Source organism: Falco biarmicus, chromosome 9 (assembly GCF_023638135.1).
Source record: "Falco biarmicus isolate bFalBia1 chromosome 9, bFalBia1.pri, whole genome shotgun sequence".
NCBI classification, from domain to species: Eukaryota; Metazoa; Chordata; class Aves; order Falconiformes; family Falconidae; genus Falco; species Falco biarmicus.
The window spans coordinates 34856302-35433017 of record NC_079296.1 but is presented as its reverse complement, the minus strand read 5'-3'; the positions used below and the strand labels follow the sequence as shown (position 1 = coordinate 35433017).

The window sequence follows — 576716 nt, the reverse complement described above, 5'->3', positions numbered from 1 at the left end:
TGGGATGATTAGAATTTTTTAAGGACTTTATATAAACGCATGCTATCAGAATGTGAGAAAGAAGTTGTCTAGTTTGATTGAAAAGAAGAAAAACAGACAATCTACCTGGCTGTGATTTGGGTCATGACTAGTGTCACCAGCCTCCTGCCTCGCTCCTCCTCTCCCGTTCAGCTTCAGCATTTTTTAGCAAACAATGAAAGTTTCCTGCAACCTCAGAGCACCACCTATAAACCCAGATACGGCTAACTAATAAAACAGACAACTCCTGCATGTAATTTGGAGGATTGGTACACTGCAGAACTCCTGGGTTACACATGCCACGGATGTTTTTCACTGTTATTTCTTTTCTTTCCGCAGTAGCTCTGACATCTTGTTGAGTGCATAGCACAGTAGAAGTGACCAGCATTACTCTAAACTGACTGTTATTAGCTGAAAGTGGGCTCTTAGTAGAATATCCAAACACAATTTGCTATATTCGGAGATTATAGTACTCTTCATAGATGTTTGCAGATTGCTAAATGAGGATACTAAGCAATTATGAAATGGAAGTGCTTCATGAATTTAATTTTCTGATATGCAAAGCACAAGGGAAAAATACTAATATTAATACAGTAGAGTCTCCAGGATAATTTAGTGAGAGAAAATTACTTTTAAGTATTTTAAGTAAGCTCTGCAGGAGAAAAGACTCACTTGTGTAGCAGGCCACTTAAAATTTCAGCACCCGTATACTAAGAACTCTGTGGCCCTCACTGAAAAGTTTCATTTATAAAAGGATCTTTGAATCCTTCCTCCCCCCTGATGTTTTCATTATTCAACAACTGCCTTCACAGAAAGACACCATTTACCTTCTTGGCCTCATCTTACTCATTCAGTACCCACCTGTAACAAGCCAGGCAGGTTTACTACTGACAGACAACAGTGTCATTTGAAATAGACTTTTCTCAAAGCAGGATCTCTTGTGTGCCTTTGTAGACAGGATCTTAGAAATCTGGAGGTCTGATGTGGAGGGAAAAATGTGTAAATATATGTACATGAACCTATCTTTTTCAGGTTTTGCCTTTACATCTTATGTAAAAATGAGCTCTTATAATACTTTCTTAATTGGAATTTATATAGCTGATAGAAGAAATATAAAGGCCAATGTCCATATGCATTACATCAAAGAATGAGATAAAATGTGTGTACTTACTAGATACCAATGTGTCAAAGCAAGCAACGTGTGTACCAATATCTATCACTTAGAAAAGTATGAGTCCCTACTAATAATAGTGATGATTATGGGTAGATGTTTGCCTTTTTCTGTAGTCTCCAATTCTTTCATTTGTGAACATGCTGAAAGGATGACCTGTTTACAGGAGCTGCAAATCAGAAGGAATGCCAAAAGTGTGCAAGGGTGAATCCATCCTTTTAGAGAGAAGATTGTAATGTGAATGCTTTGCCATAGCTTAAAGACCCTCCTGTTGCTATGGGTCTTAGTAGATGGACCCGCTTGGAGAGTTAGGGGGATCATACTAGTGTTATGATTCTAGGGTATTACTAATGGCAGCTGGAACCGTAATGGTTTTGTTACCTGTTTTGTTTCCTTCCCTAAAGATTTACATTTTCATTTGTTTTCATGACAAAAATGAATTCCATGAAAGGCAAACTCTTAATAAAGAACTTTTAGTAATGAGTATGGTGTAACTGGCATAACTCTTTTAGTTTTAGGTGCATGAAGATTGCATCGCTGAACATTGTGCCTGTCAGTACATTACAGCAAAAACCAAACCAAGTTCAGGAAATCAAATTCATTATAAAGATAATGGAAAAATCTCATTTTCCTTGCTGTTTGGTCATGCACCCTTTAATTTTTGCCTAGAACAGTCAATACCTTGTAAAGAGAATAAGTGTCCTCTTCTCTTAAGACACTCTTTAGTTTTCTAGGGGTATGTGGCGGTCTGTTTTACTGTTAGCCTGTATTTAGTTAGTTAATGCCTGAGTTTGTGTGATTCAGGGAATGGCTGATCTGAAGAGATCACTTAGAGGTACCATTACGATTGACCTGTCATGTAATGGCTGTGCTGAAGTGTCATAAATAACCCTTCTCAAGCACCTTGGCTTATATAAAAAAAATCTTGTCACTTAACTCCACTGAACTGAATGGAGTATTCTAGCTGTATTTCAACCTGACCCATTACATAGTTTACTTCTTTTTGACAGTATTTACATTATGTTCATTTTATTTAACAATGGTAAAATGTTTGAAATGTTTGTAGCAGGAGGAGGCAGCAACTGTGCACTTCAGTACTGGAGATGCCAGACTGTGCTGTAACAGAAAAGTATCAAGAACAGATAATTTTGCCCAACTTCATTTTGATGAAGTTTGATTATCAGTTTGATTATTTCATTTTCTTCAGTTTTGCAAATCAGACATAATCAGATTGACTTAATAGCATGATAGATCTGTGTGTTACACAGAGCAATGTTAATCATAGGTCCTTTTAATTTCCCCATAGAGACTAATTTTATTAATATTTATCTTTTAATCTTCTTACATATTCAGAGTGAGTAATCTCTGTCTAAATGAAGCTACTGTTCACACAGAGCACTCTGTTTTCTTTAAAGAAAACAAGGAAATCATACTAGCATTTAAAGTTCTGAAAAGCTTAAGGCAGAAAAAATGTAATTAAGTGTGAAGTATCATTAATGATGCCAGTGTCCAAAATGTTTGTGTTGTGAAAACAACTGGCAGGAGGGATGGTAGCATACTGAAAGTTAAGACTCAAGTTCAGAAACAACATACCATGTTGGGTCTTGGCCCCTGCAGTTATGTTTAGCTATAGAAACCATCTTGTTACGATGGTTAAGAAGCAGTGCGCTTGGATGGCGATGAATTTCCTGCCGAGGTTCCAAATGACCTAACATCTGCCTCTTTTCACCCTTTGGTTTTATTTAATGCTAGCAAGGGGGTGGGGTATAAAAACCCAAGCATCTTGAAAAATGCAGGATATGACCTAAGGATGACTGTACCTTCTTCCAGTTCTGCGAATTGGTTGTTGTTCTTGAAACATGAGGAACTGTGTCTGTAAAGCCAATCTGGAATATATTCACTGATAAACGGTGTTCTACTTGGATGTTTCTAAGCAGATATTTAAAGTCTTGTTATGCAATGTTTAGTCCATGTCAATGGTAAAAAAAAAAAATTGTGAAGTACTTAGGCATGTGTGCAAGTCTGTCCCTGCTCAGTAAAGCATTCCAGTGTGCTCTTAATCCCCATGATTTCAGCTCTTGGTTTTATCAGCAGGAGGTCTTTCAAAAGCAAGAGACTGGCCTTATCGCACAAATTGGCTAAGCTGCCTTATGACAAAATAGTCCTCAAAACCTCTTCATTGTACAAAATGCTAATTTTCTTCTCTTTCCCCTGCTGCAGCGGTCAATGACCTTAGAACCATTCCATTCTTACCTGTGCGTTTGGGAAATACTGATTCTAATGATTTCACTTCTGCTGTTTATTCCCTTGAACAAGCACTGAAAATCCTCTATATTTTCCCCAGACCAAAGCATTTGCAGGTTGATGCATCTGTGCCAGTCATTACCTCTGTTAATTTTCATGTTTATGCATCAGCTTGTTTAGGACAGTTCTGGATGTGCACAAATGAAGCAAGGAAGATACAACAGATTTTAAAGCACGAGGAACTGCCTCATATTGCTTTGTAAGATTTTGTCCAGAAAGACACCACATTGAGATTGCAGAGTCTTGCAGACAGGTGGAAACATTTTTACTTTTATCCCCTTTTTTGCCCTGAATAACGAGGCAAATCTTGGGGTGGAGGTGAAGTATGCTGTATCCAGGTTTCCCAGCTGACTGCTTTAGATTGAGGATGATGCCACACATTTTGTCGTTCAGGCATCATTAGAGTCATTTTTCTGATGTCCTTTATAGCCCTGGCTGAAGTGCCTCATCTGGTAAAGCTGAAGTAAATTATCTCTAAAAATACCCATTTGTGATGTAGAAACTAGAAAGCATAATACATCCCCCTGTAACATGTGCAAGCGTCTGCTCTCATAGTATAAAAATGTGCGCTCCCAAGTCATTTCATCTAGTTTTGGATCTCATAATGAGTTTTTCTGCCAGATTAAAGCACAGTGACCAGGGAGGGATAACAAGTAAGATAAGGGATGTGGAAAAACTTTTTTTATGAAAGAGTGAAGATTGATACTGTTCACTATGGAGAAGCAGTAAATAAGAACCAGATATAAAAAGGTGTCTATCATTTGTTATTATGAAGCCAAGAGGGGGCCCTTGCATTTGCTCCTTCTCCCATGACGACAGGTGGTAGAAATACTCATTTAAATGAGAGACCTAACATCTGTTTCAAAGGAAGTTACTTTTTTCCCCCAGCACATACTTTTAGCTCTTCCAGGTTTCCCTGAGACAAAGAGTTTAGTGAGATTTTTTTTGAGGTCTGCTTATTTGTACAGATAGACAGAATATCCATTATAAGTCCAGTGTAAAAGCAAATAAAAAGCAAAGCCTAAAATGCCCAGAATATTTGTAAGGGTCTTAGTATTTCAGTGCCATGGTTTGTAAGCAAAACTCCTGTATTTTCAGACATTTGCTCTACATAATATAAAATGTTGAGAAGAGCCAAAGGGATCAGAAACACAGAAGACTTTATGAAAATATCATCTCTGGATAGTGTTCCGCTTGTATTACCTTCATAAGTATATAGGCAATTTATGTAAGCATCAACTGTATATGTAATATTGCATATAATACATAATAAAGGACGTTTCATATAATCTTTTGACTACATGCCTGAAAACTTTTGTAATTTAAGAGTTTAAGAAAGGAGATTTTATTGTGTCTTTATTGTTTGGCTGTCTTAAGGAAACCCTTTGAGGTTGTTCTGAAGCTCCTGGTGCTGGCCGTTCAGCCACAGCATCCTGTTTCAGATGGGCTAAAGAACTTTGGTAAAGCAGGTAATATGTTCTGACATCCTTTGGCCTGTTTAACATAAATGTCAGATTTTTTTTTACATTTAATATCTCTTTGTGTGGTATTATGAATGTGAAGGGGTTTTCTTTGTAAATTGAAAATTCAAAGTTACTTGAAATTAGCATAAATTATGTCTTCTGGTATGCATATAAGTAGGTATTTAGTTGAGACACCGATAATCTTAATGTTTAATTTACACCGTGCCTGACTTTTTTTTTTCATTTTGTATCCGCTTTAAACAGTAGAGATGATGTGATACTGAAGTTCTTAGCATGCTTTCAGTATTTACAGATAGCATGGCTAATCCAGAAACTTGTTTGAAAAATCAAACCAAAACAACCAAGCATCTAAGTCAACTGTAAATGAGGAGTGTATTTGGTGTGCTTAGGAAGGTGGCTCCAAAAAGTGACAATTCACTTAAAAATTAACAACCACGAAAAAACCAGCTCACTAGAAACTACTTGTAGAAAAGTCTTGACATGTCTGAAAAGACTTGCAGCAGAGGTGTCAGCAGGTGTTTATCATAAGTCATTTGCAAGGAGGACGACAAGTACTTTCTGATTACCTAATTGTCCAGCTAGGCTCTTGTATTTTGGTTATACTGTTAAGGTCCTTGCTGGAATAGTATAGTTGCACTCATTTGGTGTTATTTAATTTAGCAGTTGCCTTCCTGACTACAACCCCGTAATGTAGAGGGCTTAGTATGCAGTAATGGAATCCATGGCCTTTAGGTGCTTCAGCTCTGCACTTTGTTTGGTTTTCCCATCTAATATTGTGGTGCATTCATAAAAGCATTGGGGGATGAGGTGGTAGAGGGAATAGGAGCTGGGCTGAGTGATGGAGAATCTTGAAAAGAAGGTAAGCACAAGAAGTTATGCGGTGTTCTTCACCCTCTCCGAAACCCTCCTCCCAACTTAACGAGGTTTTCAAGGGAGCCCTTTGCAGCCATGCAGCAGTTGGCTGCGTGTTGCCACATGCCTCTGGGGCTGTTCCCTGTGAGGCAGCATGCCTATAACCAGGTAATTTAACTATTAGGACAATAACAATAAGTATTTAGGACAATAACTGTCCCTAATAAATAAGGACAGTTAGGAGGAGCAACTAGGCAGGACCGTGAGCAGCTAACTTCAGCAGGCAGCAGTACCCGTGTTCACAGGCCTTGGCTGTGGTGCTGCCCCTGGCCTGCAACCTCAGGAACATTTCTCAGCGTCTGTCCCTCATTGGTTTTGTTTGAAGGAACAGCATGAAAGTATAAGAGTAGTGTTTCTAGAAAATATTTTCCACCCATTGGTGAACTTCATAAACTTTTCAGATTGTAGGCTTCAGTGGCAGTACAGAAGAAATGATTGAAAAAAATATGAATGTTTTGAGTAGGTTTGCTTTTTTTCCAGAAAGGCAACTGACAAAGCCAGAGAGTAGAATTTTATCAATGTCTGACCCTACATTATTTTTTTTGTTTGAAATAGAAAATTAATTTTTTTTTCTGTTTTGTTACTGTCATGTCTTTTAAAACTTAACATGTTTATCATTCTCTGAGCTAAAATTCAGTCTGTGGAAAAAGTTGCATCAGGTAACTGGGTTCTGGTTCTGCAATAAAACTATGTTGCTACATCTGTTGGGTTCCTTTCTGTATCTATAGAGCACTGGGTTAAAAGTCATCACTTAAGGCTTTTAATTAGAAAGTGTAATTGGAGTATTCAAACACAGAACACAAAACTAACACACGTATCTTTTGAAACTTCTCATAAAACAAACGGTAGTAGTTGAATCAAAATGAAAGTTGCAAAAGTGCATTTCCTTGTACAAATGAGCACAAGCCAATATCTGTTAATGTTAATGGCTTCTCCTTGGATGACAGAAAATAAATTATCTTTAAAAGACCCCGAACATTTCAGTTATTAAAATAGGCAACTTAAACAGGTATGTTCTAATCATCATGTGCATGATGAAACTCCAGCAAGAAATAGGAGTACTGCAATAGAATAAAGTAATGATTTACTAATAATTACTTTCGTGTCAGTGGTAACGGGTTTTCTTTACAGCTTGCTGTACAGAGTGCTTTAATTCAATTAGTGTCTTCATTTAGACTTTGTTTGGGTAGGAAGCAGGTAAACCAAGAGTTCTAACTTAGTTTCTGGTTGTAGTAAGACTGTAACCTTTTGGTGAAGGAAGACATAAGAGATGTTAATTGTTGATAAGAGTTTTCAGCAGCATTAAAAAGTCACACATGATGTGAATCTCACAAGAGAGGTTTTTTCTCGAAAGGCGGCATATACAATATTATAGGCGAGAGCACTAAAGCAGCATTGGTTATTGCAGGGGTGCAAGGAGGAATGGAGAGAGGAGAAGATTTGCTTTTTGCATTCATATGTTAAGTCTCTTTGAAGGAAGAATGCTCACATAGACATAGGGATGGGACTTGCTTACACTTGTTCCATCCCTACTAGCCCCTTTTTTCTTACTCTCCAGAGGTTAGACAGCATAGTTGTGAATCATTTGCCAGAATTTTGCACACTGAATCATAACGAAGTGTGAAGCTCCTCAGGGAGTAAACTACATCACAATGAATGAGCCTGTAGATCTGGGGGAAAAGAAAGGTAAATTTGCTGTCCTGTTACCCCCAATTAGGAGCTCAGGCGTGACTTGCTCAGCTCCGTGGCAGGCCAAGCTATGGCTCATCTTTGAAAGCGGGGGGTTATTCAACAGAATGTGCGTGACATTTCTGCAGCAAATACATAATTACCCAAGCAATTGCTCTTCAAAGGCTGTTGCATTGCTTTCTTTTGTCCTCTCTGCACTGGGTGATGGCCAATGTCACAGTTCCTGTCTCTCATATTCTTTTATGCCGCATTTTGGTTACTTCCATAGTTCATAATAACAATTATTTGGTTATTAGCTCCTAACATGGAGCTAGATTATGTGAGCCAATTCCCTTAGCAGTCTAATTGCTGACCTTATACATGATTAGCTATAACCAGTAGCAGCCTACACACTAAACTCGAGCAATACAAAAAAGACTTGTCATTCCACTGCTTTCCTTATATAGGAATGAGAGCAAAGCTTTCCCAATTTCTGCATTATACACATCTGGAATCTTTTAGCAAGTGCTCTGGTTTTGGTTTTGGTTTTCTTTTTTCTCCCAGTGATAGTGTTTGAACAACTGAAATAAGCCTGAACTTCAGACCTCCATACCTCAATGGCAAAGTTTCATTTGGAGAGAATGGTGAAGGAGAAAATTAGAAAGAGATAACAGAAGTTTCTGTGCTTTGGGAAGCACGTGTATTTGAACCCATTTGTAAACCAGTTTATATACATTTATAGCAAATTGATGTTTTGGTCCAGGTTTTCAGCTGACAGAGTGAACGAAGTTCTAAGTAGAAAAGAGTTGAATGTTGTGTTCTAGGAAATACTGTTGACCACTGTGAACAGGAAACAAGACCCAAAGAACCTTCAGTGTAATGAATGAGAAGAGGGGAATATTAATCTGGAAATACTCATTATATTAAACTTTTTCAGCAAGTATCTCTGAATTCATGGAATTAATGTTATTGTCATTTGATATCTTGCATCTGTTTGTTTTTTACAAGTAAACCGAACATATTTCTGTTTTCTTTCAGTTAATCCTCTGGCTGCTCTGAAGTCTTCACACAGTTAAACTGTGTAATCAGTTTAAACTGGTAAATCAGAAGAATGACAGGAGCAGTGTGGTAAGTATGTGCACTGATCTTTTTGAGGGTTTTAGGCCTTTGTCAGGTTGGAAAGGCCATTCAGTTTATGTACTCAGATAACTGAATCACTCTATAATTTTGCACACTCTAAAATGTAAAATTCGTAACATAGGGGCTGGAATGAAATCCAAGATAACAATGGTAAGTCTTACAAATTTGTAATTTGCTTATTGTTTTATGTTTATTTTGTGTGTTATATACTACCATTATTTAATTACTTGATCCATTTTAACAGCTACTGTAACCTTTATGTACATTGTATTTAAAAATGTATTTCAGCAGAGGTCAGTAGCAGTAATTGTAAAAAGTCAACCAGGCAGGAAAACCAGTTATACTCTACATTTTCTGCTGAAAAGAATGAGATATTCAGTGGAGGAGCAGGCACAGTGAAGGCAGTTGCTGGGGCTGTGCTCAACAGCCTGTATGGGAGAGGAGTGGAGTCATCCCAGTACTGAAAACTGCTGACGTTCTCACAGCCTGCAAAGTTAGCTTACATCAGGAACTGAGCCACTGGTTTTGCTTTCCATTGTTAAGAAAACATTGCCAACCAAGAAAATGTGAGCAGTCTGTTACACACCTAGGCCTGAGCTGACTAACAAACGAGGAAAACACGTGGTCTGTGGACAGAGCTGTACAGCTCCTTGGTTCGCTTGCTGTGATTCTTAATTGTGCAGGAAGGCTTTTTCATTCCTATGCAAATGCTGCAAACATAAATTGCTACAGGAAAGACCTTCAATGGAGAGTTTCTGTAAGAACAGACCTATTGTTTCACTTGACTGAATTTGGGAAGACCTAGACACTTCTTTGCTTCCCTAGAGAGAAGTCCCACCAACCCAGTCTCTTACAATAGAGATTTTGTGTATGAAGCGATGCCAGTTCTGTTAATGATGTTTGTGTATATAACCGGAACATGCCTCCGACAAGGATGTAACAGACCTTGGTGACTAAACAGTCACTAAATGTATGCTTCCTTTGACAAAGGGAGCTTACATAGAAATCCAAATGAATGTTCATTTTGTGGCGTTGTGTGTTGTTTGCCATACTGGGTTTATCTTACCAGAGATGTAATTAATCTTAATCTTGGCACCTCTGTATGGTGGTGTTGATTTTTCACTGAGCGTTTGAACCTGAAGCTTAAGCTGCTTAAAATAATATAGATAATGCACGTTGAAGAACTTAAAATTGCCACCATTAATGGTGGCAGTTAACAAGCTTTCCATCTCCCTGCATAAGGCCTGATTTATTTATGGCCTTCTCGCTGCCTATACCTGCGCACACAAGCAACTGCTGGTATCCAAAGAAAGGGACTACAGCCAAGGGTTGAATCAGTGATTTGGCCAAGATAGCCAAGAAATCTGTGAACTGGATCCAGGTTTCCTGATTTTTCCAGAATTTGCTGAGATTTTCATGGAGCCTGTTTCCTTTGCTGCCATATACTCAACAGGTGACGTTACACTATATACCATAAAAAGAATGTTCATTGTTTGCAATGTTTTAATAATATACAGGATATAATTGTGACATTGATTCTAAGCAATCCATAATATATTTTAGTTTAACGGGTTGCATAAAAATATCCACAAAAGAAAAAAAAAATATTTGGACTAATACCTTTTGCAAATGACATTTAACAGGCAAAAATTTACTAGAATTTCAGGGATCAGTTTATTTTCATACATTTTGGCCTCATGAATCTGCTGAAGTGGAAACATCCTTTTCCTTTATTGTATACTTATATTGAGCATAAATCCAATAAATCATAAAGCTGAAGTATATAAAAACATATTCTATTCATTTCCCTATAAAATATCTCTGCACAGTGTTTTATATATTTTTATAGAACTGTTGACAAACTACCAGTTCATGTCTTAGATTAGTTTGTAGTAAAGTTTTATGGACATTGCTATCTTTCAGTTTCGGAGGCAGCTGTTAGTTAGGAGGATATCCCACTCAGGAGGAGGCCAGTGTTTTAACCTGCCCAGTAGCAGTTATTTTTGCTTTTATTAATCTGCTACCATTGGAGCCTAGACAATATTTAAACTAAGCATTCCATACCTTATGTTGATGATTAAATCCTTGTTCAGGCAAGCATGCTATGAAAGTAAAATGCCACTTGTGTTTTAACATGCGGAAGACATAATAAATTAATTAAGTGAAAGCTAGTCTCCTTTTCCTCTTTGAAGACTATTAGTAAGAGTATTGATGTGGCTTTGTTTTTACTTACTGGGTGTTTTACCTGTTTGCAGATTGAATACAAATATGGGAAACTTGCAGATGTGGCGGGTGTTTGTCATAGCTTCAGTAATTTCCTCCTAGGATAACTGAGTGCCATTTCTGCATTCAAAACCTGTTTCAAATTTGCAATTTCTTGTAAAAAAAAACCAAAACAGAACAGTGGCCATTCAGGAGAAGAAAGGACTGAACATGAATGAGAGAGATGTCAGCATAGAATAGAATAGTTTGGTTGGAAGGGACCTGCAATGACCATCTAGTCCAACTGCCTAAAAACCATTTTGTAAAACCCATTCAAATATTCATAGAAAAATGTTGACTTCCTGTCTTAGGTGATGATGTACTGTTTGGTTTACACTTCTCCTTTTATAGGCTAACTTAGAAAGTTTTATGCTGTGTATAATTCAAACTTGTAAATGTTGGCATTATTAGGAAATTTAGCAGGTATATAACAAAATTAGGTTGTCAGTTTGTAATTTGGTAAATCATTTGGCTGCTTTATTTATTTAAAGACCTTTCACTCACATTTTTAATGAAAAGCTAAATATTTTTATTTGAGGAAATAAAATTGGCAGTTTTTTTAAATGCTGTAAATGTAGTCCAGAAGTTTTTCCTAATGCTTGTAATGCTCCATCGCCATGGTATTTTAAATGAAAACTACATGCAGTAGTGCTTATGCAATTGAGAGTGACAAGGTGACTTGAGAACTGCCTCTGAATTACATTTCTAACCTTAGCAGAGTATCAGTGAGCCCAAGGAGGGAGTCCAGCATGATTAGTTCTTGTTTTGTAACTGTATAATGTTACCATTCTACCAAAATCAATGAGAAAGCTTGATGATTAATGCAGGCTTCAAAAGAAGGATTTGGAGTGGATTCCACTTAACCTGTTTAGTCTTAATCACAGTTTTCTTCTGTTTATAGAAGGGAAACCGGGGAGAGGAAAACCGAAGCTTTTCAGCAGTTGGATAAAGTACATCAGTCCTTGTCCTTTGGTTTGAGTTTTATGCCATTTATTACAGGGGTATATTTGGGTTTCTTTTGGCCTTGAAGGGCTTGGAAGGCTCTGGTGGCAGAGTAATGTATCCTTGAATAACAGGGACCAGTTTTCAAAGGTGTTCTGAGGCCGGCTGGGAATTTTTGGTAGAATAATTTTGTCATGGAAGAGAAACTTCCTGCAAAATTATGGCTTCTGTCAGGAAAATAGATTTTTCCACAGTATTTGTTTTTATCAGATAAATGTAAGAGTGTTTTGGCAGGGGTCTTGTAAGACACCATACCAATGTTTCACTTCTCAGTCTGCAAAAAATGCAAACGTTTACTTTTGTGTAAATGTAGCAGAGCTTCTGTATTAGTGTATTAGTACTTTGTTACAATTTTTCAGTTCGTGCCCATGCTTGCTCCCCTATGCCAAGCCTTCTGCAAAATCGCTCTCCTAATGCAGTGTGGCTCTTCCCTTGAGCTGAACTTCTCAGTGCATCACAGAGGGGAAATTTGAGGTGTACGGTCGTGCGGTACCGCTCCCAGGAGGCAGCGCTGGCCCAGGGCAGTGTGATGCCTCACAGGGCTGACAGGCTTTTCTGATCCACTTCTGTGAACCTGGAGGGAAGGGTGATTGAGAAATGGCAGCCATTCTTTGGATGAAGAATGTCAGAACAGAATATTTTTCATACTGAGATCCAAACAATTGTTTATCGCAGTGAGGTGGGGAAAAAAATGAAACGGGATGTGTAAGTTCCATATTTTACTAAGCTCTACTGTAAAGCTGGATGCCTGATGCAGTTTTGTAGGCCAGATACTGAAATCCCAGTACTTTGTAGCTTTGTCAAGAGTCTTCTGAGAGTCCTGTGAGGCACATGTCTATAACGTTAAAGAGCTGAATGTCTGAGCAACTCCAATCCAGAATCCTTCCTTTCGCATAACTTTTCTCTGTTGGTTCACTGCAAAGGATGAGGATTGCCTAGTGACCAGCCTCAACCTCAATGCTGGGAGCACACTACTGGCTAAATTATCAAGAAAAATTACCAATAGTTACAGTCTTTTCTGAAAAGGACATAAGAAATATTTAATAAGTGATTTTTATGTACTATTTTTGTTTATGAGGCAAGAAAAAAAAAAAAAAGCTTAATTTTTTTTTCCTGCCTACCTAGCAATGCTTCATATTCGTCCACCTAAAAATAGCACTTTTGACTCTGAAATATATTCACAAGGAACTTTTCTTTGGGAATGATTCTTTCTTTGCAACCTTCCCAACATTTTTTTTTCCCCAGTCTTTTCACTTCTTTAGGTATGAGTTGTTTTGGCCCCAAATCCCCAAATGGCTGCTGGTGTCACAATAGGTAATTATCTGTTCCACTTTATCACTCACCTTGAGCACTGCCAAAACTTGCAAGGAATAGATCATGCACAGTCCAATATTAAGTTGCTGTGGAAGGGCCTGAATTGTAGGAGAGTTCAGTAAAGCTAATGGCAAGCAATCTTAGGCAGAAGCAATAGGAAAATGTCTGTATAAAGGAATTCCATAAATCAGCAGCTACTCCAGACTCCCCTCTGGGAATGCAGTTCTGGATAACATAGTTTTCTTTGAGGGGTTGAATGGGGGCAAGGTAGGATCCCACATGAGCCACCTCAGCGGCAGTCAATCAGAAGCAATTACCTTGCAGCTCTTCTGCGATCCAATACTTACGTGCAGGCAGAACATTGCCTGTGCCTGCAGAATCACAGAGGTGGCTACTGCAGCAACAGTGGCTCTTGCTCTCCAGGTTTTCAAGCATGTAAAGGGTTTGGGTTTGCCCTTTTTTGTGCTGCTTTTCATTCTTGCTACAGCTGAGATGTGTATAGCAGCAGGTATTTGGGACCATTCTTTATTGCCAACCAGTTAAATGTAATTGTTGCATCCTTCTGGTGTGCCCACCTGTTTGTTCCCGTTACGAAAATGCTACCTTTATAAAAGTGTTAGACTTGTTGAGGGAAGGATTATGCCATCTGTTAGCATAGTAGTGCTAAAAGTCAGAATTGGAAAAAGGAAGATGGCTAATGAAAAAGAAATTCAAGTCAAAATGGTGAATTTAGTATAAAGGTTGCTTTTGAAATTGGGCTGGCTGACTGATGGAAAACCCCCGCATGTCTTTAGTGCTCAGCTGAGCCTGGGAATGAGAGAGCAGTGAACCTCTGCATAGTGGCCTGAAAAATGATTATTAGAAGGGGAATTAAGGAACGTCTATTATTCACAGACTGAAAGATTTGATGAAGACATTGCCTGTGTTTAAATCAATCTTCTCAGCCAATTTACTACAATTCTTCAGATTTCAGCAGTTGCCTCAAGAGGCTGTTCAGGAGACTAATAGAAAAGAGAGATTAAGCACTGTGTGGATACAGAAAGTGCCAATGATATAGAAATGGAGGCAGCTGTCAAGTTACAAAAAGTTGGGAGTGTCTTTAAGGTACTTGACTTAGAGCTAATGATCTAGAGAAAAGTGATAGTCAGTAAATTGTTGTTAACTCATGACAAAATGGCGTAGGTCAGTTGAGACTGGAGATGACAGAGAGGCACTGCTCGGCGATGGTACAGGGCCAGGCAAAAGAGCAACCTGTTGGCTAGACAACAGTGTGGCAAATGGGCGGCAGCTAACGAGTACTGGAAGACATAAAGCCCCAACTTTACTAAGATCTCAGGGAAGTGTATCTCCTTGGGAAAAATATTTGGGTGTTGTTGAAGCTACTGCTGTAACTGCCTGTGTTTGACTGTGGGATCTCGGATAATAAAAAAAAGTCCTGAAGTATTTAATTAGGGAGACTGAAATGGCATGGCAAAACTTTGTCAACTTTTCTTTTTTTTTTTTTTTTCTTTTTTACTTCTGGAATTCATTTCATGTATGATTTCAGGCTGAGTGCAGTCATACATTAAGAATAGAGGAAAAAGAAGTGCAGAGACATGTAGGGTTTATTACCTCCCCCCTCCTTTGGTGATCAGTGATTTGGAAAAGGGACAAATAATGTGTGACATTCCACTTTACTGTTTTCTCATTATTGTGACAAGAAGTACACAACGTAACAGTATGCAAACTCAGGCATTTTCTATATTCCTTTAAGGTAGAACAAGGAGAATTCTCATGGTATTAGTTGCAGAGCATTTTAGCACCAAAGGAATTTACTAAACATGATTAATAATTGTTATTTCAGACCTAAGAGATCACTGCTGGAAGGAAGTACCTGAATAGACTGACCAGATACCTGGTAGGTTCCAGCATGTAGCACTCTGGCATTGCCATTCTGTCCTATTCTGTGCATGCTCATGTCCTGACAGATGCCTGTTAGGATTTCATGGGTTTTCTTGCCAATCTCATTAAACCCATGTCTAATGAGATTCTTTGTAGAAGAAATCACATGTCACTTAAGGCCCTTAAAATCAATGACTGTGCAAAGAGTGGTTTAGGAAGAAAAATAAAGGAAAATTTTTACCAGTCTTTGTTTTATAAAATGCATATATGCACAAACTGATAGTGAGAACATGCCTATGCTGCAATGTTATGATTGTCTGCTCGTGTGTTAAAAAAAAAAAAAAGGTATTACTTTAGATATTGAGGCATCATGCTGTTTCACATGATGAGTAAATCTGAGGGGTTTTTGCTCTGTTTTTCTAGACTGGAGACTTACTTGTTTGTCTCAATAGTTGCTATAAAAAGAATGTTTTACAATGAACAGAGGGAACCTTACCAAACAGTCCCAAAATAATTCTGGCAACTGACAGAAAGCAGTGCTTTCTGCTATGAAGACATTATAAATGCCTGCGTTTTTTCTCCTATCTCTGTCATCCACTGTAAGTTAGCTTTGGAGAGTGATTTTAACTTTAAATATGAGTCCGACGATGTTGCCAAGACAACCTCTCCTCAAGCTTTTTGTTTTGCCCATAGTGTGTGCTAAACCTCCACCAAGTCGTCTCCCACAGTGATTGGTCACTTGTTTTTCAAGTGGGATTTGATTTGATTTGTTGAGGCAAAATACTCAAAGTACTTCATTATCTTGGCTCCTCAGTGGATTGGTCCAGCTTGTTTCACTTGCTCTGTCTGTAGGGGTGGAGGAAGCTCATCACACTGGCACCTGAATTCCAGCATATGAAAGAATATTGGACTGAAGTTAAGGCTTTGCAATCGATTACAGCTTCCCTAGGCGAGGTGTAGACCTCCACAGAGGGAACGTACGGTCAGTGACAGAACACCTCCTCTGCAGGGTGCTTTACTGTGTTTCCTCCACGATACTGATTCTCAGTGTAGTGATGCTGTATTTAGGCTATTAGTTATGCCCACTTCTGTATTCCCTGTCTTATTGCAAGCTGCCTTTTGTTGAACCAGAATGGCTTTTGTTGTTAGCAGGTGCTCAAGTAGTCTATGCAGATTGGCCCCCTTATTGCTGAAGGGATGGGGAGCGAGACCTGGTTTTGGTTGTTTGCCATCATTGTTCCCTGACACAAGAATATTTCAAAACATACCTCTATATGCTGTTCCTCGTAAGGGGAATAACAGACTTAAATCCTATTTAAATAAATGTAGACTCTGTCACGCAGTAATACTGAATTCCCTTTTCATTTATTATAACCCCAGTGTATTTTATGCTTCCTTTGCTGTTACTTCTCACTACTTTTGTCAATTGACTCCCTCTTTTCCCAGGCACCACTCTGCACTGTCATTCCTTTAACTTTATTAAATAATGGTGGTATCTTTCTATCTTTAACTTTCAAAAGTCTTGCAAAAGATGTTTTTCAAAGTGATATTTTAATTAAGTGTAACAGTAGCAATGGCTCAGCTTCTGTTACTAAAAAATGAAGGAATCTTGTGTGAAAGGTTTCTTTGCTCTTTTACTGCCACTGCAAATTTGTTTTCTCAAGAAACACGGTAAGACTGGTGACAAGGTGATGATTGAGAGACAATCGATAAGTCAAGGCTGTAACAAAGCAGCAGCAGGCAGTGCCTCGTCTTTGGTGGAGACGTGCCGGTGGGTACCATCTGCAGGGGCGAGGACTCAGCAGGGATCTGAAGAGCCACCCGTGGTTCCTCCTGCCTGGGTGTTCAGTGGTTGGAATTTCAGATTGTTTACCAAGAGGCAGCCAAAGGATGAGAAAGACAGGAATTCATCATCCTGACTGAGATGAGAGTTTATCCAGTGACAGTCTTATATGATCACTGGTGCTCTGAACAGTTTGTGTTTTTCACTGACAGAAAAACAATTTCCCCATGAAGGATTTTTTTTTTTTTTTTTTTACAAACATTTCCAATGTTTCAGGTTTTTTAGATATTGCATCTGTTCTTCCCAACAGAGAGGCACAGGGAGGGGTCTAAATCTCCGCTACATCAGTCTCCTAAAAGTACTTTCCATTTTCTGATGCAGCTGAGGTACTGTGTTTCCAGTTTGCAGATGTAATGTAGCTTTCATGTTCTATTTACAAATCTGGAATCTGTTGATATTTAATATGATCTGTATTGAAACCACAGCATAACTAAAAATATTTATTATTTTATTTTTTTCTATGGATTTTACACATTGACTCCATATCTCATGGTTGTGGAAAACCCATCAAAGTCGGCTTGTGTCCTGAATAAAAAAATGCAGATTATATTGTGGGCTGCAAGATACTATAGTGAAGGGATTGTTCTAAATGCAAGACATTAGAAGTTATTACAAGCCAGGATATAAATGGTTTTTCAGATTTTGAAAAGAATAATTATCTGAACTGTCACTTGAAAGAGAAATTCTTTATCTGTTAGTTTTTATGTTTCAACCTGTAAAAGACATCTATGGGACTTATTTTTAGTATGTAAATAAACTTGATGGAGTAAAGTAGAATGGCTAATAACCTTGGTCTGACAGACACAGCCATTAGCTGCTTGCTCCAGAGGTACTCTGCCCATTATGTTCTCTTGACACACTAAGTGAGCCCTGGTCTTGAATCTCTGCCTTACTTACCTTGAGACATCTTTGTAACTTGCAAAATACAGCCTAAACAGTCACACAAGTGGCTGCTACTACTATTTGAATCCAAATTTACCCAGGAGGTAAGCCTGTGCTGTAATTCACTGCCACCATTATGTCTGTTTTAGCACAGAATAGTTTTTGTACCTGTAAGTGTGCACGGTAAGTAACAGCAACTTGGTGCCTAAAAACTTGGGAGCTGGGCTGTGTCTTACTGAAGGAAATTAGCCTGGTTGCCTGCCGTTTTGAAACGAAGCCTGAGCATAACTGCTTTGTTGAATTGAAACCTGAGGTACTAATAGATCTATGCAGATCCTGACTATAAGAAGTCTCCAAGCTTTGTATGAACAAACTGGCTCTTCCACTGTCAGAATAAGTAAATTTCCTCCACTTTCTTTGACAGCTATGGATTTCAGACTGACAAACACAAACTTCAGTTCCCCTTTGGAGAATACGGAGAACAAAAACTACACTATGGTTAACTCCTTGGTTTTGCAGTTCAGCTGGGCTCTAATTCTTTACCTGCTCTCTCACTCTTTCATGCGCTTGTATTTTTTTCTTTTAGTAGGAAACTGAATTTGGAAACTGCTTGAAATGCAGAGAAATGTCAACCAGTTGTCTTGGAAAGAAATTACAAAAAATATTTTAAACATTTTTTTTCTCATTTAGAGACTCAGCAATAGACTGCTATTAAGAACGTTAACTTTTTAATGAATTGATTAAAAGAAGAAGAGAAGAACAACTAACTTGCATTTCTTTTTGCACACAATGTCTATTTACAGACAAGAACATAAAGTTCCTACAGTTCATGATGCTATTTTAAGGGTCTTGTTTGTTTTTTTTTTTTTTAATGGTAATGTCTCTGTAAACTATACAATCTAAAGGTTTGGTGCTGGGCAGTGTACAGAAAGAACTGTAGTTGTCTCTGAAATAGATGGATGATGTAAGAAAAGCATGTGTTTACTGAAATGGACTGTGACCACAAGGGGGAAGCTTTGGAGCTTTATTAGCAATTATTCTTTTCCAAACTTTGTAGTTTAACCAAACCACAAGGAAAAATTCAAGACCTTCATGCCTTTTCTGATTCTTTCCAAAACAATGCCAGCTGATTGCTTTATATTTTTTTATATATATTTGTAAAATACTTAAAGGATTTGTTTAGTGAGACAAACATCCTTTACCACAGGAATTCACTCTAGCCTAGTAGTCGGTTACTGTTCGGGAAAGTAGAAGACATTAGGATCAAATAATTTTAGGTGAAGGAGCATAGGAGGGCATTTTTTCAGCTATATGGGTAAGTGTCTTAACCAAAGACCTACTGGGAGGGCTGCTGCCACATCTACTGCTAAAAAAATGGGGCTGCTTTGTAGCATATTGGTAAGGGACAGCAGAAGCAGTGTAAACAAGAGGGAACTGATTGTGCCCTCTGTGTGCAGGTGAGTTAAAGTGTGTAACACATCCCAGTTAAATGTCCCCTGTCCTCTGCTCCCCATAGCTTGGCTGCAGAGAAGAAGAAAAAAACCCTACATCTATGAAATCAAATCCCTCCCTGATCTTTCCTTGATCAACCTGACAGCTTCTAACTGCTGTGTTCAGAGGTCCCACCAGACTTGTTTTAACTCTTCTTCTTGTAACATCCCTTGTCATCAGAAATATTCCCCTGAATATTGTAAAGATAAATATTAACTAGGTTTACAAGAGTTTCTGGAAGTTGATGAGATTTCAGTATTGATGTAATTAACTAATGTGCAAACTAATATTCTTCAGTAATAGTAGTTGTTGCTTTATTCATTGTTTCACTGCCTGATGCCTAACGGCATGACAGTGTCCCAACTACACAGATTACTAATCTCCTAAATTGACAGCCCTTGTGGAGTTGCCCCTGCTATTGAGGTGAGCTCTTGAAATTCCACTGATTTGTAATTCCTTCTTATCATATTATAATACTTGATGTGTTCAAATAAGCTTGCACCATAAAATAATTTTACACATGTTGTACCAAATATCACTGCGTGCTATATAAGCAGGAAAGTATAATGGATGTTAGCTAGTTTTGCACTTTACTGGATGGCAGAGATTCCTGTGGCCACTGGCCACAGAGCTAATACAAAGGAGTCCTGCAATAATCCCTGTGTGCCTTTTAAAGGTTGTTTTTCTTTAGTAGCACCAGCCAGAACTGCAAAATAATACTACTATGGCTTAGATATCAGAAGAGTCAAAGAGCTGTTACCCTACAGGCACTGGAAATTAATGGCTTGTATTTCTGTAAACTTTGCAACTCATTTCTGCGATTGTAGAAGTAGGATAAAATTGAATGAGGAAGAATGTTAATCATCAGATGTTACGTGGTTTGCAAGACATAAAGGTGTATCTGACTGTTAAAGGCAACCATATATTACATTCTGTATTCACATGGAAGGGAGAGCAAATCCAGAACAGATTAATTGTTTTACAGATAACTAGCTCAAATCAAACAGCAATCATTTTTCCCATCCTTTGCTTCATAAGTAAACATATAAAAATAAGTAAATATTAGTCATCCTTTGCTTTTGAAAGGAACAAAGATTATTAGGCAATGTGTCACGTGTGCAACATTTATATACAATTACAATTACAAAATTACAATTTTGAAGCCACACAATCTATTGTTTGTTTCCTAGCCTTTCAATTGTCCTTTATCCTGTTAAAATGATGGGTCGACCAAGGAGTGAGTACTGTGAATTTTTTCATCTGTCTTACAGTACAACATGCCTTCAGACCTGGCAGCCATAAAGCTATATAAAACAATTTTCTAAGTCTATGGAAAAAACTTCATATCCTGTTCAGTCTCATATTTATTGTCCACAAAATAAACTTACTCTTTCAAAAATGTAACTCTCTTGCTATTTTGCTCCATTTTTACAGTGTTAGCATTCCTTTAGACTAAGTGTGAATGCAGAGATAAATTCATGTGGTTTGTAAAAGAAAATGTTTTATCTATTTTTGCTTGCTAAAGCAGCCAGAAAGTTTATATGTCACTGTGAAATCTTAAGGAGAACAGAGAGTTTTAGTAATATTGCTTGATGTTTTCTGCAAACAATCAACACAATTTACAGCATCACTATTTGGTTAATCGGACACGTGTGTTTCCAGATGTAAGTTGTTCGGTTTTTCCAAGACACTTCACATTTATTTAAGCTGTGAACTACCACACCTAACCTGCATTTACCCAAATCAGTATATTCTCTTCCTTTTGTGATTCTTTATGCTGTTTTACTTGCCATCTACTGTTTCATCTACAAATGAGATTATTTTTTTTTCCCACTGGAAGCAACACCATAGGCATAGCAAGTCTCTCTGAACTGTCACAGTTCACATGTAAAATGGCGTTTTAAAGTAGTCTTTATGACTGTTGTAAATCTCTTCATTCCCGCTCATACTGCTGAACAGAGTATTTCAGAATATGGCTCATCTGGGGAACTCTGCAGGACTTTTGCAGTACTCAGGAGGACACTGGGGAAAGGTCTCTGTAATGAAGGCAAACTTGACAACTTGCAGTTTACGAGAATTAGTATAATTTTAATGCTTTTGGAAGCTGATGTGCTGCCTTCTTTCCCTTAGGTTGTGGTGGTGGCATTCTGATTGGATTGCACAGAAGTCAGTGGAGGGAAGTAAGGCACAAGTGGTCAACTAAAGGGCAACAACAGCGCATGAGAGAGGACAGTAAGTTATAGGCAAAGAAACTGAGGCAAGGGGAAATCTTGGTTGCTCCGGGGTTAACCTGCTGAAGCTAGTAAAATTATCTCAATCTAAATAATCATCAGTAGCTAAAAAATACATCTTTAACCCAAACAAAATCTTCCTGAAATGCTGCTGTTGTGATCTCTGAGTACCCATCACTGTAGATGACACTTGCCTACCTTGCCAGTTACTCTTGCCTCCAGTGCAATTGTTACTTTTCTTCTTCCTTCTCTATTAATTACGTACATAGGAAAATGTGGTAGTGCTATTGTACCAGAATTGCACTTCTTTCTTTCATCAAAACTCAGCCAGGTTCTCAACTTTTCAGGTTTCAGTTTCTGTAGGACTCTCTTAATATGTTGTGTTTCCTACCTTACAAACATCATCATCTTGACTCCAATCCCTATGTTAGCTTTTGTCTTTTCTCATTCCTGAGACGTACATTTGAAACTTTTAAGAGCAACTTCCCTTCACTCAGATGTTTTCTTTGTAAAGCCTGCTTTTCACTTTAGTTTCACCCTTGTTCACAGGGTTTACTATTCTTCAGCCACCTCACCTATAAATATCTTTCCACTTTTTTCCATGTCAGTCCTTGTGTATAAGGGAAAAATCATTCTGATGGAGCTGTCCACCCATTTCTGTGTCTTTCCTCCAGCTGTCCCATGTGACTGCTCTGAACTTACTGCCTGTGAATCACTGTTATGTCCGAGCATGGAGATAAGATGCATTGTCCTTCCTTGCTTTGCTTCTCAAACTATTCCTTTCCTCTTAACTTTCCCCATTTCCACTGTTTTAACTAAACCCATAACTTGTCCAACAGCGTTAACTCTGCTTGTCTTTCATCTCATAGACTGCCAAGAAATTTAGGGCTGGAACCTGCGATTAATGTGTTGCTGGGGTAGTGGAAAATGTCCATAATTCTGTGACTGTGGTTAGTGAAAGAGTATTTTCTGTCAATGTGCTAAGCTCCTTATCTTTCATGAGGGATGGTGATCCTGCGACACCAGGTTGGTTGACTGGAAATGCTTTTGTATTACTTCTTTTGAAGAATGAAGGTGTCGACAGGAGCAGCATAATAATATTTAGTCTTTTACATTTGAGTAGTTTAGAAACTAAATTCTAATGCAATATTTATGTAAGCCATTCAGTACACAGAATTTTGTTTTAAAGTTTTTAAGACATTAAGAATACCTTAAGCTGCAAAGTGCAGTAAATCAATAATATATATTAATCCTGATTCCTAAGTAAATATGCAAATTTAAGTTAACTTTTTTTCCTTGAGAAAAATTCACAAATTAAGTAGTTGGATTGGGATCAGGCCATACCAACACATGCCAGAGAGCTTTCAGCTGAAGATATACAAGAAAAATTAGGATAGTAATTGGTCATTCTTCTCCATTCTCAGAGTTAATTTCTATTAATGTAACATTTCCCTAAAATGTAGCTAACAATGAAAAATCTACTCTTGTGTATCATAAATGAAGAGCTCAGTAAAATTTAATAAAATAAAGGTAGTGAAGAAATCGAAGTTTAAGAAGGTAAGCATGGAAATAGGTTTCTCAGAGTTGTGTTCAACCTGTGATGAGCCTATCACAGAGAAATTACTTTCAGGTATGGGGCATTTGGTCTTTTTCAAGTAAATTTGATGCATCATATGCAGCAGCTTTAAATGTCTGTTCATTTCTTTAGATGTTTCAGAAATGTTCCCAATTCACTTTCCCCAGGTAATTTCTGACTGTAGTGGCAAGCCTTTGTTAATGCTGATGTCTGTGCATAATTCAATTAATTATTCAATAAGTGGGCATTATATTAGCCTAATGGCAAAACTACAGTCTAAAATCTTTTGGGTTTTCCCTCTCTATGAAGTTAGACATTCATTCATGAAAGAAGTAAAGAGTGGGAACTTTTGGAATCCTGAAAACTTGTGTTCTAGAATCTAAATTTTTAATACACACACGCACTCCACTTTAAAATATTGTTATTCTCCAAATCAGGAACTGAATGCTATGGTCCCTACAATGGCTTGGTAATAAAAGTTAAAAACTGCTTGTTGCTTCACAGAACTGTAGCTGGGACATGTAGTCTGACTTCCTGGATACCAGAGGTCATACGTTATGTCTGCATGCTTTATAACAGGCACAAAGACTCCAGTTAAAATAAAATTTAAAAAAAAGGGGGGGGTGGGGGGCTAGCGGGAGGTAGAATAAAGAAAAATTCATTCCTCAGATTAGAAAATGTCATGAGTAAAGAATAGAAGTGCTACTAGTGCCTGAGGGTCCTTTACGTTGGCAAGAAACTGATATGTTAAGATACACCAAATACTTTGAGCAGGTAAATTATTTCTTGTTGTACAAAGAAGAAGCAAAAATCTCAGTGTGTTTTTCACCAAGTGTAGAATTCCTTCTTACTCCCAGTTCAGAGTGATTCTGAGTATGAGTCAACTGAGCCAGTCTGGCAGCTATGAGTGAAGATTTTTGTAATGTCACAGGGCTGTGATCCATATCATGCAGTCCTTCCGCTGCTGAACTTAAATGCTACAGAGGAGGGCAGAAAAAGTAGTTTTTACATAGTGTAGAAAAGAAGAGGATTCCTGGCTCACTTAAGTGATATGCTCAATCCCTAAAGTGCTCAGAATGTGTTGAGAATAACACAGAAATTTCTGCCTTCTCCAATGCCTGAGGAGAGACTGAAAATATTTATAGCTCTATAGGCTGTCAGTTTGAAAGATCTATCATCATGAACCATAAACAGACGTTGTCTCCCCACCGTTAGACTTTCTTTTAAGCAGACTTCTAGGGCATGAGATGCCCTTGGGTATGAGAGACATCAGCATGCAACTTGCAGGTATGAGTCAGGACCTATGGGAAAGCAATTTCTTCTTGAGTGGCAGATAGATGTTGGGTGAGGAATACTCCATCAAAAACAGTGTTTGATGCCTGTATTGAGGCAACCAGATCCCATCCCACTTTTTTTTTTTTTTTTTTTTTTTTTAACAGGCTGCAAACAGTGCTGGGTTTGATATTTTTCTTAGCGAACTGTTCTAGTGTTTCCTTATTCTCTTTGCTACCTAGCTGCATATTAATTCATGGTTAATTTTGCCAAATTATGACTTCCAGCTGTTTGATCTTCTGATATTATCAACCTGGTTGAAAGACTTTTCCTATGTCATTAATTTTGGTTTGGTTCTTGCCATTCTCTTTAAAGCAGTAAAAGCAGTGGGGCCAGTCATTTTGGCTTTAGACTCACTTTATTCCGGTTGCCTCATGGGCCTGTTCTGCTGTCTCTTTGCAGCAAAATCTGACTCTTATCTGTTGTCTGTCAGGTCACTTTCACCTTTCTGGCACCAGCCTTTTTGTGAGGATCCTATTTTCGAAATGGCCTTGCAACTCACAGGAAAGGCTTGGTAACATTACATTTCATTTCACTGATTAGCAGATTTTGGTGGGCAGGTTATTGGTCCCTTGGAAACTCTACATGTCTGCTTTAAAGGGATCAAGATCTAGAGTCTCTTACAGCTTGTATGTCAGATATGCAGGTATTCTCGTTCTAGAGCACGCTTCAGTTTACCTAAAGTTTCCTGTGCCTGCTGTATCCCCATGTAATCTCCTTACACCAGCTGCTGCCCTGCAAGAGGAGGCTTTCCAGTCACTTTCTTCTGTTTTCTGGCAAAAAACACAAGCTTTCACTGCTGCCCATTAATACACAGCTCTAGCCATTCCCTGACCTTGAAGAGGGCTTTGCAAGCCCTTACTGTCCAGCCCCGACAGATTCATGTCACTGGCACATGGGCAGGAGGCTTCTTTGAAATTCATTTTTATTCAAAAGTTTTTGTTTGCCATCACTTCATCTCTCAGGGTCTCAAACTCAACATCACTTTGAACAAGCTGTTTTGCTGTACCAAAGACCTGAGCTTCTGACCTCTCTTATCTGCGTATGTTTTTTAAATTGCTTTTCAGCAAGTGTTACTGCCTATGACTCTCTCCGTGAGACCAATATTAAATTCTACTTCAAGTCACTGTTTGTTGGTAGTTCGGAACTGGCCACTGATTTCAGCATTCTAGTTGTAAGACAACCTCCACCAAATTTCAATTACAGCAGTACCATAGTCACCAATGCAAAGATCTCCGGGTCTTCTGATGTGCTGTTCTATTTTGTTTGTTTTCCTGTTTATTATGACATTGCCTCATATTTGTGTTTATCAGATGCATGATTTTACTGCCCCTTCAGAGAACTCACAAAAAGCAGCAGGTTATCCCTAATTAGGCACCAAAAAAAGTCTCTGCACTGCATTCCGTATCTTTTTGGTATTTCAGCAATGAAACAGAATTTCTAGTACTATCAAAGTCTGAATGTGAATGAGAGAAGTCCCTTACTATTCAAAATGTAGTATTGGGCACCACTTCATGATATTTGGGACAAGTGGGATCAAGTACTGTCAAGTGTGCTGTTTTCCTGGTATATAGAAAAAATTACATTTCACAAAAGAACCCAGTGCATGAAATAATGCTTCATCAAAATCCTTTTCTTTTTCTAACAATTGCATGGCAGTGCTGCTCGCTCTTTAATCCTCATTTTTAACTTGGTATTATTCAAATTTATTTTCCTTTTTCCTCCAGCCACAGAGCAAAGATAAGAAAAGAATTGAAGACTTTACTATTTCATTAGCTTTCTCTGAATAACTTTGCAAAACAAGCAGAGGTTTTGTCTATAGTAATTCAGCTCCAAGAACTGCCAGCTCCCTGTATTTTCATGAGTTTTGCAATAAAGACTATCTGCTAATGATGTTTTAAACATTCCATGTTGGTTTTATGTTATTAGAATTATCCCTGTGGCTAGGCATAAGACATTCCTTGATCTGCACTTTGTGGGAGGTAAAAGTTCTAACAAGGTTGCAGAAGATTCTTGTTTATGCCAGGTTATAAAATCAGGAGGGAGCAGATAAAGCTGCACATGCTTTCCCAGCTTTCCAGGCAAGATATACGTCCACTTATTCTCATCAGAGAGCTGAATCTGTCCTTCTCTCTGGGAGTAATCAGAGCATTTGCCTAAGGTATTCCACCCATGGTAAAACACCCAAGGAGATTCTCCTTGACCTCTAGATGTCTCAAATGTAGCACTGTTACTTGCCTCCCTAATTACTTGTGATTTTTTCTCTTGTTATTTATGCCTCAAACTTAACTCGCTTTCCTTCTTTTCTTTGGGGAATATATTAAAACAGAAGTGGCTTCCTTTTCTGTAACAGTCTCATGTGTTATGGATTGAACTTTAAAAATATATTGTAATTGAAGTCCTGAAAAGGAAAATTTTCTGCATGTCAGATGTCCTCAGTAGAGCCCTTCCTTTTTCTCAGTTATAAAAGCAACAACAAAAATAACCTATAATTGTCTGTATTATCAAAATGGGGTACAGCTTGTGAAGGGCAACTGGAGAAGTGGAGCACAACACAGCCATTCCCTCTGTAGCCACCAGATAAACAAGGTGCTGTATGTCTGGGAAAGGGCTGCTGAACCCTTGGAAATCCCACAGGACTTTTTCTCCTCTGTGGCTCCCTAGGAACTGTGTCTACTCGTGGGAGAAGGTTGCCCTGAAAGATTTTAATTTAGGACCAGAGGTTCTTCTTGAATGTAAGAGCCTGCCAACGGTACTTACCCACTGCCCCTTTGAGCAATGTAAGAAATTGTCTAAATAGCAAACACCTAAATACCCAAGTCTGTACTTACTGTCTTGAAATGTTAAGGGTGCCCCCTTAATTAGTCTGTGAAGCTCTGGAATGAGGAGACTGAGATGCTGTATTTCAGAAAAGAAATCCGCTTCTGAGGAGAAAATGCTTGTTTATTTGCTCTGGAAATACACTCCATGAGCCAAGAGGATTTTAGGCTGGGTGGACTGCACAGAAGCCAAGATGAATACTAACAGTTCAGATGAGGTGTTGAAGGAGCATTACTTGTCCAGTGGAGGAAGTGGTTGTTAACTTCAGAAAAAAAAAAGAAAGAAAGAAAAAAGACATTTTAGTGGTAAGTCACAACGTTGCTATCTGCCCCTGCTTTGGTACATCTGTGGCATTCTTCTTGTGGTGCTCTAATAGTTTTCCAAGGCTTTACAACCATATATGTGAGATGTGTAGAAAAGCTGCATCTTTCCCTCTCTTGGTCTGTAGTCTATTACCATTGTCTGGGAATTGGGGGGAAATCAATGTTTTGAATTTCTTCCTGAGATACTCCGGGCTGGGTGGTGAATGGGTGGCTTAGATGTACTGAAAGGTGGTTCAGTGAAACTCCTGTTATTCAAAAGTACGCCTCTCTTCCATTCCTGTCTCCGACTTGTGTTGATTGCAGAAATCTATTCACATTTAGCAGGGAAATTCACACTTACCATAAACTCCTCTGCAGGAGCATTTCACAGACTTAAGCCAATGCATGAGAAAGCTCTGTATCTTTCTCACATGAGTTTCACCTTCCAAGATGACAGTTCCCTACTGCCTGAGGGATGTACCTGTCCAGATCATCATCATCAGGAGGCAGGTAGCCTCGCGGGTAACTGTTGGCAGGTTCACTGTGAACTGTGCTCTTTGTGCCCGCATTGGGGCTTTGATACTCTGAGTTTTTAAACCACAGCCTTGAAATATCACAGTGAGCAGTAAACAGCATGTAAACCTGATCTTGCTGAGGGACTAAGTGCATTCTACATTGTATTGTGATATACTAGTTCTTTAGGATTGTGTAGACTTGATTAATTTTATTGAAAACCTCTGATTTATTCACTTTATTCTTAAAGATATAATCCAAAACAGGCTGCTTCTCCACATTCTGTTTTGGTTCATTCAGTTCACTTGAGATTCTATATGTGTGTACGTGCGTGCATGTGTGTATGTACACGAATGACTGCAATACTAGCGTTATCTTGTTTATTGGTGAAAGTAGTTCTGTTATCCAAAAGAAATGAAGTTGCTTCTTACGCATGTAGTTTGTCATTCTGCTAGATGAAATGTATGTATCTTTGGGTGATCTGACTTTAACCGATTGCTCTATCCTTGAGGAAAAGCACTGGTATCAAACTGTGGCTATATTCTCTTTTTGAAACATTAATTTCTGCACAGTATAGTTTGTCTACATCCAGTCACAAGAAAAACTCTTACCCTACCAGCAGGAAATGTGAGTCAGCTTGATTACCACCCGAGGTTATACATGCATGTATGAAATATACACAAATGTAATAAATAATATATACAGTCTTTTTGTTGGCCCCTTACCAAAAGTGTAAATGTGCCTGTGGTAGCTATACGTTAGCATTGAAATGGAGAGACTTCTTTCCCTAGGTACTGTATTCTGAAGTAACTAATTGCGATCATTAGTTTAATTTCATTGTTGCTGGCTTAGATTACAAAAATGTGGATGGACTTTCTTTTCTTTTTAACAACGTGTTTCAAGCAGTACTGTTTTTCTTTAAGATAAAAATATATCTGTATAAAATGTCACATCTGTAATATCACATCCATTACGAACCTCTCTGAGGAAGCCTGAACTTTTGTACAGGGAATGAGCAGGGTCACTAGAACAATTTTTTCTTTGTCTACCCTGTTGCACATCAACTAAAAGAATTTTCAAAGATCCTTAGAACTGCTGTAAGGCAGCAGTGCATTCCCCAAAAGAACGCCGTCAGTGCAGTACAGGCTGCAGTCAGCCATTTCACAGATTCCAGTCATCCTTTCTCACCCTGGTGATTATCCCATCAAGGGATTTGACCTTTTTGGCACGACTTATTTTCAATAGGCCCTGTTTTATTTTATTTTTTAATGGCCTACTATTTGATAGGTATTTTCCAATTAATTTTCACTTACTTCTGTCAAGGTGAGCCTGACTGGTCTGTACTTTCTTTTCTCCTCTGGAGATGAACAAACGGAACCTCTGGGCATTAAGCTCCTGTTTTCTGGAGCTGGGAAATAAAATCTAATGGCTTAGAGATTGCTTTGGTTTGGGTCTCAGAGAGAGTAAGTACTTCTATTTTTAAACTGTAACCTGAGTTTTCTGGATATGTTTATAGATATAGATTTGTATGTATTGTTTTCTTTAATCAGTCCGTTGGATTACAAAGCTGGAAGAATCAATGTAATTTTGTTTTCTCTTTCACTGTACTATTGTGAGTGGTATTTTTTTCTTGATTTTGATAGAAGGAAGGAGCGGTGAAAGACCTGGAAATTGATTTGGCTTAAAGTAAGTCTGGGATTTCTTTCACATTGGTAATGAGAGAATACATTCTCCTCATTAACATGGCCTGGAGCCCAAGTAAAGATGTGATGCTGCAGTATAAGCAGCAGAACACTGTGTATTTTATGACTTCATGATTGTTAAAAATAAAGTTTACTGCAAAAGGACATTAGTAGTATTTATTTGGTTTAATTGTCATTAGTGTCTATTATGTCATAATGTATTTTAGAACAGTCTTCAACTAGTTTCAAGGCGCCAAACTGAAAGCTTGCCCTTCTTTCATGATTTTGTGCTTATGGTTCAGAAACTTGGGCAGCTTGTTTCGTTAGTGGAAAGTAATTTGTAGTTTCATGTAATTTGCACATCATTAGTTTAGGGTGCAGCTTTAGTACATACATTCTACTTTCAACTTGAAATTGTTAATTTTCATAGATTACTAGGCTCTATAGATCTGGCAAATTATAATTTATGCATTCATACTTTGAAATTGGTTCATAATACTTTCACTGTAATTTAGTCATGAGGGGTTTGTTGGGTTTTTTTCCTGTGGTAGTGTGATACTTCAAATGAAAAAAAATTGCATAGTTTTTTGTATATGAAATGCAGAAAACAACTGTATTGTTCTCAAATGCACTGTTTCAGTAGATCAGAGATGAGAAAAGTTTTCCCATGTCTGTTCTCAAGACAGATTGCTGTACTTTTTCATGCCAACAATAGCTTCCTCTGTGCAAAGCTTCACGTAGCATAGGAGAAAGTATTAGAGAACAAGGTCTGAACTACTCCCTGAGACTTCCAGGTGTCGCAGGGCTGTACCGTGTAGAATAAAAAAGCCTTTGCATTGGTTGTCATTGCTGTGAACTCAGTGGAGCCTTACGGTTGTGCTTGATACCAATTCAGTAAGGCCTTTGAAAAATCAGTCTTCATCACTGAACACATCCTCTCCACAATCAGAAACCATTCCTGCAGCAGAGTGAATCACTTACCTGTGTAGTACGCAATCTGCTAATTCCAGTTTTAGTGGTGATAGCCATGTATTTCTGATGACACCCATGGAATTAGTGCTGTGGTGAGGTAAATCTATTCTAAAGGCCATCCACCGTATTTTTCAATGAAAAATAATTAAGAATTGTTCTGTATATAGTTGTACTTACAGACTTCATCAAGAGGAAGAAAAAGGGCTGCCTTATCCCAAGCTGTGTTTAGCCACAAAGGAGGAAACACAATTGTGTAGGTGAGGCTCTTTGGCAAGTTATAAAGCGAAGTCACAGGACTGAATGTGGAAAAAAAAATACAGTTTAAGTGAGAGAATGAAATACAAATGAAAAGTGGGAGGCTTGTTTCCTTGTATTTCTTTCTTTCTGCCTTTTTTCTGGTTGTTTCTGTTAGGAGCTTTAAGTTGTCCAGTTTCTTTTCTTTCTCCTAAGGAAGTCAGCCTAGCTCTACTGGCAATTAGATGAGAAAGAGACCAATAGCTTCATGACTGTACATAGCCCAAGTGGAGAGAAGGGCAGGCAGGAGTGGGAAAATCACAGCAGCTCTTGAAGTGTTTTCTGGAGGAAATTGCTAATTCAGGATTTCCAATACTTATGCTACTGTTTTGTGTTTCTTTTTTTTTCTTTCCTTTTTTTTTTTTTTTTTTTTATTTCCACCCTCCATGCTAGGAATAAACCATCTTTTCACTTCTCATTAAAAAACCCAAAAGCCTGAGTTTGAATTAGGCACACCTCCTTCTGTAGGAGTGCAATAATGATGCCATTAAAGCCAATAAAGAGAAAGACTTTCTTAAAATCAGAAGTATTCAAGTCTTGTTGCCAGGCATTTATGCTTTCTATTTTGCAGATACTGGTATAATATTTGCACTTGGCTGACAAGTAAGAGTAGATACTGCTGCTCACCTCTACTCCTTCCTCATATTAAAGAAGAGAAGCTTTGTAGTTATGTATGATTTATGTATCTCACTTTGTTCAGTATTTATCCTACTTTTCATCAAGTATGACAGTCATGTAATTAACAACTACATTTTGCTTTGTAGCAGGTCAGGTAGCAAGTCTGATATGAAGTGGTCTCAATTCCTGTCTGAATGTGCTTATCCTGCCCTTGACAGTAGGAGGGGAGGTAACCAAACTCACCTAAGTCCTTAGAGGAAGCTGAGCTGGACCTGGGCTTTTCTACTGTTGGCCCCTATCAAACTGCAAATAAGAATATTCTCTCCACATTCCTGCTCAGAGAGGAATTTGAAGATTTTCTCTCCCTCTGTGTAAGCAATAAAGGACAGAACAAGAAACAAAAGGGAGTTTACCAGCTTGTTGTTCCTGTTCTTTTCAAGCTACTGCATATGCAAGATACACTCAAATTGGTGTGTGAGACTTGGCTATATATGTATGTATATATACACACACATGGTTTCAGTAATGAAGAAAAACACGGATAACTTTGATTAAGTTAAATGTAAAGTAGAGACTGGAAAAAATATTTCTCTTCCTTTATAGTCTTACTTTAATGCCTAATCATTAATAGGTTTCTCTGAACTGATCAGGGTCTTTTTGTCACCATAGTGATGCCAATATAGTTGAAATATTAACATCAAAACTTGAAACAAACTCACAAGGAATAAAACCGAGTTCATAAGAATCTTGCTATATGTGATATTCTGCCATACACAACAGTGTATGTACTACTAATCTAATGCTCACTTGTTTAGTAGCCTGATGTTTCAGTTAGACATTTAAAGGTAGACACCAAAGAATCAGTCATCCTTGTAATTCTCTTTCTTGGGTGTTTAAAAGCAAGGAAAGAAAGGATTATCATTATTATAGGCAGTGCACTAGTTCTGCTGCGTTAAGGTTGTGAACTCTTTTCTGTTTAAAGGTTGAGTGTCTTCTCTATGCTTTAAAATACATGTGCTTATATAGACTGCTTTCCAATTGAATGTCTCGTGGCTCTGTTGAACCAAGTTATTCACTTTTGAGGGTCACTAGAAACAGATTTTTTTCTTTCCTTTTTTTTTAGCCCAGTTGAAAAGAAGGACACTAAGGAAGTTGTTTCTGTTACAGAAAGAATATCATACCATTTTTTCTCACTGAAAGTCTCCAGTGCTTCACCTGTATTTGGTCTTACTTCTGTCTGAAAAAATGTGCTGTTGGTAAAGCTGGCATTAGATTGATGTTTGTCTTTACCGGTGGTGTATACATATCAAAAGGTTTTGCTGCAGAGGAGATCCCAGAGGTCTCATCCTGAACCGAACTAGGCTGTAAATTTTTCCTTGGAGAGTGAACCTCCCTTCTCTGCCTAAGCAGAGTTGACATAAGGAGCTTTTCTGGTGGGAATGGCATTGCCACTTTTGCTTTGGAGTGGGAGGTTGTCATGAGCTTCATTCACATAAAAGCATTGTTTGTAAATAAAAATTAACATGTTTATTGCAGATGTTGAGAAAGGAGCCCTGCAGCTCAAGCTCTGCTGGAAAGATTGGGACAGTTTCTCTCCTGCTAGAACCTGGTGTTCAACAGTCTTGCACATTTCAGAATTTCAGAAATTTCAAAAAACCTAGTACTAAACATTATCAACTCTCAGTGAGATAGCTGTAAAAAATACAGGAAGAATCATCTCAATCCTGTGAGAGTTGTTCCCAGAAAACAGATGTGTTAAGGAGAGCAACTTTCCTTTTTATGTTTGAGAGCTTTCTGTTGCTTTTTCCTGTAATAACCTTTCCACCCTTCTATGGCAAGAGATTCCTTATTTCGTTCTCGTCACATTCTATATCAGTAGATTAATGTGTGTATGGTCACTAGATAAATGCTTCAAATCCCCTGCTGTTCTTAGGAAATAGAAGTTGCATTCTCAGATCTGATTATTTATTGAACTAGCTGAGCTGGAGCTGATGCTTTGGAAGAAGTATTTTCAGGCCTCTCTGATTTTCCTGGCTATTATCACACTGAAGAACAAACATAACATTTTCCAAGGTAACCAACGTTTTCCAAGTAACTGGTTTGTTTTTTCCAGATATCAGAATTCTGCAGGTACCTTTGGGTAATGCCTTTCTCTTTGTGATATATGAATGTTGGTTATCTTTGTGTGCTCTGCACCCAGTTCAGCCAGCCTAGACAATACATCCTGCAGCCCAGGATGTCTTCTACATTTACACTCCAGGTGACCTAAAAAGGATCAGGCACATCTCCTGTATTCCTGATGGCAGTGAGTTTACAGAGAGAATAATTTTTATTGAAGAGGTAAATATTTGATAAATAATCCATAGATAGTACAGATAATTTAGAAGTGTAACATTACTTCATGAATAAACGTGGAAGAAGCTAAATCCTCTGAAGCAGTCATTTCCTGCTCCAAATTAAGTTAAAGGAAAAGAGTTAAAGTAAATATATTTCATCTGTCAAACGGAGAGCCAGGGTTATGGGTATTGCTGAAAACGTCCATAAATTTTAAAAACAACCAATCAAGCAAAAAGAACTCAGTGGCTAATAGTAACAGAAGCATTACAGCACAAAAATCTGTATGCACAGCTTTTGGAAATGTGTAAGAACACTTGGAATAAAGTACACTACACAGGAGGTTCACTACATTGTGGTCTGAACAGGCTGGCACTGAACTTTTGAGAGTGTGTGGTTTATTATACTCAATGCCCTACCAATGTTTGTAGGGGGTTTGTTAACAATTTAAAGTTCCATCATGTATGTTGACAACAGTACTGGAAAGCAGATATCCTGAACTCATTTGCCATCATATCAGACTGTCGTTATTTGGGGATTTATTAGGAAATATTAGTAGTGAAAATATAGTCAAACACTTGAAAATAGAAAATCTGACTGCTTTAGCATAGTGCACAATGCAGCTTAGAGGCTGCATTAATATGCAGGCACAATTTGTCATCATTTGTACAAGCTCTAAACAGTCAGATCTGATTTCTTCTAGAAAAGACAAGAAAGAATGTTTCTCGCACCTATTCTACCTTCATCTATAATTGAATTATAATAATCCCCATTGCTCTTGTAGAGGAAAACAGATGGTAAATTGTTCCTTCAAAGTGGTTCGGGGAACACGAAATTTTGCTTAAAGGTTATTAATAGTTCTACTTAAGTGTTCTATAGATGGCCTTAAGAATATCCTCAGAATATCTAATGCTTATATAGAAATAATAGGAAAGGGGTGGTATTGTCGCATTTGGATTGCATATTGGTAAAAGAAGTTCAGTCTATTTAAGCTATTACTGGCTTACTAAAAAGTTCTTTGGTTCACCTTCTCAGGGCAATGTAGGTCAACATGCAGTGTCTGTAACTGAATTCAGTTTTGTCACAATGAGAAAACAGATCTTTTTTCTGGGAGATTTGTTAAGAAGTTAATAGTGAATTTGCTTCTTTTCATAATCAAAAAGAAACATAGTGGGAATTTTTAGCTTTCTTTAAAAAATTTCTTCCAGGTACACCAACAGAAAAATATATGCTGAACAGAAATTCTACACAACTTGTTACTTGTTGGAGGAATATATTCAAAATAATAGCAGAGGTTGCCAAAGACCAACTGCAGAGGTGATTTTACTTTTTTTGTGCAGCTAATTATGCACAGAAAAGAAGCAATAGTGCTGGGGTTTTCCACATGGTTGACGAATATATAGAAACATTCAGTTGCTGAAATTGGAATTAAAGACAAATTCAGTAATGAAGGAAGTGGCAATATGCTACAGTGAGGATGATTAAAGGATTTCCAGAGGTGGGGATCTTATTACCATTTAGGGCTTTAAAACAAGGTTAGTTATCATTATGAAATAGATCTTGTGCCCTAGATTTGAGAGGCTTTCTGCAGTCTTACTTTGCAGGTGGTCCCTGCTGAGCTTTGGAGGTGCTTAGTTAATGCAAGTTGCCATTGTAATGCTGTTCCTTTGGGAGCCTTGGGGGAGAGCCACATTGCTTCTCTGGGCCTCAGGAAACTCCTGCCTGCCTTGAGGCAAATATGATATTCCAGCCTTGTGCCTAATAGGTTTCACTGTACTCTTAAAGGATCTGGGTTGGGAGGATTTCCTCTTTATGCCTAATTAGCAAAGTGTGCTGGGCATAGAGTGATGTTTCTTTGTGTTTTTTTTAACTGACAGGTTTTGCGTATTTTGATTTAACTGAATTGTTAGTCATTTCCTTGAGCTAGTGAAAAAACAGAATCTGGTGGATTGAGAAACTGAAGTGATACAGAAAATCTTCAGTAGTTGGCAGAGAGCTACTGAAAAGAGCTACAATAATATTTCAAAAGTGTAAGCACAGTCTGAAGAAGCATAAAAGCCTCCGATGAATCCACTTGTTAAAACTATTAATGACTAATAAATTGCAACAATGCTCCTGTTCTCACTTCTCGTTCATAGAGCTTAAATTTAATTTTATGCATTAACTGAGGTTTCCACAAACTAAACATTAAAATATAGTAAACTATTACGTTTTTCTGTAGTTTCTATCAAAACAGCAGAAATCTTATTTCTTGTGGATTTCACATATGAATTAGAGCATTTGAACAAAGATTGAATCTGGCATAACATACTCATAAGGAACCTTGGCTGTCTTAATAGTGTATTCCCAAAGTGGACGAGTAGTGCTATCCAGGTTTCAGAATTCAATGTCACTGAATTTCATGGCTTTTCAAGTAATATTTGAAGAATTTGCTCTGCTGTTGGCTAGAAGTTATAGCTGGCTGTGATTCTCCCTCCCCACTGGTAAATTAATGGAACTAATTCCAGAGAAAATACATATAAACATCTTCTCCCTTCCCTTTCTCTTCACTCAGCTGTTAATGACATTCACAGTGTGGTTCCCTGTGAGCCCACTTGCACTCTGAGGATGCAGACTTTGGACACCTTAGAATCCCTTTTGTTTGCTTACAGACAAGGAAATTTTTTGCATGGGCCAGATTAAGGAAATTATAAACTATGTTTCCTGCATTTTGTATTTATTGTGAGATGATAGTGATATTAGGTTATATAGAATAATTTATATTTTCATACTGAAAAAAGTAATTTATAGAAATGAGCCCAAGTATAAGAAATCAGGTACGATTTTGTAGTTTCTGTTTTCTTAGAAAAAATTCTGTCCTTGGGTAACTTGAATTAATCTAGAACCTGTCATCTCTTTGGTTAGAGGGCAGGCAGCTCTTATTGTAAAGGCCTTGGGAACACATTTAGAATTGTTCTTGTTATACAGAAATGCTGTAGCCTTCCTTTCTGGAAAATGCTTTTGTGACTGATGACTATAATTTATAAAAGATCTGATTAATAAGTTCATATTAGTTAGTTCATCGACAGTTTGATCGTGGTCAGTATCAAAATGATTCTACAATACCGGAATGGAAACCTTATTTTAGGAACTATATCACTTCATTTATACATTTTATTTCTACAAAAATGAGATTTGGAAGAACATTCATTAACGTGAGTCATGACATAATGGAATCCCTAAAAAGTTATTGAGCGACATTGCTGAAGTAACTAAGGTGCAATTGCAAATAGGAGGGGAGATGGATACGGTGTCAGCTGCTATTGGATCTATTTCCATAAATTAGATACCACTTCTTTTTACTTGTCTATTGTAAAATAAATAAATAATTAACGTGAAAAATGCAGTCCTGTACCTCATAATAATTACCAAATGCTTGCAGCTTTTCTTTGTATAATTTACATGAGTAAATGTAAATTCCTTTTTCCATGGTTTTATTAAGTACATAAGAGAAGAATTTACTTGGTAAATGCTATGCTTGAGCAAGAAAATAAAGGCAAAATTTTAAATTAATATATCTAAAAAACCAGAGGGAACATGTATTTTCCGCACATTAAAAAAAAAACCCAAATGCAAAGGAAGAGTCAGTGCTGCTGCTTTAATTCAATGTAAAGATAATGAAATCACAGGGGGAAAAAAAAAAAAAAACAGTCGGAAGAGAAGAAAATTTGTCATTTTAATGATGGATTGTGATGTGTAAAATATAATTGGAGATGACAGGGGAATATCAGAAATCAAAGAAAGCTCTTAAAGAGATCTTAAGAATGTTTGGCAGTTAAAATTAGATAATGGTTTTCTGACCAAAGTTGATAACTTATGAAGCTAGTAATAAATGATCCAGTGGGGGGGGTGGGGGGGGGTGGGGGTGGGTGGCATGCTTCTGTGATGTGCATGATGTTTTTGAGAACTTGAACAGAAAATTATATGACATTTGTAATCAAGGTAAAAGGGGGGGGGGGGGGGGCAGGGGGAGTTACTCTAAAATAGTTTTGTCTGGAGACATGTTTGAAAAGGGTATTTTTTATAAAGCCAAGTATCATTGTTAAAGTTTTATTTGTGGGAATGAAGGTATTCAAGACCTGATCTAAAGCCCATTCAAGTCATCAGAAGGATGCTTACTGACTTCAGTGCACTCTGGAGGAGATTCCCAAAACATTTGGCTTCACTTTAGCTGTCCTGCTTAGGTCAGGTTGCCCTCGTTTTGCTTGAAACACAATCAGGCTTAGGAAGGACAAAGAGTGATGGATATTGAGAATAATCCAGTGAACACTCAGCTGGGAAATTAAGGCTTTTGAGGTGGCTGTGAAAGCCAGCCATTGACAGAAATGAAAAAAGTAATTTGTTTATCTAGCAAACACCGAACAAGTGCCAAAATGAGTGATTCACTGTCTTAAATTAAACAGAATCTGTCCCTTTCAGAAAGCAGCTTATCAAGTGCGCAGTTTTATGACAGAGGATTCTACAGTGTCCTCCAAGCTTTTGTGATCCTGGTAAGTACTGATGGCAAAACTATAGAATGATATCATTTATACACTAGAGCAGGCTGCCTCATCCAGAATGTCAGTATGGATAAAATTCCAATTTTTAAAACAAGTTTTTTGGCCTAAATGGCTGTATTTTCTATGGTGGATCCCCTTCTTGCTCTGTCTTTAGAAATTGACACCCAGAAATCAGAAAAATACAGCTACATCTTTCTAGTTCAAGTCATTACGGCACAGAGAGATTGAAATTACTATGAAGACAAACCAGTAAGAATGGAATAGATTAGTCTGATTTCTGTTCCACCCAGGTTTAGTGCAAACCATCTTATTTAACTTAAACCCATGAAGGCATCTTAATACTAAAACAAGGAAAAACTCCCTTTTCCCACTGTGGCTGTAATTTAATTGCCAAGCCTCTACCAGTTTTAATCTTTTTGGATCCAGAAAGCAACCTTCCTCTGCTAGACAAAATGCAGAAGGAATAGGCTCAAAGCTCCTGTTTGTTTTCTTCCCTAGAAAGGCATGCAGGAGTGGGAACAGGAAAGGCACTGGTGGTGGAGAGGGCAGAGCTACACCCCTTCAAAGCTTCGCAGCTCTTGCTGCTGTAGAAGTGCTCTAGAAACCAGTGCAAGAGGGATTCATCTGGAATGGTCCTATATAGTGCCAAGCGGCGCACAGCAAGAGTCTTTGTGGCATACTTTGGTCAATCATATTTTAAGCAGTGGTCTTCGTTATTGGAAATACAATTAAAGTGAAAACCCTGGTGGTAAAACATTACCAGTCTTTGTGTGCAAGGGGTAGCTGGTTGTCTCTGTAGATAAGAGTGAATTTGAAGCGTTGCTGTCAGTATCGCTTCTCACAGTTATTCAGGAAAGGTTTCAGCTAAAACTGGCATGGGAGGATTTCTAAGCTGGTTTGTAGTGTGTAAACATGGTGACAGGATGAACAGTATTTTGCAAGTAAGAAATTCTTGAAGAGGAATTGTTTGTACTATTATAGATTTAAATGCAGCAATCTGGACAAAACTATAATTACAGAAAAAATGCCAGTTTACATGAATTTCAGCATTTCTTGATAACAAATAGTAAGTAATGAACTGAATTGTGCTTGAAAATAGATAAAGATTAGAAGCATCATTATGGCAATCTTCCTTATTGTTAATGAGAATGTGGCAAACTCCTGTCTTACAGCATCACATGCATATTTTATCTGTAATCTGTGAATGGTCTCATTTTCAGTCTGATGGAGACATATTTTGTCCATCCTCCAAGAAGATGGTCAAAAAGCGTTCCTTTCTTAAACAGATTAATAACTCAAAAACCTTGAAAGTGTTTATGAGGTGCAACCTAAAAAAACCAAAATCCTTTTACTAAATGTAGTTTATCCGCATGTTCATAAGAAGGAGGGCTTTTGAATTCTTAATATTCACTTAGTTTCATTCACTGCTGATGGCTTTTGAAAGGTCTTTGTAACATAGATCACAGATATATTTTTTTTAAAAAAAAAAATTTGGTCCAATGCCTGGCTCTATAGACTTAATATATCCATTTTATTTCAAAGAATAACTCTGTTGATTTGTGCTTTTTCTCTGTACACTGCAGTGAGAAGCAAAAAAAAAAAAAAAAAGCTTGGTAAGGTTGCTGTGTTTTGGTTTTACATATATTCGACTTCCTCAGCAACTCCAAAGACTTTATATCTCTTCTGACGCACTGCTGCAGTCTTATCTGTAACCAATGCTTATTGTTAATTTTTTATCATTTCCATCTACAGCCAAGTTTTTCTATAAACAAAAGCAGAACTGGCTGTAATGGATATATAGGAAAAGAGACCTGAAAGGAATTTTGCTAAACAGAGAAACAAAAAGTTACTCAGTTTCTTGACACTCTGTGTTTTTAAAGGGGTTACAAAAGTCTTTGTTTTCAAAAGTTACTTTAAGCTTATTTTTGTGTTCTATCGGTAATGCCAGCTTTTACTCTCCTCAGTTTTTCTGAAAGCCTGCTGAGCTTCTCAGAAGGCATGCATCGCCCTTCCTAATTTAGCTGGGGTGACCACCATGTTGAATGTACAACTTGGATGTGCTTTCTGTAAATATTTAGACATTGAATTTTTATAGTTATAAGAAAAAGTAAGCAATTAAGTTCTGCACAGAAACAAAATGTTTTCCCTAGGTCTTCCTATTGTTCATAACTGATTTGTTTACTCTTCTGGAGTCATTTTACAAGTTATGTGATCTCTCTGTTTTTTTGGGTGTTATTGGAGCTAGTCTTGGTCTGGATGCCTCAGGGTGTGTCTCTTTTACCTGCTTGTGATTTGTATGAATCTTCCAGGGATGTAACTTCATTAGAGATGTCATTCTCTGGCAAATCTGATGGAAAATCACCAATGTGTCAAAAAATCTCTGTGGGAAAAAACAGACTAAGAGGCTCTTCCTTGCTCCTCTCTTTCCCTTAGGCACAGGTCACAGAAGCATTGTTTCCACAAGGGCATCAGTGCAGTTGACAGAGGAACATGCTTTTCCATTGAGGCACATGTACGCTTTAACGGCAACATTATTTAATCAATTCCTCTTGAGTGACATTCCATGGCAAATGAAACCTCTGCCTTTTACAGATGTGCATCACTCTTTCAAGTTGCAGATGACAAAGAGCTTGTGGCTTTTTCCTCACTCTTTGTGTATCTTTGTAATACCATAATTACAGGAAACTTACACTGCCTGAGGACAGCAGTCTGATTGTGCTTCTAGAAGTCACATTAGCAATGAGCAGTTACATAAAATCAAAGACAATTTGGAAGAGCTAAAGGGTTTTGGTTATCGGATGTCTTTCCAGTAGAAGGAAAGGAGTAACTGCGAGCAGCAGTGAGCACTGTCTCCCATCAGGGCCTCCTTTCTTAGAAAATTCTTCTTCTATAGCTCGGAAACCCGTGATGATGTCCTGATGACACTGGTTTCACATGGACATACAAAAGAAGAAATACCTCTGTATTTGCTGTGAAGTTTCAGAGGATAGATGGTAACTCCCTCTGGCATTTGAGCAGAACATAGGAACTGTTGAAGATCCTGTAGTTAAATGAAGCCCAGATAGCATTAGTTTCCATAAAGGTCTGGGCTCTCATTTAAGGTCTATGAAAAAGTAAACAAAATGCAACCCACAGTGCTGTATCGGGACTGTGCTTTGAACAGTGAAAGAAAGATAATTTTCTGACTAGCGCCATTCCTGCAGCACCAAGAATCCCCACTGAAGACAGTCCCAGCTGAGGTGGCTTCGCTTTTAGGGCTGTCAGGGAGGTATGTCCCAGGAGATGGCTTAAGGTTTTGGTCTGCACCCACTGTTCAGTTTCACAGTATCATTTTGCAGTTTACAGAAACATTAACAAAGTCTTTGTCAGTAAAGTCAGAAAATATTAATAGGACAAAGAATTGTCATAAAATAAAAACTATAAAATATATATTTGTTTTTCTGTTAAAAGTTGGCTTTCCAGGGTAGAATATAAAGTTTTCAGTGACATTCGATCATTCATTTAAGGTGAGTGTCTCTGCCTACCTGATAAAAAGTTTCATCAGTGTATAAAGTATGTTGAGCATCATCTGTCCTGGGCATATATAGTTGTTTTTACAACAGGAAAAAAGATTCTCCCCCCCTGCCCCCATTTAGTCTTCTTGGAGAGAATCTATAGTTCTCAGGTTTTAATATTGACTATTCTTTTGGCTGTTCTACACTGAACTTTCTTCCCATTCCTGTGAGGGAGTGTAACTACCGCTTTTGGAAGATCAGTTTGACAATTTCTGCATTAGCCTTTATGACTACCAGAAAAACTATACTTGAGGAAAAACACCAGTGGGTGTTTTGGAAAGGAGGGAAAGGAAAAGAACTTTGGAAAGGAGTTAGGCTTATCTTTTGCTGTAAGACTGTTGCTACGTTAACCTTCTGGGTATCAGTAAAACCTGAATTCCCCTTACCCTCAGCAGAGAGACTTTCTGTGTTTCAAGAAACATAAGTATCACACAACACTGTCAAGCCTGTCTGCTCGTAACATTCTGTATTTGCAGAAATCCTGCCCAGCTCTAAGCAATGACTTCAAGTTTGCAGTGGTTTCTTCTGTCTTTCAGTCATTTTCAACTGTAATTTGAATAAGATGCCAACTTCAGTATTTCCTTTCATATGAATCAGACCTGGGAAGGCCGATATTGTTACTGTAGATGGGAACAAAGAATGCAATGGAAATAAGGTCAAGAAGATTGTATTTGCTATTTATCTTAAAATTTAAAAGTTATCTTTGGATACCTTTAGAGAACTGGAGCTGCTAGAGATCATGTCTGGTACTAAACCTGAACTGGAGAAAGGCTCATTATTTACTGCGAGGAAAACTAGCTAAGTTTTAATTGACAGTCCTATAAGTCTGTTCATTTCCATCATTTCTCATGGCTGATTTTGACTAAGCTAAGACTTTGCTGAGAAGGCAAAGAGCAATTTAGAAAATTGTTTGGACTGGTGTCTTAGTGACTTCTAAAAAGCAAAATATTTGACCTTGTTTTTAGGAAAGGCATTAGATAAACTGAATGCTTCAGTGAGTACTGTGTCACATTTATTACTCAAGTCAGGTGACCTATGCTTACAAAAGCTGTTATGAAATATTGAGTGTATCATCCTTCCATTTGCAGCCAAAATACTTTTTCTACAGGTGGTGGCAGATACAGGGGAAATGTATGGCTGGAGAGCAAGATGAGAAAAACTTCCTAGTGTATTTTGTAGTTGTAAATGAACCCTCCATCAAATGCACACATTTTGACTACATGGGAATCAGTTCTTTCTTCATAATCCAGTTTGTGGAGATGTTATAAAAGGAGAAATAAAATCAAGAAAAAGTGTAGAAAAAGTGCATTTCATCTAGGGACTTCTTTCTTTAAGTCTTTTCCCTGTGATAGAGTTTATATTCTGCTTGGTTTTCACCGTATTGCATGAAGGAAGCTTAGAAAACATGAGTCACGTTTTTGCCAATGTCGTTTGCACACAGTTTTAAGCTTTCTGAAGTGTTGAGAAATAGGTCACTTCCCCAGAATTCAGCAGTTAGTTTTCATGTTTAGTGGAGCTGAAGGTTAGGAAAAATTTCAAAGCTGCTTTTGTTTTTCTTTTTTAAGCCATTATTCAACCTTGAAATGAAAACTCAGTCACTAAACTATGCTAAATAGCTCATTTCCCTAGTTTGCTGATTGAGCTAAATCGCCTTTGGAGATACTTATGAGGATGACTTACCTTTCTCTTATATGCAACAGTCATGCTTCCTCATCCATGTAATAGAAACTAGAGAAACTCAAGCCTGAGATTTTCACATTCAGAAATGGTTTACCTATTGTTGGAATCAATTTAGAGTTTTAATCCAAGACCCAAGTTTTGCATTTTAGAATGAATCAGGAGATACAATTTTTTGCTAAGACTTTGACCTATGTGCACAAGGTACATATTCGGAGAAAGTTGGATTCCTGCAAAGACGAGCATTTTGGGTGCATTAAACTGATGTGGCCTCTGTAACCGCGTACAGGAAGAAAGGGGAGAGCGGCTCCTCCTGCCTGTGCCCGCCGCACTGGGGACGGAGCGGTTGGTGGCCGCGGAGCCGTGCTGCGGGTGGGCATCTGGGCAGCCTCCTCACTCCTACGGGTGATGTTAAAGGGAACTTCCCCGTGCGGAGAGGCAGCGGTTTTCTTCTGCACGGCGCGAAGCTCATCGATGCACGTATGAAGTTCAACCCCGGCTTCTAAACTTCCGTGTGAGTAGAGAAGCTGGACGTGGATGAAGAAACGCGAACCCTTTCCGACTTGCTTTGCTCGCGCGTGGTGCAGCGGCCCGTTCGGTGGGGCTGGGGTGGCGGCACCGGCCCCCCCCGGGGCGCCTCCTCCCGTGCCGGGCGGGGCGGGGCTGTCCGGCAGGGGGCGCTCCCGCACCGCCTCTGCACCCGCCGGGAGCCGGGCCGCGGCGCTTCTCCCTGGGCAACAAACCCCGGCGCCAAGGCTCAGCCCTGGCTCTGGCTGCTCGGCATCTCTGCACGCAGGTGGCCTTAGGGCACCCTCGGAGCTCCGCCGCCGAGCCAAGCGCCGGGCAGGTGGCCCGCGGCGCCGTGCCAGGTGTGGGCTGTATTGCGCTGAGGTCTGACCTGCCTGTGGCTCGGACCAGTCCGCAGCTTGGGCGTCTGTCCGATCCGCAGGTAGAAGCTAAATGCATCACTTACCAAAAGTTCGTCGTTTTAGGTACGATCCCTGTGGGAAAGAAGTGGGGGAAGTAGCTTTTGTACTGTCATGTTTTTCTTTATTATCATTATTTATTTATTTTATTTTGGCTGCAGAAAATTACAGCCGAATTCCTCCCCCATGCACAAGTTTCATTTCGGTCCTGTAGAAAGCGGTAGGAAACCTTTCTTTAATTTTGAGATAACGTGTTAACCCTTTTAGTGTAATAACTTGCCATAATCTGGAAACATTTCCAATCCTATGCAAAGCTTGGGTATATTTTATTCAAAGGTAATATTCAGCAATAAGACTTTATTTTAATTTTGTTTAATTTACACATTCAAATATAGAAAGAGTAAACATATTAAAGTCTATTTGAACATTGAAGGTTTTCTAAGGCATTGTAAAACATGTGTTAATCTTTTACATGCAAATACACAGAAAGCGACTTGCTATTTTTGAGAATTCTCTTGGTAAATGGTTTGCAGGCAGTTAGTCCTCAAAGAAAGTTTGCATCTGACAAGGATGTAATTATGTACATCCTAACATTTCTTCAGCTGTAGGAGAAAACAGAATTCTTTCACTGAAATCTATATGCATCTTTCATGCTGGCTTTAGTAGGCATTTGGTAAGCGCTAAATTGGCAAAGATTATGGTTATCTGGTCGGAGCATGCATCTTTTCATTATTTTCATTATTCTCCTGCTCCTCTCCATCTTTATTGGGGGTGTGTGTGTGTGTGTGTGTGTGACAGGCAAAAGAAAGACTTCTTGAAGAAAATTAATAGAAAGTAACCTTAAGCAAAAATCCAAAGAACATCATCATTGGAGGCTTCAAGTGAATTTGGCAAGGGTGTCACAGATGGGGAACTATCCAGCAGAACTCTCCATGCAGTCCTCAGGAAATCAAATTAGCCTGACAAATGTCTGGCTGCACGCTTCAGAATCAAACTCATGAATGTTCTAGCAACATCTGCTGTTACTTATGTGAATGTGACAGAAGAAAATTGAACATAACATGTGCTAGTGAGCCAGCAAATCTGACTTTAATCTTTCTTTGTTTGGGACAAAAGGAGGGAATGAAGTACAAGATAGAAAACAATTTTTAAAATACAGTTTTAGAATTCAAATAATGACTAAAAAGATCTAAAGTGTCCTATTTCAAATCATGCTACCCATGGTAGCAGGTAATTTTTTCCAGGAGCTCCCCTTGTTCAGAACAGTTTGCTATTCAGTGAGGAACAGGAACTGATTTTCTAAATTGTCACACTGCAATTTGTGAAAAGAGTGAACTCCAGGTATCAGAGATCTTACAGTCATTCTGATGAACCAGAGAGACAAAAATCCTAACATCAATTGTAGTCATGAAGGCTACTACTTAGCAAGCATAATTAATGATTAAAGGCATGTTTTCACAGTTTGAAGGGAAAAATATGCATAATGTAAATTATTCCTAATGAGTCATTTTGGTCAAAGAAGTACAATACTGCATCTTTTAAAGGAAAATAATGTCATTGAACCTATAATGTTTGTAAAAGAATATCTGAGAGAATCATTTACTTACATTAAGGCTATTCAGGATGCCATCACATTTACACACCACTTGGTAGACTGTCACATCCTTATATTAATTTTCAATTACGTTCTTTCACATGTGTGGACTAATTGTTGACTCCAATTTTAAGAACAAGTATGCAGATGCATACTCATCTCAGCCATGGATATGCCATGCCTTGCATACTAAGCTCAGTACTGTTAATATTCTTGTTTTTTTTTCTGCTAATGATAACAATTACAGGTAAAAGTGTTTTACTAATGATAAAGTGGTAAGAGGAAGCATTTGGAATATTTTATTCTCACTGCTATGAAGTTACTATTAGTTTAGGTTTTAAACATGTCATAGAGGAACTGAAGGAACAGTCTGACTATGGACCTGTGTTTTTACCTGAGGTATGCAGCAGATCAGTGAATTCCCACTTGTGCAAAACAAGCTTGTGTATAGCTACCACTTAGGTGCAGAGTCTCATGCCTGTAATGTTACAGACAGTACAGTACAGAAAGGGCCTTTCAGACAAGATCAACTCAATAGTCTGTGGTCTAGCTCCCAACCTGCTGTGCTCCAGAGGACTAACATAAATGTCTCACATCACTGAGTTGTACCTTCCTACCTAAAATGACTATATGGCACTTCTCAGAACTTTGTGGCTTTTGAGGGGAGGAGAAGAATCAGTGCATGAGCAGCTCCCAGATTTTCCCATGAAGCTGGTGGAAAGCACAGGGGATTTTGATATTCAGTTCAAGAATCAAATCAGTTTCTCTTGTGTGCTAACAATGACAATCAGTTTACGGAGTGATTCAGAAAAGTATCTTTTTGTAGCTTCACCTGTTTATGTACACTACGGTAACATTCTAGTTTGAGTTTGCCAAAGTTTGGACTGCAGTTTGGGTACAAAGAGCTATGAAGAACAAACCTCTTTACTACCCCTCATACATCTCGTTGCCATATTGACAGGTAATTTTTGATTCCAGTATTTTTAGTGAGATAAAGAGGTGGTCAATGGTATTCTGACTTGCATTTCAGGGACCAGGTTGAGCTTGCAGCTTTCTTAGTTGACCAGTCTTGTTTTGATTTGCTCATTCAACAAGTCAGATACAGAAGTTTTCAATGAAAGACAGCTGTGAAAGGAATAGTGCTGTGTTTCTGTGGAATAATGTACTGGGCCACAGCCATAATTAAACCACTAGCATTTACACTGCGGCTCTCAAGGAAGCAGATGCAACTCTATAGCTAGATATACTGTTGTTCCTTCTGTGTGTGAACTTTTCCCGACAGGTTTTTCATCCCAAAATTTTGCAGACAGATCAGTAGAGTGTTTGTTCTTGTTGTAGGGTTTCTTTTCTGCTGGGCGGGGGCCTTGCAACAGTTCTGAAAGGAGGTTCCCAAAGTCTGCATGGTCTTTAGCTTTATGATAGACAGGAGGAGTCAGGGATTTTGGAAGCATCCTGGTTGCCATCCATGGTTACAGGAGGGGCAGCAATACAGAATCAGAGAAATTCCTGATTAAAATTTCTGGTGTTTTCTTCAACTTTTTTCCTCTGGTGCTCCAGAATTATTTTCATGTTTGGTCATCTTCTTTGTGACACTCAAGTATTGCTCCTCGCAGGGATAGGTGCTGTGTTTTGAGACTGAATTGAGGAAAATGCAGAATAGTCCTAGGATAATAAAGATTTCTGTGAAAGACCAATTAATATATTATTGTTGATATTACCAGAAAAAGGTAAGATAGAATAAAGTTTTCTTTAGGTGCTTCTATTTTTTAAGACTTCTATAAGGCAGCTTACAACTTCATACTTAGAAAAATTTTCCTCTTAAGGTGACCATTTTTACATAATTTCCAATACCTTCTTACATGTGGGCTGCAATACGCAAGACCAGCGTCCTAAAGGTAATTAGGTGTTCCAGTGCTCAGTGCCATCTGACTCTGCCAGTGAATTAGGCACCAAGTCCATTGAATGTGCAGGGAAAGACGTATCTTGACCCAAAAGAAAGTTAAATGTCTTCAGAGCCCCAGACAGACTGCAGGCTTTGTGCTGTGTGCTATAAACAAAACACAGAGCAGCAACAAGTATAGAGGAGACCAAATATTAAGTGTATATATGAAGAAAGCTAGGGGGAATGTAATGATGTTCATAAAACTACATAGATCTTTTTGGAAGGCTTTAAAAGATACCTTGGAAATATTCTGTTTTGTCAACATGGCTTTTCACTTAAATAGGCCAAAAATAAATATTTAGAGAAGAAAAATTAAAGGAAGTGATTGCAGCCAGTTGGTTGGAGCTGATCACCAGGTATAAATTAAATGAGACTAGAGGTGGTGAGTTGGCATGTGGGCTAGGCTGCTGTACAGCTCCAAAGCACCTTTGGGCAATTTTGTGATACTGGTTGGTAGGAGCTTGGGGGCGGGGACAGGAATCAACTGAGGTGATTTTCTGAGCGTATTGACTGTGGTCTTATGCTGTGTTCTGCATTTAAGCTCTGTTTAAAAGTTGGTCAAGCAAAGAACCAGCTGAAGATCTGAAAGGTTCTTACTGCAGAGAAATTACATGATTGGCAGTGGAATAAATTTCCTAGTTTTACTTTGGTCCTGATCAGAAAGGCTTTTAATTTCATGTGCTTGAGGTCTTCTATTGATAGGCAGATGGGTAAGAACTTATCTTCTTTAATACATATCTCTGATGCTGTACCAACAGAGTAACATAGTACTGGTCTGTATTGTTTTAAAGAACAAAATCTGTGGAAATGTGGGTCAATAAAAGCTTTTATGGAAAGTGTAACAAAAGGAACAAAAATCTAAATGATAGGCCTGGTATGTGCCTTTTTCAGACATTTATATCTGGGTGAATCAAGGTTTATTAGTTTTTTATGGCTGTCGTTGAGGCTGTCTACTTTGGGATTTTTCTCGCCAGCAGTGTTGTTCCTCAGAATTTGTTGTTCTTGTCTTCCTAGGCTCTTTTAGCCTTCTCAACTTAGAAATGTGTTATTTTGGCTGGCAGTCTACAGAGTGCCGGTATTCTCAGGAGGAGAGCATTAAGGGAAAACAGGTATTCATCTTGATATTGCCAGGTGAATAAAAATGATTAAGAGAATAAACTGTTGAATCTGAAGATACATCCCCTGACTGCAATTCCTTCTTTCTTGTGTCTTCTCAACAGCTTGGTTGTGGCTTTTTTTTATCTGAGTCTTACTGGGTTTCTGAGTAATATACAAACAAGTTATACAGTTAGCTTGAAGTGGCTCAGAACTTATACCTGTACATTTTTTTCTTCTTTCAAGAAGATCAGCAAAATCCAACACCTTCTGCCTTTCCAGTTGTCTACAAGTTGGGCTTAGCTAGTCATAAGCTGTCACTGGAGTTTTAATGGAAGGAATGAGCCAGCTTCATGGGGTGATCCATCCCACTTATTAATCTAAATCAAGACAGCATCTTCTGATGGTGGTCTTTGCCCCTGTCTTGTGATTTCATGTAATCTGTTTTCCTTCTCTGGCAGCAATGGGGTGAGAGCTCTCTATAGACCCTGTAATGTTGGGCATATTGTGAAATCAAATAAGATTGTTAGAAATTTATAATTTGTTCTTGCTTGGTTTCAAAGCATTTTAGAGATCTTAAAGCTGATGGGAGAAGTAACATTAGCCATTAATTTTCTTATTTAATGCAAGCACTTTGTTCCAGACTGGTTGGTAGGAGGAAGAAGGCATAAGTGAAATAAGAAATACAGTCAGGGAAAACAAAGACAGATCAGAATGACTTCATTGAACGGATGGCCTGTGCTGTAGTGAAATAAAATTTCTCCATTTTGAATAAAAGTAATGCTCTGTGGAAGTACTTCATAGACAGCTCCATCTCTGGAATTTTCTCCACACATGTTTCTCACTATCCTATTTTCTGTTCTTTTGCATTCACTTTTCACTTGTGCATGATTTCACTCAACAAGCAGGAAAAAAAGATAATCAATCACAAGAAGAAAAGTTTCTATTTGACATTTTTTATTGTTTATTTCAAAGAGAGAAGTAGGAAAATATTTTCCTGTGTGGTAAAATTTCCCATCTCAATTTCTGGAACTCCTTGAAATCACCAAATCTTTTAAAAAAAAAAAAAAAAAAAAATGGGGTGGAAGTGGAATTTCTCCATAGCAAAGGAAACCCAAGCACAGCAAAGGAAACCTGCAGGCAGTAGGTGCATTAAAAAAAATGCATCAATTTTTGAATTTCTTTCCTGCTTAGAGGCCAGTGAGGAAGCCACATTCCTTTATCTCTCAGGGCATTCTGAATGCAACCATCACACTGTGGGTTGTTTTTTCAGGCATCCTTATGTCTTAATAAGAGACTTGCTAGAGTACGTGCAGGAACAGAAAGGCATCCTTCATTGGCTACCACCTGCATCAGATAGCTGGGACTAATGTGTTAAGTATGTTCTCAGCACTTAATGAGTTTCCACTGACCAGGCAGCTGTCAGACAGTTGGAGAAGTGTTGGTCTCTGACAGTTCTTGGAATGGGATGATCCTTGATGTTGCTGAGATGCTGTCTACTATCTTTTTTCTGTTCTTTTCTTTGAGCTGTGTACAAATTAGTGTCAGTATGTTTTCTCCTTGAATTCTTATCTGCCAACTATTACTGTTGCAATTATTGCTCTGCTGTCAGCACGATTACCTTTCTTATCTTACATTACTTTAGCTCATATACTTTCTCATGCCTTCGCAACAATTTTCTTAGCAGAACTGAGGCAAGATTGTAATGTTCCTAAGTAAACCTTCAGTCACAAACAGTCTTTTGTCCAGTGGTTACATGAATGCGTTCAAAATAAACTGAAGTGGGGAGGTAAGAAGCAGGCTCAGTGGCAGCAACAGTGATGCAAGACGTAGTGGAAAAAGATTTTATTATAATCAAATTGTGTTGGGCACTATGGATGTGTAAGGAAGTACAGCATTTGATTCAGTGAGGACATGGGGAGTAAGAGGCCCAGAGGGGTGAAGATTACATATACCCAGCTGATTAGCAATATGTTTTGTCTTTAGAAAATATGCACAGGCCACATTCTTCAGTGAAAAATTGTTTTTGAGGGGAAAATGTACAGATTTATGGCTTGTCAGCATTTAGTAATATTTATTATTTTGTTGTATTTGTAGAAATATTCATAGCAGAAGAATAAGAAGCTTCGATACTATACTGCATTTTAATACTGTGAATTGAAATATCTTTTGAGCTCATTTTTCATTTAAAATGTTCTTAGCTTTCATTTTTTTGAAAGCAAAACCAAAAAAATTAAAAGCTCAGTATTCAGGTATTTTTTCAAGTCATCGCTACTGACAGCAACTTCAAACCTGAGCTCCTGCACAGGTTCCCTTCTGCCTCAGCACCTCATCAGCAACACCACCGTCTGAACCCACGTGCACTGCTCAGAAAGCATACACCATTTCCTTACTATTAGGAAGCCTTTTGTTTTGGACTCTGTGTACTTTTGTTTGTATATATATGTGTCATTATCTTTATGTCCCAGTACACACATACACAACTGGAAACCAAAATTATTTAAATACATCTGTTCCAGCAGCAACACATGAAAGGTCAGGTCTGACGATCAGGAAGCACTTCAAATACATGCTGTTAAACTGCTAAATATCTCCCCATGTTGTTCAGAGACCTGAATGCGGAGGGAGAAAGCCCTGAAGGGCTTCTGGGGCTGTCATTAGCGGTTCTCTGCAAAATGTTGCAAGACACCCAGCTTCATGCACCCTTTTCAGGACTTTGAGGGATCCATTGGCCTGTTTCACCTATGAACTACTTCTAAGAAAAGTAGTTTTCACTCTCAGCCTACTCGGAAGGTGAAAGTTTGAAAAATTTTCTTAGCTCTTTTAATTTCTGCAGTTTGCACTGATTCTCTATGTGACTTTATGCTAAGGGGATATCTTTTAGATAACAGCCTTTTTCAACCTTCAGTCCACATGAAACAGGCTGGAACAGGGACCAGGGCATACAGAGCCTGGCAACATAATTCTAAAAAGTCTTGTGTCTAGTATTTAGTTGGCATGTGTCAAGTGTGTCAGCTGCCTTTTCAAGTGTCAGAGCATCATTATGGGTGGTCTGTATGAAACTGATCTAGCTAGTGTCCCATCTTTGGCAGTGTCCAACAGGAAGGGGTATAAGAGTAGAGGAAACATTCAAGGGCACTTGCTTGGAGTAGTCTCTCTGTAACTGTTCATACCTCAGGGAGTTTCTTGGCTTCTCTTGAGAGATTCCCCTTCCATTTGTCCATTTAATTTGTCCAGTCTCCCTTTTACTGTCCACATCATCCTGTGGCAATTAATTCTGTGGCTCACCCACACACTGTGTGAAGAACCATATTTGGTTCTTTGGAATCTGCTACTTGCAGCTTTGCTGGATGCCAGCTACTTCAAGTCCTGGAAGGCACAGTAAAAAAAAAAAAACACAAAACCAAACCCAACCAAAACAACAGCAAATAAAACCACCAAAGCAAACCAGTGCAACACCCTATTCCTCCTTTCCATGCCATTCAGGACTGTATAGGACTTTGTTGTCTCTTCCTCAGTCACCTTTCTCAAGCTGAAGAAACCTAATTTATTGGTCATTGTTTGAACAGAAGCTGCTGCAAAACCTGGTCATCTTTTCAGTCTCCAGGTGTTGAAACAGTTTTAGCTCATACTCAGTTTCCTATGTCTCTGCCCACTTATGGAGGAATTCTGTGCAGAGTTCCAGAAATTCCAGGTAGGACCTCTGCATATCCTGTTCATTGTTTCTTTTGGAATTAAGCTGTTGTTATTTTTTAAATTTATTATTGTATGCATCATTGTACAATATATCAAGTCTATATCAAATATGCCCAGCTTCTTAATTTTCTTCTAATTTAATGACTGGAATTTACTGAGACTATTCCATGGATTCCTTACACTGGAAATAGATTTAAGGATTGTCTTTCTTTCTGTCATCTTTACACTAGTTTAAAATGAATCATCCTGTGCTGCAGTAGCATACAACAGCTGTAAAGAATCACAGATCTTGCTCTGAGCCAGAATTTATTTTTAAAAAAAAACCCAAACCAACATAATGTTATTTCAAGAGCTGCTTTTGTTGGTCTTTCTTTTCTGTACCCCTATAGACCTTATACCTAGAAATGTCCACACTGATTTAAGAAGCACTATCTGTAGGCCCAACCTGGTTCTGCAAATTCCTGGGCAAGGCTTATTTAAAAAGGAGGGGTTGAGGCCTATAAACAGGGAATTACTTGGGTTTACTTGTGTGATTGTCACACAATTCTCAAAGTTGTTTCTGTACCCCAAGCTATATACAGACATTAAGGTAAAGCACACAGACAACTCCATTTCTTCGACACATACCTCAGCAGACACCATAGAGAGCCTAATGTTGCACAGAATGGATAAAGAATGTGAACTGTTAGCTGCAGAAGAGGTGTCTAACAACTATGTAATTTCAGTATTAGATGATCAAGATCACTGGGGAAGACAGACATTTGAGCTGCTTTTTAAAGTGTCTCAGATATATACTCTGAAGTGTGTGTGATTTTATATGATCATCTATCCAAAATATTGAGAACTGAGATACATAAATAGTAGAGGTTAATTCTAAAGGCTGATTCTCCTGGCTTTTTGCCTTTCATGTCTAAAAGCCTCTCTTCTTAATATTTGGAAATGATTGGTTGTAAACTCCCCAAATATGATTCTGCTCACAAAGAGCCAATTCTTCAGCCTTTGTTTACCTTGATTTACAAGTTTCAAAAAATATAATCCCTCTTGAAGAATGGGATAGAAAGAGGAAATTATTGCAGATTCTTAAGGGTTAGAGAGTTGGAGAATTTAACAAGAACGTCAAGCCTTGTTGGCTTTAAACAAATACTGTGCAACATGTGCAGTTCTGTTAGCTCCACTTAGTATAAATTAATAATTTGGTAAGAGAAGATGACAAACGCAATGGAAGAAATTGCTACTGAATAATAAAAGGGAAGAAATTGCTAGTGGCCTCCAACAATGTACATGCATTTTAGGATTATGGTAAACGCTCTTGGTCAGCCCTGCTGGTGTCACTAGCAATTACTGTTTTTATAAACAATTATTTTGGGAAAGAATAAGTGGTATATCCCCAGCTGTGGTTCTAGCATATCACAGCCTAAGGGCTGGTTGCATCTGTCATAAGGACCAAGATCCTTAGTAGTTAGTCACCACCCCTGCAAGGTGTAGTCTAGCTTTTGGAGATAACATTCCTCCAGAGGATCACCACATCTCCACATGCCTTTCATTGTAAATCAGACTGTAATAAAATGTGCTCACCCAAGACAAAATCCACATCTCTTAAAATAAGTCATGTGTTCAGTACCTGAAAATATTAAAACTTGCTGATAGTAAAAGGAAGTGTAGCTTCTGGACATTAGGATAGGAAACTTCTATTATTTGTTTATACTTGTTTGAGTGTTTGCTCTTAATCAGCACTTGAGAGAAGAAATTGGTGTACAAAACAGAATTTTAGATGAGTTAAACAATAAGCTAAAATAAAAATAAACAAAAGCAGTGGCTCCTTTAAAGCACCAGTAGGATGAAGAGGAAAATAAGAGAATAGAATTAACTAAGGTACTCATCAGATAACTGTTTGATTCATTTTAGAATTAAAGAATATCTAAGGGGACTCCATTAAAGCTGTAACATACTGACCTGTTTCTGTGGGATTACTATACTAATGCAAAAAGAATGAACAGTTATGCTCATGAGTTGATTTCATTGTCTTGAAGTATGTCTTGCTGTAATGGTATGTTTACTCAAGTTACATGCCACAAACAGAAATTATTACCTTCAAATGGGGTCACATCTACATCTGGTGTTTTAATGGAAATGTAATAATTCTGTACGTTTTCAGGTGCAATAGTATAGGATGTTTGTTCCTGTAAAGGAAAAAAATAATCTTCTGTGAAATTTATTTTTCTTCATGACATCAATGTACCAAAACTATAGTTAGCTGCAAAATTCAACAAGTCTGTAGTGTTTTTCAAAGATTAGTATTTGTAAAGATTACAAGGATGTTTTACAACTTATTAACAGTGAATAGAACCTAGTTAATGAAACCCAAAAAGTTATTTGAACTATCAACAAATGGTTAGCTGATGCTAATACAGTATATTTCTTCTTGGAGGTATAGTCTTGTTAACTTGCTTATGAACATTTAAATGAGGCTGTAAACACTCACATGCACCCACGCAAATTGAATGCTATGTTGAGCTTTGTAGTCTATATAGAACAGATACTAGGTGGTTTCTATTTCAGTATGTGTTTCCAGACCAAGAAAAAAAAAAAATCTCTGCTGTCCTCTGTTTACTTAAATCTGTAATTTTTTTAAAGCATTCTTGTACTGGGTCAGATTAGATTTGTTCTTCAGAAAACCCACAAGGGAAAGGTAATGTCAGCTCATTTGCTGAACCTCTCTGCTGGCTCTCAAGCAAGGTATAACCTCCTTGAACTTTTCTCCAAGGATTGTGCACATTGATGTCCATCTTAAAGACCCATTTCTGTCATGATGCCTACAGTGAATTGTATTAACTTCTATCCTGCTTCTGTTCTCCTTCCCTTAACCAATATCTTATTCTCTATTGCATTTAGATTTTTGAGCATCTTGAAATGGGGAATGTCCTTGAGGTTTCTGGAAGGCATGTGGGGACAGAGTGTGTGCACAAGAATTAAATGAAAGAGTTTGGGTTTGAGCGGTTCCTAAACAGATGTCAAGGATTTAATAAAGTGAGGAGGTCTACTTAGTGTAACAAATAATTTTCCTCTGTCTCTTGAGGTCCGTGGTGTCTGTTCCTTCGCTTCTGCCATAGCATGGATTATCACAAAAATAAAGAAAACTGTGGCAAGCACTCCAGGGCTTCTTGCTTTGTTTCTGTGCTCAGTGGTTCAATCACAGGGTTAGAAGGGATCTGAAAAATTTAAATCACTGCTCTTTCTTGCAGATAGCTATCTAACTAATCTGTCTGTCTGTCTGTCTGTCAGATTATTTGATCAGTTTGTTTTGGTCTGTACCTATCCAAACCACCAGAAAGATGTCCTAATAACTAACTTAAATCCAAAGCAGTTTACAACTGTTTTTTCTGTCCTGTTCATAAGAATAGAGCAGGGAATTGTGATGCCATTAGAAACAAAGTCAGGACTCCAGAAAGATAGGAGTACTGGCCTGCAGTCTCTACTAAATCACCTACCAGGTGAGCTCCCATTGTCTGTCCTGTGTCGAGGGGTATGTGCAGACTGGTATTGCTGGTCTTCTTTCTTTGAAGGCAGGATATACGTAGCTCTGATGGCTGGCTTGTGTATCTCAATTATATGTGTAGAACTGGCTAATAATGCTACAATCCTGTTCCTAGTCTGCACTTAGATTTGAAAGTGGCGACTAGAATTAAACGTTATGTTTTACCTGAAGTCTTGTACTCAGTGGGTTTACAACTATTCCATATTGAAATCAATACTTCATAAAACAGAGAAGTCTGAGCTAAGGCAATTGTTATTACATGTAAATAATTTCTGCTAAATTCACTTCATAGTTTGGTTGTGTTTTGGAGGGGGTGGGGTGGTTTTTTTTCAAGATGGATATAAGGAAAAACTTTATTCCAATCAAATATTTCAATCAGTGGATCAGTTTGCTAAGGGAGGTGGTGCACCCTCCATCCTTGGATCTTTTCAAGACCAGAAGGGATAAAGCCGTGAGTAACAACGTTTAACGACATGGAGCTGACCCTGCCATGAGCAGGGGGGTGGACTAGAAACTGTCTGAAGTCCTTTGTGAGCTGAATTATCCTATGCCTCTATGACTATTATTGATCTTATCAGCTGAGAGGGCTTTTTTCCTCCCTCTGATAATACCGAGATGAAAAACATACACACACACACACACACACACACACCCCGAGTACGTAGAAACCCATTATTACAGTGTGATATATGCTCTGGTTACCAAATTCACACAGTGTCTTCAGTGCAAGACAAATTTCAGTATACTCAACATCCAGAGAGGCATTTATGATGAAATTATTGTTGTGAAGTGCTTATGAACAGAAAACACAGGACTGAAGGGGTTCACCTGTCCCTACGAGCCTTGTCTTGTGCCAGTTTGAACACATCTGTCCTTTGTCAGCACTACAGTTGAACTTCTGTCACCTTCCCACTGTGTGTGTTGGACACAGCTGTATTTCTTTGCAGCTGGCATTTTGCTGGGCTAAATAATAAATTCTTTTAGGTTTTTTTTTCAATCACTCTTGGGGGAGAGCCTCTAATCACCCTTCTGCCTGCTCTGGGTCTGGTCCTAAGATCTGTGAAGCAGCTTTGCAGCAGTGTTCTAGAGGTGGTCTCACTACTGTGCTGTTTTCTTGTAATTTCCAGGTGCTAATCTCCCAGCATTTCACAGGAGTTCCTGTGATTAGTCAATAAATGCCTGACTTTGCATTTTATATTATTCTCTCTATTTCTCCCTCTTCCCTCTTAGCCAGTTCCTTACATGTTTTACAGATTTACCTAATCGCCATATTATTGAGTTTAGGTATTTTTTCAGAATAGTGTTATTTTAAATGCTTCATAGAAGTCCACATTGATGAGGTCTATCACATTTCCTTCGCCTTAATTGCAAGGCAAAACAATACAGAGTTGCTGTACTAAAGCAAGCTGCCAGTTCAGTTTGGTACAGCCCGTTATACTGACTCACTGTTCTGTTTACCTCCATGTTTTTGATTATGGTTTCCTACAGAATGTGTTCAAGAGCCTTGAGTATCATTGAGATAAAACTAATGGATCTGCTGTTTGCTTGGCTCACCTTTTGCCCTCTCTCTGAAGTGTGAGTACTCACCTCCATTTGATAGAGGCCTGTCCTATTTCACTTGCACTTCATCTCTCTGTGCTTTCATATATTCTGGAATGGAGACTATCTGGTCCTTGTAGTGTAAGCACATTAAATCCTTTGATCTGTGTTTCTTTTTTGACAGTGGCAACCTTCATTTCCTTACTTTATTCCCATTAGACAGTGTGGGTTTTGCCTTAGACTCTTCATTTTTTTCCTTATTGAAAGCCAAAGTATTCATTCTAAAAAAAAAAAAAAAATCTAAAAAATAATCTTAAATCCATTCTTATAGCATCTTTATATATTTTCTTCTTTTTATGTTCTCTATTATAGTACTGAAGACACTTGTTACTGTGTAGAAAATATTTGATTTAAGGCTGTTTTCGAATTATTCTTAAACTTTTATCTGTTAAGATATAGCTTTCTTGTGCTGCCTAGTATGTATCTCTCTTTAGGGATGATTATCATCCAGTTACGGCTGGAGGCCTTCTGTAGAAGTTCTTTCCTTTTCTTTAGAAATAAGTTTTAGATTTTGAATTTCTGAGTTAGTTTAAGTCATGAAGCTCTTCACTTCAGGTAGTAGTGCACTTAATTTTTCAGAATTTTTGTTGTTGGATTTTTTTTTATAAAAAAATTTGAAAAACTGTGTTTACAGTCTGGTTTTATTTATCCTTTAAGTGGCCACAAGTGGAAGCAACTCATGATCTTATCATCTATTTTCTATGGTGAGTGTTAACATTAAAAACGAAAAATATATCCAATACAGTATTATTATTGACTAAATATATATTTTGCTGTCTCTATTTATATATTGTGTGTAGTATTTTGTTGTGTCTATATATTGTATAATATATATATTTCATTGTGTCAAAGCCTGTGAATTAGCTAGGCCCTACCAATAACCCAGGAAATAACCAGGCCCTGTTGTTATTGTGGACCTATTTCTCCAGTGTAAACCAGGGAAGCTACTGCCCTCTACAGCAATGCAAGAATCCATTGCTGGTTTGCAGTGGGACCTTACAAGAGCAGTAGCTACTCCTTCCCCTGAGAAATACATCTACAATATGCTGTATTATCCACTTGGTAAACCAACAGGCACTCAGGAGCAACACAGCAGCGGGGCAGTGATCTCTTGTTGCTTTAGACTGTCTGTTTTGGAATGTGTCTCCTGAGTAAGACTAGGGACCTCTGCCTGTATCCCATGAGATTTATAGTGATCTTCTAGGAGACTGTCTCATACCAGTCAGTGTTCTGTCTGTTTTCATATTTATTTCTTCATCTTTATGCAGTAATACACTTCAAATGCTACCCTCCACTGCCACGTTTATTTCTACTCTGTCCTCCTTTCTGTTCTTGCATCTCCATCATGATGGCCATTATTTTCCTGTTACCTGTTTTTCCATCCTATACGTTATTTCTAGTTCCTCTGTTCTGTTCCTGAAGTGCACTGCATTGGTTTACAGAAATTATAGTTTTCTCCAGCCTTGCCAGTGCATTAACTAAAATGAGTCTAGACCCTGGACTAATCTCATTGTCCATCCCCCTTTACTTTGATCTCTATTAATGCTTTCTCTCTCTTTTCCCTTGTCCTTTGGTGTTCATATTGCATATATTCTTGCATTACCAGTGTTTCTTCTTCCTTTAAAAATATTTTTTTAAAAATCACCTACATAATTTATAGATTAATGTTCCTCTGTTCCACTCTGCCAGCTTTGATTTTGGGAGGGCTGAAAGACTGGCTGTCATGCCGAGTCTGCCAGCCAGAGTCCTCTCTCCAGCCTGGACATCTTGGAAGTGTTCCTTGCAGACACAACTGTGAGTTCTGTGTTGATCTGTGACAGCTCGAGGCCAAGTTTCTTTCTTTCCAGGGACGAGAATAATTTGACTGAAATTCATCTGCACCTTTCTTCTGTCCATGAGATCATATTTGCCCTTCACTTTTTCTTGGTGGAAAGGTGTTTATGATTCTTGAAATACCTGCTGTCTTCCATGTTCTATCTGGCATATTTTGAATACATCTCATGCCTCCAAATGCATCCAAACTCCTATGATTCTTCTGTGAGCATCATCAGGCTGCATTTCTCACAATAATATATATCTACCTCTCTTGAACTTCTATAAAAAGACAATTTGACAGGACAACATTTGAAAAGCTACTTAATATTAGCCTGTGTAATTATTTGAAGGAGTTATATCTACATTTATTTGTATTGCCCTGTAAAGTACACTGTTTGTTGAAGGCATAAGAAGGCACAGAACGCTCAATTAAAAAAGTAAACACACCACACACACACAGAGTAACAACTTGTAGCTAGCTAATTTTCAGCTATTCGTAAGTGTTGTTTTCTTGTAGCTGGGAAGATCATAATTCAACAAAGTGCTAAAGTAGGGTTTTACAGAAATGCTTCTGTACCCTCTGACTTTGCTTGTTACTGGGTTGTGCCATTTTAGGTGACAATTCATCAAAATATTTAATACTCTATTCTTAAATGTTATGTATATGCTTAAATACTTTGTTGGACTGAGTCCTTGAGGGAGAAGTTTCTACTCCTCACTTAGCCAAGGACTCAAAACTTATTACTGTGGAGGATGTTATCACTGTAGAGCACAATGTGGCTTCCCAACTAGCAACAGAAATTAAATTACAAGATACAAGGCACTATGCAAAATCCCTTTCTGGGTTCCCTTTTACGTGTTACCTCAGACTTTGCATCAAATGTCAGAAACCTTAACTCTTGGCACATCCAGATTTGTCAAGATAAGAACATGAAACAAAACAGAAATGTCTTTCTGCCACTGTATGTGTGAGATTGTTCCTGGAAGGTAAATAAGGAGAGGACAAGATCCTGTTCTCCCAGGTTCCAGCAAAAATGCAGTGCGCACACAAGGGTATGAGGAAGGAGGTGAGGGTGATCAGAGGTCAGGACAGCTTCCAAAGAAATGGATAACCAGCCACAACAGGACTCTGCAGTGCTGCAAGGTGACCTTCTCCTGGTTCACATCTTCTCCAGTCCTTCCCCGGATTCACATCTTCAGATATTGAATGTCTAGACTTACATTTGAGTCTGTGGAGCTGTAGCTGACTTAAAGCACTTGAAAGTCTGACCGAAAATGTTCAGATTTATGGGAAAACATTAAAAAGAAGATTGATATAAAGAACTAATTTGAATACAAGAAAAGCTTTAATGATGTAGTTTCCTTTCTTCTGATTATAATAAGTAATGTTGTTTTCTCGTTAAAAAATGCTGTGGATGTAGGTATACTGCATAAGACAGAAATGTAACTGCATGTAACTCATGGTCCAGGAAATTTTCGTGGTTCAGTATGCTCTGTTCTTCCTTATTCTGTATTCTGGCTTCACTGTACCTATTTCACACTGAATCTTTCCCTGTGGTCTTGTTGCCTCCAGTCTGAGATAGCAGAGGAACCACCTGGTAGATCACTTGGAGAGTTTGTTCAAGAATTTTGTGTGTAAGGATAATTGTGCTGCATCTTTTAACCCCACTGAGAACTTACTGTGTTATTCCATTTTAAGTTCGTATTAAAACACCATTAATGCTCTGCAGTATAGTTTCTTACACTGCCCCCATTACTGCAGACTCACGTCCTTTCCAGTACTGTGTTAAGCAGCATGACAAACATCTGTCACATGTTGGCTCTTTCATCTTCTCTGCGGGAGTGTTTGCAAAGGAGTAGTTTATTTTGTATTTATTTGGATCCATACCTACACATACCTGCACAGAAAGAGACAGAGGCCTGCATGGCTTGCTAAACATTTGTTAAAGGGCATGGAATCATCTCAAACGAGCCTACTCTTTAGGTTGGAAGGTGGTGAAGCTTGATATGTTCTGTAGTTTCTGTGTGAACTTGTTGTGTAGTGTAATGTTACTTTGCAAGAAAGCTATGACAAGAATGAGCAAAAATGAAACAAAAGTCTGTATACCCTGTCTGCTGTATGAGACTCACTACTTTAACCTCTTAACAATTCTGTATTTTATTTTGTTGGCCATTTCATCACTTTTCCATCAGTGCTGAGAATATAAAAGGAAGAATAAGAAGGACGATTCAGTAAAATTATAGAACGTTGAAAAGGTCAAAGGAATATTGTTTACTGTTATCTTTCAGAGAACATATAAGACTATAAAATTGCAGTGCCTCATTCTCATGACAAAGTTTGTAACAAGGACAGAAAAGCCTGAGTAAATCCGCTCTTTTGACAATGACTGCAAGAGTGGGAAATGGTGCAATTTAATCATTGTTGTTACAGCTTTTAGATTGTAATCAGTTGGTTAACACCCATGAAGTTTCAGATGACTTTTAGTTTCCTTCAAGTGACTTGATAGTTGGTTTGTGACTATTTTGAGGCAAATTGCAAGTGAGAAAGGGTAATGTTTTGTTTATTTTACTCTAGTCAAGAGTCCAGTGAATTTATTAAGTTGAAACTGCAGGATGTCTGGACTTGTCCAGGTCAGTTATTTACTCTTAGCTCACAGAAGGAACATTTCCCATACTTCATTTCCTCTATCAACTGAAGCAGTAATACAGCACAATTATTTCAAGAGCCATCAAGCTCAGGCTATCTATTTTTATGGCCTTGTCGACAGCCATCTCTGGATTCTTCACATGCTATGCCAGCAGAGCTTTTGGTTATTGTTAGAGATGAGCTTTAGACTGCAGAATTTGAAATGAAAGCAGAGCTGGGAGGGTATTTGGGGAAGTGTGGCTTTCTGCTATCCCTGGTTCCCTTCTCAAGGCAACTGTTATTTATGAGTTTGAGGAATAGACTTAGAGATTAGGTGGTTATTTGCTCTAACTTAGTGAGGCTGCTCTTAAGTTTGTGTAAGACCCATGTTTCTCTGTCTAACTTAACTGTCTTAAATACGTTCTCTTCTGTAGCTGTTTGGATTTCTTCTATGGCTGATGAATGCAAATGGTCACCTCTGAAGGGGTGTAGCAGATGTCTGGTAGTTAGGCCCTGTGATTATACTGGAATTTTTAAAAGTAGATGTTTATTTTTTACATGGCTATATTTAGGTGAGATGAACACTAGCGCAGAAGATGTAATTCATGTCCTGCTTCTTAACTTTGTAAGGACTTTAACTGAATATTGATTGCTGTAAATTCCAAATTCAGACTAGGCTAAATCCATTTTGTCCAATACCTTTAAGAATGAGTTAGAGTTATTCCTCATCTTAGTAAAACTCATTGTCTGTAATGAGAAAAATATCCTGTTATTGTAATACTCCATCTATGAATCCAGAACTCTCCAAAATTTTGGTTTGATATATAAGATTGTAGACTGTTTTGTTCAGTAGTGGAGGTAGCACAATAGGAGCCAGCAGTCTGAGTCTTAGATGAAGATTCTGTTTGACAAACACTGAATTAAATGTTACTACTTACTCTGGAGAGTTTCAGAACACATATAAAGTACCAGATACACACTGGGGAGTGTAGGAATGAGATAAATAACCCAGTCAGCATAACAGGCAACCATCAAACTGCCTGAAGGTTGCCCTGTGAGATATTTGTTTGGGGAGTGCTGAATAAAGAGCAATGTTAAAGACAGTCATGGAGGAGAACTTGGCTTTGTAGGACCTCATTTGGGAGCTCTGCATTACCACAGAGCACGTGGGGAAGTCAAAGCTTTTGCCTGAAGCCATGACCAGAGAGCAATGGAGGAATTGTGGGCCATTCTGTACAACCACTGACCTGACACGGACCAAGAGGGTAAAAGATGGGGAGCTGGAAGAGGATGGCTGCCCAACGGGGAGCCAGCCAGTAGGGGTTTTGGCAGTGAAGACAGCAGACCTGTGCTGGATGTAATGCAGAAAGGGGTCAGAGAAGGGAAAGGAGTGTGCTGAGGTTTGACATGGTCCCCATAGCAATGGAGAGTGGGTTTTTGTAAAGACCTTCTAGGCAGGCACCAGGACAGCAGGATTACATTTACCAAGGTCTGAGAAAACACTGCTGCAATCACTGAGACACGGTATAATGAGAACTTTAGCTGTGTGCACAGATAGGGCTGTGGGGCTTTTTGTTCATTTGGTGTTCTTTAGTTTGCCTCTTCTCCTTTCTGAATTGGTTGATCTCATCTATCATCTGGCTTATTAAATTTAAATTTTCAGTGGCTTTTTGGATCTAGAATTTTTAAGTTTTTCCAGCTGCTTTGTTTTCGTAGACTACTTCTAATCCTCAGTTGGTCTGAAAAGATACTCACGTATCTAAAATGCTGTCATTCATTAAGACAGTCAAGCTTTGAATTAGCAAGATTTTAAATAAAGTTGTTTTAGAAGGGGACAGTGAAATACTCTGAATTCCTTATTTAAATCTTGTCTTTCACTTTTTATAAATTATAAATATTATGCATTTGATCACTATGTACAGATATGAGAAAACTGACAAATCTTTTAAAATAACTATACATATATTCAGTATAATTCAATATTTGCTTTAAAAATGAAATCCTACTAGCTGGGAATATAATAAAAAGGACTATACCATCTGGTAGCTGTATATAATTATATTAAAAACATCAGTCTGTACTTGAGTCAACAATTTTCAAGAGCTTGTTAACCTTTCAAATTAGATTTGTACTATCAATTATACTTAACAAGGAACTTTTTATCCATTGCTTTTATATTTTCTTAATTAGTTCCATAACTCATTTAAGGTATTTTTCTAATAGAGTAACGTCATATAGTTATACAGCCCCAGCAGGATTTTCAGGGTTGTCTTTTTTCATCTTCCCCCTTTTCTTTCCTCACTACCACACTGTAACAGTTTTGCGATGATGAATGTTATCACCTCCATCTACAATCAGCTCACACTCACTATGTGGCTCACTTGAAATATTCATATTAAATACATAAAGGGCCAGACCTTCTGTCTCTGAGAGTACTGGTGTGAATGGGCTCTGCAGTTACCTTGCTTCATACTGTCCTCTTGAAAGAATGGATTACATGTATTCCATAATTATCTCTTTGAGTATCCCTCCCATTTTTACCAAGGTGTGAGAAAGTCTGTTTTGCCTCTGAAACTTTCAGAGAATTCTTTTCAGCCAGTCAAGTTCCTTGACCCTTTGGAGGCCAGATTTGGGCATACAGTGTGTATAATAACAGTTTCAGCACTACTTCAGAATCGTGTGTTGTGCCAGTGCTGGGTAGTTCTGTCTCCCTACCGTTCATAACAAGTTAGAGATGAAATGGGATTGGTGCCCAGAGGGCTTTATCAAAAAAACAAAAACAAAAAACCCAAGAAAAAAAAAACAAACCACCACCACTAAAACAAAAAAACCCGAACAAAAAACCCACCAACATTAATTAGATATGGAAACGTAGAGAGATTCTGCATCTTTCCAGTATCTTCAGCTATGAAAGGGGGGAGGATCCTACTTTGCTGTATAGGTGGTGAATGCTGTGTAGAACATTGCAGTCTATTCAACAGAAGAGGAGGATTCATTTTTACTCCAAATAAAGCATTGTTGTTAAAAATAAATATTCATAAAGTTTTTCAGTTTTACATGTGAGGTAAAAGCTCCTCTTAAGCCACTGTTATGATTTGGAAAAACAGAAATGTGACCTAGCATTAGAAAAAAAATTTAAAAGCAAAGTGTCAATCTGTCAAAATATAAAACATAAGTAAGACATCGTTCATCTTGATCCAAATATTTGGATATTACATTTTTTTTTCATATTGGGAAAATTCTCATCACTCTCCATAAAACTTCTTTATGTAGCCTCCCAGTTTTTTAAACTTTAACTTCTTATCAAGATATTTTTCATGATTGTTTCCAAAATAAGTTTTAGAAAATAAAGCATTGTGTGTTAAAGCACTATACTGCAACCAGCTAATGTTATTTTTCACTTCCATAACTATCAAATTTATTTTAGCCGCACTGGAGTAGTTGTATCATTTATCATAGCTTAAACCTTGCTTCTTAGCTCAGACCTGTAGGATGGGAAAGGGCAGGGAAGGCAACTTCTTAAAATAGTCTTCACAGTTGTTTCTCTAGCCTGTCATTAAAGGTCTCCCCATGGGCCATATGCTAAAGTCTGGCTTGAACCTTCTTTACTGTCATTTCAATCTATTGCCTCTTGTTGTAGCAGCTATAAGTATGGAGAACAGATTATTTCTCTCTCTATTGTACTGGCTTTTCATATATTTGAAAATAGTGTTTCCCTTCCTAGTCTGTAAGCTTAGGCAGTCCCATTTATTTCCGCTTTTTTTTTTTTTTTTTGTCTGCCACATTTTCTATGCTTTGATTAATCTACATCTTTCTCAAAGGATGGTGCCCCAGACTGGATGTAGTGTTCCAGCTAAGACCTCCTTGCTGAGTGGAACAGAAAAGAATTATGTGTGTTCAGCAGTTCATGCTTGTTACGCATATAAGCCTGCATGGAGCTTTTCTATTTCAGTATGGCACTGCTGAGTCTTGCACATTTTGTGACCCACAGTAATTCCCCAGAACCAGCACCATAACTAGTTATTCCTCATTCTGTTATGGTGAAATTGGTAATATCTGTCTATCCACAGACCTATACAATTCTGCTTTTTTTTTTGCAGCATATTTGCTAAAATCTGTCGTCCAAGTTACCAGCGTCTGAGATTATAAGTATTGAATAGTGCTGGTGATAGGATGGGTCCTGCAGAACTCTGCTAGAGTCATCTCTCCACTTTTATAGGGAACGATAGTTGATGATGTGCAGGTTTTCATGCGGCTTTCCATTTTTGAAGAGATTTTGGTTTGGTGTGTGCTGTTTTCAGTCTCCTGGCACTCCATTCCTCTCCTAGGTGTTCTCTAGATAGACTGGGTTAGTCTAGGCAGCCTTGCAAAGTATGTAGGAAAAATTGTAATAGGACCTACAATTTTTAAAACTTAAAACTAGGTAGGCTGTAACCCATGTTTTCATCACAGAGACTGTGAGCTCATCCTTTTGTCATTGGTTTTTATTGTGCTCAGCCATTTCTAATGCTTGAAAATTTTAACAACAAAATTCTGCAGACACACACACACACACAAAAAAAAAAAAAAAGGCTTTAAACACTTGGGCCTTCAAAATGCTGTGACCTTAAAACTACTGAAAGATGGGTTATCCTGCCTAAGACTGTAACAATTCTGTGCAGTAACCTACTGTACTGCACAGGTAGGTCATTTTTATGCCCACCAGCAATTTGGGCTAGCTGGGAGCAGGTCATGGAGTGTTGTTCCTGACATTCCTGCTATTCTCCATTCTCCTGCCTGCCTGTTCATTTGGGAAATATTGGAAAAGCCGTCCCTGATGTGTCCTTCTGCATCTCTGCCTGAGCATCTCTTACTTGGTGGCTGCACATTTAAATTAAATTCAGAAAAATATGGTCAAAGGAAGAGACACAGGAAACAGTTCCAAGAACCTTTTAAAGGTCTACAGTGAAGTGAGGAGTTGGGGGAAAAAATAACCACCCCCCAAAAAAACCCCAAACTGCTAACCGTTCAGTGGATGTCACCCCTCCCTGTACTCTATTATTTCTCCTGCTATATAGCTTTGTTTTTCTAAAAAAACAATAAGTGTTTGAAGATGGAATAATACCAAGTGCATTTAGTCGTCTCTCTTTCAAGGCATTGTTCCCAAAAAACCTCCTTCAGTTCTGGATATATCAATAGGCTGCAGTACATTTTAAGTACTGTTTTAAGCGTTTTAAGTTCCATACCTTGCATATGGTCTTGGATAACCAGCCCACTGCAGTAAGGTAATCATTTCAATAAGAAAGCTTTTCCTCAGCTATTTCCAGCTATGGAACAAAGAATGGCACCAAACTTGCAACATTGGCTGCTGCTGTATTGTATACTAAAGCTAGAACAAAAACAACTGTGCTACTTCTTTATGCAGTTATCTGTAGCTGAGGTGGTTTCTATGCTGTTATCCTCAGTAATATAGCAGCACTGTGGTTTCTTTCTTGAAAGTAAACTACCCAGCAACAAGAAATAATTTTAAGTAGAGGTAGTCTTAGTCAAATTTATTAAGAGGGTTCCAAGAGTCAACATTTAGTCTCCAAAAGGAAATTGTGAATGTGAAAAATCAACGTAATATGCAAATGCCCTTGCTTCTGAAGCTAGGGGGATCTCTGCATTGAAGTGAAAGGCTATGGTAAGAAAAACATGTAATTTACAAATGTATTTGGATTAATAAATTGCAAGTCCCAAAATGCCAACAAATCAGGTTTTTTGCTGTGCTAAAACATAAATGTAGGGAATGTTCTACTCATACACTCTTATGCTTTTTTCACCCAGACTGTAAAGAGTTTGTATAGTCAACTTTGATAGTTTTTAGTCATTCAGATACTTTCAATGTACCTGTAAGTTTGTTTATTCTAGAGGATGGTTTAAATCACAGAATAGAATCATAGAATCATTTAGGTTGGTAAAGTACCTTAGGATCATAATGTCCAAGCATTAACCTAGCACTGCTAAGTCCACCAATAAACCGTGTCCCTAAGTGCCAGGCCTACACATCTTCTAAAATAACTCCAGGGATGGTGACTCCACCACTTCCCTGGGCAGCCTCTTCAAATGCTTGACAACCCTTGCAGTGAAGAAATTTTTCCTGATATCCAATCTAAACCTCCCCTGGTACGACTTGAGGCTACCAACCCCCACCTGCCTACAACCTCCTTTCAGGCAGTTGTAGAGAGTGATAAGGTGCCCCCTGAGCCTCCTTTTCTCCAGGCTAAACAATCCATTTCCTCAGCCACTCCTCACAGGACTTGTACTTTAGACTCTAATCTCCTGGTCATCTATGAATTCAGCATTAAAATGGTGAGTAGTTTAAGTTAGAATCACATAATATTAAAAAATAAATATTGTACCCAAAATTTTGAATATTGTAATAGTCCATACTTATTTAGCATGTTTTTTTGGCAAGTTATATGAAAATCACAATGAAATTGAATGACCTGCATGATACTTAGCTTGACATATGGCTAGGCTAAATAATGTGTAAAGCTAATGAAATTATTGAAAGCTGAAATTAAGACACGACTGTTTAGTACAGCTAGCAGTCTTAAATTAGAAGTCCAACTGTAGCAATGCTGACAATATATGAAAGTACACGTCATTTTTGTTTGGTATTATCATTGTTAATTCCAATAGTTGTTTATTATTACTTGTTTATCCATCATCTAGATAATTTCACTTGCTTCTGACTATGAAACCAATTTCACAATAGTAATTTAGAGTATCTATAGCTTAATGTATGTAGCTTAAGTGAATGTAGCTTAAGTGAAACTAAAGGGTAACAGAGCACTGGAAAACTTCCTTAAAGCAGCTGTGGGTGGAGACAAAGGGAGCCTTAGGGACAGTCTCCTGGCTGACAGGGCAGAGGTCTCACCCTGGAGGAGTATGCATCTCCTTTATCTATCAGTACATTTTATAAGAAGCATACCCCAAAACTGGATTTTTGTTTAACTTTGTCTCCACTTCAGTTCTGTTGTATCATGCATATAGGTAAATTAAAGACTTATTTTATATGGCATTTCAGTGCACATTGGTTATATTTTAAATAAAATAGTACTTTGATTTTTAGCAGCCTTAGAAATTCCACCATGTTTTAGTGTTACAGAGATTCATAATTCACAGCTGCATTATTTAATGAAGCTGTACATTTAGTGAACAAAACCCGTCCTTGAAAGCTTGTCTGCCTTAGCTTCTCTCTGCATTTTTTCTCCTGCATGACTTATATTTCTGTCATACATATGGTTTTACAACACCAGTGCTAGTTTCATAAGTATTAAACATAAATCTATTTAAAATGATTTGATTTAGTTATGCCTTATACTGAGCATAAAGATACTTAAACATAATAGAAAAATGTAAAAAACATTTATTAATGTTTAGTAACTTAGTATTTGTTGCTCTGTGGGAAAGTTGATGCTTCTGATCTAGATATCTCTTTCTGAAACAAAGAACTAAGGCACAATTTTTTGAAGCAGGTAGGTGCATACATGCTAGGTTCAAAAAGGAACTGGGCATCCATGTTTATTTAAGAGCAACTATCCAAATTTATTTCCAATAATTAATGTTGTTAAATTATCAGATGTAGACTGTAGATGAATTACATCCAGGGCCTGTATGATAACTGAATTATTTGTAGAGTCATTAACATAGCACCAGAATTTAGACAGAAATATTTTGTCAGTTAAATTATTAGATAGCTTTCTTCTATAAAATACACTGGAATATTGAAGACATATTTGTGCATGAATAATTGATATAAATTGCATAGAAGTTTTCAGATGGATTCTTGCAGGAGAGTCTAAATTTGTCCACAAGACATTGCAAGAGTAACAAGAGTACTGTGATTGATGTGTATCAGATTCTGGCCAGTGTTAGACCTTAGATGAAAAACAAAACCAAAGTTACACGTAGCTGCACTGTGTGATGGGCTACTTGTAACTTTATTGTTGAAAATTCTCCTTTGGTAGCTGGTTTTCTGAATACAGATTTCCTTGCTGAAAAGGCTTAGTGCCAGATTTTAATTAATTTAATTTACAGAGAGTGGAAGTGGTTCTGAGCTTTCAGGAGTCATCACCTGGAGAGTCAGAATTAATTATCCCATTATAGTATAGAGCCCCTTCTCCCAGGGTATGACCTTTAAAGACGCTCGCTAGAGTACCATGCTTCCTTCTAGAAGGTTATATATGAACAGAGTTAGGTCAGAAGCTAAACTAAGTGCTTGCTGGAGAGAGTCCATTTGTAGCTTCTTACCAGAAGAGGATGGTCTGGGCTCATGTTTACCTACATCTGTTCCTGAAGAGGAACAAATAAGGTGAGTAATAAACTGAGCTAATAATAAATACAAAAAGTAGGACTTAAAGGATGGAGTAGAGTATTTCTGAAACTGAGTATCTCAACCCAATTCAATGAGTAATTGCAGAAATAAGCTGTTACTCATTTTGAAGGTTAAGCTGTAATAATACCTTTAAAATTCTCAAGTAAAGTTTAATCTACTATTCTAATAATCTAGTCAACTAAATCTAATCTACTAATCTAAAGGGCAATCTACTATTTACAAAGCATTCCCAGTGTTAGACTCAACTCCTTCCCAAATTGATTATATTCTCCTTTGAGCAGAAGTTTGAAGCATCTAATTGCATCTAATTCAAGAAGAGTCATCCATCTCCCTTTCTGCTAGTCAAGACAGCTCGATATTTCAGTTTCTTCAGAAAGTCTAATTTTCCAGTGGAATGGATATTTTTTTTTCCTTCAGCAATACAGGCTCTTTTTGAGTAGTTCCAAGCCTGCTTAGCATTTGTGTTTTTTTGTGACAGGCCTTCATGTTGTGAACAAACTCATATATGCTTTGGAAATGAGAAAGAAGTACTACTACTACTACTACTACTACTAAAATATTTTTAGGGGTATTTTAAAGATTGTTAATAATTCTAAAGATTTTTTTAAAAAAGATTTACAAATACTTTACATGTATTCTACAGACAGAAAGCAGTTACTGTAGCCTGGGAAGTAGGTTGTGAATTCATATTATATTAATGTATTGTTTGTGGGGTTTTTTTTCTTAATCAGTGATAAACAGCTAGAGATATGGTCATGAATCTTGTTGATAACACATCTAGCTAATTGTTTAGAAAATGCTTTTATTTTAAGTTTTAAGTAACGTCATTCTTCTTACATGACTCTGGAATAATGATATTTCATACTACAGAGCAAATCCAGTAGAAGAGTAAACTAGAATTAACCAAGTTCAAATTAACCAATTCAAATCACAAAATAGTTTGGCATTACAATTGAATCTGTCAGCGATATCAATCATAAAAGTGGTATAACTTGGGTTTTGCAATGAACTTGGCAAGGGTACATTGTTTTCTTTCCAAACAAAACGGCCAAGGAGGAAATGCTGTTTTCAAATCCCCAAGTGATCAAACTCTCTTTTTCACATCTAAAATTGGACATCTCAGCTGGCATTTAAATTCTTTACTGTCACTGGGTATGAACCAAATTCATTCTGGCTGAAAAACAAAATGTGGAGCTTTCTTTCAATGAGCAATCACCTTTATTGTTAACATTTTCATTGATATAATTTATCAAAAGATAAATGAACTTGTCAACATTAAGTTGCTCCCATTTTCTTCCTGGGTGCCGAAAGTCCTCATGTGATCAGTCTTTTCCAAAAGAAGTTGAAAAGATGACCTTTTAATTTTTGTTCAAGTGCAGAATGCTAAGAAAAAGTCGTAAAACCTCTGTACACTTCAGGTGTAAAATCGCCCTGTGTAAGTCTGGCATTGCTACTTCCAAGACTTGAAACATAGCTTTGTGACACTACGTAACCACGTGTAGCATCAACATAATAATGTTATAATTAAGGCAGTGGTGGCACTTTAAACTTTGAACATATATTTTTGATTGCTGATTACCATTCCTCAAAAAGCTCCCTTTGAGTTTAAAATTTCTCATGTTGTTCTGCCATTTCTAAGTGCAAACAGAAACCCATTTCTGATCCATCAGGAATTTGCAATTATATTTGATTGTGACCTAGATCACAATCTAAGCCCCTGTTGGGGAGGTAGGCTTAAAAACTTGAAGATAAACAGAAACTGAGACAGAGTTCAGCACAAATTTAACTTCTGGTTAACCAAGCTTGTGTCATAGCTTCAGGAATGACTGCAATGGGGAGGAACATTGTGGTGCTAACCTTTTATGAGAGAAAAATAAGTAAAATGGAATGAATGGAGTAATTGAAATAGAAAGTAGTTCAGTAGTATGAAATTCAAGGTCATTAATTTAGGGAATAAAAATAATTTCAGTTGGAATTTACAAGTGTTGGAGAAGGAGGAGAAGAATTCAAATGAATGAGTCCTATTGGATGATGACTGAGAGTCACGAATGAGATATAAAACTAAAAAATGGAAATTAATCATGGGAGCCCTGTCCTGACCAAAGATGTGATAATATGCAGTTAGACATCTTTAGCTTAAGAAGTGGTAGGGTGAGAAAAGAGTAAGAGAAAAGTGATAAGGTGAGTGCGGGGTGAGAAAAGAGCCTTTTCAACTTGAAGCTAGCATGGGTGAAAGTACAAAAGGTTTCAGGCTGGTGTTGTCTACGTTAAGGCTGGATGTCAGAGTAATCTTTGTGACCATTTCTGTACCTTAAAGCACTGGGATCCCAGAAATCCTGCTCAGTTCCAGGTCCCTAATTTTTGAAGAGCTGTTTTTTTAATGGAGAATCCTGCTATGTCCTTTGAGTATCCTAAACACCTTCTGTCTGGTTGTTCTGCAGGGACGCTGTGACTGTTTCCCCCTTTGTTGCCCAGTACCTCCAGGGCCCTCGGGCTCCTTCCTCAGCTCTTCTTCTTGTAGCACACAAATGTGTATGCCAGTAAAACCAAGGCTTAGAAGTATGTAACCCAGATAACCTTAATTCTTATAATTTTCTATGCCTTCGGTGGTTAAGAAATGTTTTTGTGCCAAAGTTTTAAAACATGCTTTATTATTATCTTTAGGAAGAGATTTTTTTAAAGGACTTCAACAATTAAGAGTTCCCATCTTTAAAAAAATTGTCCTGAGTAACTGTGGTTTTACAAACATATACTTAAAAAAAAAAATAGACCTAGAGACATTTTGTCTTTCTTGCTGCACTCATTAATAGCTGATGTGCCTTTTCAATGGCATCACCTCCATTTGCTTGTGGAGGCTGAAAAATAGCAGCATTCCACAATAACAAATTGAAAGAAGAATGTAATCCATAAATTTGGCAGTAAAACAATGATGCTGACCATGTTCAAAAATAGACATTTTTATTCCTAGCCAAGACCTGTTGCTTGATGACATAAAGTGCTTCATGGTGCTTGAAGCGGCAAAATTAATCTGCCCTTCACCCCCACATCCAGAGAGAGAAAATAGATTTATTATCCAGCAGATTTTAATGTCACAAACAGTATTGTATTATCTACTGTAGCAAACAACATGAGCCTTTCATTTAATATAGGGATAATGGTACTGAAAACAAAACAAACTGTAAAGCTGCTGCATGTTACATATGTTGCACTGAGTACATACCAACTTAGTGACCCTGTGGAGGAGATTTAGATTTGCAGAAGGGAAAATTTAGACTTAATATTACTTGATACAAGTGAATTGCATTATGGGTTGGTAGGTAATTGAAAGGGTTTTGGTTACCACAGAAGGTTGAGCTGACTTTGTTTGCTGATGAAAAGATAAGACTGAAGACAGGGTAATTTTGCTGAACTGGAACATCTGGTGTTAATGATGTGACAGAATAATTTGTAATTATAATGTAAACATGCTGATACAGAATGGAAAGTAGTATCATAGTAGGCAGGGAGGTTAAGAAATGGTTATATACTGAATATGAAAAATATAGAATAACTATTGAAAATAACATTTAAAGAAGTTATTACTTGAAACTTATGATATTTTGGGAGCTCATGGTGCATTGCTTGTTTTTGTGTGAGTGATTGTGTTGGGTTTGGGTTTTTTAAGTTAGGACAAAGAACTCTGCTTCTTGATTTCTCTTTCTGTTTACAAAAGATAGGAATGTAATAACTTTGGAATTATTGTTTAGTATGAAATGGATGAAAGAAAAGTGCTAGCTAGACTACAACTAATTTGACATGTACCACGTCATAGAATATGAAATGAAATTTTCCATGACACTATCTATCTGAGGCCTTTGAAGGAAGTTAATTCTATTTAAAGGTGATTAAAATTAAACTTATTATTTTTCCAGTGAGTTTTAAATCCAAATGGCTTTTTGTATTTCTAAAATTCATGTGGAAGAATCAGTTTAGAAAACGTATGAGGCTTTTCCAGAATTGACCAAAATCCCCAATTTTACTTAAACTAAGTTAACAAAATAGTAAACTGAATATAAGCTGTTTATATCACTGATTATGAAAATTTCTTAGTAAACTCTGAAATGTGTATTATAACCCCTTTAAATTTTATTTAACTTTTGAAAGCATTCTCTGAAGTTAATAGAAGAATTGCCGTTCACTTCAAATAAAAACTCTTGTAGGTTCTTGGAGGGGTTTTTTTCTTTCATTTTAGGAATAGAGCAAGTATGTTTCCATTGGTGTCTGTGGAGCAACACTCGTGTATAAAAGCTGGTGACATTGCCCAGTTGAAATCAGTCTTTAAAAAAAAAAAATAATTCCTAGAATAACATTTCATTACTATTTTTTCCAGTAAAATACTTTTTGAGACTACAAGATCCATACAGATGGTACTAATTATGTCGTCTTTATCTTTTTAAGATGTTTTTTCCTCTACACTTATTTTTTCACCTCTAAGGAAAACACAGAACACTCATATATATAATGCATGGTCATTTAAGCAGAAAATTGTCTTAGAACAGTTAATTGTTTAATTATTGCATACAATATAACATTGGTAACACAGTTTAGGGGGGAAAAATTATTCAAGTAAAGAGAAGCTTTTTTTCTTAAAGTACATTCTTAAATAACATTGCCTACTGATGTCATTGAATTTAGGATAGATGAAAACCAATTCAAATGAAGATAGAATTTTCATTTCAGAACCTGGTATTTGGTTAACTTGGTTATACATAATACATGCAAGTAAAATACCAGAATTGTAGAAAAAGGCGCCTCAAGAAAAGATCCACTCCTGCCTGCAGTGAGTCAAGTTCAAATAGGGATTTAACTTCTTTAACTTGTGTGCAGTCACACAAGTGTATGCAGTGACTACTTAAAAAACTGCTTCAGAACATGGACAACAGCTAATCTTGCAAAGTACACGTGTGCTTCACTTCAGATCTAATGTGTTTGGAGTTAAGCAAGTGCTTTCATTGATTGAATTGAGACCTGTACACATTTGCTGTTATCAGCAGTGGTAAATCTGGGGATTAAATTTGATCTGATATAAGAAAGAAATCAGTAACTGTTATAATCACTGACAGTTCATTACAGGTTAAAATCTATAATGGTCTTAAAGTATGTACATATTTGGGTGAGCAGGAGGGGAAAATACCTGCAAAATTTATGACCATGTCTTTCCCTAACCCTGCCAAGGCTGTTTGCCTGGTGCTCTTTCGTGCATGGAGAGAAGGTGCCCCAACTGCAGATGGGCAGAAGAGCAAGTTAACCTGGAACAGAAGCATCTGTCACCAGCTAAGTCTAGGACACTGATTTTCCATACTTCATTGGGCTTTTAGTTTGCCCTTGGGATTTCTGTGTTACCGAGGCAGAGTGCCTTCACTGGCGTCGTTGCACAGAGCTGGAAGGTCCTGTGTGCAGGTCTTTGAAAGGGCCCCCACCGCCAGTGCTACCCTCAGATAGTCACCCGGTGGCTTTACAATTGATCCTGTGACTACATAGCAATTACCTGGAACAGATTATAATGCTAATCCAATAAGTAACAATAAAATCACTAGTGACTGAAAATAACAAGTCTCAAATCATGGTTTTTAAGGCAAACATAGACGTTAGCTCTTAAGCTTAGAGTTAGCCCTGAAATAATGAGGAAATACATCAAGCTATACAAAACCCCAAAAGCTGGTTTTCCTTTGTTGACAAAGAGTTTTAGTTAAAAGTAAAAAGCTCTTAAAATGTACCTATGGGGTGTGATTACTACACTTTTTTCAAATACAGTCTGGCCTTTCTCTAAATACTCCTGGTAATGGCATTTCCCATGATAAAGGCATTCAGCAGGACTGTAGCTTTCCCCAGCAGCATACCTACAGCCTTTCACAAATGAATTGTGGATTGTGCTTTAGTACTATTAGTACATTAGCTGAGATAAATAGCGCTGTGTTTTCTTTTGTCATTTCAGTCTACAGCATTCACTGGCAGGATCTCAGCCCTGTACAGGAGTTACGGGAGTTGTCAAGTACTTCGTTACATCAGAGCCCTCCTATTTAAATTTCCTCTATATCTCATACTTTAAGTGCTTCCTAGAGCTGTGTAATATAGACAGAACTTGTGAAAATACCGTGTGAAATAACGCTGTTGCGTGGGGTGTGGGTTCCGGGGGCTGGCAGCTGAGGCTGAGGGTCCCCGTGAGGGGAGCTGGGGCTGCCTGGGGCAGGCACAGCCGGTTCCAGCTGGTTCCAGCCGCCCCGCAGCCGGGCACAGCAGCCAGGCCCCTCAGCCTCAATGGGTTTAAGAAAGGGGCAAACAGGAGGAGGATGAGGGAAAAATGTGTGAGGAACAGCGCTGCAAGCACCGAGGCGGGAGGAGGAGGAGTTGGCGCTCCAGGTGCCCAAGCAGAGAGTCCCCTGTGGGGATGTCGGTGGGGTGGGGAGAGGTGTGAGGAGAAAAGAGAGGGAGAGTGGGGCTGTTGTGGGCTGACCATACCACCCATTCCCCACCTGCGCCGCTCGCTCGTGTGAGGAGAGGACTTGGGAATGGAGGAGTAAAGTGGAGCCTGGGAAAGGTAAGGGCGGATGGGCAGTGGAGTGGTTTTGTTTCTCACCATCAAACTCTGCGTCACTTGGAAATAAATTAATTTTCACCAAGTCGAGGCAATTTTGCCTATGATAGTGATCAGTAAGCGATCAGTAAGTGATCTCCATGTCTTTATCTCAACCCATGAGCTAATTTTGTCCCCCTCTGCTGTTGACAGCTGTCCAGCCGGCCAAGGTCAACTCACCACCATGGGGTAGTGCTTGTGCTGCACATCCAGCTTGAAGAATGTCTGCTGTTTGGAAAAGAAAAACAACTCACAGCTTTCCAGAAGCAGAATGGCTATCATTAATGCATTTTATCAGTGCTTTCAAACACGATTGACTGCTGATGTTTATGAAGTGAGTGTAAATGGTTTGGTATCTAATGCTGTGAAATAACCATAGATTTGAGCGATAAGAGTACATCCATGTTTAAAGAAAGTGCTTGAATGTGGATTTTCATCTTGGTTGTGCACAGTGAAATCTAAAGTGGCTGGAGAGAATTATGTCACATGAAGAACGTTAATTCAGAGAGAGAGCAGTTTGAAGAATTGTGAAATAAACATCAATAGCACTGTGTTCCTTTGCTACAGTACCCTGCAGGTCAGGAATCAAAAGATGTGATGGATTATGGGCTAGACTAAAGATTTCAGATGTTCTCGGTCTAAAACTGGAGGCTTAAACTTGTCATAATATGGCTAAGGAATTAAATCTGAATGTAAATATGTGTGGCAATCAGTTAGTGACAGTAATAAAATTATTTCTTCACTTACAGTGAGAGTGGGTGATACAGGCAAAGCAGAAGTGGGAGGCAGATGTGACATTAGAGGAAGAAGGAAAAAAAGAGCTCATTTGCCAAAGGTAAAGAAAATATCCCACAAAATGTTTAGAAATTAATGTGATTTTCCTCTGCTTGATCAAATATAAAAAAGCAATGTTAAAAAACTCATACCATTTTAAAATCTTTTTGTTGTGAGTTTGATAACTGGGAGGATGTAGATTGCTATTTCATAGAAAATGGAGTGCAATTAGTAAATTTCCACAGCTGAAGACAGTAGTCAACTGTAACTTTGAGGCTTTTCTGGTCTTATTCCAATGTGTAGTAGCCTTGCTGGTACAAAATTCCCCATAGGTCTCCACAAAGTAACTGACTTTTTGCACTTGCTGCTATGTTTCTTTCACATCATCTTTGGCGAGAACAACTTGGTGTTTTCCCTTGCTCTGTAGTCTGGGGAATGGTCTGCTTCCTAGGAGCATCTGGAAAATTCATCTGTAAAACTCTTGTTATGTCAGGGCCTTGGGACCTGACAAGGCCTGTGATCTTTCCTGGTCTCCCAACGGGGATTTTGAGAGCATTTTTTTACCCATTGTAGGTAGGTTAGAGGCACATTCTGCAAACCTTTCTGGACTAAATGTCTGTTAAATTGTTTTAAGTGGATCTTACAACCATTTGCAGTCATAACCATTCAGTTTATCTTGAACTGTACTAAAATATAACCTTAATGTTATCTATATAAATCAAGTAAATATTGATTTATAAATTTTTCTGGGTTGTTCCTTGTATGGAAAAGCCATTATGCAGTTAAGATGTTCTAAAGTTGATAATGTGGCTTTATAATCTGCAGATTGCTTTTTGTCTCAGCTATATTCTCCGCTTATAGCAATGTAAGACCCTACTACCCATCCATGTATTGTTCCCTTTACACATCTCACCAGTATGGGTCATAGTTTGGGGCCCAGAGATGTTCCTGACTTGTCTGATATATATAGTTTCTTTCCATATTGTGTGGCTGATTCACAGTGTTATACAATTGGAGATGCAACAGTTTGTGTTGACCAGCTCTGATAGCTACCTTTAAATATACTTAGTTTGACATCCATCTACCAGGCTGTGCAGAATATGGCATCTGCTCTCATGAATTTAGTTATTCTTTATCTGATTTGTAGCACAGGCCTGTAATAAATTATCTGAGCACAGTTCAAGTGCACTGAACTGCAGATTAAGAGCTGGAATGAGTGAGGAAGGCAGGGACTTCGTAAACCAGATTTATGGAATCAAAACTCTTTCTTGGTTTTGATTCTATAACAGAAGCTAACAGAAATTTATCTTAATTTCTAGCTTTATAACATACTTCAGCAAATTCTTTTCCAACTTCACTGATTTCATATAATTAACCTGTGTTCTTTGTTTTAAATAAACATCCTGCAACTACAGCAACTCCCGGTCTATCAACTATTAAGAAGCAGTTAGGTCAAAGACTGTTTCGTCATGTCAAAGTTCAGTGTGTTGACGTGTTTATTATTTTTATTAATATTACAGTTTTCTTCACTAAGAGCTTCATAAAATGCTAATTTCATTTTAATTTTAAGTCCTCAGCCTTTGACTTCAGGCAGATAGGCTGGGGCAGAGGCAGTGAATGTACTGCAGCCCCATCCTGCAGTCGTCTTCCCTCAGGTAGAGTTACTTTAGCCACTGGTGAAGTATTGCTCTTCAGTGTGTGTTAGGTACTTAATCTGGATTAACAAACTAGACAGTGAGCTTCATGTTTTCTCTTAAAGTAAACACTAATAAGCTGTGCATAGCCTTGGTGGCAGACCAATAATGGGGAAATAAATATTTGTAGAGCTAAATGGAGATTAGAGAACACATGTAATCATACTAGTACTTAGACACTAACTACACGACAAAACTTCAAAACGTTACAAATGCAGGAGGAGCTAAAGATCTGCTCGGTAATCTGGAATGCAGAAAATGACCAAAAACACCATTCTGAAGATATGAGCTAAATAAGCGTATGTCAGGTAGAGGGGTATGAATTTGATAAGAAGCATCATTGTGCACTTGCCCAAGGCCTAGTTTACAGAGGAATGCTCAGCAGGACAGTTGGATTTCTGCAGAAGACATAGGGCCATAGATTGATGATGGGAAGCATAGCCTGACTACTTTCAATAAAGGTCAATTAAAGATGAAAACACATAAACAAATATCTCTTTTTAGCAAGAGACTGTTTGAATTAAAAAAAAGATAGACTTCAGTCAAACAAGGATGATGGCACAAGAGACTTTTCATGCTCCATTTTAGGACCATGAAACTCATAGTTTTCAGTTCAGCAATTTGGCAATTTATTATAGTGATATATATCTCGTGCTAATTCTTAAAATTATTGCCAGAAATACTTTCAGTTCTAGGTTTATAAAGAGACAGGGGTGAGTTCAGGATGCTCAAACTTTGCTGAATCTACATTAGTGTTTTTTATTTAACCCTCAGAGTTGAGTTCATTTATGTAAGACCTTGTATTCTGGAAAGCACTCATTAAAAATGAGTCAGAAATAATTTCTGTTTGTTTTTCTCAAATATACTTATGTAAAAGAAATTTAATTTTAATAAATTTATTAGTGTTTCTTTTCAGAAAAGCAAATAGAGTGACATAAAATTGTTACAATCGCTTAAAAGGTCATAAACTACAGCACTTACAGGCATACTATTCTATTAGTCTAGATAGCTTTCATCGACCACCAAATATGTTGTGTGTAACTGGTGAACTAAAAGACTGCATTTACCCATTTTTAGAAGTTGCCCAGTGATTTTGACCGAGTGTGATGTAGTATAAGACTGCACGTGCTGTGTTGTATGAACAGAATTTCCTGTAAGTACTTCCAGTAGTTCCTGGCTAAGGGAAGCTGTCGTAATGGCCTTTTGCAGGGTGATTTTTTTCCCCTCTGTTATGTTTAACCTAGCTACGTTTAAGAGAGCTAAGAAAATAAAAGTCCAGACAGATTGTATTGTTATATACAGTGTCTCAATGAAGTCAGTGATTCTTACTCAATCCAGCTCATTCTATCCATCCTTATGGTCACTAAGGAATCATAATGAATGGTATTTCTCCTGTTTGGAATTCTCTTTTTTCTAGTGACTTGCTATTGTAGCACTTAGATAAATACACCTGAAATGTGAAAAAAAGAGTAAGAGAATGAGTTTTTATGGTGTCTCACCCTTAAGCAGACAGACATTTCTCATGGCCAGGACCCACAGAGGTAATATAGCATAGCCTTAGATAAAATATTTTGTGTTAGTACTGTACAGCAGTAGTACTGCTGTGTTTCCTATAGAAGCACACAATAGCAAGCTAATAGATGCTCTTAGGTTTAACAACTGGCCAGTTATTTTTTCCTTCATTAATAAAGTAGTACACGCTCATGTTCCTGTTAACATGTCCATTATGTAGTAGTGGTGTACAACATGAAATGTTTCGCTTGTGTTCTTTGAAACCTGCAACTCCAAACAAATGGTTTTGTACCTTCCTTTTTTGTAATACTGTGGAAGTTGTGAAATGGTTATATATTAATGGGACATTACTGTACTTCTAAATGTGGACGTGCAAGGTACTAGCGATGTACCTAATTGATGCCACTGTTCACTTTTAAGTGAAATGCTGGAAATTAATAACTCATTACAAGTTTTTTGAAAACAGCCTAGGAAAGAAAAGCAACTTTTGAAGGTACTTTATTTAATTCATAAAACAAATATTTGCTCTGAAATAAAAATAGTCTTGTTTACAGCATAAGGAGTCCACATTCAAGATGTCTTCATCTATTGTTCTTTGAAATACCAAAAATCTTTCTCAGATAAATAAAAGTCTATGGGGATTTCACTAACAAATGTTGCACTGCAGCCTGCTTCATGTTTGGTATTCTCTGAGGGATCAGTAGCCTTCAAAAAAATTGCTGCTGTAATGCAAGAAAAAAATTTTGTAGATTTAAAAAATTAAAAATACAGAACTGAGTGGTACAATAAAAAGGAAAATAGCACCAACAGCTTGTCAAATATTCTGTTTTGGTACTCAGAGTCTCAAATTGAAAAAAGAACACAAGAAAAAGCCAGCCTGTGGTTCACAATGCAAGTAGTAAAGATTACAGTGATTTGGGATTCAGCTAAATTTTATTCCAGTTTTCCCCTATTACTTTACTGAATTCCCAAGCTTGACTATAACTTTGATTAGTAATTTTTCTACAACTTTCTAGACCTAGTTCAAATATTTTACAGTGTGTATGTGTTGATGTATTACTCTGTGCTTTGTTTTATTTTAAATAGCAGAATAGAAAAGATTTACTTGACTCAAATGACTAATTTATTCTATAACCAGTATTTTCCAATTAAAAACTAGTAAAAAAAACCCAAACCCCAAAACATTTTGGAATCAGCACTATGACTATAATATTAAAGGACTAAATGGAAGCTATAAACACAAATATGAACTGTTAGTACCCAACATGGGATATAATGTGAGAAATGAAAAAGTAACTGCTAAGAAGTAGCTTATAATCTCAGTCATGTGAAATTTGGATAATGTGTTTATGCACTTGGAGAATCTCTGCGTAGAAAGGCATTCTTGCTGCATAACTTTGTTTACCCTAAGTTACGAATCTGCATTGTCTGTAGAACCTGTATAATATATGGGAAGAGCTGCTTCCAGAAGATGATTTCAGAAAAGCAATTAGGAGCCTAGTGAAGACCTGCCCTGGATCTCTGCATAACCTCCAGGAGACGTCTAGCTCTCCCCGCTATATAGGCAGACTAGATAGAGACTTATAAGTGGGGACCTGACTTTCTTCTGCTCCACTTTCCTGGGTGCTACTGGATTGTGGTAGTGTTTTGAGATTGCCACCCTGACTGGGTGTGAGACTCATCACAAGGTGAAGCTTAAAACTTGCAAGTACAGATTCTCCTGGGGAGACACTCAAAAATCCTGGCTGTCATAAGGGGGAAAAGTCTGCATATTTGTACCTGCTAGCATGGAGTCTAGCAGCTCACAAAGTACCGTTTGTGTAAATGCTGTGATTTGTGTGTGTCTGCCACGATTCAGGCTTCCTAAGATCTAACTATTGCTTGTCTACGCTTGTGTATGACATCACTCCTTAACATTTCTGTATTTGAGTACAGCAGCATTGCCTACCATTGTCTGAAGTGCTGCTGGTGATGAATTCCTTCAACACAGATACATAGAATAACATAATTATATGGGTACACTCAAAGAAACTCTATGTTTTATACAAAGTTATTGACCTTCCCATAAATAATGTTTGATTTGCTCTGTACTACCATTTGTCTGTCTTTCCCTGATAGCCATGATGTGTGGTGATGGAGATAAATGGGGGACATAGCACACACTAGTAATCCGTAAGGAGTGCAAAGAATGGTTGTTTTGTAGGAAATATTGAAGATGTTTGACTGGATCTGTAATACATGGTAATCTGGGTTTTTAGCAAAGCGCCTCAGTCCTCCCCAGGGGCTGGGTCCATAATTTCTCAATTAAGTGAGTTTTCGTTCAGTAGTGGGAGTAGTTTTCTAGACCAGACTAAAGGACTTTTCAATTTTTGGTGAAAATACTGCAAGTTCTGCACTATGGCCTGAGTCTTGGCATAATGTTCCCATTCACTCTGTTATTTCCAGCTGTATAACTGATTTTCATGCAACTTAATTGCTTATATTGAATGTTTTATAATTATAAAGTGATAATGATATAATCATAAACTGATTTGTGTCAAACTTGCATAGCCCCCTCTGGTCATTAACTACAGAATTCTGTGCAGAATTCTTAGCAATATTTTCCAGATTCTCATAGAAAGATCAATTTTTTGCATATTTCAATTTAATCTATTTTTTAAAACTAGTTTTATTAAATTGATTTTCATTTGCAGTTCCAATTAACAAAGGGAATGGGATTTCCTAAAGTAAAGGAGCTAATTTCTTTTAACCTCTTAACCATTTATCTATGAGGAATGAAGAAATAAAAGTTTGAACAGTTTTCTGTAAGAAAGAACAGTGAAATGTAGCAGCATGACAATGTTGCTAATTGTTGGATGTAGATGGAGTAGAGAAAGGGGTCATGTAAAGTTAGTCTCAGTTGTGTGAATTAGAATTTTTCATTTATGTAGAACAGTGCAATAGTGGAAGAAGTATCCTGCAAGATTATTTCTTTCAATCTGCCACTTGGAAACAAAGCTGAAACTCTTCAGGAATGGTTAGGTCAGGACTTACATCTGATTATTATTTTATTGCTATATATTATATAGTTATTGCTAGATGGTTTTTATGTATGATTAGCAGAATGGGATGTTGCAAAGAGCTGTCTTCTATCATCTTTTTTCACCTCTGCCCTTTCATGCCGTTATATATACATACATGGATAACATGCATGTGCAACACACAGGTCCTATAGAGTTTCTGCAAAAATGTGATCACCATATAATGTGAATGAAAAGTTTCAATACTGTAATTGTATGGAATATAAACATAAGTCTGTGCCAGACTTTAAAATGTAAGGCTCAAAAATCCATAGTTGTGCAAGATTAAAATGTTGATAGTATATTATTATTACTGAGGTAATATTTTTGATTTAATTCTATAATTATTAAGATAGCAGCAACATAGCATTAGATGCCTTAAGCATCTGTAATTAACTTCTAGGCTTGTTTGGGGTTTTTTTTAGACATTATACCTTTTTGTAATTTATGAAGGACATAGATTATTCTGATACTCTGGAGATCCTGTGATCAATGCAGGTATAGCTGTATGGAGCCTCAGGAGGTCAGGTAGTTCAGCCTCCTGCCCCAGTAGGAGCAATTATAGCTAAATGATGCCTGACAGTTAATTAGCTAGCCTGTTCTTAAAACCCTCCTGTGATTGAGATTCCACCCTCCCTTGGCAGTTGATTTCAGTGCTGAGCTATCTTGACAGCTAAAAAGATTTCCCTAATGTCTAAACTAAATTTCCCTTGCTGCAGTTTAACCCTTCTTGTCCTATCCGTTGAAGAATAGTTTTGCCCCTTTCCCTTGACAGCAACCTTTTCCATAATTGAAAACTATTATCATGGAAGGTTCACATCATTTTTAATTTTAAAAAAATCCTAAATCTTCAGGTTTTTGTTCTAGCTCGTTCTCTGTAGCTCACTGATTTTTCTTGTTGCTTTCCTCTTAGTGTTCTCTGAATGACCTGACTTACTGGTCTGCTGTGAAGCCTTAAAGTAGCCCTGGAAGTCCTCGACTTGGTGCTGTGTGTGGCATGGGGAAGTGCCATGGGCTGGTGTGAGCCCCCACAGGTGCCCTGGGCTGGGACATGGACATGCACCTCCTGGGTGTGTATAGGCTCAGGTCTAACAGCAGTGCCTGTTTGCTGGGACAGCACGTCAGGCTGAGCACTGTGCAGCAGTCCTGTGCCAAGCCATGACACCAGCACAGTCTCTGGCTGGCTCTGCATCTGCATTTGCCTTGGCAAAACTGACATGCCCACTTACCAGCAGACTTCCTTAGAACACTTTGAAATCTCACAGATGAAATGTGAGAGGTGGTGTAATTTTTCTCTTGTAAAACCATGGGTCTGTAATTAACATACTTAATGTGACAAGTACAAATCAGTCCGCATAGTGTATATTTAAAGAAAAAAATCTAGTTTATTATTTTGTATAGTTACGGCATATTTTTAATGCATTTATTAGGACTAAATGTTGGCAGTTAGAAAATGTCAGCCTCAGTCTTTGTTTTGTCCACATGAAAAGCAGTGGTAGGTCAAGACTATTTAAGTAGGACCTTGATATGGTGAGGCTGCTCGGTTTAGTAGCACTGTGTGCATTTGTGGCTCTTTCTTCTGAGCTCTGTGTTGAGACATAGGGACCTTTCTTTCACTGTTTGCAGAGCTGAGTTTTTCTAATGGCCTGCTGCAAGCCCACTGTGGGCAGTGGCAATGAGTTTCAGTGATGCTTTTGAGCCTCATCTATTGCTGTTTCTGTAAATCAGCTTTGATCCATTTGTTTCATTTGGAATTGAACAATCCTTGCAGGAACAGAGGCAAATTGCTAGCCTGGACAATCCTTTTCTGATGTTTTTAGCAGTTTCCCAAGATTAGAAAGTAGATTAAAACCATCTTAAAGACCAAAGGGAGGACTATCTTCATTGCAGGATTTATTTACAATATGTATTTTTACAACTTTTCTAACTGTTACGATAAATGGAGGAGAAATTCAGACTGTGACCATTAGAGCTCAAATTTCTGATTAACTGTTCTCAAAAGCTGGCTGTAAACACAGTCACAAGCTGCTTGTCTCAGCAAGCAGGCCACAGGAAGGCAGAATTTTGATGAAAAAATGTTGGTTGCTAATGGTTGTGGTGTTTGCATTTTCAGGAGTGATGCAGTTTTTCAAACAGGTCAGCCAGCATCTGAAGAGTAAGTGTCCATTAAAATTCCTCTCAACTTCAGCAAAGCCTATGCTGGCAGTTGCATACTTTGTTGTATATATGCTCTTGTTAGGGAAATGAATAAGGGGTAGGCAGGGAAGTGAAGAGGAAAGTGAAAACAAGAACCAAAAACCATATTCCTCAGTTAAATAATAGAGTTAAGCATTGTTTCCTTATACATGTAATTTAATTGCAAAAGACAAGGTTTATATTTTTCAGATTATCCAGCACTATTCATGTGCCTGACATATAATAGTAAAGAATAGATGAATAATCCCTATTTTAACCTCTGGGCTTCTCAATCTGTCATTGTATACTTACATTTTTCAACACCTCAGCATAATTAAGCACCCCAACTGCATTATCTGTTGTGCTGGGTAAGTCTGAGAGGACATATGGTACATTTCTCCAGGAACTGAGCTCTCCATTGCTTTTATTGTTCTGTGTCACAATCATAATGCTTTTTTAATGGAGTTTTCAGAGGGTGAACACTGTCAGCCCATCATCTGCTATGCTCAGCATAGAGGAATGAGAAGTATATGCTTTATGGAAGCAAGGTAGAAAATTAAAGGATATCATTAAAGTATGGAAGGAAGTTTGTTGATGAAATGATGATGCTATCTGGTTTCAGGCGTGATTTCTGCCAGTTTAGCAGTGATTTAGACTGAAATTATTTTTCATGATGTTCATACCTGTTGAGTGGCCTGCAGTAAGGACTTGGAAAAAAGTCATTGCAGAAAAAAACAGTGAAATGGTTTATAAATAACTGAAATCACTGCATAACTCATGAGTCATTTGGATGATCTCTCTCATTTCACTGCATATTTTCTCACTTGGTTTTCATTGACAGAAAAATCAATGTTGACTTCTACGGACTCATGATCTAGAATATGTCACAGGAAGGCCTTATGGAACAAATATGTTTTTAAATGAAATAATTTCCTGTCCAGCAAATCACTTAAGCTCTTGACTTCTGTTTGACGACTCATATATTTAAAGTTCTGCTTTCTACTATGTGTTGCTGGAGTGCTGCCGTATTTGGTTGAATAGATCTTCAATATATGATTGATTCCCTTTGGTTTACCTTTTTCGTTGCTTTTCTTTCTTTTGTCTCTCATACAAGTCTTCCCATTTGAGCTTTTTTTTTTTGTTTGTTTCCAGAGCATAATACCTCAGCCACTATGTTTGTAACAGCTTCTAACAAAACTATAAATCTTTTACATTGCTCATATATTAGATACAGTCATGTGAAAGATTAATTTATAGGAACAGGTAAGGGTTAGAATTTCAGGGCACAGTTGTCTGACAAAAAACAGAAAGTGCTTTTGGTACAAAGTGAGCACAAGGTGAGAGAGCAAAACAGATTGCTTTTAATGGCTTCATGTGATATTTCTAGATTACACTTTAGGAAAATTCACTGCACAAGCTAGCCTTCATAGCTGAAAATCACGGGTTAATAAACCTTGACTGGAGAATATAGGAAAACACCAGTGCTGTTGACTGGGCTTCCTAAATCTGACATGTAATTCACTTGCTTGGGCAATTGTTTGTAACTAGCAATTACTTCATTTTGATTGAAAAGCTGACCATCTCTCAAGTGGCATCAGCTTCATTGTAAATAATTGCAGCAGTGAAGCAGAGCTAGAGAGATTAAGAACATAATTAGTTAAAATTTGGATTAGAAAATGAAACAACCTAAAGTTATGCAAGCCTTCATTTACAGACTATACAAAGTTAACATTTATCAATTACATAGACAAAACAGGTTTAATCAATACCAAAATAATTTTGTCTGTACTGGATACCGGTTCTTAAATATGAATTAGAACATTATCTACCCAAGATCTATATTTAAGGATATTGCTCTTTTACTGATGAAGAGATGGATATTCTCTGGCTAGGCATTTCCCCTCTTCCCAAAAAGCAAAATACTGATAGAAATCAGACCATAAGTGAAGCAGTGCTGCAGAGGAAGGGTAACAAATTATTCTGCTGGTTTGCTGCCCACTGGATAGGAAGTGTTGGATTGAAGTTGTGACAGGAGAGCCTGACATTAGGGAAACTCTAATTAATGGGGACAGTGACCTGCAGGAGTGGGCTGGTTAGAGAAGGCAGGAGTCCACCTTCAGTAAGGGACCTAGACAACGTGACATTTTAAGATCACCTTTCTGACCTTTAGTGGCAATTCTATGACTGAATTCTTCAGGTTGTAACTGCTGTAGGATCTACGCAGAGAACATGCAAGTATAGGCACATCTGTATGAATGTAAACATAGGTGGAACAGACGAGTTTTAGAAATGAAATTACACTTGTTTCATTATGTTAAGTTCATGAACACAGCCATTTTATGTTTCTACTGTTTTCTTGTGTTTGTTGTTAATGTAAATAGATGAGTCTACCCTTCTCCTCCAGAAAGCTTGCCTCTCAAGAATGAAAAGCTTCTACCATAACTGGAATACCACTCGAAGCTTTAGAAATGCTAACGCATGAATGTTAGGTGGCTAGTTGCATATGTCCATGACTGAAACGTGTCATGAATTGCTTGTTTACCACTCTTGAACCCAGTATTATTTCTTTCTCCCTATAGCTCCTCTGAATTAAAAAATAAATTGCAGATTGTAGGAGCAGATTGTGGAAGGCCCTGCAAAAATTATTCAAAGACATCTTGTAGTCATGTGTTGGTGTACACACATATTCATGTTTCCTCTCCCATCAGTCTGAGTTTCTGTATCTTTTGAAGAAGTACGTAGGCATGCCTTTACTATGACCTTGCTTCTGTTTTTCTGCAAGGAGAAAGAAAATATGGAAGTTATTTCAGCAAGAAGAAATTTCTGTGTGGGATATCTGTGTCAATACCGCCTCCATTTCTGAAAAGGCTATGTGACCAGTTCCTAAACTACATGTCTCCAGTTTTTCTGTAATTGCTTGTTCAGTCTAACCTAACCTGATTATCATCTAACAGCTGGCCTTAGCATGTGCTCTGGGTTCGCTCAATAATCAATAGAAAAGAATAGGCACCTCCAGAGAATGGCTTATATCATCCTAAGATAATTATCTAAAAGTGGTGGGCTGAATTACCTCTGGTGGTATTTATCTCTTTCCATCAATTATAGCAAGAGTCCAGATGACTGGCTTAAACTGGGTAATTAAAGAGATGAATCCTGCTCTCAGGTAACATTAACATTAGAAGAGTCTGCTTCCTATAGTGTCTAATTTGTCAGCATTGTGGAAAATCTCCTGTAGCTCAACAATAGGCTACAATGGCCTCTTGTATAAGCCTCTTGCAGGTGCGGTCCTCCACTCCCAGCTCTGGGTGCTGCCAGATTCTGCTTCCAGCCTGCTGTGAGCTGGTACCCACTTGAGCCCTGCAAGCAGTGCCCTGCAGCTGCTCCTCAGACATTCAGGGATGATGAAAAAGGAGGATGCAGTGAGATTCCAGCTCCAATCCTGAGATATTCAGGTAGAGAGAGAAAACAAGCAACACCACGGAGCTTCACAGTCACATCTGCTTCTCCTTTTTTAGTCCAAAATGCTAGAATAGACACTTCTTTTGCATGTCAACAAGATGTGCAACTTCACATCTACACTCAGACACTCTGCTGCTTCTGGAGATCTGATTTGCTTCTCTCTTCTTCTTCCTGGATTTGCTTTCTCGTATCTTCTCATGAGTTGGGTTTACAAGCTATTAGTGCAGTTTTTGGTCAAACTGACCCTCTTTTCTAGTACTGTAGGTGAATTTATCTCACTTAACTGTAGCATGTAGAAGTTAGATGCCCTTTCTGAACCGGTGGTCTGCACTCCTTGACAATCAGCAGAAGAGGTATCACCAGAGGATATTCAACTTGTGTAAATCATGGTCTGACTTGCTGGGCATGTCACCTTGTCACCTATAGAGCAAACCTGTGGTTTGGCTGAATGCCTCCTACATGGCTATTGAGTTGAGAGTATTGTGCCTATGTGCTGATCCTTCAGGAAAGAATAGACCATAAGGAACCCTTTGTCATCCCTTTCATAAGGACATGCTGAGTGCAAAGCAGAGGGTTAATGGAAATGATTTTTACCTTTTCTGCCCTAAAAACAGAGACACTGCAAGTGTCTATGGGGAAGCTGCTACAACTTGGAGCAGCCACCAATGTTCAGTAACTTACAGCCTGACGTGTACTAGGGACTAGCAAGAAAGAGATATGAAAAGGATTTTTTTTTCCTGTATCTTACTCACGTTTCCTGTTCTCCTTTGATGCAGTTCCCAAAAGATTTGTGAAAGAGCCTAGCTTTCATGTTTCATTGTTCATGAGATTTATGCTGGAAGGGTATTTTTTCTGCCTGCAGTAGATTGTCCGGTAGAACATCATTAACTGTTTTCAGTACCTACTGTAAATATAGTGAGTGACCCAAAGCAGTATTGCCAAAGGTAAATTATCAGTTGTGTTTCTGCTAGACCATGTTTCAAAGGTTTGTTCAGATAATTTGTTTTCACTCATATGAGGGACAAAATATTCTCAAATTAGGTTTTCCTCACTCTGGGTTTTCTTGCAGATTTAAAAAACTGGGCACACACATAAAAGTCAGCCAAAAGAATTTATGCAGTCCCTGTGGTAGATTTTTATCATCAAATATTGTCATGTACGGCAGCAATCAGTTCTTATAGGTGTGTCTTGATGTTTCTGTATTTACCTGGACTGAAATAATAAAACCACATTTCTAAATGCATTTTGTTTCCATGTGCATTACATCATAAATCAGTTTTGTTTTGTTCTTGATGTTACCTCACTGCAAAACACAGAGAAAACACTCAATAAATGAAATTGCATCTGTCTGATACCAAAAATCTGAGTAATGCTAAAGGTCTCCAGTTGGAATGTATCTATTTCTGCTGGAAAAGTTTTTCAAACCTTCTTCCCCCGATAAATTCTGACTGTTATTTTAGCACAGATAATACTCTCAAAATATGATTGCAAGAAAATCCATGAGACTGTATGACAAACCCTGTGTACTTCAAGAAATTATTTTTTCCAGCTAAAACAAAAATACAGTATAGTGTATGTCATCCAAATGGCAAGAGGAAGGTATTGTGTTTCATGAAGTAAAAATCTACCATCAGTAAGCTTATGTATTTCTTAGTGGCATCATTGGGCTTTGTAAATTTGGACTTGGGGGATCATAAAACCCCAATCTGCGTACAGTGAATTTTCTACTGAGCAGCACAGCATTCAAAATCTGAATATTTTCACCAGTGTGTGTAATAATATATCATTTTTTAATGTTTAAGTGACCTGGTAAGAAATAAGAGGAGGAGGATTAGCTACTAAACCTGTCAGAAATATATCTCAAGTAAATACCAAGAGATGTTGGAGGAGATTTAATTTGGTGTTTTTCCACAGCAATTGGACAGTGAGTTCTATCAAATTTACAATTTTCTTTTCTAACACGGAAACAAAACTGTTAATCTTATGAAGGTAGGATATTATGTAGCTTGCACACAGAAACATTTGCTGAGCACTAGCACTTCAGGTGCACGTTTGGTGACTCACCTCACTGTTCTATTTCTCAGTAAATTTTTGATTGGTAGTCAGTTTATGTTTACTTCATATGCCTAATTATGTATATGTGTGTATATTAAAACTGTAGTAAGTTAAGAGTTCTTCCACAATAAAGGCTAAAATTGCCTTCCACTGGCATATTTCTCAATGTCTTGGTTGTTTGAGACTGATACTGTTTTTTTCAAGGAAAAAAAGAGTATTTCTCTAAATTCTCAAAATCTGTAAAAAATCCAGCTTTTACAATATTAATTTTCTTACATAATTTTATCTCTGTTTGGGAAGAAAAAAATGAGTGTCATATAATTTCCTCAAATGTTATCTAGATAAATCCCCTTGAGAATTGATGCCATTGTTCTGGGAGGCTAAATACAACAGAAACAAACAAAAGTGCATAATACTTTTTTGCATATTTCACATTTCAACAGAACTAATGTTTCTGTTGAGAATAAACTCATTTCAGCTAAAATTGAAGGTCTATGTTGTTGTATTTTTCACTTACCAATTCTCATATCAAAATCAGGCAGTGCCAAAGATGAGTAATTTAACTATGTAACTGTCCTCAGTTGGAGATTATAAAGGCAAAAGGAGTTCTTGCAATCCTGTTAAATCATCTATACAACTGGACTGTAGAATTCATGCAGAACAATAATTGTGGTAGGCAAAATTCTTAGGTTGATGAGTATTTTTCTGAGAAATTCTGTGTGAACGGAAGTGGTAAACTGTGCCTGGCTTCCTCTTGATTAGTATTCTGCATCTCTTGGCAGTCAGTGTCAATCATGGGATATGAGGATCACTTAATTTATAAAATTCTAAATGAACAATTATTGAGTTCATTCCTGAAATTTTGAGAAGTATTGACAGGAGAATTAACGGTAAAAATATGTGAATGTTAAGTAGAAAAAGCAGAGGAGAAAAGAGGAAGACTAGCTAATGTCCAAGAGATTTTGCTTGAAGTTACTGATAAAGCATATGATAAACCTAAAAGTTTATATCAAAAACCTCATATTCCATCTTTTACACAGTTGGACCACAGATTTGGTTGTGGTTATTCTCTCTGAGTAGTGTATCTTCTGTTTAGCTAATGTTTTGAATAGTATATTGTGATTGTTAGGGTCTTTCTAAAAAGTATTCTTTTCAAAAGTGGCCATTTCGTCCTCCTTGTTGTTTATTTGTAGAGTCATTGGACTAAAAGCCTTCTGTGAAGTTCATGGTGATTTCAGTAGGTTTGGTATTAAAATCCCCTGTGTTTTGGGTGTTCAGGGTTAAGATTCAAATACACTGAGAAAGAAAACTAGAAGCAATAGTAGCATGTGTTTTACAAAGCTGTAAAGAAAGTACAGGCTTCAAATGCATTGACATTTGCATAGATACAAGACAACTCCATCATGGCTCTGATTAATTCTAGCAAAATTACCCATTGTGCCAATTCCTGCCAGTATAATAACTATTCTCCAGATAGGTTCTTATTGGCTATTTTGCTACTTTGAGGAACTGGAGAAGTCATTGGGTAAGTTAGATTCAAACTAGATGGCTTTTAAAAGCATGCTTCTAAAATCATTTGCTTGGTTTAAGGGAGAAAAAAACCCAAACCACTTCTAGGTGTGTTTTTCTGATCTCTGGATGTTTCAAGACAGACCAGGTGCTTTGAATGTATTTTTTTTAAGATTACAGATAGATCAGGATTCAGAATGTAAGCTGTATTTGCTAGCTGTTCTTTACCAATCTTGATTTATACATATTTCTCGTTTCTGAGAAAGCTGATGGATTAGCTTTTCCAGGATGCAGTAAAAGTGCTACAATGACAGAAAATCACAAACCTCACATGGACAATGGACAGAGAGAATTTTTTAAAAAATGAAATCATTATTGAAATATTGTAAGAAAGTTAGGCTTGTACAAGAGAAGCAAGTGAGAATGAGGCTTTTAGCTCTTGAAAACTTCCTCAGATTTTCCTGTGAGTTCCATTTTTCAATTTAATAGCTATGTGACATGTACTTGACACATCTCTCCTGTAATACTGGGTGATTTCCCATCTTTATTTTCTGAGAAATATGTCTCTCTAGTGGAATTACATTTAAGATAGGTGCAAAGGAATCTGGATTTGTATTATTTTGCATGAGGAAAGATTCAAAAAAGCTGCCTAAAATTCCTTCTGTTAAACATCATTTGGTGTGCATTATTCTCTGGCACAAAGCCAGTTCCTTTTCAAAGGTGGAATTTATACCAGTTTCTTATGCAGAGAGTGTATTGTGTTCTTTGTAGGAACCTCAGAAGTGTTGTCTAGCACAGTTTGGAGAAGAGGTCTTAATGGAGTTGCATCTACAGACAGTGTTTCTGGATTTGGCTGTTTCTGTGTCTCTAATTCTAATGTCGGTTACATTTGGCTATCAGGAGTAGGGGTTTCTACTGCCTGGGGACTGCCCTGTTTCCCGTGGAATTTTCTCTCTCCCACTGGAGTTAATAGGCAAAGCCCAATGATAAATCTGTGAGTATACTTAAAGAAATATCAGGTGGGTTTTGGCTGCTGTATTATTTTAAGTTCTGTAATATTAACTTAATATTGCCAGTTCAGTAATGCTTTTTCATAGCAGAAAATAGTACTGATTAGTACAGAATAATTGGTGAATCGCTGAATAACAGCAACAGCAGCTGTCGCTGTCGGGGTCTCAGGCCAGAAACTGGGACAGTTGTACAGCAGCAGATCTCTTCTGTTATTAGACCATCTTTGGAATAACGTATGGTAGTCAGAGGGTCTAGAGACTGTAAATCCTTTGAGGAAAATTCTATATTTGTGCTTTAATCTTAGGAAATTGACATATTGTTAAATCTATCTTCTTTTCTTCTTTTAAGTTCTGTAGTCCCTATTTCAAATGGTACTTTACAATATATACTGGTTTAGATTAGTTTTCTTACAGCCATGGCAGTCGATGTAAAATTTCTCATTGCACATTAAACTCAGTAGAATCAGTGGCATTACCTAAGTCGAAAGAGTTTTTGATGGGAGTTCAGGTAACTCTCTCTGTTATATAACCTCCTTTATGAAATTGTTCCTAGCAAGTGTTTACCGTGTATGTATAGGTTCTACTAAGTGTGTACTCTACTTTTTTTTGTTTTCTTTTTTTTTAAAGGTTCTCAAGATCTTTTATTTGTATGCAGGGAAAGAAGGAGATTATGGTGTTTTTTAATGGTCTTTAAAGAAGTTGAGTAAACAACATATGTAATTACTCTGTAGGGAAATACTGCTTAATTAAAACACAAAGTCATTCTATTAGCATACACACCTGCTGCTCATGTGGTTCATTTCTTCCAGAAATAACCAAATTACTGAATAGAGATTGTTCTGTAGTTCAACTACGTAAAATGTATACTTCAATGTTTTGTCTTGTCCTCCTGCTGGTGATTCATGGTTGGCTTAAAAGTAGTCACACTACATGCAGATATAGATCAGCTGAGACTCAGCTACCAGCTGTGAAACAATACACTTTATTTGGACTATTTAAGGGGGGAAGGGGGGGATCCCCAAAGCTGATATAGTTTTCATAGACGTTATCTGGCTGGAAACTTACTTTCCAAATTGGACACAAAAGAATATCTACTTCCCTCTTGCATTATGCTGTCATCCAAAAAGTGTGGGAAATGCAGTTTGTTGAAAAAGCTTGAAAATGCTTTTAAAAATTGTGGCTGCTGTATAGGACTAAGTTTTCTTATTACTTAGGGGCCTTGCAATGTGTTCTGATTAACTTAATTATAATGTATCTGTCAGACAAAATACTCCTGGAAAATTTCAGTATGTCCTGGTATGTGGAGTGCCTTTTCTGTGCATGTACGTGATAGCGTTGATCTGAAAAAGAATTAGCGTTGTTCTTGTTATACAGGGGAAATTCATTCACATCATCCACTTTTTCTTTTTTTTTTTTCTTTGCAATTTTAAAGTGAATGTAATATACATAGAAGGGAGCAGACCAATAGGGAATGAAGTTTTAATTTATTTCAAGCTATATAGAGCTGGGTGTACTTGCTTTTAACTGAGGCTCTATCTCCTCTGAAGAGACTTAAATAAAGAGTGTAAGAGGTAAGGCAGGTACAAAGCAATCATTTCCTGATGCTTCTTTCCAGTTTCTTCTCATCATAACCACAAAGGTCTCTGGAGCTGCCAGTCGTGTTTAGAGTACTAGATGTAATAGCTGTCAGTATAGCACCCTCCTTCAATTATGTGCACAAACTTTGTACAGAACATCTTAATCTCCTTTCCATACTGAGGTGCATTAAGTATTGTAAAGAGTTTGACTTAGTTGTTTCCTACAGATTTATACAAGAAAACAGAGACAAAACACAACATGTGTAAGGTTCTGGTTTTGGTAAGTACTGTTCATACACCTCTAGGTTTGTGAGACTATCAGTATGCCAGTGTCACCCTTAAAATTTACATTGTCAAAGTTTATATTCTTTCTATCCCACCCTCCATTTACTAAATGGTTATCTATCTAGTTATGTTTACAGTAGCATGACAGCCAGCTATGAAGAAAAGATTGTTTACCTACTGAATGTGGTTTAATATAGTTATGTTGCGGACCTCATTAAGGAATCTATTCTAAGTACAAAATGTAAAACTGCCTTACATCCTAGCCAGCCACCCCAGCACTAGATTAATAGTTTAATCCTGGTCCAGAGTGAAGGCCAGAGAACATAGTCGTTTCCCAATCACTTCAGGAGATATTTAACATGTCCTTGGTTTTTAAAGCTCTACATACCTTTGGAGTGGATACTTCAAGTATTGCCTTTTTCCGAGTGTCCCGTTAAAACAACTGAAATCAGCTGTTGTGGTCAAAATTTCCTTTTAATACTGGACATAGGGACCGAGCCATTTCTGTGGAGAGTACATGTCTCTAGGAATCAGCTTTCACCACAGCTCAGGCAAAAGCACAGACCTGAGGTTTTTATGAGTGTTCTGAATCCTCATTCTTTCCCCTTTAACTTGGTTTTCAGAGTATGTGGAATGAAAAAGGAACACTGGCATTGCAGGTTGTTTATTTTTGGAGCAAGCGTTTTGTCATTTGTGTTTGAGAAAATGCCACAGTGTCTGGAGACATTTGTAGCTTGTGCAGTGTAGATGAAGATATAAACAAGTCAATCTAAGAGTTTGTGAATTGTATATTTAAATAAATCGATTTCAAGGCATTGCTTAAGCTCTCTGAAGAGCTGTTTCAGGTTAGATTTTCTTCATGAGCAGCACACTAATTTCACTCAGCTACATGTTATTTGCTTTCACTGATAAAAATTCAATCTGTAAGGGAGCAGGGAACATTAAAAATGTTCTTTTATGGAAGACTTTAAATTAAAGACTTAATTTTCCAGTGCATATATTTAATACAACCTCATCTAATTACCAATCAAAGTATTGTTGACTGCTACAAAAGCAAGATTAAATTACTTGAGTCATGCTTTACATGCTTTTCCTCTGTCAAAGGGGGAAAAGGATCCTTGCACAGGAGTTAGCAGGGCTCACTGAAAAAGCTTTAAACTAGATTTGAAGGGGGAAAGGAATAAAACCAGGCTTGCTAGAGATAAGCCTGGGGCAGCACGCCAGTGTTTGAGGGACAGTGTGCTAACAAGGTCCTTCTGCCTGCTGTGTCCATGAAGGTAGGAGAAGGAGATCCATGCAGCAGCAAACACTTAAGGGTTATTGATGTGTGAGAAACCACAGAAGTGCCTGAGAATGGTTCCATAGGAATCAAGACTTCTTCCTGCAAAAAGGTGGCAGGTTCAGTAGCCCAAAGAAAGGGTGGTGAAGCATTGGAACAGGCTTCCCCGGGAGGTAGTGGAGTCTCCATCCCTGGAGGTATTTAAAAGACACGTAGATGTGGCACTTAGGGACATGGTTTATTGGTGAACTTGGCAGTCCTGGGTTTACAGTTGGACTTAATGATCTTAAAGGTCTTTTCCATCCTAAATTATTCTATGATTCTGTGACTCCAAACCACAGAATTTATGAACACAGTCTTCCTTTTGATTTCTTGTGGGAGATTGCGTAACTCTCCTCATGTATTTTTAAGAAACCTTTCTTCTCTGCTCTTCATTTCTGTGAAGGAGAAAGCAATCAGAACAGCAGCATGAATTTCGGGTAGTGCTTAGTTCACGAGAGCTTCACTTCCCTCCAATTAGTTAGTGGATGCAGTTAAACACTTCACGTTTCAGGTTATCACTAAACTCCATGGTGGTAGGGAATTATGAGTGTATCTCTGATCCCTTTTCCTCCCTTCCCATTCAGCACCTGAGTTATGTTGGAGAGATGAAGCCAGAACTTACAGGAAGTATTCTCTGTATATCAGGAGATGGGGCTTCCTTGCGAACTAAGACAAAGTTTACACATGTGCTGCCAAAATGGGTAAGAGCCTCTGAGAATGTGTGTAGAAAATAGTGCCCAATTTTTCCTTACCATTGGGCTGTAGCCTAGTTAAGAGGAAAAGGCAATAGAAATGTATGGCAGAGAGTGACATACAATAGGGGGAAAACATTTTCTTATTCAGAATACTTGCTGCTAGCAGACGATTCAGGTACTCACTCCCACATGACTTTTAGACGTATATATAAGATGGGCAAATAAACAGACAAATACCTTGCTCTGCAAATGTCTTCCAGCCTACTCTTTTTCTAGTTACATGGAAGGATAGTAATGAAGCCTAAAAGTACTGGAAAAAAATATTTAACAGATGTGTCTGCTCGTGCACAGAGGGTCCTCTAAGTTCAAGCTTTTAGGTGCACAAGTGAGCTAAATGGCTAAATTTTATTAGTTGTACAGAATGCTTTAAATTCACTTTCCAAAAGTTGAGGCATGTCATTGTTTTATTGTTGTGTGTGGTATTAATAAGGACAGGAAAATTTCTAGAAAAAGAGTAGGAGTGAGATAAAATGTATTATGCAAATTTGGAATTTTATAACACTGAACAAAGTTATCACGAAAGAAAATAATTTGAGGGAGAAAAGAGGGAAAGGGAGAAATGTGATTAAATAGGAAAAAAATAGCTAGTAAACTTTTTAATACTACACTTCACCCATGGACAAACTGCAGCTGAGGATGATGCTGTGTGGTTGAAGTGGAGGGTGTCAGAAGTTCCAACTTGTGATTAAGTACCTATGCATGAGCTTTTCTGTGCTTTGCATTCTTTTATACTGGACCTGGTGCCAAATCTGGTGGGTCTAATTAGAGTCTGAAAATCCAGAACAGGTTTGTGTTGTGCTCTCAGGTTATTCATGAGTTCTATCACAATTTCTGAGGCTTCCTGTTGTTCAGCAGGACTGATGAACAGATGTACATGGTGTCTCCCTCCCCGGCTAACTTCTTGTTGTTGAGGCTGTCACACATAGATAATGTCAACATTAAGCATCCTGGCATCCTGCCTGCCGCTAGCATACTATGAAATATCTGGGTAGTAGTCAGGCTGACATCTGCATGTTTGTTAATTAGCCAAGTCATCCGTTTATCCAGTGGAAGAAGTGGAATCCTTTAAAATTGCAAGTCACGCTGCACCTTATAATTCTTTTTTCCTGTCTACAATTTTTCATTGTAAGTGCTTTGACGGGAAATTTCATAGGCTGGATTGCGATCAGCAGAGGCCCCTCCCTTTGATGTACCCTGCATTGTACCTTGCATATGACTGAAGGCTTTCGTGGAGGAAGGAAGAATGATCATTTGCTTCAGACATGGAAAAGCCTGCTCAGATGTCCTGAAATAGGTGGGGGCCAGCAGTCTAAGTATGCAGAAATAAGGCATGAAGCCTAAACTTGCATTTAGACCTCTTGCATAATTATGAGAGGAAGAGGCCAATTGACTTCCAGCAGGTGGTTCATCCTACCTCTGTTAGGCATTTTGGAATGTAATTAAGTTACCTTTGGAAGTGCATTCCTTTCATTATCTTTTGAGGGAGCCAAAGCTTGGGGTAGATGCCTAGGTCTTACATAGTAGCATTCAGTGAAATTAAATCCACCCTTAAGCACTCTGTAACTGAGATCTATATCTGTAAGATAAAGACTATACTTCAGAGACTGCTCATTAGTTTTTTCTGAGCTTCTCAGGTGTTATGATCATGGCAGCATATAAAAATACTGTCTTTCAAGTCAGATAACTTGAAAAATGCCAGGTGAGATTGATGCTTGTGATGGGTACCCTAGCAAGAAAATAGAGGGACAAGTATGTTTATTGTGCTCTGAAAGAATATGACAACAGAATCAGGTAAAAGGCTACTGCTTATAAAATCATAGAATCATTTGGGTTGGAAAAGACCTTTGAGATCATCAAGTCCAACTGTGAACCCAGGACTGCCAAGTCCATCACTAAACCACGTTCCTAAGCACTGCATCTCTGCGTTTTTAAAAACACCTCCAGGGATGGTGACTCCACCGCCTCTGTGGGCAGCCTGATCTAATGCTTCACCACCCTTTCAGTGAAGCATTTTTTCCTAATATCCAATCTAAACCTCCCCTGGCACAACCTGAGGCTGTTTCCTCTTGTTGTATTGCATGTTACTTGGGAGAGGAGACCAACTCCCACCTTCCTACAACTGCTTTTCAGGCAGTTGTAGAGAACAATGAGGTCACCCCTGAGCCTCCTCTTCTCCAGGCTAAACAGCCCCAGGTCCCTCAGCTGCTCCTCATCAGACTTGTGCTCCAGCCCCTTCCCCAGCTCCGTTGCCCTTCCCTGGACACGCTCCAGCACCCCTACGTCCCTCCCGCAGTGAGGGGCCCAAAACCGAACACAGGATTCGAGGTGCGGCCTCACCAGTGCCGGGTACAGGGGGACAGTCCCTGCCCTGGTCCTGCTGGCCACGCTGTTTCGGACACAAGCCAGGATGCTCTTGGCCTCCTTGGCCACCTGGGCACGCTGCTGGCCCATGCCCAGCCGGCCGTCAGCCAGCACCCCCAGGGCCTTCCCCGCCAGGCAGCTTCCCAGCCGCTCTGCCCCAGCCTGTGGGGCTGTGTGGGGTTGCTGTGACCCACGGGCAGGACCCGGCACTGAGCCTGGTTGAACCTCATACAGTCGGCCTCGGCCCATGGGTCCAGCCTGTCCAGACCCCTCTGCAGAGCCTGCCTGCCCTCCAGCACATCAACACGCCCCCCCCCCCCCCCCGCCTCCAGCTTGGTGTCTTCTGCAAACTTACTAAGGGTACACTCAGTCCCCTCATCTAGATCATCAATATTATTGCCAGCTGGATGTAACCCCATTTACTACCATTCATGGGGCTCAGCTGTTCAACCAGCTTTTCACCCAGTGCAGAGCACACCTGTCCACACCATGAGCAGCCACTTTCTCCAGGAGAATGCTGTGGGAGATGGTGTCAAAGGCTTTACTAAGGTCCAGGTAGACAACATCCACAGCCTCTCCTTCATCCTCTAGGCACGTCATCTTGTCAGAAGAAGGTCAGGTTCGTCAAGCAGGACCTGCCTGCCTTATGATATGTGGTTATCATAAATCACCATATAGATCCATGCATGATTGTACATATTAAATTTGTTTAGATGTCTGGATGTTGTTTTTTGGATGCCACTAAAGATGTCTTGTTCTGTTGATATTAGTTTAACTATACTGGAAATGACTGTGTGTCAAAAGAAGAAATGTGAAAAAAAGGTACCAAAATGATAAAAAGTTAAGGTATAGATCATCGTTACAGTGTTCTGCCAGAGGGAGGAAGGAGACATTTGCTATGCAGACACTGAGCATTCACACACAGAAGAATCTCCGAGCAATAACTCCCCATGCCTGTGGCCTTGGGAGTTCGGATGCTCTGAGACAGTGCAAGGTGCCTGTGCCAAGGTGACGAACCTGCTTAGTCAAGAGAAGTATTCTGGTTTGTGTCTGTCTTGTGTTCTCTAAACACACCTTCTCCTCCACAAGGAGTAGGCTGACTCACCAGCCTAGAATCTTACCCAAGAATTCATTCCCAAAACACAAGGTATTTTGGATGTATTCAGCATTTTGTTCCTATTGTGAGGATGCTCTGGGGCAATCTCTGCATTCAGTCTTTGGGTCCTCTGCAGACTTGACTATTCTAAGGTGTTTTGATGCATGTTTTTATTCTTTGTCATAATGAAATTACAGTATAAATCTGAAATATCTAGAGTGGCATATTTATTCATGTGTTTAAGACCAAATTTTTTAATGTTTTTCCTGCCCTTGTTGTATGGGTAATTCTTTTCCATGACATTGGAGAGGACTCATTTGGGGGTACAGACCAATTCTGCAAACGCCTTTTGGCCTACAGTATATCTGAACAATGTGAAAAATTGTACTTTTTCTCTTTCCCCTATTTATTGTTTCATTTCACTAGCTACAAAAGCCAGGCATAGACCAGCTTTTTCCTCTCCTGATGTAAGAAAGATGCCCAAGGTAATGTTTTAGTACTGAAACTGGCCTGACTCTGATATACAGGTTTAATGCTTTATAACATTTTCAAGAATAAAGTCTATCATCATGCTCCAAATTGCATTGAATTGGAGCTGTATAATGCTGAAATGTTTCTTTCTTTATTCCCCTCAATGTCATGCTCTGTAATTTACTTTAGAAAGTAAGTTACCCTTAGTACCTGTGTTTGTCATGACAGTGCTTTTATTTCCAAAACAGAGATTGGTGTTTCCATCCTGTATCCTCTTGTGTGCGTGTCTGTGATTTGGTGGTATAGGTGATGTGCTCCCAAAGAATGGGAGCCAGGCTGTTTTCTCAAGTGTCATGTCAGGTTTCAGAACACCAGAGACAAACCTGACTATGAATTTTTCTTTCCAAACTGCATGTCTATATGAGTCTGCCATGCAGGAAGCAGGTGGTATTTTATAGTCACTTATATACTGAATTTTCACATGCTGGAGACTGCATGGAAATGCTTTGTGGATTTTACTGTTCAGTTGCGTTGAACAGAAGGCTACTGCTGCTATTTGGGAAGGTTTTATACTCCAACACACGGTGTTACAAAAGTGCAAGTTTCTCTGTGGCTTTGTCAGTCTGTCATCCAAATACAGTGAGTCCAGCACAACTCTCATTGGTGACAGAAGTGAAGCATAACATAAAAGCAGTGGTAGAAATGGCACAATGTTATTCCTAGAGCAGAGATCCAGGCTCACCTGTGGTAGGTTTCTTCAGTTATTTCAACTGAGAAAGAGGCTGCAGAGGGATTTGTGTTCCTCAGCATGTATAGAACTGCAATACCTGTTACAAGGCTGAACTTTAACCAGACTTCAGGTAATTCAACCAATCTTCTCACCTTTTATTCATATGTATTTTAAGCCTTCTGTCAATATTAGATGACTCTGTACAGAATATGATGTCAAATTTTACCTTACTGTAGATATTCAAGAATCCATAACATACTTAACATTATTTTAAGTAAGATTCACCCATTAAGTCTGAATTTATCTTAAGTCAATTCTTAGATAAAATACTCTTTCTCTTTGAAAAGGGAAAGCTTTAGTAGTGATTTATGGCATGTTGACTTCACAGTTGTGTAGTTGTAGTATTATCCTTTATTGAGGTAAATGTTGGATTAGAGATTCATTTCTTCACAGAGATGAGAATTACTGATTTGTTTTATGGTGTGTGATGTAGTTGCATACAAAGCAGTCTCAAAAGGTTACATGCACTGTGTAATAATGCTGTGAAACTGCTTTCCCACACCTTATTTTGGCATTACCTCTGCCTTGCTGGATGTGTGAGGCAGGCGATTTGTTTAAAGGCTGTGTTATGAAATACAAATGTTAGGAGATAAACCACCTATCAGCTCGCACGTCATTTCCAGCAAAAAGATAATCAGTTAGCCAGAACCAGGTTCCTGTTGGATGCTGTTGCTGGTGCGTCTGCAATGTAGGTTCTCAGGATCTAGATGTGGACCCTTCATTTCCCACCTGTCAAGTGGTGAAATCCCTTTTAGTAGCACACAAGCTCCCATGGTACATGCTAGCTGGTTTTGCAACAAGTCTATAATCTTGTCAAAATTTTGGGAAGTTAATCGTATATTTGCTCCAGCTCACATTGTCAAGCATCACTTCACCTGTTTGATGAATACAGTGTCAGGAATGCATGTTTCTGCAGTTGCCTGCAGCCCTGAGCAGAGTGTCTGCTGCTGCTTCATTTTTTATTTTATTTTATTTTTATACATATTCAGGTGTTTTCTGGCCATTGATACAGGTTAATTTTTTGATAAGAGTTTCAGACAGCATAAGAGTTTTCTGAAAATTATCAATTGTGTGATTATTTGCTTTTCTCAAACCAGCTGATGGACAGGTTTTCTCACATACACATTTCTGATATCTCAGCTGAATGTGGTTGTGTAAATTCAGCTAGTTTGAAGGCAGTTTCAGAAATTTACCTTCAGATTGTTCCAATTTGACAAGATCTTCAGTAATCTCTTGGCTGGAGCATGTGTAGCCCTCTGATTAAATTAAAGGGTTTTTTTAAAGATTATGCTGATTTTCTTGCCTTCTGCTAGGCAGGTTTGTTTGGGGGCTGTAAAGCCTGGAGGATACTTTGAAGCCTGGTGGGGGGAGGTGGCGGGGAGTTGCATTGTCTTTTCTCCTGTGCATGTAGATCTTTGCTTTGAATAGAAAAACATATACAGAGTCCATTGCAAAAGGGGCCAATTGCTGATTATCAGAGCTAAGCTACTGAGGAGGAACACATGTAGCCGAGTTGAATGATCTCAAATTAATTGGGCCTGATGTCTTTAATCAGAGAGGATTTCTTAAAATGACTAAAGCAATTGCAGATCCATTAGTAAGTTTATTTGAAATCTTAAATAGGATGAGTAGGATCCAGTAAAGAAATACGTTGGTAGTCTAGTGACTGTCATAAAAGAAGGGAATGGATGAGCAGGAGAAAAATCAGGCCAGTCTCTTTAACTTCAATTCCTGAAAAAATACTGGCATAAAACATTTGTGAGCATCTCTGAAACAATTAACCTCTGATAGGTGATCAGTAAAAGGCAGCATGGTTTTGTCAAAAGCAAATTAAATCACAGCAATCTGATTTCTTTCAATGATAACATAGAAGGCCTTCCTAGAGAAAAAGCAAATAAAGTCCTATGCCTAGATTCCAGCAGAGGTGAAGCTTTTGGCAGTATTACTTATGGCATTCCCGGAAGGAAAAGAAAAGAACGTATATAAATTAATATAAGATGGATGCAGTGTCCATACTTGGAGCAGCTGTCCATGGTTTTCTTCTAACATGCAAGGCCTTTTAGAAGCATGATTTCTCCATGAATGACAGGTATGCTGGAATAGATAGCATATTTATGCAGCTGCAGATAATACTGGTTTAAAGGGGTTAAAAGTATTAAAATGCAGAAGGAAGTTGACAACTGAAAAACTGTCTGGCCTTAAATGAGGATAGATTCAGTGAGAAGTGTAAACTATTACACTTGGGCAGAAGTAATCATCTGCTCAAATTCAGGTGAGAGGGAAAACAGTAAGCTACAAATACGCAGGAAAGAATTTGGAGGGAATAATGAATCATAAACTCAGCAATGTCACCCTTTTAAAGGAGAGACAAACATCATGATGGAATGAATGCTCAGACAGGACAGCATAAACTGCAAGACAAGTGACATGATCTTCTCATGCTACTCACAGTGTTTGTGAGGCATCAGCTGGTGTGTGGCACTCAGTTTTAGATGCTGCACACCAGGGAAAATGGGGCATTTGGCAAAAGAAGAGGAGAATGAGTAGAACAGTAACAAGTTTAGAAGAGTGGTTTGTTTAGTCAGGAGTGGGCTGGCAAAAACCATCATAAGCCATCAAATGCCTAAAAGCTTGCTCTACATGATATAATCTGTTCTCAGTGCCCACAGTATGTCAAATCAAGGGCTTAAAATGCAACAAATGCGATGCAAGTTTGACATTAGGAAAAAACTTTGAGAGACAAAGACTAATCTTACACTGGAGTAGGCTTGCAAAGGAGTTGGTGAGATCTTCATTGCATCTTAACTGAGAAAAAAGTCTTCACAGAGATTTTTAGGAACAGGATAGACAGACATTCCCCAGGAGTCATTTATATTGTGGTTGGTCCGGTTTCAAAGCAGAGGAATAGGCCAAGTGCCTTTTCAGGTATCCTCTGTTTTCCATCCCTTTTAGTTGCAGAAACACTCACTTTCAAATACGTTATATATACACTAAAATAGCTTATTCTAAAATCTATGTGATTGCATCCTTTCATTTCTGTCTTGTAAAAGTATAAATTTGGCTGTTAGACTGAACATTTTTGTTTGCCTTTTTATGATCGCGCAAGATGAGTTGTTCTTTTTTCTCCTTTATGCTCTTTGAAATGTATTTTGCCAGTTTCTTTTATGCTATGTTAAAATTGCTAAGTGTTTCTAAAAGCTGTGGGGTTTTGTAATCATTCTTCTCTGGTAGCTTCGTCTGTGCAGGTTTGGGGGGGGTTTACTTTATTTTTTTTCCCTCTGTCAACTTTTCTGTTTTTCTAGTGGATGTACGTTTTGTTTTCAGCTCTATTGAATTTCTGAAAAGGGACGGAGCAGAGGAAAGCCAATGCATGATATATTATAGCTGTTTGTCCCAGCTCTTTGTGACTTTCTTTTAATGATTTCTCTTCCTTCATCTTCCTTCCCCCCATGTACTACTTTTCAAGGATACTGCTATGATGTGTCTCAAAATGTTTTTTAAAAAACAGTGGTGACCATCGTTAACTAAAGATCCTGGCACACTTGGCTTGCCTAAAGGCTTTCTTATACTCTGAATTGCAATGGTATATCTGTCATAAAGAACAAACATTGCTGAAATGACTAGTGTGCCTGTGAACAGTAAATGTGACAGATCCATACACTAGCAGTGTGCTACAGCTGTATTAGACTTCGTACAGTATTAGCACTGAAAAAACCAGGCCTTTGTGAACATAAACCATGAAAGCAGATGTTTAGATAAAATTGCCAAGTGGGTAAAAAATACTGATCACATACATACATTACAAAATACTGTAAATATTATCCTACAAGAAAATTATGAAAAATTAACATTTGTACAGACTCATACTGCTACTGTAATGCTTTAATAACAAAAGACTACAGTGCCCACAGTTTTCTTCCCACTGGAAATGGAATAGACTGCAGCGTATACTTTCATTAATAGAAATTATAAGTAGTGTGACATTAATTATTAATATTTAAATCACATTTCAAATATTAAATGAAAGGAAAATCATATTATTTCCCTAGGAAAGTTAACAGTTTTCAGGGTCTAATGACAATAAAATTAGCTTTTAGAGCTTCTTGCCTTCCCAAGGTCCCAAAGGCCCTCTATAGTGGGTAAGGTGTCCTGCCTACAGCAGCACTGAATGGGTTTAAGAGCAATTCAAACACCCATATATCACCTAAAACATTCTAACAGTGCTGATAGGCAAAGGACACAAAATATTCTCCTTTTTAGAAAAGTCAGGATTTGAGATACTCCTGCAGGATCTGTAAGTATTTGGTGAGGTGTATGTATATATATATACATGCATGTATATATACACACACAGATACATCTCAGTGTGCTTTCCCATTGTGTGCTCTTTGGTTCTGCCCATAAAGGGCTGAGGGATGGAGAACATGAACAGTATTTGGTTTACATGTGTCCTGGTTTGGGCAGGATTAAATAATTTTCGGTAGCTGGCACAATGCTGTGTTCTGGGTTTAATATGAGGAAAACGTTGGTAACACACTGATGTTTTCAGTTGTTGCTAAGTAATGTTTATACTAATTCAAGGACCTTTCAGTTTCTCAGGCCCTGCCACTGAGAAGGCTGGAGGGGCACAAGAAATTGGGAGGGAACACAGCCAGGACAGCTGGCCTGAACTATCCAAGGGGATAATCCATACCATTGAACATCATGCTTAGAATATAAACTGGGGCTGTTGGCCGGGGCCTTGCAATCACTGCTCAAGGACTGGCTGGGCATTGGTCAGTGGGTGGTGAGCAATTGTATTGTGCATCACTTGGGGTTTTTTCCTTTTGGATGTTATTCCTCTTTTCCTTGTCATTACAACTGTTGTTGTTGTTAGTAGTAGTAGTATTATATTTAATTTTATTTCAGTTATTAAATTGTTTTTATCTAAACCCATGAGTTTTACCTTTTTCCTGATTCTCCTCCCCATCCCCTAGTGGGATCCCACTAGGGAATGGGGAGGAGTGAGTGAGCAGCTGCATGGTGCTTAGTTGCCAGCTGGGGTTAGACCATGATAACATGGCTTTTAGCTCAGAGACAGTTTTTTTGCTTAACTTTTTTTTTTTTTTTTGGTAGTGAAAGAACAATTCAGTCTGAACCCATACTGTATCTTTCTAGACAAACAGAATTCAATAATTTAGATACTGTGGAGGAATGCCTAGTGATTCCCTGTATGCTTAAATTATTAGACCAAACATTTGGCATATTAGTGCACTGAAATAAGAGACATTAGATGGGCAGGATTCTAGCTAGTGTGTCATGATCTCTAAAATCATTATGGGATTAATTAAGATATGCCCACTCACAACTTGAAAAGTAATCAGTCAAAAAAAAGGAAAAAAGTTATCTTGGTTTTTGCAATTGCCATAAGGCAGTTTATTTAGACATCTGTGAGGATCTGTAAAAAGTGGTTCCAGTTTCCAACAATGCTAGCCTACTTTTGATTTTTTTGAAGTAAGTATGAACTGTAGCAGTTTTAATAAAATGTTTCTGTTGGAATTTCTTTCAGTATAAGCATTCAGTATTAAAATATTTTTTATTTACCATAACAAGTCATTCACTTATTCATTCATTCATTCATTTATGAAAGGGCTTTGCTTTACTATATATATTTTGAGCTCCCTTGGCTCACTTTGCAGTTTTATAAAGGATTCTCATGAGACATTTCAATGGTAGCAAATACCACAGATTGCAACACAGGAGCTTGTTCCTTGTGTTGCCCTCACTGCAGATGAAAGCCCTTTGTAACAGGTAGGGACAGAAGCAGGTAAAGCTTTATTCATGTTGGACAAAACACTAAAAAAAAAATGTTTTCCGTATTTTCGGCAAATGATAATGGAGTTGTCTCTTTAGATGCCATTTTGTTTTATAAACAAACAAATGATGTTATTTATTGAGTTTTCAGTATCAGCACCTAATTTGTCTTGTTTTTTTCCTCTGTACTCAGCTACCACAATGTTGAGCTTCCCTGGTTTGAAAGTCTTGCAGCCCAGAATTATATCAGGTGTTTCTTTATGTGGCTTTGGATGGCTGCCCACAATCCTTACTCTTCAAAGTGAATTTCCCTTAACTGTAGGCACTAGTATGGCCTGCAGCATTATGGAAATATTTCTCCTTTTTTTGCATATTAAGGAGCTTTTAGAGCCAGTTTTACTCCTGTGGGATCTTGCTTCTTTAAAGAGAATATTTCTTGGACCATTCTGGATGTATCCTCCCACTTTAACTGTGTTTTGAAACACAGAGAACTGTTACGTCTGATAATTTCTGTCAGAGAAGCTAATTAGATTGTTTGGATTGAAATTGTAAGAGTTGTTGTTGTCCCATCAAGTAGCATTGCTGGAATTGAAAGGCGCTCACTCAGTCATTTTCCTTGGAGCAGAGGATTTTTCTGCACTTTATCACCACGTTCTCTGAAAATTGCTCTCCAGTCTTTAACAGGTACCAATGTTCAGAGAGGCAGGAGAAGAAGAAGTGCAAAACTACATTTCCAACTTGTACTAATTAACTAAGTGTATATCAGGTATGTGTCACCCTCACACTACAAATAAGCTACACTGCAGCAATTGGCAAAGAGCCTTAAGAAAATCACTGTTAATGAATTCATAGTGTCTAGCATAGGGTTTGTGTTTTGTATATGAAATAAAACCCTGAATGAATCAGTGATCAATAGTATTTTCTCTAACTTTATTAGATACAGCAGACTAAACTATAAATACTCAGTGCAAATTCCCCTAGTATCATTATTTAATTTGTTTGTTTACCAATTGGTCTAACTATCTGTAAAGGATTAGTCAGTGCAACAGGGGCTGCAATCAAGATAATCACTCTCCTAATTAGGTGTCCTGACTGTCATACAGTGCAGTCATTACTACACCTGTTCATCCTAGATTCATCTTGGAGCAACTTTGCCAAGACAAATTGAGAATCCTTCTCCAGTGTAAATAGTAGCCAGGGAGTTAGGGCACTTGTCTGGGAAGAGGAAGACCAGTGTTTAAATATTTGCTCCACAGCCTTAAGAAGGCAATTGAACAAGGGGTTTGTTAGTGACCTAATGTCATTAGTCCTGTGGAAAACATTGAAGTTTCCATGTTCATCAGGCCTTTACTTTCCAAATTTGTATTGCTGTTATTAAAATGCATGGAATGGAAATAAAACAGGGCTTGGGGTGGGAGTGGGGAGGATTGGCTAAGATGCTCTTTTTAATGTGGTGGGGTTTTTTCTTTTATTTTAACCTGGAATATTCTTAACTACGGTGAATTTTAAAGATCATTTCTTCATATAGTTGTAGTCTGAAGGGATTAAAAGTGGCTGTTTTCACATTGCTTAATGGGAAAAATGTTGGCACCCCAGTTCACTGAAAATTTACTGGAGGTTCATCTGAAAGGTTCATGAACCTTAGCTGCTTTGTCAAAAAACTGGCCTTGGTTTTCAGCTGTGTCACAATGTTTGATGCCAGCAGACTTTTGTTTGTATTTGGAGCACACAAAAATTTTCACCCCTACACCCTGATGTATTAACTGTATTAATTAACTTACTTTGTAAACAAAGATGCTTGTAGGTGATCTCTAGTCTAGCAGAGAATATTCATTAAGTGAAAAAATGGTAACCTAAAATGTATGAGTGTTTTGAAGGCTTAAACGCTTACAGATATTTGTATAAAAAAGCTATGCAAATCCTACCCTCCAGAGTGTTATTCCTATGTTATTCAAATTGCAAATTCACTGTTAGATTTATTTAAGAAATTATCTGCATCATCAAAAGCAAGAAAGATGACAGCAAATGCACAGGTGAAGCAACATCTTATAGAGAGGTGACATGAGGGGCTGAGACTTGTAAAAGGGAGGTCTTGAGGAGTTTCAGCAAAAGAGCAATGAATGTCAATCAACACACCCAGCCTGGCTCACCCAGTACCATTCTTTCTGAATTCAGTTTCAGAATCCAAATTGGACAAATCGGCCACACTTAGAGTAAAATGCCAGCCAAGTCAACACTGAACAATAACACAGTTTTCTGATGTGAACTGTAAGCAGCGTTACAAGAAAATAGTAAAAGAAAAAGAATTAGAAATCCATATGAGAGAAACCCATATCATTACTAGTTTTATTCAGGTTTTATGTCACATTATAAACAACTGATTGCAGTGAATCTTTGTACAGAGAATTACCTTCTTTGCATGAATATATTAGGGAAAGAGAACCCTTTCACTACTGCCCTTCATCATGCCTTGTATAAGGAATGCAGTGTGGAGGGACCTTGACAGGCTTGAGAGGTGGGCCCATGCAAACCTCATGAAGTTCAACAAGGCCAAGTTCAAGGCCTGCACCTGGGTAGGGACAGCCCTCAGTATCAATACAGGATGAGCCAAGAATGGATAGGGAGCAGCCCTGAGAAGGACTTGAGGGTACTGATGAATGAAAAGTTCAATATTGCCTGATAATGTGCACCTGCAGCCCAGAAAGCCAACCACATCATAGGCTGCATCATAAGAAACGTGGTCAGCAGGTCAAAGGAGGTGATTCTTCCTCTTTACTCAGCTCTCATGAGACCCCACCTGGAGTACTGCATTCAGCTCTGGTGCCCCCAATATAAAAGGAACATGGACCTGTTGGAACTAGTCCAGAGGAGGGTCATCAAAATGATCAGAGGGCTGGAGCAGTCTCCTATGAAGACAGGCTGAGGGAGTTGGAATTGTTCAGCCTAGAGAGTAGAAGGCTCCAGGGAGACCTTATAGCAACCTTTTAGTACCTAAGTGGGCCTAGACGAAAGCTGGAGGAAGACTTGCTAGTAGGACCTGTAAAGATAGGACAAGGGGGAATAAGTTGTAAACTGAAAGAGGGTAGATTTAGATTAGATATTAGGAAGAAATTCTTTACTGCAAGGGTGATGAAGCGTTAGAATAGGTTGCCCAGAGAAACTGTGGATGCCCCATCCCTGGAAGCGTTCAAGGCCAGGCTGGATGGGGCTTTGGGCAGCCTGGTCTAGTGGGAGGTGTCCCTGCCCATGGCAGGGGGGTTGGAACTAGATGATCTTTAAGGTCTCTTCCAACTCAAACCATTCTGTGATTCTATGATTCTATGATTTTGTAGTCCTCAGTTGTTTGGGAAGCTGGACCATGCTATGAGCATTTTCTCAAAAAGCTAGCAAGGAGGCTAATGCAATTGCTAGAGTTAATGATGGGGAGTGAGCAGTATAATTTACATGCTTTGGTGAATGCATTTGAGAAAATAATATTCACCCCAATTCTTCATCTAAAACTGGCAATACTTCATGACTTCCACGATGATTTGAATCATTTAAACATTTTTTATTCTTCTAATCTGAAAACTGTAACAATCCAATTTAAAAGAGAACTGCAGCTTTCCAGTATAAAAAAAGACATAAATTTATATAAATATACTTTTACCTTTGTTCAAGAGAATGCTTACATCCTTAAAATGTATCGAGGTAAATGCTCAACATTTTCATAAATGTCAAAATGCATTCTCCTGAAATTCTAGTTTCAGTCTTAAAATAATTTCTGAAGGAATTATTCAAATTATTTCCTTATCACAGGAAAATGATTTTTTTTCCAAAAAAAATTTTATCAAATAGCAGTCGTCCTTTAAACTTTTAAAAAAAATGTTCCTGTTCAGTTACTAATTGTAGCAAATTTGAACAGATGAGGAACCACTTCCTGGATGCAGGAGCTGTCAGGCATCATGATTTGCAACTATGCAGTGTAGGGAAAGAAACCTCAAGAGCAAACTGTCTACATCCACAATGCACAGAATTTCACCCTGGCTCTCCCCATAAGGTTCCAAGGTAATAATAATTATTTACGTGTTTCAGTGCAGTGTCTGTAACACTGCAAGATAGATGTTACAGTTTGCCGGGGCATTTTTCTGGCACAATGCCAAGAGCACTCACTACCTGCACTGTGATGTGGCCTGAGGACTTGCAGGAGTGTTAGGGTGTGCAAATCATATTGGAGGACTGTGCAGGGAAGAGGGACTTAAACCACACACGTTCCTGCCCATACCATCTTTTTGGACTGATCCATAGGTAAGCTGAGATGTGAATTTGCCCAGGCATTGTGGAGAGGTAGTTGGAATAGCCTAGAGTTAGGGCAGGGGAAAATCAATCAGTTGCATATTCAAGGGCTGTGGTGTTGTGTTCACTCCTTAGCCCCCTCGTTGAATTGTATGGGTGTATACATTAATACTGAGAAACAAAAACTTTCCAAAAAGAGTCCCTTCAATCAGAAATAGTGAGGCAACATGATAATGTCAATGTAAAAGCTGCTTTAATCTTGGTTACCCTTTTTGATCTGTGTCGGATACTTCTGCTTTGGAGAGCGATGACATATTTGAGAGTGGATTATAGCTTGCCAATGTTTAGGCTCCTTGGCTTAGTTAAAGCTCCATGGCTTCTCACAGTTATCACACACAAAGGAAGGTGGGCATGCTGATTTTGAAACAATATGGTTGGTATCTGCAGTGCTTTTTGCCTGTGCCAAAGCAGAAAAAACATCTACAGGAATTTTTCAACAGTTTGGGACATAAACTTTTCAGATTGTGAAAACCATAGGGGATTGTGTGAGACTGTAAATTAATTTTAAAAACTTGGCATATGAGATTCAGTTTGCATAAATTTAAAGGTAATGTGTGCTGGCAAAAACAATCCAAACCTCTCATGCTGCCGAGCTTTAAACTTTCCCATTCCTCTGAGAAAAAGAAATTGTCATTGTCACGGGTAAACTAGCAAAGTAAAAATCTCTCTAGAATAAGGTAACAGTAGGAAAAAAAGAAAAAAAAAAATAGATCTTCAATTCATTAGGGAAATTGAAAGCAATGCAGAGAAAGGTAAAATTTTATTGTCAGTGACAGTTATAAGCCTTTGTTTGGAACATGAATTCAACATTACAAAAATACAGGAATAATTTTGAAAATATCCAGAGGACAGCAGGGCTAATGTTATGTTTTGAGTTGCTTGTGAGCACTCCTTGCAAGTCTTGTCTTAAAGGGAATGAAAGGAAAAAAAAATGTATTAGAAGAATCGGTCATAATTCAGTGTAATTGATGGCAGGTAAACGAAGGTATATTGAAGTATTTCATCAGAGTACATATAGTGAACTTGGGAAATTTGCAACCAGATAGCATGAGAGGTAAACATTATAGCTGAATATTATTGCTGTTCTTAGGATAAGACTAGTGTAATTTTTATGGCCAGTAATAATATTTATAGTCATGTCTATTAAGACATACACTGAATGTAGTAGACTGTAAGTTGCTTACCACAAGTGTCAGCAATAGTTTTTTTCCATCTCTCTGTACTGGAAGCATAATGCAAGTTGTCATTACACTGAACTGTTTCCCCTTTTTTCCTCTTCTCACCATTTTTTCCATGTTTCTATAACCTCCAAAAAGGAGATTGTTTCTCTAAGAAACCTCAAGTTTTTACTGTGTCATGCGATTGCAAGTTTTTTGTCCTAACAAAATGCAGTTGTTCCTTGCCAGTTGTAAAGTGTACATTCAGTCAGAGAATTAAGGACAGTTCATGTGACAGAAGGATTGCCCTTCATTAGGTGAAACTGCCTAAATCTTCTGTTGCATCTGGTCACAGAAGGTGCCCTGGCAATGAACTAGTTGCTCATGGGTGTGTGTCATTATATGACAAGGGGGTATTTGCATTTTATTACCAGATGCCCTTTCTTTGTCATGCAGAAGGGAAGAGGTACAGAGCAGTATGGTGGTTGACCCTGGCTGAATGCCAGGTACCCACCAAAACTGCTCTATCACTCCCCTCCTCAACCAAACAGGGGAAAGAAAATATAATGAAAGGCTTGTGAGTTGAGATAAGGAAAAGGAGATCACTCAGAAATTACTGTCATGAGCAAAACAGGCTCCATGTTCAGTTTTGGGCCACTCGCTTCAGGAGGGACGTAGAGGTGCTGGAGCGTGTCCAGAGAAGGGCAACGGAGCTGGGGAAGGGGCTGGAGCACAAGTCTGATGAGGAGCAGCTGAGGTATCTGGGGCTGTTTAGCCTGGAGAGGAGGAGGTTCAGGGGGGACCTTGTTGCTCTCTCCAGCTGCCTGACAGGGGCTGTGGGCAGATGGGGGTCGGTCTTTTCTCCCAGGTAACAAGAGACAGGATGAAAGGAAATGTCCTCAAAGTTGTGCCAGGGGAGGTTTAGGTTGGATATTAGGAAAACTTTCTTCACTGGAAGGGTGGTGAAGCATTGCATCAGGCTGCCCAGGGATGTGGTGGAATCACCGTCCCTGAAAGTGTTTAAAAAATGCATAGATGCAGTGCTTAGGGAGGCAGTTTAGTGATGGACTTGGCAGTCCAGGATTAATGGTTGGACCTGATGATCTCAGATGTCTTTTCCAATCTAAATGATTCTGTGATTCTGTGATTGTATGTTCATATGGTTGTTTGATTTTGTTTCACGTTAAAAACATCTAAAGGCAAAAAGCCAAACCATCTTCCTGAATGTGTTTATGGAGGTTGGGCTTTTGCTCCATTAAGATTTATCTGTCTGTTGGATTTTACCTGTTCTTATAAGTTTTACAAGTTACTGGGGTATAGATTAACATTTGCACCTTCTTAACAAATACTTTTTTCAGCAGTGAAACACGTATGTTCAGATATTAAACTTGGTGCTTCTGAACTGCTGAACTTTGGGCTTGTTGAGGTTGGAAATGAGTGAAAATCAAGTGGCTTTCAAAAGTGATGCTTTCCTACCCCACCATGTCTGTAGAACTGTAATTCTTGATCTTGTACTTGTTTGTTCTTCCACATGCAGTGTGGAGCCCTTTACAGGCTTACTTGGAAACCCAGGGGGCCATACCTGCTTTTAATATACTCTTAACTTTTAAATAATCCTTCAGTATGAAATGAAGAATCAGTAGTATTAGCTGTCATTCAACATGACTGTATGGAGGAATGGTTCATATGGGGAGATAGTTTTTCTCTACTTCAGCTTGCTTCATATTTCCAGAGCGGTTAGGAATAATGAGCAGTGAATTCATTAGCAAACCAAGTCTCTGTATTATTTATAAATAGTAAACTGTAACACTGAGGTGAAATGAAAATATCTGATCTAGGTGAATGGTAAACATGGTTACTTTCTCAGTCAATCAGTAAACTCAAAAAGCTGTTCTGATGCCAGGCACTCTGAGGCTTGGAGGGATTAACTTGCACCCATCAAAATAGTGTGTGCTAACCCTAGATCTCTGCAATTGTAATCAGTATTGCTCCACATTCCATGCCAGCACTTAAATTCTTACCAGATTTCCCTACCTAATCACCCGGTCCCTCTTGTCAAAATTCCAGGTGCTAACAGAATAAAGCATTCAACAGAATAAAGGTATGGTGAACAACTAGTAACATACTGAATGAATAAGCCTAGTAACTCAACTGGTCACTGACCAGTGACCTACCCTTCAAAGGGAAATAGGAGTATTTGGATCTGTGATAACTGGACACAGTACAGCTTAACTGAGAAAGAATCAGAGTTCTTATTTTGTAGTAATGAGTTGTTATATAAATACTGAAAGTCATCTGCTTATATTGTGATTTCCCCAAAGGTTTCTCCAGCTAAAGCCATAGCTTAGAGTAAACATCTCCAGAGAAACTAGGTTTTTCAACCCTGGGCCTCTGCATGCCTCCCTGGACAACTTTAAATCAGTAAAAGAAATAAAACATAGCAAAATATTTTAGTAAAATGTACCACTGTGTTGCATTATAACATCAATATATCATTAAGCACAATAAGCATAGAATCATAGAATTGTTTAGGTTGGAAAAGACCTTTAAGATCATAGAGTCCAACCATTAACCCAGCACTGCCATGTCCTTAAACACCACATCTACGCAACTTTTGAATATGTCCAGGGATGGTGACTCCACCATTTCCCTGGAAAGCCTGTTCCAACGCTTCACCACCCTTTTTCTCCTGATATCCAAGGATAATAATCATAGAATCATAGAATGATTTGAGTTGGAAGGGACCTTAAAGATCATCTAGTTCCAACCCCCTGCCATGGGCAGGAACACCTTCCACTAGACCAGGTGCTCAAAGCTCCATCCAGCCTGGACTTGAACACTTCCAGGCATGGGGCATAATCCATGACTTCTCTGGGCAACCTGTTCTAATGCTTCATCACCCTTGCAGTAAAGAATTTCTTCCTAATATGTAATCTAATCTACCCTCTTTCAGTTTAAAGCCCTTCCCACCTTCTCCTATCACTACATCCCTGTCTAAAAGGTCCCTCTCCAGCCTCCCTGGAGTCTTCTCTTCTCTAGGCTGAGCATCATGGATTAATATCTAACGTAAAACATGTTTAAATGTCGGACTACAAAACTAAATACACAGAAAATAAACATCTCAAGGATGGCAGTGTGAAATATGATCAAACTGAGCTGGTGACTGCACATTGAAACACATAAAATAACATGAAACAAAATTAAAATTCCTGTGTTTAGCATTTAGTATCACCCATTAATATTTTTATGTGTTTTACTAGAGTTTAAATGGTACTGAGCCATAATTACTTTGTAAATATATATTTAAACTGAATTCACTTTGGGACAAGCTTTGGATAAGAAATCTTGAGATAAATTGAGCATATGAACACTTACTTCAGTGCAAAGACATTCATCATTTTGTTTGACTAAATGTCAATTTTTTTTTGAAGGATTGGAATGGGTTTAAGTTGAAGTCATAAAATTACAAGAGAGTGATTAAAAGATTTGCTGTCATCAAACCAAAATCTAGAGAAATACTTTAAGCTGAGGAATATGTTTCCAGTTCAGTGAACAGGGGAATGGGTGGATACTTCTCTATTCAAGTACCATTAGTATTTATTAATTATTAATGCAATCAATTAGTTTGTTATGCATTAATTTGAAGAATTATCTGGAAACACACACTTTACCTACTTCACATGATGTGAAGGCCACTGAAAAGTGAGTACTTGTGCAGGAAGATACTTCAGCAAAGAACAAAGCCCATGGACTTTTTTCTAGTTCAACACCAAAAATAAAGAAATGGGTGGGTTGTAAGATGTCCCTAGGAAGTATGTCCCCTTGAATAATATAAAGCCTTTCTTTTACCTCTTTTTTCCCCCTCTAGCAGAGCAATTTTAGCCTCAGACCTTGTAGGTTGTATGATTTCTATCTGTTATTATGGACCAGGACATTGGGAAAATGTTATATGGCAGCCCCAAAAAATGAGTAATGACAGCAACCACTGCACATTCAATTGCAAAGAAATCACACTGTTTTGCAGTTCATATAGTTAAAGCAGTCTTTTTCGTTACAGAAATATCATCAGCTATTTCTGTTTTGTGATCTTTAATTTGGAATAGAGCCTCAATGCCTTACTCTCTTCGGTATAAAATGATTCAATGTCTTATGTATTGCTCCATGGAGCAGGAAACTCTCCATCCAGTGCTGCAGCCCAGAGGCTGAGACTGAACAAGCACCAGGAGTCCATAATGCTGGAAATGAGGGAGGGAGATCTTTGTGTTTGACCAGTCACATCAGCACCCTTTCCAAGCTGGGAGCAGGGCTTCTTTCTCCTGTACTGAGGGTTGTCAGCCTGTTTCTATGGTGATCTCCAAGACACTGATGGATTTGCTGTGGTTATATAACACGTTCGAAAAAAGTCATCTTAACTACTAGGATCTTTGAATACTGTCAATATTTTTGAGCGTAGTCTGGACATTATGACAGTCAATGGGTTTCATTTGCTTAAATGTGAGCAGGTATTTAAATAGAGAGAAAGAAGGCAGTCTCTCTGAGGTAGGCTTTCACCAGGCATACGTGTCATCTGGTGACTGCTGCCTCTAGGCTTATCAACTCTAACTTGTCATGCAGAAGGCTTTGCTGCAAATCTGTGTGGAGATTTTCTGGAGAGCGCAGCTCGTGCACGTTTTTTCTGATGGATGTGAACCACAAAGTGCATAATCCCTGGGTACTTCTTTTTACCTGGCTATCTGATTCATTTTGCTTGCTGGGTCCACAGAGTTACACCCTAATCACACTGATTACACTCTGGTGTTCTCCCTATACCTTTGTGAGAGATTTATTTCCTTCCCTTCTCTTCCCTTCACTTTACCATTCCTTGTAATTTGATTGTAGTTTGCACTGTATTTGGGGCAGGTACTTTTTTTAAACCACACTCTCCTTCCTCCACTTCCCTCCCTGCACATACACACCATCTGCCATTTCTGGGTTTATTTGGTTTCATGAAAATGTCATCTTGCATTTTAAGCAGACGGACTTCTCTCATTCAGGTGGATACTGCTCTGAATTAAATGCCACAGAGGGAAAGAGCGTTGTGCAGCCATGGGGATGTGGCAGTGTCTTGACATGTGACAATACATGCCACACAGGTCAATGCTACTGAAGGGGACTCTGCAAAGTCTCCTTGTCTCCGGGTGTGAACTCCCTGTGTTGACAGAGGAAAAGCTCAGAGAATTCAAACCATGAGTAGTTGTTTCATGATCTAAATTGTAAGCTAAATGCTTGCATGTTTGGCCATCTGTGAAGACTTTTGAGTCCAAAATGCTTGCTTGCTCTGCATGCTGCCCTGAGAAGGTCTGGCTGCATGTGTGAAATAAAGGGCTTGTTTTATATTAAAATTACAAATTCATCAATGTTCATCACGGCGTATACTTGACACACTAAATGAACAGTGTGGCATATTACTATTTTTAGCTGTAGTTAGAACTTCTTAACTCTAAAATCTACCTCTGTCAAACTATTAATGGGTGTTCCTAAAATGAATGACCAGTCCTTTGAACGGAGAATGAAGAAAAGTCTGAGAGGAAATACAGATGGGTGGATAAGACAGGTGATTGTTTCCTTAAAAGGTAGAGACCTCCCAAGATCCCTATGAATGTGCTGCTGGGTTAGATGGCCCATAGGCTCACTAAATACAGCTGCTCTTGTGTTCTTACTTTCTTAGCAGATCCTGTATTCTGAATAGCCTGTCCCTTCTTCCTTACATGTACATTTAAGCACAGTCTCAGTACTCTTACCAAAACTGAAGATAACCGTTTCCAGTAGCACTGTGTGACTGCCATAATGCACCATCATAATTTAACATTCTAAAATACCCAGTTTTGTACATTTAATTGAGTAATCTTTTCCATAGTTGTCTAAGTAAATATGCTGTACCTCTGACACATAGAAGGGCGATAAATACAGGGCCAGAAAATTGTTTCGTGTTCCACATCACCTGCATTAAACATACAGTCTTAAATTAATCTCTAGGCAGTAGAAGGGTGAGTTTTCTAAAGGACAATTCATCCTGCATTACAATTATTCTATGTCAGGTGAGGTGAGTTGACCTTTCTATTCAGCAGTGAACAAGTCTGAGTAGTTTTGACTGAATGCTTAATCTATAGATGGCTAAAGTAAGGCTGAATGGATCTGCTGATGGAAAGGAGTAAAATTTATATGAATATGCAACTGAACCCTCATACACCTCTTCCTGAGTAAGTGTTGACCCATGATAGTGATTGGGTAACTTAAAAAAGGGAGAGTGATGGGCATCACTGCAGCATGGAAGGAAGACCTTCTCCTCCACTGCTGGAGACCAGGGATGTAGGGAAGTGGTAGGACCTGTGGGCAGCAAGCAGCTCATCTGACATAAGAAAGAACTAAGTGCCAGACAGTGTAGAAGTGCAAATGAGTGGGGAAGTGTGAGAGAGGCTTTCCACCCCTCGAAGGCATGTGCCAGGGCAGGGAATGGCTGGAAGCAAATGCATTTTCCCCCAGCCTGGCCTGTCAAACTTCCCGTTTCTTTTTTCCTCCATACGCCACATGCTCTGCTTTCTGTATACAGAAAAATGACAGTTGCCTAAACTTTCTTGTGTTTTTCACTGAGCTTGCTTGTCTTACCAAAATAAGCACCATTAGCAGAGGGAGATGCTAATTTTCCATGGAAACCAGTGGAAAAAGAAGCAGGTTTCAAATTAATCTCTCCATATACACTTGCAGCATCTTAGTGCTTGTTGTGTTTGCTTTAGAGATGGGATACCAGGCACAGCATACTCAAATGACATGGTTGGTGTCATGTAGTACTGAGAGCAGGAAGCTGAGGGCTTGAATTTCTGCCTGTTGTCTTAATCACAGCTGCTGCTTAGTATTTTTGTGGGGTTTGAATTTTTTAAACATTTGTGGTTTTTTTCCTTTCAGTATATGCTTCAGCCTGTGTTGTTTTTTCATGTGAATAATATGCACATGTCCATGAATAATAAAATTATTCATCATCATAATATGGTTTCATAAGTAATTAGATCACGTATTGAAATGGTGGTATGGAGTAAGATGTAGGGAAATCAGATTGTCAGTGACTGTTTTTTGTCATCAAGCAGAAAATGAAGCTTTGTCAAAACTGAGGTCCTATTTAGACAGGAAAATATTTCTTTGGGCATACCTGAACTGGATGCATTTTGCACATAATAGCAAAATCTCCAGGTATAAATACCTCACCTGGTCAAAAAGTACTGCTAACATAGAGCATATGTGCTAGCTGGGCAGGTTCCTTCCATATGAATGCTGCTGTGTTGGTGTCAAAAGGTTCATACTCATGTTCAGGCAGCAAAAAAGTAATCCCTCTTGCATTCTGCATTGGAAAATGTACTTACCCCATGCAGACTAGGCCTTAGCTTTGCTCAGAGAGTGCATTTTGGAACAGCTTTCCACAAATCTTACTTGCTCTAATGCTGCAGACACTCTTCTAAGTGTTTTCAGCTTTTCTACTAATGGTAAACATGAAAGAAATACATAGTTCTTCCTACAAACCGATACTGAACTTTAAATTGGTTCTAGGTAATTATTTATATAATTGAATTTCTTCATATGGCATACTTTAACAAAGTGCAAAACAATGAAACAGAGAAAAAGGAGGGGGTGTTTCATTTATGTTGTATCTTTGTCGCTGCATTGGAGGATAAAAGCAATGGTGCTGTACATCCAACCTGTAAACAACTTTCACAGCTTATTAAATGCTGAAAAGAAGCTTGAGAGTATAATCATTTACAAAAACTGTTGTTTTTATAGCAGTTTAAATATTTGCTGCTACAGAACACACTGAAAATACTCACTTTTATAATATGCTAGTTCAGAACCAGTAAGTTGCCACTCTTATCTTTTGATGTTATTACAGTGATGCTGAACTTCCACTGCTAACACAAACCTTCATCACTAACCCAACTCCATATCGCTGTCCTTGCTTTTTGTGCAATGGCCTTTCCTATCCATGTCATAACAATAAGGTCTGTGGGTGCATGATAACACATGATGGAAGATGCAGGCTTTGACCAAATTTTTTATTCCCCCCCAAACAGTGAAATGAATACCAATTAACTATATAAAACCTTCATTTCAGCAGTGCAGATTACATAAGTGCAAAGAAAAAGTGAGTTGTAATAAGTGACTTGAAAATAAGCACAATGTTTACACCAGGGCCATTAACTCAGAGATATTAGGTAACAGGTGCATTGATTCAAGAAAAAAATCCACAATTATGTGCATGAGAAATCTCAACTGACCAGATTCTGAAGCGGCATTTGCTTTTTATTCTTACTGGTAATAATCCCTCTAACAATCTGCTAAAAAGGACTTTTTTTCATTTTGTCAGTAGGTGCGGTCAAAACTCATTACACTGTAGCATTTTGACACCGCTGCTGGCTTTTCCTAGTGCTGGAGAATCTGAAAGAGTCTGTGTTTGGGCTGCTTCCCTTTGATTTAAGTTGTTCAGATGTTTGATAGAGATGGTGCAGGATTAGTGTTCAGGCCACTTGCTATTTTTCTTCCAACTACATTGATTCCTTTATTTTCTTGCTCACTTAAGTCTGATGATTTTATCTCCTGCCATTATCACAGAACAGCTTTTTCTGTGTCTGACTTAATCTTGTTATTGATCCAACTTGAAAGAGTAATTTTGATAGTTTCATCTAAATTTTTTATATAGTCTCGCTTTTACTGAAGTGAGGAATGTTAATCCATCTGTCATTTTAAGGTTGTATTGAAAATGTTTATCTCCACCTACATCCTTATTCCTATGTAAGCTTAATGATGTGTAGATGTTACTATGCAGCAACTCCTTCCTACTTTTCCAGCTGACTAATATCCCTGTGCCCTGAAATGGCTACATCCCCAGTTCTCATGGAGGTCAGCAAACGTGGTCAGGCACACAGCATATGATAGTTGTTTCACAGTCTGAAGTGAGTAAGGGTTCTGGGAGCTATGCAAGGGACACTTTGTTTCCTGTGGATTCATATTTTCAGGCCAAGCTTCTGTATCACTGAGGAGCATTAATTTCAGCTTTTTCTTCTACCTGACTCCCTATTTGCATAAAATTTGTACAAAACTTAATGTCTTGTGAGTTTCAACTTCTCTTTCAGTTTGGTTGAAATCAGATGATAGATTTTAAAATAATCAGGTAGGAAATGCCAGCGCATGCACCATATGCCACGATCACACAAGCTTTGCTTCCAAGCTGAGCTAAAAATGACTACGGAAGGGTAATAAGACATAATTACAAATCTGAGTGAGATCTTTCTGCATTGTTTCACTATGAATGTGGTTACTGCTAATGCATGTCTGTTTGTCTCTAATGTGGATACTATTACTAGGAAACTTCTGTAGCTAACTACAGCTAAACTATGTGTTCACTGAGAATTGTGACTAGCGTGGTTTTTTATTGTTCAATATAATCCACCATCAAAGTAATTTGGCTTTTTTCTGCAAGTCGTTAGCATAATAAATTGCCTAATATGCATCTTTTATTGTGAACTAATTCATCCTTTGAGGGGAAAAAAAAGGCAATCGCTAGTGTCAAATCCTAAATTACAATAAGCTTGGGAACATATTTGGCAAGTTAATGCTGATGAAAGGGAGAATCTGAACTCCAACTAAAACAAAAATCATTAGCTTAGCTGCAGAATTTACAATAGATAAGCATACTGCTTATAAACTGCCTTGTTACATTTTGCTAGTAATGAACAGTTTTGTTTTTCAGGTTCAATACCATGGTCTCTTTGCACTTGTTGAACTGTTTTTCTCATAAGTCTTTGTCTTGTCAGTCTGCACAAATCTGATTTTAAACGAGGTGAGCAGTGAGGCTGTGACTTTGCACACAGCCTCTGCTCTGCTGGGCAGTTCTGTCATCTTTATCAAATATACTCATACCTATTAAAAGCAAGCAGCAGTGCTAAGACTGAACCAATATTTGATCACCCTTAAAATTGGCAGTGCATCACTTTAATTAATAAGAAGCCTTTCCTTCTCTGTTAATCTTACCTTCCACCTTCAAAAGCTCAGCTGAGCAGCACTATCTAATGGAATACATAATAACTCAATCACAGGGAAAGAATTATCTCCTTGGCTGCTCTGCAGCATCTGTCACTATGTTCGCTTGATATTTGAAAATGTAAGAATACGCTATAAGTGGTTGAGTTGTCTCATGAAAGAAATCATCGTGTACAAAGCTATTAGAACTTGTAAATAGAAGTTTCTTCTAAAGTACTCCCTGTCTTGTGTTCCCTCTTGGAGAGGGAATTAATGTGCGCGGAAAGGCAATTTAGGTCTTCAATTGCATGCTTGTTCCTGGGGGATCGTTCATAATTCCACACCTAAAGACACTTTCTTCTAGGAAAAAAAAAAATTGATGCACTATAGAAAACTGGAAAGTTCTTCATCCATTCTTTTATTTTAAAACATTTGCACAAAATCTTGTTTTTTACTTAACTCCTAAGCAGTAATTCCTACCATATAATAACCATCTCATTACTGCGTTATGTTCCCAAAAGCCCTGGAACCCCAGGTACTTCAGGGTCAAGTTCATGCCACTGTTTCAAGTATAAAAGCTATGTGCTTCCTGCTGTGTCTCCTTTTGGAAATATATCAAAACACAAGTCATGCCCAGGACAGTTAGCTGTTTCTCATCCTGATGGGCCTAATACTGTATAAAGATATACTGCACACAGGCAACTGCCTCAGGTACTTTTAACACTGTATGCGTTTCTCTCCAGATGTCTTGGGGCTATGAAATAATAAACCTTTTATTTCTCTTGTCTTCCCAGAGGAGGAAAAAAATCCTTGATTAATAGCTTTCTTTTGAACAAAGAAATCTTCTAATGTTAGCTGCATAGATAACAATCTTTCATTTAAATTACAAAAAAATAGGCCTACTTTTACTTCTAATACTCCGTTCCAAATTTCCCCCAAAAGCAACAGAAAGGCTTTCAATGAGAATTTTACCTTTTCCACTAGTACATCTGACCAATGGAGGATTTAGGGGTGGGGAAAGGGAGTGGAGGGGATTGCTGCTTTGCTTCTATTATGACATGATTATTTAGTTTAAGTGAAGTTAAACATTTTTTAAGGAACTCACAGCTGATATCTGATGGTTAGTCTACAACAGCACTACTCTTTCAACACACTTCAGTGACTCCTCCAGTTTTGCATTTTGGAGGAGAAAAGATCACTCTTCTCATCCGTTTTCACTTTGTGAATCACCCAACTGTTACACTTCTATACACAAAATGAGAAGATGGGAAAGAAAAGTAAAAGCAAAATTTGCATGCAAGATTTGTTTGCAAATTACACTGTTTAATAAAATGACCTTCACGTAGACAGATGAAAAACAATGTAGAGATTGTCATTAAAAAGCTTCATTAATAGAACCTACTGTGCCTGCAGTGGTTTTATGAAGGTGTTCAGATGAATTCCTATAACTCACACTGCACCACTGCTTTTCACCCTCAGTTACCTATTTCCTACATGTAATTTTTTAAGGCATCTGTTCATCCAGCCTATATAGCTTTGGTCTCCTCTGGGTCCTCTTGGCTTATTATTCCAGCTGGGTGGGCTTTGATTTTTCTCAATATTTTTGTCAATGAAGCTGAAAACTTTCAGGATAGGTGTTTTGTTTAACATTACCATTTAACAGTGATGTCTTGCTTAAACCTGCCTCTTTTGTTGGTCCTTATTTATCCAGAGTAAATCTTACAGGCAGTCACTTCAAGGTTTTTATGCAAAGAAGTTCACCTGCTTTTACAAACTCTTTACAATAACGAAGTTTATTTTTTGTTGTATTTTGTTTTCTTCCATGAGTTTCAGATTTTTGCCTGAATGACTATTCGTCTCTTGTCCCATGCAAGAATTGTCATTATACATACATAAAACTCTGCATACACACTGTACATATAGCGTGTGTGTGTATGTGTATACCATATATACACATCTGCTAGTCAGCAATCTGCCAGACTATGAGGACCAGAGTGCATAATGTAAGTGCTCTGGTCCCTAACTTTAAAGGAAATATAAACACATTAAACTGACCCCAAAGGAAAATTTGATTTTAAAAAGGAAGAAAACCCTGTAATACTCTAAATTAATTCATTCATCCAGTTTCCATTCCCTGCAATGTAATTCATGTTGACAAATTATCCTGTACATAAAAAAAAATAATTTTGTCAATTAGGTAGTAGTCACCCACCTGTTAATCACAGCTGGTTTTCTCTGTGTGAGAAAACGTGGACACATCAGCTTTTGTAACCAGTCTTAACCATTCCTTTAAAAAAAGAAAAAATCTAACTACAGAAAGGCAGGCATTTAAGCATTGATAGAAGTGCACTCTTCCTTTCAAAAAATCTACACCTTACTATACAGTACATGATCTTCTTACTATTCTGTCCTTATACTGAGTAACTATTTCCCAAATTTCAGTGAAGAATAATGTGAATATCTGGTGATACTGGCTGTATTACCCATATAGCTAAAAGAAGTCCTCCTCTGTCTTGCTGGGAACAGAGCATGAATCCAGGCAGGTGTATGTTGCTGTTGAGAGGAGTGAAACTGGATTTGTCCCTGGGAGAGATGGAAATAAGCATGGGATGCTGTGACTGCTGTGAACTTCTCTCTCTCTCTCTCCCTGTGATACCTTTCCTTCTGCGTGTACTCAGTCTGTTGACCTGTGTAAGGAAGCAGAGCCTAAATCACTCCTGTTAAAACCTGTCAGATCCCAAATACAGTGGACTGTTGGCTATCAAATTTTTCGTTCTAGGATGGTGGGAGGCTTTTGGTTCTGCAGCAGTGGCTGAAATCTTCCTTTATTTATTTCAAACAGGAGGATTTCTTTAATGGGGGTGGGGGTGGGGTGTATTTTAATGGGTTCATGGAGAATGGTGAGGTGCTTTTGTAGTCTTGTGTCTCAGCAAGGGAAAGGGAACTACCACTCATGGGAATTGTCAGAGTTTGTGGCTGTGATACTACAGACCTGTACAAATTAGCTGATATAATTATGTCTGCATAATTACAGAAACAATGGTAAATTTGTATTTTTAAGAAGAATGGAAACAAACAAAGGTATTCGTCATTGTGCTGTGGAAAAATATGACAGTGAGCTCAAATTAAAAAAAAATCAGTGTTAGAAAAGGTTTTCATTGACAGGACATGAGAGGGAGAAGTCTCTAAACAGTATTTTGTCTTAATTTAAAGGAACGCTAAATCAATGTTAGTTTTATTAACAGTAATTTAAGGTGACAGTCAATCCATTGTAGCATACAATGTAGGAGAATTTAGCAACAGTGGCCAGTGTCATGTTCCAGTTTCTGCTACCCGACGCTGTAGGCATGGCTGCTGCTCTTTGGTATTGTCTGCCTCATTCGTGGCTGAATTTTCAAGCCTTGTTTCATTTTTCTTGTGCGGGACCTGGAGGTGATGTAGTGGGTGATGGGTGCCTCCTAGAGGGCTGACTCATGTTCAAGACCATTGAATGCTACCCTTGGGCATGGGTTTCCAGCCTTTGCCAGAGATGTAAGTGAGATGAGAAATCTGAGAGGGTCATTAATCACTTGTCCCTGATCACTTGTTGCCTGCCTTGAACCCCTGGAGCCTGACTGGAGAAGTCACCACGTTCTCCCAGTTGAAATTGAGCTGTTCAGATATTACAAGTTGAATATTATAATGGGTTATGAAGCAGTAGGTCTTCCCCAAAATCAAGATGCAGGTGCCAAATTGGGTTCACTACACCAGGGCTACTATCTGTCCTTATTTAAGTGTGTTTCAGTTACCACATGTGAAAAATGAGGGGTTAGTGCTCTCTAACAACCTGTCTACCTGCTTATAAAGCAAGGTGGACTGCTTTTCAGCCTAGGATAGGGTTCACTCTCTGCTTTCTTTTGGCTGAGTGTTATTTTGTTCACAAAACTCAAGCAAGTTTCAAGCAAAACAGCCTCCGTATCACAACCCCATACCCTTAGTAAACTTCTTCCCTTGTTCCACAGGCTCAAATCTTGTCTTATCTGTCACAATCTCAGCCCTTTATAGAGAACACCTCATGGTTTCCTGGCAGGAACTGGTAAGGTTGTTAAAAGGCTGACTGCTGCCCAGTCCAAAACAAGCATCCTTCTTACACATCATATCATCTCACAGGCATGTTGTGTAAACAGATGTCATTAATACTTCAGAAGCTTTCAGATACGGCGCCAGAGAAAACCCTGTGAAAAATTGAATAATTCTGTCTTCAGAGCAGCACACAGTAAATAAGGTATTATTCAGGGGGCATTGTCCATTTGGAGAGACAGAGGGATCCTGCAGGACAAAGTGAATATTGATGTTATGAAGACTCTTCTGGACTGAATATACACAGGAGGAAGTGGCAAACTGTCATCATACAAACAAGCTGAATTCTGGCACTTTTAACTTTTTCAGGGCTTGGATTCACTGCCTTAGCAGTACTATTTTATTACTGTTCATTTGTAGGCTGTGTGCATTTTGTTCCCTTTCTGCTCTTCTGTTCCCATTATGTAGTTTTGATGGAACCATATGAGAGCGCTGTTCTCTCTCTGCTGTAAGCCTTGGTGCAGCCACACTTCTTATAAATGCATTTATGTAAGGAATGAAGTTACTCTGGTTTGGATTAAAAATGTTTTCCGTATCCTTAAACCATTCTAGACAGATGCCATAGTACAGCTGAGGAGCAGTTTCACGATACAAAGCACCATTCACATGCAAAGTTATAGTTGTGGCTGTTCTGTCAGTCCTGCAGTCACATTGTGTCCTCGTATTTCAGGGCTTTATAACTGTCATGGTTTTACATCTAACTGCTCAGGTCTCCATAGACTAAAATGCCACAACATAATTAAGGGACAAATGCTACCCTTAGAGCAAAATACCGGTGCAGCGTGCTAGCCAGCTGTATCACTGGTGCAGGAAGCCTCCTGCCAGCACAGGGCAGCTGCAAAGCAAGGAGCTCTTCTGCTGGCTAACTGCCTCTGGAAACTTTTTCTCTTGCTCGAAGCAGGCATGCTAATAGACTGATGAGCAAAACATGCTGCACTTCCAGTGCTACTAACCCGCAGGAGAAAGTTGATATGTGTCCTGCAGATGTAGCTTTGCACAGTGCCAAGTGCACCCTGGAGATGGAGCTATTCTGCGAAGTTGCTTCTGTGGAAAGCGAAGGCACTTTGTGCTCTCTCCCCCCCCATTGCAGCAGTACTGCGACTGTGGTTCACCGTAAGTTCAGGTACGGTTTTGTCATTTTCAGAGCCTTTCTATATCCTTGCCCTGGCTATGTATCTTACATTTTGATTCCCATCATTATTTGTGCTTTACTTTCCATTTTAACAAATTCATCTTGATCTTGCCTGTCAAAGCCATCTGTTTCTGCTCCATAACATTTCGGGCTGAAGAGTTTCTGCCTGGTGAGACTGGCCCAGGCTAATCACATTCCACGTAGGGGAATTTGGATTTGCATTAGAAAGCAGCACTGGTATATCTGTTTCAAACACTAAGCCGTGAAGAAGAGGTTGAGATGTCTCTTTCAGAGAAGTGGATTGTGAAATACCTACTTGTAAAGTTTAGCTTCACTGAACAAGTGCACAGGTAAAAAAGAGGCAAAGGAATGAAATGTCAGGTGCCATACAAGGTTTTTAAGAATACCAAACACTCGAGATAACTTGGAGTTAGAGAAATACCTAGTGCTTGAGGCATGTTTTAATAAGTTAGGAACCGTGTAATGTTTACTACATTAAGGTAAATTTTAAGATTGATTGTACTACACAGTAAATAGCAGCCTAAAGTTTGTCTCCGTAACTGTTTGACTTACACATGTTGATGTTCATCAAACTGAAAAATCAGTGCATGTATTTTAGAAGTACTCTCACAGTGTTAAGTCACAAGCATGTAGCTATTCTGCTACAGGATTTAAGTAGTATAATAGATTTTACCTAGTCTGAGATCCAGAAGAAAATTACTATTCGCCTTCTCAGATGCAGTTGCTATCTTTCCTTCGATTTATCTGCAAGAGCTGTCTACTTTTCCTTTTGTGTGACCAGACTAATTAAAGCTGTGTTTCCCTCTCTAATATTGGTAATCTCTTTGGAGATGATAAGGAGACTGACTAATATCACTTGATTATTTTTGGCCATTCGTGTGGCAGGATTTTACTGCAGAAAGAAGCCACCCCCATTTCTTCACAGTTGTATTTGTTAACAGGAGAAGGAAAACAAGAACAGTATGGTCACATCTCCTGCAAATCTGGCACGCTCAACATACGAAAATGTTACATTGACACAGCCTGATCTTGAGAAGAAGTAATAGTATCATTTGGTTTCTCTCTGAAATTACTTTAACAATATTCATTGCTGTCTGCAGTCATTTATACTTGTAGTATTACAAGGTTGATGTTATTTGAGTAGTATCTGTGAGACTTCAGTACCAGATTCATGAACCAGGAAAATAAAGAAAATATATATTATAAAAAGTCATTAAGATACTCTATTTCCTTAGGTACATAAGGCTAAATTTCCATGGGCTTGCATAGCCATTTATCACCTCTGCCAAGTGAGGATAAAACACCATATCAGGCTTTGTATGTGAACTTTTATTTTTATTTGATTAACATTATCGACATACTTTTGCGGTTTAATAGGACAAATGCACAAGGCTAATGCTAAGTGAGGTAAGACTGTGGGACAGGAGAGCGGCCGTGGTCATAATCTGTGAGGATTGTTCAAAGAGTGAGTGAGTGGCTAGACAGAATAGGAGGCACTAGAGTAGAACATACACCTTGCTCAGCGCAGCATCACTTGGGCTAATAATTTGGAGTAGATTTTTTACCTTTATTCTGAAATTGCTCAGTCTAAGACTGTGCATGAGTGCATGTATATACCTTTCTGGTGCCTGTGAATGCTACATAAAAGTTGGGCTTTAATACTGTCTGCTCTTTCTCTTAGCTGCTTTTCAAGTTTTTGGTTTTCTGTAAGCAAGACTTGAAAAGAGAGATCAGGAGGAAGCACTTTGTCAGGGATGGCTCCTCAGAAGGTGAGTGCAGCATACGGGAATACACATGGCTGCTCCTACAATTAAAGAACTCATTTAAAGCTTGCAGGAAAAAAGAAGGCATCTTTCCCAGTTTAAAAACATCAAAAATCAAAAGAACAGAAGAGGATTAGGACATAAAGCTGGAGGGGTGTAATAAACAGATTAAAAAAGCATAAACTTTTAGTGAACAGAGAGTTGCCAAGGAAATAAACAGAAACACTAAGATTAAGTGATGTGTGTGAAAATAGAGTGGCCAGCAGGGATGAGTGCATGTGGTTGTGTGTCTGGGTGTGTGAATGAAGAGGAGAATGGAGAGAGAGAGAGAAATGAGAAAATAAAATCAGCTTCTAGAACTTGTTGCCTTTAATCCTTAACACCCAGCTTTTCAATGATGTATGAGTAACCATTGGATACTTTTAAAATCTACCATATTATCTCCTTATTAGAAAAAGTATAGAATTGTAATATATATCCACAAAACTAACTAACTAACTAACTAAATAAATAAAAGTGAAAAAGGAGCAGCTACTACCTTACACAACCTTCTGTCTCATTCCAGTGACCACCACTGGACAATGCTGCCAAATACAGTGCCATACGTAACTTTACATTCTCCTTGTTGTGTTGTTCTAGCTCAAAAATAAGGCAAGTAGATGTTAATGAAGGGCATGTTCTGTACTAGTAAGATATTATTCTCCTAAATTATGAATTTTATAATGAGAGAATTAATAGAAACATCTTTGCTTGTCTTAATACAAGATTGGTACAGGGGTTCTGCATATGGCAGAGCGCTCAGCGTTGATAGCTGTGAATGGGTAAGTATCATTTAATGATTTCTTTCTCCTTGGAGTAGGCCTCTGGTGACTGCTCACCTCTTCAGGAAGCTTGCTAAGCCCTGTGCTTACTTTAATTGAGCTTTAATGTGGTGGTGGGTAAAAAAAGCTCAGCTTGTGTGCCAGGGCACAGAGACAAATATTAATGAGATGCATGCTTTGCTTTGCAGCTTAAGCTTTTTTTTTCTATGCTTTGATTACTTTGTCCTCACGGTAGGTCTAGCTAGCACAGCAACAGATCTCATTTTCCCAGTAACTACTATGTAACAGTTTCCTGCACATACACACAGCTTCCTTCTGACTTGTATCTTCCTCAAGAGAGCCGGGAAAAAATGAGGTAGTAACTAGAGAAATGGTGCTGACAGGTTTCTGAGTAGAAATTCTGTGTGCAGTCGTGCTCTTACTTGCTCTGTGCAGTAGAGGTAGCCCAGCACATCATAGTCATTTTTGGGGTGCGTTCAACAAGGAGCCTCAGGTTTGGTGTGTGTGCTCTTGGATCTCTTTTCTAATTGTTAATGACTCTAGTGTATTTATATCTTAGAAGTGTGAAAATGTGCAGGGTTCCACCTACTGTTGGGTGTCCCTCTGTTCTAAAGTCACAGTTTGGTGAAATAGCCATAATCAGTTTTCATAGAGATGGCAGAAAGGAAAATGGTGCAAAAGCTCAGTTTTCACGGAAGATATATTGCCTGTAAGAGAGCAGATAGCTGGTCATCACCAATATACTTCTCATTCTCTTTCATCAGCTGTCTTAAGTGCACTGGACATGGGCTTCTTCATTGTGAAAAATTCCTGAACTTTTATTGTCAATAGAGTTGCACTCACTTTTAGAAACTATAGTGATGACAATAATATCCTAGTTTTTCTTCTCCTCCTCCTCACTTTACACCTTTTTGCCAAAACATGTTGCATGAAAAAAAACCCAAACACTTAGCCATGCAACAGGCTCTCCTGCCCTTCCAGCATAACACAAGTAATGCTTTGGTTAAAACGTCATATAGCCCATGTTGAATGCTGCTGAAGCCACAGTGGGAATTAGGTCTTTCACAGGTTTCTTTAGTAGCTCTTAATTGAATGCTGGGGAAAGTGGCAGGTGAAATTTTACAAGTGTAGAAGAGCTCCTGCAGTCCACATTACATCTTTGTCCTTATGAAATAGCTATTAGAGCTGATATGTTAACATCTCTTGAACTGAACTTCCTCGTAATTAGACATCTCTGCTGTAGTGGTGCCCCCAGAAGCACACAAGTAACACACAAAAGAGGAAGGAGAGAAACTACTTAATATAGAGTGGTGGTAGCACAAGGTCACTTTACATTTACACCCTCTTAGGCTATTGTCTGAGGCTCTGATATAGCTATTTTTCCCCTGGAAGACTAGGACTGTCTTTCTTCTTTGCAGTCTCACGTTCATTGATTTGATGATTGGTGTCCTGATTAACACCCTTGTGACCCTATTGACTTCAGTCCTCCCCCATCAGAACTTTCTGCATCCATTTTTTAAAAGGATCAAAATGTGGCTTTTCTGACTTTACACTCCAGGTAGCTTTTTTAAAAAAATACTCTTACACAGTCAGCAAGTTCCAATCCTAAACTAATAAACCTCCAGCCATTCTCATACTCCTGTTTGCTCAGGAAAAAGCCAGCAGGCTTTTCTGTCTCACTCATCTAGTTTTACAGCATAAGGAGTGTCCTTTGTCGTGGTCCTCCTCTGATGTTTTATACCTGTGAAGTAGATTATTTTATTTCTATTCAAATTTACATTTTTTAATTTAGTGACTGGCAATTGTCTGTAGAGATTTTTACCAGATTAGTCATCCAGATTACAGTCAGGATTGCTAATATACATGGAGCCCAAATTAATGTCAAGGAAGTGGCAAACCTGCTGTAGTCCTCATTTAGTCAACTATTTGAAATCAGATGTTGGCCCAGGTCCTGGTAGACTGGTATCCAAGTAATAAAGAAAAGCAAAAGATGTTATATTTGGTGATAAATATAACTCAGGCTATGGGAGTCTAAAACTGTCTCTGGAAAAAGTTGCTTTGCTCTTGTGAGCCCTAAAGCAGTCCAGCATAGCGGTTTGTGAAAGCATTCAGCTGTTATGGAGGAATGTTATTTTCTTTACCCCTCTGAAGAGGTGCAACACAGTATTTTACTTTCATGACAACAGCAAGACTTCCTTGCTTAGGTGCTGATGATTGAAAGATTAGACTGGACAGTAGTGGCATTACTAGGACTGCTAAGTAGAGTTTCTCTAGTACAGTCCCTTGTTGCCATAGCTATTAATTGAGGAATGGTAAGAGAAATAAGAGATTTTAGGACCACAGCAGGAAACATTTCTTCACTGAGATTATAATGTTGGTACCAAATTACTCGCTTTCACTTTGACACAGTGCAGTCTAAGGGAAGATTTTGGAAAGCTCTTACATGGGCAAACAGGCAGAAAATGCAGAGGCAATAACCCACAGAAAAATAATTTTCTGTTCAGCCAGTGTGTATAAAGTCGTTGCATAGTTAGCTAGATTACTCTCCCAGGTTTATTTTATTTTTCTTACATGAAGATAAATTGTCTGCTTATGCCACAAGAAGCCCCCTCATAACTCACATTAGCCTAGAAAGGCTCCAATTTCCCTTCTAGCTCACTTAATGTTCTCTGTTCTGTTCCCTTCCCATGTTACAGCCTAGTCATTAGTTTCCATAACTCTCCTTAGACCAGTGTCTTCACCCATTTCCTTTCCTTTTTGCTCAATTTCTGTGACAGCACATTGTGCAAAAGCTCAGCAAACCTCCTTCAGGAGGTAGGCAGCCAAGAGGTCTACCGAGTGCTGCACATGACTGATTTCCCACATTTGCAAGCCTCTGGGATGATCTGTCAGAGTCAAGAACTACAGCAAGATTAAGTGCTTTGTGCAAATACCAGAGCTGGGATTACCCTAGCTCTAAGGTGCTCATTAAATATTATAGTAAACAGAAGTTGTTTAAGCTATTTCACAGAGCATAACAAAGGAGAAAGCTGTAATATTATTGTGGATTTTCAAACCATTTTGCCTTCTATTAATTCTTCTGTCTTCTTTTTTGCCTTTGTTAGTATTAACATTTAATTCAAACCAGCTACATTAACTCCTTTTTTACATTCTTCTTCTCAGCACTTTCTAGATATCTGACTCTAGAAATTAAATATTTATTTTTTGGGGGGAGGTTGCAAAATTTGAAACAGTTTCAAAAATTGATTTCTATTTTTATTCCTTAACATGACTTAAAACATTGAAGACCATTGCCTTCAGCAGCCAAGTTCATCTATACTCAACATTCAGAGTAGCATCTAAGATACTGACTTCTTAGTTCAAGTTTGAGGAGCCAGCATTTAAAAAATACTTCTCTGGATAATAAAGTAACTAATTGAGAAAGGAACTGAGTTACTCAGTGATCAGCCAATATAAGATCTGGATTTAGAAACTGCCAGTTCTAGAATGGGAAGAGATGTGATATTTCCCATTTTCCTAATTGTTGTTTACTGTTTCACCACATTCACTCGCAACACAGAATGCTTCAGTTTGTTACTGAGGAAAGCGTAATGACAAGTGTAATAACAAGGAAGCTGTTATTAGAATCTTCCTGATAATACTCTGTTGAAATTGGTATAGTAGCAACAGGGACAAATATGGCTCAGTGGGAGAGAGAAGGATAATTGCTTTTATCAAGAACATGTCTGTGGTAATACAAAATTCTAGACTCTTCTCTTTTTTTCAGATTAAAAATTGTTCTCCTTATTTTTGATACTTCAGTTAAATTATGCACACATTAATATTCATTTCTCTTTTCCATGTATTTGCTCAAAACAGGCTTCAACATACTGTTTAATATATTCAGCGGCATTCTTTTATGTGTTGCACTTTGAGTTCTTGCTGGGTTTTTGTGAGTGAGACATTTTACAACACATAACAAAAAGATGATCCCTGCGGCAGCCAGACTTCTATCACTTAAATTGTCCAGACTTTTTAATGTAGTTTCTTTGCATGTCTAATGTATTTGCCTTTGAGCAGTTAATGGCACAACTCTTGTTAAGTCTTTGTGTGAGTGTTACAGCATTGCCTCTGGACTCTGGCTCAGAGCAAGGTCCTGCTGAGCAAGGCGGTGTCGGTACAAGGGAAAGACAAGTGGTTTGCAAGGGAGGCTGCTGTACAGGAAGTCTGCTGTGCCCTGACAGCTGTATCAAGGCAGAACACAAAGGAAGGAGGTTCACAGATGCAAAGTAGAACTGCTGAAATTCACCCCTTTTCCACACTGGTTTGTTTGGGTTTTTTTCTGACAAACCAGATACTGCGTTTCCAGCATGGCATGTTAACTGCCTTCTTGTTCCAGCATCTCTTGTGCAAAACAACATTGCCTTAGTCACTGGGTTCTCTGGATTTACATGACAGGCTTTGTCAGCACGGAGATGGCATGCTTATGTGGGATTTACTGTGATCCCTCCTTTCCAATTCATCTTATCAGACATCGCAGAAGAGGCTACTGCTCCCTTAGTCTCACTCAATAACTGTTATATCTCATCACTGTTAAAAGCAAAAGGTTCCAAAACTTTGAACCTGGGACCAGATGTTCTTAGAAAAAAATCTAAACTATGTATTTAGGCACCTTGCTACTGCATAATGATGCCAGAAAATGTCTTTTCAGTTTTTAAACATGGTTAGTTTTATCCACAAAATGAAAAGTACATCTGACATTGTATGAGAGAAAGCCTTGCATATGCATATCTAGTGTGCGATAGCTCATCTATCCAATCTCAAATTAGATTGCTGTTCAGATTGTTGTCAATGAAGACAAAATGTAGAACAATTTTGCTGGTTAGAATAGAGTATGTTTTTTGAAAACACCAGTTTAACTTTATTTTATTACTCAAAATAGATGAAAATACTTTCACTCCTTACCACATTCAGAGTTTATTTCATGTAATTTTTATCATGTAATTGGTTGAGAGTGGATCATGTTCTTTTAATGGATATATAATTATATTTTGAAATGATGCACAGGCAGTCATTGCTGCTATCACATGCAGTAGCACTATACACTAAAGGTGGGGATCTGAGTTAACCCAGCAGGTAGTCAGAAAGAGGAGACTGGTGACAGTGCTCTTAGATACTACTTAGATCCTGCTTCCTAGAAGGAAGCAACCAGTGTCCTGTTCTACCCAATACACAATCACTACAGACAAGTTCTGGAATGCAGTTTCCCTTCCTCCTGTAGGAAGGGGTTTGTTACTGTTGTGGTCTCTGTTAAGATCAGAGAGAAGGAAAAAGGTCAGTAATCAAGGGGAGGAAAGAGACAGTAAACAGGAATGAGAAAAAATACTGAGATCATCCAGTAAACTGCAGGCTGACTAGGATCAGAAGACAGGCTGCAGCATAGCTGGGAGCAGGCATTGGTTTTCATGTTGGCTGTTCAGGTGAACAGTCCCAGTGCCCCAGCTTCTGTAACCTGCACAGATCAAATGATTTTACATCAAAAATTCCAAGGGCTTTAGTGAAGCAGTTCATCCAAAGAGATAGTACAGTGCAAAGGCTACAGAACCAGATCCAAGGTTAGCTGGAGAGTGGCATGAGTTGCACCTTTCAAGCAGATAATGTAATACATGCTTGATTTACCCTAACTCTGAGGGCTTTCCCTGTCAGGCAAAACATTTTTCTGCCCTTGAGCTGATTATTGCAGGAGTCTGGGACAGCTCTGCACTAAGGAGAGAAAGGTAGCAGATCCACATCCCATCCCCACGCGGTGTGCAGGTGGGTGCAGAAGGAGTCACAACTGGCTGAAGTGAGGGGTTTCAGGATTAGCAATTCTGCAAGGCCTAAGGCAATACACCCAGGTGCTTTGAGCAACCAAGAAATGGTACTTTTTTATTCTCTATGTCATTTTCTGTAAGAAAAGAGGTATTTTTGTAAAGTGAATAAGAAAGACCACTCTTCAAGGAAACTTTTTTTTTAATGTTGTGACATCATTTAAAAAAAACAATGTGTTCTCATGGTTTGTTTTTCACCAAAACAAAAAATAGCAAGTCACAGCAATGGCAGATCTGTGCTGTCAGTATTGGTGACGCCAGCACTAGTTGCAGCAGATGGAGAGATGCAAACATTCTGGATACTAAAGGCAAACTGATTTTCTTGAGCTTGAGAAAGCAGTACTGTAAAATGCTTCTTCATCCTCAAGTGTAAGCTTTCTTAATAAATAACACTTTCTGAGAAAAGGAAGTTGGGATGTGACGGTGCTTTTGGGACCAAGCCAGCTTTCTAACCAGCAAGCTGCTCTTTCTGTTGATGGTGGCTATTTATGAAGGCTATGCCAGGAACATTGCAAAGGCAGCAGCAAAAGTCAGTTTGCTTATACTAAAAGGGAAAGAGTGTGTTTGCTTATTCTCTTGCTTTAGTAATCATAATCATTGCAGAATCTTAAAAACATGGAGCCTGAAGCTGGGTAAGCATCAGGAATTACAAACCTAAAGATATATAGACACAGTACCTGGATGAGAGGCACCTATATCATCAAAAAATCACCGATGTCCATGTTTTAGCACTTTTAATACCAGTGACATTTGCTGGTGAATTTAGGGGTGTCACAGAAGTCTCACTGTACCAGAAAATGTTGAAGATGTAACCACAGACCTCTGGTGCCTTGAATTGATAACACTTAAGGGTGAAATTAATGTTGATTAATTACCATATAAAAGACAGCCTGAGTAGTCTCTATAAAACACTTGCTCTTAAGGTGTTTCTCTAGTACCATCCTGACTTGCTGGGAAGTTTCTGTAAGACATCGTGGTAAGGGTATCACAGAGGGCAGAATGAGGCAGTTATTGTTACTTTACCAAAAGCATAAAAAAATATGCAGGGTTTACAGACAATTTTGTTTGCAGACTCCTTCACAGAGCTTGTAGCATTACTTTGCTTGCTCTGTAGACCCCCAAAGAGCTAACCCCAAACCCCAGGTTGTTTCCTGAGGATGACTTGTTGGGCTGGAATAGGACACAACACAGGGCTAAGGGAGCTTGACAGGTTAGACTGCCAGTTACAGGATCCGCAATGTTACACAGAGGGTCCCCTATCACAAGGAAGTACACAGGTCCTCTAATCCTAGATATTAGCAATAGGAACAACAAGCAGAAGGTGCTCAGATCAAACTAAGCTAGAAATACATGAGATCCTACTCATTGGACTAATTGCAAGTGTCTATTGGCACTAGTAAGAGAGTATCAGCAACCTCCATAATATAGGCATGGGGTACTAGGCTGGTTGTCTCATTCTGCACCTTGCAGTCCCCTGGCTCATCTTTCTTAGGAACATAAATAAATGAAAAGAAATAATAAAAAATCAGGGGAAGGTAAATCAGAGCTGAGATATACTTAACTTTTCAGTAATGAGCTAACAGAAGTGATGGAAGCCCTTAAAACTTTTTCACTAATAAAGCTTTTTTCCCATATCCAGGCTGTTTGTTTCTCTGTGTCTGGAAAAGGTGGTTTTAAAATGCAGCAAAATTTGTTTCCCCCTTTCCTCTGTATCTTAATTTCCTCACCCAGCATGGTTCTGACTCCATGAGGAAAATGAAATTCCTTGCACTGCTTAACCAGCCAGCAGCCACAGAAGATACGTGAAGGATGCAGAGATTTACATAGTCATTGCTTTCTCTTTCAGGGACAAGTCATGGTCATATTTTTTCTTTTATGTGTAATTTTGATATTATTGCCTAAAAATTGGTTTGGAATTGGAATACAGACTGAATAAAAGAAATATTTACATTATGAGTATTAAGGAAGATTATTGCTGCTTATGCAAAATTGTTACTATTCTTTGTTACATAGTTTATCCATGTAATGGTTCTTGTCATAAACGAAGCCATGATTCCACATGTGTTTCCATTCCCACTGGTGTCTGTGACAGCTGGGGAAGCTTTTCTGGTTGTGTGCTCCTGTTCCTAGAGCCGCCCCTGGAAGTGCACCAGAACAGCTGTTTGCAGGGCAGTCTGAGGATCTGGGGAGAACCAGAAAACATCCCTCTTTCTTTAAGGTTAATTTTAACATGGACCAGTGATGGCCAGCACAGCTGCTGGAAGAATATCTGAGTCCACTGTGGTGGAATATAGACATTTTAGTGAGCAGGATGCTCACTTATTTTTTAAATCTCTCTAGTCATATTGGTGGGATTGTCATTACAGAACTATCCATTACATGATTCTATATTGCAGAGAAGACGAAAAAATTACATGTTTTAATGAAACCTACATTTAGAAATAATATATATGTATGTATGTAACATATACTCCAGGTGTTTTCATTAATTTGGAAAAGATTATTCTCTTCTTTGCTGGAGGAAATACAGGGTTAAGCATGATCTGTCATGAATGGTTGTATGTGAATAAGATTGCATGGAGGAGCAGTGAAAGACTTGACAGCTAATTATTACAGACCTTTGCTGAATACTGGCCAAGGTGAATATAGCTTGATTGGATCTTGAGGCAAAAAAAGGATGTAGGTGAGCTGTCTTGATATGTCAGGGCAGAACAGGCAAAGCCACAATCCTAGGTCACTGACAGTGAATTATGCTGCCAGTACTTCTGTCTGCTTTGGGCCTTTCTCCCCTGCTCTAACCTATTGTTTTAACTTAATGAGTGGCATTGACAAGTAGAGTGCTGTGGGAGGTCTACTTTGTGACTCACTCTGTTTAATATTTTAATCAGCAACCTGGAGGAGGTGAGGCAGTACATTCTCATCATAATTGTGAATGACAACAAATTGTGGGGGTGGAGGGGTTTTACATCCTTGAGGGTTCTCAGGATTTGCGTGGATAAAGCCCTGAGCGGCCTGCTCTGGCCCCAGAGCTGACCCTGCCTTGAGCAGGAGACTGGACTCTGCCTCCTCAGGTGCCTTCCAAACTAAATTATCCCATGAGCCTGATGCAGTGCTCCTGCCTTTTTAAAAGATTCTGTGCCACTACAAATTTCCAGTGTTTTCCTGTGGCTTGGTGCTCTTGTAAGACACTCTGAACTGCAGCAGTGTGACCTGTGGTGCTGAAGTCAGGAGTAACTTGTAAAGTAGGAGTACTGAAAGGCTTTGCTTGTCTGACATGGAAAGCCAAAGCAAAACATTCAGAAAGTCACTCTCCCCAGGAGATGGGCTGAAGCTGAAATATCCTTCTTGGGTCCTTGACAAGTAGGTTTCACAGTCTCACCTGAAGCTGACATGGTTAAAACTGCATTTTTTATTTTGTTCAGGGTTACATTCCCACATTCTGGAGTTTCTGCCTCCTGCCCTCTGGAGTCTATGGGTGTAATTCTGATACACATAGTGTCCCCAAACACTGGAGCTGTCATAGTACAAGAATGTGAAAAGATTTAGAGAAAATTATCACAGCCTTGCTCTTGAGGGTTTAAAAAACAGGGTCTGAGGAGAGGCGGTACCAAGACAGCAGGAGGAGTGAGAACCAGCTTCAGCACACCAACACTTGATAGTTAAAAATATATTTATGATTTATTTTGTTGAAGAGTTGGGAAACCATAGATTATGAAGCTTGCAACTTTTTATTATTCTGTTCTTTGGTTTAATAGCTTCTTTTTTTTTTTTTTCCTAATGAGTTTGTCTAATTAAGAAACAGTCTAAGGCTATTTTAACTTACCTTGTAGTCTCTTGTACCATTAAGTATTCTTGATTTTGTTTGATGTTTTCTGGTATTGATGGTGAGGGTGATAATGGCTGATGGTAGCAGTGGGATAAAACAGTATCAAGATCTCAATTGCTAGCTTATATTTTAAAATACTTTGTGAATAAACATTATTCAAGGACAAAGACGAGCTGTACTGTCTCAGTTTTGAGTACTAAACATAAGCTGATTTGTCTTTAGAACTTCAACTGATGTGAATCCCTGATGTTTCTCAGGTGTTCATGTTATTGTCTCCAATGGGTTCTTCCCAAGACATAGGAATTACAAACCGGACAAGGTCAGAGTTCCCCTAACCTGTGTCAAAGGGCATCTGATAGCAGGCTCTACAGAGTGATTCTGGGATAATCTCTTATGTGCAGTTCTGGAAAAAACATCTCCCTGGAGGCTGTTAACTTCTGGTCTGGAATAGGGGATGAATTATTGGACAAACTAAAACGAAGAGAGCTAATGGGTAGTTGGTGGTAAGTGTGGTGCCAGTAGAAATGTGATGAAGAGAAGGAAAAGAAGATGAGAAGTGTAATTACGTGTTATGTGGGGAACCAAGCAACATATCTCAGTGAAGAGTCGGTGAAAAGCGAGAATAATAAAAAAAAAAAAAAGCTAGTCATAGAATTCAACATCTCTAAGGAAACTAGACAGCATGAACACTTCTCAAGGCTTATGCATGTTTTCAGCATTTTCTTGAGTCACCATAAATACTTTGAGTCCATCTATATGAATTTTAAAAATTTCTTTTTCATGTTCTTGGAGAACTTGCATTGAATGGACTCCTTTGACGTATGCATTTGTGTTTAACTGTTTGCATTGCTTTTGGTGTATGCAGACAAGTTGTTCCCTATGGCTGTATAGATTTTTATATCATCTGAAATACTTGCTGTCCATGAGCTCTTCTATACTGCCTAGTACCATGTGATTACCTGTCTGCACACCTTCAGGGTGAGGGAACAGAGCGAGTGTTTGTATAAACGGAGCTCACTATTAGTATAGAGCCTTCAGTTGCATCTGGAAAGAGCTGCAAAGTGCATCAGCATTGTGTGTTCATGCAGGGATGAAATAGGGCTAGTGAACTTTTGGAAGATGCCTGCTTTATTTGTTTTTTATTCAATTGTAATGAGCAATTACTCGATTCTTCTGTTCAGCGCGTGATCTGTCTCATGTTGATGATAACTGCTGATTTTAAAATGTTCTAAGTTCAAAGACATATCAATAAAGCAACATTTTTGTGTTAAAAATTAGTTACAAATCAAACAAAAAATCACCAGAGAAAATAGAAAGTGTTGGAAACATGACTTTTTGTTGCTCTTAAAAACTGTTATAAAGTCTGATTTATTTCAACTGTTGAGTGTGGTAGGACTGTCTACAAGTGGCAGAATCACAAGCAAAATGGGCTTCTAAAAAGGCTGATTTTAGTTGCACATCTTAATTAGGAGAACAGTGAACTCTTGGGCAGATAACAAATCATGGCCCATCCATCATTTCACACCTATTTGGTGAGGTACTAATGAGATTTGTACACTACACAGGTCTAGTTGTGGCCTCTGCACCAAGTCAGACAAACACTTCAGAAACGTTTATATAGTAGCTATTTTAATTCTCTGCGATATCAGTTACCTCTTTAATAATGCAGTTTTATGTTTATTGTACTGGATAGCAGACCTGCTTCTGTATGCATAATCTTTCCTCTTGCCGTTTTTTTCTGTCGGCAGGCCAACTTATCTGGTGCTAGTACATCACCAACCACCTGCTGTGGGCTATGTATCTGTTTTCTTAATTGCAATGAAATCATTTATGCCAAATAATGCCACATTACAACAGCATAATTTAATTTGGAGCTGTTCATTATAGTTCTATTACCCTTCAGCTGTGGCACCCTTCCAGAAAAGGACCCATGAGTATCAGGTTAGTCAGTTTACTGAAGTGATAAAAATGCACCCCATACAGCTTGCTGCCAGGTCTTTTCTGCTGCAGAATTCTGATGTAATTATATTTCTTGGGTTCCGCTTGTGTTATGCTAAAATATAATAGTAATAGTGGGGTGTTTTTTCTTAAACTTTCAAGCCTAGATTACAGTCTTTTGCTATGCTAACTTTATCATGCTGTAGTATAAAAATAAGGGGGGTTAAGATGCATTACAGATGTTGCTTACATTTGAACAGTGGAGCTTTTAACTTAAAAGCTGTACAGAATTATGCACTACATTAATAGACACCAAGGCTAGAAGAAAATCAGGGTGCCTCAGAATTATTCCCTAATGAGAACAGTAATGAAAGTTGAACTTGGGAGCATTTGGCTTTTTGTAGTACTTTGAATTTAATGTACATCATTTAAGGCATTTGCTCCATTATAATTTAAGGTATTACCATGCAGAATGAAGTTTAATAACCATTCCACTGTTTCTCTAGAAGTATTTATAGTAAACTTTTTACAATTAATCAAAAGCAGACATTGCAAAAACAAAAATCAGATTTATTGCCAAGATCATAAATGTCAAGTATACTGTTATGCGGGCTTTGTATTACTTCAGTTGCAACTTTAAAGAACATTTTAAGTGATTGGATAAAGGAAGTTTATTAAAGGCTCAGCAGGTCTTCTCTGCACTCTACTGTTATTAATGTAAATGATTGCATCATGTGATAGAGGAGGAGGCAACATGGAAGGAGCTGGTTTTAATCAGGTTTTCTTTGTGACTACCAATAGCTTCAGGAAGAACTTAAAACACAGACCACCCTGTTTCCTCTCACAAACAAATGCAATGTGATTTTAGAAAAAGGGAATGATGGTGCAAACCATCTGGGGTAGTGAATTGCTGAACTTGTCTTTGAATATATCCCCATATCTTCGAGAGGCAGCTGGACATTTAAAATACACAGCCAGGTTTTGCATTCACAGGCAAAATACAGTGATGTGTTTCTTCCCTATAGCTAGTTTCTTGGGATGGGGAAATCTCTGCGTGAGACAAGAGATTTTGTGCATTGTTCTTTTGGCAGTAGAGTTTTGCTCTGTCTATGGAGAAAATATTGGTCCATACCGAGAACTGCTATTGCAGCAATTCTCAAAGCTGCTGAGGAGCACTTGTAAAACGGCCAAAGCTTGACATACAGAAAATGTGTGATGCACATGGACCTGAATGAACAGCTATGTTTCTCCCCCCCTGCCCCATGCTGTAAGGATTTCAGTTGCATACAGTTGAGTGCCGTGAAGTGCATCTTTGAATAAACGACAGAGATCGTATCACAGTACGGTGAACTGGGCAGCAGTTCTTTGCAAGGTCTACTGGACTGGAGAAAATGTCTGAGCATGAGAGAGGGAGCGCCAACTGCCTATTTAAAAAGCTATTTATGGTGTAACTTGGTAATAAGACTTGTGATCTGCATGGGTATTAAAGGCTGTAGAAAAGAACTGTGACTCTAGTGGACAATGACAATAGTTGGGAGGTTGGGCTGGAGAAAATCAAAGCAGTTGATGATAAGCAGCATTACTTTCTCGGACAATAGGTGTACAGCAGCTGGTGAAGATAAAAAGAAAAAAAACTTTGGAGATATCCTATCTGTATGGCTATTCCATGTAACATGATCTGAAGCACACATACACGCCAAGCAGGGCTGAATAAAGAAGCTCTAACTTTCTTACCTCCCACATGGTCTTGAATATTGTCTCACAACTTGCTGGACAGACACTGTGATGTTTGTAAGGAAATTCAACACTCCCCATTTTTTTCCAGCCCAAGATACTTTGTAATGCTTGAGGCAAAGGTTATTTGTTTACTTTTATTAGACAACAGTAATACATTTCTTTAGCTACTAAGACAGTGAAAAATCTACTACGAAAGATAAATATTTTAGTGCATGATCTAAACTTGAATTGTGATTGATAGATTTAGATCACTTCTGGCATGACCATAGCATAGAAGGCCCTGGGCTGGGATTCTGGCTCTGGCCTCAGCTTCTCCATGTTTCTTTTTACATGTCTGTGAAATGTGGGTAAGGGCTGGCATCTGCTTTGCAAACTGTTTTGACACTAGTAGGTTAAAAATGTCACTGAAGAAAAGGGCATTGTTTTACTGTTTAATATGCACTTAATGAAGTTATATAGAAAACAGAAGAAAGAAATGAACAAGTTTTCCTCCATTTTTGTGGTTGTGACTTTTAAGCAGGGAAGACTTGGGCTAGGTATAGAAAGACAGAGAAGTACTGTAACATCTTTCCTATGAGCATTTTGAAATCTTTGCCTTTGAAGCTCTTCATAACTGTCTGAGAAATTAGTATAAAGGATCCTGTTTTAGAGCTGGGTATGGACTGATGAATTCTTGAGGTTAGTTTTACTCCAGCTGTTACATCAAATACAAAGTGAGGTAAGTAGCTAAGCTAAGCAAGATAGGTAAGGTAAGGAAGAAAGAACAAATACTTAGATTAAAGGCAAAGCTATGATTTCAAACGTTTGATTCCTATATTACTGTGTGTTTTCAAAACACTGTAGTCCATAAGATGTAAACATGATTTTAAGTGTTTTTCTGCTTTGGAAAGCTCCTGATCATTTGCATTGAAGCATTAAACACAGTTATTTTCATTTTCTGTAAAGCTTTATCAATAAGAGATGTTAGCTAACACTAAGGAGTTTTCCCACTGGAAATGCAGGGAAATCAAACTAAAGCTGGAGTGAGCAGGACACATGCAAACAATACAGAATATTCACAGCACTTTTACCATTGATTAAGCCGGTATGAAAAGCTGCTAAAGGGTCAGGGAAGTGAAAAGGATATTTTACAGATATTTTGCCTGTTACAGAAAAAAATCTGGCAAATGATACATGAAGTAGTTTCTGATACTACAAATGATACATGAAGTTCTAGTTGCAACTGATGGCTGACTTCTGCACACCTGGGAACTCCTACTCACAGAAGCTCCAAGGTCTGACCAAACCTGTGCCTGACATAGCAGGTCTTGACACAGCACCTCAGCCAAGGTGTTCACTCCTTTCTCAAGCATGCACAGAGCACTGCTTACAAACCAGCATTGCCAGGGACTTAAATAAAACCAGCCCTTTGGAACAGATCCATTCCTGGAATACCACTTCGTTGATTTTGTAATTGGTGAACACCCATATCAGCATTTGACTTGACTTGGAGTGATGCTTAAATAGCAGGGAGGAATTTGATTATGGCTTTCCACAATGGCAGCCCACATCCAAATAACTCACCCATACAGTCACTTTTTAAATCTCTAAAAAGGGAAGATACTAACAGGTTAGGTTTGAGTCTGAAAAAAACTTAGTTTCTTCAAAATTCTACCTCTTTTAGAAGATATTTAGAAGATTTAGTTGTTACTTTGAAATGGAAAGTTATCAACATTTTCAGAATTGCCATGGATAGAACTACAGCCCTGCAGCAGGGCCTTAGCTGCAGCTCTTCACTCTTCTACCTCTGTTCCTACAAGGAAACGTACTTCAGTTGAAATCTCCTTTATATCTCTCATGAGAAGGTTTGAAATGGCTCACTGGATTCCAGTTGTGACAACTTGGGGTAATTGGTCCTTAAAGTCATCTGTGGTGTGTCAGCATCTCCTTTCATGTAAATTGACCTCAACATCTATGTGTGGTGGGTCAGTTGAAGTCACACCTAAATCAAACTGACTTCCAGTTTTCTCCTGGCTTTCCCCTGTAGAAAACTGGCTTTCCCCTGTAGGTCTGCAGACCACAGTCAAATTACCTACAAAGTGAGGTGTCAGCTGAGGTAAGTAGGATTGGAAGAAAATGTCTCTGGTTGTCTAAGGTACCTTGCAATATTTGTAATCTGCATAAGCAGCAATCAGCAACACTCACAATAAGCACTAAGTGCTCTAAATGTTGTATTGAGCTCAGTTGTTGAAATCTGAATGCCATTTATGCTGGCCTTTGATAATAATTTGTGATTGCCACTCAAGAAAGCAATCATGTATCCAGTACAGCTAAAAATTAGATGCATAACCCGGGCTTTCCATTACAGTCTGAACTGCTGTAAAGTATATTAAGAGGATCATTGACTGCATTCATGTTCAGATGGCTTACATGCATGTCATGTATTAAAAGAGACAAGAATCTTAAATAACAGAATTTATTTTGGGAGGAAATGTGTGTAGATTACAGGTATTCTTTGGAGAACTCTATAGATAATGTTCTAGCTCATAAAATACACGTTATGATACTAACAACATCTGGTCTCTTTCATGCCAGCATTCTTATGTTTTGAAGATCTTGCTAATCCAGATCTGTCATACTAAGTATCTCATTCTGTGAGTCATTGTTTTCTTTTTTTTTTTTTCTTCTCTTTTTTCAGTTATTTATTGCTGACTGCTGAGGTGTTTTGGCTTGATTTTCAGACTAGAACACCTATTGTTTATTTTCTGCCTCTAGAAAAAACAATTTTTTAATATTTTCTTACGTGCAAATTTTCTTGAAAGGATGTAATGGTATAAGAGACTTTTTTTGGCTGATTTTTCTCCTTGTTTAATCACAATTGTTTCACCAGTTTAATCACAAATGTAATATAAAATATTTGATACTGATGGGCAGGTAGAAACATGGCATTGTTGGCAGAGAGGAGAGTACATACTTTTTTCTTCAACATAAAGGAGAAAGACAGGAAGAAGAGACTGGATATAGTTCGTCCAGTACTTGTTGCAGTGTTAACATGAATTATTCCACTGCATGTTGGTAGGTAGCACACCCTGTGCATGACACACTAAGTTGATCACATGTCACTATTTCTGGTGGTACCAATAACCAATTAGCAATCAAGCTTAGCATTGGGGAGAGTTTAGTAGACTTATGACAGAGCAAGTTAACTAGAGAGGTATGCAGAACCAGATTATTGCACTTCATGCTCAACAGCTGTAAACAGAGGATGAGCCTAACGTTCATGTCACAGAAACTAACCCAGTACCCAAACCAAATGGCTAAAAAGTTTTTCCAGGCCTAAATTTAAGGCAGTTTGCTCAAGTGGCTTTTTTCTAGCAAGTTCACTCTCAGTTTTTTGTATTATGCTGAGATAGGATCTTGGCAAGAGCTATCCATCCACCCTTGGCTCCCTTCGTCTTGTAAAAGCACCACCATATTGACAGAGAACCTTCCAAGCTGCAGAACTTGCACACTTCAATGTTGCAATACTGTGTATCCTGTTTTTAGAGCCATTGTATTAAATACACTCATAGGAACATAAAGACCACCATACAATTCCTACCAACAAGATATTAGTACAGTAACCTGTGTCCAACAATAGCCATGATTCAACAGACCCAGGATATCTGGAGTACCTTCCTAACTGTTACGCATTTTTCACTTAGGGGATCTCTTCTAGGGTCCTCTAGTTAGTGTCTGCTTGAAAGAACCAGTGACAGAATGAGAATATTTCATCTTTAATAGTGTTACAGTTTCCCAGGGGCTTTGGAAGTCTCCCACTAGCACTGTAACTCCTGTTTTGCTGCTTCTTTCCTCCTAACAGCTCTGCATCATCATGTAGTGGAGTTTGGCCTCTGCAGAAATTCTTTTGGATTTTGGACTTCCTCATGTTAGTTATCCAAGAAGATAATTTCCCAATGTCTTGGAGAAAGACTGTCTAGATGATTGTCAGCCTTGCATTGTTTGGGAATCTTCAGGACTACATTTAGTAGTACTTCAGTACCTACTTTTAGGTATCTGGTGCTATCTAAGACTATGCTGAAAGTTACTGAATGAAGAGGGAGTGAACAAGAAGGGGATGCCAAAGCAGCAGAAGAAAACTGTTGGCAAGTCTAAATCGTCTCCATAGGAAAAAACTTGTAGAGGGATAATACTTTCCCACTAATGGTCTGTTGCTTTGCTGAGATGAAAGTGTGGGCATCTGTCGCTCTAGAGGTCGTAGCGAAACTCTTCAGTGCAGAAATCGAGTTTTCTTTCCATGCAATAACAGTAAACATTTCCGTTTTAGTGACACTGGCTGATCAGATGCTGTACATAGCCTCCTGTGCCCTGGTTCGTCTTGAGGATGTAAGGAGGTATCTGTAGGTGGATAAATTCCAGAAGACACTGAAATGCTCCCAAGGAGTGTTAAAGGTGATTCTGAATTCCTGAGTTTGATGGAGTATATCTACTGGAACAAGTGCAGACAGATGATCATTTCCTCTGTTCATAGCAGTACTGTGCTGTATTCAGCTGATAAGTCCCCCACCTTGTGACATGTGTCAGAAAAAATGTCAAAAATAAGATTTGGAGAGCCTCAAAACAACATGAACTGGACTCCAGAGGAGTAACACACGTATACTGTTTGCATCCAGACAAGAAGATTGATAGCTCATTCAAATGATTTCCAAAAGCCTACTCCTATCTTTGAAGTAACATATTTCCTTACTATATTTGCCATTTGTTCATTCCTAGCATGACTGGGTTTAGATTTTTTTATCAGAAATCCTTGCATAAAAAGCAGTCACTACACCACATACACAGCAAAAAGAAATTGTGTGTGAAAATAGGATGCCAGAGACAGAAATTTCTTCCCAGGCCACAGGGCTCCTGCATGGGGTAAACCTAATTTCATACTTTCTGGATTTTGCAAGCAGCATTAGGAAAAAAAAATATCTGTATTCAGTAAGAGTGTATGAAGTGTGCATCAAATCAGATAATCATAAGCCACCTACATCAGAGCAGCTTTCCAGCATGCCTTGGCTGTGGTGGCTCTTACATATGTTGTATATATTAACTAAACTTTGAGGTTGCTCAACAAGTGAGGTAATATAGAAAAAACAACTTAAGTACTAAATATGACCATTTGCTAATGAACTTTGTGGACTTTTCATCCAGATTATTGCAGCAAACCTCAAAAGAGACTGAATAAAGGAAATCCATTTGATACTGAAAGAGAAGTATGCTGCAGTAAGGAACTATTGAAAGTGAGATTGTAATTGTGTTTGCCCAGAGGTCTGAAACATGCAAGATTTATCAGAAGAGATACTGAGTATCTTTTATCAGGCCATCTGATTATATCTGGAAAAAAGTGGATGAGCTTTGGGTCGCACTGTCTCCTTATCAGACAAAACAGTGGCAAACTTGAAGCCGAGTGCTGACTGAGACAAATTTGATGGGAAAAACATGACAAGTTCTTGCAATAGAAAGAAACTGTTAACAGTGGAAGAGGTGATGAGTTGTCTTTCTAATTAGTGTATGTGGAATAGAAAGGTTTTAGAATTATAAAACTCGTATTACTATGGATTCTGTGATTGATTTATTTTTTAATGCAGCTGTAATTCCAAGGCTTCTCTGAAGGTGTTTCATTGACTTCCTTTAAAGATAAGATCTGAGAGGGTAGACAGAAAGGTAGTGACTTTGTGAAAATTTTCTCCAGCTGGTACATGGAAGTTTCTGTTTTTAAACAATATGTGTTCCTTCTGGTTCTGCCTAGCTGTTTGTTTTCACCTTTCTGCTTTCCAGGGAGGTGAAGTAGAAAAGGTAGATAAGAAAATGTGCCAAGATGAAGACTTTGGAAATCTACAGGTAGGAAACCAGGCCTTGGCTGCCTCTGAGATAAGGCAGTAAATGCCCACAGAGAATGGGAGGAGCAATGCCTACCATGCAAATAGTTAGTAAAATGGATACTGACACTCAGATTTGTGGCTTAAAAACTGGGTCTCGTTGGAATAGTTCTGAGTGTCTGGGGTCAAGTAAATAAGTCTGATGAGTTGTTGTCTTTTTTTAATAAGTGTTAATCAGATTTCCAAATAATTTGTTTCTAAATGGGGGAAAAAAAGCCTTTGAAACAGTTTCTAAGAATGAAGAATCTTAAGTATGAGAGAAATAGCCCCTGGCCAACCTGGTAGGACACATCCTTGGGATGTGAAATACTGAAGGGGATAGAGTAGGAACTCAAATATTTGTTTTTCATTTGCCAGGCAAACATACCATTTATGTACTCAACAGTTGTTACTAACATAATTAATTCTTTAAGAGGAAACATGCTGTGAAGAGTCAGGATTACAGTTAGCATTTGTCCCACAAGAAAAAAAAAAAAACAACTAAGGGAAATAAAACTATTTTCTCTTAATAAAAGCAATTAATTTGCCTTTTTTCTTCAATACTAACATAATAGATAATAATACTAGAAGGACGTTCCTAGCCACAATGCTCCCAGGAAGGAAATTAATAGCACAGCAGTAGTATGTTACTGAGCTGCCCCTCCAGTGGTGTCTTGACTTCTGACAGTCCAGACAGGCTTCAAAGAAGCTATTAAAGACAAATACTTTTTAGAAAGTAAAGAGTTGTTTATTATTTTATAGTGTGTTTCAGAGATATTTTTTTATTGGTTTATATTTGTCTGCTGAGCATGTATGTATTTGCAAAAGCCCAAATCTGAACTTCTTGTCTTGTTTCTGTTCATAGTCTATAGCGTCCAGCCCCAGAAGTGTCCTTTTTCACTTTGCTGCCAGCTTTGAGATTTCAGTTACATTTGGAACTGATTATTCTGGGCTCCGTTTTGGATCACTATTACAAGCTACTAACTGTAGAGCTGTTGTACAGCTGCTCGTACTAGCCTCTGAATACCTTAATGCAACTTGGTAGAGCTTGTAGGTTTGGGGTTTTTTTAACCAAAAGTGCCTTACTTCTTTCATCCCAGTATGCAATAAATCGCTGTTAAGTAAGAACTATGCACTGCCCAATACTGTCAAGCATAATAGAAACCCACTAAGTAACCTGATACATCAAGTTACTTCAGAACAGAAGCAGAATACTTCAGAAGCCAAGCTCACATGGTTCTATAAACCTTTTTGACTTAACTGAATTATTACCTGTCATAAATGTAGTAGAAATTGATATGCAGAATATGAACAGTTAACATAGTCTAGGATAAAAATTAGAAGTAGTATGTTGCTTATCATGTGTACACGTGCAATGGGTCAGTTTAATTTTCAATGTGAATGTATTCATTAAAATATTTAATGCAGATAGTTTGAATACAGTAACTCACATAGTGTTAAATATCTAACTTCGGGGATTTCAAAATATACGTATTTTCAAATGTAGTGCATGAAAGCCTTTGCCTTCAGTGAAAAAGACTGATAGTTCAAGTCCAAGGAAGTCAAACAGGGAGCAGAGCTTTTTGAAGCTTTGCTGAGACTCTCACCTATTATAGCAGGCAAGGGAGGCATTGTGGTCTTTAAAGTCAGATCATTTTATTTTTTTTTCCCCAAGCCCTTTAACACAAGTTTCCAGAATTGTCAGTTAATTTGCAATTAATTGAAATTATTTATTTGGTAGTCTAAGAGGAGAAAGGTTTGAAAACATCTAAAAAGTACCTTTAGGAAACTCAGAATATTTTTTCTCTTTCAGAGTAATTTCCAGCCACTTTAATCTGCTCTAGATGTTTGTTGTTAAATGTCTTATAATCACACAGGAAAAATGAACAAGTCAGGGAATTTGCAGCTTGATTCCCCATATGGCAAGGGACACTACCTTAATAATTGATCTCCTGAGCCTATTTCAGATACAAATAGTAAAAAACAGGAAAAAAACCCACAAAAAAACCCCCACAAAACCAAAAATCTTTCTTAATCTTTATCAATGATTCTGCCTTCAGCATTTAATTTTTCACTTTGAAATCCTTTTCTCCTTCCATACTAGGTTTTAAATTGATTTTACTCTACACAAAGTAGCCCTTTTTTACCTTTTTTTAAACATTATTTTTTCATATTTTCATTATTTAAAAAAAAATACAGCAGTCCTGTGGAATTCTCTTTTGTTTGATGTAGTTGTCCTGGAGACTTGAGTTGTGAGTTGTCAAGTACTCTGAATCAACAGCTGAATAAAAGTGAAATGTATTAGGAAGAACCAAGTGTGTTTTCACTGTTGGTATGTCAAGCTGGTGCTGTGAGTTTTCTCTCCATAGTGATCAGCTGTACAGATTCTCTTAAGCAGGTTGGTGGTCTGAAAGTCAAGGCTTCTATCTGATGACAATCTGGGAAATATTCCTTTAAAAGTTTTTGTATTTCACAGACACCCTAAATGTTTTGCTTTCTTTTCCATTTTTCTTCATTCCAGTCTGGATTTGAATATAAGGGTAACACTGGAATGGTCTAATTGATATAAATTATTAAAATGTCATTAAGTCTCCTGTTCGTGGAAGCTTCTTCACTTGTAACTCTCTCTCTATAATTGTGACTTGCATTTTGGTACTGAGTTATAATATACACAGCTTATCTTTGTGAATCTTCATCATCCTAGAAATCCATGTAAATCATTAAAATCCTGATTTTTTTGTGTAAGGTCTGTATCCTATAAACTATTTAGTAATGAAAGCATCTAAGGACCGGAATATATAAACTGGAAATTCTACTGGACTTTAAGATCTTTTGATTAAAAATACATATCGGGATTAAATATTAATAAATCTGTAGAGTGCTGGGTATGCTGTGGATGTCCTGGTGTTCAGATGGGCTGAGTATCCAGAGAACCACTTGGATACAGTTTGTGTGGCAGATGCTCATCACTTCTGAACCTTAAGCCCCATCCTCATCTGTTCACAGAAGCATGATTCCCTTGCTCCCCTCGGGGTGCCTACACCTGCACACAGCTGTGCATGGCCCCATTGCGTTCAGTCCCCTTCCTTCTGCCTGTGGCACTACTGTCTTGATTATCCCCACAGAAGCTACAGCCTGTATCGAGAAGTTACAGATCTTCCTTTTAGTACTATATTCAATGCTTACTGCAGTAGGTTCTAGTCCTTTATGTGCCAGGGGTCATGCAAGAGTGCAGTTTGGACTGATTCCTACTATTCTAACTTCAGGTCTGTATGGTGACCTGAGCTGGTTATTTCCAAGCACTCTTTGTTAGCCTCTAGTAGAGCCATACTTAGTGAGTATTTAATACAGTGTTGTCAAGGCATTAAATAAATATACAAGAATGATAACAGCGAAGTATTCGTGCAAGAGGATGGGAGAGTTTGTGGTATTATGTTGTGTATTTACATTAATTAGTAAGTTAACCTTATTTCCTGGATGTTCTCCTCAATTGATTTTGATTATTTTATTGTCATTCTGGTGGTGAAGGAACACCTAACAGTGCTATTGAATGTACTGACCTGAGTAGCCTCTTATGGTGAGAGCCTGTTGTTGAGTTTCAGTTTGAATTTTGTTTTCCACTAGCCCAGATTGTGGTAAGAAGATCAGAAATAGTGGAAAACAAAACCCCTGTGCTGGAAGGCTTGCAGATGAAACATAAAAACTTTGGAGCCTGCTGTGATTATTTGGTAGTAATGAAGCTTGGCAGAGCAGGAGAAGGTGATGAAGTATAGAAAGGCAAAGGAATAGGCTGCTGTAGATCCAAATATTTTGCCCCATGTTGTATATATCTGTATCTATAATGTGCATTTTTTGCTAGTTTTCCTCCACAGCCTGTTTTTGCCTATACCCAATGTAGAATGGATTATATTTCAATCTTGAAAGGCCTAATTTTCTGTGATGGCAATTAATAACACAGAGTAGCTCACCTTCTTTCTCCTCCAAGATGTTTCATTGGTATTAAACAAGGACATTGCCTTCAGGTACTCTGGGTCTTCCTTCATTCATTAAGTCTTTTCTGGCTTGTGTATTCACAGCTGTACTGGTTCAGCCTGGCCTGTTTCACACATTTCACATTTTCTATATGTTGCGCTAGAGCAGTATACACATGAGGTGATAAAGCTAAGTTTACATCCACTTCTCCATGTCCTCTGACCATCTTTCCTCTCTCTGTACACAACAGCCTCTGGGTTTTTTTAATAATTTCTTTTTCTTTTTTCTTCTCTCCCCAGACAGTTCCTCACAGAAAGTGCTGATGTGAAACAGAACTGAGAAATGTCCAGAGCTGTCAGGATGTGAAAGCCTGCAGATATGTGTGTGCCTGTTCACTGCTGGGATTCCTGACTCGACTCCAAAGGCTGTGGGAGGTAGTCGAGGTTGAGACACCTGTTTCTGATCCAGCTCACAGACCAAACAACTGAACCCTTTCCCTCCCCCTTTCTTAGTGTGCTCACCACTGCTCAGTGGTTAGATACATACTGCTCACCAAAGACAGAGGGAGTACATAGTCTTCAGGTTGAAGCACTGAGGTGGGATGTGGGCATGTCGGATTCAGTTCTTTCTCCCCATGCTATATAAATGCCATGTATCAAGCGAGGCTGCAACTGGTAGATGTTAGTGTAGTTAAAAAAAAAAAAAAAAAAAAGACAATCAAATGTCATTTTCACAGTTCTACCTTGGGCAGTATGGCACAGTTAATTGCCAGCTGGAACAATGTTCTTTTAGTTTTCATGATTGGAGATGCAGGCATTGGTATGAATGAGCAGAGGTGATACTCTGATTCACTTGGGAATAGCCTAGTAGTTGCTTTCCAAGGTGTAAGTATTTGAGCCTCAGGATGGAAGAATATGAGGGTTGATGATAGAAGCTTAACGGGAGTTCCAAGGTGGTAAAATGTAAGTCAGTTCAAATTCCATTCAATAAAGAAATATTACTTTGTATCCTAAACTCAACAAGTTATCAGACCCTGCAAAACATTCATAAGAACAAAGAGTAATTCCTTATATATTAAATCTTTACTGTATTTTAGCTTTGAATACCGGAGCATTGTTTTACTGGGGGAGGTGTGGTGGTCTAGCTTTTAAAATTTGTTGGTAGTAATTTTGTATTACAGAAAATCTTACTTCAGAAGCAGCCAGTTTAGCAGGAAGCCATTAAATGAATAAAAGGGAAATGTCAAGAATTACATGGTCTGAGGACTGGCTGATATTGCAGTGTGAAATAAAAGCCCAGAAAACATTGATCTTCTATATTTTCCCTGTCGTCTGTGTAGAAAATGGAGGCAAAATAATCTGGTGTTTCTCCTGAGTATCCCATTGGCTGTTCTATATGTGTATACATATGTGTACTTTAAAAAAAAGAAAATAAGAACTGTTTCATATCTGTTTGATCTTGAATACAGGAGAGCTGTTTGTAACAGTGCTGGCTTAGTGATCTTACTCCCTACTGACATTAAGGAAAACTAAGTGTAGGTAATGAGTAGCCATAAAAATAATGCATAAAATGTATGAAAACTGTTTCTTTCTGTAGTTCTTAATCCAATCCATATTTGCATCCAGTGCTTTGCATTTACAGTAATGTCTTTGCTCACATAATTCTGTGTAAGTAGCTATCCATGGTCATCATTTATCTGTTAAACACAAACAGTACATTTGTGTGTGAAGCAATGAGATGAAGCCTTTAGCTCAAAAAGTAGACTAAGATTAGAAAGAACCTATAAAGAAGTGCAAAAATAGTATCAGTAAGGAAGAGTGAAAGAATTTAACACAGACGGTAGCCTTGTAAGGGGATGTGGTGAGTTGACCTTGGCTGGACACCAGGTGCCCAGCAAGCAGCTCTATCACTTCCATTGTCCGCAGAACAGGCCTGGGTGGAGAAAATAAGATGGAAAAAAACTTGTGGGTCAAGATGAAGGCAGTTTAATGAAGCAACAGCAAAAGTCACACACACAGAAGTGAAGGAAAACAAAAGATGTTATTCTCTACTTCCCATCAGCAGGCAATGTTCAGCCACTTCCTGAGAAGCAGGGCTCAGTATGCGTAGTGGTTGCTCCGGAAGGCAAATGTAAATAACAAATGCCCCCACTTCCTCCTCCTCTCTCTTAGCTTTTATATCTAAGCAGATGTCATATGGTATGGAATATCTCTTTGGTCACTTTGGGTCAGCTGTCCTGGCCATGTCCCCCGCTCCCAAGGTCTTGCCCACCCCCAGCCTAGTGGTGAGGATGGGGAATGTTGGAGAGACAGCCTTGATGCTGTGCGAGCGCTGCTCAGCAGTAGCCAGAACGCTGGTGTGTGTCACCACTTTTCTAGCTACCAGTACAAACCACAGCACTATGGGGGCTGCTGTGGGGCTCAGCCAGACCCAATACAGAGGACTTCCAAGACTGAGATAATGACTCAACTGAACTACTGGCAGGAGGTGAGGTTGTGCACAGTCTTATGCAGCTTGGATGTATGTTCTGGTCTACATACAGAAGTACATCATAAGTTTCAAAAGGGCATACTCCAGAGCTAAATAATGGAGATCTTTTTTTTATCATCTGTGATTCTGAGAAGCAATAGCCAGGGCTTAGGCTCTGTCCTTTAAGATACACAGAATTCTGAACTTAGTCACGGTGGGATGCTGAAGGACCTCTCTCCCACTGAAAACTTGTTTTTTCCTCTGTATTTATTTTTGTGATATTTTTTAATATTCCAAGTTAATGGAATTCTAATGAATGACAGAAATCCTCCACCATGAAAAGTTTGCGAACTACTTAATTGTATACACTTAAATGATTGCTCAATTTTTATTCTGACAATAAGTAATGGAGCTTTTTTTTGGTTTGTTTTACTTTGGCTGAAAGCAATGTATTTGCTCCTGTTCTAAGAGAACTTTCAGCCCTCTTGCTTGATACATTACAAGTGTTAGACTGCAGAGCTGTGATTCAGGGAACTAAAATGGTATAAAAATACACAATTACAAACTTCCTTTTACATCTGGCCATTTTATTTTTTGTCATAACTTGAAAGAGCAAATGTAAATATTTACAGACACTTTGAAGTTATAGCCTTGAATTCCATCCTAATCCCTGTTTTAGCAGGTTTTGCCTGACAGAATCCTGCCTAGCACCTTACACAGGCCCTATTTCAGAGGTGCATCACTGTGCCCATTAGCAACACACACAGGCCTGCAGGCTTGTACAAACAGCAGGCCATGCTTTTTGTATGCTGTAAGATAATTCGGTCTGGAAAGTTCAGCAATATAGATACAATTTGCTTATAGAAAAGTAGAGGCTAAATAAATGTGCCAGCCTGAAAATTACAAATACAGAAATACCTGTGTTCACACTCATGGTCTTTTTAGGGACATTTTTTCTTGTGATGGCTGATATAAGATGACGCAGAGGATAAGGACAGTCCCCACTGACCAGCTGCATGGTACATACCATGGTGAGAACAGCTTTTCTCTATCTGTTTGTGTTCAGCTCTACTGTTGAGCACAGGACTAAGGAAGCTTGTTTAACTGCAGATATTTGTTTTCTCAAATATTACAGCTCCCTGTAATAGCAGGTTTTGTCCATTGAACTACCTGCGTTCTTTGAAAAATCTGAATTTCAAGATGATGTTAAATGTAGCCCAGAGACACAAATTTATCGGAGAACTTGAGGCTGCTGTGGGTATCAAACTTTATTTCTACCGGAGAAGAAAAACAGAAGATCATATTTCATAGTGAAAGAGGTATTTTCTTACTCCTCTTTCTTTCTTGTTTGTCATTCTCAGCTTGATGCTAGTATTCAAAAATCACAGAGCCTGTATAAGGATGGTTATGTCTATGTACCTATATATATATGTTCTTCATCATACAGTGGTGGCACAGGAATGTATGCTAGCATCACTGCTTTGTAGAATCCAACATTCCTGGCTTGAATTCTAAGCTAGGGAAAAGGAAGAAAAAACAGTCATACAGTTTGAAATATTCTGTAAGAAAATGAAATGAAGTTACTTGTAGCTTAACTGCTGCCCCCAAAAAAACAGTGAGGTAATTAACAATTGTTACCTTTTCCTGGAGCTTGAGTAATATTTAATTTTTTCTTTAGACATATGTGCCCTGCTAGTTCCTTTTGCTTTAGCAAGTACGCTGAACATTTGAGTGAGATGGGGTTTACTGAGACATATCCCTGCTCTTTGTAAGAGTTTGGCATTCCTAGTCCTATTCCTGGAAGAGGAAGAAAACATGTATATACAAATACATGATTAAAAAAGCAAATGCAAACCTACATCTTTTGAGAAAAGGCTGCTGCAGGACATGGGAGACACATTTGCTAATGAAATGGACACTTTCCAGCTCATGGGAATCTAAGATAAGGCTATAAATGAAGTTGGTGAGGTGGTGGGAGGAGAAACGTGGCTTCTCAAGGAGAGCAGGGATGTCTCCAAGAAGGAAGCAGAGGAAGCATGGCTTGCATCTTGCTGCAGCCTGAAGGACACAGTCAAGAGAAATAGTCTTAGATGAGAGTGCCAGAACTGGGGTATGTGTTTTTTTGTTTGGCCAATAAAATTAGCAAGGTTGCGTTTGCCTTAAAAAGAATCTCGCGTGAAAAGTCTTCCTGTGTTTCCATCAAGCCTTCTAGTGGAGGAATATGATTTCTGCAAGGGTGAAGTAGTTCAGTATCAATGAAGGCATGACTGGCTATTTATGGTTTGTTTGGGTAGGTGTGGTAGACTGCCTTGTCCATGTCCTGTTGTCCATCAGGAAGAATGTGGAGCTGGACCTACTTTTTGGTAGTTTTGTTGCCCAGTGGAAACCAGTTACACAAGAAAGATTTCTAAGTTGCTTAGGAAGGTCATTCAGCAGTGAAATCCTTCAAATAGAAAGGCACTGACATAAAGCCAAAAAAGTGAGAAAAGAAAAATTAGTAATGGTTATGTTGTAGTTCATAAAGAGAAATTTCACACAGAGCTTTTTCCAGTTTTTAAAAAATTTCCGTTCTCACCACCTACATATTCAGCAGAACATTGTCTCCAACTGGAAGAACTTTTCACATATGAAAAAACAGCTGTTTGAGAAGGCAAAATGATAGGTGCTGTTCTGGGTGAGGAGAGAGGTAGGAGAAGATGGTATTTCAGCATAACAGGAATCAACACAAAAAATCCTCTGGAGTAGAACTGCTCCTCCTCACAAAAGTGAGAGGAAGATTTAATTTGGAGCATTGCCTGGTTCTTGCAGATCCATGGATTCCTGCCTTATGGACACTTTGTTCATTAGGTTTTGGGTTGTTTCCCTAATTTCTCAATGCCATAGTTTTCAACTCAAGTTTTCTTTAAACCTGGCAAATGCAACCATTACTTCCAAGTTATCCTGCATCTTGGAGTTTGCTTCTTTGCAAAAGAAAACTTTGATGATAAAATGTCATGCATTGCTTTTTGTGCTTGTTGTAGCAGCTGTGCCTTCTCTGTTCATCCTGGTGACTAATGGCAGAGTTTAAAACTCTTGCTAATATAATTCTCTGTAGATTATGGCCGTATATCATAATTCAATCTAGCAAAAGCTGTTCTTTGATAAAAGGAATGTCATATCATTTGTATTTACAGTCTTGTTCAAAGGAGTGTTGTGAGGTTAATTGGAAGGTTAATTAGGAGAGGTTTAATCTAAAGGCAACAAGTCTAATCTTCACTCTCAGAGTCATGAGAGAGCTCCTTTTGCTCAGCTCTTCCAATAAAAGCAACATTCCTTAGAGATAAAGATCTCTGACACAGCGGGCAATTCCATTTATTTCAAGGTACTGTAAGTTCACAGGAATACTCACCTGGAAATACAAGGGGATTGTAGCTGCTCTGGTTGTTCTGTGCCAACCACACTAATTCTTCTTCCATGCTATTGTGGAAAATCAAAATATTGAAAGGAAACATGGGAGTCAAGTTATGCTTTCTAACAAAACAGCCATTAGGTAAGTGGGACTTATTTTGCTTTTTTGGCAACCACAACAGAATTCCCAAGGTAAATAGCAACATCACTGTCTGGTGCTCTATATTTTTTTAATTATTAAGCATGGGAAAAATGCCTTGCTTTTAAGATTGATAGCCAAGCAGTACTGTGTTACAGTCAAAGCCTGAAAAAATTACATGCCCTTCTACTGAGTCAACCTTCATACAGCCCAGGCTTGCCCTGAGCACCTGTGGGTATTTCTGCAGTCAGGGATTAGGTAGTATAATGATTCCTTTTAGAACAGAGCAATAACTTTCTAAATAGACAGTAAAAATATAGGGCCTCCTGTAGTTGAGTAGCTACTGCTGTGCTGTCTTCTGCAGGGCTGACAGTCTTGAAGCAGTGTGATAGACATGAGTCAGGGAAGACTTTTCCGAAACTTGCTTCTGGTCCTGTTACTTCATCAAGGTAGACTGAACCAGGTGCTTTTTATTTATCCACTCATCATTTTGGTACCTGTCTCTGCCTTGTCTTCCCATCTCACTGTTTTTCCTTCCCTGTTCTTTGTGAGCTCTTATGCACAGCAACAGTGTGGAAGGGAAAGGAGACAGAAGTAAGTTCCAGAAGCAGCTGAAAGGAGTGAGAAGATAACACCAATGGCACAGATGGAAGAGATGGAGAAAAGGGCACAACAGTGGGAGAAGATGCACATGGGATGTAAATCGGAAAGCAGGCAGCCAATCCATGTGCTTGGCCACACGGATGTTTCTGGGACATTATGGCTTAAGGTTCCAGGCTTTGCAGTCACCCACCAGGAGTTCAGGCTAGGTAGTTGCAGCTAGTGGTGTTTCACGTGTCATTTGTGATCCTAACTTCCGTCTTGGTTTATTTGTTTGTTTAATTACCTAATTGTAGAATTGTTTAAAAGTACACTTTAGATTCTAAATCACAAAAGTCTAAGTGATGCACTGCATCAGAAATGAGTATACATCTGAATGCTGAGAAGGGTAAAGCCTGTAAAGCAGGAGGATCAGAGAGATGGCATTTTAGTTCAAGCATGTGACTCTGCTGCAGATGCCTAAAACAGGCAGCAGGGTAAGAAGATGAAAAGATAGTACTGAGGGCTCTTAAGTCTTCGGCGGGATTCTCTAGGAGTACACTTAAAGACAAATGGAGCACTCCAGGAAGTCAGCTGATGTAGGCAATGAGAAGAGGAGGCTGTTTTTTGAAGTGTACCTTATATATTTCCCAATAGTGTATTAATTAACTTTTAGTCTTTTAAGCTTCAGATAAAAGTTCTGAAAGTATCTCACTGGACACAGAGTTTTACAGGCAGGAACATCCACTGCATTCTGGAAAATTTCCTTTATCTACCATTGTATGTACAGTATTGTCCTGGTTTTAGCTGAGATAGAGTTATTTTTCTTCTTAGTAGCTGGGGCAGTGCTGTGGTTTGGATTTATTATGAGAATAATGTTGATCACACACTGATGTTTTTAGTTATTGCTAAGTAATGTTTAAACTAAGTGAAGGACTTTTCAGTTTCTCAGGCCCTGCCAGTGAGAAGGCTGAAGGGGCACAAGAAATTGGGAGGGAACACAGCCAGGACAGCTGGCCTGAACCAGCCAAAGGGATATTCCATACCACAGAACATCACGCTGAGCTTATAAGCTGGCGGAAGAAGGAAGAGGGAAACAGTCAGCATTATGATGTTTGTCTTCCCAAGTAACTGTTACACGTGATGGAGCCCGGCTTTCCTGGGGATGGTTGAACACCTGCCTGCCCACGGGAAGTAGTAAATGAATTCCTTGTTTTGCTTTGCTTGCATGTGTGGCTTTTGCTTTACCTATTAATGTGTCTTTACCTCAACCCGTGAGTTTTCTCACATTTACCCTTTCAATCCTCTCCACCATACCACTGTTGGGGGAGTGAGCAAGCAGCTGCATGGCGCTTGGTTGCCCACCAGGGTTAAACCACAACCAAGTATTAAGGTTGTTCGGAATATCCTTGCCATGGGAAGGGCTTCAGGATTCAAAAATCACACTTGCCACCTCTGCTCTGTATTTAAATGTTTCCTTCTCATCATCACAATCTTTATTTTTGCCTTTACTTATGTCAGCATTAAGGTTTTTCACTTTCCTTTTTTGTGTTTGTAATTATCGGCTGTATATACAGCTTTAAGTTATATCTGTTCTGAAAAATTCAACAAGATACAATTTTTTAGAACCTTCTTTCTTACTAAGGCCAGAAATAAGGATGCTGTATCTAGTATTGGTGCATGACAGCTCTTGGTAGGTGATAATCTGTATTGATGTTTGCTCTGCTAAAATATAGTAAGCCTGTGTCCTGTCAGCATGAAGTACCATGGGAAGTGTCAGGTGCACGGGCAAGGTGTTAGAAGATGTCTCTCTTCATTACAGCACTCAGGCTGGTGTTTGTCTTGTCTAATTAATCAGCAGTTCACTTGTGAGGGGTGTCCTTCCTCCTCTAGGTAATGATGAAAACCCTTGAAAATCCATAAGCAGGACTTTGTCAGGCAAGTCCTTTCTCTTTAGCCTCTTCTGCATTTCCCTCACACCTTCTTCCCTGCTTACACACAGCTGTTCATGTCAGCATTGTCTACTGTTAGTCCCTCCTGCTAAGACCTCTGACTCTTCTGCAGGCTTTGCCTGTGAAAAGGTACGTGCAACAGCCCAGTTACAGCATACGTGGTAAGGAATATCCCATACCTTTCCACGCTGGAGACAGAAGCACAGTCCACTTTCTGCCAAGAGGTAAAACCAGTGTCTTCATCTTTCTTCACACTGCTTGCCTGAGACACTGCCACGGGGGAGATAAGCAGCCTACTACAGGTGCTGAAAGGTGAACATCACACTCCTGCAATGTCATAAGCGCCATTTGGATGCCTTGGCAGAAATGAAACAGTACTTCAGGGCAGAAGCAACAGCTCCATGGGTTCTGGAATAGCAGCCATCTCAGTTTCACATCAGATGTGTACAGCCCTGTGGCCTTTCTCAGGTATGTCTGAAAACAGGAGCCTAGACAACGTGAAAAATAGCCTAAAATTTCAATCTGAATATTTAGGTGACAGAACATGGTCTTTCCCAGCTCCTAGATAACACTGTGCTCATCTCAGCATGCCGTTTGTTTTCTCTTCCTCTAGACTGTAGGTTCTGACCACCCTAGCCCAGCACTAGTACTGCTCTGGCAGCCAGAGCTTGCCATCAGTATGAAAGGCAGGTGTGGGTCAGCTCTTTCATCCATGAAAAACCTACCATTCTGGCTAGGTTTGGTCACCTACTAACTTGTTTAATCCCCACCCCTGCTCAGAGGAGTTGCCTTCACAGTGTGTCAATGAAAGGCATTTTGATGATGGGCAAAGGCACATTTTCCAGATTAAGCAGAAATTTCTCTCCACACACTTCCTTTCCCAACAGCACAGACACCCAGGCAAAAAAGATGGCTGCTTATTCAGCACCAGGTTTCCTCCATGTGGTAATCTACACAGGAATCTCTGGCCCTTCATCTGTTACTCTTTTTGTCCTTTTTGGACCCTCCTTTCCCTTATTCTTCCCAGGACCAAATTGTGCAGGGACTTAACAGGGGTCTTCCCTCTTTTCCTCTTAGCCCTTCATATCAATAATTAGGTCAGTGAACAGTACAACAAACTCAGAGGGAATATTCGGTCCACTCAGGTTGTGGAAGCTTTGCCAAAACGTAAGAACAGGCAGTTCACTGCTATGGCAAGTGCCAGCCAGGCTGCCAGTTGCTGAGGTTACCATAGTCATGTTCACCTGTGCTGAGGCACTGTAAGGACCCCACATGGGACTTCTCCTGGGGCTTAGCAAAAGAAAAAACCACCTTGATCATTAAAACCAAAAAGCCCGACTATGAGCAGAAGTGTTTCCTGCAGGGAGGTGGCCACAATGAATAGTAGTTGTGAATACTGCGTTCAGGCACTGCCGTCACCAGCATAGAGTGTAAGCAAGGCTTTGAACATGCAGATGCATAGCTTGGAGCATCAGTGCTATAGCAGGAAAATAATGGGGAGCAGAGCATGACCTCGTGAGGAAGGAGGCCCATGGACAGGTGGGGCAGAGTGTACTGTGGAGCCAGAGTGGGTTGAAGCCCTGTCTCTGAGGTTGATGATGGCCTCCTAGTAAACAAACTGTGTGTTACCACTTTGCTATGTGGTATGGCACTTAACATTTTTGCTTTTAACTTAGTTCCCATACTTGAAGTCTTGGAGCAGTACTTTCAGATTGGTTTTGTTTTGGAGGTGAAAGTTTTGAGAAGCACTTGATTTTGAATATCCACATCTCACTGTCTTCACTCTTGTTTCAACCAAGACGTCATAACATACTGAAATTCCTAGCTGATTTTTTTTTTCTAACTTCAGGCATATGTTTTGTGTATGAGTAATAGTGAAAAATGGCCCCCCAATCAGAAATCATTCTAGTAATTCTGATAACAGTAAAACAACAAATTTCAAGGATCATCGGCCTCTTCAAACGTTCATTCTGTTAACAGACATAACAGCAAAGCAAAGTAATCATCATTAGAATAGTAATTTTGTTTCAGCAACCCTTAAACTCCTGCTGTGACACTGTATTGCCAGTCTCTATGCTGAGTTGATGGAAGGAGAGGTTGATTCTATTAACTAAGTTTCAGAATAATTGAAGAAGGTCTTTTAAGATACAAACTTTGCTTTGATATAGGAATTTCAAAGGTGAATGGAAGCTTCAAAGGAGACACTGGGAATGCAAGGTTAGCAGGGTTGAGTTCTTAGTGGTGGGTAGCTCCTGACTTCAAATTATTTCTTGTAAAGATACTGGTTCCTTCCTTTCACACCAAAAATATGTCAAAACAAGAAACTTAATTTATTCAGTTCTCTTGGATGCCATATGTAGCTGTCTTTTTCATGATTTAATGTATAAACATGAGATTGCATCTTTGCCATTAAATTGTATTAGCAAATACTCTTTTTTTCTAAGTACTCCTCTGAAAATTTACTATATCTTTGGAAACCAGAACTGCAGAGACTGTTAAAAACACTGTAGACACTAATGTGAAATGCCTTTGGTCTTGTGTAAATTCTAGACTGAGCTGTGAAAAGTTGCCCTCTAAAGGTGAAAACCTATGGAAAATGAAAAGGAAACTATAAAAATGAAAAACTCTTATGTGTTATGGATGCTAGAGGCTTAGATACTTGGCAGATTTCTTGACTGCAAGCACCTTTCCTTTGCACCCCTTTTTGACATAGAGATTCATGCAGTTGTAGAAAAGCAGTACCCAAACCCATGAGGTTTTCCGAGTCACCTCTGTGCCAGATCCACTCAGCCTATGTTATTGCTGAGAGAATGATAGAAATCCCACAGTCTTACCAGCATATCTATTCTAGTACTTTGCTACCTTTGTGTTTAAAAATATTATTCCAGGATCTAACCAGAGATTTTCCTTCTGTCTTTGGTGTTAGCCTTTTTCTTGTTCTGTGCTCCTGGATGTGGAGAAAAGATTAGTCTGTGCTGTTTCCTTTGCACCTTGGTACGTATGCAGTTAGCGTTCCCCTGTGACTTTTTTTCTTTAGAGTAAGTGGCTCTAGTTCTTTTAGTCTTTCCCCATAGGTCACAATGTCTAGATTTTTATTCATGTTCTTTGGTTTGCTTGGACTCTGCGCAGTTGGTTCACATTTTTTGGACATGCAGAGTGTAAAGTAAGATATAACGTACTAGCTCTACTTATCAGTTCTAGCTACAGTGCAAGGATTAGCTAACATGTAGTGTAAGTTATATTCCTTTGAATGTATCTCCCTTTTTTGCAAAGGAGTGAAAATGTTGACTCCTGTTCAATTCAGTGTTAAGACTAGTGACTGGTTCTTTTCTGCAAAAGTGCTTCCTTGCCAGTTGCTTCCCAGTGCATATTTCTTCAGACTATTACTCTTTTTCAGGTATGGAAATTTGTGGTTCTTTGTTAACCTTCATTTCAGACTATTTCTCAAGATTTTGAATTCTAATCCCATTCCTTATTGTACTGAATTTTGCTGGTCTTTCTGGTTATTGAAACCACATAGTTCAAATTATGACAGAGATCACTGGTAACAGACTGTAGGTATGGTTGCTCCACTGGTGTTGCACTCACACTGTAACTGCTTCATCCAGGTAATGTTTGTCAGACTGGTTGGGAAGAATGTCATTGGAGATGCTTCACTTAATTTGGTCTGCTGAATCTAGTGGAACCCAAATGCTCTTACACTCAAGACAAGTTACTGGTATGACTTGTATGCACCTGGCTGTTTCTATATACCATCATATATATGTTGGAAACAGACTATAATAAGTGCTCTAAAAAAGGTTCTGGTCTCTGCTACAGAGAAGTATTTTAACATCTGCATTTTAATAAGGTACGGTAGAAATGTTTTAATTTATTAAATATGAACTGCCTGGCCACACATGAATATGGGTACATTCAACTTTTTTCCCTTTAATTTCTACAGGTGGATTGAAAAATATTGACATAGAGTGATATTTTTAGTATTCTACACAAAGTTTTTCCACCATTAGTATTGATTTCAGATTTTTTACTTGTCTAGGAAACGGTAAGATTAATGAATAAACTCTGTTTTTTTGTGTTACAGTTCAGTCTAATTAGATGATGGGATTAACGGAAGTGAAGCAGCCACTGACTATGGTGATGGTGTGTCTTTGACAAGGGTATAAAGCAAAAAAAGAAAAAGTTTCTCTGCATGTTCAGAAAGAGAAGGGATAGCACATAGCAATGTTTTTTGCTGAGGACAAGAAGAAAATGGTGGTGACTGTGGAAAGAATAGCAGGGATGTGATGAATATGAGAGGATTATGACCAAAGGAAGAGGCGGTTGGACACATCTTGACTGTAAAGGATCTGACTTTTTCTTCAAGAAATCATGGATAAGAGACAGGAAGTATTTAGAAGCTCAGCAGCAATCATACAAGTTGTTCAGTCAAGAGAATAACGATGCTTTTACTGATCAGGAGTGCGAGATGCTTTTCCATATACTTCAAGTATTGCAAAACTCTCAAATTCATAAACATAAAATGTTTTTCCTAAAGGCAAAAGGAGACAACACTATCAGAAATAAAGCATATTAAGTATTTTCCTTTGGAAAGACAGACTTTTTTATTCTTCCAGGATCTTTCCTTTTCTAAATGTAAGCCTATGAGCAGTACTCTGCATACTAGCCCACAATTTATCTTTTTTTCTCTTGTGCTTTTCTTGTTTTAATTGATGCCTCAAAGGATTAATTGTGCATTCAAACAGACCATTCTTTTTTGTCTTACTCTTTTATTTTTTTTCCCGTGGAGTTTTTTTTGGTACATTTGAGGCGTGATCCAAATTCCCCTCTGGGCTGCTTCAGGCACTTTTTTTCTCTCATATGTAGGGGGCAGTTTGCTGGCCAGTGTGCTGGGAATGTATGCAATGTTCCTGGTGGGGCAAGCGTTGAGTCACATGGCTGTTCCTGGGCTCTGTGGCAGGTATGCACTGTGCTGCACCAGCAGTGATCACAGATGGCTCCTGCTCCCTGGGTCTTGTTCTTCTCCCACTGATCCTTCACCTTTCCTCTACTGTCCTAACCTCAGCAAATCCACCCCTGGACTTGTGTCAAGGTAGAGTAATTTAAAATTATTACTCTTCCAGGGGAAAAATAAATTATATCAAAGTTGGAGATCTTGAACCGTTTTTAAAAACTCCTTCAGATTGTCTGTAGTAGTGTAAGTTGTTAAGTATTGCCCAATGTTTTCTTTCTGAGGAAAAGCCGTTGTTTCCAGAAGACTGCCCCAATGTCAGACAGATGAACACTGAATCAGTGCCTCGTAGCATTCCCAAGTGATGCAGCAGCTAAGTTGTAAAGTGGACTTGTAATAGTTAATGGCAAAATGTTGAGCTATAGAAATGTTACAGCAGCAATATCTGTCAGAGATCTCTTCTCTAGCCATTACAATACACTTCATAGAGGAAAAGTAACACAAATTTCTTACATTTTGCCTGCAAGAAGAGTTGGTGTGGAAGGGAATTTAACAGCATCTTTTGTAAAAAAAAGTATATTTTAAAAGATTTTGTGCATTGATTAGGGAAACCTGCAAGAATGAATCTACAGAATGTGTTTAGATAATGTGTCATTATGATCACTTGGCCCCTACTGGTAAATCTCAGTGGATATTGCCCTTCGTACACAAATGAACTTCAGTTTTGCATCCAGAGCTTCATTGGCATAGTAGGGCTTGAGATCACTGCTGTGAAACTTGCTGAAACAGATACCCAAAATAGAAAGTAGCAATATTTTAATATTGAAAATCTCCTTTGAAACAGCAAGAGAACGTAATTAATGCCAATCAAAAGTTTTCCAGAAAAAAATATTGTATCAAAATTTTGGGGTAAGTTTTCAAGTGATTACAAGTTTAGATGATAAAAGTAATGACAACGACACAGTATATTTAGACCTCTATAAAGCGTATGACTGAACGATGCATGACATCCCTTTAAGAGATCTGTTCTTAATGCTGTATACTATCTGTCTTAATCTTTTTGAATAAAGCATGATGGCATTGCTAATAAATATGCAGGTGACAAAAGTTGGTTGACTTGCAGGTAAGTTTATGCAGCTAGATGTAGTTCATGTAGTTAGATCTAGGGGATATTACATCTGTGTAACTTAGATTCCTTGAGGGATATCTCATCCAGTTCTTGTACCTAAGGGTGTTCCTCCAGGCTGAACAGGAGAAAAATTGCAAGACTGAACTATGCCATACAGTAAAAAGGAAGGAACTAACTTTGTAGTTAACCTTAAAATAACAAGTCACAAGCTGTGTCAAGTCACTGATAATACAAAGGAAACTTATTAGTAGCTGGTTCTCTAATTCAGCTGGAAAGAAACACAAACCAACAAGCCTTTCTGTCTAGAAATTGAAATCCTGAAACAAGCACAACATTTCAGTGGTGAGGAAAATTAAACACTGCATTTAATTTTAAATTAATTTATCTAGAGGTAGATTCTCCAGGGCTGCTGCTGATCTTTCAGACCATCAGTTAGAAAAGATGTAGGATAGCTGATCCTAGGTGGAAAAATTAGTTAGATGGTGTACCAAAGTCACTCCTAACCCTACAACTCTGTTATGCCACAGATTCTCCAATACTAAAGTGTTGCCGATGTCTTTATTTAATGGCAAATGCACCTAATTTGATATCCTATATAGTTTCACATCAGAGCACTTTCAATGTAATGAACAGTAAGCGAGACCTTCAAAGGAACATTTCAAACACATTCGTGATGTGCATAAAACTTTTACTGCAAATTTTGTATTGACTGTCCTTCATTGGATGTCTTGTGCCATCGGCAGGATTTTCAATGACAATAGCACATTTTTGTCCCAGAGCTGTATGTCAGCAGTGGGCAAGTCATATCAGTTTGAAGATGTTTGAGACAAACTACTAAATACATTGAAAAATGGATGCTTTCTAGCTGTGAATTCTTATTACCTGCAGATCTGACTGACTTTTTCTTGTAATAAAAAATGTAAAGCATAATTCTAAATTCCTGAAGAAACCATTAGTAAAACTTATTAAGCTGAACTACCATTTGCCATGAGAAGTTGAGATGGCCTTAGCTGATTTTTCCAGTTTAATAGTTTTGTATCCTTTCTAGGAGATTTTCATGTTTTAAGCTGGGTTGGGTTTTTTTGTTTGTGTCTCACTGTGTAGGAGGTGGGTTAATACCATAGCTGAACTTTGGGCCTCCAAACATGACCAAGTAAAATAGCATTGAAAATAGCCTAGCGTGGGCAGATAGCTTTGAAATCTCTTTGTATGGTTCCACCAACATCTCAGAAACCAGATTCAGTTCTTTTCAAGTATGTACAAATATTCTGTGGCGAAATGTGGAGTCTTAATTAACAAGTTTTGTCTGTCTGTCCTGTGATTTCTACTCTGCATCCATGAAACCACCTCATTGTCTTTGTTTTCAGCCATTTGACTGTTTCAGCTCTTTAAGTGCTATGGGTTAGATACTCTGTGTTTGTACATACCTAATGCAGCTAGGTTCCGTCTCAGTTAAAACCTTTGGATGCCAAAACAGAGTGGGTAACAGAATCACCACACAGAAATAAGTTGAAACTGTTTATTTTGATACAGATTGTGATGCCTATGGCTTGTAACAGCAATGTTTTATTTGCCATAGGTGTGACAACATGATGCCTCTGAACTTTTCTTCTGCAGCAGACTTGGAGTGGAGAAGAATAGAAATTATCTTCCTGTCCCACCTGCTGCTTCCAAATTGCTGTACATACTCTAGATTTAAAAATTTAGGTTTCCTTCTCTTGTTCTTCTGTCATTATGTTTTACAGCTGGAATGTAGCTTTCTTAAATTCTTTTGGCTTCTAATAAGATTTACCTTAGTCTGACTCATGTCTTCTCTAAGTCTTCCATGACAGCTTTGCTGTTCAAAATACCACCTTGCTTTTACTTCTTCCTTGGCAACATCTAGCCCACTGACAATAATCCTCAAGGAAAGATATGAAGGAAGCTGAAGGAGGCTCTTGTGAAAACACGTTGTGTCTGCTGGCTGGTGAAATGGCTGTGAAGAAAGAATTGGCTTCCTGGTCTGCACATGAGTTGTGTGTGTCCTTTGCTCCTGTTTTGCTGGCAATCCCTAAGTAAGAAGTTGGGGCTGATGCTTAGAGTGCTTCATCTTTTTGCCTAGATAATCTATTTCTCTTGCCACGAAGAAGTGTCATTTCATAAATGTATGAGAAAAAAACATATTACTACAGCTATATTTCATACACCAGTAATTGTGTTTCACTCATAAAAATAAATCATCATTTTCTTCCTCTTTTCTGTTCTTACATGATCAAGAAACTGAGTGCTTGCTTATAAGAATGAAAGAGCTCTCAGCATCTCTGAAAAATCTCAGGTATATCAGAACACTCCCTCCACTATAGGCATTCCGAATTCAAAGGACACTTTGTCAGTGTTGCTCTTTCACTCTCTGGGGAGCACATAGCGAAGGTGAAGATGGAGTAATGCTGGAAGCCACTAAAGGGCAGCCAAGCCAGAAGAAGAGACAAACCTGAAGATGCTAGTTCAGTCTGGGAACTCAGGTCAATCATTCCTATGAAGAGCAGGAGCCCTTAGAAAGGGGTGATGAACAGGGACAAAGAACAAAAGTTGAATGAAGTGTTTTAAGGAGGAAAGGAAGGAAGAAATTAACTCAGCAAGAAATGCAGAGCAGTGTGGAGGATCCTAGGGAAAGAACTGCAACAGAAAGTATAATGATGAATTAATAGACTCGGTAGCATATGAAAGCAGTAGCGAATAAAAAGGAAACAATGCTGCCGTTAGTGTAGGAAATGGAACACAGAAAAACAGAAGAGCACAGAAAGAGCAAAACAAAGGAACAAGCAGAGCGATCTCAAGTGACCCACAGCTTTTGTGTTCGTGAATTCAAGTAAAAGTGAAGTGATTGCTCTGTGTTCTTAAACAGATGTGTGCTGTGGAGAAAAGCAAGACGTTCTCAGCAATTCCATTACCTTAATGTTGTTGTCTGCTCTTCCCTGACTTTTTTATGAGAATGCATCAGCTGCTCCTCTAGACTGAAGAGCCAATTTTGAAGGCTCTTTTCCACATCTTAGACCTATATTTTGGTTCCCATATGCTCACCTTCCCTTCAATAAAGTAACAATGAATAGTACACAGCAGTATTTTCTATTTAAGGAATTTATTAATTGAAAGGAGAAAGTTTAGAGCACTAGAACTATTTGCAAGTCCAGGATAAATTTAGTGAACTGTTCAGATGAAAAAGAAGTGACAGAATGAGGTGTAAGGGTAAGGATTTTTTTAAAAAATCATTTGCATTTTGAGATTGACCTAACATTAGAAAAAGGATAAAACAAACAGGAAAAACTGAAGAAAAACTGAAGGTAGACTGTTTGGGTTTAAGCTAATATTATGAGTCCAGATGAGCAAAATTTATTTTCATTTTTGGATTGGCTATCACAACATTTCTCAAGCTGTTTTCAAAACTATTGCTTCTCCAGATAGAAACTTCCATTTTGGAAGTTGGGCATCCTATTTTTTTGGTCTTTGTTTGACTTTAATATTTGCCTATGTTATAAAGCATGTTTATCCTCAGCTTAACAAGCCATTCAGGACACTCTGCAAGTGATTCATCCCCTGATATTTGATGTTCCACCACTGTTTGTGTCAATCTCAAACTTTATCACTAATTATTTTGGTTTTCACACCCCAAGTCACTGATAATAACACAGAGACAACATCCAAACTATATAAAGGCTTATGGTGATTCCTGTTGAAACTAATAGCTTGATGATTGTCAAAACCATCTGTTTGATGTGGGTGATGATAATTTATTTTCTGATGAGTCCCAGCCACTCTGAAAGAAGTGTTCTCACTGCATGTCGTTGCCTGTTTGGGGTGGGACTCTGCACTGTGTTGCACTACAGATCTTTGAAATGCTGTATGACATTCTTTATCTACATTGTTCATTACTTCAGAAAAAAATAAACCATTTACATCCAAAGATAAGAAAGGGGTTTGGGGTTTTTCTGTCATTTCTTGTCTCTATGCAATTAAATAAACTTTGCAAATAATGTATTGCTGAATATTTCTAACCATTTACTGTCTCAGCACGTGTGTAATAGTGAAAAATACCAAATGGTGAAGCTTCTTTTCCACTTTACTTTATTCTTTTTTTCTCCTCCAGTTTGTACATACTGCGTTCTTATAACATGGCTCCTTAATTTGTTGCTGCAGCGAAGAACATGGAAATAACACACAGTTCTTGAAAACTGTGACCAGGATTAGTTCCCATTTCCTAACAGGTTGTTCTGAATGAAAATGATAATGAATGTTACTCTAGATCAATGATGTATGGGGAAGCTTTGTTACTATTGAAGCCAAAGGAAGTTGTTGCATTGACCTTTCAGTGCCAGGATTTCACTTTAAGAATTAAATTGAAACTGAATATGGATGTAGAGACTTGGGCAATGGCTTTTAGGATTATTTCTATCAAAATCCTGTGTGCCTAGAATCTCTCCTCGGTACTAACAGCTAGGGGAAGCAATGTGTTTTGTGCCAGCAGTATCTTTCAGTGCATTGTCTCTAGTTTTCAGTGCTTTGTGGTCTAGCATCTGTATTGTTTTGTGTCCTGTCATTTATTTTAAAATTATGTATTCCATAGAAGTATTCTTCATGTGTATGCACATCCAAGCTAGCAAATGCTTTTCAGCTCTCAGTATGCCACCAAAGGTATTTGTCTGTCTGGTGAGTTGAGTTGTTGAAAGTAGGAGTTGCTGATGTGCTGCTTAAAATATAGTTAAACTTTTACAAAGAAGATTATATAAAAGATACTGCTGGAGATTAGAAGAGATTCTTTCTGAAGTCATTGTAAGCCAGTAATTGATGGCGAGCTTGCTTCAATAGTTCTCTTCTTGTGTTTTAGAGTTCAAAAGGATATTGTGTCATTTCTTTAGCAGATGTTGCAGGCAACTAAATTGTTTAATTTTTTTGTACAGTTAAGCAAATAATTTTTGAACAGATAGCTTCCATCAATAAACTGATTAGAATATCAAACATGCATCCTGTTTCCAGGTGTGCCAACTTTTAAAGATATGCGTAACCTAAATTTTAAAGGTAACAGTTTTATTTTATTATACATGAAGCTTCTTTAAATAACTACGGTAAGCCTGGATGATTTGGTGCTGAGCTGGCAATCTGTCCTTCAGAAATGTGTGATTTATTTGTGCTAACACTAATAGAAAAATGAAACTTTTTTGTTCTTTTTCCTTTGTTACATTTGGTAATTTCTGTTTCATTGCAGCTGTGCACATCACAGTTGTGGTACTCCCAACACATCCCAAGTCATAGTTTAGCCTGCAAAGACAAAAATAAAGTCTTAACATTGAGTGGCATCCTGTTGTGGCCCTGCTGGCTAGTCAGGCAAAGCAGGCCCTGCATGGTGTGACCAGAGGGCACAGCTTACATGGGGACATCACGCACAATTAATTACACAATGGTGCCACCACATAACAGACTGAAAAACCAACTGAAACAGCAGATCACATTGTAGTCCCTTTGCTATGTTTGTCCCACTTTGTGTAGTAACCTTAAATAGCAAAATGACTCTTGGTGAGTTATTGCAAATTTAATTTAGGATTATTTAGTGGGCTGAAAAATTAAGGTCTCGGTGTTTGAAATCTAGCCACTGGATTTCTTCTTAAAACTGAAACATCAAGAAGAGTAGTCAGTCTAATGCATTATAAAGCAATGTCCAGGCTAGTCTAAAACGTGACAAAGAACTCTAAGCAACCCTATGAAAAACAAAAGTCTAAGGAAGATTTCCAAGTTTAATGTGGATACTCTGCAAAGGTGGTTTACTGAAGTACATTTTGCATATCTTGAGATACGCAAAAATTTCATGATGAGGGAGGGAAGGGAGAGGAGACATTAATTTTCCTGACCATTGCCTGAGACATTACATTTCAGGTGTCTTAGTCCTAGCATTGGGAGGTTGAAGAAATTTGGGAAGAAAAAAGAGTGCGGGAGGATGCTCAATACATTAATATGAAGTAGAAGGAAAACATACTGACAGCATTAGCAAATAAATCAAACAGATGTAGAAGCTGAGTTTCTAAATCTGCTCATTAAATATTTCAAATTTACACTCTCAAAATTGGAAAATAAGTTGACATGTCAATTTATCTTTTTGAACGAACTGTCATACCTGGCATGGTATAAAATTGATAATAAAGAATAAAGTGGTCTGGAAAAGACAATTATGCTTCTTGAATTATTGAAAATGACACTTCGAAAAATTGTGATGTGTCTTTAGAGTCTTTTTTTTTTTTTATCTTTATACCTTGACCGTTTTCTTTATGTTGGATGACAACAATTGCATGTGCTAGAGTGCAAAGAGCTTCCTGAACCTGACTTCTTGAAAAGTTCATTAGCATGTTCTGCTTTTGCTCTGGTGTGGCAGAAGATAAATATGATGAACATCAGCTGTGAAAACATGAAGTCTTGTCTTGTTTCCATCTGCGTGCAGAAGTGAACTGGGGGAGGCTGTGCTGGTCTTGATTTTTTAGTAATTTTTGGAATTAGAAAATTGTGTTTGGTTTTTTTTCCAACAGAAAAAGACAAATGTTCAGATAATTACATGTACTTTAATGTTGCATTAATAAATTGATTTATATCTGTGCGGGGGGGGTTGGTGGGGTGGGGTGGGGAAATGCTTTAGACTATCTGTTGTTCCTGTTTTTAAAATCTGTCCCTTTGAAACTCACATGTCACACTGACCAATCTCTTCTTCAGCCAGGACAACTGTATCTGCCATGGGACTTCCTTTCCCAAAGTTATGGAACAGAATAAATAGTCAATGTTGAAAAAAATATAGCCGCTATCAGTTAAAATTTTGATCTGAGGTGAAAGCTGAAGAAACGGTGTTTGCAAAGAGGTGGGAACGTACAGAAAGTGTGGTGGTTGTGTCTGTCAAGGAAGTGAGAGATGGGTGCCCTGGAGCTGATAAATTCTCCGGCTGTTTCTTTACCCACTTTTGCTTGAGCTGTTCTCTTCCCACCACAGAGGCAGCCCCGAGGAGGCCCCTCAGGCCCCTTCACACGAGGTGAGGCCGGCGAAGCAGGCTGTGCTCGGGGCGCCCCTGCCCTGCCGCCATGCCGCGCGCCCCCGCACTTCACCACCCCTGCGCCCGGCAGCTCCGCCATCTCCTACCGCGGCAGCAGCACCACCGGCTCCTGCGATTGGCTGGCGCGCAGAGATGCCCTTTTCTGATTGGCTGGAGTGCTGCAGGCGGGTGCCACCTGGCCCCCAGCCGGTCGGTGCCGGCTGTGACAGGCTCAAGGCGGCTCAGAGCAGCCCCCCTCACAGCTCACCGTGTCTGTGAAGTGTCTCCCGTTGATGCCCAGCACAAGATGTGATTTACTTTGCAATAAGCTCATCCCTCTTCAGTTTCCTGCAGCAGGGACCCCCTCGCTGTGGAGAAGCAGGTGGGTGTCTGCTCGCAGAAGCGGCTGTGGAAATGGGGCAGCATGGGCGGGCCGCAGGCCTCTGGTTTGGCAAAAAGCAGCTCTGGTGCCTTGTTTCTCCTCTCTTACCTGGGGTAACAGGGCTTTGTTTTTATGACATGGACTTTAGCATATGGAAAGTGCATTTCTTCCATCAGAATGATGTTTCTGACCAGATCAGTTCTGTATTAACAGTCTCAATTGCATTTTATTTATGGGCTGGAGCCACAAAGTGTATGTGGACTCGCACGAAATGCAAGGAGGTATCAAAATACTTCACTCTTAATGAGTCTGTGATGTTATATTCATTACAGGTTTTATAAATCACTTGAGTTCAAGAATGAGACAAATCTGATATTTGATCCATTTTCATATGCCATTTGGCTTTTTCTACCATAATGTCACATTTGTATTGATTTTAGTATTGACTGACTGAAACAGGACAGTCTGAGTTGTGTCATCCTCATACAGGCAATGTGATGATAATAGAGCAAGTAAGAATTAAGATATTCACAGGGAAAATATATGCTGTGAAACAGAGTGTAATTTTGGACACTTAACTGCAGATAGCATTAATGACTTGGTGATGATCACAGACTGTGCAAATAAGTGAGAAAAAGCAGATAATTAAAATTACTACCTCAGCAGGAAAAAGTCACAGGCCCAGCTGAAAAGAACTTAGTCCATAAACGGGTTCAGCTGGGTGTTTTAAAGAGAAATAACTGCAAAGAGGCAAGCAATAGTACAAGAAAGAGAAGAGCAAATGGAACTCTCTTTCAGAAAGCAAGGAGATGGATGAGGATCCTGTGGTGAGGGTTGTGTAGTTGGCTGGGTTTTTTTCCCTTTCCATTCCGATTTCCTGTAGTTAGAGCCTTTCCTTAGGATATACAGCTCTTGCTATTGCAAATGTCTGGTTAGAAAGATAGCAAAGTACTTCAGATTTCTGAAACAAAAGTATGAGAGTCTTGTTCGTCGAGCTGTGGAGAATAAGACAGCATAAAATAAAAGCAAGATGAAGGGTTGCACTGAACTGTGGGAAGGTTGGAAAAACAATAAAGGCTGTATTGCAGGTTATTTAAACTTTCTGTAACAGAAAATTGACTGCAGTCAAGATGTAAATAGGCATGATAGCTGTTAACAAAAGGGAAAAATGTCCCTGAATGGGATGTTGAAGGGGAGGGTGAGAATGGCAGTATTTTATAAAAATGACTTTAGAAATGTGTAAATTAAGTGCTGTGAACAGGAAATCTCAAGTGGAGGGGATGAACTTTTTTGACACTTTGTCAATTTGTGATGACAATCCTCTAGTCAGACATGGTACCCAGCTATACACTGAAGCCAAGATTTTAAATATTAAAAATACTTAAAAATTATGAAGCTGTGTAACAAAATATAGCTCTTTTCAGAACAATAGGGGTTATCACAGGTAGTAACATAAGTTGTATTAATAAAAATGTGGTTTCAGCAAGATGCAAAACATAAAAATTTAATAGCTGTCTGCCTGATTCTGCTGCTTATTTGGTTGACTTGTTCAGCCCCAGTAATACAGACTTTACCTGTCCTCCCACACACACATGCAGGGTTTTTTGCTTCCCTGAGCACTGTCACATGCTGGCCCAAAACCCTGCTCTCGAAAGACAGGGGCTGTGTTACCTCTAAGAGGAACACCTTCAGTTGGTGACAGCTTCTAGTCATGTTGCTGTAGTGTGGTGATAACCATGTAACTTTAACTTGTGCAGTCTTGAAAAGGTCTCAGCCTGGGATCTTAAAAAGCCTTTATGGCAGCTTTGTATCTGCATAGAAATTGCCACTTGGAAGAAACAGACTAATCCATTGAGCACTGAAACAGCATGCAAAAAGAATGTCGTAAGCTCACATGTCCCTATTTTTTAGGCTTAGACATAATTAAATTATATAGTGTAATGACACTTGCATTCCATGACCTTTTAACTGTAATTCTAATATGTATAGCAAGTAAAGGTTGTAATGTTTAGATAAGTGAAAATGTGTATTCTCTTGATGAGTTTGTGAACTGCTTTCACAAAATCTGTACCTGTTTGCACACTACTGCTTGGTCTCGCTTTCCTTCATAAATAACATTTCTGTCATGATTTTAAATGGGATTTTGCCAGTTTCTTAAAACAAAAATGTGATCTTAAGCCAGGAGTCCATATTTCTCCCTTATAGGAATTGATCACCCCTGCAGCGCCACCTCTCTTTAATCCCAGGAAACAGAAAAAGTAGCATAAAGAAGTGCTATGGAGATTCAAAATTATTACACCTTCTGGAGAGATTAATTCACGGTTCAGCATGGGGGCACTTCGTGTCAGCTTTGCTAACAATGAGAGGAATTGGTTGGAATAGGGACTCCTTGGCTTTGAAGCTGTGCTGATGCAAAGAAGAGAATTTAAAATTCACATATATACATAAACCAGTGAAAAAATGGTTCAGTAGCCCAGTGGCTAGGCACCTGCAAGGGAGAGAGCTGTGCTGTTTAGGTCACTGTTCCCCACACTTCCCCCACTTGAGACAAAGAATGATGCATGTAAAATAGAAATGGGTTGCCAGCCTCTATGTATAAGCACCCTTCTTATACCCTGTGTGTTCCTTTATAGTTAGTGCTGGTTTTTGCAATGTTGAGAGTTGATTCTGATCTGCTTCAGTTGGTTCTGAACACGAGGTAATGTTACCTAGATGTGAACTGTGCTGCTTGTCTTCATCATGTTCCAAGGCATGACCTGAAACTCTTTCTCTCCCTTTGAACTAAAAAATACTTTGCTCACTGTCTGTGAGAGGGGGAATTTTTTTTTTTTTTTTTTTGCTTTCTGTTACTTGCAAAATACTAAATGGACCTTTGACTTCAAAGGTAACAGGTGACAATGGCATCTGTACTACCTAGCAGGATTTCCTCCTGCAGTTAGTGTTTGTACCAGTGAGCACTTCGTGCCTTGGAAAGGGCACCATGACAGCCCCAGTCCCTGCTTCAGAGGAACTATGCTTCTTCCATGCCCACCTTAAGCACATTTTGTTAAAAACAGTACAAATCAAGAATATTTGAGGGTCCTTGTCATACTTCAGTTTTCTTGAGCAGTAACTTAAAATCCTTGAAAGTTATCATAAGCCTGGCTGATTGGCAATTAGATTTTTCAAAAGGCTGTAATTTCTCGTAGTTCTATTGGAGCACCCAAGCCAGGTTTATGGGTATTAGAAGCAGAGGAGTCTAAGAAGACATGGTTTTTTTCTTGGTGGCTTTCTCAAAAGAATGAATTAGTTTTATGCTGTTTTCAATTCTTCTTTCATCTTTGTCACAGGAATGGATTGGATATTCCTTCTTCAGTAGATTTTTTCTTTGGAGTGTATTTTCACAGGCTTGCTCAGTTCTCACTGGACGTTCCCTTGCTTCCCACATGGATGGTGAAGTTGTAAATAGGAAAGCTGGTGCTTTGCTGAAAGGGTGACTCCTTCAAAATGTAGAATATTGAAAAAGTCAAGACAATTCTATATAGCACTGTGGTTCACTGCATACTGTGGGTATTAACCTTCAGAGACCTTCCAATGCAGCAAAAATTGAAACAAGGGACAAAAGCAATCCCTTCTCATGGCAAGTATTGCAAGTGGGATGGAGAAAGAAAATAACTCTTTTCACATATTAATCATCTTGTCCTTGTTTTAAATAACAAAGTCTGATTTACTATTAGTTTTTAAGTTTTATTTTGGTACTTAATATCTGAATTTTACTTTCAGAGCCTCTGATCAAAAATCAAAATTTAAATTGAGCTTTTTTTCCCCCAACTTTCTAACTAGACAAGAAAAATAAACCCAAAAATTTATATTCCACCACCCAGCCATTGTTTTTCTTCTCTTCCCCCTTCACCCAAAGACAAACATGACGAATTGTTTTGGTGGGGTTTCTTTTGATCAGTTTAGCCTTTAGAAGTTAAACATCAATTTCAAAATTTCTAACTGAAATTAGTTTTTGAGACAAGATGTTTGAAATTGAAAAACAAAAATGTTTTGCTTATTTCAGATTTTTTTTAAGACTTTTTTTCCAAATGCAAAGTATTCACAAATACTTTCATCCATCTGAAACCACTTTTTTGGTGCTTGAGAGCCTTGTTCTGGCCTATAGCCTGCCTGGAGCCTGAGCTATAAGGCATGATATCAACAAAGCTTAGTTAGCTATGTTGCTGTGCTGATGTGCATGGTCATCAGCTATATCTTGTGTCTATGTAGCCATGGAAACATGAAGTATGAACTGCTTACAGCAGGATGAGAAAAAAACCTCAGTGACATGTTCAGTCTCACTAAAACTATTTCTCATGTTCCATCTTACCGTAGTCATTGTTTCCTGTAAGTCTGTAAGAGTCACCTCTGTGGTTGATCTAGTAGTTTATTTAGAAAAACCCAAACCGCTATTTTGCCAAGTCTGACTTCGTCAATGAAAGTTTAATTAAAACCTCTCATCAAGTGATTCTTGTCCAGCCAAATAAGCCTTTTCCATTCATCAGTGCTGTTCAAATAAATACAAAGTGCGATTAAATTCTCAAGGGTTTTATGTTACAGTATTGACTGCTGAATGTTTTTTCTTCAGCCAAATGTGTATTTTGCCCCAGCTGAGTCTATCTGGGGCAATCTTCAGTGTCTGAGGCAGCTAACTTGGCCACTTTCAGCATCCTCCCAGTGGAAAGGCAACATCTTGCATGCCATGTGCTCTGACCCACCGAGTTAGGCGACACAAGCATGACGTTTAGAGCTTCACTTGTAGCACAGATTGAATTCAGAGAAAATACAGAGAGGTATAGAAAAAATCATGGATGTTGGCAGTCTTGCATAAGAACCTGATGCATGCTGAGCTCCAGTACGCACTGACTGAGCATTGGGCTTCAAGTAGTTCTTGTAGCAGGCTGATGGCTGGCTCTGTGTGAGAGTTGAAGCACAAATACTTGGTACTCATTATCCCTTACTCTGCATTAATGACATGACTGAATTCACAGGGTGTGTGGTGAGGTGGTGGCTCCGATGGAGGCACAATGGGCAAGGTTTTCTGTGAAGCTTTCTTAGCAACTGAAATGTTAATTTTCATTCGAGTGTTTTGCAGAGCTGTTGTTAGGTGCATTATGGATAACCTGCAGCTATTCCGTATGCTTATTTTGAAGCTCTAAGGCACTGGGCTTTATATTAGTGTTTGCAATTGACAGCTTGTGAAGTTGGAGAGCAGAATGAGTTGCTGTTCAGGATAAATAGGAAGCATTATTTATAAATAGGAAGGAATAAAATTGACAGCTGGAACAGTGTGAAGAAACCCAAGAAGGGTACTGTTAATAAACTAGCATTAGACTAACCCATTCAACAGAATAAAATAAAGCCGAAAACAACTTGTCACGAGGTGCTGCTTTTCTATGGAAGCAGCAGGGTTTGAAATTCAGACAGGAGATCCTGCATCTCCTCCTATACCTGAAGTGTTAAAATGCAGCCCGGTTAGGCCTTAAATCCCTGGATTTAGACATGCTACACTGTGCAAATACGCCAGCCAAAGACTTTCTAAACATGCTGCTCCAGGTTTTGTGTTGCAGGACTGTAGACAGCAGGGAGTCCTGGTGATTTTGCTTATGCCTTCAGAAGGAATGGTTGAGTGCCATAACTGCTGTCATGGAATGATGAGAGAGTGCTTGAACATGTTTTGTTATTCCACACCAGGCTAAGCAGTCCCAGTCCTCCTACTGAACACACATTTTGGACAGCCCATATGCCAGATTGGGTGCTTCTCTAACCTCGTGCTTACCCCATCTAGTGCAATAAGCCTGCAGATCACTAAACTGGCCCTGCTTACAGCTCTAACTCCTACCAGTTTCTGGGAAAATTCCAGCCTGAGGGAGGGGAAGCTTCCCTTCAATTTGTGTAAATATAAGTAAAGACAGCCAGTTATAAGTAGACACAACCAGTTAGTGAGCAAGAGAAATAACTTTAATGGGAAAATGTACAATTTGAATGGAGCTTCTGCCCACATAACAAAATATTTATCATCCGATCTCAAAGTGATAGCTGCATTAGGAATGTCTGTAAAGAGAGCAAAAATAAATGTATTGATCTGAGACTCATGACTCTTTTATCTGTGCAGCATCTTTTCAATTAGCAGAGTGTATAGTATTTGAAGCTCACCAAAGTTTAAATTATAACAGATATGCAGTATGCGTGTTTTAATTGGCTGTCTTGATTTAAGATCTAGGTAGAGAATCCTGAGTTCCATTTCATAGTATAAGAATGAGACCTGTCCTAAAATACTGCCATTAAATTACCTTTTAGGTACTTACTGAAACTTATCTGTCTTAGGCATGATCTTTATAACAACGCATGGCATTGATTCAGATATTTAACAATGAATTTTTTTAAGTAGCTCTAATTGCAAGTTTTCCTTTTTTGTATTGGAAAGTTATCTGTTCTTTTATTAACTTATTTCTATTATGAAAATTATGTTAGTTGCCTTTTTTATTGAAGATTCTTCAATATTTTTTTGGCAAGGTTAAGATTTTATAAGCAATTTAATTTATTTTGATGGATTTGCCATTAAGAAGAGAAGCATAACTAAGAGGGGCTGGTGACTACGTCTGAGAGTACAGAAAATAAGAGGATGTTATTTGAAACTGTTTAGTCTGAGACATCATTCACCTGTTCTTCCTTGAAAACAATCCGAGGAAGTGGTACATGTCACTAATTTTAGAGGATATGTGCTAATTAGAAATACTACATCTGCTTGAGTCTGTGTCACTAATGAATGGCACACTGTGTTTATTCTGATTCTGGAACATTTTGTTCTTTTCGAAAGAAATTACCTCAGAAATGTGATTTTGTAGATTCTGTAGATATCTACAGAAATTGTAGATACTAGGTTATAAGTCATATTCCAGCAAGATTTACCAACATCACCTGTCATTGTCTTCATCCCCTCATCTGGTTTACATCTCTTCTCTGACCCCGTTCCTATGTGAAAATACCATCTTTTTGTCTTTGTCTTTACAAGCTGTTGGTGATGAATGAGGAATTCTGAAATGCCCTGTCCTGAGGTCATTGAGGTGACTATTGATGTGCCAATACTGTTTCTTAATGATCTGATCCCTCCCCACACTTTTTACACCATCACATCTATGTGGTGGTTTATATGTAGCTTCTTTGGGAGTGTGAATTTCTGTCCTACACCATTCTTGGTCCATGTCACTTTTTGTCTCTGTCTGATGTCTGCAATTTACTGTTATCCAGCCTTGATATTGGGCTGGTACAAGGTGGGGCCAGTTTGAGCATAGGAGCACTAAAAATTATCATACTTACGGCTTCTTTGCTACATAACTCTCTCCCCCATCCCTCAGTTTGTTTACATACTTGGATTTTTATTCCAAAAGCTCCCAGTCTATTTCTTTGTATTTGTTTTTACAGCACCTTTTGTTGAATTGCTTTGTGGTTATGAATGGGAATTTTGTATCAGATTTTATAACTGTTGGGTTACTGAGTCTTGAACTGTAATACAGGTAGATTAACTTCTACTGGGAGAGAGAACTTGTATGGAAAATGAAGGTGCAAGGGTTTTTTTGTGGCTCAGACATGCTGGAGACTTCAGTGTTCCCTCCAACGAACTAGTCTTTGCCAGGATGCTTGAGGGACTGTATAATTTCAGTGTATTCAAGGGTCACTTACCTTTACATCTGCCAGCTTGATGCCCTCACACGTGTTGTAGCTTCTCCCAGTCTGTGTAATTACCCTTCAGCAATACAAGTAATCTTTGTAATACTAAACCAGAAGCTTGGTATCAAAGAAATGCGAGGTATTCCCTGGAACAGGTTGAGCAGCTAGGCAGCCAGCCCTCTGTCTGCCTCTACTCCACCATATCTTTATTATAAATTATACATACTGATGTCCTTTGCTGAGCAAATTTAAAGGAGCTCACAGTGGTCCCTGAGCATATAGAGAATCCCTATTAAAAAAAGAAAAAGAAAATAAACATGCGTATTTTGGAACAAGAAGAAACAATGCAAAAGTGTCATTTTTCATGGAAGCAATATGAAATTATGATCTGAGACAGGAAGGCAGGAAGTTGCCAAGCTGAAATGGTTACAGGGAAGGAAGAAAAACTGGGTTGCTGTACATGGAACAGAGAAAATACTACAAATTGACAGAAAAAAAAGAGTGGAAAGCAAAGGAACAGATGTCCCACTTTGCCATTCAAGAAGTTCACTTCTTTGGCATTTAATCACTAGCTCTCATATTCTCAAACACTAATTCATTACATGTACCATGAAAATTCTCAACTCTTTCTATATGTTAAGTGTGTTATAAATAATACTCATGTAGATGTACACTATATTGTGGAAAAAGCTCCAAAATGTAGAAGTACTATTGCTTACAATTTTTTAAAATTTCTTTGAACACAGAATATGTGCTTGCAAATGCAGTGTTAACCTCTAGCAAAAGCATGAAGCTAGGTGATCTTTTTGGTTATTTTAATATGACCTCACATTTCCAGGTTTCCGTTTTCTCTTTCATCTGGAGACCAAACCAAACAAAAGAAGTGTTTCCATTGCTTGAACCCGTTAAAGCATTTATATAGCTTGAATAGTTGAAAACATTAACATTTACCCATTTTATTTTTAATAATGGGCTAGGAAACAAAGGAATACTAAATGTACATATTTTCTTGTTTGAAATCCAAAATTACATATGAATAGATGGCTGTATTTGCAGGGAGTATTTGTATACAGACATGGGGACTCCTGCAGCTTACGTATGATAACTGTAAGGAGAAAGAGAGGAAGTATTGCATCATGAATGCAGTGCAGGTAGCATTGGCTGAACTTGAGGGCCAGATCAACAGAGACAAAAAATATAATGGTGTAGTGTGAAATGCGAGGTTATGGATTATGCTGATATGAAGTAACAATGGTGCATACCAGGACAAGGCAAATCCCTTGATCTGTTAGTATTTTCAGGGTCCCAACTAGTAGTATCAGGAGGGAAAGCACTTTTAATGTTCAAGCTGCATGTAGCCACTAGAACCTCTTCCTAAATGGTCCTTTACAGAAGTCAAATTACTGCTCACTTTGCTGTGTGGTGGTGTACGTTGCATTTTTTTTTACTTCTGTCTTTTTTCACTGCTTCCCTATTACCTTTCTAAAATTAATGAAGCACAGTGATTTTAGTTTCACTTATACTATTTATGGATTTGCACATGCAATACATTTTGTACAGCAAGATTTATATAGGCTTATTTCTATATAGTTGTATCTTTTGGCCGTTGCCTGTTGATGAACTGGTCTTTCTGTCAGATGTTATCCCATGCTGACAGAGTAATGTGTTATATGTGGTGTGAGACAGCCAGTAATTAGGAAGATCTTCCTGTAAGAATGGAATCATTATATCAGTTATAAAACTGCTACAGTTAGAACTTCATCACTGCATGAAATCGGTATTCATGAGGCTTCATTAGCTAACCAAAGACTTGATTATGGGCTATTGTTTATTCTGGGTAATGGTATTTAACCTGAGCAACTGGGGTTTTCTTATGTAATCAAAAAAGGTATCTAGAATCTCTTTTTCTGAAAACGTACACCCTGTGCTTAACACAGAGGGGAAGTAGTGTAGAACTCTTTAGCAAAGCTTCTCCGTAATAAATTCATTGAGGTGATCAGTCCTGGGTTTGTGAATATGAGAGGTTTTCATTCTGCTATTTTGCTTTGGAAGGGTTAAAATCTCTAAATATGTTTGCTAGAGATTGTTGACTGGTTAGTCAACTTTGACTTAACTTTGAGTACATGCTGATTGCTTATCCATTTTCACAGATTTTGTGCTATGGCTGGAGCTCTGCTCCTCACAGAATCATAAAATGGTTTGGGTTGGAAGGGACCATAAAGATCATTTAGTTCCAAACCCCCTACAATGGGCAGGGACACCTCCCACTAGACCAGGCTGCTCAAAGCCCCATCCAACCCGGCCTTGATCATTTTCAGGGATGGTGCATCCACAGCTTCTCTGGGCAACCTGTGCCAGTGCCTCACCACTCTCCCAGTAAAGAATTTCTTCTTAATAACTTGTCTAAATCTACCCTTTTTCGGTTTAAAGCCATTCTCCCTTGTCGTGTCACTACCAGCCATTGTAAAAAGTCCCTCTTCAGCTTTCTTGTAGGCCACCTTGCATTATTGAAAGGCCACTATAAGGTCTCCCTGGTGCCTTTCCTTCTCCAGGCTGAACAACCCCAACTCCCTCAGCCTGTCTTCATAGAAGAGGTGCTTTAGCCCCCTGATCATCTTGGTGGCCCTCCAGTCTCATTCCAACAGGTCCATGTCCTTCTCATGTTGGGGGCCCCAGAGCTGAACGCAGTACTGAATATGGGGTCTTATGAGAGCAAAGAGGGAGAATCAACTCCTTTGACCTGCTGACCATACTTCTTTTGATGCAGCCCAGAATACGGTTGGCTTTCTGGACTGTCAGGACCCATTGCCCAGGTCATGTTGAGCTTCTTGTCAACCAGCACCCCCAAGTCCTTCTCCTCAGGGCTGCTCCCCATCCATTCTTGGCTCATCCTGTATTGATGCCGAGGGTTGCCCCTACCCAGGTGCAGGCCTTTAACTTAGCCTTTTTGAACTTCATGAGGTTCGTGTGGGCCCACCTCTCAAGCCTGTCATGGTCTTTCTGGGTAACATTCCAGGTAGCCAAAACGGCCAATAGTATACTGGCTTGTATCCAAAAACACTGTGGCCAGCAGGACTAGGCAAGTGATTGTCCCCCTGTACTCATCACTGGTGAGGCCGCACCTCAAGTACAGTGTTCCATTTTGGACCCGTCACTACAAGGAAGACATTGAGATGCCAGAGCATGTCCAAAGAAGGGCAACGAAGCCTGATGAGGAGCAGCTGTGGGAACTGGGCTTGTTTAGTCTGGAGAAAAGGAGGCTCAGGCAGAGCTTATTGCTTTCTACAACTACCTGAAACAAAGCTGTAGGCAGGTGGATGTCGGTTTCTTCTCCCAAGTAACAAGTGATAGGACAAGAGGAAATAGCCTCAAGTTACACGGGGGGAGGATTAGATTGGATATTAGGAAAAATTTCTTCACTGGAAGGGTTGTCAAGCATTGGACCAGACTGCCCAGGGAGCTGGTGGAATCGCTATCCCTGGAAGTTTTCAAAAAACACGTAGATGCGGTGATTAGAGGCATGGTTTAGTGATGGACTTGGCAGTCCTAGGTTAGCAGTTGGAACTGATGATCTTAAAGGTCTTTTAAGACCTCAGTGATCCTATGATTCCTTCCAGCATGTCAACTGCACCACACAGCTTGATGGTGTCAGCAAATTTGCTGAGGGTGCACTCAATTCCAATGTCCATGTCACCAACAAAGATCTTAAATGGTACTGGTCCCAGTACCGACCCCTGAGGAATGTCTGGTGTCCAATTGGACATTGAGCCGTTGACCAGAACTCTTTGAGTGTGACTGTGCAGCCAGTTCCTTACCCACCAAGTCGTCTATCCATCAAATTCATGTCTCTCCAATTTAGAGACAAGGATGTCATGCGGGATAGTGTCAGATATGTTGCTCAGGTCCTGCTCTTTTCTGAGCAGTCTGTACTGAAAGCTTTTTCCTGCTTTCCTCATGAATCACGGTATGTTGATGAGATCAAGACTAGGTGAACAGAAACACAAGGTGATCGAGTGCGAGTGTTATGTCATGGGAAGAGTTGAGAAGCCATATTTAAACTGTGAAGCAGAAGGATATTTTCACTTTTGGAGGTGACTAGGGACTTCCAGCTATCTTGTTTATACAGAAAAACTGTACAAAACTGTCATCCACTCATCTTTTCATAAACATAGGTTTAACACACTTCTCCCTAGGAGTGTCTTAGCAATGACCGGCTATTTCTTCCCTATTGACTTGGTGCATTGAGAAGTTACTACTTTTGTCAGAGCTTATTTCCCATACCATGACTGTGAATTAGAGATCAGTATGTCTGATATAGCTGTTCCCATGCTTTTAGTCATTACTCTACACTGTGACTACTTTTGCACTAATAATGAAAATTTTGTAAAATTTATTGTATCTTTTTATTTGCTTGCTAATACAGTTCTCTGTAAGCTTTATGTGTAAACTTAATCTCCATGAAGAGATTCACAAACAATTTTTAAGGTTGCCTACGTGTCTCTCACTGCATCTGGCTCAGTGAAGCACCAGTAAACTTCAGAAAAGTTCTAGACTCATTCCTGAAATCCTGTAGTACATACTTTTATTTCTCAAAATTGCCTGCATTCAGATTTTAAGACAAATATAACAATTTGAACCGCTGCATATAATAAGTTTCATATTTGATGTTTTTTTCTCCAGTGAATCGAAGATCAGAGGGTGTTAATTTTGCCATCTGGGGGTGCAGCTGATAATTATACCAACTGTTGCTCAGGCTGTAGTACAGGAGTGCTGAACTCTTGATATTTACAAGCTCAAAATGATTTACACATTTAACAAAAGTTTTAGCAGTGTAAGAAGTGTTTGGCAACAGTATACAAGCTAACCTGTGCCCTCTAATGTTATTTCCTTCCAGAAGCTGCCAGTCCTAAACGATTAAACAATAAATCATAACACACTGAGACAACAGCAATCACTGGAGCCATCTGTAAAAGACAGTCTTCTTGAATGATTTTCTTTTATTTCCTGGGCATAGTTTGCTCTTTACAATGGGTTACCAACAAGGGCAGTTGAATTAGAAGGTTTCTGTTCTTTTTAGTAAAATATGTTACTTATAGTGTGCGAGAGTTTGTTTTGTTTTTTTGGGGGGAGGGTTGAAATTTGGAAGTTCATATTCCCACATTACTAGAAGAGCTGTAACTTGAATTACCTCATCTGAAGTAGATAGCACAGTTATGGACGAACAGTTCAAACTAAAAGACAGAAGCTGTTCTGAATTTAGGAACATGCTTCTCATTGACATAAATTAACTTCTCATTCTGATAATGTTACGATATTTTTAAAATTTATATTGTATGAGCATGTATTGATTACCTCCAGGAGAATTACATTTACGTTTCTGCTCATGTCTGATTTTGCAGGTTTTTAGTCAGAACTATAAAACTCTGTAAAAATAAACTTTGAAAATTATTTTAGGCATTAGGATGTTAAAATGATTGTAGTTTTGTATAGGAAGGTATTTATTTGTATTAGTTTTTTTCTTTTTAAAATAAAATTAGATCACCTTAAGTGGGTTTGTTGGGTGATGTGTCCAGTATTTGACTTTGTTTCTCCACTTGTTAAATCTGCCTTCTTAAAGGCAGTGTCTATATTACAAGTGCTGTCTCTGAAACTGAGATAATGGTCATGGCAAAGAGCAGTTTTCAGTACTTATGCTGTGGTCTGCATGTTGTGGCATAGTGTAATTAGAGGAGAAAGTTGCTTTTTTTATGCACATACACACACACTCTAAAGTGCAGCCAAATATATCAGAGGTTTTACTGGGTGGGTACCTATGAGTCCCCACAGTCAAACACTAGGGAATTAATTTATACATGTACAAACTAAGGAGAAGAATAAGGAGCATAATATTAATGTCGTGTCTGCAGGAAATGACATATATTGCTGCCAGGGGTTGAATGGGTGTAATATCATTTTAATGCTTTTCTGGGATTTGTTTCTGGATAGCATACCGGACTTTGGAGCACTGAATGCTCTTCAGCTCTTGAAATGCTGTGAACCCGGTTGCCTTTTCAGTTGTGGTACGGCCTGGCTCCCGGCTTTCAGCACTCTATGATTTGTCTCTCTGAGACATTCTGCACAAGTTGCCACAATACCCCTCTTTTTAGTTCCCCTTCATGCCTCTCCATCCCAGGAGGCCACTGGTACAGGAGTCCTCTGTTACTCTCTGTCTTAAAAGCCACGTCTTTTAAGGGGTGACTTTCACTGGAAATGCTAGTAGAAATGGCATGTGGCTATCTCTGCACCACCATCTCTGCATGCTTCTGTTGTTTATAGTGATGAATGTGAGTGGGTGGCAGGCAAAAGGAACATACATGAAAATAATCAAAAAACCTCCTTGTCTCTGCCAGTGTTGCTAAGATGATCTGTTGAAGTGCTCCTCAATGAAACACTAAATGTTTAACATCACAAAATAGTAACCAAATTCCACCCATGGGAGAATTTATAATCCTGTCTGCCAAAATATATGTTTGTTCTTTATATTCTCGAAAGAGGGTTTTGACTGCCAAAAACCTGTTTGATGTTAGTTTTGTGATACTGTTTGACATTACATTAATAAAACTTAACTTTTCTAATTCCACTGCTTGTAAAACAGATTGCCACACTGACCTCAAATAAACAAGTGTATATTTAGTAAATGTCCTTAAAATCATTAAGTTTTATTGGAAATGACTTATTACTGATGCTGAAAATGACTTTATTAGACAAAATTGGGTTTATCTTATCTTAGAATCAATATTTGCTTGTTCATAGTTATGGTATATGTGTATAGTCCTTTAGAATTACAGTCATAAGCCCAGTGCTACATTACTTCTGTTAAAGCAAATTGAACAGATTTGCTTTAGGAAAGAAAAAGTATAAATATAAAAACTTAGTACAGTGTTACATGGACTAGATTACCTTCTTTTTTTCCTTAAAAATCTTTTATCACAAAAGAGTAGAGTTCTATAAAAATAAAGGTACAGGGAACCTATGATTAATACTGTTTTTAGTAATGCATACATTAATACAGTCTAAGAAACCAATCTGAAATAAAGGAAGGCTGTTCTTTTGATGGTTTCATAATGTTAATTCCTTTACATTTTGTGAAGTAATGCAGGTGGTGAGCGACAGAGATTGTTCCTACAATGTAGAATAATCCAGGTTCAGTTTCACAGGTGAGGAAGGGAGTCTAAACTTCCTCAGCTGGAAGAATTTGGTAGCTGTGACAGGCTGAGACAGGCTGTGGTGATGCTGATTCAGAGTCCCTGTCCTGCAATAGAAATGTTGTCTTTTTCCTGCTTTTATTCTATAGTTAGATTTTAAATCTAGTTAAAGTTTTTAAGGGCAAGATTTAAATTTCTGCTACAGCGTTGTGTTCGCTTTAAGTGTGAATTGAAAAGCAATCCATGTGGTACTAGGAGTATTGCTCTGGCTATGGATCTGGGAGGTGTCCTGCACTGGGGTCCTGGATGGCAGCTGCAAAAGCAGTGCTAAGCTGGTAGAGTGCGGGAGAAGCTCATTCCTCTGTTTTGCTCAAAAATTACTTTTTAGTGCACAGGAAAGCAGTGATGAAGATGGTGATGATAGTGTTAAGACACTAGTGACAATGGATTAGATTTGTGACAAACAGATAAATTTTAAAATAACTTTCAAGACCAAAGTCAGGATTTTCACAAAGGCTAACTTTTTTAGTAGGCAGAATATTGCTTATTACATATTTTGGTACAAATCTGGTTTAATTTCTCTGCCTGTCCTTGAAGTGCAATAGAAGAACTCCCCCGAAATGGGCAGCAAATATGCATTTTACTCAGACAGCTATTTGACTTCTTCATTTATACAGTGATGCAGCTTCAGTAGGCTTACAGAGACTGTCTATTTTGGCCATGCTTATCCTTTGAAGTGATACTGTAAGGGGTCCTCCACTTAAAGCAGAGAGATGATAAAAATTTCCCTAGGCAAAGAAGCTTCAACCTTAATATGCTATTGTGTATTTATGAGTATATTGTATAGATTAATTTTTACACCATTATTTAGTTTAACAATAGTGGGTCCAGCGCTTGAAAACTGCCATGGAATGTGTCTTGGTTTTAGGCAGATTTCCTGTATTTCATAGGTTACCAAGCCTACCAGTCTTGATCCTCACAGGATTTAGCGGTAGGAAGGCCTAGGCTGTGCTTATTTTCACCAGCTATGCTGGGGTTATGGCAGGTCTGGATAAGAACAACAGTTTTGTAGCCATACAGGGAACTTCAGTGGCCAAACTTAAGAAGTTAGGTTACAGAATGAACAGACATGGACTCCATTTGTAGGTCTGGGCAGTTAAATACAGACTTTTTTCTTTGCTGTTTTCCTTCTCTATGTTGCTGTGCTATAAAGCATGACTTGTTCTCCCCAGTGCCCTATGGGCATGTTTTCTGGCTTACATTTTTCATCTAGGCATGTGATCTCTGAATCCAAGTTTACATCTGCATGGCTGAACAGATCAAAAACTTGACAAGCCAGGTTTTTACCTAATGTAGATCAGCTGTGCATCATCATTATTTTTTTTTTTCATTTGACCAATGTTAAAACAGAGTTGTGTACAAAGAAGATGTAGGAGACATAGAACAGTACTTAAATACAGTACATATATGACAGACTCTTTTTTAACTGTGTTACTTGCAATACATGCTCTGTTATTACAAACAACCCAAAGGGTATGAAAAGGCTTCCTAGTAGATATTTCAGTAAGATCACTGTTGTGCTAAGGAGAGCAAAGATAATTTTCCAAGCAAATACCAGCAAAATATCTAGCCAAATTCAACAAAGCTTTAATTAGATAACTGCAATATTTGAATTCTGTGTATTTTTTCACATTTCAGATCAGATAGCAAAATAAGCTCTATATTTAAACAATATCAGCTGTTACTTATTAGAAAAACCCATTGGGGGGAAAAAATGTGAAAATTTTTATTTGTTCATTTTTAAAGCTTTTTTTAAATGAGCCTTCTAAAAAACACAAAAGAACATCTGAATGACCTCTTGGAGGTGGGAAAATGTACTACTTAAAATTTTGTACATTTTAAACTCACATTGAAAATAAAGATTCCCAAGAAACTCTGTACGCAGAAGAAATACAGATCATGCTACATTTGAAGAAAAAAACCTATTTCAGTGAGACCAATTTTTTTTAAAAAACCTCGCTTTAAAATACTACATATCTGCAAAGCCTGTCTTCACTTAAACTGAACAGCAAATAAGAGAACCTTAACATCTTTGGGTTTTCTGTTCAGCCCTGCCTATACTTTCTGCTGCAATTGATTTGATTTGGGTACTTAGTACCCAGTTCAGCTATCCACATAGCTAAAGTAGAAAAAGTCGGAGTAGCCGGATATCCAGCGGGCTTTCACGTGATGGTTGTTGCCAGGGAAACCACTCCCCTGGTACCCATGCATCGAACACACCCGCCTCTACAGGCACACAGACACAGAAGCATCAGTCTGTCAGTTGATGGAAAGAAAGCAAAACAGCTATGGATGAAACTTAATACAGAGAAGTAATAAAAGTGTTTAGATCCTTCAGAGTTAAAAGTTACCATGTTTTTGTTAAGGAGCCTGCCAAGGGGACTGCAGTAGTGTGCTGGGAAGGGAGCTCTCACCAGCATGCTGAAAGCCTTGGAGGAAGTTACACTTCTGTTTTTCTATGTGGGGACAGTTGTCAGCTCAGTCAGTCACTCGGTTGATTTAAATAATGTATGTGGTGCAGCCTCCAAAGGGCAATGGAAATCACAAGGCTATAGCTGTGTCAAAACTTACCTAATTGCCTACATCTTTGGAGGTCATTAACCCTACATTAAGCAAAAGCAGACTTCCAAGTCATGGGTGTCCCTTCAAATGTGTCCCACAGGATGGTATGACCTGCTTGTCATAGAATGGCTTGGGTTGGAAGGGACCTTAAAGATCAACTGTTTCCAACCTCCCTGCCATGGACAGGGACACATGCTTCTCCGTAAACTATTGGGAAGGGGGTGTTTTTCTCACGGACTGTGCAATTAAGAACAATGTATTGCCAGCAGTATACTTGAAAATGTTCAAAAAAAATGATCCCAAAGACTAGCAGCCAGAGAAGATCTAGGTGCTAGCATCTGTGCCTTTGAGGGACATCTTTCCCTCTGGTGAGTGAGCAGTTTCACAGACCCATAGGTGTCCTTCACTGGAGGTAAAATCTCACAAGGGATATGAGTCTGAAAGGAATAGTCTCATCTAAGTACTATTTAAACTCAAGATAATTTAGAAGCTGAGATCCGTTACTTAGTTGAAGACTTCAGTAAAAACGTCCATGAAGAATATAGATTAATTTCTTAATCACTGAAGAGTTCATGAGCATATTTCTCCTTCTCTGAAAGCACCTGCCTAACAACTGATCTGAGGCCAAGGTGTAGGCATTTCTTAGTTCCCTAGCATCAAAGGAGCTGTTAGTATTTCATATTTTGTACTGTTGATTCATATGATTAATGTCTTATGTTTTTTGCATTATATGGAACACTGAATGCCTGTTTTTTGCAAATTTTCTGGAAAACAGGACAGAAACAGTAAGAGAACTTTTTTGTCAGACCAAAAACTTTACTTTTGACTAGATAGTCTCACCAAACTGTTTCTCTGCTTCACGTGCTCCTTGTTTTTTCTCATGTGCATATTGCATATAAAAGATGGGAAAAGGATATATTTGGGTTTGCTGTATAGGTATTACCCAAGTTAAGTAACTGAGGAATATTAACTGCATTATTTTGGTCCAATTCTATTTTTGATAGTTATGCTGTACACTTAAAACTCTCTTGGCAATTACAAGTGTTTCATCTTTCTCTCACTTCTTACTAACTTTTGCATATCGCTGTTGTGTATAGTAAACTTTAGCTATCTTTCTCCCATGAGGGGATGAAAATGATTGCTGTAAGGCATGTACTTAGCAAATCCATTTGTAAAGTGCATTTGGAAAGCTCATGAATGTGTCGGGGGTACTGTATAAATGGAAGATTATTCATTCAGTGTGAATTTAGTTACACATTTTCTACGCAGTGTAGATTTCCCTCCTGGAAACAACCCATAAAATTTCGGCGGGGGCCGGGGGGGGGGCAGCCCACCTAAATTTGTGTGTGTTTTTAGAATTTCTTCCTTATGTGTAATCTAAATCTACTCTCTTTCAGTTTAAAACCATCCCTCCCTGCTCCTGTACTACATCCCCTTGTAAAGAGTCCCTCTTCAGCTTTCCTGTAGGCCCCCTTGAGGTATTGAATATACAGGTCCCCCTGGAGCCTTCTTTCCTCTAGGGTGAACAACCCCAACTCTGTCAGCCTGTCATTGTAGGTGAGGTGCTCCAGCCCTCTGATCATCTTGGTGGCCTCCTCTGGGCTGGTTCCAATGGGTCCATGTCCTTCTTACATTGAGGGGCCCAGGGCTTTTTTTCATGAATTCATAGAAATACAGGTTACTGAATGGATTATCATGATTTTCTCACAGCATGCCATTTTTTAAGTGATGCTAATACCTTGAAGATTGATAGTCAGTGTAGATGGGAGGGCATTAATAGTAAATACAACTTTTTATTTCCCTGTCTATACATACATATGGTATTGTTCCAGAAACACACATTCCTATAGCCTTGCTGTTTTTAAATGCTACCACACTTCAGTGCACGTCTTGAATAATTTTTTTTAGAATTATAATTTGAGCTAATTATTTACAAATTTTAAAATGCCTATATTTACGGCCTAATAAAATTTGCTAAATTTATTTTAGGTTTGAATACAAAATATTACGAGTAATCATATAGGTAGGTACAAACGTATTTTGCAATAGCAGTAATTTACTGAAATACCTGTTTACATAGACAGAATGTGTTAGGTAATTGCCTTTCAACCTTCAATCTTGAAAAGCAACATGTTACATGAACAAAAGAGTTTTTTCATGTTCACACGCCATACTAGTTCTTTTTTCCATTTTTCTCTCTTTTCCTTCTTCATTCTTCACTTCTTCATTCTATTTTCTGTTGCCTGTAGGTCTTCCCTATGAATGTGAAATGTTAAAAAGAAGCAAACGATGGCATTCTTTTTTTTATAAATTAAATTGTCCCTTTAGCATAAAACTGTTCATTAGCCAGCATGTCATTAGTTCTACAAGAGTTGGTCTAAAACTTGCATACCTTGATGCACAGTTCGTTTTGTTCTTCTCAAATAATGTGTTCATAAACAAACTACTGCAGGCCACTGCTGGCTTATAGCAAGTCTAAATGTAAAGTAACCTTTAGTGTGGATACCCAGAACACTGAGCCTTACAGGACTGGCATTTTATCTCTTTCTTCAGACCTCTGTACTACCACTAAACTGTGTGGAGCTTGGAGTACTCAGTGGCCTTCTTAACAAATCCAGGACTTAGTTGCTTTATACTGACATGAGAGTCATTGTGTTGAAATAAATACTGCTTAGCTCACCTGATCTCTGCACTGCAAACAGCTTCATATCACCTTGAATTAGTCCCACTGAAATTATCCATAAAATTACTTGCAGGAACAGTTTACAGGTATTAGCTTGATATTTTAAGTAGGCATTTGCTATTTCAGTGCTTTATTAGTAGCAGATGGAAGTTACTCTTAAGGATTGGTGATGGTACTTTTGTTCCTTAAAACTTTATTTATTGTCTATATAATTGTCTCTATGGGTATCAAGCTGCAGACCAGAGATGTGACTGTACAGCTCGGCATGGATCACAATTCTGTTAGAATAAAATACATTAAAACCATTTGAGTTTAATATTTCTAGGCCATAGTATTTCCAACACTACTTTTCAATACCTGAGTAAGTACAGATGGCAACCTGTCTGAACATGCAAAAGGATGTGCGAAATTGCTTTTCAACATCATTGCTAAATATTGGGTTGATTATTGTGCAGGCTAATTTGAAAATAGAGACTTCATTCAGAACATGTCATGAAAAAATTATTTTTTTTTTAATTTCTGAAAATTTTCCCTAATTTTCCCTTCAAAGAAGCTTCCACACTGAATAAGCACTACCCTTAATCTCCCTCATGCAAAGACCACAAATTCCTGGAAGTTTGAAGCTGGAAACAAAAGGAGATCACAGAATGCCACTGAGTTAACTACAATGGAAGGGCTGTTGTAATCTTATCTATAGTAAGACAGAGTAGCGTGGAGTGAAGCAGGAGCTCTTCCATGCTGACATTGTGATGACAGCATCTTCGGAAACTGGGGTACTTTGTCTCCTGAGGCAGCTATGGGACTATCAGAACTCAGGGTTCCTTTTTATTTTTTAATGGGAATTTCTGTTTCTGTCTCCAGAGCTCTAAACACAGTGACTGCTCCTTCATCCTTTCTTTCTGCAGTGAGTATACACTGCAGCTGGTGTATCATAAATGAGCTGGGGCATGAGGAGGTACATGGGAGAATTTAGTCACCCATGTGCTCAGTATGACCAGGGAAATGGCTTCCTTGGGACTTCCTTGTGTATCTGAATCAACCCTCACTGTGACCTGAGCTGTCCTGACCCACAGCAGGTAAGCCAAGCGAGGCTTTCCTGCTTAACTGCACTTGAATGTCATTTTTGGATGGGCTGCTGCAGTGCGCGGGATGTGTGCAGGTTAATTCTAACTTCTCACAGACCAGATGACAGCCCCATGAAGGCAGAGAGGCATTTAGGATTATGAGGGATAAAATTAACCTCTGCACCCAGCTGGCAGGCTGTCTGTTAGGAAGCCCTGCAGAACAAAATTGTCGCTGGTTCTCCTACCAGTTGGAGGACATGAACATGATTAGGGAAAAGCTGCAATAAAGAGAACAAATAGGTCTGGTAGAAAAGGTTTCTGTTACAGAAAAATTGAAGTTACTACAAAGTGGTTTAATTACTTACAGATCAGGTTCAGGTAATAAGTTCTTTTGCTAACATTCAATTCTACCCACTGAAGTTCAATAAAGGTCGTTGATAATGGTGTTTGGCCCAAGATACTCATTCTGTCTAGTCAGTTTCACTTGATTTATTTGATCATTCAGTTGGAACTGTTTGTTAGGCAGCAAGCAAAAATTTATTTTGCTCAACACAGAGAGGCCTTGGTAAAAATTTTTCGGTGAGGTGCGTTAACTTCCAAACTGAGAAGAATGTAAATGGTTGTTAAAAGCCTTATTTAGTCAAATGGGGAGGGAGTTAATCAGAGCAATGGAACTGGAATGATCTGGAGTACTGGGAAGTAGTCTCCTGTCCAAATGGCTGTGTCTGTTGTGATACAAAAGATTTTAATTTTTTTTTTAATAAGATACTTCAAAAAGTCTAATGCTTAAGACAATTGTTAATTGTACATTAGCAGGCTGTGTCAGGCAACAGTTTATGTATGCTATAAAGAAACAGTTGGACCTATTGATTTTTGCCCATTGGTATCAACTTCTGTGAGGATGAGCAATACATCTTAGTGTTCAATGGACCCAACAGCTTTAAAATGGGATAAAATGGACCTGGAAATTTTGAATGTATTTCCTGTACAAGTCTGGGGTTTTTTTGTCTCCATGGACTTTGGAACTCTGCTGATTATTTTACCTATTTTTATCTATTAATTTTTACTCAGATATTTGTACACACATTTTTAGTGGAGAATAAATGCTTCCATTGATTTACCAATCTCAATAAACTAGATTTTGATCAACATAACTGATTGAACTTGCAGATACAAGGGAGTGAAACATTAAGCTCAGTATGTTAAGACAAATAAACGGGACTGCCTTGCAAGAGATCTGCAAGTGTGCAGATTGCTGAAAGCATCCTGGGCCAGATGCCTCATAATTAGAAATGACAATTAAATAAATTAACACTATGAAGAGGTAGGATGCAGCGTGACTGTTGTGAGGAAAGAGAGCTGTGTAAATATTTCCCTGTTTTGAGATAGTACTGCGGATGGACTGGGGGAAGCACTGAGCTCTTCCCTTTGTATAAACTAGTATACCCATGCTTATGTGTGCTAAACAGAAAGCCAGATTCCTGGTGAAAGCATCTTCAAATTAGTAAAGTTATCAGTAGTCAAATAAGTAAAGGCAACTTTCTTGGAGTATATGGGGGAGGAAGGATTTTTTGTTACGTAAATCTTACTGAAAATACCCTGCTAGTGACTTTTCTAGTTGAGTTTTAAATTCTTTGTATAGTATAAAGCTACTTTTATTTTCTGTGTGGCATTATTAGTATTTATTTAATGCTTACACATAGTCATGGAAAAATTACTTACCTTGTACTTCCTTACAATATTTATGTGTCTAATATCATTGAAGCCTATGAGAGTATTTTCTTATAAATTATCAGGGTTTGTTCCTTCTAGATATTAACATTTCTAAATAGATAAGAACTTCACATTTCCGCATAGATTGAAACATACCGAGTCCTAAGAAGTGTTTGATGTTCTAGAGACACAGCTTAAATGAAAACATGAAAAATATAGTGTTAAATTACAGTAATGTGACTTGAACACTCAAAATAGGTAAACCGTAGCTGTGATCTATGTAAACCCGGCGTGGTACAGGAAAGCAGTATGGTTACCTCCAATGTGTATAGTATGACTGTGGTTTTTAGTGATTAATATAGCTAAAATAATATAACCAAACATTACTAATAACTATAACCATTAAATACCATTTCAAGCATCACAGGCTGAAAAGAATCTATACATTGTGTACTGAAACATCCTCCCCTTCAGAGGCAAACCTAACTCTTTCTAGCTGTTCAACTAGATTTATTGGCTACAACACAAGTCTTTAATGAACCTTAACAAAACAGTCAATTAGCAAAGAGCTTACCACTATATTAGAGCAGTTTTTATGAAAACATGTTGCTCTAAATTTTGAGTCCCTATTATGTTTTGCGTTTTTTTAAATTGATTTTTCAGTTCAATTTGCTGATTTTGAGTGCTTCTTCCCAATTACCCAACTTCTAGGCTTCATCACATACCCTGCTTAGTTTCAGGCTACTGCTGCACTCATCATTCAGCAAGTTAGCAGTGCAGTAAGACCTATTTCATTGGCATAGTGTAAATGTCTTGCCTAATTTAAAAAATAAATAGAATAGCATGCTTTACCCATCAAGTATAATAACATGGAGGAAAATGTTTCCAAGTGAATATGCCTGCTTGTATTTCACAGTTAAGGTACTTCTCATTTTGGGCTCAGATTATCAAAAGTAAAACTAGTAATAGTGATACTACAACAGACTAATGATTTGTCTAGTCCAGAATCCTGTCTCAGGCAGATTGCTGAATCAGATACACTTAAGAGAGATGCAGAAAACCCTCTCCATATATAATTTGTCCATTCTTCCATCTTCTACTTGGTGGTACTTGATTTACTTCCTGGACCATGAAGATTTGTATCCTCATGTTTGCAATTTAATTATGACCTGACCTACCTTCATTTTCATATCAATGTAATTTAAACAAAAGGATTGGCTAACTTGTTTTCAGGATGTCTTTCAATTGTGAAATCTTCAGACTAACCTTTTGTTACATAGTATTTTTTTATCTAGTACCACTTCCAAATGATTTGCTTCCAGTAATCCCTTGCTCTCCTGTCATGAGAATGGTATCTTGCTATAACCAGTTTTGTTTTCATATCATCCATTAGCTTATGTATCTTTGTTTCCCCTATATTTATCTCTTTTGTAGCTGAATATTTCTAATCTGTCATTATTCCTTCATTACGTCTGTGATTTTTTTTGAAGTTTTACTGCTGTATCAATTCAAGTATTTTTTTTTTCTAATAGGGAATGACCAGAAATTATTACAATAATTAAACCATCTTGATGAGTTTAATCAGTGATGTAGTGTCTTATCAAGGCTGGAATTCTTGGAGGTGCTCAACCTTCTTTAGTTTCAAACACTCAAGCAAACCAAAGCTCTTGGAGGACACAGTTGTGAATTATAAGGAAACGGCTATAGGAAAGAGAACTGTGAGTTAGGCTTCTTCACATGTTGTTCACATGTGGAACAGTCAGTCTTAAATTCCCCTTTTTTTCTGGTGTTTTTTAGTGTTTTGGTTTTTGCTAACATTGAAAGAAGCATGACTTCAATATGGAGAGCTGGTAGATGTTGTCTGCCCTAGGACAGTTGTATAGCCTCTCTTTAGGGGAAGTGGAAGATGTCATTTTGGACACTTTCTGAAGAAGCTGGGCAGAGAGCTATGTTCTCTCACAGGCCTCTTCCATAAAAACCAAACCAAAACAAAAAAATACCAACACCAAAACAAAAAAAAGCAAAACAACTTATCATCAACAACAACACTTTACATGGATATATTTAAATGAAATTACCTGCAGGTGATGCATGTATGTGAACTCCGTCTTGTCAGCATTTAACCTGTTGAATAATGTTCAGAATACAACTTCCAGGAAGCTTTAATGTGGGGACACCCTAGTTTGAAGAGATCAGCTGGAATGTCATACAACACTGAACATCTTATTCCCATTGAGGTGTAGGCAGTTCATGCAATAGCAGAACCTCAGGTCTGTAGTACCAAACACCTTGAACTCAACACTTATGATTAACTCTGAAAACTCTCCTTTCACTCTCTCAGAATCAGCATCTTGTTTTAATTCTTAACTAGTATTAACTGCTACTGCAAGATTTATTTTGTTTTATAGAAAATATGAGTGAGGAGGCAGAGATAGGACTGGTTACTATACTGGTGATACAAATAAAGTGTTCAGAGACAACATAACTTTCTTTCCCTTTTCTCAGGTGAGCTGGTAATGCTGACTATAATAGTGAGGTTCAAGGCATGAAAGCCCAAGAACAGTGAAGGAGAACAAATGTTCATTGAAGAAATAGAGCCATCATTTTGCCTGCACCTGCATTCTGTCTGCATTTGTGTGCTGTTATCAGGGTTCAGGAGATGTGTGGTACCTTATACCAAGAAAAAATCATTGCCCCTGAGAGGAAGGACAACTCCCATTGCATTTTTAGAAGGTTCTCAGGAAGTATAAGGTAAAGAAAGCTTGCCCTGTGGTGTGTGTAAGTATTTCTCTGTCTGTGCTAAATAGTGGGTGATATTCCATTTCATTTCTCTCTAAAAGAAATGCAGTTCACAGTGATGTTTTTGTCTTATCCTCAAATTTCTATTTAAATTTTGCTTATACTTGTATGTGCTGTTATCTTGTCTCTTGTCCATTCTTAGACCAAAACAGCTATTTTATACTCAGCCAATAATACTGCATGCAAACAGGCATTTCCTAACATTTCTGCCAGTCAAAACTTACCTGAGATAGGATAAGCCAATCATTCGAATTGGGTTTGTCCAAATACCTTACTGCATTGGTGAGACACTGGGTACTTCAGTTAGTCAAGATGTAGTCAGTTCTTGACATCCAGCTTTGTAACTCATCAGTACATAATGGAAGTCTTCAAAGGTCAATCTTATAACATTGAAAATCTGTCTTCTCATGTTGCAAATACACAAGTGAGACAAATATACGTGCCGGCCTAGTAGGCATTAAGGACAACGACATAGTTAGTTTAAGATGATTCTTGAATAAGGGTTCTTCAAGGATGTAGTCTGTTTCCAGTGGCAGTGATAAAAGGTTCTTAAAGGCTGCAAAAAGTAATATAAAAAGTAACTATTGTTTCAGTAGTTTTATCCACCTAAAATTCTCTCTTTTCTCCTGATTAAGAAAAATAAATGACCTGTTAAATCTTTTGGTTTGGGATTTTATCTCTATTGTCCTCATATAAATCAAGGGTAACTTCATTGAGACTATCACAGATTTATAGTGATGTAAACAAAGATTAGTATTAATCAGGCCATCGATCTATAAAGGAAAAATGCCATGGGTTGTGTTTCAAATATTTATATCAAGGTTGTTCAGCATTTAATAGTAGAGCAATAATTATAGAAGACAGTAAGTGAGTGCTTTTAAAGAATGGCTGGAGTAGACCAGAGCTAGCACAGTTGGGAAGGATACGAAAAATACCAAAGATTGCTCTTCTCCCTCCGGCTAATGTGAAGAAGTCACCAGAAGATCAACACTCACCTTTTTGGATATTAAACATTATACTTTTCTCAGAGTAAAAGTTATTAGCTTCATGGTCCTGGCAAAATTCCATTTTTTATAACTGTGTTACAGCTCCTTAGTTGCTTCTGTTAGCAGCTAAGGGAGTCTCCACTTCCTGTCCTAAAGAGCTAGGTAGAAACTATTGTGTGACATTTACTGCTAGCACTAGACCTTGGCTTTGACAAGGTCTTCAGGGGAATATTTCGGAAACCATTTTGACTTTAATGGGATGCCCATCTACAAGATTTGTCCTCTATCTGTTAGACCTTTTATAGCTATGCAACATGTGTTTCTTGTCTATGAAAGTCTTTTACCTGACTTTCACTTCTCTGATAGATCAAAACATGCCAGTAGAGTAAAACTGACTTTATTCCAGCTGTTCTTTCTCCCTTGTTTGGTGCTGAGGTCTCTGCCCTGGACTGCACCAGCTGTGCACTCCACAACAGGGAGCTGTAGGACATTGAGATTTCTTCTCATAGCTTTCTGGGCAGCTTGAAGGAAGCAGAGATTTCAAAGTTACAATCCTTTTAAAGAAGGTGAAGGATCTGATATTCTTTCACATTTCACCAGAACGAGGTGTCATCCCTTGTGCAGAAGTGTCCCTAAGTAATAAGGGAATGCAGATTGCTACCATCTTGATACTGTAGTATAATTTTATTAGCTATTTCATAACTTATTGGTAGTGAATTTAGATGACTTTATATGGAACTGGGCAATAGTGAGTCAACCCTTTTGTGCATGAGTCCAGCACTGCACCATAGAAATAGAGATCGTAAACCAATGTGAAAACCTTTATAGCTTAATATTGATACATCAAAATAGCAGGAAATGGAGATTATACTATAACTTTTAGGAAGCCCTGGACATGATTTGGTACTATACTACTATAGTCATGGTTTATTTTTAGTGCATCCTTTTCTCGATTCCATCAAGAGCATGGAAGAGCAGCCTTGTCCACCCAGGGGGTATGCTTTTGAACCATTCACCTGTTTTGATTCTGGGAGGAAACAGTAACTGTCTACCCTAACAACTACCCATGCATGCCAGAATGCCCTGGTCTAATGAGTCTTTTATTGAGACTGCCTGTGGTTTTCCATAAAGCAGTGCAGCAATGTGGTTGCATTTACTTGAGCCATGGGAACATTATTACCAAAGCTGCAAGTGCCTCATCTCTGGCGTAACTGTAAAGCCCCCACAGCACAGTTGTTTCTGTATGTCTTGTTAGGAATGAGGGAGCAGAGCCACAAAACATGTCTAGTCTGTCTGTTCATGGTTCTTTCTCTTCTGTTATAAAGGGCTACCTCAATTTTTTTCAGGATTATCAAGCTGTATTTCAATTCCTGCACAAATACTTGATGAAGTCATCTGTCTTTGTAAGCTCCTAAATTTACAACATCCATAAAGGATTTGTCTTAAGGGGAAAAAAATCACATCTAGGTGATCTAATTTTCTCCTGAAACAGGGAAACGGTTCTTGTGGATAAGAGCACCCACAGTAGGTACTCTTTACTTCTCATGCGGAAGTATCCTCTAAATGAAACTACCAAAGAATAGATACAAACCAAGTTCAATAGCTGTACCTGAGAAGAGTTGTCTCCAGTTCGCTATCAAAAGAGAAAGGTGCTGTGCATGAGATATGGAGAGCTTTGTGCACACTAGCCTAGTTCTGTTCAGTGTCTTCATTACAGACCTGGATGATGGCATAAGCAGCATGCTTATATTTATTTGCTAGGAGGAACTGCAAGTACGTTGTAAAACAAGCTGAGAATTAGAAATTACTGTATAAATTGAGTGGTTTAATGAAAAATAGAATGAAAATAAACAGGCCATAAGGTAGCACTCATGTAGGAATAACTAACTGTGCACAAAGATGTTAGAGGGTAACTGGCCAAATAACAGGTCTGTAGAAAAGGAAATGAGGGAAACAATCACAGGTAACAGGAATCACCAATATTGTGCTCCTCACAAAAAGAAATTAAATTATGGTATATAAAAAGAAGTAAGGTTTGCAAGATGTGTAAAGAGATCCTCCCAAATTATTCAGCATTACTAGCATTGTGTCTGATTTAGAGCAGACAAAAAAAAAAAGAAAAAAGAAAAAAGAAGAAGAAGAAGAAATTAGGAGGACTAAGAGTGGAATTTGAGATGCAAATACTTACAAGACCACAATTTAACACAATTTAAAAGAATGTGAAATGTAAAGGTAACAAATGTTTGATGACATTGTTGAGCAGCCAAGTGGTTTGGATCATCACTCTCTGCTACTGGTAAGAGTAGGCAGGTCCTTCTCAAGACTGGCTGTTCTCCAGAAACTGAGTTGTAGGATAAGGAGATACTAGAAAAAGATACTGATTTGAAAATGCAATACATTTCTCAATTCCAGGAAGTGAAATATGAAGTAGATGGGCTAATTAAATGTAACAGGTGATGGTGGAGAGTTGTCCATTAAAAACAGCAACTCCACCCTTTTAAAAAAAAATAAATAATAATTCTAAGAATTTTAAAAGTGATTGGGGAATTAAAAGCCTGTAAGACTTACACCTGGACCTGGCAAGCAGGACAAAATGTTAACTCAGAATAGCTAATAGTCCTAGGAAGAGTCTAGCCAGGATGGATTCAACAAAAGTGTAACTGCTACCCCTCTCTCCAGCCAGGTAAGTGAAGTGTGGGATGTAGAAGCAACACCTGACCTAATTAAACTAAGTATTCACAAGGCCATTCATACAGCCTCCAGAAGGATATTAGAGAGACTAGATAATACAGTGCAAGGCACAAAGTACTTTTTTGGGCCAGAAACTGAGATGAAATGAAGATACATACTTGGTTAGGTTTCAGTAGGGAAAAAAATGAGAGCAGGTCTTCTCTTGTTTGATGTATTTATTAATCTCAAAATACAGATCTGTATTGAAGCAGAAAATTTGTAGAATTTCTTCAAAGCTCTTGCCCTGACTTGAGTCAGAGTGAGGAATTAAAAAAAGATCTAAACAACAAGGTGAATAAATGATGTGTAATGTTGACAGATACATTAGAAAAGGTTCTAAAGGGCAACCATACCTAGTTGTGTCTTTTTGTCACTATGGTTAAGAGATGCCAGTTCTTTCAGCTGACAGCACAGGAGAAGAGAGCTCATGTCCTAGCACTTCTGAGTCCCCAACCTGAATAACTGTATCCAGTGGCCTTTGAGACAGATTACTGTCTTCAGCAGAGAGTAACGTACATTTCTCTGGGCCCCTAGTGAGATGGCTTCAGTGTGCTGCCTCAATTAGCACCAGTGATGCTGCTAACGCTTTGCTGCAGATACTAGCAAGCCGAAAGATTCCCTCCTCAGATCCAAGTGAGCGCTCCCAGAAAGGACATTCTTTCTGTTCAGAAATAATTCCTCCTACATCTAATCTGAAAATGAGAAGAAGTATACACAGGACATGGGCTACAGGGCATCCATCTCTTCGAGGTGTCTCAAAGGCTCTTACTTAGGCCTGTGTGGGGAAAGACCAGTTACGTTACAAGAAACCCTGGATGCAAAGTGATCTTGCCATATTGTTGCTGTTAAATAGTTCCCATGATTATAAACATGCCCCTGAGATGGAGGCAGCTTCTGGCACCTTCTTACAGAGGCCACCACTGTATCCTCCCCATATCAAAACTTTGCCACATAACCCCCTTTCCAACCTTATGTTTTATAGCAAAGTTTTGCTTTTCCTGCTTTCCTTAGAATTGAAGGTAGTGGCATTCTGGTGATAAGTGATTGCCCCCAAATACCATGCTGCACCTCGTATCAAGTCTTGTTGGTATTTTGGAGTAGATTATAATGACCTAAACTCCTCCTTTCCCATTTGTGTAGGTCAGGACGTGCTTTTCGGATTACAAGAAGGAATATTTGGGTTTTACTGGATTAAATTCCTTGGGTAAATAAAAATATGATTTTTAAATTTGCATAAATTGTTGGTCACATCACAAGTTTTGCTGCATTTTAAAGCAGAGGAAACATGCATGCAGGTTTCTTCCCGACCTGAATCTACCTACTTTTGGGTTTGCTAACAGAGAAATCAAAAGATATACAAAAATGCTTATGCTGAAATTTCAGCTGTGGCTGCACTTGTGTTTCCTCCTAGGATTGTTCGTTTCCCATCTCTTCAAGTTGAGGGGTTAGTCGATATGCCTCAGACAGTGGAAGCTGAACGTGGCTTTCACAGCCACTGAAAGCACAGGCTATCTCAGGCATACCCTAGCAGCCTCTCAAGGCTGGTATGGAAGATAGGAAAAAATAACATTCAACCTATTTTGTACAAAGTAATGTGTGGAATATTTAACAAGACAGCAAGTCTAGACATACTGTATGCAGGGTGCTGCAAAGGTCAAACACCAAACAAATGTATAAAAATGGGCTTCTGAAAGAGAAGAGAGAAATTTACATTTCTTGTAAATAATCCTGAAGTATTTTAAATCACTCTGAAATATAAGAACTACTTTGAAGGCAGGTGAGGGTCAACATACTGAAATACTGAAACACAGTTTTTCTGTAAATGACCAGAGAGACCTGTTGTGGTGGCAGGCAGGTAGAAGGCACCACATTTGGAGCGTGATGGATAGGAACAGGTTTACTGCTGTGTTGTTAGATCTGGAGTGTGAAACTTATCTGTGGGTCTCTGTGCTTTCCAGAAGGTTTGGCAGAACTGAGTAGATGATCAGATAATGGTGGAAATTATTACTTCAGCAGGTGATCAAATGCGTTTCTACACATTGGTTTAAGATGCTGAATACAAATTCCAAAATATTAACTAAACAAGGAGTAATATTTTTGAAAGTTTTTATATTTTAATTTCAAGTGGGTAATTTAAAAAAAAATATACAAAGGTATTCATGAGCCACAGATACAGAAAGGTTTCCAACTGATGTTAAAATGATGTAAGCACTAAACTTCTGTTGCCTTGGAAGTGTATGTAGGCATTTTAGTTCTTGTTACTCTATGCATCCTGCATTTGTGTTTTAATTTTGTAATGTAGTTACTGGTAAGATGTAATCATTCTTGATGCATGTGTTAAAAACTAAGCCCTAAAAAACCTGCTGTGTGTAGCATAAACTGCAAGTTATTCTTAACTGTTACTATTTTTAGTACCAGTGAGAGATGCTCAACTCTTGTCTCTAGTATTTTATGTGCATAAAAGCAGAAACATTGTTAGTGATAACTTTCAAAAAAGTACACCTGATTTTGACAGCTGTCCCTAAGTGCTACAGTAACACAGGGAAGTAATGGCCACAGGTGCAAATGAGCCCTTTTCCTGGGAGAGGGATCAGAAGCTGTGAGTGAAGTGAATCCCATATGAGATGTTATCCAGAACCTCCCTCTGCACAGCATCACATTTTGGAAAAGAGGGACTATGTGCTGTACTTGTTAAGAATCATAAATACATTCTTCCTTGTACAAAAGGCTTTATATTTGCTATTATCCTGTCTTATTTTCTGGTTCATGCTATGACGCTTTCTGAGCACAGAATACTTATTTCAGATGATTAGAATTTACTCTTGTAAGAGACTCAGACAATGTTGTGGAGTTTTTTGAGGCTGAAGCACCTATGTTGTTTTCCATGATCCTTTGGAACTTGGCAGGAAAGAACATCTCCTTCAGAGAAAAGCACTTCTTACTCTATGAAATTCTCTTCGGTTCTGGCTGGAATCTAAACCTGGTAATTTCCCTTTTTAGCACTTGATTTGTTAGCAAAACGCTGGCAGTTTGTCAAAACATAAACAGTGTAACCTGGCACACTGTGCTGCTAGGAATAACAGCATCACGCACTGGCAGGAAGACAGTCTCTACAGGGAACAGAGAGAAAGAGTCTTGGGTAGACTGACTTCTAATGAAATGTTGTCTTACCTGTTCCAGTGATTAAACCAATAATAACCTCCAAACCCCACTTCCCAGTTAGGAAAAAAATCTTTTCTCTTTGACAGGTGATGTAGTTACTCTTGTGTGGTGTTTGTACATAGATGGTGATAGGGAAACTGGGAACTGTCGTGGCTTCTCTTTCCCCTTGTTCTCACTTGAAGAAAAGACAGGGAAAACAGCAGTCATCTTCTTCGTGTGCGTTTTCTTGGGTTAAAAGCCACTTCAGTTTCAGAGTCAGGCATCCAACAGTTACGAAAAGCCCCAATGACAGTCTTTGGTGTAACCTTTGAATTCAACCTCTATATGCACTGGTGAGGCTGCACCTATGTTTTGGTCTCCTCACTACAAGAAGGACACTGAGATGCTGGAGCATGTCCAGAGAAGGGCAACAAAGCTGGTGAAGGGTGTAAAGCACAGGTCCTATGAAATGAGAAGCTAAGGGACCTGGGGCTGTTTAGCCTGGAGAGGAGGAGGCTCAGAGGAGACCTTATCGCTGTCTACAGCTGCCTGAAAGGAGGTTGTAGGCAGGTGGGCGTCGGTCTCTTCTCCCAGGTACCAAGCAAAAGGACAAAAGGAAGCAGCCTCATGTTGTACCAGTGGAGGTTTGGATTGGACATTAGGAAAAATTTCTTTAATGAAAGGATTGTCAAGCATTGGACCAGGTTACCCAGGGAACTGGTTGAGTCTCCATCCCTGGAGGTATTTAAAAGATGTGTAGACGTGGTGCTTAGGGAGAAGGTTTATTGGTGGACTTGACAGTTCTTAGGTTAAGAGTTGGACTTGATGACTTTAAAGTCTTTTCCAACCTAAACAACTGTGTAAATCTATGATTATGATGTAATCTTTAATTATGGCACTTAACTCTCTTGCCAGCTTTCTCACATATTAGTATATAGATGTAAGTATATCTATGTGTGTCAGGAAGATTCTCAGGTTACGTGTAGAAATCTGAAGATGCATGGAGAATAATGAAGGGGATTGTTGAAAGAGAAGGAATCATCCTGTGATTAAGGCAGGTGAATGAGAAGAATTCTCTTTTATCCCTGTTTCTGCAGTCTTTGTGCATGTTGCTGAGCAAGCCACTTCAACCAAAATACCTTCTGTGGCTAGTTTCTCTCTCACCTCCTAGACCTCTCAGGCCTAATGTGCAGAAGTGCTGAGCACTCACAGCTGTAGATGAAATCAATGGGAAGTGCGGTCACTCAGGGTTTCTGGAAAAAAAGCAGGGTGGGTTGGATAGCTGAGCATGGGAAGGGCAGTAGCTTCTGGGTGGTGGCCTTTCCTCTGCAAATGATTTGCAGCATGGCGCCTCATCTGGCATGGGTTGTTTGGGTTTTTTTGTTTTTTGGGTTTTTTTTTAATTGGCTCTATTGTGGACACAGTACTTTCTGCTGTAAATCTATATTAATTAATGTCTGCAAGGCACTCCTGGCGTAAGATTCCCCAAATAACACAGGTGAAATTAATAACTTTTCTGTGCATAGCAGATTTTTGATGGTATCGAGGATACAGTATTCATGCAGATGTGTACTGTACGCAGTATACACATTACACGCATATATGTATATAAACGCTCATGCAAAGACATCCCTAAATGAATATATATGTTTACATTGTAAAAAATTTAGATGCAAAGATGTAAGGGATGAGGCCCAAGTGACAGAATTGGGACCTGAGGCAATGCCCGGAGAGAAGGTTTATGAGGTAGCAACAGGCAGTCCTGGTGAGGGGCCTGGTGTCATTTCCCTTGACTCACTGGTGTCTTAGCCACTCCTGGGACTGGGGTGAGAGAAGGTTCCAAAAGTCCAGGGACTCAGGCCAATAAACAGGGGCATGTACTAGCCTCAGGGGCTGTCTACATTGGTGGCCCCAGTTGGCAGGTCTGATGCTAGATCCATGACTGGTGTTATCTTCCCCTTCTATGCCCCGCCTGTGTCCCCCATCCCCCCTTTTTTTATTGAAATTGTTAAGTAATGCAAGGCCTACCTCAACTTCTCATAAAGCTGCAGTTTGATTAGATAGAATTGTGAAAGGGTCAATATTTACTGAGTGTTTACAGTTGATGTTTATATACAGGTAGGCCTTGAGTGTTATTTCACCTTAGTCCATGCCAAGGAGATTTGTGAATCTTAGTCACTCTCCCCTTCTCATAGGTGGGATGTGACAAAAGATAGTTTTCTGTTGATGATGCAAGAGTTCAGAATAGCAAATACTTGGATTGCCTTTACAAACTCAAAATTATGAGCTGTTGGGGTTTTTTTCAAGACTTCTTTGAACTCAGCACATTTGATGGCTGCAGTCATCAACTGAGTATAATGATTAATGCTTTTACTGTTACATATTTATAGATGTATTCTTAAACTTTTTTCCCAAATAGAAGCTAGGTAGTATCTCTTTTCCCTGAATAGATGTCGTTCTTAATTAAAGGGTTAAGGTGGATAATGTTTATTAGCGACCAGTTAGAATCATTGCCCTTTCTCCAGCTCTGTGTGAAGCTGTCAGACTAACTAAGCTAGTGGAGGCTGCTTCAGCCACTCATGTGACATCTGGGAGTATTTTCAAATGGTTTTAATTAACTTCAGGAAGGCAGGATGGGAACTCAAGGCACTAAAGAAAAATAAATAGGAATGCATAATTAAGGGTGACCATTGGAGTCTTAGAAGATAATGTATCTTCCTAGTGGACAACTGAATCATGTCAGTAGAGTTACTCTGAATTAATACCTGTAAATATCAGACAAGAAAATGACCTAAAATGGACTAGCCCATAAAGGAGCTACACCTGCTTTCACTGAAATCAATGCTGAGATTTCCATTCATTTCAGTAGCGGTAGGAGATGATGGATTAGGAGAACTTACTGGGGCTTTGGGGAATTATATTCACAACTTTAATTGTATTTATATAAAATGCACATTGATCCTCGAACAAATTCTCAGTATAGTTGACTATTGAAAAAATGCAGAAATGTTGCAAATGCCTCTGCACATTCTTCCTATAATTTAACTTCTTTAAAAGAGAAGAGAATGTAGGGATATAATAGTAGGTATTGCCCTGTTTGCAATGATTTTGAATAGTAAAAAAGATTAAGCAGAGTCTTAAGGCATGAGCTCAGTGAATGTAGCCATAGCTAAACAAACAGTGGCAAATCTGCTCTTTCACTCTGAATTTCAAGATTAAATAAATGGCAAAGTCATTTAAATTATATGTAAGCACATGCAAATATTTAATTAATGGGGTCTTGACAGTTTACATTGTAATTCTTACTCTTATTAAAATCATCCACCAAAATTTGAAGTAGAAATTAAATCTTTCTCTAATTAAAAGCTTTACTTTTCAAATAAGATTGTGTACTGTAACAAGTACTTCTGAATTCTGCGTTAGTACAAAAGCTCTCAAATTTTAGGTCTTCTGTGTAAGCAAACAGGATTCTCTGCTAAAATCTCTGTGACTTATTTAATCATGGTGGTGAGAAATACCTGGCTAGTGCAACAGCCAGCTTGAATGTTGTTATGTATTTTCCTCATACTCAGCTTAACTTCCCTGTGCTTTTTTTTATTCCTCCAGTAGATAATTTGAAGAATTTTGATGTTTAAGAAGCCTGAGGGAAGGGAAGTATGGCATAAAGGGAGAGAGAATAAAAGTCATTAGACAAGTTTTCATTCACCTGTGTGCTTACAAATGATGCCGAGGCATGAACTAAGAGCTTATTTCCATAGTGCATACTGTCGTGTAAATACTTATAGGATTCTTGTAAAGCACTAGGATATTACTGGGGTTAGAATTCATGCTCTTACCAGTTTTGTAGGGGAGAGGAACATAAGAAGACCTCATCTAAACTGATACTAGTTTTGCTTTTGACATCAGAGAACATGTGGGGTGAAATTCTGTACTCAACGGCAGCTGGAGGATTTAATTTGGGTTGACACAGGTGAAATTGAGAAAAAGAGGGCCACAGGGTAGCTGAGCAAATTTAACTACTCCTGGCAGCTGAAGGGGATGGGCTTGTACCACCTGCATGGTCTGCACGTTCCTGCAATGGCTTTGCTGCTTACCTGACTCCTCAGTGATCCTACTTGGCTTGTTAAAGATGAAGAAAACTCTGCCTTTCTTTGCCAGATTAATTTTCTGCTGACTTGATGAACTGGCATACTACAGGGCTGAGCAAAGTTGCTGCAAGGAAAAGAGCAGAAACATGTGGCTTAGGAGCTTGCAGAACTTTTCTTTTGGTAACAAAGCTACTTTAAATAGCTGCCATCCTATATTCCTGCCTGTGTCACTTGCTCTCATCAGTTGCACTGTTCTAATGGTCTGTCCAGGGGGCTGCTGCAAGAAATGAGGTCAGGGAATTGATCCATGCTAAACTCAATCCAGAAGAAAACAGATATTTTTAACCAGAGTCAGTTCCCCATGGTGGCATGGGAAGACTAACTTTTAAGCCAGCCATGAAAAAAGCCAAATGGACAGAACTTGTTTTCTGAGTAATGCTTTACTCATGTTTTTATGTGAGCGAGTGTGGTGGGCATAGAAGCAGCACTGGGGTTGCTGGAGTCTCTGACCAACCCCAGTTTTCTTGGAATTTTGTTGGTAAATAACTGTTCTTGGCATCCCTAACTTGAGTGGGGGAGTCTGGCCTGGCCTCATGCGTTGATTGTGGGCTCAAGCTAATATTCCTGCAAAGACAGAGAAGAAATCTCAGTATGTGTGGCTTAGGTCATATATCTTGAAGTAAAAAATCAGTAACGGCTGAGCCCCTGATTCCACTGACTACTGATCCATCCTGCTTGAGATTTTTTTCTTAACTCAGTTCACCAAAAATCTCACGTGTAAGCCTGCAAAGCTTTCATATGAAGGAAATGCTGATATTTAAAGTAGATAAACTAATGCAGGAAAGCTTGCCAGTTTCTATTGAAGTGCAGGAGGATCTTTACAAATACCTTGTTCCTAAAAATGAATGTGTAAATACAGTTGGTGGAAACCTAAACAACACTTCCGCTAATAAGCTGACTTTCTCCTTCAGCTACTGTAATTAATATTCAGTTTTACCTCACGGAAATCATACTCCTCATTAACTTCCCAGCCCATGCCAGAATCCCCAAGCTAATCCTGCTGATAAGAGTTCATACCTGTGTCAGCTCACTGCTGTTTCTACCTCGGCTAGGCTTGCTCCCCCTCACCCTCCCAAACAAGGGAAGCTGAAGTGCTCCCGTGAGTGGATCCGCCCCTGAGGTTAGCATAGACGACATCCACGAAGCCTGTTACTTGCTCAGAAATCCGCCACGCGGGTTTAAATATCAGGGCCGCCGGGGCAGAGGGCGCCGCGGCGGGCGGGCAGGAGGGGAGGCGGCCGTAGTCCGCCGTCTGCGGCTGCAATTCACGGTCCCTCCGAGCTGAGAGGGGGGCACAATCCGCCCGCGTTTGGCAGCCCTGCCGCCTCGCCTCGGCACCGCTCGGCTCCGCTTCCCCTCCACCCGGGTTTCCGAGGCCCGGCGCTGGGCGGCGGGGAAGGAGGAGGCGGCGGAAGGCCGGCCGGGGTCCTGCGGGAGCGGCCGCAGCTCGGTAACGCCGCGGCGGCAGCGGCGCGGTTGCCCGCGGGGCTGGATCAGGCGGCGGCTGCGGAGTAGCGCCGCCCCGCCCCGGGCTGCGGTCGGAGGGCACCGAGGCGGAGGTGAGGGGCGCGGAGGGACGGGAGTAGTGGAATGGGGGAGCCCCGTGGCGTGCCGGTGGACCTCAGTATTGAGGGCGCCCGACTCGGGGAGCCGGAGCCCCGCGCGGTGGGGAAGTGCTGGGAAGGAGTAAAGTCGTCTGCCTGAGTATCCCGGGCACCAGTCTGGGGGCAGCGAGGGGCTCTGAGGGGGTGACCGCTGCTTGAACGGCACTGTCCAAGGGAGAAGCACCGAAATATAGTAACAGTTGGTGGCATCCCGTTTGCGGGGGGGCGACCTCACGTTAAACTCTTTGCTCCTTTTCCAATATCCAACGTATTTAAGCTACTGAGTGCTCCAGAAATACAGTCTTAGTCCTTCTGAAAGCTGGTTTTAGTTATTAGGATTCCAAACGAATTAGCAGGCTCATCTGAAAATCATTGGGGAAGCTTGGATTTTATGCAGGTTCTGTGCAGAAAATTTGTGGTTCCTAATGCTAACGTTTGGATCTGAGGTGATACTGAGACAGTAAAGATTTACATGGTCATCTTTACTTGAAAGGTCAGGAGTGGGTTTGGTTTTTTTTCTTTTTTAAAAGGTTTTACAGAAAGCTGTTGGTGGTGTAGCTGATGGAGTTGCCTGCAGCAGTTTAATGAGGAAGGAGCACAGGTGAACCCAATAAAGGGATTTGAAGGCAAGAAGGGAGGGGAGTTAGGTGTGATTAAAGAGGCAAACTGGGGTATTGAGCTGACTTGGTTAATGCTGCTTAGGAAAGCTCTCTTCCAGGATGTGAGGGGGTACAGGCACATCTGTCTTGTCCCTTGAGGAGATAGATGAGTGGAGGGGGTAGGGTGAAAAAGTGAACATTTGCATTTAAAACCAGTAGTGATTTACCTGCTGCTGCACACTTGTGAGGGGTGTTTCCCTTGCATCGGTGCTAAATGGCTGAATCAATTTGGAGTTTGTTAAGGTATTAAAGGTATATGCTTCTTTAGAGGTAACACTCGGAGGAGGTTTTCCATTCTAGGGCCTCTTGTATTCCCGCAGTAACTGCAGTTCGCCACGGGTTTATGTGGGACATTCTCGGGGAGGAGCAGGAGCATCCAGCGGGGCTAACCCTCTGACGCCGGGAGCACACCGGTCAGGCAACAGGTCCCCGCGGTGTTAATTCACCACTGAAACTTTTGACGCTGAATTCAGATGGGCGCTGAGATCTTCATCCTGCCATGAAAAAGGCCTACAGGTGGCATTTGGGGATAAGGCACCACCAGCAAAAACAGGCTTGGCAGCCGACGCGAGTCGGTCCAGAGTTGGGATCAGTAAGTGCCAGCAGGTTTTGACGGAGGCCGTCTCCCTGGAGCCGCGGAGCATCCCCCCGCACGGCCGAGGTGGGGAGCGCGGGAAGGCAGCACAGCGCAGCCGGGCGCAGCGCAGCGTGCGGCTCGCCGGGTGCGGCGGGAGGGAGCGAGCCCCGCAGCCCGGCGCCGTGCTGAGACCGCCCGGCGCGGGGAGGCGGCGCGGTGGCCCCGTCTCCTGTGTGTCCCTCCCTGGATGTGCTCGCTTTGGCCGGGGAAGCGCTGCCGGGAGAAGGAGGGCGGCGGGGCTGCGAGGGACCAGGGAGTTGGCTGCTCCATCCCGCAGGAGGGTGTTGCAGAGGGCTGGCTGCTGAGGCGGGGATACCCGGAGCTCTCGCAAGTGCTTTCCCCCCGCCGCGCTCCCTTTTCTCCCCCAACTCGCCTTCCTTCCTCACTTCCCCCCCCTCCTTTTTTTTTTTTTTTTTCATTCCGATTCATAAAGCGCGGAGCGGGGAGGCGGGTGTGAGCAGCTCCTCAGTCGTGGCGTAGCGCTGCCACTGCGCTCCCCCAGCCGGCAGCCGCGGCAGCGCCGGACCGAGCTTGCGGCGCTCCCCGGCCGCCTCCGCCGGAGGGACAGTGGCGGCGGCGCTCCCTCTGCGACCCGCAAAGTTTTCCTCCCGCCCCTGCGCGGCCCCCCCGCAGCGCCGCCGCCGCCGCGCAGGCAGCCGCGGCCGGCCTTGGGCACCGGCGGGCGGAGCGGCGGCGGCGCTGCCCCGCTCCCCGCGCCGAGCCAACGGCGGCAGAAGCCGCCCCCGGGCCTTGCCGCGAGAGGGCGGCGGCCCCCGCGGCCTCAAGCGCTCCCGGCCCCGTCCCGCTCGTCGCCACGGCGGAAAGTTTCCCGGCGCCTGGCGGAAGCGGGTAAGTCGGGCGCGGAGGGAGGCACAGGTGAAATTGCTGGGGGGAGGCGGGGGGTCTGGACCTGTGCTGCCGCGGCTCGTCGGGCTGCTTCAGCCCGCCGGAGACTCCCCACCCTTCATGGGCAGGGCGCCGGAGCCGGGAGAGCCTCCTCCGGCGAGGACAGACACCCATCTCCTTCACCATCGGTTCCTGTAGCCGGGAAGAGGAGAAACGGTGCCTTCAAGAACTGTCGTATCACTCTAAAATGTAGGGTTCACTTGAAAGGGCTAATAGAAGAAATGTGATGTTTAGGCTTTAATATCTGCATATGGTAATCAGTAAAATAAATGAACCAGTTAGTATTCTGCTCCTGTAATACTTGGCACGGGAGAGAGGCTGCTGTTATATCTCATTTCCAAGCTCCTTTGGGAGAAGTGGAGTGATGCTGGGTGCCTTCTTTGCTGGCTTTTCCCTGGTGCATCAGCCCTTCAGGCATCGGGGAGCTCTGCGGAGGGGAGAGGGGAAGCTCACGGCCTTGTAATTGTGAAGCTGTGGGGAGACACCTTCTCGTGCTCAGAAAGCCCCGTGAATGCTTTTGGAGTGGGATTTCAGCAGCAGACTGAGAGTGGAATCAGCAGGGTGAACCTTGGTCCCCTGACTCTGGGTAGGTGATGTGACTGATGCCTGTCCTCTTAACACACCACTGTGATTTTTATCTTTCCTTGTGCCTGATCCGAGCTCTGCATTTGAAATGTTGCGCTGACTTGAGAGATGCACGGTGAAGTCAGCCTTGTGGGCTGGAGCCTGAGAAATACAAGATTACCTTTTGAAGAACAAGATTGGTGCGTGGGTGGTGTCATCTAGGGGGCACGTGCCGGTCAAGGGAGATGTGTTTCAGCAGTAGCCGTTAATGGCATTTGTCTGCATGTCAATTTGGAGTGAGTGAGATGTGTGATGGTTGGAGGGGTGGTTAGATGTAAGTCAATTCACATTAACTCATTTAGACTCCACCGAGGAGGATGGGGTTGGGGGGGAGACTCCTGTGTTTCCAAGGCAGGTTGCTCACACCTCCCATCACCACCATTAAAAGCTAAGGTGGAAACATTTCCTTGTTTGTTCCCACGCGCCCCCCTGATGGCGGGAGGTTCGTGACATGTAAAATTCTCGGACTGCTCTATGGGGAGTTTGCAAGTTAAGTGAATGTGTTTTCCACTTTCACTGAGAGCTGTTTTGCTTTATGGAGGTTGGAAAGGGGGGGGGGGGGGGGGGCGGGGGGAAAGAGAGATTTAAAAATAAAATCGGACTGTATAGTTGAAGTGGTAAAGGAAACATTCTCAAGATCCCACGTAGCAAGCTGGGAATGAATGCAAACTGTTCCTGCTCTGTACGTCTTCCAAATTCAGTTCTCTGAAAGATGTGATCTCCTCCTGCTTCCCAGCAAATCCCAATCTGCATTGGCTAGTCAATCATGTAATGTAAATGAGGCTTTTTCTCAGCCTCCTAAAGAGGTAATGGGAATGTGTTGGTACTGCAGCAGGAGTTACAGTCTTGTCACCATGCATAACCCAGCATGTACAGTAACAGTGTGGAAATGCATCCAGCTTTAAACTTTTTGGTTTGTCACAAAGCTTTCCAAATTTTGAAGCAGGTTATTTCCAAATCAGGGACTGCTGCCTCTACACTCTTGCTTCAGCTGCTGTTCATCTGGCAAGCCCCCTTATGCCACCCTCTGGAAGGCACAGTGACTGTAGTTGACAAGCACTTAATTGTCTAGAGGAAGACTGTAGACCGATAAAGGGATATTAAGAGTCAGATTAGGCTTGCTTAAATTATTAATCAAAGTTTAATAGCACAACTTTTCACATCCTGCTACAATAAGTACTTCTTCTGTAACTTTCAAATGGCAATATGTGCATGTTTTTGGAAAAGTTGTAAGAGTGTATAATTCCTTTGTTAAAAAGGGAAGAGTTACTGGAGCAACCACCTAAATGTCTTTACAGGTGAGTACTAATCCAGTATTCGTTTTGAAGATAAAGAGTTTCAATCAGCTTTTTGAGAACATACCTATTGTTTATTGGTCCTCCACCCACAAACTAAGCATTGGTACCAGTTGTGGACAATGTGTATGTGGTTTTCCTAAATGTACTTTTTAGACGCTGATTTTTGCATACCCTAATGGAAGTCAGAAGCATAAAGTCTGTTGGGTTGTTGCCTTGTATATCTGTGATGTATATGTTTGTTACATTGTAGAATTGCTTGGGGTTGTCAGCATGTTGGGTGTCTGTTTGCAGGGACAGCTACACTGCAGTGCTGGATGGATGAGTGGGATCCATGCCGTGGAGATAGTTTTATGCTTCAGAAGTGGATACAGGAATGAATTAGGCGATGTAGAACTGTACCAGTCTTGATTTAAGAGCATGGATATCAGGAACTGGAAGCTGGCTAGAGTTATTTTCCCTCAATCTTAATAATACCTCTTATTAAAGTTCCTTATGTACTGCTACTGGCACCTGTGCTTCCGGAGCTGGGCTTGTACTTAGAGGGATGTGTTCTTAAAAAGTAGGATCCTTCAGGTGTCCCTTGCTTAATGCTCCTTTCCTTCTTCCCATACCTTAGCAGCCCGCTCTGTGATTTAAGTCGTTTGTGAAGATTCAAATGTGGGGTGTAATTTGTTGTTAAATCTCTGCTTGTTGTTATCAAATGGGTAAAGGAAAGGAAACAAAACCAGTAGCTTTACACTTTTTCTGTCATGGATTTAGTAGACCTCTGGAAGCAATTTGGCCTTAGTTTTCAGATTAAGAGCATTTTAACTAGTATGAATGTTAGCTTTCTTTTTTTTCCGTTCTGTCTTTGTTTGTGCTTGTGTCAGAACCTCTATCCAGATAAGCATCAAAATCTGAAAATGGGAAAGTAAATAATGGTTTTAGCTCAGCTGTAACAGTAAGTTCAATATAAAATCCATTGGTTTTGAAAACCAAGCCAATTTACCCCATGAAGATGGGTTTTGGATAATCATCAAAACATGGAGTTAACTTACCAGACCTCTAGCAACAAAAGGAATTACTTTTGTGTGAACCAGCTAGTTTTTTTCTGTTAGTCCATAGCTGAAAACTGAATTAATAGCTGATTAATATGTACTTCTCAGTACCTAAAGCATGCAGATAGGTAACTCTGACTAGTTCAACCTTCAGATTTGAATCTAGCCAAAAGCCTGCTTGAGACTTACAACCAGGTTTGTTGATTCTGTCCTAGTAATAGTTCATGGATTCAGTATGTGAACCACAGAAAACAGCAGTTAAACTGGAAAGGATTATTTCTCAAAATCCTGCAACCAGACCTTCCTGTTTTAATTAAATATAACTGATCAGCTATTTGATGAAGGGGTAAAAGGTACCTTGCAGGTATATATTGTTCACTTTGCTACTATTATCAAATCCTATTTTATGCATTTGTTGCTAGGAATTTTTTTGGGGAAGGATACAGTGAGTGCCTAAAAATCTGGGAAGAGTACCACAGAGCAGGCTTCTGAGAGAGAAGATGCTCCTGCAACTTCAGGTGCTTGGGTGGTTTATTACAGGACTTTAAAATAAATACTAACTTAGTGGTAATTGGAATTGATTTGTCTTTTTGCAGTTCAGGCAGTTGGTATAATCCTGTTGGTAGTGGGTTTTTGTGTTTGCTAGTTGTTAGGATTACATGCTGTTCTCTGTTGACTGCATACCTGACTGATTTCACCGCCCTCCCATCCTGCCCAAGCTGTAACACAAAAGAAGTTAGAGCAAGTACTTCTAATCACTGGTGACAAACCTCTGAGTAAGAGGAAGTAATTTAAAATGGTGTCTGTTTTGTGTATATGATGTCTATCTATCTGACCTTTGTGTGATACCTGTATGTGCACAAAAAATACAGCTTTGGCTGTGGGAGAGAAGGCTGTTCTTCCTGGATTCACCTGAGAAGGGGAAAGCCATTAGGGTGTTGGAGAAGGGTGAGCTATAGCTGTAGGGTGACTGTATTTGCCTTGGACTGCTGTAGATTCCTATGTTGTCAGAGACTAGATCCGGCCAGTATGATTACCCTGCATCCTTGGCTGATGTTAATGAGCTTCGTTGGAAGTGCCAGACTGTAGAAAAACCCAGCACTATGAAGGAGGGGATGAGTAAGGGAGCTAGCACCCTCCACTCTGCAGTCTGTATTGCACATACAGATGAAGATTGTAATTAGGTTTTGGTTTGGTTCTTTTGGAGGAGCTCTTTCTCTGCTGGATAACTCTTTGGAGGTTTTTTTGAGGCCAGTTCATGACCAAGCAGATTAGTGGTGTATCTCAATTAGGATGCTGCAGCTGCAGTGACAGCATAGTGAAGAGCACAGTGCCAATCAAACTCTTACATTCTGCTTTACCTTGTGTATAAAGCTGTACTCAGCTGCACTGGCTCATACTGGGAATCACTACTCTGAAATAATGCTGTTACTGGGAGTTTACATTAGTGGTGTCAAGATTGTAATCTTAGCTTAAAGGTGAGCAAGAGGAATCCTGGGCTTTTTCCTAATTTTACTTGGAACTTCAAACAAGCAAAGCTGCTGTAGTGGATGTTTGCCTGAAGAAGGGCCACAGACTGCTGTCTGTCTTCAGCCTATTTTGTCTATCTTCAAGAGAATACCCTGCAACGTAGAAGGACAGAGTCTTGCTTCAAATGAATTCCCTGAAACAGTGCCATCTAAAGAGCAAAGAAAAAAGAGAAACAAGGGAAAGCTCAAAGTGAGGTACCACAAAGACTGCAGTTATTTTCTGTCACTGGTGAACTACTAGCTTATTTTTTTAGTTCATAGATTTCAGTTTAATTTTTTAACCTGATACTGGGAGAAGAAACTGAGTAAGAAGACAAAGTTGACTGATAAAAGCTGGTGAAGAGATTTCAGAAGGCAGTTGGAAAGGACAGAAGGAATAAAGTATTCCTGATAAAACAGCTTCAGGAGCCGTCTTGCTAAAACAGTACCGAGCTATTTCTAATGCAAAGATTTAGTTTAAGCCCTGAAATGCTGCTCTTGCTGAAGTGATTTAATTAGTGGGAGAGAAACATACAACCCGCTATCAGTTGCTTTTATTTTTATTTTCATTGTTACGTAGTCTGAGTTGGATATGAATTTGTGGATAAAATAGCTTTGTTTTTCCAGAAATACACATTGGCACACATTTCTGCTTGTAAAACATTTCCTGTAGGAAGTGGCTTAAGACTCAGGTTGTAAGAGTGAATGTCTTGGTATCACTCACTGAGCATCTGGGAGGACTGTGTGCGAAGAGCTTCTAACACGTCCACTTTACAGACTACTTCTTGTGGTAACTCAGTATAATTTGAATAGTTGATTACATCATATTTGTTTTTGTTTGCCTAAAGTTTCCACCTCACTGGAACATGTAGTATCATGAGAAACCCTGCTTCTGTCTCAGTGGTTGCTTGTCTTCTATCTGAAACTTCGTTGCATTTGATAACAGGGAGATATTCCTGTATAAGGTCTGGATGTCTTGTGAGCTATCCTGTGGGAATGCTCTGTGAGTACTGCTGAGCTGCAGGCTGGTTTCTGCCCTTGCCTGCAGCAGCTCAGGGATGGTGCATGTAGATACTGTTAGCTCTGTGCCATCTTGCAGCACTTGTATGCCACCAGGTGACTGCATGATTCCAGACTTCTCTGATACCCATCCTCTATCACAGGAGTGGGGAAGCCACCCTATTTCAAAGCTAACAGTTTGTTGTGGTTTAACCCCAGCTGATAATTAAGTACCATGCAGCCCCTTGCTCACTTCCTCCTTATCTGGGGGTTGGGGAGGAGAATCGGAAAGGAATGTAGAACTCCAACGTTGTGATAAGAACAGTTTAATAGTTGAGACAAATTAAAAATAAAAGAACAATAATAATAGTAAAAGTTATAATGTAAAGAAGGGAGAGGAATTCAATCCAAAGGGAAGGGAGAAATGAAAACCAGTGATGCACAATACAGCTGCTCATCGCCTGCTGACTGATGCCCAGCTGGTCTGTGAGCAACAATCAGCTGCCCCCAGCCGACCCCTCCTTGTATATATACTGAGCATGGCTTCCCATAGTATGGAATCCCCCTTTGGCCAGTCCAGGCCAGCTGTCCTGGCGGTGTCCCCTCCCAGTGTCCTGTGCCCCTTCAGCCTTCTTGCTGGCAGGGCCTGAGAAACCAGGAAGTCCCTGACCCCATACAAACACTATCCAGCAACAATGAAAAACATCAGCATGTTATCCCACATCAAATCCAAAACATAGGACCATACTAGCTACCAAGAAGAAAATTAACTCTGTCCCAACTGAAACCAGGACACGGTTCTATTTAAATACAAGGATGTTACTTCAACCAGCAGCTCCAAATTTTGCAGGCTGATATTTTGCAGAAACATAGGAATGATAAGAGGCAGTGTTGTGCTCTGTTCTTGCAGATTTCGGTGTTATTTTTCCTGGTTTGTATTTCCCTAGTCAAGGAAATGTAGCAAGCAACTACTTGCCTGTATCTATTCTCATTACAAGAGCTGTTAAAATTTGTGTTGTATTTTAGAGTAATGGTCAGAATGTTTTTGTGAAGGGTGTTATTTATGACTATTGTGGAGAAAATAAACCCCTCCTAAAACAGAGAAATAAATTATACCCTGTCAGAAGTGGGTGAGAGATGCTTTATAAAAACCACCAAATTTCCCCCACCCCAACACACTAAATCACAAAAAAAACCTCCAAGCACTTGAGTAATCTGATGATCTGACTTAGGTGGTTTTAATTGAGGTCTTTTAACTGCATTTTATGCATTTTCTATAAACAACATAGATGTGACTGTGTAACCTTAAAAGTATGGTCATCCTGGTATGTAATGGTGGCAAATAGAACCGGGATGAGGTTTAGTGTGTCAGGGACAGCTATGGAGACTATTCCTCTGGGTTACCACTAGCTTGGATCTTCTGGAACAGCCATTTAAGCCAGTCTTATTTTGGTGTATTGAAATATGGTAGCAGTAAGGCTGACTGGGATATAGGCCTTTGGGAGAAGTGAGTGATGAGAGTAAGGGGATGAGCTGGGGAACTTTTCAGACAAAGCTGGGAAAGGCCTTGCAAGTGCTGGGCCAGCAGTTTCTTTCTGAATGGCAGTAAAGTGGCTGCGTTTCAGTTCTGTGCTAATCCGTGCCTCACTGGGCAATATCCAAGTTAGTAGCTAAGCTTATATGTATATGTACTGGTTAACTGTGGTGGTGTTTGAATATTGGAGTACTACGTCAGATACTTACTCCCAAGAGTCCTCACTAAACAGGTCTGTGCTTCATCTGGCAAACTGAATTTATGGGTTATGAAGACTTTCTTCTTTATTATTTTATTTTTTTCTTTCCTTTGTTTAGTTTTTACATTTGGGTAATGTCAAAGCATGAGGTAACTTACTTGGAAATCTTTGGTGTCTGGTGGTGTGTCTGACAAAATGAAACAACTTGTGTCTTTATTCTCTGCTCTTGTCTGCAAACAGACATTGCAAGTTCGAGGAAGGAAGATTTTTGTGAGAGTACAATGAAAGTAAATAGAATATAGTATATTTTATTTTTATTGTTGCTTCTAAAATAAGTGTAAACACAAGCTAGAAATGAAACCTGCACTTATGAAATGACATATTGACAGCTTTAAGTGCCGTGTGTATGACAAGTCAGAATCATCAGCTTGTAAGCAGTAATACAGTGTTGTTTTTGAATTTTGTTTTTATTTTTCAGTATCTGTCAAAGAAAAGTGGTAGATAGATTTTCATTTTGTGCATTTAACTCTGCTCAACTATATAGTCTTAAAGTATATTAATAAATAAATATTTTTGATTGCCATGTAGAAACATGAAAGTCTGGTTCTAGTCTCTGCACTGTAAAGGTTTGGTTGATGTAGTACTTAAATATTCATGTGTTCTCACAATTGTTGAATGTCACTTTGTGCAGTCAAATAAGGCAATAATTGTTTTTGTTTCTCTGTTTCTTGCATCAGAACAGCCCATTGGGCCTGTGGTTTCTTTATGGAGAGGGAGCTCTGCTAAGAGAACCCCTGTACTGATTAGGAGGTGCTGTGAAGGGGTCATGGTGAACTGCGAACAAATTCTGTGATTTGGTGAATATTTAACGTAAGCTTGCCTGCATGACATCAGTGAAAGTCTTGTCTTTGACATGGAAAGTTAATGATACAAGCCTGCAAGTGGGATCCGGCAAATAATCACATTACCTCTTCCTAAATTACTTGAAAGTAAAATTCAGAATACCTGGGTTGTTTTCACCTGGTTTTAAGGCTTTATTATTAAGAGTATCTTGGTCTACCTTAGTTATATGATTTGCATGTATACACACTCTTCAGCTTTCTGTTGCCTGCTAATGAAGGTCTCTGCATAGCGCTTGCTGCCTTCGAAGAAGCACCGACTGCTTTATGAATCCATTTAGCTTATGATAGCTTCAAGTTATTTAACGTTCACAATAGGATCTTTAAATCTCTCAAGAACAGTCTGAACTGTTACTTATATGTCCACTAGCATAAATTTGTTCATAGTTACAACATTGCTGCAGTTATGATAGTCTAGGAACTTTCCAGTACTTACTCACTTTACTTAAGTTGGAGGGTTTCTTCCCCTGTAGGTGCTCAAATCAATCATAGGGCAGTAGATAATCTCATTCAGCAGTGTTCCTTTACTTTTTAACCTTTAAAAATAATTTTTCCTGTATCAGGATTTGAGTGAGTTTAATTTCATGAGAATAAAACTGCTAGTTTGAAAAAAAAAAAAAAAAGATTTTTTTTTAATGTGAAACAAGGGTATTTACATAAGTACTTATAACTGAATAAGATCTGGATAAATGCACCTGGTGAATTTCAGATGATGTTTCAGGGCTTTGTTTTTTAAAACTTAGGCTCTTTAATAAAATGGGATTTATGGCTGGTGAACCATGGGACAGAACTTGAGCTTGTAAAAAACTCTTTGTATTTTGAAAAACTTCAGAGAATAAGATGCTGTTAACTCCTTCTGAAAACATAGTCGCTGCTACATTTGGGAGTTGAAGCAGAGTGTACAGCCTCCAGGAATTCTGCAGCAGCCTCTGTCACAATATGGTGTCTTTCTGATTGACAGCCAACTCTGTGGTGGTGAGCGGCATTTCTCCTGTTGCAGTTCAGCTAGATTTATCTAGCGGCTTATTTGGATAAGGGAACTTTAACAATATGGCAGCTGCGGGAGGGTCAGAAAAGCCGACCTACAGTTGCAGTGGTGTGTTTTCATCTAGGAAGGTGGTCTGAAGTACATTGATTAGACTGAAACTACTAAATAGATGAATCAGACTGTTCATGAAATCCATAATGGATTGAAGTTTTGTCCACTGGAACTTACTTGCTTCCCATTTTGCTTGCTTGCTTCCTGATTCTAACTTCAACGAGCCATGGAACAGCGGGAGATAGTGCCTAGGTTTGCTTCATTGAAGGTAAAGAACAGCAGATTATTGAAATCCCCTAATAATTCCTGTTTTAAGGATTGTGATGATCTCCCTTTAAGTCATTGGTGATGTTCCTATTCTAATATCTTTGAGGGCAGATTATAAAAAAATAAAAATCTTCGAACTGTTAAGGGAGTTCCAAACTAAAGGGAGCCATCCATCAGAGATTTGAATGTTATGTCCTCTTGCCCTCCCACCAGTTATCGAGTTAGTGACAAGTTTATGACTTGGACTGTCAACCAAAGAGAATGTCATTAAGGGCAAGAAATTCCAAGTTCTTTCTGAAGATACCCTTGTATAACTTCTGTGGAAGAGATCAGCATGTTGTTTTGATGGCACAACAGGTAACTTGAATGTCAAGGCTAGTGTAAAACTAAGTTGAGTCTCTGTGGGGCAAATGCACCTAAGACCAGCTGGGTCTAAGAATTTGCATTTTGGGTAGAAAGTAATCGGTTCAGGATAATTGCTGGACAGTTTCTGAACTAAATGGAGTTTGTCTTTGGTTGTGCCAGAATTAGTCCCTGTGTGCTGGTGGTGATTTGGTGGGTACTGAAAGTGGATGGAGGAAGTGTCATGTTGCTGTAAGAATTTTTTGTTTCTTCTAACTTTGCATTTGCTAATATAAACACTAATGTAGATTTTTTTCTATCTTGGTATTTTAGAGTCAAGCAAGTATTTAGCTTGTAGTTAAAATTAACGACTGCAGTTCATCTAACAACTTTGTTCTGCCTCTGTACACAAAAACATCTCTGCTCCATTTCAGTAACCTTTTCATATTACTGTAGCTGTTGAGATACTTGAGCTGGTCTAGGTGATGTCCAGCCTCCTGAAACGAGAAGAACTGAAGTCACTCAGTGGGAAGAAAGTTCCTGAGACAAGAGCAGCTAGTACCTAAGGTTCATCAACAAATGTGGCAAGTGAGATTATTCAGTCTTTGAAAAATATTACCTTTCCAAGACAAAATTGTAATAAATTGGTCTCCAAAGTTTATCAGTATCCATTTAGTGTCTGATGGAATTTAGCTTTTTGTGCTTTATGAAACCACCTTCTGTTTCCCCTGACACAGGTACATACAGACGAATGGGTGCATATACTCCCAGTCTTTCTAAGTAGACGAGCATTTATTTATAATGCAAAAGAAATGAAAATTTCCTTGAACTGACTGAATGTAGTTGTAGGCACAGCATACAAGGAATTTAGTATTAAGAGTGCGTAGATCCATCTTGTCAACAAACATTTATTTGCAGTTCATGTACTGTTATATATGATCTTTTAGCCAAATCAATTACAACTTAATATTACATTGAAAATTAAGAATAATGAAATCCATCACTAAGGTTATGTTGCAAGCAGGCAAACTGAAACTATTGTTAGTGTGGTGGTTTACTTGCAGCATTACTGTTTCCCTTTCATTCAGTCTTCTAATCAAATTTTAACATGAGGTTTGACATTTACATGACATTCACATCTGTAGAAACACTGTTTCCTTTTCCCCATTGCTCAGTTTTGTTAGAATTAATATTATGCTCCAAGCAGTAGACTCTGAAGTGAGAGAGACTGTAGGAGGTAAGAAATGACTAACACATTGGTTGTGTTCTCAAGGCTGGCTACAATTGTTTTAGACTCTTAAAGTCGTGGGGAAAATGCTTGAACCCACAAACTGGTAGCAGATAGTGCCACAGAAATTAACATATTGCCCAGTTTTAGTCCCTTCATTGTTTTTACCATAAGCAGTTTTGCACAGTTAAGAATAATGTGCTGCTTGTTGCTGGTATAGATTGCGTTGATCCACTGACAGCAGTGTCGTGTTCCCTAGCAGTAGACTTGGGAAGTTACCATTACTGAGTGCCTTTTCCCCCCCGGTGCCCCCCCGCCCCTTCTGCCCTGAGAAGAATGCGTACTATCTGCATATTCAGATGCAGTGAGGACACTGAAGCAAACCACATAGTGCTCTGCATTACCTTTCTCGCACTTGGTTATGGCATTTTTGTGTGAGGCTTTGGGGCTCAAGAACTCAGGAAGGGACTTGGAGCCTGGGATTACACCATATATCCTGGACCAGTGCCTATGGGGAGCACCCACCTGGGTCTGACTGAGAAATGTGTGCTTGGTGGGGTGCTGAGTGGAGGGCCTTTTATCAAAGTGGAGGGATGAGAGTCAGTGATGTTGCAGCTGGAGGCACCAGTCTCACTTGCTGAGCTGACTGGGGTGTTTGGGGACCTTGGAAACAGGGCAGGGATGAAGCATGTGCAGTGGCTTGTTCACAGTGTTTTGGAGGTCAAGGTGCAATGGGAGCTCTGACAGTACACCTATTTTTTACATATTTTTATGTATATATCAACTCATGCATCCGTCGGTGGTTCTAGATCCTAAAAGCCATGGAGAAATTTTTATCTTTTGTTCTGTACACTCTGCTCAGAGAGCTGATAGACATGTATGTGCTTAGTGTACATACAGGAGCTTATTGTTTTCCTGCAAAATGGGGGCATTCCTGTGCTGACAATGACTTTGAATGTAAAGAAACAGCTTTAACATGCAAGTTTTGATATATGAAATCTGAAGTAGCCACTGAAGGCGTGTAGCTGCCATGAGTATTTCCAGTATCCAGGTAAGAAGGATTAATCTGCATCACTGTGTATATGTGAATATTTGTTTTCAGGTGTTAGTAGTTCCCCAGTTTGATGGCCACAGCCTTTTCTGTGGAGCTATATGTCAGTCTTGTCCTGCTGCATGTTTTTCAGTAACTGCATGTATGTTTAAATCTAGTTCTTAATTTTATTGTAACGCTATTGTGTCTGTCAAGTAAGTTTTGAGGTTGAGTAAGACAGTTGATCTACGGCAAAAAAAAAAAGCATCCGAATGCAGCTACTTAAAATCTATATTCTTCACAAATAACAGAGTCCAGAGTTGCTAGCAATGATTTTGTTCTGCTGTGGTTAGGATAGAATCATTTAGTTAGACATTGTAACCAATCTATGTTACTGTATTGCTTTTAGAACAAACTCTAAATTCTGTGCAGCAAGTTTTTATAATGCATTTGTATTTAACATCTGTGCTTGCTGTTCTTGACTGTTGCACAGAGGAAATAGTTTGAAAGGGCAGAGCTGTGGACAGAAAAGATTTTGTAGCCCCACTTTACAACCTGGAGAGTGCAAATTAACTTTCATGTGGCAGGGCAGGGTACTGTGCTTTAACAACACTATATATATAACAACTATATAACAACTGCATATAGGACTGCTTACAGCAGTGTTAAAAGACACATTCTAGAAGTGGTGAATCAGGGGTGTGGAAGGGAACCCTACAAAACCGTGATTTGCTGCATCAACTGCTTGTCTGTTGGAAAGAAGTTTTACACAGCTGGCTGGTATGAGTGTTTTTAATGCTGTTGAAATGATGTACAGTGTTAGAAATCATTGTGCTGGTAATGAGCTGTGACAAAAACATGAACTACAATGTGGTATTTTGCATTAAATAAAGGATTCCAGTCTGTGTTTCCCTTTATATAATTTCAGGCAGATTGTGTACTTGAATTTGTCAGCAACTGAAAGTTAGCTTTGATATGAAGATCTGCTCATATATTTTTGAGATTATTTTTTCCCCACCTATCATCAAATCCTATTGCAGCCAGTAGCTGGTGCATTGTTTCATTTCTGACATATCGTATAGGAAGTGGGGAAAAAAAACCCCAACTTTTTTGCTTTCTGTACTTGAGAGAAGTGTCAGAGTTTGAAGGATTTGGTTATGGTGTGTAATGGTATCATTTGGGAGCTGGTGAAGCACAACTAATGACTTTTGGACTCTGAAATAATTTATAATAAGTAACCAAAAATCTGGAAAATTGTTTTTGAAAGTTGCTAGAATCAAAAATGGCACTTCTCAACTGCAAGGCTAAATGTTGACTCTTTAAGTTAGGTAGGCATGTCTAATGACAAAAGATTGTTCATAGATTTTAATCTGCTTTGAGATGGCTGTGCACCCTGTCTCCATTTGAAATAGGTAGCATTAGAGAGGAGGAGGAAAAAGCTACAAGGAACAACAGGTCTCTCTGTGTTGTTAGGTAGTGGGCCAAAGTCTGCTCCCCACATTCTGTGTTGTTTCTGTTTTTCAAGGTTATGTTGTATCAACTTCTTAAATGTTCTATTATGTAAGGGTTACACTGCTCCTTAAAATAATACAGGTTTTAGTTTCTTGGTTTGTTTTCATCTCACTACCTGAAACTGAATTTGTTCTTGACCTTTTTTAAACAAAACCTCCCTTTATTTTTGCAACAAGACTATGAAAAAACAAGTGGGAAGTACTGGACATAGATGATGGCCTTTAAAATACAAACCAAAGCTTTGGCAGGGTCTTTGCAGGAGATGGCTTTGTCAGACAGCCTCCTGTCCTAGACTTCTGTAAATGCATTGCTGATGGATCTGCTCAGTTCCACCTGTACTGTACTCCTTATTAAGCTCTCCTTGTTTTCTCTCTGTCTTGAGTGAGTGGATGTTTAGAAAATTGTTTTATCCAAGTGCTCAAATAAACAAGTGGATTTATTAAAGCATTATATTCCTATGCGAATTTTTAAGGGACCTTTTGGATCATTGAATCTGTCTGCCTGCTACTGCAGCTGCCATGCTGAGAATCCCCTTTCGCAAACCAAAGCAATTCATGGTTAATATTCTCTCTTCTCAGTGTAAGGTTGATTGCTCAAATTACTGTGCCCCTATCTATGCTTACTAAAGGCCCATATAGTCATATTTGTTACTGAGCAAGCACTGTCCTTTTGCTTAAGTAGTTTCCTGCCCTCCCTGCTTCCACAAAGCATTTTGTAGGGAGAAAGGTCACATTGTTTTTTGCCTGTGGTTTCCCAGAGCGAGCAAACTGCTCTCCTGTTGTGAAGTCTGCTTTGTTCCTGGCATCAACTTAAAAGTTGCAAGCTTGGGTTTTGTTTGGGGCCTTGAAAATTTTTTGCATTTAAGAATTTAAGTCAAATAGAAACTCAGTATTTTTTGACTTGAGTGTAGTGTAGGCAGTATACAATTTTGCCATTCCAAAGGATTAAAATGAGCACTTCTCTGAGCATTGTCAGAGGATATTGCTGTTTTAGGGAATGCTAGTAAAAGTTGATACCCTGTCTTCCCTTTCTCCCCAATCCGCATACAAAGTATAGGGGCTTTATGGAAGAACTGAGCAACTCTCCTGTCCCCACCCAACCCAATCTTTCTTTTCCTCCTTGGACAAATGAGGCAGAACCAGTTATTCTGCAAAACCTGCCTGGTTCAGGGCAGTCTAAATGTTTTTGTGTGCAACAGAGCCTGAGCTAGTGGTATGCTCCATGCATCCAGTCCAGCTGTGTGCAGGACCAACACATGCACCTCATCATCACACTCAATCAGTAAAAAGCTGTGTTACTTGCTGATACGGGCAATGAGCCATCTCTGTTGGGCTCGTGTGAGCTGTGGGTGAGAGTCTCCAGAGCAGGTGTGGTTCTGAGCAGGCTTGTCATGTTTGCTGTAGTGCCACCTGAGTGTGTCAGCCAGCCAGCAGTTAGTGTCTGTAGTGTGGGCAGGAAGCCCTCCTGTTATTTGGGTAATGTGGAATATAATTTAGAAATACTGTGAGTCTTCAGAAAACCAGTCGGGGTCCATTGTGGTCAGGGCTGGGGCTGGAGCTAATCGGCCTGATCATACCTGAATCGGCCATTATGGAGGAAGCACTTGGGTGTTGTGCCTTTCTTCGTGGTACTCCTCTTCAAGCCCTTCAGGGTCCTGGTAACTTTGCTTGCGTACACAGAGCCAACTTGAGTAGTGTGTGCACCCAAGTAATAAGCTCTTCTAAAACCTGAAATGCATCAAGGCAGGCACAGCTTAAAAGCTCCAGGGGAAATAAACTTGGGTGTGACTTGCTTTCTTGGCTGGACAGCCACCCACTTGTCTGCTTTACACTCCCTAAGATGTTTATGTGGGTATTCCAATGTTGGCTAGGGGAGCTCTGCCATATCACTTCTCCAGGCTTGCTCCTTTCAAATTCTATTCCTGTTTTTTTCACAAACCACTTCTTGTTCTGGTTTTCTCTGGAATAGTTTCCCCTGTGATGTGGTATCAAATACATTGCTATAGTTGAGATGCGGGGGAGCATCACGTCTGCTTTGTTTATTGCTGCCTTAGTAGAAATATTGTGAAAAGCCGTTGTGTTTGCTTGATGCTTGTGGGTCTTGGGAAGTGAACTCATCCTGCGTTTGCCAATTCTTCATTGACCTGTGTATCTTTTAGCTTAGTCTTCCCTTCCAAAGCTCTACATGTTGGATACAGACTTAAAAGCTTAGTTGCTCAGATCTTTTTGCCCTTTTTTCTTAAAGCCCTATATTTTGTATTCTGTAATCAGTGATATAATTTTTGTCTTGAGATGTTTGAAACTACTGCAGTAGCAGGATATGTAGCTCATATGGTGGAGCTTTCTGAAGTCATAGACAGCCTGTCCGGCTCTATTGTTTCAAATGCTCTGAACTTTATCAGTAGGTCTTCCACTGAGTAGTTGTGCTGATTACTGTCTGTGTACCCTCAATTTCTGTCGTAACTGTGTATCCTTCATAAGAAAAGTTTCCAGGTTTTGATGAACTCTTTGTTTCTCTTAGCAGCATTTTCTCTCCTTTCTGTCACATGGCTCTGTATCTCCTTTGGTGGTATTATATGGCAGAAGACATTTTTTTCTGTATATTACATTGCTTTGCCGAATGTGCAGCTGTAGCCTAATGTGTAGCCAAGCTGACTGTTTTCACTTTATGCTTTCTTAATCTCTGAGAGAGTGCTCTTTCAATTAATCGTGTGCTTTTCTGTTACTGGGAAGTGTTGAAGACAAAGGCTGGTTCTTGATCCAGTGTTTTTTGTGTGAGCTACTTGCTTACTGTGCTTCTGAACTTGGTCTTCATTCATCCCAGAAAGAAAGAATGAATTTTGGCCGTAGGCAGTGTGGGAGTGTGCTGAGCTATAGGACATGAACAAGTGACTCCAGAGCCCTTTTTCATTAAGGAGCCTCCACTCAAGTCCTGCGTTGGTTCAGTACACAGAAAAGAAACAGGACTTTCCCATCTATAATGTATATTCCATTTTAGTTGTTGTGCTTGTAACTTTGCAATAGGTGTAATATGCCTCAGCTCTATTTACTGTTCTTTCTGCCTCAGGTTTAATGGCTGATTTTCTTCAAACTGTGCGGTTTTGCCACATGACATGGTGACACGTTTCACCTCATGTAAGGGGTTGGGGGGAAGTGGAAGCAAACTTCTAAAAGTGGTAACACCACAGAAGTGTGGGAGTATATTGGTACACGTTCATCCACCTAGACTATTATATGGCTTTTGCAACCGATTTTAATTCTGTATTAGAGGATTGCATGCAATAAGAGAAGAGGTAGGTGAAATTTTAAAAGCAATGTACAATCAAAATGCTTTCACTTCACCCATTGTATGGGGAGCCGTATATGGAGAACACTGCTGTTTGCCAAACAATTCTGGTGATAATCTGAATTTAAAAAGCTCTTTCTTGACAGCTATAGCCAGATGTATGCTTTCCTCTGGCTTATTAGTGCTCCAGAATAGCAATTACAGCCTGGCAAATAGGACAGACTGAGGAATACAAGACCTGAAGAACCTTCCTGTTTAAATTATATTACCAGTTAACAGCAGGGTTACCTCAGCACTTCTCAGCTTCTCCTCATTTATTGCTTCTAAGAGCCAAGCATTTTTACAGTCTTTTAATTTTCTGCGTATTCTTAAAACCCTCAAAAAACAAAAATCAGAAGGACCGTTAACACCTCAGCTATGGACTAATGAGGAACACAACTTCTGTGCTAGAGGTATTTATTTGCTCAGTTCCTGTTGTATTTCTCCTCGTTAATATTTTGTGTTCTCCCCTTGGCTGTGGTGGTGGTTTATTCACAGTACACCCAAAAATGAGTGAAACCTTTGTTGGAAGGATGTTCCTGTTAACCTTGCCACACTCCCTCATGTTCAGTAACCGTTCTAGGTTTTTTAAATGCTGCTGCTCAGGCATTGGGTGCATAGAGGTTTTTCCCTTTGTGTTCTTTAAATGTCAGAAATCCCCGTATTTATTTGGAATACTTTTTTTTTTCATCTCTTCCTTCATCCATGAAGGAAGTGTAGAGTTCGGCAGTTAATGTCTATCCTTTTTTTTTTTTTTTTTTTCTTTCTCCCCTTTTCCTTGCAGCACTCTAAAGTTGCTTCTTTCCCTTAAGTTCACCTTTCCAAGCTGTTCCACTACAGAAAGGAGGAGGTAGGCAGTTTGTCCCATATGTGTATGTGGACCAATTACCTTTATTTTTTAATACAGCAGTTTGATATAGGTACTTTATCTGGATTTCTTGGTTTTAAAACAGTCATGTGTTTGTTGTGAACTTCATTTTATCTGTGTGGCATTAGGAAAACAAAAAGATATAATTTAACAATAACAGTGAATAATACTGTCTAAATTGAAGAATAAAATGGAAAAGGAAAAACCATCAGTAAATGCATTGGTAAAATACCCTGAAATATGCTGCTTACCTTCTATTTTGATATATTGCATTTTCTGAGCTCAAACAAATATTCCTTGTAAGCAATTTCACATTCATTTATCCTTGCAGGATATAACTTTACCCTGTAAAGTCTCTTGTGACTAAAATATTGTTTTAGAGGAAACAAATGTATGTAAAAACATAATGTTAAGCTCATTCCCTACTGCTTAAAACTTTTGCTGCTGCATTGTGAGTTTTATGAGGTGTGAGTTGGACTATAATGGTTTTATGATACTTGTGCTGAAGCATGATCAGCTAGCTGCTCCTTCTGTCTCTGCCTCGCAGTTTCATTACTGGGTGATTTTCTTATATTGCTCATTGTATGTGAAATCAAAAATATATTAAAGCATGTATTTCCACATTAGCCTGTTTCCAAAATAGATTGGTGTCTTAATAGATACTGCCTTGTACAGATGTACTAATTTACCAGATGACAGAGTGTGAAGAAACTATCCATAAAGCCACACTTTGTTTTGACTTGGAAGTCATGATTTCTGCATCACTTCTTATTTAAAGGCATTGCTAAACTACAGGCTCAATGTTGGGTTTTTTTAATATTTTTTTAAAGAATTTTTAATTCTTCTGATTGTGTTTCTTTTTTCCCAAGTTGTGCTGGCTTAGTTTACGTAAAAATGTGTGGGTGCTGGCAGATTGTAGTGTTTTGTAAACTTCTAAGGAAGTCGTTAGGCTGCACTTGTGATCTTGGAACAATTTTTTTTCCCTACTGCTTGATTATTTAATAATTAAAAACTATCCCAAGTTTGCTTAAAACAGAATGCTAATTTTTTAAAGCATAATTGGTTTATGATTGTTGATATTTGTCTCTATTTCAGGATGTTCCTTTCCAAAATAATTGGAAGCGGTCATGTTACTCCATAAATGGCTTGCTAGATGCAGAATGCTTCCACCTTCTTACATGGTTAAGGGAAAAATGATGCTTATAATAAGAAATGTTAGAAGGGACTACAGATCAGGGAAAAGCAATATAGTGACAGAGAAATTAAGTACAGATTCAGAAAGTCAGACATCTTGTTAAGTCTGGGCAGAAATCAATAAGCACTTTTGAGAATGGTGATATTGAGTATTCCTTTGTGAGAAATACATCTATCTCAGGAAAATTAGAGTAAATTACTAAAGGAGAGATGCAGATGAATTTTGGAGTGCCTTTTCTAGGTAGGCATACTGGGAAGTCAAGGATGTCTGTCTTGCTATACTTTTCCAGCTGTTGCTGTGCCTGGATTTCCAGGCAGCCTATTCATTGGTGCCTTGGGACGGGTGGGCAGTTTCTGAGGCAGCTGTGCACCAGGATGTTTCCTGGACAAATGCAGTCATCTGCTGTGCTGCTCTGCCTGAGCACAAATCAGAGCAGCTGTGCTCGCGCTGTGCATAGGTATTTGTAACGCAAGTACTAGGCCAGGTAACTGCAGGCATTTCAGGACTGTATGGCAAGCTTTAAAATGTGCTTGTCAGCTAGTAGAATCAATAGTGTTTCCCCACAAATGCCCTCCCCCCACTCCCATTTGCAGTGCTCTTCTGTTACAGAAAAGTAAATGATACTGGATTTTGCATTTTCATTAAAGCTGGGCTGTGACTTGTATTTTGACTTCACTTTGGGTGAGAAACATTCATTTTGAACCACTGAAAAGCCTGATTCTGAGGTGTTAGACAGTGCTCTTCTCTTCCCTCTCTGTTGTAGCTCTTGTAATGAAACTGCTCTGTCTCAGGGGGTTGGCTAGTACTGCTGTAAGTGAAAAAAAGGGGAAAAACCTAGAAAGCAACTGCATATTCCCACTGTCATGGTTAGCCATGGACATGTGTTTTTGTTGTTCAGTACTAATGCAGTTGCAGCTTCTCTCTGTGTGAAGGACAGTTCTTGCAAGGAAATGCTTCAGGCTGGAGGAGGGCTTGCAGGTGATTTTTAAATGTCTTTGGACCTCACTGCTGCTCTGTGTCGTCCCTAAGAGGAGTATCTCCGTGGTCTGCAGCAATGAAACTTGTAGTTGAAAATAAAGACTCTGTGAATGGAAGCAATTGTGCTGAAGTCAACTGAAACAGGAGTTAGATTATATGCCAAATTTCATACGGTGGGTCTCTAAATCATTACTCTGTAGTAAGCAGTCTATAAGAAAGCTTACTGTGTTGCAAGACCCACAGAAAAATGTATGTTCTCTTGCACTTACATCAGTTAATGATACAAATCTGATGACAGGAAGTATTTATTTGCAACCTGTGTATGTTGCACTCAGTGTCAGGGTTGAATAGAAAGTAAAAGGATTGTGTATTATAGAAGTAAATTGTACTGGGACATGCATTATGGACACACATATCCAAGGGAGCAAGATAGCATTTCCTGTGTGTTTTATTGTAAGATGAATTGAAAGGATTTTGATCCTAAGCTTGAGGTTTTACATTGCCAAACAAGGCAAGATGATGATGGGTATTGGTAGAGTCTGAGATGCCACTGGTTTTAGTGGGCCCAGTTTGTTCTGTGGGAAGGGGACTAGCTTTACGCCAGGGCGGAAGCTTTAGGCTCCTGGGTGTTTGACGTGTGGTTTCACTTAGCTTTTTCCAGTGTGACAGTCAGTCCCTGTATGTCTTTTTTAGTCTGGAGGACATAATTGTTGCATTAGTTTTGCCTTTTTTGTTGTTTTACCCCATTGGAGGGGAAGATGTTCTCAAATGAGCAGATGTGTATTTTCATAAACTCAAGCATTGCTTTGTGGATGGAGGTGCTGTAAAATATCTGAAAGCTATTTTCTTTGACATAAACTTCTCTGTTTATTGAATGTATGGAATAATATCTTATTAGACGTGAAACAGATGAAACTTAGAATATTCTGATGTAATGGGCTGTATGAAATGGGTATTAAATGGGTATGAAATTAAAGAGGTTTTGAACTTGTTTAGAGATGTGAAACAACTCTCTGTGCTTGTTTCCCTACAGTTCAAAAATACCCTACCAAAATGAAAAGAGAATTTCCTACAATACACTGGGAAATGTGTGCTAGTGTTAAGCAGTATGTGTTTAAAGGGAGTTGGCCCTTTTGCTTTTGGTGTGAGGAATGTGGTGTTTGGTGATGCAGTGTGAGAAGTGGCATTGTACAGTGTTGCTATTAAGAATTACTTGAATCCTTAATGCTAGTAAATGGTTTAGCTGTTTACTGTGGAAATAGTACTTGTCTTCACAGGGAAATGTTCTTTAAATTAGATTGAATTGAATTTGTGTAATGTTATGGTGGTGTGAGGCAGAATAAATTCTCAGTTGATTCAGTTTTGCAAATAAATCCTGGATGTGATTCTTGTTAAGTGATCGATCTACTAGGTATAATGGTTGGCATGCTGTCAGTTAACATCTCTCTTTTATTTTTTAATTTTTATTTATTTATTGCTGTTGTTCACTGCTGTCCATGCAGTCTGCATCCCTGAGGGGTATTGCTGCTAGGATATAACTGTGAGAGAGATCAGACATTCCATGGAAATTTTGGGAAGACTAGTAGCATTAATTAGCATGAAGGCCATATGCTTCCATTCTGAGGGTCCTGTCGAGAGAACTGAAATGACTGATCCTGAGCAGAAGAGGGAAACTTCTGTCTGAGCAGTTAACAGGGGTGTTGAATTTCACAGTTCGCACATCATCTTGGCCTGTCCTGCTGCGTGTTATACAGCTTTCTTTTCTACACAGATGCTCTGCATTGAGCATCAAGACTTGAATCCAGACCAGAGTGTTTTGATCAGCAGGCTTGACACAGTGCCACAGGCAGAGAGCAGCAACAGCCATTTAATATGTGTTCATCCACCATGCTCCTGATGGTGACAATATAATGCTTATGTCTCCTGCCACTATAAGGCTTCCTGACAATATATGTATTTATGAACAACCAGGGTGTCACATACTCTCTCTCACCTACAAAACCAGACGTTTTAATTTGTACTTTCTGTTACCCTTTCCAAGACAGTGTTGCAACTTGCCGTCATTGTGGCTTTTGGGAGTGAGGTGGGCTGCACTGCATAGCAGTACAGCCACCGAGCAGAAAGAGCAAAGATGTGTTTGAGCAGTTCTGTGTGTTCCCCAAAGTGAAGTCCTTGATTTTTGGAGTGATAAATCACAGCTGTGTTAATTGAGAGACCAGAGCCTCTTCCTTTCTCCCAGTACATAGTATTTCCAGTAGTGCTTTTGGCCTGAGACTTGAGACATTAATATCAAAGCCTCTTTGTACTTTGGGAGACACAGTGTGTATGGGCAGTCTTATCCAGGAGCACCAAGTGGTAGTGGCTGTTAGCAAGGAGTATTGGAAAAAAATCAGTAATCTGACATACGGGGTTTGCTCCTCAGGATTTAGAGGGAGTAGCTGTGTCTGGTATTGTCAAGGTATTGCTGTGTCTGTATTGCTAAGCATGGTGGTTACACGTTTTGTACAGCCCAGCAGAACTTGGGTAGTGCTTCTACTGCTAATAACTTTCATTTTTGTAAGAAGAAAAATCTTTATGAAAAGTAGTTCTGGTCATATCTTTGTGTAGAGGAATGAAGGCAGTGGGCTGATTAGCAGTGATAATATGCAGCTGTGGCCTTGCCTCAGCGGCAATGGGTTGATTGACATGGATGATGCGCAGCTGTAGCTCGTTCCTGCTAAGTAGTTAAATAGCCCTGAGGAGTGTGGGAGAAGGGGTTGATGGCGGAGGAGCAGTGTGGTCTGACCTCTGAAGGAAGGAGATACAACACAGACAGTAGAATCTGACCAATGGTGAAGCCTTGTTACAGCCTACTAGTTTGATTGTGCTGCAACAATTGTGCCCCGTGTGAGGCTGACTGAGTTGGACTCAGACTACATCTTTGGCCTAATTTGTGTACCTTGTATAAATGGAGGTGGGGGAAGCAGTAAAATAGGGCTGTAGATGAAGCCATTGTGTAGCACTAGCTTTCTTCATACCTTATTACTATTTGACATGGAAGGGGGAAGCCCTGTAAAATAGTGGAGTCTGCTAACAGATATCCCCAACTGCGTCATTTCAGTAGTAAGATAAGGATAAAGATAGGATAGTAAAGAGTTAAAATTACTGTACAAGGCCTTTAAAAGTACGACGTACACCAGCACATCTGAACAATCATATCTCTGCTTTGATTACTTATTTGAGTAATGATATGATTTTATATATGAAATTTTGCTGTTGTAGTCCACAGTCCAGCAATCTTACTGTATTGTTTCACATCCTTTCCCTTTGCAACACCACTGGAACACAGATGGGATGACTTAAGAAATAAATTTTAAGGTGCATGTATACTCAAGTGGTTAATGGTCTGTTCATAAATGCTCTGGAAATCGTAAACAAGTGCTGTCCTGAAGGAGGATAGCTTTATCTGGAAGCGTTGAATTACTGTTGGACAAAATGTAGCTCAAACGGGAGTGTCTCCTTTATTCAGGTATGTGGTACAGGAACCAGAAGTGCTGGCTGGTCTCTCACCAGCAGAATCAAGCTGAATGGAAAGAGCTTGTCCAAATTCTTGCCTGATGGTTTATCCAGTTTCAATGTAGTCTTAATTGTTACACAGATTTCTACTGTGCAAGCTGAGGACTCTAGATTGTTGTGCTCCTGTCTGAAAAGGTTAAGCATTTTTTTCTTCACTTGGCCTATGGTATTATGGCAGGAGACCAATTTGACCTTAGATGTATGACAGGGTTGCAAAGTCTTCCCATAACTTAGTTGGGTGTTTAGATACTGAATGGTTTAGTTGCCTAGATGTGCTAACTTGCAAAAGATTGTTAGTGATGTTGCATTTATTGGCATGCTTTGCAGTATCTTGAATGCTTTGTGGGAGGCCAGTTGGTTGCAGGAATAACCTGTTCTCGGTTTATATATACAGATCTTTTGTTTGTGAAATATGTTCCAAGACAGTATTATTTAAGAGCTCTCTAGAGGAAACACAATATTAAAAATCAAAACCACCCCACCACAAACAAACCCTCTTCAGAACAGTGTATTGGAAAAAGAATCATCTGCGTGCACTGTTTAGTAGTTTGCTGACTTGAAAGGTATGATGCATTTTGTGTGTGAGGGAATGAGTTGACAGAGACAATGAACTAAACTCTGTAAGCTAGAGGGCCTGGGGGCATCGCATACCACAAATCTGTACAGCATTTTGATTTTTCTCCCTCACTACATATCCTCTTTACTCCAAGGATAAGCATCTCTTTCTCTTCTTACTTTGTTTTTCCTCTCAAGTTTTATTCTTCAGGAAGCTCTTTTCAAAACCTGCTATCAACTCCTGCAAAGATTTCATAAATACATATATATTATATACACATACAATACCATACTACAACTGGATAATACATTACCTTGGAACTTGGAAATTTTTTGTTTAAGTTTTCTTTCTTGTGGAGTTTGTTTCAGTTACCCAGTAATCTTAATGATGTACTGAATTGAGGCAACTTTCTGTTACGGCACTGTAATCTGGCAAAGGAGTAAATTTGAACCTCACAATTATGGCTTCTTCCACCACCAGCAGCAACTGCATTTGGTCTGGAGCTCATTTGCTTCAGGCAGTTGACAACTGTGGAACAACATAATTCCAGAGCTAATAACTTAGAACTTCACGTGATTTTGGTGTTTAGGATATCCTTCTTAATCTAAAAAGATATTTTCCCATCAAAATTACATTTTACATGCATGATTATATTAGGGAGCCAAACATTTCATGTAGGTTTTTTGCATCTATCTACAAATGATGGTGAGAACTACACTTTAATACTCCTTTTCTTTGTGTTTCTTGCTCTTTTAACCACTACTTTTCCTTCAGTGTCTGTATAAAAAAAGCTAACTTTAATTCCAAAATATTGTTAATAAAACTGTCAGTTGCATCTTCTGGAATTCAAGATCTGTATTCTATGGTGCAAAAAAAAAAAATCCCTTTGCTATGGGGAGCTATTTTAACTCTTTAGAAATTAAGCCGTGTAGGGAAGTTGTTGCATCTGCTTTAGCAGTGTGCAGTTATGTGTAAAATCTGTGCATAAAGCCCTATGTAGCCAGAAAACAAATATCTGTGTGTGTACTGAGACCAGCTTATGGTCTGCTGGTTTCAGTGTGTCTAAGGGGTGATCCCTTTCTCTCTCTTTGTTGTCTCAATGATAAATGGTGGCTTCAGCTGTATCTTTGACACAGCTACTAATTTTAAATTATAGTTTGATAGACTCAGAAATTAACTGTATAAAGGTCTTAAGTCTGTTCCTTTCATTGCTCTCTGGTGCTTATTTGGTAATCGCAAACTTTAGTTAAAAACAGTGACCAACTTGACGTGCAGGAAATTGATTCAGAACTTCAATCTTCTGCTGCCATGCACTGTTAACTTTGCTGTACCTCTCGTATTAGACAATATCTCTAGGCTAGCAGCCATAGACTGCTGAGAAGGGGAAAAGCACTGTGCAAGATATCATCAATGAGTGAAGGTAGAAATGGTCCTGTAAATAGGCTGTCTGCATCAAGTGATGGCTGCATGTTCATTTGCATCAAGAATACCCCTTCAGTGATAGGAATCCCAGCCAAGAGGATTAGAGAAGATGGTAATGGAGGGGTTTGGTTTTAAGCTGTGTGCCCACTTGATTTTTGGGGATCACAAGATAACTTGGGAAATTAAAAAATAATTTAGACCTCATTGGGTATCTGGACAGGCTCTTGGGCTGGGAATGAGCCAGTTTTCGTGGTTGATGTGTGTATCGGTGATTTAGGACTTGGACTGTTGAGGGGCCTCAACAGTGTGCAGCTGGGAGCTCAGTAGTAACATCCTCTGAAATGCTGTAGGTGGTGTGCGCAGGACCAGAGTAGTGAAAAGCAATGATTAAAAACTTATGTAAGGACATGGGAAATGGGCGAAATGTCTGAAACAAGGAAGGCCTGTATAGCAGGTTTTAGATGGCTTTGTCAAAACAGTAGTGGAACTAACTGTTGATGCTTAAAGAAGACACTGAGAATGAAGGGTAATATAAAAAGAAAAGTGGTGAAAAGCTAATTCATGTGGAACTACATGTAGTTTGGGATGAAGCACTGCCCAAGAGTGGGGGGTGTTTAAAACTTTCTTTAGTAGAAGAAAATACGGCAGATGTATAATATGTAAAAATCAAATGGGAAGCAGTGAGGTTTGAACAGAACACTGTTTAAAACAAGGTCTGATGAAATGGATACTTGGACAGATGTCTTTAAGAAATAAGGTGGGGGTCTTAAAATGCTACAAGGAGTAGCTACTTGAGGAAACTTGGGGAACCCCACGAGAGAAACAGTTCTTTACTGCCCCTGAGAAATGCAGAGGACGTGATTTGTAATACTGCTACCAGAGCCCTTCCTGCATTGACCATATTATACTTACTTGTAGGAATTAGAGCCAGGAATCCATAGCAGCTGGGCTTAGTATTGAAGAGGAACAGAAACATCAGAAAGAGACAATAGAGAAAAGAAAGGTAGCTCTTCTTGAAGTAGTTCAGGGGTATTGGATGAAACTACAGATCAACTCATCTTACATCAATACTAGGCAAGCTGGTTGAAACTAGTGGACTAGATCTGGTTGATGCATGGAAATGGAGCAAAACAAGAAAGAACCAATGTGACTTCTGTAGTGGGAAGTTGATTCTAGTGCAATTATTGAAGCCTTTGAAGAGATCATCTAGGGCTGTTAAGAAACAAAGAATAAGAACAAAGGTTCTTGCACTGATAAAAATTATAAAACAGATTAAAGTTAGTCAACTTTCACAGTGCAGGGAAGTTACTAGCAGACCTGTTCTGCTATTCGTTGTTGCCTTGGAAGAAGGTAGTGCTGTTAGGTAATGGTCACTATTCAAGAGAGAAAGATGAGAGCTGACTGTGAAGAGCAGCAAAAGGGCCTTGGAGTATTGAGTGGCAGGGTATTAAAAAGGTAGATGAGATCCTATATAGCTAAATGTGGAATGATGTACATAGGAATCATAATTTTCATAAGAAATCCAGGCTCTGAACTCAGTGTTACAAGTCAAAGTTGAGTTTTTTGTGTTAAAATAGGGAATTCTATGAAAGTATCAGGACCTGGAGGATATCTGATGAAAGAAAGGTCCAAAATAGCAAAAGAGGTTAATTCTTCATGCCCCATGCAGGGGTGCTGCAGGGTACAAAGAAGTCATACTTTTATCTATATGTGAAAGCAAATGGATGAAATGAAGATTCATTGAGATGGTTAAACCCGGATATTCCCCCTTGTTCAAAACACTTGGGCTGCGGGTTTTTGAAGCCTAGGGAGTTCTGGGAAAACATTAATACATGCTTGCCTTAGTTTTACTAACTTCCTTTGCCCTCTGTTCTTGGTCACTGTTGCGGTCTAGAAAAAAGGCTACATGGATATCTGCTATCTAATATCTATGCAAATTGCCAGATTTAAATAATTTTCAGTCAAATGTTTCATCTAACAAATTACTTGAGTTTTAGTGGTTATATTTCCACTATATATATTCCCACTATAACTTTGGAAAGTGACATGGGAGAGTTACTTTTAACTCTGGTTCAAGTGCATCTAACGTTACTTATTGTTAAAGTTAGAGATTGGAAAATTTAGAAATAGAGACAGAGGGCATCTGTCATTGCTGAGAACAAGAAATTCCAGATTTGGAGTCTGTAAAGAAGAAAATACAGCTTAAAAAATTGTAATCCATGCCCCCACTTCTCTCAGCCTTACAGTATGTGTCATTTTTAAAAAAATAAAAAATAACTCCTAAAGGGAAAAACTTGCTCTGTTTTCACCACTTGCTTTTCATGGCTTCTCTGATGTACTTTCTGCTTCTGATACTTGGTCTTAAACATACTCCTCATCTTACAGTAAGATTTAGCTATTGGCAAGAACAACCTACAGAGGGCTTATAGCAGCTATAGTTAGAAGGAAAAGACCTAACCCGCAAGTCCTTACTCAGACTAAAATGTGCGGGCACTAATTGTGCTAGGCAGAAAGAAGAACTCTTGATGTCTGAATAGAGCATGCTTGAAATTATTAATGGTTTGTGAAATTAAAAAGAAAAAAAATACTGTTTGAGCATGGGGAATACTGTGATAAAACCATGTAAGTTAATAAAATAAACATGGAGATGAATTATGTATTTTCACTTGAAAGATGTCTTACAGATTTTTAGCAAGACAGGATACAGCAGAGGTGAATAAGAACTAAAAATAATAAATTTTAGTCTCCAGAGTTACGACAATGGAACTAGCTGACAGTAAAAATTTGCTCAGGTCTGCTTGCATCATCCTCATTTGGACCAATTTATATGGCATCTAAGATCTCTCCATGTTTTCCCCTCTGAGAAACAGTGACCTAAATAGCAGAAGTTTACTGAAGGTTTTTTCTGTTCTTAAGAAATTATGCAGTAGCTGGTTTAATCTCTGCAGTAATTTCTTTCAGTGGTTTTGTATCAGCTGTGATTTTCAGAAATTCTTCTATTGATGAAACGGTTCATAAATGTTTCCGGTGTGGAGAGAGAGCACACAAGTGATCTTGAGGGAATTGCTGCTGGAAGTGTAGGCTTCACCGGTTCTCTACTGGCCAGCCAGTGTTGGTTGGCATCGTTACCATCTCCCCAGGATAATTAGAGATGCATAGTAGGCAAAGACATATGTAGCTACCATCTGATACTGGCAGCAAGGCAACCGCAGTCTGTGTTTTGAATCATCTTAGTTGTATACTCATCTTAGTGAGTCTCAAATGCAAAGGTTCTTTTTTTATTTTAAAAAAATAAAAATCTGCTGTACTAGAAGTAAAATATAATCATGAAAGTGCTTGCTTTAGTACTTTTCACTGGATTTGGTTAATGATTTTTCCCTTTGATATTTTTCCAACTGATGTAATGGTGGGGAGGGGGTAGCAGGGGTTGCAGGGGGTGGAAGTTACACAGATTTCTTCAAGCCAACCAGGGTGAAATGGCTTTTCAGTGGTATGCACTCCAGCAGTAAAAGCAGAGAGCTTCCCTTTGGAGGCTGGTATATTGGTCCTCGGCAGGATGCTGCAGTGAAGTCTCATGTTTGCACTCTTAATTTTAAGAATTAGCCAACTTGGATAACAAAATACAAATAAATTAAAAACCCCAGGAAGGTGGAAATATTAATTTGTTGGGAAGCTTGACAATAAAAAGTCTCCTAAAACTTTTCATGTATGTTGTAACTGTTTTATGAAGACAGAGAAATCAAGTTTTGTATGAATTTCTGAACTTCATCGTGTGGTGGTGAAGAGTGGCTTTGCATCAATTAAAATAAAAGTTTGGTAATACATGAGGTTTTCCACTTGAGGTTCTGGCTTTAGAATTTAGTGTTGTTTAAGAATTATGTGCCTAATTTGCCCCTTTGACCATGACTTCTCTTTGCCCTGTTATCAAACCAATGACTTGGCAGTTGTCAAACGTTGAGGATTTATTAATAAAATTAAAAAAAAGCATCTTTAACTTGCCTTGCATTTCTCCATAAGAAGATACATGAGAGTTTTGAATTTGTACTTGCTTTATATGTTGAGCTGTAGTGCTGTAACCTGTGGCAGAAGGACTGGTTCTGCATTCAGAAAGTCTTCTGTGATGCAGCACAACATGTAGTTTTGCCTGGTTAATTGTTGAATAAACAGTGATTGAATGCAAATGAGAATAACTTTTAAAGATATGAGAGGCACTCTGAGTATCTAACTCAAATACTTAGCAGTAGTGTTTCAGAATATTTTCCTGAGGAGTACTATCCCTTCGGGTGGATTTCCTACGGTGGTTCTTTGGTATTATTTATCTCTGTAAGCTCATGCAAGGTAAGATGGCTGAAACGGGTAGCAAACAGTAGGTTTACTTCCCCAACCCCCTTGAAATACTATAGTACTACTAGCTTGGATAATCTAACAAAATGTCTGTGGGAAGTTCTCCAGGGAAACCTAACTCCATAGTAACAGTATAAAGTTTTGTAGTTTTTCCCCCCCTCAAATGCTCCTAATTAAAACAACGGGGGATCTCATGAAAAGTCTTAAAAAATTTTGTTAATGTAAATGACTTTCTACTTTTTGAATGTTTCAAAAAAAAAGGGGGGGGGGGGGGAGGAGGGGGCGGCAAGATGCTTAGGTTAATATTACTGTTGGGAAGGAAAATACAGTTGTACCATGCTTTCTTTTTCCAAATCATCTTTCTACTTTGCAGTGCTGTTCACTTCCCCTGTATCAAGTCACACTGCTGTGGAATTAAAAAAAAATAAAAATCTGTCTGCTGCTAGTGAAACATGAACTGTGTGATAATGTTTGTCATCAGAAGAGAGCAAGGGCTATCTTCATCCTTTTTTATTCCAGCCAAATCACTGTGGTGCTGCCCAACAGAGGATCAGCTGTGCAGGAAGAGCTCACATATTCTCAGCAAGCTGAGGTTTCTGTTATGAATCTTTTATTGACAAAATACATGGGGGAAATAAAAAATACTATGTGGCTTTGAGGGTCAAGACGTGGTCAGCAATCACATGAGGCTTAGCCTGGAGAAGAGAAGGCTCTGGGGAGACCTCGTAGCAGCTTTCCAGTACCTAAAGGGGGCTTATGAGAAAGATGGGAGACGGACTTTTTAGGAGGGCCTGTAGCATTAGGTCAAAGGGTATGGGCTTTAAAATAAAAGAGGGTTGATTCGGATTAGATGTTAGGAAGAAATTCTTTACTGTGAGGGTGGTGAGGCAGTGGAACAGGTTGCCCAGAGAAGTCATGGATGACGCCCCAACCCTGGAAGCGTTCAAGGCCAGGCTGGATGGGGCTTTGAGCACCTTGGTCTAGGTGGAAGGTGTCCCTGCTCATGGCAGGGGGGTTGGAACTAGATGGTGTTGAAGGTCCCTTCTGATTGAAACCATGCTATGATTCTATGAATGTGAGGTTCTGTACAGAGACAGACTGATAGATACATGGATGTGTGTGGTGGAGTTAGTTTGATCCTTAAAAGTCTGGACAAGGCTGAACAGAACTGGGTTTAGGCTTCCAGTTGTTCTCTCTGAATTCCTGTTTTGTTCTAGCTGACTGGAACTTGTTCCCATTTAGTTACCTCCATTTTTATCCCAAACTGGGATGTTCTAAACTGCTCACTTGAGTAGAATAGCACACAAGCCATAAGGACTAGTGCAGATATTTTTATGACCACAGGAATTAACATTAACTGACAGATAATGTGGAAAGAGAAAATCATCTGCAAGCTACACCTGGGGGGGGGGGGGGACAAACCAAAAAAAAAACCCCTAACCCAGCCCCCCAAAAATTCAACAGAAGATCTGAATGGAAAAATTTAATCTCTGTCCTATTTACAGGTTATGAGTTTCATTTCTTTCTTTTGTTAATATAGAACAGTGATCAGTAAAAAGTCAGTTATTTATGAGTAGAAAATTGTAGGTAATTTAAAGTGGTAACCTCCTTCTTGGACGTTGGGCAGCTTTCTTACTCAGTTGGTTAATCCAGACAGACTCAGCTTTGCAGTGTATTTGGAGGATCAACATACCATCAAATTCATTTTACCTGGTTTAAAGGAAGGAGGAAATTACTGCTATTGCCATAGATGTAAATTTTAGCAGACAGTAATGAAATAGTTGATGCTAGTCTCAACAGACTGAATTTGAGTTGGAGGGTGCTTTTAAATTTTCACTTGAGGTTTTGGTTTTTACACTTAACTAGGTGGGATTGTGTAGGCAAGGCCAAAAAGAAAGCTTCTTTTCCTCCTAGTTTTTTTAACATCAGATCTTCATAACTATTCATTCAAGACAGCAGTGCCACCACAATACATTTTGTTTCTCTTCTAGATACATAGTACTGGCCATAGTACCTTCTGTGGGAATGTAATTTTGTGCAGCCCTGTTTCTGGTGAAGGGGTCACAGCAATTGCAGCGACATCGAAACAAAACTTAGACAAGGTGCTGGGTAATTGTCTAAAAACATATGATCTCACTGAGAGTGTTTTCAGACATGCATTTGAAGTCTGGTTATGTAGTTTTTGTAGGCTAATGATTGACTTGGTTTTCTTTGTGAAGATGCTTTTCTGAAGCATCTTCACAAGGTGGGATGTGATGCTCATTCTGAAGACCTGGTGGAGATAGCGTCATTTGACATTTTTCCTCTGCATCATAGCCCAAGAAATTTTTTTTTCATCTGAAGTGCTTTCTGTGTTTTACTTTCCATCTTCACCTCTGAAGAGAGGAAAACCTGGTAATAGTTCACTTACTGATACTGCTGTAGGGAACTGAGGAAGCATACTCCATCTGAGCAATCATTTTCAGTTGCTGAAGTTCCTTTGTGCCTTTTTAGAGTAAAATATTTTACATAATGGTGTGACTATGAGTGAAGTTATAGATCTAGATATATTTTAATTCTAATGACAGTTACCACTAACTTATTTCTAATATTTGCTGTGCCATATATTTTCTGGGTGTTTACAGTAGCACAGGTGAATTTCTGACCATATCAACATGTATCAAAGTCTGAAAAGGTGCGTTACATAAGAAAGCTATACATTTTATAAATGTATGTTTGGAGGGAAGCCTTGGTTTTTTCCCCCATCAACTGTTTTGCAGGTCTTGGATGACATTCAGAGAAACACATATTTCAGTTCCTTCAAGTTTGTTGGAAATGAATTTATTCTCAGGTCTGTGCTTCATAAAATGCTTTTCTTTGCTGAGCCCATATGCAGATATTTAAAATTCTTCTAAAAAAACGAAACAAACCCCGTTGCATGAATTAACGCAGACATTTATGGAGATCCCCCATACAGAGTTACTTCCTATAGATGAAAGTAAAGGCCAGTTGTCTGGGTTGTATGAGATCGGAGTCAGTTTTTAAAAAGTAATTTATTTGTTGGACAGGCACATAAATTTAAAAAGCTAAAATAATTTTCTAGAGGTTTAAAAATTTACACACATTTTTGTATTAGAAAATCACTGTGCATGGGAACCACATTGGATGAGGCAGATGAAACGATGGAGAACAGGATGGATAAGGAGCCTTGCGCTTTCCTTGTGCCTGGCTGTGAACCTTTTCCTTTCCATGTTCACATACATGCCTATGTGCACTTTTAAGGTGTTGCAGGGTGGGTTGTTTGGGTTGTTTCCCCCCTCTCTTTTGTATAATCTTTTATTTCTTCTAGAGGAGACCTCTAAAAGATTTGTTCCTTTCTTACTCAGCAAGTACACTTTTTCTCCCCTGCTGGTGCTCATGTATAGGGGTGGTGCTGGAGGCATCATACCAGTATAGAATCCTAAAACTGTAAAATCACACACAATCTAATCTACTAGAGGGAGGCTCCACCTAAGTAAAAAATATTTCCAAGTTTCCTATTATTTCAAAATTGTTTCCAAGTACTCCCCCAAAGTAGAAATTATTTCCAAGTTCTGGATGGATGAAGTTGTCCCAGGCTGAATTAGTGAAATCAGTTGGGAATTTAGTCTCATTGTCTGTTAATAACTTAGTATTGTCACGTTTGTGGTGAAGGCAGATTGTAATGAGGAGCGTAGGAGAAGCAATTTACACATTCGCTGTCTCTCAATATGATGGGGTTTTGTATGTTCTTTGCGTGAAGGAAAGAAATAATGAAATGTATTGGGTTTCTTCTGGAGGCAAAATTCAAGTTTGCATGTAAATGGTCTGTTGTGTCCAACAGATGTGTTGTACTAATCTGGATTATAGCAGCTGGCTCTTTTGCTGGAGGGGACCTGCAAAGGATTGAGATCTTGTAGAAGAAATTTCCTAAAAACCTTGAGAGTTTTTTGCATTGGGTCCAGATGGTTGCTCCATTTTGCACAAGGTAGAGATGTGGAGAGATGGGTATGAATAGGGGAGGCATGTGGAGAAGAAATACATATACTACATGTGTGAGTGTTTTTGTGGTGTGGTCTTTTTCTTAACTCTGGATCTGTTAGAACAGCTTGGGGTGGGCGCAGTAAACATTTCCTGTGATCCAAAGGGTTTTGAAGTCAACAGATAGCAGCTGGTAGACTGTTTTTTACTTTGTGCCTCTAGAAGATGATACAAAATACTAAAAAAACAAACCCCCAAACAAACCAAACAAATAAAAACCAAACAACCCAAGCCAGTAGTCTTTTGCCTTTGTGGTATTATTAATTGTGAAGAAGTAAAAATTTGTCTGTTTGAGTTAACAGAAAACTGGTGGCTGTGTAATGTAGGAAACGTTTCTTTGGTAGCAGTTGTTGCCATTGATCTCACGTCTGCTGTGAAGCTGATTCAAGTCATGATGTTACCTTCTACTGATGTCATGTTAGTAAATATATGCCTTGTTCTCACGGATTTAAAATATTTGGCTAGCACTGCTTGTCGAAGTTGTACATATGTGAAATTCTCCTTGTGCTTATGTACAGAGACCAAAGGGGTGGCAAAGCCACAATCATCTCCTTCCCTCTTGCTCTCTGTGGTAGTCTAGACTTTTCCAGTCCAGTGGATGTATTAGCTGTGACGCCATGAAATAAGCTCTCCAAATCTTGGAAATTCATCATCATAACTCAGCTCTTCATATTTACTGCTTAAGTAAAAAAACAGTATCCCAATTAAGGTATCTTTAATGTAATCCCTTGATCAGAGTTTCTAAAACTCTTAAATAATTACACATTTCTTTACCCCCATGCTGTTGTATGTGTAGGAGTCTTAAGATAGCAGAGTTTTGTGAGGAAGTGTTGAACAACTGCTCAGCTCAAAGCAGAAATTTCAGACTGTACCAGTTGAAGCAGAGCCACGGTAGCAGGGAGCATGTCTGAAAACTTTAGATGTTTTAGCATTCTTAAGTGTTTATAAAACCATGTAGTAACTAGAAAAAGTATACACTGTAATACTTGTGATGAATGTGGCTCGCCTTGTTGATACTTTTGTAAGTGACTATATGCAAATTTTAATTGCATAAACTGCCAGTGTTTCCTACTTACCTACAGGGAGATACCTAGTTTTTACTGATGGCGAATGAACCTTGTTTTTTGGTGTGTGCTCCAAGTTATGAAGAACTTGAATTCTCCTTGTAGTCCTGTGGTAGTTTGGTTCCCCAAACAGTGACTGAATTGTTTGACAGGTGTGTTTCTTTTGCTACAAGGAAGAACTTAGAATTATGTGTGAAAGTACAATATATATATATATTGCGCCTGTGTGATGCAGTTCACATGTAATGAGCCAATAACTGAATAAAACTTCAATGACTGAGGCCATTTTATAATTAAATGCTGAATGGACAAAAAAAAATTAATGATGTGTTACTATTATTCAGCTATCTGTGCAGAAAGAAGTTATTTTCTGCTTTTACTGTTTCTTTGACTTTGGAGCCACAGTTCACACAATGACAGAAATAAGGGTTGGGATATTATATGGGTTAGGATGGAAGGTAGTAGAAAATGGAGTAGTAGTTTTTAAAATGCCTTCAGAAATGTTATAGTTGATTTTTTGGGGGTTTGTTAGCACTGAAGGGCTTAAGTTTCAAATGCTGAATTACTTGTTAAAAAAAAAGAAAAAAGACATCTCCCATGGAAATAAATGCATATAGCTTCAGTTTGATCTGGCTCTTCCCTGTGAAAGTTAAAGATTTTCATGGACCTCAAAGGGGTGTATGTAAAAAGAAAAACATAATTAAGAGATGTAAGCTCAATAATACTTTTCTTGTCCAAAATGCATTTGTAATTGTGCTGTAATTGGAATAGGAATGAAGCTATGAAAAGTTAACCAATGAAACCAGAATTGTTCTTTTCAAATCAGAATTGTCTGCCTTAGCAGAAAGAATCATGCCTGATTTTTGTTTAATGTGTATTTTATAAAAAGTCACTGATCTTGTGCAAAACAAGATCAGTGACTGAGAAGTAAAACATGATACTAACCACAGTCTGAAGCTGTGTAGCTATGCAGACTGCTAAGTGCTATATGCTGTACTATCAGCAGCTACTTGAAAACGGTGTTTGAATTGAAGCTTGACTGCTATTGCTGGAACATAGACATGAAATGATGCGCAGAGAAAGATTTAATGCAGTGATCAGAAAACTTGTCAGAGGATAGGATGCAGGAGTATTTAAATAGTTTGCCTTGCTTTGCTGACCCACTGAAAGGAAAATACCTGTAAGAGAAATGAACAAGGCTGGTAAAACAGATTAGCGTAAGGCTTTCTTTGAGCCAAAATACAGAATGAAGGGGAGTAACATCACTGATTGAAAGGAAACAGGTACCCACTGAAACAGTATTACTTCTGTGTCTGAATTATGTTAGAATCAATGCAAGCTAAATCTGTATTCCCTGCATGCTAAAAAAAATTAGACTTCCTGGAAGTTTAGAATACATGGTAAATTTAAGGTAATAAGCATTTTTGCACGTTAGAATTATGATTATGAAATAGGAAAACAATGGCTAGGAGTAAGAAAAATTTATAATTGAATGAGGTTAAATTTGAACTGTATGTTGCATCATCTGCCTCAGGGTAACTGTTCTTACCTATGATCTGGTTTCAGGGTGCTCAGCAGTAAGCATGACCTGAGTTTGTTTCTTAAGCTTGAAAAAAGAAAAAGGGATAGGTGAGAAGGGGAGTAAGGTATCAGGAGGTGATGCAGAATGGCTGATGTTCTATCCATCTGCATCCTGGCTTGCTTGTTCTGTTGTGGTGATAGGGCTGTAATGTCTGTCTCTAGGGGTCCATGGTGCTGCCACAGGAGAGAGTCAAAGCTGTGTATGTGACACTTCAGCTAATGGGGGGTGATTACTCTTAAACAAAAGTTTACCTTTCCCTGAAGAAGGAGGAAAAGCATTTCACTTAAGGAAAAATAACTGAGATGTTGGAAACCTTGAAATTGTGCCACTTGCATAGAATCTGATTTGTTTTCAGACAAGTGGCTCCTTTTTTGCTGTTCCACCCAGAACCAAAGCTTAATCACAGTAGAGACAACAATCCTGAAGTGCATTTCGTTCAGTCCTGCTGGAAGTGATGGTGGTCAGTTGCCACCATGAAATAAGGCAGTTTTAATGGAAATTAAGGTGACCGCTGGTCTTGAAGCTGCAGGTAAGAGACTTAAAATAATTTTAAATTGTAAAATGTAATCCTAAAAGTATACCTTCAGATTTCGGGTTGGGCAAAAAAACCCCAAACACCTCCAACTAGTGTCTATGAGAAATTTCTATCATTCCATTACCGACTGCAACAGAGTCATTTGTATGCTTGTCTGAGTACGTGGTACAAATGGTTTTTAAAACTGTTCACCAGTTGTTTTTTGAAAAAAAAGGGGAACGAATCCAGGGTCAGGCTTGCTTATTCCTGCCTGAAAATCCAGGTAGAGTGAATGTGACTGTCATGTTAAGAAGGGGGTTTCCTCAAACCCTTTATATTTGATCAGCCTGTCAGTTTCCCAAGAAAGACAAGACCTTTGTGTCTAATGCATCTGTCCGCTACCTACATTTTGACAGCCCACTGTATTGGAGGGTGATTAGACTAACCTGTTCAGGGACCCCCACTGACAGCGTCACTGACTCAGATCCCTTACAACAACTACTCAGATCTCCAGAGGCTTATACAAAACGAACTTCAGCTGAAGGCTTTTATTATACAAAATGCAAGTTTGTGTCAGGTTAAAGTTCAAAGATTACTGGTGATAATATATTGACTGCAAAACAAGCTTAAAACAATGCACCTAATAATAGCTAGCATGAGTTAGTCATAAAGTTCTTACCTGGTAGACATCCCAGTGGGAGAGAAGGCAGGTTCAGCCTGTTGACTGATCCCAGAAGTTATGATGGAGTCTTGCCTAACTTCTCCCCTCATTTGCTCACCTTTTATACTTCATAGTACATTGCATATTCATTATCATACAGAGAATTTGTTACAAATTTCTTCCTTCTAATTTAAATTAGTATGGATCCTCAGAGAGCACTACTCAGATTCTTTACAAATTATATGCCCCTCAAGTGGGGTTTAGCCCTTTTTTGGAGGGGCTCTTTGAGTCAAAGGTTGTGATCTCCCAGTACCACAGTTATCTTCATCCTATTTTCAACTAAATTTCTGTTGATGTCAGTGAATTGCAACACGTGTTCACCTGGTCTCTTACATCCAGAGCTTTGATAGTTTGAAGGCTTTTTTCTCTTCACTATCTGTTCTTTGTTTCTCATCCTTCCCAAGGCTGACTCCCTTGATTAGAAGTCCCTTCATTCATATCAACTTTAGAGAGTGGGTCAGCCTGACCTAACTTTGTGCGCAAAACATAGTTAAACACTAAAACAGAATTTGGTAATTCGGGAGTGTAGTGAACTGCACGCACACATGTACACACACACACACACACACACGCACAGAGACACACACCCACGCCCCACCACCCTTTGGACTTATTTCAGTCCAAGACCGGTTAATTTAATTGTACATTTAGGTAGAGCTTGAGTGACTCTAGTCATACGTATTTTTGTTACTGATTTGTATCATGTGCCCAGTGAAGTGTAGTAGTACCTTGAAGGCAGGTTTGTGTTACAGTGAGATTATTTAACTTGAGGAAAGTAATGTTGCCGCAATGTTTGACTCAGCAGCAGACATCTCATAGATTTTTAATTTGACAACTACTATGCAGCTTATCAGCTATGTGGTACTATCAGATTCCCATTCCTGCAGGGAGCACAACAGAGCCTGGCCGCCCTGTCTCCACTCCACTCCACCTCCTGTTGCTCCTATCAGCATGGGCTGAGATGGTGGAATGTGTTGCTTAGGGAGCCATGGTAAAGTGGATTCTGTGCATGCCAACTGCTCTGAAAGCAATAGCTGTGTTCTACCCTAAAAAAGCTTACTTTAATACTATGCTTCATTTAGGTCCCATTTTTCTCTAATTCCCCACCACAGTAATTTCCCAACAGTGAATGTGTGTTGTGCAGAGTGTGTGTTAAGCTGACTCTATTTCAGGGCATGTCAGACAGTTTATCTGATCAGCCGTGCTAGCTTGCTTATATCGGAGCCCTGTAGGACATAAAATATCTCTGGATCTGTCCAGCATTTGCCAGTCCATCTATTATACCAATCTTCTCCTTTTTTCTTCTGCAACTGACAGTAATTATTCTGGTATTTGGGGCACTTCTGGTTTTCACAAGCTGTAGCTTTAGCCAAACATGCGTGAGGCCAAATAGGCACCAGGACGGTGCCTCTGGGAAAGCAGACTTAATTTTCTTTGTGGCTCTGCCTAAGACAGTTTTTAGTACCTTACTCAGCCAGGATTTGTTGGGCTGAGAAGTAGAGGGCAGAGTTTATAGCACTTGAGAACCTTAAGCAAACACTCCTTTAATTGTCCCCTCTAAAAAAATTTACATTTGAATTGGATATCTGCCCTTTCTGTGTGCATGTAACCTTGATTTAATTTGGCAGCATGGGGATAACTGTGTTAGACCAATAGGCCATCATCTGTATCCCAATTCCAAACCCCAGTTGAGAATACTACCTTTATGTTGTGGGTATTTTTTTGTTGTTGTGTTGGGTTTTTTTTTTTTTGTTGTTTTTTTTCCTCTGCTGTTCCTATTGTAAAAGCTTTAAGCTACTTTGGGATGTTTCTTTGCCAGCTGAATACAAAATATCACCCTTTGCCAGGGACCATCCATTGTCCTCCTCCTTGTTTCTGTTGCATCTGGGGCAGAGACAGGACTTGCTGGGAACAGCCATTAACACACTAGAGATTCTGATGATGTGCACAAGTTCCTGGACATGTTGTGCTATGAAGCAATGAAAGAATTTCAAAGCTAGCTAATTTGCTGTCTCAATGCTTGCCTTTTTTTTTTTTTTTTTGGCATCCTCCTCAAAACCAGCAGATGATTTCTACCGAATGCACTGAGGGCTTCAATGAGCCCTGTGGTTATCAGCTGTCAATGCCATGAAGGACTGTCAAAGATAGTCAGCAAAAGGGCATATCAAAAGATGAGGAAGTTGAGAAAGAAGACTGATTGGAAGACTTTTTCTGCATCTGCAGGCAAAAGAGAATTGGCAGTTACTGGAACTTCTTAACAAAGAACAATTATTTGCATTGAGCTTTTAAATCTAAATTTAAAGAGAGCTTTCCCCAAAAGAAAGGGCAAATTAGCCTTCATTACTGAAGGTAAATTTAGTAACTTTACAACATCTAAATTCAGGCTTCCAAATAAGCCTTCTTGCTGAAAATGTGGCTTCTAGACATCAGGGGCTCACAAACACAAGGAAGTCTGCTTGGCATTTGATAACTAGTGCTTCTAGTGTGATAGCAGTTACAGCTGAGGACGTTGCCCTGCTTCAGGTTTCAGATGCAACTTTTTCCAACTGGACACAGTGAGAACCTATGAGTCCTGTTCTCTAGCTTTAAAGCAGAATAATTTTCAAAGTTTAAGCACAATTGAGATGATCAGCATGTATTTAATATCAGAAAATATGAACGACCCAAAATAGCCAATAGTTTCAGGGAAGGAATTGATCTATTTCTACTGTCTCTCCTTATCAATCTTCCAGGAAGACTGATAAAAGTCTGGGAGGACTTCCTCTGTGGCCTGGGCCTGAACAATATAAAGGTGATTTGTATTATCTGTTCCTCATTCCCTTTCAGGTTCTGCTTTGTGTGCTTTGTTAAAACATTAAGGATACTTCAACTTTGCAGAAATCACTTTATTTTTACAAAATACATTTCTGCTGTATTCTTCTGAAGGATTTTGTTGGAATGCATTCATTTACATGAGAATGTTGAGGTTAATTTCTGTCTTGGGAAGTCAAACCATAGATCCATGCTGCTGCTAAATGGTCTCAATCTTCTGGACTCAACAAGTCTGTCTGTTAAGGGTTTATACTGGTCCACCTGCTTCTGCATTTATCTGAAGGATCACTGTTGCCACAATCAACTGCAGTAGCAAAACAGGTGGGTACAGATACAGAGGCTCTAACAAAATTTAACCCCTGGTCAGAACACTGCGTGCCTGTGGAGTAATATGTTAACAATTATTCAACAAAATGTTTTTCAGGGCTTTGAAATATCTTGGCAGATCAACTATTCTCAAGTTGTTTCTTAGCCACTGTTAGTCAGTAAAGGACATAAATTTAAGGTGATCTGATCATAGTATTTTCCTTGACAATGTGCTGGCAGGAAAAGGAGTTGTAGAACATGACATGACAAGACACTGAGGTGTCTTGTTTGATGCCAAGATCTGTGGCAGAATTGAGCTAGATTAATCAAGCTGTCTCCTATGTGACCACATCATTCTTTGGACTTGGGCAGTTTCTGAGCTGGCCTTTAGAAATCACCTTCACAAAACTCCCAGGTCATCTTCAGGTACAGAAGTTCACTGGCTGCCCGCTGTAGAAGAATGCTGATCAACACCCCTTCCAAAAGTCTGGATTTTCAGTGGCATTGACAATGGTTTGTTTATTTGTGAAATAATCATGTTTACAGGCTCTGAGAAATGTTTTCTTCCATCATACCTTTGTGGCATTCTAGTGAGCTCAGAGGGGGTTTGCCTCGCACCAATTTGTTCTTTTTCCATGTGTACACTTTTTTTTACATTTTTTTCTCTCTTTACAAGCTTGGGAGTGTGAAGGCACTGTGAATAATTAGCACTTGGTGGCAGGCCCAAGCAGCTTAAAGATACATAAATTGAGATTACTTCTGATCTTTTGTAGATCTGAATTCCAGAAAAACAAGTTGGTTGTTGGTGGGTGGTTTTGGTTATGCTACCAGTGCAGGGTGCTGGCATCATCGGACAGAGGCTTTGGTTCAGAAAAACAGGTTGATTGTGTTCTTGCTGATTTGTATCTTATGCTCATAGATACAAGTTTAGTCAAACTGATACAGAGTTGTTTCTTCCCAGCCTGGTGTCTGGGTTCAGGCCAATACTACTGATCTTCCTTAGTTCTGTGACACAAGACCTTCTTGCTTAGCTATGTTGCTTATTCACCATGTTACCAGATGATACTCTCCTTCCGGCTTCTGGGAGCAGATGAGAAGTCTGCTGATTATTCCTACACTGAGAGCTTGACTGGGGGGACTTTTAACACATCCTACCAAGATACTACTACTAATTTGAATTAAGCAAATGGCCTTTGTAACTCACAAGAATGTCCACCACTGATAAAAATTGATTACTTTTTATAAATAGTGCCCCGAACAGCTGAAGCTCAGATTCCTTTTTCACCATCAAGTGAAAAATTTTCCTTCTTTAGTAGTTTGAACGGGAGCTGAGAAACCCTGTTCTGCCACTTTGGTAGATACAGAGCTTTTCCCTGCTCTGTGCTCTCCTGAAGTTGGGCAAATGATACATGTTTCTCTTATAAAGTGTTTTCAGCTCTATTGGTGTAAGAGGCTGCATTGAGAATTTGATGAAATTTTTAATTTCTCAATATACCTCTCGGATAAGTTATGTTAAATAATAGGTGATTGGAACTGAGATTCGTTGTCAGTTTTGAGTGGAAATTTCCAATAATATTTTGTACAGGAAATGGAAAAATTCTTATTGATACTGATTGATCTAATGAAATGGTCAACTATGCTATTATATTAGGAAGATTATAAACATCATAATTTGGTACTGAGGAAGGTGTGTTTAGGGCTGTGCCACTTGACATGAAGCACAAAGTAATTGTTAGAACTTCAGTAACCACTAGTAACTCACATCACCTCAGGTATGAAGTCTGCTGTGAAGCTGAGGTCAGAGTTTAGGACTTGTGATAATCAGAGTCTTTTCATATTAGTGCCTGTGTTAAGGTTCCAGTAGATTTATTTAGGGGCCCTCAGGGGTAGAGAGTGGTTCTAAGCAAATTAAAATGCACTAATCACTTGTCATTGCTGTTCAGCAGCTGAAAAGATCACATATGCTGTGTGTGCTGTCAGTATACTTGAGGATGTCATGATATGTCCCAAATGAGGGAAAGTTGTCCAGGAGTCTTATAAGGATTTACTGTTAAGATGTAATCAACGATTAACTCAGTGCCCTATACTGTCACTGAAATTTGAGGGAAATTTAATAGCAGAGAACTGAACACCTTTATAATGATGGTGTAAAGTTCTCTGTGTCTACAAACTTAACTAAACATGACCATGTCTTTCCTACTAGTTCTGTTGCCATGTTTCACTTTTTTATTTTGATTTAAGTATGCCTTTTTTTTGCTAGCATTTTCTAGGATCCCTAAATCTGTGTTGTAATTTAGAAAATATTTTTCAGTCTAGGCATTGTTGAACATACATAGTGAGTTGTCTTGAAATAGTGAACCTTTGAACTTTATTTTTGTTGAATGGTTGTAGATAACAACATATCAAGGATACTTCTGACTTGCAGATATTGAGATGCGGATTATTCCACACCGATAGTTTGAAATTTCCAAAGACATAAAGTATGCTTATTTATAAAGATTTGAGAGTATTTAAGGGACTTCAGACTAAAAATCAGCCTTCTATTAATTTAGCTGCAACCATTGATCTTATCAAAGCTGAGAATTTGAAAGATGTTGATGGTTGGAGTGAAGAAATTGGCTTCCTGAGGGAACAAGCAATCTGTTGCTCATTTTATCACCGAATTCAAACACTATAAATTCTAAATAATGTGAGTGTTCCTACTGCTGTATCTTTCATCAGGCTGTTTATGTTGGAACCCCAAAAAGATATGAGAAATACAATACAATCCCTTTGTTGAACTGGAGAAAGAGCATATGTACCTTCATGGATTGGGGGTGAATTGAAGATCTGAGGAACTCTCCTGTTCTGCTTTGTTGTTCTCTTTTGCTGTCACAAATGATGTGTGTTTTTCTGTGTTTTCAAATGTGTACTTGATCAGCAAGAATCTGGTCCTTTGAGACATTTGGAGACTGGGCTAAAGAATGGGCTTTTCTAAGGCATCCATTGTAAATAACTTGCACTTTGATCTTGGGTATTTTAACTGATAATATATCAATTACATTAGAGCTACACATGGCTTAAAGAAAATAAACCAGGGGTTCTTTTGAGACCCTTCACAGCCAGTATGCATCTTTGAAATAATGCCCATTGCTGTAAAGGCAGGATGCCTCTGGGTAGTTTAAAGTACTGGTTTTCATCCCCTGTGAAAGCCTTCCTGCTCCACGGTCTTTGGATAAAATCTGCCCATAAATATCCATGAAACCTCTCTTGGATTAAATTTCTCCTTTTAAGCATTTTTGTTTGGTCTGTCACCTGCAGGAAGACCAGAATATAAATAGTACAGGTGGTAACTCATTTGTTTTTCTTCTCACTTGGCTTAACAAATGTGGGTTGGCTTGTACTTGCATTTTTATGCTATTAGTTCTTTACCTTCCAAACCAGTGGCTCTCATCCAGATTTCCACTTAATGAGCTTCATTCTGGCCTTTCCTATCATTTCTCCAAATATGACCTTTTTTTTAATTTGGCACTTCAAAACTTTTTACTGTGTAAGTTTCACATAATTACAAAGTCTATTTCATGGCATATGTGTAACTTCAATGGCAGAAAATAAATCTTTAACTAGGATTTGAAATGTACTTTATATTTGACCGATATGGAATCTAAAAAGTTTTAAGCATTTTCCATCTTGAAAATATAGCTATTGGTGGAACATTTCCTGCTTATCTGTAGTCATTTGTAACTAAGTTTTTCAAAACAATTAGGTCTGAAATGTCTCTGAACTGACAAAATATCCTTCTCTTGAACTCGGTGCCATTTCACTGATCTGTGTACTTTGCCTCCTCTTGAAAAACATTTTTTCCCCCCGTTGATATCTGTGTAGACAATCTTATTTTGTCAGGTATTGCCTGATGGAAGCTCACAAGGAAGGAATTGGAGATATGTGGAATTGAAACGGGATTCCAAGATTTGCAATTAAGTACTGGCAGAAAGACCAAATGTAACCCCATTTTTCTAGTGGGGATTTTGGAATTCATGTTCTAAACTTGGCAGTGACTGTTTAAGTTAAAAGCTGTAACATTTTATTATTTTGAAAAATTGTCTGAGAAAACTTGGACATAATACCATTAGGGGGTTGTCAAGTGAATAATCAAATTACTGCATTCCTCAGTTGAATGTAGCTTTTTGCCTGTAGTCATAGTTCTGTGAACTAGCTCAAGAGATACTTTATGCTCCTCTGCTAAAAGTTTTTTATTTGTAAACATTTATTGGTTAATAAAACCTTTCACATCTTGAAAGACTGATAAGTGTCAGTAGAATGTAAAAGACCCTGACTTTCTGTTCTTTCTAAATGACAGTTGTTTTTCTTGCAGAAGGCTTATGTCTTTTTTTCTTATTTAATACAATATTCCATTAATTCGTTGTACTACACAACATTGAACTGCCCTAAATGCATGTGGTTTTAATCTTAAAAAAATTAAGCAAGCAAACGAACGAAACTGCAATATCAAAGAAGACAGGAAAATAAGAAAAAGGCTTTCTTCATCCCTGTTAGTGTGGCTTCTGTTGTATGCTGCTTTTGATCATATGTTTTGTGTTGCCAAAAATAGTCTCTCTCAATCTGAAGACAAAGAACAATAATGAAGCACAAGACTTTTTGTTTTATTTTACTATTATAGGAAGGAAATGGAGGGGGAGGGAAATGAAATACTCTACATTCTGTTAGTTCTTTTAAGTACCATTTTTCTTCCATGTAATTGCTATGGACAGCCATATGAAAATGACTGTATTGTGTTTATACTCTCCTTAAAAATGTCATTCTCTTCTCTTGTTGTTCATTTGTTATTTTTTTTTTTTTAAAAAGATCATTTGGCTTCTTAAAAGTGTGAGCATTTGATATTCATTATTTCTTCCATTTACTTCTGGGATAAATTAGACAAATAGCAGTAGTTCAAGAAAGATTGAAACTGCTTGTAATCAGGACAAACAAATGTGTGTAGTAAAGGAGCATTGCCAGCTCTAGCTTTTTTATATGATCTGGTGTCTCCTGCATTTCACACACACACCCACCCCTTCCCGTGTATTTCATTTATGTTTTGTGGCAATGGCCTGGGTTTCTTCTGTTAATTAATAACATTTGAGTAATGGTATCTTTGTTCACAGGGACTCTTAGCGAAGGACACTGGCAAAAGCAGAGCCTACACAATTTTTCCCAGCCACCTTCCCAAATGAAAAAGAAAACCAACAAAAAGAAATTCCCAAAACCTTTGATTGGTTTTAATAAGCAATTTAATTGAACGTGTGTGTCTCAGACAATTTTTTTGTGCCTAAACAACTAACTCTCTAGAAATTAAGGCACAGAATTAACGAATGAGCTTTTCTTGTAGAGCTGGACCTCAATAAATAGGGCTATGTACCAAACTACATCACAGATCCTTTTCCAGGTTTGTGTGGTGTTTATATCTTTATTTTTATTTTCTCTCCTCATTTAACTTTCATCTTGGACTCATCCTTTTCCAAGTGTAATTGTGGCCTCCCCTCTTGAACTTTGAGTTCTTTAACTTCTTTGGGTTTTATATTTAGGCTATGTCTTCCATGATGAGGATTTCATTCTCCTCTGCTAGCTTTTGTTAGGAAGAAGCAGTACAGTTACCCGACTGTAGCTCTGTTTCGTTGATTGAGGTTAGTCTTTGTACAGGACCTGTCTCAAGTGTAATTCAACAGATAATTAAATACAAAACGAGAAAATACCTATGCACTCCTAAATTGCTGTGTTTGGTTCTGGATTTGGGTATTTCAAGACTCTGCATCTGGTAGAGCCTTGTTATTTGAGGGAGAATCCTGGTGCTTTCTCTGGGATTTTTCTGCTGAAATGACAGAACTGGATCTTTTGTCTTGACTGTGTTTTCTTTTGCACTTAGTTTTCAGGAGTTTGTTGTTGATCAGGCCTCTTAATTTGTCTTTTTTTGTTGTCTCTGTTCTTGTCCACAGGGAATAAAAATAAATGTCATTGTCCATTCTGGACCTCAGGGTCAGCTACCAGAGCACTAGACTTATTACTGCCCCAAGAGAAGTGTTTATCTTTCATACAGAGTGAAGAATTACATCCCACCCCCACACACCCTGGACCTTTTCAGAATTAAGAGTTTCATATTATCTTAGAGTAGGCAGGATGGAGTACAAGCTTATGTCCTTTTTGGGGGAAGTCAGAACCTGGATGGTTTGCTGGGTTTTGTGTGGTGATTCTTGGGGGTTTTTGTTGGTTTGTTGTTTTTTTTTCCTAAGAGAAGAGCTGAAGTTTTGAACCCCACTTCTTTGATCAGCAGATGTGATATTAGTGTTTTGGTTTTGGTATTTTTTTCTTCTGATGTTTAAATGGAGATGAAATGACATATCCCATCTTTTTTCTGTGGTGTTATTCTGCAAAAATTATAGAAAATAAGAGGTAATAATTCCTGTTCTAAGCTGGTAGGTAATATTTGCAGTCTGTCCAGCAGATTAAAATGACCTTTAGGGATAGATGGAAATTCCACCCTAAATTTTGTGTGCAATTCATAGTCCTGATTTAACATCATGTTTTAAGACTTGATACGGCATTATGGCTGCCAACTTCTCTCTTTGGCATTTAAATTTTTGAATGATAGGCAGCTGGAACTCTGAAGTGATGACAGAGCAAGTACACATAGTTCTAACTTTCTGCTGTAGAGACGTGATCTTCCCATAATGATGGATGAAGGCTGCTCAGAGATTGACAGATGCTCTCAGTTGAGTCCAAGGTGATAAATAAATAATCCCTGACAGGATGTTGGCGCTTGTTGATATTTTGTAATCCTTTCTTTATCTGTGTTTTGAGTAGAAACTTGCAGACCTTCCTTCTAAATGTTTTCAACTGGAGTTCTTGTGGAGGAAATGTAAAGAGTTGGCTTGGTGATAGCCTCTTTTTGGGAGGTATCATTGTTGTGTTTTCTGTGCCTTCAGAAGCCCAAGTCCCTCCCTGCCTGTCCTTCTCCAGGACTGCAATCATCCTTGTGAGCACTCAAAGAGGTGAAAGAGTTGGCTCCCTCTTGTGAGGTGCATTCACTTTTGGAGTAATTTTTTGTGTGTTTGGGATGGAGGTAGAATGTTCTGCTCTCAGACTCTCTTTTGGAAAAGTCTCAGTGTTCTGGGGAGAGGAACTGGAAGAGAAGACTGAAGATGAATCTAAAATCTGTTATTTGTGCCTTTGGGTTCTCTGCTTCCTTGCTTGTACTTGTGGCATTTGGCTACGATTTTTTTTTGGAAGATTGCAGGGTGATCTGCATTATGTCTTGGAAGAACTGCAAAATGGGATATACTTTTAGCGGTGGGTTTTGGGGTTTTATTTTTACTGAATGAGCAGTTGTTTGTTTTTTTTATTGTTTTTTTTATTTTTGTCCCTGAAGGGTTTTAAAGTTGTTGTTTCATTTTTTTCTTAACAAAATAAACAAAAAAACCTCAACAAACAAAAAATTGTGCTGTGGTATTTTTTGTTCTCTATTGTCCTTGTGACCCACTCTTTATATTGCAGAATTATCCTACGTTTAGCCAAGAAAAGAAGGGAAAGGAACTCTAGGAAGAGAACATGGATTCAGTTGACTCACTGTGTATCTGGATGTGCATAGAGCTGAGCAAGTTGGCTCAACAAAGGTGCATAGAAGCTTCTAAAACTGGGATGTGATCCTGATGGGAGATGTAAAATTACTATTTGTGAGATTTACAGTTTTTTTCCCCACTACTGCCATTAACAGAGGCTAGTCTGCCATGACTATTGCCTCTTTCTTGCAGCTCCTTTAACTTAAACGGCTGGGCAAAACAGTCGAGTGGATTAGGAGAACTGTAGTGGCAGGAGTTAAGAACAGCTTTGTTGATGCACTGGTTTGTCAATAGAAGGTGACAGCGTGCCAGTTATACCTTTCTTCTTGATGCAGTGGATTACTATTACAGCTTTCCTTAGAATGACATCTTCCTTTATTAAGGTAAAGCTTGATCCCATTGCAATGCAAATGTCTAAGCCTGGAGGAGAACTGGAAAGAAAGTAATTCTCACCTAAAGAGGCTGCCCAACCTTGGGAGTTAGCTGAACTTAGATGTGGTTCTGTCTGTCACCAGGAGATCAGAAGCAAAATGAAATATGAGCTTATACAGTATTTTTTCAACTACTGGCTAGCAAGATGTGAAAGAAAAAGAAAGGGGTGGGGGGAAGGGAAGCAGCTTTTTTCCTCTGGGAGGAATACACAGAAATCTTGGTCAGTAGTCATCCCTAGTCTTACAGACTCTGCTTGCACTGTTCTTGTGTGTGCTCTCTGGAGAAGCTGTATGTAAATCTATTAACAATTAATAATCATAAAGTAATGTTTTTTGAGGTTCTGTGTGTCTCTGACTCTCTCTGAAGAAGTGAAATCCTGTTTTGTGCTTAGGCAAAGTTAGGTAGGATTCAAAGAAATAAGAGACTTAGATCACAACATATTTTTTTCCATCAGTGTTTCCCAACACCTTTTCAGTTTAGCTTTTCTACTGAGCATCATTAAGTCCTTTGGATGATGATTAAATACCATCCCATTTAATCATTCTTTCAGAGATCAAATGGCAGTATATAAGTACTGATATAACATACCATGCAGAGCTTGTGATGCACCAGGGTAAGTGATGGGATGTGTGCTTTAATAAAGGCTTCTTTGTCCTGCAGTCTTGTCAGCTAATGCTTCTAGGTGGCAGGGTTTGTAAGAGTCCCACAGAGGGGCAGGTGCTTGAGCAGACAACAAGCCTAAGGGCAAAATCAGGAAGATGCTGTACTTATTCATGGTCTGTTTCTTAAAGGACACAATTTGCTTTCACAGCAAAATTCATTACAGATGCATCTATACCTTGCTGCACCAGGTTTAGGTCTCCAGATTTCATATTAAATATGGTTATCAGCTCAATACCCAAGGAAATAAACATTTCTCTGCATGTCAGTACCATCTCTTCATCATAATTCTGTACCTAATCACAAAGCATAAGTGATCCTCTGCCCATCTGAAGAAAAAGCACGTAGCCTGATTTCTGCTTGTTGAGTCTGCTTGCAGAGCTTGTCAAAATATCAAATACAGTATTGAAGTTAATATAAATCAGATGCTGCTTTATAACAATTGATCAGTATGTTGTAAAAAACCCACAAAAACAACAACCAACAACCCAAACCACCAACAACCCAAACCACCACCATCCCAAAAAGAAAGACAAACCCAAAAACTTGCCACCTGCTATGCTGTCACCCTTGTGACTAGAGTTCTCACCTCTTAAGAAGTAACCTGCCATGCACATCAACATGAATCAAAATATAATTATTGAATGTGTAAGCACAGCAGCAGTTGCTGTATAGGCAAAAGTAAAATAGAAGGAACAACTGAAAGCAGCTCTTCCCAGTGCCTACAGTGCACTTACTGTATGTGTGGAAATCAATAACTGTGTGTTACCTCTGCATTTTTGTATACATATATAAAATCTGTACAGTAGCAACTTAGTTTCTCAGCTTCAAAAGCCTTCTGTTTTCTCACCTGTGAGGAGCAGCTGTAGCTTGGCAGCTCAGCTGCTAACATGTTCTGTTACATGTTGTGCTGCGCTTGAGCTGTGGCTGGTGTGAAGGTCAGATGGTGCCTGAAAACCCCATTCCATGGTTAAAGTGCTGGGTGAATTTGTGCTTGCCACAGCTTGTTACTGTTCTTCTGATTTTTCATGTGAATAGTAGCTATGCCAAAAGATAGCCTTTATCATGCTCTTGGTGCTGCTTTCCTGAATTTTCAAAACCTATGCATCTAGGCAGTTAAGCCGGCATTGCATAGTTAGCATCAGAGGCACTTGGATGCCATGTACATGAATAGTTAGCCAGACAGCAAGCATGCCTCGAAACCCCTAAAGCAGGAGGTGAGTGACCCAGAAGTGGTTTTCACTAGCTTATGTCAATCAATTTGCAGCTCTCTGTTGCTCTTCTTCTTCAGCGCTGTTGTTCTTGCACTGAATTATAAGGCTGTTTTTCCCTTTATTGTCATTTTAAATACTTCAGCTTTTGATTTGATTTAATCAGACCCGTCCGCTTACTGACAAAACTACACCAAATTCCCAGTGGAGCGCCATGTACAGGCATGTTAAATCCGTAGTTCATTTAGCTCTAACATGCATGATCATCAGTATGTTAAAGTTTGTGTTATCATCATGTATTCATGTCACTTCTGTTGTCCCCCACTATATTCCCTTTTTTGTCATTTTTCTTTCCTGCTACAGCCGGTCCTACCAGGGGTCACATCACTTGAAGTATGGGAAATAAATGCAATTTTTCTCAGAAAGTTGTCTCTTCACAGAAATTTTAGTAGCCTTATAATCTAAACTGATGTAAGTTTAGTCCTTGATAATTTCCAATTTGATTGTTGAACACTTACTTGTTTGCGAAATGGTCCAGTCCACCTCTCTGTAGTTGTTGCATTCTTTTTAACTGAAAAGGAGATATTTACATATAAGTATACCAGCCACCTATCCATGTGGGTTGTTATAAAATATGCATAAAAATTAAAGTGGGAATAACACCTAATAAAAATGAAATAGTCTAATCCAGATTTGACAACACGGATGCTGTTGAGTAAGTTTAAGTTCAGTCTCAAATTACTTGAGAATTGGTATGGCATTGGGATTCTAGTTCTTGTTTTGCATAGCGAGCATTAGCTGTGTATGAATAAGTAACATGGCTCTGCTCCAGTGTTGGTGCCTTGCACCAGGTTGAAAGAAAAAGAGTAGAAATACTAGTTTTGTCAATTGATTTCACCAGTGAAAGCTGTGTATCAGTCTTTGCTGAGCAGTGGGATGGCTACCCTTGTTCTACCTTCAATTGGTCAGTTACATTGTTATTTTCCTTTGGGCATCATTTGAGTACTTAATTTATCTCTGGGACTGCCCCGAAATATTTCTATAGCAGAAAAATCATTTGCTGGATAGCTTTTTATGGGAGCGTTTTCATTATTGCTCTCAAATGACTTGCCTATAGGCTTTTTATGTCCTTTTGGGAAAGTCCCAGGGACCAAAGGGGAGTACTCCGGGGGTGGGACTGACTTCCTTACTGCTGCCTTTGCCTGGGGAGAAGGTCTGTAGGAGAAGCTTAATCTTTTAAAGAAAATTCCCAAGTGACTGAGGCTGCAGCCCCCTCTCTGTTACTCCAGTTACTAAATTTGTAATGTCACATTATCCAAAAATACAAAGAGTGTAGAGTTCTTGAACTGGCTACCAATTTTCTATCTGTGACTTCAAATCATAGATCTTACACTTATTGGGCATGTTCATTTACCAAATCAAAAGAAATTACTGAATGCATGAGCATTAAGTGGTACCTTGGAGCAAAGAAAATTCTACTCTCTTGGGAGAATTGGAGAGGAGAGAGCTGAAAGCCATTCCTGCAACCAGCACAGACACCTGTGTCCTTACTGCATTTAAATAAATGCATCTATATTTAGTCGTTAACATCTTGGTTACTGTGCAGCCCTTACTTTAAAAGGCTTTCTGCTCTGTCAGGTAGCAGAACCAACTGCACATCGTTCTGAGCTGTCTGAAGTATTGTCTGGGCTCAAAATCAAGGTGCTAAAGGTTGCAGCAGACAACAGTGTGAATGCTGTGCATCTGGAATGCAGCTTCTGCTGCTGAGAATGTTGACATCACCAGGTAAGTGTTTTGGCCATTTTCTAGATCATTAACAGATCAGTAAATAACAGCAAAGTGATAATTAAATTTTTTATAATGCCTAATAGAAGAGGGATGTTTTGAGTGAAAACGAACTTCTTAAAGAGACTCTAGGGTACCAAGGGGGTTATTCTTTTGCATTACAAGACTGTACAGACCTAAGGCCAACAGGAGTCTGAGGACACGGGGAAAACTTATATTTTATATAATATATAAAATATATAATAGAAATATATATTTTATATATTATAAATAAAAAATAGATTATAACAGAAATTATAAATGTGGAGGAGTCCTTTTACCCTACTGCAAGGATTTCTCTGAAATTGTCCTTGAAAGATCTTGCTGTTTGAGATACAACCCACAAATTCTTGTTTTCTCTGTGAGGCAGAAAATGTGAATTCTGTGTTGCCTGTGGAGTAGACCTATGAAGCATGGTGGAGATCTGGGGAAGAAAGGGTTATGTGTGGAGACATGGATCTGCTGCTGTTCTACTCTCTTTGTATTTTTTTTTCTCCCTGGGACCAACCAACATTTGTAGCAAGGACTTGCCTCTAGCTGTTCCCCTGTATTGAAGCCACTGCTGCCTGCTCTCTTAGCTGTCTCACTTGCACACCTTTGTCCCTGTTTCTTCCCCGTGCTTATTTGCCCTCTGGTTCCGAATCTGTAGGGGTTTCAGGATGAAGTTAAATTTGGGAACTGGCTGCCACTCCACATGAGGCCAGAGCCATTATTTCCTTTTGAACTGTCCTTTGATTTTTTGGTTTGTGGTGTGTTCTGGCTTTTAAGGCACCTAAGAAGCAGGGAGATCTCTGCTCAACTGGTCATTTCACAGAATATACCATGTGCACTTGGGCCCAGCAGTAGCAGTAAGCTAAATATTCACTTTGCTACTCAGTGGTTTTCTGTACTTATTTTTTGTGTGTGTGTTACCTGTAAACATCATCAGTGATATAATTTTGTGTTTTCTCCACTACCTTAGCAAAGTTGGGGACAGAGGAGGAATTAGTGCAAGGTGGGAAATCAGTTCCCTGGAAGAACTTGTGCATCTGACTTCCTTTATAGCTGCATGTTAAGGTCCGTTGCAGTTTTTAATCCACTTTTTATGTTGTTGCAGTACTTTTGTTATTTAATCAAGGTGACCTGAGGTGACAACTAACCAAGTCTGACATTTCCACTGAAAAACTGCATAATGATTTATTTTGACAAAATCTATTTACCATGAAATCGTGACCAGTGATGCTAATTTTGCTGTCATTTTCAATTCAATATTCAATGAGCCCTTATTAGCTTTTCTAGCATTTTTTACAAGGAATGCTCTGACAAGCCTAAAATTGCATGAGTTTTAGGTTTTGGCACATTAGGTTTTGTTCTCTGATCCACTGTGACCAATACTACTCAGAATTGTCATATGCAACAACACTAGACCAAATGAACAAAGCATGCTGTTGATCAAAACTGAAGATTGTTTAGGCATAGCTGTACTCAGTCGTCATAATAGAGGAAAAAAAAAATAGGGTATTTTGAACTCAAATTAGTTTCTGAAGAGTATTTCAGCAGTTCCTTTGCCTCATGCATTTGATTATTTTTTCTGTAATAATCTGACATTGATACTGACTGACAAGTTTAAGTAGTGAGGCTCCGTCTTTTCTAGAGTTTGTAAGTGCTAATATTTTGTAAACCAAATTATCTGAAAAGGCTTGCTCAGCACCTTCACTAGAGGAAAAGTTCTCTGTAGTTGACTTAAAGTGAAACTTTGCTTACCAGTGCTCTTTTTGGTGGCGTAATGTAGTCACTTCATTTAGCTCCCAATTCTCCTTGCTTGTGCTTGACACAGGCATTAGCATAAATACTTGTGTTACCACTAGATGGATCTGTTTCTTTAATAAGCTATTGACTACCACTTGTTAAAGAGAGAAGTCTTTCAAGATTTCTCTGCGTGATATAAAGTATGTGTTATCTAACTTGTCTTTGACTGTACTTGCTTGTAGGAATGGCCATTAAAAAAGCAGGGTTTTTTACTGCTTTCCATGTACTTTCCATGTGTGGAACTAGTAAAAGCACTAGGATTCTTGAAAAAATATTGGTTTTATTCTTTTGGGGTGGGTTTTTTGTGTGTGTGTTTTGGTTTTTTTGGTGTGTGTGGGGTTTTTTGTTTGTTTTTTTTTGTTTGTTTTTTAAATTGAGAGATCAGCACTAATAACACCTAACTTAAGTGCCTGTATATACCTCTGAAAAATGTTTCAGAATTTTTCCTATATATATAGTTTGACCTATGGCAAACTGAAATGTTTATCATCAGTAAATTTATTATACATGGTCATTGGTTGATTTTATTTAATTAAAACAAATCTATTCCCTTATAAATATTTAAAGCACATGAATGTCTATTTTGTTTTACTGAAAATAATCTGAAACGGAATTGCAAGACCATTACTAATGTATTTTACAACAAAGGCAAGCCTTACGTACGAGGTGCAAAGGATATGTTTAGAAGCAGACACTTTTAACCGTTCAAAGGTGTGGTAGTTGCAATGTTTTCAATACTTTCATACACTAAGATAAGAAAATTCGTGTTGGATGCTTCACTCTCTATCCCTATGGCAGAAGACATAAACCAAAAGATTCTCCCATTCCAAAACTGATAAGTTCTGACAGAGGCAAGGGAAAGGGACTTCTCTAGAAGAAGGGGACAAGTTATCTAGTTTGGCATTGGCCATAGTGTAGGTTGATTTAGAGACGTTCCTTCCAGCGAATACTGTTAACAAATAATTAAAATGTTCATAGACAACTCGTATTCCACAAGAAGGGAAAAAAACCAAAACACTCTAAACCAACACAACTCTCCAAAAATTTTCTAAAAGCTTTCTTTGTTCATAACATGGCACAAGAGAATTATTAGATCTTCTGTGTTCTGCTGGGGGTTTTTTTGTGGTGGTTTGAGGGTTTTTTTTGGTATTTTTTTTTCCCCACAGACCATTACATTACGCACAGGTATAATTTTATTGAATTAGTATTTGATTTAAGTAGTCTTCAAACTATTTTTTTAATCCCTGGGCTTGAAAGAGAATCCTCAGCTCTCCACAGCAGTTTATGTGCTTAGATTTCATGTCAGTCTGTAATACTTGCCTGTAGCCAGTTCCCAGTGTTCCTTGTTTTATGGTATTAGTATTGTACCATCATAATATGCAAAATTTGTGCTTTGATCAACTGTAACTAGGCATCTTATTCATCAGTGTGTCTGAACTTAGCTTCATTAAGAGGCAATTCATTTCTACATAGGTGTTTCTCTAATGGTTATTCGCCAGAGCAGTTACACAATATACAAGGTGCAGCTGTGCCTTGGGTAATGGTAGTTTTCCTTCTAGTTCTGCAGATCTTCAAGCTGGTGCCAGACACAGCTGTCTTGTCTATTTAAGGCCATACTGCAAGTATTTGCTTATTTTTATTGGGCTACTTTGTTTCTTGTTTGCTTCCTCGTCTACAGCAGCAACTGTCTATTTCTTCCAATGTTTTTAAGTAATGTGGATACATTTTAAGAAGCCTATTTCACACTGTGGAACCAAATAATCTTAACATCTTTGTGGTTTCAGTGACTGTTTTTAATACGTTCTTGGACTTAGTTTACAGGTATTGCAGACAAAACTTGTGGGTCTGAATTTTTAGAAGACACAAGTGAAACAACTTTTTGTGCCACCTAAAGCAGTACAGCAAAGTGGGAAAGTAAGAGCAGTAGATGTCAGTGTATCATGTAGTGTGAGCTTGACCTTATCTATCTTAACTAGCATTTACTTTTTCAATATACTGAAGTTCTGCATGTGTGTCTAACCTGACAGTTCTGTGCTGAATTAAGTGCAGTTGGCAATCACAGAACCTTACTATGCACTTACTGTTCTTGAAGTTGTAAGCTGTTAAACAGATTAAAAGGATCAATAGTATTAACTGCTTTCTTCTTTTTTTCAAACAAGGCAAAGTATTAGGGTTCAGCTTACTGCTTTATTTTATTGCAGTTTTGAAAACAACTGTTGTAACACAACTGTGATGCTACAAATGTGACCTTTTTCTAGGAAATCCATTGCAAATGAGTAATAGCACAGACATATTTATTGCCAATATGCATCTAGCAGTTTCTTAAGTCTGATTTCATTAACCTAATTGCATGTGATTACACAGGTATGTAAGATTGGTTTGTTTTACATGGTAGTCACCAGGTTCTTTTTAGCCAGCTTTGGCAGCCTATGGCAGTATAGTACAGCATCAGCTACTAGGGCAAATTGTCAGAGCCTCTCCGGAGTATGTAAGCTGTATGTATCTGTATATACTCTAGCCAATGTTCTTGCTTGTAAATACTAGAATAGATTTCATAAGGCTTCTGATTTAAATCTTCCTAATGATACTTAATTGTTAATTTAAGTCTGAGAGGGGGATTTTGGTCAGGATTTATTAGCTTGAATTATTGGCTCATTGTGGAAGCCTTTTGTTAAAAATTTGAAGACACTGTAGTTACTGATATCTGAAATCAGTTCATTAACAGTAATGAATAAAATCATAAAGTATAGGAGTATAATGATACCTAATGGCAACAAGCGAAATTACCATCTTTTGTTTGGAGGTAGGTATAAATGAATTGCAGGAGTACAACTCAGACAATACAGTTTTTCCTGGAAACTGAGTAGATTTGCTGCTTTTACACAACAACAAAGTACTCTTCAGTAACACATATGTAGGTATTTAAGTATAGGATGTTCTCTGCCCTTGATATCCTTCGTATTCTTAAATTTTGGCATATGTGTAGGTACTGAGTAGATGAGGCTATATAGGGAGGTAGTTCGCTGTTTGCCTGCCATGTCCATGGTATTTGCAAACTGTTTTTTTTATGTGGGAAAGTGCTCGGTTTTTTTCCTTGCCATTAAATTATTTAAACTAGATTAACATCCGAATTTTTACATTTAAGTGCTCAAGCTTTAATTTTAGTTGCTTCTGGAGCATACAACTACACAGGAGTTTCAAGGTGACATGTAGCAGGCAAGGGAGGTCTGCTATATTGTTGACTGCTTATTATATGATGTGTGGAAGGAGTTTAAAGGAGGACACACAGAAGAACGGTAATTAAAAAAATAAGCACAGTGGTTTAGTAAAATGCAGATTGCTGTTCAGGCTGTTGACTGATTCAAGTTTATTTAAATTCTGACATGGATTCTGCATAAAGCAAAAGGCAGAAGTTTCTTCTAAACAACATGCAGTGGTTAGAGTTGTATGTAACTGCTAATTTTCACCTTGCAAGTGGTGAGTAAGAATAATAATTTTCCATCTGCAAAAGGTGCTTTCAGTTTCAAAAAATGTCAGTGCTTTAGCTGAAAATACTGGTCTTTTGCTACGTAGTTTGCTTCGAGGTAGTCACTCAGCTATTAGCTGAAGACAGGATTCCTAATAATCTGTTTCTTGTGATGCCTATCTCCTTCTATGTGTATCTTTGGTCACTTGTGATCAAGAAGACTTTGATACACCTGATTTGTCACTCCATTCATAAATTTAGCATTTGTGCTGCTGTTTTCCTTTCAGGCAGTTGTAGAGAGCAACAAGGTCCCCCCTGAGCCCCCTCCTCTCCAGGCTAAACAGCCCCAGGTCCCTCAGCTGCTCCTCATCAGACTTGTGCTCCAGCCCCTTCCCCAGCTCCGTTGCCCTTCCCTGGACACGCTCCAGCACCCCTACGTCCCTCCCGCAGTGAGGGGCCCAAAACCGAACACAGGATTCGAGGTGCGGCCTCACCAGTGCCGGGGACAGGGGGACAGTCACTGCCCTGGTCCTGCTGGCCACGCTGTTTTGGACACAAGCCAGGATGCTCTTGGCCTCCTTGGCCACCTGGGCACACTGCTGGCCCATGCCCAGCCGGCCGTCAGCCAGCACCCCCAGGGCCTTCCCCGCCAGGCAGCTTCCCAGCCGCTCTGCCCCAGCCTGTGGGGCTGTGTGGGGTTGCTGTGACCCACGGGCAGGACCCCCCGGCACTGAGCCTGGTTGAACCTCATACAACTGGCCTGGGCCCATGGGTCCAGCCTGTCCAAATCCTTCTGCAGAGCCTGCCTGCCCTCCAGCAGGTCAACACTGCACCCATGGCCCCCAACTTGGGTGCCATCTGCAAACTTAGTGAGGGTGCACTCAATCCCTTTGTCCAGATCATTGATAAAGACATTAAATAGAACTGGCCCCAGTACTGAGCCCTGGGGAACGCTACTTGTGACTAGCCACCAGCTGTGTGTAACTCCATTCACCACCACTTTTTTTTTTCCCAGTGTAGAGTACACAAATCCAAGCCATGAGCAGCCAGTTTCTCCAGGAGAATGCTGTGAGAGACTGAGTCAAAGGCTTTAATAAGGTCCAGGTAGACAACATCCACAGCCTTTCCCTCATCCGCTAGGCAGGTTGTCTTGTCATAGGAGGAGATTAGCCTCGTCAAGCAGGACCTGCCTTTCACAAATCCATGCTGGCTGAGCCTGATCCCCTGGTTGTCCTGCACGTGCTGTGTGATGGTGCTCAGGATGATCTGCTCCATAACCTTCCCTGGCACCGAGGTCAGGCTGACAGGCTTGTAGTTCCCCAAATGCTCCTTCCTGCCCTTCTTGTAGACAGGCATCAGATCTGCTAACCGCCTGTCTTCTGGGACCTCTCTGGTGAGCCAAGACTGCTGGTAAATGACTGAATATGTCCCAGCGATCACTTCCACCAGCTCCCTCAATAGCCTTGGGTGGATCCCATCTGGCCCCCATAGACTTTTGTGTGTCTAAGCAGTGTAGCAGGTCACTGGCCATTTCCCCTTCAAAGGGGGCTTTGTTCTGTTCCCCATCTTCCAGCTCAGAGGGCTGGTGTACTCGGAGAATAACTGGTCTGACTATTAGAGGCTGAGCTGAGGAAGGCATTTAAGTGAAGGCATTAAGGCCTTTTCTCCATCCTTTGTTTCCCCCTGCAGCCCATAAAGGACGGAGATTCTCCTTAGCCCTTTTCTTTTTGCTAATGAATTTACAGTAACATTTTTGTATTGTCTTTCATGGCAGTAGCCAGATTAAGTTTCATTGGGCTTTGCCCCTTCTAATTTTCTCCCTGCTTAATGTCATGATATCCTTGTGGTCCTCCTGAGTTGCCTTCCCCTTTTTTCAAAGGCCGTATACTTTTATTTTAAAATTATTTTCTTCCCCTGAGTTTCAGCCAAAGGTCTCTGTTTAGCCAAGCTAGTTGTCTTTCCCTCTGGCTGGTCTTTCAGCACATGGGGACAGCCTGCTCCTGTGCCTTTACATTTTTTTTTCTTGAAGAATGTCCAGCCTTCCTGGACTCCTTGGCCCTTCAAGACTGCCTCCCCAGGAGCTCTGTCAACTAGTCTCCTGAACAGGCCGTCTGCCCTCCAGAAGCCCAAGGTAGCGGTTCTGCTGACTTCCTTTCTTTACTCCTCTGATACCTGAAAACTATCATTTCACGATTGCTATGCCCAAGATGTCCTCCAACCCCATCAGCCACCAGTCCTTCTCTGTCCACAAACAGCAGGTCCAGTGTGTGCCTTCCCTGGCCGGCTCACTGCCCAGCTGTGTCAGGAAGTTATCTTCCACACGCTCCAGGAACCTCCTAGGCTGTTTCCTCTCTGCTGTATTGTATGTCCAGCAGACATCTGGGACGTTGAATTCCCTCACGAGAACCAGAGCTAGCGATTGTGAGACTTCTCCCAGCTGCTTGTAAAATATTTTTATCTGCCTTTTCAGCTTGGCTGGGTGGTCTGTAACAGACTCCCACCAGGATATTCACCTTGCTGGCCCTCCCCCAATTCTTACCCATAAACGCTCAACCCTATCCCTACCATCATTAAGCTCTAGACAATCCAAACACTCCCTAGCATACAGGGCTGCCCCACCCCCTCTCCTTCCTTGCCTATTCCTTCTGAAGACTTACAGCCATCTGTCGCAGCACTCCAGCTGTGCAAGTCATCCCACCATGTTTCCATTATGGCAGCTATGTCACAGTTTTCCTGCTGCACATGGCTTCCAGCTCCTCCTGTTTATTGCCCATGCTGCATGCATTGGTATAGACGCACTTCAGTTGGGCTACTGAACCTGCCACCTTTTTGTGGGGAGAAGTCCTGATTCCTATGGGACCATTTTCAGGTGCTTCTGTGGCTTCTCACACATCAATAACCCTTAAGTGTTTACTGCCCCATGGATCTCCTTCTCCTGCCTTCACAGACACAGCAGATGGAAGGACCTTGTTAGCACACTGTCCCTCAAACACTGGCGTGCTGCCCCAGGCTTATCTCTAGCAAGCCTGGTTTTATTCCTTTCCCCCTTCAAATCTAGTTTAAAGCTTTTTCAGTGAGCCCTGCTAACTCCTGTGCAAGGATCCTTTTCCCCTTTTGAGAGTTGTGCTCAGTGTCCATTGCCAGCAGGCCTGTGTCATGTAAACTGACCCGTGATCAAAAACCCCCAAATTCTACTGGTGACTCCAGGCTTGGGAGCATGTATTGATCTGCTGGTTTTTCCTGTTTTTTCCCTCATGGCTTTTTTGTGACTGTAAGCATAGAGGAGGACACTGTTTGTTCTCCTGATCCCTTAACCAGTTGTCCCAAGGCCCTGTGGTCTCCTTTGATTGTTGTTGGATGACCTGTTTCATTTTCATTGCTGCCTATTTGAAAAATCAATAATCTATAATAATCTGAGGGTGTGCTGGGGTAGGAAGCTTTCCCTTCCCACCTTTAGCCTGGTCTCCAGGGAGGCAGGAGACTTGTCGAAGTGGGTCCGGTCTGTATATTGGGCCTTCTGTTCCTTCTAAAAGGAAGTGTCCTGTGATAATGATCCATGCTTTTTCTATATGGAAGAGTTTTTGATGCAGGGCATAGGCTGACTTCAACTCAGTGACACCTCCGTGCTAGATGAACCATTGCTGTCATTATTATATAGTTCTACTTGCAGAGCCTCATATCTATCATGCAAGGGCACGTGAGAAGGTGGGGTAGTCACAGAAGAGATGTGACAGGCAGGAGCTTGTTGCAATTGCCCCCTGTTCCTTAAGTCGCTGTGCCAGGTGGAGAGAGGATAGGGAATCCTCCATATCATGTCCTGTCTGCCTGTCAGGACTCTTTCAAGGAGGCAACTGCCTCAGTTGTGGTGGGTGCAGAGCTGAGAGATGCATGGCTTTCTGATGGGTCAATACCTTTGCTCCCTAGACAAGCTGGCAGTGCTGAAGCACACATCTTGCTATGCCATGTCCCATTCTTGGTGCTCCTGGTTGCTAGTGTTCCCTGTGGATTTCTTTTATAGGTGTGGACTACCTTGGGTGCTGCTGCTCCTGGCCCTGCCCTAAGGGATTGTTTTATGGGTGGGGGGGTCCTTGTGTGATGTTGCTCCTGATCCCACCCAGGTCCTATCAGTTGCTGTCACATAAGCTCATGGCAGCTCTCTTGGCTCCCCTTGAGGTTTCCTGGTTTGGGGAAAAAACCCTGTGCACCGTGCTGCAGTGTTCACTGCTGATGCTGCCAGCGCTAGGGCTGCTTGCCTTCACCTCAAAATGATGATGTGTCAAATACTAATTGCCTGTCTACTGTTTCTAGAAGGTACAAATAGTGAAGCAGTAATAAAACTAGATTTGACAGTGCTTTTTAAAGTATTTTCAAAATTTCTCTGAATTTTTATTTTGAAGTTGGTTAATGATAGCACGGTCAAGGCTTTTGTTAGGGGCCAGGCACGACAGGCTTTGTCTTAGTATGTCAGCTGTTAATCATGTAGTCTTCTGTGGGGGAAAAAGGACAGCTGTATGTTTCAATACTGTTTAAAATAGGCATGCCACTTTTAGGGCAATATCTCATGTATCTTTATAGGAGGTAATGAAGTTGCAAATTGTCTAATCATTCTAATGCATGCATATTGCAGTTCTGTTTGGCAAATCTGCAATCAAGCCATTGATTTGGCTTATTTAATGCTAGCTGATCACGAAGGGTTTGAAATTGAGCTGTGACTGATAGGCTTTGTGAGCACCTTTCTGTGGGTGACAGGTTGGCAAAAGCAAGAAGCTGTGAGAACGGTGCTGTGCTTTCCTACTTTGCAATGCAGTGTTACGTGTTAAAGTTGATTTAAATGATCCCAGCTGGCTGCTACCAGACACATCTGTCTGTGAGCCTGTAATTGTGAGAATTCAGTGGTGCTTAGTCTAGTGCATGTGTCCTGGGGAAATGAAAGTCTGCCAGGTGATGTTCCTTGGAGATTCTTACAAAAGCACTGTCAGTCCACCCACTTCATAGGATTTTGTTGTAGTTGGACTACAACTAATGAAAGGCCCCAAACCCCGTTTAAGTAGTGAAGTGCCTGGAGTGCGTTGTGTTACTTTGAGTAGGTCTGTTAACTATGTTTTTCTTGCAGACTACCAAAGATTAATGGCACTGCACATCCAACAGCGAATCTACAAGAGAGACAGTATACTGCGACTTTTGATGACATCTCTACCTGCTGTATTTCTTAGGCTGTTTGGTTTAGTAGTGCTTTAAACTGTCACTCAATGTGTGTTCAGGAGGCTTATGTCTGTGATTGTGTGCTGACCTAAATTTCTATGAAAAGCATTAAGTTTTAGTCTAAAGAAAGAATAACAATGTCCTGGAATAATCTGTAATTCTCAGTATGAAGTAACTAATATTGAGTTAGCATCATACTTGGCATGCAAACATGTACAGTTTTCAGTTCTGTCACACTTGGCTCCTTTTCTGCCTAGGTTTTTCCCCAGATTTTGCACAAACACTAAGCTCCCATCACCTTTCTTCTAATCTAGCTGATCTTACTTTTGAGTCTGCAGTAATTATGATCTCTATTTGTACATGAGGACTTTCCTCTGTTCTCTGGCTTCTTTTAGGAAAGCAGGTGAGCATTACAGGAGGTATCAAAGCTCTCAGACTATAGATGTTATATACCAAGGCCTGAAGAAGAGAAATCCCAAGTACTATGGCATTTTTCAAAATGTGTGACCAGTGTACTGTATCTGGTTGATGTTCCAGTACCTTTACTGATCTCAGCCACATCGGTTTACCCTAATGAGAATAACTTTTTATCAGATAATAGGTCTAGAGCTGATTTGAATGCTGCAGCTTTGGCCAGTAATTAAAGCCTTTATGGACATTGCTAGCAGCCAGGGAAAGATGATTCAGTGAAGTTCTGAACATGGATTTTGGGAGGATGCTACACTTAACAAGTAGGTCAGTGGGGTTTTTTTTCTGTCAGCAGTCATTTGTGGCTAGCTTTAAGGCTTTGTGAGTATCAGCAGCTCACAAATTTCTGTCCCTAAATACTAATGAGAAATAATAGATGCTCAAAAAAGATAAAGCCCTTCAGCGAACAGTTTATGCCATGTTATTCAAGTTTCTTTTTAGCTGGGGTTATTTGGTAGTAGACTTCTGTGCTATGAAAAATGACAGATGAAATGTGTGTTGTCCCAATGAGTCGAAGAAATTACCCACCTAATAGTAATTACACTGTGCATCTGTGATGTTCTGCATGCTTAAGACTGTAGAGATGTTAGCTAATTAATCCTTTCAACACTGCTGTGCAGTTGGTATAGCTGGTACTATTATCTTCCTCTTTTAAATGAAGGAAAAAATAGAAAGGTCGAATGATGTGCTTGGTAGCACAGAGCAACCTCAAACTTCAGAAGTTTATTCTACTGCAGTGCAGTGCCTTGAAGGCACAAGCCAAATGGAGGTCCACCTAGGAGCATCGCTGCAGAGGCAGACAGTTAAAATACTAAAATACTGGTTGCTGTAGTAAACAGTCCTCTTTTTTTTTTTTTTTAATACTACATTACTCTCATTTCAAGACTGACTGTTTTTGTAGGTAGAGAGGACAGTTCTTGTGTCACGAGCTGTGAGAACAACTACTGATGATCACAAATTTAGATTTCAACCTTCAGCAGTGCTGGTGGCTTGTAACGTGAATGTTAATTATGACAAGGGTACACTTTGTCTGCCAGCTGCTCAGGACAGAAAACCAGCTGTTGGTAAGTGTCAGCTGTGAAGCTCCTTTGATATAGAATTTGTTCAGAGAGTGAGCGAACAATCAGTGTTGATACAGTATCTTCTATGAAAACAGTTGAGCTACGGTTCTCATGTTAAATGTAACGGCCACAAAAGTCAATGCCAGCTGAACTCAAGGTGGTATTGTATAGTGTCCTAAGCAAATTAATTTATATCAGCACTTTAGATAGTAGATCTTTCAGGTTCATCTACTGTTTGAATGCTGTAAAGGGTGGGCCAACCTACATGTGGTTACTAACTTTGCACCTTGATAATCTGATGATAAATGTGCTGCACCTTACATGGAGGTTTCAGTTTATATAACTGAATTGACTTTGGAAAGCATCAGCTGTCTGTAAAACTTCTAAGATGAGTAAGTGCTTGTTGCCCTCGCAGCATTAACTATATTTTTTAACCAGTTTTGCTGACTCAGCTCAGGTACACAAAGTGCTAGGAAAGTTGATGTGCAGAAGGCTGTTTTTCTTTAATACATTTTCTTCTTCCAGTTCAAATGCCTTAAAATCCACCTGGCTGTTTCTTTCATGCCACAGTGTGGTGGAGCAAGGGAAAGCATGTATGTTTGAAGCACATATAAAACCTTATGTTTGTTGGAACACCCCCCTCTGTTCTTGAGAAACAAAGCCTTCTCATTATACCCTTCTGTATGGTCTGCCAATAGTTCCAAAGCTTTGAATACTCTTAATTGATGTTACTGGATTTTTTTTATGCTGGTAAATGAAGACATCACTGAAGTCATTCAGTGCCTAAGTTTTGCTCCTTGGCAGTCAGCAGAAAATATGCTGATGTTGTGCAGCACTGTGCAGTACCTCTCTTCTTAAACTCAGAGGGTGCTCAGCTTGCTTTTGCCGGTGGATGGTATAAAAGGCAAGGACACAGAAGAACATAGATCGGAGAGATCGTCAGTCTTTGAAAACTCAGTTGGTGCTTTCCTACTATGCTGTATTACAGACAGAGTTGTAGGTGATGTCACTGACAACGTATTTAGTCTTGGTTCTTGCTGCAGCCTCAAATACCTTTTTTTCCTTCTCATTTGTCAGCTTCCCTCCCATAATTGTTGACCTCACCATGCATTTCTGATCAGGAGTACACAGGGGAAGAGATTTCAAAAGTTTGTTTACTTGCTTTGAAGGAAACTTGCTGCTGGCTGTAGAAAACATACTCTAATTAGTATCTTCAATGATAGTGAAACTGCAACGTGGGTTAAACAGTTACTGGCTGTATTTAACTATTCTGACCATTTGGAAAGGGTAGCTCTGAATCAGCCATGCCTTACACCACCTCTTATCAGTGGTAACTTCTGGATGTTAGAGGAAGCTGAGAATACTGGTTACATTGAAAGAGTTTAGAAGATGTTTAGGGGAAGTTAGAATATTGCATTAGATAAATTCATGGAGATAATAAGGGTGGTTGGTGATATTGCAGGGAAGGGTCGGAGGAGGTCTCTGAAATGTGGTATCCTAATTTTTCATCACTTGGAAAACATTAACTTCTTTTTTTAGTTAATGAGTGTGGAGGGAAAGTGACTTGATTGAACTGCCTGTCTGTTTTCAGAGCTATTTAACTTTGTGCTGTAGGATGAAAGGCTATCTTCACAAGCAGCATTACCAAAGTAACACAACCTTCAAATTGAAGAAATACATACTATTTATCTTTAAAATGGCACTTTTCCTTATTCTTCATTTTCAGAATTATTTTTGATGAATGGTCCCTTAAGCATCCTGTTTGGCTCATGAATGCTAGTGGATATAGAATAATCACAGTGCATGGGTGAGTGCTTCTGATATTTTTTTTCTTATGTCCACACTATACTGCCTGGCCCCGCTTGTGATGTACTGCTTTTGGATGCTGATGTGAGTAGAGGTGCTTTTACAGAACTATTGAATGGGTTTGTATTGCTAATGTTTTTTTCTGTTACTTGAAATATTTTATCAAATTTCTCCTCAGCTTTTTGGCATTTTGAAGGCTGGGAGTTTATCTGTCAATAGGCATGTGATCTGTAAACGTGTAGCAGATTTCTAGGTCTTCATTTGGAATTTGTTCTCCCCAGGTACAGGACTTCATATGTTCCCTTGTTGAACTTTGGAATTATTAAGTACTCGTGATTTTGTGCTGTCAGTCTTGTCACCCAGGCTCAGGTTTGCAGCTTTTACTGAGGGGTGTTGTCTGGTGTGTTGGGACACCCTAGCTGCCTTTGTTTCTGTATATTATTCTAGATGATACTCCTGTTAACAGGAATTTTTTTCTGGTAATTATAATAGTCTTTTACTGTATACATGTGTCTTACATAGTGCTGGGGCTCTTAGTTGTTCAGCTACGCTTTCTAGCAGAGCAGCACTTTTGGTTTGCTGCATTTGAATAGAAGATACGTGGGTATTTTTCTTCTTTCCTGCCATACCAGCCTTCCATTTACTGTTGCAGAGCAGCCAAGCCCTAGGAAGAGCCATCACTCCAAAACTGGTGGGACATTGGAATTTAATTAAAAATATTAGTTAGCATTTGTTCTAATGACAAGGCAGTTTGCTAGAAAGCCCCCATAAAAGTGAGTATTCACAGCACTGCAGTGCTTGTAATAGAACTCTGTGAAAAAAGAAAGTATGTTAAATTTTACAGTGAGTATTAATGTTTTGAAGGGCATAATGACCACCAACACTGCAACTGCAAAGATTTGGATCTAACCAGCCCTTTGCACGGGCTGTGGCCCAGCTCAGGCAGCTTCTGACAGCTGCATGTGAGTCTGAACTGACGGAGGGAGTGCTACAGTGCCCAACTCAGGGAAAAATTTGTTCCAGAGAGAAAGCTGCTGAGCCTGCTATGCTGCTGTGATCTGGTATTCTGTTATTTACCTTTTAAAAAGTACCAGTGTGCATAAAATTTTCTGGTTTCTGAAAATTTGCTAAGAAGTGTTTGGTGTTATCTGTGATACTTGTACTGTTTGGCAGGTCTGCTAGAACACTTTTTCTCCTTTTAATGTTTCAGTGAAATACAAGATTCAAGGAAATATACTAATAAAAAGGGTTGTCTCTTGATCTTTGTATAGGTAGCACTTTTTCCATGTAGTTAGGCAAATGATTTGGTTGTGCTGAGGCAGTAATAACCAATATACCTTTCTAACATGTGGCACAATTTTCTTCCACTTAGATGCTCAGAAATTAATTTTTCTCAGCTTGTGATTTTTTCCATTTTCATCCATTCAATAAGTTGTTGCCTGTGTAAACTTGTATTATTTCACATAAAAAGAAGGATCTGTGTGAAAATAGCTTATTTTTTTTTCCTGCTAATTTGTGTGAAACAGATAATGGGATATGTTATTGCTGGATTGAAGATGGGGGTAAAAGAAGAAAAAGAGTTGTGATTCTGAACACCTGACATTTTCATTTAGCACAGAGAAAGAATTCCCTCTATACCAGTAATAATAAACTAGTTTACGTTTTGAAGGTGTATTTAAGTAGAGTGATTATTTTAGGATTGCAGCATTTATGATTTCATGAAAACCTTTCTCCCTTCTACCACTAAAATTTCATGTTATAAACTGTCAAACCAAATACTGCTATTATTGCATTATTATGAGTTAAGCAATCTATTTTTTACTAGTCCCTAGAAGAGACTTTTTCTTTAAAAGGAAAGGTACTTTGTACATAAACCCCCATAAGCATAGACAGTAATGACTTACATACCCTAAAGCCTGTGCCTGGGGAGAGAAATACAGCTTTCTGTAACTAGTGCTTAACTGAGTGTGGAGACCAGGAATGAGCAATGTTCATTGATCCCATGTTGTAACTACAGACATCTCTTTCAGTACCTGTGGCAAAGAGGATCAGACCTGTTCCTAAGCAAGGAATTAAAAAGCAGTAATTGTAACATTGCTTAAGAAAGCTTTTGGTTTCTTCCTTAAGGCAATCTTTCTGTTTTATGTAGCCAGAGTTGTTAAAGCTAGAAAACTGCTTCCCTTTGCTTTGTAGCCCAGAAATCTTATGAAGGATTATGAGCAAGGCTGCAACTTTTCTGTAGATTAATTGGTGTTGGATGGTATTTTAAAAACCCTGCACTGTGTTTATAACTGTGTGCACACTTATTAAGGTGAGTTGCTTTCTATGTTTCCATGTAGGGTAAAGAGGAAGGGCCACTATGTCTCTGCATGTAAGGTGAGGCATCCTTTCACCTTGCCACAAATCATGTCTACCCTCAAAGAGGCTACATTGTGAGAATTTTCAAATATGCTTAATCCAAGGGAGACGAGGTTTTCAGTCATGAAAAATATAGGCAAGGTTCTTGAAGTCGTTGTCTTTGTTCAAGTTTTCCAACTTAATTATGCAAATGCCTGACTCTGCCACCAGTGAGGGAAAGCCTAGCTTGTGCTGTCTGAAGTACTGTCTGTGAGCCCTCACTACTGTATTAAGTGCCAGCTGCACAGGTACTGGGGCAACACTGCCTCTATGGATGCTGTCTTCTCCAGGAAAGCAATGAAGTGATTGCTTTTTCTGTAGGGGTGCTTTTTTCTATATTGCTCTTCTCTGAAAACACGTGAGCCTGTGATGAGGTTATGACAGGCTGCTGGACCAAACATGTTTAATTTCGCTTATCTTTCAAAGCCATCTAAGTCAATTTCTCCTCTGTTGGTAATTAGACAAAACGTAAATGTCCTGTAAACAAAACCAGTTGGTAACGTATTTTATGCGTTGTTCTCATATGCTAATCAGATATGAATGAAAAGTTAGGCCTTCAGTGTGTGACTGTAGAAATGCAAGCCTGTAGTTCAAAGCAGTTGTTGTGTGAACAACTTTTAGATCTTCTTGTTTTAGGTATCTGTGCTGTAGGTCAGAATTCACAATTATCTACGAAGTTGGTGCTGTGATGGTGCTGTGCTTTGGAGATTTTTTTTTTTCTTACCAGTTTTGTCTAATAGTCTCTTTCATGAGGCCAAATGTTGTCAGCTAAGAGATAAAATGTACTGATGTATTTCGTTGATCTGCTGCTAAAAGTTAGATGGTTGGGGTTTTTTCCTTCATCAGTTCTGTTTTTCCCTGGAGGATCTTGTTGACAAGAGCTACAGAGCTCAGACTTCTTCTTGAGGGTCTTTTTGATGAGCTCCTGCTTTGAATGATTGCCTTAGCTAAAACAAAACATAGGTTCTGTATCATATCTGTACTGCTAATGCTTTTGGACTCCACACCTATTCTCTTGGTACATTTGAGGTGCCCTTTGACAGAACTATATCATGGTGTGCACACTGGAAAGCTCAGAGGAATTTTTGTGAGTGTTGCAGTGCACTGTGTGTCGTCTGCATGTTTGGTCAACCCTATGATTCTTAAAAGCCTGAACTGGCTGATGGAAGCCAATATCTCTCTTGTTGCATCATCTTTTATATCTACCCAGTATGAGTTAAAATACTGACTTGGGTAACATGTTTGCCAAATAGGAAGAAAAGAAAGACAGAAAGAAAGAAACAATTTTTGTTGGCATGGAGAAGTGAGAAACAGTAACTTGCAAAGAGGATGAGATGAAGAATCTCTCCTTCTTAAGCCAAGAGGGAGAGAATAGTGAAATACGCTACAAATCCATGCTGCAGTAAAACAAAAAGAGGGATAGTGAGTGAGCAGACTACACTTTGTCCTTGGTATCAGGCAAGGCATGTTGATCCTCTTTGGGCTCCCTTATGATAGCTGTTGTTTCTTGCCATTCTTGCTGGACTCTTACCCTTCTCAGAAAAATAGCTGAAAAAAATCTACAATGATAGTGTAAGAATATTCTTTTTGAGCAAAAGAATACTTGAATGGTTTAGATTGCTGAAGAGAACTATTATGTATCATAAAATGTATGTGGTTTGGTTTTGTTTTTTAATTGTGATTGTTCAGTGACAAACTGCTGTTAAAACTGAAGGACTATTGAAGGGCTGCAATGCAGGTGAGCTGACACCCGAGTATGGTGCTGTGAGGTATTACCTGTTATTTGGACTGGTTATCTCAAAAACCTGTCGAGTTACTTGAGTGTATAATCTCCAGTTTTCTTGTGGCTCCCCATGAGCTACAATTGCTTGCTATGTAAACTTACTTAATGTAACAGAAAACTTTTAGCAGTGGTTGGGAATTTTTTAGCAGGTGATATTTCTCATCATTTCAGCACCACTGAAGAATTGAACCATAGTGTGAGTGGTGTTTCCCTATTTTAATAATGTGGAAAGATAGGAAATTATACCTACCTTCATTGTGTTTAGCATGGTGGTTGGTGAATTGCATTACTATGCCTTTCCCATGCTCTTAGGCATGGGCAAGGACATTTTTAGGCAAAACCAGATTTGATGTATACTACTTCATGTAATCTTCTTTAGTTCAGTGCCTCTGAGATCTGCCAACAAAGCTGTTAAGTAATCCTAGATTGTTCACCACTTAAATCAGAAAACTGTTCTTTTATGATACTTCCCTTCCCCCCCTTTCTTTCTTGAGCTGTCTGGTTTTATCTTTCTAGGAAGATAACTGTCCTTAATTTCTGGTAGCAGAACTGGATTTTGTGGATTACATTGGTTTCCATTATCTATATCATATACTTACCAGAGATTCTGTCCATATTTCTTACAAGCTCTCTATTTGCAATATAATGTCAAGTAATTGGAAGGAATGAGCTGTTGGTAAAGCTGTGTTATGGTAGGATTTTTTTATGCCTGTTCTGTGGAACAGTTTAGAAATTGTGCCTGGATGAGTTTAGCTGCAATGGTACTAAGTGAATTTAGGATTTTCATGTCTGAATTCTAAACATCTTGTACTGAAATGTTTACAGGCTTTTTAGATACACTTGTTACCTGGAGCACAGCTCCTTTGACGGCTTTGAAAAGCAGGTAATGATGAAAACAGTGTGCCTGTGTTTCTAATGCTGTTTTAGAGTAGGTCTACGAAATTCTGTTCTTTTAAGACAGATGGCATAGATGCTCACTACCACCAAAAGGCAAGAAAAGAATTGATAAAATCGCTTAATAAAAATGCTTTTCTACTCCTGCTAGTGAGGCACCTAAGGTTTATATTAAATAACCTATGAAATCAAAATAATGAGGAGACAAGCATGCATGAGATTCTTGAGGTTGTTAAAATTGGTATTTAGGTCTCCAGTAAAATATAATTGTTCCTGGTTTATGTTTTTTCTTAAATACAGTGATTCAATTAATTATTTCCATTTTCTTTCTCCATCTGTAAATCCTAATGTATTTATTGTTATTTTTACTTTTACTCTGTAGAGTTGCATTTGTATTCCTTGGTTTTTTGCACGTGAAAGTGTGAGGTTGGTATTTTTTGGTTTTTTGTAAACTGTCTGTATCTGCATTGGAGAATATGGGTAGTGCAGCTTGCGGTGCTTTTCATCTACAAGGTCTGCATTCTTAACTCAGGGTGGGTAATCTCACCCTGCCTACTAGCTCAGGTATGAGGTTCTGTAGTGACTTTGTTATAAAGGCACTTTACAAACTGTATGGACAATGTTTTTTCTGCAATAAAAGCCACTCCAAGGAGAGAGCAGTCATTTTGCAGCCCACATGAATCCTGTGGAGACATGTGGAGGCAGAATTTTGGTACCAGTTTAGGGCACTGCTAAGGGGGTTGTTCTTGCAAATGTGGCTGCAGGCAACAAGTGTTCCAGAAACTGGTGCCAGATCTTTAAAATGAATGCAAGTTCTGAATATGCTACCATTGTTTTAAAAAATGGGTTGTGAAATGCTTTGTTCTTGCTGCTGTGTCCTTGAACCATGTGATTACAGGTCTTAGTGCTTTTTTTTGTTGTTTTGTTTTCCAACAGTCTTCCAGCTTAGGGCTTTTTCCGTGCTCACATGTTAATGCGATGACTTAACTGAGTGAAGTATCATACTTCACAGCTGCATCTCATGTTCCCACTGCTTATGTCACTACTGAAGTGGTCTTCAGTTAGACTTCCCTCTATGGCTTGTCTGGGTAGGATTTAAAAAGAATACATTCCTTCTTCCTGACTGTTTTATTACCTAATGTATCTGACTGCAGAAGTTTCTTTGTATGAGGAAGGCTCAGGCTGCTGTTCCAAGGTCTTTTAGTGTATCTTTTGTCAGGGAGTTTGTGAGATTATCACCTTGTCTTTCAGCAGTGATTTAGGACATCTACTGTTCTGTACAAGATCATTGTTTCATGCTTGTAGCTAGTTTGATATCTGCTAGCTTAGGGCACATGTGCTTCTGGAGGAAGCGTCATCTTGTGGAGAGGTCCTGACGTGTCCTATATACAAATCCAGTCAAGCTGTGAATATTTCTCCAGTTCAACACCCTACACCCACAGAAAATGGAGCTATTCTCTGTCTTGAGAGGCAGTTGTAACATCAACAACCATGGAAGGTGATGGCCTGGCACTGCTGTGGCTGGTAGCGGATAATTCAAGTCATCAGTGGGAAAAACTAAACAACAACAATTTGTCAGTGCCTCGCAGTGATAAGGAGGCAGAAATCTGGAAGGAGACTGCAACTGCACCATATTGCGTAGTGAAAGCCATCTCAAAAATAAGACAAAAGAAAGAGAAAGCCAGAAGATGAGTTTATAGCTGGGTGTAATCAGTCTAGACAAGGTGCCTACACTGAGAAGGATAAATAATACAGATAATTAAATATATGAGTTAGCCAAGTGAATGTCACCACCATCACATCTGTGTTGATTGATCTCTTCAGTAATCTAGCAAACACACCAGTGTCTCCCTTCTGTTTGTCAGTTCTTATTACCTACCTCCGTTTTGTTTCTTTTATTATCTGCTGCTGCTGCATATTTATTCTTCCATCTCCAGCACTTAGCTGCTGAAGTAAGTGCCAGCCTTTGCCATGACCAATGGACTTTTCCTTGCCTTAAATGCTGTAAGCTGAAAAGATGTCTTCAGTGGAGCCCTGAGATACGCTGTTGGGCTGTGTAAGTCTTTTCTCCAGAAGTAACCCTGGCAGAGCGCACAGTGTGACACCTGTTGTGAGTACGTGCAGCCCCACAGAAAGCTCTGCCTGTTGAGAGCTCTTCTGCCTCTGTCTGCAATGCAGCTCAGGTTTCAAAGTAGCACTGTATCAATTGCGGTGCTGGAAAACTGTAAAACTTCCATTCAGCTCATAATGTGATTATAATGAAAAATGGTTTTTTAACTTCCTAATTTCATTTTGTTAATTTTTTAAAAAATCAAAAGTATCCTTATTGGACTATTGGCCTGAGCATAGGAATAAAGGGTGAAATAAATACAACTAGTGGTTATTATGTTGTTGTTCTGTATGTGTTCCTTGTTTACCAATTATATCTTACCTTTAGGGTAATCAACTGTAAATATCCACAGTGATTTGAACACCAAATGGTACTTATCCTAGAAGTACACCCGAGTAATCTATGCACATACATTAGGAGTATGCCAAAGTGTTTACTTAGACTTTAATGTGATGTTCTGTATAATTTTCACATAGATTAGATACTGCAGGAAGCTTGCATGTATTTCTCCCCTAAAAGCTATATTCAATAATAATGGGTAGTATTTATAGCAGTTGTGGTGAATTAGAGAACTGATTGGCTGAACTACTTGATTACTGCTCACTTAGCATCTATGCTTCTGCCAAATCTCTCTGTGAAATTCTGCATGGAGGTTTGTGTGTTGAAATATGCCTGTACCAGCCGGGAGCATCTGAGGACAATAGGGGATTGCATAGGCAGTACAGAAGTCAAATTAGTGTTTGCAGCATGTGCAACTTTTGTCAGCCAGAAATATTGTTTGTAAAAAATGACTCATCAGCCTTGTGTGCTTGAAATAGTTGTATGTTGTTTTTAAGCATGTAAAAAATGACGATTGTACCACTCCACCAGGAGCAGATGTTTCAGGAACATAGATACAGTCCCATGAGTACCTTCTCAGCCATAGAACTAAAAATCTTTAGATTCATGAAGTGTCTACAGGTGCTCCTCTTCTGCTAATCTTGTCACACCAGCAGTAAGATGTACATTATATGTTCTCCCAAGGTGTGGCAAAGGTCTTGAGTGTAAGCAAGTAACAATTTTTGGCATACTGTTCAATATCTGCTCACTTTATGTAGCGCATATAAGTGGATAGAGAGTGCTTTAAGATCTTGAGTGAAAGAAGCAGCTAAATCTCCTAGTATTTCTTTCAAGATTAGGTACTTGGGTTCATTTCAGAGACTGTTTCTGAAGATTCTCTTCACAAGAAAAAGGACATATGACATTTGAGATTTGTTGACTCTTTTTATCCTCCAAGTGTTATGTAATGTGTTTGAGCACAACAAAATTGGCAATGTAAAAAACTTCACAAGAAAATAAATGTTTGCATATTCTCATTGAGGGAGTATGAAGTGTCACACAGCAGTGTGCCTATTACGTAAAACTGATCAGAATTGCATTTATTCTAATGTGCCTAACAAGTGTAGTGGAGTTACTGTTACACACTGAAAATACTGGTGTGTTCCCGTATGTTACCTGCAGAAGGAAGAAGATCCCTTTTTGAATATTAAAGCAACGTTGTTTCTCATAGTTATACCGATATGCCAAATAATATATATAATTGATTTCTTTAAAGCTAGGTTGACTATTTTTGTAAATAAAATGTAGTATCACAAAGCACAATAGACAAATTCATTGCTATATCCACATAGTATATAAACACATTTAAGCAAACAGTTAAATCAGGTATAGAGTGAGTTTGCATTGCTGCAGCTGTAGTGTAGTCAGCATGCACATGAATCTGATACTTTATTTCTCTTAGTTGTAAAACCTGGAAAGAAGAAAGGAGGGGAACAAAACCCAAATATTTTCGCCTGGTTTTGTTGCTTTAAAAAGTGTTCTTTTTCAGTTCTACATTTCTTTTTCAGCTCCATACCTGTTAGGAATAGTTCTCTGATCACTTTTGTGCTTCACTGCTCGCTTTACTTACCAAGCTATATACAGTTCTTGACTGTTAGTAGCGGGGGTGGCCTTCCTTTTGCCTCTTATGGAGCCACATGGAGTTCTGCATTCATATTTCCTCCCGGTGCATGTCAGCTGTGTGTTACCCAGAGCCTTGCACTGCTGGTGTTTGTGGCCTCGCCATGAGAAAAGCTTTGGACAAGTAGGGGGAACCTGCCCTTGGCTCTGCACATTCAGTAGCTACACTGTTCTCGCTTGTTCTGCTGGAAAGCATTGAGCTGTGTTAATAATTGTGCTGAAGCTAGACATAAGCTCAGGAGTATCTCTAGAAAAGGTGAAGGAATGCACACTATGTGTTTATGTCTAGGGTGGTGCCTGCCCAGAAAAAGGACCTCTAGTGTATTTTTTAGGTCAGGAGAAAGATCATCTTTACTTGGGTCTGGCACAGTGTGCACTGCTATGATTTCTCAAGCTCTTACTGTGGCATTTGAACGTAGTTGTAGGGTAACTTTAGGCTAAAGTGCAATTAATCTCAGTTCCTTATATAGACTATTAATAATACTAGCAGTATCAAAACTATGTCAATATTGGTACTGTCTATCATATGGACAGAGTCTGTATGGTTCCAAATTTCTCATCACAGGTAGATGAGCAAGAAGACGTGGGAGGTACCAGATGTAGAGATGTACTTTACATATTTCACATGAGAAAGGAGCGAGTGCTTGTGTTACCTTGTAAGTTAATACTACTAAGCAGAAGGCAGACCCGCAAGCTGCCAGGGTGCCTACGTTAGTCCCCAAGGGAAGTGTGATGTGAAGAGGTAACCTGATGCAATGTGTTATTCTCCACTTCAGTAGCACAGATTGTTACTTTTCATGTTTTGCCACACTGGCGCTGAAGTGGATGATTTTTTGATTTGAGATTGTCTGTTCCAAGAGGAAGAAAAGTAGTTGTATACAGTCATTACTATTTAACAAACCTTTCATGAGTAAGAATATTTAATAATGTCTGGAAATTTGTGACTGTGAGGAAGGAAAGGATGAGAAGTATGTGTCTACTTCTGTTTTTAAGATTGTATTTATGGTTTTATGTCATTACCTTAAATAGTGCAGCACAGTGCAACTTCTCTTCCATGTACTGCGTTAATCGCTAGCCCTGCAGAGGTGGCCAGCTGTCACAGTCAGCAAGGCAGATAGCGTCCTCAGCAAGATTGGCTGGAGTGCTGTACAGATGTCTTCCAACCCCTTTTCCACCTCAGTAGCAACAGCAAATAATCCTGCTGGGTTCCTTGGCTCTAGCTGATGCTGGTCACAGGAAGACACCAAGATCATTGGCTATGATCTGTGATCATAGCTCAACATTGGAAGGAACTAGTTGCTTAATGTGTAACTATTTAGTGTTTACTCTGGGAATGCAGTCCAAGGCTGTTATGCAGTTTTAGGATCTGGTTCTTGATTGATAAATGAGCAATTTGTAATTCCTACCTATTTTTGGTGTCAAAAATAATGAGAAAAGGTTGAAGACTGAAAATTAAGGGCCCCATTATAAATGAGCAGATCATGTAATTTCTTTGATACTTAGTGAAAAGTAGGTGTAAAAGTTCTTTTGGCAATTATTTTTAGGATACTGCTTAACTGATGTGATTTTGTTGTAATGGAAGAACTGACAAGTGAATACGTAGACTTAAAAAGTTGGTGAAAAAATGTATTGGTAGTTTGACTCTGGGTTGATTCAGTTGTGAGAATGGAAGTAGAGTAACAAATCATTTTTTGCATATTGGCCCAATGTCATTGACATATTAAGTAGCAGATAAAGTGAATACAAGATGAAATTTATGCTCTTGTCCAGAATGCTGCAGGAATAGTAACAAGAGCTGGCAGTTGCCAAGTCCTGGATTAGTGAAAAGGCCACACAATACGAATTGCAGGAAGGAAAAAAAAATTAAGTTACATTGAGAAAAAGAGTGCACTAATGGGTATTATGTGGCATCTCTGTGTTGTGTTCATGTGGGAATTGAATGGTTATAGTTGGAATTGGAGGAGCAAAGGGTTATAACAGTGACACAAGCTGTCAGCTGGGGAAGAAAAATAAACAAAATATGCATTTAAAAACCCTGTCATAGCTTTCAAAAGAACAATGACACAGTGGTTAATGGATTTTTTAATGCAATAAAGCTGTAACAACTTACTTATGTAATCTCCTGTATCTAACTATTTTCAGGAACCACAAGAAAACAAAAAAATAGGGCCAATTCATACTTACTGCTAAATATATTTATGTGGTGTGGTTTTGTGTTTTTTGGTTTTTTTTATTCTCAATACCTTTTTTTTTTTTTTTTGATGATTCAAAAATTTGTGCTGGACAGCTGCAGTATCTATTGCTGTGTTGGTCTGACTCAATGCTTCTGTTACCATCAGTTAATGAGGAGGTAATGAGATTAAGGTATTCTTTCCCTCAGAAAGGGGAGCCGTTAATAAACTCCATAGCGTTGTAGTGATGACATAACAGGGAGGCAGTTACGTCAAAAGAGCTCTGCTGGTTCTCGCTTCCTGAGTGAAGCCCTTTATATACACTATCAATGTGGCATGTATATGTACATTATTATGTATATATATTTTAATGTGCGTGTGTAGGTACAGGCATGTGTATGGGCCCAAGCGTGAAACTTAGTTTACTAAGCATCTAGGAATATCATCCCATTGAAGTCAGGGTGGCTGGCTTTATGTATGAAAGCAGTAATTTCATATGCATCTATATTTCAGTGTAAAGCAGGCTTTTCAGTGCCACAGGTACATTAGGAAGTGGCAGATTTTTCCAACTGGTGTTAAGTTTCACAAAAAGCCCAGCTTTTGTTGTGTCTTATAGGTCCTTTTTGGCAGCACTGTTGCTCTTCTCTCCTGGGAGCTGATGTGCCACTTTTGGCCCAGAAACATGAAGGAAGCAGGAGGCTGTTCTTTTTGGAAAAAACTCCCCTAGATCGGACTTTGCTGCAAGCCCTGTGCAGTTACTGAGGGCGACGGCAGCTCTGGATTGGGAGTGCAATAAGCCTGTCACTTGCTCTAATTCTGTAGGGTAATTGATGGCTGTACGGCCCCAAGTCATAAACAAGGCTGTGATTAATGCTGGACTGGCCATATGTGTGCAGGTTGGTATCTCTACAGAACTGAGAGAGACTCCCAGCTTTCTGCCTCCTGTTTTCACAGAGGGTACAGCAAATGAGCCTAGCATATTGGTGAAATCTGGTATCCAAATATTTTCAATTTTATCCTAATGTGATACATTAAAAAGACTGTTATTTATTGTGTCAGGGTTGTGCCTGCCATTTTCCATGTAACTGGTCCTGTAAGTATTTTGTAAGTGAATCGTCATGTTACTTGAGCTGAGGGATGCATTTGGATACATTGGGCTAGCTGTCAATATGGTGTGCAATAATTACCTAGTGGTAAGTTTACCTAAAGAAAGCGTTTCTGAGGGCAAATGCGTGAAAATTTCTGAGTGTATTGCATTTTAGAGACCAAAGAGATTCCTCTGAAAACTCTGTGCTGCTGAAACAAGTCAGTAATTACTTCTGTAATCCAGATTTTCCAAGATGAAGTCTAGTGCTGGAATGTCAGTATTTTTGTGGAGATTTTTACTCTGTAAATGGATTTCAGTAGGGAGAGGGTCTAATTAAAAAAACCCTACACGTATATATGAAGCATAGGTAATGTCTGAAAGCTACTCAAAATTGTTCATGTAAAAGCATTAAACAAAAACTGTGCTTGCTTTATTTATGCTGCTGATTATTTTGGCTCTCACCCACTTAGATATTTAAGCAGGGGCAGCTTAATTTTATGTGTGTAAGCTCCTTTCTGATCCTATTAGCTCTGTAGTACTGCACATGACAAGGTATTTAGCTGTGTTTGAGCCAATGAGTTTGGAAGCTCAGGTCAGCAGTACAAAAACCACACTAGGGAAGACCACAGGTACAAGCTTATTTAAGTCACAAATTAATAATAGAGGTAAACCGTGTTAATTTTTTGCAAGATTCTGAACTGAAATGCTTGTAATGTTTGAAACCTAGCTTGCTGCTTAGCTGGAATAGTGTCCATAGCATCACAAGTGGCCTTCTATGAATTTTCTCTTATGGCAAACTACCAGCATGTTTGAAGAAAGAAACAGTGGTCTGAACTACAGAGGAAACATTAGCACAGAAGTTCTTGGCCACAAACTACAAAGTTAGCAAACTACAGAGACTTCCCTTTTGATTTTACTTTCTTGTATGGCTCTTGTTAATCTTGATGTTTGCACAATACTGTGAAGTCTCATGGAGCTAAATGGTGAATTTTACCCTAAACCAGTATTCACTTTTAAGAAATTTTTGCACCATTGTATTGTAAAATGTATATACCGTGTTTAACATGTAAAAACCAATCTAAAAGCTGCCACTGGTTACATATTTACAAAGGAAAGGTGACTGTTCTGCAGCAGTTTGGAGCTGCTTGGTGCATATGGATGTTGAACTTCCAAAATGTTCACTGAGCTGTTGTAAAGAGTTTAAAATAAGTAATTTCTTTGTTTACTTTTTATAAAATGCTCTAAAGTGACTGTGTTTTAACCTAAAGATTTTCAGCTTAATTTCTATACTTGTTTTGAAAAATTAAATCTGTGTTTTGGGAGGTAGGGTTGAAGCGCTTCCCAGAAAGGTACTGAATAAACTACATGAATAACATATCAACATTTGTGCTTTCATTCAGGGTACCTGCTACTGAATTTTACAGGAGCAGTATTTCCACATCAGGCTTTCATGCCATCAAAACCTGAATGATGGCTAAAATGGGTTTATTTTCTATTTTTCCCATATGAAAGACATGTGTTAAGTTGACAGGAGGGAACTAGGATTACAGCAAAATATACAGAATGGTGTGGGTGGCTTTCTCCTAACCAGTTCCTATACAGGGAGCAAATGCCCATTCTTATTATACAAAACAAAACAACAGGAAAAAAAACCTCACCAAAGAACACATATGAGAAACAATGCTTGTGTGGGCATAAGCAATGTGTTCTGCTGCCAGCATGCATCGAACTGCTTTTGCTGGCATGGCAGATGCCTATGATGGGGACAGTGTGTAAAAGTCACTTTGAAGCACATAACCAAAACAAAACTTAGTATTTTTTTTAAGCTTGGAACTGCCAAATAATTTTTTATTTTTCTTGAAGAGTCTGCCAAAAAAACCAGAAAAGCAGCAGTGTCCAGTAGCACACAATGGTTTTCTACAGAAATAGATTGATTTACTTAACATTTGCTTTGGATTAAATTTACCATGAGTTTTTTCACAAAATCATTTCAATTTTTATGTAACCTACCCATTTGGAAAGTGTTTATCAGAGTGGGCTAGCTTTGCTTCTTCCACAGGTCACTTCCAGCAAAATGTCAGTTATGGGGAAAGGAAACAGGAAATGGATAGATTTTCAAATGGAAGTGAATAGCACTTTAGAACCGTCTCGTGGAGTTTTAAGTCTCAATGCCTTCTGAATAAAGTATAATGCTTCGGAATGCAGGTTACAAGGACTGTTGGAATAAGGTTGAATGATAAAATTGGTTTATTTTTCCTTTGTTCTCCAAAGATGTCTGATTAGCCGGTGTCCACAAAGTCTTAAATAAGCCACTGGTTATATCTGACCTTTCTAGACCTTGCTGGCTTCAGCTTTGTTCTGTTCCTTTGAGAGGTGATGAGTTCTGTACACAGCTGCTTGTATCACTTTGCTTGAGATTTGTCCTAGAAGCTCTTCTGAGGAATATAGAGTTGAATTGAAGACTGACCATCCTGTATATCTGTATATAAATTCCTAATTTCTGTCAGCTCGCTCCCTCCCTCCCTGGTCATATTTCTTGCCTAACAGTTTATGGGGAGAGTCTGGTGCATATTTACTGAGGTCCTCTGCTGAAAAGTAAAATGGAGGTAACCCATTAACTTCATTTATCTCAATCTAAGCTCTGAATTTGTGCTTCCTTATATTAGGATTCCTGTGATCCTTTCTTAGAAGAAAGGCAATGGCTCAGGGCAGAGCATCACAAGTGCTGTGGAGAGGGAAGGATTTCCGTGTTACTTTGCATTAGCTGTTTGGTTATATCTGAGTGCCATTTTCTGTTGCTACTTGTCCTTTCTGGCTCTGACCTCCACCTTCTTGTGACTTGTCATTCCTATTGATAGAGCTAAAACTACAGTGCATACTGTAGGGCCAAATTCTGTTGTTGCCAAAGATGAAAATGGGATTTTAGTGCAGTGGAGAGTTTGCCTGAGGGAAGGCAAAAGTGGCCTCCTCCCTTTCCATTGCTGCCTTGTTCTGATGGTTGTGCTTTGTGCCCAAAGCATGTTCAGAAAAAAGGGCTTTTGGCTGTTTTTTGTGGGAAGGGTGATAACTGTTGGAAAAAGCAACAACAAATTAGCTGGAGGCTGCCTTGGGGATCTTGCGGTGTAGTTAAGGGTGACAGAGGTGACAGTGCCTGAGCCTCTCCCAACTTGGGAAAGCAATTAAAAATGACTAAGCAGCAGATGTTTCTTTGGACTCTGCTTCGTTTTTGGCTGAGTGCACCCTGACTGTTCCTTTACAGAGCCACAGCTGTCTGAGAGTTCCTGATCCTGGCACTGTACCCATAGCCTGTTTCGGGGCAAGGGTTGTCTGCAATTACCTGGGAGGTCATCCAGTGCTGGCCTCCATGGGAAAGAGCTACATCTTCATCCTGCTCAAGAGCATTTTGGGAGGAGGTGGCCTGCTTGGGGTTTGGGGAATTTTTTGTGCTTTCCCCCTTTCCTGAAGTTCAATCTGTAGCAAATCAACTTTGATTATGGCTTAAACTGTAAAGCCACTTTTACCACTATTTGGATTTCCCTCTCAAGAATCAGAAGACCACAAGATAACTTCTGCAGCTGGTAGAAATTCTGCATGCTCTGATCCATAGTGTTTAGTTGGCTGGTTTTGGATGAAGTTATTTAAACCTGCTGCTGCAAAATAATTCAAAACTTCCTGCTGTGTTTGTTCATTTTGCTTTGGTTGGAATACTACATTCTGGTCCGATTTGACTTCCAGGTAGGATTTAAATGATGGGATTTAAAACTGTTTAAGGAGCCTGCACTAAAGAGTAACTCTTTCAATAGAAAATTTGAACTGTGTGCATTTTGAATTGCACAGTAAATTTAAATTGCCCCCCCTTTTTTAAAAAAAAGGGGGCAGTGCAATACAGATACAACATTTGCTCTTACTACACAAATTTCCCACATATGTGATCACAGGTTATGTTGATGGTAGATGAGACTGAAAATGAACTTTTGAAAGAAAGAGTCTGTACTTAGCGTGAAACATTAACTTAAAGAACACTAATGGGAAATTTATTTTCTGAGACAGAATACCTTGTGTATTTAACTTAGACGCTAACTTTCAGTGTTTTGGAGCATTTTCAGAATATCTGCACCCTGTTGCAAGATCACTATTTTGTTGCAGAATTCTTCTTTTATTAGCCTTCCTTTACTGAAGTAAAACTATCTCAAACTATATAAAGTAACAGGATAGAACTCAAATCATCTTAATAAGGTAAAAGTTGGGTCTGCTGCCTGGGTTGTAATTAAGGTGCTTCTCTAACCTTTTCCCGGTGTAAGGCACTGACTCATTTCTGTCTTCAGAACGTCCCCTCTGACATTTTCCCATCATTTCATTTCCTCTTAGCCCAGCAAAACCTATGTTAAACCTCTGCTGCCTGCCATGGTTTCTAATGTTTGCTAACTTGAGTGTGATTGATATCACTGTCACTAATAGTTGTAGTATATTATTTCCGGTAGTGTCTTTTTGATAGATTATACACTTACCCTACTAAAAGAGTTGAAAATTAAATAATTCCAGCAGTTATATTTTTGCTGGAAAAAGCATACTGTGCCAGGTTCTTACATCCTTTAGTGCTTCATAAGTCAATAGGATAGGTGTGGAATAAAATTACTTTTCATGAGAAGTGATGACAGAATCTGGCAAAGAACTAATGGTGAGTTATTCAGAGAGGTTTTGTATTTTTGTAACAGTCTACTCTATGGTGTCTTAGTCAAATGATTTGAAAATAGTGTTCAGATCAAGGCAGTAATAGTTCTGTATGTAGTTAGTCTTATTTAAAAGAAAGAAAATCCTAAATATCTTGTTCCTTTGCCTATTCATAGTTGATCATGTAGCAGAATGCCTTTACAAAGTGATCATTCATTTGGCAGTGAGGTGCCCATTCTTGCAGGCAATGTTGTGATGTTTTGTTAGAGCTGTGAATCCATTATCCAGAGTGGGGGTGTACTGCTGGAGACTCTTACAAGCACCATTAATTTGTGAGTACATAACTAAGATGATCACAGTGGAGCCGCTAACTCTGTGCTCTGGAAAGACAGCTGGAAGAAGGCAAGCCATAAAAGAAGCAAAGTGAAAAATACATACCTTTTTTTTTTCCCCCCCCCCAATTTGATTGTCAAACAAACAACTGTCTGTTTTAAATGAAGAAATGAGAAAGTCTCCTTCAATACCAGACCCATCGCACAAGTTTGGGATTTTTTTGGGTGGGATTGTTTCTTGGTTTTTTGGCAAACTTGCGTAGGCAGCTCTGAAAGAATAGTGACAGATGAGACACGAAGATAATATACTATCAAGCTCATGTATACAATTGTAGCATTATGCAGTAGTAAAAACTGTAGCTGTAAGCAAGATGTGATCGGTCTTTTTTGCTGAAAACAACAAAAGGTTGGGGGAAAAAAAAGCTTCTTAACTTCCTGCTCAATATTCTTGCTTTTGAATTGAAAAGATGATTTTTCCATCAGCTTTCTGTAGGTTAGGCTAAACCATTGCCAGCTAATTAATAAATTAACCTGTAGCTCAGCTAAATGTATGTTAGCTGAAGGAAAGGTAGAGCTTTTGAACTCTTAAAGATTTATTGGATGTTTTGGTAAAACAAATGTTATGTTTGCATTTCAAATAGTATTTTTACAACAAGCCCCTCAGGTAATAAAAGGGTTGGCTTATTGGGTAGGAAATACTGCGGTCTTTGCTCCGAGTGGTAATAATACTAGGGGGGGGGTTACACTTCTGCAAGAACAGCAGGTTGCATGTAGGGTGTGTGTTGGACTGCAGGGAAGGGACTATAACTGTTTACTGACTCTATGCTTTTACTAGACAAGCATGAGAAATAATCGTTTGCTGTATAAAATCAAAGGCTGGGTGTCTTATAAAATCAAAGCCACTAAAACCACTTCTGCTCATAGAGGCTGACAATGTGGAATGCAGTGTGTGGGGATGGAATTTGTTCTAGCCCAAAAGAGAGCATCTGCTATAGGATACCCAGTGGGAAGAATGATGCCTTAGCGGGAGAAGCGTCAGACCAGTCCTTTAGAGAGTAATAGCTGGTAACAGCCATGCTGCAGGGGAGGACATGCGTTTGGAAAACCCCTTTGGTGGTGGAGACTGAATGAGAAACCTAAGGTGTCACTCACCTCTGGGGTGTCTCTGTTTCAATTACACTTAGATTATTCACCAACAGGGGTGCTGATCATGCTGTTGTTCTGTAGTCTTTGATTTATGCTGTTGTTTTAATATCAGTTGGTTATTTGGCAGTAGAACAGCATGACTTCATGCATATTCATAAGAAGTTAATTTATCAAGTGACAGTGAGGCAGATAACTCCTGTAGGAAGGTTGTGTAGCAGCCACACATCTGTCCATTGCCACTAATACTCTCCAGCTGGAAAATAAAGTGCCAAGGAAGCCTGTGCTTAGTGTTCTGGCTATGTATTGTATGTGTTCTGCACGTTAGCTATCTTTCCCCTTACAATATGGAGTTTATGAAAGTTATGTATGTTACAAATACAGCATCCTATAATATACTAGAAGTTGAATTAAGCAAATACTAGTGCAGTTCTGTCCACACAAATAAACTTAAAATTTGAGCTAAGAATCTTAAGTTGTGATGAGGAGGTGGGTAGTAATAAGATCGGTTTGTTATGTACTTCAGAAATGTTTTTAAAACAGAACTAACTTGGCCATCACAGATGACTTTTTGTGAATAAAAAAATAGTTTCCATAATAATGCTTACATCTTTATTCTCTGTTTTCTGTTTATTTTTTATTTTCTTTTCAGTCATGTCACAGGCATCAGGACTGAGAAGAAAATTAATTATTTCTGCTGTATCTTCTGGAGATCTGTTAGATGCTTCCCCCTGCCACCATTTGATAAGGTGGTAATGCCTAATGAAGAAAATCTTCTCTTCAGCAACTCTTTTGCATTAATACTTCTGCTTTACAGAATCACTATTTGTGTTGCTATTTTACTGAAATACATTTGATTTTACTGCTGATAAAACTTGGTTATTTTTCTGCATCTGTGCTGATTTTGAAGTTGGGTGTGCTGCTGGGCTTTAAGGTGTGTTTATCAATATTCAGCTTATTCTTCAGTGTTCTTAATTCTCTTGCTGGTGCTTCACTACTGTTAATTATCACCTTTTTGGTGCTTTCACTGGCCCAGAGTGGATTTCTTTTTTTATGTATGGAACTTGAATTTGTATCTGGAAGACTGTGAGCCATAAAGCAGTTTTATTTTCTTGTCACTTGACCATTGAAGAGAAGCATCATACAAAATACATGCAAAGGTTTGATATATCTTTCTCCAGATGTTTTTAATCTTAGTGTTATGTCTTTAGCTTTCACTTACTGATCCTGTGATCTTAGCTGCTTTTAGAAAATTTTGCGTGTATTTTAAGGGTTTCATGTGTATACTTGTGTCTGGTTTCCCAAATCTGCTCTGGTGGAAAGCTTTGGTGCGTTGACAGTGATCTTGTCAAGCCTGGGTGATAAGCACAAGGTTGCAGGCATTTCCACCTCATTTTCTGTTCTGCACTGGGAGATGTATGTTAGAGTTGATTACAGTACTGAAGCTCAGGTTTTCGGGGGGCGGGGCGGGGGGAACAAAACTCATAAGATTACTTTTACGTCCTTCCCCTCAGGGCATCTTCATGTTTGCCCCCTTTGTTGCCCTTTCTCTGTACTAATGTATGAATAATATTCTTTGCCCACATAGTAGTCACCTGAAGTTATACTGGGGAACGATTAAGTTGTTAATATGTGAATTAGAATGTTCAGAGCTTCTTTGAAGTGAAGCTTCAATGACAGTCTTGGGTTTTGGTGCTAATAATTCTTCAACTTTAGCTTTGTATGATATTGTATGTATGTATGAAGGGCCACTGTGGGGTCTCCACAGAGCCTTCTCTTCTCCAGGCTGAAGAACCACAACACTGTCAGCCCTTCTTCATGGGAGAGGTGCTCCAGCCCTCTGATCCTCTTGGTGGCCCTCCTCTGGACTCGTTCCAACAGGTACAGGTCCTTTTTATGTTGGAGCTCCAGAACTGGACACAGTACTGCAGGTGGGGTCTCACGAGAGTCGGGTAGAGGGGGAGAATCACCTTCCTTGACCTTGACCTGCTGGCCACACTTGTGATGCAGCCCAGGATGTAGTTGGCTTTCTGGGCTGCAAATGCACATTGCTGGGTCATGTTGAGCTTCTTGTCAAACAAACAGCAACATCCCCAAGTCCTCCTCCATATTTTCTGGTCCATAAATAGAAAACAAGAAAGGGCTCGCTCCAGCAAACCTAACTTATTTACATCATTCTCTCTGTAGTGTATTTTGTAATAACCGTTTTATCTTGTGTTCTTTTGAGTTTGTTTCTCCACCCGATGCTGGAAGTGTATCAATATGTATTGATAAATGATGCGTTTAGGAAATGCAGTGATAACTGTCAAAGTGAAAGCCTGAAAAACGTGTCACTGAACTTATCTATGATGAATGGTGGAAACCCAAATTCAGCAAGTAAGACAGGATGTCTGTGTTCAGCTCCGAGATTTTTTTAGCCCTATCCCCCAGGTTTCATCCTCAGAGATACGCAGGCTCTGACCACTCAGAAAAAGGTCCATCGATTTGTGGTGCAGAATTGTGCAGATAGGTGATGAGTTAAGGACAATCATCCTCCTACCTGCTTGGTTAGTACCAAGGTGGGTCAATCCAAAGTGTAGCTATATGTATGCGTGGGTAAGTAATTTTACTAATACATGTTCTGGGCCTCTATGTTTATATGGCAGTATATTGGATTATTTTGTTATTGAAAAGAAAACTCTATAATTCACTATTTCAAAAGACTGCTTTGTTCTTGCCAGCTTTGGTTTGCAAGAGAGGATGAACAGTTGCATAAGTTTTCAGTGAAGTTAAACTCTTATCTTGAAGTCCTTAATGTAAACAACATTCTAGGTAGTGGTGTGGCTTTCTGCCAGTTGTGATATTTCATTTATTTAAAAGGGATCCTGTCATGCTCTGGAGCCTGTACCTTCTTACACTTAAAAGCTCCTGCCAGAATTTTTTCAGTAATTTAAAACAAAAATTTAGTTTCAAATATTATCAAGTTGCCATAAAAACAAAGGCTTTGCTCTGCATTGCAGTCATTGTTCTGAAGGTTAAAATTTTGATTGTATGCAGCAGAGGCAAAATGAAGTAACAACTAGCAGAGCTCACAAATTAGACATAACAAAGCAAACAAATTAAAACCATGACAGCTAATGAACAGGTAGATGAAAATGATTTTATTATCACCACGTTGGAACTAGCAGTTTATCTTCTTTAAATATAGTCCCTGAATTTGTCTGTTTGTAATTTGATAATGAACATGCTACATTAAATGGAATATGTTAACTTGGGGTTTTTTATCTTTAAACTGGTACTTTCTTTCTTTTTCTCTGTAAATGGCATCACATACCACACAGCATCTCTTTGTATGGATAGGATATTTTGGGAGCAGCCTGAAGTTATTAATGAAGCAGTACCTAACCTGTTGTTGATGGCTATGTGAGCTTTTTGAAATCCTGTTACTGCCTAGTGTTGGGGCAAGCTGAAGAGTGTTTGCCCACCCAGCATTCAGAAGCCTGGAAGGACATGGCAGGCCAAGGATAGCGGCAGGTGAAGTGTGTCAGGCTGCCAGTACTGTCGGTGGTGGAGGATCTCAGACTAGCTCACTCACAGGAGTTTTATTTCCTAAACTTGACCCAGAAAACAAAAGCATGTCATCATATGTTAGTGGGTATGGCACAATCAGAGAATTTGACACCTTTCTTTTTCCTGCTGTGGAAAGTACAGGTTTTCTTTGATAAATCCCTACATTGGAAAACTTGTGTTCAATGCTGAAAGAAACTGTTGGGAGTGGCTTTAGATGTGATTTTCATTTTCCAGTGAAAATTTCAAATACTTTTGTATACGAGAAAAAAAGACCCCCTTTGTATATGTTGAAATAACCATTATTCCTGACAACAGTTTAGAAACACACCTTTTTTTTCCATTTGAGTGTTAATTTGTCTGGCTTAGTATCATGTTGATTGAATTGTTTTGTCTTAAATTTCATAAACTTATTTCACATGTTTCTCTTTTGACTAGTAAGGCTGGTGTTGAAAAGCACTGTGTGTTTATTTTATTTTTTTAACATAACAGAATGGACAAAGTATTTTTGGAATGTGTGAACTGGTCTGAAAATTAATCTGTCTAATCCAAAACATTTCCTTCCAGCTGGCAATTTTCTTAGTGCTTCCCATGTCTAATTCTTCTCCTGCCTGTTTGCTTGGAGCCGTTGCATCACAGAGGATACCAACTAGCACAAATGAATTACTGCAGGGTAACAAGTTTCCAAGTGATGTTTGCTTAGTGTCAAGTCACTTTCTGTTTGCTCCTGTTGCTAGTGATTAAAATGTTGGGTGAAGCTGTGAAGCGCACACATTTCTGGTTACCTCCTGGTGTGGGTCCATGACAGAGCGATTTGAGAAATACTGGATGGGTAGGAAGTGGAAGCGTGTATTTGATGTTTAGCATTTAACTGAATGTGATCCCTGCTTGAGCTAAGCCACTGCTGCATTTCACAAGGCCATTAACAAACCCCACTGAATGGTGTCTGGTGTTCAGTGTGATGGACCTGGGTTGGTTTGCTATTGCTTCACACTGCAAGCAGGCCTGAGAGCAAGGACTGATACCAACAATGAATAACCAGAGTTAAAAATAACAGCTCTCTGGAGTCATCTTTGTGTTTTAAGAAACCTGTTCATTCTTGATTGGTACCTCTGAGGGTGGGGGAGGCCTTCCTTGGGAGTTCTTCCCTATTTTGAGCCAGGGAATTTTTGTGTAGAGGTATTATGTTAACCATTGTGCTGGAAACCAAAACTGGTAAATTAAGTCAGTGCTTATGTTCTAAAGGCAATTTGTTTCATTATGGGTATGAGTCTGGGCGGAAGAGCTCTCCCATTGAGTCACGAGGTTCAGAAAAGATCTTCGTCCTTTCTAAAGACTCTCTCAGAGAGGAGTAGGTGCAGCTAGATCCAGTCCTAGTCTCAGACTTGGTCAGCGGTTTAGGTCTAAAGGATTATATGTGCAGCCACTCATCAGAGCCAACGCTTGCCTGTCAGTGCCCTGTTAAGGACTTTTCACTGGAACAGTTGCATAAAGTTGAAAAGAGAGATGATTTATTAAGGTGACAGATATAACAAGTTTGGAAGTGCCGTTGATAAATGCACTTGCTGCAAAGATCGAGCTTGAGTTAAGAGTTCAGCGCTTCTTGTTAACAACACTTCCCTGGGTAACATCTGATGTAGTCGGAAGCACAAGTCTTACCAAAGAGGCGTCCTTGCTTGAGGAGGGGAGAGATCCAGGTCCGTCGACCTGTCTGATGGCTGTAGCTCTCGTACTCAAAACGGAGGATTCCAAATGCCAGTTTGTACTGATGGCGAGGTGGGACTAAGTCAGTTGGTGTGTGCTGACTGGCCCTTAGCAAGGACTGTCAGTTCTGGAAGGGACCCAACAGTTCAGCACAGGGCAGGAGATTCAGCACAGATGTACGGGGCGGGGGGGTCTGTTTGGCTTTTACTGAAGCACCACTGGGCTGTGAGACCCCCACCTCACCCCGGGTGTTACTCTGTTGATTTGAGTGTTAGGCTGCACCCGTCACGTCTGTTTTGTGAGAGAAGCATGTTGCTCAAGTCAAACCCCGCTACTCCCTGCTGACTCACGGTAGCTTCTGTAATCAGTGCCAACAACTCCAGTGTCCCGCAGAATTACAATACACAGTTGAAGAGGGCCTTACCTTTTCAGAACAGAAGAATAAAATGCTGATACAAGTCCATCTACTTAAGCAATGCATTAGAGCTGAATTAGGGATGGCAATAAAATTATACTTTCCATTAGAGCCATTATTACTAGTAGTAATCTGTCTGCATAAACTTAACACTCTATCCAATAGTTGCAACTGCTTTGAGTCACCAAGTGTTTAAAAAAAAAAAAAAGAAATTCAGTTTCTCTAAGATGTCTTCCAGCAACTTTTGTATTGAAAGGTTAAGCTTAAATTGGTAACAAAGCAAAGCCTCAATTAACTCAAAATGAAAAATAAAATCAAACCCTTGGTTTCCTTATTTTTATTTTATATTTACCGTGACATTTTAGATGACTGTAAAAGGAATTCCTATCTCAGCTACAATTTTTCAGCATTTAAAAAGTGAAGATTAATGTGGAATCTATGAAAACAGCTTACAGAGTTACTTTGTTAGACTACGTTTGCATACAACAGAATCAATAGTATGTCCTTTATTCAGAGAGAAAAGAAGTTCCTTAATAAACATCCATAAATAAAACCCATGGAGCTGAAAGCTCCCCTTCTGATCCAAATCAAATTACACATCATTTGTGTTCTTGTCTGAAGATAATAACAGCAGTCAGCCAGACTGCGTATGGGTGCTAATAAGTGCCCTAGCAATAATTGTACCTTACCAAACTGATTGAGGCTGCAGAAAAAGCTGGTTAATAAAGTTCATTTTTTGATAGATTAACTCCTCCAAGTGGTGTTAATTTTCAAAAAGTGTTTTTTTCTGTCTTTGTGTTTTACTAATGGTATGTAAAAATAATGTGCTATGAGAGCTTCTTTGCTTGCTGTCTTCCATCTTTTTCTGAGAAAAAGGGAGGGAAAATGTTCTGTTTGAACAGCATCAGGCTAAGTGAGTTCATGTAACTGGTTAAAATGACCTGAAACATTGAACATATTCTACCTGATAACCGTAACTTCAGATCCTCTCTAGAACTTTTATTTTTAGCATAGTTATATAATTAAAAGGGGAAAAAATTGCAGCTACTCATAAGTACGTTGCGTCTTCTGTACATTTATATTGGAACGCACATTTATATTATTATATCTTTACAAGCTGAAATAAATGTAGAAGTTTTAGTCAAGACAGGCATTTTCAGTGATGGAGAAGCTGGTCCTATCCTTGTGTTTTTACTTAGATTATTAGTTCATTAACAGCTGTGCTTGGCAAACTAGGTATTAACTGCTTTATCCTGTAAAACCAAATGATTCACCTGAAAATATTTCTCAAATGTATTCTCTTTCTTTAAACCATGTGCTCTTTTACCACAGGGAGTTATCTTAGATTAAGACTGGAAGGCTCTTTGGGAGTTCATCATTGTTGGTCTCCCTATCTGGAAGCAGGAAATTTGACAGTTGTTTGCCTAAATTTGCTATCATGGAAGAGATTGCAAACTCCCAGGGTGCCTAGTACTGAGGCTGTGCTGGCCTTGTGCATAAAAAATTGTACTTGAACTCCAACCTCAATAATCTCTCCTGAAAATAGAGCTTGTTCTTGCCTGTTCTTTCCCAAAAGAGTCACGAATGGGGCTAAGTTTTCTTCTCTTCGTAATAACCTTTATATGTCTGAAGACGTAAGTGCCACAATTGCTGTGAGCTTTTGTTTGTTTTTTAAGAAGAAACAAATTCAGTTTTTTTCCTCTAAACTTCTCCTATTAATCCATGTCACCTTTTATAATGCAGTGATGTGATCTGGATGCATGTTATAGATAAAGAGCTGTGAGTACAAAATGGAAGTTGCACTTCTGCTTAGGGTATGCAGCGTTCCTGTTGGTATATGCCTGGAGTGAGATACTTTCTGCAAAGTCTTCCTTTGTTATACGCGCATTGAATTTTCTGATTATAGAAAGTACTGATTCTCTTTTTGGAGCATTGTCCCTTTGCCATAGTATCCTCATTTATGTGTTTTTGCTTCTGATATAACTTCTTCTGTGTGGATTATTGGCTTACTTGGTTAAAAATTTTGGATTTTCCTTCCAGTTCTCCACGATAGTTTCCAATTTTGATCCTGTTTTCCAGAGCTATTTTTACCCTTTCCATCATCATCTTTTGCATATTTTTCTAGGTCTACTGTTTAATTCATCTTCTAAATCATTAGTGAAGATATTAAAGAACACAGGACGTATCTCTTCAGAACTGTACTTGAAGTGTCCTTCAGGTTGAAAGAGAACATTTTAAAAGCTACTCTTGTGCCTTTTTACTTAATTGCAAAACTTAGTTCGCTTTTTTCTAAAGAAAATGTATGTCAGTGGTAGAAGCCTAGTGAAGACATTGCGTATTTTTGCACTAATCTAGTTACTCTGCCAGAGATGGAAATTAGCTTGGTTTGACATGATTTGTACTTGACAGATTCATGCTGGCTTTTTTGCTATCCATTTATTATCCCCTAGGTGCCTGTAAATTCATTAATAATGTATTCTGGTAGTTTTCTGGGTAGCAAAGTTAAGCTTACTGATCTCTGATTCCTTGAGTCCTTCTTCCCCCAATGTTTAAAATAGTCCTAGATTTGTCCTTCTCTAGGCTTTGGGGGCATCCCGAGTTCTTTGTCCATTTGGGGTTTGCTCCTGGTAGTTCCAAAGATAATTAAAAGTAATTTCTACCTAGCCCTGCTGATCTGAATAATTCATAATAAACTTAATATTGTGGTGTTGGTCTGCCGCTGTCCCCTGTTGTCTGCCTCCTTGCTTTTGGGACTTGAGCTTCTAAACTGTGGTTAGCTGGCCTAAATACCTGGCCATGTCTAATGTTTGTGAGGAATGACACTAAAAACATATGAGCACTTCAGACTTGCCCACAGCATTGTTTATCTTCCCTGTTAAGCAGTCATTAGGGTTTTTCTGGCCTTTTTTTTTTTTTTTTTTTTTTTTTTTTTTCTGTCTCTACATACACAGTACTGAAGATAGAATCATAGAATCTTTTGGGTTGGAAAAGACCTTTGAGATTATAAAGTCCAACTATTAACCCAGGACTGCTAAGTCCATCGCTAAACTACTGTAGTTTTGCATTTTACATCCTATGCTGCTTATGATTTATTTTTGTACCTTTAGACTTCTGGTTTTATGCCTCTGTGCTTGTATGGTTGCCCTCTGGGATCTGTGGGCAGAATGCCCTGGAAGGAGCTGTCCTTCTCTCTCCTGTCCTGCCACAGATTTCCACACCCCTGCTCTAGATTGACTGTCAGTTGTTCATACAGTAAAACTAACCAATATGGTTTCATCTTTTCGTGGGGTTTTTGGCGTATTTTTTTTCCATCACATTGATAAGCTGATTAATTCATCCTACAGCTGTGTGATCACCAGATCCAAAAGATGGGAAGGCAGTAGGAATTGACAGTGTGTGGTGGGGGAAAGCACAGATGGCCCTGTTTGGTGGCAGCCACAACTTAAGACTGAATGTGACATGGGAATGCGTTGAGTAGTTATTTGCTGATGTGTTTTTTTTTTATTTTCTTTAAAAGCAAATTACTTTTAGATCCTTATGAAGCTGCCCCAGCATTCATACTGTGATTCCTTTCTTAAATTGGAATTGCTCAGCATTTCCTTAGTACAGTCCCTTCCAGGAATGGCTGAGCTTTCTGCTTTCCTTTATTTCTCAGTTTGTTTCCAGTATCCCCCAAGTTTTCCAAAGTCTATGGTCAGGAGTTTCCAACCACAGTAGCTTCATAATTGAGGTTAAATTTTTTTTCCCCTGCCATACACTTACATTGTAATAAGATCATGAGGAAGACAGAGTGTATCTTGATTGGTGACAAGGAAGCACAGAGTGAAAAAATACTGGACCATGTGAAACTGCTGTCAGCTTTCTTCAAAGCCTGCAACTTTTTGAAGCTATTCAGAGCAGTTATCAGGAATTCGGAACTGATGTGCAGCAAAGAAGTTTTGAATAGTGGTTTGTTGGGTTTTTTTCCCAGTCCTATTCAGCTATTTAATTAATGCCTTTCCTAGTGAATGCTTGCTGTTTTTGAATATAGAGTACTGAGGAAGGAAGAGATAGAAGTGTTTTGAAGGCATGGCTTACACTTCAGAAGGGTTTTCAGTAGTTATGACTGGCCTGAAATAAATTTAATAGGCATATGTTCAGTGCACTGGACTTGGGCAAACATAGTCCACATAAATGTACTTGATGAAGGGATGCAAGACATGAGCTTCAAATAAAAACTTTGGGAGATACAGTGAGTGAAAACTAATAGAAGTCAAAGGTCAAGTTGTTGGCAAAACCAAATGCCATCAAAAACTATTAGAAATCTCAAATATCTTTAAAGAATGGGAGTGTATAGCAGTGAGAGGAAAAAAGATGAGAAGTTAGAAATGTGAAACTATCCTTTAAGGTAGATTTCTCTATTATTTTGGCAAAGAAAGAAGTAGCAGGGGGAGGAGCAAGTGTTCAATTGTGGCACAGAGGCAAGAAAAAAAGGGTTCTAAGGGTAGGCAGAGTTAAGCATGGAAATAAACGATCACAACTGCGGGATATCTGCTATAAGTGTTTTCAAATTGTATGTTGGACAGATATGTCAGGAGTAGTTTTTGGATACAACGTAGCCTACTTATAAAAAGCAACAGATAAATACCTGCAGGTAGCTTCAGGCTCTGCAGCTCTGGTTTTATACGCTTGCTCTTAATTTCCCCTTTGTTATTTTTGCAAACCTCTGTTGATTTAAATATCTTTTTCTTTTTATTAAAATATTTTTTCTTTTAGAATTCTGTTGGTTCCCCCTTAAAATTAGATGTGAACTAGTGGGTTTTGATAAATTCTGCAGCCTGTTGGGGGGCTGTGCTGTCTCCACTGTGTGTTGGTCTAAGCCTTTTATATTGCTTTTAAAAAGCTGTTTAAAACTGTAACTACTGTCACATCCTGCCTAAATGATAATTCTGTTGTGTTTTCCTGCTAGACGAAATGCGCCTTCCTTGGGATACCTGGCAGCTCATGTTGCTGTCTGTGCTTTGTACATAAATTGTGCCCACTTATGTACAGTCATACTGCTTCATCCTCTAGTTTGTATTTCTTGGTGGTATTGTCATTTGCATAATAAAATTTCAGATGATACAAGAGATGTCTATTATAGATGTTAATCTGTGATTTTCATTCATCTCTTATGCACCTTAGTGCAGTTTCTAATTTTTTCTTCCTTTTTCTCATATTTTAGACTTCTGTTCTTTTAGATTACTTTTTTCTTCCATTCACCTGAAGGCTTTCACTGAAGGTATAGAATCCCAAAAAGTAAAAAAAAAAAAAAAAAGTCTGAATATTCTTATGTATCTTTATGCAGAAGTAAAACAAAACTAAATATTAAATATTAAAATTGTGGACCCCAGTGTATTATATGGGTAAAATTGCAAGGAAAAAAGGGAAAAGAAAGCACAGAAATGAAAGTGTGGCAAACTGGTGTCTGAATGATTCGTAATGAGAAATGTAATTGCTTATTGAATGTATTTATTATGTTAAAGTTGCTGAAACAGTAATTAAATACACTGGAATGTTCTCTTAGTGTATCCTGGTACTCGGTTTTACACTCTTGATAGTGTGTAAGCTAGAATTAATTGAAGATAGAAAGGACAGTTAGAGTTTTGCAAGTCAAATGCTGTATAATATAATGTACACTGCAGCTCCTAAGGATTGCATTTGTACTGGAACTTGTTTCACCTGCATAGAAATCTTCATTTTTTTTCAATCAGCCCAGTCTAGAAAATAGGAGCAGTAATATGTGCAGAGAGATACTGATTTATTAGAGAATATAACTCAAGAGAAGATACTACTGTACACTTTAAGATAAGCATATCTGAAGAATGTGATGGGTTGAGTGCCTGTATTACCAGAAGACGTAACCCGAAAATGCTGACTGAATTTATTTTGTTGCAATTGCATCATTTGTAACACAACAGTGAGTAGTATGGCAGGATGGCTTGGATAGAGATCAAGCTTCCTGTTGCAGATGTGCTGGAACTGATTCACTCCAAAAGTAAAACAACAACAATGGAACAAGCTTCTACATCTCAGTCCTGTGGTCAAAGACGTAGGGGAGGATTTATCTAATCTTAATGATTTCTTGAGCCAGGAACTGAAAGGCATGTTTGGGTTCATTGACTCTAAGCAACATGTAATGGATTACACAATAATACAGCTGTATGAAATACAGCATGATCACAATTTATATGAAAAGATTTTCTTGATCTGCTGATTGTTTGGGTTTGCTTTAAAATGGCTGAAGCATGCATCTGAGTTTGAAAGACTCAGATAAAAAGCAATAAGTAAATATAAAGTTCTGTCTAAAGTAAAGACTTGTGAAAATACTTCTGTGTTTTCCAGCTTGTAAGTGTGCAGCTCTTTCTTCCTCTTGTTTCTTTTTCACTTAAACATTCAAGACACTAAGTAATCTTGCCTCAAAACAAAAGACAGGTTAGCAGTAAAATCTTGATGTTAGACCTGTGGACAGGAACCTTGAGTTAAGCAGTTGGGATTTTGTAATGTCAGGTTTTATAGTTTTATACAGTGTTTCTTGTATTCTTAAAGGCTTCTTCTAGCGAGGGTGTCTTAGTGTTAAATACGTTTCTTCATAGCAGGTTCTTCATTGGTCAATACTGGGATTCACAGTGCTTTTTTATAAAAGTTGTGGGGGGAGGGAAACTATTGTGGCTTGCTAATTTATTTCTTTTTTCAGAACAGCTTAGTTTGTTTGTTTTACTGTGATTGCCATAAGTATGTGAACATGGAACCAGACACCTCACTGCTTGTGCAACCTGTTTTTTCTCTTATTGGCAATAGGAATGGAATTGCACCCTAAAAGCAACATTTGACAATTAAAATAGAAAGGAAGAGCTGCAGTTCAGAACTGAGTCTCTGCAGGTTGTATTGACAGTTCTCTGTCTAGAGTGGTTTTGTTCTAGGGTGCAATTTGACTCCTCTTTAAGATAACTTTTTATTCTTACATATCCTGTGAGATTAGGTAGCAGGTCAGAGTTGCAAATGTTAGGTGACACTGCAGCGTGAGAGAGTTGGTAACTGAGCAGTAAGATACTGGTAATATTTTACCTTTTTTTTTTTTTCCCCTCACTGAGCTAGAAGTTATTAATGCTGTTCCCCATTATAAAATCCAAACTCTTTTTCTGACATCTTACTATCATATGACAGTCTTGTTCGTGTCATTGAGCTAACTTTCTACAGCTAGTTAGGAATGGATTTTAGGATTTCATGAATACAACACCCTGAGTATCTGACAGTAAGTAAAACTGAAAGATTTGCTGAGAAATACAGTTGAAACTTTGGATCTTTTTCCACTAAATGGATGCTCCTCTCCCCTTCCATCATATGCCAGTGCGACTGTCAGCCTGCACAGCCATCCTGTAATATCCCCCATTTCTGGGAACTTTAAGGTTTGAGTACAAACTAGAGGTATTTTCAGTGGTTCAGCTCCTAGTCTGTGTGAATTCAAACTTTGTTATGGTGCAAACTTGGTCATCTCACCATCCCACTCCCTTTCCCGGTTATCTTGGGGACATGTTGCATGGCACAAACCTGAGCACAGGTCCTGAGATACTCCAGCGGCCACTTGTTTCTACCATTTCCTTTTATCATCTTCTAACAAGCTGCTTGGAGAGACAGACAGGGGCCTTTCATCGTATGTTATAGCAGCCTGGGTTTTGTAGGAGTCTTGCTGGAAGACCATGCTGGAATCTTTAGAAGAATGAAGTAGCTCTGTCAGCCAGCACTCCCTTTTTTTCATGAAACTCCAGGAGATTTGCGAGGTGTATCTTCATCTCATAAAAGCTGTGTTGACTCTTTCCCATATGTTGTAGTTATTAATATTCCCACTGTTTCTGCTCTTTGCAACAGTTTCTGCTAGTTTGCCTAACCCCAGGTTACACCTGCTCAGCTGTACTTCCCCACATGCTTTTTTAATACGTTGCCTTCTTGTTATTGCCTTCCCATTGGTACCTGCAGAGGCTGTTTTAAAGCAAACTGTTTAACTCCCAGTTCATATTTCAGCTTTTCTGTATCTAAGTTCTACAGTTCCCAGGTGAACGGCATCAAGCCCTACTCACTTGGTACTTGTTCCGTCTGTTGGCTCTGTAAGTTTTTATCTGTAGTGAATTTTTTTTTTTGAGGTAGTTCTCACATCTGCTCCCCCTTGCTAACCCTAGCGGGATTCTGATATTGGCAGCCTTTTCCAACCCTGGATGGGATTGTTTACCTACTTTGGGGGGAAAGCTGTCAAAGACAATGAAGATTATAAGTAAGAATAGAATAACACAATGTTCCACGGTTATTTGACTGACTAATTTGAGTGTATAACCCTTCTGAAACACTTTGAATTAGCTTATCCTTAAAAGAACAACAATGGTTCCAAACATTGCATGTTTCGAAGGTGTAAAAATTTAGGTATGATAATTAGACATCTGCATCCCTTTTTCAACACTGCAAAAAAACCCTGTAGAAAAGATGTTGGCAAGTAGGGAAACTGATTTCAGGGGAACAGTATGTACTGAATATTTGTGGAAAGAGGGTCTTCAGCATTGAATAGGTTTGCTAGTAGATACTTGTCTGGATGAAAGTATTTTGGTCTCCATTCTAGGGAGTTGTAATTGCTAACCTTACCAGGTAACTGATTATATAAGGTCTGTACAGCACTGACATTTATGCTTGAGTAATACAGTAAAGCTGCTACACTAGTTTCTTTGTATTTTTCTGTTTGACATTGACTTAAAAGAGTACATGGCAAGAAAATAAATTATTTAAACACAAAGATGTTATCTCCAATCTGATCCTTTTGCTTTTTACACTATCATAGCAATGCCTAAATGCAGAGATGTCTTTCTCAGTCAAATCTTTTTCTACTACATGCTTTATTTAGTAGTTTGAAAAATTTCTTCGTGGTGGAAAATTGAGGAACCAGAAACATATGAGTTTTATTGAAATAATACCTTGATTATGGTGGTCATTGCTGAAGTATTTGCTATGAGGAAATTGTTTTGCTTCTTTTAATGTTATAATATGTGTTGTCATGAAAACCAGAGCTTACCAACACTTCTTGAGCTAAAGAGTCAAGTCCATTTGGTTTTATAGTTATTCTCATAGGTTGGTTGTTTAGTTGTTTGGGTGTTTTTTGAGTGGGGTTTGGGTTTTGTTTTTTTTTTTTTGGGGGGGGGGCGGGGTGGGATTGGGGAGGGAGGTGAAGAAGAATGCTGCTTTACAAGACAGTGTTCTTACAAAGGAAGGAAAAATTGTGCATGAATCTACTTAACAGTACAGTCAGTTCCTTTACTCAGTTTAGCTTAGAATTGCAGTCTGCAGGCACAACATAGTCCATTTTTGTTGGGCAAATTCCAACTGCAGACTTCTAATGTAAAACAGTTAAAAACTGTATATTCCTTCTCCCCACCCTCATTCTTTACCTGTGTTAGCAATCTTTACACAGTATTTTTGGCAATATGTGTATTGGCAATGATCTTTTAAGAAAATATGAATTAAAAGGGAATAAGAAAGTATCATCATAGCTAAGCCCTTGTCATAAGTTAAAAAGGGAAACTATCAAAACATAAATCCAAACCTTGAAACAAATATATTTGTCAAGTGACCACACTGAATGCTTCCTTATCAAGTTAAAATAAGAAAAAAAACACAGGAAGAGCAGGTTGTAACCATGCACTGAATGAAAAGACTATCTTGCCAGACTTTTGTACTGTAACTGAAGTTGGGAGTAAGTTCTATGCATCCCCAGAGTCCTAAAATGTGCCAGCAGAAAGGAAACAACCCCTTGAATAAAAGAAAATAGCAGGGTTTTTTTCTCCACTGTAATAGTAAAGCATGTCCTTAATCTCTGTGCTTTGTAATTTATTTCAAATTGAACGGTGATGGGAGGAATCTAGGATGTAATGCATGTTAAACCAGGGTGCAATACATGTCAAGAAAGTAATTTTATGGGCTTGTACCTAAAAGCTTTTACTGAACCACTGTTGAGAGCAAATGATTCTCTCAAGCTCTGTACTGGTCCAAAACCCTGTCCCACAAAGGTTAGAGACAGCTATTAAGGAAGGGCAGGAGGTTGTCAGGCCTGAATTTTAGGCAGCATGTGCAGAAAGAAGACCTAAAACGAATCTTTGAGATTATTGGGAAGGGGTAGGGACTGATGGAGTCTGCAAACTTTTTTGTAGTGGGAGTGGGGCGTGGGCTTGTTTGAGAGAAGTATTGGAATAGGGACAGCTCAAGGCTTCAGAAGGCACAACGTGCTTCATTGAAAACTTGACACTGAGTTTGTGGGGGTGAACTCCTCTCTGGGTGTTGCACTTTAAGTCTTCTAAGGGAGAACATTTGAGTGAGTTTGCGTGTGTTTTAATGATGGGGGTCCTCAACCCCTTCTTCATGAGAAGAAATAAGGTGCTTCCTGGCAGAAGTCCATAGAGGGAAGATTGATCTCTTCCTGTTGCCTCCATTATGACCATGACAGAACTCTCCCAAAGCCAATTAATTTCTCTTTCTCCTCAAGTTCAATACTTGTTTGGAAAGTTTCCTCCATATTCTTGCAGTGTTAATCATTTTTTCTTTCCCTTTTGGCTTCTTGGTCCTTCCCTAGAGGCCTTTTCAGGTCCAGGACTACATCTAAGGTTGTTTGTATTCTTCCTCTGAACTTTCACTCTGCAACAGCCTCAGGCAGGCCTGGAGGCTCAAGCTCTTCCCATGTTATTTATTCAAACCTTCGACAAGACACAGAGGGGAGCTGAAGCTCTGATTTTTGTGTTGGAGGGGTGCCATGAGAGAGCAGTCTGATTTGAACACCCCAGGTTGTTCTGTAAACAGCTTAATACGTTAGGATAAATACTTGTATCTGGGAAAAGTGTCTTGCACAGAATCATTCCTATACTTAACATGTATTTGTATCTTTCTTGTTTCTATTTTAAGAAGTCTGAATGACAATATAGAGGAGAAAAATATTGTATTATAAAAAATTAAAATGTTCACAGAGCCAAAGAAAAGTCATATTCGTTAAGTGGGAGGATAAGCACTAACAAAGATCCAACAAAACACTTGTACCAAAGAACTGTCTTGGAATAGGTGTTTGAAAATTGAAATTGGAAGACAATTATGACCCCAAAAACTCCAGATTTTTCAGATATCCTTTGCTATCTGAAGAGCTTAGGCTGCTCCTAAAACTTATTTTCTAGTCAGATTAGTTAAAGCTGCTGTCCAATTTCTCCAGACAAAAACCTGATGTACAAATTTTTGGTTGTGTTGCATCTAGAGCTCTGATACTGGTAGTAGAGATGGCTTTCTAGATTGTGGAAAGGATTATTCTTTTGTTGTTGTGGTTTTTTTGTGGTTTGGGGGGGGGGGGTGTTTGTTGGTTTTTTTTTTTTTTTTTTACTGTGCTAAGTTTGCTGTTTAACCTGGTCAGATATTTTTTCTGAGGGAGGACTAGGCGGTCACAGCCTGTGAGACCCATACTAACCAGAACTGGTATGTATCACTCAGTAATATGTAAGGACTTACCACTGCCCTAGTGGAGTCATACTTTTAAAATTGGGGGTGGGGTGGGTGGGAAGGGAAATTTGCAGGATAAAACGTGACTGCAAAACATTGCTCCTTAGGTTGTTTCCACTCATTGTCTTGAAGTGTGGTAATTGCAGGATGGTAAAGGAACGTATAAGGTAGCTCACCTGCCTGCCTGGGGCCAGATTTGTGCTGTGGCCTTGGGAGAAGTGGAGGGCAGCAGCCAGGTTCCTGGGGAGCTGTGCTTCTGGAAAGGCTGTGGTGGTACTGTTAGTCCATATGGCAAACAAAGGGGTTCACTTCAGTAAAGGAGGGCGAGATGCTTTGGTTCCCTTGCAGAGTACAGTGTAACAAAAAAAAAAAGGACTAGCTGGTATTATAGTTTCAGGAGAGACAGGGAACTTTTTGGCATGCTGATGTTTCTTTAATTAAGCTTAAAGGCTCTTTGGCAGCTATCTTGATTTGGATGAATGTATACATTTTGGATAATTGTGAATTAAGATGCTGAAGCACTTGAACACAGTTTTTTTCCAAATAAATCTGTTCACAATATTCCAAATCAGCCTTTGTTTTGGAAGAATACGCATTATTGTGCAGATTTTAGCAACGTAGTATGTCAAAGGGAGAGACCAGGAGGGTCCAAAAGTGCATAAAATTTTACTTTGGAAAAGGTTGTAAAACCAGATTAAATGCTCAGCAGCAGCTATGCTACAGAAACCCAACATGAACCCTTTTCCTCCTGGTAATTCTTGCAGATCACTTCGCTGGATTTGCTTGGTCCATTGCTGGCATTTTGATACTGTCTTACCAGCCATTTAAATGACATCAGATAAATTTGGGCTACTGTAGCATTTTGAATGATGATCTCGATTGTTCAGTCTTTAGTTAGTGTCAGGGTAAACACATACATAATCTTGTACACCACTTTCTGTGATTTTTACCATCCTAAGGATTGCAGCCTTCTTCCTGGTTGAAAAAACAGGCCTCTTGCTTTTTTTTTTGTTCTTTGTTCAATATATTAATAGGACATTTATATATATACAGATACTGTACATTGTGTATTGTTTTGGTGGAATATTTTTTCTTAAGTATGTTTCAGAACCTGTTTGCTAAAATGATATCTTGTCTATTAAAAGGAAACTGCTGGAAGTATGTTTGCTCTCTTTTGAAAGCAATTTTTCTTCCTGATTTGCTTATTAATTGCTCTTGAAGAGTGCTGGTAGGCTTTCCTCATTATTTGTAGACAGATGTGGGTTTTTATAATACTTATTATTATTTAGAAAGTATGAATCATAGTGGTAACCCCTAGGGGCCTTTTTCGTAAACTGGTCTTTTTCATATGAAGCATTGCAGAAATCTGTAAGACTGTAGTATATGAGATGCTCCTGGAAACTCAGCAGGTTGGGTTTGTTTTGTTCTTTTATTTTTTTAATAAAACACTGTGTGTATGTACTTAGTGAAGCATGAAGAAGGAGGAAAACAAAGTAACAGTAAAAAGCATTGTTACATTTCATGCTATTTCTCCTGAGGTCTATGGAAAAGATCCCTGATTGAGAAATTCACGTGGATTTTTTCCTTTTCTTTATCTTTTTTCTTAAATCTGAGTATTTTTGTATTTCTTTTCACCCTGTGCAGCAGGGGCTTGCTCATGATAAGGTGACTTCATGAATTTCTTTAAGGTAAAAGCTTCTCTGACACCCAGTAGTCTGTGGCTACTTCCTATATAGCCCACTATTGTCCAGCCATGATTTGGATTCTCTAAATATATATCTTTGTTATACATATCTTGCATGTAGCCCACAATTCAGGGAATATTTTGATGTGAAGTCTCACTTCTAGATTCATTGGACAGTCCTTTTTGGCTTCAGCGTGTTGGAAAACTGTAGCAGAGTGAAGATGAACCATCACCTTGTGTGTGGCACCAATAATTTTTTTTTTTTTTTTTTTTTCTCCTTTGAAAAAGAAGCTTGTCTTCCATTTGGGAGCTGAAAAAGGAGATGGTGTGTTTTGGCTGGAAATGTAAAGTCTGACTGCTGCTCATTGTTGCTGTACTGATGTGCTTTGGATTATACTAAGTCATGCAATTATTTTACTTTGCAATTTTCTCTTGAATCCTCAGTGCTGTAGGTTATTAGATATGAAAATTTGGACAATAAAACTTCAGAAAAGTCTTCAGTTTAGCATTTTGATTGCTGAGTCATAAACATGTGATCTACTTTTGCCAAACTTCTGGTATATATTTCCTATAGAACTGATGTAACTTGACAGTTGTTAATGTAGGTTCGTTAGGATCCAAACCCAGAAAAAGGTAATTTCTTGAGTGGCAAAACACAGCAGTCAAATATATTCTTTAAAATGTATAGACTCAGTTTCAGGTAAGTATAAAGCATATGTCTTGGGCTTCAGCAGGATTTGTGCTTGCTCGATTCATAACAAAACTGATGTAATAAGATGGTTTCTGCCCAATTTCTTTCCCCTGTGGTCATCCTGGTTTTTTTTCCCTCATGCATTCCTAGTTTAATTCATCTGTGGAAATAAGATTTATGTGATCATACAGCCTTTTGTGTGCTCTCATCTGTTTTCATTTTTCTCCCCTGCTCTAACAGGTTTTGAATACGTTGAACAGTTCCAATCAGAACTGATAGAAAAGTAGAAATTTTGAAAATTGGTTTACTGAGTTTTATGAGAAAAGGCATCTGGATAAAGAAAGGATGATGCTGTTAAGAGTCCCAGCTGATTTTAACTTTAAATCCTTAACTGTTTTCACTCTTACACATGCAGCTGGTTTAGTATTAGTAACTTATTGTCAAATACCATACTAAACCAGCTGCATGTGTAAGAGTGAAAAATGTTCTTCTCAGTGTGAATGTCACTCCCTTATTTTGGCAAGTCCTGAAATCTTGCACTGTTAGGGTGATGGTAAGTATCTGATGTCTGCCAGTAATGGCAAAATCATAATTTATTAGGCTACACATTCCAGGTAATGTTGGGTTGCAGACACAGGTTTAATGTGGTTTTCTTCAGTATGATCTGTTTAGAAAAGGGAAATCAGTCCCCCTTTTCAGCAAGCAGAGTATCAGGCCAGAGGTACACTATACTTAAGCACAGAAATGCCTGGGCTTCTGAACAGAGAACTGTACCTGGTTAGCTCTTTGAAAGGTGTTTTCATTTTCTGTAACTGTCCTTATTTGAAGAAATTATCCCTTAACCTTTTTGTCCCCTGATTTATTTCCACTTGATAATGTCCTCAAGGCTTCAGAGAGAGAGGGAAAAGGAAAGACTTTGGCTCATTTTTACTATCCCTGAACTGGCGGGGGAGCAAAGGAAGAGTCCTTATAGCAAGTGCTGTGGTGTCTGATTGAGTTGTTCACAGGGAGAGGGGAAATCTCCCATTCTGCATGGTTCAAAATGTCCTTTATGTCCATGACCCATGTATGGAAAGAAGCCTGCGGACAAGGAGAGTCAGATTTAACAGAGTGATTTCTGTAGCCAGAAGTACTTGACTGGGAATCAGTTTGACAACTTCATGGTTGATACTCTTTCTTCAGTAAATATTTGAGGGAAGTTGAGTTGCTTTTTTTGGTCCTGCAGTACTGCTGCATCAGAACCACTGGTCTAAACTGGTGGCTTACATCCCGTTACTCTCTCATTGGTAAATTGCTAGTTATCTTTGCTCATTACTACAAACATTAAATACCTTATTTCATGCTATCTTTTTTCCTCTGGCTGTGGATCTCAAGCTTAATTAACTTAGCACTGGATTTCAGTTCACTCTCTATCCCTTGATTTGCAGCTGCAAGAACTTTTTCTCACTGCAGAAGAAACAGGCTCAAAAATCTGTGCCTGATCTTATGGATTGCAAACGCAAAGTTACCAAGTGTAATTTATTCTTTAGGACAGCCCAAGTTCTGTATTTTAACTGCTGTGTTAAACAGGGAGGTTCATATAAATGTTTCCATAGGACATCAAGTTAATTCCAACTTCACAGGTCATAAAAGTGCAATCATGGAAGCCTTTACTGCCTCTGTGGCTGTACCCACAATAATTACCTCCAGGAGATAATGTTCTGCTTCTTCCTAACTGCTTCCCTGTGTCCCAAGCCATGGGATTTTTTGATTGCAGTGAGGGAGATGGGCTTTTAATCTCCAGCATTATCTAAACAGGCACTCCCTAAGTGCATTTTGAAGGGTCTTGTCTTGTGAAGGCATCATGTCTTTTCAAGCATTCATGGTTTCAATGGTAATAAAGTACGTCTCTGATTTTTATGATCTGTTAGACATCTGTTTGTCCACAAAATTTTGATTGCTGGTTGTTCGGGTTTAGCCATTTTCACTAACAAAAGTCTTCCACACCTTTGCACAGAGGAATTAATACTGCACAATTTTAATCATTAAATATCTGGTTTTATTGGATGAATTTGCTTTCTATGCTGAATGAATGCTGCTTAAAATTTCTGTTCACTGAATCTATGGATGTTGCAACAATGATGGGGAAAATTGGTTTAGCATAACTGAAAATTGAAGTTATTTTCTTGTAATAAGTGACCAAAAAAACATGCTGTATCATTTTTGTAGTAATTTTCAGCCAGAAGGACTTTCAGAACTGGATGTAGCAGATAAAAGGTCTGCTTCTGGAGCAGTCTCTAATTTTCTTTTTAAATATTTAAAGGTATCACTTAAGGCACTTATGGTCATACCTTTCTATAGTAAATAATGGATTATTTTTTTTTTCTGATTTTAACAATAGGGTAGTTTTACAGCAAATTTAGGTGATGTTGCTCTGTGCTCTTGTATTGCATGCTCCCAGTCTTGATAAAAGTCAAAAGCCTATGGTGACTTTTTTTTTTTTTTTTTCCTTTAATGTCCATAGCTTTGCTTTCCTGGAGTGTGTTGTTGAAGAACAATGTTTAGGTGATGGCTCTGTTGGCTTCTGCACAGACTTATCTATTCTGGGTTCTCATTTATTTTAATGACAAGTTCCACTGTGAACAAACCCAGTGCTAAAATTCTCAGCACTTTTTCTCTTCACGGACTCAGCAATCTTCAAGTATTGAAAGCAAACATCAGATTTCTTTTTCTTCTGTTGTTACTATCTGGTATCCTGTGGTGTATGTCGCAACCTGTTGTTTCTCACCAGCGTAGTCCTTGATAATTCCTTTTAGTCTGTTTGCAGAAAGAGATGCAAGGTCAGTTTTCAAGCTTTGTGCAGTGTTTCAGATTTTTCAGTAATGTGTGGAGTTTCTGCCCTAAAGAAATTTTACCCACAGGCTACAATTGGTAACAGTCAGTATTGCTTGCTATTAATAATTGCATGCAAAAATTAATTTTAGAGCTGTTGTAATTTAGTTGTACTGTTGTGTACGGAAGCCAGGTCATTTAGACTTGACACAGTTTAAGATGGTTCTTCAGCCAAGTGCTTTCTGTGGCTTCAGAAATGAAGCCAAGTAGCCTATCGTCAAGCGATGTTAGGAAAAGCTCCATTGTAGCGATGTAGTGGGGAATAACCACTTCACAGACATTGTTTGAAACCCAGCAGTGTGTCCAGGGAGGGCTGCAGGTACATATTTAGCAGTAGCTTCTGTAGTGGCATTGAAGGAGGAACGGTTGCAGAAACATTTTTATCTTGGGCCTCCTAGCTGGTTCACTGGGAAGGATACCGGATTTTCTTTCCTAGAGAGACTTGACTATGGGCTGATAAATGTATGTCCCTCCTTCCTGTCTCGAAGGCCTTGCCCATCATTGCTTTGAAAACATCTGAAAGGGATAAGATGGTGCTTTTCTTAATGTCTGAAACAGTATTTTCCATCACCTGTGCTGTTTGGCTTTGCCAGAGGTGCACCAGACACTCCCTACCTCTCTGGCAATAGTATCCTAGAAACAAAGTCAGGTTTCTGGCTTAAGCTACGTGTTCAGTGAGTTGGGTATTGTTGGTTGGCAGAATAATGCTTCTGGAGGCTGGTGTCCTTTAATTCTCTGATGTTAAATGTGTTACTAGGGTGAAGGTTCTGTACAATGTGCTCCTCTAGCTGTGTATGGGATTATCAGTTATTTCTCTTAAAGTTCACATTATCAGTGAAATTATTCATCTTCTCTTGAAACCACTATAGGCTTTAGAGCAGGAAAAAATGGATGAAATGGACACAACAGGATCTTTTTGTCCACAAACTTAACAGAACTGAGTCAGTTTGATTGTCCAGTTCTTTGCGCTGATTTCTAGTCTGCCTGAAGGTGTATGACCCTGATTGTGGATACTTTTCAGGTAGATCACGCAGATGTTGCTCTGTCAGGTGGTTTCTTAGACTCTTTCAAACATTACAGCATGTTCCAACAAAACCAAGTTTGCATCTATTTTTTACCTCGTGAGTACTCATATGAGACCACTGGGGCTCACCCTGGGTAATTTCATAAGTGACTTTGTAATTCATCCAGATGTCTAATAATAAAAAGGCATATTTATTTATTATTCCTGTCTCACCCACTACATTTCTTATGCATTATGAAAGAATTGCATGGAGGTTGTGTGCATGACCCTGATGAACACAGTACCTACTTGTTCCTGTCTTGTTTTGCTTTTCTTGATGCATAATGATTACAATGTGCTCAAGAATCCCAATGACTGTAAATATTTGTTCCACTTCCATAGGAAAATAAATACTCTGATCCCTTCAGATTATTGCCATGTAGACATTTTTGTAGAAAACTTTTTGTTACTAGAGCGCTTAAAAAATTATTTTTTGTTTGTTTGGATGTGTGGGGTTTTTTTACTGTTTTCCATTGCTCACCAGTCTTTATTCATTGATTCTTCTTTTTGTACAGGTAGAATGTTCTGTTACTATTGTTCCAGTAGTGATTTTTTTTTTTTTTTTTTCTGTCAGGTGGATGGGAAAGATTAAATGTGATTTTTGGAAATCTGCCATCTTACTATGAAGAGTTATTTATAATGCCACAGTGCATTTCTGCTAATAGTGGAAATCTGCCTTGAATAAAACAGGTGCTACCATGATCCTCTTAATTTGTCTTCAGGTTACATGTGAAAGTAGATGCAGAAGCACTAAATTGTGAAGTGCTCAGGCTCCCTTAACCTTGAATAATAATAAAAATAAATCTTGGAATTAAAATTGAGCTTTAAAATTCACCACAGGTGTGAGGCTGCTTTCTTGGACACTTTCTTGCAATTTTACTTCAAAATTTCTTAGTTATTTGAATATGATTAATGAATGTTAACAACTCTGTTAGAATTGGATTATAAATATAAATATTTGTATTGGGAAGATTAAGTATGCATTTCTGCAATCTAAGTCAGTGGAGGTTCTCACAAGTGTAGTAACTGGGCTGTCTCAGAGATGGTGGCTATTCCTCAGTATACATGTGATTAAACTATTAAACAAAACAGTTCCTTTACTTCAATTCAGCTTTTGTTTCCAGATGGTCTTTTCTTTTGATCACCTTCTGAAACCTGTCTCTTCTGTTTGCTGCTTCCTCAGGTTTGTGAAAAGACTATTATTCCAGCTGTCAGCTGTTTGCTGCGAGATTAGCTGCTTCAACACTTTTCTTCACAAAGACTACAAAACATAATGTGTTAATAGACTGATACATTTTGCATAATAAGGCTAAAGGATACAACCAGTTAAAATTTGTCTTTATTTTCTCTAATGATCTTAAAAAAAGAATTACACAGATATGTGTAATAATAAATACAGGGCAATATCAGCCTAGACTCAAGTGGTGTCATTTCCATATGAGGTAGTGTGAAGATCATTCCTAGGCTGGAGAATCTACTTTGGGTTTCAACATTGTCGAAATAAACTTGGTGCAGGAAAGAGACACAGAAATGAATTGAGGATGCTTAATTTGTAGCTAGAAAAAAATGAATTGCCAGTTTTGTTTAAAGAAAAAAAAAACCCATAGCCATGTTTTAATGCAACTTCTGACTGTGAAGTACTTTACAGATTATGTGATACTACTGCTTTAACCATGCATACAGTTATCTCTGAGAAATATGAAAGAAAAAACCAAAATTTGATCCTTTTGTCAGTATTTGGAGTAGTAGAAATTTCCTGACGTACTCCATGTTTGTTATGATTATCTTTAAACCGAGTGTGTAGATCTTGTTTGTGTCCTTTTGGCTGAGATAGAGTTATTTTTTTTCTTAGTAGTTGGTGCAATGCTGTGTTTTGGATTTAGTATACCAAATACTTAAGGTGTTAATGTTTACGTAGTTTGAACAACAGAAAATATTGGCACGTTAAAGTACTTGTGATAGAGAAATACCAGGTGGAAACATATTTCCTCACTGGTGTAATGAAGAAAGATAGGCAGTAATCTTGACCGTACCATGTACGTTCCTTTGTTAATGTGAAGCAACTGGATTAAAGTCAAACTAGTATGTGTTCAGCAATGAACCTTGCTGATAAATTGATCACACAGAGGTAAAATAATTTTTCATTTCTTGCAACCCAAGTCAGGGGACCATTGAGGCACTTTCCCTTACGACAGTATTACTTGGGTCCAAAGTGTAAGGTGCAGTGTGTTGTTTGCACCAAAATACTCCCTTTTTTGGAGTAATTCTTACAGAAGCTTTGAGTCAGCCTTAGCAGCAGTCCCAAGCTGGAGCTGTATTGCCTACTTGCACATACGATTGCAGGCCTGTGGCCAAACTGTGATATGCGAGCCCCTTCTTATATTTCTTTTCTTCCTTCCACTGGGTGTTGCGTCACCTTTACCTACAGTATTTGTCTTTTTATTTTAAATTTATTTGTTTCCCCCCCTCCTCTTTTATGTGATTGTGCACTGATGTCATGCTTTTGTGTCCTGAGCAGTATTTAAGGATTCAGGTTCAGAGCCTTAACTTACATGTGACTTTGGTGCCAAGATACTGACAAAAGCCAGAGCTACTTTCCTAGCACGAGGCTGGGACCAGTTCTAGGTCAGTGTTTTAGTACAGGTAGCTCTTAGTTCTGCCTTTTCCTCTCCCCGTCACACTGCTCCATGCATGGAGCTTCTTTTTTCTGAGCTGTTCTTAGATGCAAATACTATAAGACAGGGAACAAACTTATTTTATAGTTGGCATTGCTGAAACCACTGTCGTTTGAGCATCAGAGTGGGAGAAGGGCTGTTAAGGGGGGAGTCACCAGCAGCATTTGATTGATTTGAAATGTTTTCCGCAGTAACATTTTGAATTTAGTTTGTTCTCTGGTTATCAATACTGTATGGGCTGATCTAGGAAGACAAGGCGATTACAAGTTTTTTATAAAGTAAGCCAGGTGGAAAGTGTGTGACCAGTGTGTTCCTGACGCTCAAGTTGTCTGACTTGGTATCAAATGATAGAGCATGTGCGTACTCTGTGTAGTAACGTGATGAACAGGAAATCGAGAGAGGTACTTTCTTTTCAGAGAAATGAATGCATGTTTTGAAGAGAATGCTCACACTAATAATGAATTTATGATAGGTAAATGCCTGGATATGAATTGTGTGGGTTTTGTAGTAATTTCCCCTCCATCAAGGCATTTCAACCAACATGTCAAAAGGGAAAGTATAAGGGAAAGCAATGACACAATTAGCAGTTACTTTAAAGTAACTAAAGTGTATTGGTCCCAGTCAAATGAAGTATTTTATTTTTGTTCCTTGTTGTTTGTAATCTAAGTATGAGTCATTTAAAAGCCAATCTGGCTTGGTACAGTGCGTGCTGTTTTATAGTGTTTTCTCCTTGCCAGCATGTGCATTTCCTTGTTAATGTTTCACATCTGTTCTTTGTAATTTAGCAATTATGTGCAGGCCTCTGTGTCCTCCTTGTTTATTTTAAAAGGACAATGAGAAGCTTCATTTATGTGAGATTAAATTGATGTCTGTGATTTGCTAAAGTTTGGGCATCCTGGAGCACTTCTTTGTTAGTCTTTTTTTTAGGAGAAGGTGAAAATGTGGATCGTTGGAGGAAGTCAGTAATCTATAGTTAGAATGAGCTGAATGCTTCAGAATTGACATAGCAAATGTATGCCAGAGATTTACATTACTTTCTTAACAGTCATGCTCAGGCTACTTGCAAGCATCTGTGATGTGTTTTTGTTTTAACAAGTATTCAGAGAACAAATCCTCATTCTGTGGGTATATGTATTAATGTATGCACAGGGTATTCATGTCTGAACAAGAATATTTGGTGCAAAATAAAAATCCTACTTATAGCTGATACTAATGGCCATTCAGACATTTGTATGGGAGGTGGTAACATCACCTAATTTAGGTGATGGATTGTATATAATAATATAAAATATGAAATAGCAAATGACCCAAGTGAACTCTGTTCAGATGTGAAAATAAATTATTTACCCCTTTTGTAAATGCTTTAAAACCTTCTCTGAATTCTGAGGTGCTCAAATATATGAAATGACAAACATAATCAGATGACTTAATAATTATGAATGGCTTTACTAGAGCACATAATGAGCTTTCAAGCATTATAGTGGAAGGTTTATTATTTATAGTACAGTAGAACCAAGAAAAATAAATCTGGTTGTGGAGATGATACTTTGCAATTAAAATACTACATAGGACTGGAGTCTGATTCTGATATCTGCCAAAGATATCTGTATAACCTTCAGCAAATTAATTGGACCTCTAGTCTTGGTCAAGCCTAGAATTTAGATGCTGGCCTTTGAAAGCAAGGTATCCTGAAAGGGAAGAACCTGCATCCTCAGATAATGTCTCAGTTTAACATGTACTCAGTGTTTATTCTTTTTTGTGTGCTTGTGTATTTACACGTGTATACCAACCTGTTGTTGCTAACTTGGGTGAAGATGTTCTTGCCCAGGTGTTAATTCTCTGTTCACATTGGTATTTTTATTGTCAAAAAGGGGGAGAAGATATGCCAGCCCAAAAGGAGTTTACACTGCATTTGGGTGAAGACTGGTGCAAGGTTGGGGAGTGCTTTGGGAGCAGAAACCACATACAGTGGTTGGCAGAGACTAGAGGAGGTCTCGGGCTTGTGGGAGTCCAAGAGCATCAGTCTGGAGCGCTGCTGTGTCCAAAGAGCATCAGAGTGGATCCTGCCACCCTGGGTGGTGGCGGAAGTCATCAGTGGAGTCACAAACCAGTTCTCCAGTTAATGGTCTCTCCAATGGTTGAAGCTGACCAAAGAAAACTGCAAGGCTGAGTGTGACCTTTATTTTTTTGATTCTTACATTCATAGTGTTTATATGCTCATGTGTCATGTTGAATGCTGCAGTTGCCTCACAACTGTTTTAAGCTCAAGATGGAGGTTCTGTGGAGTCATCATAGAGAGATGTCTTCTCTGCTAGTTTTGGATGCTACTGGATTTTTGTGCCTTTCCATCATTTTTAGGCTTCATCACTTGAAAAGCAGATACTTGCATGGCAGTATGAGTTTAGATCAAGCATGTAAAAAAACCACTTCCTCAGAAAATTCTCATAGCCTCCACACACTCCAGGGAGCTGGGGAGCAAGAGGTACAGTCACAGGGTCGTTCTCCCATGTAACTTTTTGAGTCTTCTCTTGGACACGTGTAAACTCTCAGTACGTTGGAGCAAAGTCATAGGACAAACCACTGCCTCTTGTTTTTTTTGTACTGTTGTCTGATGCCCCTCCATCTCTGATCATCAGAGGGACAGTGAGCACCAGGCTGGGCTTTCACCCTTTCCATCTTGCTCTCAATCTGAGTCCTCTCTCTTCCCTGACTGAAAGGTTTCGGCTTTCTTGCCCTTCTTTAAAACTGTTATAAGTCTGTTAAATTCTTTTTGATGTGGGGGAATCAGATTTATGTAGAAGTAATATGCGCTGTGGATTTCATACACGAACACATGGGTTTTTTTCCTGCTGCTGTTTTCTATTCTTTAATAATTTTTATTTTTATCTGACTGTCAAGGAGTCTGAGCAGATTTTCTTCATGGAACTAATAGTTGCAGCCCCACATTGTCATTCCTGCATATTCAATAGTATCAGTCATTTTGTGTATTAAGCCAAGATATTTTTCCCATGGTACATCACTACATTTACTCCTGTAGCATTCCATCTATCATTTTGATTGTTCAGTCACTGAAACATGGAAGGTCCATCTGCAGATCTTCACAGGTGGTCCTTATCTTTACTGTCTTAACTACCTTAATATCATCCACAGAATGTCACCTTCCTAGTCACTCTTTTCCCATACTAATTAAGAGTATGTTGAACAGCACAGCTTCTAGCTTGGCCATCTGCAAGAGTCCCCTGGTGAGCTGACTCCCCAGGGAAAGCTTTGACCATTTAATATTACCTTCTGTTTCCTGTTTTTTGTAACTAATTATTTATCCGTGCAAAGACCCTCACTTTTCTCCAGTATTTTTTCAGTTTCTATAAATGGAGCCATTGTTGACTTTCGTGGAGGGACTCAGATGGAGAGTTGCTGAAAACCATATGGCTCCTAAGAATTCAGTTCTTACAATTTTTTAATGTAAGATAATTTTTTATTTAGTGATTATGTCTTCCTTTAAAACATCCAGTATGGTAGAGACATAATAGCTTCTGGTTTATTGTATTTTAAACTCTAATATGTCTTGATTTTATCATGTTTTTAAATTTCATTATTACAATAAAAATGGTCTTGTAAAATTATTTTTATCTGTAATATACATTGCCATTTATAGAGGGGCCATTGACATCCTCCACTGTTAGGTACCGTAGTCTCATATGAAAGAGATTTAATTTTGTTTCTTATCCAAGTCGTCACATTATATACATAGTGCACATTATTCTTCTATTCATGATATTTTTTTATACCTAAACTGACATTTAGATACAAAGAGCAAATTTACTTGGCTATTTCTCAATATCCTGTGAGAACTACATCAAGACTCACATTTGAAGTACTAACATTTCCAGCAACAATAGCTGTATTGTAAGCCCACTGGATATGTTGTCAAAACAAAATTTTCTTAGAAAAGTATGTATAAAAATAATTTGTAATAAAAGCTTGGAGAGGGAGAGGCACTAGCAAAGTACTGTCAATTTCACCCACTCAAAGCTATAAGGAATCTGGGATTTCTCTGCTGAATTGACTGTGTCATAGTTAATACTGGAGAAATGCCGGAAAATTATTTGAAAACTCTTTTTGAATCTGAAATGTGGAGGCACCAGGCAGAGGATTCCCTGAAAAAAGTAAGCAGAAAAGCTGTGTGTGCAGCAGACAGAGAAATCGTCATTTTTAGCACTGATATATTTTTAGATACTCTCAACCTGGTGAATAGGCTCAATATGGACTCAAAATAGAACATACTAAGTGGTGGTAAAATCAGAACCATTGAGGAACTCTAGGTTTCCATCCATGATTAAGGGTGATTTCAATGATCTTTATTTTTATTATTGCTTTCAGAAATGCTTTATCAGTGAAATTCAAGTTAAATATCATGTCAGAAGTAAACTAGTTGTTTCTTTGCTCCCAGCTGACTTTTTGTAAAGTGTTCATGATCTAGATAAACACAAGTATTGTCAAAAATGTATATGATAGACTGGGTACTTAGACTAATAGTAAGGCTTAGTTCTTCAAATGACTCCCACCTGTGCTGTTGCTCTGGTTAAAAAGTGTGGTAGTCAAAGAACTGTCAGATTAAAGAGAACAACCTTGTAAAGAGGCGTAACATCCTCCGTTTTCCCTGCTTTGCATCTATGGTGCCTTTGCTCTTGTTTACCAGCCATCACTGACCCCACTGAGAAATGGGAGATTATGTAGTACCTGTTGTTCCTTGGAATACATGTAGGAAGATACTTCTTAATCTTTCATTTCTTTTTTTTAACTTGCTTGCACTGACAGCTAAACTTTGAACTTTAAAACGTAGCACAAAGTGCAAATGCTGGGGATGCGCATGTGTGTTACCTTCAGGAAAGCCATTTATTTTGATTCATTGCAACTTGGATGAAAAGTCTGAATATGAAAAGATATTATAGAAAACTTTATGTGAGCTTTCAGGAGATAAAATATTTTGGTTTTTGATTTGTTTTGAAATGTGATTTATTTATTTCCCTGGCTCCATGTTGAACACTCTTTCTGAAGGAAATCAGAAGTAGAAAACATACTGACAATGTTAAAAGTTCAAATTAATGTAGAATACAATAGAAATTGTGAGTCCAGCTTCTAGATTTCCATAGAAACTATAACTGACATATCTTTGGTGTTTTGTGTTCTATGTGGAACACAAAATCTGTCAGGCAATACATGTAACAAGGAAACCAGAGAAAATGCTGAATATACTTGTGGTGCGATGCATGCTGTTCTTGAAAACTTGGTTTGTGCTTGTCTCAATGTTTTTCAGATGGTCAGGTAGCATAACAAAAATATCATATATATATTTATTTATATAAGCCATCCTGTGTTTCTGTGTACTCTGGAAACACTAATTTATTGCTATTTGTGAAGCAGAAAATCTGTGGGTTATCTAATGTATGGTTCTCAGTTAGGAATTCTGTTGAGTGGCAGGAAGAGAAGCTAGATGGTTATGCTGCTTTTGAAGTTGATGTGGCTCCACAGCACTTGATTTGAGTTTGTCTGTAAAATAGGTAAATGACTCAGCTTACCTCATCAGTATCTCAAGGCTTATCCTGATAGGCATTTCAGTAGTTTTCAGAGAAACGACTGCAACTTTTAGACATAGAGCAGATGATGTGCAACAGACTTAGATTAAAATATTAGTAGATATTCAGATGTAGAATGTATTGAAAACCAGTTCCACTTGAGAATCTTCTGGACCTGCATTTAATAACTTAATAGGCTGGCTGGAATTGGTTGTTTTTAAATCGCACTCTACTAGTCTAGAGCAAACCCACTGTCATTAAACATTTAAAGAACACCATGATAAGTTTATAAAATAAATGATAGCGACATTATCTGCTCAATCTGAGGGACATGTCTGTGACTGATAGCTCTAAACAGACATAGGACATTTTACTTATTTGCAATGTCTTCTATCACACACAAAGAAACAGAAACAGAATTGAAGATTCTGAAAAAAAGTGGGCAGTAGAAAGCTTTCATCTCTTTAAGACTTTTAAATACATCAACTCATGGGATTTATGTGGTCTAATTTAATACCTGCTTCAAGGCAATGTCAAAACACAATATGTTTTTAGTACTGCTACAGATTACATATTTCAATACAGAGTATTTTTTCTGTATGTCTTGGTGGCACTTGAAGAGATTAATGGTAAGAGGTAGAATTTAAGTGACAGCCTACCTATTGCGTGCATCCCATATTTCAAGCCAAATGGTCAGGCAAATGTGAAGAGAGCTTTGTCAGTGTCTTGCTGATAACCCATTGTGTTATCTTTTATTTCTTTCTAGTTTGCTTTTTTAGTACTGGTATTTTGTCTGAGATTGTCTTTTGGTTGTGCAGTGAAGAAAACAGTGATTTTCAACAGATACTTACAAAAACTTACAGTACAGGCATGGTTTTCAAGTCTCTGCTAGAGCCAGAATTTGAACTATTACCTCAGGTATGTTGTTTTATAATATATCATGTGCTTTCAGAAATTTCAGAATTTTCCTGATGAAAATTTTGCCAGTAGGATTTATGTTTAGAAGTGTGGAAGTTAGGAAGACTGTTCCTATATATGAGGCCTGTAAACAGTATTCTGCTTCAAAGGGTAGATCATCACTTAACCAGTTGTGACACCCACAAATCCACTGGCCCTGGTGTGGTGCACCCCTGAGTGCTGAGGGAGTTGGCAGATGTTACTGCCAAGACACTCTCAATCATCTTTGAAAGGTCATGGAGAACAGGAGAGGTTTCTAAGGACTGGAGGAAAGCCAGTGTCAGTCCAGTCTTCAAAAAGGGTAAGAAGGAGGACCCAGGAAACTACAGGCTGGTCAGCCTCATCTCCGTCCCTGGAAAGGTCATCTTAGAGGATGTGGGTTAAAAGGTGCTCATCAGGAACAGTCAAAACCAATTCACTAAGGGGAAATCATGCCTGACCAACCTGGTAGCCTTCTGTGATGCAATGACTGGCTGGGTAGACGAGAGGAGAGCAGTTGGCATTGTCTAACTTGATCTCAGCAAGGCTTTTGACAGTGTCTCCCATAACATCCTCATACATAAACTAAGTAACTGTGGACTAGATTGAGTAGGCAGTGGTGTGGATTGATAACTGTCTGAATGGTAGAGTTCAGAGAATTATGATCAGTGGCACGAAGTCCAGCTGGAGGCCTGTTGCTAGCGGTGCTCCCCAGAGCTCCAGTCCTGGTCTACTTACTCATCAGTGACCTGGATGAATGGCCTGAGCCTACCCTCAGTGACTTTGCTGATGTTACAAACCTGGTATTTTGGAGTGGCTGATACACCAGGAGGCTGCGCTGCCATTCAGCGGGACCTGGACAGGTTGGAGAGTCGGGCAGAGAGGAACCTGATGAAGTTCAGCAAAGGCAAGTGTAGGGTCTGCACCTGTGGAGGAACAACCCCATGCACCAGTATGGGCTGGGGCTGGTCTGCTGGGAGGCAGCTCTGCAGAGAAGGATGTGGGAGCTCCAGTGGACAGCAAGCTGCCCATGAGCCAGCAGTGTGCCCTGGTGGCCAAGGTGGCCAGTGGGATCCTGGGGTGCATTAGGAGGAGTGGCCAGCAGGTTCCTCAGTTCAAGAGAGACAGGGAACTACTGGGGAGGGCCCAGCGTAGGGCTGCAAAGGCAGTGAGGGGACCGGGGCATCTCCCTTGTGACGAAAGGCTGGGAGAGCTGGGCCTGCTCAGCCTGGAGAAGACTGAGAGGGGACCTGTCAATGTCTACAAATATCTTAAGGGCAGGTGCCAAGAGGGTGCTCTTTTCAGTGGTGCCCAGCGACAGGACAAGGGGCAGCGGGCAGAAACTGCAACACGGGAAGCTCCTTCTGTATATGAGGAAAAACTTCTTTGCTTTGAGGGTGACAGAGCCCTGGCACAGGCTGCCCAGAGAGGCTGTGGAGTCTCCTTCTCTGGAGACATTCAAAACCCACCAGGATGCGACTCTGTGCAATGTGATCTAGGTGGCAGGGGGCTGGACTAGATGAGCTCCAGAGGTCCCTTCCAAGCCCGACTACTCTAATTCTGTGGTTATAGCTGTAGGTACCAAACTTGGCTCTAGTCTTGTAGTTAAAATGGATCTGCCTAGCCTCAGCTGCTGCTGGCTGCTGTGCTGATCAGTGCATTATCTGTTCCCTTTCTGCAGCCCCCAGTTCAACATCACTTCCATTTTGGCAATTACTGGCTAGATTATTTCAAAATATATTAGTATAAGCTAACTATTTTAGACGTATTAACTGAAAATATAGCTATTGTTGGTGCTGTAGTTGCACTGAATGGTATTGTAAGTCAAACATTAATCAAATATATTCCTTTTTGTGTTCTTTGGGGAGTTAAATGTCTGTGGTGCAGTATTGATGTAGAAGCCTGTATCATGGTAGGGAGAAACTGGAACTTGTAGTTGGTGTAAGTGGATAATGTTAATTAAGAAATCAAGTGTGCAGACTTGGCTCACCTGTAATGGCTTTTTTTTTTTTGTAAATGAAGATTTTTACATTAAGATGAAAGAAGACTTGGCATGAAGCAGTTGTATTAGTAATGAGATGCAGGCAGCATTCTGGGAGGAAGATTTCTTGCCAGAACATACACTTGGATTGGAGAACAAACAGGAGATATTATAAGAATCGAGCTAGAAAACTCCGCTCCTTTAAAATGTTTCTTTCTGTGTAGCTGCTACTCTGCGTTTGTATTTGGATGCCATCACCCAGGTTCTCCTTTTGATCCTGTGCCCACTTATATTCCTTGTTCCATCTTCAAACCTGCGTTGCCAGCGCTGGTTTGAGGACAGAGGGAGCCACGTTGCACTTTGAACCTTGGATGAGGTTTGTTAAGGTGCTTGGGCTTCAAAGCTTCGTGTTCAAGCACGAACTGAAGACCACTTCAGAGCTCCCAGCATAATTCTGTTCCGTCTCCACCTTTCATACCTCTCCCAAATGGCACTACCCTCGGGGATACTTCCTAGGACTGGGTTGACTCTTAGCTGGAAACAGGGCATGCTTCTCAGCATCAGGAGGGGGCCCCAGTTCTCCTTTTCACTTAGTGAAGCCAGCTGTCTGCAAACATAGAAGGTGTGAGAGAGTCCTGAGGAGCAGAGAAGCAGGGGCAGAGTTCACAGCCGACGGGTTGTGAAATTGCAAGGAAACAAGAATCTGCCAGGGAAGATGCAGTGACTGGGCAGAGTTGTGCACATACTTTATTTATGTTTCTTCCTCCTTGGCTGTTTACTTTTATCTTTTTTCTTCTTGAAAAGTTAATTAGTTTAGTTGTCATCATTAAATTTGGCTTCTTTGCATGTGCTGAAGTATCTTTCAGGCACCTTTGGGAATCATCTGGATGGGTCCATCTTAAAGATACAAGCTTTGTTTATTTTTCATGTAAACATTATATTTCTGAGGAAATGATTGTTTGTTCTGTTCTCTGTAAATGACTCCATAAAGTTGTTTCTTGATTTGAAAAAAACCCTGAATTTCTCCCCAAATGAGGTTCATGCATTTGCATTATGAAACTTTAATTCCTTTTTAAAGTTGATAATGCCTGAGAAAATAAATCAATTAAAGATTACTGAAATACTGAAGTGTGCAGTTCTAGTTCTGCACTAACTTAATCCAGGAGCGTCATGAGGCTTAATGAGATGATTTGTCTCTACCAGCATAGTGTTGTGTTTTGTAATTTATATTCATTAACCTTGGACTTAAAAATTGCTCAAATTATAGCACGTCTTCCCATAGGAAACTTCCTCATTAAAATAGTTAACTTCATACAAGAAAAATAACTTTTGATGTTTGGACTTGATTTTATTTCATACTTTTAGCCAGTTGTTAGGAAACATGCTTTTTGACAAACCTCAGCAATTCCCATCCTTAAATTTTAGAGTTATAATTTGGTTTCAGACAATTTTCAATGTATGTAGTACTTCTGTAATGTAAGTGCTAACTAAAATTTATTCTAAATATGTTCGATATTAATTAATATTCATGTAATGAAACATTCTGGTTTGTATTTTCTGGAGTCCAAATATACCTGAACCCATGTATTTTCCTGTTCATTAGCTTCACTGGATTTGTTTTGGGAACACCAGTCTGCAGTTTACAGCGTTTAAGTTAAGCACATGCATGACTCTCTTACCTTTTTCCCCCTAGAGTACTGTGATTTTGTTAAAATTTTTTTCTACCTTTTATGAAGAATGACCCCATCTTGGATTTTTCTAATACTTTACATGATTTTAGCAATCCTTATTAATTAATTGAAGCCCTTGATATCCTGGATACGTATTTGATGGAAACATGAAAGGGTCTGACAGACTGTAATTTGCTTCTTAGTTGTATAGCGATATTTGGTGTTTTTCTTAAGATCCACATCTTCTGGATTTAGTTGCTCACATGAGCCTCTCCTTACATCCCTGGGAAGCTGAGTAGTGGCTCTAAGAGTTTCTGTAAGACAGAGAAATTCTGTGTTTCCCACCATAGAGACAGGAGTGTCCTGACATCCCAGGGCATTTGTGGAGTCTGTAATGCGGATGGTTATTGATTCAGTCTTAGATTTGTTTTGCTAGGATTTCAAGATATCCAGATGTTTTTAGGTTTTCTGTCTTTTATAGACTATTGCTGTATTAGAGAACCAGGTCCTGTGTTGAAGAAATGACCTGATAAGTTATTGCTAGTAACAATTATTTAAATGAGGTAGCAAATACTTGACAGATGTGCAGTCAAATAGCTGTTCATTTATGTCAACTGAAAAGCAGATTCCCAGCCCTTTTGTAATTGTGATTGTGCTACAATTATGTCACCACTTTCATGGGTGAAAGACTGATGAGCTTCTAGCATCGTTCTCCTCTTTACTGAGTTGATCCCTTAACTATTGCTCTTCTGAAAACTTCTGAACCGTTGCACTTTGTAGACTGCTCTACTTTCTCTCCTGCCCAAATTTCTTGCTCTAGGATGAATATTCAAGGACTTTCTTGAGCGCTTCCTTGCTGAGCTAAAAACTTTGAGCCTACAGACAGAGAAGAAAAGATGGATCAGGTAGCAAAGTCTAGTGGGTGAAAACAGGAAAGAAGAGAAATTTTTTTTAACAAATGCCTTAATATTACAGCCTCTCTTTCCTCCCTTGCACACATGTACATGCACACATACTTCTCTGGAAAACAGAAGGTAAGTAAGGCTGCATGTGGATTTAAATAGGAAACACCTAGAATCCAGTGTTCCTGGAAAAAGTGATTTGGTTTCTCATTGCTTTAATTAATTTTGGTGGATTAAAGGACACTTTCAGATACTCTGTGTCAGGAAAAATACTGGGAGGGTCACTTTCTCCTAATTCACTTTTGTTTGTTTTTCTTACAGGCTGTTTTAGTAAGGCAGTTTGGTAGTTCTGCAATTTAAGAATCATAAATGACTTGATCTTTTTTTCATTTTTTAAAATGTGTTTTCCTTTGGAATACTGCTTTTCTCTCCCAGTCCTTAACATATTTCTAAGAGTTCTTACTCACCTTCAATTTTTTTATTAATGTTAGCGGATTTGAGAGTGGAAGATTGCCAGAGATGGGAAGGAACAGTGGGCTAAATGTCACTTGTCCGGAGAAAAAGTTCTGTGCAGTTTGTGGTGGTTTTTCATTTTCATAGCACCAAGAACCAGAGAAGGATATTGGTGGATAATTTTGATGAAAGTGAGGCTTGGAGAGCCAGCCTATTTGGGGAGGAATCTTTCTGTTAGGACTGTAAAACATTTGATGCAGAGGTGATACATGCCTGTGTATGTACGTGCTCATTTTGTACAAAGGCTGTAATTAAATAATTTTATTTTAAGTTAGGAATTCAAACACTCTGAAGTTCTGGATGTACTATTACTTTGTTCTTCCTCCTTTGGTACTGAGCCAAAGGCAGGAGCCTTCTGGAACAAAGGAATGTGATTCCAGGTGGTTTCACAACAAATATGGACATCAGAGGTGAATTAAGATTGTGCCAGTACCTATAAATTTGATGTTTCCAACACCTTGAATGTGAGACCTCACTTAATGTATGTTTTTGTGGGTAATTTTGTTTGTGAAGCTTTAGAAAAATTCTGTCACATACTGCTGAATATATTTAGGAGCAAGATCAGTTTCCTTGTGAACTGCTGTTGAACTTCATGGTTATTAGAATTCTAAACACATGAACAGTGATCAACGTATAATGTGTGTTCTTCAAGTTATCCAATTGTCTTTGCATCAAACAAGTGGGGATTATTATTCTCCCAACATCAGCTCCTTAAACAAGCATCTTAACTCATCCCTATGACAAAGAATTAAAGGCCTAATTCCTGACTATCTACTGAAAGTTTTTAGCAGTTTTAGCATATTTGTGCATCAAAATCTAATATGGAAGCTGAATACTTGTTTTAAGCATGACTTTCTGCGTGGTTAAAGGAGATCTCTTGTTTTACCCTTGTACACTACCAGCAAAACTTACAGGTTGCATTCCTCTTGTTTTCAGCCATAGCATTGCACAGTTTTCTTTCTCTCCCCGTTTAGACCAAGGCTTTTTCCTATTTGTAAAAAGTGTGTTGCAAATAATTTTTTTGTTTTCATTAAGAAAAAGTGATTGAAAGAGAAAACTCATTGGCCCAGTTCATCTTCTGCTTCTGCACTGGTTTGTACAACAGCTCTCTGCTGCTCAGCTTGAGACTTCTGTGCCAGCTGCTGCTTCCCAGTGGGGAAAAGCCTGTTATTACGGTGCCCTGGGAAGGGGCTGCTGCTTATCGTCTGAGCTGTTCCCCTCGTGGTGTAGTGTCCTGATGTGGAAGGAAATAGGACTCAAGTGATAGTCTTCTATAGAAGAAATTGCAAGTCGTGACAACTATTGGTTCAGCATACTCTGTACGTGTTCTTCACCTGCAGACCATATAATGTGTAGATGTGATTAGCTTCACTTGGCAGACTGGGTATATATTAATTCATCCTTGACTTCACTGTAATTGCTTCTGGTGGTTTTGAAGTGTGTCTAAAACTTACCTGTTTGCTGTGACTGCAGATGTGCACCACTGTGCCATTTGCCTGTGGTATGTCGGAGAAGCACTGTGGCTCAGTAGAAATCATCAGCTGTGCATTAGTTGGATATTAAAAATGTATTAAAGTATGTTTCACTTAGTATTTCAGGGATGAAACTATTACTATTCCAAGATGCATATTTTTCAGATATTTTGAAGATATTTTAACCCCTAGTTTTCATATTTTTATTACCAGCTTCATTTAAAAAGAATAATATTCAAACAGAACAGATCTTGCACTTTCTGTTTTCTTTAGTATCTTTGAAATGTCTCCACAAAATGATCTTTACCATACTCAAACTGGACTTTTGTTCTGATGAGAATATAAAAGAGATGTTCCTATTCTGTTTTCTGCATTCTGATGTATGCTGTTGGACAGCTGTTTAATATCAGTTGAGGTTCAGCAAAGAAACAGTTTTAGCCATAATTAATAAATGGAGTAAAATTTTAAGGTTTTGTTTGACTTTTGATTTGTTTTTTTCTTTATACCTGAAGAACAGTGCACTGAGCAGAACTTTTTATCTAGAAAAACACAAGGATTTTCATAACAGCTTACTGCCAGTCTAAGAAGGAGAAGATATTTTGTTGGGGGAGGATGGGGGTGAAGTCATTTATTTGATCTTTAGAGTAAGGATTGTTCGCTTTACAAGGTGCTTCCCTGGAATCGTTCAGTCTAACAAGTTCTGTGCCGAGTATCTGCTCTGTATCAGCTTACCTTGTACAATTGCTTATCTGAAACCAGATCTTGGTTTCTCTGCTGTATTTGCTTCTCTTTTCTGAAGGTTTTCAGGTTTTTGAAAGAGTTTTTCAGTAATTATCTGAATTCGTGGATTGTTTTATTTTTTCAGACTGCTCTGTTTGATCATTCCAGCTTTTGATGTTTTATTCTCACTCTGGCAATGTGATGGGGATCTGTGAGGCTGACCACCCTGTTGCTGTGGTCATGTGCCCTGGCTTACTCTGACTTTCTCTTTCACAGAGCTTCCTTCCTGTCTTCTGCACTACAAATAATATCCTGAATACTGTGGAGAGGAAGGAAAACAAGTGAGCTGCTCTATGGATCATGCATTGCGTTCTGCATATACGTAGAATAAGATCCAGCTAGAAAGCCAGAACCAAGGAAGTCACAGAAGATTATTGCTTGGAGAAGCAGGACAAATACAGTATATTCAACTGCCGTTTTTATTGGAACCCTTATCCATCCAGGATTGAAAGGTGAGATTTCCTGTGGATTTTTTTTTTTCATCTTTGGTTTATGCGTTTGTTTCAGGGATGCTTTTTTAAAATAAATTTTATATGTATATATAAAAGAAAGAAACTGGTGATTTGTCTTTAATGTGTATCTTCATGAACGTTATTTGAAGAAGCATGCATGTTAATTTGCTTTAGCATGGTCACTTTACTTAGAATTTGGTTTTAGGGAAGTTCTGGTGATTGAATGTCCTTGGGACAGAAATTTCCAAGGTGACCCTTACATGACAGCTTAGTAAAGAGAACTGGACAGGCGCAAAGACTGAATAAAACACTGGAAAACTGGAGGCAGACTGGACTGACAGAGAGATGACAGAAAGGAGCATGACAAGATCCTTGGTAGGAGGCTGAAGTCAGACAAATACAGAATAGAAACAGAGAGTAAGAATGGTAAGAATGAGGTATTGGAAAAATAGCTTGAAGGGGACATCAGTTATTCCATTACTTGATGCTTTTAAATCACAATAATATGGTTTTCAACAAATACCACCATAGGGCTAGCTAAGACATTCTTAACTATGGTTTGCAGGGGATGTTTAAAGAGGTGAAAGTACTGTTCCCCTCTACCCTTTTCTTATCTGTTTGAGGCTGATAGGAAGAAATGTTTATATGGCTTAAATTACAGTATATAAAATCATAGCTGGTAATGTGATGTGAGGAGGAAGGCCATGGTAAGAATAGAGAAACTATTAGGAAGACTGTGAATTGTCTTATGTGCATTAGAAGCAGTGTTCCTCTTGTTGTGTCTTAAATGGGAAGTAGCTGATACTGGAAGGTGGGACATGTTGGAAGGGGAGAGGGAAAAGGGCACAGGAGCATACCAGGTAGAAAAAAAGTGCTAGGAATGGCACTATTCTGAAATACTGACCACATTCAGCATTTCACTGGTAAAATAACTTTTTTTCTGGAACCACTGACAAAAGATAGGTGTTTCATGTTTAGTAATGTTTTGAAGTGTGACATTTAAGTATTTGCTCATTGGGTGGCTGCCTGAAAGGCTGCTAACACTGCTTTATGGAGGATGTATGTTATTAAATGTTACAAAAAATTTGCAGTTTGTGTTCTTGATAATCTCAGTAGTACAACCTGAGCTTTATTTGTGGTATCATCTAAAACTTGATGTAATTAATTCCAGTGTCTAAGATTACTATGTGGACATCTATTTCCCTTGTTGGTCAACCTGATTAATTAAATTTCATGCTACCGATACTCTGAAGGTTATCTAAATTTATACAAATGACAATACAAAGATGGTTTGGTTGTTTGGGGAGGGTTGTTTGGTTCTGGTTTATTTATAAGTAATCTTTTAGCACACTCTGTTATTGATACTCCTGCTAAAGTTTGTCACATGAGCCCCTTAGGTCCAGCTAATAGACAAGACAAATACTGTGAATGTGTTTATGATTGTACTTGTGCTTCCAGTTAAAAAGGGCATTTAAACAATCTATTAGTAGTAAACTCTTGATTCGTGACAGGAGTAGAGCAGTGACACTTGTCAGCATCATGAACTAATGAAAGGTTGTATATAATATAACAACAGGATCACCTTGTTAAATTTTAATGTGCTATGTATTATCTAGGCAGTAAATTTGTTTCTGTGGAGGAAATGATTAGAATCGACCTAGATAGAAAGTTTTAGGCTACTTTTTATGTCACTGTTTTAGCAGTATATCTCAAAATGACATTCATTTGCAAAGTCAAGTGATGACACAGAACAACAGAAAATTCAAACTGAATGCTGTCCTTATTAATAGTTTACATTTAACTTAATTTTGGAAAAATCTAACTAGGATTAAACCATAGAAAAGCTGTATTGTTGGGCAAAATTACGAATCTCAAGGAATTGTCAAGTTACCGAGGATTTTCTATTTAGCATTACAGTGTGGTTTTCCACTTGTGTGATTAAGTTTAGAGCAGAACATTCAGAAACAGGGAAGTTTAAAAATATTTATTCTGTTAAGCAGTAAGTATCAACCCACTCTAAAATATGAACCGTACCAACCAATTCAAGGAATTGTTCATTATTCTTTTATAAAGACAAGGCCATTCATGTCTGTTTCATTCTACGTATTTGCTTCTTGAAGTAGAATCAGATTTTGCAATTGTTCCACTGGATTGGACACTACTTTTATGTTGAATTTTTTTTTTTTAAATCTGATTTTTATGAGAAGTACGTTTCTCAACAGTTGCTTAGTTTATTACTGAATGGATTGTGCTTTCCAGTCTCTGTAGGTAATAAATAGCACATCTATTCAGACAATCAATACCTGGGTATCAAGGGAAATGCTCAAGTTTTCACAAATGTGCTTTAGCAGCTGGGACTCAACTTCACAGAACTTGCATCTGTAAGCAGCATGACCTGTCCCACAAAGACTTTGACCATTTTATATTCAGCTTTGAGCTGAATATTTATTTCTGTATTTAAAGATGACCCTGTTTTCATCTAAAGCTTAAGAACGGCATGAAAAATCCTTAAACTCTGTGTCTATGATGAATCTGGTATTATATTTAATTTTTTTATTTTTTGGGACAGGAATGCCTAGAGTCTAGAACACCTGCTGCTTTTTATTTCTGTGTAAATGCAAAGTGGCAGAAGGCTCTGGAGCGCTGGTTTGACCTGCAGGCGTGCTGCTGGGGGGTGTTGTTTTGGGTTGTTGTTTTCTGATCAGGTTGCAGAGGGGTGTGGTCCTCATTGCAAAATTGATACTTTTATGATTATTTTGCATCAAATTAGTGCATTATTCTTCATCTTTTCCGACAAGCTTTTATAATCTCAGGTCTACTCTACCAAATGTTGAATGAATGCCAAAGCTCACAGTCACTGTTTCCTTCCATCCTCAAAATAAAAGCCATCGCTTACACTTGAAGGCAGAAGTAGCAGCGAAATTAGACTCATTGTACTTAGCATAGATTGATCTCATGGCTGGAGATGGCTGGTCAGCTTCTACCTTCAACCGGTTTTAACTTCTAATTTAAAAATAAATAAAGAATTTAAAAATCCAGCCTTTGGATACAGAAGCTCCTTATTAATTCTTTCATCCCTAATTTCATTCGAAAAGCAGTAAAGAAAGAAATCTGTTATGAATACTGGCCTTGTACAGGCGTGAGGAATGTATTTTCATCTTTAGTTGGCTGTAAAAACGTGTTGGAGAAAGGATCCCGGTTAGTGGATGATAATCTATTAGTACGATATTTGCTGGCACATAGATTGCACACCTTTTTTTCTTTTCCTATTTTTTTTTTTTTTTAACCTCCCCTCCCCTTTCCCCAATGCTGGCAATCACTTCAGATTTACATACAGATTTCCTGGAAACTTCTTATTTCTTAGCAATGGCACCTATGCTGATGTCCGGAAGCTTGATTTGAATCAATAAATGTAATGAGTAGTAAGATTAATTCTTCCAGCACTCCAAAATCTTTTGGCAGTTACATTAAACTTTCAAATCGCATATAAATTTTTCAAGCAAATTTATTTAGTGGATTCCGTTTATGGCTCCCTTGGACAATATAAGAATGTAATAAGACATGCTTTAGAAAAAAGGAGGGGTGGTGAAGGAGCAGGTGACCAGTACCACCCAACCTGAACTCACAGAATCAGCAAAATGCTGTCAGCTGTACATTGCTTCTAATGTGCTTCATTTAGAAAGAGAACTTCTAGTGAACTGACTTTAGGGAATGGGAATGTTTTTCGGTAATTTTTCTTTTGTCTGTGCAGACTAAGCTGTTTTATATTTGCTTTATGGAAATTTGATGTATTGGGCAGAAAAATGGTATAACCAGATAAAGTTCATTAAAAAACCAAAGAGATTTCATCTTTCAGATATTTCAAGGATTGTTTTCCCTGTCATACAGCTTAAAATCATCAGACTGCTATCCAGTCTGAAATGGCCAGCTTTTGACTGAATCAGAATAACTCTGTCTTTCCATTTTTAGTTTAAGTCCACAGGTAGTTCTTTAGTTGTACAGGAGAGAGAAGTAAGTCTGCAGGTAGTTCTTTAGTTGTACAGGAGAGAGAAGTAGGTCTTTGGCACGTGTGGATGAGTTGGTTTGACAATATGCTGCATTGCATATATAAAATAATCAGTAGCATTAGGGAATATTTAAAATTCTGCTTTTATTTAAGCAGCTGTGGTGTTTAAATAATGGATTTAGCATGGCATACTGCAGGAAAAGACATTAGATACTAATAGTTCTGAAGTTTAACAGTCTCCTATATGATACCTACATAATCAAGAATAATTGTTGCTTCTGTTACCTTGTAATAATGCTCTTGCTTTAGGAGGGAAGATTATTTACACATTTTTGTCAACAAAATATTTGTTGTATTTAGCATAAAAAAACCCAACTGTGGTGGAAAGACTGGATGTGTATTAACTGAAGGTAACTGTGCTCTCAGTGACCTGGCCTATCATGAAGACATTTCCGGGTTTTCCTTTGAATGATACTGTTTGTTATGCAGGACATGAAAGTTAAAACTCTGACCTGAAGCCCACTCAAGAGATTAGGTAATTTAGAAGTCAGTTTGTGATGGAGTAGGCAGTGACAAAAGCCAACACTATGTAGGTGGTTATTATTACCTCTGCACAATAAACTGCTTTAGTCCAAGTGTATTTTTCCATTTGAAGATAATCTGAGATTTGGTGTTAATTAGCCTTCACGTTCTGTTGGTGTAATCCCATGCATGCAGTCTTTCAGTTTACATGCACATATATACACACACCTGTGGATATTTGTTTTCATTTGTGTTGTATGTTTGCACAGAGTATAAATATATATGGAATTATTTTTTAATGTATGGTTCTTCTAATTACAGAAATATGCATCTCAGGTTGAAAATAATTGAAATTTTATGTCTATCTTCAAGTCTGGCATTCAGGCCATATCAGTTTTCAGATCACTGCAAGGAATTTATTATAGCATAACAACTCCAAAAGGATATTTTGCACATTTCTTTCTGTAGATACTGTTATAGTATAATCAGAAAGGTAACACCTAAAAATATTAATAGAATAATCCTGATGCTTACTGTTATTTGATTGTCTGATGTTTCTTTTTGAAAGGAGAGGACAACCTCATTGCCTTGGATTTATTTAGTTATTTTATCTGAAAAATATATACTGGACATCTGTATATTATGACCATGTACAAGTCTCTGAAGTTGCCCAAACTAACTTAGAGAAAAGGTTTCTTCTTGTTGCCTTACAGACCTTGAAAAGCTGGTAGACATAGGTTAATGTCTTTTTGTGACACCACAGGTTGTCCTCAGTGGCCTTTTTTTTACTAATTCAGTGAGTAGGTTTATACTAATAATAAATAAAAAACACTCAACAACCACCTGCCCTTAGTCTGTGGAGTGTCAGATTTTGTGTAATCTGAGGAATTAATTATACCTGTAAGCTTTCAACTGTACGTGGTGTCAGATGTAATCAAAATATTCTTTGAAGATATTCAGTAGCAAACTTCCTGAGAAAACCACCACATCTTGCCTCTCTGTTTTAAGGTAAAATGAGGATTTTTGTACAAAAGTCTTGCCTCAAGAGACTGTCAGAGACTTTAAGGCATTATTTTTTTGCTGTTGTAGAGCATAGTGATAAAACTTTCCCAGATCTTGTAATGACACATATATATGGTGTATTTGTCCCAGTTGGAGCCACTAACTTTGTGTGGATTCTCTTATTTAAAATAGCTTACTGCGCAGCAGACAATGGGGATTTTTTAGAAGGATTCTGTATCAAGAGCTTCTGGCCAAATCCTTCACTGGTGGGTTTTACATAAGTTAGGCAGCTGGGACTTCAGCAGAGAAGTCTTTAACATGAACAAATAATTGATTAGAAAGTAGGAAATAGAATTAAAAGTCTAGAATCAGTCCTCTGTAAAGGAAGGAGTTCATCACCAGGGTGCAATTGGGATCTGTGATGTTCACTATATTCATAACTGACATGGAAAATAGGCTTACTGGGGAGATGAGAAAACTTGATGCTAGTAATTTGCTTAGGAGGTTCTAAAGACAAGTGCTGACAAGAGCCACAGAAGAACCTGTGAGTGCCATTAAAATGCCAAATTAAATTCATTGTATTTGCCAAAAGATGCAAATGGTAGAGTAAGCATTCTAACTTCATCTCCGATTTGATTTTTACCATTTGGGAGCAAGAGTTTAAACTTGCAGCAGATAGTTTCACAAATATGTCCAGTCGATATTTGTCAATCAGTAAATTGGAAAGGTGTGACAAAGAGGGTAGATAGAAATCAGTTGTTTAATAGTGCTTTGAGTGCCCAGGGTGACCTCAGATGAAGCTTACAGAAGCCAGGGCTCAATGCAAAGAGGAGAGGTGGATTTTCACCCCACTGGAGTTTGAGCTGTTGGACACACTTCCAGGGGATATTGTAGGTGCTGGAAGTTCACACAAACTAAAGGGAAGAACAGATATTTTTATAGAGGAGAAATCCATTGCAAGTTACTGAGCAACTGAACTGAATATGGTTTGACAGCTCCCTGATCTGGAAATGGTTGAACATGGAAAAAGACTCAAGGGTGAGTGTGGTTTTTTTTCTTATTCCTTTCCCTTGGCTTGTGCTTTTGACATGATCAGAGGCAAGGAAGTGGCCCAGCCCTCCAGCCTGCTCTGTTATGGCCTTTTTTACCTTTAGCATTGTGCCTATGTCCTGGTTTTGGCTCGGGTAGAGTTATGATTCTTCTTAGTAGCTGGTGCAGTGCTGTGTTTTGAATTTTGTGGGAGAATAATGTTGATAGGACACTGATGGTTTTTACTTGTAGCTCAGGAATGTTTATACTAAGTGAAGGACTTTTCAGTTTCTCAGGCCCAGCCAGTGAGAAGACTGGAGGGGCACAAGAAGTTGGGAGGGGACACAGCCAGGATAGCGGGCCTGAACTGGCCAAAGGGATATTCCATACCGTAGAACATCATGCTGAGATCACAAACTGAGGGAAAAAGGGAAGGGCGGACATCTCTCATTGTGGCATTTGTCTTCCCAAGTAACTGTTACCCATGATGGAGCCCCACTTCCCTGGGCATGGCTGAGCACCCGCCTGCCCATGGGCAGTGGTGAATTAATTCCTCTTTTTGCTTTGCTTGCGTGTGCAGCTTTTGCTTTACCTATTAAATGGTCTTTATGTCAATCAACACATTTTCTCACTTTTAGCCTTCTGATTCTCTCCATCATCCCACTGTGATGGGAGTGAGCAAGCAGCTGTGTGGGGCTCAGTTGCCAACTGGGGTTAAACCATAACAGCCAAGTGTTACCATAGGATCTGTCTGCATGGGAGTAGGGCTAAAATTCATTAATACCCATTACACATCTCAGCAGAAATTGTGTTTTTATTTGAGAGTACTACTGGGACAGACATGCAAGTAGAATTTTTCAGTGTGAGTGAAAGCTAAACCACAATGAGCTAACCAGAGGATGCAAGCTCTGTGTATAAAGACTTAAGATAATTATCTCTTCAGCCTGTTTGGTTGCAGTTTACAGGAAGGGGTTTGATTGACATGAAGTCTGTCTCTGTGAGTATTCACTATAGCTGTATGTCTGGGCAGGAGTGCTTGCTACCTTTCTGGTGTTTATCCCAAATGTCAGGCTGGTGTTCGCAGTTTGACATATACCTGAAGGTAATCTGAAGCTCACATAGGTAGATTGAGTCTCCTGAACAACAGGAAAGTCAGTCTCATTTAGAAAATGTCATTCATCTCATTTAGACTTGTAGGATCAGGATTATGCTATGTTTTTTGACGTTGCAAAAAAACCCAGGATTGCTTACTCCTTAAAGGTTAAATCTCTTTAGTGCTGGATGAATTAATCTTTTTTTATAGCTTCATACAATCTTTCAGACATGACATAAGAACTTCGTAGATCATTGAAACAGCAAATCCTTTGCTGGTGTGTTAGTATCAGGTGTTCTCAAATAATGTTTGGGTGTGGTTGGAAGCTTCTGCATTCTCTGCCTGGCTCCATGTCTGTGGTCTGCACACGCTGCTCTGAGAGATGGACATCCTGACAGGGGACTCTCCAGATACAGCTACTTCCCATTAACTCAGAAGGAGTTAGCTTGCTTGGCAGAGTTTCTGGAGAAATCATATTCTTTATGGCAGGTCTTCTATACACTGTTGCCTTTTATAGTGATTTTTTAATTATTATTATTAGTAGATAGGTTGATGGATTTTGTGTTTCTAATCCTTTTCTTACAGAAACTTCCTTAATATAGATTATATAAAACTTTCCAGTGAAAATTGGAGAAGAATGTACTTTGCTGCAAATTAACTTGATTTGCCCTAAATTAGAATATTTTCCAACTCATTCTACAAATATTGAATTCTCCATTGTTGCTAGGTCTGTGAATCTGATTTGTTTTCTGGGGGCTTACATCAAGGACTGTATTTCCCTTCAAGCTCTTTTGTGCAGGTGCACGTTGGCAGCCTAAACCTGGCTATAGGGCAGGAAAGAGTGTTGAGCCCTGTAGGCTGGCCATAGGAATGCTGCGTAAGTGTCTCATTTCTGGGAGAGAGAGGTACCAGCTATGCTGCAGAAGGGGGACTTAGTAACGGTACAGTATGTTAGAAAAGTTTTTGGTTTTTTCTTATATTTGAACCTCTCTGATGCTTGTGGGTCTAATGTCAGCTCTCCACAAAATTGTGATTTTTGGTCTTCGTCATTATATTTGGAAGGAAACAGAAAAATTTCACAATTTGTTTAGTTTTAAGTGCAAGTCTCTCCTTCCAGGTCAGGCTGGTGGAAAGCCTCCTGGTAAATGTTTCGGGGCAATTCTGGATGAAATGTCTGTCCTGGGGCATGCTCTTGGACCTGTTTAGCATTTTCACACCCATGTTGCCAATTCTGTTCCCTGCAGAAATTAAACAAAAAAAAAAAAGTATATTACCTTATATTTTAATATATATATATAAAAAATACCCTTAATTCTATAAATAAGACAGTGCTTTATTTGTATACCTCAGACCTCTTTTGGTGTATCAGAAAGAAGGTTAAATGGCAGCTTAAAAGAAGTCCATAAGCAGGAAGGTTTTTTTCCACCTTTTTAAGTATAAGCAAAATGTAAGCATAAAAAATAGCCATTACGTGCAATAACGGTGTAAATGCTGTTGCTGTCCTTAGGGCTGTCTTGGCATATTGCCAAGCAGAATAGATATATTTCCTGCAGGAGAATACTTCCAAAAAGAGATGGTATTAGATACTTAAGAAATGCCCATTGGTACAGATTCTGAATGCTGTGTTTAGGTCAGTCAGCGTGGAGTTGGGATATGAAAAATAAGGTTTTATTCAGAAGTACTTGTATCAGCAAACTTAGTCTTACTACTTTCAGAAGACAGATTACTTATTATAAAAAACCTGCATGAACCCATTTCTGTACATGGCTCTGTTTCAGTGTAGCAGTACTCTTTCACAAGCAATGTTGAAATGGCTGCTGTTTTGAAAACCTTTAAGGCTTTTCTAAGATTTCCTTCTCTGACTGGGTAAGGATTGTATGTCTCACGGCTCTTCATTTATATACAGAAAGTTTGTGTTCCCAGATCTTATACAAACCTCTGACTTTGAGAACGCTAACCTAAATCTCTTTGTCACTTCACTTGCAGGAGAAGAGAGGGCAAAAGAGCAGAGTCTGTGGCACGTACTCTTCATTTTCTGATAAACAGCTTTTTCCCAGACACAGCCTAAGTTACAGGCAGTCTACGGACTTCTTTAACATCACCCCTACTCCTGTCAAAGGCTTTAGAATGCACCTTTAGAAGTCAGGCAATAGTCGCTCAGACTTCAAGAATCTTTGAAGTGGTTCTTGGGGTCTTTTGATTTCTGTCTTGAATTTCCTGTTACTTGTAAAGGCTTAGGCCTTAACGAGGCCCAGAGCATAGAGGCCAAAGTCCCTAATCAAGATGAGAAATGTGCTGGATTACCTGCTAGAGTAAGAGACAGCTGCCACCTTCTTGAGAAACTTGGAGGTGAGAGTAGTCTGGGAGTCAATATGCATGCCTGTCTGTAGGGTGAGGTTTAGAAAAGAGGCAGTGAATAAGGGATGAGGTAGGAGAATAAAGCGGTGAAAAACTGCACGTGTTATAAGCAGATAAAATAATTGGCTGATTTCCTGCAGGCCACTGTAATGTCAGTTTCTGTTCATCAGCAACTTCTACTCAATCGTTGGAGGTGGTCTAGGTGAGGGTGTGAAAATCTGACAAGTGGGTCAGAGTTATCAATTCAACTTCTTAGAAGATTATTACAAAATGTTCTTAAATTATCCGTGTGTAATTGATCAGAATTACAGCACTGATCGTGTTATTTCTCAGTCTATGCCTTCTAAATGTAGCATGGGCTTGAACTGAGATTAGAGCAATACATTCAGTTCCTGGCTCAACCACAAACTTAATTTTATTTTAATAAGTTTTCTCAGTCTGCCCTGTGCCCCGGTCTCCTTGTGTAAAATGGGAAGAACAGTTCTTTATTTCGTGAAATTGCTATAAATGTAGAAGTTATAAAAAAATTGTGATATATTCTGTTCTTGTAATGATAGAGTTGAAGAAGAAAACTGTTATCTACTCAGTATGTTACGTTCTGGCAATGCCAGAGAAAAAAGATGCTGGATTCCTTGTTTTGTATGTCTTGAGCTTGCAACGCAATTTGCAAAGAACAATTAGTAGTGTATTCATCATATCTAACACTTCATATTAGATGTGACTTATGCCTTGACTATTTTTCTCACATTCTGCTTCCTACAGTTGTTTTCTAGCAGAAAAATCTGGCATATGATGATCCACCAGGCAGTGTAGTTCAGTTCTAATGTTCCTGGCAAGCAAAGAACTCAAAAAGTCCTTTCTATTACCTGTGTTGTCAATGTAAGGAAAAACACAATTGTGCTAAAGTCAACAATTCTCAGTATCATGCAGAAAGCTAAAGTGGAGTACAATTCAGTTATAAGTGATATAAAACCATGTAAGGAAAGTTTCTCAGAAATCTTTTGTGGATTGTTGCCTTTGTGTTTACACTGGAATTGTCACTTTACTGTGGTATCTGTGTGTTCGTATATAGCGTTAAAGTTGGAAAGATTCAGGTAAAGAAGGCACTTGACTATGTATTATTTTCATTATAGCTTGCAGTTCAAAAGACATTTTGCAGTAATTTTCTGTTTCTTTATTTTTCCTTATGTCTAGAACCTATGGTGAAGAGAAACATGTGGGCTGTCACATATTCATAAAGCTTTGTGGAGCATGTTCTTGTAATGAACACATTCATTTCTCTGCTCATGATAGGCTCAGCTCCACGAGGAGATAGGCACAAAGATTGTGCTTTACTGGAATAAGCGACCTTCCATGTACACAGCCAAATTACAATGAATGTAAATAATGAAAATAGGAACCCAAAGTATTATGTCTATTTTTAGAGGAGAATATTGTGGTAAAAGTAAGGAAAATAGGAGTAGGAAAGAAAAATCTATAAAAATACTACTTATTTGTTTTGTTGAGACTAGTCAATAACTGCTATGCATAGGAGAATCTGCATATATTTAGAATTATTTTGTATCATCTGGAGGCAGATCCAGAGACTTAAAATCTTCATTTTTATATTGCAATGATAAAAAAAAAAAAAAAAAAATTGTGGAGGAAAAATCCTGGTAGAGGTCAGAGAGTACACAAATGTGTGCACCAGCTGTGCCCTGTCATGCTAAGGCTTATGGAACTGTCCACAGGTGAGATAATACCATCATCACAGCTCAAGTAAGGCAGAGGAGTAAGTTTGACCAGTATCATACCGTTAATAAAGGTGATGCCGTGGCTCTAATATCCTGGTCAGAAAGGTTTCCTTTCTTAAAAATGTGATGTGCCACACCATACAACATACAACAGTGAAAGTGAACATATCACTGTCAGAACGACAAATGTTAGATGGTCCCTGCAAACTTATTTATTGTATGCTGTTAAGAAGTCTTGGGCCAAATCATGTGCTACTTCCATGGGGTCAATCAGTAAGTGTAATCCAGTCTTCAGCTCTGTTCTTGATGATGTCTTGTTGATTTTTAGAGTCTGTTTCCCTCTACTAGTGGCCTAGTTAATACTTCACTTGCTTCTGGTTCAGATTTGCTGATTGCCAAGGTCATGATTTTTATCAGGAGTCCAGAGGTAATGGGAATTTCATAGCAATTTTAATCACTTTTTTTCCCTGAAATGATTTTTTTGATTTCTTTATTGCAGTCATCAAGACAACGTATATTCTGACATTCACTCTAGACCAAGTAATTGACATCTTTATAATCATCAAAGGTAGTAATGGGCCCATTAATTTTTCAGTGAAGTCAGAAGAGATGAACTGACAGTATGCAACCGTGCCAGATTTCTTCTGGTATCCAACCATTTCTTTTGCTTTGCTATAGGTTGACTGATAGTTTCTGATACAGAATTAGTGCTTGGTTATTTAAAGTCATTGAAATGTCTGATTCATAAAATACTAAAACAGAGTTTGTACATTACTGGGAAAATAGATTTAATTTCTCAAACTCACATTGAATCACAAAATATAAAGTGTACTGGACTATAATCTCATGAGTTCCCCCCCAGCGTTACTAGTTGTGCAAAATGTTTCAAACCCTGTCCGTAATGATATAAGCAGCCACAGAATGGTGAGTTCTAAGTGTGGAGAGATTTAATTGTTGGTGCAAATAGGTTATATGGCTGTTACTAGAATAAATGCTTCTAAAGAAACAGAGTTAATAATATGTTGACACTGAAATAATGATACCTTATTCATAATCCAGACTTGTGATATGGTGGCATTTCCAAACATGCCTATACGTTATCTAATATATATGGCAATCATTGTGTTGCACTGAGAATTGGCTTTGCCCTTTCTTGCAAGAGGAACTTGGTGCCAAACACAGAATTTTCTAGTGATGCTGTGGTTGCTTCTTTTGAGTTTTATGACTGTCTGTCTTTATGTCAATTCATGTATATACAAACTGTGAGCAGTGGGCAACCTTGTTTTCGTTTAAGGTCACAATTGCTTTATATTTGCAGCCTTCCAATTCTTGGCGATTTTCATGGCAAGCCTTTAGAATTATTTTTTAAGATTATTTACCTTGTTTGTTTACAAAGTTTCAATACAACAGCAAAAAAGAATAAGGTGCTTTTTCTTTCTGTTTAAGAAGTATTACATGCTTGAGCAATGTTTCAGTGCTCTAAAGGCTGGGATGGCTTAAGTTTTATAGTTTGACATTTAATATAAAAGTGTGTTTTTGAAGATGGATGCGTGGATATATGTGTTTAGACAACTAGTTTTAAGAGTCATAATTAACATAAACAAAGGTACAAACAATCCTAACAACAGAGTAAGAACATCACTTTAAAAAAAATTAGTGTCGTGTATGCACCTATTTTCAGATACTTTAGTTGAGGGCAGTTGCTCTGGGTAGTAAACTAGTGTGACTAAGGAAAAGTAAGGAGCAGATACAGATTTCCAAGGAGGGGAAGAAATTATGAATTCTCTAAACAACAGATGTAGCATTAATACCAGGGCATTATTATGTATTGGAAACATGATAGGTTGTCATTACTTTAAGGATTATATTATATTGAAAGGTACATGATTAAGATCATACTTACATGTGTTTTCATAAATAATACTTCATAGTATTCAATTCATTTCCATGCAGGCCATCTCTAAAAGGATATGCCTGCTCTTATTTATTCATAATAGCTTGTATTCTGTAATGTAGCTATTATTTAAAGCACAAAGCATTGCTTGAGCAGATGTATAATTCTTGATGTCATGCTGGGTTTTTTGTTTTCTCGAAACTGTGACCTCTTCCACAACAGCTGGAGCACCTTTGTACCTTAATTGTATTGTTCATGACTCTTCTCTGAGCCACCTGCGCTCTTTTCCTGCTGAGATTCTTAGAACCATGGAGTGTCTCACTCAAGTTGTAAGGGACTCATAAGGATCACAGATCCCCAACTCCTAGCTCCTTGCAGGACCACCTAAAACTAAATCATACGACAGAGCATCATCCAGATGCTCCTTGAACTCTGTCAGGCTTTGTACCATGACTGCCTCCCTGGGGAACCTGTTCCAGTGACCGGCCATCATTTTCCTAATGTCCTGTCTGAACTTGCCCTGATGCAGGTTCTTTCCATTTCTTTTGTGTCCTATTGCTGGTTTACCAGAGAGAGAAGATCAGCACGTCCCCCTTGGTGCCACCCTTCAGGAAGCTGAAGACTGCAATGAGGCCACCCCTCAGCCTTCTCCACACTGAACAAACCAAGTGGCCTCAGCCATTCCTCGCAAGTCTTGCCCTCAAGAGGTTTCACCATCTTGGTCACCTTCCTCTGGACACAGTCTTAATAGTCTGATGTCCTCCTTACTGAGGTGCCCAAAACTGCGCACAGAACGTGAGACGGGGCTGCAACAGTGCCATGTAGAGTGGGACAGTCACCTCCCTCACCCAGCCAAAAGTGCTGTGCTGTTCTTGATTTCTGTCAACATGGAAACTAATGCTTGATCTTCGTGTTGCCTGCCCAGCACATGTGTTCCCATCCATTTTGATTGCAGTTGTTGATGCTTGTTCCTTTAAGCTAGTGATTCTTGCCGTGTAATTGCTTTCATGTAATTTGCTTATTGCCCTCACTTACTTTAGTAGTAGTTAGTCATCATTCTCCCTCCAAGAAGTATTGTACACTCAAAATAAATGACTAATGGAGTTTTGTAAACTGTTGAAATGAGACAATTATTAATGGGTGTACGGGCAAAAATTATATTTCTATCTCATAAATTTCTGAAGTTTCAGTTCAGAATTTGGTTTTTTTTTTTTCCTTTTTAATTGAGGAAGATGCAGAAGTTCATTTATGATTCTTCTTTTTGGACAGCAAGAAGAAAACCTGCAGTCTCTTGAGGTCACCCAGCCTAATCCTTTCTAGGGAATGGACAGTCAAAGCTTATCTTTCATGTAGGCCTTCAGTGGCTCTGTAGCATGGGTTACACTGCACAGGAGAAGGACGGCAGAAAATAGCATACAAGCTTTTCTTACTGGAGATTGGTTCCTTTGGAGGATTTTTTAAAAAGGGGAAAAAAAAGGAAAAAAGGTTTTGACAATTTTTTTACAATATCCCGCAGCCAGTCATGAGGTCAGAGGTGTGCTGTGACTAACAGAAATGAGCTTACTGAGTAGAAGTGACTCAAGTATGTCAGTGCGTCATATATGGCCATTAAAATATTATTCCTTTTTTCTCTCTAGAAAGATCTCATTCCATTTGTTATTTTAATGTCTATAAAACAGAGGAAACATGAAAAATTTCACAAATTAAAAATATTTTTGAGTACAGTACAGGATCCACATTGATATAAACAAGTTGTCCTTTGTTTGGGCAGGGGCTAAGCCTGGAGACCCGTGTGTCGGAATACATCACTCCTACTCATTCCTCTTCTGTGTTCTATGGCAAAGTAGCTTGATGACATTCAGATGTCTTAAATACTGCCTGCTATCAATGTGACTTCAGAGTAAAATTGTAGCTGGGAGCTTTTTTGGATGTTGTTCCCTTTTTGTGCTAGATATTCTAACAACAAACACCCCAATGAATGCACAGTTCTGTGTTTCTGTTAGAAGGAAAGGGGAACAGATTTCAAGCCTGTGGAAACTGGGTTTCCTGAACCTTCAAATGAGATAACGTAATATTAAAATATGCACTGTGCTGTCCAGAAAAAATATGTTGACAATCAATTTTATTTTTTAGTTATAAACAATTCTATTTGATAATGCAGAGGGAATAATAGAGGGGGGGTGTATGTTTCCCAGGATGAAAGGATAGTTCTTTAATAACCACCTGTTGCAGCAGTAGGAAATCTCCTTGGCTTCCATGAGTATTCCATCCTGGAATGGATAGCTCTAACTCCCTCTTTTAAAAATGCATTGGTAACTCAAACAGTCCTAGTTGTGCTTATTGAAGCATTTGCAATTACAGGCAATGCCTGTCAAAAGCTCTGCTCTGTGTGTGAGTTGCTACTGCTTATAGAGCTTACATTAATTAATCCACGTTTCTGTTCTTCCCTCCAGACTAGAGCTGCAAAAGTACTTTCACAGGCTTTAATTTTTTATTCTTTTTCAACTTTACATAGCTTTTGGTAGGTGAATAAAAATAGCCATTAAATAAGTAGTGTCAGAAACTGTTTTTATTAATCAAAGGAAAATGGGTACCGCTGCCTAAAACAGATTAAGCAGAAAACATTCCAGAGCACTTGTAAAGTTGTTACATTTTTCCTCCTTTCTAAGCATAAGTCTTTAGTGAACCATTGAAGAAGTTTCTGACATCAGAGTTGTATATGGAGATGAAGAAGTGAGGATAATTTCTCTTGTTAAAATCTCAGTCCTGGCCCCCTGCTCTGTAACCTGCTTCCTGACCCCCTCCCTTCCCTTGTTAAGGAATTGCTTACCAAACTCCAGCCAGTGACCCTTGATCAGTAGAACTGTCAATGTGATTCCCCAAGGCCATTATCAGGTTGGTTGAAGCAATTACAGTAATGTATGATAATTAAAAATCCAGTACAAGTTTTCTGCCTTTTGCCTAAGTATTTCAGGTTTTACACCTCTGGGATTTTTTAATTAATATTAATTGGTAGTTTTATTTTGACATACAGACTGAGCACTTTAGACCTGGTAACTACTGAATACTACAAATTCGAACCTCCCTAGTGACACTTTTTATGACCAATTTTTCAAAGACAACATGCGCTAATTGAAAGCAAAGGGATTTGATGTGAAACACTGAATCTAGCTGGGTTCAGATACATTTCAGAAGCTTAAACCTCAAACTTAGGAACAGTTTTTTTTCAAACTTTTTGTAGAGATTTTAGTGCCAAACATGTTTGAAAAGTGTTTTATTTCCCATAACATGAAAAAAGTTTCTACAGTATTATTCTCCTTTCTTCAGTACTCCCAAAATAATGAATTTTGCTAGTATTTTTAAACCTGTGACCAAAAAAAGACTACTCCATTGTATTATCAGTATGTATTTACATATGTGCCTGTTTCAGAAAAAGCAGTAGCTAGTGTGTTCTCAGCAAATAAGTCGGTTTATAGATTATATAGAGAACCACTGATTCTGTTGGTCTCTATAAACTACCATAAAATCCAATTTGTTAATTGATACAATTCCTGTTAAAAAAGAAAATGGTCTTACCTGCTTGTCATAGAGGCAGTCCTGTCTCCTCTCTTCTTTATTTCAGAAGAACAAAGTAGCATACTTTTGGTTTCATTCATTTAATTTTCTTATGAAAGAGTTTTCTGGACTAGTATCAGACCCTTTTTTGACTCTGCTCCAGCTTGACCTTGTCTGTCTTAAAAACTGTAGATTCTTTTGGAAAGGAGGTATTCCTGCAGATGGTTACAACAGTGGAGAATGTTAAGTAGGAATCATTTTAACTGATTGATAGTCGAAAGTAGTATAAAGGGAGGAGAGACGGCTAGGAAACTGAGTTTTCTCGTTGTAGTAGGTGGTGTACTAGGGTAAGTATATGCAGGTCTGTACAAACCAGACCTGATCTCTGCAAGGAAAATAAATTGTGTTTTGTTTGACTCCAGGACTGACCTGCACTTTCTGCAAATAACAAATGTGAGTGTATGTGTGAAGTCTGAGCTGGGAGAGAGAGCAGAGCTATGACTTGGTGTGTGCTGTATGCTTTAGTGTTTAGAAGTTTGAAATGTGCTGATCTTGGAGCTCCAGAAGGACCCAAAGAGCTATCAGGGTACTTTTATCTTTGACTAATGCTATTGGTGGAGAATATTCCTATCTGGTGCTGCTTTGGAATGACCCATAAACAATATAAATAAATTTAAGTGCATTGAAACAGTGGTTTGAAGAGGCAAGATTCAGTATTTCTTTAAATGACTTGGCATACTCCAATCTGCCTTGACTATATGTGCAAAATGAGTTTATACTTACGTGCAAAGGAATGAGAAATTTGAAATAAGATTTGTTTCAGGTTAGAAGATGCAAAAAGTATGGCTTTGCTTTTCTTGCATGTTAGTCTTCCATGATCATTCACATGGTCCTTGTTTTTCCTCCACGGAGCGCCTGTCCTAGCGCAGTCAATGTCACAGTTGTGTGGCCCATCTTGATCAGGTAGCAGATCATGCCTTGTTTACTGTTTGCTACTGAAACAGTACTTGTGAGATTAAATTATTTACTTGTGGACTTTCCTGTATTGATTATCTCTGTGTTAGCTTATGTTCCACATAGGGTGACTGATTTTTTGTTTTGTTGTTTGTTGTTAATATCCTTAGAAATAAAATAATACTCACTATTTATAGCTCAATCTGAGGATCTTCAGATTTGATAGCTAAGAGTACTATGTGCCATCTTTCTTCTCAGGCCCTTTTTGCCCTTTGTCTCCTTATTCTGTCACCCTGCCCCTCTATTGCCGCCTATATACGTCTCCTGTCTCAGCTGGCTATACCTCTCCATCCCTTCTCACACAGTACTAAACTTAATGTCTCTGTTTGTTTCAAGCTCTTTCCTTCTAATGTACAGCCTTTTTGTCTGCTGCATTAATTTCCTATGTTTTTTCCTATCTGGTGTGGCTGCCAGTGAAGGAGTGTTCACTAAGGACAGGGGACAGGTGATGTCTTTATTTTAATTTCTAGTTGTGGTCTGCTGTGCAACTCCTGGTGAAGTACTGGCAAAATGTATATGAAAATATATCAACATATCAATGTAGTCCTAATCTTTGGAGATTTTAGGTAGATCCTGTGATGATTTTTCTCGGCACCTATACACTTTGGGGGTGCTGTGTTTTCTTTTTATGGACATGTGTGACTTGTCACAGTCAGGTTTTCATGAGGTGGGAAATATATCCTCAACATAAAGTGCATTTTTATTGAAAGCTTGTGCTTTTGAGAGTGAGAATAAAAGAACCTCTCAATGAAATGTTGTTTCTTGCAATTATGAATGTAAAATATGAAACATTAACAACTGCTGGGGTGAGACAGCACCACGAAAGGAATTTGTTCTATTTGAAGCCTTATGAAGCTCTTTTTAGTGTCCAAGAACGAAGAGTGTTTTTTCTTGGTGTGGGGAGGGGAAGGGTGAAGTGAATGACACCAGGGGATGGAATGGATACGGCAGAAATAATGCTTATATAAAACATTTTGTCTTTGGCCTGTGAAGCGGGTCAATCTCAACTCCCAAATTTGTTCTGGTAGCTTGAACATCTGAACTGGATGTTCAGGTCATAACAACAGCTGCTGTGTACTGTGTGGTTTTGAAGATTTGATCCCTAGCTGCCTATTGATTAAGTCCAATACCTACTCTAGTTTAGAAAAGCATTTAAAATTCTCTTTGGGAATAGAGACTGTTACAGCTTAAATGTCCAATGCACAGCTGGAGCTTTAAAGGTGCTGAGAAGAGCTTTCGTTTTTCTTTCTGGTGTGTTCTGTTGTCTTCTGTATTTCATGGTAGCAAAGACACATTTGTCTATAGAAAACATAAAAATAATTTTTGCAATTGCTGAATCCTTTCTTTTTAAATTATTAAACCACAGAGAGAATTCTCTCAAATGTCTATGTATGATGATGATCCCTGTAAAAATAGTTACTGAGTTATTCTTCTGAGTTGCATAACCTACATACTCATGTTAAAACGGCACTATAATTAACTTCATTTTTATTGGACAGGCTCTGTGACTTCAGAGGGATCTATGGCTGAATGCATTTACACAAAGCTCCACATTGGAGGCATATGTCTTCCATTCAACTCCTGCAAATCTCACTATGGTCTAAAATTGGACTTGCAGAGCGAACATTTAAAGGCAATTGTGAAGGTGGCTTGAGAGATTAAATAAAGTATAACACTGAGGAGGATCAAGATGGGTTTGTACCAGGTTTTATAAGGCAGTGGCTGATTTCGGGGCTCTCACAAATATAAAGAGTTTTGATATTTTCTATATTTCTCCTCAGATTATAAGGATTTCCTTATTTTTCTCAGGAAAATATCTTTAAAAGTCATCATCAGGGCCGCCTTATCACTCTGTTGCCTCCAAACTGAACAGATATTTTTTAGTAGTTACCTTATTAAAAGCATATGACAAGTTTTACTAAGTTCTAGAGGGGGAAAAAGGGTGTTCTCAGTCTTGGGGTAACATCTTTGTGGTGATTGAGTGAGAAAAAAGGGCCTTTCTGTAATACGGAGAGTGGTCTGTTTCACTAATAGACGTTGCACAAAGGATGTAATCTCAGGGAGCATTTATTTTTCTACTAGTTCAGGTGCTAGATTGAAGCTGTGGAGTGAATGCAGTAGCCATATTTTCACAGAATCAGCTTTTTGTGAGCAGCTATGTAACTCCAAGGGACGAGTGGCCCTGCATGTTGGCAGTGCTCCTTTTTTCCCCTGTACAGCCACCAGCAAATAGTTCTGAGGAAGAGGGATGATGTTAAATGACTTCACCTTCATCAGTTTTATGTCTATAGGTGCTGTCCTTGACAGATACCTGATTTAGTGCTCAATAAGTAAATAAACAGGTAAACTGGGATAAGGCAAGTTTTGTGCTAGTTAAATTATTTGAGTTCTAGGGCTGTTCTTTTCAGAGAACACTTGACAGGCTACCAATGTATCAGGCAATTGTTACCTGACTCATCTAGGTTCCAAGAATAAATTTTGGAGGTTAGAAAGCATTTGTAAATTGACACTTTCTCATGAAGTGTGGTTCAGTGCTAGAGGAACGTCTCTTACAGCAGAGCTTTTATAATCACAAGTACAAAGCTATTTTAGTATGTATGTATGTGAAAGGTAAAAATCTCATATTGTTTATTCCCCATGCTACGTGCATTTGCATAGAGGCATTTAAGTTGGGCCCCCAGTGAAGCTGGCTGACTCATTATATTGATTCTGACTGCCTGTGCTACATTGGCTGCTGTCCCCTGTCCTTCAGCGGTTTTCAGGGACAGATGACTACTTCTGCGGAGATCCTTTCACTGAAGCGACAATTTCACAGTTCCCTCTTGGGACAGTCATGAGTGTGATCAGAGTTTAAATCTGCAAAGACTTATTGATTTGCTTTCTAAAAACTTCCTAAGAAATCCCACCTGGGCAAATAATTCCTCTGAACTCTTATCCTCTCTTACACTTTTTTTTGAAAAGAATAATTACCTTTTAAATAAAACTGTAATGATACGTTCTTGATAGAACATCAAATTAAATTACCTGGAGTGCTGTTATTACAATAGGCTTAGAATGATGCATAAAAATAGATTTTCCTTATTTAGGATATATACATGTGTTTTATAATTACAATCACATGATTCTTCCTCTGTTGTTTTCTGGACTGTCTTTAATAATAAGAAAGTTGACGGTATTTTAGGACTTTAGTTTCAGTATGAGTTAATATGGATGCAGCTTGTATTAGAAAGGCATATAGAAAAAAAAAATAATGTGTATTAGTCAAAATGTGCCATAATTTTTAAGTATTTAGTTTATGTACACAAGATTTTATATACTACTTAAGAGATATGGTGGAATATGCCATTAGTTTGATACAGCACTCCACAATGACAATGGTGCCTCACCTTCATGCAGAACACAGTATAGTCTGTTCCATTTCTCTTACTGTTTTTATATACCAGAATACCTTAAATACTAAATATGCTATTACATTATTCCTGATTATTACATTAAATAAATATGTGAATGAAAATGTACATCAAAACTAGAATTGGGGTTTGCTCGTTACCACTGAACATCATGTGCACTATGTATAGTTTTTACTAAGACTGCCACAGTGAGATGCTGCGCAGTACCTTTGCCTGACTCAGAGCAGCAGTCCATGAGGCAGAATGACAGTCATTCTTAGAGAGGTTTTGAGCTGTATGGATTAGTTTAATATTTCACTGTTAGGATTCAGAGGGGGGAGTCCAGTCCTGGAGCTGTGTCTGTGTGCAGGGATTATCTGCACTCCCTAATGGATAAAAAATATCGCTAAATGGTAAGGTGTGGTTTTCTGAACAGGTTAAGTCCCTCCCATATGCCTGGGAGAAGGTTTTGTGATGCGAGTTGCTGGAGGGAGTGAGGAAGAGTCAGGGTTGTAGTATTTTGTGTCTCGGGTTTGCAATTTGTTTGACTCTGAGAGAAGGCTAGATTTGTTTGCAAGTCCTAATGGGGGAGACTTAACAGCAAACCCCATCGCTTCAGGTGTAAATTTCTGTTAACTATTCATTGAAAGAGGTTTAGATTATGCTGAAAAACATCAGCATAATCTGAAAAAAAAAGTACATTAACATAGGAACTTGAGAAATGTGTTGTGGGGGAGGTTTTGTGTAGTCACAGGTTTGCTTCAGTGTCAGACCAGTCCACTAGTATGCACTAAATGAGATTTAATTTTATTTTATTTTAAACAGAAAGAGAAAGCAAAACTCTCTTGTAAATCAAGATTCCATCCTTTGTCTTCACTAGATGTGTCCTCAATTTGTTCTATTCATATGCTTTGTGTGGTGTGGGTACCAAAAGATAAGGATTAAGAACTCTTGAAAAATGAGGAAAATTTAATAGTGATTAAAAAATACTCAGCTTGGAGTGATGTATGATTTGAGTTTGAAGTTTCATAGTACTCTTTCCAGCATAAAACATTTTGGTAATTAAAAAAAAAAAAGATCTTTTTGTCCAAAACCACTTTTCTAATTTTGAAGTGATGGGAAGATGCAATTCCAGGTAAACTGTGAGGAAAGTAAATTTTCCTGCATTTCCACGTATCACACAGAAGGCCACAGGTGACTGAAATGTAAGGTTAGATGATGCCTTTGCATGGGATATGATCTGTCTGAATTCATGTGAGGAAAAAGATCACAAGACGAAGTGGTAGATACGGAAGGTGATCATTACATCTGGTTTTGAATCTAAGACAAATCTGCATTAAATTATCTGCATTAAATGCTGAAATTTGGAGCTGCCCTGCTTTGTTACTAGCCCAAGGGCAAGCAAGTGCAGAAAAGTAGCAAAACCACTAAGTGAGACAAATAGCAGAAGATAAAGAAATCGGGGAGACCTCTCTGAAGTTTGTGTTAGTTTGATGTCAATAGTCACAGGTGCTGCTTAGGGTCCCTTACACTATCCTGTAAGTGTGTGTCACAGATTCATGGTTTGTTATCAGTCCCTAGGTGATGTGAACCTCAAAATCTGTACACTCAGTCTCTTTGAAGTTATTAATGGTTATGGTAAGTACAATTATTATAGGGGGGTTTGCTTGTTCTAAGTCAGATAGTGATGGCACAGTGGTGACTTTAGACCTGTTTTGTATTTACCTTGATTATCTGGGGCAAGTTATCTTTTTTAATACTTGTAAATGGAAATAGAGATCCTGCTGTGCTGAGAGCATCACTGCCATTTTTATTCACTGCAAAACAAATTCTGTTAACTAGGGAAATCTTTTCAAAATAAAGCATTTAAAAAGGAGACATTTTAATAGTTAATATGAATCTAAATATTAATTATATATATGTATGTGACTACAAAGATTGTCTTTATAGCTTGTAAAGGTAGTCTGGATGTGGCATCAGCATGTATATACTCAGGGAACACAGAGTTTTCCTTTGCACTCCAGTAACTAAAAGCAGTTGGTGTTGGTGTGAACCTCAGCTAATAATCCCTGTTGAGTGGTGAATTGTATCACCAAAATCATCAAACTGTGCAGATGATTTGTGTGATTTTTGATGGACTCACGGAATAATTCAAAGCAAGCTCTTGTCTGCCTGCAGCAAATTCGTTTTATCACTATATCCACAAGATGAGTATTAACTGCTCAATTTATATTCACATCTGCAAAGCATGCAAGTCTTGATAACATTTTAAATGCTTGAAATGTTTCTGAATTCTCAATGGAGGAAGAAAGAGAATACCAAGACTTAGAGTTTTATGACTATCCAGTGATTGGATTGACAAATACATTTAGTCTTCAGAGAAGTATTTCTCTTGCCTCCTTCCCCTGTGATTGCTTTATGAAACAGTATTTCTAGCCTTAAGAACAGAATTTGACTGCCAAGTTGAATATGTTGCCTCTGCGCATTTTTAGTAACAAAGAAATAGTAGCTGAAAAAGGATAAAGTTTAAATGGAAGAGGACACAAAAAATGTTGATAGATGCTGGCCTTTTCAATGGGGTGGTTCATTATTTGCTTGAAGTGAACCGTTGCATTTTTTAAATCTGCCAACTTCAGTACTTAGACCTTTCCTTCTAGGGCAGAGTGTACATGTGATATGTGTTCACAGTAAAGATGTTGTGACTTTAAGTTCCCTCTTTTTCCTCGTGTCAAAACAATCTTTGGGGTTTGATTTAAATTTTTGTTTATGTTGTTAGTTCAGTATTGTTTAAAAAAGCTTAAATGGATATACAAGAGATTCTGATGGTAACCACCTTAAGGAAAACTTTAGAAGTCCGAGCATTAGTAGTGTAGTTTGTATATCTACTATTTAATTTAGGACTCTTCATAACTGAGTAAGTTTCTTCATTTTTCTTTCAGCCTGAAGGATTGTTCTGACCAGCAGGTCCCCTAGCTATGTTAGTTTCATTTAAAGGCTGCTCATAAATAGCAATTCACTTGTTACACTTCTGTGTTTCTTAGGTATTAAATGATAGCTGATCCTTTCTGTTTGCACTTTTGTAACTGATGATGTGTGTTTAATCAAGTGTGTGTGAGAAGCACTTACACTTTTTTAACATGGTTAAAATTCACTTTCAACATACTTAAATCCCTGATGTTGCATCTTTTCACAGTTGACTGACTGCATCTTTTCATATTTCGCTTCAGCTTTGTACTATAACATTGAGTGTTTTATGTACTAAAGTTCCTGATCTGTGTAGTGTACTAGTATATTTTGCCATGGATTTTACAGGTGTAAGCACAAACTTCATTGATCAGTCCTCATACTTTAGTAGTTCTATTTAATGTGCATTGCTGACTAAGCTATATACCTTAGCAGTGTTAAGTTTGTGTGTTTTAACTACAACTGTCCTAACCGGTAGTCATGCATTAAAGATTTATTATTTTACTGTATAGTACTTTTATAAATGCATAAATTAATATGCCTTTAATATTTTATGAATTTAACTCAGACTCAAATACAAAGAAACATACACAGATTTCATTAATCCACAGTTCTGGCTCACACCGTGATACAAGCATGATGGGGTTTTGAATGAAGTAAATGCAATTTTGATATAATAAATAGGAGTAAATCACAATGTTTTACAAATGTCAAAAAAAGTGTTGCATTACAGTGCAGTTATTGCAAATAACATGAGATAATGCACAGGATATAACAAAAATTTTAGAGATTCTCTAAACCACAAGGGTTAGTATGTAAATAGTAGAGGTCTGATCGATAGCACCCAACAGTGTTCTCATCTGTGTCACATCTCTTGCTGCAGAGACTTAAGAAACATGGCCAGAAAATTGACCTAGTAGCTTTCCTTGCCTTTTTTTTTTTTTTTTTTTTCAATAGGAGCTCAAAATGGATGATGTCTGTGGCCACAGAACTCTGTTAATTTATTCATTTTTACAGTTTAAGATGGCCTGTAAAAATTCTCAGCTGAGTTCTTACAAATGCAATAGGCAGGCTTGGCAACTCTGCACTGTGCTTTTTTTATTGTTCCTAAATCTGACAGTAGCAAACATGATATGAAAAAAAAAAAAATCTTAAATAATATTCATGCCAAACTCACAAGATAGTATTGTACTAATAGCTGGAGATCATATAAATAAAGATATAATAGTTCATTTAGAATAATGGTGCTGTGATAAAATGTGTGTTGTTTCTGCTTGTTGCAAGTGCATGGTGACAATATATGTTATATGAGATATATCAAATTGATGCACTTAATAATTAATTATGTACTTTTAATTGCATTGTAATTGTGTGATAATAAGTACACAGTTGTCACAGCTTCAAGAAGACCGCTATATGTGCTATGTTACGGCATGTTTGTATTTATCTTTGTTTTATATTATAATAATGTGCTATGATCTGCTCATAGTGGTAAACATGTAATTTTGTTGTCACTAAGTCATGTGTCTTTACTGCAAAGGAAAATTGGACACCTGTGTTGCACAATCCACTATTACATATTCTCTGATCCTTTTTTGTAAATATTGTAGGCATTTCTTCACTTTTGACTTAGACATTTTCCAGCTTCTCTTTCTGTACACCCATATTCTTTAGCCTCTATCATTTTGACTGAAATTTGGAGGAACTCTGCAAAAAGCAGTTTTAAGGAAGACCTTCACAGCTCAAAATTCATTATCTTGCCAGCTTCTGGTATGAGTGCTATAGTAGTGAGAAACTAAGGATGAGAGGAAAAGTAATTTGGGTAGAGAGGTACCTGAGTAAGGTTCTAGTTTCACCCTCCTGCTTAGAGCAGGGCCAGCTCTGGGGTCAGACTGCAGGAGGAGGCCTGGAAATCAGGACCATAAGTACCAATCAGTTAGCTGAAAGGAATGTGTTCGAGTTTGTAGGCCACAAACCCTGGGAGGACAGGGAATGTGAACAGATAATAATTAACAGGATGAGTCATGCCGAGAGGGGAGTGGGGAACCGATGGTGCCAAGGAGAAGTAACAGTTGCTGTTAATTGATGACTGTAAGCACTTACTTAGTGTCCTTTGTTTGTAGTAAACCACCAATCAGGGATTGCCTAGTATGTAACGCTTAGCTTAAAGAACAAATCTGTTTAAAGTGCGCAGCTTCTGAAAACATATAAAAACTCGTGATTGTGTACAATAAATCGACATTTGCTTGCATCAAGCAGCATCCTGTCTCTCCATCACAGCATCAGACCAGGCTGTTCAGGGCTTTATCCAGTTGGGTCCTGGAAAACTCTGAGTATGGAGACTGCAGAGGCTCACTGCCAAGCTGCTTGCCTCTCCACCAGGGGAAAAGCTTCGCAGGGTGGCTGCCCACATGTTTCTCCAGCCTATAGGAAACAGCCCTTTCCAGTGAAAGTAAAAACACTCCAGTAAAAACAAAGTCAAGTGTCTAACAGTAAATTATTCCTATGCCTCAGATAGTGAAGAAGTGACATTCGGTTTTCAAAAATATTCTTAAAAAGTTACCACTGAATCTTCTGTATCCTGGTATATTTTTGTTCAGAAAACTGTTATTTGCACTGAAGGTATATAAATATTTCTGGAGCTGCATGATGTGGTTTGGTTTTTTTTTTGCGTGCAAACCTTTTGAACTGTTCAGTATCTGGAAGGTTGGAACAGTATTTCAAGACGGGTTGCTCAGCAGAGAATAAGAATGAGGTGAGAACCCTCTGCAAGTGTCTTTAATGATATGCATATTTTCTCTGTCTGTTTGCTTGGAGTAGCTGCAGGATGAATGTTTATATTAAGTCTCAGTGCATGTGTGAGATTTTTTTAATACTGCTTTTCAAAGACTTGTTTGCCATTTAATATGTATAATGATCTGGCTAACTTGGAAAAAAGTCAGTGCTGTAAATTATTCTTAGTAAACTAGTAACAGGAATGAAACAAAAAAACCTGTACCTCTTCTCCCTTCCAAATACAAGTCCACTCTTAATTAGGTCACCTCTAAGTGGCTTACAGTAGCACTTCAGTTCCAGAACATCAGCTCAGGTGATTTCTTTTCCATCTGGTTTTCTAGAGTGGTCTTGAGTAACTACATAACTCTTGAAGGAACTGCAAGACAAGAAATGGAAAGGATTGAAGAGAAAAGGTTTAAAATTAATAGAGAAACCAGCATTTGAAAGTAATCCATAAAAAGATGTTGACTGTATTTTTATTATCAACAGTCCTTCGGTCCAATGAGGTGTTTTGAAGAACCTGAATAACTGAAGAATCCTCCATGAGCTACTTTTCTTGAATTATTTCAACGCAGTTTCTGCTTCTACTCCCTAACAAGGCCCCAAATGTATGTTGGATTTTCTTGTGAAGTGACTAGCTGTGATTTTTATCTGCTGCTGCAAACTGCTTCCATTTCCATGTACAGCGATGAATTCTTACTAGAATTCTCATAAAATGTGAGGAGAATGTTTTAGCTTAATGTCCTCATAGTTCATATAACAGTGAAGTCTGTATCTTCTCTTTTTTACTTTAATCTTATTACCTTGTATCTCTCATAAACTCAGACTGTGGTCTGTAGAGCAATGTGTTCAGCACTTGGGTGAACAGGCGAGAAGGATGTGTTGGTGCTTAAGTCTCCTACTTGCAGTTAATTAGATATCAGTGAAGGTGCATGTTGAAGGTCACCCTACTTTTCCTCAGAAGAAGGAACATCGAACCCCAAAGTTTTTAAAGCTAGGAAAAAGTCTCTCATTCAGTAAGAACTTAGGTAATCCAAAATGAAGGATGAAAGGGGGATATTTTTTTATTGTAGCTAATGTGTTCGATAGGCCTTATCCAGCACTTGGTCAAATAGCTCTTTATTTAGCAACATCTTCAAGAAGTCTAGATTAATTGATCTGAATAGTCTGAATTTATTCTCCCCATTATTGTAGATCATCCTGTCACCATCAAATGGGCTGTTGAATTCAATTCTGCTCACTTAATGTCTTTCATAATTGTAACTGTGCATCATTCTAGCCTGAATACTGCCTCTTGTTTGTCATATCAGCTGCAAGCGTGAAGAGAAGCGGTTTCTTCTTGCTAAACAAAATGATAAACTAACTGGGTCTTGGAAACTAGCTTCTGTGTGCATGCACTTGACTTGGTTTGGGATGTGTTCTGTGAAATGTCACAGGTTTCCACTGAATGCTGTTACAACCCAGAAGTTTTCTGTGGTATGCATAAAGACTGTGAGCCTGTGGCTGGTTGAGCTCTGTGTTCAGCAAGTACTTCTGAAGGGTTTCCTATTACATGTTACTGTGGCATGCTGAAAGCATTACTTCTCTAAAGCATTACATGGAAGAGCTTGAGAGAGCAGTTGTCCAGTCCATCTGATAAGAAAATCACTACCAGTGTTGTCTGTGTGAGTTTTCAATGAGTCATTGTCATCACTGTGGTTGATGGAACACCGTCTTGATGTTTCTAAGTAACTAATATGAATATTCCCTAATTCGTGGCTAGTCTTTTAATTGCTAGCGGCTCTCTGCTGTACTGTGAAGTCATGCTTCAGTTACACATCTTCATCTGATCCTTCTGTCAGGCTTTAAGGATTCATTGTAATTGTAATGTTGAGTTGTTAAAAAGCAGCAGCCAGTGGGTTGTATTGTATAGCAATGGAAGTGGCTGGTTGAAGTTACCTTAATAACATTGTGTGCTTTCGTGTTCCTTTCTTAAAAGACTCCTTGCTAAAAATATATGAGGTGATTTATCAATGTATGTCGTCAAATTAAGAATGCATAATAACATTATACCACGACTACTGACTCTCAGAAACAGCTAGCTGTGTTTCCTTGCACCAGGTCACAGTGCTGGAGTCTCAATGGACCAGTCTAATCCCTGGATTTGACCCCAAGATTGTATTGGCAAAAAAAACCAAACCAAAACCACCCAAAAAACCCCAACCAACCAAAAACCCCCTACTTAAATACAACTTTTTTATATATGAGTGCAGCTCTTATTAATCTTCATTTTGAAAAAAATTGCAGGGTGAAAGGAGGATAATAAAGAACTACATTGTTATAAAATGTATGTATATTGACCAGGACTCTGTAGCTTATATTTATTATGCCATATGTGCAGAGAGCATTTGTGCAGTGTTGTTTTCCCCTGCAGATGACTAATTCAACACAAGAAGGATTTTTTTGTTGTTGTTGGGTTTTGTTTTATTTTTGTCTTTTCTGTAGAAATGTCTGTTGGAGAGCCTTGCAAAATTAACAGAAAACAGTGTGTGGCATGTTGAGAGACCTTAGGGCTTAGAAAGAGCCCCTTCTGATCAGAAGGAAAATTTAATTTCTAAAAGGTTTTTCATTACTTTTTCTTCATATGCCTGAAGTTATGTGTAAATGGAAGGCAAATTACGGGTGACTATGTAGGTGTTCTTGAAGAGCATGAGTAACGTTGTCAGTGTAGAAAGGGGAAATTATATGGCAAATCAAGCTTTTAATTTGATCACCAGCTCTCTATGTGACTTGATGTTACTTTAAGCTCATACAATGCCCACCCAAACATGTGTCCCTGCATCAGTCTTTAAATTAAAGGTGGAAATGGTAAGGCCAGAACGTGTGGTATTTTATTAAGCTCGCTGCTACTGCAGCCCCTTGTCAGCAGCCCAAGACTGTTATTCCTTGCTTTAGGAAATTTAACATATTGCACCATTCTGGCAGAGGACAATATGGGCTTGAGTGGGAGAACGTAATCTTTGGGGAAAGTTCATTTAAAATCATTATAGTGTTTAGCAGTCATCCAACTTCCCATCCAAACAACAGTAATGGTAAAACAGTAACTGATGTGAGATGCATTGGGAATATAATTAGTGGTATAAGTATCCTGTCAAGACTTGTTTTTTGAGGAGGAGGTGTATTTTATCTGGGTGATTTTAAAAACCATGTAAAGAAAATCTTCTGTATACTATGTATGTGGAGATGTATGTTTAGAGGTTTGATAGATCTCCTGGTGATAACATATCCCTGTGGAATCAGAAAATTACACAACAGTATCCAACTTAAAATAACCACAGAATAGTCACTTGGACTGAAATGACTTTATTTATCTTTTTGTTCACTAATTGCTTCACTTAAGAAATAAATATCGGGACTTAAAGCAGTCTATATGCCATTCAGAACCTCACAATCCTATACTGTCTGTCTGTTTCCTGTCTCAGTGGATTTCAGACAAAAATTTTCTATTTTTGTGCTGTGCTAATGGAAGAAGTGAATTTGAATCTACTATAACTCATCTGCCAAACAAGACATGTTTTCTTTCAGTACAGCAGAATGTTGTTATGCTTCATGTAATGCTTAACAGAAACAGGCTGACCTTACTAATTCCTGAATAAGAGTGTCTAAACCAAACTTGTATAAAGTGCTTTTTAATTTCCATGTGCTGCTTTAAGTTTTTGATCCTTGGTCACATGTTTTGGCAGAGGCTCAGTTTGATAGCCACTGGGAGCATGTGGGAACTTGAGTGTTTTCCTGGACATGAGAAAACTCAACCACCCTTTTGGTTAATTTGCAGTTTAGTTTTGCAGTTAAGATCAGGCACCATTTTCTAAACATACGTGAGTGAAAAATCCACAGCCTGCAACGAGTACAGATAAACCATCATAGAAAACATAGCCTACTGGTTATGTGGAACAAGGACAGGGATGAATTGGGAGTCGAGCACTGCTAATTTGCACTGAAGTAGTGCATTTCATACTGCTGTTATAACAGGTCATACTAATCAGCACTGGAAATAAACTTGCAACAAAAATAATTTCTGGAATACCTACAAATGATACTCCTTAATTCTTTATTTTTCATGGACCTTTTTCAGATATCTTGTGTGTGAATATGTGTGAGTCAGTTCCTCAGGTCATAAAATCAGAAAATGTTTTTAATAGATTCATCTCTCAATAAATTAGTGCTCTAATATCATCATTTTAGAGGAGTATTTCTGTCTATGTGTTTTGTCAGGATCAAAGTAGGTTACTGACTAATTGGAAAGCTCTTTAGCAGCTGCTAACATTTGGGTATAGGTTTTATTGTATTATTTGTAGGTGGAAGAATTACAGACATCTGCCACGCCACAACAAGGAGAAGAAAATTGTAAGTTGCATCTGTTGAGCTTTGGGACTGCTTTTGATGTTCATAGCATCAGCCCGCATTTTGATGGTACTCTGCTGGTTGGGATGAGCTAGTGTCCTCCCTTCCTCATTCCCTCTGTCTCAGCACAGGTGCAGGAATATTTCTGTCTTCTGCAGCACCAAAATAGTTTAAATAACCCAGTATAAACAGATATCTGTTAGGAGGATGTTCATCTGACCTAGAAAGGGCACTGACACAGTGATGCCAGGTTGAAGCATCTGTACCCTAACTTGGTATTTCTACAAACTTTTGCTGTTTCTTGCATCAGTTCCCCTTAACTACCATGAAGTCCAACCCTGCCCCACATCACGGTCACTTCTGTCTCTTCTCACATTGTTATCTGCTACGGCAGGCAATTTTTCTTTACATGATTTGTAGTTTCTCATGATGTGTTCAGTGAGAGAAAGCTCAGGCCAGAGTCTGCTCAGCAGCTTCATGTCCCTGATACCTTAAGAGTTTAATCTCTGGGGTGGTTCTTTCTCGCTGTCTTGTAGAGAGGTGAAAACCTGTATTTTTTCCCTGCCTTTTTCTTGGTTTTACCTCTTTGTTTACCACGTCTCTTGTTTCATTTGCTTCTCAGTTCCTTGCCGACCCTTCTAAATATTGATCTAAATAGAACAGAGATGGACAAATACGTGAATTTTCTGAAGGTCTTGAATAAATTAGGGGAAGAAACTTGACTTTGCTAGCCAGGATGCTCAGCAGAAGCATAGGTTAAAACCACTTTGATCACTGATGTGGATTAAGTCAAAATGGAATTAATATAATGGATTTTATATTAAAAATCTTGAAACCTATCATCCAAACATCATCTTATTATTCTTTCTACTCATCTTGTCATCAGAATATTGTTATCTAAAAGTTGTTGCTATAAAGGATTGTTAGAAGCAATGCGCCATCAAATTGTCACTTGAATAATTACAAGCAGACAAAACCTAAATTGATCGCTGTAGTGGTCTGCACTCAGGAGAATATAATTCCTTGATGGACTACGCACAACAACAGTAGGTGATTAATGTGGGTGAGTTGTCTATTTTTTGAGTGCCTTTTCACATAATATATGAATAACATTTATTTTAGCTGTGTTGATTTTAAGGTGTTTGGAAAATGTTGGTGTTTTTAGGCAAACTGGCTTCTTGAACTTGACATGTAGTAGTGAAATGCAGTCATACAATAGGTACTAAAATATCTACTTTAATTATTATGAAGCTGAGAAATTGTATTTTAAGGTTTTTAGATAACAGTGCCTGATTTTAGAGCTTAAAGTAACAGAGAAACAACTTCAACAGTTACATTTACTTTTTCTGAAACCAAGGTAATTTATTTTCTTAGCTAGATGACATTTTAATTTTCTGATTATAGCCACAGTCCCTTGCACAGTATTGGTTCAAGTGATTTCTAACAGAAGATAGCAGAGCTTAATTACAGCTGCCTAGCAGCTGCGGGGCAGTATATTAAGGTCCAGTTTACATACTTTCTCTTTACTATTCCTCTAAAAGTTATACAGAAACTGCAGAGCTATTTATGGAATTATATTAAAAACATTGACAAGGCTTTCTGTATCCACTGTATCCATTTTCTGTATCTAAATTTAATGAGATTTAAAGAAAGTATCTCACTGTTGAAGGAAACACCTAGGCTAGTACGCTGGCATTCAACTACTAGGAATGGCTTAGGAATTTTCGTGGGCTCTCAGGTTAGGTTGTTACAAATACTAATCCCCATTTTTTCACTTTTGATGAACAATACCAGCTTTTCTTACTGCAGAGCCTTTTTTTCTGAAATACATTGCGTATTTTTGGGCTGCTGTTGTTCTTATCTTCTGAAAAAGTTTTACTTTGTTTACATCCACAATTTTTGGAATTTACATCCACAAGTATTTGGAAATATTCTTGTTTTCCATGATTATGGGGAAAGAAAATGTTTCATTTCAAACCTCAGTCAAATTAGTAGAACAATTTAAACACAGACCAAAAGAAAATAAAGGCTTGCTACACAAAGGCTGTCCCTATTGTTAAATCCAGATGAGACTGTTGTAATGTCAGTTATTATTGACGTTCATCAATTCAGTAAGATCAATTTATGATTTTGTTCCATTGACCTCATGTTACTTTGGTGACCTTTCATGTGTCATCCTCAATTTAGCTGGAAAATTAAGATGTTGAAAAATGGAGTATCTCCAATGTTATTATGAGAAATTCTATGGCGGGCATGCTATATTGTTGCTCTGTGATTTTTAGAAGCTGATATCCAAAGCCTAAAGAGGTCAGGGTCTATCTGAGCAGTAGTCTGCACTGTGTAGTGGTGACTGTGACAAGAAGACATATTTTAAGCAGAATTGTCTTGTTAAAGGAGAAATAAGAGGGTAGTTCATTCTCCATGAGTAGTCTCAACCTTCAAATTGTCTTTCTCTACTGGTCCTGAAAATTGCTTTTGCGTATTTGATCTGCAAAGCATTTCTTTCCAGGAGTCCCATATTGCTCTAGCCAGAATATATGAGGATAGTGAGCTTTATACTTTTATTTGCAATCTACTTTATACCCTCACTAATACATATTGGCATTTAATCTAAGTCTGTCCCTCTTTCTGTGCTATGTGACCTGATCTGCCTCAAGCAGGCAAAAGGATTGGTACTCAGCATTAAAGCCTCAGAGTAATGTCCATGAGCATCCCAGTTCCCTTCACAGTTAATCACTTAGACTTACTAACCTTCCAGATAACCTATAAAATGCCCCTTGCCATTCATCTTGTGGTTATGACAGTCATCTACATGGTGCATAAATAGATTACTGAAAAGAGTGAATATCAGTAGGTACTATGGCTTTTGGTGTGAAGACTAATATTATTTATCCCCAAGTATTTTTAGCTGTATAAAATGAGGAATATATGAAAGTAAATGAAGCTGCATTCTAAGATGTAGAGGCTTTGTGTCTCAAGAGCCTTTTAGGAAGTGTGATACTATATTTAGATTCTGTGGCACCCAGGTGAATAAAGTTGTAAGATGCTACCTTTGTGGTATTTCAGTAAATTATTTAACTATTAGTTTCTGTAATGATTCTTGTATATTATTTTTTCCCCTCTTTTTTTGATGTGGTAGTCACTTCAAATAAATTATTCTTAGGCCTTCTTCAGTGTTGAACAGGAACACTGCTCTTCACAGAAAAGACTATGAAAAGCAGGACGTGGTGTTGCAATATGAAGGACACTTAGACAACTGCACTGTTGTATTACATCAGCGGTTTGGTTTTCATGGGGCTCTTTGTGGCAATTTGTGAAGTATAATTCACTTTAAGCAAGTTGGGAAAGTAAGCACTTTTTACACGCCTCATGGAACAAATGGTCTTCAACAATCTGGTGCTAGCGTGTAGAGGAGATGGTCATGGCTCTTTCCACCTGAGGACAGACACAGGCTAGACAAGAAATTCCAGTTAGATGTAAGGATATATTTTTTTTTTCCATCAGAAGAGTGGTTAAACACTGGAAAAAAGGCCCAGACAAACTGAAGAAACTGTCCTTGGAGATTTATAAGCCAAACTGGGCAAGGCCCTCAGCAACCTATTGAAGTTGAAGTGCATTGGAGAGGAGGTTGGGCTAGATGATTAATAAGGCACAAATAAAAGGATTAACACTAGTTTTCTTCTGGCCAGTGTGTTAGTTATAACATCCGTATTATGCATAGATAGCATGTGGATGCTGTGTGTCTGCTAACTAATAGTTTCCTCCTCAATATTTGTGCTAGATTCAAAACAGTTGTCTAAATGTAGAGGACAGCATGACATGGGCAGTGAGATTGCAGGGTAATTTTTGTGTGTCTCACACTGATACTAAGCGCCTGGAGACAGTGCTCTACCTAAAATAGTACGGTTGGTGACTGGAACCTGAACTACCACTAAGGAAAAATGTTTATAGCAATTCATGATTCTAAGGGCAGGTAGCTGTGAAAAATTACATACCCTTCCTCAGTATTTTAAAATGCAGTTTTGAGGATGGCGTGAGAACCTGCATTGAATTTCTCACTTGGGATAAACTGACATAAAACCTGTTTATCACAGTTGAGGACCTGGCCCTGTATTGCCTAACATGGTCTGACAAGAGCAGCAGGCACTGGAGTGGAAAATTAATGCCATTGTGTCATTCTCAGCCTGCAATGGAGAAAAAGCAAACGGTCAACGCAGGCTCTTGAATTCCCAAGCTTCTTTCATGAGAGTGCATTACAGAGCATTAGATAACTCTTTGGGCTTTTTATACATCCCTTTCTGGGGGCAAAACATTTAGGATAGATTAAAATATAACTTTAAAATATGACTCTTTAGTGGGAGTGAGATAAGGTTTGTATATGTAATATTGAAAGTGTGCTTTTAACCGCAGGACCACACAAAAACTTCTTGAGGTTCTGAAATGACCAAGGAATAAAGTAATTTTGAGGTGTTTCCCTTTTCTGGATATCTAAAATAGCCTTTTCACTACCAGTTCCCATAATGTGAATAAAATTAAGTTACAATAGTTCTGTACAGCCTGCCACTGAAATTAAATATTGTGTGTGGTATAGCAACTGAAATGCTGCTGCTGTTGCTGTTGTTCACCCACAGGTTTATCTGCCCAGAATAACTAATCAGTCATAATACTGGTGTAGCATTCATGTGTAACTGGTGAAGAGGAGATTAGAAAACTCCATGTTGATGATGCTCAGTGTTTGCCCTTCGAAGACCTAAAGGTTACTCACATACAAGATAGCTAAACTGTGTAATTCTGCAGTTAATCTTAAAGTACCTATGACTGAGATGGTAACACATAGGAACACAGGGAGGTTATCTTTTTTTTTTTTCTAAATCCACAAGTAACCTTGACGTTTTAGAAGTAAGAGGGAATTGCACCTGAGCTAAGTATCAGCAGCAGTGAAACAAAAATATTTTTTCTGTGCATTGAATTTTCCACCCAAACTCAGAATCCCTTTATGTAGGGTGGTACGCTACAACATTTTTGTAATGGAAAAATAATTGGTACGGAAGAGCTGCCTCAAGATTAAATAAATTCCTTTATCCTGGTTTGTGAATATCGTTGGGTCAGCAGCTTGATATCAGATTTTGAGGGTTAAATTTTGCTAAAAAAATGCAAATGCATTTTTAGCTTGAGTTCTATATTTATGATAAATTTTGTTACTTAGCATAGACTTATTCATATAAAATAGTGAGTGCAGATAGGCAGGCCTGTGCAAATGTTGACAAAGTTTAAGTGGAGATCTTTCAATTTATTTTTCTATTTTCTTTTATGTTTATGTTGGCATTTCACTCAACTGTAAACAGAAAATCTTTCATTTTGAAAGTAGTTTCTAACTTAGATTAACTGTCCATGAAATTTATAAATTAGAGTTCTGTGAATAACTTTTTTTACCACGTTCCACATACTCTGTACATATTGCACTTTTTTTGTCATTTAAATTGAAAGATGTTTGAAGGGACCAATACAAATAAGATGGGAACAATTATTCATTAGTTTGCATTAGTTCTACTGCATATTGCTTTTCTTCCCTACTCTCTTCTTCTCTGTACTTTCCTTAAACCTTACAGGGAGGAAGAAACATGCCCAGACTGGAGTTAGGGCACTTGTTAAGTGAATCTTAAAAGAAAAATGTCCATATACGAAGTTCATCTTTTTTTTTTTTTTTTTTCTGAATCTTTTTCTTGCTTGTATTTCTTTTAGCTTTTCACAAACATGCAGATACCTTCAGATGTTCTTACTAATTTAAAAAGATAATTCCTGGGGTAAGTAGCAGATTAAGTTTTCTATTTCTCTGCCATATGGACTCTACTTTACACCGATTTATTTTAATATAAAAACATGAAGTGTGCATGACAAGAGAACTGTGTCTACCCTGCCAAAGTTACTGCTTCAGAAGCTCAGGCGTATTATACCTAGGCAAATTTTATTTTATTTTAATTTTATTTCTACTGGAAACTAGTTTGTGGAAAGAATACAGCAATTGAAAGAAGTATTCTGTAAGTAGGTGTGGTGATAGTAAAGGGGCTTGTCTGGGGAGGATGTGGAAGTAAAGCCAGCATTGCATATCATTTCTTCTAAAACTAACTTATGACTAACTCTCCGTATTTTGCTAGGGTTCATCTTTCATTACGAGATAATGACACAGATTTGGATTCATAAATATGAGAACATAATGTCTAAATACATACTGTCCACTTGATTTTTGTAGTAATATTAAAAGGAACTAGGCAGCCTAGTTAAAATACTATAACGAAATGAAGCATATAGATTTTAATCAGTCCAAATCCATGAAACATTGTATTCTGGGTTCTGTGTAATGCTGATTGGCTACAACGAGGGGCAATGCTAAGATGAACTTGGATTCAACTCAGCGAGAAGTATCTCAGTACTGTTAACTGGTGGGTCAGAAGTCAAACCTTGTAGTTGTAGATTTAGTTTCCAAGGTTAGGTTCAAGAAACCATCATCTGTAACAGAACAGAAATGGAATTCACAAACTTTTTTTATTAGGTGGACTGTTAAGTAACAGAAGTACATTGAAGGAAAATGCTGGAAATGTACAATAAGAGTGAAATTTTTATGACGTTTATTTTTACAAAAATGAAAATATTTTATTTTTGTGGCCTTGATTGCTTTAAAGATTTTCACATGACACCTTTGGGTGTATTTTAGATTATTAGGCATTTAGTTCACTGGTATTTGTCTTCTCAAATCACGAGGTATAATAGAGAGAGCACAGGGTATAGCAGGGAGAGACTGCACAGAGAGAAAATCCATTTTCCTATTTCAAAATGGATCTTTACAATCCAAGCAGGAAAAAGAAAAGTGATGAATGTTGGCTTGGAAATAGAAAAAAATCTGTGTGTCTTACTGATTTCTCTGTAGATGGTAAACACCTTGCAGCTGGACCATCCAGGAATAGAGCAGTATTACATTACTGTGTTTCTGCTTCCTAAACCTGATGCCTGGGGTAGTGCCCGGCAGCTGCAGATGCTATGGAGGGAGGAGAATCTAGTGCATTCCAGACTGGGGAGTTCATGACAGTCTGTGCACTCTGTGTATTTTGTCTTGTTGCTAACTTACAAAAGTACTGTAGGAGTAGCTTTCTGGGAAGTGTTTGCAAGGTTACTTGGCCTGGAAAGTTAAGATATAGAGTATTACCTTTGAATGTATAAACGTGCAATAGGTAAAAAATGTAGGATGCGAGAATTCCTGTTTTCTATGTTTGGTGACAGCACTTCAGTAACACACCTTAGTGTAATGAACAAGGAGCATGTGACATGTAGAACTTTAAAACAAACTTTATTGCTGAAGGTGCTGTTATTTTCTAGAGTGAAGTACAGTGTGATAACTTGAATCTCTTTCCCACCTTTTGCAGTTTGTGATTTAGCACTGGGGGTCGTGTGAATTCTTACATAACTTTTGTACTTGTATCAGCTTAGAAGCCAAATGAGATGAAAGTACGATTCATTAGTGCTCTCAAGTATGAGAACCAAAAGCTGCTCAGAATTTAAATGCGAGTACTCTAAATATTATACATAATTAATCTCATGTGAATGCCAGAAACTAGGGAGTTTGAATGTGTTAATTATACATAAAACATCTTTCATTTCACTCAGTAAATGTCAGGTGACCCAGATGTTGCTGACATCCTGAACAATCACAGGACATAAAGACCAGAAAATTCTAGAGGAGAGAAAATTGGTACCTTAGCGCTAAGAGAAGAGAGACTTCTTTGGACATTGCTTTCCATAAAAGTACAAATATTCTATGTTTTTTGAATACAAGAATGACAGGTATTTTACCATGCCTGAGTCTAATGGCAGTTGTCCTCACTGCAGCTCAAAACATACCAATAGAGTTACATGACTTTCTGCTCCATTGCCTTATCCAAATACTTTAGGCTATCGTTTTTGGTAGCTGCTGAAATGGGCATCTCTTCATCATGTTGTTTTGGGTTACTAGGGCTCAGTTGTGCTTTTGCATGCAATTTATGTAATTCTCTTGATTTCCAAGCTACAGGAATATACTTTGTTCTGGAGGCATTGCAGCAAATTAACTTTCCTGACCTAGGTGTGGTTTACCATGACCTCTTAAGGGTGCCTCTTCTGAAGAAAGCAGGAAAGAGTCTGTTGTGTTTAAGAAATGTAGGTTTACTGAGAAATGATAGGTTAGATCAGGGGTCGTCAAAGTACGGCCCGCGGGCCAGATACGGCCCCCCAGGGTCCTCAGTCCAGCCCCTGGTATTTACAGAACCCCCCCCGCCGGGGGTTGGGGGGGAAACCAAGCAGCCGCAGATGGCTGCCTGCCACTGCATCCATGCACCGCCCCCCTGTTTAAAAAGTTTGAGGACCCCTGGGTTAGATGTTTCTTTGAGCAGCTGAACCTTGACCGGGCCAGCACTGTGGTACTCAAGAGGCAGGAGAGACTGCAAAGATGAGTAAGGAGAGAGAGAGTGTGTGTTTGCCATAAAAAAGTCTGGGCTAAGCCTGTGTGCTAGAAAGGTAGTAGGGAACCTTGAGGTCCACTATCAGCTCAGAACTACACGCTGTTGCTTTGGGCATAAAAAAAATAAGTTATTTTGTTAATATCCTTGGGACGGTAAAATTCAATTTTGTCTCTATTGTTGAGCACCATTATGCCTGCCCTGGAGAAAACTCTGTGTTCTGAAATGAGAATAATCAGAACTTGCAGAGGTTATTAAATTAGCTTTTTAAATACTGGGGAATAAAGACTTATGTTTTACAACCCTCAAGTAAAATGAACATCTGTAAAAGTAAATGTGCAAGGAACAATTTACTTTTCGTGTATTCACAGTCACAAGGTGAGAAATCTCAGGTCAATTTTCTAATTCTAGAGCACACCTTTCACACTTTAGCAATGTGGCTTAATTTTCTCCTTTTTGTGCTGCAGACATTTGCAGGAGGCTGTAAATATCAGATAGTGTTGCTAATGAATGAGAAACCCTAAAACTTCAGGTATTCTGTATTCAAAGTTATTTTACATTGATCATTTAGTCATGTAAAATGTCTTTGCCTTAGAAGTTGTTGTTAGGTCCCATTCTTCTGTAGAGGGGGGGGAGGAGTGACTCAGATTCACTGATTCCCCAGTTGGATTAAGGTGAAATACCACCAAAGGTCAACAAACAAAAGTTCTTTGTTCTGGATTGACACAATGAAGTGGCAATAATAAGACTTCGCAATTATCAGCAACTTTTAAGGGTAACCCTTGCATTTCTTTAGAGAGAGAGAGGTATTGAATAAGATGAAGGGAGACAGAGACGGGAAAGAAGAGAGGAGAGAATTCACCAGTCCTGCATCCAGCATTGGTCCTGCCAGTGGGGGTACCTGGTGCAAAGTGTCCCCCAAACCTTTTGGGAGCCCCCCTTTGTGTAGATCACCTTTATCCACCCCTGACATGTCTTCTATGCTTTTCATGTAAATTAAGTGGCATGCATAGTTTTGTTCATCTTTTGAGGAAGGGGCGTGGTGTGTCAGGGGTACACCTCCCTCTACTGCTAGTTACTGACAGTCAAACTTCTCTGTTCTTTTTGAGTTACAATTGTATGTATGTAGATTAAACAGACATTACTGTAGTTTTAAACTACTTTTTTGAAATTACTGTGTCTCGTGCTACCACAGAAGAAAATTTAGGAAAATACCGCACAGTATTCTTGTTGTACAGAAGAGTGTTTTATTATGTGAAGCAAGAATTCCAGGGAATACAGCTGATTCTCCATTAGGCTCCCCCTTTGACCAACACAGTGCGAAAACAGGGAGCAGTAAAGATGCACCACTAAATTGCTGATGAGACCAGGAAAGACCCAGAAACAGCTGGCAGAAAAATGCATTCTGGATTTCTGCATCTGCCTGCTGCCCTTGCAAAGCTATGCCATGTGAAGGCTGGAAATTGCCTTTAAGAGTTGGACATGTTAATTTTTTTTTATTTTTTTAAGAAAAAGAAATTCCATCATTGCATAAAGAATCAACGTTAGGCTAATTTTTAAAATTATATGCGTTCAACAGTATAATTTAATTTTAAATTCTAGTGTTGTTTTGAGGAAAGCTTGTTTCTCCATTTCTGGGAATAGAATACTTTTGGTATCAGGCGGAGACTGAGGAAGGAGGAATCCAACACTGAAGTTGGAGTTGAGTTGAAGCTGAAGATAACTACTTCTAGATTTAAGATCCCTCAGTACCTTCAAGGTGCTATTGAAATACTACTCGATGCTACCTCAGTACTATCAAGGTGCTTTTAGAGAGGTTAAAAAGCAACAAGCAAGCACTGCATTGAAAGGGTCCTTTTCCTGAAGGAGAAATGTTAAGGCTTTATATTAAATTTCTCTCTTTTTAGAAAATGGATAATGACAGTATCACTCTCTCATTCCCTGTCCTTGATTTTTCTCCTTAATTGCCCATTACTGACTATGGCTAATGGCAAGCCCTTTGGCAAGATTAAAGCTGTGTGGTCCACTGCAGCTGCTCTTAAATGGAACAAGCACATTTTAATTCCAATTTAGGCACCCCAGCAATGTCTGATTCTGCTTGTTACTTTGATTCCCAAAATTCACCTAAAGCAGAAGTATTTATTCCCTATCACTACGTTCTCCACCCTGGCATGTGACAAAATGCAACCCTGATTCACATCATAATTTTTGGTGCTGTTTCTTTTGTTAATGCAGAGAGACTGTTTTAAGGAAACACTTCTTCCATCGTTATTTGCCCCAACTATTTTTTCACACATACTATGTCATACTAGGAAATTTTTTGGTTCAGAGTTAAGAATAAAAGTTTTGAATATTAAGGACTGTATTTGTTAACAATATAAGTGTTGTTATTAAAAAGTCTGGCAGCAGCAATATACCAAATATCTTTACTGTAAATTCATTTCTTACAATAAAATGCTGAAATCAGATCTTAATAGATCACTGGCTTTGTGGACATGGAAATACTTTCTAGTGGAATGCAATTCTGGATTTTTGGTTCACATATATAGGCTGCCATGTATTTGCTTTCAGTAGTCATTTTTTACATACCCTTTACAAGCAGTCCACAAGTTCCCATGCATTTTCAACAACTGTTGAAAATGGTTGTTATGATATTATCCCACTTAGATTGGTGAAATTTTTCTGAAAGCAGTAACTGTGGATTACCAAAAAGTAAATAAAGTGTTGCTCAACCATTTCCACCATGGAACTGCCCAGAAAAGAAGGCCTGCTAGGCAGTGAGCCCTTTAAGGCATGCCAGCAAGTTTCCCCAGAACGGCATCCGGGCATTTTGGCTAGCAGCCAGTAGCTGTTGCCACATACTTAATTTCTTTTTACTAAAGATTTTCAGTGCAATATTACAGACTCTGTAACGCCTGAAAGAGAAGGACCAATTAACAACTGTTTTCTGGACTCTGTAACAGCATGCAATAGTGGTGTTTCTTAATCTTCAGCTTTGTTACTGTGTTCTGATCATAGAGTACCTTGTCTAATAGAATTTTTCCCTACATAGAAGTTAAATTCCTTCTTTAGAAGCAAACATGAAAAGCCAAAAAAAAAACCCAACCAAAAAAACCCCCAAACCCAGACATTCCAAACTTGCATGCTTTCTATTTGACTGTGTTAGATTTTGCTGTTGCTCCAACATTTTGTGGAGTCATAATACTCTTGCTTGAAAATGACACATGGGTTTTCAAGTTACAGCTACCTTGAGTAAGTTTTGTTGCCTCCTTTTGCTCTACTGAATATTCAGAGGAGGTGTTAAAGGTTTGTATACATCATTTTTTACAGTATACTAATGGTATTTTCTGCTACTGAAGGTCTGTCAGTGCGTATATGAATGGAAGCTATTGCTGCTTTGGCACGGAAATAGATGTTATGTTAATAAGTCGATTCTGTGCTTACATGACTTCCTGAGAGGACTGGGAACAAATGCTACCTCCCCCTGTGCTGCCTCTTAAAATTGGTTGTAATAACTGCATGTCAGTAGCTGAGTCAATACTTATTTGTTCTTCTCCTTGAACTGTAGCCTTATGAAGCTCCTTACTTACAATAAATCATGCAATACAGCAAGAAAATATGCATAATCCTCCTCCCATCCCTTACAAATAAGAAAAGGTAGGATTGTTCTGTGTCTTCACAATAAAAAAACCCACCAACAAACAAACAACAAAACATGCTAGTGCTGCTACCCTGATGTAAATTAGTATGCATATAAGGCATTGTTTTCCAGCTAATCCTGAGTAAGCTTCATCTTCACCAAAATGCAATTTTAGACATGGCTGGATGTTGCAGCAAGATCTTGTATAGTCATAACTACAGAGTACCCTTAACAGTTTCCAAAGAGGTACATGAGCTTTAGAAGAGTCCAAGCAGCGAATGGGAAAGGAATTGATAATCTAATCTAAATTAATCTAATAGAATAAAAACAATTAGCAGTATAGAAAGAAAAAAGGACTGTAAAAGGGTGGTGGTGGTGAGAAGAGATGCTGCATGCAGAAGAAATGTCCTGAAATTACTTGAGTTTTGGTTTTGGGGGTTTATTTTGTTATTTGGTTGGGTTTTTAAATATTAATAGATTACATGTTTGTGTTTCCATCCTTATGTTCATACTGCAGTGTGTGGTTTGTTTTATTTTTCTGCTTTACTCTGTGATCCTAATCAGTGTGTCTAAGATTCATCCTCATTCAGTCTTTATGATTCTAAGTTAATTGGGCCTGATTCTGCATTTAGTTATACTTGGCTGGATAGCAGTGAGATGTGACTTTTGATTCACTCCATTGTTATCGTGCAATTTAATATAGTTCCACTGATACTAGTGGAGTCATTTTATCACTGAAGTGATTTGAGACTTACACTCTTCACAAAGTGAGCCTCTAGCTCTTTGTGATCTCTTCCTTTTGACATACTTTTATGTTTTCTTGGACCAAATAAATACCAGCATGTTCCAGCTAGCAAAAATACTTTTTTCTTCTTCTACATTCTTTCTTGAGCACGCTGCCATCAGAAAGCAAACCTCAGGACTGACAACAAGCCAAATGCAGTTCAGTGAGGCTGTTATAGTTCCAGTGTAAGTGTGCGTACTTTCTTTGACTTTACAGCAATAACCTCTCTGTGTTTGTGTCTTGTTATCTCAGCTGGGCTGTGTAGTTGAGAAAGCTCTCAAGGCTAAGTCCCTGTATTTTCTATATAATGAAATGCTTTGCATTTACTAGCCTGTGTAAGTACAGTTCAGGAATTTCTTCAGATTTAGCCTTGAGTGAGGATGTTGTACAGGGAACAGAGAGGGATGCATCTTCTTTAGTCTGACATTTAATAACTCTCTGTTCTAAGAACATGTAAGTGTAATAGTTTGACCATGAACATGTAACTTAGACACTAGGAATAACAGCATTATTGCAAAAAGAATGAAAATACTAACAGAGTGACTCTTTTAAGAGTGCAGGTCATTATCAAATAAAAAGATGGAGTGTAAATGCAAATTTTTAATTTTTAAATTTTTTTTTAATAAATAGGGAACCTGTTTCACTAGTCACTGGCAGATGGTGAGTCTCTTATGACTGATTAGAAATCTTTATGTAGGTGGAATTCCTCATTTTTAATATATTTTTTTTATTTTTAAATAAAAAGCAGTCTATGTTTAAATGGTGTAAAACTGGTAACATAACACCTACAATATATAAGAAGACTAAAGCTTCAGCCTTCTTCCCTCCATCAGCCTCAATATGCTTTAAATATGGGTTATGTCAGTGTGCACAAAGAGGTGGAACTTTTATGTTTCTTGAGGATTATGCCTCTCACTTGCAGTGGTTCTGCATCATTGGGGCAATGCTTGCTTGTGTCTGTTTTTGCATAAATGGATGAGGCAGGTGTGATGGGTTGTGGTGTGACTGGATGGGACAGCCTTCCAAAAGCCAGTGTGGATGTGTTGCACTGCATGAAGAGCAGCAGTTCTTGTGGAAGCAAGCGTGCAGGTCCTTGAGGCAGGAGGGCACTGCCACAGAGATCATTTGACATGTTGCATTTTGTGTGTGTTGGTACTGCTGCATGTTGGCCAGACGTGCTGTGTCAAATGTTTAACCGTTTTGCACAATGTTCTCTGTAGATTATGTTCTGCAATAAGGCCCTTGGACTGGAGAGGCCATCAGGTGGCAGCCCTTCCAGCTAGATGTGCCACATAATCTTTCTGCACCATTAATCAAGATAGTCTTAAACCGAACAGGTCATTTTGTTCCTCTGTTTCCCTCAGTGAGACTGTCCTGAACATACTGCTTCAAGCTACCAATGGCTCTTGTATACACATTTATACATCTGCCAACAGCTTCACTTAGTTTATGTTTGCCCTTCATACACTTGGTGTGTACAGAAAGTAACAATATATTCTCTTGCCCTTCATTTTGCCAGGTTTAAGAATTTAAGCCCATCCTGCTTTATTTTGTTAAACTGCACTCAAAAAAGATTAATTTTAAGTACATAGGCAGGACAAGAAATGTTATTGAAGATAAAACCTCATGTGTTACTCCTCAATCCTCAATCCCAGCAGTCCCCTAGCTCAACCTGAAGCCAGGCAAAATGGACCTTGCAAAGAGACGTAAAAAAGCTCATGATTACAGAAGCATTTAATAATGGATTTCATGTAAACAGTTTGTGACAATGAGACATTAAATTGCAAAATCACTTATGCAGTTACCATGTCTTGCAACATATGTGTAAAGCAACATACATTTTGGCATTTGACTTATGATTTAGTATTTTTTATGATAAAAAATCTAGAGAACCATATTTAACTGTCGTACAAGATACAGAAACATCTGAAGCTGTTCTGCTCAGGTTTTACTTCTTCAATTATATAGTCTGAGATAGACTGATGATTTTAGGGTGGAATTTCTTGTTTGGGGTTTTTTTTCATTCAGTAGTAAATTAAGATTAATTTTTTCTGTGAACTATTTTGTTTAACCAAAAGTCACTGTGAATCTTGAGCGTTAGGCCCATGTGGTCATTCAGAAGTATTTCAATGTTCTCCCCTAGACCAATCTTTTGCCTCTCTACTGATAAAAATGGATTTAAGGAATCTAGAGTTTGGTCTGCAATACAAGAGGCATTTTCTGATTCGATGTTTGAAGTTACTGCAGTGTATGTTACATTGAGCCTCTGATGACTTGACTTGGAAAGTTAACTTCTTTCATTGTTACGGTTTTTGTATGTTTTTACACTGCCTGTCATTAGCTGAGAACAGAGTGCTCCATAGTGGTAATGAGACATTTCTAGGCTAGATAGTCATCTGTTTGTGAAACTCAGCATCAGGAAATAATACCCAAAGTTAGGATTTTCAGTACACTATAATGATCTATTTTTGTAATCAGACATTTGAAATGTATCAAGTCAATATACGCTTTAATAAACTCCTGATGTCATAAAGTTTTCAACTTTTCTCTAGCACAGTAAGCATTCAAATATACTACAGGAATATTTGCATCTGACACTTTGGATGCTTCTGCAGACCATATTCTTCAGTCTGTGAGGACTTGCCTGTCACTGCATGCAGTTCAGAGAGCAAGTGCTTACAAGCTCAGTACAGCAGCTTTCCCTTGGTCTTGCCAAAAGGGATGTTACTGCTGCTCCATGGATCTGGCTCAGCATTGTGATGAACCTCAGTCCTCCTTGTGCATGTCCTGGATTGGAATTCAGCTTACTGCTAGGCTCTCTTCCAACATGCTTGGAACTGGTGCACCCTTGTTCTGGTGTATATTGTGATACATACAATTGGTGGGTGTGGGTGTGTTTGTGTATATATATATATTTATATATATAAAAGGGTAGATACTGTTATGAAATGTAGTGAATCTTCATGAAATTAACAACTCGGAAGATAGGAAATACTACATCTGTGACAGCTGGTCTTACAAATGCGCAGTGGTGTTATGCTGGATATTGTAATAAGCATTTGGTGCAGGCTCTGACAATGTGAGGTTTGATCATATACCTAGCCTTTGTTCAGTGTCTGCGGTATAAATCACATGTTGTGTGCATGTTGTAATAATTTTTTGAGGTAGAAGAATGGAGCTTTCAAAAGTTGTAGGAGGTTGCTTAATATATATAGTGTAGTATTACAAAGATAATACCCTGTTTTCCCATGGGTTATGTATGTCGCTCATAAGTGACACATGGCACTCTGATGCAGAGACAAATTCAGATCATACAGTTTGATAGGATTGCTGCCCATTTTATCTAGAAATGGCAAAATGCATTGTACATGAAGCAGGGCTAGGAAAGCGTGTCTGTCAGAGCTCCTAAACACTGCACTAGAAAAAGGGATTCTCTCCTTTCAGTGGTGCAGCCCCATTACCAGGCATGGGCAGCTGGCATAACCCAGACTCCTCGGATATTTCTGCTTCTGTATTCCATTGTTCTTGAGTTGCAGAAACTCAGAAATGAGACTAAATTCAGCATGCAACAGAGTTACTTTGAAAACTGGGACACTTCTAATTGACTGTGAAAGCAGCAAAATTATTTTTTTTATTATTTTTTTTATGGTCTGTATTTAGTAAAAGTGCAAAATAACCAGATTAGTAATTTTAGTTCAGCTTAATTGTTTAAGCACAATTTTGTTTAATTACTGTTTTGGAATTATGTGATAGGAGTATACTGAATTTAACGCCTATGATGAAAATAATCCTCAATAAGATGTTTATTTTTGTTTAAATTCTGTAGTAGGCCACGAAGAAAAATTGACAGTCTTTTTAAAGAATTTTAATGCTAAAATTTCAAATCCTTGGTGTCTGACTTCAATGCTGAAATGTGGTTGCTCAAGCAATTATTTAACCAGGCTTTATAGGCAGTGGGTTAATACTAAAAACATAGTCACAATTACTCTTAAAGCAATCTAAAATAATATGTCTGCTTGAATATAGATCTTCTATAGAATCTGGATCCTGTTTGACTGAACTCCTGACTGGCAAATTATTCCTTACACTAAACTGGTACAGATGATTAATCCGAATAAATACATATACTTTTAAATTTACATTTATTCTGGGTTGCATCAAAACCTCGTGCACAACAGTATCTGTAACAAAAGTTCAAAGACCTTATATTGCTTATTTTTAACTAGTTACATAGAAACTTTTCACATATATTGCTGATTATCACACAAATTGCTACTTTAATGACTTTTGCTAAAACACATTTTCACTAAATTTTTACATTGCATAAATTCATGTTTTAAGCTAATTTCTTTGAACAGATGCGTATGTTTCCCTCTGGATACTGTCTTAGTGCTAAGTGTTCTCATCTGTGGTTTGGTTGGTTGGTTTTGGTTTGGGGTGTGTGTGTGTGTGTGTGTTTGGATTGGAATTTTTTTGATTGTTTTTTTTTTCCTTATTTTCTTGCTCTTCAGCAACTGAGCTGCCTTGATTTGCATAACTGTGGTTATTCTTAACACTGTCCCTTCCTCTTCTGTACAGGAGTTCCAAAGCCCTCTTTGAGGAAGGGTGTGTATTCTAACTTTTATATAGGATAATGTTCAGCCTAGGAGATGTTATTAAACATAACCTACTTCAAGCATGACAATGTTGCTAACAATGTGAATGTTTAGGTGTCCTCAAACAAAACAAAAAGTGTTTCTGATAAAGAGATTGTTCACGTGGTGGAATCTACTGATGTTGAATGCAGCTAAAGCAATCTGTTGGTAAAAGTAGAAAGAAGATCCTAATCCAGGTCTTAATGCATGAGAGTGGGCAAGCTGTGTGGGAAGGTGAGGTCTGTAAGAGTGCTGGTGCTAAAACTTTGTAGTTTTCATGTTAGAGTTATCCCCAGTGCTATGTTTGGCTCTGTAACCAGGATTGTCCATGGCATGGATGGGTGATGTTTCCCCTAACATGGTCTCTGTTTCTCACCTGTGACCTGTAGGGGAGCACTTTTTGGTGAAGTATAGCCCGAGTTTATTTAAATCCTGATGATGACTTCTGTACCCTGTGGTTTTGTTGCTGCATTAGACTGCCTGTCTCATCTTTGTTGCTGTGTTGTCACTGTAAACTCGTCTCCCTCCCCAGCGTTCTAACTGTACTATTTTGGCTCTTTCTTTGTATCACTATAAAAAGCAGACCATGATGCTGTCTCTGTGTCTTGAAATAGAGCATTACTGCCTGGTCCCTCCTTCCGTCTTTCCATGAGTGACTTTTCTACTTGACTTCTGATTTTAGGGCAGTGTGGAAGGTTTTGTGTTCTGGTGATCTGTTGAGATAACAGACTTGTGAAACATTGGGAAGGATTTTAGGCCTACAGCTGCCCCGAACTTAGTGGAATAGAAACAGGAACATAAGGTAACAAGATAGCTACTCCATTTTCTAGCCTTTTTGGATGTAGTTTCAAAATTCAGTTTCAAGTCAAGTGTATGTGACTAGCTTCAACTAATTTATTACAAGAGTTTTCCAATACTAAAGTGTGTGTTGGCCTCCCTGGTTTTGCCCATGTGATAGTAAACTTGAAAGTAACAACGTTTTTTGAAGCATCTACTTTTATTGTTGCTGTCTCTGTTGCTCAAATAAGCTCTGTTACATATTTAAACATGCTGATGATCTCAAAGCACAAGCTGCTCTGACCTCTACAGTTTCTGTCAAAGTTCCCAAATCTGTTTTCTTTCAGTTGTTATGTTACTACCATTTCATAACTCATTATTTCCATAAATCCTCTGTTTTTGGTGCCCTGCTTGCACCAACTGCTGACAGAGGTCCACATGTGCCCTGATGTGTGCAACAGGCAAGACATTTTGTGATGAGTTCTCTCCTCCTGATATCACCTTGCAAATGATTTTTAGCAATGGAAAATACAGTGCACTCTGAGTAGTACTCTCTTGTTTGCTGAGACAGTGCAGGTGCACTAAATAAAATACATCTTGTATACAGAGTATTTGGCTTTTGTTCAGTTGTGGTGCCATGTAAAAAGAAGTGTTACAGCCATCATCAGAGCTTCAGCCATGAATGTTTTTGTGCTACATCTGCGTTTCATAGGGAGGTTCTTCAGTTAGTGGTACAGGAGCGTTGCTACTGCAGGAGCAGCTGGGATGTCTGAGTTAGAGAAATGGTTGGGAACAGCGCGGTGGGTCACAATCTCATTTCTAAAACTAAGGGATGGGAAACAAATTCATCCCTGCAGTCTTGCTTGGTCTCTTTCCTCTTGTCCTCAAATGTATTGCAAGAGAAAACACTTATCTGTTTCTGAGGGGGAAGGCCCTCTGAAGCCATTTATCAGAACACAGATTGGGGTAATAGGAGAATTTGGCTTTCCCTCCTTTTACAGAAAGGTCCTACATGCTCTTCCACATCATGCAGTGTTGCTGAGGGCAGGAGTAGAATATCAGGGAAGAAAAATACTGTCTGGATTTATTTAGAAGGATGGCAATTAAAATACTGGATTAGCTCAAAAAACACCAAGAAAAGACGGTTTTTCACAGTTGAATTGTGGAATTCCAGAGAAAATTTCTATTTCATCTCCTATAACCTTGTCCCTTTCTAATCTTAAAGGCATAGAGAAGATAATAGCCTCTTTTAGACCTTCTTCAAAACAACAAAGAAGAAAATAGAAACTTTTAGAGTGGAATGTGCTCTGCAGCCTAAGTACTGACTGCTACCAGTGGGGTTTTTTTTCCCTGGAATAGCCAATAATTCCAGAAATCAGTATCTGGAATAATGTATAAAGAACCTTGAAACTGATAAAGGATGTGCTGCTATCTTCATACTGATACAAGTCAACATTGTGTTGTAAAACATTTTGTCTAATTCAGCATAATAAATGATGACATACTTATTCTGTTTATTTTTAAGAATAAACATAAAAGACCTCTTGAAAGATTTTTGGCTCTTTACAATTGCTCCTGTTCCTGCTAAGAGTTAAAAAAAAATGATGATAAAGCTGCTGAGATGATACACGTATCTTCTCAGGCATGATTGTTAGATAGTCTGGTTAGCAATCTTAGATATGTATGGACTTCTGGCTGTTTAATTGCTTGTGAAAACAAAATCACTTAGTTTAAGTCCAGTTATAAATAATAAAAGAGGGTGAAACCTCAGTAATTTTTCAGAAGCCTGCTGCACTTATTAAAATAAGATTCTTCTATTATGTTTGGAATAATCACACAGACCACAAACCAGCAAAGTACTGCAATGTTCCATTTCTTGCTTTCATAAATCTTCATTTCAGAGACCGTATAGCAATGTGAATGGTTTGATTACTTTGCAAAGGAAAGCAGAGCTTAAGGAGAAAAGCATAATGACATTAAACAGAGGACTTGTTATTGAGCATCTTAGAAGGAATCCTGGCAGCTGAGGATGCGGGATGGTGACTTAGAAGAGCTTTATCAGCTAACTTGTTTGTCTTCTGGATACCGTGTAATAGAGTGAGTGCAGCTGGCATAAAACACAAAGGAAATGTTTTCTGTTTGTGATTTAGGTCTTTGTTTTCCAGCACAAAGCATAATTCTTTGATATCCTAGCACAGAAATACAGCAAGCCGCGTTCTTTGGGATGTGCATGTCCAACTCTTCAATGGTATTAGCTCTTTGTGGGTGCCATCTGCATTACTGGGTTAGAAAGGCATAATCTTTATATTAGATTAAAACGAAAAAAAAGCTGTTTCTCCAGGTGATGGGTACCAATTTTACCTCTGTCCACATTCACCCTGAGGCTTTCCTCCTTTTAAAATCAGAAAGAAAACGTGTCCCATCCAGAAGTCATTTTGGTTTGAAGTTGATTTGGGAATCACAAAAGGCATTCAGAATCTTGCTAGGCTAAACCTGAAGCCAGAACTGGGAGGAAATACATTATTTCAGCAGCTCAGCACAATGAAAGTAAAAGGAATAAAAATCACACTGTGTCTGGTAGCCTTGAAAACAACTCTGTTGTCTCTACCATTTTCCTGCACTTTCGTTATTCTTTTTCTGAGATATTATTTTTTTTGTTGCAATTTACACAGAAATATGGGAGTTCAGATCATAACTGGATTTCTCAGTCTTTTGGCTAGTATAAGCTTCTCCAATGATCCTTCCTGCTTCCTCTCTTTTTGGCTTGTCTGTTTATGAATGACCTTTGTTGCAGCTAGTTTAGTTTTAACTTAGTGGGAATGAGAACAGTTGGAAATTACTTCTGCAAGTCTTCAGAAGGGGTGGGAGCTTTTTATGATGGGTAACAGCTAAGTTTCTTGAGAGCAGTAGGGTAAGTATTCACTTCTGTAGCCATAATTAGATTTCATTATTCACTTACTCTGCTGGAGGAACTGATACGTTGTGAGGCAGTAAACAAAACGCTGTTTAGATCTATAAATTTACAACTAAATTTATACCTGTCATTTTCAATGATTTATAATTATGCCTCAAACATTATATGGACCTTCAGGATCTTTGAGTGGTTTTGTCCAAGTATTTGATTTTAGGACCATATCTATAATCATGTTAGCTTCTTCCTTTCATCATTTTTTTTTTTAATGTTGAAAACTTAGGAAGATTTGCATCTACCTATTATAATTAAAAAGTCAGATACTAAATTCAGTCTGCAGCATGCTGCAAATCTAATTCCAGAAAGTCATCTCTAATTGATGGGGTAATACTTGTTGCATGATTAGATAGCTTCAGGCACAGAGGAAAAACCCTTTAATTAGCTTGGAGAAGATAAGTTGCTGTGTTTGAGTCATTGTGATTTACTTTAACTACTTGTCTTTGGCTGCAGGTGTGGCTAATGCTGAAAAACATATGTTGTAGGAAGTGGTCAGGAAGTACATTCCTTTTAAAAAAAATAAGAAAAAGACTAAATTATTTCCCTAATGCAAGCTTGGGTGGCTGCTTTTCTTTCCCCCTGTGATGTTAGTATGTAAGCACGTTAATGCAACTTTGAAAATCAAAATTGCCTCTTTTAGCCATGATGGCTAAACTGACTTCCCTTCATCTATTCTCAAAATAATTTTTGTAGTTATTCATATTATTTGATTGTGAGCAATGGAACATACTGATTTCATAGATGGTGGTGGCCGGTGAGATCAGCCTGTCTGTTAACTTTATTTCAGTATACACTTCCAAGTAATTTTGTGTGCTTTAAAAAAAACCCAAACCCCCCAAAAACTTTATCACCACATCAATGCCTTTCTTTAGTCCTTGCAATCTTTTAATATTGGGACTCCCTGTTACAGGAATTCAGACATTTAGTGCCCTTTTTAGGGTGGTTTTTCCTTTTTTAAAGCAGTGTGAGAGCAAGGTAGAAATACTCTACCTTGAGCTTCCTGTCAAGATTTTTATATGCTGCTTAAAACATAAATCAGTTAGAAATGTATGATTTGGGAATCATTTCCACTTAAAGGAATATATATTCTTTGTATGGGCTAGATATGAAAAGCTGTGAAGAAGATGCTTTTGAAATGGCTTGATTGGATACATGGGCATGCAGTACAGTATGTTTCCTAAAATCAATATGTATAATAGTGAGTTTTACAAATACCTTCAGTCAACCTTATGACAGACTTGATCTTTAACATTTTTAAGGTAGTCTGACAAGAGACATGCTGCTAGACTTATTTTTTATCTCTGCCATATTTTTTTTTTTACAGTAGAGACTGATAGCTGTACTTATTTTTCATGACCATTATGTATATTATAGTTTACTTTCTGATTGTATTGTGTCTGAATACATGAGATAAATAGAGATTGTTATGAAGAGCAAAGAAGAAAGATGGTAGTGACCAGTTTGAAGACACTGCTAGATCCAGTACTTAAAGGAACTTAATGGAAAACAGAAGAGCTTTGAGACATTCCTTTCCTAGAACACAGCACCAACACACACACTTTTCTGCCAAGGGCAGAAATATACAAGATTCAAGGGGCTTTTTAGCCATCTGACCCATGGATTTGTCTGTCTCCCAGAATGTTTCGGGTAGAGATCCACTGAAGGGCCCCACTGCTCAGCCCATACTAAGGTGATTCTTGGCCTTTCCAGATGGGCATCGCTCTCTGTCACCAGATCTTGTCCTGATGATGAACTCCCTTGATTATATGGTCAGATATATGTAATACTGGGAAAAAGAGTGCAGAAAATCAATCCCTGGCCACTTACTGTATCCTGGATCTGTTACTACTATAGTGAGGTGCAAGAATGATGAAACTATCAGAAGAAACATAGGGTTTCAGACAAGAGAATCTTGCCTAATATGGGAGAAAGTTATAAACAGCTGTGCTGTGCTTTCTTTGGAAATGTTTATTAGCTACACAGGAGTGTGTTTTTAAGTGTTCTTGCTTAGTACCGGCGTCTGCAGCGACAGTGTTGGGCGCTGCCAGTATTTATTTTGCCTGCCTGTGACCTTGCAGTGTCCTGTGTATAATGTTGAACTTCATATTTGTCTAACACGGCACTGGCTAATGCAGTTTGGGAATCCCTCTTCCAGGTGCTTTTGACGTGCTAGGAGCAACAGAATTAATTCTTGCCTGAGCAGAGCAAGCAGGAACTGTAACGATTTCCTCAGGTGATTTCAGCACGCTCTTGGAAATTGTCTTGGCTCCCAATCATTTCAAGCTCAAGATACTGGAAATTATTTATAAAGCCACCATACGTCAGGGACATGCATCACAGAATCTTTATTTAAAGTAGGTGCTAGTTCTCCAGTTTGCAGTGTGGTAAGTGGAAGCATCAGCACCCAGGGGTCATCTCTGCATCTTTAGGGTTGACAGGTCCTGCTTTCAATATTGTGTAATTACTGTTTGGGAGTTTAAATTACTTAGTGTGCTGTATTTCATACCCAGGGAAGGGATAATTTTTATTTACTGCTCAAGAGGTGGCTATTTCATGTGTGGATATGTATATTTTTGGACATTTTGAGAGAGAACTGTTCTGTCACTGCCCTTGCTCTACCAAGATTTGTTTTTTCTATACAAGCAATATTTATCTTTCTTATGAAAGGGAAACCATATAAGCTGTGCTTAAAGGATGTAAAAGGGTTTTGTTTTTTTTTTTTAATTAATGTGCAGTGATTTTTTTTTTTTATTGAAAGATGTCTCTCTTCCTTGTCACCTCTTACAATGTCACTTCTCTTAGGCCATTCTGAATAACGTGTTGTTCACAGATCTAAGAACAATGGGCGAAAGAAGTCTGCTGGGTTTTAGCTGTACTCATCTTTCAATGATTTGCAAAATGTTTCAGAATCTCACTAGTTTAAGTAGACACTTCAAAAAAGTTAAAAGGAGCTCTGTACTAATCTCTGTGAAGTGTCATTGGTCTGGGGAGAGTGCTGGTTTTGATTCTTACACCATTTTATTTCCTACAAGGCTTTAATGTTCTTATTTGTAGCTATAAACAAATACATTTTTCTCTAGAACATGGCTGACCTAGAGTAAACTATATTTTAATCTTATTAGGAAAAAAGCTTCAACATTTATGGTCTTGAATTAGTAGGTGATTAGTTTATTTTTAAATACTGACTTAGATGACTTTACACTGGTAAGCAATGGCAATAGCTAAAACAAAGTAAGTTGATCCCAAGATCCCAACACTACCTGCACTGTAAGTTCTCAGATGGTTTTAGTGCAAAATGTTAATTTTATTTTGCACCTAAAATTAATTACAACTATGAAAATTACACAAACTTTTTTGGATCTCGTTTGCCCTAGTTTAATAAGAAAACTTTTGCTTTTAATTCAAAATTGTTTTTCGGTTACTCTGCTTTTCACCAGACCACATAATGAAATGGAGGCATCTGTTCTGCAGCTGATTAGAATCAGTTTAGCATTTACTAATGTAGTTTGGGGTGGGGGTTTTTGGGGGTTTGGTTTTTGTTTGTTTGGGGTTTTTTTTTTGGGGGGGGGGGGCACACAAGGGGTGTCACCATGGAAGATACACCTTTCTTAAAAACTTTGAAGAGGAGAACATTTTAATATGGTTTGGATCTCATTATATATATATTCAGTAGAAGGGATGATTTCTACCATTATATTTGTTTTAGAAAATAGCAGTGCAAATGTGGGTGTTTTTTTTTAAATTTATCTTAACACAGCCATGTCTGTTGCAAACAAATTAGAGTTGAAGGTCAGAATGTCAGTTCTGCTGGAATTGTTAGGACACATTTTAAAGAGCTGGATCTTAGCAACCTTTAGAGTCTCAATAGGTGAAGCGTAGCAAGAGGAGCTATAGTCATGATGATGGTTTAACTTTTAGGTTGCCCTGTGTTGGGTCAGGGGCGGGACCAGCAACCCAGAATATTTTATGATTCTGTGATTCTATGAAGAAAGCCTATAACTATTACTGGAAAAAAAAAAAAAAAAGGGAAAAAGATAGCATTTGCTTTAGATTCACTTTAGTTTGTTCTTTTTTTAAAACTTTAAATCAGAGTACATTGAAAATAAAGTATGTCAGAGTGAGAATGCAGCATTTCAAAGAGAGTGATATCATGAAGATTTTACCATTACTTATATCTCATTCTCTTGTTAGTATTATGATATCTGAGCAACCTAAAACTGTATTAATTTCTGGATGTTAGAGGGCTCAAAGCTTTCGCTGTTCATCAGAAGACAACTAGCAGTCAATGTGGGCCAAAACCTTTCTTCTGCTGCCATAAACACATTTGATCATCAACTCTCTGATGTTTAAAAAAAGACATCAGAGAAAAATTGCTCAGCTGGAATGTGGGAAAGGGCGTTGTGTTCTTTCTATTAGTGCATAAAATCAGATATTTCTGTTACTTTGGTTTTGTAATTGCTACAGCTTATGTGCAGAAATGAAGTCAGTAGATCATCAGGTGGCTAGAAGATAGTAGCTCATGTTTCTGTTATACAGTAAGGGTTAAAAATAGAGGTTTAAAAAGGGTTAAAAAAAGGGTTTTGCACCGTGCTGAAAAACATCAATAAAGAATGTGCAAGATATCTGTCTGTCTTAGTTGTTCAAAGATAGGCTATCCTTTCATGAAGGGAACCCTTGATCAGCAAAATCAGCTGGCAAAGAGCGCTTTACTGAGAGAGTCTGATGCAACTGTTCTGTAGGTGAGCTGTGATGAAACACAAGGTATGCTATTTGAGACCCACTGAAGAGCAGGAACTTCCTGCTCCTGTGTCTTGTGGAGCTGAAAGTAGATAACCAGAGAAGATCAAGGAAGCCAGAAAGCAGGGATCTGCTATGCAACAAGCTATGGTAACAGTCTTAGATAATGATGCCAGCAGAAAACAGCAGTGCACTCACAGGACTGATTTCTCTTCAGGTGTCACTTGTTCTTTATATGGAACAATAAATCCACTTCTTAGTAGTAAAGGTACCTGGTCCAGGGTTAGAGATCAGGGTGACAGCCCACATGAATGGAATGTGACTGATGGGAATAGGAGGCTTCTGCCTTGACTAAAATGTAATGAAAGATCCTTCCTATGACTTAATGCGTAGTTAATGTTGCTATTTCAGTATTCTACTGTCACATTGAGGATTGCATGGAGAAAATATGCTTACCTTAAGATAACTGCCATTTTCCCTTTTCTTTGGTATTTGACTTATTCTCTTTGATCCCTGAAAGTCCATGCCTCAACTGAAACTGCCCAGCTCATTTCCTCCTGAAGGTAACAACTATTCCTTTTTTCTCTGTTAAGAACACTTGTGATCAGTGAGCAAGTTGGAAAATCTAGGTTATACTGATAATAAATGAAAGATTTTAAAGAAATCTTGCCTAATCAAGATAATATAGTTAAGAATCTTATTCCTGAAAGCTAGATCTTGTAAGCCTTTATAGGTTTTTTGAATTAGAATGGCAATTCAAAATGAATGATTTTGTATAATAGTGTGTTTTCATATAGTTTCTTCCATGGTCTATTTTTCCTAATATAATTCTGCCAACCGACTCTATGTTTTACCCAGGTTTGCAGATTAGCCCCCTGTCTATGTCTTGGGATGATGGTACAACTCCCAGACATGTGTGCCTGTATTAGTTAAACTTGTTATATTCCTGTGGTTTTATTTCCTTCACATTTCTTAAGGGAAATCCCTTCCAGCCCTTTAATACCCGCAACAAGGAAGCAAGCTAGCTTGAGTCATTCTGTTTCAACCTGAGCATTGTTCTGTCTTTATCAGCAAGACGGGGTGATCTGTGGAGGAGGCAGTGTTGCTGCTTACATCTCTAGGCGTGTGCCCAGGTACCTACTTGAGAAACCTTGAAGCTCTCCAGGAGTCTTGAAGTCTAGGTTATCATGATCACAACTTGCTCTACGCTTATATTTTTCCTATTAATAATTTGCAGCAAGTGCAGCGTCTCACCATTAATGCATCAATGTTCATTTTGGGGTTTTTGTTATGCCTTTACTGGCAGTATGTAATATTGTGCTCGGCAGAATACTGGTAACACAGTTAGCCAGAGATAGGCTGTTGATGGATTCCTGTGCCGGCCCCCTCGGCTTACTCCCCACCCCCCACCCCGCAAGATAATGTGCAGTGTGATTAGAGATAATACCATATGTGGAAAACTGTATTATTTTAAAATGCAGCTACTTTGAAGAAACAAAGGTAGCAATTCAGAGTTCCAACAATATAAGGGAAATGTGCAAAACCAGCACTCTGCTAAAGCACAATTCTCCCGTAAAGTGAACAAAGCTTGTACTTTCGAAGATTTGTTCAGTTAAGACTGAATGATATATATTAATCCACAACCATTGGTTTACAATGGATATACAACTCTTTACTGCATCCACTACCAGGGTACAGTGGCTATATGATTCTTTGTTGGTTTTGATTGCAAGACAAAGAATAAGAAGAAATCCATGATGAAACAGATTATGTTTCAACTGACTTCTGTTTATTAATATTCATCTATTTTTATTTTTTTTTACATGAGAGGAGCAACATAGTGATTTTCCTAACAGGGATGAGCAGCTCTTAGCATAAAGTTTGGAAAGTGTGGTTTTACTGGTATTATTGATGGCAAAATAAGAAAAAACTGCCATGATGCTGCAAGAGTTGTACCAATTCTAGTCTTCCTATCTACTTAACCTTTGTTTAAAATTTATGTTTGTATCAAATTAAAAAGATGACATTAAAATTAGAGATGATTAGGTGAACTGTTATACTGGTTATGATAAATTTAAAACCAGCTTCAGGCATAGTAAGCAACTTCATTATATTAATGTAAAATACTTTATTTACTATTGTTACCAAGTAAAGTAGATTCCAAATGTCGTTTAAGCTAATAGGAAGAAAATGAAAATCTTAAATATTTTTTTAGAGTTATTGTTTAGAAATGAAATGTTACCTACACGGATTAGGTATTTTCAGGGCATTTGGCTGATCTCAGAGAAAATACTGCACAAGCTTGAAGAGAAGTACCAGAGTCTGTATTACCCTTTGTCTCTTCCCTCTGCACATCTTAATATTTTTATTTAATTTATAATTTTATGATATATATAATATTTATAATAAACACAACTACAAAGAAATGGTGCACAGCTCCTACTAATTTTTTATCCTCGCATACTGTATTGTTGTTTTCACTTGCAAAAAACAAACTGTGCTTGCTAGAAATAGCTATGAGATACACAGATTAAAGTGAGTGTTATGGGAGTATTTTGTACTACTTTCAAAGTGTATCATATTCTTGCTGTACGTAAGTTTCCTCATGTGGAGTATGAAAACATGATACTTTGCTACCTTTTACAGGAGCTATGAGAATGAAACCTGTATGAAAGAAATATCTAGCTAGAAGGCTGTTGGGGATAACAAGGCAACACAGAAAACTACAACTTATTTTGTGAGATTTCTTTGCATTCATGCACACAATTATGAAACCTGCTTTTTGTTCTTACTTTCTGAACTTGATGTTTCATATTCCCCTTTGCTCGTAGATGGACTATATGGAAGCAGCAAGCTATCTACCCATTGTAGCAATGTATTAAAACAAAATGCCATCAGGAGCCAACAATACACATTGCTTGCCTTGCTGCATGTAACCATTTCCTCACAGCAAAGTCCTCTGCTCTGAGGTGGGGTCTGAGGAGGGAGGGCTGGTGCCAGGTGGGGTGGCTGAGATTTGCAAGGTGTTGCTACATTGCTGGCAGTGCCTGCGAGGTAGTGAAAACTGTGCTGCAGGTTCTTCCCTTACCTGTAAGTGGAGGTGTGCTTTGCTGTGGTTTCCTGCTAGTAGGCTGTGCGTTTGCAGGGCAGACAACTTTTTCTTCCTGGTTTTCAGGTGAATCCATTTTGAGCAGAGCTCAGGCGACAAAAGAAAGGCCGTTGTGAGGGGTGGCTGCCTATTAATCTGCAATCAGAACATTTTTCAGGCAAAGTTTGTTTCTTTTCCAGCAGGCTTATCGGCCTGTTAGTAATTTCACCTTTTAAAAGGAAAACAACATGCTCAGGGGTTCATTTCTGTGGGAAGAGGGAGGAGATTGAAGGTGAAGGAGTGATCCAGAACATTCTGGAATGATCAGGAATCACTGGGGGTGTGACTGAGTTGAGGTCCCCCCCAGCAGCCAACCAGGGAGTGCCTTTTGGCAAGGCAGTCCAATCAGAACATGTGGCCCCCCCTCTGCTGCCTGTGTGAGGGCCGGGGGTGCTGCCTCAGCCCTGAGGGGGAGAGGAGAGGGGCGGGAATGGCGTGTGTGAGGGTGCTAGGGTGGGGGAAGCTTTGGGCTGCCCCTGCTGGAGGAGAGATAGAGAACCTCTGAGAGTGAGGCAAGGGGAAGCTGGTGTGTGATGAGCTGCTGAAGCTGTTTTTTCCTTTGATCCTGGACCCAGGTGACGCCTTGTAATGTGAGGCGCGTGTGGGTGTGAGGGAGTAACTGGGAACATGCAGTATGATATCAAGCTTGGGCTGATAAAGATGCAAATATATTTGCTCGCCTCGCACTGCATCTATTTAACCCTTGACACTTAGTGAAGAAATACCCTCTAAGAGTAAGATATTAATTAAATATAGGAGCCTTATGTTATCTAGGTTTCCACAGACGCTTTTGGTGTGTTGCAGGTGTGTGTCTGACTGAGGTGTCTTGTATATATACTTGTTTGTTTAATGTTTATGAAAAAAGCAAAGCAAAACCTGCTTCTTGTTTCTTACACAGGTGCTACTCAGCATCTTCCTAATTGCAGCTATTGCATTTCAGGAGACAGAAGTGTAAGAGTGCCATAATGTTCCCACTCTGTCATATTGCTTTGTTTTTCTTTGGAACTGCAGTCTAATAAAAGCTAAATGATTGTGGTTGTGTGTGAATAAATAGAAGTTCTTTAGCCCGGGATATCCTGAAATCATCAATTTCACAGTTTCAAAACTTTGTGAGCTTTAGTCATGTATCTGCTTGTTCTGTGTGTATGGGTTTTGCTTAATTCAAACTGTCTTGGTTGTTTAGAACATTAAATATTATTTGTGTGCTTATAAAGGTGTAAATTAATGGAAGAAATATAACTATGACAGTGATGCATAGGTGTATTTTTGAAATCATACACAAGTACAAACATCAATCTATTCATGCAATATTTTTTAAATTTATTGAGCCTACTTACTGAAAATGTTAAATGTACTCATGTTGCCATAAAATAAAAATAGTATTTTAAATCACTGTGTTTGAGCTGACATAGTTGTGCTTGTTTTGTTAGTATTGTAGTCAAATAGCTTCAGAAAATACATATTTCCAAGTATATTCTCTTGGTTGTTGAAGTCAAGGTTGTTGCTTGAAGGGTAGGTGTTAGAATACATTCAAAAGCATTAGTTATAAATCAAACCAATTTTTTCTCTAGAATGATTTGATTTATGAATGTCAAATTAACTTTTGCAGACTTGCTGTAATTTATCTCAAATATGGGAATTTTCAAAAAAGGAAAATGAAATGTATTCACACTGTGCACTCAAGGTAAAATTTTGATCCAGTATTAATCAATAACAATGTCTTCTAGGATAATGGGGACATAATTCAACAGATACATTTGGAGTAGCTGTCATTCTCCTGGCTGACAGAGGGACCAGAAAAAAAGGTAAGAAAAACCTGTTAACAGGAAAGTATGTTTTAAATCTTGTTGTTGTTGTTGGTTTGGTTTGGTGGTTTTGGGTTTTTTTGTCTCCACTAGCTTAATAATAACAAAAAGCATGTTAAGAGTGTAGGGGGAAAAGTATTGAACAGATAAACCGTGTAACTGGTATTGTATAATATTAAAGAAAGTTAGTGTAACAGTTTATTAAAATAGGAGTTTCCAGAGATTAAAAAAAATGCATTGTTTCTTCTCTTATGCACATACAAAAGATAGTTCTACGATCTGGGATAGATTTATTATTCTTCATTGATTGCCTTATTCTGTTGGAGGACATTTCTGGCAGTAAAGTAGTAGACCTGTCACATCTATCATGATGTGTCAGAGATCTGTCAGGTCCGTGGCTCTTTTTGAACTTTGCTGTTTCAGAAAAACGTAGCTGAGCATTATAGGCAGAAGTTTGACATTTCCAAGATTAAAATCAATCCTCCTTTATGTGTTTTTTCTCAAACAAGACTTGTGTTTTACTGTACAAGTAGTGGCTTCACATGTTTTGAGGTTATAACATGGGCATGGAATAATTTGGGTAACAGATTTGACAGGTGTTCTGTAATGAATATAAATTGAAGAAATTATATAAGGGGTCCTAAAGGCAGATGGCAAATCAAACATTGATCCTGTTGTCACACATATGAGCCTAAAGGTATAAGCTTCTATTTCTTTATAAAGTTGGGAACTTAAAAGGTAAAACAGTCTGTTGCAAACTACTATACTGTCTTTAGAGGGAAAGAAGTGAGTAAGAACTGTTAAAATTGATTGCTGAAAGTATAATAAATAATGAGATGCCCTAAATGTATAGAAGGGGAGGTCAGATGAAGCACTGTTGTAACTAATGGACATTGAAGATTAAAATTAATCTAAAAAATGTTCAGGCAGTTTATTTAATTGTAAAATACATTGAAACAAAGGGAACCATTGTGTCAACACAGATCCTTGTACAGCTGGCCAGCATCAGCGCTTTTACTTATAAATTATGGTGGTACTAGAGAAAAGCCACCAAAAGAGTAATGGCATCCTAATGGCTGTCTGTAGAGGCAACAGAAATCTAAGGAAAAAGGGCAGCAAGGAGCCACAGACAGCCAGATAAGCATAAATGGTAAGATGCCAAGAATGTGATGGCAGAATATTTTGATGTTGGGTTCTTCCCAGAGATGATGTTTGGAAATAATGAACAAAGCAGTGGTCTTGTTCTGTTATTAGTTGTGTTCAGGGAAATAGTAATCAGAAAAAATAAACAAATAAATAAATGTTTTGATACTTAGTTTTCCACTTCCAATAGAAAGAAGCATTGAAATTCCAAAGCAGTAGCCATTTTTGTTCTAACATGTAACCATGTGGAATGAGGAATTGCCTCAAAATCTGTATGTCTAAGTTGATGCTTTCAGCTGGATTTTGATTTTGATAGAACTGTACCTTTGGTAAAGACAAATGATATAATTAAAAGAATGCTGAAATGGTCAAGTAGCATTAAGAAAGAGAACCACAAAGAAAGCAAAAGTAACAGAGGCAAAAGTTAGATTTATTGTAATCAGTCATAAATAGAGGCATGAATTGAGTGATTGTCTCTGTACTAAATAAATAAATGGAAAAATTCTATATGAATGTAGCACCGAAATGTGCTAAGTTTTTAAAGGTTTTTTAATCCACACTGAGTAAAGGCAGTCATTCTCAGAAAACATTTCATTCATGTAAAGACCATTCTGTAGACATGTTTTCATATAGCTGTAGTGATTTTTTGAGTTATGTGTTTTTAGCTGCCTGCGTAGGTCACAGAGCTAGAGAAATTTTCTTAAATATTATTTTAAAATATCAGTTCAAGGTAATTAGTCATTCTAATAGATACATATTTACTGAAATGTGTTATGTTGAGGAAATACAGAATGTAATGGAGGTTTTCTTGTATTGTTTTTCCAAAACCTTAGGAAGCCTTATTAGTACCTTCCGTTGTACAGTATTTGGTGGTATTATTGTAATAACAGTACCTGTTTGATTCAGGAATTTTCAGCCTGGGAGTTTCTCATTTTAGTCATGAGAATATTCACAGATTTTTCCACACAAAAGAAAATCTGTCAGCCACACAATACTGAGTCCATTTTCTTACAGAGTTTAGCAATGCATGAAATGCGTAGAGGAGGAATGGTTTCGTACCTTTTCAGTTTCTAACAATTGTCTTATTCAGGACAACAGCAAAACTCCCTAGAGCACACAAATAGTCTTAAATTTCAATAAGATGGTGTCTAAGCTAGCTTGATAATTTCTTATCCCTATAGATACTAATAATAACTTGGAGACAGAGATGTTGGTTGTTTCCAAGCTAAACGCACTGAGAGAGAAAAATTCATTCCATTCCGGAGTAGACACCATTAACACAGATTGCCTTCAGCACATTAAGTCTCGCCACTAAGACATTTTAAACAATTGTTTGCTTCTAAAATCTGTGGAAGCTAGGGAATTAAAAGCCACCTTAGTTTTAAAAGCGTGTTTTCTGAGCCTTAATAAAACGACACTTTGTCTTAATTTTGTGTCTCCAGTCATGCAAGAAATTAGAGGACTAGCTTCCTCCTGCAGAACTTAGGTTTTTCAAACGTCAGGCTTAATTTGGCAGACTGTATTGCTCAAATTAGCTTGTAAATGAATTATTTGTTTCTGAAGTACAACTGGTATCAACTTGCATACAAATACTTAGGAAATGAGCATATATCCCATTTGCTTCTGTAATTATGTGATGGTTGCTCTTGTCAAGATGCATATTTGTTCAGAAACTTTAATATTAATTTATGTTGCAGAGTTTTTTTAACTGCAATGTGTTGTTGCTAAGTATAATTTAGAATGGCCTTTCTCCTCTCCTGTAATGTTTTAAGTTGCAAGCTTATTTTGGACTGGAATGATCTCAAAAAAATTAACATTGTGTGTGTATAGTGGCTGTGACAAGTCTGGATGAAGATGATGTCTGATTTCTTTTCAGTTACCTAATTGATATGAAATGATATTTTCAAGCAAAGCCTGCATACTGGTGGCATGAAATAGATTTTTATGGGGTTGCAGCTTTGGAGGGAATCTTGTGCTACTCTGCAGGGTTACCTGCTGGTCCATCCTGAAGTCAGGTTGGGAGGATGAGCCACCTTCAGCACACAAATAGAAATAAGGCATTAAATGAACAGCTGAGGGAACTGGGGTTGTTTAGCCTGGAGAAAAGGAGGCTGAGGTGAGACCTTATTGCTCTCTACAACTACCCAAAAGGACATTGTAGCTGTGTGGGGGTCAGTCTCTGCTCCCAAGTAACAAGCAATAGGACAAGAGTAAATAGCTTCAAATTGTGCCAGGGGAGGTTTAGACTGGATATTAGGAAAAATTTCTTCACCAAAAGAATTGTCAAACACTGAAACAAGCTGCCCAGAGAGGTGGTGGAATCAATATCCCTGGAGGTATTCAAAAGATGTGTAGATGTGGTGCTTAGGGACACGCTTTAGTTGTGGACTTAGCAGTGCTAGGTTAACAGTTGGACTCAGTAATCTTAAGGGTCTTAAACAATTCTATGACTGTATGGTCTGTCAAATTTGAGAGGTGGAGGTGATTGCTGTCTATTGCACCCATATACCCATGCTTTGAGCCTAAATCCTGCCTGTGAAAATTGTGTGTTCTGGCAGGTGTTAGTCATTTTACAGTGCTAGCCTTCATGTGTTGCAAGAGAAACATCAGAATTAATATTCCTATATATTGTTTGTCATGTGATGCTTTGCATTTTCCTGATGCTGAAGAAGGTGTATGTGGGTGTTCTGGTTGCCTGTGTACATAATGCACTTGACATGATTTGTAGTGATGTGCTGGTGCCCCATAGTCAGCCAGAGCTTTGAAGGGATCTATCTAGGCCTTCTCATTAAAGTGAGTTGCTCAAAGATGATGGAAATGCTTTTAAACATTACATAAGGCCAGTTTATGATAGAATCAAAACTTGAATGCTTAGCTTTACTTGATGAACAAAAAAACCCAGAAGTAAAATGAAAACAACAGCAAAAAAAATCCAGGGACTGTCTATCGCAGATTAGGAAAGGGGTAAAGACTAAGGAAGACCAGGTATGTCGCACCGTTTGAGACACTGCGTCTTTAAAGAGCAAGTGGTAGGACTGACTGCAGAATTGGTATTCAGGTCTTTTCCCTGTTCTGTTCCACTGTCTAACAGTTCCTCCTCAAACCACAGTGTAAAAACTTTACTCCTTGCTCTGGAAAAGTCTCTTGATGTGACTAAAATCCGTTACAGCTTTGCTCCATATTGGTGCATATTCCTTTTAAGAGCAGTAGTTGGTCCTGAGCAAAGCATCTGACATAATTATATTAGTAAATACTGGACTGTAAGACTACATTACAGAGCAGCTACATTTTAGGACCAGATTAGCATGTTCTTCTGTCTTTTTTTAACCTGTGTTTGCATTCCCAACCAATCCAGTCAACCATTTGTAGAGACACAGGCAAGCTGTGCAGGTCCCTGCTGCAGTCAGTGCCATAAAAACTCTATTCAAACTGCTGCATAATAATTAGCTAGTTCAGAAGAAGCTGCCCTTAAGATGATGTGTTTAACACCGAGCTAGATGCACAGACCTGTTCCACATCTTCTGTTCATTTTGATACCAAAACTAAAGTAACAATGTTGAAAATGGATTTCAGCTTTTGCATTAATAAATTAAGAGAAATATTCTGAACATACATCTTCTGAAATTTCTTTTGAGAAATTGGTTGCCTGATGTGGAAATTAATTTTTGACACGTTGTCATCGTGATCAGAGATTAAAATGAGATGCTGGTCTTAAACCAGGAACCAGTAGTAGCTGGATCAGATAGACACTCTCAGTTGTGGATACTTGTGTTTGTGTGCTGAACCTGTGGTCCCTGCTTACCTGGGATAAGAAAAGAAACCACAGAGTAGGCATTTGTTTTGTCTGTTTGGTTTGAGCTGGTTTGGTTTGCATCACTTAGCTAGTGGGATTTTTTCATTAGCTTGGTGTTAGTCACTTTAATTTATTCAATTGAGTATGAAATGTTAAGGTTTCAGGACTATTGTCCTTGTGCACCGTGTTTCTTTAGCTAGTAGAGTATAATTAATTTTGAAGGTACTAACAGCTCTAAGTGAGATCACTTTGATGTCAGGACAGACTTTAATGCCAACTGGCATGAAGTGTGCCATGTATTCATGCTGAAAGGAGAGAAGAATAGAATTGTTCAGCAGTGAGCTGGCTGAGGAATAGAAGCATCCAACCAACACAGTAGAAGAGCAACTGCTGTGTTAATAACAACACATCTTTCCTCTGAGGGTTGATTGCCCGTGGGATCTAGGACATTGTTAGGTTGCAGATTTAAGAGGATAATCAGAAACACGAGAGGAGGAAGAATCTGGCAGAGAGAGATGATGAGGTTGGCAGAACTCCCGTGAGAGCTGTCAAGTACCTTGTTGAGGAAGCAACCTTTGAAATCGTAAGGAACCTGATAACTGTTTTTTTATTTGTTTTTTTTGTTCAGTGGAGCAGCATTTCTGGACCTTCATGGACTGGCTGGTGTCAGAGAGATTTGTTTATCATCAAGTTTATTCCTTGTGGAAGTAACCAGAGATGGACCTCAAATTGGCTTATTGGTTAGAGTAGCACTTAACTGAAGGTAAGCTTTCTAGTTGAGTTGGTTTTATCTGCTAAAATAGGCCTTCTGGTTGAATGGCATCAATGTGCATTTGCGCTTTTCTAGTTTGTCACATTCGTGAAGTGCAGCATATACTATAAAAACGCTACCCTCTCCCAGATGTGCCTTTAATCACCATCTAAGACATAACCACTTTTGTCTTTGATATAATTGCATTAATTACTCATATTCCTGTATTCACTTTGCCAATGAAACAATCAATTTTCTTCATGTTGCTGCAAAGCATTCTGTGATAAACTGAAACACGTGATCTGTGGTATTTGCGTCATTATACCAGCTCTTTGAAAACACTGGCTTAAGCAGCGGAGATGTTCTTCAATCACTATGGGTACTTTTATGCCTTGAGGATTGCAAGTAAGAGGATGTTTTCACATCCTGTGCTGACATAGATTTGCTGGTAGAAATCTGTAGCGTAGGCCAGTTGTTTCTTCAGAAATTACACTGTTACGCTTTGAGTTCAGCTAGGAGAGTGGTACTATGGGTGTGTGAGCCAGAAAGTGCCCTTGCTGCTCTGCCAGGACTACTTGCTATCGTTGCAAACAGGGCAGAGTGATCTGCCCAACTGCTGCCAGCCTGTTACAGCTTTCCTTTATTTGCCTAGAAGAGTGTTTCTGCAACAGTGCAATCTTAATCCCCTTATATTTGTGTTCATGGAATGATTTCGTAGCTGTTACATTTCCAAAGCAAAGTATCAGAGTCAGGGGAGCACGACAGTGTATTCTGTTTTCCCAGCAATATTTCAGAACAGAAGGGATGGATCGTTATGAACAGCCCAAAGCTTCAGTGTTATTAGCCTGTTTATGGTGAAAATTTGAGTGGGACAGTAGATTGTGGAAACTGCATCTATAGTACTGTTTCTGTGGTAATGATGAGTTTGGTTTTCAGAACTGAAAACAAGTAATGTTTTATCTACAAACAAATTAAGTCATTCAAGAAATGAGAATAGTAGTAAAATCCTAAAATGTTTTTTCATGTTCCTTTAAAGTAAGGAGACATCCACTTTTTGGGTTATTGTCAGCTTTGCATCTTAATCATCTCTTAATTTTACTTGAGTTTTCTCTAATCTAGTGTTCCCTCTTGCCAGGGAATAGAAGGTGAGTCAGGTGTAAATATTGGCAGGCATTCAGTGTGGCACACTGCAATAATTTACACTTAAAACAAGCCTATGTATAAACACCTCATTTTTGAAATTTCTCAACTCTGTCTCTCTGTACAATTGTTTCCTTTCTTTTTTTACATGTCCACAGTTGTATGAGCAGGGTATGTAGTTTGCTTGCTTCCTGGGGGGCATTACTGCATATGCTGCATGTACAATACTGCCTGTGTAATTATAGACTGGTTGCGTGGAGTAGTAGATACAGATACACTTTTCCACTTATTTTCAGGGAATGCATAATCAAACCCATTTTAAAAAATTGTTTAAGTCAGTCCTGTAACAAGTGCTTCTGATTTCTTCAAGATTACAAGGACACAGAATGAAAATAGAAGTCACTGTCTTTAGTCATCTTAAAATTGGATAGGGTGAAAATCTAGTATGTTATGCAATTCAATTATGTTATTTTTTTTTTATTAAATAAACTGGCCAATCAGTTTACCTTTGAGAATTTATTTTACAATGGATAGAGATTGGCATTTAGTATAAAAATCTTTCAAACACTTTTGTTGTTCTTTGTAATACCTGTGTCTTACAAATATTTTTTTTAAATTTATATTTATCTTTTCCTGCTTTGTTAGTTAGTGGATATGCCATTTATACAATTTGATCTCTAATCACACCTAATATCAATTTAGATAATGCATAGATATTGCAAAATATTAATTCCTGTGATTAGTTGCTTACTCATTTCTGAACTGTAAGTTTGATTGTACCAGCCTGAAGGCTTCATGGAAGCCACACCGAGGCCCTTGCTCAATGATAGTTTTCTGTTCATTACCTGAAATGTGCTTTATAGGATCATTACCATTCTAATGACAGAGAGGAACTGGTGTCTCAGACCTTTTCCTGATGTTTTGTAATAACAGCTGTAGGTCAATATGGAGAAGGTTTAATTCGAAGCATTTCCTCAGCTGTGTCCCATTGTGTATTTCTGAGTGGACAGACAAAAGGTTGAGAGTGCTGTGTCTATACTCCATTTTGAACAGCACCTACTTTTATAAGCATATAGACAACTACTGCAAGGTGGGCTAGCCCAACATACTCGCTTGTTACCCAGTGGCTATAGGAGGCGGGGGGGATGTTTTTCCTGTGAGGAGATCGGTGTATGACATTTGTGTTTGAAAGTCAGAATTTCATGAATAAAATATCCTACATTCTGCCAACATTCATTGTACTGAAGGTAAATTTGCAGGAGATATGGTGAAAAAGATTTATGAAGCATAACTACTAGGAGCTGTTGTGTGAAACTGGTATTTCTTTCATTAAGGTGTCTTGCAGTAGAGAGTCTGAACTAGCACTGACAGTATAAACTTTCAGACTCCCTGTCCTAATATCTTACAGAAGGACTTAAAACTTAACTTAGTCCAGTCTTTCATAAAGGACAAACAAGAAAAACAACTTTTTCCAATTCCTCTGATACAATGTGAAATTTTCTGCATCTCCTCAGCTTCAGCTTGGGGTTTATGGTTTTCACATCTTTGATATCAGAGCTGGAGAAAGGTACCTCAACCTTGACATTGTGTTGCGTTGTATGCCCTGTCATAAACTGTCTGTATTTGGTTTAATTTCTTCTCTTATTGACAATCTGATGTGTGTCTATGTGTGAAACCGCTGGTACACAATGTCTGCACTAAGGTAGCCAACCTTCCTCCGAAGTTCTCAGATGTAGACAAATTTCTGTACCCTAAGAGGTAAAAGTTATAAATAGCAGGTGGAATCTTAACAGGTGCTGAATCTGTACAACTCCCAAGTGATTCCAGTGATCAGGCTACTTGAAATACTGCTTTTGTGAACAAGCATTTACTTTAGTTTCTGATGCAATCAACTAATTGTGCCGAGCAAAGCAATATTTTTAGAAGCATGATTTCATAAGGAGTCTAACTACTGTGTGCTGTATGGTGAGCAAGAGGGATATTAGATGCAATGCTAAAACCACTTATTTATAAATTATTTTTATCTGTTTAAGATTAGGTAGTGTGTTAAGAGAGCTGATTGCAAATACATTCAGTGCTGGTATGTTGCTTGAGCAGTCCTAGCAGTCATACTGTTTTTTCATTAGGTCCCTAATTCAATTTTTTTTCTATTTGAGCATTGTTTTTTCATATGTAAGGTTAAACTTCTCATGAGAATGGTAACACTTTATGTGATTTTACATTTGTCATATTTTCTGTTTGCATTTATTTACTTCCCTTGTATCACAGGCACAAAGCTAAGTCAAACGCCAGCATAACTGTATCACTCTTTCACTCTGCCTTTTAACAAAGGGGTGGAGAGTTTAATAGGAAAAAACCTTGCTGCAGTAATAACTTCCTTTCTTTTGAAATTGCTGCTTCATTTTGAACTTAAATATTTTATATTTAAATATTTGTTGTAATTGCTAGTATAACATTTGATACTTTTTTTACATGTATGTGGGCATTACAGTTGTTCTCTCAGCATTTATAGACCTTTATGTACACAGCATCATTAATCCATGGTCTATCTTTCACTAAGTATGGTGGGACATAAATGGTGTCTGTAAAGAACTGATTGAATGCTTGTGGAGGACTTCATTCAGCCCAGTACTAACTGCAGCAATCCTTATGTAGGAACATGCACTAGTATGAATTATGAAATCTTAAACTCTTCTTAAAGTACATTATCTACTACTTCTGTGTAGGAAAAATACCCATCTTCAGTCAAAGTACACATTATATTTTGGTGTAAGAAAATAACTTGTGAAAAGATGAGATGGAGTTTGGAAATCATAACTTTGAAAAATATATATTCAGCAACAGTCCACGTTCATGTTTAAGAACAGCAGTTCAAAACCCAGTAAATACTAACTCATAGTGTTAAACCTGACAACAACTGGATTTACAGATAGGGGCAAAAAGATACTTCCCAAGATCAGAAAAAAAAATAGTTCAGAAAAAAAGTAGTGGTAAACCCTATTACTGTAAAAATGTGATGGCAGGGAATAAAAGAGCAAGCATGTGGTGTTGGTGTATGAATGTAGGGGCTGAAGCAAGTATGAAATAATGAAAATGATAAAACCAGGTAACCCCTTCAGCCTGCCACACAGTTTTTTTTGAAGAAGTGCTGTAGTCTGTGGTCTTGCAGAGGAGAAATGATAAAGGAACGCAATGTGTTAATTTTGTATAATTTCTCTGAAATATTCTTGGTTAGCAAGTGATAGCAGATTATGCTTTTTAATCATTATTCATAGTTACTCCCGTGCTTTCATGTCAACTAGTACCAAACCTATGCATTTAGTATGCTGTACTGCATTTCAAATACAGAATTCTCAAACTACAAAGTTGATTTAAAAATATGGTATCTGACACTCATCTGTTGTGTATATATAATTACACTGTTCAACATTTTACATTTGTGTCAATGGAAATTATACATGTACACATGCATGTGTATTTGTGTGTGTGTCAATAAAGTCTGAATATACTTAATTACAACATCTTTCTTGTGGAACATTATCTAGATGAAAAGTTTGTATACGCGAGTCTGTTTTTAAAGAGCAAACTAAATGCCTTCTCTAGGCAGAAACTGTGTTTAGGTAGAAACTGTAACTACTTTCACCAAGCACGGTTTTATTTCAGTGAAGAACACTGAACTAGTAGATTATAATCTGTTGTGTCAGTCTGAAAGAGAAGGGTTAGGAATTATTAACTTTCATGCACAGAAAAGCTTTGTGAGTAAAATAGCTTGGGGAAAAAAAGAAGGCAGTAAGTCAGTTTAATGCTTGATAACAAAGAACAATTGAGTTGTTGCTTATATATGTCCATACTGCAAATGTTGTAAAGGTGACTCACACCTTAGTTGTTACAAGCTGCATTCAGCAGGGAAAAAAAAAAGGGGGGGGGGGGATATATCTGTGGGTTATTTAATATTCATTTAATTTAATTCTCAAACGTCTTAGTGAATTACTACTTCAGTTGTTGTCAGGATGTGGAGCACGTTCCCCCTTGTGGTTTAACTGCAGCCGGCAACGAAGTACCATGCAGCCAGCCACTCACTCCCTGCTCCCCCCACCTCCCCCAGTGGGGTGGGGAGGAGAAACAGAAAAAAGTAAACCCATGGGTTTAGATAATTACAGTTACATTATTGAAATAAAGTAAAATTTAAAAATAACAATAAATGCGACGAAAAGGAGAGAGAAAAGAATAAAACCCAAGTGAAAAAACCTCAGGTGCTGCACAATACAATTGGTCACCACCTGCTGACCAATGCCCAGGCAGTCTCCGAGCAGTGATCGGCCACCTCACACAACTCCCCCCCCAGTTTATAGTATGACATTCTATGGTATGGAATATCCCCTTGCCTAGTTCAGGTGAGCTGTCCTGGCTGTGCTTCCTCATGGCTTCTTGTGCACTTGCTTGCTGGCAGAGCTTGGGAAACTGAGAAGTCCTTGATCTGGAGTAAGCACTACTTGGCAACAGCTAGAACATCAGTGTGTGATCAGCATTATTCTCATCCTAAATCCAAAACACAGCACTGTACTGTCTACTAAGAAGAAAACTAATTCTGTCTCAGCTGAAACCAGGACACCCCTATAATAGGAGTATAATTGGCAAAGTTACAACTTAGTGGGCTGAGTCTAAGGTCAGCTCTGTGGCTGGTAAGAGTTGCTGTGAAGAAAGCTGGAAGCGGGGGCCTGCTCTTTCTTTCCCTTAGGATTTGCTTTTAAGTAGGCTGTACCACTGCCCTGTCTCTGCTACTTCCCAGCTGTTTGTGCGTGCACCTGGTCGAGTTCCTTTGCAATTCTGACCTGCACCCACTGGCACCTTATTTTAATAGAAATGCTGTACTCAGGAATTGTATTTCTCCCTACTTTTCACAGTATCAAATGTGGTATACAGCCAATTTTGATCTTGGGTTATATTTTAGTTATGTCTTTATATATCTTGAATCTATTTAAACATAGTCAAATGTCAACATAAAAGCATGTAAACCTTAGAGTAGCCATTGAAACAGACATTGAAAAATTAAGGTTATCTTAGTAATATGAAGTTATCATGCTAATTTGCTAATTCCAGTTACTGCTCATACATGCATTCTCTCTCCACCTCTTTCCTTCCCTGCAGTGTTTTTCTTTAACTGTGGTTTATTTTTGGAATATTTGTTTTATAAAAATCTGTGCTACATTTCCATTTATCATCCCATGACATTTAACAAATTATATGTGGGTGTAGACATTTGTGTGACTCAGCGTTATTAATTAACGCACAAAATTTTGGCTATCGTGGAGTATTTTGCTTATTTAAGAGTTCAGTTTTAAAGGAAATAAAAGGATTACAGGAGTCTCAGGATTCAAAGAAATGAAAGTGACAAATAACTAGTCGTCTCTGATAAAGCTTGAAATGACTCAAAATAGTCTGAGTTAGAAACCTATTAAAATTATTGTATGTACTGGTGCTTACAGTTTTGGTGACCTGATTCTTCTCTGTTTGAGTGTTAGCTGGTATTATAGCATAAGGAAGGAACCTGGATAGAGTGTGTCTGCATCATGTAAACAACTTGCATTACTTTTTTACATAAATTTGACTACTTTATTTTTTCAGTACTTACAATTAGTCATACTTTAGATCTAACACTTTATTCAGAGTCTATAATATGTTTCAGTTATTCTGAGATTTTCGTTCTTCCCATTTGATCTCTATATATGTCTTGTGACCTCAGATGCTTGTATGAGGTTTCTGTGTTGCACTCTTCACTGTTGCAAAGCTAACTTGTGTGCAAACTGTAACTTACTGATGCAATAAATTTGTGAAGAGAAACAAAGATTTCTAGTATTTCTCCAATGTTCAATAGTATTAACAAGGCCTGTATTTTATTAAATCAGAGGCAGGTGCTATGTATGTATTTATAAAATTGTGTGTTAAGGTTTGTGTATGTATATTGGTTAAAAAAAAAAAAAAAATCAGTTCTGCAAGAAATACACCTTTAAAACAGGAATGTCACATTCATTAGGAATTGCACTACAGAAATAGATGATGTTCTAAACTGCCTGAACCCTGACCTCTACAGAAAATGTCCTTTTTCCTCTGAATGGAGAACAATCTCAGCACTGATGTGCTTTGTAGTGCAGTCATGGCAACATGCATGTTTGGCATACGGTGTCCTTTTTCTTGCTTGTCTCTGTGTCAGATGAGTGAGGTCTAGATATGACTGCTTCATTATGCAAATCTGATAAACTCTTCGTTGAAAACTAGGAAACTATGAAAGCTACCTGGAAATTCTGGCACAGAACGCAGTGGCATGGGAGAGATTGTCTAGGATCACAAATGCTCATTACAGTCTATCTGAGATGCTGCTGTGTTACACATTAATCTCATTTGAAGCATTTAAGAAATCTTTAAAGCTAACCTTCCCACTATGAGCTGATCTGCTGTAGGTTTCCTGAGTCTGCAAAAATGTTTCTGATAGGTGAGGTTTGTGATGTTAACTAGGATTTGGAAATTTTTAAATGCCTATACAAAGGCAGGAGGCAAGAGTGGGAAATTTCTGACTGGGAAGAAAATCTTTAGAAAGTAGTGCACAGGAGAATATGTGTGATTATACTGAATGCCTTCAAACATTTAAACATCAGTTTTGCAGTTGGTTCAGTAGTTAAATTACTTGTGATTAGCAGTGACCTACAGGATGAATAGTATGTTACAGGAAGGATTGTATCTGTGTCCAAAATACTCTTCTTTTGATAATGAATGCTCAGTTACCTGCTGATCGTTAAGGTATATATTAAGGGACAGTTATTCTGAAAGCTGTTTTGGGAATCACAAACCATGAAAAAGACTTACCTAGTAGGCTGGTTGTGGGGTAGCTTTGGTGACTAGAAAAGCAAGATTATTTCAGGCCTTAAAAAAATAAATGTTATACAGTAATTGCTTTATAAATATGAAAGTAATGCTTACTTTTGGAAGAGCTTTAGGAATCACCTATACTTTTCTCATTGTACTTTCATATACTTAAATAGGCATGTAGACTGTCAGGCTTTTATACTTCGCTGTGGTGTACTATCGATGAAGCTTCATGAATGAGTTCAAAATTGTCCTTCTTCCTTGATTCTGAGTGTGTTCCAGAGAAAAGTGGGTAGTCACCGGGACCATGAATAAAAGTGTACCATGTTACCACAGAAACTAGAGTGTCCTGATTTTTGTGTGTTCTGTTTAAAGCCTAAAAATTCTGCCAATACAATTTTAATGTTCTTTTAAATTCTGTTGTAGGAAGTCCTAAAATACTTTTTCTTCTCCTTAGTGACTGCTAGTTTTGTATAATTGTATGTGAACCCCAGCTTTCGTTAAAAAATATAAGCAAGGCTGCAAGCCTCATGGCTGCAGAGAAAAACATAATAAAGCTTTAAACTTGTAATCCCAAAAGGCTTAGCAGAAGAAGGAAAATCAAAAATCACAATCTATTGTTAAGTACCTGAGGACTTTTCCTTAAAAATCATAATCTTTTTGTGGTCTGTCACGAATCCCTGGACTTAATAGTTCTAAAGGCAGAGACCAAGGGAATATGAAAGGGAGAGGACATAAAATCAGGATATACGATGAAAGTGACACTGACTACAATTAGATAAAAAGGTAAATTGCATGTTGTTGGTGTACAGCTAACCTGTACTGCTTCAGACACCAATAGTCCTACAAAGTGAAACGGAGCTGGAAAAGCTTAATGCAGAAATGTAGAATCTAGCAGTTAACAAAATAAATATGAACGAACCCCCTGCAATTATTGATTGTACCTAGTTTTGTATCACAAGCTGCAGATGAGGCAGTGTTTGAGAAGATTACAAAATGTGGAAGAAAGATTTGAAAAGATAATAAAAGGGGTTTTTCTTTTGTTTTGGGAAAAAATAAAGAAAAAAATGGTCCAAAACATTTTCCTGCAGCAATAAAAGTTTATTAGACTGATCCTTATAATTCACAGTTGTTTGCATCGAGTTTGTAACATTAATGGATGCCAATATCTAAACAGTTGCCTAAGTTGCTTCTGGAAACAAAACCAAAAAAAGTTTTAACATACGTAGTCTTAGGCAAAAGTACAATAGAAATAGCAGTAGAGACATACATTTTTAATAGCAGTTAAGCAGCCCAGACAAAGCTTTATAAGAACAACATTAGAATAAAAGAGCTTGTGATTATTTTAGATGGTTTGACAGAAATGTCAGTTCAATATGGATTGTCAAAACTGTGAACAATATCAGGGGAATATTTGGGAGGGTGGAGAATGAAGCAGAGTGCATCTCTGCTGTGTGGAGTTCTTTGTCTTGAGACTCCATGGGATTATAAGAGGTTCAGAAAAGGGAAGTTGGGATAATCAAAATCACTGAATGGCTTCGGTGTGCAGAGTGGGTTTCTCTTAGGCTCTTCAGGCTAGTAAAGCAACAATTCAGTGTGTATACAATGGAAGTTGTTAATAAGTTATAGGCAGCACAAGATGTACAGGGAGTGATCGTTGCTTGTGTCTTGCAAGACAAACTGGGGCATTTAGATTCAAAGCAAGCAAAAGGAGGTGGTTATTGATGCAATGAGCTCTGCTGGCTTGTGTTTATGTGGATATAAGGGGAAATTGCGTATGATTGCTGAAGGAAGAAGAAGTTTCTAGGTATCAATCTTCTAATATTTTTTTTCTAAGGAGTCCCTCAGCTGCAAACTTTTGGAAGCTGGGATCTTGTTTAGATTAAACAGAAGGAATTTTCTAGCAAGATTTTTTTGGTTAAAAGAATTATCACCTGATTAGCTGTGGTCAGAATCTGAGTCACCTAAATAGCAGGAGAAAACTAAGTGAAAAATTAACTTGGTCCTTTATGTAGGGATTGCTTAAGGGAAGTTTTATATGAAAAACAAATGGGTAAATAAAAAAGCAGTTGCTAAATAACAGAATAGATGAAATAGTAGAATAATTTACATTATGAATATAAACCTTGAAATTAGGAGTGTTTGTTCAAACGACAAATATTGATTCTAGGTTAACAGGATAGTTGTGATTTGCCAGCACTCACCACCACCACTACCCCACCCCCCAAAAAAAAAAGGGAGGGGTGGTAAGGCTAAACAAAATACTACTTGAAGGGAAGCAAACAGCATTGGATTTACACACCCAAGATATTCTTTGGCTTTAGCATTTCTATGCCTTGGGAAATCTTTTACTTTTCTGATAATCATTGCAGCACCAAAAGTGTTTGTTGGATTGCACTGCCTGTCACAGGATGTCATCTTACTCAAGATATGAAGCAGTAAAACACGGCTAGTGTGGATGCTTCCTTGTTGAAGATGGATATAGTAGCCACAGTTGCAATGCCAAAATGCAAAGGCACCTCCTTTTTGTCAAATTTTGAAAGTAGAGAACTTTCACTGGCTGGACAGAAGCAACTACTGAAGACCCAAGGCAAGAAATCCAGATGAAGCAACCCCAGGGGGACCTCTTGCATCATGCCCAGTACTGTATTTCCCTGTAGAAGAGACATTTCCAAAATCCCAATAACAGTCCTGGCCAAACTGTAGAACTATTTTTTTTCAGTTTCCACCTTGCATTCACTGATCTGGAAAAAAAAATTTCCCTCTTTGATTTAACTTGAAACTTGATCCATTAGGGAAGAACTTGGCTGCAAAAATTGCTCTCTGGGTTTGAGGGCAGCTCCACAGTGGAAAGTACAAAGAAAAAGTAGTTAAAAGTGTCAGCAGGTTTCTAACCCCGCAGTTCATTTTGAGGAGCAGTGTCAAAGTAGCAAGCATCTGAAGGCAGATGAATAGCTTTATACAGTGCTGGTGCATGAGCCAGATGACTTCTAACAGATACTGGAATCTATTTTCCTAGTTCCAGAGGGGAGAGGCTGTACTACATGCAGGGCCTGATGTCATATACGCTGTCCGGGGATTCCTGTATGCATGTGACTGTACAGGTGCCCATTCCAGGCAAACGTGACCTGAACTGACAGGCCACTTAGCTGCCTTGGGGAGCACCACCAGAACTGGAGGTATCTGTCAAGCAGTCTTTAGAAGACAGTGTGCTGTCTTTTTCACTTGTGTTTTGAGTCATCAAATACCAACAAAACTAGTCATTTGGCTCCAGAAAGTTAGTGTAATGTTTGCTGGGACTACTGTTAGATATGTAAAAATGATGTGCTTTTGATGCTGCTAAACAGTGGTGGAATTTGGCTGTTGTACAAAGGGTCTGTGAAACTGCTGGACAGATTCTCTTGCCACTTCCATACTTCAGTTGAAGTGTTAAGTTAAAACAGATAACCCTGTTGAAAGACTTCAGTGGATGTGCAGTCAATAAATGGAAGCATTGATAACATGCAGTTGTGATAGTGTGAACACACAGTCCAAGGCTATAAATGCCCAAGCAGTACCTATGTGATGAATGAATGCATGAGAAGAAACAATATGTATTTTTGCAGGAAAGTCTCTTAAAGTTGGTATTTGTTTTAGCGAACTTGTAAACACAAATAGTAAGTGGTAGATGTCAAAATTAGATCAGACACAAGTATCTTAGTAGTAGAGCAGTGCTACTCTGGGCGAAAGAAGCATGCAAGACTAAGGCTATAGTAGCAGCAACAAACTGCCGCTTGTTGCGAGGGGCACTCTGGAGGGTACAATAAAAAAGTATTTCTCTCACACTCTGAGTCTGAATCTCCCACTTCAGAGATGGGCTTTCTTTGTATCCTTGCTTACATGTCAAAAGTATTCTAGCAAATTATGTAAAGAACAATAGTTGCATTAATATTAAGATTTTGGCCTGTGAAGAAGACACGAAATTCCACATTAAAATTGACCTTATTCCCAAGCTAGATTCCTGTTCTTTTACTTTATACACTGGGTTTAAGGCTCAAGGGGTGATATTTTCACTTAATGTAAATTTGCATAGGTCCCTTGAAGCTTTGATGATTTACTGCAGATCAGCTGTTGTATGAACCATACTGAGAATTTTTTGGATTTTAAGAGTCGTGTCACCCTTATAATTTCTTACCATTATGTTTTGTATGAAGGATTGTTTCTCAAGGGACACTCATGTGTGAGCATGCCAGTTTAAACTTTCAAATTCCCACAAACCACAGATAATAACATAGAAGCTGAAATTATATACTGACTTTGTTGATTTCTCAGTATTACCTGGTGGTGCTGTAGATGAGATTACTGGATCACAACATTATGAATATTTACAGCCAATTGTTTGTTAAAAAAAAGGAAAACAGTGTATATGATGACTGCAGCATATATTTTCTAAAATACAGATTATTATGATTTTTTCAGCTTTATATACAGTGTAATTTTATGAATCTGATAGGTTAATACCTTTAAAACATCACAGCAACTCAGATTTAATATTCTAAATCTTATGTCCATCTTATAGGAATATGACTTAAAATTATTGGTAACGACAAACTTGGATATAAATATATCTAGTTCTGTTTATGTTTTGTAAAATTCACTTGGATCTAGAAAAGCAAAGCATAAGATTCATGTAATCCAGTAGTTTTAAAGTGAAGAGCATGAGCTGGACATATACTCTTAAACTTGTAGGTTTGATGTATGTTTGTTGTTGGGTTTTTTTGGATTTTTTTTGCTTGTACAAGACCTTGATTGATAAAGGAACCTCATCCTGAGAAAACCAGCTTATACTGTAGGCTAAGCAATTGATACAACTGTACAGTATGTAATTTGGATATATTGTCTTTGTATAAGTTAGCGCTGGGTGTGAATAGTTTCCAAACCCTTTCAGATATAGTCCAAAAAATCATTTACATGTTCCTCAATCCAAATATTTTCTGATTTCCCTTCCTCCTTTTCTCCCTGCTTGTTTTTTATTCAAGAACACAGAAACTGGAGTACTCACCCCAGGTCTATTAGACCAAGGTTCAATCTGCTTTCTGAGTGTGAAGATAAAAACTGTTTCTCAGAGAGAGTTTGTGTAAGCAGCATGCTGTAAGGAATCTTGATGAAATGTACATTGGTGCACTGAATGTCTAAGTATCGAATGAGCTGCCCAAGGGGGGCCAGTCTATATCCACTCAGATCAAGTTTGAATTGGTTTCGTCCTGCCAGGAAACTTCCAGTATGTTGATCCCAATCCAAACATATAAACCCCCACCTTTCTGGCTTTCATTTTGCATTTTCTCTTGAAATAATAATAATGTATTGTTATTTATATAAGAAAATATATCTTCACTTGGACAGTTCTCCTCAAATAAAAAGTGCAACTGGTATTATTGTTGTTCCATTCCATCCCATCCTATTCCCAGCCTCCCCCTCACGCCCCGCCCCCCACCCCCCGCCCACCCGCATGAATGAATTGCTGTCAATTTGATTTTCTGCAAAAATTTGCTAGCATGCTGATCTGCATTGAGTCACCATCCCTGGAAGTATTTAAAAGGCGTGCAGATGTTGTGCTTAGGGACGTGGTTTAGTGGTAGACTTGGCAGTGCAAGGTTAATGATTGGACTGGATGATCTTAAAGGTCTTCTCTGACCTAAATGATCCTACAATTAATGATCTCTTAACAAGATTAATGCTTAGACCTTTTCTCAACACACAACAACACAGTTCTCATAAAACTTTATAGAACTGTCAATAGCTTTGACAGGGCTCCTTGAAGGTTATTTTTTGCAACAGTGACCATACTTAATATGATCTCTGGGAGAAGGGTCATTTAAAGATTCATTAATTCTGTTTCCTGGTGCCTTCATAATAAGGTGGTGACAGAGAAGAATAGAGTGTGGCATAATTACCTCCAGTGAGGTACTTTTTGTACTCTAATTGTCTTGATAAACATTGTGCTTTTATGCTAATAGTTGTAATCATCAGGGCTTTCGCCAAAATCAAGAGGAGTGGTCTCAAAGAGCTGGTCTAGCTCTGTAGCTTTTTAGAATGGAAACCTCCCCTTCCCTGTTGCTCAGTAATGTTACCTTTGGTAGCTACACAAGTTTAAAGTGCTTAGAAGATGTTATCCTGAGCAAGTGGCAAGTATGAAAAAAGGAATTACTTGCTAGTGGAATTGAGCACCCATGCTTGGTTCTCCTTTCTTAAGAATAGGTATAAGACTACAGCAAAATCTGCCTAAGTCCACTCACAAGCTAGGGTATTATGTTAGCAGCATGTGAGAGTTTTAATCAGATTGACCTTTTAGCACATTATTTGTCTAACATCACTTATTGAAAAGAAGCTTAGAAGCTTGTATGAAAAAGTTTATCTGTGGAGAACTTTCACGATTTTAATCAGTGAAACGAATAAGCCCCCAGCAAGAAAGGCTCTGGGTTTTTTTAATAATTGCATAGGGTGACTGATTTATATTGGCTTCATATCTTTTACGTTTTTTCCAAGACTACATTTTCGTTGCTAACCCCAAAAACTTGCATGGCTGCTCAGAGACAGAAAATACACGAGTGCTAAATATATGTAAGACTTCTGTTGCTTTATTATTTGAATGCTAGCCATTTAAGACTGTAGGTCAAACATGTCCTGTGGTAACTTCTGTTCACTACTCCCTGGAGTTGATGTGAAAGGCTAGAACTACCTTCCTTTCAATGAATCCATTAAAGTATATGTTTCCAAAATCTGAATTACAATCGTTAGGTCAGTATATCTCAGCCTAAGGGACTCCCTCTTCTTAATGAAGTTCTTGTTTCTACAAAGTCAATAAAAATTTGGTAGTACAAACCACTTCGCAAATTACAGATGAGTGTTAATCCTGACAGGTAAACTTCCGTAACACTCTGTGATAACTTCATAATGTGAGATTATTAATGTTTAGACGTGTCTGCCATTCACGTGGCATAAAAGATGGGTTGGAGAGCCACATCAAGACTTTTGTCATCCCAAAGGGCTGTTATGTGGTTGCTAAAATCCAAAGCAGCTTTTTCAAGAGGTCAAGCTTGTGTGCTCAGTGTTTATTCAAATGACTAACAATGATGTGCAAACAAAGAGAAGTCACATGAATCAGCCCTTAATCACTGCAAAACCTGAGAAAGCAGAATAAACGATCTCTGAAACTATTTTTTGTTTAAAAAGTGTTAAATACTCTGTAAGATTTGTTTGCATTGTGCTGGGAAGTCTTAATTAGATAGGGAAATTAGATTGCTCCTCCTGATGTGTTTTCCTGCTTAGCCAGTTACAGATAATGCAGGCAACAGAAAAAATCAAAGCAGTGTGATGATATATAGTACTGAAGATGAGATTTTTATATATGCGCATAATTCCATTTTTTTGTCATTTATAGGAAACGGATTTGGAAATTAATTCAACACACACCTCTAAAAAGAAAAAAAATAATCTCTATCTAGAATGTCTTGTGTTGATATATAGATCTAGAGCTTTGTCTGCCATTCTGTCTACATTGTATATTAGATTTGCAGCCAAGTCTGTATCTGTTTTCTCCTTACTTCTCCATTTTAAATACTTAATCCCAGACTGCATCATTCCCTAAATTTGATGTAGAAACTCTCTGGTCCGTAAGGCTTGAGGTAAGCCATGGTGCCATGCCAAAACTCAAGCTTTCGTTATGTGAATGATGGATGAGTACATCATACCATTTCTCAGCTGTAGTAGTCATCTAGGCATGGCTAGACCCACACAGTTTAGAGCAGGGGTCCTCAAACTACGGCCGGCGGGCCAGCCCCCTGTTTAAAAAGTTTGAAGACCCCTGGTTTAGAGTGCCTTTCTCTTCCATTACCAGGAGGGATCAGCAAACAGAACTGCTTGCAAATGGAGACTAATCTTCATCCATTTGGCTTCTATAGAAATTATCAAATTTGCACTGATTCAGAATAGGAGGCTCCAACAAACAGATGCTTTCAGAGGGAATCAGTCTTGTTCTGATATATTTCTCCTTGGAGCATAGACCTGTTTTCAGGGTACTTCATGTTGAGGGAATTCCTTGAGTAAGACTCCTAATTAATTACTTCATAGCAGTGGTTGAACTGTAATTAAAACAAACAAAAGGAAAAAAATAAAGGGGGGGTGGGTGCGGGGAAGATGAATCATGGTGCTGGTCTTCACCTAAGAGGTGGGCAGCTTCCCAGTCCCAAAGCCGATCTGATGGGAGGATGTATAGTGACAGACCATTATGCAAATAAACGTGCAATGCTGGTCTATCCAGTACTGGCCTGGCTACAAGAGCTTAAAGCCTTCCTTGTGCTAGCCTTCAGTCCTGGTGCTTGAGAAGCTATTGTAGGAATTTTTTTCCTCACAGTGCTGGAAGTTGCACATACTGTACCTCCTTGTAAAGCTGTGATGGTTCCCTCAGGTGTGATGTGTGTGCTCTAGCATGGAATTCCAGCTCTTATCCATTTACAACAGAGACATAAATTAAGGCTGTATTACCTGAGCATGTCTATCCAAACTCTCCTCATGGATCCAGTACTCTTTACATGTTTTGTTCATGCCTCACACCCGGTTTCTTTCTTTCTTTACTCTTTTTATTATAATTTGCTTAAAGAGTTTTTTGATTCTCTTAAAACAGGCATCTCTTAAATGTACCATTTTTGAGGAAGCCTCAATAATTTCCTGTGCTTCTGCATACCAATTTCAATTGCTTTGGTCTTGATTGAAAGGTTGTATATTACTTTGTCTTTGCATATCATAGAATCATTTAGGTTGGAAAATACTTTTAGGTTTGTAGAGTCCAACTGTTAACCCAGCACTACCAAGTCCATCACCAAATCATGTCCCTAAGCACCACATCTATGCATTTTTTAAATGTCTCCAGGGATGGTGATTCCACTATCTCTCTGGGCAGCCTGGTCCAATGCTTCACCACCCTTTCAGTGAGGACGTTTTTCCTAATATCCAATCTAAACCTCCCCTGGCAGAACTCAAGGCTGTTTCCTCTTGTCCTATCACTTGTTATCTGGGAGAAGAGACCGGCCCCCACCTGCCCACAGCCCCTGTCAGGCAGCGGTAGAGAGCAGTAAGGCTCAGTGAGCCTCCTCCTGGCCAGGCTAAACAGCCCCAGGTCCCTCAGCTGCTGGTCATAAGACTTGTGCTCCAGACTCTTCCCCAGCTTCATTGCCCTTCTCTGGACATGCTCCAGCACCTCAATGTCTTTCTTGTAGTGAGGGGCCCAAAACCAAACACAGGATTCGAGGTGCGGCCTCACCAGTGCCGGGTACAGGGGGACAGTCACTGCCCTGGTCCTGCTGGCCACGCTGTTTCGGACACAAGCCAGGATGCTCTTGGCCTCCTTGGCCACCTGGGCACACTGCTGGCCCATGCCCAGCCGGCCGTCAGCCAGCACCCCCAGGGCCTTCCCCGCCAGGCAGCTTCCCAGCCGCTCTGCCCCAGCCTGTGGGGCTGCGTGGGGTTGCTGTGACTCAAGGGCAGGACCTGGCACTTGTCCTTGTTGAACCTCGTACAACTGGTCCAGCCTGTTCCAGTCCCTCTGCAGAGCCTTCCCTTCCTCCTGTCCAAGTTGATTTTGCCTTCAAACTTACTGAGGGTGCACTTGATTCCGTCCTGTCGTTCCAAATCTGCGTTCTTCACCCAGTGTGCAAGAGCTGATCCACAGACAAAGTCAAGATACTGTTTATTGCATGAATCCACAAAGCTAGCACACCTCTTACCACATAGTAATACATTTTATACAGTTGTTTACAATTACATTTAATCATGTGTAATTCTCATTGGTTCTTATGAGCCTTGTCTCCATTTAATGGTACGGTGCTCGCTCTTTCACCATGCATGTTTTGTGGGGAGGGGCCTTTGTTAGTAGGGGATTTCTTTGCTCTAGTGTGGATCTTTTAGTATGCTATTCAGGATAGTTGACACGTTGTTCAAGTACTTTTCTGTTTACTCTTATTAACCATTTGGTTCTTCTTGAGCTTATCTTGTGCCTCAGCTTGACATATTTATGGTGACTTTTTTTTAAAAAGTAAATAATTCTTGTATTGCTTGTCCAGACCATTGATAAAGATATTCAACAGAACTGGCCCCAGTACTGAGCCCTGTGGAGCACCACTTGTGACCAGCTGCCAAATGGAGTAAACTCTGTTCACCACCACTCTTTGGTCCTGGCCATTCAGCCAGCTTTTTACCCATCTAAGACTACATCTTCCCAAACCAGGAGCAGTCAGTGATCTTTTCTTTTGCATTCCTGTTCCATACTCTTTGTCTACATTAACTTTGTAGTTGAGTCTTGCAGAGATTTAGAACCTGCTTGTTGCACTAGGTTACAAGAAAAATGCTTATGGCAAAATTTGGGTTGATTTTCTTAGCACCATTTCCCTTTATAGGAGCAGAATGGTGAATTGAAATGTGATCCCATCCTATAGGTAGTTAATTCCATGCTTCTTTCATGTAATATTGATCTATAATGCATATCTATCTTGTATATTAGCATCAGGGAATGATGGTATCATTATTTCAAAATAAGGGTGGTATGAGTTTTTTGGGTTGCTGTTTCGGTGTTCCATAAACATATAAACTAAGTTATACCTTGAGAAAAAAAAAATCAAGACAAACTAAACTAGACAGACATTGGATTGAGAGCAGTATACTGTTCTAGCTGCTATGCTGTCAGCTAGCCATTCTGGGTTTTCATCTTCTCTTTCAACCACCTGAGAAAAGGTTAGGGAGAACCACGCTTCCTGTGGACTTTTTCTGCTAGGCCCCTACTGCACAAGTGTGACTTTCATCTCTGGTAGTGCTGCAGATATTTCTCATCTGTTTCCTAGTGTCTGTTTTCTGTGTGCTCTGGCATCTCCTTATCTATAATTCCTGCTGTGGTTTTTCTGTAGCCTTGGGTTACTATTACAACCTGCAGCAGCAGTAAAGTCATGGGCTCTTGGCCAGGTTTTTATTATTCTTATGAACTGTTAACTCTCCTTTTTCAAAGGTACAAGGAGGAGGCATATGCTTTGTCTTTTACTTCTGCAACAGCATCTGTCCTTTTCTGTTAATGCTTGTTTTTCTCATGATCTTTCTTAGTGTGAAAAGATCTTTTTATTCTGTTGGGCTCTCACAACTATGCACAGTCTTGCACCCTCCCACCCCCTCACTGTGTTTAAATGCCTTTTTCAAAAGGTAAATTTAAAATATGTATTAAAATTTACAAAAGACACATTCAAAGAACCAGCTCAAGAGTAAATTAGAAGCCTAACTGACAGCCTCTCTCTTTCTGGTTTTGTTGGGTTTTTTTTGTTTGTTTGTTTGTTTTTTTCTCAACTGTTATTAACTCCTTGGATTTCCATAAGTGAAATCCTGATTTACTGTAAGAAGATTTTTGTTCTAGGTGTTTCCAAAACTACTGAAATGAAGGATTAGGATTATTATTATACATTATTTGCACATCTGGATATTAGCCTTTTTAATATCATTTAAAGACCTTTTCATATCTTTTCATTTCTCTTACTGCTTCTTGATAAATGTCAAGGTCAGGAAACTCTCAGAAATCTTTAATTTAGCTTTGTATTGAAGCAAAAAACCCTAGTTTCAGTCAGACTTAAATCTCATGGAATTCTACTGGCTTTGACAGTTTGTATCAGCTGTATTGTACATATAACATTATGAAATCAATGGACTTAATGCCTCTATAATAAATAGAGAAGACTTTTCTTTTAAAAAAAAAACATCACCAACAAAGAGATTCTGAACTACTATGGCAACATCTTGTTTACGATTGCAGTTGTCAGGAAATACAAACCATCAGCAACCTGGAACACAATTACAAGGTCAGATCAAGTGTCCAGGTAACACCAGAATTCCTTCTGCAGCAGCAGCCAGTACCAGTTGCCTTGACAAGAGGAGGAGTACCAGGCCCGCACAGTGCCATCCTTCTTCAGAATATTCTTCAGGTTTTCAGCAGTTTTTGACTTGGGGACATTTTGAGACAGAGGCATTGCCTGATTATTAGGATTTTTACTTTCTTCACATAAATTTGCTCAGTTGCTTTTTGAGCCTGCATAAACTTCTAGTATCCTAGAACAGTATCCTACATCACAGAAATTATCCATCCTAACGGCACACAATGAGCGAGAAACTATTGATTTTTGTTTCTTTTGAACCTGCCACCATGTAAGTTCATTCGATACCACTTAGAATTTTTTTATAATGGAAAATCCTGGAATACTACAAAAACAGTTGTGTTCTGAATACATCTGTAAAACAAAGGGAAAGGTTATTATTGTGTCATAGTCACTGTTAATTGCAGAAGGCAAGGAACAATTGCGCCCTAGTCTTTTTTGTGATGACTTGTTTACAGACATCTTTTATATTTCCTCTCAGTTATCCCTTTCCCAGCTTGATGAGTGCTGATCCATGCTGCTGTGCTTTCTCTGGGAGTTCCTTCGTTCTTTTGATCAGCATTTGTTGACCTTCCTTGAATCTGTATCCCTGTGCACACTGATTCTATTGTTCAGTATTATTTTTACCAGTTCACCTAGTGCAGACAGCAGACATCTGTAGTTCTCTTGGTCTCTCCAAAACCTTGAAAAGTGAGTTAATATCGTATTTGCCTTCTTTCAGTTCTTTGACACAGAAGTATTTTTAATTAAGGGATTAGAAATTATAATTGAGTGAGGTCTGAGAAATACTGCATATTGTCTGGTTCTGGTGAGTTGGTATCAGCTAAGCATTTTTTTTTTTTATCCTATAGCCCCTTCTGCTAGCACTTATGATAGAGCCATTGAGAAGTAACATGTAAAGAGGGGTTCCCAAACTTCCCTGTGAGAAATGTATTTGCAAAAAAATATTTCTGTGAAATTCTTTTTTATGGTTTGATTGTCTGTGAGCGCTTACAGGCTCCCTGGCAAGCTTTTTTGCTCATGATCTGCTTGAAAAAAGATTAATAAGCTTTTCTGCAAATACAGTTTTGTAACTTTTAATTGTCCTGCTTTATTCTGTTTTTATTTGTAAATTACAAGAGTTCACAAGCCTTTCTATTGTTCCTGGAAGCACAAGTTTCTTTTTCAGATTTGAGCTTTTCTTTTCTTTTAGTAGAGATTTTTAAGCATGTAATACAAATGCATTCCTAGACATACATGATTTAAATTCATAGTAACTTTATATGCCTCAAGTAATAACCAACAACATATTCAGCATGACTACCGTGGGTTCTTTGTATTTAAGGCTACTATAGGGGTGATCGAGTTTGAAATTTTCTTAGAGATTGATGATAGCCAGAAATGTAGATGGAAAATATACTGGGTTTCCCTATTGGCTGAAATTAAGGACTAAGAGTCTAAATCCTTACTTTTGTTCAAGGGAGCTGTGGAAATTGTAAATTGCATGGGAAATTATGGTTATATATTTGACAAAAAACTTGCAGTGGAGGTAAAGAGGCACTGAAACCAGATTGCTCAGAGGGCTGAGAGATCAGCAGCTTGGGATTTAAAACTCATCTGGACACTCTGCGCAGTCCAATTTAATACTGAAGTTAGTCCTGCTTCAGGACTGTGGAGGATGGGATCAGAGATTACCTGAGGTCCCATGCAGCCTGCATCACGCTGTGATTCAGAAGCATCCTGCAAGATTATTCCTGAAGAGTCTAGCCGGCAGATTGTATTCTAATGCTTGTACAAAAAAGTCCAGATAAGTGACTTGATTTCTGAAGCTGAGGCTTTCTGATCCTTAGATAATATTGTCTAGGAGACAGTTTTCTTGTTGCTACGTGTGCTACAGGGTAAGACACATGGCTTCTCTGGAGGAACTGCTATTCAATTTGTGGTCTGGTGTTTCAGTTAAAAGTGTGCCTTGCCAGCAGGGTATTTACTACTTCAAAATAATTACCCAGAAGTAAGGAAAGAATAGCTTCTCAGCTGTAGCAATGCTATATAAAGCTCATACTGAAATATTTAACAGCTGTTTCAACATAATGCTATTCAGTCTGATGTGGAAATAGATTTTAGTATGAATTCTGTGGTCATAGTCTTCATTATTGCAAATGCTGTTGCCTTATTCCATGTGCAAGTGACTTCTGTGGGTGTTTGAGAATAGCAAGGAGGTCCTATCCTGGTATGAAGTCTAGTTGGCTCCCTTTTTTCCTCAGGGGATAATGGATGATCCTGTCAGCCCAGAATAAGAAATTAGAAGTCATACAGTGTTTTTTAATTCTCCTTTCTATTCAAGTAGTGTGAATAAAAGATAAATATGAAATTGCATCTCTTCATGGTAAAATGAACTTGGGTAACTGAGTATATCCGTGCTCTCTGCCGTATCTCCATGTCACAAAACTTGTCATGTCCTAATCATCAGAAAATCTAGGTGTCAGACTTATCAAGTGCACACAGCACCTCTGAACCTTTCACACTACATGTCCCATGACCCCTGGAATATAAATTATCCCATCGGTGTGTATTCCTCAGAGTAACTTCTTGCTACCAGTCCTTGTAAAGCTTGAATTGTTGCAGGGGAACCCCTCCCCTATCTGCCCCAGTAGTCTGTATCTCTAAAGGATTCTGGAAGAGGTCCCTTTTAGCAAACTTGCAACTTATTGTCAAGCCTGTGGTAAGAAATGGCTGGAAATTACATGGATTTCTGCTTCTGAAAGGAGTGAGCTGAAGGAGGAGGATGTCCTTTGCCAAAAGGCTGGGAAAGGGAAGGGAGCATGTATTCCTGTATAGGTCCGTAAGTAAGAGCTGCTGGAGGAGGAGGGAATTTAGGACCTACATTGAGGCAAACAGTGGAAAATTAATTAGGCAAATTAAGGAAAATTGATTAGGAAAATTCAGGCAAAAGCACAAGCTGAGGCTGGTAGAGTTTGTGGAGGTCTTAACTTGTGTGCTATCTAGTGGATGCTGGCTGGGCACATGGGTACTCTGCAGCCCAGAACCTGGAGTTATTTAGTGTCCAAAGCTGGCATTTCGAAGGCCAAGATCAGCGTGCAGATTTGCTCTGGATTTTAGCAATGGCAAAACCGGTAAGTGACTGTACATCCAAGTGTCTCCCCCTGTGGGTTGTCTGACTGTTCCAGTTCAATGGTAGTGTCATGGCAGTGTTTGCCAAGTGTGAAATTTCACCCTGTGCTTAGTTGCATGCTTCTGAGTGTGATAGCAGAAGCAATTGATGTGGTGCGTTAAAACAATAGTTGAATAACACTTCTCCCATATTCATCTGATGTGACATATTTCAGTGAACTGAAAAGATTCTTTTTGGGGGGACTATTTGTATCCTTTTTCTTTTGAAAACAAACAAAAACTCTGAAATACAAGTCATCCTGTAAAGGCAGATGAAAGGTTTACAAAATCATCCCTATTTTTCTGTCTTCATGTTACCATTTTCCTTTTGCCTCCTAGTTTAACCAGATGGATATTTTTTTCACCCATTCTTTTTTTAGTATTTGCCTCTTACTGTTGATTTGCATAATATTTCTTTTTCTGTTTTCCTTGCTCTGTATCTGATACCTATTTCCTGCTCTAGTGTGCTGTTACCAGCTGTGTCACCTAGGCCATCTCCATTGTTAGTTCTTTTCAGCTTGTGTTACACAGTCTGCTGACTGGCATGCTGAGGTTTCATAGTACTTAACAATTTCAGTTACATTGCAAATAGTTGTTCCTCTGTTGCACATTTCCAAGCTTAGGCAGCTTGGGAGCATTTTAAAGAAACACGGTTAAAGATGGTAGATAAACCTAAAGACAACCAGTCCTGCCAAGGATACAAGTTATGTTGGAATTTTTGCTAACATGGCAGCAGAATAGCAAGCAGGTGCGTGCTGCAGTGCTCAAAAGAGAAGTAGGAACTCCCATGGAAATTGCATAACAGTCTTCTGTAATTAAAATAGAATGAAACAAAAAAAAATGAGTCTTAGAATTTGTGATTTCTGTCTATCACCACTTATGGATTAACTCTTTGAGGTTTTTATTGTTATTGAAGGAATAAACAACAATGGAAGACTTTTATATAAATCTGATTTCCCCCAGGAAATTACTGTAATTCCTGATTTTACAAGTTTAGATGAACAAATGCAAGTGCTGTTTTGAAGCAAATGATACACTAGCTTCAGACAGTCTTAAATATTGGTTTCTTTATTTTTGAAGAAAATGGAATTGAAGCTTAGCAGTCAGCATTGAGATCCTACTAGTAGTATCCAAAATTCTTACAGATTATTTGTAAATCTAAAAGTGTTATAATTTGTTTAAATACTAATAGGCCCCTAGCAGCGATTACGGGTTGCTGGACATGTCTTCCCTTATCAATGAAGCTACTGCAGAAATTGTTCTGTCATTGGCACTTCACCTTCTCTTTTAATGGCTCTCTGGAGATGGGTGGTTGTCAGTCCTCATGCTTTTCTTAGCCTGCAGAACAATAAATGAACTTTATTACTACTTACTCTATTGGAAAATCCTGTAGTGGAATATTTGAAACGAAAGTGTGAAATGAAATACAGGTCAGAGGTCTAGTGTGCTGTGGATTAACTTTCTGGGTAATTATCACAATAATTCTTTGTGTTTGTGTGCTTGATTCTCTGTTCATAAAAACACAGACCTGTTCATGTGTTTGATGATAGCATAACAAGTGAAAATGGCATTCTCTACCTGTTCAATTCTGTTCTCCCATCCATAGTAATTTTTGTCTTTGGTTTAAAGAAGAATTAAGAGATGTCATCACAGAAAGACAGCTGTTTCATAAAATACAGTAAGAGCAGTTGTATCTTTTTGTGCTAAGCAGCAAACTTGATACCTGATTCCCCCTCACATAATAAATAGCAGCCTCTGGGACTATTTGCAAAATGTATTGCCATCACATTCTTCTGTTGAGCAAAATGGTTTCTAATATTTGTTTGCCTGTCTTGTGTAACTTCACTTTCTCAGAACATAGTTTCCTGAGAAATCATGCTGATGTGGGCACTCCTGCACGAGGATACCCCTTGCACAGGCATCTCAGGCTGTGCACAGATGAATGAGAAAATAGTAACTGCTGTAGGCCCAGGACAGTGGTACACGATAGAATGCCTGAACAGTCCTCTGCTGTTTTTAGAGTGTCGTATCTGTGGTATATGTACAAAGGGCTTTTTCCAGAGGAAAGAAAGTTGAATAAAGCATCCAGCAAGATTGTACTTTCACTCGTCTTACCTTGGCAGGCCAGGCTTACGTTGCCCTCTTCTGCAGTGGCAGATGAAAGATTAGAGCCCCCTGTTAGATTTGTCCTGTCTACATGGAGATGTGTGTAGTTGTATGATACCTGTTATGCATTAGCAAAATCACGTACACAGCAAAAAGTACGAGGTGTTCTATCAAATCTTTATCAGGGAAAGCAAAGGGGTTTAAAATTTTTTTTCCATGATAGGCTGAATATGGACACAGGATCAAAATTTTTATTTACTGAGAGTATGAAAAAAATGGGGTGAAAACTTTGCAGCTTCAACTGAATACAGAAGATGCTTCCACAAAATGAATTATTCTTGACATGTTTCACTTTGATCCAAACTACAAGTTATGTTTTATTCCAAAATTAAATGTTTGAAATATTTTGAGAATTACCTGATTTGTTTTAACCATATAGGCTATTTCTGAAATTAAAATCAGTACTTTTCATATCTGTAACTGCTGTTTAATAGATGCTAATGCAAAATTATCTCAAATTTCCTTATAGCAATATAAAAAGAAAGCATTCGATTACTTAATTAATAAAAAAAGGTTTTAAAACTAAAATCTTAATTTGACCTGAATTTTTGGACATAGTTTTGGTCTACCTGTTTCTGTTATCAGTTAATAGCAATTTCTGGTCCTGTGAACCAACACCAGCTCACACAACTGAACCATGAAATAGCAAGAAAATTGATCAACTAGTGTTTTATTTATTTAAGTAGAAGCAAAAGAGGAACAGGTGAAGAAAATTTTTTGCTGTAATTTTTCACAGTTATGTCGGGAGATACTTCTTTGCAGTTGGAATGTCTGCGTGTGTATGTAGGTAGGTGGTTATACGTGGAAGGAAAAGTAAGAGAACACAGTCCTATATAATGTCAGTTAGAGGGAAAAAATCTGAATCGTTAGTTAGAAAATACTCTTCTGAGAGAAATTAAGGTGGGTTTTTTTCTGTAATAAGAGAAAAAATGAGTAGACTTTTTGAGTATTCTCTTAGGTCTGTTTTGTCTACAGGCTTATACAGTTTTAGTAGCATATGCAGAGGAAGGCAATACATGTAATTTTTAGATTTAAATTGATTGGAGACTCTACAGGGTCAAATGAACAGTTTTTAACAATTTTACTTATTATGGTAGTATCTAGAGATCCCCATTGAGACCAAGTGCTGAGCAAGCCTGTAAAAGGCACTGCGGCAAAATTTGTGTCTTGTGTCAATACAAGCAAGTAGGAAAGCTGTTTTTAAATGAGCATGAATCATAAAGGCCTATAAGCAGATTATGATGGGTGTAATATATTTGAATCATATCTCTGGTTTATGAGGCAAGGACTTTGTGAGACTTGAAGGAGTAATACAATAACCAGGGAAACAGCAATGAAGTAGCACAATCATGTAGCCACCTAAAGAGCTGTCTGTAGTTTACATATGAATTGTGCATATTGTTCAGCTGTTTGTGATGAGTTTTTAAGGCTATACAAAATTCTAGATTTTGCTTTTTAATGAAATTAACACAGCTTTGTACTACTACACACATCCACACCCATTTTTGTTCTTCATCTTGCACAGAATTTATCTTTTCCAGTGTGTGTGTGGGGTCCCACTAAAATGAGGTTTACTTTGAGGGTGACAGAGCCCTGGAACTGGCTGCCCAGAGAGGTTGTAGAGTCTCCTTCTCTGGAGACATTCAAAACCTGTCTGGACATGATCTTGTGCAACGTGCTGTAGGTGAAGCTGCTATAGCAGTGGGGTGGGACTAGATGATCCCCAGAGATCCCTTCCAACCCTGACCATTTTGTGATTCTGGAATTGTCCTATGGATATCGCCATTTCAGTGACAGGGACCTTGAAATACTTGTATTCAGAAGTACTTGAATAATTATTGCTGATCATCTTTGAAAATACTGTAAGAACCTCAAAAATCTCTAGGACCATGAATTTCCATCTGCCTTCATTGTAAAGCAATCACACCATGTGTTTCCTTGCAGAAGAGCAAGCTCCTTCTTGAATGCTGGTTAGTATTTTTCCCCAGCTGTTGTTTTTGAGAGACTATTCCAGAAACATGTTCCTCTCATGAGTAAAAAAATCTATTTTCAGTTTCATTGTAGATTCATTGAGAGAAGTAATTCTTAATGGAGCCAACACAGTGTGCTTTCCATGATATGTGAGTAATGAAATTATAAACCGTGGTTGTGCTGTGCTCATTTATATTTTCAAGACCCAACATAGAGCTTACAGCTATAAAGGCTTTCATATATTCGATATGTATTTCACTTTAATTTATTAGGGTTTTTGTGTGTAGGGCTATTTGATCCTTGGATATTGGATTTATACCAGTTATAAATAAGAGGTTAGCAACAAAGCCATTTAGTAAGTTGTGAATAATAAAGGAATATTATTACAACACTAACAAAATTTGAGTGACTTGTGACTACATGCAGTCTAGTAGCATGTGGTGTCATGCTATTCTGAATCACACTTAAAATGTTCTGAAGTTCACAATCACATATGAGAGAAACTAGAGAGGGTTTCAGTACATAACAAATCACATTTCTATGTTCCAATGATTGGTTTAACTTTTGGAGCAAAAAAGCTCCCATTTTGCCACCTGAAACGTAGTCATTCAGCCTTCAACAAATCTTGCCTAAAAGAATGACAGCACCTCAAATGGGGACTTTTGTTTGGAAAATTCTGTATTTGTTGACTGTTGGACCTTTGTATTAATTTGCCTGGTGTTAAACTGCTAAATAGTTCTGATCATTTAAAATATTGTTTAGTCTGTGGAATATTTATAAACCCAGTGAGGAGAGAACAAACTTTACTGTGTTCTTTTGTGTTGCCTATTTGATAAAAGGTCCAGATGTATTTAATGCAAATGATATCATGAAATCAGTGAAAGCTGTCTGGTCTTTGGTAAAGTAATCCAAGAGCAGATGCCGCTCTGACTTTGATACTGGGGATCATTATAGACCCCTGCATCGTAAGCCTTTGAAGATCAAACGACTATTAATTGCTTAACTTGTGCACGTAATATTTAAGGTGTCAACACAAAATACAAAGCTAAGCTAATAACATTTTGAGACTGATGTTAGGCTAAGATAGCTTAGTTTTATCTGGTATCTTTCAAAAGCTCTTGGGTGTAAACAAGATTGTTAAACATTTGATTTGACGTTTTAAAAAGTGTAATATAAAAAAAAGATGGGTATTAGGATCACATTGTGAGAAACTGGGTTTTAAAGGAGCTATGAAGGACATGAAAATTATTACCAAATGTTACTACAGAATCACAGACCTTATGCAATTACTTAGTATAAGGTGGAGTTTTCGAATTTGCATTGTACTTACTTTTAATAAAGGAAATCACTAAAAATTTGTAAAATGGAACTCGTTGGTTTCAGAGCCAGAGATTGGCATATATCTTAGCATAGTATGATAAAGCAACTAAGAAACAACAACTTGTTTTATTTTTTAAAGCAGAAAACATGGACTACAGTAATATTTTGGTAACTACTTATATTCAGAATTACCACAAAAGAGTATTTACTGGGTGGTGAGGCGAAATCAGATTGTGAGATATTACTCAGAGGAGGTTGATTTTAGCTGTTAGTTTTACTTAATTATTTAACAGGAGTGCTATGGAATGTACACTTACTTTCATGACAAACTGAGCAATGACATCTTCCTAGTAACAGATATTTTACAATATATTTACTTACACTGTAGGTTTGCTCCTTCATTTTTAATGAAAAAAGAAAATTACTGAACTTCCTCATAGTGGATTGAATTTATAGTTCTGAAAGGCTTATTACCTTTAAACTGTTGCTATCTTGGACCTACTTGCACATGGATAGGAGTTTGTAGTACTATAAAGCTTGAAGAAATTGTTTGTGGATACTGTCTTTTGTATTGCATCATTTAGAAAAAATGATGCAAGTTAGCAACGGGTAACCAAACAATGTTGGATGAGCATTCCTGGGGTTTGCAGTTTGTAGGATGCTAAAATGTACTAAAAGGAAGACTGGGCTGTTACTTTTCATCCTCCACTCCTGTTTTTGAGCATTATGTATTTGAAGTACAGATTATTTTTCCATCATTGGCGTATATGCTTCAAACATGGAAAACTCCCCTGAGCTTAAAGGTCATAAAAATTTTTGGACTGCTTTGGAAAGCAGAATAGGATCAATTTGTGGAGCACTAGAACACAGCAGTGATTCACTCTGAATGCAGTGAAATGCCAAATGTGCTGAGAAAAATTAAAAAAAAATGGCTAACACATTGGTTACCATAACTGGTGGGTGGCAGAATCCAATATAATGCATATATTAGTACTGCAGTAATTGTTTTCAGTTGATTTTTTAAGTTTGAAGTGGAGAAAAGCAGTCTGTGTGTGTTTATGTGAAGGGAGGGACTGTAGAACAACATATTTATTTATCCACAAAGTTCAGGCACATTTGAAAGAAATGCCACTGGGTATGCTCAGCAGCACGCTTCAATCATGTGGGGAAAGTTTGCATTAATAGGAAGATTTCCCTGGGTTCTCTCTCTGCTGCCTCTGTGTGAAGCCAATTGAAACTTAGCAGAGAAAGGTCATGTTAAGAGGAGCTGGAGAAAGCCTTTTTGATCCATCAGCTGCCTAAGAATTGGTGGTGCCTGCTGTGAGACACTGCAGGTGTCAGTGTCTGTGCTGCTGGGTCCAATGCACTAATTGTATAATGGCTCTTCAGGGCAGTCTTCAACTGGATTGGGAATGCCTGTTGCAGATTCTTTAGGTATTGGATGTAAATACTGTAACTTTTAGTACCTGTATGAACCAGAGAGGATTGGGTGGTGGGAGGAACATAACGGTCTGGAAATGCAGGACATATTACTAAAAATAGATTTTTTCTGCCCTGTGTCTTCGGTGGATAGAACAAAAAGTTGAACTTCAGGAAGAAAGTTTAACGTTAGATGGCGTGAAAAAACTTCTTACAGTAAAGACTGGAAAACACCAGAGCTGATTTTCATGCATCATTTGGAAGTCTCCATCCTTAAGAATAGGTTTAATTACTCCTCTTTCACAAAAGCTGAATAAAATTTGGAATATGTACTAGATCAGTTATTGAGATGCTTCCAGCCTGTGTTAACAAGGTGCGTCTACATATGATGAACTCGTGGCTGACAATGAATCGGTTCCTAGAGAGGCCTGGTGAGCTATAGAGATTCTTTTTCTTTTCAGTCTCTCAGTATCTTGATTTTTCTCTGAGAAATTCAGTACCCTTATATGCTCTGAGTAGAGAAAACAATGATCAGATATGACCAAGGAGTCTGTGTATGAATGCAGAAGCCTGCAGATGTCATAATTGATGTCCTCCACTCAGACACAGTATTGCAGTTGATCTTCTGGAGGACAGCAACTGCAGTAAGGAAGTTTTCAACGTCATATGTGTCCCCTGGTAGCACTGTGTTGATAGGATGGGAATAACAGACCTATGAGAAGTGTAATGAAGAGGCATGCACTTCAGATGCATGTTTGTGCTTGCAGGGCAGGGGATTCAAGCTTCGATTAAGTATCATAGAGGTTATTTGCTATACCTAGTGATGCACTCTAGCAAGAATAATATATTTAATTTCTCTCTTAGAATGAATTTTGGAGTTCAAAGGAGGACACAAAGGGTTCTGGAGAAATGCTATGTCTACCATTTCTTACCAAAGGAATTCCCATCTCATTACATGTTAGAGTTTCTATGGTTGTCATTCCCAGTAAGAAAAATGGCTACAATTTTCTACCCAATTCTGGCTTTATATTTACACCCTGATCATAAAGTCAGAAACTCCTTTGGAGAGGTTTTGGAGGATCTGGCTTTGCTGTGGGTGCGTGGTCTGCAGGACTGCTCACTCTTTTCCCAGCTGGTGGTATCTCCTGCCCCAGAGCTTCTGGTACGTGCTCCTTGTATCAGACATCACAGGATAAGGCTGTGCATTTTGTTTTCTCACCAAGTACTCAGAGTTACTTAAGTCCCTGAAGTAGGAGTAGCTAAATGGAGAATAAATTGTAAACCCTGCAGCTGGTGTTTTGTGCAATAAGCTAAGCACCCTTAAGCTTCAGTGGCTGGCTGCCTGATCCTCCTTTTGGCCCCCTAGAAACACTCTAAATTAGATGTAGGTTGTCAGGTGCTTCTGTGTTCAGCACCAGGCTCACTCTTCTGGGCCCCACATCACAGTCACCTGTGAGGGTGCCTGCATCTGGCAGGTTTGGCAGCCCAGCTCAGCTGTGTTCTTGGCTTCCCTCCACACTGGGACTCCACGGGAGAGGCTCAGCTGTTTGGCAACTGTCAGGTGTGGAGGAGCTGGATCTGTCTGGGATGTGCCTTCCTGTGGCAGGAGGGAGATGCAGCCCTCCCCAGCTGCAGAGCGTGCCGCAGGCTCTGCTTCATCATGGAGGTGCCATGAATTTGAGGTAAAAGGATTCAATTATTTTGGGACCCAGCATGTAGTCAAGCCCAAAAAACATGGGGACTGGCAAGGGTGCCTGGCCTTGCCCTATGGCCTTGCACCAGCAGCAGGATTCCACTGAGAGCATTTTCAAGGCAGATTTTTTTTGATAGTGTGTTCTATTTGCTTATTATTTGGTAGTTATGTGTATTTATGTTTAGCTGAATTTTAATTGATACAATTTTTTAGTTATTCAAGGGAGACATTCTTTCTCCCACTAAATTGCAAAATAGGGTTTTGTTAGATATGTTGCATGTACATTATTAAAATCTTGAAGTCCTAGTAGCAGGATGACTTCCTTTTGTATTTTACAAGGAAGCAAGCAATTAAGTATTTTCCCTTTTTTTTTTTTTTTCTTCAGTGGTGTGAGCTGTTATGAATATCTTTTGAAACTTGGACAAAAAGAAATCCAAAGGATTCTCACCTTTTGGATTTCTTTTATTCTTCCTGTCATTTTCCTGATCATTAGATGATAAACATTTTTTTTTCTACTATTAATTTCTCTTGTCTGTAGCTGCAAATATGCAGTCTCTTGATTTTCATGAACAGCTAGTGCATAGCTAGGATTTCTTGTCAGGCTTCAAAAAAGAATTTTTATCTTTGGGATATTTGTTTTTTTGGGGGGCAACTCAGAGGAATAGTCCCTGCTCTTACACATTCTCTTACACATTTGATTATTCATCTAATAGGTGTGTAAGAGATGGTCAGAGAATACCTGCTTTAGCCTTGCTACAAAAAGCTACATGTAAAACTACAGTCTTAAGAATTCATGGTATTGTAAGTAGTGAGACTCAGATCTCCTTAGATTAAGAGCTGATTTCACAGCAAGCTTTCTTCTGGTTATTGCCACCTTTTCTTATCAGGATGCATCTCTTAACATTGAAGGTGGTGGCTGTATTCTTACTGGAAAGCAGCCAGAAATGTGGCCTCTTTCTCTGCTGGGTAATAATATGGATTGAGTTCTGTGAGCCCCCAGCTGTGTCTGTGTTGGCCACTTGTGTACTAGGAGAGGATCAATTGAGTGAAGTAGTTGATGAGGAAGACCCAACTTTCACACTGTATGTGTTTTTTGGGGTGTTCTGTGGGCAGGTGGCCTGTAGTGGTTAGAGCATTTAGTTCCTTTAGTCCTGGGGAGGACCCTTCAGTTTAGCTTCATCTGAAAGTGGTCTAGTTTGTGCATTGTGAGATTGATGTGCACTGTGAGTGGAAGCATGATGAGTGGATACGCTCCTGATCTGAGCTAAAATACACCCAGGTCAGATTAACTAGGTTGTACTGAAAGAGAAAGGTGTTAAGTGTTTTAAGTCCTGATCTGGTTCAGATTAAATCATAGTAAATCCCACATTACATCCTTGTTTCCCAAATGACATCCTTGTCTCTAAACTGGAGAGACATGGATTTGATGGATGGACCACTCAGTGGATAACGAATTGGCTGGACAGTCACACTTAAAAAGAGTTGTGGTCAACAGCTCAATGTGCAAGTGAAGACCAGTGATGAGTGGCGTTCCTCAGGGGTCGGTACTGGGACCAGTGCTGTTCTGTATCTTCGTCAGCAACATGTATAGTGGGATCCAGTGCACCCTCAGGAAGTTTGCCGATGACACCAAGCTGCGTGGTGTGATTGACATGCTGGAGGGAAGGGATGCCATCGAGCGGGACCTTGAAAAGTTTTAGAGGTGGGTCTGAGTGAACCTTATAAAGTTCTGCAAGGCTAAGTGCACAGTCCTGCATGTGGGTCTGGGCAGTCCTAAGCACAGGTACAGGCTGGGCCAAGAATGGATTGAGAGCAGCCCTGAGAAGGTCTTGGGGATACTGGTGGATGAGAAGCTCAACATGACCTGACAATGTGCCCTGGTGGCCTAGAAAGCCTATCACATCCTGGGCTGCATCAGAAATGTGGCCAGCAGGTCAAGGAAGGTGATTCTCCCTGTCTACTCTGCCGTTGTGAGACCCCCATCTGCAGAACTGTGTTCAGCTCTGGGCCCTCAACATAAGGAGGACATGAAACTGTTGAAACTAGTCCAGAGGAGGGCTGCCAAGATGGTCAGAGGACTGGAGCACCTCTCCTATGAAGGCAGGCTGAGAGAGTTGGGGTTGTTCAGCCTGGAGAAGAGAGGGTTCTGAGGACCACCTTACAGCAATATTCTAGTACCTAAAGGGGCCTACAAGAAAGCTGGAGAGGTTCCTTTTACAAGGGGTTGCAGTTATAGGACAAAAAGGAATGGCTTTAAACTGAAAGAGGGGAGATTTAGACTAGATACTAGGAAGAAATTCTTCACTGTGAGGGTGTTGAGGCACTGGCACAGGTTGCCCAGAGAAGCTGTGGATGTCCCATCCCTGGAAGTGTTCAGGGCTGGGTTAGATGGGGCTTTGAGCAACCTGGTTTAGTGGAAGATGCCCCTGCCCGTTGTAGGGGGTTTGGAACTAGATGATCTTTATGGTCCCTTCCAACCAAAACCATTCTATGATATAGTAAGCTTTCTGGGCATAGGAAGGAAGTGGAAAAGCAACAGGCAAAAAAACCCGAGAAGGCAACCACAAAGTACTGTCTTGCACAAGCTGTGCAATTTGAACCTAAATTTTATGAAACATGGTGATATTAGTGGGAATATGTGCACCTATGAAGCGAAAAATTCTGACGTTTTGCACAATGAAAGGAAAAGTACTCACTCTCTTTAGCCTAAGATCTTTAAAAAGGGACTACAGTTATCCAGCCAATAATTCCTGTGTAAATAAGTTAGTAATTAAAAGAATTGCTGTTGAATCTTTTTTTTTTCCCTCTGACAGACTTCTGAGAAATTATTAATATTCCTCACTGTTCTCAAAGTGTGGGGAATAGCCCCGGATACTGTGGGAGGATATAGCCCAATTGGAAATACTGATTTCTTCTTTCATGCTTTTAACAGGCATTTCTTTTTCTTAATGCTGTAGCTAAGTGGAAGGAGAAAGTTTTTAAGGGAAAAGTTTTATTATTTTTTTTTACACTGCCCAACATTTCTTGGTATTTCAAAAGCATTGAAGCATGTTTTCCCATGCGGATATGGCATTGCTGTCAAACTGACAGGGGCAGTGGCTGGAGTGATTGCCTCAGTTATCATGGAAGTTAAAGTTGATTTACTAAATGTACCCATTTTCCTTTATGAGGTCTGTGCTTTTGTTATTTGACTTGACAAGTTCTTCATCATTCTGTGTGGTTTTACGTCCCCTTTGAGATACAGTTCCTTAATTCCATGTGGAAATTGTCAGGTAGCATCTGGTTAAATGAAACTGACAAGTATGTTCTGTCAGTTTTAGTTTTAGTAACTAATTTGTGAAGAAGTCATTGTGGGTGATATTATCTACAGGATTTCTTTCAGTCTTACAGAGATTCATATAAGAAGCACAGCCTGTCTCTGGCATGGCTTCTGGCTTTCAATGAGAGATTTTACTATTTGGTAATTTTCAGTTTCATCTTTTGTGTTCAGAAATCGGTGAATACAAAGGGAATATGTTTAGGCTGTACTAGCCATTCTAGAAAAAAAGTGGATTTTAGTGTCATTCTGAAAACCTAACAATTGTTATATGAAAAATTAATACTTTTGTCCTGAGTTATTAGACATCACACTGTATGATACTAAATCTTAAAGTATTTGGTATTCTGAGGAAGACTTTCAGCAGAGCATCTTCTGTATTTCTAACTCAACAAAAAGCTTAACTTTGTTTAAATTTTAAGGATTTTAGTGGTCCTCTCAGGACTATCTTCATACTGAAACCAAGAAAAAACATTTTGGTATTTGAACTTGGCCTGCTTTTAGATCCGGGTACTTTGTGCATGTAACTTTATGAAAGAATTCAATTATTTGCACCCAAAAAAAATTTACCAAGCTTAGAAAGGATTCTATGTAAAGCAGACACACAATATTAAGTAACATAAAAACCAGAAAGAATAACATTTAAATATTACTTATTCAATGAAGAAGAAAAGTGGCTCAAAATGCATCCAATATGAGATTAAATTCTACAGTTGTTTAAAGAAACCATATAATTCAGACCAAGCCTAGCTGTGTCAGGCCATGGTGGCTTTGAAATGGGTAGTGCTGCTTATGGTTTGAAATGGGATTCTACATCCCTTGTGGAAACAGTGCTTCTGTTCACGTAGCTGTGCTCGCTCACACTGTGCTGACTGAGCACACGGTGCTTCTGTTACCCAGTTACTGCTTTTTATAATAAAGGGGAGATTTCGTATGAGAATGAAGAACTGCTCAGTAATGTCCTTTATCTCCCTGTGATGGAGCATGATTTTGCATAACTGGTACATTTAACTAGAGCCCTTCAATGTTTGTTTTGTTTAGTTGATCTGACAAATATTTAAGGCAATAGATTTACTTACTGAATCACAGAATTGTTGAGCTTGGTAGACATCTCTGGAGATGTGCAGTGCAACCCCCCTGCTCAAGAAGGGCCTGAGCTTTCAACTATGAAATTCATAGTAAATACATTGTAAAAAAGATTTTATTTTACTAAGATTTATCTGGGTTTGGGGTATTTGTGGGGTTTTTTTGTCTAAAAATACTCTATTCCAAATTATTTCACATTGTAGGGAGACCCACTTCGATGTAACATTGGGGTGTTTATAATCAAAGGGGTCTGTTAGCCTGTTTAATGCATTAAGTCCATTAGTGGCTTTGGATGGCAAGTTGTAACAGTATAGTTTTTTCTCTTTTTCTGGTATTCTATACCCCAGCCTGCTTTTAAATGTGTTCAGTGCTATACACAGTGTTTTTAAGAACATGACAAAGGCGTTAATTTCTTAAACTACAAGGGAAGTAAAAAATAAAAGGACAATTTCTTGCTTTTCAGCCATTTATTCACTTTGTATGTGTGCTGGAAGCGAGTGCTGTAACCTGTTTGAGTGTGTTTGGGCACAGCTGATGGACTATAGGAACAAGGACCAAATTTTCTCCTCTGTGAATGTATTTTGCAATCACATGGATGCATTATGGACTGGGTTTTTTCCCTACTTTTCTTTGTCGGCATTAGACATTCTCAGTTGAGACTGATGCAGTTTGCTAGATCTACATAGTCTTTATAATCTTGGCCTACGTCCATGTCACATATATGAGTAATAACATCATGACTGAATGTAGCTGTGGTATGAACATTTAATATAGCTCTGATTAGACTGAAGGATATTGGGCGCTGGTCCACCTAGGTGAGATGTGTTAAGACATTAAGTAATGGATTTTTGATGTCAGCTTGAATTTTAGCTTCTGTTTCTAATGCTTTAACAAAATTGTTAAATTCAGTGATTTTCAAATATATTTTTTTGTGGAAAATTTTCAGCTTTACAAATACTGTGTAGCTCTAAGATTAGCCTGAGATACTGTCAGATCTTGTGAAGTACAGTCCTTTATTATTGAAAAACAGGCTAATCAGTCTTTAACACTTAATCAACCCCTTTCAGTGAAATGTGTGGTAAAAAGGTGCTGGAAAAAGGCATTTTTGCTGATTTGTATGAGACATTTGGAATGGTTCAATGTCATCTCATAGAGACATAAGCTTGCGTGGGCATCTGATATGTTGAATAAGGCCCACTGACAGTTGAGTAAAGTGTCACAGAAATGTCAGAACTGGAAATGTTTGTTAGCATCAGGACTGCACAGCAGGAGATCCAATTTTTAGTACTTACTGCCTGCAGAAAGAAAAGGCGTGAGTCAGAAATCCATCAAAGTTTTCTTTAGTCTTAAGAATCTAAAAATATTAAATATTAATATTAAATATCAGATAGGCCTGGCCTGACTGATCTCTGCTTACTCCTGCAGAGAAGACAATAACCTTCTAGTACCAAAACGCCAAAAAAGCAAAATTCCTTTCAAATCATATGAAGAATGGTCTTCCTGTTTTCTGGTTCTTATTCTAACTAAGAACATACTCTTACCAAAGTTAGTATCACCACCTATTAACAGTACAGATTATTAGCAGTTTAGTGCAATGTAAATAACATTATTCACCTGAATGTTCAGAGTTCCCAAGGCATATGACACATCTATAATAACAGTATCGTTCTCTTCTGTTAAGGTAATATCTTAATCAATGTATATTCATTTTCGTCTCCATGTTCACATTAAGTGGAGAGTTTTAGTTGAAAGGGTGCTGTAAATGGTCTGATCATATTATAAAAATGTTTTATAGATGGGATTGTCAATGGGTTGGAAAACAGCAGTCAAGTCAGTGCACAGTCTTTCTCTTTTCCAACTGTTACGGCAGTTAAGACACTTGTGTGTGTGTCTGTCTGCCTGCCTGCCTGCCTGTCTCCTGTGGGATGCCATCTTCATGACACACTCCCCAATTTCTTCTAGTCACCTGAGTTACTTTAAATAGCGAAAGATCACAGAATCATAGAATAACTTAGTTTGAAAGGGACCTCTGGAGAGGGCTGTGTCCAGTCCCTGCCTGAAGCAAATCTAATTGCATCAGGCTGCCAGGGACTTCTGCAGTTGAGTCTGGAATAGCTCTATGAAGGCTTGATTAACGTGGTTGGTCTTGAAGCAAATCCAGGAACACTCATTCTTCTTAGTGCTGAACTGTGAGAGTCTTAGCTCACAGTTGGCTGAGAGGTGTTTGGGGGACAGTGATCTGTAGCTGCACCCTTAGAGGACATGCTTCAGAGTCTACACAAGCCTACACACTCGCTGCTTCAACTCAGGCCAGGCAGATGCAATATGAAACAGGTGGTTTCCATGAACCAAACTCAGATGCCACAGAAATTTCTGTATAAACTCTGTTACCTTACTAGCTATTTAACATGACCCTGTTAATGTACCTTCTTAGCTTTGCAGGAAGTGGTGGCAACCTCTTCTTGTTTTCTTTGTGTTTTTGAATGACGACTGTTAACCACTGCCTATCTCCAAGACTTCCTATCTCATGACAAATGTGTGCGGCAATCTCTGCTTTCCAGTCTTTCCAAAGTCTTGGCTCTTTGAATTTTGGAATAAATATACTTGAATTTGCTTTTGGAAGGTGAATTCTCAGTGAGGTTGAAGTGAGACAGTAATTGGGGAAAAATTGCAATAAAGGAAAACATGACTGATCACTTCTTCTGATGAGGTTGACAGCTGAAATAGGCACATTATGGATCACGGTTGCTGGTACAGTTAAGGACTGTTAATGCTGTCATCTGACAGGGCTATAAGATAAACCAGGGAGAGTGGTTTTAACTTGGGAGAGGCGATTTGGTCTTTATTGCTAGCTCAAATGTTTGAGTTGTACAGAATACACAGAGATAACCCTTACTTGTTATTAAATTTCTTTAATGCAGGGTTCTCAGCTTTAGACAGCAATATCTTGGGTTTTATAGTTGACCTAAGTACAATTTCCTATGCACTTAACAATTCAAGTGCACTCTTAATCTTAACAAGTGAAATTTTGAATTTTTAGTCATCCAAGATGATGAGTAAAATATTTCTTAGAATAGTCACTTAATGATTTTATATAACCTGGATCATTTAATGTAGGCCCTTCATTTATTAATGTAAGTACTGTACACCAGAGTTGCAAAAGAAGAATGAAGCCTAAACCTTGAAAAAATTATTGCATTAAGCTAAATAACTGATTTAAAAAGTAAGTCTATACCTGTCGGAGGGACCTCCATTTCACTGCAAACTTAGATGCCAACCTTTTTCACCTTAGTACTACTATATAGCCTTCAAGACACAATTGAAATATTTATGGACATCTGTTTGCCTGTTTCAGCACATACAGAAACAGCACAAAGTGTTAATTTGTGAAGCAGAACTATTTGGTTGAAGCAGAAAAAAACATAAATCCATATCCCTGTTTTCTATGCTTCCATTTTCTTCCTTTTATCTCATTTTTTTTGGTTCCACATTTTTAATGTTGGAGAACCTACTTCCTGCTCTACACAAGGTGCTATCATGTTATAGCAGTTGTGGATATGCAGTTCTCACTTTTTGGCAGTCATAGATCATGTATAAATTAATGTAATTGTATATCAAACAAGGGCTTACTAAATCGCACTCTGCATATTTTAAATAACCACCAGCATCAACAGATAAAACCAGTGTAAACTCTCTGGCTCTCTTGACTGTAAGCATCAGGCAGCTATCTCTGGTTATGTGACAACTACCATTGGATTAATTTTCCAGTGGTCCGTTAAAGGTGTGCTCATTGCCTTGTCACATTCAGTAACAGATAAAATGTGGACAGGATCTTGAGAATCCTCAACTTACAGAATCAGTTAGATTTTGCTACCTGTGATCGAGTTTACCGCTGTTATCTTCTCAGCTCTACTACATTTAGAGGGATGACTTGTGATACGAGGTGCTGCTCAGCTGGAAAAGAGCTTTTGCAGAATTTGTTCTTCTGTAAATGCTGTAGTTGAGATTTTAGACAGTTCAGTACTTTGTCAGCAGTAGCACTGGAGCAGTACTAGCTTATATAGGCAGAATTGAGTTTGCTATGGTAATGTTGTACTGAGGAAGACAGGTTTGTGTTACATTATTTTAGTTGCTCGGAGATGCGTGTGTGTGATACAAAGACTCAGACAAATGTCAGATACTATGCTATTTTGAACATGTATTAATATATAATAATGATTATAGATATTTATTGTCGTCTTTGCAGGAGTAAGCAGAGATCAGACAGGCTCTGCTGTAAGGAAGCATACAACTAACACAAAAAGCGTTCATGTATCCATCTAAATTTGACTTACTGGTGTTAAAGCAAAAAATTATCTCCTCATACTTTCGAAATGACGTGATGGTGTCCCCTGGTGGTAAGACGGATGGAGTTCTGCTAGATTTGCAGCTTCTCTCATATTTTTATTTTTTTTCTTTTTACAATTGGAAGGGTTGTGGCATACCTGCAAAGAAGAAGGTTGTACTTTAATTGCTAGTAATAGTTTATAGAATAATGTCATACTATGAGTATCTTTTACTTTCGTGTGGATGCTATGTATCTAGAACTCCTGTAATTATCAAGACATACAGTTGTTCTACCTAAGGAGATGCACCACTTTACATGCAGAGATGGAAAGAAGGATGTTTCCCTTCCTAAGTAAACAATGTGTTCCTGTACTCTGTAGGAGGTGTAGTTTAATAAACGATTGCACAGCACACTCCTAATTAGCTTGCAATGACAGTATGGCACGGAAATTTACAAAGTCACTCTGTTATTAGATGAAACTGAAATAGCCCTGGCGGTAGATCTTCCAGGCACCCACATCATACTCCTGGTATGTGCTGCAGCTATGGGGCCGTTTTATTCTCTCCCTTTCATTTCCTTTCAGTAGTCTTATCAATCAGACTTTTTGTGTTGCACAATGGAATATTTTTGTAATTAGTAGGAAGTGCCCTTATCTGCAGTAGCCTAATGACTGATACATAGGGCAGGGAGATGTTTCTTAAAGGCATTGCAATTAACATTCTTCTGTGTGTGTATATATATATTATATACCTGTGGCACATCTGTACAGATGAAGTTTCAGAAGAATGAATGATGAAACTTGATGTAGTATGTGGTAGATTTCACTATAATTTTGTTTCTCAAGCCATTTTCACTGCATGTCCCTTAAAAACAAAACAAACCAAAAAAACTTTACACTTAACTAGACTGAATTTTTAATTACCTAAGAGCCAGATCCTGTGAAGTAGTATTTCACATACAGGTGTTAAGAGTTGATGACCACATCAAATGTGGATATGCAACAGAAGCTGGGAATCTTATTAAGGTCTATGAATCCCACTAAACAGAAGTATGACTCTTGTCCTATGAACAGGTGACTGTATTTATGTTTATATTTGTTTATAATAAACTACTGAGATTGAAGCCAGGAAATACTGGCAAAATTATTACATAACAGAGCATTAAAGTATCAAAGTATAACCTTCTAGCACTGAAAGCTATTAATCTATGAAATGCTAGTGGAGACTCAGTATTTTTTCCCAATGTGTGTGTGTGCGCTAGAGAGAGCTGCAAGTCAGAGCCTTCTCTCCAAGTGCCCTTGACCTGTAGGGCTCAGAATTTGGTCTTAACATCTAATGCAGTCTCCATTTTAATGTAAGTATCACTTTATCTCTCAAGATCAAGGAATATAAACTGATTCACTGCATCAGTGTATAAATGACTTCTTCAAAAAAGGAGTGCTGTTTTGAATATTAATAGCAGAATTCAGTTAATTCAGATACCAAGACAGAAATTAGGTTTTAAAGCACATAATGAAAATAACATGCAGATTTTCAATGGAATGATGATCCTTTTACTTTGGCAGCAGTTTTGTCATCGAAACTCTTATGGGGAAGGTTTGGGGGGTTTATGTTTCCAATTACATTTTATTTTTGTAAGGTAATATCACAGGGAAAGGTTCGACAAGTCCTCCGTATTTTGAGATTTATGCAAATATAAACAATCCCTGATTAAATATGTAACTGTTACTGAAATCTAACCCCACTTAAATCAATGTAAAACCAGTAAATCAGAATTGACCTTATGTTAATTTTAACTGTTGTATCTAGCGCTGTTCTTCACTTACTGTAGAATTGAGCTTCAATACTGTTTTTTCTTAGATTGTATATGGAAAATACGTGGTAAATGTTGAGGCTGCAGTATCTAGACACAGCATTAGGAAGGACGGATTTTCAGGCTTGGCTGGCTCTGTGTGGGCAGACTCTTGCAGATACAGAAGTCAGCTGCTGTTCTGCGTGCTTATAGAAATTGCTTTTTCTCTGTCAAAGATGAGAAGAGTGGGTGTAACCTGGCATTTCCAGATGTAAGCATTTGTCTAGATAGTAGCATTTGTACGTATGGATAATGGAATTACTGCCACTGAAGAATAATAAGTTTTCATCAAACTTCTACTGAAAAATCTCCCTTCTGTAATTACATTGTTGGCAAAATCCCCAATGGGACAGTAGTTGTTGTTGGATACCTATGGTTTTGTGGTAAAATACCAAAAAAGGAAGGTAGCAGTGACATTCACTGTAAAATCTACTGAAATGTAAAATGAACTTTAGGAAGAAAAATAGAGGCAGGCAACTTCAGAGGCGAGATGTGTGCTGAGTGTCTGTGTCTGATGATCTGTTTGGAACTTCTTTCCCCTTAGGTTGAATTTGGTATTTGAAAATCGCGGCGGGGGGGGAGGTTGGGGAGTGAAGACCCAAACCTCTCAGGGGCTGAAAATAGTTTGAGATCCACTAGATTTCACTACAAAATCACCCAAACTTCTCAGGGGCTGAAAATAGTTTAAGTTGAGATCCACTAGATTTCACTACAAAATCAAGACATTTTATTGTGAGAATTAAATCTTGGGATGAGAGCAATAACGGGTTGGAGATGGTTGGTCCTCTGACATGAGCTTCTCATTAGCAACATCTGGGCCCCTCCATGTTCCATCTGTTGGTTGAAGTGTAAGGCAGATTTTACTTCATCTCTGCAATAGCCATACCTGCTGAGGAATTGAAAGATGTTCTTCTTTGCTTTCATCTCTACCTTTTTGATGCTCTCTACAGTCCAGTCTTGGAGAAAATTAGCTTTTTCTGTTACGATCCTCTTCTGCCTTCTATGGGAGCTCATCCTTTCTGCCAGTGCCCTGTTCTTCCCTATCTAGGCCCAGCACAGCAGTTAACTTTGTCAGTATATATGTGTAATAAACATATATTTGGACTTTGTACCCACCAAATGCTGGGTAGTTTTTCAACTTCAAGGGAAAACCTCAAAGTTGAAGTACTATTTGTTGTAATTAAGGACACTGTTGTAGTTATTGTCGAGGAAATTTGCAGATTATGGCTGTTATAAATAACTGCATACATCCTGTAAGGAAATTTTCAAAAATGTGTAGAGAAATAGATTTCTTACAGAGAAATTGTTTGGGAGCCTAACTGCCCTTTCTACCTTAGAAGATGTTCCCCTTAATTTTCAGCTACACAGCTGAATTTTTGAGAAGTGTTGTGTTTAGCTATTACTAATAATAGCTTCAGTCTTGGAAGAAGTGATAGCAGTTTTTTTTTATCTAAACCCAGCCATGGATGAGTGCAGTTGTAGTTTGGATATTTCAACAGCTTGATTTTTCTGTACAAAAATAGAAAATGTCTGATATCAAAATGTTGCTTACAAACACAGCTAGTCTGATTTATTAGTTTTCTTAACATCTATTTACTCTGCTAAGAAAACATGCCAATTAGCTGTAGTGCCACAAAATATTTTAAGCCATAATAAACAAAACAAACTGTACACACTGGTGGTTTGATGTATATATTTTCTAATTTCTTATAAATGCTGAACACACTTTCTCTGTGGTTAGAGAACTGCCAGAAGTCAGATCTGGATCCAGGTTCCGCATTTGGCCATTTAAAGTACAGTGAGAGAAATGAAAATGGTGGAATGGGATTCCACATAGCAGAGGGTTTTGTTTACCTCTCAACCTCATCCTTAAAATTTCATGTTCAGGTAGTGAACCTTCCTCCATTCCCTCCTTGTTTTTTTTTTTTGGCTAGCCCATCCTTTCATTTTGGAAGAAAACCAAAGTGAACATTTTAAAAAACACTATTTCTCAGCACTAATCCACCACTTCTCTCCTTTTGCATTACATCATTTGGTTCTCATGAATTCCGTGATCCTATGTAATTTCTGTTGGATGTCTAATAATGTCTTCTTTGTGAGTATATGAAAGTAAGACAACTTTGAGAAAAGGTTGTTCTCTGTGCTGCATGGGGATTGGTTATGCATGAACATGGGTGTTGCACCTGAACACTAAGAGCCTCAAGTTCTCACTGGACAACTTCAGGATGAGAACCTGAAGAGAGGTTCAGCAGAGATGCTGGTATGAAATATTAGTGGCCTGCTTTACCAGAGGCTGGTCATGAGCCTCAGAAGACCTCTTCAAGTGTTATCTAGGTGCAGTTATCACCTACCAGCTGTCAGAGATCTGGCAGGTGTTAAGAGTTCAATACTGCTATAGCAAGATCCTTTTGCTCCTGCTGTGCCTTGTATGCCATCTGCTTGTACCCTTGACAGCTGAATAAACTTAACTTTCCACCTGCTTTGTGCTATCAGTATCATGCAAAACAAGTGGATTGGATATAGAAGCTTGCTCTATCTGTGATAGTAATTCTAATTTATTTTAGCTCACTCACATGGTGTATGAAGACATTCTAATACCATAACTGTAGGGAAAACAAAGCAGCATTGCTTGACTGAAAATAAAGGAATCAGTGTAATAAACTTCCTAAATTCCAGAATAAAGGTAACATGGTTCAGATAACAGTGTAGATACATAATAATCAGGTAATTGCTTCCCCATCATGTATTGTTTGATTTACAGGAAATTGGTCTGAGAAAATAAGTTTTAAACAGATAATTTGTCTCAGGTTTCATTGCAAAGCTGTAAATCCTGGAGAAATGAGCAGTATAACCCAGAGCAATATCCAGACAGCCTGTGTGCTACCCTCACCCATACAGCAAGGTTGTGAGAGTGAAATAGAGAGAGATATTAATAATGGCCAGGGGGGGCTTTTACCTGGGTCTCAGTGCTACTAATGTGACAATTTTTGCATTTTATGTGTATAACTTCATAAACAGCACAGTAATGTTAATTTATTACTGTGAAGTGGTTCAAAACAAAACCTATAGATACAAAGATGTAAGTTGCTATGATGAATAAGACTATGTTATTGCTTTCAGACATCTTTAAAAATCAGAACCTCAAAAGTTAATCATGGTTAACAAAGAAACTAAACATTAATGCTGTCTCCTGAATAGTTGACTTTTGACATACAGGTATTTTAGAAGACTTAAGTGTGACATCCAGCCAACATAAATATTCTGTGCCAAAAATAGCAGGTAGTTAAAATGGAAAATAATTAAATGATCAATATATGATCCAGAAATTTCATATGTTTTATTTTTACTCTTGTAAATGGTTCATATGAATTCAGCTGAACAGTACAATTGCTTCAAGATCTGTGGTGTGCCTCTACAGTTTAAGGCAATGGCTGGGATTACAGTTGGAAAGCTAGAGGGAGAAAACCACTGACAAATTATATGTACTTTATCAGTGATTGAAGAAAGTAAACCTACAAAATAAATTAATTTGTAAAATAAAATCATCAATAGTTTTGAGGCAGCCCTACATCAAACTGATATAAATTAATTCCTAAATTCTGGAACTTGGAGAGGTAGGTTAAATGTATATGCACAAGCCATTCAAAGGTTTGATTTCTAGTAGTGAAAGCATGGGTATTTAATGAATTACCACCGCTTTTTAAATTAGTGTTTTTCTTAGAGACATAGTAGTTAAGCAACACATGCATTTTTTTCTTGCTAATTAAACTTTGTTTTCAAATGAATGTAATATATGTGTGATTGTACACGTTGTCAGCAATGGTGACATTTTACTCTTGTTGCTCTCATTTGATCTCGTGCTTTTATTCACCTTCAGGCGTGCTTCAAGGGCTGCTTCTACGATACCTACAAATCAAAGTGATCAGACCAAGTTTCTGACAAAGAAACTGGTACTGCGAAAATGTTAAAATGCTGTCTAGTAGAACCATGGAATCATTTAGGTTGGAAAGGACCCTTAAGAACATTGAGTCCAACCGTTAACCTAGCACTGCTATGCCCACCACTAAAGCATGTCTCTGAGCTCCACATCTACACATCTTTTAAATACTTCCAGGGATGGGGACTCAACCACTTACCTGAGCAGCCTATTCTGGTGCTTAATAATCCTTTCAGAGAATAAATTTTTCCCGATAGCCAATCTAAACCTCCCCTGGTATAACTTGAGGCCATTTCCTCTTGTCCTATTGCTTGTTACTTTGGAAAAGACACCTATGGTTTCTTTATGAACAAGGAAAATCACTTCTGTTTCCTTTTAGGTTGTGTCTATATGTTTTAACAGTATTGTATTTTTTGTCCAAATCCGTGAGTTAAGTGACTGGATTAACTTCACTTACCTGCAGCATTGTACTGGTTTCCATTCTGTTAATAACACCAAGCTAAGTGCCCTCTCCCAGCTTGCTTTCTGCAGCTGCAGTAAGTCAGGTTAGATGCTTGATATTTGGTAGTGTGTTGAGCCATAGTAATGATCTGTCTCTAGTTAATTTGCTTTAGGGTTAAAACAGGTTCAAAGCTGGAAGCAAGCCTAAATTCTCCTCTGTGCATGTGTCTACACATTTTTTTACTGTATTCTGTCCTCAGTGTTCGTCCAGTACGATTTTGAGTCTTTTATTTATTTGAAATTTGTTAAAAACCTGTGCAGACTATTTTTCTCATTATCATCAAAATCCTTATGGAGTTTCAGTAGTGCAAGCATGGGGTTTGAAGGTGGGTTTTTTCGGTATGAATCTCCCATGTTTTGGCCAGTGTTATTACATTGTTGCTACCTGTCAAAGAAATGAAGCATTGCTTTTTCATAGAAAATGTACCATTAAATTGCAGATGTCATGGATGAAAGCACTGTAACAACAAGAAAAGAGATCTGACATGCAAATATGTTAGGATCTAATTCTATTCTTGCTGAAGTCAGTGGGAGTTGTAAAACTGACTTAAAATGGGAACGGGAGCAAACTCATGATGCTGAAGTTAAAATTGTGAAAACCTTGCCATTTAATCAGAAATGAATACTATTCTTCTGAAGTTAGTTAGATTTACAAAGTAGCATTGCTTGAAAGTTACTAGTTTCAATTATTCATGTAATGAAGTTCAATACAGTATTTTAGAGGAGTCACCTTCTACTGTTTTAAAGACAGCAGAGATCTGTTCCTGTCAAGCAATGAGCACTCTCCACTACCCCAGTGTGACATGGACCCAAGGTGGTTTCCATTAGGGGTGTCAGCGGGGTTCCTGATCCTGCATTTGGCCACTTGGAACTTCTAAACATTTCCTAGAGGAACAAAATGTAAAGATGGTTCACTGGTTTACATACAAATCTCCGGTTGCGTTTCACAGCTGCTTCCTGATGTTGTTCAGCTTATGGCTCTGTAAAGCAAAGTGGTAAGATCTTTTTGTACAGCTGACTTTTTTTCTTATGAATTATTTTCAGGCAGGTGCTTAGATAGCTGCACAGTGTGAGTTCCTTCTGCAGGTGTGCATAAGTCATCACTATGTCTAAATACAGTGGGATTTTTTGTGTGTATCGTAGCTTGTTTGGTACTTGACCTTGAAATGTATTAATTTAGATACGTTAAAGTATGAAGCTGTGCTATTACATTCTAGTGCAGAAAATGTTATCAAAGCTTTAATAAGCAGTAGCAACAACAAAAAAAGACGAGTTTTTACTTGAAAGGTGGTTTTAGGAAAGCTCTGTGCAAGTTCAGCACAGTGATTGTATCATAAGTACTACTTCATGACGAAGGGTATTAGAATCGAATGAAGTCAGTATGATTTCGGTGTTGATCCTATACAACAAGTAAGGCCTTGCAAATGCCAAGTTATTACATTGCTCTTTTAAAGCTGCTGAGCTTTTACTGAAGCCTTTTGTTCCTGACAACCTCACTTAGACAAACTTCCAAAAGCAGTTTGAAACCTGCCAAGTATTTACTACCAGAGACAGATAGGGTTTTTTTTCCAAGCAAGTTAGGCACTGTTTCTTAAAGCACTGATAAAATGTGCAGACATCCTTGAAAAAGCCAAGAAATACATTCTGAGACCTAAGATAGACACTCTTCTCTGCTTTCAACCTCCTTTTCTCCGTAACAATCCTTTCATTACATTTTTCTCAACAGCCCGCTACATCCTCTGCACTCATGGCAAGATACAGCAGTCTTATAAGGGAACAGGTATGATTTGTTACATTTGTGTGCACCGTATTAAAGCTGAGTCTGTTACTGCAATGTGCTGGGCACTTCTGAAACACAATACTGTCAAGGATGTCCTCCAGTGTCAAGTAATATATTTCACTTCAACTTATATATGCAAGAAGCTTTGTGTGTTTAAGATTCTCTAAATTTTGTCTTATGACTTTTCCATTAAGTGAGCAATTTAATTTTTACAAATAAATTATTTCTTTTACTGTATTTTTAGATTTCACTCCCACAAAATGTGACTATCTTGAGAAAGAAATACTATTTCAAAAGTAATAAGGGTTTATTTCCAAATTAAAAAATGAGGATTCATTGAATTACAGATACACATTTTGTGCCAGCATAACCAGCTTGGTTGATTTGGAGTTGACTTTCACGGAGAAATGATCCAAAGGCTGTCAGATGAGTAGCTGTTGTGAATTCTTGCCTTCCACATTCATGTGCGATTCTGAAATGTTTCTGTTTGCGTATCATGGCACTTCCATTCTCGTGAAAATACAAGCCTGTTCCGGTTCTTCCCAGAGGTCAATCTTGGTTAGGTAGCAAAAACCTTTCTGAAGAAACTTGATTTGTGGTGACACTGTGTGAAAGTGCCTGCCATGGCAGAGCTGGACTGTGGAGGAGGTACTGAGTGATGATGTTTCGCTGAGTGATGATGTTTCCTTCTGTGGTTTGGAGCAGCACAGCCATTTTAAACTAGAAAACAGGGACTGTGTGGTGGTTTGACCCTGGCTTAATGCCACTATCACTCCCCTCCTCAACGAGACAGGAGAGAGGAAATATAACAAAAGGCTCACGGGTCAAGATGAGGACAGGGAGATCACTCCATTGTTACTGTCATGGGCAAAACAGACAGCTTGAGGAAAACTGTCCCATGGGAGACAGTTCTCCATGTACGTCTCCAACATGAGTCCTTCCCATGGGCTGCAGTTCTTCACACACTGCTCCAGTGTGGGTCCCTTCCACAGGGTGCAGTCCTTCAGGAACAGACTGGTTTAGTGTGGACCCACTGCTGGGTCAAAAGTCCTGCCAGCAAACCTGTTTCTGCCTGGGCTCTTCTCTCCACAGGTCCACAAGTTCTGACAGCAAACCTGCTCCAGTGCAGGCTTCCCACAGGTCACAGCCTCCTTCAGGCATCCTCCTGCCTCTGGCATGGGGTCCTCCATGGGCTGCAGGTGGAGATCTGCTCTACCGTTGACTTCCATGGGCTGCAGGGGCACAGCGTGCCTCACCATGGGCTTCACCACAGGCTGTAGGGGAACCTCTGCTTTGGTGCCTGGAGCACCTCCTCTGCCTCCTTCACTGTCCTTGGTGTCTGAAGAGTTGCTGCTCTCACATATTCTTGCTCCTCTCTCACTGCTACAATTGTTGCGCCAATTTTATTTCCCATCTTAAATGTGCTATCCCAGAGGCGCTACCACTGTTGCTGATGGGCTCAGCCTTGGCCAGCCCACGGGTCCTTCTTGAAGCCAGCTGGCATTGGCTCCATTGGACATGGGGGAAGCTTCTAGCAGATTCTCGCATAAACCACTCCTGTAGTCCTCTCTGCTACAAAAACCGGCTCCATTGGACATGGGGGAAGCTTCTAGCAGATTCTCGCATAAACCACTCCTGTAGTCCTCTCTGCTACAAAAACCTTGCCACCTGAACTCGCTGCAGACTGTAACCGTGGTAGTATTGAGTATTACTGAATGGGGTTCTCTGCTCCAGCTGAAAGCCTATTAAATTTACTCTCAGTTTTGTCAGTGATGAGTGTGATCTGTTAGCACACAGTACAGAAAATTTAATGACCATCTCTGTACATACTAACTTGTAAGATCCTAGTTAAAGAGGGTTTTGCTAAATTACAGTTTCCTGAGGGGGGAAATAAACAATATTTGCTTCACAAATTTAAACTTGTAGCGCACATTTGAAATTATCCCCAGAGTGTGTTTGGAATTTCTATTTCAAAATAGCTTGCCTCCTAAAAATGGTAAAATTTTCAGATTCATAAAGCTGCCACTAAATGTTAAAATGCACTTTTAAAAGAATAGAAGGTAAAGAAACTTTTGATGGGATCTCAGGCAGCATTTTTGAATGTCACAGATGATCAAGAACATGATAACACTTGAGTTTTTCATTTTAAGAATATGAGAATTTCTCTATGGTATTTTATACTAAGTGAAAAGAGATTTGACTGAGCCTTGAAATATATCACATACAATTCAGCGATATTTTTATACTTGTCTCTTTAAATTGCTTCCCTCCTTTTTCATTTGTCCAAAAGAGGGATGCAGATCTGTAACAAGTTTTCCCTTCTGTGAGTGAACCAACCTGCATTTGCTCTCTTTAGCTCCATGAAGTGTCTGTGATTTCAGAGGTGGCTGTTTGCCTGCTTTTGAGTGTTTACAATACAAATAATTAAATTCTTGCTAACAAGAGTCACTTATGAAAGCTAATTCTTCTCTTCCAGCATTTGGTTGTTGCTGTCAGTAACAAATGCTTTTCAGGAGAATGAAGGAAAATATACTTATTTACAACAAAACAACATGAAGTATTTTTTAACAGTATGAACAGGAATTTGGAGTTGGAAGTTACTACCCTCTGCCAGAAAGAGCCCCTGTGCAGAGCCCCAGGGAAGGGCTGTGCCCTCTGTTAGGGAAAACCTGTGAGCTCTGCCTGCCTCTATGAGCAAGGACCGTTACACCTCTCATGCAGTATAGGAATACATTGAATCACCTGAGAGAAAACAGCTCCTGAACACCTTTTCTCAGCACTTTTATTCCTTCTCTGCAGCGCATTGGGCAGAAGAGGGCTTCCTGCCACAGCTTAGGACACCTGTGGGCTTCAAGAAACTTTTAGCACATATGGTTGACTTGAGACAGGAATTTTGTTGTTTTGTTTTGTTTCATCCTCTTTTGCCCTGCCTTTTATAGCAGGGAAGGTGACATATCTGCTGTGAAGGCTTGCTGCCATCCCAGAGCTGGAGATTCCCAAGGAATCTGTCTAGTAAGCTTTTGACGGGCTTGCTCCTCTGGGAAGAGGATGATGCAATATTTTTGTCTGAACTGAGGAGGAACTTGTCGTGAACAGGACATCTTTTGCCTTGTATGTATCCAACTTGAAGTGACACTTTCAAATCTTTCTCTATGAAAACAAAATGTAGTTGACTGGAGGATTTTGTTTTAAGCTGTCAGAGGGTGCATGGCTTGAATTCTTACACCCTGGTTGTTCTCATAGCCTCTGCAGAATCCTCCACAGTACCGTGTTTTCTACCAAGCTACCTCTATTGCACAAGTAAACTATGGTTCACTGGTATCTCCTGGGTATAACGCTATCAGGGTCATCATGTCTTAGTGTTTCTAGAAGAATGTTGGCTAAAATGAACTGTGGCAAAACACCTGGCACAGATGTCTTTTTGATCATCTTGGTATTTAGAATGCTTCACACATCTAGAAGATTTCAGGGGCTCTCTTAACTTTCCTGTAATTGAAGTCAATAAACAGAAATATTAGGTGGTATTTTTCTTTTTTAAAATTCATTTTACTGTAGTTGCAACCTGTTACTCTCTGGCTGGTTTTCCTTCTTTGTTTTTCTTTTTCTTTTCTTTTTTTTGTTTGTGTGTTTATGTTGTTGGTTTCTTTTTTTTTTTCCTCCCAGCATAACCTTTTAGTGAATGTGGCTGCTGCATCAGAGCTGTGTGCCTATAACAGATAATCATAGGCATTAACAGCATACATATTCTCATTTGTGTGTACGGGTTTGATAAACATAGTTGAATTGTGAGGGGATACTGAAACGCAGAGGGAATACAGAAATGCTTACAATTAAGGATGTTTATGGAAATCCAATTTACTAATGAGCTGGAAAACCTACACATTTTTTTTTTTATTTAAAGCACAGAAAATAATTCGTACTAAGAAGGGCAGATCTGTAAGACATTGTAGACTGCTCACCGTTGTGGAGCTGTACATTTAGCAGTGTATCACAATATGTTGCTTTCATAAGACACCAGCCTAATTACTTTCCAAAAGGCAGACAAGGATGTTTGACATCCATGATGACTTTTGAAAGACATTTGAAATAATTGCAGATAATGTCAAGAAAAAATGCATATATTAATTGTAATCTTCATATTTCACTTTGTGGGGTGCATTCTTCCCCAGCATCTCGTCACTGTCATTTAATGAATCTAAAGAGTCAGTGTCTAGCTTGATATAGCTACATGGCTGTAGAGCAGTGCAGCCAGCTTCAGGGAGGAACTGAAGTATGGGAGTTGGGTCTTCCTTCAGTGCTGACCCCCATTAGTACTGACAACATGTCAGCCTGGAGCATTGTTTTTCCCTACTCTCACCTTGTTGACCACAATGCTTTTTAGTGTCCTTGAGGATTTTTTTTTTTTCTTGTCTTGCTGTCTTTTTTTAGGCACTGTTCTTACAAAATAAAAATTATTATAGTAAAAAATATCCTTTTTAACACAAAAACCTAATACAAGCTATGTTTCCATACATCAAGAAGTTAGTAATTGACTAGCAGAATAAAATACTGCATGAAGAAAATCCAAGTAGGAGTTTTGACAGTAATGTACTGCATGAAGAAAATATCAGTAGGAGTTTTGACAGTGATGTAAACTGTAAGAAAGTAAACTGTATGGAAGTTATTGTTAAGTTCATCAAGACATTGTGATAATAAAGTTGAATTCAAGTGCATTTAAAAATGCTTAAGTAAAATCAGCTTCATTTTATACTTGCTTCACATAGATACCGTAGTAGTTTCTTCACAGAGCTTGTATGTGGTTCATGTGATTTTGAAGTGTTCTGCTTTGTTTTCAAAGGTCTGTGTTTTTGTTTGCTTGTCTGTTTGTTTTGACACACTTCCTCAGTGTTCTATGATTTATTTGGCAGTGATTGAGCTCTGTTTTCTGAATGTTTTGGCTGGCAGAAGTGATGGCTGTACAAATGTAAAGTTCATGATCACATTCTCCTTGGGGACAGGAGTAGCTCACACTTGAGACCAGCCAAATCTTGTTAATTAGGGCTGGGGGGAAGGGTAGCATACCCTTATGGCACAACTTTTATTCCTAATGCTTGACCCATCCTGTAGCTTTTTTTACAGGTGAACCTTTATGTGCTGGGGAGTGAATAGGCAACTAGAGAGCAATCTCATCTTTACAGGTTGCAAACACTACTAATGAACATCCCCCATCCTTCCTTCTGTCCCCACAGTGCTGTATCTGATGCTAGTTAAGCCTCCCAAATTCACTCTTCCTCATATGCGTCAAATTGATAGATATAGATGGGGCAATGACACAGTTCTGTTGTAGTGCAGCTGTTACAAGGCAGTGATGGTGGCTTAGCTTGGTTACAGCAGGAGTCTGTTCTTTCCGTGATGGGCGGGCCTGAGGACATCATGGTTCTGGCCCCAGGGCGAACAGGCAACATTGAATTGGAGCTGCTTTAAGTGTTTACCTTGTCCTGCAGGTCTCAACTGTGGTGTAGCAGAGCCTGTGCACAGCTGTTACTGTGGGATCAGAGCCTGACCCATCTTAGAGGATGTCTCAGTGCCAGTTCTAGGCAGTGTGCTATCAAAAGCAACAGTTACACTAGTGAGGGAAAAACATTTCTGCTAATTTCTTCCAGTCTTGGTTCTTCAAAGTGCAGGAAGTACATCATTTTTTTAAGCAGTAATATTGATGTTCAAGAAGCTGTGGTCCCTTCAAAAGCTAGATGTATGTACACTTTGTGTGCTTGACCTTTTAGCAATGGCAAATAGAGTAATGCTTTTTTATAAAATACTGTTTTCTCAGCAGTCCTTGACCTGGGCACAGTAAATGAAAATGTACTAGCAGAGCTATATCCCCACAGGATCAGAAGAGGGACATCGTAAGTGAAGGAGAAAATAAAGAAAAATGTACTTGTACTTGTGCTGAAGAATAGCATAGTAGAAGGCCATGAAAAAAGTTAGGCTTCTTATCAAAGACTTCATGCTTGGTGGATAGAAGGTACTGTCTACCTCTCTCTGACTGCAAGTGGACGGTTGTGTTGGACACAGCACTGTCTGGGCTGCGTGGTGATGTACCTCTCATCACCATGGTATCTTTCATTTTCAGTTGTTATTTTTATTTAAGTATAGACCCAGACAGGTCGTTCATAATCATTTAGTAGGATCTGAATCAGGATTTGCACTGCCAGTCTGTGAATTGGCATGTGGGGCCAAGGCATTCTGCAGAGCCAAGGACCGCTTGTCTGCTGAGGAGCACTGCCTCTTTCTTTCTCCTTTGCCCATTTGCTTAATACTCTGCCAGCCCAGCCTTTCTGTGCCTGTGGTATATAAAGAAAAGCTTAAAGAAGCAGAGATGTTTCTGAATATAACTTAAATATTTTGTTAAAAGTGTGTGGTATTTTTAGGAGTACTTAGGAAGTGAGACAAATTACCTGAGTGGTTTAAACATCGGATATTAACAGGTAAAATTAAAAATATCTGCATTATTTCTTTTGTTAAGTACCCTTCTAAGGTTACATTTTGTCTTTGCAGATAGGGAGCAATAATACTTCTTTTCCTTCCCTTCATGAGAAACCTCTTGTAGTAGCACAGCCAGCTTTAATGAGGGCTTATAAAAGTATGCTTTTTCTTCACAGTGTTTCCCTCCAGGAATCTTCTATCGATTATTCTGTAGACAAAGGAGGGAACTAAAAAGTTGCCTTGCCAGTACTGTTGTACAACATAAGGAGACTCAAGGGAGAACCCGAATTCACGTTTATGAATTATCAACGGGTTGGGCGGGGGGAGGGGGGCAGTCCTGTTCTTCACATACTTGAGAATAATAAATGCAGTTCATAAAATTGGAAGTGCCTGCTCCATGCGAAAATACAAAATCATCTGTGAATTTGAAATCCAGTGATTATTTTTTTTTAACGTTTATGTTACTTAAAATTGGTTGAGTAGTTTAATAGTAACAAGGCTCTACAGTATAATTAGTTAAAAACTGACAATGTTTGATAAAATCATGCTGTGTTTAGGCCTGCAGTTGTTGCTGGAAAGACTCGCCTAGTATTATGGACAGAGATAAATCTTTTCTGTTCAGGACCACTAAGTTCAGATAAGTGTGTAGTTTTTAAAAACACATCTGGGAAATTAACAGGAATACTCGGGAACTTGTGATGAAAGGAAAAGAAAACACCATGATGTATTTAAGAGGAATTCTGCTATGCAGGCTTGTGTCAGGACCTACAATACAGTTTGCAATTTATAATTTTTCTTTAAGCTACCTGTATGTTTGTGTAATTCTTTCTCAGAGTTGGATTGCTGTTTGGAGAATTCTTTTTTAAAGAGTGTAACCAAAAAAAATAACATTGAAGTACATTACTAGAAAGTTACTTTAACAGCACTTGTTAAAGGTTGGTATTTCAGTGGAGTTTTCTTTCTTTCCTTCTGCAAAATAGGTACTGGCTGATTAAAATGAAGTGATTGCAAAAAGTATATTGGAAACTGGATTTCTTGTCAGGTGTTGACTTCTTGCAGTCATCCTTTTTGCTTGGTTCTCTTTGAAATGCATGCATTTATTAACAGGTTTGTATTTGGAAAGTTGAAATCTCTGTAACAAATGCAGTTTTCACCTTTGAGGTTGCATTTATTAAGCTTAGGAGACATACCCTTTCTAGTAATATTTTTTGTTTCACAACAAAGTGTTTATCTAGCCAAAAAAGAAACCCGAGTGGGGAAAAAAAAGCTGCATTGCAAGAAAAAGTGGCGAATATAAGGGGATGGGAAGGTTGTCACACCCACTTTATTATTGATGGAGTAGTTCAGGAGGTATTCTCTTTCCCTGTCAGTGTAAGAAGAACTTATTTTATTTCTTTCATCTTAAATATTGTGAAGATATGAAAGCTGTTGGAAAAATTTCAAGTAGACATCTGAAGGACAATTCAGCTTTGACTGTTACCGTGTTTGAATCACTCACTCTTAAAGGTTCTGATTTTTTTAGAGTTTTTTGTTGGTTTTTTTTTTTTAACAGAATACCTATTTTGCAAACTTTTTCTTCATACGGCAAAACAGATGTCCTGGTGTCAGCTGGGACAGAGTTAATATTCTTCTTGGTGGCTGGTGCACTGCTGTGTTTTGGATTTGATGTGAGAACAATGTTGATAGCCCACTGATGGTTTTAGTTGTTGCTGGGTATGCTAAGTCAATTTATACTACATTTTTATACTAAGTCAAGAACTTTTCAGTTTTTCAGGCCCAGCCACTGAGAAGGCTGGAGGGGCACGGGAAATGGGGAGGGGACACAGCCAGGACAGCTGGCCTGAACTATCCAAGGGGATAATCCATACTGTAGAACATCATGCTGAGTTTGCAAACTGGGGGAAGAAGAAGGAAGGGGGTAACATCTGGCATTGTGGCATTTGTCTTCCCTAGTATCCGTTCTGCACAATGGAGCCCTGCTGTCCTGGGAATGGCTGAACACCTGCCTGCCCATGGGAAGTACTGAATGAATTCTTGTTATGCTTTGCTTGCATGCATGTGCGACTTTTGCTTTACCTATTAAATTGTTCTTATCTCAACCCTTGAGTTTTACATTCCTTTCCAATTGTCTTCCTCATCCCTCTGGGTGAGGGGTGAGCGAGTGAGCAGCCGTGTTGTACTTGGTTGCTGGCCGAGTTTAAACCACAACAGAAAAGATTGCTTTTGGGTAAAATCTCTGACAACCAAATACCTGCCGTTATGAAACCTGCCTCTAGCCAAAATGGAGGCAATTCTGTGTATTTGCTTTAAACCCATGTTCCCTCTTTATTCCCTTTTTCTTCCCTTAGAAGAAGATTTTGCTTTGCAGTCATAAGGACATCGTCAAAATGCAACACTGGAAGTGGCTTCACTGACAAGGGAATGGGAGTTTGTGCCCTCATGGAAAACATGAAACTGAACCCAAGTCTTAAAATACAAAATATTAATACAATTTCTGTAGAAACTGGTTGTAGTGCTACACAATCATCTCAAGGAGACTCACAAGGATCTCAATTTTTGCTTCTGGAGGGCTTGTATGTGAGTGCTGAGCTGTTTAGCTCTGTCACAACTGATGTGTCCCAAGCCATGGGACGTGGTATGTCCAAAGTCAATGAAAGGAGTTTGTAGTAAAATAAAGTGTTTATGAAACACAGGCATGTGTGGCCACTGCCTAGCCAAGACTTTTCAAGAAGTCTGTTTTGTGTTTACCTTCCTACTGCTACATACTTCTGTGAACCTAACCTTTAATGAGGTCTTTTACAAGTGTCATATTTATCATAGCGTTTTTCTTCCTCGTTCCTGGCAAGTTGCAGTATTTTGAAACTGGGCACCTCTGTGTACCTTCCAGGTAGTGCTTCAGGTGACTTTACATGTGCTTTGCTGGGGCAGATAGCACTAGTATTTTACCAAACATACATAAAACTTCCTAACTTTTGGGCAGGCAATCAGGGATTAAATTAGATTGCTGCCTGAATCCTCATCTGTCAGGACTAGCAACAGACTCCAGATATCTTGCTTTTTTGTCTGTTGTGAAGGTCATCTCTAAACATTGTGGCCTTTGTGTGTACCTGCATAGAATTTACCTCAATGAACTCTGTTTTTCCTTTTGATATAGAAGAAAACATCTGTAATAACATGTACTTCAGGTATTTATTCCTAAAGTTAATCACAGGTGTCAGTGAGTGTTTACTGATCTAATTGAAAATAGAAATACTGTATTTTAGCAATTCTGTTCAAAATGAAACTAACCATAGAGTACACTCAGTACAGACTCTGAAATAACAGCAATACCTACTGTTCTCAGTCCATGGAAATGCTGTAATAGATCCCTTTAGTGCAGTAGTGACTGCAGGTGAGTGCTGGCACCTGTGAACATTTAACTCTCTGAATAGGCTTCCCAAGAAAACCAGTGAAGGAGGAGAAAGACTGCTTGTACAATTTGTTCATTTCAAGGCAGTTTTTATTTTTTATTGATTTAGTGTTATGCTTTGTTTAACAACTTTTGTCAAGACTGGGTCATGTTAGCTGTATATTGGCGATATGCTTTATGAAAATACTTTCCAGAGTATGCTTCCTGGTCTCAATCTTTATCATAGCATCCAGACTCCGCATTTCAGCTGTATATCGCCTGTGTTTCTGCAAGATGACCTTTTGACAATACTATTCCAACTTCTGATTTGCATGGCTTGATTTGGTTTGCTTTAAAATAGGGAAAGGCTTGTAAGAGATAGTACTGAGCATTGATTTTTGCATATTTTTTCTTCAGCTAGGTGCATCCACTTGAAGCTTTTTAAGTTGAATGTGAAGAATTAACACCTACAGTATAGGTACCCTCGAGTGCATTTCTGATCTGCTGGTTGAGCCAAACTTACACAAAAGATGACAACCATGGAATTTTAGCCAGCTGTTTCCCAGCATGAAATTTTCATGTAGGTCTGTTTCAGTAGCACACAGCATCTGTTGCATTTTAAAGGGGAAGCTTCATTTCTGTTTGCTTTGTTGTCCTGTCATACAAAACATTCTTTGGTGTGCCCTAATGAATGTAGTTAATATTTTATAGCTTTGTTTACCTATAGTATCAAGCTTCAGGAGTATAACTGGAAATGTTATAAACGGGGGGAGAAAGCATGCATTCTATGGCTAATTCCAGTCATCTTGCAGTTCCTATTTTATGGCAAATCTTTCTTTCCAACCCCCCACTCCAATAACAGCCTTTAAACTTTTAATCAGCAAGCACAGCAAAGAAGTTACATTTCCTATGTCTTGCTGTGTGTGCACAGAACCATATACCTGCAGATGACAAGCTTGGAAAGTGACACGCTCTTTACTATAAGCAGAAAACAAATGCCAGCCCACGTGATTATGCCTCACCATAATTCCAAATATGTGTTATCTACAATAAAAAAAGGCTGTCCCAATATCACATATTAGAATAAATGAATAATGAACTAGTTCAACAGAATGTTTTCCCATGACTGAAAGAAGACTTTATGATCCTAAGTGCTATAGAGGAGGTCATTGCAAGTTTTGTTGTACTTGTTAAGGACAGAGAAATAACCTAGTAAGTGATGTGTCTAATAACTGGGGAGTGGGACGGGGTGGGTAAGGGGGTATCCAGAGTTATTTTAGTTAGTTTTCTTTGTTGTGATCCCTGGCTACATTTAGTGATAGCCATTCCAGTTTTTCTTTATATGTGTATGTCTATATTTTTGTTAAGCCACAAAATACACCAAAACGTGTACAAGTATGGCTTTCTGCACTGGCAGGCTTCCATATGAATTATATTGATGATTTGAAAGCAGAGCTGAAACCAGGTGTTAAATTGACCCTGCCTGAAAAAATGCCTGCAAGGTTATTCTGTTAAAGTGACAAAACAGGGCTGATGTTATAGATCACAGCACTGATCACAACAGCAGCTGGCATTAAAAGCTCACTTCCTGGGTTCAGTATTTAAAAGTTCAGCAGGTCATTATTGAAGTTTGACTAGGTGAAGCTAAGTCACCAAATGTATGAGAACTTTAAAAAAAGGATACATGTAATTATAACCACGTACCAAAAAATAAATGACTGCAGACTGCAACGTTAGAATTAGTTGTTTTGGTTTTGTTTTTTTTTTTAAAATTGGTCATCTCAAAATGTTTGTGGTCATTATATTATTTAGTACGACAGTATTACTTAAAATAATCTTTCCTATCTTAATTCTGTGATTACGTGTTTTTAAGTGAGACTAGATATGTTGATTACTGAAGAACTTGTTCTCACATTTATGATCTTGTAAGTTTGCTGGAAGTTTGTGTCTCATGGCATCTCTGGACAGTTAGTGCCATTTGCCCTCTTTCTGAGGTGCTGTCATTACTACACTTGTGAAAGAAAATTACTGAGGAAAGCCCACCTGACAAAATCTGATTAATACAAAAGCAGGTTTAATTCATCGAATGTCCTCCTTGAGGAGTTGTTTTTGTTTTTTTTTTAATCGGAAGATTCCAGGTTCAGAATCTACTTTCAAGATAGTATTATATACACCCAGTTCATGAGGAAAATACAGGTATTCTCATACATTTGTATGGTTCCCTGACAAATTCAGAGTATCTAAAATCAAGATTTTATTGTTTGAAATTTATTACCTTCAGAGGTATAAAAGAAATTGTCAAATGTGAACGGCATGTAATAACTACAGTGTTTAGGTGTCTCTGCACTGAAGACTAGAGTATAGATGAGAAACATCAACCTAAACAAAAATGTGAAAGCCTGTGTTTGATCTCCTGCAGACAAGTTACATTAGGTTCCTCTGGCATTGCCTTTGCTGCCATCCTGTCAACCCCTCAGGAAATGGCAATGAAAACATGTACTTCATACATACCTTTTCATATTCTCTAGATTGAACGTATTTCTTACATACAGTCACTTGTGATTACCACCTAAGGTTACTAGTGAAATTACAAACACTGCTGTTGTTATTGTTCCTCTGTAGTCAGCATACATTATTGCTCTCCATTTGTGTCACATGTGGGAAGTGCAGAGCCTGGAGGAGGAGTGCCGAGAGCAGAAGGGGTTCTGGCTGTTAGCAGGGCTGAGAGACCACAGGGAGGTTCCAGCATTTGGGTTACATGAGACAGTTTATCAGCAAACTATCTAGCTCTTGATAAAAGATTTTTTTCATTCTATTATTTCATGAGCCACTACTTTTATATCCTTTATTTCATAGTAAAAGCTTGTAAGCTTGAGATTTGAAATAAATAGCCTTTTTTATTTTTTTTTTAATTTTATTCAAAAAAAATGTCATTCCTTAAGGCTCCGAAAAACTACAGAGCAGATAGGTCCTATAATCCATACTATCAAGAGTAGAACATAACTGTTGACATTTTGTTCACTAACTGAAAAATTCTGTAAGCGTCAGTGTGGATCGGTGGAAGTGTACATGCATATGTGGATTTTATCTTGTCTGATAATTTTTAGTCCTTCAAGAAGCTGATAATACTTAGAATTGGATTGGTGTTGAACTCTTGAAGACAAGAAAAACAGCAGAGGAAAACAGAAGAACTTTTTTATGATGTTGCTTTCTGTTAGGTTATTTCTTGTAGTGAGGTTGTTTCAGAAATTGCCTAGCCAGAGCTGTTACTGGTGTCTGATACTAACCCTGCTTCTTTCTTTGAGTGACCAGCCTTTGTTTCAGCCTCCCCTCTATCTATCTTTTTTTAATAATATGTCTTTTAAACATTACACAGTGTAACAAAAAAAAAAGAGGCAAATTTTGGCAGCTTTAGACCTGTTGACTGTCACTTTTGCTCAGTTTTAAAGAAAGATGGCCTTTATGGTAGGAGAAAAGCATCAAAGCTAACAGTCTTGCAATGGTAATAACACCTTCTTTTGTGATGAAGTTAGAGTCAAGCCTTAGTTTTAGCTTTTCAAAGCTGTCTGTGTGTTCTACAGTGACAAGGGAACTGTATTGGAAATGAGAGGTATGTGACCGCTAGAACCAAAGAAAGAGATGAAAAGAAGCGTCAGTAGAGTTAAATCACATCTAAACGTACAGTTCAGGTTGATAGTGCTTGGACAGCTACTCCAGAGGAGAACCCATGGAGTGGGTTTTTGTATACATAATATAAACAGGGAGGTTTGTTACCTTTGTGCCAGGTGAAAGATACATGAAATTTGCGTGGTCTGTAGGTAATAAGGCAGGTTTGAGCATGATAGAAGGAAACTGGAGTTGTATTTAAGTGATTAGAATTGCATGAAAAAGCTTCTGTGTTGCATAAAGTGATAAGTAAAATCTCCACTGTGAAAACATACATAGGCAGCTGTTGTTCCAGATGCCTAAAATGGCTTAACAATTGAATGGCTCTTTATAACCTTATCATTGCTATTGTTTGCAGAGCTCTCCCTTAGGATCAAGAGCACTAAATCAAAAGCCAGGAGACTCTTAAGAAAAGTGGCTTTTCAGATGAGCGTGACTTAGGAGGGAGCAGTACACTAACTAGAAAACCCAGTGCATTTCTGCAAGGAAACCTTCAGAAACCTTTTTGAAAACCTTCAGAAACCAGGTGTTTTTAAAATGTCCCTTTGTATGACTGGGTTCAGAAACCTGGTTGCAGTTGTAGATCTTGAGACTGTAGAAATTAGACTCTGAGCTTTTGAAAACACAACCAGCAGTTGCTTTTTGGTTTTATTCCTTTCAAGGAGGTCTTTGTACATGTGAAGTTGGTGGGGGAAGAGGATTTCACATAATGGCTGGAAAGAGGAGGAGAATTGGGGGGAGAAGAGACCTCTGATTTCTGTTATTGGGAAGAGATACCAGCCATATATCAGATAATACTCATTAAAACTGCTATGAAAACAGAGTTACTGTTTTAAAGAGAATAGCTCGTTTCTGACTCATCTTTTGTATTGTCTTGCACGAACTGTGTGTGGTTTAGACCGATCGTCTCTGAGCAGCAAGATGGATAACCTCCCAACACAGCTTTTGTAATATGATAGACTGTTGCTGGCATGAGAATTGATAGAATTGCACATAAAGATATAACTGCTGTGATGATGAAAATTTGCCACAGTGGACCACAGATGTATTTGAATCTCAGAATACACAACAAAATAGAGAGCAGGTAGTTATCCACAAATCCAGACAGCATAGCCCTTGCTTCCCCAGTATGATCATTGTTTGCCTGTGCTGTGAACAGGGGTGTAATTCAGAGATTGTGGATCCTTGATCTTTAGACCTGTGTACCCCCATGTACAGCCATATGCTACAGCAAATCTGAACGTAATGTACCTACACCAGGTTTGCTGTGTGCTTTAGCTATTCAGGAGGAAACGTGTGTGGATGTAGCTTAGATTTCTGTCAGCTCAGGTGTTCCAAGGGTGGTATAGACACAGGCTGAAAGAAAATATTTGGAAGAGGAAAAGCCACAGGGAGGTAAAAAAGACATTATTCACACTGACGAGAGCAAGAAAAGGCTACTTCTGGATTCTTTTTAAAGATGGATGTTTGAATGTACTGTCAAGGCTTTGGCCACACAAGCCAGGAGAAGATTGAATGGTAAATGCAGATGAACAGTTAGGGACACCTCTGCATTTGATCACCTAGAATTTGCAACTTTGTGACAGCATCACTGTGAGGGTCAGATAGGTACTTCCCCTGATGTGGAGGGACCCTGCTGCAAGTGGGAGAAATCAAGAGTTGCTTTCAGAACCAGACCCCAAAGTGCCTCTGTTCTGCATTCCTGTCTATGAAATATTCACAGAGAGATGGAAATATTAAATATAGTTGTTAGGATGTTTCAAAAGGAAACTGGTACTAGCACGTCCTGATTACTCCAAGTAGCTTCTATAGTCCAGTACACAGATGGATAAAAAGGTAATTTAGCGATTGTATAATTTTCAGTTTAATTGTAAGATTTTTCTTCCAAATCCATTTACTTAAAATTTTTTGATAGAATTGATATACTCTGTCCCTTTTCTGCTTACCATCCCAATAACCAGGTCTGCCTTGGAAATGTGCAAAGAAAAAAATGTTTGCAAGCAGATCTTGAAGGAAAACAATTCTAGACTGAATGTGTTACTAAAACATTTTGCATAGCTAAACAATCTTATGTTAGGGGGTAGTACGGGAAAGCTAGGCCTCAAATAGAAATAATACTGTGATTAGTTGAAGAATAACATATACCTTAATTTTTCTTGTTAAACACTTCAAGAGTTTCTTACACACATACTTACAGAAGGTGGGTGAATGATAAAAAGTTTTGTGGAGTACCGCAAAGGACATGTGTAAAAATAGTACTAGTAAATTAAGTTTTAAAGATGTGTTTTATTTCATTTTAGATGTGAGAAACTAAGGAGAGGAAACTCTAGAAGTGTTATGTCAGGAAATACCTTCACTGAAAGAGAACCTGCATTTGGCACAGTATGTTGCCCCCTTTATTCCCACCCCCCCACCCCACCCCCCCCCACCCCACCCCCCCAAAGAGTAGGTAAAAATATTTAAAATCATCGTCAGTCTAAATGAGTAAAAGTAGACTTCAAATTCATTAAGTAAATTATTTCAGATCCTAATCAGTAAACATTTTCCGTATAATTCATCATGTTACACTTGTTCACGGTTAGCAATTGCAGTAATTGTATTTTAATTTAATATGATCAAAAGAAGTTAATATTTGGCATTCAGGATGCACAAGTTTGGAGAGGTGAAGTTATCACTAATTGTTGTGTGAATGCATATAAGCTTTGGAAATTCACCAAGAAGTTTTTATTTCTCATTTCTGTCTTTTCCAATGAAATGTCAAATAAATGATTTTAAGTAACTTCAATATAAATTGAAGTTATTGAAACAACACGTATAAATTCAATGAATGGGACAAACAACCTGAAATCAGGAAAAATATGCTGAAGTAATTTCAAGAAAACAAATGGCAGAGAGAAACATGCCAGCATTGATAATATACATATAGTGATTATTATGAAAATAATGCATTGTGCTTCTGTTTTTAAGGTTCATTAAAAAGATCTTGAGTATAGAGCCTCTGTCATACTTTTCATACGAAATGTTGCTGATACCTCAGTGCTGTATTTTGTGGGGCTGTGGTCCTGTACCCTTACAATATGTTGGCAGTGGCAATGTTTTGTTTCAGATTTCAGTTTCTTGGTGAGCTGCTTGTATATGCCACCCTTCATCCTCCGTGGATGGCAGTACATGATGGAACTTAACCTCCACATGCTCTCAGATTTCTTTATCCATAGCACACACAATTTCAGTAGACTCCACACGGGCTACTCTAAATAATCAACTTAATTGGTAAAATAAAATAAATGGACTCCAGTGAGGAGTCAAATGTTGATGCTAGCATTGTCCATGTATGCGCTCTGACTGTGGAAAAATTGAGCTAAAAAGAAAAAGAAAAAAGGTGAGATTTATTTATATTTAATTCCCCCAGATTCCTCCATGTCTTGCACCTCAAACACAAAAGAGGCTATAAATGTCAAACAAATGGCCTGACAATTAGCAGTGTTCAGTCCGTTTTTGAGGTAGGATGAGCTGTCATGTTGACCAGTGGATGTCCATCAAGGTACTGAAGGACAAGTTGCTGATAAAACATAAGTGTGGTGTCCTGTCCTAGGGCTTAAGTGTCATCATGTACTGTGGCTCATACTTGCCTCACGGCTTTCAAAGTGAGATACTCAAATCAGTACTGCTTTTCTGTCTTTCTGTATTTTTACGTGATGCTGATTATCTGCAATGCTTGTGTAGCTGTTTCATTCAGTGAACGGACCCTGTCTTGTGACACCGTAACCCCTGTTTCACAGTGCAGAATTATGCTATGTCAGTTGTGAAGTTCTGCCACTTGCTGCTGGGGCCTCTCATCTACCTCCCTCTTATTCCACCCCCCCACCCCGAATTCCTAAACATTCCTAAACATTTGTACATCTAGTATGTGGTATACCATACTTCTGTACTTTTATCTGATGTTTTGAAGAGCCTATCCAGAACATCTGGTATTTTCTGGTTTTGTATTAGTTGCAGCAGAGGAGAACAGTATTTGTACTTCTAAGTTTGGCATGGAGAAATGATGTCTGAGCAGTTTCAGTGAAAAGTGGCTTTCTGTAACTGAAGCCATAAATCTTTCACAGCTATGGACATACACCAAATGCCAGGTTTTGAGTGTACTTGGTGTTCACTAATCTACGTGCATTGTCACCTGTGTTATTTTCTCATGGAATTTCATTTTATTTCCACCAAATTTAGTTTATCAGATCTCTTTCCTTGTAGGATTTGGATTTCTTGTGATCAGCATGTATAATCACTGTCTGGTCTGCACTGTGGTTAAGATCTGGGTGCATTTTTTTTTGGTTGGAAAACTTTACAAGGTTTAGTTCCCCACTGTCTGCTCATTTTCTCTGAGAAATTTGGTTCTGTTTGTCACTGGGGCTTCTAAAATTTCTGGTATCAATTACTTGCTCTTTAGCTTTGTATTTGCTGTGTTTATGCTTTGTGCTTGTATTTTCTGTTTGAATCATTATTGTTACATTTCCTTGGGGTTTTTTTCTGCATTGAGAGCATTCTTTGGAACAAATTTCCTTTACAGACTATGTTCTTATACTTCGCCACTTCACCTGAATTAAGAGGAAATACTGGAAATAGCAAATTATTTAGAATAAGCCTCTCTAAAGGTAACAGTTCCCAAATCCCAGCCTCCAGTAGTTTGCATCTGCAACTCCTCTGCTTCTGTTAAACTAGAGAAAGCAAAGCAGAAAGATTGGATGTGAAGAACAAAGTATTCCTGGACTTAGTTTTTTCTTCCTTTGTTTCATTTTACTTTCATCTAAAAATTGAAGTGTCTTCCTTTTATGTGGGTTGGATGCATAGTAACTGTGGGCATTTAGTCAATTCAGACTTATACTGAAGGGATCAAATTGATTTGTATGTGGAGGGGACACAAATTTCTTTAGATCAGAGGTGAAGATCTGTTTGCCTCTTGCAGTCTAAGAACAGGAAGGAAAGCTTCCAGGCATCTGTGAAGACTTACCACCTCAAGAGCATTTTCAGTGCAAGAAAAGCCTCAAAGGAAGTGAAAAGCAGATTTTAAAAAAAAAAAAAAAAAAAGTTATTTTTTGGGTGTTGGAAAGTGTTGATCTACAAAGCAAATAAAAGAGAAACAAACATCAGCCCAGTACATCCAGAGAGAGCAAGGGGAGCAATGAAGTCCGAAGCGGGTGGAGGTAAATGTTATTGGAAATGCCCAAAGCACAACACATTTCATAGACACTTCAGTCTATCTGTAGATCTTTTGTATTTGGACTTCAGAAAGTACTTGGTATGTTCTCACATGAGGGTTTATTAAAAAAACTACAAAAGATAATGATTAAGTCAAGTGTTGTTCAGGGAGTAGGAAACTGGCTGGAGCAGTGATAGCCATGGTAAGATAGGAACTGAACTTCTAGAGGTGAAAGAGGTTATTTGAAAATAGATAAAATAGTCCATTAACTGTGGAAATTACATGCAGGTCATCACAGAAATGAACTTTTGCAAACAGCTTTTCAGGAGGGGCTGGGAAAAACATAGGCACAGAAAATGTTCTTATGATCCAATATATAGCTTGATAAATTTAGAAGATGTTTAACTGATGACTGGTGAATAGTGGCAGGGATCTGCATAGGGAAACTTGGGATGTCTATTCCAGTTCTTTATTCCCTGTCTGTCTACTTCGGGATGATGCGTTGGCTGTTCCTCTTTAAAGTCACCTAGCAGTTTTTTACACTTTGTCATGTAGTGTGCCTTACCATGAAAACAGCAGGAAAAATGGATGCAATGTCTCTTATCTTTGTTCATAATCAGATTTGGGTATTGCAATACTGCTAATTAGTTCAATACTAAGGCATGGTAAGAGTGAAAATGATGTTCTTGGTATGCTGAACTGGAAATATATTTAAAAGGTGACAACCCACTTGATTAAAAAAAAACCCTCACACACACACCCCGCACCCCAATACTTCTAGAATACACTTTTCCCTGTATCCAAATAGGCTTTCATTCATTTTGGGAACAATTGATTCAGAAAACACAGAATTTCCAAAAACATGAAGAAAATGTAGGCCTGAACTCAATTTCCATTGATGTTAATGGAAAAATTTCTGGGAAAATTTTGTCAGGTCCTAGGCAAGTGAAAATGGTAAGATAAAATAGGGCAATTCAGTAATCCCACTGGGGGAAGATCATAATCTCTGTAAAGATAAGGGTATTCGTTTTCACCTATTTTATGAAATGCACTGAATATATTTCTTACTTGGTGTCGTACGTGACTGTCAAATATGAACCTGATATTGGGCTACTGGGGAAGAGTAAGAGCTTCATGCAGCTGTCAGTACAGTACAGAAAAGTCATATGCATTATGTTTTAAGAATAAGGAATCATAGATTACTTTTCCCTTTCTACAGATATCATAGAGAATAGGAATGTGGCATACTTGAGTATTTTGTGTACATACTAAACCATTATTTTAGGCTGTAATAAAATAACTGCATTATGGACTCATTGTGTGCCGTAGAAATGTAGTTATAGTATGTATGGCTTTCCTCAGTACATACTTCCTCTCAGTATTGGCCACATGCCACTATCTCTTCCTAGCAAAAGGTCATTCTTTCACATACAGAGGTGCGAGATGGAGCTTAGGGTAGAGAAGCTTGAGCAGCTTTGTCTTTATTTGTCCTCCAAACCAGAAAGCCCTGAGCTGCAGCCTCTCCATCAGGGGTGTGCAGCCGTTCACAGCAGTGCTGGCCGTGGCTTCCTTCTGTTGCTGTGGTCCCTTTTTAGCCATCTATTTGGATAAAAATATGGAATTGCTCGTAGGTTAGTTCATTTTAAAACCTCTACACATGACCTCTTGTTTTTCAGTTAGTTGCTTTTTCTAAAAGCATTCACATTAACCTGACCCTTCTCCTCCAGGATTTGGTTCATGTCAATATGATTTCCACTTGGTCTCCCTTTTTTGCCTTGCTAGGAGCCAGGTCCTAATCTTTTGTTATATGACTCAGTCTACAAACCTCTGAACACTTTTGGTTGTCCTTTGTTGCACTTTTAAAGTCTTTGCAATGTTCTTTTGATCAGTGTAGTTTTTGGTAGGCTAAAATACTGTGTTATTGACACACACTTGCCTGCTGGGAGAAGTCAAATATGCCAGTTATTTGGGAAAACTAGAGACTCCAATTAGGTATACACACTGAGATATTATTTTCTCTCCTTTTATCTGTGCTACTTGACATAAAGTTTATAATGGAGATTTTGTTCCTGCTTCTGCTGTTTGACTAGGGTACAGTTAAACTGGGGAAGGATTTTTCTTATCTTTCATGTGTTAAGAGCTCTAAGAAGATTTAAAGGGAAGTTTTCCCTTGCACAGTAGTTGTTATCATGCCTTTATATTAGCATTGCTGTGGTTTTCCATTCCGTACCTTTTATGTCCTCTTTGGTGTGTCTCGATCCCATGCCCTGCAAAGTTAGTGTGTTTTTACTGTTATGGGGATGCTTACACAGAAGTAGGTACATATGAGACAAGTAAGTTGTGTCTTAATATATGTCCTAACCTTTACTCATGTATGGGATTAAAGGGTTATTTTTTTTGCTTCCGTGTAGATTTCTCATGATAAATATTTTTTCAAGTCATGGTGTGATGTAGTGTTGCTTTAGATTTACTTAAACTTTTTACATTCTTATACTAGGCTTTCAGATGGTTTTTCACATCATGTATGGAAAATGTATATTCAGTAAGGCATTAAATTATTCCAGGTCAGTTATAGCTAAGTTTCACATGATATATTTTAAAATAGCATATGTAAAGGCTTTAATAATGTGTACTTTCATACATTATAAAGTTATTGGGGGGATTCATAGGAATTGAGGTAGTCTAATGCAAAGTTGATTTTCTGTCTAGACAAAAGCTTTAGTCTGTGTTACTTTTATTTCATTATTTACTTGAGCAATAGCAGTCAGTTGCTTTTTTCACCTTTCACCTAGAGAAGAAAGTATTTGATCAAGGTACTTAATAAACTTTGAGTTCTGACTATGCGGTATGCCTCACGATTGCTAGCCCTGGTTCTTGCAGGGAACTTCACCCTACCGGCTGTCTTCTGGAAATACAGCACAGCGGAGAGGAAACAGCCTAGGAGGTTCCTGGAGCGTGTGGATTATAACTTCCTGACACAGCTGGACAGTGAGCCGGCCAGGGGACGTGCCCCACTGGACCTGCTGTTAACAGAGAAGGACTGGTGGGTGATGTGGTCAGAGGACATCTTGGGCATAGTGATCATGAGATGACAGAGTTTTTGATTCTCAGAGAAATAAGGAGGGGGGGGCAGCAGAATCACTACCTAGGACTTCCAGAGGGCCAACTTTTGCCTGGTTGACAGAGTCCCTTGGGAGACAGTCCTGAAGGGCCAAGGGGTCCAGGGAGGCTGGATGTTCAAGAAGGAAGTCTTAAAAGCGCAGGAGCAGGCTGTCCTCGTGCACTGAAAGATGAGTGGTGGAGAATACCACTGGCCTTGCTGAGAGAGCTTTGACTGGAACCTGGGGGGGGGGGGGGGGGGGGGGGGGGGGGCGCAGAGGAGAGTTTACTGCCTTTGGAAGAAGGGGCAGGAACCTCTGGAGGACTGTAAGGATGTTGTGAGGTTTATGCAGGGTGAAGATTAGAGAGGCAAAATGATCATCCCTTGAAGGTAGTCCTTATAAAAAACCTTCCTCAGTCATGGGAGTTACCTTGTCTTTTTCTTGTCTGTGTGCAATTACCGCTGAGACCAGTATCTGCATGTCATATGAATGAACTGCCTCTCCTGTGGACACAGGGTTTTTAGTTGGATAATAACCGCTATCAAGGTTATTAAAGATTAGAGTTTCTTTGTACAACTCGGTTTTGCCGTTTATGGCAGCATATATACTAGCAGTGGGTTGTGCCTACTTTGCTGAATGGTAGACTATTTCCTTAATTTCATATATCTGAAGTTTATAAAGGTTTTGAAATGTTTTTAGTTAGTTATAAAAACACATACAGTGAGGAAATTGCAAAAGGAAAATAAACCTGACTGCTGTTTAGCTTCTGCCTCCTCTCAGGATCTTTCTCTTACACATGCTTGACTTTTTTAGACCTGGTTAAATAGAGAAGTTTCTCTGTACTGCATTCATGTCCTCACTTCATGTGCCCTCTGTGACTGTCCCCTTAGAGGATGTGGTTGAAAAATGCCTAGGCCAAAGTCGTGTTTTCTTCTTTTTCTGAGCACTTGTGTTCATACAGCACAGAAAATGAAGATGTATTTGATACTTTACTTTTGTAAGAAAAGGCAAGTAAACAGTCACTTTCAAGTATCATCAAATACAGAAGTAAGGAACCCAAGTGATAAGAAATTTATTAAAGGACAATTGAGCTGGGTCATTAGCGTGAGTCTAAGCTACACAGAAGCACATGTTGCATAGCAGTTGGCTCAGAAGCTTCAGAATTCTTTTGAAAGATCCCTGTGTGCTAGTAGTTATGCAAAGCTATGTAGTCAAGGACAAAAATACTTAGAATGATTTCACAAAACCACTGTTCACAGAAAGCAAGTTCTGTGAAGAAAGCTGTTATATTATGCACTTAAGTAGCTATTATGCTAATCATTATTTCATTAATATTATTATATATTTTTTATCATTTCTTGCTTTTTAATCTTTCTGCTACAAGATGCAAGAATTAAAAGCAACCTGTTAGACTCATTGCTTTCTAATGTGACTTCAGAGGTGGTTGATATTTAGATGATGTGTAGAAGTCAGTTCTGTCAAATTAATACTTGATTTGTGAGCAGGTTTAGTTGTGTTCTCATTCTCAGTTTATCAGACAGTATTGTGTTTTTTCCATGTCACTATTCTTTTTAATCTAGATGTTTGCCTTTTCCTGCTCTTGTCAAGTTTTCACATTGGAAGATTAAAATTGTTGTTTGCATACTGTTGACTGTATGGTGTGAATTCACTATCTTCAGGTCCTCCAGCTGCCATCATGGTATTAGTTGGATTGATAATCCTGGCATTAGCTGTGGTATCCTTGCAGAGTTGTGGCTTTTGTTATTGGAGTATATTGGAGGGCTCAAAGAGAAGAGTAAGATAACTGCTCTTCTGCCTTACTCCTATCTGTGTGATCAAAGGACGTGGCCAGAGAAATTCTGTACATGTCTTGAGCTCCTCAAAGGGCAAACGAGGCATTTTTAGTGAGCATGGATCTTCTGTTGACTGATGGTAATTAAGTGGCAGATGGGTGGGTTTGTGGGCTTAAAAATGGTTAAATAAAAGTGTAGTGTTAAAAGGGTGATGTTATCAAGGACAAAGAATTTACCCACTTTAACATATATAGGTTTAATTGTGTGGCACCAGCTTAGAGCTTTACTGGGGGACATTTGTAGATAATATTAAGGTAAATGAGTGTATGCATTGTAAGCATATGGGTGTAGAGATAAGGCTCAATTTGCATATTCCTTTCATTTTAGTTTCCTTGTTTTCAAATGTTGCATTTGAGGACAAGTGCAACACTACTTTTGCATCAGCTAAGTTACTTGCCATTTGTTTTTTGAAGTATTTCCATAGAAATAGAAAAGCTGTTTGAGGGATGAAATGGCGATTTAAGCAATTGCTTTTACAAAGATGGTTTTCAGTAGAGACACAACTGTAGCTGAGTGAAAAATTACATACGTGCCTGGTTGCTTCCTTTTCGTAGAGCATCATTTCCTGCATCAGGGTACAGTTGTGTGCAATATGCAACTCAACTTTCCCATTGTATATCTTCCTCCTCTTCTTATTAAGCTGCAAGCATTTTTGGATGACCACTCATGCAAATTGGTTGCTTACTGTCTGGTGTCCTCTGCTCCTGTGTACATGTCTCACCCCAAGCAGTGCATGGAGAGCCTCAGACTTCATAGCTAAGTCCTGTGGGCTGCATAGTGGCCAAGGGTACAACACTTTTCTGTGCCTGCGAATCAGCTTCCTTTCAAATCAGAGCATTTCCAGCATAGTCAAACCTCCCCAGTTGATTCCTTTGTTCTTCCTATTTACTATTTATCTTTCCTGTTTGTTATTAACCAGTTTCCTTAGGATCCACATAGTCTGCACATATCTTAGTGTATTTACTTCCTGACTATACAAGAAGGAAATAGAATTTTTCTTTTAAATCAGTGCAGATCCTGTGTTGGGTACAGGAAGAAGGCAATAGATTGGACTTTGCATAATCCATGGTGCAGGAAAGGTCAAGCCATGCAAAGCTGCTGTGTAGTGAGGCTGTCAGAAAGCTAGAGAGATGGACACACCAGTTCCCAGAGACGATGGAATAGGTATCTAGGCTCCATGACTCCATGATGAGCAAAAATACTGTTATTCCTCACAAATCCTGAGCATTAAGTGTGTATCTGACAGTAGATTTTATATTATTATCATACTATGTTTAAATAGCATGTTTCCTAAATGCATAGCAAGTGCTTTCCTCTGGGAGGGAAAACAGCAAATGTGTGAGTCGTTTTCATAAACAGAGTTCTTAGTCTTCGTGTTTGAGGCGAGCTGAAAGCCTCCTTGCAGTGTTGATTAATTTAAAAGAATTGCCAAACAGATGAATAATAACATTAGAAAAGTTTTGCTCAAAATTACGTTCCAGATTTATGGAGATACTTTAATTTACTTACCTTTGAACAGCACCTCCGAAGGAAAAAAGATGAGATAGCTGATGCAAATAAAAGAGGGAGAAGGAAACAAAGCATGAATGTGTTGGATGGGTTGAAAGGGGTGATTGTACTTGACATGGTTGCAGTTGATAGAAGACAAAAGTAAGATGCTAACAAAGGAGAGTCCCAGGTATGCTGGGAGTAATGTGAAAGAAGAGTGTGAAATTAAGCTGTAACTGTGAGCTAAGCTATTTGAAGTGGCAGCTCTTAGAGACTGACACTCCACTGCAGGGGAAGTACTTAAGAGTATGTATTAAAAAGTAAAAAAAAGTAATCTAAGCTGTATAGATGAAGTACACAGAGTGCAGCAGGAAAAAAGATTTACTACCTATTTAATATGACATATGGCCACCTGTCACTTCTCTGAAAATTTACACATTGGTTAAGGGATAAAACTGTCATACTTGGCTTTTAACATTAAAAGCATGGTCTTTAGGAAAAGAGCATACTCTCACAAATTGCAGACAATATAAGAATAAGATCTCAAAGTTTTATGTGATTTGGCATATATAGTAAGTTGAGTTGTCTAATAAACTGTAGCAATTCATCATCTACGTTGGAAGTCTGAAGTTTAGTAGGTAGTGGTATAGTATGTCTTTTGGTGCCTAGGCTACCTCAGGAAAAGAAATCATGGATTTTGGAGGGGCAAGGGGATTGTGGCTTGATTTATTCAGCAACAAAATTGACTATAAAACTACTTTTACTATGCTCAGGGGACCAAGGCATAGAGATGTCATATTGAGTAATAACATCAGGATAATATCAAGGTCTTTGGTCATCTCACTGATTTCACACAGGCGAAGCTACAGATATAAAACACTTGATACCAGAGGAATAGGACATTTCATGTGGATAATAAACATCTAGGAAAATTAATGGTCTGTCTGGCTAAAAATATAAGCCTGAGTCACAGTAAGTGAGAGCACTGGAGGGAGAGCCAGCTACTACATGCATTTAACTGTTTTAGTGCTGTCCAAAGTATCATTTATTATCAGGTAAAATGTAGTTTATACGTAATATATTCCTATATAAGGGCTAGTGCTGCATCAAAGGAATGTCCTGCAGTCTGATGAGCGTTGTCTAATTGCAATAGTTAATGAAAAAAAGGCATTCATTGCAAGCATCCCTTTTCCCTAGTACACATTTTAATGCCAAAATTAGAAATTATGTTTTTATAAGTTGAAGTACCTAGCAGCAGGTGTCTGAATCCATCTGGGGTGAGTAATACACCGAGAATCAATTTACAAAGTGATCAGCAATTGAGGTTTGCTAATTTTTGTTTGGCTCCACGCTGTGGTGCACAGGATTTTACAGCAGTCACAGTGATGTTGAGCTCGTCTGGAGCTACGGGCACTCAGACCCTCTCGTTATGCCATTCATGTGCTGTGTTGGAAATGTGCAGCATTTCGAAGCAACACCCTCTAGGATGTAGTGGCAGCAGAACCCATTGCTGTTACTGCCACTAGTAAATTTAAGCCAGACTTTAACAAAATCTACCCTAAAGAAAAAGGTAATTCTGATTGTGGTTTCACTCAGCTGGGTTTGTTTCAGATTATTTTGTTGTTGTTATTTGAAATGCCTTGCTGCCCTGCTTTGCAGCAGATCTTAGCTCACTGTTTTATGGGGACTTTCCTCAAGTCCAGTGGGATTGAGTTCAGCAAAGCATTCAAATGTACATTTAACTGCAATACATACTTGAATCCTGCTGAAGACAAAGCAGAATGAACGAATAAGCACATGGTGGAGTAGGGAGGACACGGAGTGCATGCCCGGAGCACTGCTAAATATCTGCTTAACTACTCGGTTAACCTGACAGGATATTTTACAGTATAAACTGAATTAAGTGTGAGGTGGAGGAATGGCAGTTTGGAACTCTTGCCAGAACACACCAAGTTTTTTCCACTATGCAAAGATGATATTCACACTGTAGGACACAACACACATGGGAAGAAAACAGAACGAAGTGCTCTGTAGGTACTAAGCGTACTGCAGGCAAGCAGCTTTAAATGGTACTTTTTTTCCAAGTGGTTATGTCAGCTTCTTTGATCCTGAGATGGTAAGTGCAGAAAATGAAATGCTAAGGTTGGAGGGAGGAGAAAGGAGAGGGAAGGCTGCACACCCTGGATTTGTGCATGTGATCAGCAATACACCGTGCAAAGGAGATCACTGCCCCTTTTGCACTGCAGATCCATGACATATAATTGCGGAAGCAATGCAGTAATTTAGCTGTTACACCAGGGGCTTTTCCCTCCTATTCCTTATGGCAACCAAAGTTGGTTTAAATGGCCGTGTAGTAGACCATGAGTATGTCTTCTCCAGTAAATATTTTAGATTAATTTTAAAAAAGAAAAAAATCCATAAACAGTTAAAAGCAACCTCCTGAGGCTTGAGGTGAATCAGTCAATGATGAATCAGTCCTACACAGATAAGGCCAAAGTACGGACACAGCAGAAGAGAGGGAAGAAGACAAAACTGGTGTGCATGCATACTCTTACTCAACATGAAATGGATATGGATTCCTACCCTCATTAAAAACAAAAATGGTTGAACCAAACTTTAGAGTCATGTGGGTGGGGAGAATGCTGTAAGCAGAGATTTTTCAGATTTGAACACAATTTTACTTCAGTAGTTAGAAAGATTTGGAAGAAAAAAGCAAAACGTAACAAGAGTTGGTTTAGAAATGTAGAAATGCAGAAGTGCAACCTGTATTCACTGTCAATTGCACTCTAATTTCTGGCATGTATTTTATCAGAGATGTGTGAATTTAGATTTTAAGAACAGTTTCCATGAAGTTTGACCATTCTAATATTCCTGATTCGGAATTCTGTAGAAGTTGAAGTTGTAAACTGCTCCAATATTTGCAATTAAAATGCATCATTACATTTTATGAGTTACAGTTAATGCTTTCACATTTTTTATTATTTTATTTGGGCTGTACATGCATAGCTATAATAGCAAAATTGCGATCGACAGCTGTTCTCTCACAGAAAAAACTTTTAAAGAATAGCCAGTAACTGTTATCCCAAACCTCCAATTATAAAATGTATATCAAATTGCTAACAAACATGTGTACCATATAAATGAAAGATTGTGGCAGTCTGCGAATACAAACAAGTAATGAAAACACTAACACATTATTGTCAATAGACTGTTTAAAAAGGAAATATTTATTACCAAGCACATATGCATATATATAAACATAAATTTTTTCACAAAATTTAGTAGTATTCTATTGTTCAGGGATCAGAAAAAGTTAAAGTTACTAGAGCAAGTGGAGATGTACTGTTATTAAATATTTGTGCCTGACAAGTGCAGTACAAAGCTGCAAGCAGCACTTCTTGCATATGTGTTCCCTATTTTGCTACAATTATACCTTTTTTTACACAACCTGTGTATGCATTGCACTGTTAGTTATAGAGCAGGAAAAAAATACCTGTGTTAATATATTATTTTGAGGACATTTTAGTATACAAGGACTTGAACAATATTCTCCAAGATTGTTTAGGAAAAATACTAGACGGGGTGAATCAAAAAGATACATAGTAAGCAAGGAGGAAAAGGTAATTTATGATCCAGACAGACATCCATTGGTAGAAGAAAAAAAAGTAAAACACAGATAGAGCTCTAGCAAATTTCTAGTCTAGGAACAGCAAATAAGATGGCTTTTGGACAAGAAAAGAGAAATAAGATAGTCTCCTCTATCAAATAAAGCAATCTATTGCTAGCTGTTTTCCACTAGCTTTAACAAAGGAGCAGACTCGAAACCGAGCAGAGTTAACAAAAAGTTCAAGGACGTAAGAGGAGGAGGAGGTGTAAGATGTTTATGTTTAGTCAAGGCAAGTCAGCAAGTCAGTCATGCTGGATGCATATGAATGCAGTTGGAGGGGTATATGAGAGTTCCTGACCTGATTCGCTTGGCAGTACCCTGATTTAGCAATGGGGTATTTCTATTTTGTACCTGCCAGATCATGGTAAATCAGTTTTCACTTCAGAGATTTGCTTGCAGAAAAGGTATAAATGCTAATTGGCCTTAGAGTTTAAAAAATTATTTGCAGATAGAATATTGAGAGTGATTTACCAAATTTTTTCAAGTAATTCAGATTCCAGCAATGCTCTTCACAGGTTTCTGTAGAGCATAGTCTACTATTGTTTCATTTATTTGTATCCTTCTACAAAACCATTGATGATTTTGAGACTAATTCCTTCATTTATTGGGTAGAAAAAAAGCTTTTTCCATTTGCATTCGATTAATTTTACAGGGCTATAGAAGATGAAGCAGAAAGTACATTATTGTGCAGAACTATAGAAGAGTTTGCCCATTTATGCTTTCCATTGACCATGGTAAAAGGGTTGAAGAAGTGAAGAAATATGAAGAAGAAGAAAAAGAAGACTTCCCAGCCTTATATGTACCTACATTTTCTAACCTCTTGATATGACTGTGACTCCTGAAACAGCATTTTCATGAGTAACCATGCCTCAATAGTGTATGTGGTTTAGGTTGTTAGATCATAGAATTATAGAATGGTTTGTGTCGGAAGGGACCTTAAAGATTATCTAGTTCCAAGCCCCCAGCCATGAGCAGGGACATCTTCCACTAGACCAGGCTGCTCAAAGCTACATCCAGCCTGGCCTTGAGAGCTTCCAGGGATGGGGTGTCCACAATCTCTGGCCAACCTGTGCTGGTATTTCACCACCCTCACAGTAAAGAATTTATAATTAATCTAACTCTACCCTCTAGTTTAAAGTGATTACCCCTTGTCCTAGGGCTACAGGCCCTACTAAAAAGTCTGTCCCCATCCTTCTTATAAGCCCCCTTTAGGTACTGAAAGGCTGCTGTAAGGTCTCCCCAGAGACTTCTCTTCTCCAGGCCAGCTCTCTCAGCCAGTCTTCGAAGGAGAGGTGCTCCAGCCCTCTGATCATCTTGGAAGCCTCCTCTGGACTTGCTCCAACAGGTCCATGTCCTCCTTAGGTTAGGAGCCCAGAGCTGAACACAGTACTGCAGGTGGGGTCTCACGAGATCAGAGCAGAGGGGGACAATCGCCTCCCTTGACCTGCTGGCCATGCTGCTTCTGATGCAGCCCAGGATACGGTTGGCTTTCTGGGCTGCAAGTGCACATTGCTGTGCCAGATCTAAGATTGTGTGATGGAATGAAGACCTCATTATTCTTAAATGCCTGCTACAATGATAATTAAATGTATAGATAAAATTTCAGTGGCGTCCCAAGGCTCAGTCCCTTAGTGCTTTTAATGACAAACATAAGCAGAACAAGGAGATGGGATTTTTGTTCTGGCTGTGACAAGGAGAAATAGCTGAAAGATCAAGCTGGTCTGTGCTTTCAGACTTGGACCTTTTCTAAGCAGCATAGATTACCTCCTTGCAAACTTCTTGTCATCACAGTGGCAGTGGGTAATAATTGCTTGAAAAAAGATAGCATGTTTTTCAGGTTGCTTTAAATGAGATGCATTCTTTATGTTATGATTCACAAATTTAAGAACTAAACCCATATTCTCTCCAAATTACCGCATTTTATTGTGCTAGGTATATGCTACCCCTTATATCTCTAATGCAATTTTCATCCGTTTTTCTGATTTAAAAAAAACAAAAACAAAAAGCTTAAGGAAGAGTCACTTGAAATTACATGCAAAAAAATGCACTGTAAATTTGATACTGCAGTGAATTAAGAAGATTACCAAATGGCCATCTTAGACAATTTTTGTACAGCTATATTTATGTGATTGTTGCAGAGACTTGCAACTGCCAGTGGAAGAAGGATGTTGTAATTCTTATTTATTTCTTTAGAATTGAAGTGATGCTTTACATAGGATGAATTCTCCAAGCAATTCCTGCAATTAGCAAAGTCAACAAGAACTTTCTAGTTGAGAAAAGTTTTGAGTGTCTGGTTGGTATATTTGGGAAAATGCAGAGCCTTCTGCTTAAAATCTGTCAGATTTCTAAGTGCTTTGAATCTCACTGGGAGTACCTACATTTTCAGCTGGTTTAAATCACTGAATAGGTACTCAATTTGGTCCAGCTCTGTTGATTTTACACTAGGTAACCTTTGCAATTCCTTGTATTACAGTAATTTAGTTGTGGAGGAAAATCATGTTTTAAATAGACTAGGTAGAGAACAACCAATTGCATGCTAGCCTGCCTTGAACTCACTGTTTTAGAGTAGGGATAACCCAGTGGGGCAGAGAGCAAATGATGTTATCTATTATTTTCTCCCATTTATTATCCATTAGCAGTCATAGGTTAGGGTCAGTAGCATACAGATCTGAGAAACTCAGAGGAGTTTACAGTCTAAGACTAAAGATGAGAAGTGAGTTCAGGAAATTTCAGGATGGTGTTCATTGTTGTGATAGGCAGCATTCTCAGCAGCAGGCACCTGTCTGATGGTATATATGGACTCCCTGACAATGGAGATTTTTAGGAGTTTTGATCTCTCAGACTCTTATGTCACTGTGAAGAAGCTTTTATCACCAGATTGTTCATGATATACGTACTTTCCAGTGGCTTCAGTTTTCAGGTCTGGCATAAGCTTTCATAAAACTTGAGTTAATTTCAAATACATTGTTTCTGATTTGGTACTCTAGAATCTGTATTAATACTTCATGTGCTACGTGATGAAGATCTTTAGTTACCATAATTTGACTGATGACATGCATGTTAGGCAAAGATGCAGCTAGGAGAATAACTTTCTAATTCTCAGAGACTATATTAATTTTCAGTAGGTAGCATTTTCAATATTTATGGCTTTCCAGAAATAAATCATACCACTTTATCCAGCAGAACCTCAGTGTGAAGTCAATCTCACAAACAGCAGCAGCAAAACAAATGCATCATCCGCAGAGACTTCGAGCAATGGAAGCAACAGCAGAACTGCAGAGCTTTAGCCAGAATCCAGCCCTCAGATTGAATGGGTTTATGTACTGTGTAAACGTTGCCCTAGATTTTTGTTGGACTCAGCCAAGTTCTTGGGATTTTTATTGCCTTCCATGATTTCCTTAGAGGCTCTGATTCTGATCAAAGGTATTGTGTTTCATTTGCACAGTCACTTGGTGAGCGTGCCGTATTTCATTTCAACAGAAAAATCTAGTATTTTGTTTGGGTGTGTCAGACTTGCATACATGATTAGCTTGAGCTTTTCTAGTAAATACAAAAGAAGATTATTGAAGTCTAAAAGCTATTGTCCCATATGACTTCTTTTTTTGCCCAGGGAAAATACCACGGTTTGAAAGAACAGCAAAAAGTTAAATGTACAAACACAGTTCTCAGTTCTAAAGTTTATCAAACTGGATTTACAGTGCTATAATCTTGAGAAATTGTTTCTGATCCTTGCTGAGAATACATCTGTATAATCTTGCGGAGGTGTGTGATTACAGCTTGCACAGACAAGCGTTTGTGCTTCTCACAGAAGAACCTGTGACTATAAGAAGCTCAGGGAGGCTGAACTTGAAGACTGCTGTTACAGCTGTATTGGCCTTAGGGTCAACAGCAGCAAATTCAAACATGCTTCCAACATCTTAACCGTATTGTGGATTTTAGTACAGACATCCTGAAATAGCAGCAAGATTGAATCCTAACTCCTGATGCATAAGCAGGGTTAGGATCCTTTCCTTGTAGTAGGACCTTATTTATTCTGCTGGACTGTCAGAGACAGGTAGTTGCTGGGGTGTTCAGGTCTTACCCAGACCCCCGGCAAAATGGGACATTGTTTCTCTTTTATTTCAAGAGGGACTCTGTTACCTTCCAGGCCATTTTTAGGAATAATACACATCACTTGGTGCCTTACTGTCAGAGGGAACTGGTTATGTTGCTGGCAGTGAGCTTCATGTACAAGAACTTGCACTTCTCTTTTAAATATGCCTTTGGATTGTCTGAAAAATAGCTAGTGTGTGTCAAGCAAAGAACCTACAATGAAGAGATGAACAAAGAGAGGTGAAGCAGTCCCCGTCAGCTGCAGCATGTTTTTCTTCCAAATCTCACCCTTATGCCATAGTACAGGGTGAGGGTTATGCTTGCTTTCTGCTATTGTCTAAGCAAAAGCTGGAAAATCCTGTCCAAACTTGTTAGTTCAGTCAAGATTAAGTTTCCTACCAGTGAAAAATTGTCTTTGCTTCCTGCATCAAGGCAGGGGAGTGCTGTCCATGTTCCTGTCTCTGGTAGTAGCCAGAAACTTGAGTACTCACCTGAGCAGTGTTGCCAGCTGCTGGGTTTTTCGTGATATTTTGGTGTTTGTTCCAAGTTGAAAGTCCTTAACTGCTAATGGGTATCTCAATTTGTATGTCGGCTTATTCCAGCATTTGTATGGTTATCCCTAGCATGTTTCCACAAAACAAACTTGTTTACTGGGAGCTAGCCATTCTGCAGTAAGCTATAATAAGGGAGTTTTGTTCGGCTTGCCATAGGATGTCTTCAGCCTATCTAAGAATTCTTTTTTTGTCTAAATATATTTTCAAAAATTAATGGACCCACTTTCAGTAAGTTAACTCACCGTTTTCTCTAACAGTGAGTTAGAGTTTCTCTAACAAACTGCCTCTTCTTCTCTAATTAACATGTATTTAAGTTATAAATTGGATTCATTCTTGTTAACAGCATTTCCAAGATATGCATATACAATACAATTATACGAGAAGTAATGTATAGCAATTTTAATTTTCTACAAAACTGAAAATCTAGTCTTTGAAAACAGATAAAACCCCTTGAAAATCTGAACCATAAAGGTTTAGAAACAAGAACATAAAGCAATAAAAATTATAAATAGAGAGCACTTATAATTTCGTATTTGGGCAGGTTGTCATTATTTTTAAAGACTGCAGGGGTTTGATCCTAGAAGGTGTTTTGTATACATTAAGTAAATCTTTCCCTCTTATTCAGAAAACACTGGGACTTGCTGTGAATGAGAAGTCCAGGCACATAACTGATGGTTTCCAGGGCAGGGGGCTGAGCCTCCCAGTCTTCCTGGGCTTTTGATGGAGTTAAATAAGATCCTTCAGAACACAGTTCAAAGTGGGAGCTTGACTTATACTAGGTTGGGATTAGTGTTACTGGCGGAAAAGCAATGGGACAAAATTGTTTAGATGGAGGGTTGTGTTTTATCTGGATTTTCAACATATTTTCATTGTGATGTAGGGATTGAGGGTGGTAATTCCTCTTCCCATCACTTTGTGGTGTCTCAGTTCCTTGAGGTGGTCTGAGCAGCTCAGAACCTACTGATGATGAAGAGGAGACATTCAGTAGAGTCTGACCTACATAATGTGAACCATAAGCACAGGTGCCTTTTAATGTGCCAGATGAGCTCTTACATAGGAAAGAAGGTGAGGAAAACTGCTGGGGTCCAAGAAGGGCAGGACATATACCTCTGGTGTCTTGTCAGACAGCAGAGCGTTAAAGCACCTTGCTGCTTTTTTCAGTGGTGCTAGGATTTGTCAGGTGGCATATAATCTGTATGAAATGTTGCACAGGACATAAATAGATTATCCAAGAGAGAGCTCTCTCTGTTTGCTTTTGAAATGCTATGAGGTGGTTAATCTAAAAAAGTGATGCTTAAGATTTTTTTGTGTGCTATGGTTGTAATCACAATCTTTCTAATTATATGAAGTACAGGAGAAACCCATAGCTCGGAGTCAGTGAATTATAGTTTAAATCTGCAACACTCAAAGAATCAGGTCTTGCAGTGCAAAGCTCCCATAAGAAGATAAAAGCAGAACGGCAATGCAATCACTTGCCATTTTTTCTACACATCATTTACTTTCCTTGATACATAGTCCATGCTCTCAAATTAGTTTTCCCCCTGCCAGTTTCTAAAGATATTATTTTATTTTCTGATCATGAAATTAAGTTTAAAGAATTTTCTGCTTGCTAATGAGATAAAACTTTTTTTACCTTTCCCCTCCTGGTGAGTACATGTAGCCAGAGGCCTTGATAAGTGCCAATAGACTTGGTTCTTAATTTCAGCAAATTCTAAATTCAACAGCTTCAGAACAGTGATACGCTGAGGTAAGAGCCTTTACTAAAATAGAAGGAATTTAATTGTATTACGTTCTCACATAATTAGATATGTTGGAGAATTTGCTAGAAGTAAATGCTGTTTTCCTGGTTTCATAGTGTATTTAGTGGTTAGCTTAGTGTAAGGGTTTTAACATTTTAATTAGAACATAAATATATATTTTCATACTTCTCTAGTAAAATGATTTAGTATATATAATTAATCATGCCTCCTCAAAGTTTCTCTTTGCCTTCTTAGGTTTATGTTAGCGCTGTGTAAAAAAAAAAAAAATTATAGTTACAAACATTAATATTTATTTTTATCTATAATGCATGTTCAAGTTAAAGAAGGGACTAAACATGCCCTAAGGCTAGTTACAAGGACTGCTTTTCTCTTTCAAACTAAAAACCTAGGAACCTTGAAGGATTGGTTTTGTCTGAAGCAAGCGGGGAGAAAAGTTCACTATCTGTTAAGCACTGGGGTCCTTTCTCATATGAAAATACCAGTTCTCCATCCTTTCTTTCATCCCTAGATTTGAAATTGTTGCCCAAAATTTTGGTCTCTGTCATCATTATGCTGTTTCTATTTTGACTTGAACCCCTGAAACGTTGAAGGGGACACAGGTAAGTTGCCTTCCCTGCAGCAACCCCGTTGCTTGCATCAGAGTGTAGTCCAGGTTATTGCTGTTTAGTGGATGAAAGTCATCTAGGAAGGAGCTGACACCATAGGACAGCTGATAGATAGAGGGCTTAGGTGAATGTATCCTGTGGAGGTGCTCTAGAAAGGGGCTAGGTGAGGCAGTACAATGGCAGAAGATCTCTTTTCTACAGTGTTAACAAGATACAGGAGAAAGGTGATGAAGTCCTGTAAATTGCTTGGAGTCAAGATTAAACTGGAAGGGCTGAGTGCAGCTCTGCTAAATAGCTGAAGATACATGAGCATAAGTAATTACAGGAACTGTGCAGTTTACTGTAAGTTAATTCCTATGTGACTTAATAAGGTTGCAGCATATTAAGTTATATATTACTCTGTTGTCCGTGGAGCAATAACATCATTTACCTGGCTGAGGAAGGTAGAGTAGCATTATATAATGTGTCATTAGTTTTCCTCCCATTATATTTCATTTCTCATGGGAAATGTTGCAGTATTAGTTCCACCATCCCTTTATGTACACTTTTTATTGCTGCTTAGTTAATTTATATGTGAGGGTTAAAGCTCTGCTATAAATATGAATATATTTTTCAGGATTCTCTCAATGTGGCTTTATGTATAGCCAGTTAAAGATGTGAACACACTTCTTTTGCTTCTAAGACAGTTCAAGGGTAGCTATGAATGTAGCTCTTGCAGTTAGATCTAGGGCTTTTAAGTTCCTGAATTGCTGGATTGGCCAGTGTGGCTGGCAGCAGCCCTTGCCTTGGAGAGGAGCAGAGTACTCTTCCCCTCCCCCCACCCCCCGCCTCTGGTAGAACCTAAAAATAAAGGATATGTGTATTTTCAAAGAGAAACATGGAATAGAAGGTCTAATGTTGTTGCTGGTTTTCTCTGCTATTTTCTGACTGTATCCTTTCCTTGGGAGAGAAATTCAAGGCACTAAATCCATCCACAGGAATTTCTTACTCTCTCTGACAAGATGTTCAAGAATTTGACAATTCCTGTTCTTGCTCAGTATTTTTGGAACGTTAGTGCTGCACTGATGTATCACGGTTTTATTTTGCCTAGAGGCTTTGGCTGGCTGTTTTCCTGGTGTGAAAAGTGAGAAATACGGACATAAGCTTTGTAGTAGAGTATGAACTGTGGTTAGTTCTTGGAAGATCTGTCAACCAACCATAAGCAAAAATCGTATTGCCTTTCATGAGAGTCCAGACCTTGTACACATATCAATTTTTTACCCATGTTCATAGCTTAGTTAACTTTCTGTCTTCTTTAAATGAATCTTACCACAGTTGTGGGTGTTCTTGGTTTGTTGCGATGTTTGCCCACTTTCCACTGACTGGGAGGTTTTGTTTTTTCTTCTAAACATCTCCCATCTGCACTACTGAAATGAATGCTACACAGGAAATACTGGAAAGGCAGAGATGTCCCTTTGTGAGCATTCCTCTAGAAAGCAAAAGTTTTATAGCAAAAAGAGATAATACCCAGTTTGCAAGCCCTCAAGCCTGTAATAGAGACATGGATATCAGTGTGAATGAGAGGATAATGTGATTCCAGGATTTCTGGGCTAATGTAGAGTCTGTGGATCCCTATATCCACACTGGTCTAAGCTGTGCCGATACAAACGGCTGCTCCCTGACCTGGAGATGAAGTTCTCCTTGCATGATTTATATGTGATGTATTTGAAAAAATACAGGAACATTTTTGAAAATGCAGGGCAAGTTTATTTACTGTCCTTTGTTTGTTTTCTTCTGCGTGTTACCTCTGCAATTTTATCTCCTAGGACACTGGTCAATCAGACAGACAACTGAAGTTTATCGTACAGGACGTTTCTGTTAGTTCAAACCAGAGCTGAGCTATTACATTCTCTATAACTAATATTGTGTATTGAAAACCAGAGCCATTGAATTAAGTCTGTATCACTGCTAATCCAAGGAGGGTTACAAAGTTGCTAATTTTTATTAATGAGATGCTGTCGAGAAGGGAGAAGTTTGTAGTGGGGAAAAAAAGATAATCCTATTTTCTCTCCTTATTTTTCTTGACTTCTATTCTGCTTTCTCACATACTCATCCTAAATTGATAGTATAGTCTGTTTTATTTAAGGTAGAACAAACTGTCTTCCAAAAGTAGTCTCCTGTCATGTATTGTCTAGAAACTCTGTGTCTCTTGATAATTATATATTTGATTTCAAATAAATGGGAATTGCTGTATGGTTTTTGATCTGTGGCAAGAAGTGTAGAGCAGGATTTTAAGGCCTAAAATACCCAGTGGCCTATTTAAAATTCTTGCTGTTGTTGTACCTGAGGAAGAATTGTTCAAGACAGTATGGGAGGAGTGCTGCTTTGTATACTTAAAAAAAAAAAAAAAAAAAAAAAAAAGCTTTTCTTTATCAGGAAGGTACAACCCTTTACATAAAATCCTCATCTGTAATGAGTGGTTCCAGGGAATGCTGGCACAAGTGACAGATCCTGCCCATCTGAGGGACTGTCACAATAAGTGTGCAAGTGTCTTCCATGTGGAAAATTAATCTTCTGTGAACTGTCATCCCCTGCAACAGAAAGTTGCTTCTTATTTGAGATTGTCATGATCTTTAACAGTCAGCAATGCTCAATGGGTGGTTGACCTGCTTGTGTATTTCTTGGCTTTCACTTTCACTAGGTAACCTGAAGGAGATGTCTGTAAATCAGATTGTGTTTTGATTAAGTGAACATTTTTCCAGACTGATAATGTGCATAAATAACATTGTGAAAACTTGTTTAAATGAGTGTTTTTCTCAGATGTTATTTTCTGAAAAAGAACAGTAATTACTCAGTCAGGTTGCTTTGAACCACACTGGGTATTTGTAAGTCTGTTACTCCATTCCACAAATTCTTCTAATAAAAATTTCCGCATCTTATGCTGAAGATTTATATTTTGAGGGGTGTTGCATACATGATCTTTTAATATACTGACTACTTTCTATAGAAATACTAACAAAACCCACCTCTGGATTTTCAGAAAATTTCATAGCAGATTGTTGAATGGGCTTCAAAGGTTATAGCAGAAAGTAGGAATAGTCCCTGGCTAGATTACACCGTAAATACATATATACAAGCATCATCTGCTATGATCTGGTTTCTTGCAGAAGGACTTGATAGTGGTAATTCATTCTGTAACTAACGTGTCCATGAATTCCAGATTACATGAGCTGAGATTTTTCTCTTTTTTATTAGAAGATTTCGATTTAGTTGTGATTGACCTTTGTTACTTCCTTATAGCAGATGTTATTTGAGGAGCAAGTTTTATCTGAAGCTAACATATTTCATGTGTTTAAGGAGAAATTTATAAGGAAGCTTTGAACAGACTGCATAAAAATGATGGATCTGAAACCATCTGAGGAATTTGCTGGTGCATTCTGGTGTAGGTATTTTAAAGCTGTAAGTGACAGCATTTGATACAATCTGTCTCTCTTAGCTGGTAAAGCTGAACACCCATATTTAGCACCCTATGATTGAGCATTCTATGACTGAGTCCCACTTGGATTGCTTTTAGGCTGTTTATTGTTCCTTGGTTTTCATCTTGCCTCGTTTCACGTTTAAGAATGAACTGGATATGCAATATATTACTTCATTATTATTAAAAATAACATGGTGTCACAAGTTTATGTGGGGCTTTGTCTTATAAATAATAAATGTTTGCTTCCCTGAAGGGATCAAATTATTTACATATTTTCAATGTACGTATGTGGATTAAATAGGCATGTCACATACCTTCATATAATGGAAGTGAAATGTCATTGAGTGGTGTGATGATGATTCTGGAAAGCTGCTGGAACTTTAGAAACCTCATTTTATCCAGCTTCACTGCTCCAAACTTGTCTAGGAATCTAGAACTGAGAGTTACAGTTATTTTCCTGTCTATCCTTTCCCTTTCCACCACCTCATAAAGTTTTTTTTTTTTTAAATGTAAATTAATTTTGGCTTTAGGTGGGGGTCTCATTCAAAATGGTAGCACATTTCAGATAGAGAGTTAAGAATATATTTATACCTGATGTATGGAAACTTGACATGCATTCTTTACATTACAGAAGTGACTCGTAAAAAATAAAATACTGGTGATGTCCAGATTGATGCCTTGTCCAATATTTGTCTCACTGCAGAGGCAGATGTGATAGTATTGTGTAGTTGTGCCAAAGATGGGCATAGCTCCTCACTAACACAGAGAAATATCAGTCTTTTTGGATATTTTCCTATGTGTATTTAGTGTTTCATAGTGACAGTGACAGTAGAAATGCTCATAAACTACCTTCCGTGTAGAAATTAAAAGACTACTCCCTCCAGAAAAAAACAAAATAACTTCCTTCTGCAAAGATAGATGCCCATATTTTATATTTTAATCCTAGAAACATGGTATAGAAAAGCTGTCTTGCTGACCTTTATTTGCCTTAACAATTTAATATTTACAGATTCATTTAAAAGCTGCCTTATTACTATTGTATTAAAATGCCAACCTCCTCGTTCAGCATTCTGAACTGTTCATTGTCTTTTGAAACACTGAAACAAGAGAGTACAGTTTGGCACTACTATTCCTGTTGCTTTTTAGTGGATGAAATCAACTCGCAGCATTTTCTGTTGTTTTACTTTAAGTGCTATTTGTAACATGTTTAGTGATTCTTTAAAAGCTGGGTTCAGCACCTACAGTAAGCTCTTTTCAGAAATGTTTTCATTGTATGTAAAGGGACAGAATTCTACAAAAGCAGCATACCATCATCTTTTGCTTGAGTCGTTTGCTACCATATAATCATCAGTTTCTTTTCAGGAATGTAAAATAAACTTTCTTCCTTTATGCCTGCCTTCCTGATGGCATGTGCCAGGTTGTGTTCATTCATGTCCTTGGGCCTTCTTTACATTGGATTTGGGGAGCAGGCAGACGTGTGAATCTGCTGAGCTCGGCTCACCTTGCACTTAATTTTTGAGAATGTGCAATGTCTGAAGCTGGCTGACTTTTAGGCATATCATCCTAGAAAGACTTGCATGTCCATTAATCCCATTGCACTCCCCATGTGTGACATGATGTTGCTATTTATTATGTTACACCGTAATGGTATCTACAGAAATGGTCAAGTTACTGCATGCTCAGGGTGCCAAAGCTGGCTCCTGTCTCCAGGAATAACCATGTATTGCAGTTCAGACAAGATCTGAGCTTTAATTTCTGCTGGGTGTGTTCAGGCAAGGGGATATGTTATTTCTGCAGCAATCCATACCAGTTGTGAAGCGTGAATTAGAGTAACACAGCTGTATCATTAGATCTAAAGGCTATATGAAATCTGATTTTGTTACTGCTTTTGTAAGTGTACTTGTAGCTCTAAGTCCTTTCTGCCCGTGTTTCCTCTTTCCTCTATGTGACTGCATGTACAATTCTAGCCTTTGCTTAATTTGCTCCTTGGTGGCCTTACCAATGTGATAGCTGTCAAGGAGATAGTGTCAGAAGGCTCTGGAAATAATTTGTATATAAACTTTTCTATCTGAGTGGAACATCTTTAGTGTTTGGATCCAATACTCATTTTTTTCCCCTTGGGGAAAAAATAATTTGTAGTTTACCACATATAATTCTCAGTGGCTGCTGCTAAAAGACTTCTTGGCAAATAGCTGTGTGCAATTAAAGGATGTCTCCTTACCTTTGGACTTCTGTGATGCTGAGGACATGTATTTGCTCTTTCTGTGGGCTGCAAGGGCAGCAAGTACTTCTGACCTTTCCTTAAACAACAGCTGGTGTTGCTATCTGTGAGTGTGTGGCTGGGTTTGTCTTCTGACCTGTTCTCAGCAGGCACTGAAATCCTGTTGAGACCCTATCACTCAATCTGACAGCAGCAGTCCATTGCCCCAGTCTGCATGTGAAGGAGGTCAGAGAGCCCCTTCACATAAGAAAAGATGGAGAGGTCCAAGGGCTTATCCTGAGGAATATCAACTGACCTAAAAAATGTTTTAGTATTAACTTATTAATGAGTTAAAACTCTTAAGAGATTTCTGAAGTGCCCTGAACAAGGAGGTGTGTGAGACATGGATAGCATCACCCCAGACTCATATTCTGCCTTCATTTTACATGCAGAAATACAAAAGAGGTCGATTTTGATCAAAAATTGGGTAAGGTTCTGTATAGGAAACACAATAAGGGGGGGTTGTTTTGTATATGTGGAAAAGTGAAATTTCTTGTGGTCTTCTGAGTAGATAAAATACTTAAGTTAGTTTTGTGTTCATTTCATGCCTCAAAAATATTACCAAGTTATTTAATCAAAAGTGCATATCATTCTTAGAACAATTTAGATTTATTTATTTTTTTAATGAGGATTTGCGTTGCAGCACTCTCCAAACTATCAAGCTGCAAAGGTCTTTTACCATCTCATAGCAGCATACTCTTCATACAGTCCCTCTGCTGCCTTCTCCTCGTCTCGCCTCATCCAGGGCATGTGTTCTTTCTCTATCTTCTCTCTGCTTCTTCCTTGGCTGTACTCTCTTCTTGGCTCTGAACCCCTTAACAGAACCAGCCACAGCTCCACCTTATCTACATCGGCCAGCCTGCCACGCCTGAAGCCAACCCACAGTTGTATATTATCAATGCTAATTAACCCAGCTTAATTTCTCTACAGGTTTGAATTAATACAGATGTGATATTGCAATTAGCCCCCCCGTGAGGCAGCAAGGTGGCATATTTTCAAGGAAGGATATAGATTTGAATAGCAAAACCTACAAAAGGAATGAAATATCAAGTAATTTCTAGCTGTAATATTTGTTTACCCTACCATCACTTTAAGGATAACTTTAAGGAAGTTATCTTTCCTGTTATGGGTTAAGAGAAAGTTGTCTTTCCTATTACGTGTAAGGTTGGATACTACTACTCTGTTTCTTTCTTATCCTCTGATTTTGTACTTTGCCCTTACACAGGATGTAACATATTTCTGCCTTAGCAGCCCAGGTAAAATGGGATCAAGTCTAAAAGTATTTTCCTGCAGCTGCCGCTGAACAGCACTTCAGAGTATTGTAATGTGTAAGGGAAGCTTTTAGACCACTGCGTGTTTGTTTCCATGTGCAGAAGTATTTCACAAAACCAGTCCAATTGTATGTTCCTTTTCAGTAGTTGGCTTTGTCTCAGTCTTTTGTGTAGTAATGTTGTAGACCACACAGACCCTCTTAATCTCATTAGTGTGCTTTACATTTTCCTCTTAAAATCTTTTATTGCAAAAAAACCCTGCTAACTTTGTCACTCTTCCTCAACACAAGAAAGAGTAAGGATACTACAGCCTACCAATGGATTGAGGAAGAACACAAAGTGTAAATAAAGTAGGCAAACTTAAGATGGATTTAATAAACCCCAAATTTATATTTTACAGTTTCTGTAATTTTTTTTATCTTTTCTATGGCTAGCACTTCTATACAGACATGCTGTTTCTGAAACTAATAGGAAGTACTAAGTTTAGTAGAGTTTAAAAATGCTCATGTTTCTGTAAATCAGCCTTTTCTACATTCATAGCTTTCTATCCCAGTTCATCCAGGAGCAGGTAAGATGTAAGCATTAGTTTGGAGTATGTCTAGTGTGACCTTCTGAAGATGGGTATTCTGTAAAGCTGAAATGGCTGTAACTCATTGTTACGAGTTTGTTTATTGATAGTTTCTGCCACTTGAGCTTAGATTTTGCTGTCTTCAAGTTGAAATGGGCATTGCCAATGGTTTTTCTTTGTTTTATTTTTATTTTTGCAGTAGGTTAGGTTTGGTTTCGGGGTTTTTTTGATTGCTAAACAGGATTATTACTTGTCCTTCATTTAGAAGAATTGCTGATTTTGACAAGTTTTGGTAAAAGTTTTAACGACTAACTCTTGAGTTAAACTTGCGTATCTGTAGGCTGGTTTACTGGTTATTTAAAGGCTACGCAAGCATTATCCTGACAGTAGTTATTTCTTGTTACAATGTACTCTTGAGACAAGAGTTGAAATTACAGTTTAAGAGAGGTTATAATTTACTGCATCATATATGATTTTGCCAAGCAAAATATTTGTTTATAAATAATGACATTTGGGTTTCTGTAGTGTGGAACCAATGACAAGTAATAATAGCCTCTTTTGTGTGCAAAATGTTTTTCATACCTTCAATTTTTTATGAAGGTGATCCTAATTTGTCTCTTTCCCCAGTTACTCAAAATAATTAGTTTTAAAGCTTTATGTAAAACTGACTACAGCTGTGACCTTCATTCTTGATCAGTTTCGCAACAGGATCTGCTTTTTTTAGTTACTTCAGCAAGAAGGTGTGTGTGAATGTATCTGCATAAGCATTAGTTAAATACTGCATTTGTCAATTATTTTTTTCCCCTGTTGCTATTAAGCTGATAGTGTTAGGGGATGTCTCAGACAACCCCAGGAGGCAGTGTCCCCAGGTAGTCTTTGCTTCATTCTCATTTATGTTCTGTAGGGAAAAAAATAATAAAAATGTAAAGGTAGATAAAAGCTGGGAGAGAGTGGTGGCTGTGTTTAACATCCTAATAACAGACAGGGCTAGACCCAAGCATTAGAAACACTTCATATGCATTAAATGGAAATCTATATTTGGTTGATGGTAGAAATTTCTTACTGTGGAGGTACCTGTTAGCCATTTATATAAACGTGTATGTATCACCATACAGTATCTTTAGATAAATATGTTAGAAAATGAGAGAGGCAGGTACCTTTTGCTAGAAAAGTCTGGGAAAAACAAAAAGTGGATCAATACAGCATGTCCCTTATGTCATGTGCTCTGTTGACGTAGGGATGCAGTGACCAAAAGTGCCCGGGGCATCAAGTGCCATCTTTTTTATTTTATTTTTTCCCCTCTCGATGTTTTCTGTTGGTTGGTCTACGTAGGAACACAGCAAATAATAATTTTATGTTAATGAAATAGAGATTTCTACTATCATGGCTGAATCAGTTGTTCTGGCAGCTTTAGCACAGCTACTCCATTTCTGAGGGGCAGTGGAGTCACAGCTGGGTGAAGGACAATATTTTGGGCTGTGCCCCAGGAAGCCGTAAATGCTGTTTGTTGTCTCTGTCATCACTCAGCAGATGTACTCAGTTACCACAATTGCCATTGCTTTTAATATCAAAGCAAAGCTGCCATTGCTCCTTGAAAGTTACTGAAAGTATTGACTATGTCCTTGCCCCCTGGGAAAGAACAGACATTTGTTGTCTATTTAAATAGTTGTGCTAGTACTTGGTGCTGTTGCATTTAGTGTTAGGTCTAGCCTTGTTGCCTCCAGTGCTAATGGTTCTTCTAACTTGTTTCAGTGCTTATATGTTGTTTATGATTCCACTGAGATTAGTAATAATGGCACTGAAAGAGAGAGTGGAAAGCAATTTGGGATGGGATTACAAGTGAGCATGGGAGTGATAAGTTTCTGGACATATTCTTTCCTGAAAGTTGGAGCTTCAGATTGGTAGGAGAAACACAGCTCACATTCAGTTCTTGCGCAGAAGAGCTGTGCCAGCTGCAAGCGTCAGGAGAGGAGGAGGAGACTCCAAAAGCAGAAAAGCTTGTCTGTTAGGGTGGAAAAGGTGGAGGGCCTCACTGCAGTCTAAGGATTTGGGGCTGATGCCTTCTTTATGCATCCCTGGGAGCTGAGCAGCTAGTCCTGGAGTAAGGGTCAGTCCGAGCATGTGGCTTCTCTTTGCTATCAAATGGTAGCTTATCCCTTCTCTAGCATCTGTGAAGTGACAAGGAGGAGCAAATCCTTTTCGACATGCCACAAGTTAACCAGCAGCCCATAAGGTAACTGGATACTGGGGTTTATTTAAGAACCGAACGAGAACAGAGCTTTTATCCTCCTTGATTCTCTCACACACTCACCCCTGTGAGCCACCCTCAGCCCAGCATCATGTTTATTAGCTCCTGACTTTCCCTCCCATCAGACAGATTGCTGCTGCCTGGGAAAGTATGGCAGAAAGTTCAGTTCTGTTATTGCTCAGTTACCAGTATTGAACATTACCAGCCAAGTTCCCTGGGCACCCCATGACATTTGTCTGCATGGATCTCTCCCCATTTCTAGGGTCTTCCTGTGCTGCCAGCACCACTTCTCCAGCCCGGATGATTGCCACATTCTTTCCAGGCCCCCAAACCCCTGGTTTTCCCAGCCTAAACAGGCTATGTGCAAAGCACGCATGATCCACTTCCTAATTTGTGGTTCCATCTCACCTCCCTTTATTAATAAGATTCAGGACACGTTGATTTTGTTTAATCCTGGTGTTACCAAAATTTACCAGTCCTTCCTGATACAGATTGTGAGTAAAAGGCTTTTGCTAGATTCCAAAATTTCAGTTCCACGCATTCATGCATACACCTGTGCAATGATGTGCTGGCTGTCAGTATGCACTATTGAAACCATTTTAAGGACCTCATGCTGCTACATGTACAAATTTACTGAGAACTGCTGGTATCTTATGGCACAATTTTATTTTCCTGTGCTAGTCCTGTTGCACAGCCTAGATGAAGCCCATTCAACAAGTGGGCATAGTTGATTAGCTGGGTTATAGTTTTTCTTATACTGGACAGTTTGCCAGCCTACATACAATTCTGTAACAAATTGTACCTTTTAGAGTAATATGATTTCTTTGCATTAGTGGGTCAATTCCAGGCTGATTCTGTCTGGCTTAATGGAGCATGGGAACACTTCTTGAAGTGCTTGGCTGCCAAAAGGGGAAGATGGATGGTTGTGGCAGAAACCACTGTTGTTGAAAGAGAAGCTCAGTCTGTCCCTGGTGGTTTTCTTCCTGCCCTTTTCAGCCCCTACTGGGACAGCAGGAAACTGTTCTTCAGTGCTGGAGCACCTGAGCTGTGCTCTGAGGCTGAGAGTTAAAATCCAGGTAGATTTTGGCATTTGTCATGCGATCTGAGTAACTGTTTCAGACCTACCACCTTCTCTTATCAACTCTGGGTTTGTGTATCTACTGTAGTTCGGAGGTACTGATGGTTGCCATTTCAATATACTGCATGGGGCTAGGACTGGCAGCAGAAAGAAGAGCATAGGAGTAGAAGGGGTGGATGAAGGGCAGATGACCACAGACCATGATACTGGTGAAGCACTCCAGAAACATGTGGAGAGACAAGCATTTGGAATGTTTTAAGTGAGAATTCTGTCTCCTTGGGAAGGAAACTGTTGCAGGCAAGAAGGAGCAAATGCACAAGTCAATTTATATTGCAGAAACTGAGCAAGAATAAAACAGTAGTGAGACTCCTTATACATGGAGTACTTGATGATAGGACACACCATCTAAACTTCATGGTGTGCCCCACACTTCTGGTCCCTTGATGTAGCCTGGAGAGCCTTTCTGAGCACCCTGCAGCTTTTTGCATGCTCTTTATTTCCCTTCCAAAGGGAACTAGATTGGGAAGAGAATTGAATGTGGTTGTGTGCACCTAGGAGCTAAGGGGTGCCCTTGCCCTCCCAGATTTAGTTCTTGAGAAAAGCAGTATTTTAGAAGGACAGAAGCCTGTGAAGCTGAAACAAAGGTTGTGTTTGATGTTGTACTTGCTGAAGAAAACATGTAAATCTTCCAAGACTGCCCAACAAAACTGCCTATGGTGAGGATTCAGCAATGGTAGGGGATCAGTCTGTTTGTGCTTGGTGTAGGGTGATGTATACTACAAAAAGTTATATAAAGTTTCTTTGTTATTTGTTATCCAGAAATAATTTTACTGAGTGATGTGACCAATTTTACATGTGATCTCACGGCAAACATGTATATAGCTAGGAATGACATACTGACTCTGGTAATGACACATAATAAGACTATTTGGTGTGAGTTTTGCTGGAGTATAATTTTAGGCACATTATACAGCAGCCAGTGTAGTTGCAATCTAATGGGTATGTGGAAAATGTCAGAACTCAGCAGCCAAATAGTCAAACTCAGAAAGCTCTTTGGCACAACTAAATTATGATCATTCAGAATGGAGATCATCACCTGCTGAAATGTTAATTTAAAAGACATTGGCTTGCTTTACATGCACCTCTGTTAAAATGCACACATACAGAAATACACTATGATGACTTTTTTTACCTTCTGTGCTTGCAAAGGAGTGTGTGTGCACATCTGTAACAAAACCAGATAGGCAAAGAGTACAACATTGTCTTCTGGTGTTTTTCCACTGTTTGAGAGGTGGTGATGATCTCCAGGTCTCATCAAACCTCAGTTATTCAGTGATTCTCTGAATATTTAATAACGACCAACCTATAGAGAACAGAAGATACCTTGAGTCTTTTCCATACAATGGAGGAAAAGTAGAGAGGCTTAGTGACTTCAAAGTCTCCAGCAGGATTCTCTACAACTCCCAGCTAAGCAGACCTTAAAAGGCAGTATCAAGTAGTCTTTCTATATAAGTGATTTTACTTAGTATTGTACCACTTTTATTATAGTATTGAAAAAAAAATCTATGCTGTATATTTTCAGTAAAATAAAATGTGATAGTTAAAAGTTTCTCTTGAATTGTGTTTGCTGTGGTTAGACTTGCCCCAGATCATTGGTATTCACCTGTGTCTCAAACTGCAGTTTTGCGTATTGTAATAATAAGATCTTGAATTATGCCTTAATTTTGGAGAGAATGTAATAAATTTGTGAGAATTACTTATTGAAAAATATGTTCTACCACTAGAGATTGATAGTTTATAGCATTAATCCTACTTCCATAGTAATCACTGATACATGTAAATAGGTGATATAACTCTATGTTCAGTTATATTGGAACCGTGACCCTGAAACACTATAGGTCAGCTGGGAACGTTAATGCCTATTTGCATGTTCTTCAGTATGACCCAGTCAGTCTAATACAACCCATGCAGTATTAATACTACTAAATAAGGCCAGAACTACTAAGGTAAAAGACTAATTTCATCTGTTTGGTAATGATGATTTCTCTATACTAAAAGAAGTTTAGCTGTAGAACAACAACTGTTACTGATTGAATAGTATCTATGCAAAAATTACATATACTGTTAAAACCTGGAATGTTTTATTTGGATTTTTTCAATGTTGTTCAGTAGTTGCTAAATTGAAGGTTGAATAGGAGTTCAGCTCTAGAAGTAGGAAAGAGGAATATTAAGAATACTGTTTTATTTGGGTTTTCTTCACAGCTATAGTTCTAAGTTATTATATAATAACTTTTTAAAGTGTGATTCTGAAAGTTTTGTTTATTAATATTTTACTGCTGCTGTAATGTAGAGTGTATATGAAGTTGATCAGTGGTAGTGCCTCTTCACATGGATCTAAACTGTGTTTAGCATTCAGCACTAAAGGCAAGTTGTTCATCAAATTGGGTGCAAATTTGTGTTGCTGGCCAAAGGTCAGCATGCCTTCTCCTAAACAGCGGTCCTGGAAGTTAGCTATAATCAAATAAATATTCTTCATCACCTGGCCTGACACTCACATTTCATAACCTTATATAGAATGTTTTAATTTCTAAATATTTTTCCTAAATTGTATTTCTAATTTAATATCTGATTGATGGCTGCTGTCGTCTGCATATGTATCTATTCAATGAGGAATCTAAACCACAAAATCTACCTACTTTTGAAGCCTTCTCGTCATAGGCAAACCTGTAAGGCCACTGAGTGGCATCTCATTTCTCATGCTCATTACGATGGCCTGTAATGGTAGAAAGTAACTGGAGAAACTGGCAGCTAGCTGCCCTTGGGAACTTCCTGGAAGTGGCTGCCTGGAAGCCGAGTGCTGACAGTGGTGTCTGAAAACATAGGTTAGGAATGATCTAGTGCCTGTAAGGTGGAATGGGTTTCTTACTGTAAAAGTCTAGTTGAAAAATAAACAGGACTTAATGGGCTTAAATAGGTTAGGAAAAGGTGATGGAATGTCATGGTTGTGGAGGCAGTACGGATTCATTTGTCTTAGTAAACTAGCAGCTTTGTCAGCCACCAGTACTTTTGCTACCACCAGAAATCCCCGGATGTCTAGGTGGGCTTACTGCAGAGAGCCAGGTACTGTGCTTCAAAATGGAAAATGAGCTTGAGAGCAAGGGGGAACAGAGGAGCTGATTTCTTTTTTGCTCAAAGGACATGTTAAGATTTCAAGCTCTTTCTAGATGCAGATAGCAGATTACTAACAAATCCTACTTTGAGAAAAACAGCATCAAATTTCTGTGCATCCCTAAGAGGTGTAATCCGAGTCAGTTGAAAGGTGGAACCAATTTATTGCTGGCTTTTGAACCACATGGTAAAGAGAACTGGTCCTATCATTCTTTGTTCCATGCGGTGAGCAGAATAAGCATTGGAGAGGTGTAATGATACACATTTCACATGCCTGTGAAAAGCCTGCCTTCATGAACCACTGGGACCACAGGAACTGCAACAGAGAAGTGACAATGGTCCCTCAACATTTCTGTCAAGGTTGGGTTGGTATGTGAGGCAGCGCGTGTTGGAGAGGCAATTCGTTGTGGTAGTTTACTATGTTTATGATCTCTCTAACTGCCTTATTCCAACTGTGAGAAAATTTGAGTATACCCAGGGAGCAGTCACTATGCTTTGTGGCTGATTCCACTCATCACAGACACTGAATCATAACCTCAGGAGTTACTCAAACTACAGGACTACTGATTGAAACCCATAGGATCCTTCTTTGACATCAGTCTCTGACTCCAGCAGACAGAGAAATGCCAGTCCTGCTTTTTGTTAACAATGGTGAACGTGATGTGGAAATTTCAGGAAGTTACTTGGCTGTGTCAGCTGGAGGAGAAAAAAGTAACCACACGATAAACCCTAAGATACAGATTACTTTTTTATGAACTGAGGAGGAACACAAAGGTTACTTAAAAAACTTAGCCTTCAATTGAGAACTTCCTTCATCCTCTGCTGAGGTACAATGCCACATCGAGGACAGGAATGAAATTACTCTCCCTTTTCCAATCCTAAGGTAAATGAATTTGCTGGTGCAGGAAAAGAGATGGCAGAGGAAGCACTTTAGGATATAATGCTGGTGTTCAGTGGCTCTTTCTTACAGCTAGATACAAAAAAAGTGTGACAGCAGTGCACTAACTTGCAGTTACCCTGCTTTCTGCTCACTGCAAGTTTTTTTTCCCCAGAGTTCTTTAATAGAGAAATCATAATAACTTCCTGCAGTCAGCAGTCTCTCCCTGCAGGAAATGTGGTGAGGCTTTCAGCTGCGAGAATAAACAAGCAAGTTTTTGTATGTGACCAAGGCCACTAGAAGATTTTGAGGCCAGGAAGGTGGGGAGAGGGTTGTGAAGATAGGCTTGAAGAAACTCAGTCATTTAAATTACCCTATATTTAACATAATTGTTCCTGAAGGCTGTGAAAACCCTGAATTACTTCACATTGAGTTTACTCATTATGTAGGTTATTGGTAATGCCATGTGTAATTTGCTGGAAGTTAAGTGCTGTGAGAAAAGATGTAATTTTCACATTCATGTAATCTTGGTTGTATCATGGATATATAAATACATATATGAAAACGGCAGTGCAAGCATTGACTAATGCACACAATAGTCTTAGATGCTTCTTGATACAGTGGAAACATCTTGTTGGACCTCACAAACATGTTTCTTAAAGAAAATGTCCCATAAGTACATGCTTTTTGTTCTAATTAATTATATTTTCAATGTCTTACTTGAAAATACATAAAAGAAAATAGGAAGCGGAACCTTGTTTTGTAGTCCTTGGTTATCTGAAAACTTTTGTAAAGCTGATTGTGACTACCTGTGAGTGTGAACTAAGAGAAAAAAGATGAAGTTGAAAAGACTATATGCACACATCCTCTTGGTCTTTCATTACATTACAGAATTATTCTTAGATTTTGTGGGATTTTAAGACCACTCAACAGATAGTGTTATAAAATTACGGACGTTTTTACATTAGTGTTTTGTTTGTGTGCTTTTTGACCTCCAGAACTTTCTCTTTCAGTATACCTATCACAGTGTGATCTTTGAGGGGCATCTTGTTTTCATATGTGCCATGTGATCTCTCCTTAGCTTGGTTGAAATGATGCAGTAGGTCATAATGACTACAGTTCCTTTTCTTTCATTATAAAGTAGCCTGAGGTGCAGCAGAGATCCCTGAGCACATGTGGGATTGTGTTAACAGAACTGTGTGCAGTGTAGAGAGCTTGGGGCACAGAGAGCAGCTCCTTCCCTTGCCCTCAAATCCTCGCCCAGTGTGAGGTTGAGAATCCCAAGAGGTGAAGGAGGGTCAGTGTTGTCCCTGCCTATATTTCACCTCAGACTCCCCCTGGTGCTGTGGTTTTGGGTTGAGATGTCTTGTAAAAGAAATAGTTAGAGCATTGCTATAAAGCAGTAGAGCTGAAAATTAATCAACAAATATTATCAAAAACATCATATTCTGAAAGCAGTTACCTCCTAACTCTGTTAGGAGTCAGCTGTGAAATACTGGTTTTAATGTTAAGACTTCCGCGTATATGCATTTGTCCTCCTTGAAATAACATCTAATAATAGTAGCTGTGCAAACCTGAAATTGTTGCAGGAGGAATGATCGAATGCATTAGGTGGTTGGAGACCCGTTGCTTCATAGCTATTAAGTTGTAATAGTTAAATATATTTCATGGTTTTGCTGGCTGTAAAGCATTTGCTGTCTAAGGAGGCTTGCCCTTCATGTCTTCGCAAAGACCCTAACCGACCTCTGAGTTCTGAGTATCAGTTCTCAGTATCAGTGCGTCTTTATGGTTTGGATGGTCATAGTTGTGTCGTAGTTTAATTAAATATCATCAATTGGAAGGCTGCTTAAGGTTCACATATACCATAATTCCACACTATCTTGCCCATGCAGACATTTGCCCTGCAAGATACCGAAAATTTTACAGTGTTCCTCTCTAGGAGCCAACCACTGTGAGTGAGTTATGTGTTCATTTCTGCAGGGGAGAATGAACAACATTATTGTGACTTTAGATAGCAGTTTCATTTTCAGAATGATGTATCCTTATCTTTTGAAGTTTGTTCTGTACAGATCTTTGAAGCAGATATGAAACCATTCAAATTGCATTTTATGGTCTACTTTTGTGAAAACAAATGTTTGTAAACACATATCTCTTCTAAGGCTGTAAGAAGGAGCTACTACACATATACATGTATTATGGCCACTGTACTTACTTATAGGTCCTGGTGTCTTCCCCTTTTATCATCTTATTTTTACCACAGCTCTTACACATTATTTGGTTCAGATTGGTAAAGACTTGCCCACACAGGAGAAGTTTGATGTAGAAGAAGTATATGCAGAAAGAAATCTGGGGATTTTGGGACTAAGTACGTGCTGATATTACTTATTTTCATTCATAGGCTACTGATGAGAACTAAATTGAGGTCAGCACTGGGCATAAAATATTTATTTGATATTGTTGGTCTTGAGAGTATATACAATTAATGTCTGACCTTGGTCTGTTTCCAAGCAGCAGAGCAGATAGTATTATCGTTGCAGATTCAGCACTGAAAGCTACTCTCCTGCTCCAGCACCTGAGGGGGAAGAAAACCAGTTTCAAAGTATGCCTACAAGCTGTGCAGACAGGGTGGCTGGAGACTGCTTGGGTCTGTCATTCATAAAATTATCATGGTCTGTCTTAAACTTGTTTGTTTTCTCCATTAGCTCCCAGTTTCTGAAATCTTTCCCTCTAGTAGGTGTAAATTTAGCCCTAAGTTGTTAGCTTTCTCATTTCCAGCCTCAGTGGAATCATTCCTGCATTATAACCATTTGTTATTGTGTGAAATAAACAGAAAAGGTGAGCATGGGTAGTACCTCCTCTTCTGTGGTATTTAGTCCAGGAATATTTATAGCCAGTATCCAGTGTCAGACTTGTAATGCTCTTGTAACAGAGGTGCACTTTTCCCCATCTTTGCGATAGCCTCTTGTGTACCTCTCTGAATACAAGTGCAGTGTTTTTAAGTATATGTAGCCAATACAATCATATAATTTCTCTTTATATCTTTTCCTGATTCCTCCTAGGATTGTGTCTGCCTTTTTCTATGTTGTAGTAGGTGCTAGTTCCCGGTCGTCCTGGTATTGACTCATATACCCAAATAGTTTCCTCACATAAAACATGCTTAATGCACCAGTATCATTCATCAAAATATACAGCAATATTGGTACTAAGCTGAATCCTTACACTTATGACCTCTTTCACATCCTTTTCACTAGTCATGGATATCTTTTTTGCTCTATTATCCTCATGTATTTTAAAAGATTAGGTGCAGTGCATTGCAGCTGTGGAGCACCATTGCAAAATAGCTTTTCACAGGTTTCTGGGTTTCATAATGTATTTGCCAATTGTAGGTCATTCCCCTGGACAAATTACTTTTTAAAATATATGTTCTTTTTTCTTCATACAGGAATTATTTAAGTATAGATCATGTTCCTACTATTATTAACAGTGCAGTGTTAACCCTAGAGGATAGGTGAGGCTTATTCCCACAGAAACTACGTTGAGTCCATAGAGGAATGGAGTGCCGTAAAGGTATAAACCCAAAGGTTATATTATGCAAATCCTGTTAATTCATAGTCAGTTGGTGTGATTACTCCCACATGTTGCCTGAAAAACATACTCATAAATTTAGTTAGAAGCAAATAGAGTGTTTTTAACTATTGAGTCTTTGAAATAAGTCTGTATTTTGGATAGTAGAAGGCTGTTACCTATCATCAAGCTGAGATAACGGCACCTCTGTCTTAAAAACAAATATAGGAAATTTCCCCAAATAAATTTTTTAGGTTGCAACTTCCCAACAGAAGTAGTCTTGAATATGCAGAAACCAGTTCTTGTATTGAAAATCGTCTTTTTTCTTGCATGGTAAGTGGGACAGACAAGGTAGGCTAATGCTTAGGTACCAGTTTTCCCAGGAAATGGGTAATGTGATCATGCTGATTCAGCTGTCAGCATCCAACTCTGTTCTGCACCAGCACGGTAGCACCAGGCCTGGGCTTGCTGGCGGCTCAGCTGTAGAAGGCTCAACTAGAGCCTGAGAGCAGGAGCCGATGTGGTGGGCAGTGGCTTTGCTCACAACAGCAGCAAGGATAGCTGTAGTAGGCATTACCTGTTATTCTAGAGAGACGCACGTAAAGCATAATAGAGAGTAGCCTTCAGAAATGTAAAGTTATCACATTTGCCTGAATGTGAGTTATGTTTTTCTTTCCGTATAAGTATCTTGCTAATATTCTCCCACACAAGCTGCCTCTGCATTGGTACAAGTCGGTGACATTAAATCTAATGCTGTGTGATTATGTGGAGGAAGAAGGGTATGAAATTCATCTATAATTTTACAACAGCACTGTTGTTTGTGTTACACCTATGCCAAACATTTTAAAACTGAACTCTGATTTGAATTATAAGGCTCACACTGCTGTAGAATAGTTTGGGGTGGTTTGTGTTTGGTTTATTTGCTGGAAAGTCACAGTATTTATCTATCAGAATGTTACACCTTTGTAAAGAACACATCTTGCCAGCTGTTTTAATTTGCATGGCAGTTTTCCCCCTTTCAAGGCTCATGCTGTTTATGCAGGAATGTACTTTAAAGTTGTAATTTGATATGGGCTTGTTTTTATCTCCCTGTTAAGATACGATTTTGGGTTTTGGGAGGTTTGCTCTCCATCTCCATGAACTAATAAAATATTCAGATGCTGTGTGGAGCCTGTGTTTCAGTTCGGCTCATCATTTGAAGTGATACAGAAAATATTCAGTGCTTTATAAACAAATAATTTGAATTCTGCTAGTTCTTATGCCAGGGTGAGAAGGTGAGTGTTAGGAGTGCTGAGTTTAAAAAAAGAACCCTAAATCATATACAGTTTTTGGTAGGTTCCAAAGTATCTTTGTGAAAATACAGAGGAGGCTGCAGTATTGCATGAGCCTTGTCTTGAAGAGGGAACCTGGAGAATCTGGAGAACTATAAGATAACAGAAGCCCTTGATGTATGGCACATGGAGGAACACAGTTGCTTTTGCGCTGCTGTAGCAGTACTTTTGTTGTCACTACTTCAAAGGGACACAGAAGCACAGCTGGATTAGCAGGGGTGGGCAAACACTGGGGAAAGAGAAGTGACAAGGGATCACTATGGTGACACCATGGTTGCTGCTGTCTTGCATACATCAGACAGTATTTGCTATTTTAGAATACCTTGCCTGAAAAATGGAAGCCTTATATGGGCAGATACAGGTGCAGTGTGCTCCTGTAAATTGGTGTAGTCCACTTCACCTGAATGAGCCAAGGTTATTGTTCCCATCTAGAAGTTGTTCATTTTATCCTGCCATGAGTTGGCATGGTCTAATGAGCGATGAATACATGTCATGTAGAAAGCTTGTAGGGGTGAGCTGTGAGAGCAGAAACATGTGTTTTACTTTCATTAGTCTTCAAAGAGGTGGAACAGAATCGCTAACATGAATGTGTTGCAGATGGAGTGATGCACTTCACTCTTAAGAGAGAAACGATATCTTTATTGGTATAAACCAGCGATTTAAGGAATTTTGATAGTAAATGTGACAGTGGTTTAATGAGATTTGATGGCAAGATACACTTGATTATTGATGGCAATGAGATTTGATGGCAAGATACACTGCACAGAGGACAGGGTCAGACAAAATTGTCAGAGAGACACTCCTATTGAGTCATGAGGTTCAGAAGGGACACCCTTGCGTTCTAAACTCCTTCTCAGAGGGGAGTTTAGGTGCAGCTAGATCCAGAATTAGTCTCAGTCTTAGTCAGTGGTTTATATCTAAAGGGATTATATGTGCGTGATCAATCCCTTATACCACTCGGATAAGATTTCGAAGTTTAGCGTGCTATTAATCACTTAGTGAGAATCTGTTGTGGCAAGGAATCTCTGAGCCTTGAGGATCAACCTTGAGAGGTGTCCCTACTCAAGGGGAGATGTGTCATGCTGCCCACTGCCATGCAGGAGAGCTCAGTGGGCCCTGAGTGTCCACTAGTGATGGAGTAAGATAATTGACTCGTAGCCATACTTGCATAACAGCTACAGAAGCTGGTTTCTTTCACACTTGTCTAGAGTGGACCTTGACCACCGCTTTTAGGTGGGTGCATTGTTCACATTAGCCCTTGGCTGTCATGTTATCTGTGTCACCGAGACCACTTTGAGTCGGATGGAGCCATCAGGACCAGACACAGCCATTACAGCCGCCCCTGGTGGTTATCACATCAGCATTGTTGCACAACTAAAGGTCAGGATTGGGGGTGAACACAATGCCACAGAGAAGGTTAGTTGCATGAGAGACACATTTTCATGTCCAACAAGGAAAATTCATGTATGTTTGAGTTTGATACTTGTATGTCCCCATGCTAAAAGGAATAAGAAACGGAGAAAGGGAACAGTGTATTAACTTTTCTTTTTGTCTAGGAAAGACACTTGCAGCAATCACATTTTTCAGTGATGAAGGCTGCCCATTTTTCTTTTGTGATACCTGTGCTATTTCCTAAGGACAGCTTGGTTTTGTTCCCCCAGCGTTTGGCCTTGTGATGACATTGATAGTTTGTTTGGATTTTTTCAGTGTTATTGTTGTTCTGAATTTTCTTCATAATTGCATGTTTTCTGCATAACGTTACTGTTATATAGAGAAAAAATGTGTACAGTTTTATTCACGATTATTTTAGTAGTTTTAGGTTTGTGTTAAAAATACCTGTATTTTTAGGGTTTTTTTTTCAGTGTGATTTTCTTAGTACAGACTCTTCTAGGTAAGTTCTTGATAAGAAACAGATTAATAGAAGAGCTTTCATGATATGAGAATGAAATGTCTAGTTTGTTTTAGGCTTGTAATTATTCTCAGTGATGGTTTTGTAGTTATAACTGATTTGTAAGCTTCAATAATCATAGTATGCAATCATACCTTGCAGCATTTTCTGTGTAAATCCATCTCTGTTTCCAGCTTGATATATCAGCACACTTAATGTGGTTGTATTTTTCAGGGTTTAATTAAAACTATTAATTAACATGATTTCAAATTGCCAGTTCTGGCAGCCTGCAGATAGATGTAACAAGGACGAAATCATTGTGTTCTGAGAATGCTGAAATTTACAGTGAAATTTGTTCAGCTGGTCACAACTCAGGTGGTTTGTGGGATTTTGGAAGCGAGTACATGTCTTTCTTTAATATCAGCTATAGACATTTCGTAAAATCACTTTTGTATGGCATGTGGGCAGTGAGTATTCTATGTCACTGAAAAATAAAATGAGTATATTTCCGTCTGAATTAGTGAGGAGAAGCAGCCTGAATTATTTCCTGTCTATAATGTATTAATTCGTTACAAAATGAGTAGCCAGTGTGAAAATCCCTGCGGTATCCCCGCTGTATGCTTGGTTTCCAATTTCACTACATGGTGACTTAAAGGGAAAAATATGCCATGATATTTGGGGTTTTTTTATATTTGAGATTTGGAAGGAATTTAAGTTCTGTTACGCTGAGACCACTTTAACTTAGTAAATGTGTATCTAGATTTTCTGTTTCAAACTGAAACAGGAATAACACTACCCTTAGCCTGAAAGGTTTTATGTAGAAATCCATGCACATGCCAATTTAAAGCATTAGATTTCCGTGCTGATGGGGAAGTGGGCAAGCCAGGTGGAGTATTCCTTGCTGCAGATAAGGCAGCAGAAATACCAGCTTTTATTAGTTTAAAAATTAATCTTTTGTTATGTTGATTTTACATCTTTGCTGTAGAGTATGAATTAAGCTGTTGTTTAGGTGTATTAATTAAATCTGTTGTGATACCATATGCAGTAGTTTCATAGGATTCACCTCCCGAGTGTTTGCACATCAAGTATTCCACCTGAGCACACTGAGGCTGTTCTGCAAGGCCAGTCATGTGCATAGGAAATGGGGGTGATGGGGCATGGGCAGTTTTGGCATTTGAGGGAGGGAAGCAGTGACATTCCCCGAGTTCCTGTACTAGGGCCAGGCCTGATTGACTTGAAAAGTGTGTCACAAGTACTCATGCTGTGGCACAGAGGGGAAGCTGGATCTTTTGGAAAACCTATGGGAAAAGAGGTGTGGGAGAGCAGTAGTGGGAAAGGGCTTGTGTAAGACATCCAGATGCTGTGTCCTGAGGGGTTGCAGGGACCTAAGGGTGGAATTGAAATGCTGGCAGGCATTTCTGAACCATCAAGAAGATGGAGAAAAGTGTCCCTTATTGAAGTGCACAAGTATGTTTAACTGTGGTCTGTAGAATGAAAACACTGAAATTATCCAGACTTTGAAGTAATTTGGGTTTTTTTTCTTACTAAAATGTCTATATGACACTCAAATGTCCATGAAAATTAATGCTATTAATGCTATTACAAAACCTCAGTAGCTTTAAAATAATTATTCCTTGCCAGTAGCAAAGACTTAGAGTCACACTGTGATTTGGTGAAAGAGAGACTTCACAGAAAAATTGTCCTTCTTCTTCACTATTGTACTTATTGTTACATCAGTCAAAGCTACATTTTTTACATTATATTCAATACCCTTAAATTATCACCCTTTTAGCTTGGTGAAGAGCAGTTGTAGTATTTCATTGTTCAGTGCTTGTAACAAGGAAGAAAAAATCCCAGTAAGTAATAGAAACATGTTAACACTGGCCACTCTGAATTCTTGATTTTTGAAAATCTCATGTGTAATTGAGCTACAGGTTCTGGATGTTAGGGGCTTCTACATTTGTTGCTTATGGATAAGGCAGGCACGTACGCATGCATGTGTAGTTGGCAAAACGTACATATTCTGATGTTATCTTACTGTGCTTCTTCTTGTCCTGCAAAGGATGAGTTCTAAAAAACTGTTTGCAGGCTTAAGGAGTGATTTAACAGTGGGAAACATTTACATTACCAATATCTAGTTACTTCTGATTCAAGTAATGAAATATTTTTCTTTGCATTTGATTTCATTATTTATTTTGTCAAATGTAAGAGGAAAGAAGTGTACACAAGGGTCATAGTACTCCATTTATTTGCTAATTTAGATCGGGATGGTATCAGAGGATCTGGTTTTCCCAGGGTAAATTTGAAAAAAAATATTGTATAGTATATATAGATAATAATATACTATATATCATACAGTAAATATTATTTAACTTTTAAGTAGTGTGACCATCATATTTGCTAACAATAAAAAAATCATTGTAGGAAAACAAGTTAGCACAGTTGGATCATAAAGCAGTTTCCCCCAAAGTGGCCTAAGAAGAAATTACACTTCTCATAGCAGAAAAGCTGCACTGCACACAAATGCGATCAGTTAAAGGGAGATGCATGAAAGAAATTGAATTAGTATAAAAATATGCTTCGCAGAACATCTAATTGCCACACACACAAAAAAAAAAAAAAAAAAGGAAAAAGGAAAAATTAGAGCTTTCATTCTGAAATGTTCTGAGTCCAGATACAGGCAAGCCAGCTAGGAAGAGAAAAACAGCAACCTTTGTATATTCATTCTCTGAACTAACTCTGCCTCAGTTTGCCACATGCACGTATACCTTTTTCAGCATCATTCTTCTGAAATAATTCCTCTCTCCATCTTCAACTACATTCCCAAGATGGAAGCATAAATAGTTTGATGATTTGACTGAAGCAGTGGTTATATTTTTGAATGAGAGCAGATGATAACACTGCGACAAAAATCTAGCTTGTACAAAGTCTCCAACATTGGCTGGTAATTACCTTGTCTACTCAATTGCTTTCTTTGATTGGTTTTCCTTCTTAAAGAAATATTTGGGTTTTATTATGCTTCAAATTTGTATTCACTCTTGAATTTTAAAATATCAAATTTTGTTATATAGTTTTCTTGTAAAATTTCTCCTTGTCCATCCTTTTATCTGCTGGAACTTGCTATTTCCTTTTCTAGATGTTTTCCTGCTTCTATTAACTTTATTATAAAATAAATAGGATTTTGTTTAGAAAATAACAGGCATATTAACAATGAAGTTAGTTTTCTGGAATTAAATCCCGTAATAAATGGGCAGAAAGAAAGGAGAGAAAAATCTATCTAATGATTTCCTTGTAAACCTTCTTTGTCATTCGCCATAGATTGAGGCAGGTTTCTCTTCTTACGGATGAACTGCAAGACTGACCTCTACAAATTCATTTGTTTTTTGAGGATATTGCTGCCATCAGCAAGAAGGTCAAAATGGGACATCAAGCAACATTAATTTGATGACCACCAGAATTAATGGAAAAGTTGTTTCTCCTCCTGGTTATCTAATAGCAGCACAAAAATCTTAAATTTTAGCATTCTACTAAGAGGGAAGATCAGAGAATTTAACACAGAGATTACATGTCCGCCAAAATTTAACATTTGGAAGAAAGTATCTTTTAAAATAAACCATAACATTCATAAGATTCATACAAGTATTATGAATCCTCAAGAAAATTATTTATGAAGTGGTACAGTAGACTTACAATCTGGCTGGCTGCATCTGTGTGTTTCTGTGGCATAGGGATGGGTAGCCACCAGACCTCTTTTGCCTAGCAGTTTATGTTGCTTCACTGCTTGGCATGCAAACATTGCAAATGAAATAGTACAAAAATGCCTCGAAACCAAAACATTTTCTTATACAGCTAGCTCTGTAAAATACAAGCAAAGAAGTAGAAAAAAACCATAGTAACTGTCTTATAAAAAAGAAGAATCCTTGTCTTGTAAAGTCAATGGATAACTTCCCCAATTTCTGTCTTCACCACGCTGGAATACTATGTGACAGATCGAAGTCCTTTCTGTTTTTGTGGATCCTGATGCAGTGTTTCAGGTTCAGCATTGCCCTGACCTGGTCAGAAGTAAGAAAAGCACATGCTGTGCTAAAGGTGACGTCTGTGAGGATCAAGGACTGAGACCCGAGTTGGACTGTAATTAAACAGGATCCTTGGCTGCTTGGAGGGGATACATAAGTTTCACATCCTCCAGCCCATCCATCTCTATGCTGTTGAGATCTCCAGGCACATTCAGATAGCAGCTCCTGGTTTATATTGCATCCTCGGGGCAGTAGTCTGCTGTCTCTCTGATTTTAAAAATCTTTGCAGGTATGACAAGGTGCTCTTCTGTTCTTCAGCGGTACTATTAATGGTTTACATTTCATGTAAGAGTGTGCTGGGTTAGAAGGGCTATTGGCAAGATACAGTTCTTTGGTCTTTTTAACTACTCAGAATGAAAGCAAAACAGAATTAGAAAGTGAGTACGTATGGAGATGATTTTGTGCAGCAGTGAAGCAGGCACTGAGCATACAGCTGATTTTTGCTGTTCTTGCTGCCCAGTAATTTCTATTGGTGTGATTTTGCCTTCAATGCAGAGTTGTGTGCGTGTACAGAATTGCTGTGCTTGTTCCTTTAAGATATCTAGATTTGTGGATTTTATGGATAAATGGGACTGTTGTGAGATTGCCTTTTTTTAACACTGGCTGTAGAGATGCACCAAGTGAACCCTGTACTTTTCAGTCAACAGAAATATGTAACCTAGTGAACCTGTTCATAACAAAGGTAACATTTTAAAACCATTATGTCTTTTTCTCTTCAAATCTCTTTTTTAACATTTAAACAGTCTTTTATAGCGCCTCCTTGTCTTTGCGCTTGTAGAAACAATGTGTTCAAAGGAAGTACTTGGCACAGAATATTGTTTCCTTTAAGAAGAAACTCTACTCCTTATAATCCTTATTTAGTGCATAGCGCTGTTTGCTTGTGAGTTGGCATTGCTGGGAGGGTATAAAGAAGTCAACTTCCATGGATGAATGCAGGCTTTTTTCCCCTGGAAGTGCTGCTGGTAAAAGGGAAGGATTTGTGCTGACTGCTCAATTCCTTCTGCATTGCAGCATATTCTTGTAGTCAGAGAACATGAATAGGGTATAACCACCTGTATTTGTACGCGTATTTGAATCCAAGAGCAAGTAGTTTGAAGTGAGAGGAGAAAAGTTTTGTTTCCTTTTAGTGATTTATCTAATATAACCCTAATTAATTATGCAATATTACCACCTTTAGGTCTTCAGTTGTCTCTGTCTTTAAATTAAAATCCTTGATGGCAGCGTGTGATGGTTCTTGGCTGCAAGAACAGCTCCCGTAAGCACATATCCCACTGGAGGGTCCAGGACCTGTGCCTTGCTGTTTGTTTTGGGCTTATTGCTTCTATGAAGATAAATGCCCCAAAACTTGCCAGCAACACTCTGGGCAAGCAATGCCCCGGCTTCTCTTTTGTGCCCTTGGGCTTTGAAGGTGTCACTAGCCTCAGGAGGGACCATGCAGCCCAGCGTGAACCCTCTGGGTTTGCCCCTGTTTTTGTTCTTTAAAGAACTCTAGTTTGTATGATCTGTGTTCAAACAGACTAATGACCTTTCACTAGCAGGATATTAAGTCTCTCAGGAAGAAGAGGCTGCTGGTGACGACATGTCCGAGCCAGGAAAGAATATACCAATTCACAGCGAGGGATTAAATGGTTCTGTTGATACCAAGGGGTAATCCTTGTGGGTAAGGCTTGATGGAGGATACCAAAATCAATTGATCCTGAAGCGCATAATGTGGTTGTGGTTTGGGGTTTTTTGTTTTGTTTTGTTTTTTCTAGGGTTTTGATCAAGTCCCTTCTTACTTTGTTCTTTTCCCCAAAATACAGTAGGGGAAGGCCATACTGAGCAGTGTAACACCAGGTAATTCAAATTATGAACCCAAAAGATGTCATCAGACTTCAGTTTATCAGTGAATTAAGAATCAGATATGGTGATGTTAAATACTATTCGATGATTGCTTAGCGCTCAAGGGGCTGAGAGGCATTAGAGAAAAAAAATGTAATGCTAGATGTGCTGTACTTTTGTTAGTTTTGTGAAATTTAAGAGATTAAGCAGAGAAAAGTCCTTGTCACAGTATGAGGTTCTCCCAAAGGGTAGGATAACAGATAATCCCTTTGTACTAAAGCTATATATTTCTGCTACAACAGCAATCAAAGTAAAACCGTAAGTGCCTGTAAAAACCTGCCTGAAGGGCAAGCTCTCTCTGGGTGCTACAGAAGGCAGTTTCAAAGTTGATATAACAAGATCAATTCACTCCTTTTCTAAACACTGCATGTTGGATGTTGGGTCTCTTCTGATGCTGCCAGTAACTCTGTCCCAAGTGGAGCTCTCTGAGACATTGCTGCCTTTAGTATCTGTGCTTTAAAAAACCCGAATAAATAAACTAACTCTTTGGATGAGGTTGGTGTGTTTGAGGAATGTAACGGGTTTTTATTATCATTATTTTATTTTTTCTTAATAGCCTTAAGCTAGCCAGGTGACAGCTCAAATTGGTATTTTGCAGGCACAAGCATCTGCTGAGCTTCTGGAAATGGAGAGATGGAAAGTACAAGTGGATTACATTTACCAGTTGTAAAATAGGTTGTTAGTCTGAACTACCTTTTGGCAATCAGAGCAAAAATGTCTGTCGGGTATTCAATTTTTAGTCTTCCACCTGGGGTTACAGAGCGAGCGAGCCATTCTCTCTATATGCAGCTGTATGAAGTCTGCCACATCACTAAATGCTGACACATTGAGATGTAATGTGTAATAAGATGGGTGAAGATTTCTTATTTGACCCCTTTTAGCGGCTTGGGGAATAAACCTCCAGGTGAGGAACTGTTGCAGCAGTGGTAACTTTAGAAGCTGGCAGAGCCATTTAAGCAGCTTCATGCTCATAGCGTACAGGAGGGGCATTTCACCAGCTCTTGGGTCCTCTTTTTTTTTTTTTTTGTTTGTTTGTTTGTTTTTGTTTTTGATCTAAGAATACCTTAAAGCTGTTCGAATCTGTTTTTCTGGAAATTCTTTTTGAAATGAAGGCATACTTCCTCTGTCTTGACAGACTTCCGTCAGCAGTCTTTGGAAGACAGCGTGGCATTTGCGTGCATTGGAGAATGTGTGGGTGGCTGTGTTCCTATGATAGGTCTAAATACTTCAGAATAACTGCAATTTTAGAAAGGAAAGACCAACAACACTGCTTTAATTTTCCTTTCACTATGCCTTATTTTTCTCTTCTTCTTAGTTTTGAGGTCTCCTCTTAACAGCCAGAAGCCCTTTCAGTCATACATTACCCTGTTGTCTTCATTGAGCTGTGGCTTTTATTCTTCTTGTAACATGCAACCGTGACATGAAGAAATGCAGAACCATCATTAAACTTTTACTGAAACAGATTTTTGAAGCTTAAACCACTTGTAAACTGCTTTTTAAGATTTGCTTTTACTCAGAAAAAATGATTAATTTTTTATTAAATAAGGGACAGGAAAGGAACAATACTACACCACTTCTGTACCTTCCAGATTTAAATAGCTATTAGCGATGATGGCAAGTTCTAAAATTTTTCTGAATAATCACCATGTGATGGAGATGGGTGATCTATCAGTGGCTGGCCACATTTGAGTGTAATGTCAGGTTATTCTTTGGAAACTGCCTACTTTGTGATGCACTCTTCCCTAGTGTCTACTGTGCTCTTCATATGTCATGTCTTTTCTCTTTGCTCCCTTGCTTCCTTGTTTGATTGCTTTGCTTTTCTTTTTCTCTCTTGACCTTTAAAGTCATGCTACCTCCCTGTAGTCTTCTGGGGTTTCGATTTACATGCCTTTTGAGTCCATCCTGAGAAAGGCGGAGAAGCTACCTTTCGCCATCTTGACTGAGTTGTTTGACTTGTGAGTGGCATTGCCTTGTGCACAGCACAGTACAGAGAGCTCAGATTGTTCCTTCTTGCTTTCCAGGGAAGAAGAAAGGAGATGATCCTTAATCCCATGAGCTCAAACCAGCCCATGTATGTACTAGGAGGAAGAATAATGAAAGGTAGCAGCCTTGCATGGGAGGGATCAGGGAACAGGCCAACAGCTGTCACCCGATCGGCATTTTCACCCCTAGTATGTGCGCACATTAAAGATTGCCCTGCGTGAGCACAGTTGTGATACCAGGAGCGCTAAGAGTGAACAGCTTTAGTAGCTGACTTTCCAGATTTACATGTATCACTTGAATGCAGCAAGTTGTGTTCCTTTATGTCAAATGAAACATTTATAATTGCTGACTATAAAGGAAAAATACAGAAAGGAAATCTCTTAAAGCCCTAGCTAGTCTCTTTTTAACCTTTAGTTGCTATGTAATCATCAGGAAAGTACTAAAACATATCATATCTACAAACTGAGGACAAAAATACAAACATGGCTCTGTACAGTGTATATGGGCTAGAAGATATTAGTCCTGAGTTTTGACCTACAGTACCTGCTAAATAAGAAAGCACTAACTGGCAAGAAAGTTCCCCAGAAGAGGAAAGATGCACTTTTTTGACAAAGTGCTTGTAACAGTCTTAGTATTTCATCAGTAAGTTACGATGGCAAACTAACATGTTCGTTTGTGGGCAGTGAATTTCTCAAATGACCAATGAGCTGTTCGCTTTGTTCCTAGGGGTTTGTAATAGCCAGAGTGGTTCTATGCATAAACCCCTAGATGATGTCCAGCAGCAAGATGGGAGGTTGCGGCAGTGCTACACAAATACATGAGTATCTCTGCTGAGCTGCTCCCCCAGGCACATGTAGATGCTAGATGGAGCTTTTACTTGAAGAGCATATTTTTCTCATGCATTAATGTTTGCCTGAGTCATGTAGGGACTTTCTTTCCACACTGCTGAGTGTCACCGGGGAGGTCCCCTTTTAGATTCAAGTCTGCTGTCTTTGCTTTTCTGCAGCATTAGGCATTCCTCCTACTCCTGTGTTTCAAGGGCTATGGGAACCAGCCCAGAACTCAGCTGTGTTCCTCCCTCCAATTGGCAATCACAAGACACCCTTACGACATCTACACTGTTCTTCAGTGGAGATATTTTATCTCTACGATGTGGGAAGCGTGGAAGTGGCTGGGGTACACTCACCTTTGAAAATCACCAGTAGGTACATTAAGGGTTGTTTCTAATGCCATGGATGGAGATGCTGGGAGGAAACCTAACCTGAACTGAGTGGCAGCAAAGGTCAGAGTGGACCAGCCTGTTCCAGGCCACTCTGCAAACCTTTTCCTGTGTTCAAAAAAGACATTTGTCAAGTATGTAGTTTCATTGCTCCGGGAGAGCCCCAGTGAACTGGGCTGCAGATTTCGTATATTAACATCACTTGTTGTCCTTTGGTACCACCCTTCCTGCCCCCTCATGTGACAGCCTGTTGCTTAGACAGAAGCAAAACTTTACTGATTCCTCCATTCTACAGAAAACCCCAAAATCAGAACCAGTAGGTTTAGGAGAAAGAAGACTCTTGGGGAAAAAAAGTCAGCTCAGTAGTGCCTCAAGTATAAAACATGCTGTAATTGGTGATGTAAAGAGGTTGAACAGCGAAGAAACTTCCATGTAAAGCCAGTCCCAACCTCATATTTGTTGAGTGATCATCAACCTTTAGTTTTGCAGAATCTCTGTGTGAATTCTGTTAAGGCATCGTGCAGTAAAGCTCTGTGAACTGCAAAAGTAAATAATTAGTAAAAGGGCAAATTATACAGAGGTGCTTATATTCAGGCATAAAAACTTCACCTCTGCAAATACCTTGTTTGTGTGTGTGTGTGTGTGTGAAATCTAAAATAAAGATTAGGACAAAGCTATCACCCTATCAACTATAAAATAACTGTGTGAGATGATGCTGAGAAGTTGTATCAGATGCTCAGCCATCTCAGAATCCTTCTGCTAGTCTTTACGGCTGAAGAGTTCATTTTCCTAACTTTTTTTTTTTTTCTCCAAAAACTGCAGCAGTTTTGCACCATCTCTGCCAGTCTGTCGGAGGGTTGTGATACAAGGTGATACCCATCCATTTAACATAAAATGATCAGAGTCGGAACAGATGAACCAACCTTGGGGACTTGGAGTGTGAATATTTTCACACTGCATTCAGTAAAATATCTATCTTAAAGTATTCTTAAATTTAGTTGTGATACTATGTAAGAGTAAAATACATGGCACTAATTTTCCAAGAGATGAAGTAAAGGATAATATATTCTACAAATATTTAATTAAATGCTTCCTCTCATTGTGAGAAGCATTATAATGAGTTTCTTCACTTATTTAAGTAGGTAAAGCAGGGATTCAAGGAGGAATAGATAAAGTTAGAAAAATAATCAGAGAGGTTATTTGTATTCAAGTCACCAGAGTAAAGAAATTCACCCTAAAGCATCTGTGGTACTGACCAGAACAGTCTGCACCGTTATCCATTTGAGACTGATGGATGAAAGGAGAAGTCCCATAGGAATGACAAGGGAAATTTCATTGCGTAAATAACTGGCTTAGTAGATGGCAACAGAGCAAGCATTGCAGTTTGTTTCAAGTTAATTTGTTCTTTCTCATAAGCAAACAGAGTTATAATCTAGGTAAGTCACCAGTAACATGGTCATGGCTGAATGTGAAACCATTGTCTTGCATGCGTGCTGTCACACAGGGAAGTGTTTTCAAGTCTGTTTTGAGCTTGTGACAAATATTAAACATGAAAATGTCATGTTTAATTTTTTTCTTCATTGATTGTGATATCATAAAGACTAGAATGGGAAAGTCGCAGCAGCTTCAGAAGGATTTGTAAGCGTTTCAACAAGGTGAGAATTATAAGTTTACATGATGTTGCACATGAATAAACTATCTGAAATAATTTAAGATTTGATTTTGTCATGACAAGTGCTATGCAATACCAAACAGAGAATAAATGGCTATGTGTAACTAATAAGACTAAAAAAGACCTAAAGAGGGGCAATTGGATGGAATGGCACAGTGTGAGGAGGCACTGTGAATGGATTTGGACGATGCAGCTGAGGTGTGGACATCATGATGGGATGATATAAGCTCCAAAGTGGGGAAAAGTGGCAAAAGCTTTAGATCAATTCAAGGTGCAATTTGACAACTTCATGGAGGAAAAATTTTCCCATGATGTCACCAGGCAGAGGTACCACCTGCAGCTCCATAAACCCTAAAGCAGTGGTTCTGCTGTTCCTAAAGGACAGTTACTGACTGGAGCCGAGTATGCCAGCTCTCTGTTTCAACATTACTTCAGAAACAAGGTTGCTCCATTACTAAATTTCTATGACTGTCCGCTGTTTTTGAGACAGTTATGATCCTCCCGCTGATCTGTAAAAAACCACTGAAATCAGTGACAGTTTTTCTCTGTAGATATAAGTTAAGGAAGAATATATGCAAATTCTTTTTAGGCTAGTTGCCATGAAAACAATTTCACGACTGCTTTTATCACACAATAAATTACCCATGAAAGAGGATAGCAGATTAATTATTTTATTTAATCCCAATAGAATATTGTTTTATTAAGCAATGCTGTGGCATAATTAAGAGTTGTAATTGATTAAACACGTTATAACCACAGAGCTATTAATTGATACTAAATTACAATACAATTAACAAAGTAACATACACAAGACACATGTTTTAAAACAAAAGTGATAATGCATCAGCTAAGAAGCTGCTTATATAAACCATTTCTTAAAGATTTTGACTGCTGAAATGAATATATAATAATTGAAAAAATGGAAATGGGGCAAGAAGAGCATTCCTTATGATTTTTCAACTCAAAAGACTCCTCTGGTGAGAAACATGTTTTTTAAGTTGGATATTAAGTGAGTGTTGAAGCAAAGTCCTTGAACACAAACTTAGAATATGCAGGGAACAATTTAGAAAGTAAAACTTAATGTCAGCTTCAAGACCCCCTCTAGATTTGACACTTGTTTGCCTTATTTGAATACAAATCTGAACAACTTATGCATTGCTAAGCTTTAATTTGAGTAATGATGTATTAATGCTACGGCTCAGATTCTGTTCTCATTTGCAGGAATGTCAGGAAATTTATGAAACCATTTGCATGCTTAAAAGATTTGCTGGATTGGACGGTTTGCAAATTTCAGAAATCCCACAGGTATTCATTTATTACTGTGCATTAACCAGAGGAATACTAAATACATAATATCCAAGTGTAGGACTACAGGGGCCAGTGGAAGTATGACATATAGAAATATTTTTCAACTTTTTCTGACCTGGGATCAAATGTGGTTAAGACCAAATTCGTTATAGGAATTTGAAACAAGTTGTAGCAGCGTCTGAGAACACCTAGCAGAAAGATTGCCAAGGTTTATAATACTATTTAGGCCTTGGGATTTTGTTCTGTGTGAAGCAATGTACAGATTCCACTAAATATATCTGGTTTTGTATTAGCATTTTGGAACCTACTGAAAATTAAATTTGACTGTTTTCATTATCTCACAAACACAAACTCTGGATATATACTTTTTGTTTTTCTTACATTAGTTACTCAAATTTACCCCAAAGCCTAAAAGTATTGTATTTGTAGCTTGCTGTTGAATTATAAGTGCCAAAATGATGTAAGACAGACTTTGTGTAAGTACAAATTGAAGCCCAAATATCTAAGTCAGCAGGCTGCTAAAAAAAAGTTTTTTACAAATATAAAAATACCAAGTATCAAAACTGGACTTGTTGTTTTAATAACTCATGCAAAATCTGGTCTTTTTTATATGTTTTAACACATCAGTGTGACTAATCTTTGATTTATCAATGTTTTTTGTCCTGTCTTCTTGTGTGTAGTATGTAGACACACAATGATTATACAGGAACATGCAAATGCATTTGCTACAGTGTAGGTACTCCTATGGAGAAATTTGTGGGTATTCATACATGTAATGTAACTGCATGTGTGTGGTTCTTAACATGAATGGCCTTGTAGGTACCCAATTGCTTTCAGGTACCAAAATATTTGCAGGTGCGCATATTGTCTTGAACAGTAAAAGGCATTAGTTTATGATTTTGTCTTGAGTCAGGTTTATTAGTGGACAGAGGGCTGATGGAGGAGAAAGAGCTAGGCATGTATGTATTCAGAACTGTAAATCCATACATTGCTGAAGGTTTCCTTGAATAGTTCAATGTAAACAGGAGAAATATTAAGCAAGCCAAGCACAGCCTAAAATGGGCTAACATAAGTATTCCACAGACTGGGGGATGAAAGGCTGTGGGAGCTTTCATTCCAGAATATGCTGCTTAAACATTTGTGAACCTCATTAAGATGGAGAGTAGGAGGGAGATTTCAGGAGGGCAGCATCTAGTATGAACAAACATGGAAAAGCAGCCACTTGTTTAAGGATCTCAGTGTAATTACGTCATACAGGTTCATGTCATCCCTATTTAAGAATTCTTTTTAGGCTGTGGGAAGCAGAGTGTGAGTGAGGGATTGTGTCTGGGATTGTAACTGGAAACGCCCATTTTCTGGTTCTTTCCAGGTTCATGATGTGCTGAAACTGCATCATTTTTATGGTCTAGGAGCAGCTGCAACTCTGTGTTCGCTTAGACAAAATCCTAAATCCTTTCCTGTCTCATGAAGATTTTGCATTTGGTGTCTTGCAGTCAGTTTGTAACTGCAGAATACATGGATCTGTTTGGACTCCAGATCTGGTACAGACTAATCTTCCCTTGAGGACTAAGATTTTCAAATGCATGTTGGGGGATATCCCATCTTTCCTGAGTGGAAAGACTTTTACCCAATTTCTTCTTGGCTGTGTTTGCTGAGAAGGTCAGCTTGCTGTTCCTCACCACTCTCACTGCATTGCCACCTCCAAAAGCCTCATGACTGGGTAGCTTCTACTTTTTCTGACACCATTTTTTGCCAAATGAACCACAACCTGTCACTTAAACTTGTTTCACTGTGATTGAAACAGATTTGAGAACAAGCTGGTGGCCCGTGTTCCCAGCAGGGCTGGGGGAGTGGGTGCCTCCGCCAGAACAGCAGTGAGGAGCAGCTGGACGTAGGCTGGGAGACATCTGAGCCCAGGCAGCTTTTCATTTGGCATAGCTGGAGCTGGGTGAGGACATATTTGCAGTTTCTCTCTCTGGGTTTCTCTCCAACTTCTCTCGAGCATTTCATAGGAAGGGACTGGCACCATGTTTTCCGCTTCTATAAAGAAGTTGGCCTTACATGAGCTAAAGCCTTTTCAGCCTGAATAAGCCAAAGAAAGATAAAAGGTATTTTCTACATTTCTCCTCTGCTCATGTCAAACCATTGGGATGGTCTTGCATGTTGAAGGATCCATCTGTTTCATGCTTTTAGACATCCTCTGAAAGGAATAAGATATTTTGGGGGGCCTTAATGAAGCTGGAAGAACAAGGAGTGTTCCTGCATTAGCTGAATGCCGTGTGCTGTAATATGCTGGAAAGAATATTTTGTGAAAGCACTCGGTTTCCCTGCTGAGTGAGGTGAGGGCAGAAGACTGAGGGAATATTAGACCTTCTCAGCTCCTGGTCTGCTATGGTACTGGCACTTCATGCATTCCTGCATCAGTTTTACAACCAATTGCTTGAACATAGCACTGCAGATGTAGTACATGGGGAGGAGGTGGCAGGCTGCTGGCTAGGCTCCTGGTGATGCTTTTTGGGTGGAGCCTGGTACAGTGTGACCAGTGACCATAGAGGAGGAATTACCCTCAGTTGCTTGGGAGATACCCTTTTGGAGAATCTGTACATCACAATTCAGCAATGGAAAGTGAAGGATTTTTTTATTTTTTTTTTTTAATATTTTTAAAAACCAAGAGGGTTTACATGCAAATGCACAGCTTGTAGTTATGTCTGTCTGTAGAGAAGTGGTCAGTGTATGTGATGAATACTGTTTTGGAAACCAGCTCTGCAACTGTGGTAGTAGAAAACAGGAAATAGAAGTCAGGGAAAGGTCCTGTGAGCATGCAGGGGCTCTAATGCAGATTTTTCTCTAAGAACAGATCAGCTGAAACTGTAGGAGAGAGAAACTGTTGACAAACAGTGTATGTATATGTGTATATATTTCAATTGTCTGCCCTTTAGGTGTCTAAGCAGCATTCTGAATGTCATGAAAATCTGTACGCTTTTCTAAAATGTTTTCTGTGAACATTTTATTGTTGTCTTTATCATGTTTCTAAAACAATTCAAATCCACGGTAGCTGAAATTAACACTTCATTCCAGGGCTGTCACAAACAACAGATCGCAGCAGTGAATCAGTGTAATCTGTTGTTTGGGTTATGAACCCCACACATTCCAAGTTTTCAAAAATCTGAAAAGTTAAATGCCCAGGTTTACTCCATTTTCCATTCATGTGTGATTTAATAGAAAGCCACTCAGAGATTCCACAGTGACTAGCTTGTCCCAGGGTCAGCTTTGTAACAGTGACTGTTCTTAAGAAAATGTCTGTGTGGAGGTGACTTGTCTCTCTCCCACCTCTTCCACACTCACCTCCTGGTAGCTGTAAGTGTCAGGACCGGGTTTCATCAGAGCTGAGGTCTGGTCTTCCTCACAGCGCTACGAACATGTTTGTAGGGCTTCAGAATGTGCTCAAGTTAAAAGCATTGAGTCTGGCAGCTGATGACTAATGTGAATAGACAACCCAATGTGCTAGCTGTAAAAACAACCAGGGATTTCAGAGATGGGCTATGTGGGAATAGGAGAAAGAAGATCTCACTGATTTCTCTGACTGGGGTCTGCTCCTGGTATTCTCCCACTTCACCACAGGCTGGTATAAGGGATGAATTTTCTGCTTACACTGAGGACCTGTTTACAGGTTACAAGGTATCTGTGTAGGATTCATCTGAGATAACATACCAACATGTTTCCAAATGATGCTCCTTGTTTCCATTGTATCCAAATGGAACAGTTGTTGGATATTTCTGTCCTTTAATCTGATGTGATTTGTTGTGGTATCCCTAGCAATCTCTACTGCAAGTGCTAGGTAGGATGGAATATGGCTGTTGGTTGTCAAGATTATTTTATTTATATGGTATTTAAAGTGCATTGTATTTTACAGCAAGTCAGCTGGTCAAAGCAAGCAATACCTGAAGAACTGAGGTATAAGTCAATGTAAAATGGTACAAAGACAGATGAGGAATACGAAACAAGCACAGAGTTGTTTTGTTTGTTTATCCTATAGATGGAATAAACATGTAATCCCTGTTGATCTATAAGCAAACCTTTTCCTGAGGCACTGTGAAATTTTGAGTGGCCTGCATTTGGGAAAAAAGTCACTAAGACTTTGTAAAAAGTATTTTGGAGGTTTTTATTTTATTATAAGCAGTAAATTCTTTAAATATACTTTGGATGCAGTTGAGTTATATGGCGAGTTTGTGTGGCCCAGAGCACAGAAAAGAAATCTGAATAGAGATTATAATTTTAGAATTTGATCACTGCTCCTGTGTTCAATTAATCAGGTTCCACCAGCTGTGCAAAACCAGCATTTACATGCATTATAAACGGAGGCAGACTTTAATATATATGAAAGTATGCAGGAAGCAAGAGGTAATGCTAAAACAAATCACTTTGAGTCAAGTTTACTTTCTGTTGCCAGTAAAAATAAGACTGACTTGATTTTCCAGAAAAGGATCGCAGTAAATCCAGTTTTCATTGCTCAAATTTTACAACAAAACTTACAAATTCCAGAATAATACTTTTTACAGATTATTAGTAGTTGATGGAGACTTTTGGAAGGTGGTGCTTTTCTAAGGGATCTTAGGAGAACCACCTGCAAGTTTGGCTTACTAGGGAGGAAGCATATTGATTTACAAACATGGAGTAGACAGGTTTTATTATTTGCAGAAGATATAGCTGCATTTGTATTTTTTCTGACGAAACCTTTTATTTAATGTGCTTGTCAGGCAAAATCAAAACCCTTTTTTTCTTACAGGAGAGGAAGAAAAAACTGTTTGTATGCAAAACAATTCTTCTCCCCCCACCATAATGCTACTTAGTGTTTTTGGTTCATGGATTTTCCTCATAAGCAGTCAAAAAAAGTAGTGCTTGGTCTCTGCAGAAAGCAGATTATGTGAATGTTTAAAGAGCTTTTCAGTATTCTTTAATTTCTTGAGTTACAGACTACTATATCTTAGCTGCATAAAAATTCAAGATCAGACATTGAGAGAAGTATAGAGATGAAGTTTGCTGCAGTATCATATGTGAAAATGTTCATACTGTAAGTCATTATAGGTTACATTAGCCTAATTGAAATAAAGGTTGTAATTTTCAAATATATTTGTAAGATATAGGATTCTTGCTTTATAAAAAGTGTGAATTTGCATTCCTAAGCTTTGATAATATGGCTCTTCATGCTGATTTTTAACATAATTCTTTAAAGTACTTGTATGAGTCACTTATTTTAGTGGAGAAGAAGCTGAGTGACAGTAGAGATTTGGAGAACATGCTGGAGAGCAAAAAGTAAGTTTCATGTAGAAATAAATAGGCCAGGAGTGAAGAAATTAATGAAAATCGTTTTTTATAAGTTCCCAACCTGCAATATCCTGTGTGCATCTCTAATCTTATTCTAGTTAAAATATTGGGTGATAAATATTCACATGGACTAGGAGGGTGTTAGGAAAGCAGCCATGTGGAGCATGTCTTGCAGCAGAGAAGGTCAGGGAGCTTGCAGCCCAGACTGAGCTGGGGAGAGGCGATGGGACCTTAGAGGGAGCTGCAGGCAAAAGGACAGGGTAGGTGTGTGCTGTGAGGTCACTTGCATTGGAGGAAGCAGAGTGGTGAGCAGCGGGTGGCTTTGTGAGATGCTGGTGCCTGTCAGGGACAGCATGGAGGAGCAGAGCTTGGGGAGGGCAAGGTGGAGTCCAGTTCGTGTGGGTGCTGGTGGTCAGACCACGTGCTGGTGGCAACATGTGAGGACATGAAGGGTGTTGTAGAGTCAAGCCAACAGAGCTGGCAGCTTTTGCAGAGGTAAGGGCCGTTTGGGTAAAGATGATGTGGCTGGGAGAGTGCTTCAGACAGGCTCTTAGCCAATGTCTAACCACTAATCTGAAGCCCTAATTTTAAATTTAAACCTTATACATAGCTCTTACCCTGTTGCCATATTGCAATTCATAACCCCAAATGCTTACTTCTGAGCTGAAGCCTGAAATCATAACTTCTTACCCTGACGTTTCCTTTAAACTGAACCCCTAAACAAAAAAGGATGTCCATACCTTAGATACTAACCAGAAGCCCTACGGAGAAACCCAAATTCCCACCCTGAGGGTGTATCTAATCCCAAATCCTCATGCCTCGCTAACAGGGGAGCTCTCATCCCTAGCCCTACCCGCAGCACTAACCCCAGAGCAGACACCCTCACCAGATGCCCCAACCCAGTGTGCTTACCAGAAGCCCTAAGCTCTCATCCCCCATCCCACTCCTTGCTGACCCTGTCCCTCAGCAGTCTGTTGCCCAGCAGGCAGGAGAGGGGCCGGACTCAAAAGTCCTGCAGGGAAATGTTGTGATAGGAGGCAGGGGAGAGGGAGCGGCATGTCAGGTGAGGTGTAGGTAAATGTGATGTGATGGGTGTGGGTTGTGAAGTCACTTGTGTTGGAGAAACCTGAATAGTGAGGAGCAGAGTGTGGGGAGGGCGGAGAAGAGGCCAGCACATGGGTTCTGGTGTGAGCCTGTCCTAGCACCTGCCCTAAGCTTTACTTTAAAGATTTTCCCTAGTCCTTATTTCAGTCCTCTATTTTCATGCTGAACCCCAAACCCCCACTTCAAAGCTAAACCCCAGTATTTTTCAAACACTAGTCCTGATTCATAGCCTTGAAATGCTACCCCCTAAGCCTAGCTCTAATCCCTCACCCTAATCCAGCCCCTTAACTAAGACTAGCCCATAGCCTCCCTGCTAACCAGAGACCTTAGGCAGAGACCCTCACCCTCATACCCAGCCTCATTCTAATCTGTGACCCTGATCCTAAAAGGTAAGTTGAACTTCTCTGACCCTAACTGGAACACTAACTCCCAGTCAGAAATCCCAAGCAGATACTGGCAGCACGTAGGCAGTAGGCAGCTGCTGAACCCATCAGCATCCCAAATAGAAAACTAACCCAGATAGTCTGTAGTGTTTTGGACGTGGGTAGTATTTCCCACGTTTAGCAGTATGACAGAGTTTTGTACTGACTTTTCTGTTGCGTGGTAACGGAGCCTGGCACAGCCCAGCTAGGTGCCACTCAGCAACATCAAGAATACTTTAAATGAGGTGGTGGGAAGGGACAAGAAGTGCTTTTAATGACAAGAAGTACTTTCCTGCTTGGGGGACAGCTGGGGAGGGCTGAGATCATCCGACAGGGAAGGTTCAAACCTCACATTTCTGATGTCGGTCTGATTACCACACTGTGGGGCAGCCTCCCCTGGGCACTGGGCACTGAGTTAGCAATCTCAGCTCTTGGGATCCATCTTTCTAGCTGCTAGTTCTTGTGTCTGTCTGCTCTCTACGCTTGGTCATGCTCTGCTACCTTCCTGCCCAGTCCAGGTTCCTGCTTTTGGCTTCCTGATCTGCCTGCATGACTTCTTGTTTGAAACCCTGACCTTACAGCAAAGAATTTCTCATTTTGTGGATTGTAAGGCCTGTTCTGTTTCACTTGAGTTTAGCGTGCCTTGACTTTATGCCTGTTGTTGCTGGCTCTGCTTTGCTGCCTTGTTCCCATCCCCAGACTTGGTTGCAGCTTATTCTTAACCACTGGCTGCAACTGTCAGCATTTGGCTGTATGTTGAAGTTTGGGAGCGTACTACCAGTCTTCAACAGGACATACCTAAGCAGTTGCCAGATCTGGCAATCAAAACAGAGTGAGTGCAGATGCACAGAAAGGTGGTGAGTACTTCAACTAAACTATAACCAACTTCTCTGGATCAAAGCCTCAAGTGTTGTCCATTGCAAGCTCATAATGTCAGCACACAGGTGTCTGTTGCAAAAGGTCAGGAATCCATTTCAGGAAAACAGAAATGAATCCTTTGTATACTCAAATTCTAGTGTTTGTACTTTCCCAGCAATTGCTTCAGTCTTCAGATGATGAAAAATTGTAAGTATCTGGACACAGCTACAGAGTGAGCCTGTCCTTCATGGTTTTCACATTGCTTGTGGGTATTCTTGGGAACAGAGACCTCTTCACCTTTCTTCTTCCCAAATTTGGCCTTTTCCTCTCATTTAGGTGAAATATTTTATTGTATTGTTAAGAAAGAAGGCTGTCCTCAAAACTGTGTATCTTAGAAATATACCAAAAAATGTTACAGATTTAATGACAGGAGCTGTTTTTCACGGAGTCATCAATTGTAGAAATTAAGCTAGTCTTGACTTACAGCCTTGAAGACTTATTTAGTCAGCAAAATATTTTGAATTGATTATGCCAACATGACATTTGTGCTTCTTCTCTAATTTTAAAGATATGTATACATCTGCTGGTTACAAGGAAAATTGGCAGCAGAATTGCAGAGCACCTTTCACCAGGCCTTCCATTGCTGAAAGGACAGCAAAAAAATAAAAGGCTAAATGCCCAGTTTTTAATAGATATTGGAGGCTTAATGGTTGCTTACTAGATAACTAGATTACCACTGCTAACTGAAGAATCCCCCCAGTTCTTGCTGTTCACGATGAATCTTGATATTACAAGGTATTTGCAGACAAGGGCTATGAGAGGTAACTGAATTGCATAAAAGCATGCTCTTACCTTACCCCTACCATGTTAGCGTGTTTCTCTTAACATATCCCATCACTTCCTCTTAGGAAGAGAAACATTTAATGGTTTGGTGCAGTACCGTGGTTTTGAAGTGAAAATCATTTCTGTTTATTGTGTTTTGGGTCAATTCGGAGTATGTTGGTGCATGTGAATGATGTTTGTTTTATAGGAAACTAAACCAGAAGCCCCATTCCAGTGGGCACAAAATGCTCTTCTCCCCCTAATAGAGGTGTGAGAGTCTAAATGAGTGACTGGTCCTTCACATAGCTTTGAACCACATTTATGGTGGGGGTGTAAGATCCAAACCAAACCCTTAAATTATAGATTTTATAGATGAAATGGCTACAGCACTACCTGCTTTCATCTGCTCCTCTTGCACCAAATCAGAGACTAATGGTAATAGCCAGTCTGTAACAGTAGTGTTATCCTCTAGTGCCATAGAACACTCGGACCTAAGTGTCTTTTTTTTTTAATGTTAAATCCAAGAACAATCACAATGTTAACAGTCAGGTTTTTTTTAAAAATAATATACAGAACTAAAAGCCCTTGATGATTAGAGGAAGCGTTCTACAGTTTGTGAACAACACACAGCATAATGCATCTTCATTACAAAAATGCAAAATGACGATCATTTATCATAAAATATGTTGACAATAGGTATTCATCACTTAGTAAACTCTGTTCCCATGGCAATGCAATTCATTTTGTTCCTCTCCCTCTACTACATGCATGGAAGACTGGGCATTCTCTGGACAAACAAATTGCAGCTTTAATGCTATGGATTTTTTTGCGTGAAATACATAAGTATTTTGGTGGAACTTCAGTTCAGTGGTAACCACAGTGCTGGGGGAACGTGCCTATATTTCATACAGACCAGTGGACAAGTGGACATGCTCACTGAGCAGGTGTCCTGCCATTCCCAATTTTATACCAACTCTGTTTAAAGGAAAGGAATTCTTTCAGGAGTAAGTTCCAGTAATATATTTGTATGCTGGGAACAATTGTTTTTTTTAAAAAATATGGTAGCACTGTTTGCTTCAGAAATATGAACAAATGTTTGTTATAATTAACTGCATGTTGTTTATTCCTTATTTTTATCTGGTTGTACTTTGGTTTTGTGTGTGTATATATGTGTGCATGTTTAAAAGTAGAAATTATTTGGTCAAGCAGACCTGTTCTAGGGAAGTTATGCACTCCCACACACATATAGCATCTTGTTAATGAAGCTTACCAATTTTTACTTACTTGTATTTTGAAGGCTAATAAAATACCATGTTCTTTCCCCTTATGTGATATTTTGTTTGAAGTCAGCACATCTATGTATTTCACAAATTTCCATCAGTTTCAGAAACTGTGAGTTATTTTATAAATCTGACTACCCAACCTACCATGTATTTTTTCCACCGCAGAACAAACTAACAGCTTCAGTTACTGCAAAGCAAGCCATGTTTACCTAAATATACCTGCTTTCTGCTTTAAGAGCATGACAGGGTGGCTGACTCCGATATAACAAACAGCTTCTGTGCTGTCAATTAATAGCCCTGAGAATAAGTTTTGTTCTTTTAATGGTTGAGTCATAGCTCTTTGCATATTCTGGACAATTGGGTCTTACTACATAGATAACTTAGGAATACTAAAGTAAAAGAGAAGGCAGCAACCTGCAAAATGTCTTTGCTTCATGTGGAATTGTCTGAAGATAATGCTGACAGATGCACTCTTAGTAAAGACCTGGATTTTGCTGAAAAAGAGAGGTGAAATGAGCCCCGCAACTGTACAATTAATTTTTAAAGCCAACCAATAACAACTTATAATCTCCGCCCCAAATAAAAGCCCCTGTTCAAATGCAGTTTCAAACTGTTTCATCCCTGGGATTTTTGCTGGATGGAGCAAGCAGAGTTTGGTCCAAGCTGCAGCAGGCAGTTATGCCTTGCTCATTGCAAGCCTTTTCATTCTGGAACTGTTTGAAATGGGTTGGTTTAGGTGTATTCTGCATGCTTAGTCTGAAAATGAGACTGTATACAACTTTCTAACTTCAGATTACATGTTCAGCCTGTGTATAAACTTGAAGTCTGGAAACATTCTGAGCTGTAGCCTTGGTTTAGGTTTATTTCTATTGAATATGGCTAACTTACAGTCACACTTACTTAGCAACTCAGCAAACTATCCAAACAATGCTGTTCTTTGATGTAGGTACCGCTACACTGATAGCTGATCAGCTCATGTAATTCCAAAAGTTTGGCACAAGATGTTGCCAGGATGAGGCAAGGGGGTACCTACGGAGGGGAAAAATAGGAGCATAGTCATTGACCACCCAGTTTCTCCGGTGGGTTCCTAATGCCCCTGCCCTCTGCTGTGCCAGGTCTCACACCATTAGGAGCCCTGGGGTCTCTGCCCTGTGCCCACCAGAAGGCCCTCCTTGGTAGTGGTCCTTGCATGTTTTCGGTCCTTTCATGTTTCCCCTTGGAGCTGTGAAACCTCCAGTCTGACAGTCTGGGCCTGAAGGCCCAAGTGGCTCTTGAATTCCTCAATTTTTATGGACATTCCAAGTTTCCTCATGGCACAGTCTCAACTGAGTAACCACTGTAGAAACAGTCCCCAAAATATTGCCACGCCCACCAGTTGTGTTCTCCACCCCAGGGAGAGCTCACATGCGCGTAGCAAAGGGCTGTAAAGCACCAGTCAGAGGTTTTACTGTTAAATATTTTAGGTTGAGCAAGGACAGAGATTATACTGGAGCTAAACAAATGATAGATAAGTGCCTGATAGATATGTTTTAGGGTAGATATTTTACAAGAATAAAAGTTTTTATGAATTTTCCCTTGGTTTCTGAGTTGACAGCCTTCATAACACCTTGTAAACTAATGAAAACCTCAGGCATTGTTTTCTTATTTTTCTTATTCAAAGCTGCCTTTATTAGGAATAAAAAAGCAGTATAAAAAGCTATGTATTCTGCTCTTCTCTCTTTGGAAGGCTAAAATTATTTTAATAAAGGGTAAATATGTGATGTTAGTTGCTCTTCTTAATCAGCAATTAAAATCTGAGCAATATTATTAATCTTATATTTTTTTGCTTTCCAGATGATCAACATATAATCTCAACAACTATGGCTGAGAAGTGCAATTAAGGTAACATAATTTCCCTTTTACTATGGGCACGCTTTTGGTGAAAGTGATTTCCAAAGTACTCGCTCCAGTAATCCACTTAATAACCTGCATTTCTTGAGGCTGAGTTCACCTCTGGATGTGTTGGTTTTGTCATTTACCACTTTGGCTACTGCACTTCCTGAAAACTCCCTAATTTTTTCATAGTCCTTCTCTTTCAGCTTCCTGTTTTTAAATTGAGTAACAGTGTTTTAAGATATCTGTGTAGACTTACATGCTGGGAATAATGCTTACATTATATGCTTGCAACTGAAGGTCATGTCTTTGAAATATTAACTCAGAAAATGTTGTGGGGAAATGATAGAAAATCTGTCCATAGGAGGCTTTTGGAATGATGGCTGCTGCACGCTCCAAGGCACCAAGGATTTAATTGCTGATTTCAATCACAAGATGGAAATCTGCTCAGCAACTGTACTGTACCACAGGGAAAAGATGCTTGGTTTTGTTGGAAATACACATATCATGACCAGCATTATCTCTCTTCAAGTCATGTTTTCACTTGTAAATTTCTAGCTGGGGCTTCAAACAAAAGAGTAGTAAGATAGGAGAAAGTGGAAATATGTCTGGTTCCCTTTCCTTGGCAAGTTGCACTGAAATCAGATGGCAAACTTCAGTGAAAAAAATAATTTCTTCCCTACAAAAAGTGAAGTATGAACAAGGTAGGACACTAGTGCTATCGGATTAAAAACTTCATGAACAATATTGAACATTTGTTCTACAATGACATGGACTAGTTCTTGCCGAAGCAGTTATCATGGCAGTATTTCCATTCCATTTCTAAATGCCTCCACTACTGGTTTAATAACGCTGTTGAAGTAGTCGGCTGTAAAATCATCCTGGAATATTAAATGACCAGTCTCCTTTCTGATGGGATTTTTGTTGTTGAGTCTGCGTGATTTATTTGAGGATGGGTAAAGGATAGGAAAGCTTTCCTTTTTTTTAATTACCTCCTTTTAGAAACAGAATACATTATTTTTCCAATTTTACCTCTAGTTGCCAGAAGTTTACTAGCAAAACCTCTTAATGTTTATTTCAGTATGGGGTTATTGCACTCTGTCTGGTGAATACTAGCATATATGCAAAAACAGAAAAAAAGAAATCCTGAAAAGTACATGCAAATTAGGTTATTTCAGCACTCTGTAATGTCTTAGGACAGGTTTTGAACAAAGAGTAATCCAGAATATCATCGTAAGTGAAAAGAGGGATGAAATGCAAAATTCTGATCAGAACGTGATTTTGTTAGACTCATTTAATGTTTCTTTTTCCTATGATAGTGAACATCTCAGACTACAGTAATGCGATGTGCTTAAGCTATCTAGATTTATAGGAAGCATTCATTCAGTACAGTTCCCAAAGGAAATTATTATTTAAAGTGGAGATGGTGCAGATTAATACAGGAATTATAAGAAGCTGTCTTAGGCAGATAAGGAGCTGGGAAAAGAGGGGAATGTGGCAGGATGTAGTGACAGGTGAGCTACCAGGTTGCAGGGGAGTTATTAGAAGTATTCGTAAGAGACAGGTCGTGTGACCAGTCCTCTGTAATAATTCTTTTAGTAACCTTGACACAAGGTCTTTGATGCAGTTTTTTAAACTCCTGTAATGCTGTGAAGGACAGCAGTATTATACAGAAGAATTTTGTTGACTTTGTGGATTAATATAACAAAGGCAGGATAAAATTTCATAGTAATAAGTACACTGCCATTTTGTTAGGGACCGATAGCAGGGCCGGTTGCTATAAACAAGAGCTTCAGCATATGGAAGTTCTACTTTTTTTCAAGAAAGTGTGATTGGTACCTAACTGAAGCTTTCATAACCTACATAATTTTCATGAACACCTGCTTACCAACAAATTGAAATTTACTGTAAATGGTTTAGAGACTAGGTGTTCAAATTCTGCTAATTATGATAAAATAAAATCTTAGATTTTAAATACCAAGTTCCGAACCTTATTCTATAAAGTTCAAAGCAGTTGCAGGTGTGAACCCTAACCTTGCATTAGGAGTAGGAAGTTGCCAGACTACCAATGAGTAGGTTACTGTAGCAGCTGAGGAACTGATCTTCATATAACCAGCCCATCTGCCTCCTCCAATCCAAAAATCCCCAAACAAACAAAAAATGTGGAAACAAACCATGCAGATCTCAGGCACTAAGTGAGCAGTTGTGTTACTTTGAAGCAAGAAACCTCATCTAGGATGGGTGTAGCTGTAGCAGAAGCTGAGCCAAGATACAAAGCTGGAGGCAGAGCAATAACTAGTGAAGGTAGAAGAAGAACCAGGAGGTAGCTGATGGTTAAAACCGTACAGTTTTTGGCTGTCGGAGGGAGGAGTGCAACAAGACACTTACCATGGGTCAGATTGACCTGGTACAAAGGCAAACAATGTAATCAGTGCTCATCCTGCCTCACAGAAGAATTAGAGCCAGCATATGGTGCAGGCATCCAGCTTAATAAAGCGTGTGTCAAAATATATTGAGTGTCTACCTTACATGGGACTGGCTGACTAGCCAGTGTGCTGACTAGGAGGATAGCTCAGTGTCCTCGAGGTCAGCTTTTTGGAGGAATTCAGGAACACAGAAAGGTTTACTGACACACTACCTTCAGGGTCTTTTCTCAGTAATACTCTAGTTGAAGAACCCTAAAACTACTGAGACAGAGTAAGAAGAGGGAGCATTTTAGCACAATCCCACCTCCAGAGTAGCAGCCCCAGCGTCATGCAAAATGACATCATGGTGGTATTCAAGAAGCAAGTGAACCCAAAAATGGGCCCTGCTCAGTGAAATACGGGTATGCTATACTCTATGGCTAACCCTCTGAGGATTAGTGAATAAAGCCAAAAGGATGCAAAGGTGGTTCTTCATTACCGTACACTTAAAAATCTGCACTTCCATCAGATTAAAGGAATGCTCTACAGATCAACAAAAAGTTGGTCAAAAGATATGGAACAGAAGGTAGGACTAACTAATCAGTTTTCTGAGTGACAGGATGACAGCAGTAGATTCTCAAAAGAATCTGTCCTTAAACTGATGATAATCAACTGATAAATCAACTGGAAAAGATGACAGAGTGTGCTGATGATGCTTTTATTCAGAGCACCGAAGATGAGTGCTGACTGGGGAAAACCACAGATGGATTGTGCAAAACAAAGTGCCTGGGCAAGGCAGTGGCAGATGAAATTCACTGTAGGCAGATGCAAATTGAAGATGGCAAAAATCCTATATGTGAGGTGATAAATGTTGAGCTGACCGTTGCCACTCACTGACCAAAGTGTTGGGCATAGGTAGAGCTGTAAAATATAAAGGATGCTTCTCTGACAATGTTGACTTTAGTTTTGATGATGTTGACTTTGGTGTCAGTAGCAGTTAGAAAAGCAAGTAGTATAACAGGAAAGGCACCAAAAATATCCTGCAAATGTCACATTGCTACTGTGTAAGCCTATGTTTCTCTTGCATCCTGAGTAGTGTACAGTTTTGTTTCTCCATTTCAAAAAGGTGTAACAGGAGCTGGGTAAGTTTGGAGGATGGTAACCATGACACAGATTTCTTCCAAGAAATGATTAAACAGTGTAGCATTCCTTGGTGTGGGAAAGGGACAGAGGTCTGAATAACTCCTTGAGGACTACCAAGGGTGAACAGGACCCGCTGGTCATTATCATTTCCAGTGCTAGAGGCAGGGAGTGGAATTAGTGGGTGATGAGTGCACAGGACGTACAAGGGAGAGGCCTCCCTGGTGGGTGGTGGTTATTGTGCGGCCCAAGTTAGGGCAGGAGGGGAGGGCTAGCCTTTCACATAGGCGTAGACAGCAACAGCACAGAGTTATGGAAGGAAAGTATAACAGGGCCTGAGAAATACAAAGACTTCACTGTTTATTCAGGAAGTGAGTGGACTTGCAAGAGTTTGAGGGTCACGTGGGAGTTCTGGGGAATTCTCCCATGGGATGGATAGCTCTGCTCTTCCTTAGGGGCTGCTGCTGTCGGGGAAGGGCAGCTGGGCTTGATGTACTCTGCTGTGAAGGGCTGTTCATAGGCTGTTACAGAGCTTAAAATGAGAGGACCAAGGAGCCACTGCTGATGGAGCTACTAAAGAAAAAACAAACTGCTGAAAGGAATTTCAGGCTGTGTCTAGCAAGTAGGAACAGTGAAGTGTTTGCCCAGTTGTACAAGGCTCACTTAAACTGTTGTATGTGGTTTGGTTACTTGTCATCAGAAAAAGATATATTTAAACTTGGAAAGTTGTAGAAAAGGATGAGTAATTGTGTAGTGTGCCTCCATACCTCCCTGTTACAGGACCAATTGGGATTTACTAGATTTGTAGCGAAGTAAAGAGATACTTACTTTTTTAAAATATATTGAGGGTTCAAATAGAAGTGAGGGAACAGCATAATAACATGGATAGAAAATCAAGTGGGCTTATGTGTGTCTTGAGTCTGTTAAGGCTGGAAGTGAGAAAAAGACATGTTAACCAGAGAGATGAGTGAAATTCTACAAGGGCTTTCTTTGCAAACACAGCTGGGACACAAAACCAGTGTTCTTTCAAGATGAAGCTTATGGGAGGGAACAGCAGTTGAAGAGCTGTCTTCCCTTGGAGGATAAATCTCTTGCATCTGCACTTCTACTCCTGCCAACTCAGGAAGCAGAGAACTGGCTTTGGAGCAGATAGGCGCACGTGAGATGGCAATGCAGAAGCTGAGCTGTAATGCCAGCAGTAAATCCAGTGCTACCTTAACAAGAACAACAGAAGCAATAATTCATACAGTTCCGTGTGTAATTGATCAGCTACCTATAGATCACGATGGCTCTTCTATTAAAGCATAGAAATAAAAATCTTCAGATTAGACTTGTAGAAACCCACCCATGCTGCCATATTTTTACTAATAAAATTAGCAGTGGAAGCTAGAAATAAATTACTATTACTTATCCACAGTCTGCTGATACCCTCATGTTGCTCTGTGGACATGCCTAGCTTGATGAATCCTTCCAACAGAAAGGTGGATCATGACACTTGAATGCAGCAGGCTGAAATTTTGTTCTTGACAATAGTATTAGATATGTTAAGATCTAAAATATTTGGAGCCATATACAGCATAGAAGCTAGAAGTCCATTCTGCCATTTTAAAGCTTCTTAATTATATAAATAATCTTGTGGAGGTCTCATACTGTAGTAAAAGAGTTAGATGAGAGAATAAGGCAGATCAAAAGTAGGTTATGAATATGAGACCCCTAGTCATCTGAACTAATGCATTTTCATAGATTAGTTTTTTATAACAGATCTAGAGCAGTGGAAAATATTTACCTATCGTGAGGTCTGTCATTGCAAATAGTGTTGACATTTTTGTCAGGAGTGAAAAAGTCATGAGAATTTGAAACTTTTTTTTTTTTCTTGCAGTGAAAGGAGGCTGTAATATTATGAGTTGAATCTAGGGATTTTAAAAACAAATAGAAAACTGTACACATATGATAAGATGAAAAATTGTGTCACTGTTAGCTTACATATAATAGGACCCTAAGGGGACAGATGTTCTGGGAGAACACATAGCCATTAGAACATGATTGAAGGGGGAGATTCTGAAATGTAGCCAGAACATACAGATGGAAACATTAAATAAATAAATAAAAATCAACTTACAAGTAGCCAATATAAATAATGCAGGGGATGCCTAACATGTTCTCCATTGTTCAAACCAGCAAACAGACATGCTTCTGCATTCTGAACAATTTGCAGCTGATGGAGCAGGTTTGCAATGAGGTTAGCTGAAAGGGAATTGGAGCCAGCCAACCCCCTGGGCATTTGCAAAAGTAATGTCAGGACTCCAGTAAAGAGCAAAGACTTTCCTTTTCAGAATTCATTTTTTGAACAGTGCTTTTTTATTCTCTGGTACTGTAACAAGAATTAATTTGGGGATACTCCATTTTAGATGAATCCTTTAGCCTATTTTGAAGATAAAGTAGAAAGGAGAGGGATGGGTTGTAGAAGGACATTGCACGTATGACTGTATGAAGTGATAAAAGATGGATAAAGAATCATCCCAGAAACAGTTTCAGCTACAGAATAGCATTAACTTCAGGCTTTTTACAGACTCATCCTGAAGATACATATTTTCTGTTCTGTTATCGGTGTAGTGCCTAGGTTGCTGGGCATGTACAGCACTAGCCTGGTGGTCAACTATTTCCAGTGGACAATTTAAGTTTCATTGGCAGAGTAACATGAACAAAGACAGTCTCCTTTTGAGAGTGGCTCCCACAATGTACCACTGAGTCACAAGTAACATCATAGACATCAGAGAGCAGGGCAAACGCTTCACTAAGAAAAATCACACATCAAACTAGTTTTGAGGATTGTTCATTGTAAGAAATCGACAGCAAAACTCAGGAGAATATTGTCAAAGCAACAACTGACACAGTTTTCCCTTAGAAAGAAAGCACACATTAGCAGTTAAGAGTTGATTTAATTGTGCTGATTGTCAAGTGGAAAACTGTGAACTCATTAGCAGAAGCGTAGTCTGTCAAAATTGCCTGCTGGCCTGCTCTATGAAGAGAAGGAATTTAGCACTGGACACCAAGAACCAGAAGTCTTGCGTGAGGACAGACAAAACTGTTTTTTTCCCAGCAAATACAACTACCCTTCTTTTGAACATGAATGTAAATCCCCAGTCTTTGTGAAGCATTTTCCCACAAAAAGAAAAAAAAAAAAAAGAAAAAAGAAAAAAAAAAAGATTATTTTCAAATGTTTTTCATAGTGGAATTGTGAAATATTCCAGTAACAGAGAAGTGGTCTATCTCTAATCATGTTACCTTTGGAGCTGTCCATCTCTTAATTTTAGACTATAGTATGGCTACTGTCACCATTAGCTGTAAATCTAGCCCTGTAGCACGTTCCACATGAAATCCCCAAAGCGTTCCTGCACTAGCAGCATTTCCTCTTAGTAAAACCTGACATCCCCAAACTTCATCAGCTTAACCCCTAAACCAGGAACACCTTGTGGATTCACTAACAAATGGCATCTTGCTTTGATGGTGTGGACTTGAATTCTGGAACCCTAGTACCTGTCTTACAGCTGCCATGCTCTGAAGCAGTAGCCCTAGAGCAGCCCAGGTGGCCTTTGCCATCCTAGTGACCATGGGGCATACATATCCAACCTCACTCTTGAGTACTTGTAGCCTAAGTTCTTAAAATGTAGACAATGCTAACCTTAGCAGTGCTTCCAACTCTAATCCCAATTTAATTTGGTAACTTCTTTCACCTCTCCCACTATATGTAGTCAGATAAGGAACCTTCACAGGAGATTCCTTCCTTGTTTATAATATTTCCCTTCTTATAAACAGGAAGACATAAAAGTCATTTTTGTAATAGCATTATGGTAATTCTCTACTATTTTCCATTCCCTTAATACCTTGCTTGCTTTTTTGCATCATGGCTGTACAGTTACATATTATCAAGAATATATCTATATATGTTAGATTTCACCTCTCACATATTATTCTGTGGTAAATGACTAAGGAAAACCTATTTAGAAATCCATATTATTAAAACAATGTTTAAATAAATTATAAAATCATATTTATCATATAAATAATTGAATCATATTATAAACGAATGGGAAATTTTATCGTTTATATGATAAAATATTTTATCATGTAAATTGTATAACATTCTGAGAGGGGTTTGATGCAAGAGCTAAGTTACTGGCAAAAGTATGTCATAAACCAAAGCACTTACATTAATTAACAGAGAAGGGAGCAGGCTTTGCATTTCCGTGTGGTAAAACCCAGTGCAAAATGAAGAAATCACTGTAAAAGACACGTAGATTTCAGTATTATTTATGGCAAATTTTGCTATACTTAAGTTTTCCTATGTGAGTGGAGCAGGATGTTGAGACCTCCCTTTGTGCTGCCCGTATATTACATTAGTAGCAAGATGGTTGTGTTCAGGAATCCTTAAGGGCAAGACTGTCCTTTGTTACAACTATAATGACTTTATTCTTCAGAAGCTAAAAATATTTTTTATCAATTTTGCAGCAGTAGCTGCATTGCTACAGTTTCTTCACTCAAAGTAGTGGTTCTTGTATATCAAGTTGTGTTAGTGCAGTGCTGTCATCTTCCTATGGACAAATGCACTTGCATCTGTTTCTCCAACTAACCATGGAGCTTGACTTCTCCACCCACAAATTTACCTTATTTTCACAGTGATCTTCTACATTTTCTGTACTAAAACAATGCTATAAGAAACAAAATGTTGGTTACATTGCTGATCAAAGAGCATCACAGTGGGAGCCAGCCAGCCAGCAGCACCAGCAGTTAAAATTTAGTGGACATTGCTTCTTAAACAGTTTATGTTCTTACACATATCATGAGTTTGCTAATGGGACACATGTTTATGCATCTCACACTCACTCATGCACATCAGTAGTTATGCTACAAACACATGCTTTTGCACATTAATAGGATCATTATTTGGAGCTAATCCACTTTACAGATATTCTTAGTTAAGCAACACTGGTCTAATTTGAATAGTCAAACTAGAAGCCTCACACTTTCATTAGCCTTACATCAGTATTCAGATTCTGTTCAGAATCTGAACTAATACAAGGCTCCTCTGACAACCCGGGTCTTTCTTCCGACTTGTGCAGTGTAGTTTTACAGACAGGTAGCTCCAACCTCCGTTTTATGGTTGCCTTTGCCATAATTTCACTTAATTATAAAACATCCCTTCAGGAAGTAGTTATTGGGATTTCCGAGAAGAGAAGGGAGACAAAGAAATATCAAGGAAAGTATGTTTACAAAGTCATTTGAATTTGGGGAAAATTTAGTGAAAAATAGGTACTGGTAAGAGAAATCCCTCTGTGAAAGTCAGAGTCCACCATAGTGGATTTTAAAGTTTTGACTTCCCCAAGAAGGGCTGGCAGCCAAATCTGGACTTGCTACCTGAATAAATGAGCACTCCTCCATTGAGTATGATGCTCTTAAATTTCTGAGTTGATTCTCTGTATATATTTTTGTCTGTACTCTAACAAAATTAATTCTTTTGAATGTTTTATTTAATTTAGTCTGAGGCCCTAACTTATCTTGGTTGAAATCTTCAATTATTATTTCCATGAATAGTGAGAAAGTCCTCCCTGACTTCAGAGTAAAACATTTCCACAGTAAGAATAAATAACACAAACACTGACCTTTCAGTCCCAAGGAGAGTGTCTGCTTAAGAACTTCACAGCTTCTTGCCTCAGTGCCGATTGACATTTGCAAGGTTCATAAGTTGGTTATTTGGATGTAAATCAACATGGAAGGAAAAACAGTCTCAATAGTTATGATAGCAGAGTCCGCTTTTTCTGTGTTTAATATAATATAATGGATAATATATCACGGAAATTCGCCATCAATGCATAATTTAAATGATGGCTGCTGTAAAGTATCAATGTGGAGGTCTGGAAAGGGAGAGACAGTTAAAATACTGAAAAATCCACTACATTTAATAAAGAGAAAAAAATGCCTGTTGGGGAGTTTGCCAGCTACGCCTTAAAGTATTGTTGTAGTTTAACCCAAGCTGGTAACCAGGCACCACATGGCTGCTCACTTACTCCACCCTCACCCAGAGGGATGGAGAGGAGAGTTGGAAAGGAATGTTAAACTTGAGGGTTGAGATAAGAACAATTTAATAATTAAATAAAATAAACCAAAACCAATAATAATAAATTATTAACAGTTATAATGAAAATGACGGAGAAGGGGAGAGGAATACAATTCAAAGGGAAGGGAGAAAACTAGTGGTGCACGATACAGTTACTCACCACCCACTGACCAGTGCCCAGCCAGTCCCCGACTGCAAGGCCCCAGCCAACGCACCACGACCACCACCCCACAGCCCCTTCCCAGTTTATATATCGAGAATGACGTCCCATGGTATGGAACTTTGGCTAGTTTGGGTCATCTGTCCTGGCTGTGTCCCCTCCCAAGTTCTTGTGCCCCTCCAGCCTTCTCACTGGCAGGGCCTGAGAAACCAAAAGGTCTTTGACTTTGGATAAACATTCCCCAGCAACAACCAAAAACACCAATGTGCTATCAACATTGTTCTCACACCAAATCCAAAACACAGCACTGCAGCAACTACTAAGAGGAAAATCAACTCCATCCCAGCTGAAACCAGGGCAGTATACACGTATACACCCCTTACTCCATACCATTTACATCATGCTACATTTTGCAATACATCACCGTCTTTTCCGTCTTTTAAGATAAATACATAAATGTCATTCCCTCAGTCTATGGACCATCCCTCATGATGGACCATCTCCCATCAGGAGATCATACGCTAAACTATATAGCCCTGAACTTTTACCAGGATTGGTCCATTACTTACTAGCCCTTGTCTTGAAACTACTATTAATGACAGAAAAGAAGCAGTGTAGTACTTAGTACGTTTGCTAGGTATATGTTAGGCCCTTGTGGGACATTCCCACGCTTTTACTGATCAGATCTGTCCCCTGTCCCCACCTCAACCCTGGAAATTCTTATTAATTTTCTACAAAAGGAGCCTTACAGAGTCCATGTATATGCATCTACTTTAAAGTTATTGGCAAGCCTCCGTTCTAAGTATCAAGGCAAAGCCAACATAATCTCCTTCAGTCTCTGAGACCTGCAAGTCAGCAGAGTGAAACAGCCCACTGCCTTTTATTAGATATTACGCACTTGACAGCCAAGTCAAATGCCGAGCTTGGTAGAGCAGTAATTCAATTCATGACCAAGTAATACGCTGAATGTGTTATTCCTGTCCTCCAGAGAAACGTGTGACCTCTCCACTGAGGTCCAGCTTAAAATAAGAGGTATTTCCTTGGGGTCACTAGTTTTTCAGGGTAATGTTGGAAGTGTTTGAACCCACTCTCCAGCACTCTGTTTCCTTTTCCAGAGTTTTCAGAAATATGGTGTAGGAACTGGGAAATAAATATGAGTCCGTATCGATGCTATCCCTAGAAAGACTGTAGGTGTAGAGGTGCTATGAAGACATCTCATCAAGGAAGTAAAGAGAAAACTGATTTTAAAATAGTCATTTTATCTCTGCTTTTTGTGGGAAGACGAGCCTTGAAGCAAGCTAATGTACTTAATTATTTCACTGTGGTTTTAAGAGTTGCTGCCCTAAACAGTTTTCTTCCACCTTGAGTTAGGTCATCTTTAGTATATGCAGCAATTAATGTCTTAAAACATGAAGAGACTCCCTTCTTATTCCACCCTGATGTATGGAGACAGTGCACGCCTGCCTTTTCATGCTAAGCTTTTTGAACTTGAGGTAAAAGCTCATTTTTCTTGTGTGCAGCAATTCGGTGAAACCTCCTTCATTCTTTGTGCAGAGAACAGTGCCACAGTGCGAGAGAGTATCTCATTATCCTGTGCTGCGTGAAGGATGGACCAGCACACAGCCTTTAAAAGCAACCAGGACTCACACAACGACATTGAGATTACAGGAACATAACCATGAAGAGCTGCTTCAGCCACTAAACTTTGGTGGACTGAAATAAGATAGATCATAGTTTTGCTATGCAAACTACATCAAAGCCTCTGAAGTAGCTGCTTCCTTATTTCCTATGTAGAAGTCATTTTCACTATACCAATGTATTACTTTGAAGCAGAAACTAGTCTACCTGGGACTACATTGATTTTGAATTCTAAACTCAGCACAGCCTTTAATGATCAGTTTGTGGCATCAGGCTTCCTAATTTTAGAGCACTGTCAAAGGTGCATCTTTATTATGGTCCAAACAGCCTTCAGAGATGAATCAGAGGGTATGGCAATTGTAGAGCTTCAAATGTGTGAGACATTAAGTTCAGGTATTTGCTTGTTCTGGTGATAATTTCTATGTATATATATTTTATTTTATTTTATTTTTTACTCTGAACTTTGAAACCAAAATTATTTCTTAACATCAGTATATTTTTGCTAAAATGTACAGTTCATGTTATAATACTGTCTTTAAAATCTTAACTGTGGGAAAGGTTTTAAATTTTGTTTCACTATCATGTAGAGTAAGAGTTTGGGGTCCAAACATGTGCCAAAAATTAGACAATTTATTTCATAAAGTTAAAATTTCCACTCTCCTATTTAGTAGTTTGGTAGGTAACTCTCAGGATCAATGCAAAATTTTCAAAGGGCACTAAAGTCTACTGAGAGTGAGTCCATGCAAGTGAGGAAAAAAGTGTTATCATCTGCCTTTGAACAAGTAAACAAACAAACGCAACTAAATGGCGAAAGGTAACAGTGAAACTGTTTCAAGGATCAACTAACACATTGACCAAGAGACAAAGACATTTGTTGAAGTAGGATTAGTTAATTACCATATTTGTAAATTTATAAGTAAACTGAAACTATCAACTTCCATCCATATGGCAATTCCTCATAACCTTGCACTTTGTATGTTAATAGTGTAGTAGAAGGAGAGGTTTGCTGACAGCCTTGCAGCAAAGGGCATTCCTGTCAGCCTCGAGCCAAGGGCCTGAGAGACCTGGTTGAGCAGGAGGGCTATAAATGTTTGCAGGTGAGAGCAGCTCACAGGGAGGGAGCTCATTCTGTTCTTCCTTGACCTCCCAGTCTTGTTGAGTGTTGGCTGGACTGCTGTGCGCTGGTGGCAAGGAGGAAGAGATTGCTGAATATTCAGGAGAAAATGAGGAATGGATGTTAAAGATGAGTGACTTACATGGGACATTCACTTCTGAAGGACATGAGATAGAAGGGTGTGTACTGCCCAGGTGGTGAGAGGTAGGTCCTTGGGATGGGACTACTCAGGTCCTGCTCTATAATGATTGCAAATCAGAATGTCTTCTCACTTAACATTAGATTGCAGCTGTATTATGAGGTTACAGATCTAGAGAGGTCATAATCATATAAAAATAATCTAAAAAGATCTTGGGGTTTCTAGGGGTCATATAATGTCCACTGAATACAAACCCATGGATTAACTCGACAGTTACAAGCTCAGCCTCAGAAGTCAAAAACTGCTCAAGCTGTGAAATTAATCAATCTAGCTGTCCATGAACTGTGTATTCATGATTTCAGAGCATCTTCTAAGCCATCTGCACGTAATCATCGTAAGAATATTTTCACAGTCTAAATTGTGATTGTCAATGGGAAACATTGACATGAAAGAACTTAAGCCACCTGCTTAAAACATGTAACTGTTCACTGTAGTAAGCAGTGTGTTAAAACTGCATTGCATGTCTTCCTCTAGGATTGGAATGAGGATTCATCTAGTTGATTAGTTTTAAAGAGAAATAAGTTACCATGAAAATGATTATGGAAGAAGAAAATCTCCAATATGTCGTCGTCTTTTTTTTTTTTTTTTTTTTTTTTTTTCTGAGGAAACTTATACAAAGACAAAATGCATGCCCTTATTTTAAAACCACGTTCAACATGTCCCTCTGTCCTTTTTCCTTTCAGTTTTCTCAGGAGATTTTGAAATGTTAAGAGGTGAACTCGACCAAAACAAAACATGAACAGAACAGGAAACACTTTAAAAAAATATAGTAGGTAAACATATTGTTGCTACTGGAGGTGACAAAGAGCTATTGGAAAATTATATTTGCCATGTTTCTGCTAGCCCTATTGGAACGCTTTGCTGTGATATATAGCACTGGTTTTAGGATAAGCCATAATTTTATCTGACCAGATGTAACTGATCTGTCACCAATTGTAATTTTTTCTTACCTGCTTGGGAAAAAGGAAGGCAGGATCACTACTCAGTTAAACAGTATAAAACTTCATACGCATGAAAGTGGTCACACCGATCAGCCTCTCTGGGATATAGTTTGCTGGTTCCTAAATTTTTTTGGAGTCAGTAATGCTGCTGTCATCATCTTAACCCTTCTGCTGGCTTCTTGCCTCTTTGCCACCATCCTGATTGTCCCTTACTTCCCTGGCATCAGCTTCATTAGGACCTCTGAGAACACTTAGATGACGACTGTTGAAAGAGGGAGACACTGAAAAGGAAAGTAAATTAGGACTCTTAGAATAGAGTTTTAAATAAATAAATTTATTGTTGTATGCTTAGATTTTTTCAGTTTCACCTAAATCAAGAGGTGTTGTATGTATTGAGTAGAACCAACAAGGCAGAATGGAGTTAATCATAATTCCAGTGTGAGTGTAATTTATATTTCTTGCTCCCTTTTTCACAGGCAGGTGTAAATTTTGATTGGCATTACTGTTTTATTTAGAAAACTGCAACAGCAGTGTTGGGCTTTCTTGCCCTTAGCCAGGTTGTTTCAAGTGAATGTCTTGCTGCTTTGGGAAGGTCTGAAAGCCAGCTGCGTGGCTAGGCTGTATCTCCCATGCCTGGGAAGGTCAGTAGGAGCAGCTTGCTCTTCTGCAGGCAGGGGAAATAGCAACTGAGCTTTGTGTGCCAATTTGAAAAATGAAGCAAAACTGGAATATAACCAGGGGCTAAAATCAAGGTGTGTGTAAATAATCCCAGCTTGGACAAAACAAGAAGGTTCTTCTGTTTACTTAATGTGGTAGAAGTGTTGCAGATTTAATCTGAAGAGGTATTGCAGTTTTAGAGCACACTGCAGGCAGGCTGGGGTTTCCTGATGATTCTGCTAGGTAAGGCCATCACAGCTCGCCAGTATTTCTTTCACAGATTCTTTTGTGTTCAGGTTGACCAATCTGTTTTGTTCTGTTGTTCCCAATGACTGTCATTTGTAAATAATTCCTCTTTATAAAACACTTTTATATTGTGATGTTGAAGTGATGGTTGTTATTAGGTCTTTGTTCAGTCTTTGCTCATAAGTTGTATTGTACAAATTATTAATATTACTGTTGTTCTTGAATATTCTCTTCTCTGTCTGCATATGTAAGTGCAGTGTCCAAAACTGGACGATTATCTCACTGCGAAACACCAGTCCAGCTCAGAGCCAGAATTTCTTCCTGTTCCTCATAGATGATATTGCAGCCAGGTTTCAGGATTATATTGCAGTGTTTAGTCACTCTGCAGCCTCCCTAGACTTTCTGTTCAGTGGTGAGCAAGTCCGTCCCTATACTGTACCTGCACGTTTGACTATTTCTTACATGCAGTATGTTGCACTCCTTCAATTGCCATGTGGTGCACAGGGTCTCCCACATGGGTTCTGGTTCAGGAAAATATCTAACATATTATAATACAATAAGAACAAAAATCTGAATGCAACTGAGTTAAATTCTTGTAGTTTTAAATTGGGAAACGCCTTCATTTGGATGCCAGATTTGTTCTCTTTCTCTCTGTTGATTTATGATGTTTTGTCTTAATTATCGTCTGTTTTCTAGTTGAAGAAAAGTAGACTAAGAATGAGCACTCACGCAAAAAAAAAAAAAAAATCTTCTAGAGCAGAATTGATTTAAATACCCCTCAGCAGTGTTAAAGCTCCCAAGAGACACTACAGAGTGCAGAGAGCTTCTTAAAGACATTGGGCAGGTCAGGGTGCCAGTTTGGAGAGAAACTGGAAATTCCAGTTTTGTCTGAAACCAAGGTAAAATCAGCTGGGATGAGTCCAGAGTCAGGTAGTGACCTAATTAGCTTCTCTTTTTCTGAGGCTAATAGAAGGAATAGGGCTGATCTGTAGCACTGCCTGTGTGCTACATTTCTAGACTTGTGATTAGCAGGTGCTTTTTGAAACAATGTATGCTAATGACAGAAATGGTCTTGGAGGAAGAAAAGGAAGGGAAAAAAAATGTTCTTTAAATTTGCACCCGTGAAGCAAATAAGAATTGAGGAACAGCTAAGGATTGTGTTGAAAGAGAAAGGAAGGGAAGAGGTTGGTGAAAAAATCTGAGTATGAATTGAAAGTGCCATTGTGATGGGGAAAAAAATAAAGGCAAACATAGTCCTCACGTGTGTATGAAGCATAATCTGCAACCAGGACAAAGTAATGGTTCTGCTTTACGCAGAGGTAGTAGCAGCCTAGCTGGGGTCTTTGTCCTGATCTGGGCAGTGCATTTCAGGAAAGCTGTGGGGCAGCTATGGGGCATCAGAAGAGAACAGTAAAATCAACCAGAAGTCTAGAAAATACACCCTGCAGGGATGAATTGGTCTTATTTAGTATGAATACAAAAGAAGGGAAATTTGAAAACAGTGTTCCGCTGCATGAAAGACTATTTCAAAGCAGAGGATAGTTTATTCTTTTTATCCATGATAGATGGCATAAAATTAACAGGTGTAAACTGCAATAAGGAAGGTTCGTATTGAACATGCTGCCTGGGAAGAAAGGGAGCATTAACAGTTCAAGTAGTGACCAGGTTGTCCGAGACCAATGTAGAATATCCCAAATGGTGGATTTTCTAAAGTTGAATGACTCTCCAAAGACTTAAACATGGATCAGGAGTGAAAGAAAGATCTGAATGTATTTTGGAACAGGAAATGGCCTTGATGACCTGTTGAAGTTCCAAGCAACCTGGTCATTGCTCTGAGACCATTAAAATAGAAGCCTTGACCCTGCCTTTGTTTTAACATACCCAAACCAGCACTGAGCATAGAGAGGAAAAGAGTCTCTGTGTGGCTGAGAACAAAAAAAGCTGACACGACCCAAAAGGACAATTGAAGCAGAATGTGGGCAGACCAAACAGACACCAGTAGTCCAGTGTTCGGTTAGGCTGAGATTTTCTTATCTGCAGAGGACATCACCAGGTTACTCAGTAGTACACACAGGTACCCATACAATTTTGACTAAAAATACACAGGGATTTTGCTATTAATTGTAAATCATAGTGTATGAAGACAGAAGTAAATTTTGCTCCAATTAAAGTTTTAAAATGGCAGCATTGATGGTGGGGAGGGAGTGAAACCTTCCCCTGTTCCCATTAAGTTAGCCTATTGTCCAGGTTTTTATTTCTATTTTTAATGAGCATAATGGCTATGCTTACTAGGAGCTTCTCAGTGTACTTGCTAATGAGAGAGAGAAAATAGATTTGGGGTTGTTTTTAGATATCTTTGATTTAAATGTTTCTATGTTTGAGTGACTTACCTCCCACTCTGTATACTGACTGTAGATTCACAAAAGCCTTTCTAATTTGCCAGTGGCCTAAGTAGCCAAATTGTTTTCTGCTGCCATGCAATTTTAGTGCTATAGAATTTATTCTTTTTTTACAAAATTTTCTTCATAACCAGATGTGCAAAAACTTTGAGGTGAAAGACCATGAAATGGATCAAATAACTTTTGAGTTTTGCCAGCTGCTGCTTCTGCTCTGTAAGAGGAGCTCTGTAGCAGGGACTCCTCCCAGATCAATAAACCTAGGATTAGTTGGGCAGAAGGAAGACACTTGTGACTTGAGCATCAGACTGTCTTTCTGCAGCTCTCTAAGCAATTAATTTAGAGTAGAAAGTGTTTTGCAAACAGCAATAATAGCTGCCAAAAATACTGACCCATGCAGAAGATAAAAGGTCAGGATGGATTTTATTCCTGGGACGCAGAGCACCAGCATGATCCGGAAAGTGCTAACTTTGTGGAGGAAGAAGTATGGCTGTGCATGTTGGAGTAGGAGGGCTTGTGCTGTAGTGTGTGCCTGTTGGTTTTATAGCTGGCACCACAGAGATCCTCGCTTCTCTACTGAAATCAGTTTTTTCAGTTATTTTGTTGGCCTGTTTCCTATTCTTCAGCATTATCATCCTGATCTTGCATAATTTTAAATAAGTATTTTTATTAACAGGTAGAGAACATGAATCAGCGTATACTGACTTGCTAGCAGAGACTTCGCCTTCTTCCCAAATAGTAACTCACAAGATAACATACATAGTATGAGTGTCTGTAAGGGGCAAGGTAGATGAAGCAAAGCCTGTGAGCTTGCACAGCCTTTGACTGCAAGCGCCTCTACTGATAATATTTTGTAACAAGCCATAACTGCATCTGGTTTTGTGGGTTTGCACAAAATAGTGTCATTCTTTGAGATGTATCCTTTTGTATTTACTTCTTTGCTTAAACTGAAAACCTCTGTTGTATGAATGGTGAAATTAATTTCAGCACAGAATTTGGATTACTTCCAGAGGAGTAAACCATAAGCAAATTGTTTCTTCAAAGAATCCACCTTCTCTTAGTTTGTGTTCAATTACATGGTTATTTTCCAGTGGGAGAGACAGAAATGTTAGTTATCTCTGTTGCTTGCCTGGCTGCTTTCCTTAATCTGCTTGTAGAGGGCGCTTTTATTCTACCGAGGCAGTTTGTTCCCTTTGAATCCTGTCTTCCCGTGGTAGGGAGCTACTGCCTCACACCTCAGCAAAAGATTTGCGTATGCAAGTGTGTAATTTGGATTATACACCAGCAGAGACATTCTTCATTGTGCCTCTAATATGCCCGCTCCTCTTCCAGTTTGCAGTAACGGTGCATCTTCACTGCAGGGAAAGGCAGGGTGCTAGTCCTGCACCTCTTCACCATTTCCAGATTTAGACCTGCTCTTTCACCTCAGTAACAGTGCTGCGCTTGTTCTAAGAATGCAGCCTGTATGTGATTTAGATTACATCTGAGACATGCTATGCCTGTAATGAGAGAGTCTGATGGTGATTCATTAGTCAGGACTACACTGGCCTTCCTGCTCAAACAGAGGATTCAACCTCTCATCCATTTCTTACTCTTTGTGGTTGGGAGTTAAGGATTTCTCAAGCTGTTTGAAAGGTGGACTTTGATTTAATTTTTTTAGAAGAGCAGTTACACGCTACTGAAAAGTTAGAATATAGAGACTATATAATAAAAGAGGAGCAGCCTCCTGCCAAACGGACATACAGTCCAGCCGGTGTGAAGAGTGGATGTCTGTTTTAGCTTAAAAGAAAACAAATCCTGTCCTCACCTTACTGTGACATATAGATATCTATCTAATGATTGATAGCAAAATTATTTAGTTGCATTCTGTTAAAAGAGCATGAATAACATTTTCCCAATTTTTCCTTCTTATAGGCTGTCACTCTGTGAGACTGCAGCAAACTGCTGGAGTATGAAGGCAGCTCAGTTCATGTAAGTGTGTATCTTCACAAACGTGAATTGCAAAAACAGCCATTAGCTCTCTGGCCCTTTTAAATTTGAGGGAATTGATACAACAGGAAACACTGATGGAAAAGGGATGAGAAAATTGCAGGGTAAAGAAAAAGATAAAAATTCACAAACAATGTTAAAAATATGCAGCAGGTAAGACTAAATTGTCAGTGTCTGACTTGTTGTGAACAGTGACGATTTATAACAGCAGTGAATCACCCAGGAGTCTAGAAAGAACGATAATGCATTGCTGACTTGCTGTTCTTGGCTTCTCTGGTTTTTTGGAGGGGGTTTGCAGTCAGCAAGTGTGAGGGCACAGCTAGGATGGGTGCTCTGGTGGCGACTGGGACAGCTTACTGTTTCCCACCCCAGTGGCTGCAGGCCATGGGGCCTTTGAGGGTATTAGTGTACCCTCAGAGGCCTGGCATCACGTTTTAGCACACAAATTTTCAAGCAATATTTTGTTGCACTCTCAGTTTCTGGTAGTTTTAGGTGCATTTGCTGGTCTATTCTGCATTCTGAAAATAAACTTGGCATTAACTTAAGGTGTGGACAGCTCTGCCTGTGGTAATTTCATAGCCAATTTCAGAATTGCACGAGGTTTACAAAGCCATAAGAAGTTACTGAAGCATAGCTGAAATTCTGTCATTGTATGTGCTGGTGCCATATTGATTGATTCTGTTATGTGCAAGAAAAGACAAAATATACTACAGCTACTGTAATGCATTTTTCTGCTGGACCTAATTTAAGTTTTATCCTAGATTTGACATATTCCATCAGTAATGAGTTAATTGTATATGCCACAGTCAACTACATAAATGTATAATGAAGTTATTAGCAGTGTGCCTGATTCTGCGTCCCATACACAAATGAAAACCAGAGAGGAATTATTTGAGGCTACTTTCAGCTGTAGGTCCTGGCTTTTTTGACAGTAACTTGAACATTAATGTTATACTGTTGTATATTGGGTAAACAGCTTTACTCAACTGTATTTTCTCTTTTTCTTGGCTTAATGTGACTTTCCACGGGGGAGAAAAAAAAAATATCTGGTTTGTCCATGGGCACCATGGAAGTCTGGTGGCCTGCTGCATATTTTTGTTTAGGTGCAAGAAAGTGATTTCTGTTTGAGGAAAGTAAATCACAGGGGAAATGCACTGCTGTGAAGTCTGTCAATACAATCTGCCAAAAAGCATAGGATTTGGGCTTGGAAAAATCCCATCACAGTAATCCATTAATCCATAGAATTACCTGGAAGGTTTTCAATACAAGGAAATAATTAGATGAGATCCCAATTTTTAAATTTGTATTTAACATTTATAGCTATTTCTGGTACTTTATTTTCTTTTACTTACTGCCCTCTAGAGGTCTTGCAAATGAAATTATACTATGGGAAACAAGGTTGCAGCAATGACTGTGTCTGGCTGGTGCCGCTGTGCACTGGCTAATACAGTGTATTGAAAAACTGCATAGATGTTCCTAGAGCTAAATGCTGTTTTCCATACTCATTAGGAAGAGAAAAAATATTTACGGTGGGAGAAGTCCAGGTTTTGATATAGTGACTGTCAGTGCCAGTTCATATGAGCACAAAAGAGGTATATATGACACTATCTATAAAAACCTGCTTGCTTTATTAACAGGTGATAAGACTTATTGCATAAAGTTATCAGTGCATCAAATGTTTGTCTATTTATCCCTTTTTAATATATTCTCATTCAAAATATTTTCAAGGAGAGATCGTCTTTGTAGAGGAACTGCACAAATGCTTCTGAACCCGAGAGTCTTGCTGTTACTTAACAGAACGGGTGAGACCCAGCGGCCTTATGGCTTCATGTCTCCCGGTTGGGCTCTGTGTGCCCTCGTGAGGCATCTCGCTCACCCAGAGTCAGAATGACAGTCTCTTTGATGGATTTCCCTTATGTTTAATGAACGCAGCGTGTGACCTGCAGTGTGTCTCCTTGGACATTTGGGATGTTTGCAAATCACTCTCCTCTGTCTGGCTGCCTGCTTTCATGAAGTGATTTGTATCTTAGTAGCTTTGATACTGCTATCAAAGAGTTTTTGGGGAAGGACAAAAAGGCAGTGGCATGGTATGATTATGTGAACCTTGCTTCTTGGAGAAACCCAGCTGAAAATATAAATGCTGTCTTTAAATTATGGCAAGACTTCAATTGAAGCTTTGCTATACCCACTGGTGCTTGGTATCAATTTGATAAATCAATATAAAATCATATTTAGCTCTTTCACCCTTGATTCACTGGCAGTTGTCATGGGTATCACTCAGCAGAGAAGCCTGTAGTCCCGTTGCTTAGCCAGGTAAGGGAAGGGCAGCACTTCCGGGCTTTGTGTTTTATTGAGGAAAACTCTTATTCTGTACTTCTTCAAGTCTGCTTCTGTGAGATGATTTGTGAGACATTGGGTTTTATCTTTGAAATGAAGCAAATTAAAGTTGGTTGGAGCAACCTCGATGTCCTCTCCTGACTGAGGAAGGCCGGCCCCAAAGAGAGCAGCCTTTGGCAAGGCCCTGCCTTCGCACGGGGGCTGCCACCATGCAGCTGACCAGTGAGCAGCCCCCTGGGGGTTCTTTTGCATGGACTAAATTGCGTTGTAGGTTGAAGCAGTTAGCGCTGGGGATCCAACATCTACCCAACACGTACAAGAAATTTTGTGCAGGCTGTCTCTTCTAGCCTGGCCCCCTGCAGCTGGAACAGGCACATTGTTCCTGAATTTCATAGTTTTATCATCCAGGAATCTTGCTTTTGTGCTCCCAGACCTCTCTACAAGGCACACCAGTGCTCTGTAAAGTGAGCATGATGAGGACAGTGACTTCAGAAGAGCACATCTGACCTGAACAGTAGCACTGTTAAAGAGAGACTCTTGATGTATCAGTATCTCTATCCTCAATGGAATAATAAGATTTATCATGGATCTCTGATGCAGTCATTATGTAGCCTCTGTTGATTTATATATGATACTTATCTCCGTGATTTGACTCTTTTGTGTATAGCCGTAAGTTTATTTTCTCTGTTCAAGACGCAGTTAGAGATAGTGTTATAAGCTCTCTAACCCAAGCTTTAGTTGAACTGTATCTTGGCACTGGACCATTCCTCCCCAAAGTGAATTTGTTCCCAAGTTATATTCCCTAAAGGAGAGAAATCTTGTTTGAGAGAAACCTTTGTCGCAGTTGTATAGTGGCAAAAGTAAAGCCGTAGAGATAACTAGAGCTGACTCCTCAGCGGTGCTTGCTGCCTAAGTGGACACCCAGAATTAGCAGTTTTTGAAACTTAGCTATGGATGATGGATATGGAAAATGAATTTACATAGATCGCCAGCTTTGCATTTCTATTCTTAATTTTCCAGTTGATTGGGGATTTGGTGTATCACAGAAGAATTTGTCTTTCTTGTATCACAGTCTTGAAGCGCAAATAAGCCATTGCAAATTGTCACTTACAGCAAAACGGTTTATTATTGATGAGATTTGTGAGATTTAAACAGGAAGGATCACTGAAGCATTTGCAGCCTTACAGGAGCTTATAGTCACAGAAAGTTGTGTAAGGGAAGTGTAAAATACCTGGGGGGAATTACTCCACATAACTATAGGTAATAATAGTATGGTCAATACAAAGGTCAGATGGGTACGTTTAGGATGCAGGCAGATACAGGAGAGAGGTCTGTGCTCATGAGTTGTAGACCCTTTGGGAGAATGGGAAAAGAATTTTCCTTCTTTTTTTCACTGTCTTCCCCTATGTCAGAACTTTTCCTCGGCTTGTTGGAAGGTGCTCGACTACTGTGCTGTTCTCTCAGCTTCTTGGTTGCTCCTCTGCCTGACCCTGTGCACTGACAGCACCAGGGAAGATCAGCCCCTAGATTCTGGTGCTGGTCTGTGTTGCCTCCTTGAAGCCGCATTTGCATGCCTGGCCTTCCCATTGTCAGTTAGGAGCACGCTGCCTTCATCCAGATGATCGCTATCCAGTATTGCACAAACGTAGTCAAGGTTTCTGAGGGTAAATATTGAGAGGTGGGTAATTTTTTCATGTGGTAGCATCAGCCTGAAAGACTACCAATAACATAACACACCAGCTTTAAGCCAGAGCAGGACAAAACAGCGGGTATCTGTTAATTGCAGTCTGTTTGATTTTTGGATCAGAACTTATTTTTGCACTTAACAGAGAAAGGTCTAATTTTGTTCTTATTTTCCCTAGGTAATTATTTCGGTTGAGGTACCTTTCCCACAAATATATTGCTCTTAACATTAATTATACCTGCAGATGGCTTTTATATACAACTTTCTCTCTGCATGCCTGTATGTAAAACAGGGTAGTATAAATGCTAATGCTTTCATTAAAAGATACAGCAGAGGTGGATTAAAAGCAGTTAATTTTTGCTGATCACTCAGTTTATGAAGAACTTCACCACACAGCTGCAAAGTAGCAACTGGCTGTTTGTGGCCCATTTTCTGTAAGTAGGTCCATTACAAAGCCATCGCTGTAGTTGCAACAAGCCAATACCTTATCAGTAAAGTCCCGAAACTGCCTGTTGGTATGTCACCTGTGTATATGTCCCCTTGCATAGATACTGACTACACAAGTGCTTATAATAGAGAAAAGGACATTGCTGTGTACCTTAACAGAATATAATAAATGCTTTGAAGTGATGCATGTCTGTGCCTTCATTTATCAATTTCTTGACATATGCTCACATAGGATTTACAAAAGAAGGTGTCATAATTTAATGTATTTATGTATTTATGCATTGAAATAAAATGCATCAAGAAAATACAGTTCTCCTAAATTCCAGGCCTCTTGGAACTGTAGTTCCTTACTGAGTCTTTGTTAAATGTGAAAACAGAGCGCTAAATAGCTCCAGTGGTGCCTAGCTCACTTGACCATTGATGCTTTTTTTGTTTTGTTTTGTAATTGCTCCTTAAGGCTCTAATTAATATGTAAATATATGCAGTTTGCTACATCTCAGTCGGCATTATTCAGGATGCTTAGCAGAGAATCTGTAGGCAAGGGGAAGGGTGGTATACCTATGATAGCAGAAAGAACAGCTGGGCAGGTGTGACCATAAGGCTAGATTAGCCAGTAAATGTTCAGCCCTGTGGGTACAGAGTGATGGCAGGACATTTACTTGGGCTCTCATTTATTCTCAGCACTTGTATAGTCAGAAATGAAAAAGCTTCTAGTACTGGAGCTGAAATATTATGGCATTATATCTGAATAACCTCTTTCCCTTTCATTACCATTTTAAGGGTCTGCTTTTCTATCAGTTCTCTTTGGTATTTTAAAATGCTACTGGATTGTTTACCATGATGGAGACAGAGATAAGCCTTAGACTATGTGGATTACTTAAGTATTTGGAGGAGTTTCTCAGAGCTGAATTTTGGCTGAATTTATTAGAATCAGAGTTTTATTTTTTACCCCAGTGGGAGCAGAATTCCAGCAAGGTTGATTTTTCTCACAGGTCAGCTTTTCTGATCCCTGATTTAGTCCCTCCTTTGTGTGTGGCCCAGTGAATACAGTACTTACTGATTTCTCTCCCCAGTTGCTGTTCCTGCATTCAGAGCCTTGGTTGTGATTACCAATGAAATTGTCACCAAGTACTTGCAACACTGGCAACTTTTATGCTCATTAATAATTCAGTGGAGATTACCAAACTGGAATTGGGTATTTCCTGCAATTTGGGAATCTTTAAATGGTCCCTACTCTGGAAAACAGGCCTGGACACACACTTTCCCAGCTCTCAGTACCCCCAGCACAGTTCAAAGTGCTTAAGTTGCATTTGGCAGAGTTTTGATAAGAAAGTCCAGCATTTGAGTAGCACAATGTGTTATTCCTGCCCACTTTCACATGACGCTGTGCAAATGTTTGAGTTAGTTCTGTTTTGGGGGGTTTTGGGGGTGGGTTTTGTTTTGTGGAGTTTTTGTTTGTTTGTTTGTTTTTAAGGAAAGGCTTTGATTTTTATGCTGTAGGAACTGCGCAGAAAGCCCTGTGCTGCCAGGCTTTGTGCAGGCATGGCAGAGCAGTCCAAGCTCACAGAGACAGAACAGCAGGCATAACAAGGTACTTTGAGGGGAAGTTCTGCAGAGCCCAAGAGGTGATTTGCCAGCAGCACACACTGTCCATGCGCTACATGCCCTTGGCGCAGTAGTCTGCAGAGCCCCCAGAAGTTGTTGGATACTGTTGCACACGGCAGGTAGTACAGCCCGCCCCACTGCATGACAGTGGGTCTTGGCTGTCTGTAACCGAAGCTCAGAGTTTCTTTCTCCAGAGAGGCATGATACTTATTAGCAGCAAAGCAGCAAGGTGAGAGATTCTAGCTCCTGCTGAGCTCAGAAACAAATCCTGCTGGATTTTGGCCTATTTAGGGTCTGCATTGTTTTGGAGACTCAGGCCTTGTGGCATCATCCATCCTTTGCTCCTGTGCGCCCTCAACAGCAGCAGCTCTGAAGGGGCTGTGCAGTGCAGCAGGCTTAGAAGGGAATGAGGGACAGCTGGGTGAAACCTTTGTGGTTGTCTTAGATTATAAAACATTGTTAGTAATATCTCTAGGATGAAAATGTCACAGATGTTTCCAGATTCATAACTTACTTGGACAATTCGTTGTGCAACCTTTTTTATCAGGTGCTGCTAACTATAAATGTTCAGGCGAGCCTCAAATGTGAAAGCGTGCAGAAATCCCAGGCTATGCTGAGCTGCAGATGCTCAGCATTTTAGTTTTGAGCTGGATATTTTCATAACTCTTTGAAGTTTTTACTCATGCCAAATAGCTGTTAGGTGAAGCAGATGACTTAGAAAAGAGGTACAGCCATCTGCTGCAGTGTTTCTGTCCATTGTCTTAGAAGTGTTAGGGTCTCCTGCACCAAGGAAATTACCTGTGGTGCATAGCAGTAACACCAGGTCATCCACAGGTGGCAACATAAATTGGAAGTAAAATATTGCAGAAACTGGTCCATTCAGGTGTTCTGCATTACTAGCTATTTGTAAAAAAATGTTACAGTAACAGCATAGAGTATTCAGAAATTTCAGAAAGAATGTACTTTCAAGGTATAAATCAGATATATAATCATTTACTTACATGACATGAAAAATCTATGTGATGCTGAACAACCATTACTTAAAAGCATTCAGTATTAAATTGAAATGGAAAGATACCATGTTTTCACTGAACCTCAGTGGCACATTCTTGTTGATGGTAGTATACAGTTTAAGTCCTGATATAGCAAAAAGAACTGGGATGATGTTGCCTAAACTCCTCAGTTACTGAATTCTGATCTAGTTAAACAAGAATGTAGACAAAGTTTGCGTCAAGCTGGCCCACCCTCTCCAGTTGTTAATACCCAAGTACCCACCAACTCAAGTCGTCAAAACTGATGACTGAAAGGACTTTTCATCAAGGGGGTCCACCTTGGGAAACAAAGAACCAATAAGAGAGGGTCTGCAGCAGAAAAAGCAGGCCAAGCTGGTTCTGGAGTTTGGGAAGGAGTGCTAAGTAAGGGATATGTGCAAGAACTTAGGTGGAGTCATGGGGCAAACAACGGGATGAAGAGGAGTGAAGAGGAAATAAAAGACCATCAGATTGTCAGGAGGACCACCTGGAGGCATAACTGCCCAGGTGGGAAGGCTTATACATATGCAAATATTTCAGAGAAATGTAACGAATATACATACATGAATATACAATGAATTTAGCTGTGTAACATAAAATGGGACCTGCAAAATAGTTTGGTATGCATGTTGGGTGGAAAGATCCCTGTACATCCACCGCTGCAATAATTAATAATGCCTGCTTCTTAATGCTACATTGGTGTTAAGGAGTTCTGTTCCTGAATTTCGGTGACAATGACAAGGCAATGTGCTTCTCAAATACTGTTCCATTGCTAGTTAGATACTGAAGATTTGTGCAGCTGAGGACAGGGGAGATATGAGGACAGATTGTTGGAATCAGGAACAGTAAAATAGAATTAAATCTATGTTTGCATGGAAATCAGAGGAGCGCATTTATTTAATGAGGAATGGTGATGTGCCCTGGCTGCACCATTTTGCAGGAACAGATAGGTTGGGGTGTGCACGGAGTCCAGTGCAATGCACTAATGCAGAGCCACGGGGGTTTCTCCTTTGTTTTTGGCACAGGCTGCGCGGAGCAGGGCTCATACAAACATTTCAGTGGCCTCATATCCAGATAAATTGGAGAGCGTGACTGAATGGTGATCGAGTGCTCTTTGCTCTGCTGGCAGTTACAGGAACAACGACTGGCAAAGGGGAGAGCAGTTGGAAGATGGGTTCATCCAAGGTCTTCATTAGCTGTTCCTGCCTGTGGCTCCTCTGCAAGTGAGTTCCTCCTGCTCATCTCCCCAGCCAGACCCACAGTGTGCTGCAAGGAGGGCCCAAAGGCTGGGCTCACCCCAAAATCTTTCCACAGAAGCCTCTGCAGCAGCCTGTTTTACTCTCCTGCTACAGTTAATGAATATCAAGGATATTCTATACACCCTACAGTATCTTTGATTTTCCTTCAGAGCCTGGAAGGATGAATGCAGAATTGTCTTTGTGTTACTGGGAAGCTGGGGAAGATAAGGTGTTCAGAGATTTAGACTAGCAAAAGGCTTTTACTGCATATCAGTGTGTCTAAACGTGCCTCCAGAGATGAGTAGTGCTGAAATGCAGAAAGCCATGTTTTCTACAGACTGTCTCAAATCAAAGGATAGGGGTGGGAGAGACAAGTACTGGGAAACAATACACGTTTTCTAGGTCCCTTGCTGTGTGCTTTGGCAGTTGAGATACAAAATATTCCTTTGCTGACCTTTTTCTTTTTTTTAGTGTTTTTAGGTTTATTCTTTATTTTTTTCTCTGAATTTTGTAATCTCAAGTTTAAGCAGAGAAATAGCAAAAAGAAGCTTTAAAAAAGAATGGGGCAAATTCAGAGCATTGTGTAGGTTATAGCCATTTCCATTCTATTTCATTATGCTATTTACGTTCCTTCTCAGTGTGTGTGCGTATACATATATATATATATATATATATGAACAGGAGAGGCACTACAAGTGTATTATCCAAGGAAGAATGGTACTGGGTAGAAAAATGGACATGCTGAACTACCTAGCTTTTCTATATACCTTTTGCCACCTCTTGTTTTACAGTTCTGCTTTGGTGGCCTGGCATACAGGGTTATTACTATCCTGCCTTAGATTTATCCAGCAAAGTAAAAAATAATTTAAAAGTGAATATTCATACTTGGGGATTATCTGAGAAGTCTTACGCATTCAGATTTTAGAGACAGAAGTATCTGAAAGAAGCTGAAGTTTCATTGGCTTAGTCTGTTTTCTGAACATCAAATCAAAGGCTTGAAAGTTTATTTGAATGAAGATGGAAAAGCCATTGCTGGAAGGCAGGAGGCTGTGACTGGGGATAAAAGGAAGCAGCCAGAACAGGGGAGTTTCTATATTTCATGCTTATTGCTGGGTTTAAGCTATTGAATGTATTTAGCTTGTTTAATTACCAGTATAAACAAGGTCATGGGATAATGATAACATCCTTAGATGTTGATTAAGGAATAGTCTTTATCAGATCTTTTAATGTAATGACACAGTGACATTACAAATAGTTTATTCACCATTTGAAGAAAAACTGCACAAAACAGTGGTAGGAGGTATCCCTAAGGCTGGTTATCTCTGACTGTTACAGCAATTCCTAATTAACCTGTGGGGCTGACTAAGTGGTGATGTTATTTCAGTGCAACCCATCCTCTTGTTTTGGTCGGCTTCTTGGAAATTTTTGTTTGGGCTATTAACATCTCTGTCCCATTGCTTTCCCTACCTCCTCAGTTACACAGCTACATATCATGCTGATAAATCAAGAAGCCTGTCTTCCAACCCCAAGGTGATCTCAGTTGTTTTGAGTAATGATTTTTAAAAAATTAAAATAGTTTACCAAGTTAAATAGCTTATTTTGTGCATAAGCATTAATGACTTGGTAAAAAAAACAAACAAACAAACAAAAAAACCCAACCCAAACCAAAAAAAGAAAACCAAAAAGGCCAGAGTGAGAGAATGGGAAAGAGCTTGTAGTTCTACTAACAAATAACAAATACATTCAGCATGGTCCGTGGAGTGCCACTTCTGACTCCCTCAATTTAATACAGAAGTCAAAATACTGTGATGTAATTCTGTACTGCACAATTCATTGGCATTAGAATTTAATATGTATTCAGTCTATTCATTTTTGCACCTGTGAACCACAAAGTATGTTGTGACAGATATGAAAGAACCTCTATATTTCTCCACAGCAGAACATTTATTTCAGTAATTATTATGAGGCAGTCAACAAGGGTGTAGCTTTTAGAGGGCAAGTTTCAATTTTTTTTAATCATTTTGTGTTTCTTTTTGCGTTGTTTTAGTTACTTGGGGGGGAGGGGGAAGCTGAATGCAGTACAAACAGTTATGAGAGCTATAACAAAATACTTTGTGCCTGTGGTATATTTTTTCCAAACATTTTTCTCATACCGTGTGCCTGTCTCTGTACAATAAAAAAATGCAGTTCATGAAACGTTTAAAATAATTCTTTCTTGAAGTAGGATATTTATTTTGCAAGTTGGCAAAAACCTGATTCTTGTCCTGTTGCATCTTGAATTACCACAACCATTGTTTTTCAGAGAAAAAAGTTTTAGAGAAGTGCCAGCAAGATGAATTCTTTCAGGTGATTATTAACAAATGGGGCAGTATGAGCAACTAGGCAGAGCTTTGGACTGGTTTCAGTTGCCAGCTCTGCCAGCACTGGCGCACTGCGGGATCTCTGCACATCACAGCGTTTCTCTGGACCGCAGTTTTTGCAGTTCCTGCAATGTCAGAAATTACATAATTCTTGTTTGAGAAACACCATTTAGAAACAAAACATTGCTAATCATAATTGCAACATTCAGAGCAATACAAATGGCTATTTATTGTGTTTTGGCAGCTCACTATGACCAAGATGTTTTGGTGTTTACGTGAAGAATATGCTCTGCTTATCATGTATTCCAATTACAAATACTACCTATATTGTAGGTCTCAGCAGTAAGCCTAGTATATAAATGAGCACAAAAATGAAATATTTTTTTTGTCTGCAGCTAAATATGGGACAGTGTGATTTTGCTTTTTATACATCTGTCCTGCAGATAAATATTTAACTTAGTCCCCAAGTTGGTTTATGCAAGAGGAGGATTGGATTATAGTGGCTCCTCTTCTTTCCTGTCCCAATTGCTCCCCTCTGGCTGACTGTGTCCTCTTGCCCCAGTGTTTTCTAAATAATTGTGTGTCAGTCTATCTAGCAGGGGTCCTCAAACTACGGCCCGCGGGCCTGATACGGCCCCCCCAGGGTCCTCAATCCGGCCCCCGGTACTTACAGACCCCCCCCGCCGGGGGTTGGGGGGGAAACCAAGCAGCTGCAGATGGCTGCCTGCCACTGCATCCGCGCGCCGGCCCCCTGGTTAAAGAGTTTGAGGACCCCTGCTATTTAGCATTTCCAAGACACAATGAAAAATTAAAGCATTAAACAGAAAGCTGAGTTTTAATAAATACAGTATTTCAAACCCACTATTCACCAGTAAAATGAAGTCGTACCAAGAACAAATACTTAATGTAGGTTAAGGAAGGAAAGAAAGAAAAACACAACCCCCCCCCACGGTCTTGAACTAGGTGTAGCCAAACTGATAGTTTCAGTAAATCAAGAAAATTGTTTCTTGATGTTGACATTTAGTGTGCTTAGTATTTCATTACTAGAAATTATAAGGAAACATTTCCTGTAGCCTAATGTTATGTTTTTTGATTTATTATTGTTAGTGTTTTGTTTTCATTTGTCATGTTGAACACCTGAGAACATGTTGGAATAAGGATTAAATTACAGGAGCGTTCTGTGCTGGGTCTCTTGAAGTTCCCCTTTCATTCTGGCTGAATCTGTGCAAACTTTCACTTTTAGTTTTTTGGGGAAAATCAAGTCACAGATGGGGTGGCTGGCATGTTTACAAGACAAGCCATGCCACCTCACACAAGCGAAAGGCAGGCATTTACTTTTTTGTAAATAGTGAATTGCTGCTTCTAGCCTGAGGTAATTAATCTGTGTACATGTTGGTATGGGGGGAGAAAAAAAATGAAGGCGTGAGGGTTCCACCTGGTTATGACTGAGGAACTGGAGTCACGAGGCTGTGTCAGTGTGGGGAGGAGGGTGGAAGGCAGGCAGAGCAGCCTCAGGTTTGAAAAAGACCCAAAGAACAAAACAAGCCAGGATTGTGTTGTTGTAGGCCTTGGCCTTTACTAGGTGTGATCCAGTAACCTGTGCTGTCCTTCCAAAAGCGAACTTCCTCCCGTATATATATTAAAGGCCTAACATAGAAGTGATAACCATGATGTATTTAATATGCTTATCTTCCTGGTCCAATACTGAGTATGAAAGAAATATTTATCTGGATGTTTTCCCTTGTATCTCTCACTATTTAAGAAAAAAATACTATCTCCTAATGGTTAGGCTTTTTAAAAATGTAATCATCACTATGGCTTAAGATACTAAATCTGTTTTCCCCTCCACCCCTCTCCAAGATCCCTAGAGTAAAAGCTTGGCCATTTGAATCAAGCCAGTGGAAATTAGGCAGGCAAGAGAGCTGGTTTAAACTTTGTATTTTTTAAAATATTTAGTGTTCTTTCTTTTTATATACCAATGTGGGTATTCCCTTTCTAAACTTTGTTTACAGTTTTAAAATTGTATATTGTTGCCAGGGACTTTCCTACTCCAGACTTGTGCCGCAAATGATCTGCTCAGGCGGAAGCTAGAGGTAGGGGTTTGCTTTTTGGAAGCTCTTTCCTGTTGCATTTCAGAGAAAGCCAAGATTTCAGTGTGAGGTTTTCACTCATGAGCTTTGTTTTACAAAGTGGGCAGACCTTTAGCTGCCTTTTTATTTTTCTCCTCTATTGACCTCACTTCCTGTGTCTGTAAAATAAGTGAGTAGGCATAAGCTGTGATCATTCACTGCAAGATGTAGGTGACACATCAGAAGAGCTCCTTACTTGGTGCTTTATTTTATATTCTGCCACACTGAAAAAACCACATCATTGCTCCATTTTACATACATTTGGCTCTTAGTGAGATGAAAGTTTGCACCTACGCTAAGTAGGGTTCACATTATGGAGCTCAGTATTGATGAAAGAAATGGTGAGAAATTCATATCTGCCAGACTAATTTTCTAATAAAAATCCTGCGCGCATTCTTTGATACTTTAATTTTACATATAAACCAAGGCTTACCCACTTTCATGCTCAATCCAGCTCAAATGTTTCTCACTGCTAGTAAACAATTTTATTTTGGTAAATAGATCGCTGCTGATGATATTATTTAAATTTACCCCCACAAAGTTGTTTGGGTTTTTTTAGTTATGTAACAAGACATCAAAGAGGCGTGATACTGAGTTTTTCTTCCTCAGAGAAGAAATGCCAATTTTCTCTTTGAAGCTGGAATCAAAGCGAGAGAGCCTGCAACTGATCTGAGACATAGGAAAGACGGGTATCCTGCTTGAAAGTAAAATCAGAGTTTTGGCTTTGACAGATACACAGTTTTTTAAATACTTGCATTTCTTGTGATTTTCATCTGATGGAAGCAGTTTTATTCACTCCAGTGAGCCAGGGTCTTCTGCTAATGGATTTCTTTGTTTACTTTGCGAAGAAAAATCAAGTAGATTGAGTAAAGATAGGATCCATTCTAACACACCAACTTTAACACACAAAGGAAAAAGATAATGTAAATAATAGAACCTAAGACTTCTAAAATTATGTTAAGTGCTTGATCAGCCTTGAAGCTTTCTTTTGGACGTATCAGGAAAATCTTTCTTACTTTGCTTTTAGGTAACTGGCAGTTTTGTGTTGCCTTAGTGAAAATTCTCAAGTAATGCTTTCCTGTGGGAGTGGCAGTGGAAAGCAGCTTTCCCACTGTCTGTATTCTCTTGTGAAGGTATTGGGTGAAACACAGTTTTTAAAAAACATCCATATGTAAGTAAGAAAACATTGCTTTTATTTTGGTGTTAAAATACAATCATTACATTGATAAATATGGTGAAATGCATATTTTATTTGGTGGTTTGTTTGGTATATTTTGGTTTTAACTCACTGTTGAAAGCAGCAGTTCTGCTGGTAGATAACAATGTATTTACCAGTTCTGGACAAATTAACAGAACTGGAGACAGCCACACTCTTGCAGAATTGAACATTAATGAGTGTTTAAAAATGCCAAGATACTGTGACACTCCTGCATATTCTTCTAATTATTGAAAAATAGATTAACATTTCCTTGGTGGCATTCCAGATCTTTGTCTTAACATTGTATTTAATCCCAAACTCTCCAGTTTTAAAAGAGATATAAATTCAGGTCTGTTAGTGCTGAGACTGCACTGCCTTCCTATTGCTTTATTGTCTCAGTGTTTTTTAAATTATCTAGTGCTGTGGTGGGTTTTATGCTGCAATTTTGGCCTCAGATTCTCTAGCACTCCCCTTCTTTTAGGCTAACTCTGGTTACCACTTGTTTGAATCCAAATGAAATACAGCTGCAGTCTTGCTTATAGCATTATAAATTATTTGTGGCTTGCTATGGCTATATTTTGCCTTTCCTAGGATTAAAAGTCAACCACCACTTTTACTATTTGTTTCAAAAAACAGAGATTTGAAAAAAACCCTTGGGATTCCCTTTCAGAAACAGGTTACATGCTGGGAGCAGCACTGTGGAGAATGCAGATTTTCTAGACCTCCCACTTCCCATCTTTCTCCTTGTGTCTGAGAGCAGACCCGAAGAAGGCTCAGCCTCCAGCTTCAGAGGAGTTGAAGGAAAGTCGTGATTACTGTTAATGACGACCTCTGGATGCCACTTGTGTCCAGGCCAGCCCTGTGGCAACCGGTAGAAATGTGTACAAATTTGTAGGAGTTTATTGTGGTGAAAGACGGTTTTATTTATAGCAGCAGAGCACTGTGTCACTCAGGCAAGCCAAGTTAATCAGGAGTACCACACAGCATGCTCATTGATTATCTCCCTGAGCATCTTACCTGCCTTTCCTTCTCTACGGAGTGTACCACTGCCTCTGCCCTGGATTTGTAGTGCTCTACTGGGGATGATGAAGCCTGGCAAATGCAGTTTATAATCTCCCCACCTCTTCTCTCACAGGATTTGCATGGCTTCCACATCCATTTTGAGACTTCTGACCCCTGCCCCCCCAAGCAAATAATTCTAGTATTCAGGTTTCTTTTTTTAGATGATTAAATCGTTTGGGATATCAGATGGTTCATTTATGTAATTCTGTTTTAATTATTTTAAAAAAGCATCACTTTAGGAAATTATGATTTTATAGTAGTGCCACAGACTAGGGTATATTTTTGTATTCTGGATATAGGAAGATGTTTAACGACCGAATCTCACTCTGTTGATGTGTAAAGAGGGCCTAATTTTTATTTTGTAAGTAGAATATCTTAATTCATTCTGTGCTGAATTTCAGGGGTTTGACTAAAAAAAAAAAAAAAAGTGGAAAAGCTTAAGTCCATTATATCATGCTGGTGATGGGCCCATTAGAGCTACACACACGTTCATTTTAGCTGTGCTGTTGGTAGCATGCTGGCAGGGAGAGAGGCAAATAGTCCTTGCACAGCTTATAGCTTGGTAGAAAGC

At 38.7% G+C, this 576716-nt stretch overlaps 1 long non-coding RNA gene across 5 annotated transcripts; it reads left to right on the top strand.

The window, feature by feature from the left end:
• The first annotated feature begins 216017 nt into the window (after positions 1 to 216017).
• Positions 216018 to 561050, top strand: LOC130155634 (uncharacterized). Of its 5 annotated transcripts, XR_008824131.1 has the most exons (9): positions 216018 to 216255; positions 270830 to 270976; positions 284727 to 284807; positions 343617 to 343852; positions 406471 to 406548; positions 412113 to 412247; positions 530282 to 530365; positions 542016 to 542063; positions 560980 to 561048. It is a non-coding gene; the product is annotated as an uncharacterized LOC130155634 (long non-coding RNA). The 5 variants fall into 5 exon arrangements; XR_008824129.1 differs by lacking the exon at positions 530282 to 530365 and having other exon boundaries at positions 560980 to 561050; XR_008824130.1 differs by lacking the exons at positions 216018 to 216255; positions 530282 to 530365 and adding an exon at positions 218036 to 218445 and having other exon boundaries at positions 560980 to 561050.
• Positions 561051 to 576716: the final 15666 nt, after the last annotated feature.